Source organism: Mixophyes fleayi, chromosome 5, assembly GCF_038048845.1.
Source record: "Mixophyes fleayi isolate aMixFle1 chromosome 5, aMixFle1.hap1, whole genome shotgun sequence".
Classification (NCBI taxonomy): domain Eukaryota; kingdom Metazoa; phylum Chordata; class Amphibia; order Anura; family Limnodynastidae; genus Mixophyes; species Mixophyes fleayi.
The window spans coordinates 157,226,507-157,803,222 of NC_134406.1; positions in this window are offsets into that span (position 1 = coordinate 157,226,507).

Below are 576,716 nucleotides of genomic sequence, written 5' to 3' on the forward strand. Positions count from 1 at the left end.
TTCAGCGACAGGGCCTACCAAACAACTTTGGCTGAAATGATTGGTTTGTTTGGGCCCCCACACCAAAAAAGCTATTCATCTCTCCCTGTACAGACTAAACAGGCTCTACTGAGGCAAGATGTCGTCCTCATCCTCAACCTCTGATTCCTCTCCCCCTACAGTGTGTACTTCCTCCTCATCACACATTATCAATTCGTCCCCGCTAGACTCCACAACCACAGGTCCCTCTGTAGTATCTGGAGGGCAGTGCTGTACTTCATTGAGGAATTGATTATTCATTTTTATAAACATCATTTTTTCAACGTTGTGAGGAAGCAACCTCCTTCGCCGCTCACTGACCAGGTTCCCCGCTGCACTAAAAACTCTTTCCGAGTACACACTGGAGGGGGGACAACTCAGGTAAAATAGAGCCAGTTTGTACAGGGGCTTCCAAACTGCCTTTTGGAGTTCTACCACGTCACTACCTCTAGTTAATTTAGATTGCAAGGCTTGTAAATATAAATACTTTGAAGATAAAAAAAAGCAGGCTGCACAGACTGTGGAGCTAGAAAGTGAAATTAAATGGACCACGTTACTTTGGTGGCTATCTATGCCCCCCCCGCCCTACACTTGTAGTTGAATATAAATAAAGCAGCCTGCATAGACTGTAGAACTAGCAATTCAAATATACAAAGAAATGGACAAAGGCAGTTTGGTATCTGTCTGCATCAGATCCCCTCTCCACTAGGAGTAAAACAGAAAACTTTTCAGCCGTTATATAATCTAGAATATAAATAGAAATTGAGAAATGCAATTTGGTATCTGTCTGCATCATAATCATCAACATGCTCCTCAGCGCCAGCTACATCAATATCCTCCTCCCAGTGTACAACATTCACACCTTCATTAGCCAAATCTGTAACTGGACTGTGGGTGATCCTTCCAGCATATGCAGAGGGCGTGCTGCAAATGCTGGATGGAGTCACCTCTTCCCGTACAGTGATGGGAAGGTCAGGGTTCACAACCAACAACACCCTTGGACTCGCCTTGGGGATTTGTGATGTCATCTGTTTAGAAGGCAGAGTTCTTTGCTGTTTTGTTGTTGTTGCTGACAGCATAACTCTCTTAAATTTTTTTGTAGGGGGGGGAGGAGGGCTTAGATCCTTGGGTGAAGCTGGACCACTAGTCATGAACACGGGACAGGGCCTAAGCCATTCCTTGCCACTACTTGTCGTAATTGGCATATTGCCAACTTTACGTTTCTCCTCAGATGATTTTAAGTTTCTTTTTTTGCTGTTTTTTGAGAACTTGGGCTTTTTGGATTTTACATGCCCTGTACTAGGAGATTGGGCATCGTGCTTGCCAGACGACGTTGATGGCATTTCATCGTCTATGTCATGACTAGTGGCAGCAGCTTCAGCATTAGGAGGAAGTGGGTCTTGATCTTTCCCTACTTTATCCTCCAAATTTTTGGTCTCCATTATATGTAGCACAAGATACTGCAAAATGTGTGAACTTTGTAATATTGCAGTACCAATGGACTTATACTGCTGGATTGGTTTTGCAAATTTGGTTATAATTATTATATATATATTTTTTTTTTTAAATTTTTTATTTTTTTTTACTTTTTTTTATTTTTTAAAAACTTGGGAATAATGGGGAAATAACTATGCCCTTAGAAGCACAGAGCACAGGACACAGCACCACTGGACTGAACAGGACACGGCACAGGACCCAGCAGCACTACGGACCTCAGCAGGACAGAGCACAGCACACAGCACCACTGGACTGATACTGCAGAATGTGTGAACTTTGTAATATTGCAGTACCAATGCACTTATACTGCTGGATTGGTTTTGCAAATTTGGTTATAATTATTATATTTTATTTTATTTTTTTTAATTTTTTATTTTTTTTTACTTTTTTTTTATTTTTTAAAAACTTGGGAATAATGGGGAAATAACTATGCCCTTAGAAGCACAGAGCACAGGACACAGCACCACTGGACTGAACAGGACACGGCACAGGACCCAGCAGCACTACGGAACTCAGCAGGACAGAGCACAGGACACAGCACCACTGGACTGATACTGCAGAATGTGTAAACTTTGTAATATTGCAGTACCACTGGACTTTTACTGCTGAATGTGTGAACTTGGTAATATTGCAGTACCAATGGGCTTATACTGCAGGATTGGTTGTGCAAATTTTGTGGTAAATAAAAAAAATTAAAGTAGTTTTTCGTATTTTTTTAAAAAACTTTTTTTTATTTTTTTAAACACAGGGGAATATTGGGGAAATAACTATGCCCTTAGAAGCACAGAGCACAGGACACAGCACCACTGGACTGAACAGGACACAGCACAGGACCCAGCAGCACCACTGACCTCAGAAGGACAGAGCACAGCACACAGCACCACTGGACTGATACTGCAGAAAACAGCACAGCACAGCACAGAACTAAACAGCACAGCACAGAACTAAACAGCACAGCACGAGATTTACCAGGACAGAGGACCACCTAACACACCCTCCCTCTACCCTGATCAATGCCCGAGTGAAGATGGCGGCGACTAGCGGGGAATTTATAGGATCCGAGTATCGCGAGATCCGACAACGGGATTATGAGTCAGAGCCTCAGTTTCACATTTGAATTTGGCGCCAATACCCGGATCTGTCTCGGATCCGACTCGGATCCGCAACGTTCGGGTGGGCTCGGATTTCATAAATCCGAGTGCGCTCATCCCTAATCACAACCTGATATTTGAAAAAGCAAGACCAACAATACAGCATGCGTGCTACACAGGAAACTGACACCTAATAGTACTCTTCATTATTCACACAAATTACATACAAAGTAGGATTTGCACATGTAGCTCAGTGGTTAGCACTTTGGGCTCAAAACACAGCAGGCATGAGTTCAAATACCAAGCATACCCATAACATTTGTGTGCACATTGTGGACTGTAATCAATCTGCTAAGAAGAAACTCAGGAACTTTACAATGTGTTGTTTTATGTGTTTTTTATTTGTTCTACATGCTCAACCACAATGTAAAATATGCCCTCCTATTTAATCTGTATTGTAAATTACCTGATGACGTCAACTTCCTTTTGTCATGGCAGACATATAGTTTTATGGAAACCTTTAAAAAGCCTCATGGCCCACAGTTCATATGCACATTATTATGTGCATGCTGACATTTATCACTAGGAATGGACTAAGGGGGGAAGGGGATCAGGCTTTTTGGATTGAAATGCAACATTTCCTGCAAACCTAGTTTCATCTGGATCGACGGCTTACACGGTATGTGATGTATTCAGCTTTATCCAAACAGAATGCTCACCACAGTTGAGTACCATAGTGCTTTGCATCACTTGCACTTCTGCTTACACCACTGAGGCCATGAGTACAAATCACAAACATGGACTCTTCTGTGTACAGTTTCAATGTTCTCTTCAATGTGTGACTGGCTTTGCTCTGACACTTGAACTTAACCTTGGACTATCACTACAATGACACATGATTTGAGGAAGTAGTTAATGAACTAGGACATTTGACCTTTTGGAATGTATCTTGCACACAGGGCCTACAGATGCCATACCTCTTAAAGGGGTAGCTTGTTGTTGGAGGGCACACATGTTCCTTTTAGATGACATGCAAAGAGCTAATGAAAATGTTTTCTGTTATAGAATTGATGATGGAGTTCTAAACCAACCATCTTCCTTAAAATGTTACTCTTTTGCGGATTATTATATACATTCTCTTTTATCCTTACACCCACATGTTGGGTAAATAGATGAATAAAGACACAAACACCAATGAATTTTTTTTTAGAACTTAGATAATTTTTAAAGGCTTCAAATCGCCAAACATATTTACAAAAATAAATGAACTTATTCACAATAAAAAAAAAAAAATTGTATTCGGACAAGGATGCCCAATAGGCCAATGTAAATTTTAAATTGGCCAGCAATTGGGCCTGTTGGTTGTGGAGATCTTCAAACTGTGCTATAAATTGGCCCATGTGAACCAGCATTTGCCCCACAGTGGGTGGTGGGCCAATACTGAGATTCTTCCATGGGTGCTGAAAGAAACCAAAAAAATACAATAAATATACATCCAAAGCTAATTTGTCAAACAGACAGGACTTACTAGAGATGTGTACTGTTACATTACTTTCCAATGTTAGGCCTCTAGATACAAATGCATTTGGCCGCACATTTGACGTTGATAAGGCTTTGGTGTAGCATTTTTATAGATTTACTACATACTGGTGTGCCCCTTTTAGAGGGGCGTGGACAGGGTTGTCTTAACAGCATTATAGGCCCCAGGGCAAAGCACTACAGTGGGGTACTACCTACACAACCACTCACAAGAATTTTAAATAAATTGCTTTAGATTTGAATGCCAAAAAAATAGAATAATATACTGACAAGTTCACAAGGCTATCGGGCCCATCTGTTTGTGTCGCCCCAGCCCTGCATGCCCATGTGTTAAGATGGCTCTGGCTGTGGTTTTCTTGTTTAAAGAAATTCTATTTTGTAGGGTCATTATGATTTAATCCTGTGACATTTATGTCACCATTTAATCAACATGTGTGATAGCAGGGATTATTTACAAGTATAATGGACATCTCAATGTTATCCAATTATGTTCAGCAGTTATTGCAAATACTTACTATCTCCCAAGGCCTCTGCCTCTTGACTGGCTACCGCTACCTCCTCCTGCCTCTCCTCCTCCTAGTCAGCCGCCTCCTCCTCCACCTCAGGCACCTCATCCTCCTGTTCATTCTGCCTGGCCTCAGGCTCCTCCTCCTCCTCCTGTTCATCGTGTCTGGCATCAGGCACCTCCTCCTCCTGTTCATCGTACCTGGCCTCAGGCACCTCCTCCTCCTGTTCATCCTCCTCTTCGACCACCGCCTGCCGGCGTTGCCGCCGTTCACAACGTGCCCGGACTGTTGGAAACAAGCGTAAAAAAAACTGGATATTCATCTAAGATTCGCCAGCTTAATATACGATAGTATTACGATAATCATGGGATCAGACATTTTTACAAAACTTCTCATTGTCAGCAGAGACAATTATTAACTACTAAAAAAGAAAGGCACTAAGCACTCCACATGACCTGTCACAAATGTTTGTTTTGGGGTCGGGATGTGGAATATCTCAGTGGCCTAGTAGTTAGCACACAGCTAGACCCAGTCGCTAAAGGATTTCCAAGTTGTTTAAAAGCAATTGCAGCTGCAGCACTCACGGTGGAGAAATCAGCAGACATTGCATTGGGGTGGACCATAAAGGTTCATGTCCCTCATGCAGTAGACGCACTATTAAATTGTGAGAAAACCAGACATGTCACTACTGCTCAAATTACAAAGTGGAAGCTGGCCTTAATCGTACCTCAAAACATAGAACCGATACAATGCAATGTGTTGAATTCTGCTTCTTTTTTTTAATAAAAAACTCTTTAATTTTGACAACAGTACAAATATAGTAACATAATTGGGAAACAGGATCTTTAAACAAGGTAGAAGCACAAGCGAAGAATCCCAAGCAATTGATGTGAAGCTAAGAAATGTATACATCACGCCCAATGTGGGATGTCCGACCAATTTGTTTACACATAACACAACACAATGCCTGTGGATTATTTTCACGGGATAGCTCTTCCCTAATTAATCATTGGCAAATAATATTGATGTGGTACACTGTGAACGATGTTTTTTGTTTGCTATTAATTAGCGTAATACACATTTTTACCTCAAAGACACAGTGCTGAAGGGCTTTGTGTGTTTTGGAGTTCAAGTGGCCGTATAGTACGCAAAATGCATGTACATGGCTACATTAAAAGCACATGAATAAAAAATCTATGAAAATGTAGGTTGTACTATAAATCCATCTGGGTTGTTAGGAAAATGCATACCATTCTCTTTCATTAAGGACACACACAAGAGTGTATACAACCTCCACTGAGATAAAGGGTTTGTGTCTGGATTAGAACTCATGACTGCCTTTTTGGAAAGTGGAATAGCTAACCACTATCACAACCTGATATTTGAAAAAACAAGACCAACAATACAGCATGCGTGCTACACAAGAAACTGACACCTAATAGTACTCTTCATTATTCACACAAATTACATACAAAATCGGAATTGCACATGTAGCTCAGTGGTTAGCACTTTGGGCTCAAAACACAGCAGGCATGAGTTCAAATACCAAGCATACCCATAACATTTGTGTGCACATTGTGGACTGTAATCAATCTGCTAAGAAGAAACTCAGGAACTTTACAATGTGTTGTTTTATGTGTTTTTTATTTGTTCTACATGCTCAACCACAATGTAAAATATGCCCTCCTATTTAATCTGTATTGTAAATTACCTGATGACGTCAACTTCCTTTTGTCATGGCAGACATATAGTTTTATGGAAACCTTTAAAAAGCCTCATGGCCCACAGTTCATATGCACATTATTATGTGCATGCTGACATTTATTACTAGGAATGGACTAAGGGGGGGGGGGGATTTGGAGGGGATCAGGCTTCTTGGATTGAAATGCAACATTTCCTGCAAACCTAGTTTCACCTGGATCGACGGCTTACACGGTATGTGATGTACTCAGCTTTATCCAAACAGAATTCTCACCACAGTGGAGTACCATAGTGCTTTGCATCACTTGCACTTCAACTTACACCACTAAGGCCATGAGTTCAAATCACAAACATGGACTCTTCTGTGTACAGTTTCGATGTTCTCTTCAATGTGTGACTGGCTTTGCTCTGACACTTGAACTTAACCTTGGACTATCACTACAATGACACATGATTTGAGGAAATAGTTAATGAGCTAGGGCATTTGACCTTTTGGAATTTACCTTGCACACAGGGCCTACAGATGCCATACCTTTTAAATGGGTAGCTTGTTGTTGGAGGGCACACATGTTCCTTTTAGATGACATGCAAAGAGCTAATGAAAATGTTTTCTGTTATAGAATTGATGATGGAGTTCTAAACCAACCATCTTCCTTAAAATGTTACTCTTTTGCGGATTATTATATACATTCTCTTTTATCCTTACACCCACATGTTGGGTAAATAGATGAATAAAGACACAAACACCAATGAATTTTTTTTTAGAACTTAGATAATTTTTAAAGGCTTCAAATCGCCAAACATATTTAGAAAAATAAATGAACTTATTCACAATAAAAAAAAAAAAAAATTGTATTCGGACAAGGATGCCCAATAGGCCAATGTAAATTTTAAATTGGCCAGCAATTGAGCCTGTTGGTAGTGGAGATCTTCAAACTGTGCTATAAATTGGCCCATGTGAACCATCATTTGCCCCACAGTGGGTGGTGGGCCAATACAGAGCTTTTTCCATGGGTGCTGAAAGAAACCAAAAAAATACAATAAATATACATCCAAAGCTAATTTGTCAAACAGACAGGACTTACTAGAGATGTGTACTGTAACATTACTTTCCAATGTTAGGCCTCTAGATACAAATGCATTTGGCCGCACATTTGACGTTGATAAGGCTTTGGTGTAGCATTTTTATAGATTTACTACATACTGGTGTGCCCCGGTTAGAGGGGCGTGGACAGGGTTGTCTTAACAGCATTATAGGCCCCAGGGCAAAGCACTACAGTGGGGTACTACCTACACAACCAATCACAGGAATTTTAAATAAATTGCTTTAGATTTGAATTCCAAAAAAATAGAATAATATACTGACAAGTTCACAAGGCTATCGGGCCCATCTGTTTGTGTCGCCCCAGCCCTGCATGCCCATGTGTTAAGATGGCTCTGGCTGTAGTTTTCTTGTTTAAAGAAATTCTATTTTGTAGGGTCATTATGATTTAATCCTGTGACATTTATGTCACCATTTAATCAACATGTGTGACAGCAGGGATTATTTACAAGTATAATGGACATCTCAATGTTATCCAATTATGTTCAGCAGTTATTGCAAATACTTACTATCTCCCAAGGCCTCTGCCTCTTGACTGGCTACCGCTACCTCCTCCTGCCTCTCCTCCTCCTAGTCAGCCGCCTCCTCCTCCACCTCAGGCACCTCATCCTCCTGTTCATTCTGCCTGGCCTCAGGCTCCTCCTCCTCCTCCTGTTCATCGTGTCTGGCATCAGGCACCTCCTCCTCCTGTTCATCGTACCTGGCCTCAGGCACCTCCTCCTCCTGTTCATCCTCCTCTTCGACCACCGCCTGCCAGCGTTGCCGCCGTTCACAACGTGCCCGGACTGTTGGAAACAAGCGTAAAAAAAACTGAATATTCATCTAAGATTCGCCAGCTTAATATACGATAGTATTACGATAATCATGGGATCAGACATTTTTACAAAACTTCTCATTGTCAGCAGAGACAATTATTAACTACTAAAAAAGAAAGGCACTAAGCACTCCACATGACCTGTCACAAATGTTTGTTTTGGGGTCGGGATGTGGAATATCTCAGTGGCCTAGTAGTTAGCACACAGCTAGACCCAGTCGCTAAAGGATTTCCAAGTTGTTTAAAAGCAATTGCAGCTGCAGCACTCACGGTGGAGAAATCAGCAGACATTGCATTGGGGTGGACCATAAAGGTTCATGTCCCTCATGCAGTAGACGCACTATTAAATTGTGAGAAAACCAGACATGTCACTACTGCTCAAATTACAAAGTGGAAGCTGGCCTTAATCGTACCTCAAAACATAGAACCGATACAATGCAATGTGTTGAATTCTGCTTCTTTTTTTTAATAAAAAACTCTTTATTTTTGACAACAGTACAAATATAGTAACATAATTGGGAAACAGGATCTTTAAACAAGGTAGAAGCACAAGCGAAGAATCCCAAGCAATTCATGTGAAGCTAAGAAATGTATACATCACGCCCAATGTGGGATGTCTGACCAATTTGTTTACACATAACACAACACAATGCCTGTGGATTATTTTCACGGGATAGCTCTTCCCTAATTAATCATTGGCAAATAATATTGATGTGGTACACTGTGAACGATGTTTTTTGTTTGCTATTAATTAGCGTAATACACATTTTTACCTCAAAGACACAGTGCTGAAGGGCTTTGTGTGTTTTGGAGTTCAAGTGGCCGTATAGTAGGCAAAATGCATGTACATGGCTACATTAAAAGCACATGAAGAAAAAATCTATGAAAATGTAGGTTGTACTATAAATCCATCTGGGTTGTTAGGAAAATGCATACCATTCTCTTCCATTAAGGATACACACAAGAGTGTATACAACCTCCAGAGAGATAAAGGGTTTGTGTCTGGATTAGAACTCATGACTGCCTTTTTTGAAAGTGGCATAGCTAACCACTATCACAACCTGATATTTGAAAAAACAAGACCAACAATACAGCATGCGTGCTACACAGGATACTGACACCTAATAGTACTCTTCATTATTCACACAAATTACATACAAAGTAGGATTTGCACATGTAGCTCAGTGGTTAGCACTTTGGGCTCAAAACACAGCCGGTATGAGTTCAAATACCAAGCATACCCATAACATTTGTGTGCACATTGTGGACTGTAATCAATCTGCTAAGAAGAAACTCAGGAACTTTACAATGTGTTGTTTTATGTGTTTTTTATTTGTTCTACATGCTCAACCACAATGTAAAATATGCCCTCCTATTTAATCTGTATTGTAAATTACCTGATGACGTCAACTTCCTTTTGTCATGGCAGACATATAGTTTTATGGAAACCTTTAAAAAGCCTCATGGTCCACAGTTCATATGCACATTATTATGTGCATGCTGACATTTATCACTAGGAATGGACTAAGGGGGGGAGGGGATCAGGCTTTTTGGATTGAAATGCAACATTTCCTGCAAACCTAGTTTCATCTGGATCGACGGCTTACACGGTATGTGATGTATTCAGCTTTATCCAAACAGAATGCTCACCACAGTTGAGTACCATAGTGCTTTGCATCACTTTCACTTCTGCTTACACCACTGAGGCCATGAGTACAAATCACAAACATGGACTCTTCTGTGTACAGTTTCAATGTTCTCTTCAATGTGTGACTGGCTTTGCTCTGACACTTGAACTTAACCTTGGACTATCACTACAATGACACATGATTTGAGGAAGTAGTTAATGAACTAGGACATTTGACCTTTTGGAATGTATCTTGCACACAGGGCCTACAGATGCCATACCTCTTAAAGGGGTAGCTTGTTGTTGGAGGGCACACATGTTCCTTTTAGATGACATGCAAAGAGCTAATGAAAATGTTTTCTGTTATAGAATTGATGATGGAGTTCTAAACCAACCATCTTCCTTAAAATGTTACTCTTTTGCGGATTATTATATACATTCTCTTTTATCCTTACACCCACATGTTGGGTAAATAGATGAATAAAGACACAAACACCAATGAATTTTTTTTTAGAACTTAGATAATTTTTAAAGGCTTCAAATCGCCAAACATATTTACAAAAATAAATGAACTTATTCACAATAAAAAAAAAAAAATTGTATTCGGACAAGGATGCCCAATAGGCCAATGTAAATTTTAAATTGGCCAGCAATTGGGCCTGTTGGTTGTGGAGATCTTCAAACTGTGCTATAAATTGGCCCATGTGAACCATCATTTGCCCCACAGTGGGTGGTGGGCCAATACTGAGCTTCTTCCATGGGTGCTGAAAGAAACCAAAAAAATACAATAAATATACATCCAAAGCTAATTTGTCAAACAGACAGGACTTACTAGAGATGTGTACTGTTACATTACTTTCCAATGTTAGGCCTCTAGATACAAATGCATTTGGCCGCACATTTGACGTTGATAAGGCTTTGGTGTAGCATTTTTATAGATTTACTACATACTGGTGTGCCCCTTTTAGAGGGGCGTGGACAGGGTTGTCTTAACAGCATTATAGGCCCCAGGGCAAAGCACTACAGTGGGGTACTACCTACACAACCACTCACAAGAATTTTAAATAAATTGCTTTAGATTTGAATGCCAAAAAAATAGAATAATATACTGACAAGTTCACAAGGCTATCGGGCCCATCTGTTTGTGTCGCCCCAGCCCTGCATGCCCATGTGTTAAGATGGCTCTGGCTGTGGTTTTCTTGTTTAAAGAAATTCTATTTTGTAGGGTCATTATGATTTAATCCTGTGACATTTATGTCACCATTTAATCAACATGTGTGATAGCAGGGATTATTTACAAGTATAATGGACATCTCAATGTTATCCAATTATGTTCAGCAGTTATTGCAAATACTTACTATCTCCCAAGGCCTCTGCCTCTTGACTGGCTACCGCTACCTCCTCCTGCCTCTCCTCCTCCTAGTCAGCCGCCTCCTCCTCCACCTCAGGCACCTCATCCTCCTGTTCATTCTGCCTGGCCTCAGGCTCCTCCTCCTCCTCCTGTTCATCGTGTCTGGCATCAGGCACCTCCTCCTCCTGTTCATCGTACCTGGCCTCAGGCACCTCCTCCTCCTGTTCATCCTCCTCTTCGACCACCGCCTGCCGGCGTTGCCGCCGTTCACAACGTGCCCGGACTGTTGGAAACAAGTGTAAAAAAAACTGGATATTCATCTAAGATTCGCCAGCTTAATATACGATAGTATTACGATAATCATGGGATCAGACATTTTTACAAAACTTCTCATTGTCAGCAGAGACAATTATTAACTACTAAAAAAGAAAGGCACTAAGCACTCCACATGACCTGTCACAAATGTTTGTTTTGGGGTCGGGATGTGGAATATCTCAGTGGCCTAGTAGTTAGCACACAGCTAGACCCAGTCGCTAAAGGATTTCCAAGTTGTTTAAAAGCAATTGCAGCTGCAGCACTCACGGTGGAGAAATCAGCAGACATTGCATTGGGGTGGACCATAAAGGTTCATGTCCCTCATGCAGTAGACGCACTATTAAATTGTGAGAAAACCAGACATGTCACTACTGCTCAAATTACAAAGTGGAAGCTGGCCTTAATCGTACCTCAAAACATAGAACCGATACAATGCAATGTGTTGAATTCTGCTTCTTTTTTTTAATAAAAAACTCTTTAATTTTGACAACAGTACAAATATAGTAACATAATTGGGAAACAGGATCTTTAAACAAGGTAGAAGCACAAGCGAAGAATCCCAAGCAATTGATGTGAAGCTAAGAAATGTATACATCACGCCCAATGTGGGATGTCCGACCAATTTGTTTACACATAACACAACACAATGCCTGTGGATTATTTTCACGGGATAGCTCTTCCCTAATTAATCATTGGCAAATAATATTGATGTGGTACACTGTGAACGATGTTTTTTGTTTGCTATTAATTAGCGTAATACACATTTTTACCTCAAAGACACAGTGCTGAAGGGCTTTGTGTGTTTTGGAGTTCAAGTGGCCGTATAGTACGCAAAATGCATGTACATGGCTACATTAAAAGCACATGAATAAAAAATCTATGAAAATGTAGGTTGTACTATAAATCCATCTGGGTTGTTAGGAAAATGCATACCATTCTCTTCCATTAAGGACACACACAAGAGTGTATACAACCTCCACAGAGATAAAGGGTTTGTGTCTGGATTAGAACTCATGACTGCCTTTTTGGAAAGTGGAATAGCTAACCACTATCACAACCTGATATTTGAAAAAACAAGACCAACAATACAGCATGCGTGCTACACAGGAAACTGACACCTAATAGTACTCTTCATTATTCACACAAATTACATACAAAATAGGAATTGCACATGTAGCTCAGTGGTTAGCACTTTGGGCTCAAAACACAGCAGGCATGAGTTCAAATACCAAGCATACCCATAACATTTGTGTGCACATTGTGGACTGTAATCAATCTGCTAAGAAGAAACTCAGGAACTTTACAATGTGTTGTTTTATGTGTTTTTTATTTGTTCTACATGCTCAACCACAATGTAAAATATGCCCTCCTATTTAATCTGTATTGTAAATTACCTGATGACGTCAACTTCCTTTTGTCATGGCAGACATATAGTTTTATGGAAACCTTTAAAAAGCCTCATGGCCCACAGTTCATATGCACATTATTATGTGCATGCTGACATTTATTACTAGGAATGGACTAAGGGGGGGGGGGATTTGGAGGGGATCAGGCTTCTTGGATTGAAATGCAACATTTCCTGCAAACCTAGTTTCACCTGGATCGACGGCTTACACGGTATGTGATGTACTCAGCTTTATCCAAACAGAATTCTCACCACAGTGGAGTACCATAGTGCTTTGCATCACTTGCACTTCAACTTACACCACTAAGGCCATGAGTTCAAATCACAAACATGGACTCTTCTGTGTACAGTTTTGATGTTCTCTTCAATGTGTGACTGGCTTTGCTCTGACACTTGAACTTAACCTTGGACTATCACTACAATGACACATGATTTGAGGAAATAGTTAATGAGCTAGGGCATTTGACCTTTTGGAATTTACCTTGCACACAGGGCCTACAGATGCCATACCTTTTAAAGGGGTAGATTGTTGTTGGAGGGCACACATGTTCCTTTTAGATGACATGCAAAGAGCTAATGAAAATGTTTTCTGTTATAGAATTGATGATGGAGTTCTAAACCAACCATCTTCCTTAAAATGTTACTCTTTTGCGGATTATTATATACATTCTCTTTTATCCTTACACCCACATGTTGGGTAAATAGATGAATAAAGACACAAACACCAATGAATTTTTTTTTAGAACTTAGATCATTTTTAAAGGCTTTAAATCGCCAAACATATTTACAAAAATAAATGAACTTATTCACAATAAAAAAAAAATAATTGTATTCGGACAAGGATGCCCAATAGGCCAATGTAAATTTTAAATTGGCCAGCAATTGGGCCTGTTGGTTGTGGAGATCTTCAAACTGTGCTACAAATTGGCCCATGTGAACCATCATTTGCCCCACAGTGGGTGGTGGGCCAATACTGAGCTTCTTCCATGGGTGCTGAAAGAAACCAAAAAAATACAATAAATATACATCCAAAGCTAATTTGTCAAACAGACAGGACTTACTAGAGATGTGTACTGTTACATTACTTTCCAATGTTAGGCCTCTAGATACAAATGCATTTGGCCGCACATTTGACGTTGATAAGGCTTTGGTGTAGCATTTTTATAGATTTACTACATACTGGTGTGCCCCTTTTAGAGGGGCGTGGACAGGGTTGTCTTAACAGCATTATAGGCCCCAGGGCAAAGCACTACAGTGGGGTACTACCTACACAACCAATCACAGGAATTTTAAATAAATTGCTTTAGATTTGAATTCCAAAAAAATAGAATAATATACTGACAAGTTCACAAGGCTATCGGGCCCATCTGTTTGTGTCGCCCCAGCCCTGCATGCCCATGTGTTAAGATGGCTCTGGCTGTGGTTTTCTTGTTTAAAGAAATTCTATTTTGTAGGGTCATTATGATTTAATCCTGTGACATTTATGTCACCATTTAATCAACATGTGTGACAGCAGGGATTATTTACAAGTATAATGGACATCTCAATGTTATCCAATTATGTTCAGCAGTTATTGCAAATACTTACTATCTCCCAAGGCCTCTGCCTCTTGACTGGCTACCGCTACCTCCTCCTGCCTCTCCTCCTCCTAGTCAGCCGCCTCCTCCTCCACCTCAGGCACCTCATCCTCCTGTTCATTCTGCCTGGCCTCAGGCTCCTCCTCCTCCTCCTGTTCATCGTGTCTGGCATCAGGCACCTCCTCCTCCTGTTCATCGTACCTGGCCTCAGGCACCTCCTCCTCCTGTTCATCCTCCTCTTCGACCACCGCCTGCCGGCGTTGCCGCCGTTCACAACGTGCCCGGACTGTTGGAAACAAGCGTAAAAAAAACTGAATATTCATCTAAGATTCGCCAGCTTAATATACGATAGTATTACGATAATCATGGGATCAGACATTTTTACAAAACTTCTCATTGTCAGCAGAGACAATTATTAACTACTAAAAAAGAAAGGCACTAAGCACTCCACATGACCTGTCACAAATGTTTGTTTTGGGGTCGGGATGTGGAATATCTCAGTGGCCTAGTAGTTAGCACACAGCTAGACCCAGTCGCTAAAGGATTTCCAAGTTGTTTAAAAGCAATTGCAGCTGCAGCACTCACGGTGGAGAAATCAGCAGACATTGCATTGGGGTGGACCATAAAGGTTCATGTCCCTCATGCAGTAGACGCACTATTAAATTGTGAGAAAACCAGACATGTCACTACTGCTCAAATTACAAAGTGGAAGCTGGCCTTAATCGTACCTCAAAACATAGAACCGATACAATGCAATGTGTTGAATTCTGCTTCTTTTTTTAAAAAAAACTCTTTATTTTTGACAACAGTACAAATATAGTAACATAATTAGGAAACAGGAAAGGGAGGAGGAGAAAAAATTCCAAGAGTATACAACACGGTACAAAATCTGAGAGTACAGGGAAGTTTATCCTTTGCTGCGATGGTAATTTTACATTTTCTTTTCCTTATTTTCCTAGAGTCACTTTTGTTGTTGTTTTTTTTTTTTTCAATTTTGGTTAAAATAGAGGGGGGGGGAGAGAAGAGGAGAAAGAGAGAGAAAAGGAATGAAAAAAAGGAGGGGGGGGGGAAAGAGAAAAAAGAATGGTTCAATGGGTTCCCTTAGGAGGGAGCGACCCGCGCAACCCACCTGCAGGGAGCAACGTGTCTCAAAAGAGAAGCTAGTGAGTAGGTTGAGGAGAAAATTGGTGTCCACCTTTGTGATGGATTAGAGGTACGTTAATAACAGAGAAAGACCATTACTAAAGGGAGTGATGATACTGGGGATTAAAAGACCATGATGTGGAGGTGGGACAAGTTACTGAGTGGCAGGCATAGGGGACTGGTGAAAGGAGTACCAGGGATCCCAAATCTTATGAAAATTGCTGACTTTATCATGTAGGAGACTTTATTTGATATATTTTTGAGGCTATGTACCATATTCGGGAGGTTATGCTTTGGAGGTTCGATAGGCAGGATGACTTCCAATTCTTAGCTATTTGAAGGCGTGTTGCGGCACATATATTTTGTGCCAGCTTGTTGCTGAACTTATTGAGTGATTTGTCTCGAGAGCATAGTAGCATGACCAATGGGTCCGGGGAAACCCTGACCTTCAGAATTTTAGAGATAAAGTCGGAAACCTGGGCCCATAGGTTGGATATGAGGGGGCATGTCCACCAAATGTGATAAAAAGATCCCAACCCACCACAGGACCTCCAGCAGAGGTCTTATGTACCTGGGTAAATTTTGTGAAGTCTTGTGGGTACTAGGTACCATCTTGTGTAGACCTTAAATGTGTTTTCTTTGATCGACGTGTTAATGGATATCTTGGAGATCCTGGTTCTGAGCCGAGACCATCCCTCCTGATCCAGAGTTTTGCCAATGTCGCGTTCCCAAGCGGTCTCGAACAACTTGATGGGACTGCTTTCTGGCTTTCGGTATACATGATATACCAGGGATATCAGTCCATGGGCTCCAACTCGGTTGGTACAGCATCTCTCAAAGGGTGTGGGGCTACGTAGTTTGGTCGATCTACAGTTTGATTGTATAAAGCTTCTAATTTGGATGTAAGCAAAAAACAAGGACGACAGGAGTTTAGACTTTTCTCTCAGATCTGAGAAGGATTGGGGGGCATATGTCCCTAAAGTATGGGTAAATTGAGTAATCCCCGCTTTTTGCCAGGGAGCTGCATAAGATTTGGTGTTACCGTGAGGGAGGTCTGGGTTGTGCCAGAGTGGCGTGAGAGGGGAGGGATACGAGGTGAGTTTCCATCTCTTGTGTAGTTTGTCCCATAGATCAAGTGTAAGTGTATGGTGGGGTGAGAGTAAACCGAGGCCGGTCTCTGTCTACGGGGAAGCCAGGGTAGGAAGCTGAGAGTGTGTTCTGGTGTGAGTGCATTTTCGAGGTCGACCCATCTCTTGAACCCAGGGGGTGTCTGCCAAGAGATAATATGGCTTAGGTTGACCGCGTGGTAGTATTGGTCAAAGAGCTGTAATCCACATCCTCCCGATTGTGAGTGTTTGGCTAGACAGGTTCTTTTGAGACTCGATTTTTTCACCTGCCAAATAAATCTACTACAAATTAGTTGGAGATTCGCTAAATATGCCCCTGGGACTGGTATAGGTAGTGTCTGTAACAAATATAAAATTTGGGGTAAGATGTTCATTTTTATTACATTTATTCTACCAAACCAGGAGATGAACAGCGAATCCCATCTTGTGAGGTCACCTTTAATGGAATTTAGAAGGGGGATGTAATTAGCGTTAAACAGTTGACTGTATTCTTTGGTTATCTGGACCCCAAGATAGCGAACCGCTTTAGGTCGCCATTGGAATTTAAATGATGACTCTAAGATACATTTTACCGTGTCAGATGTTTGGAGCGAAAGAGCCTCTGATTTGGAGTTGTTTATTTTATAATCTGACAGGGATCCGTATATCTTTAGTTCCTCAAGTAAATTTGGGAGCGAAATTAGGCGGTTGGAAAGTGTCAGAAGGACATCGTCAGCGAATAGTGAGATTTTGAAGTGTCAGGGGCCGATCCGAATCCCAGAGATGTCTGGGTTTCGCCTTATGGCGGCAGCTAGGGGTTCGATACATAGTGCGTACAGTAGGGGTGACAAAAGGCACCCTTGTCTTGTCCCGTTACCCAGGGAGAAGGTGGGGGACAGTAATACATTTGTCACGACTGACGAGGACAGGCGGTGGTATAGGGCCTGTATGGCCGACATGAATTCCCCCTTCAGACCAAATTGATTGAGGGTGCTGAACATAAAGGGCCAGGAAAGCCTGTCGAATGCCTTTTCGGCATCAAGGGCTAGGACCACTGTGGGAATTTTGTGCTGATTGACATGATAGGTCATAATATCTATGGTGCGCCTAGTGTTGTCCAGGGCCTGTATAAAGGGGATGAAGCCTACTTGGTGCAGGAATACCAGGGTCGACATGTAGTTGTTTAATCTGTTTGCCAGTACTTTAGTGAATAGTTTTACATCTGCGTTAATTAATGAGATGGGGCCATAATTAGAGCAACAGGACGTGTCTTTGTTTGGTTTGGGGATGACCACTATGGTAGAGCGGGTAGACTCTTCGTGAAATTTACTGCCGTGTAATATATTATTAAATAAGTGGGTCAGTTGGGGGACAAGCTCTTTAGAGATTGTTTCATAATAAAACATCATAAAGCCGTCGGGGCCAGGGGCTTTGGAATTTTTTTGTGACTTTAGGGCCAAGGTAACTTCCTCACCAGTAATTTCCTCGTTCAAGGATGTGATCTGGTGAGGGGACAGAGTGGGCAGTGAGCATTTGTCTAGGTATGATTTGATGGTCTGGGGAGGGGCTTCTGGGGTGTGCTGGCCTTTGTGCAGATTATAAAGGTTTTCATAGTATTCATGAAAAGTGCCATTAATGATCCTGGGGTCGTAGGATATATTCCCCTTCTTGTTTCTAATAGAAGTGATTGTTTGGGATGCCCTTTTAGCTCTAATTCTGTTGGCCAAAAGTTTGTCAGCCTTATCCCCTTTCTCGTAGAAGGATTGGTTGAGCCACCGGAGTTGACGCTCAGTCTTCTCCGCCAATATAGCTTGAATTTCCCCTCTAACTTTTTGAATCTGCTGCCCGAGAGAGCGGGAGTTAGATTGTTTGTGTTGTGATTCTAAGATTTTAAGTTGGGAGGATAGCTTATTGTATGTCTCATTGCGCTCTTTCTTCCTGTGGGAAGCAAACTGTACAATGTTTCCTCGGATTACTGCTTTGTGAGCTTCCCAAATTGTAGGGATCGGAACTTCTTGGTTATTGTTGATGTCAAAATACCCTGTTATTGCTTCTGCTATTTGCTCTTTAAAGTGCGGGAGCTTAAGTAAAGTCTTGTTTAGTCTCCATGAAGTTCTGCCCCGGGGGTTCTGAAAGAGGTCGACCGAGAGGGAGAGTATAGAGTGGTCAGACCAGGTGTTAGGGATTATTTTAGCTTTCTTTATATGTTGGAAAAGATTGGTACAGCTCATGAACATGTCTATTCGGGAATAGGATTGATGGGAAATGAATAGAATGTGTAGTCCCTAGAAGAGGGATAAAGTACTCGCCAAATGTCAAAAAGGCCGTCCTCGGTCGTTTGCTTTAGCAAGTTTTTGGTATGCAAAGCTAGGTTAAAGGGGCGTCTAGGTGTTGATCTGTCCATTGAAGGGGACATAACTGTGTTGAAGTCACCCCCTAGGAGGACCAAACCTTTACGTGAGCGGTGTAATTCTGTGAAGAAGTGTGTAAAAAAAGCCGCCTGACCTGTGTTAGGAGCATAGATGTTAGCAAGGGTGATGTCTAGATGCCCAATCATTCCCGTTAGGATCAGAAATTGTCCCTCAGGGTCGTCCTTGATCTCTGACTTAAGGAAGGGAACAGAGTTGCGGAGTAAAATGGCCACTCCGTTTTTCTTTGTAGTATGAGATGAGTAGTAAGCCGTGGAGTGTCTTCTAGAGGACAAGGAAGGGTGGCCGCCTGCCTTGAAGTGGGTCTCCTGTAGGAAAATAATATCACCTTTTAGTTTATGCATAGTGTGGTGCAGCATAGAACGTTTTTGTGGAGTGGTTAGCCCTTTTACATTAAGAGAGAGGGTAGTGAAAGACATAGCTGTTTTGTAGGGGGCTAGGATGTTTTGGGGGAAATATACTCAGCAGGTGGAGGGGAAAGGTGGAACACCAAGGAGAAAAGAGGGCAGAGTATGCGCAAGGAAAGAAGGGCGCAGGAAGGAAAGAAAAGTAGATAGAAAAAGATGATGAAGTTTTAGGGTGGGAGAGGGTAAGGGGAGTGGCCTCACAGGCAGAGAAGGAGCCCACAGGTGAAGTGCCTGAATTCCAAAATAAACTAAAGATAGGTAGAATGAACCTATAAAATGTTACAAATTAAGGCACTAGATGCGGGAGTGCATTAAGGTTTCGTATATATCGAAATGTAAATTTAGAACTAGAAATGTATAATTCCCAATATGTGTGGGTGCGTGGCCAGGGGAGTAAAAGGAGTGTCCCCCGTCTGTCCCGCTAATTATCCAAGTATAATAGATTATTGGTGAGACAGCCAACCAGAACTGAATAAGACTGCAGAGCAGCAAAAGTTATCTTAGCAAGAACAAACCTGAGTGAACGAATGCAAACAATACAAAGGAAGAGAAAACATAATGTGCAAGACAAAACAGAACATAACGTTATATGAATTTAGAGATAAAATTAGGCATTAACATCCTCTCTAGTGAGGAATTCAGAGAGTTAAATCAAGGAGGTTGTTGACTAGATGAGGTTTGCGGGTCCCCGTCAGAGGGTCTGTCAAAGCGAGAGAGATTAAGTCTGTAAATCAGGCCTTTCCCTTCGTTGGGTGTGCGGATCGTTACTTGATGACCTTCCACTTCAACTATCAGTTGGAAAGGGAATCCCCAACGATACTTGTAGCCGTTCTCTCTGAGGGTACGAGTCACATCCCTAAGGTCACGACGTTTAGCAATTGTTGATGGGGCAAGATCCTGGAAGAGTATGTAGGGAGAGTTCCTGACTGCACTGGAAATAATGTCCTTAGTCTTAAAGGAAAGGAGGCGTAGGATCACATCATGAGGGGGGTCAGAGTCCTTCGGACGTGGTCTCAGAGCTCTGTGGACCCGTTCTATCTGTATTGGTTGATTGGAAAGCATAGGGTCTAAAGTGGAAAAGAACTTGCATATGTAATCTTCAAGGTCCTTGGGTTCAATTTTTTCAGGGACGTTACGCAGTCGTAGGTTATTGCGGCGTTCCCTGTTTTCCATATCTTCCAGTTTGTCTCTAAAGAAATTGTTTTCTTTTAATAGGAAGTCCAAGTCCTGTGAAGCGTCGTTCTGGAATTTGAGTGAGGACTCCATCTTGTTTTCTAGAGCTGCTGTTCTTTTAGCAATTATGACCATTTCAGTTTTTAGGTCTCCTATTGCTTTTTGCAGATCTACCGAAAAGGCGTTGGTACGGTCAACAATGAGGTTCCCCAGCTCAGCAAAGTCGGCCTTGGTAGATGGATTTGACGTGCCTGATGAGTCTGCATCGTTGTGGGGCTCTTGAGGGGAAGAGGGAGAAGAAGAGGATTTGCCCGGTTTGTCTTAACAAGAAAAATGCTGCGTAATTTTGCCGGCTGTGCCCCGGCGGCCTCTACCTGCAGGTCTATTCATGTTGAAGATTATATCTCTGGAGGATCGTTCGTCTCAATAATGAGAGTATAACAGACAGGTGGAGGACAAGTCCAATTGGGTTAGGTGGACATTAGCTGCGTTGAGCTGTTAGAATTATAGGAAAGAGAGATCCACCTCAGGATGCCCTCCGGGAACTGTCCTTACAATGGGTGGGAGCCGTATTATAATTCGGTGCGTATGTAATTAGTGTGGAAGAAAAGCGAGCCGTGTGGGACCGGATTGCTGGCCTCTGCTTTTTGAAGGAAATCTTCTCTGATGGCGTGCAGCTTTGAGTGAGCCTGGGGTGAGATTCTGTGGGATTGTTGAGATTCAGGCTCAGGATTCGTTTTCAGGTGTTTCTCCCTGTTCCAGAGACTGGCTAAATGCTGCGCTGTTAGCTCCTTCAGGAGTACACAGTGGCCCCAGGGGATGTGGCGGAAGGTTGCAGTCTAGGATGACAGATGAACAGTCTGCTCAGGGGGATCATGGTAAGGCGCAATCAATCGCCCGCTCTTTAGATCAACATCTCCAGGGAGCTAATGTAGCAGATGCCCGCGAGTGGGTGCAGCCCCGTCTTCATAGGAGCCCACGATGAAGTCAGGCAGCAACGATAGGTGCCATGTGGGGGGTAGTGTAGTGGGGAACGATTGCCGGCTCTCTCTGTCTCTCTTAACTCCTTGCACACTTTTTTTTTTTTTTGCTGCAGACGGTCTTCAGGCCTCACAGAGCGCCAGTCTCTATGGGGCGCCAACGAATTCTGCTTCTTTAATGCCCACAAATGAAACTGGTGAGTTTCAGATAGAGTAGTGGGGAAATGTAAGCACTGATGATCATGATTGTTTGAGACATGTTGATGAGCAGACGCTGCCAAGACTTGATTTAAGTGAGATTCCACTTCAAAACCCTTTTACATGGATGGCAGTTGCCACAAGCAGACTAGGACAGCCGCAGTCCTATTAGGTTATGTTGTAGTGGATGATGTCCAAACTGTATTTTCAGCACCACTAACAAAACCTTACTCTGCATAGCTGGCCGAACTAAAATCACTAACAAAAGCATGACAGTTTGCAGGAAATAAAAGTGTTAACATATACACAAACTCCCGTTATGCATTTGGTGTTTGTCAAAATTTTGGAGAAGTTTGGAAACAAAGAGATTTATTTAACTGCAAGGGGTTCCCCCATTGCTCATGCAGAGGCAGTAAATGAGTTGATAGCAGCCATACAATTACCTTTGCAAATTGCTGTTATAAAGTGTCAAGCACATATGACAGGACATGATGAAGTTACCAAGGGTAACTATAGAGCAGACATTGCGTCCAAAGCTGCTGTTCAAATGCAAATTGAGACAGAACAAACATGTACACTACAGAATGTTGTTTGTTTACCTGATGTACAAACACTAATTGATATGCAAAAAGTTTGTGATTCACAGGAAAAGGCCAAGTGGGAAGATATAGAATGCTCACAAGATGAGCTTGGCATGTGGCGCAGAAAGGAAGGTAAGCCTGTCGCGCTCGGATCACTCTTGCCCACATTGTGACAAATGTCTCATGGATTGACCCAAGCAGGTAAGATGGCCATGATTAGTCTGATATAGATGTATTGGCATGTACCTGGATTTTGTCAAAGTAATAATTAACAAAACCCTATATTACCAGTTATTCCAATAGAATGAACCAGTAAACTTGAATTTTATGTGTTTGTGCTTTTAAGAGAAAAAAAACACATATTGCACAATACAGAAATTACATAACAAGAGACATGTTATTAGTAAATTTCCATTATAGCTCAATATCTGAATTAGGCCAATGAAATATTCGCTCCACATAAGGTCAAGATGACCCTTCCATAGGAACATCTCACTTTAATGATAGAGACTTAGAATGACAGCAGTGATGTAAGCTGTGGGGTCATCCGGGATTCAGGTTAAAGATAAATAATAACTATAAAAGATATGAGTATGTATTTTGGCACTTCCTCCTGCTTAAAATGAGGGTACTTCTGTAATGCACTGCTGGTTGCTGTGATAACATAGATACTGTACTCTTTCACAACCTGTGTATGTTTCTGTTATTTATGTGAAGGTTGGCAGCTGTCTATGCATTAACAAAAACTGCTCTCTACACCGCCTGCAGGCTATTATCGGTTCTACATCTGAGCATAGCAATTCTAAGAAATACGGTAATTTTTATATTGAGAATATAATTGAATTTATATAGAATTAATTAAATATATTCTCCTGGGTGATATCTTCATATATCCTGTAGGAGCCACTGCTACTATTGCCGTCTATGAAATGGGTCAATTGGAATTTTGAGACCCTGGGCGTATGTCTGCTTCGTCCAGTATGGCTGTATCTGTGTATAATATCATTTTAATAAACTATAGTGTCACGGGCACTAGGAGTCTTTACCCAGGGATCACCAGGTGATAAGCTTACCAGAGCAGTATAGGTGGTAATATGGTACTCTGGTAGCGGGGTGATCACGGAACAGGAGACAGCAGATGACAGAGATGCTCGGGAAAGTCTATGACTAGCAGCACTGGTAATATATATGTAGTAATACACGAGGAACTGAATGGACAAAGGACACGTGAGGGTAGTCAGTGGTCTGCGGTAGCAAGTTGTACCACTGCTATAGTGAGGAGGAATGTCCAACAGAAACGAGGAGGTGATGAGAGTCAGCGGTCTGCGTTTAGCAAGTTGTACTGCTGTCTGGGTGAAGGAATGGGATCCAGGTGAAGGTATCCGGGAAGTCAGTGGTCTGCGTTAGCAAGTTGTACCACTGCTATGTGAGAGGACACTGGAACAGGTGACACTGGAAACAGGAATCAGTGGTCTGCCTCTAGCAAGTTGTACCACTGAATATATATGTGAGGAGGAGCACGGGGAGAGACTGCAATACAGAGGATACACGGGCACCTTGAACTTGATCCCCAATGACATGCACAATATAGTAATGACTGAACAGCACTGCAATAATACAAAGTCATAGGAACTATCCGGGCAAAAGATAACACAGTCAATGATGGCAAAAGTCTCAGCGGATAGTAAGCTCCAGAGGAGAACAACTCAGTCCAGCAAGATATGCAATACACCAGCACAGTCAATGAGAAGTATGCATACCGTGGTTCAGGAGCAGGCTGTCAGACAGGAGTGCAGAGATACCTGAACGGCTGGAGGCCGGCAGGATGCGAAGTCCCTGGAGGGTGAAGCGGTAATCAAGTAGGTGCAGCGCACAGGTAGGTAGACCAGCAGGGGAACAAATACTCAGGAAGCAGTAGTATGTAGAACTGGACTCCTGGAGGACCCTGAAGAGTAGCGATGGTCTAGACGAGATGAAAGCAGTGAGGCGCAGATCCGATGCAGACTGGTGAGTAGAGACCAGCAGGAACACTGAGAAGCACGGAGAGCGGATCAGCTGCTGCAGACACAAGTAGAACTGAGGAGTAGCAGCCAGCAGGACTCTGCAGGTACACGGAGGTAGCGGATAGCAACCAGCAGGTGCAGCCACGATGAAACATGGGAGAGTAGAGCTGAGCTGGAACTGTTGAGCACGGAGAACAGCGGATAGGAATCAGTTGTAGCAGTCTCGAGGAAACACAGGAGAGTTGAGATGAGCTGAAGACTGTAGCGCACGGAGGCAGCGGATAGGAATCAGCTAACAGTCACGATGAAACACAGGAGGGTTTAAGTGGTCTGAAGACTGTAATGCACGGAGGCAGCGGATAGGAATCAGCTAACAGTCACGATGAAACACAGGAGAGTTGAAGTGGTCTGAAGACTGTAGTGCACGGAGGCAGCGGATAGGAATCAGCTAACAGTCACGATGAAACACAGGAGAGTTGAAGTGGTCTGAAGACTGTAGTGCACGGAGGCAGCGGATAGGAATCAGCTAACAGTCACGATGAAACACAGGAGAGTTGAAGTGGTCTGGAAACCACAGGAGTAGAAGTGGTCTGGAAACCACAGGAATCAGCAGCGCTGAATACACGAGGAAACACAGGAACACCTTCAGAGGCTCATGGGGAATGAGACTCCAAGATCAGGCCACGAGGTATGGACAGCAGGTGCTTTAAATAGGGAGTGTTGCCTGATCAGCCAATTAAGTTAAAGGAACAGGTACTGAAGGTTTTGAAAGGGCTGCGCATGCGCAGACCCTCAGGATGGTGGACGGCCACGGTTCCTAAACACACGGGAAGAAGCACTCACAGTCTGGTGAGTGACATATAGAAATATTATATTTTGTAAACCTGCTCATCTCATTTATTATTTAAAGGGAAGAAAAGAGAAAATCTTATACAATTTACACCAGTAGTGTCATGAAACCTGATGATGTTTGCAGGATCCACTGGTTCTGCCACACTTTGATACGGCTCACTCAGGAGTGCGGAGTCTAATGGGTAGGTGATATTCACCAGGATCCCCTGCAATGAGGTATGGTCTTAGCAGTCCCTATCCCGCAGGTTGCAGTCCCCTGAGAGAGTGCCGGGCAGAGGTAGGAGGAGTCAGGAGCAGAGGAGACAAATGAATCTGGACACCAGAGGTAAGTAGGACAAGCAGCGATAGAATCGCTAGTGCAGTGGTGGTTCAATATAGATAATGGAGTAGAGGCATGGAACTGAGCTGACACGACAATAGTAACTCAGGATATTAGCACCGTAGTCACTGGAGCAACGGTAGTTCATAGGCAATGGAGAGGAGATGTAGAACTGCAGCTGACACGGTGTTGGTAACTCAGGGCAACGGCAGTAGAGTCACTGGAACAGAGGTAGTTCAATGTAAGCAGCGGAGTAGATATGTAAAACTGTAGCTGACACAAGGATAGTAACTCAAGACAATAGCAATATAGTCACTGGAGTTCAATAGTTCAATACAGGCAATGAAGAAGATGTGTAGAACTATAGCTGACACAGTGATGGTAACTCAGGGCAACGGTAGTAGAGTCAAAAGAACAGCGGTAGTACGCAATGGAGTTGATATGTAGAACAGTAGCTGTCATGATGATAGTAACTCAGGATAATAGCAATAGAGTCACTGGAACAGCGGTAGTTCAATACAGCCAATGGAGTTGATATGTAGAACAGTTGCTGTCACGATGATAGTAACTCAGGATAATAGCAATACAATACAGTCACTGGAGCAGCGATAGTTCAATAGAGGCAGCAGAGTTGATATGTAGAACAGTAGCTGTCACAATGAAAGTAACTCAGGGTAATAGCAATAGAGTCACTGGAGCAGCGGTAGTTCAATAGAGGCCGCAGTGTGGAGATACCGAGTTGACACGATGGTAGTAACCCAGGAGAGGTAATGGAGTCACTGGAACAGTGGTAGTTCAATAGAGGCTGCGGTGTGGAGATACCGAGCTGACATGATGGTAGTAACCCAGAAGAGGTAATGGAGTCACTGGAACAGCAGTAGTTCAATAGAGGCCGCCGTATGGAGATACCGAGCTGACCTGATGGTAGTAACCCAGGAGAGATAATGCAGTCACTGGAAGAGCGGTTTTTCGTAGAGACAGAAGGGAGCCGGATCCTTTCTACTGAGGTAGAGAACACAAATAACAGGAATATGACAGGTGAACACAGGTGGCTTAAATACCCCTCTATGATACTGTGGCAAATGAGAAGTGAGGAGGATATCTAAAGAAGGAGGAACGAGTCTGCACATGTGCAAAGCTGTTGGTAACATGGCGATCGCCATCCAAGATGTGGCAGGAACGCTGGACTCACCGCCTGCAGAAAGGAGATACAAGCGCCGGTGCCCATTTGCGGGCCGTTGTATGACAGGTAGCAGCCAAGTACTGTGCCTCTTGCATTATTTGTTTAAAAAGTAATGCAGGAAGATCAGTAAAAATGATACCTTCACATCTTCCACAAACTGACGGTCCTTTTCAAATTTTGCAGATAGACTTTATTCATCTTCCAAAAGTTAGGATGTTGCAATATTTGTTAATTTGTGTAGATCAATTTAGTGGTTGGGTTGAAGGTTATGTCATAGCAAGGAACACAGCTTCAATTACGGCAAAAAAACTAGTACAGGAATTTGTATGTAGGTATGGTATACCTTATGTCATATCCTCAGACCAAGACCCTCATTTCACAGGAGGAGTGTTCCAGAAAATGTGTGAATTAATGGAAATTGATCAACAACTCACACAACATATCATCCACAGAGTAGTGGAAAAGTAGAAAGATACAATGGGACAATTAAAAACAAAGTTTCAAAAATATGCAAACATATCAGGTTACTGTGGCCCGAGGCATTGCCCATAGTGCTACACTCAATTAGAGTGATGCCAAGAGGACCTTTGAACATTTCCGCAATACGAGATCTTATTTGGAAGGTTGCCTAATGTTGTTATTTCTCCCACACATGAACTAAGTGCTACAAATGACCTAACTGTGAATTATTAGATTTCATTCAGCAACCAGCTTAAGAAATTTCAAACATCTGTGACAAGCACACAGTCGGTACAAACGGACAAGATTTGTCCTGATCTTCGGCCCAGAGAGGAGTTAATGATCAGAAGTTTCCTGATATCTGGCTCGTTGACTGACCGGTGGGAAGGACACTATTGGATCCTGTTGACCACGCCTACTGCAGTAAAGGTGAAGGAGAAATCTGCATGGATTCACGCCTCTCATTACAAGGTAAATTTTCCTAAAAGTATAGTTGCTGCAAAATATGACACGCACATTCTTTACAACGAAGAAGCAACAAGTGATCCTGTCTACAAGTGAGTGATATTGATATATTTTACTACGATCATAATAAAATCGTAGCACTCACCAATAGCAGAGACTCTGATTAATTGGTCAAAATGGCTTAAGGACGAGCTTTGCGAAGAATTGATACAACAATCTAACAAAATGGATGGGCAAGCAAATCCAGAGAAGAAATTGTGTATATTCGTTTGTGTATGGGCAATATTTGCAGCAGTATTATTCATTACCATTGATGTCACTGTAATAATATTGCATCACAGACAGACACATAATTCAAACACAGGGGCAGGGGAAGGAGTTTCAAAGGAGTCATTGATGGGAAGATATTGTGTGCATAAAGAAAAGTGTCATAATTTATCACCTACTGAGATGTTCATTTGTAAACATTGTGTGCCAGTCCCTGAGAAAAGGTGAATCAAATGGTGTGAGGATGCCAAAGGTCATGAGATAAAGAGAAGGGAAATGCATACGGAAATTGTAAAGGTAGAAATGTCAAATTCTGTATTGGAAATGCATAACAAAATAGCTCTAAGGCTAAATGCAAGTGATTGTTGGGTATGTACACATTTACCAAAAAGCTCCACATCAGGCATACCTTTAGTAGCATATTTTCTTACAGAAAAGGAAATAGATTAAATGGATTGGATTTGTGCTGCATTTGCTGCTGAAAAGGTTCAGCAAGAGTATAAGACATGTAGAGAAAAAGCAGACCCATCATTAGTAGAGGTAAAAATACAGTGGAAGAATGTGACTAAGGGATAACTACACAGCTCTCCAGCAATCACAGTGACAGTGTTGGTATTCCTCAATTTTGCATAAAAATAAGGGATACAGGAGTAATAGGCCGTAAACTAAAGAACAAACGTACAGAAGAGTTAGTAGGGGAAGTGCCAGGTCAGGAGATGGGACATACTAAATGTTCACAATCAAAATTTGTGAGTAAGTTCCCTACAAAGTACAATTATGAAGGGGGCGTGGCCTGGGAGCTCATGATGGCGGACGTACTTTAGAGCTGCTCTGACTATCACTCGCTCAATCTACCTGAATCTGTGGGTATTTTACACTCAAAACACTCTGAGAATACCCATTGAGGTTTCTGAGTCACTGGTGCCCCTCTTCTCGGAACTCGGAAGAAGCTTCCGCTCCCTGCGGCGCCACAATTGAGGTGAGGCCTACATCTCCTCCCTCAGCCCCGTGGCCTTGAATAAAACTTGGCTGGCTCCCCTAATCTAGCCGCCGTTCTAGGGTCCTATCTGATTTTTGATCCCTGCTGGCCCCGAGATACCGGCCTGACCGACAAAGAGATATACGGGCGTCCTGTTGCCCCGACTGGCTCCCTTGGGAGGTCCCTGTGTGCTCTCCCTGCTGGCTGTGCTCCGGATCGAGAGACGGGTGGGAGCGCTTGCCTGGGCCCCGTGGTGTGCCCGCGCCATGTCCCCTGGTTTGACAGGGCAGCTGAGGCATCCCTGCCTGCACCCGGCGGACCCATCTACTACCTCCCCCACCGGCGCGTGGCGCGGTGCATCTGACCGGGACTGTAGCTGTGAGTGCCCCACGGAAACCTGCTGGAAGACTGCTGGCCAGAAAATTCAAGTCGCGGAGCGCTGAACCAGAGCCCTCTCTAACGGCTGCCTCTCCACCACTCCCTGGCACAAATTTCATCTCGAGCCTCGGACACGCTGCGCGGCTCCTACCTGCACCCCCTCAGTGATCCTTCATCCAGCTGAGCGGCTAGCAGGCTCTCGGCCTGAGGTCTCGGTGTCCTGCGTCCCAGGTGGCTGGCTGTGTCTATCTACGAGCCTTCCACAGTGAGTACTAAAATCTGGCTCCACGCCAACATACCCGGCCTGCACAACACAAGCATATCTGCACAATCTTACTGCACCTATCTATGTTGTGTTCTATGGTGTGGTCTCACTGTATGCTGTTTGGCTGCCATCTAGTGGCCGTTTGATATTACTACAGGACACCAATATATCAACTCTTTCAACTTGGGCCAACTACTCCCAAGAGTCGAGTTAACCTCACACAAAAAGTAGAAATAAAAGGGTTTGTTTTTTTTCGTTTGTTTGTTGTTTTTTTTTTATATAAAGGAATAAAGAAAAAAAGAAAAAAAGAAAAAAGGGAGAAAAAGGAGAGGGAACAAAAAAAAAAATAGTAAACAGGTTACAAGAACTTTGTTGTTTCTTCTTGTTTTTCCGTTTAGTCAGTATAAACAGCACCTAACATTCGAGTTAATTCATGTTATTTGTAACAGGTGTTCTGCAGTTTATAGTTCATATACCCTTAACTCAGACTCAGAATGTGGTGGCATAACAGTGATACTGGTGCCCCGGCTTGATGTTATCAGTTAGCAATGTTGTTACTGTTGTGACAGACTTGATATTGTAACATGGGTTGTGATGCTTGTTTTTTTTTTTCTTCCTCCTCCCCTCCCTCCCTCCTTTTTGTTTTTGTTTCTGTTTCTCCACTTCCCTCCCACTCACCCCCTATAATTTCCTAACCCCCCCCATTCCTCCATTTTCATTTTATCACCACCCCCCCCCCCTCTGGTCAATTACCCATTCCAACAATGTACTAGCTATGCCAGCCATTGGAGCTGGACAGTCTCTAACGGCCCCTCGTACGGCCAACCAATACCTCACTAAATCCAACACCCCCCATAAGCACCCTTACTAGTTTTGCAATGTATTTTTTGTATTGTGTTATTTCTTTGATAGCCCTATTAGGAGCTCTCCTCTCTGAGGGTTATGGCCTATTTAGGCCTTCTACTCACCTTTCCTCTTCTCTCCTTCTTACCTGTGGCTTCCTTCCCTGCTCCCCCCCTCTCCCGAAATACCAAGTGGATGGATGCCTTTTTCTGCTCTCAAATTATTCATGTAAAATGTTTTTTCTTGCTGATATTATATAGGATTCAAACTATCTACAACACCCATGGCGCTCAAGGTACTCTCGGTTAATGTCAACGGCCTGAATTCACCTACTAAGCATGCGGTGGTCTTGGGAGCCTGCAGGAGAGAGAAAGCCAATAAAGTCTTCCTTCAGGAGACCCATCTTACGGGACAGCACACTCGTCTCCAAAGTAAGCTATATACTCAAACGTTTTTCGCCTCTGCGGATTGCAAAAAAAACGTGGGGTAGCTATTCTAATACACAACAGAGTTCCTTTCCTCCTAACACTCCAAAGACTTCACACATTACTCTGCCCCACACGGTAGTTACTCCCGTATAGACATGATCTTTGTCTCTCATTCCCTCACTCAAACAATATTAGATGCAGGAATCTCCCCGCTTACCTGGACAGACTACGCCAAAGTTTACATCACTCTTGATTTAATAAAGTTAGCCTCGCGTTCACGGCATTGGCGCCTTGACGACTCCCTTTTGTTAGTACAAACAGCCCAACAAGAAATTAAAGATGCAATCAAAGAATATTTTGACCTAAACACTTCAGAGGATATCACCCCGGGCATTTTATGGGAAGCCCATAAGGCTGCCATTCGAGGCAGCCTTATTATCAAATCCTCCACAGCCAGAATATTAGCATCCCAAGAAATTATTTCCCTTGAGACCAAGTTAACCTCCATCCTTGCCCAGGATAAAGCTCATCCCTCCTCAACATTACACACACAAATTTCTGCAGTAAGAGGCCAGCTAAATGCAATTCTCTCTCGTAGAGCAGCTAACACTCTCAAAAAACTAAATCAACAATACTACGAAAAGGCTGACAAAGCCGACTCTATGCTCGCCAACAAACTTCGGCAGAAAAAATCTCGAGGACAGATTACGAAACTTAAAAAGTCTCCTAACTCGCAGCATATGTATGACCCGGTGCAAATTGCTCAAGAATTTCATGATTATTACAAAGCACTATACAATCTACCCGAGACTTCATCCTCTGTTGAATCTCTTGACTCAGAAATTACATCTTTTCTATCATTACTCACTCTACCACATCTTTCACCTTCTTGAATGCGGACATCACCCAAATAGAAACGATCTCAGCAATAAAAGCAATGAAATCGTCATCGGCTCCTGGCCCGGACGGATTCACAGCGCAATATTATAAAAAATTTGCTAGAGACCTTGCCCCACATATGACAGACTTTTTTAGCAACATCTTAAAAGGTTCACCTTTTAACGAGGCGACGACCTTGGCCACTATCGTTGTTATACCAAAACCAGATAAGGATCCAACTTCCTGTTCCAGTTATAGACCTATCTCTTTATTAAACGTGGACCTTAAAATATATGCCAAAATTTTAGCTACCCGCTTGAACACCCTTCTTCCCTCCCTGATCCACCCAGATCAGGTTGGATTTATACCAGGCCGACAAGCTATAGATAACACCAGACAGGCTATTGACCTCATACACTCTATTCATTCTGGTAAATCACCAGCACTAATAATGGCACTTGATGCAGAAAAAGCGTTTGACCGCATGTCTTGGACCTTTATGTCTAGGGTTCTGGGGTCGATGGGTTTTTCTGGTCAGTTTTTAGACGGCCTATTAGCTTTGTATCAGTCCCCTAGAGCAACGGTAGTGGCCAACGGAGTCGCTTCCCCCCCCATTTTCAATTTCTAATGGGACGCGGCAGGGATGCCCACTCTCGCCTTTAATCTTTGCCCTGTTAATTGAACCTTTAGTGGCAAAGATCCGATCTAATGCGGCAATACATGGAGTTAAAACAGGGAAATCCGAACACAAAATATCATTATACGCCGACGACGTGCTTTTGACTCTCTCGGATCCCACTATTTCTCTCCCTCCCCTTCTCGCAGACATCAAAACCTACAGTTACATTTTGGGATACAGAATCAATCCACAAAAAAAAGAAACCCTTGATTTCTATCTCACAGATAGTATGAGATCTTCTCTTACTCAAAAATTCCCCTTTAAATGGCACCGAAAAAAGATAAAATACTTGGGTATTCATATAACTAAACAATATAATCAGCTTTTCCAAGCTAACTACCCAAAACTATTATCCCAAATCAAATCTGACTTAGACACCTGGAGTAAGAATCTCATTTCCTGGATTGGACGTATCAATTCAGTCAAAATGAACATTTTACCCAGGTTACTATATCTTTTTCAAGTCCTTCCCATACGCATCCCCCCATATGTATTCAAATTCTTACAACACTACACTTCACAATTTATTTGGGGTAGGAAACGCCCAAGAGTCCGGCTTCTTGTTCTACAAAGGTCGACACGGGGTGGTGGCTTGGGAGTCCCCAACTTTAGAAACTATTTTCTGGCAGCGCAACTCGCCCAATGTATTTTGTGGAATTCCTCATGCTCTTCCAGAGTCTGGGTCTCGATTGAAGCTGAGAGCCTGGGTATTTCCTGCGCCTCCTCTTTCCTGTGGCTCCCTCGCACTAAACGTCCTCGGTCCGTTACTTACCACCCAATTGTATCGCATTCGCTTTCAATCTGGGACCGAGCAAAGGCAAAGTTTAATCTCGCCCCGGCTCCTAGTCCAATCATCCCTCTCTTTGACAACCCAGATTTTCCACCAGGTCGTATAGCTTCATCCTTTGAATTTTGGAAAAGGAATGATGTTTATTATCTTAATGATATCACTAAAGACGCTTCTTTTCCCTCATTCGCAGACATAAAATCCAAATTTAATATTCCCAACACCTTCTTTTTTCAATACCTACAACTAAGACATTTTCACTCCACCACTAAATTAACTTTAAGAATCAGGCCGTTGACCTCATTCGAGTCACTTTTTCTCCGGCGATCCTCTACAAATGGCCTTATATCGCGATTATACTGGGAACTGAAAGTCCCCAACTTAGACATCCAAGATTCCCATGAGCGAGCCTGGGAGGAGGATTTGGCAGGCCCCTTGGATAGAGACTGGGATGAAATAAAGTCTAACACGGCCTCTAGCTCAATCTGTGTGATGCTGAAAGAAAACGCCTATCAGCTTCTTTATCGATGGTACCTGGTCCCAACCATATTACAAAAAATCTTTCCGGACACATCCAGCTCATGTTGGAGAGGTTGTTCGTCGGAAGGGTCCTTCCTCCATATCTGGTGGCAGTGCCCCATGCTTGCCCCATTCTGGCTAGAGCTAAGGGACTTCGCGTCTCAGATTCTGCAGATTGACATCCCATTCTCACCCAGATTTTTCCTTCTCCCACTTGGAATTCCTTCCGCCACTACACATCAAACAAAAATGTTCTGCCATATAGTTTCTGCAGCACTGTGTCAAATTGCCACTAATTGGAAACAGTCCACCATACCTACTCTGCAGGCAATTATCAATAGAGTATGGCACTCATACAAAATGGAGTTTATGACATGCATACTGCGCAATACTTCTAAATCATTTCACAAAATTTGGGCACCGTAGATGTCATTTTTTCAAGTTCAAACTCCTTTTGACATATGACTCCCCTACAACACTCCACTTGATATCCTTTCTCGACCCTTTACCGCCTTCCCTACCTTGCCTTCCCCTTCTTCCCCCTTTTTTTTCTTTCCTTCTTTTCTCTTCTCCTTTCCCCCGCTTTGCCCCGCTTTTTCTTCTCTTGGCGGTTTAGCCACACCGCCGCCCCCTAGTCTATTTGGTTTTTCTCACTCTGACCAACTTCTCTTCTCTGTGTCTCCTTTCTCTTTTCTCCCTACAATTAAAATTTGGTCAATATCATGTTTTTGTTCTGTTTGATATACACTGAATGTATAGGTCCTTAAATTTGTTTGATTTGATTGTTATGGATACTATCTTGGACTGATGTTTACTATTGACCTCTCAAAAATAAAACTTTAAAAAAAAAAAAAAAGTACAATTATGAGGGACTGCAGTGGAACAATGTAGCCAAGAATAGAAGTTTAGTTTGGAATAAAACATTAAAAGATATTAAAATAAATAGTTGTGATTTCAATCATGAAAACTGTAACACCACGAAGGGAAAGAATATATCTGTTTTTATGGAAGCGTTTGGTACTGTGTATAATGGATACAGAGCACTTCCGTTGCCAAAGGGCCTATATTGGATTTGTGGTAATAAGGCTTACTCTTGGATCCCATGGGGTACCACAGGACAATGTGCTTTTTCATATCTGTTTCCATATGTTAGGGTTACAAAAGAATTGGAACAGTATCCTAGAAATTTTCCTGTACCACATGATATGATTCCTGCATGGATGACCTATTTGAGAGAAAAGAAGGTTGTCAGGAAAAAGGGATGATGTATTCAGATTCAGTGATGGAGAAAGAACCGCTGTCTACATTATATTTGATGGAAATGGCCTTAACTAAGATCATTAATTTAATGGATGACATGGTAGGGGAGATAGTTGTGGCCATAAATCAGACTATGAAAGAAGTGTCCCAAATCAGAGAGGTTGCATTACAGAATATAATGGCTTTGGGTCAGATACTAGCTTCAGAAGGAGGAACCTCTGCACTGGTAGGGCAGGAATGTTGTTCTTGCATAAAGACAATGAGGCGGAGGTACATGAACATTTGTCTAAGGTTCAGAAATTACAGAGTAGTTTGAAAGAATTTGGAAGGGAAGGATGGGATCCTTTTGGGTGGCTTGGCAGAGGATTTTCTATAATGGTGAGTGGAATTTTACAGTACATAGTGGTGGGATTGCTGTTTATCGCAATGGTCTATAATAAGTGTTTTCTTCTGAAACAGTTGAACAAAATGGACGGGAATATGAAGGAATGCATCAGTTAGAGAAAAGAAATGATTATGGTCAGGTTCAGGCTCAGATGAGAGTAGGATATGATCCACTTTATGATGATATCGTTGTTCCTCAGATAAAATAAGAAGAAATAGTAAGGAATTAGATATACATATAATATAGTTCCAAAGTAAATAAAACCTAAGATCCTATGTAATGGCTCCCTAATATCCGATATAACAAGTATTGGTGATTAACCTGTTGCAACTGCATTTACCCTTTGTTGTCTGTCTCCAATAACCTCCTTTAGGATTGAGAAAGGATCATATGATTTGTGTAAATTGTCGTAGTATGTTGCTATACAGCAACAGAGAGAGGAATGATATGGATAAACAAATCACACAAAATGGAAGTTGAATTAAGGCTGGTTATTAAATAGTAGTAGGAGTTAACGAGCTACAGTGCATATATATATTGACAAATTAAGTTGTTTTTCTGTTGCTTAAGGTGTATGGGGAAACATGTCTAAAATATATTTTATAGTGTAACTTATATAAACTGAAATGTTCCCTCCATTGTTCATATCGGGAAACAGGGAAGCTGTGGTACAGTAAGTCTACGCCAGATAAGATGTGGCAAGTTCTACTTGGATTTATGCCTGTATCTGGGGGATGTTGGGTGATGTTGAGTGATCCTTTCATGTGGAGTGATATTATTTGTCTAAAGTCTTATATGATGCTTTATCTACATATTAGGTTGTAGTTTTAGGGCATAAAATGCTTGAAAAAGCTAATATGAAGTTACTATTGTTCTAAATGAATTGAATGGTCTGTCTTGCGTATACAAAATAAATTGAGAATAATCTGAAGAGACTTTGTTTTTGGATTATTTCTGAAAACTGCTATAACAGTGGGAAGCAGCTGCCTTTGCAGTGACATCATATCTATGCATCCAGTTCTCTCTGCACTACCTGAAATCCAGAGGATGTTTTGAAAAAAGGGGAGTAAAGTCATGCTATGCTGACCTATCTATTCTGGCTGCTCAGCTCAACCTCCAGGATTCTTACTGCAGCTGTGACCAATTAACCTTTGATTGGGGCCTTCAAGTGGCAATATTGTCAATCCTCCAGCCTCTGCACAGGCCATGCAACTGATTCCCAGTTGTACCAGGAAGCATCCCAGGAGAAATTCAGACCTGTTGAAGGTGAGCCAGTGCACAGAAAATAACAAACAGAAAGCTACATTACTTGTTACTTAGCTGAGACAGGAAAAAATACACTAGTATGCCACTTAATAATAAGAAATGCTGTTAACAGATCAGACATGCAGCGATGACCATTGCACAACACATCAGTGCATACTCTAGCTGCCGGCTGACAGGTAAACTATGTGGGTTGCAGATCTGACAGGTAGCGGTGATCAACAAATATCTAAACACTTGAAAGCGCTATCTACTGTCACCTGACAGGAGAAGGACTCTGGTAACAAATTCCTAAATACATGAAAACGCTATCCACTGTCATCTGACAAGGGAAGGACACTGGTAGCAGATCTAGTGTATGGTAATGATCGTCATACACTTGGTACATCAAGGTGCAATCCACTGTTGCCTGACATACAAAGGACTCTGGCTAATGTTGCCAGGCAACTTAACAGACGCCTATAACTTTTTGTAATTGTTCTTGAAAAATGCTGCAGTACAATTACATTCATACATAGAGAAAATTGCCAGAATTTTACAGCTGCAGTATATATCAATTGTGGGCTTTCATGTATCACATGTAGGATGACAAAATAAATCCAGTTTAGTTAGCTAAAGAATACTGTAAAATAAAAAAAAACACATCTGAAGATTAAATTATTCCCGACTGCCAAGTATAACATAGTAATAAGGGATATGCTGTACTATTTAATGCCATATTAGTTTCACTAATTATAATGCTCTTTCATTAGCATCACATGTCTGTGTATATTTGGACAAGCATATGCATCTTTGTAATGCACTCAGTGCAATAAAGCACTGTACATGTGCCAGAAGAGAAAAATATGTCTATAAGAGAAGTGTGTCCCTCAGACTAAACGCAGTTAAAATCATGCGGGTGAGTGACTTACCAAAGAACCTAGTAGCTGTGGATTCCTGTAAGTTTCAGCCAATGAGTGCAGAAAGGGGTTGGGACTTATACACAGTTATAAGTCAGTGTGCAGAGGCTTCTGCCCTTCCTGCTTCCGGATTCCGCCCGCCCTCCCTACAATTGGTTTCATAACTTTGAATGTAGTTGTTGAGAGTAGGAGAACAGTGCAGTCTGTAACTGTGCATATGGTGCTTGGGTGATCTTGTCATAGGTCACTACCTCCCTGCGGTTATGGTGTCATACCATGGTTGGTCCGTTTTGTTAGTAGGACCTTTGGGCCAGTTTTGTATGGTTTATACTGGCGGAGTTTATAGGGGGTGTAGTCTTGCCGTTGGACTTGATCTTAGCACCGGCCAATAGATAAGGTATGATCCTGGGTTGGTGGTATTATGGTCTGACCTTTCCACCGTATTGGTTTTGCGTTCCTGACTGCCCTGCTCTCGTCCGCCTTACAGTCCTATTAGTTTAAAAATAAATAAATACCGTCTTTCATTCCAACTTTCATTTTGTGTCCGTGTCTTTATTTGGTTTGGAATAAAGGTTTATCCCAGGTGTGTTATTTGGGAAAAACTTCCCTGCTATGCATTTTATAATAATAGTACATGTAAGAGTTTATATCACTCAATAGGCTGTCATATGGAATGGTGAAACACTTCAGTGTAACAAATTATTCACAATCAACAAGGGACATTCATATAATTTGAATATTCTTCAAAATACCTTTCTCATTATAATACCCCTAAAATAAAACATAGGTTTTAGAATCTTGTTGGTGTTAAAATGTACTGTTTGCAGTACCTTTGGCAAACGGGTTGGGTACTTGATTCCGAAGACCTAAATGACGACAAAAGTTTGAACGATATTTTAAAAGTGACAGATGTAATTGGCGACATGAGTAAAATTAGACATTTTTAAATAGTGATGTATCAGAATTCCGAGAAACAGACATCCAGACAGTTAGACTGACGTCACTTGTAAGGGCTAAGACTATTAAGGGAGCAATGTAAGGACCCGTCGACTGTATAATGTCTTTTAGGAAGGATTCTACATTATTCAGCCACCGGATCCTCGCATTGCCCCCTTAATAGCCTCAGCCCTTACAAGTGACGTCAATCTGACATGGAGATGTCTGTTTCTCTGATTTCTGGTATGTCACTATTTAAAAACGATATATTTACGAAAATTATATCTGTTGCTTTTAAAATATTGTTCAAACTGTTGCCGCCATTTAGGTGTTCGGTGTAATGACTACCACCGTGGCGAACACAGTGGCTTTATATCATTACTAAAGTTTAAATGATGATAGCACAACATAACTTTTATCGTTAGTCAAAGTCATTAGGAAAAATGTCCCTTTAATCTAAAATAGGTTGCTAATGAAACATTTATAGCTGTTCACACATTTACTCTAATAATCAGTAATTTGTGTGCATAAACTTAAAATGCAATTAGTTAAATAAACACAAACTAATGGCAGCTTAGGATGATAAAAATAATATCATTATTTTAATTGTTGACCAGTGTTTTATTAAATAATAACACAACAGTGATTACAATATCAATGTAATTTTTATAAGTTGTCTTTTTACATCTTCAACAAATTAAAAGCAAGAAAAAGAAAAGGTCATGCTTGCCATGAGGACCACTTGGTTTTTCTGACATTGTATTATTTTAGAAACTAGCAACATGCCATTTAATTTTATACATGCCATTTAAATCAATGAGTCAAATTCAAATTGCTTAGAAAAAAATAAAGAAAGTGGTTTAATAATGATCTACTAATGGCCATATAGTAATTAGACTTACATTTTTCAGGACTATAGCAACACCTTTGTAGTAAATGGCTAATTAATTGCTTTCGGTAGTCAGAGTAAATTATGATAAAATGCCAAATAATTCAAAGCAGAATAAATTATTATGACTAATAATAGTGGACTGGGTTCCACTAGAATGCATATAGGAAAAACTTTACTTCATCTAAACTGAACGAAGTAATTCATTTTTATCGATTTTAATTTTGCTTGCCCTCTACTTGCACTTGACAAGAAAAGTGATTAACATTTATTTTTGCAAGTGCCACACAATGCCTGTTAAAAATCATTTCCACTACTTTACAGTGCAGCATTACACTTTTTCATAATACTGATTATTCTTCTTCTTCGCCTTCTTCTTATTGTTTTGTAGCTTTGTAAGAAAGGAGGTAGACAGTTGCATAAGTCACTTACACATGCAGACATATTAAGTGGTAAGGAGTCTGCCTACATGTGCTCTATCTAAAAAGAATTGCTACGAAGACAGAAAGCATTGGAAAACTGCAATAGCAGCAACATGTTTGTTGAACAGAGGTATTTAATTTTGAACAAGACTAAGCAGTTGTTGTATGAGCTTTGGAAGAATGAAGGGAATGGTTTGATTTAAAATTATAATAATCAAAATTGGAGAATATAGAATATTCATTAAAGTTTTTGTAGCCTCTTAGAAGAGATAAGGGCACTTTCTGGCAATCATATTAAAATATATTAGAAAGGATTTTGCAAGTGACATTATATGTGGAGGCTAAAAGAGTGGAATTAAAGATGAAATCATACAGAAACATTCAATGTAAGGAAAACAATTATTTAAGTTTTGGAGAGATTAAGCATGAAATATAATGTTAGAACATTTTGGAAGAGATGCAAATTAGAGATGAGCAGTTCGGATTTGGAGAAATCATCCAACAGATCCGAGAAATAGGGGTCCGAATTAAACCAAGTCATAACTCGGTCACGCATGCCAATTTCAGAATCTCAAACTGAGGCAAAACATAATTTCTAGGAAAATATTGATCCAAAACGAGAGTTTTGGATCAATATCTTCTATATATTGCCCTCCCTCGTTTTTTCATATGCCATTTTAGAACAGACAGACTGTAGGGAGAATGTTAGCTGCCATGCTCCGCTTCGGAAACTAATGTTCCAGGTGAAAGAGGGACATTGAAAACAATGGAATGGTTCTGATTATTGTGAAGCAGTTTTGTAGAGAATAGTTAACTAGGATAGTTTGCAGATCAATTGGTTTTAATTTGAATATGTCAGAGTTTAGAAGGAGTAGTGGCTATTGGCTGTTATTAATGCATATATAATAGTACTAGTATATAGACTGAAATAGATATCTTTCTGAACTAAGTAGTATAATTAGTGGAGTAAAACAGTGTGTTTTGCTGTATGACTATTATTACTTTATTTAAAAAAGGATGTTTGGGTGAAGGGTAGGGTACATTTTTCAACACTGTAAATGTTGTCACTTAACCTACCGACATGAAAATGTTGTCAAGCTAAATGTAAACACTTGCATTGTGTGACAAGTGGACAATGTCCTTAATGTGATTGGCAAAATTCACAATGTTGCTAATCACATTGCTGACTTTAAAAGTTTAATTTAGCCGGATCCGGGGTATAGCGTCGGGACTCGACGGCATTGGACATTTAATGCTGGCAATGTGATTATTGACATTGTGAATGTTGCCAATCACACTGACGACATTGTCCACTTGTCATACAATACAAGTGTTGGCATTTAGCTTGCCAACATTTTCATGTCGGCAGATTAAGTGCCAACATTTATAGTGTCGGAAAAATGTAAGCCACTGTGAGTGTGTCAACACAGCTGCACACACCAATAAACCCCAATATATTTTAAACTTTTCTAAACTTTTCTATTTTTCAGTACTTGTCAATTTGTAAAAGGTTCATTCAGTGATATATATTTTAAAAAGGGTGTTTTCTTGTGAGTGTGAACACAAATGCACACCCCAACAAAGCTATATATTTTAATCTTTTGCATTTTTCAATACTTGTAAGTTTGTAAAGAATCATACAGTGACATCTTTATATTTAAAAAATGGTGTTTGTTTGTCAGTGCCAGCAGCAGATCCCATCAAAACACTCTATTATATATTCTAATCTTTTCTATTTTTCAATTATTGTCAAGTTGTAAAGAGTCATTCAGTAAACATCTCAGTTAAAAAGGGTGTTTGCATGTCAGTGTAGCTGCACACCTGAAAAAAGCTATATATTCTTTTCTATTTTTCAATACTTGTCAATTTGCAAAGGGCCATTCAGTGATATTCCTATATTTAAAAAGTGTATTTTACAATCCCATACCTGCTCACAAAGAGGCTCATGGATTGCATCCACTCCCTTATGCTTAAATACCTCTGGAAAGGCAAACCCTCCTGATTGTTCTTTACCTGAATGGTTCTGCCCAAGAAAACTGGTAGAGTACCAGGAGTTGTGTATTATATCCCAGATTCAGGATTGGGCTCTTCTGGCTCACCACAAGCCCTGAGTTGATCTGGAATATGCCCTTTACCCTTCTTTCCCCATAGCAGATCTGATTTGGCTTCCTGGTGCCCTGAGACCTCAACCCCCCACCCCACATCCTCCATCCAGGGCACACTTAACGCTTGGGATAGAACTGAGGGAACTTCTGCAGATTTTGTACACCCGAACAGAAATCTCTCCCTCTCAGGTGTTTCCAAACTGATCCCTGACCTTGATCTATCCAATTGGCTCTCTGAGAGCTTCCATTTGCTTGCACATATGTTTGATGCTGCAGGACTCTGCTCCTTTGTGCAGTTACAGGACAGCTTTGGTTTTCCTAATAAGGATTTTTACAAGTACCTGCAGATGTGTCTTTGGATCATGGATCTTCTATGTTGTGCCTGCCCGCTGAGCCTAAAACCCCCTTTGCATTTTTCCAAATTGACTAGAAGAAACATACCAAGTGGTAATCGAACCTTGCTGTATCTCTTTCCTCAGCTTAATGGAAGTGCAATTACAATAACTTATCAAAAATGTTTAAATGTATGAACCATTTAGAAATGTTCTTGATGCTCTTATCTAGGACCTAACTCACCCCACCCCATCTACACAAGATATAACACTCTAACTCCGAATTATGATGGCACAAATGGGGGGCTGTTGGAGATGTTCTCCACAAATTCTGGTCCAGTCCAGTAATCCAGACGCTTTGGCTAGAGGATTTCTAGTTAGCAGAGAAGGTCACCAGGATGGCATTAGCACCATCCTCGCTCCTAGCCCTCCCTCACCTATATCCTGACCAATTGCCAAAACACCATAGCAATGTGTGGGGGCACATGCTTATTGCAGCTAGGGCGGTGATTGCTCAACAATGAAAACAACCTTCCCCGCCAACTATTCATAAAATTAAAGCCAAATTTCAGTTCAGCTTTAAGATGGAGACATATGAGGTCCCTTACTCTATGGCACCGTCCTCACCCATAATCAAATGGATGGCCTGGCATGAGTTTACTACAGATGTTGAAGGATCTACGATCTTCCAGCCACCAGATCTATAAACAAAATAAAAGAGAGTAAATCATGGTACTCCGAGCTGAAATCTCATAGAGAATTAATGTGAAACAAATATTTTATTCAATATGCATTAAAACCAAACGTTAGTCTGATTCTCAGAAACCAGCGAGATAAGGTGCTGATTGTGAATAAAAATTGCAAACAATCTGCAGTAAGCTATGTTACCTTTATACAAAATACATATATATATATATATATATATATATATATATACTAATGATAGTGTTATTTACGTTTCCGCTGACTGAATTTTTTTTTTTTTTTAATATGGTCCCACTCAAATGAGGCTGACTGAATATGCACACTCAATCCTAATGTTAATTATCATAATAGATAAAGGAATGGAGAGTAGTGCTAAATAATGCGTTCATCTAATAGTAGGTATTTGATTGGGACAATCTATTAGAGAGTCAATTCAATTGCTGTTATGATAATTTTGATGAGCACCAGGATATCTGTATGTGCCCTGTAATAAGCAAGTTTGGGAAGGGTTGCACCAGTCAAATACACCTCCATATCACCGTAAGCAAGGTTTCCCCCAAGGCGATGGGCTCAGGATATTATAAAGTGTAGCATAGAACTCCCTAAATTCATTGATGATTTCACTAGGGTCATAGGTGTTATTCTGGAATGTTTAGAGTACATTTTAACAATCAGATTTAGGGCATGTTTCGGACATGGCTTTTGAGCCAGTATGGAGTTAGCCTTGTCAGCTTTGTTATTGAAGCGCTGCTGGAGTTTCTGCAAGATGGAAGCAGCTCTTCAGGAGAGTAGGATATTTAACTGGCCCCAGAAGACCTCAGTCTGGGATAGCAAGTCAGCTGTGGGTTACATTTATGACTGTCAAGAAGCATTGTGAGTTGTTGTACAAAAGAGAACAACTCGTTGGCTACATGATTGTTAGCAGCTAAAGCTGAGCTAGTGAGTTGGCCTTAAATGGTGGCTTTGCGAGGTTCCCAAATGTTTCTAGGTGCTACCTCTGATGATAAGTTCTCCACAAAATAATCAGAGATCACTTGTTTGATATTGTGAGGACACCGGGGTTGGAACCCAGGCTCACTTGATACCCAGTACTCTAGGTTTACAGGTCACACAGGTAAGAAGACAGGAAAGAGATAATAATCCCTTCTATTAAAAAACGTGCACACACTTAGTAAAATACAAGAGTGCTCTCCAAGGAGATACTTGTTCCTCCAGCAAATTTAACAAGTGTTAATCACCAGTGCAAGTAAATTCCCCAACAAAGTCCCCAGCAGGTTACCTCCCCAACACAGAGTCCTAGCAGGCACAAAGTCTCAGCAATAACACTCCGTAGAAGATAGTCAAAGTGGGCCAGGGGTTCTGGTCTGTTGGTATGTCAGTGTACCTTAAGGGTCCGACAGCTTTGTGGGACCCTGGGTATTAGTCTCCCTATCGATGCAGGCTCTCTAATTCCACGGAATTCACATGTGTCTCCAGATGGAGTGGTGACAGAATCAGTCCTAGAGGTGCACTCTGCTCAGTCTGAAGAAACTTTTGCTATAACAATACTTTCTGGCCTTGAGAGCATAGGTTATTCTCAATCAGTCCAAGTCTTTCCTCTCTCAAGATTCTCCAACAACCCCTTTCCTTCCCCAGTGATCCCTTTTTGTCCCTTCTCAAGAGACATCCAATCATGGCCCCCCAAAAACACCCTGGTCAATGTCCCCATGTGATTGGTGGTGTAAGGAGTTTGGGTGATAACAGGGTCGAGGTAGAGCACGGCTTCAGTGGTCTCCCACCTGCTGTGACTGTGTTGAAGAGTTGCAACAATAGATAGAAAACAGTCCACCTCCTGATTGTAGATAAAGTCCTGAACCTTCTGTTTTTAATCTCTTTCACTCTTTTTGATGTTACAGGGTCCACAGCTGTTTCACACTACCTGGTGAGCTGCCTACACCCCTCCCTCTCTAGAAACCACAACAATGCTGGAACTGTCCAATGGGCATTTAATAACAGATAGGGCCATTGTTATTCAATTCATCAACTGATTGACTGGGTTGGCACAATATTCTCAATGTAAGGCCCGGTCTTGTCAGAGATATGAGTTAAGGCTGTCGAGTTCAACAGAAGTGACTCTTCTAGATGCCATCTATGTAAGCTGGGAAATGTCAAATTGGTATGAAGAGGATATAGACTTCTGCATGATCCATCCAAGAAAAGGGGGTAACCCTTGCTTGCACAGTTCCAGACATCAATGAGTAGGAGACAAGAATCATGTATATATGAGAGTATACCTAATGCAGGGCAAAGAAATAAGTAAAGTCTGTACAATCAGACAGGTTATGGTGTTTAAGTAATGAAGATAGTGTCAGGGAGTCCCTGGAAGGTGTATAGTTTAAATGATGGGAGAGATGGGAGATTTGTCAAGGGCTAGGTTAAGAGTAGAGACGGGCGGGCTCGGTTACCTGAGAACCGAACCTGCCCAAACTTCCGGAATCCGAGTCCTGAGCCGAGTCAGCTCGGAACTCTCCCGTCTGTTCGGATTCCAAAACTAGGCAAAACGTCATTGTGATGTCGTCGGATCTCGGAACTCGGATCTCGAGATTTTTAGAATGAATAAATAGCCGCCTCCACTGACATTCAGCGCCATTTTAGAGAGGGAGAGAGAAGGGTTAGGTGACGGTCGCAGTAATTTGAACAGTAATTGGAGCAGTAATTGGAGCAGAAGAGAGCAGTAGGAGGTATTTTTCCTAATTTACACTACAAGTGTTTGGGGTGTCAGATATTCCCCTCTTGTAGAAAATCTATTTTGTGGTGCTGAAATTATTATATACCAGCACTAGATCTTTCTGAATTTTCACTACAAGTGTTTGGGGTGTCACATATTCCCCTGTTCTAAAAAAGCTATTTTCTGGTGTTGAAATTATTATATATTAGCACAATATCTTTCTGAATTTGCATTACAAGTGTTTGGGGTCTCATTGAAATGGATTCACAGCAGTCCACTATGAGCAGGATCAGCAAGCAGCTGCTGCCACCAGTCCTGATGGTAGTCTTCCCTGTTCGTCATCTGGTAAAGCCTATGTAAAAGTACATAGTCTTTTTAAGTCAGGGAAAAAAAAAACACAAAAAAAACCCTTTACTGTGTTGAAGAGAAAAAGAGCTGTAATTGAGGAAAAGTTAGCTGCCAAGAAAAAAAAAATGCCATTCTACACACGCAGTGGCAAAGAAAGAATGAGGCTTTCGCCTTTCTCTATTAGTGCGAGATCTAAAAATGTTACTAAGCCTTCTTCTTGTAAAGTCCCTTGTGATCAAGCAAGACCAAATAATTCGGAGTCCAAAAGTGGTGCACTCTACTGTTACATGTGAAAGCCGAGCTGCAAGAGAACAGTAAGGCATTTGAGGAAAATGTATGCTCAGAATCAGAAATGACACCAATCCCTTAGAAGAGTCCATTCACGAGTGGTATGTGCAATTCTGATAGTGTACCCATAAAGAAGGGCCCTTTCAGCATTTATGCTGTTGTGTGCCTGAACAGTCTGAGTGTAGCCGGTTATACACTAATTAAGGGATGCCACTTTGGAATTAGAAGAGGATGAGGAGGAGATTTGTGTAGCCGACGAGGGCGCTAATGAGGATGTTGATGAGGATGAGGTTGTTTGTGTAAGTCCAGCAACAGTGGCAGCAGTTCTGGCTTGTGACAAGAAGAAGCCCATTGTCATGCCTGGGCATAAGACCAAAAAAGCCACTTTTTACATGGGAAATTATTACTACCCAAAACAGTTGTATAGCAATTTGTAATGTATGTCAAGCCACAGTCAGTCGAGGGAGGGACCTTAACCATCTTGGAACCTCATCCATGTTACGCCGTTTGACGTGAAATTTTGGCAAGGTGTTGGGAAAAGCTGAAAGTTATGGTAAAAAATAACAACAAGCAGTCCATCATAAGCTAGGACCCTTCGGTCACCTACATCCCGGCGCCTGCAATCTACACCCACAACACGGTCCTCATCAATATTCTCATAAGCGATTGGAGTTAGCCCTGCATCCACCATGGTAAAGCTCGATGACTCCTGCACTATAATTGATTCCTGTGAAGAATGTTTGAGTGTTAGACCCACTGCTGCTGCTGTTGCTACTGCTGGGGTTGAATCTTCCTCCCATAAGAAGCCTAAGAAGAAGAGCACTAGTACTTTATAACAATTAACTGTGAAACAATCTTTTGCTAGAGGAAGCAAATATGACAGCAGTCACCCAGTCGCCAAGTGGATCACAGACGACATGACTACTATGCAAGTGTTAGAATTGCGTCCAATATCCACAATAAATGCAGCTGGTTTTTCACAGTTATTTGATGTTTTGTGTCCTCGTTACAAAATTCCATCGCAACACCATTTTTCACGAAATGCTATTTCGCAACTGTACCAAAACATTCGTAAAAATTTAGTAATTGGGCTCAAAAATGCCATTCTACCCACTGTACACTTAACCACAGATATTTGGACAAGTTGAAGTGGCCAAACCAAAGACTATATGTCTGTGGCAGCCCACTGGGTTGGTCATTTGCCTTCACAAGCAGGAACAACAGCAGCATGTACCCAACTACTTAACATTTCTCACAGGCAGGCTACTCTTTGTATCACCGCCTTCACTAACGGGCATACAGCTGATTATTTGCCATGGAAACTAAGGGATGTCATTGATACATGGCTTATACCACTTGGACTCTCCCCAGGATATGTTATTTCTGATAACGCCAACAATATTGTGCGAGCTGGGTGAATTCCATCACATTCCCTGTTTTGCTCACACAATAAACTTTTAACAATTGAACTTGCCCTGCCACCAACTTAAGCAAGAGGTGATAACAAGGTGGAATTCAACCCTGTACATGCTTCAGGGGATGGAGGAACAGCGCAAAGCCATACAAGTGTATTGCACAAGCCATGACATTGGTAAAGGAGGGGGAATGTATTTCACTCTTGCACAGTGCAGAATCCTTTCTGTGTTGCGCAAGGTGCTGAAACCATTTGAAGTTGTGACGTGTGAAGTGAGGTCAGACTCTGCTAGCTTGAGCCAAGTCATTCTATTAATTCGACTATTGGAAAAGCAGCTTGACAAAATGAAGGAGGAAATGAAAGAAAGCAATTCCGCAAAGAATGTTGGCCTTGTAGATCAAGTACTTAATTCGCTTCGCAATGATCCAAGAGTTATTAAAATCTTGAAGTCGGATCACTACGTTTTGGCGACTGTGCTTGATCCTAGGTTTAAGACCTACATTGATTCTTTACTTCCAAAGGACCAAGATCAAAAAGGTTGCAGGGAGCTATTGGTCAGCAAGTTGTCCGCTGAACTGGGCCTTGGCTTGACGATGTCTCCTCCTTCAGTTTCTCAGGCAGCTGCTGCTCGGAAAAAAATTGCACTTTCCAAAGAGAAGCAGGGATGACTCAGGTGGCAGACCACAACAGTTTGACATCTGGGCTGGTTTGAAAGATTTTACAAAAAATGAGTGAGCTTGCACATAACTCCATCTAATCCTACTATTAACATGCAAAGGATGGTGGAGGATTATTTTCAAAAATTAATTGAGATTGAAATGTATGACAGTCCCTTTCCATACTGGGAGGAAAAACAAACCATTTGGAAACCCATGTACAAACTTCCTTTGCAATACCTAACCTGCCCACTCTACAGTGTGTACTCAGAAAGAGTATTCAGCACAGCCAGGAACCTTGTCAGTGATCGACGTAGGAGGTTAGTTCCTAAAAATGTGGAAAAGATGATGTTCATCAAAATGAACTACATCTTCCACGAGGAAGGCCTTTACCGGCAAATACATTCACGTACTGACACTTCTCTAATGGTGGATTCCAGAGGGGATGAATTAATAGTCTGTGATGATGATGTACACACTGATGAGGGTGAGGATGATGCTGAAGATGATGACGACAACATCTTTTTAAAACTTTCACTATAAGTGTAAGGTATAATCTACCCCCAAAAAGAAAAGGGGCTTAGGGCATTTCTATTTATGGCACAGTCTTTGCAGGATGTTTTTTTGTCAATTTTACTTTTAATATATGGGAATAATATACACCCAAGCACAAAAGCTACTGTGGCCATTTCTATTTATGGTACAGTCTTTGCAGGCTGCTTCTTTTTCTATTTCACTTTTAATGTATGGGAATAATTTAGACCCAAACAGAAAAGCTGCTTTGGGCATTTCCATTTTATTATACAGTCTTTGCAGGGTGACTTTTTGTCTATTTTACTATAAGTGTAGGGTGTAAATTACAGATAGACACCCAACTGCCTTTTTTGCAATGGATTTCTATAGCTCTTTTTAGTGCGTTGTCTGGCATCCTGGATTGGTGTGTGTCTGATAAAAGCACACTTCCCGGGGGGCTCAGCTAACTTTGACATTTATTAGCTGTAGAATTAAGGAGGGCCTAGCAGGGATTAAACAGTATTTTTCATTATTTGCACTAATAAGGTTTGGGAATAATATACACCCAAACATAAAATCTGCTTTGGGCATTTCTATTTTATTGTACAGTCTGTGCAGGCTGCTTCTTTTTCTATTTCAATTTTAATCTATGGGAATAATCTAGACCCAAACAGAAAAGCTGCTTTGGATATTTCGATTGATCGTCTAGTCTTTGCAGGCTGATTATTTTGTCTATTTAACTATAAGTGTAGGGTGTAAAATATAGATAGACACCCAACTGCCTTATTCGCTATGAATTTCAACAGGTCTTTTTAGTGCGTTGTCTGGCACCCTGGATTGGTGTGTGTCTGATAAAAGCACACATCCCGGGGGGGTCAGCGCTCATTGACATTTATTAGCTGTAGAATTACCTCACTTATCCAAGAAACAGGTGGAGCACTAAATAATGTTATTTTAGCCCAAAAAAATGGAATTTAACAAATTGCAAAAGAAAACCAACCAAAACACACAAGGGCGGTTTTGCGCAAAACCTAAAAATGAAGTTAATGCAGATTCAAAACCAAAACCAAAGCACGGGGGTCAGTGAGCATCTCTAGTTAAGAGTGATGTTAAAATCTTCTCCTACAATAATATGGTGCCGCGCAAGTAGTTCAATGCATCTAAACCTCTTAGCATAAAAGGAGCCTCGAACCTAAATAGTGCCAACCACTATAATAAAGCGGCTCTCCAGATGAGAGTAGGTGGTAGAGTGCAGAAAAGGTATTCTGTTGTGAATTAGCACTGCAATACCCCGTTTTTTGCAGTCTGTTGAGCAAATAAGGACTGAGAAAACTGCTTACCCTGTAGCTGAGTATGAGAATCTATACAATGAGCTTCTTGAAGAAGGACAATGTAGGACTTTGTCCTCCTGCAGGCTCCCAGGACAATTTTTCACTTACGAGGAGAAATGAGACCACCAACATTAACCGACAAGAGTTTCAACCCCATCCTAGCTGGAGCAAGTTAGCTTCTAAAGAAGAGGAGATGAGTTGGCTGCAAATACAGGAGAACTTAGTATTTCTGTGCACATTGGTGAAGAGTGAAAATGGAGTTAGAAATAAGGTAGCAACAAGCAGAGAAGCAAGAGGAAAAAGAGCCCAAACAGACAAAAACCCTTAAATGCAGGAACGCTTAGGGGCTTCAAATTTATGAAATATAGAACATGTGAAACACAATATACAAAAAGTACACGCAGTGTTGGTGGCGGGTCATGAGTGAGTAGGAAAAGGTGGGACCCAGGACCATGGGTCCCACGGATGTGAAACAGTAGTGAAAGACTCATTCATATGAAAATAGGGAAAAAATGTAAAAGTGTTGGACTGTAGAATTGCAAGGAGAGAAAAAAAAAGTCACCTACACAGAGTAAACATGTGTAGCACCTGTATACTATTGAAATGTACAAATCAGCTTAAAAAACAGTACCAAATGGTAGTGAAGAGCCTTTAAGTAGTCTTATTCAGGTGAGTCACGGACCTAACAAATAAACAAGGCAGGGAGCAGAAGTTTTCCACCTCATATTAATTAACATACAATGGGGAATAAACAGATTGAGCTAGGACTAATCAAATAAAGTCAATGAAAACAACAAAACAATATAAAATGTTGGGAACACTTGGGTCATAGACAGCAATGACCTACATCCAAATGAGAATCACCACTGGGGACATAGAAGGTGAAAAGTATCCAGTCAGGGGAGTAGTGACTGTCTCAAGGATGGGTGGCATCACCCGCACGGTATCATTGCACTTTGGACCATTCCGGTGCAGGAAGATGGGGACGTTAGAGTTTGGGAGGAAGGGCGATGGTTAAGGAAGAATCTCTAGTGTTGCTAGAAGTTCTTGTCCCTCTTCCAGGGTTTTAACAGAGTGCAATGTGTTTGCCGCGAAGATCTGAAGCTGGAAAGGGAAGCCCCAGCCATATCTAATGTTGTGTTGTTGTAGAACCTGATTAACAGACTGGAGGTCTCGCTGCTTCTGAGTGGTAGAGGGAGCCAAGTCCTGGAACAATATCTAGTTGCCAAAAGCATCCATTGGTTGGTTCAAAAATAGTGTAGCTGGACAATTATATGCCGGGGAAGAGCAGAGAAGATGAGCGACTTGCTAACAGAGCATGGTGACCTCTATCCATGAGGTAGTCCATTGCTGGAAGGCCCCATCATCATATTATAAGAAAGGTCAATAAGAGAGGATTAGAAGTCTGAAGCAGAAACAGACTCTGACACGTTTCTAATTCTGAAGTTGTTATGACGGAAACAGTTTTTAAGGTCCTCCTGCTTTTCTTTAAGGGCATTTATTTTGTGGTGTAGACGTGTTAGCACCTTATTCAGGACATTGTGGGAGTGGCAGAACTTGTTTGTGTTGAATTGCAAAGCATCCATCCTAGTCTCTTTCAAATTTAAAGTCATTGACAGCTTTGGAACGTTCTTGATTAAATGCCACCTTGATCCTTTCCAAGAGGTTTGTCATAACAGCTTGTATTTGAAGATCAATTTCAATGTCTGCCATAGAGAGAGAACTGTCAATGTCAAGATTATCTGGTTGTGGTTGGCTTGATTTGTTTTTAACGCAAAAGAAATTGGCTGAAGAATCTTGCGTTGTTTTTTTATTCCTCTGTGACATCGTCTGATGGGGAGTGTAGAGTGGTCACTCCGTAAACCTTAGAGAGCCAGACAGCTATAAATGGAGAAGTGAAAAGAAAAAAAATTAGGAGTGGAAGAAGGCGGGAGGAGACTGCAGAGTTTTAGAAAGGCATAAGATGAATCACAAGTTCCCAAGGTGGCAGTGCAAGACTCACAATGTGCTGCTTAAGCAAATTGACTGTTATGAACTTCTGTGGAACGGTGTTAGTGGAGAACCACCAGTTGTTGGCAGAAGTGGTTCACAGTCAAGGGTAATTACATAGACAGGATTTCTCATGCAGGATGGTGGATTGGGGTTTCCTTGAAGAAAGTCCAATTAAAAAAGGAGCAGGTGGGCTCACACTGGGGGTCCAATGAGTAGCGATCAGTCTGGGGAGCCAGTGGTAGGCACAATGATCCAGTGTAGGTCATGCAGGTAGGGAGCAACAGTCAAATTACTCCACTAATGCAGGAGACAGGAGACCTCAGGACATCGAGTAACACCGAGATGTTGAGAGTTCTATCAGGAGTGTAATGGTAGCAGACAGAGGGCCTCTGCAGGACAAGGCAGCACGTCTATTGTCTCTGCGGCAGCTGGGTGAAAACAGTGCGGAGACTCTGGTCAGCAGGAAGCGAGCACAGCAACACACCTATGTAGCCGGAAGATCCTGGATTCGTCACAGGGCACCTGCTTGTAGTGGGGTTCCTTGAGTATATCGGGCTGAGTCTCTCACCTCTGCGGCAGCACGCAGTTGCAGGGAGTGTCGGGTGCTGACTTGGACATCTCTTAGACGGTCTCCCCCTCCTCTGCAGTGTCTACAGGGTGAGTCACCAATGGGACATCTATATTAGAAAACAGGGTGTTTGCATGTCAGGGTCAATGCAACTGCACACCTGTCACGGGCACTAGGAGTCTTTACCCAGGGATCACCAGGTGATAGGCTTACCAGAGCAGTATAGATGGTAATATGGTACTCTGGTAGCAGGGTGAACAGGAAATAGCAGATGATGAGATGCTCAGGAAAGTCTATGACTAGCAGCACTGGCAATATGGAGGTAATAATACACGAGGAACTGTATGGACAAAGGACACGTGAAGGTAGTCAGTGGTCTGCGGTAGCAAGTTGTACCACTGCTATAGTGAGGAGGAATGTCCAACAGAAACGAGGAGGTGATGAGAGTCAGCGGTCTGCGGATAGCAAGTTGTACCGCTGTCTGAGTGAAGGAATGAAATCCAAGTGGAGGTATCCGGGGAGTCAGTGGTCTGCGTTTAGCAAGTTGTACCACTGCTATGTGAGAGGATACTGGAACAGGTGATACTGGAAACAGGGATCAGTGGTCTGCCACTAGCAAGTTGTACCACTGAAATATATATGTGAGGAGGTGCACGGGGAGAGACTGCAACACAAGATATACCCGGGCACCTTAAACTTGATCCACAGTAATATGCACAATATATATATATATATGACTGAACAGCACTGCAATAATAGAAAGTCTCTTGAAGTAATCCGGCACGAGATAACACAGTCAATGATGGCAATAGACTCAGCGGATAGCAAACTCCAGAGGAGAACATACACAGTCCAGCAAGATATGCAATACACCAGCACAGTCAATGAGAAGTATGCATACCATGGTTCAGAAGCAGGCAGTCAGACAGGAGTGCAGAGATACCTGAACGGCCGGGGGCCGGCAGGATACAAAGTCCCTGGATGGGCGAAGCGGTGGTCTAGTAGGTGCAGCGCACAGGTAGGTAGACCAGCAGGGAAACAAATATACAGGAATCAGTAGAGCGTGGAACTGGACTCCTGGAGGACCCTGGAGAATGGCGATGGTCTAGCAGAGGGGTAAGTAGAGAGACACGAATCCAATGCTGACAGGCGGGTAGAGACCAGCGGGAACACAGGAAAGCGTGGAGAGCGGATCAGCAGTAGATGGATGAGTAGAGCTGAGGAGTAGCAGCAGCAGGTCTCTGCGGACACACGGAGGTAGCCAATAGCAACCAGCAGGTGCAGTAACGATGGCACACGGGAGAGCAGAGTTGAACTGGAACTGTTGATCACGGAGAGTAGCGGATAGCAATAGTGGCAGCAGTCTAGAGGAAACACGGGAGAGTTGAGATGAACTGAAGACTGAAGCGCACAGAGGCAGCGGATAGGAATCAGCCAAACAGTCACGATGAAACACAGACGAGTTGCAGGTTGAAGACTGTAGTGCACGGAGGCAGCGGATAGGAATCAGCTAACAGTCACGATGAAACACAGACGAGTTGCAGGTTGAAGACTGTAGTGCACGGAGGCAGCGGATAGGAATCAGCTAACAGTCACGATGATGAACAGGTGAGTGGATGTGGATTGAAGACTGTAGTGCACGGAGGCAGCGGATAGGAATCAGCTAACAGTCCCAATAATACATGGTAGAGTTGAAGTGGTTAGAAGACTGTAGTGCACGGAGGCAGCGGATAGGAATCAGCTCACAGTCACGATGATACACAGAAGGGTAGAAGTGGTATGGGAACCACAGTAGTAGAAGTGGTTTGGAAACCACAGAGGTAGAAGTGGTTTGGAAACCACAGGAATCAGCAGCGCTGAATAAACGAGGAAACACCTTCAGAGACTCATGGGGAATGAGACTCCAAGATCAGGCAACGTGGTGTTGACCACAGGTGCTTAATATAGGGAGTGTTGCCTGATCTGCCAATTGAGTTAAAGGAACATACACTGAAGGATTAGAAAGGGCTGCGCATGCGCAGTCCCTCAGGATGGAGGACGACCACGGTTCCTAAATGTCCGGGAAGAAGCACTCACAGTCCGGTGAGTGACAGTACCCCCCCTTTTAAAGGTGGGCACAGAACGCCTGGAACCGGGCTTGTCCGGATTTTTGGAATAAAACTTCTTCAAAAGGGCAGGAGCATTAAGATCTTCAGCTTTGATCCATGAGCGCTCTTCAGGACCAAAGCCCTTCCAATGAACGAGGAAACGGAGAACTCCTCGCGAAATTTTTGCATCCAATACCTCAGTAATCTCGAAATCCTCCTCCTGATGAACTTGAACTGGCTGCGGTGCTGAGTGAGGAGTCGAGAAACGGTTGATGATGAGAGGTTTGAGCAAGGACACATGGAAGGCATTGGAAATCCGAAGATTCTTAGGAAGAAGAAGTTTAACACATACTGGATTGATAACTTGAATGATCCTATATGGACCAATAAAACGAGGGGCGAATTTCATAGATGGAACCTTCAAACGAATATTTTTGGTAGATAACCAGACACGATCTCCAATTTTTAGTGGTGGAATAGCCCGCCTCTTCTTATCTGCGAAAGACTTATATTTGTTAGATGTCTTCTTTAAACAGGTTTTGACCTGAGACCAGATATTTTTGAAGGTCTGACAAGCAGTCTCCACAGCAGGAACTTGGGTGGGCGGGAGGGCAGGAAATTCCGGAAAAGACGGATGGTGACCGTAGACCACAAAGAATGGAGTTTTGGATGATGACTCATGGTACATGTTGTTATGGGCGAATTCAGCCCAAGGAAGCAATACTACCCAGTTGTCTTGATTGGCTGAAGAGAACATCCTTATAAAAGTCTCCAGATCTTGATTGACTCGTTCCGTTTGTCCGTTAGATTGCGGATGGTAAGAAGATGAGAGTGCTAATCGTATGCCCAAGGCTTTACAAAGGGCCCGCCAGAATCTGGAAACGAATTGTACTCCTCTATCTGACACAATCTCAGATGGACATCCATGGATGCGGAAGATTTCTTTAATGAAATGTTCAGCCAGAGTAGACGAGGAAGGTAAACCAGACAGAGGGACGAAATGAGCCATCTTAGAAAATCTGTCTACCACTACCCAAATAGTATTGTGATTCTTACTTGGTGGCAAATCAGTAACGAAATCCATACTAATATGGGTCCAAGGCTTGGACGGAATGGGTAGTGGTCGCAGCAACCCTGCTGGAGTTCTGCGGGAGGATTTGAACTGAGAACATAAATCACAGGAAGCAATAAACTCTTTGACGTCTCTCCTCATTGAAGGCCACCAGTAACTTCGAGAGAGAATCTCAAAGGTCTTGTGTTCACCGGCGTGTCCAGAAAAAACGAGAGGCATGGAACCACGAAAGGATTTTCCTCCTCAGAGTAGGAGGCACGAGGGTTTTCCCAAATGGTAGCATTTTGGTGGATGAAGCAGCCAGTGAAATACATTTGGGGTCTAGAATAGCATGGTTGGGAACCTCTTCTACATCAGAGGACGTCACAAAAGCTCGAGATAGAGCGTCAGCTTTCTTGTTCTTAGCGGCTGGTTTGAAGGTTATAATTAATTCAAAACGGGAAAAGAAAAGAGACCATCTTGCTTGACGAGGGTTCAAGCATTGGGCAGATTGCAGATATGACAAGTTCTTATGATCCGTAAAGATCGTCACCGGATGGCGAGCTCCTTCCAACAAGTATCTCCATTCCTCTAATGCAGCTTTGATGGCCAGCAACTCCTTGTCCCCGATTGTATAATTTTTCTCTGCGGGCAGAAGACCCCGAGAGTAGAAGGCACAAGGATGTAATTTTTGTTGCTCCGAGCGTTGGGAGAGAATGGCTCCTAAGCCCACATTAGAGGCATCTACTTCTAGGAAGAAGGGGAGTGTCACATCAGGCTGTCGAAGAATGGGAGCAGACGAGAAGGACTCTTTGAGAATTTGAAAGGCTTGGAGAGCCTCAGATGACCATTGCTTAGTATTAGCCCCTTTCCGAGTCAGGGCCACAATAGGAGATGCAATGGATAAAAAGTCTTGAATGAAGCGTCTATAGTAATTGGCAAAACCTAAAAAACGCTGGATGGCACGAAGAGTAGTTGGCTGGGGCCAATGTAATACAGCATTTACTTTGTCTGGATCCATCTTCAGGCCAACTCCGGAAACTATATACCCCAAGAATGGAATCTGGGGCAACTCGAATGAACATTTTTCCAATTTACAGAACAATGAATTTTTCCGTAGTCTGGAGAGGACCTCTGCCACATGTTGGTGATGAGAAGGCAGGTCCTGTGAAAAGATCAATATGTCGTCCAGGTAGACAACGACACATACATATAATAAGTCCCGAAAGATCTCATTGATGAAGCCTTGGAAAACAGCGGGGGCATTACACAGCCCAAAAGGCATTACTAGATATTCGTAATGCCCATCTCTGGTGTTGAACGCTGTCTTCCATTCGTCACCGGAACGGATTCTAATTAAATTGTAGGCACCACGAAGATCCAACTTAGTAAATATCCGAGCTCCCTTGATGCAATCGAATAGCTCAGTGATCAGCGGAATGGGATACCGATTCTTGATAGTAATGGCGTTGAGTCCACGAAAATCTATGCAAGGGCGTAGTGATCCATCCTTCTTTTTGACGAAGAAGAATCCAGCTCCAGCGGGAGAGGTGGAAGGTCGAATAAACCCACGCTGGAGATTCTCCTGTATGTACTCAGACGTGGCTTGAGTTTCAGGTAACGAGAGTGGATAGACCCGACCCCTGGGAGGAGTCTTGCCAGGTAGAAGGTCGATCGGACAATCCCAAGAACGATGAGGAGGAAGACGTTCAGACTGAGCTTTATCAAACACATCGGCAAATGAAGCATACTGAGGAGGGAGTCCCGGGGAGGAAGATGAGATGGAAGATTGCTGTACTTTAAGAGGAATAACTTGGGAAAGGCAACGATGGTGACATTCAGACCCCCAAGATGTAACTTGAGGGGTGCGCCAGTCAATCTGGGGAGAGTGACACTGAAGCCATGGAAGGCCTAAGACAATCGGACTTGTCGTAACTGGAATAATTAAAAACGAAATTTCTTCATGGTGTAGTACACCAATCTGAAGTGTTACTGGAGACGTACTCTGGGTGATGAGACCATTGATGAGACGTGATCCATCTATAGCCGTCACAGTAATGGGTGTTTTTAAAGTAATCACTGGTAGAGACCATTGATTCACTAGTGATTTAGAAATGAAATTTCCTGCTGCTCCGGAATCAATCAATGCCTGTGACTCAAAGGATTTGGTAGCAAAGGAAATCGTAACATCAAAAGCGCAGACTTTAGATTTCATAGACGATGGAGAGGACTCCAAGGACCCTAACTTCACCTCTCCAGAACTAGTTAGGGCCTGGCATTCCCCGATCTCTTAGGACAAGAGCTGAGCATATGCGTGGAATCAGCACAATAGATACAGAGTCTATTCTTTACTCTTTGTTTCCTCTCCTCTGAAGATAATTTGGAACGTCCTATCTCCATGGGAATCACAGAGGGTGAAGCTGGACGAAATTGAGGGGTTGAACGAAGAGGTGCTTTAACAGCAGTTGTTTTCTCAGACTCTCTTTCACGAAATCTCATATCTACACGATGGCAAAGAGAGATCAAATCTTCTAGTGACGAAGGAAGCTCTTGGGTAGTCAGTGCATCTTTAATTTTATCGGAGAGCCCTTGCCATAAGGCGGCAACTAATGCTTCAGTGTTCCACTGAAGTTCAGAGGCTAAGATCCTAAATTGAATGACATACTGGCCTACTGTATGGGAGCCTTGTCGCAAACGAAGAATGCTGGAAGCAGCGGAGGTCACACGACCTGGTTCATCGAACACACTTCGGAACGTGGAAATGAATTTAGCACTATCTTGTAGTATTGGATCGTTTCTTTCCCACAGAGGGGAGGCCCAAGCCAGGGCTTGTCCAGAAAACAATGAGATAAGATAGGCCACTCTGGAACGATGGGTAGAAAAATTTTGAGGTTGGAGCTCAAAATGGACTGAACATTGGTTAAGGAAACCCCTACAAGTTTTGGGGTCCCCGTCGTATTTTGACGGAGTAGGCTGGTGAAGCGTGGGAGCTGCAGACACCTGGGATGGCACTGGGGAAACGGAGGAAAGCACAGGAGCTTCAATATTAGCTGTAACAGTCTGTCCAGATGTTCCTTGGGAGGTTAACGATTGGTAACATTGAAGTAACAGCTGTTGGCGAGCATCCTGTTGCTCCACACGGCTGACCAGATGCTGCAGCATCTCTTTAGCGGTAGGTTCCGTATCTGGGTCTGTCATGGCCTGATCTTACTGTCACGGGCACTAGGAGTCTTTACCCAGGGATCACCAGGTGATAGGCTTACCAGAGCAGTATAGATGGTAATATGGTACTCTGGTAGCAGGGTGATCGCGGAACAGGAAATAGCAGATGATGAGATGCTCAGGAAAGTCTATGACTAGCAGCACTGGCAATATGGAGGTAATAATACACGAGGAACTGTATGGACAAAGGACACGTGAAGGTAGTCAGTGGTCTGCGGTAGCAAGTTGTACCACTGCTATAGTGAGGAGGAATGTCCAACAGAAACGAGGAGGTGATGAGAGTCAGCGGTCTGCGGATAGCAAGTTGTACCGCTGTCTGAGTGAAGGAATGAAATCCAAGTGGAGGTATCCGGGGAGTCAGTGGTCTGCGTTTAGCAAGTTGTACCACTGCTATGTGAGAGGATACTGGAACAGGTGATACTGGAAACAGGGATCAGTGGTCTGCCACTAGCAAGTTGTACCACTGAAATATATATGTGAGGAGGTGCACGGGGAGAGACTGCAACACAAGATATACCCGGGCACCTTAAACTTGATCCACAGTAATATGCACAATATATATATATATATGACTGAACAGCACTGCAATAATAGAAAGTCTCTTGAAGTAATCCGGCACGAGATAACACAGTCAATGATGGCAATAGACTCAGCGGATAGCAAACTCCAGAGGAGAACCAACACAGTCCAGCAAGATATGCAATACACCAGCACAGTCAATGAGAAGTATGCATACCGTGGTTCAGAAGCAGGCAGTCAGACAGGAGTGCAGAGATACCTGAACGGCCGGGGGCCGGCAGGATACAAAGTCCCTGGATGGGCGAAGCGGTGGTCTAGTAGGTGCAGCGCACAGGTAGGTAGACCAGCAGGGAAACAAATATACAGGAATCAGTAGAGCGTGGAACTGGACTCCTGGAGGACCCTGGAGAATGGCGATGGTCTAGCAGAGGGGTAAGTAGAGAGACACGAATCCAATGCTGACAGGCGGGTAGAGACCAGCGGGAACACAGGAAAGCGTGGAGAGCGGATCAGCAGTAGATGGATGAGTAGAGCTGAGGAGTAGCAGCAGCAGGTCTCTGCGGACACACGGAGGTAGCCAATAGCAACCAGCAGGTGCAGTAACGATGGCACACGGGAGAGCAGAGTTGAACTGGAACTGTTGATCACGGAGAGTAGCGGATAGCAATAGTGGCAGCAGTCTAGAGGAAACACGGGAGAGTTGAGATGAACTGAAGACTGAAGCGCACAGAGGCAGCGGATAGGAATCAGCCAAACAGTCACGATGAAACACAGACGAGTTGCAGGTTGAAGACTGTAGTGCACGGAGGCAGCGGATAGGAATCAGCTAACAGTCACGATGAAACACAGACGAGTTGCAGGTTGAAGACTGTAGTGCACGGAGGCAGCGGATAGGAATCAGCTAACAGTCACGATGATGAACAGGTGAGTGGATGTGGATTGAAGACTGTAGTGCACGGAGGCAGCGGATAGGAATCAGCTAACAGTCCCAATAATACATGGTAGAGTTGAAGTGGTTAGAAGACTGTAGTGCACGGAGGCAGCGGATAGGAATCAGCTCAAAGTCACGATGATACACAGAAGGGTAGAAGTGGTATGGGAACCACAGTAGTAGAAGTGGTTTGGAAACCACAGAGGTAGAAGTGGTTTGGAAACCACAGGAATCAGCAGCGCTGAATAAACGAGGAAACACCTTCAGAGACTCATGGGGAATGAGACTCCAAGATCAGGCAACGTGGTGTTGACCACAGGTGCTTAATATAGGGAGTGTTGCCTGATCTGCCAATTGAGTTAAAGGAACATACACTGAAGGATTAGAAAGGGCTGCGCATGCGCAGTCCCTCAGGATGGAGGACGACCACGGTTCCTAAATGTCCGGGAAGAAGCACTCACAGTCCGGTGAGTGACAACACCCCATAAAAGTAAACAGGCTGTTCTTGTCGTTGACTCAGCACAACCCCCAATAAAAACTAAAAGTTTTTTGCTAACAAATAAGAACAAATTTTCTAAATTGGAAGTATATTTTGTAGCAGTTGCATAAGAATTGTAAGATATTATTCCCTTATTTACTTATATAATTGGGTGTTCCCCTGGTTTGGTGGCAGGCAGCTACAAATAGCTCCAACCTGTTCGAAAAGCATTAATCTCTTGGCAACCACGGATCACTGTACAGATCAGGAGTATCCCAGTACCAGTGTTGGCAGTAGTAGTACTGTAACTGTTATGACCTCTACAAGTAAAAAAAAGGTAATGTAGGAAGAAAGTAGAGATGCTCACTGACCCCCGTGAATTGGTTTTGGTTTTGGATCTGGATTAGCTTCATGTTTTGATTTTGGTTTCGGCAAAACCACCCTTGTGTGTTTTGGTTTTGGATCTGTATTTTTTTTAGAAAAATGGCTAAAATATGCTAAAATCACATAATTTGGTTCTTTTTTTAATCCTACATTATTATTATTAACCTCAATAACACAAATTTCAAGTCATTTGAAGTCAATTTTGACCACCTCACAGGTCACAATATTATTTTCATACATTTTCAAACAAAGATTGCAGCAGTTTTTGCCAGTGATAAGAAAAGGCCATTGTTATGCCTGGGCATAAGACCAAAAATCCACCTCTTTTGTGTGCAATTATTTTTACACAAATCCTGACAACAGTTGTCTAGCCATTTGTAGTGTTTGTAAAGCCACACTCAGTAGAGGTAGGGATCTTAACCATCTAGGATCCTCATCCATGTTACGGTATGTGAATCGAGTTCATGGAAGCTGTTGAGAAAATCAGAAACTTATGTTAAAAGAATAACAACAAGCAGTCCAGCATCAGCTACCTTCCTTCTCTAATCAAGATCCCAGCACCTGCAATCTACACCAACAACACCTTCATCATCAATATCCTCACAAGTAATGGGAGTTAGTCTTGTATCCAAGTTGCTAAGGCTAGAGGACTCCTCCACTAACCATGATTCCTCGGAAGAATTATTGAGCGTTAGTCCCACTACTGCTGCTGCTGGTGGTGGATCTTCAACCCAGAAGAAGACTACTAGTAGTTTACAGCAATTGACTGTTCATCAATCCTTTCCTAGAGGAAGAAAGTAAGAAAGCTGTTACCCAGTCACAAAGCGGATCACAGACGCCATGGGGACTATGGGGACTTTGTTAGTATTAGATTTGCATTCCAATATCCACTATTAATGCAGCTGGTGTTAGACAATTACTTGAGATCTTGTGTCCCCATTACCAAATTCCATCACGACACCATTTCACTAGAAAAGCTATGGAGGAAATCTCGTTCCCTGGCCGACTTCCTTCACTTTAAATTCATCCTCTCTTCTTTCTGCTCCGCCCTCTCCCTCGCCAAACAATCCTTCTTTAAGTCCCTCATTTCTTCTCAGTCCTCCAATCCCCGCCGCCTCTTTGCCACCTTCAACTCCCTATTCTCCCCCCCACCCCCTTCTGTCCCATCTTCCCTGTCCACTTCTGACTTTGCCACCTTTTTCTCTTCCAAAATTGAGGCCATCAGACTGAACATCTCCTCCTCCCCTTCTCCCGCCTCCCTCTTCGCTTCACCTCCCACCAACACCCAACTCTGGTGCTCCTTCGGCCCTACAACAGGTGAAGAAGTTCGCTCTCTCATTCTTTCCTCTCCACCCTCTACCTGCCCTCTCGATCCCATCCCCTCTCACCTCCTTCGCCCTCTTTCTCCCACTGCCTGCTCTTACCTCGCACACCTTTTCAACCTATCACTCTCCTCTGGTGTAGTACCCCTCTCATTTGAACATGCTCTCATCTCTCCTATCCTCAAGAAACCCAATCTCGACCCCACATCTCTTGCCAACTATCGCCCTATCTCTCTTCTCACCTATGCCTCTAAATTACTTGAGCGAATTGTCTGCAGCCGCCTAACCAGGCACCTCTCTGACAATTCCCTCCTTGACCCTCTCCAATCCGGCTACCGCCTCCTTCACTCTACCAAAACTGCCCTGGCCAAGGTTACAAATGATCTCCTATCGGCCAAATCCAAGGGTCATTTCTCCCTACTCATCCTCCTTGACCTTTCCGCAGCATTTGACACCGTGGATCACCCCCTCCTGCTGCAAAATCTTCTCTCTCTCGGCCTCTCTGGTTCTGTCCATGCCTGGTTCACCTCATGCCTCACTAACCGCTCCTTCTCTGTATCCATGTCTGGTTCTTCCTCCTCCCCCTACCCTCTCGCTGTAGGAGTCCCACAGGGCTCCGTTCTCTGCCCTCTACTCTTTTCGCTCTATACTTCCTCCCTTGGTGCTCTCATCTCCTCCTTTGGCCTTCACTATCACCTTTATGCTGATGACATTCAACTTTACATCTCTTCACTTGATCTTTCCTCCACCCTCCTCGCTCAGGTATCTGACTGCCTCTCCGCCATCTCCTCCTGGATGTCGGAGCACTTTCTCAAAATCAACATTTCCAAAACTGAACTCATTGTCTTTCCTCCTCCCAGCCTCCCATCCCACCATGACCTCTCCATTGTCGTTAACAACACTACCATCTCCTCTGTCACCCAACTCCGCTGCTTGGGTGTCACCCTTGACTCCTCTCTCTCTTTTGCCCCCCACATTCATTCTCTTGCCAAAGCCTGTCGCTTCCAACTACGCAACATCGCCCGCATCTGTCCCTTTCTCTCTCAGGAGGCCACCAAAACCATCATACATGCACTCATCATCGCCCGCCTGGATTACTGCAACCTCCTCCTCACCGGCCTCCCCCACTCCCGTCTCTCCCCCCTCCGCTCTATACTCAATGCGGCCGCAAGACTCATCTACCTCTCACGCCGCTCCTCCTCTGCCTCCCCTCTCTGCCTTGTCCTACACTGGCTTCCCTTCCCCTACAGAATTCCTTTCAAACTCCTCACCACCACTTACAAGGCTCTCTCCCACTCTACTGTCCCTTATATCTCTAACCTCCTCTCCATTCACACTCCCACCCGCTCCCTGCGCTCGGCCAATGATCGCCGCCTGTCCTCCACTCTGATCACCTCTTCCCCTTCCAGAATCCAGGACTTTTCCCGTGCAGCCCCCCTTCACTGGAATGACCTCCCTCGCTCCATCTGCCTCTCTCCTACTCTGTGGTCCTTCAAACGTGCACTCAAAACTCACCTCTTTCTCAAAGCCTACCAACCATCCACTTAACCCCGATCTCCTCCACTCATTCTCCCTTCTCTCCCATTCCCTCAACTGGCTCTTCTTGTGCCTGGTCTGTTTAACCCTCCCTTAGGATGTAAGCTCGCTTGAGCAGGGCCCTCTTCCCTCCTGTCTCCTTACCCGTTCTTCTGCTCCGTGTCTATTGCATCTGCCTGCCTGGAGTTTCTGAAGTATTGGTACTTTTGTTTATTGTTCTGTACTGTAATACCCTGTATAGTCTACTGTTTGTACTATGTGCGGCGCTGCGGAAACCTTGTGGCGCCTAACAAATAAATGATAATAATAATAATAATAATAATAATTCCTTACCTCTACCAGAAGGTTAGTAAAAATGTAATTATTGGGCTACAAAATGCCATTTTACCCACTGTACACTTAACCACAGATATGTGGACAAGCGGAACTGGGCAAACTAAAGATTATATGACTGTGACAGCCCACTGGGTAGTGATTCGCCTTCACCAGCAGGACCAGCAGCAGCATGTACCCAAGTACGTCACATTATTCTGAGGCAGGCTACTCTGTGTATCATCTGCTTCACTAAGAGGCATATTATTGTTATTATATATATATATATATATATATATATATATATATATATATATATATATATATATATATCTAAAGATTTGAAGGCTCTGGGAAAGTCGGATTGAGCATGGTAGGGAATTCCATAAGTGGGAAGCAGCATGGGATAAGTCTTGAAGGTGGGAATGAGAGGTGAATACCAGACAGGAGACAAGGCGCAGTTCAGAGGTAATACCGCTGATAACCTCTTTTAAAAACTAAGGGATGTCATTGCAACATGGCTTATCTTGCTTCGACTCTCCAGAGGATATGTGATTTCTGATAATGTTATCAATATTGTTAGAGCATTACAGTGGGGAGAATTCCATCACATTCCTGTTTTGCTCACACAATCAACTTGGTGGTGCAGAACTGTTTAAAAAATTACAATGACGTGCAGAGATGCTGTCTGTGTCCCGAAAACTTTAGGGTCATTTTTGGGATTGTGCAACAGCATGTAGAAGAATGCAGAAAAATTAGTGAGCTATGGTACAGTAAAATGTAACGGCAGGTTTAGAGCAAGCCAACCAGCCCTACAATTTCTATTTCAGCACTGACTCTTTGCAATGTAGCACTCCTCTTTGTCTGTTACCTATATAACACAGTAGAATTTGCCTACAAATTCAGAAGTCAAGCCTGCTATCCCTCCTACTTGTATTTCAGCAATTACTCTTAGCAATGGAGCTCTTGTCTTTGGGTGTATATAACACCCTACACTTTTTGGTGTAAATTCAGAAGAAAAGCCTGCAAAGATTAGTATTTGTATTTCAGCAATGACAATTAGCAATGGAGCAATGAAGCTGTTGTCTTTGGGTGTATATAACATTGTACACTTTTTGGTGCAAATTCACAAGAAAAGCCTGCAAGGACTAGCAGCCTTGGACTGGCTTGCCGAGGATCCGGGCTATCCACCGGTAGGCCCTGCTGCATTAAAGCTCCGCCCCCTCCATTGTTAGGGTGGAGCTTCAATGCGGCTGACTTCCGACCCTTCCGACGGCGACACTACCATGCAATTGCAGAGAGCCGCGTCTGCCCTCTCTGCACTTGCGCGGTAGTGTGTTTTTCAGTTTCAGCATGAATGAAGAGACGGCGATGCCCATGGAGCAGTAGTTCCTGTTATTCAGCTGCCCAGAGGAGCAAGAATGAAGGACGCCGGAGCTTTGTACAAGTAAGTGCGCGCCCATGGCAGCAGGCATGAAAGAGGGAGAATGGGGGCCAAGGCAGCAGGCATGAAAGAGGGAGAAAAGGGGCCAAGGCAGCAAGCATGAAAGAGGGAGAAGGGGGCCAAGGCAGCATAACAGAGTGTGAAGGGTGCCAAAGCAGTATGGTAGAGTGTGATAAAGGGGGGCGCAAAGGCAGCATGGAGGGCGCAGTGTGATCATAAGGAGGCACAGCATGGTGATGAAGGGGCACAGTAATGTGTGTTTGATGGTAAAGCAGGCTTGTGGAAATGTAATGTGTGTGAGGTAGGTTGTGGCTATCTAAAGGGTGCTATTTTGTTGGTGGGGTGATATTGGGGCAATTTAATTTTATAGTGGGGACTATTAATTTAAGATGGGGTGGTTTGGGGGCTATTAATTAAATGTGGGCTGAGTTTGAGGAACATGAGGTCTATTTATTAAATGTAAATATGAATTATTTAATGGCAGTGACGGTTGTGGGAAATAGGTATATTTATTATATGTAAATGCTATTAATTTATTGCTGGGCTTGTTTGGAGAAGGGAGATAGTATTCCCATTTAATAAATAAACCTATTATTTTAATGTTGGGGCTGGAGGAAGGCCTAAGATTGTGAACAAGCCAGGTTCATTGGAGCTTTCTTCAGTTTGCGACACATACTCCGTTGGAGAAGTTTGTCTAATCCATGTTTTTTTTTTCTATTTATAGATTTAAAGATACCCATTAGTTTATATAGCTAAAGAAAGACAATTATAAGTATGCATTTATTAAGGTGGAATCATATAATTATTAAATATGTAGGAAAAATGAAAGGTGTAAAATACAGGAAGTTTATGTCAATTAAATAGATTATTTTTGTATGAGTTTAGTTAGGATTGCTGACATGCAGGAAATATCTTATTTATTGAACAATTTCAGTGACATTTTTCTTTCAGTAGCAAATAATAATTCAACATTTTAGATCAGACTTTCAATGCCATACATTTTTGTTTTATTTATTCTTATTTTTGATAGATGTACTTGGCAAGCTTTATTCACATCACTTTGCAATTTAAGCCAAAATCTTGCTTGACAGAAAGATTAATTAATGCTTCCTTTGTATAGCAAGGAATGTCTTTCTTGATGATGATGCATGCTTAGTAATATAGACAATGTGAAGACAGTTTCTATATTTGAATAAAAATAGTATCGCACAGTATGAGATGACAAATGTTTGCATAGCAAGGGAATTGGATTTCTTGGATACAGCTTCTTTTTCTTCTATTCACATATTTGACACAGATATTTGGATTTATTTCTTATATTCCACTTCTATTATTGTATGTGAAATGTAAACTATATTATTCTATAAGAATGCAGTTTATGATTTTGGAGATTAATATTTATATTACTGTAAGGCTCCTCCTAAAGTTTCTGACATCCACTCTAATCTAAAACTTTAACAACATTTATTGTTAAAATTTAAATTTCAGTGCAGAAGGCATGTGTTAGTGTTACATTGACTATTTGACATATTTGAATAAGAAAAGTCTACACAGAGCTTTAAAACTGATTACTAGATGCATTTATTTTTAACATGAAAGGGGCTCTCCACTCAATTATGTATTTTTCATGTACTCTTTTATTTAAATATATATTTTTCAAGAAAGTGAAAGAAAAGCAAAATGCAGCCAACTTCCTGAGTCTGTAGTCTGGACAATCAACACATTGTACTTGTAACATTGATCTTTTTTTTTTTGAATAATGGAGGAGAAAGGTAAGAGGAAAGGAAAAAAGAAGTGTTTGAGTGAGTAGGAAAAGTGTTATTGGCAAAAACAATAAGGCTGTCATGAACACACAGGGACATTAGATCCAATGTTGGTAGTCTAGTTTAATGATGCCCGCAATAGAGGGACAGAATTGAACGTGGCATAGGTTTTCACTGGAAAGTACAGTCGTTGCTGATAGGGCCACACAGGTCACAGCCATCTATCTAAGCAGATAATATAACACACATTTAAGTATAGCTGAGACATAATGGTCAGATAAGGATATCAGGAATATACAGTCAGCAATATCAGTAACCAGAATCTGGAGCCTAAGGTTAGAGTAGCATGGATAACTTGATTGAAGATCTGCCAACAAATAGCTGCACAATCAGGTTTAAATACTCCTGTCGGAATTAAGAGGTGGAGGAAATCAGTGATTGTGTTGATTTGATTCAATCAACAACGGATGGTAAAATATTTATGTGACACTGCCAGGGAGATCCAAGATTCTACTACAGACCCCAATAAGTGCACTGGAAAGTACGACATGTGTTAGAGGCAATACAGTATGTATGTCTGAAAATTTGTGAGTATTTGAGAGGTAAAGCTGTGATATCTAATTATAATAGTACACCATCAGAAAATTAGATTTAAGAGGGGAATTCAATTTCAAAGCTTATAATTTTGACATGAGATTAGGCATGGAGTTTACAGAGAATAGAAAGAAGTCTTTGACCCAGGAAGCCTGCTCTGAGCCTTTCACTGGATAGATTTGGATGAAAGCTTCAGAAACTGGTAACATTGGACACCAGAAGACATACTAAGGGGCTGAGGTCCTGGTCGGACCTCCCTTTGGTATACGCTGGTCAGAGCTTTGACCTGGGGATCCTGTTCTGGGCCTTCCACTGGTTGGATTTGGTTTGTTTGTGAGTCCAGTAATGCATTCAAACACCCCTGCACTGATTGGGATGCCATTGACATGAGGTGGTTCAGTTGGATACTGACCAAGTCTTAGGGGGATTAGAGTCCAGGTCTGACTTTCCGTTTGCATACGGGGATAGGACTTTGACCTGGGGAGCCTGTTCTGAGCCTTCAGATGGATGAATTTGAAAGAAAACTTCACAGACTGGTAACATTGGATCCCGGAAGACATACTATGGGGTTGAAGTACCAGTCGGACCTCCTGTTGGTTTTTGCTGGACAATACTTTGATCCAGGGGAGTTCGTTTTGTGCATTCCCCTGACTGGATTTAGATTGTCTTTCTGGTTATGCATTCAGACACCCTTGCACCAACTGGGATGAAACCAGCACGAAGTGGTCCAGTTGGATCTTGGCCAGGTGTTAGGGTTCCGGTCGGACCTCCCGTTGGTGTACGCTGCGCATAAATTTTAAACAGGGAGATTGTTCTGAGCCTTCCACTGGATGTATTTGGATGAAAATTTCACAGACTGGTAACATAAGATCCCAGGAGACATACTAGGTGGTTGATGTCCTGGTCGGACTTTCCTGTTGGTGTACACTGGCCAGAACTTTGACCTTGGGAGCCGTTCTGGGCCTTCCACTGGATGACATTTAATATAAAAACAGAAATGACACTAGGCATCCACCTCATGGGTGTGATGGAAGAGCTGCTAAGCTGTTAATTATTTTTTAAAATGTAACAGTTACATCCAACTCATTGATTAGTCAATAGCTTGAAGATTTAAACCCATTAAAATTATGGAAAAAAATTAGAGTAAGATCATGCTGGACCCTTTTTTGGTAATGGTTAATTTCCCTCAACCTACTATCGGTCCTCTTTTGCTGGATGCAAAGATAGATGGTAAATTTGACCATTCATTTGGAAACAATATGGACAGGGCAATATTAGCACCCATAGACACAAGTGCTAGAGCACTATTAATTGATCTTACGTTGTCAATTTTTTTTTGGAATATTCAATTTGTCATTTCATTAAGTGCTCAATAGCAGGTGTAGACCTTATTGCACCCAATTTGTCTTTACCCTTCTGGCAGCAGTCATTGAATAGTTTGTCAGGTGGCAGTTCAGCCACAAAATGCTTAGCGCGGCATACGTCACAAATTCTGTTCATAGAAACACAGTTATTAATATCGATTTCATCAAAGTTACCGACATCAAGAATGGCATGACATTTCGTTAGCTGACTGGAGGCGTTGACGTGATATTACCTCTATTCTGCTTGCTCTTTAATTGTTTTCTCTGTGGCGTGCAATTTGCTGAAGATTCATATTTGTATGGTAATGACTATCATATTCGCGTTGTCTATGGTCATCAACATTTTCGTTGTGTTTTTTCCCACTCCACACTTCATGTTTTTGCTACTTCTTGCTGTACAGTTACACCAACAGCAGACATTTGCCTTTTATGTGGCATCGTAGATACACTTTGTTGCTTAAATTAATTTGTATATTCCAATTAATTTAACACTAAGTGCAAATAAAATGAATGTATAAAAAATCAAGTAAATTTGGAATTGCAAAGGTCATTATAGACGGTAATTTCCACACAAACATTTTAAATAAAACAAATATAAAAAGCCTAAGAAATTAGGAAATTCTGCTCAGTAGAAATAGTCAAGTACACAATAGTCATTTGCAAACATTTTTCAAAATTTGTTTGAGTGTATATTTATAAACATGTGGAGCAGCATAAGTCATATAGTATATATGTAATTTTTATATGTTTCATTATAATATATGTACATAAGACTTTACAAACATTTTGGTACTTTCTGGTTTGTCTGTCTAATTTTATTGGGAATGAGCACCCCCTTATTATGTGAGAACAACATATCCCTTATTGTGATGATAGTAATTTTATTAATACGTGAGCACTGATACTTGGTCCAGTTTTGTACATAGGAAAACAACCTGACACCTCAAATGGACAGGTGAAATTTGATTCTGCTTGATTTGAACAAAGATCTCTGGGTTGTAGCAGTACAGCCACAGGCTCATTTAACAATTTAATGCATGCTTTTGAGTTATCCCTTGATCTGTGCAGACTTGCATTAGGGAACAGACTTATTTTCATTCATGATATGCTTTGCTGTGTTATATTTTGAAAAAAAAAAGCTGTTATTTAAGGCTAAAACTTGAAGTTCTTCTACCAGGAAGGGCAACAATGCATATGGGTAAAGGTTTAAGCCAACTAAAATCTGGGTGACATCAAAACAGTACTCATTGTAGCTTCATCAGACAAGCCCTGAAAAGTTTCATGAGTCTTATGCAGTGAGTGTCATGAAGTAGTGTGTTTTCTCTATAGGAAGGTATAATGATTCAGGGATGGTTCAAATATTACAATCTTTATTAACATACTAGCTGAAATACTCGACATTGCCTGGGATTAAATCTTCAAGTTATTAATAAGTTGTATGTAATGGTGAACATTTTAAAAATAAATAAAATAAACAGCTTATCAGCTCTTCCAACATACCCATAAGGTGGCTGCCTAGTGTCATTTTTATTTTTATATTAAATGTCATCCAAATCAATCCAGTGAAAGGCTCAGAAAAGGTTCCCCATGTTAAACTTCTTGCCAGCGTACACCAATGGGAGGATCAACCGGGACCTCGACCTCCTAGTATGTTTTCGGCGATCCATTGTTGCCAGTCTGTGAAATCTCCATCCAAATCCATCCAGTGGAAGGCTCAGAACAGGCTCGGTGGGTCAACGTTCTGCTCAGCATACACCAATGAGCGGTCTGACCAGGCTCTCAATTGCAGCGATGCATATTTTGTGGATACACCTTTTTTTTAAAGCCTAGACTCCTCTGTAGCTAGTGCTTGTGTTTATGTGAATTTTCTACAAAATAAGGCACCAGCAATATTCTAGGAGAATGGTTACCCTTAATGTGTCTCCCTTACTGTGGCAAGGTAGTAGTTTTTTCTTAAAAATAAGTATTGATATTTATTTGCTTGGTTAAACATACACAGATTTGGAATATTTCATGAACATTCAGTATAAGATTATTGAGTTTTAACACCATTGCTGTTAGTTTTTGCTTACAGTTAGTATAGAATCTGTTGTAGCTGTTACCTGTCATATTCTTTGGCATTAGAATTATAACAACAGGTACTATAGCTCTGAAAAATAAATGCTTGTATTTTAAACTAGGAAGTCTAAATTTGGAATTTAGCACTGCAATTTTATGTGCAAAGAGAACACATTTTTGTTTTAAATCACTGATAAAACTAGAACAGTAGCTAAATTGATGAAAGCAACATTATTGTCACAGGAAGACACATACTACAACCAGATGCTGAAATCAGCAAATTAGAAGCATATTTTTTGCTGCACTTCTTATTTCACTATTCTAGACATAAGTTGCTAATTTTTTTTTTTCTTTAACCTCTTTCTCTTAAAACATACAGGGATTGATTCAAGTGTGCATACAACTTGCTCACAACTTGAGGTCAATAAAAGAGCACAGAACTTGAACGTATTTCTCACCATTCAAATCCAAGCGGATCATGAGATGTGCTTCAATTTGAATCTAGGGGTATATTTACTAAATTGCAGGTTTGAAAAAATGGAGGTGTTGCCTACAGCAACCAATCAGATTCCAGTTATCATTTATTTAGAACATTATACAAAATGGCAGCTAGAATCTGATTGATTACTATAGGCAACAGCAACACTTTTTCAAACTTGCACTTTAGTAAATATACCCCAAGGTATAAGTTCGCTTTGCCTAAGCGTTATGTACCATAAGTTAACAGACAGAAAAGAGTGCAGTATACGTACAAGCTTATGTACTTGATAAAGTCACATTAGAACACACAAAAACTTATATTATAAATAAAAGAACATGTTTTTTCCTCAATCACCATCTTAGCCTCACTAGGTTACCCTATTACCACCCTTTACACAATTCACACAAGACAGCAGCCCTCTGATTCCATGCCAACATTGCTGTGTGACTGAATCACATAGCATACAAATCACTTTTTACCTTTGCAATCTGGCTGGACCAATATGCAGTATGTAAATTTAACCTCATGTTTCTGACTCCCATTGACTGATTTACCCTCTGCCAACTCACACACTCTGCTCAATGCCACAAGTTTGGCCACATGGGCTGACTGAGATGGGCCAAAAGGTTCTTCGTCCTCTACAACAGCATAACCAGTACATAGTTCTCCTGTGTCCGCCTGTCTATGACAACTCCCATCCATGTAATATGTAAAATCTACAATTTCTAAAGGGGTGTCAGGTCTTGCGGTAAAAGTCTGATTCAAATAATCCATAAAATCATCTGTATAGCTGCCAAATTCTCCTTCACCTAGAGTCTCTTTTCCTTCCACGCTTTGTGCATCTATCATATATGGTAGGTATGTAGCTGGATTTAGTGTATTACACCTCTTAATTGTGATATTTGTATATACCATTAGTGCCAATTCCCATTTTCTGAATCTGGCTGAGAAGACATGTCTTGTTTGGGCAGAACTTAGGAGAACAGGTACCGCATGTGGTGTAAAAACAGTTGAATTATGTCCCAGTACTATGTCCTCACTCTTACCTACCAGAAGATCAGTTACTGACACGTAGGGACAGATTTTGTCACAGTGACCAATTGTGCTCTGTAGTATGCTTCCGGTCAGCTAGCGCCACCATGATTCTGTGGCAAGATTCCTGCAGGTATTCCCAGGATGGGTGCTTTAGTCAAACTCTCTTAAAGGTTATAGAATGCTTGCTCTGACTCCTCATTATGTGAGACAAACTCAGGTTTAGAGTATGAGACTAATTCCTGCAATGGTAAAGCCAATATTGAAAAACCCAGTATTCAGGATCTGCAGTACCCACACATCCCTAAGAAAGTACGAATCTGCTGCTGGTTCTGTGGCACTGTCCTGTCCTGTATAGCCTGAATACTTTCTGTTGACAAATGTCTTAGCCCCTGGGAAAGACAGTGCCCCAAATATTTGACCTTTGTCTGGCAAGCCTATAATTTATTCTTTGCAAACTTCTGTACTGTTTGCGCGAGATGAAGCAACAATTGTTTAGCATCAGACATTGATGACAGAAAGAATCAGAACACAGCAATAAATCATCTACATACTGAATTAGAACAGACCCATTGCTCGGTTGGAATGATTGCAAACAGTCATGCAAGGTTTGAGAAAAGTTACTGGGGCTGTCAATAAAAAAGCTGGTACCCCATTATTGGAGAAGTCAAAGAGGCACTAACAGTCTGGATGTAGAGGGACAGAGAAGAAAACAGAGCAAAGATCAATTACCGTGAAATTATTTGAAGAAGTAGGAATTCCTATTAGGGTGACAGCCGGATTAGGCACTACGGGGAATTGACTCTCAACTACTTTATTGATCCCCCTTAAATCTTGTACTAATCTGTAGCCCCTCCTCTAATTCTTTTTCATCATGAAAATAAGACTGTTATCTGCGTTGGATGTGTGAATTAAAAACTTTATTTTTGCAGCAGACGTTCAATCACAGGATAAACCCTTAGTTCCACTTCTGGTTTTAATGGGTACTGTGATACCATTACAGGAGTTACATTTACCAACAATTCAGTGTCTTCTTCCTTAGTTAATAAGGAACCGGGTATTTCCAATAACATTTGTAATACCCTGGAAGGCACTTAATCTATAACATGGACATGTACCATTAGTGGCTGGGGAATTGTCAATATATCCTGTACTTCCTGAATATTATTTTCTGGAATACCGAAAAACACTCCATCAGGGGTACAGTATATAATGTATTCCAATTTAAAACAATAGATCCCAGCCAAGGAGGTTAGTAGGAGCTGAGGCTGCAAAGAGAAAAGAATGTATAGTTTAGAGAGGCCCAAGGTAACTTTGCCAGGTACAGTCAGAGGGTAATGGTTCACTTTGCCTGTTGCTCTCAAAGCCAAAATAGTTATTTCTGATAAGAGACAAATTCAAGAGAAAAGTTAATACAGATTTGGCCTCACCTATATCCACTAGGAATGTTTGCTTTCTCCCTGCAATGTTAATTTCTTCTTCGTTCCTTACCAATTTTACTAATTAACTGGACTGGCAGTAGCTTAGAGGTGTGGCCCAATCCTCATTGACTAAATCTCCCTTGATACTGTGTGTGTGTGTGTGTGTGTGTGTGTGTGTGTGTGTGTGTGTGTGGTGGTCACGCACAGCATCGCCCATTGTGTGTGCTAGTACACATTCAATTGCGTCATATGTATGTTCGTTCAGTGCATCGCTGGCACGGGCATGCAACATTAGTTTACCTTCTTTATAACATAGACTATGAGGATCCCCATTATAGCTGGGATGTGTGCCCCTCCGATCACCCAGGCTGTGCTTGTGTGAGTTTTCGTAATTCTCTTTTTCGTGCTAAAGGGTGCAAATATTTTACATAATGCCCCAATTGTCCACATGCATAGCACACACCTATGAATTTATGCAAGCATGCGCTATAGCGTACCTCTTTGAGTCCATCCATCAACATGGACACAGCTACCACTCAATGATGTACATTAACCCCAATATCCCCAATTGCCATGTATTTAGGTATTTTGTTTAATGCCCCCTCATGCTCTTTCTGTTTTAGCGTAAATATTTTGTGTCAATTCCTGATAAACCGGAAAGGTAATAGCCAATTGAGTAACTATGCACTCCATATTAATTTGGTTACTTTTCACGGTCAGGATATTCTCCACTTCCAATTCTGAATCCTTAAGTAACTTAAGAATATTTGTACCTTCCGGAAGACAAGTCCTGAGCAGTATACGCCAATCTTTGTTTGTGGGTTCATGCACATTTCCCAGATCTTTAATAAACTTTTGGCACTTATTTAGGTCTTTCTTGGAGTTCAGACCTACTTCAACAACAGTACATATCCACCTGCCTGACTACTCCCTTTTTGTCTACCTTCCCATCTGTGAGGATACCTGGTTTAATGTAACGCTCTGTGCCACACAGATGGCCTACCCGGTACATATCCAAGGTTCAAAATCACCCAGGCAAATATCCGAAATAAAATAAATAGGTTTATTTCACAAAATAGTAGCACCAAACAGCAATAATAATAATTAAATAATAACCTGCAGCAAATAACACTACAGTCTGGTATAGGAAACATACAGGCTATAAAACACCTCACCAGTATTCTAGTCACTTTCAGGGACTGCTGTCTATCAATCCAGGCTTCTCCCCCTCTCTCCTTTCAGGCTACCAGCAATGCAGTGGTAATGAGTCACTGTCACTCTGTTGTTGGACACACAGCTCCTCAAGACTTGGAAAGGTAGATTAGGGCAACGGCAATACTCCAGGGACCTATTGTAGTGTATGGTAGTGAATGCCCCTCTGCTGTTTTTTGGAGCTTGTTTTTAAAGGCATAAATTATCTTCTCCTGATTTTCAGGACATGCCTGATTGGTCTTTTTTCTGTTTACCTTTTCACAGGTAAACATGCAGACAAAGGGAAATCAGATAAGCCACTCTTGATATAATTAGGGACACATATCGATCTGTGGCTATACAGAAGACGTTGTTTAAACAAGTGAGGTTACAATCCAGATACATTACATTTTAATATATAATGTAGTCTCTATATAATTAAATAAAGACCTATATCTGTGGACCTTTTCCCTATTTTAATACATGAGAAGCCCTGGTGTGATGTACATTCATACAGGAATAGTGGACAATAATTCTTTTGCTTAGGCTGAAACAATGGACTTGTCTGCTTGTATACTTAAGATAGCTAAACCTTGCCTCCACACATATTAACTTCTTACAAATACAATATATAGTTTAAATATGATTGACAAATGTGGGGAACCAGAGGGCTAGAAAAAGTGTATGGTTTTTTTGACAAACGAGGTGCAGACAGGTTGAGGGGATATTAATACCTTGTTTCATCCCACCATCAGACACTGTAATAGTATGCATTGAGTGTAAGTCTGTGACTTGCGTACCTACATGTTATGGAATAGCTGGTCTTAAAGATCTTTGGTATGTTCATCACAGATGTGCCTGCCCCCTCCTGGCCAAATGCAATATCTGGTCTGACCATTGTACCTGTCCCTTCCTCCTGCTCTGGTCAGCTTTTTTGGATGTGGACCACATGGGCAATGACGTCTACGAGGGAGGGATATAATTTAGTGATTTTTGTCTTGGCGATTTAAGGGGGTGGTGGCGCATTTGAAATTGAAGGTGCAATACTAATAGAATTTGCAGGTGCAATTATAGGTTCACATTTCTCAACACTTAGTTTAGCTCTCCATTCTTTACCCTCATACTGCCATAATTCCAAACATTCTATGGGTTTTAACTTTTGTTTTTTAGATTTTAAATCACAGATTACACTGGATCCCATGTTCTGTCTTTCGGATATCTTCTGCAGTAGCTACAGTCACAATGGGTAGGTAGGATATAACAGACTTCCCCGCAATATATCCTTTAATTACTAACCAATACAGATTGTAATCACGCTGGACGTCCATGGGGCCCGCACTTCCTGCTGAAGAAAATACAACCGCACCTCTTCCCTGAAGGGATATTGCCCACACCTCCTAAAGGAGGGGATCTTATACTGCTCACATGTGTTTATGAGTACAGTTGCGATATTCGCAACTTCCCTATGCTATTGCACCCTAGGCGATGCCCGCTTCTGATTACTCGGATAAGCTGGCTTTCTTTATACTTACCTAGTAAGTATACACTATTTAATTCACAAGTCAATTTTCAACTTAATACACATCATTTCAGTTTCTCATAAAATGTGTTAGTAAACCCTTTTTGTTGGTACCGTTGATTTCAATTTTACACTTATCAAGTAAAGCAGTATCTATACATATAATTTGTTACTATGGCAGTTTTAATAAAAATGAAACAACCCCTGAGAGCTTATACAGTTAGCAGCAATGCAAACGTTTCTGCGTATACATAACTATGCTGCATTTACGTGCGCCTCTACACAACAGTAATAACAATGTCATAAAATATCAGATTAAACCATAATTTACCTTCCTCCTGAATTCTCTTTCAGGAACTTCACTACTCACAAAGCATGATATTCGATTTACTAATATCAGGTAGTAACCAAAATGAAATGTAAAGAACTAATGTTCTTACCTCAATATTAATTACCACCTTCATCCAATTATTTAACTTCAATGCTCCCTACTATTCTCCTTTGCTACGATTTGGTACCTTGTTGTTCGGCTGGTTTGATTAATTGGCTTGACCTGACTACTCTCTGGAGCCTCCCTGTGTACCACTCTGCTCGTTTGGCTTTGATCTGGACCGCCTGTCTACTACTGTCGCTACACTGGTGACTGTCTTGGAAAACCGCAACCTGCGTATCCTCTGCAGCTAAGCCAAAACTCCCTTGTGTGGGTCCCTGGTGAATACCGAGGGAATGTTAGACTCTGCGCCTCCCTGCTCAGTTGCTCTAATACCAGTTAGCGGCCATCCCTGTAATACCGTGACAGGATGATTCAAAAATGTGTCTATCATCTCCCGATCTCTTGCCATCTGTGTTGTTGCTTCTTACTGACTGTCTTTCTGACATTTCTTCTTGGAGGTCCTCTCAGCAACTCAAACTCAGTCTTTCAAAAACAGAGTTACTAATATTCCCCCCCACCAACAGAAGTTACCTATCTGACATTGCTATATCAAATCCAGAGTGCTACCAGTGGATTGAAGCTGAGTCCTGTCACAGATTTAGGGTATTTGCTTACTGATTTTTGCACTACTCACCCAAGAGGTGCGGAGTCTAACGTGTTCCTGGTTTTCACCAGGGACCCCCGCAAGGAAGTGTGGTCTTAGCTGCGGGAACACGCAGGTCGCGGTCCTCCAAGGGAGTAATCAGTGAAGCAGTAGATGAAAGCGGTGTCGTACAGGCCCAGTCCAAACCGTGAATTCAGGAGATGTCCAAGGGAAAGTTCAAAGCCGTAGTCAGGGTAGCCGGGTCGAGGTCAGAAGCACAGGAGGAAGAGTCAAATATCAAGCCGAGGTCAAGTTCACAGGGAGCACAGAACAGGGGTAGTAAGTAACAAGCCGGGTAATACACAGGAAGCGCTGGAAACGGTACACAGGAATGCTGGAGCTAGGATGAGACCTAATACTCTGGCACTCTCCATGTGCCAGAGTGAGGCTTTTATACAGGTGCAGTCCAATCACTGGCGGTGGTGACGCTAAACACCACCGCCGGAGTTACTAGGAAGCGTTCCGTTGCCTAGCAACGGAAGGCGCGACCGCTGACCCGGAAGTACGCTCGGTTGCCTGGCAACCGAGCGCTCTGTCACAGAAGCAGACGTCCGTCTCTGTGCGGCAGGCATAGCACGGAGACGGCGTCTGACAGTACCTCCTCCCCTACTTTGTTGGATAGATCTTTGTTTGAGGAACTGTTTCAATAACCGTGGGGCGTGGAGATCTTCTTTTTGCACCCAGGATCTCTCTTCTGGCCCAAAGCCTTTCCAATGTACTAAGAATTGGTGTCGTCCATGAAGGATACGGAAATCCAGGATACGACTAACTTCAAATTCTTCACCTTCCGTAGTACGTACAGGAGCTGGACGATGAGGCGACTGATGAAATTTATTGAGTACAAGTGGTTTGAGAAGAGAGATATGAAAGACATTGTGGATCTTCAGGGAGGGGGGTAACCGGAGTCTGTAGGTTACCACATTGATCACATGTGTTATGGAAAAGGGACCAATATAACGGGGAGCCAATTTTTGAGAAGGTACTCTTAACTTAAGGTTACGTGTGGATAACCATACTTTGTCGTGAACCTGTAAAAGAGGGACCAGTCTCCGATGGCGGTCTGCTGCTTGCTTATAGCGTAGGGATGTCTCTTGGAGTCTAGCTTTCGTGTTAGACCAAATCTGAGAAAAGTTCAGCATGACATCCTCCACTGCGGGAACTGACAAGGAACTTTGGCAGGAAAAATCTGGGAGGGTGGGTTGGGAACAATAAACAATAAAAAATGGAGAGGCACCAGTAGACTCTTGATGATGAATATTGTGAGAAAACTCCGCCCAGGGTAAGAGATTAGCCCATTCTGCTTGATTATCTGAAGAAAAACATCGTAAGAAGACTTTGAGATCTTGGTTAACCCGCTCCGTTTGACCATTGGTTTGTGGATGATAACCTGATGAAAACTTGAGGTCAGACCCAAGTATTTTACAAAAGGCCCTCCAGAATTTGGAAACAAATTGCACTCCACGGTCAGAGATGATCTCACGAGGACATCCATAAAGTCTAAATATTTCTTTAATGAAGATAGAAGCTAACTGAGAAGCAGATGGTAGAGCAGACAAAGGTACAAAGTGGGCCATTTTAGAAAATCTGTCCACAACAACCCAAATAGTGGTGTATCCATTGCTGGGGGGAAGGTCTGTGATGAAATCCATGGATATGCTTTGCCAAGGGAAATCTGGAATGGGAAGTGGTTGAAGGAGTTCAGAAGGGGCCATTCTGGGGTTCTTACAACGGGCACATGTATCACAAGAAGCCACAAAACATCGTACATCTGAATGTAGTGTCGGCCACTAATATCTTTGATGAAGAAATTCAAGAGTTTTCTTAACACCAGCGTGTCCTGCCAATTTAGAGGAATGCGCCCATCGGAGAGCTTTAATTCGTAAATTAGGCTCTAAGAAGGAACAGCCCCTTGGGGGTGTCTTGGCCGTGGTTTTGGTAAGGGCGATAACCCTGGTAGGATTTAGAATGGGTAGGGGTTCCGAGGAAGTACAGAGATCCGTGTTGTCAAAAGATCGAGATAGAGCATCAGCTCGGATGTTCTTGGATCCTGGGTGGTAGGTCAGGATGATATCAAAACGTGCGAAGAACGATGCCCATCGAGCTTGGCGTGGATTGAGGCATTTAGCCTCGCTAACATAAAGCAGGTTTTTATGATCGGTAAGAACCGTTACTGGATGACGTGAACCTTCAAGTAAGTGTCGCCACTCCTCTAGGGCAGCATTGATAGCTAGTAACTCTTTGTCACCAATTCCATAATTCTTCTCGTGGGATAAAAAAAATTTGAAAAAGAACCCGCAAGGTAAATGAGAACCGTTTTTGGATTTTTGGAAGAGTACTGCCCCCACACCTATAGCAGAGGTGTCAACTTCCAGAAAAAAGGGTTCAGATTGATCTGGTTGAGACAGGGTTGGAGCGGATGAAAAGGCCTGTTTCAGGAGATTAAATGCCTTTAGGGCTTCTGGAGACCAATTCCTGGGGTTGGCTGATTTTCGTGTCAGCGCTGTTATAGGTGCAATAATGGAGAAGAACCCTTTAACAAATTGTCTGTAATAATTGGCGAATCCAATAAACCTTTGGATGGCCTTGGTGCCCTGGGGAAGAGTTGGTAATGGCAGACACCTTTAGTGGGTCCATGCTTAATCCTGCTCCGGAAACAATGTACCCAAGGAAAGAGATTTGTTCCACTTCAAAAATACACTTTTCTAATTTGCAGAAGAGTCGATTAGCTCGTAATCGGAGTAAGACTTCCTTCACATGGTGTCGATGGGAGGCAATGTCTTGGGAAAAGATTAGAATGTCGTCCAAATAGACAACGACGAAGTGATATAAACAGTCTTGGAAGATTTCATTAACGAAGGATTGAAATACTGCGGGGGCGTTACTAAGCCCAAATGGCATGACTAGATATTCGAAATGTCCGTCCCGCGTGTTAAACGCTGTCTTCCACTCGTCTCCTTGACAGATCCGTACTAAATTGTATGCCCCTCTGAGATCTAGTTTGGTAAAGATGCGGGCTCCACTAATCTTGTCGAAAAGGTCCATAATAAGGGGTAATGGATAACGGTTCTTGATAGTAATTTTATTTAGTTGCCGATAATCAATACACGGGCGTAAGGATCCGTCTTTCTTTTTAACAAAGAAAAATCCTGCTCCGGCTGGTGAAGATGATTTTCTAATGAACCCTCGGGCTAGGTTTTCAGATATGTATTGTGACATAGCTTGGGTCTCTGGTAAGGAGAGGAGATACGTCCTACCACGAGGAATTTGTTTTCCCGGGATTAATTCAATCGGACAGTCCCACGGGCGATGGGGTGGAAGAATCTCTGATCTTTGTTTGGAGAAGATGTCCTTAAAGGCTAAATAGACCGAAGGTAATGTACAGGTTTTAGAATTCGTCTGAGTGTGACAGACCTGGAAGCGGTGTGAGGGAATACATTGCTTATGACACTGCGGGCCCCAGGAAATAACCTCCGCACGAACCCAGTCAAATTGAGGAGAATGGTTCCTGGGCCAAGGAAGACCCAGTATCAGTGGGTTAATAGACTGTGGTAATACTAGGAATTGGATCCACTCTTGATGTAAGGCTCCTACCAACAATTGAACCGCACTCGTAATGCTGGAGATGACACCGTTGCTGACACGGTTACCATCCACGGCAGTGAGGGTAAGCGGTTGGGGCAGATCTTGAATGGTTAACTGGAGCTCTGAAGCAAGAGAGGCCGAAATAAAATTTCCTGCGGCACCAGAGTCCACGAAGGCAGAGATTTGTTGGGGTCCTTTAGTAGTCAAAAGCTGGACAGGCATGAGAAACTCAAGATTTGAGGTGGAGTAGGGAGTGGAAACGGTGACTCCTAAGGCGGCCTCCCTCTTACCGTCTAGGAGGAGGCGTTTCCCGGTCTCTTGGGACAGAGACTTAGAACGTGACCAGACTCCCCACAATATAGACATAATCTCTACTTGAACCGTCTCTCGCGTTCTTCAGACATTAGTTTAGAGCTGCCAAGCTGCATAGGTTCTTCAGTGGAAGATATTGGGTTTTGAAATTGGGGAGCCAAACGGGGAGTCCGTCTTGTAGAGGACCTTTCTGAAATTCTCTCTCTGAAACGAAGATCGATCCTGATACATAATGAAACGAGCGCGTCCAACTCCGAGGGGAGTTCTCTGGTAGCCAATTCGTCCTTAATTCGATCGGTAAGACCCTGCCAGAAGGAAGCAATGAGGGCTTCATTGTTCCATCGAAGCTCAGAGGAGAGAGTCCGAAATTGTATGGCATACTGCCCGACAGACATAGAACCTTGTCACAGGTTTAAGAGGCTAGATGCAGCAGAAGAGACTCTGCCCGGTTCGTCGAAGACCTTCCGGAACATGTCAATAAAAGCCGCGGAGTCCTCCAGCAAAGGGTCATTGTGCTCCCATAACGGGGATGCCCAGGCCAGGGCTTGCCCACTAAGTAGCGAAATTATGAAGGCTACCTTGGTACGTTCCGAGGAGAATGCTGTAGAGTTACACTCAAAGTGAATGGCACACTGGTTAAGGAACTCTCTACATTTTTTTGGATCCCCGTCAAACTTATCGGGGGAAGGTATTCTTAGTCCAGTAGTTGCGGCTGGAGGGGCAGCAGGAGCCGCAGGGGCCACTGCAGAGCGAGAAGGAGTCGCAGATGGTTCTGTAGGAGGGGTTTGTCCTGCCCGTAGAGAGTCCAGGCGAGATAGGATTCCCTGCACACACTGGAGTAAACGAGCCTGGTCCGCCTCCTGCTGTTCCACTCGGCGACCCAGGTGGATAATGAGGTCCCGAGTTGTAGGTTCACCTTTTCCATCTGACGTCATGGCCAGAGTATACTGTCACAGATTTAGGGTATTTGCTTACTGATTTTTGCACTACTCACCCAAGAGGTGCGGAGTCTAACGTGCTTCTGGTTTTCACCAGGGACCCCCGCAAGGAAGTGTGGTCTTAGCTGCGGGAACACGCAGGTCGCGGTCCTCCAAGGCAGTAATCAGTGAAGCAGTAGATGAAAGCGGTGTCGTACAGGCCCAGTCCAAACCGTGAATTCAGGAGATGTCCAAGGGAAAGTTCAAAGCCGTAGTCAGGGTAGCCGGGTCGAGGTCAGAAGCACAGGAGGAAGAGTCAAATATCAAGCCGAGGTCAAGTTCACAGGGAGCACAGAACAGGGGTAGTAAGTAACAAGCCGGGTAATACACAGGAAGCGCTGGAAACGGTACACAGGAACGCTGGAGCTAGGATGAGACCTAATAATCTGGCACTCTCCATGTGCCAGAGTGAGGCTTTTATACAGGTGCAGTCCAATCACTGGCGGTGGTGACGCTAAACACCACCGCCGGAGTTACTAGGAAGCGTTCCGTTGGCGCGACCGCTGACCCGGAACCGAGCGCCTGGCAACCGAGCGCTCTGTCACAGAAGCAGACGTCCGTCTCTGTGCGGCAGGCATAGCACGGAGACGGCGTCTGACAAGTCCATTACACAAACAGAAGAATCCTTCACCCCTTTCACAGCCGGCTGCAGAGAACAGACACACAACACTCTCTTGGTGTTACAAGTAGCTGTTCTGTTTATTATAATCAAAGTTACATATTCTTATAGTACTTTGAAATCATGCAAAGAGATACAGCACCTGGCATCCTATGTCTAAAATAATTGGGGATATAAATCTGCCATTGTATGGTAGCATAAATTCTAAGAGGCCCATACTCTTATCTAAAAGAAAATAATTGGCATTGGGCACCTCTTATCTTCTACTCCTAAGCACCGTCTACATATTTCTATGATCATATCATATACTCCTTCTTTTTCTTAAGACTTGTACATTATATTTGAAGCAATCTTAAAGGCACAATACACATTTTTAAATGACTTCTATAGTCTAATTTCTCAGCTATTTCTGTTGACAACATAACCATAAATCCCACCCCGCAAGCTTGCTCCCTAGCTATGATCCTTGGCTAGCAACAATCTTTTGTTCCCCACATCAACTCTATATATAAATCATGTTACATACAGCTAAAAAACATTTTCAGAGTATGCACATATCTTACACAAAGACACTGCAAAAACTTTAATTCATGCACTCATCATCTCCCGCATTTACTATTGCAATTCCCTCCTTACTGGTTTTCCCCTAAGCAGACTCAAACCCCTATGATCTATTTTGCATGCAGCACCCAGACTGATTTTCCTTTTTTCTTTCTTCCTCTGCTGAGTCACCCTGTCAGTCTTTACATTGGTTGTCTATTTTTTACAGAAACCAATATAAAATTCCTCTACTAACATACAAGGCCATCAACAAAACTACACCTACATTCATCTCACTTGTCTCAAAATATCTCTAAACTCGACAACTCCATTCTGCAAACTATTTGCAACTCTGATTACATTCTCCCATTGCCGTTTCCAGGACTTTTTTTTAGAGCTGCACCCACTCTATGGAATTCCCTCCATTGCACAATAAGACTTTCTTCTGGTCTACAAACTTTGCATCAGACCTCTGCTAACCCTTTTGACAATGACTCCAGATCTCCCCTTATACTGGGCATACAGGTTCGTTAACCAGACCTCATCTGTCTCCTTCTACTATGGCTCCGGATCTCCCTTTATACTGAGCATTCAGGATCGTATACAAGACCTTAGTACTGGCATAGCAGTACATGTACCATTCTGATTACAGATCTCCTTTTGGTTGCTATCTTATTTCTCAGTCTTTCATGTCAGCAGGCTAACTCAGGGGCCGTGACCTGCAGATTCCTAGCAGTTAGGTCCATTCAATCTTGTGACAGTTCTTGGTGAAGACTGGAGAGTTTGTTAGACTCTGTGCCTTGGCAGGCCAGAATCACCTCTGACTGAAAGAACCTTCCCTTGAGCATAACACATGGATGACAGGGAACTAGCGGGTGAATCAAAAACATAATTAACTCTTCCGTCCATCATCCCCCAACAGCACAAACATAACCATGAAAATGATATTGCAGGGAATGGACATGCATTATTAACCTCATCATTTATCCTGTCTCTGCTGTGGCATCACATAGCATTTGATGGAACTCTATTATTTTAAAAAAATGGTGCTTTGATACATTCAGGCAAAAATACTTCCATTTTATTTAATTTAACTTAACTTAAAGAAGTTTAATTTAATTTACACACCTAATTTACAACAATTTCCAGTGCTCAAATAATTGACAAACCTTAGTTAGTGCAGTCCCTGTGGAGTGTTGGGAACTAAAGTTGGACTGAAGTGTGACTAATATGTTGTGCGAGAAAAGAAAGGTTGTGAGATGAGTGTAGGTAATTGTTTCAAGCAGCTTAGAGGGGGTATGATAGCTGAGAAATGGGACTTTAATTTGAGAGAGTATTTGGAGCAGATTTAGTGTTTTTCACAATAGGAGTCATTACTGCTTTCTTTTTTAATGATGTAAAGGTACCAGTAGAGGGTGGATTACAGATTTGTAATGAAAAGTGTCAGATGTATTTCTAATTAATGTTATATAATGTAGATATCACAACAAAATGAGTCATTAATAAGGAGTCCTGATCAATTGCTTGTTACTTATTTTATAATGTTGTACCAGTAATTGTAAAATGAATGAATAAAATGTTGTTAACAATGTTTGAATAAGTGATAAGTTTACTACTTGCATATTTGAAAAAGTAACATAAATGTAATAGTATTTGATTTATTAGTTAATTTATCTTTTAATTTTTTTTTTTAGATTTCCATATTTCTTGTTACATCTTACTCCTTACACCTACTCCAATTTAATTTTGTGCTATTTCTATGGCTATAATCTCCATAAAGACAATGTCATTATCATTTACTGGCTAATCTAAGATCTGCTGTTTGCAATTTATCTGCTATGTATTTTAATTCTATAAAATGCTTAAAGCACTACATTGTTAAAATAATACACATACATAAAACACCACACAATGGTTATATTTATTCTTTTTTATTCCAAAGGTAGGAGACCAACAGTCGTTTTAAGTGTCTGAAGCAAAGTGCAAAACATACATTATTTACTCACTTTCTCAAATGCCTTTATTTCCCAGATGTAATTCATCACAATCCCATTTAGAAACATGAAAAAATAATCTCCTATATAAAGTACAATTGTATTTGACACATCAGCTCTTTGATAGCAAATGTAAGTAATCCCAGAGCTCTGCTCATATTCAGCAGGGTAGAAATTTGAATATGATTGCTAAGTGTAAATAGAAGCTTTGACCTAACATTCTCTTGACTGTTAAAATCGTATGTTAAGCAACTGTTTTGACAAGGATCGGTCACTTAATTTAAAAAAAACAAACATATTATTTAATATTAATTCAGACCGGTTACAATGTACAAACTTATGCTTAGGCTGAATGAAGCCCATATTCTAGTTTTACATGAAAGTACACTAAAAAGTATAGCAATTGTTTAAAATGTAGCTTTGGTTTAATTTTTAAAAAAATGAAAGCTATGTTTTTATAGGCCAATTTTTTTTTTTAGAGAGAAACAGCTGATTATGAAGTATGCATGTTGTCACTAAGGGGCATATTCAATTGTCAGCGTTAAAACTATTACCATTATTATGGTAATACTAAGCCGGATTTCAGCTTGCAGCTCCCTGACCTGCCAGCTGAAAGCCGGCATTAAAGGTACCATAATAACGGTAATTATGCTCACGATTACCGTAATAATGATAATAGTGCGCACACCGCATTACTTTTCCGAGTAACGTGGACAATTGAGTATGCTCCTAAGCATTTTAATGAGTTTTTGGAAACTATTATTTTACAATGTAGTTACTGTTAAAATAGCTACTGTATAGCACTGTTTGTCAAGAATACTTTATTTCTATGCTTTACATCAATAATGTGGCCCAACCTACAGTTGTTCTAGGGTGGTCTTTCACAAGGTGCCTAGGTGAATTAATGTTATACCAGCTCCTAGGTTGATCATTGTTCTAGTAACTATATAAATAAGAGGTATATTTACTAAACTGCGGGTTCAAAAAAGTAGAGATGTTGCCTATAGCAACTGATCAGCTTCTAGCTGTCATTTTGTAGACTACTAAATAATTGATAACTAGAATCTGGTTGCTATAGGCAACATCTCATCAGATTCTAGTTATCATTTATTAAGTACAGTCTACAAAATGACATCTAGAAGCTGATTGGTTGCTATAGGCAACATCTCCACTTTGTGAAACCCGCAGTTTAGCAAATATACCCATAAAACAGTTTGACCCCTTTTAAATATAGTAATCAACTTAAGCAGCAAAGAGGTTTTTTTCTCAGCCATTTGGTAACAAGAATATTTATAGTAAAGGCTAGAAAGGTGATCCATCACATCATCAAAAAATTACATTGATATTGAGGTTAAAAAAAAACATGATTATGTTTTAAACTGTAATTGAGGTCATCCAAAGGATTAGAAAGAAACCCTGTACAATGGACAGAGGACAATGTGAAAATACCGGGCCTAATGTATCGCTCCATGCCCCATAGTTGACCCTACCCTGTACCTATCAAAGGTTTATAATCACCCAGGCAAATTTCCAACATAACAATATTTAGGTTGATTTCACAAAAAGGTAGTGCCAAATAGCAAAAAAAATATTTAAATAATAAACTGCAACAAATCACATCACATTACTTGTATGCACATACAGATTAGTCCAATGTCTTAGTCTAGACAGAAGGATCATAATCTATTTTCCATTAAATGCCTGCATGAATGTACATTGCACTAGGGGGTCTGATGGCCTTTGTTTAGATGACATATATGTGATGTGTATGTGTTAAGATAAGTAAAAAGGACCCACTGAGAATTACTGTATTAGGTATTTAAATGAACAGTCTCTGGGTTATGATCTCTCGTTTAAAAAAGATCTGTAGAAGCCACTCTGCTGTACATCCACAGAGCAGTGGGAGCTATTGATGATAAGGGCTAGTTTTCCGCAGTACCAAGCCTTTTTTTTTTTTTTTCAAGCACCGATCCTCTGGATTATTTTGTTTTATTTTCAAAGCTGCAGGACATAGGATGGTTTTTTTGTACTTATTTTTTTTATTTTTTTAGGCTTCAAGCTGCAAGATTCCAAGATATAATTTTATTTCATGGGCATGGCTTTTTTTTTAGGTTGCAAGCTGTCAGATCCTAGGATATGAATGTATTTGTTTTATGGACAAGCATGGATAACAGATGAATAACCTGGGTGTTTGTGAGTAATCAAGGGAGATTTTTATTTATTTCAAATAGTTATTTTTCAAACCAAAGGTATTTTATTTACATTTTATCTTGCTGGGTTCCAGGGAATGCTCATATTTGTGGCTTCCCAAGAGCTAGAAATCCCTGGAAGCCATGGGCATGTTTGTGCTTGTAGTACTGCTATCACCAGAATACCCAAACTGTTAATGGCAGCCTGGGCTTGCCTAGACCTCTAGTGCACCAGGACAAAATAGTGATTTTAACATAAAATATTTTTATTACCCCACACCCTTCACCCAGGAGTTGGGAAAAACTGTTTTGCTTTCAGCTCTGGGCTGGGTACCTTTAAGGGGGGGGTAAAGATGACTGTATATATAATCTATTATTTTATATTAAATTTCTAATATATTCACTTCCAATCATGCTTGAATTAGATGGGTGAACAAGGATGATATTAATCCCCCCCCGCTGCGCGAACATGAAGTTTGCAAATCCTGTGTGTACCTGAGTAGCAGCGTAACATTTGCATATCAAATACTGTGAGCTACTTCCTGTAGAAGGTTGACACCACCAGAGGAAAGGTTTGATCTCATGTAACAAGAGGAAGACAAGTTATCTTGCTTTTGTGCTTCCACCTTAATAGACACAGCTCCAAGCCAAACATACCAGAAACTAAGTTGAATGCAATGGAAGTTTGTGTATATGCGAAGTGGCCTGGAAGGCAATTTAGAATAGAGACTGGCTAGTATGAAAAAAAGATTATAATGGCATTTGAATGGATTGAATGAAAGGTAGTTGAATCTGGATATATAGTTTTGTGATTATTTGTTTTTGATTTGCAGTTGTTGTTTGGCTGAGATTAGGGAGTTTGTATTAATACAATACTTTATTTGAATGGAATACATTTATAATGTGTAACTGCTTGTTTGTAAGGTTTTGTAAGACAATGCAATGTAGTTTTGATGGATATTGAAGATTAATATGTGACTGTGAACTGAGATTTCATGGTTAGGAATTGTATTCATTTGAGGAGGCTCTGTGGTTGAACAGTGTGGCTGAATGTAGGGGTAAGATGGCTGACAATGTGTTAGCTCCTGTAGTGCTGATACAGCTAAAAAAGATTATATTGTTTAAGTGGAATATATAAAGTTTGTATCCTTTGTCTTTGGTTTGAGCTGTGAATCCTGGATTTCCTGTGATGTTTGAAATGTATTGTGGAAAGACAAAGTAGTTTGTTATGTGAATTTTGAAATAATGCAGTTTATTGCTGGAGAAATTGAACTAGTTAATATCGCAGCAAAGTGATATACAATGTGTTTAGAGCAGGCTGAGTTTCAGACAATAGAGAAAATGGAGGATGATCTAATCCATCTATGCCAGCAAGATGGCTGTCATTGAAAACTAATGTGATCATCATGATTAGAAAATATGTTTTCTGTGTAAGGAAAATAATGTTTTTACTGTGATGCTAGAAGTTTCCATGTAAATCGAATGTGGATAGTGAGTATTGACTGAATAAATGGTAGAAGTTTATATGTGTGATAAAAAGACGTTTATAGTGTGGGATATTGTGAAATGTAAGGAAGAGTGAATTGCGTTTTGAATGCTTAAAATGGTAACTAACCTAAGGGTCTGTCTCTCGCTTCCCCTACAGCTCCCCCCACACATAACAATACAGTCACATACTTTTAACAATAGGTAAAGCTGACTCACACACACACCCTTACACCACACAATAAACACACACAAAATAATGCCACAATTTGAATTTGGCAGCACAGCAGCATCTTCCATTGTGATACTGCTTGCCTCCTGCAGCTTCTGTCTGCTAAGAACTATGCTTGAACTTTGCCTTTGTGTGTATCTGGCCTGCAGTACCCCTCTACCGCTAGAGGTGCTGCTGTCTCACCATTACACATGCCCCCTCACTAGCAGGAGTACCCTCATTCCCCAATCAGCATTCACACCTGTTCGCTTCCTTTATAAGTCTACCTCTCATAGTAATCTGTGGCAGTTCATTGTTGTCTTGCCTGTTATTGTTGACTCTTCTGAGTATCATGTGTCTGACTTCCTATTATTGACCTCAGCTTGTTCCTCAGCTTTGCTGCTTATCTCCTGACCCAGACCCTGGCTCTGTTCTTGCTATGCTTCAGCTCATTCCCTGGTACCTTTGTGACTCTTCTGGCTTTGGCCCTTTGGTTTGCTTGACCCTCCTCTATTCTGTCACCCACAGATCCAGAGCTGGATTAAGGCTCTGGGGGGCCCGGGGCACTTTAGACAGGGGGGCCCCTAAAGTGTACTATGGCTATAATTTTAGACAAATACACAGACAATACTGTGTGCACTAGTGGTAGGTGCAGGCAACTCAGCTCCCCCTTTATGGAAAAACAAAGAGGGTGGGTTGTGCTATCTATAGATATATGGAGCAGCCAAAAAACGAACCCAAAATGTATGAGAGGGAATCCCTACCCTCTCAGATGGAGACTGGTAATAGGAGTATAACAATTTTTTTTTAACAATCAGAGATATACCGATGTGTATGGACTAACATATCTATCCTGCTGTTCCTGGTTCAAGCTGTTAATTGCATATTTCATATACCATGCGTGACAAGTTTATTTTTCTTTTCTTTTCTTTTCTTTTCTTTTTCTTTTTTTCTCTTTCCGGCCGGAAAGTACTCTGTGCAAATCATGTTTCAATAAATGTCATTATCGTTACTATGCCACATATGTCCTACTCACAAGCGCCTTGAACCTGTTATACTCCTATTACCAGCTTCCCCTTTATGAGTAGAGCAGTGTGAAGTGGGACATACCTCCCAACTGTACCTGTAGTCGGAACAATGTCCTGACTTAGTGGGTCAGTCCCCAAATTCAGGCCTACCCACCAGAATCAGGACAGTTGGCAGAATGTCCTGCTCTCTCCTACCTGTTCTTTCCGCTTTAAATACTTGTTGCTGCTGCTTGGGTCCTAAGCTCAGTTGTGCTTGTCTGGATCCTGGAATGTTGGTTCCCTGTTTGGAAATAGAATAGGTACATGACATATAGAAATATCAGCTATCAGTGAACACAGTAGGCCTCCCTGCCTCTATGCAGTCTGACATTAAATCAAAACAATTCATGTTTTATTATTAGTGCCCCTTTCCTGTAACCAGCCCAACTGTAAAATAATTTTATTCATCTTTAATAAAAAGATCCATAGCTCCCGAACAACCCCAACATTAAATTTAATAGTAATCACATTTATTAAACAAACCAATTTCCTACCATACATTAAATAACTTGCATTCACTTTTAAGAAATAGCAATCCTTTTTCCAAAACTCTGCCACACATTTAATTAATAGCGCCCAAACCACCCCAACATTAAATTAATCATCCCAACCTACATTGATAAATCTGCACCAACCCCACTATTAAATTAAATTTCCTCACCATCACCCCACAAACAAAATAATACCCATTAATTAGCCACTACCTACCTCACACATTACATTGCCACAAGCCCCTTGTGCCCTCACACACACTACATTGCCACACGCCCCTTGTGCCCTAACACACACTACATTGCCAAAAGCCCCCTGTGCCCTCACACACACTACATTGCCACAAGCCCCCTGCTGCCCTCACATGTTATACTGCCACAAGCCCCCTGCTGCCCTCACACACATTATACTGCCACAAGCCCCCTGCTGCCCTCATCATCATCATAATTTATTTATATAGCGCCAACATATTCCGTAGCGCTTTACAATTGGGGACAAACTTAGTAAACTAATAAACAAACTGGGTAAAACAGACAAAGAGGTGAGAAGGCCCTGCTCGCAAGCTAACAATCTATTGGACAATGGGAGTTTGACACATGAGGTTAAGTCTACATTTGCAGTCGGCCCAGCCAGACTGCAAAGGTAAAAGTGACTGTTACTTAAAATTACTTCTCTTACATTTGCAAAGGGCAATTTATATCCCAAGAAGTATTGAATTATACTGGCAATCAAACATAGTGGCAAATTGGCTGTTCAAAACTCAATATACAAGCAGGGCAGCATTGTAATAACATATATATGTTTTATGTTAGAACATAAAATAAATGCTTGCCTAAGGTCACAGAATAAATCAATAATGACCTTTACAACATCATAAAATGCACCCACACTATGGCATTACATTAGGGGTATCCTCCTACATTATGTAGCACCATGCATTAAAACATGCCCTGCCATATTGTGGTCAAATTAAACGTATTTAATTCAGCCCCAAGATCAAGTTACACATTATGACCCCAGCTCTGCAATGCTCTTCCATTTATATTAATATTGAGCTCAGGGCTGGTTTGGGGTCTACATGTTCTGCAATATTAGGTGCATTTCTCTTTATTTCTGTATTTATCGAAGTGTGAGCAGCATGCCTCTCCACTGTTCCAATTTGAGCAGGACAATTTCGATTTGAAGAGCATGTTTGCCACAACTCACGCCATCTATGGTGAGTGGGTGCCATGGGGACATGCCAGCTATTTGTGGACATTGAAAGGGGCAAGTTAGAGGGAAGTGTGAAGGGCTTTATAATTAATGAATGGGCAGATTTGGGTAGTGTGTGAGTGTAAATTGAGGGTGTGCTTTACGTAAATCATATTGGAGTTTGTTTTGGCCTGATTTTCCATTTATAAATGTTGGGAGATATGCATTGGTGAATTGAAATGCCAAGCACAATGGAAGACAGACAGACAGACACACAGACAGACAGATACACACACACACACACAGACACTTACCTTGCTCTCTGCTACATCACTCCAAGCTGCTCAGACAGGAAGTGAAATGAGCACCTCCTGTCTGAGGCAAATCAGCAACAGATAACACACAAATATTAGGTATCGATCTTAGAAATGTAGACCAGCAGCGTCACTAATAGGTTCTGGACCTATAAAAACAGAATATACCAAAAAAGGAAAAAATAGGAGCGCTAGGTATACATTTCAATAATAGTGTTTTATTAACCATTAATAACATAGACAGTGAATATGGCCATAGACATGAATAAATATATACAGTATACAAGACTATCTCATTTAAGTAGTCTAATAAAATTCAAAGAGTAAAAGGATAACACCATAGAGGATTGTCAATATATGTGAGTATGGAAATAATGCTCATTAAGGACCTAGATATATATATAGTCCATACTGATGGATCCAGAGTTATAGAAACCTAGAATCGCCTGAGTGTAAAGAGATTCCAGCCTGTGGAATTTAATCTCAAAGTCCCTTATATAGGAAATGTTCAAATATCCCAAATAACTAATAGGAAAAGGTTCCTCTCTCTCAACTGATTCTTGGGCACAGCTGTGTGTGCATATTCAGGAGATCGTGGTTCTCACTAAGCATGAGTGCGAGTCCCGTATAGTTAGAAGGAGAAATTTACCTGACGTTCTTTTGATCCTATCAGTCCGGCGCATACAGCGCTTATAGAGCTTTCCACCACTTTAGCTGACAAATTGCAGTAAATAACAATCCGTAGTTGTGGTGTGGAGTCCCCGGGTCTCAATGGCCAAAACTCATATAATCAGCAACTTGACGCGTTTCTCAGCTGTTTCCTCAGCTGTTTCATCAGAGGGAAGTAAAGCTTAGTTAATGATAGCCGTATTTAAAAGCATCTCACAGGTGTCCAATTGTTTCATTAATTACTTTCAATCTCCAAAAGGTCACATGACCCGATTCCACTATCGTTTGCAGGAGGAAGAAAGTTTTTATATATTTTTTTGGTGTGTTCATGGACAATCCATGTTTCAATATCTCTAAATCTCTGTCCTTATAAGTTGTTATAGCTGCAAACCCTTTTCCCTCTAAAATTTAATATATTAGTGTATACATATATAGATTTCACAAAAGCAGCTTAATCACTATATAAAGCATAAAAATTTATAAAATAAAATAAAAAGACATCAGGATAAATCCGACATCTATTCGATAAAGACCCATATTGCTCACATCAATATACCATAAACAAAATTAATACATTTAAAAAATTATTATTCTGAAATGGGATCTATCCGTCTCACCACACTGAGAGGTCCCCCACCCAAATGTAAATCCCAGCTAGCTTTGCTTAGCTTCACAAATCATACATGCACTGGGTTGTAGAGCCAATCTCAGTACATATATTGACATGGGTAACAAATAAGCAATAAATAATGGATTATCCAGACACCCCAATTGGCTACCTGTTGCTGCCACTGACCACCAATTTCAATTTGCATTGTCTGTGTATCTATTATTCCTGTTATGCCACAAGCCGTGTCTGCCTGATTCCATCTTCTGTCTGCCCTTGTACATAGTTTCCTGCCTGTGAGAGAAGCTGCTGCATGTTTTTATTAACTTTTGTTTTTACCCCCCCTCGCCCGCTTGCGCCCCCCTCCCCCGAGCAGGGGAGGGGGGGTGAAAACGAAAGTTGATAAAAACATGCAGCAGCTTCTCTCCCAGGCGGCTGGGGGCGATACCTGTGGAGAGAGAGGGGTACAGAGCGGTAGCTGTCAGTTGCTGTCAGACAGCAACTGACAGCAGATGAAGTAATACTGGCAGCCAGGGGCCCTCAGAGAGAGGGGGGCCCGGGTACTTGCCCCCTGTGCCCCCCCTTAATCCGGCTATGCACAGATCAATCCAGCACCTTGTACCTCCTGGCAAGATGTCAAGCCCTGTGTCACGGTTGGCTTATGGGAAATTGATCCTTATGCTCTGCTGGACATGGCTTAGCCCACCCACAGGTGTGGAATCTAACAGGCAGGTGGTTTTCACCAGGAAACCCCGTAAGGAGGTATGGATTTAGCGGCACCAAACCTGCAGGTCGCGGTCCTGTGAGTGGGTGAACAGCAGAACGGTGTGGAGGAGCCAGGTAACACGGGTAGAGACAAACGAGGCACAAGGAGAATAGATGTCCTGTGGTACAACGAGGAAAAACATAGGCTGTCACAATGGTGTATCCAATGGTGATTGATAGAGATACTGGAACAGCGGGAGTACAGCACTGGAGTATGCTGAGCACATACGGGACAGCAGAGGTAGCTGAGGGAGAACAGCCAATGAGTCACCAAGGCAGTTTCAGCTTACAGTGATAGCGGTTAGAGAACTGGAGCTGTCACAATGATGTACATCAGAGATGGTATAGAAGTACTAGAGCAGCAATAGTTCAGTACAGCGGGAGGCTGAGAGTAAACTGACGTGGTGAAGGTAACTCGTAGTAACAGCTAATGAGTCACAATAGTAGCAGCGGCTCTGAGTGGTAGCAATGAGAGAACTGAAGCTGTCGCGATGAAGTACACTGGAGATGGTAGTAGCAGTGCTGGAGCAGCAATAGTTCTACACAGCAGGAGTCTGAGGAGCAAACTGAAGTAACGGAGGTAACCCATGGTAACAGCTGATGAGTCACAGGTGTAGTAGCAGCTCTGAGTGGTAGCGATGAAAGAACTGAAGCTGTCGCAATGAAGTACACTGGAGATGGTAGTAGCAGTGCTGGAACAGCAATAGTTCAACACAGCAGGAGACTGAGAGCAAACTGGAACACAGGCAAACCACGAGGAGAACAGGAACCAGAACCACAGGCTACAGGAAGTGAGCTTGAAGAACAGGCATCAGACAGGTGAATCCAGAATGAAAAAGAGGGAGGAGGTCCTGAAGTGCAATAGGCTTGCACAGATCTGAATATAGCTGAATGAATGAAGTTAGTCTGATGCTGGAACATAACAGTTTCCAGATAAATGAAATGTGGGTAACAGGACAGGTACTACTTGCTGGACCGAAGCGTTACAGTACCCCCCCCCCCTTTAAAATTAGCCACTGGATGCTTAGACGATGTCTTCCGTGGAAACTGAGCATGGAACTTTCGGAGCAGAACTGGAGCATGGATGTCGGAAGCATTGACCCACGAGCGTTCTTCGGGGCCAAAGCCCTTCCAATCTATCAAGTATTTGGTGGTACCTCTGGAAACCTTGGAACCCAGGATCTGTGTGATTTCAAATTCTTGTTGCTGAAAAAATTTGGGAACAGCAGAAGTGGAAACTGGATCGGAGAACCTGTTGATGATGAGTGGTTTGAGAAGAGAAACATGGAATGAGTCAGAGATATGAAGGGAAGCGGGCAGCTGAAGTTTATATGTTACTGGATTGATGACCCAAAGCATTTTAAAGGGTCCAATGAAACGAGGAGCAAACTTCATGGATGGTACTTTGAGACGAATATTTCTTATCGATAGCCAGACCTTGTCTCCCACCTTGAGTGCTGGAACTGCACGGCGCCTCTTGTCTGCAAAGGTTTTATAGCGTGAGGAGGTCCTTTAAAGATTAGCAACTACTTTGGTCCATATGGTGGAAAAGCTGCGAATAGTACCTTCAACAGCCAGGACATGGGTGGATGGGAGAGGAGAAAACCTGGGAAGCAGCGGATGAAGTCCAGTAACAATAAAGAATGGAGTAGCAGCAGTAGACTCATGGAAGAGGTTGTTATGTGCAAATTCGGCTCATGACAGGAGGTCAACCCAATTGTCTTGAGAGGCGGAAGAAAATAATCTGATGAATGTCTCCAGATCCTGATTTACCCTTTCAGTTTGGCCATTGGACTGTGGGTGATAAGCTGAGGAAAAATTGAGTTGTATACCAAGGGTTTTACAGAGGGCGCACCAAAATTTTGAGGTAAATTGAACCCCTCTGTCGGATACAATTTCCATGGGACAACCGTGCAGACGAAAAATTTATTTTATGAAGTGTTGAGCAAGAACTGATGAAGACGGCAGACCAGTGAGAGGAACAAAATGAGCCATCTTCGTGAAGCGGTCCACAATGACCCATATAGTATTACATCCTTTACTGTATGGAAGGTCAGTAACGAAGTCCATACTGATGTGAGTCCAGGGCTTGGTGGGTATGGACAATGATTGTAATGGACCCATAGGACTTGCACGAGATCTTTTGTGTTGGGCACATATGTTACAAGCTGCAACAAAATCTTTGACATCTGGTCAAATAGAGGGCCACCAGTAAGAGCGAGAAACTAATTCGTAGATCTTGAGAAACCCCGCGTGCCCGGAGAATCTGGAGGCGTTACACCAGCAGAGCAGTTTTTTTCCGAAGAGAGACAGGAACAAATGTTTTCCCAGGAGGAGGAGATTTGGTCGTAGTGAGTCCTATTAAACATTTAGGATCCAGGATGGGACGACTGAGAGGAAGGTCAGAGTTCAGTTTAGAACTGAAGGCCCTGGAAAGTGCATCTGCTTTTCTATTAATATGGCCTGGTTTGAAGGTTACGTGGAGGTTGAAACAGGAGAAGAACAGGGACCAACGAGCCTGGCAAGGGTTGAGGCATTGAGTAGACTGTAGATATAACAAATTCTTATGGTCAGTAAAAATTGTGACCACATGCTGAGCCCCCTTCAATAGGTAACGCCATTCTGACAGAGCCAACTTCATGGCCAACAGCTCTCTGTCTCCAATTGTATAATTCCGTTCTGCGGGTAGAAACTTGCGGGAGAAAAAGGCACAAGGGAGAAGTCTGTTAGGAGGATACTTCTGGGCGAGTATAGCTCCTACTCCAATGGCAGAAGCATCGACCTCTAGAAAAAAGGGTTGCGAAAGATTGGGTTGTCTGAGGATGGGTGCAGAAGAGAAGGCTCGTTTCAGGAATGCGAATGCCCCCAAGGCCTCCTCCATCCAGTCCTTGGTATTAGCCCCTTTCTTCGTGAGAGCCGTGAGGGGGGCAAGAATGGTGGAATACCCCTGGATAAATTGTCTGTAATAGTTCGAGAACCCCAAGAAGCTTTGTACTGCTTTAAGGGTGGCTGGGCGTGGCCAATCCAAGATTGCCCGAACCTTCTCAGGGTCCATCTGTAGCCCAGATCCGGAGATGATGTACCCTAAGAATGGCATGGATGAAAATTCAAATGAGCACTTCTCCAACTTACAGTATAGTTGGTTTTTCCGAAGCCTAGACAAAACCTCAATGACATGTTGGTGATGAGAATGAATATCCTGGGAAAATATGAGAATGTCATGCAGGTAAACAACTACATATGAATAGAACAGGTCTCTGAAGATCTCGTTAATGAAGCTTTGGAAGACAGCTGGGGCATTGCAAAGTCTGAAGGGCATCACTAAGTATTCATAATGACCATCACGAGTATTAAAAGCTGTCTTCCATTTGTCTCCGGAGCATATGCAGATCAGGTTTTAGACCCCTCGCAGGGCTAGTTTAGAGAAGATTTTGGCCCTTTTGATACGATCAAACAATTCGGTAATGAGAGTGATAGGATACCGATTATTTTAACGTAACAGCATTGAGACCCCGATAATCAATACAGGGGCGGAGAGATTCACCCTTCTTTTTAACAAAAAAGAAACCCGCTCCGGCAAGAGAGACAGATGGCCTGATGAATCCCCTCTAAAGATTTTCTTTGATGTATACAGACATGGCCGAGGTTTCTGGTTGGGAAAGTGGAAAAACTCTTCCACTGGGAGGAGTTTTCCCGGGAGCAATTCTATTGGACAATCCCAAGGACGATGGGGGGGGGGCAAAAGTTCAGCTTGGACCTTGTCGAACACATCTGCAAAGTCTTGAAATTGAGGAGGAAATCTCAGAAGTAACGTTTTCGTGGAAGAAGAAATACAAGTGGACCGACATTGAGATCTCCAGGCCAAAACTTCAGAGGTTTTCAAATCCAGACTGGGAGAATGTACACAAAGCCAGGGTAGACCTAGGATAAGGGGAATAGTTGAGTGTTGGTAAAACGAAGAATGAGATGATTTCAGAATGCAGAACCCCGACACGGAGAGAGAGAGGCTTGGTTTAATATTGAACCATACTTCCCGGGAGTTGAGAGCCGTCAATGGCTGTGATGGTTACAGGAGTCTCCAAGGGAACAACTGGAATAGAGCATTGGGATAAAAGAGACCAGGAAATAAAATTTCCTGCAGCACCTGAGTCCACCAGTGCTTGAAAAAATTGAGGAATCCCATAGTATGGAGACTGTGAGAAGACAAGCAGAGGATGAGGAGGATTCAAATGTCCCCAGTCTGACCTCCCCAGAGCAGACTAGGGCCTGGCATTTTCCGACCTCCTAATACGGTAATTCAAGAAGTGACCAGACTTGCCACAATAAATACTTAAGTTGTTTAAGCGTCTCCTTTTTCTTTCTATAGGTGTTAACCAAGTTCTCCCAATTTGCATAGGCTCTTTAAGAGCAGGGGAGGTTTAGTGGGGACGAAGAGCAGTTTTGACATATGAGCAGTTAGGATGTTCCTTCTCAGCCGACCTTTCGCGGAAACAAAGATCCACTTTATTACAAAGTGAGATTATAGCATCCAATGTGGTAGGAATTTCTTGAGATGCCAGTACATCCTTGACTTTGTCCGATAGGCCTTGCCAAAATGCGGCTACCAAAGCTTCATTATTCCAGGACAGTTCTGAGGAGAGGGTACGAAATTCTATAACGTACTGAGCAACTGTGTTGGTACCTTGGCGAAGTCTGAGAATGCTGGCAGATGATGAGGACACACGTCCAGGCTCGTCAAAGATCCGCCGGAAGGTGGCCAGGAACACAAGGTAATTATTGAGCAACGGATCCTCTCACTCCCATAGGGGAGAGACCCAAGCCATAGCTTGGCCAGACAGTAGAGAAATAATGTAAGCTATTTTGGACCTGTCGGAAGGAAAATTTTGGGGCAGTAATTCGAACTGTATGGAACATTGGTTAATAAAACCACGACAAAGTTTGGGATCCCCATCAAATTTTGCCGATGTAGGCAGTCTCAATGAAGATGCTACAGTCAGAGGAGCAGAGCGCTGATCCTGAGGAGCACTAGCCACTGTTGGGTAAGTAGCCTGTAGGATATCCAGACGACCGGTCAGATTATGGAAACACTGCAAGAGTTGGTGTTGGATACTATCCTGTTGCTCTATGCGTGAAAGCAGATGTTGTAAAAGGTCTCTAGCTGAAGGCTCCACCTGGGGATCAGACATTTGGCCTGTTCTTACTGTCATGGTTGGCTTATGGGAAATTGATCCCTATGCTCTGCTGGACATGGCTTAGCCTACCCACAGGCACGGAGTCTAACAGGCAGGTGGTTTTCACCATGAACCCCCGAAGGAGGTATGGATTTAGCGGCACCAAACCTGCAGGTCGCGGTCCTGTGAGTGGGTGAACAGCAGAACGGTGTGGAGGAGCCAGGTAACACGGGTAGAGACAAATGAGGCACAAGGAGAATAGATGTCCTGTGGTACAGCGAGGAAAAGCAGAGGCTGTCACAATGGTGTATCCAATGGTGATTGATAGAGATACTGGAACAGCGGGGGTACAGCACTGGAGTATGCTGAGCACACACGGGAAAGCAGAGGTAGCTGAGGGAGAACAGCCAATGAGTCACCAAGGCAGTTGCGGCTCACAGTGATAGCGGTTAGAGAACTGGAGCTGTCACGATGAAGTACATCAGAGATGGTATAGAAGTACTAGAGCAGCAATAGTTCAGTACAGCGGGAGACTGAGAGTAAACTGACGTGGTGAAGGTAACTTGTAGTAACAGCCGATGAGTCACAGTAATTGCGTCTCTGAGTGGTGGCGGTGAGAGAACTGGACCTGTCACGATGAAGTACAGTTGAGATGGTAGTAGCAGTGCTGGAGCAGCAATAGTTCAACACAGCAGGAGACTGAGAGCAAACTGAAGTAACGGAGGTAACCTGTAGTAACAGCTGATGATTCACAGGTATAGTAGCAGCTCTGAGTGGTAGCGATGAGAGAACTGAAGCTGTCGCAATGAAGTACACTGGAGATGGTAGTAGCAGTGCTGGAGCAGCAATAGTTCAACACAGCAGGAGACTGAGAACAGACTGGAACTCAGGCAAACCATGAGGAGAACAGGAACCAGAACCACAGGCTACAGGAAGTGAGCTTGAAGAACAGGCATCAGACAGGTGAATCCAGGTTGTTTAAATAGTGCTCCAGAAGTGCTTAGCCAATGAAAAAGAGGGAGGAGGTCCTGAAGTGCAATAGGCTTGACCTGCACAGATCTGAATATAGCTGAATGAATGAATGAATAAGGTTAGTCTGATGCTGGAACATGGCAGTTTCCAGATAAATGACATGCGGGTAACGGGACAGGTACTACTTGCGGGACCGAAGCATTACACCATGTTTATCATGGTTTATCCTGTACATTGTGCCTCCTGACTAAACCTGGCTTCTCTGCTTCTCCAGCCTCTGAGTTAGGTCTACTACCCAGTTTATATCTACTGCCTCTACAAGCTGTGTTCCCATTTGTGACTCTGAGTTATTCTGCCATATTACCAGTGAGTCCTGCTCTGCTATCCCAATGGCTACCTGTTCCCAGTTCATCGCACCTTCTGATCCAGTGTCTTTCTGCAGCTACCTGGACCGTGGTGTATACCTTCTGCAGAACATTGCACCTTCTGATCCAGTCTCCTGTTGTTGCTACCTGGACTCTCTCTATCTACTGCAGCTTATCTACCCGCCTAATCCAGTCTCTAGCTTGATGCTACACGGACCTTCCTGTACACCTCCAGCAAATCTTCCTTTCCGCACTTTCCACTGGGCCTCACTGAATACCTATCTCGAGTGCTGCGACCTGCGGGGCAAAAGCTGCTAAGCCCAAACTCTCTTGTGGGGGTCACTGGTGAAAACCTTCCTTCCCATTAGACGCTGCACTTCCCTGTATGTGGCGCTGAACTTAGCAGGCTCTATGATCCCATAGATACGAGTTGACCATGACAATAACTTGAATATCTATAAAAAATTTAACGAATTTAATGTATTATATGAACATCTATGCGTTATCGCTCATGTTAATAGAGCATATGAAACCTGGTGAGTTTATATAATTTAGTCTGTATACTGTTTTATAATATGAGTTCTACAATTAAAATTTTAATTAAAAATACAAAACATTTTAAATGAAGCTATATTTTGTGCGAAGTTTTTCTTGTAGATATAAGCATAAGTTATTATATAAATATTGGCCCTGTGGATTTAAAGGAAAATAAGAATTATATTTCTTAGGTTAAATAAGTACAACCATTGGATTTGGCTGATGGTAATAATAATACATTTTGTTATTAAATGGTCATCCATTTGCCAGACTATTAGGACTCCTTCATCAAAATAGGCACACTTTTACATTGGCACCTGAACTATCTCTTCTTGAATTATGATTTTCTAAGGCCTAGAGAATGGATAATTGCAGTGAACACAGTTATGATTATGATTTTTAATTTTCATAATGGCTTGGCAAATGGATGTTTATTAACAGGAGTATATATCTTGCCTGTTGAACTATTCTGCATTTATAGTTATATCATGTAAGGATTATATATGGTCTTGAAGTAATCTGATAGTTGTTTCATGATAACTGACAGAAATTATGATGGCAATGTTTTGTCTTCGCTTATAATGTAGTGTAGTTGAATGGACGTGTGTTGACTTAGTGATTATATTTTAAATCTGATTCTGTGGACTGGTAGGGACAGATAGCAAGTAATATGCACAGGAGTAAAAAATGCTTTTGTTTTCGAAAATACAATTATTATAATACCAACACTTATAATAAGGATTTTTTTTTAAATAGATGCCGCTTCTTTTAAACCCAGTAATTAAAATTTAGCTATAACTTCTCAATTGGCTATTTTTGATTTAGTTAGGACATTTGAATGATCAAATTTGCAAGTTTCTGTGATAATCAGAAATTACTTTAATGATTTTAATCACTTAATCACTATATTATACGTTAATTTCATATCAAAATAATAATTCAATTGGCTTTTTTTATTTTTTCATTTAATTATTATTCTTCCCAAGACATCCTTTTTATTATGTTTATAGCTGTACATCATGTCTACAGAAAAAGTTTAGACAGGTAATTTTTGATACTTGGTGATTTCTGAGAAGGGGTATGTTATCTGGGTATTACAGAACCCAGTCAAACAAAAGAATAGAGGTAACGCTCAAGGATTCTCAGGAACGTATTTGCAATAAAAGTTGGGACACCATGCCCCATGTTGTAGTGGTACAAGGAGACTGTTTTGAAGGTTGTGGAGAAAGATGTCAACAAAGAAGACTGTCATGGATTTGTTAGTAATTTTAACAGTGACAAAATAAAATAGCAAAAAAGCCTAAACTTGTATTATATACGCCTTTAATTACTTTGGGCTGATAATATATTTTATGTTAAATGGATAGTTTAAGTAATGCTTCTCTCTTGTAGATTAGCTATACTATGGAATCCATTATGGCTTTCCCAAGCCTAAGTTCTGTAGAAACACAGCTTTGAGAGTTGTTTAGTGAGTACAGCTGTAGCGACATGGCTACAAGAGACATGAGTTTAGATGGTAAAATATATAACATTATACATTTTGGAACATTGAAAAGGTAGTTGACCTTGTAACATAAATAATAGAGAAAAATAAGTTAAATTTGAATAAGGGTTTTGTTGTTGAATGTATACAAGGAGCCGTCCTTGCTGTTACGTCAACAAATGATAATTACATAGTAACATTGTAACATAGTTTTTGAGGTTGAAAAAAGACACCAGTCCATCAAGTTCAACCTATTTTGGATCTCCTGCGATCCTGCACTTATATTTGAAATTAATCCATAGTAAGCAACAGCCAATCTGTTTCTTTTGTGAAAATCCACCCAGACCCATTATTGCAGTCCTATATTCACCCTATATCCACTACTATCCTTTATTTTAATTAACGGTCGTATCCCTGGATACACTTTTCCGCTAATAATTTGTCTTACCCTTTCTTAAATATATCTATTAAATCTGCCATCATAACCTTCCCTAGCAATGAATTCCATATCTTGACTGCTCCTATTGTAAACATCCCTTCCTTTGCTGGTTGTGAAATTTCCTCTCCTCCAACCTTAAGGGGTGACTGTGTGTCCTGTGTATAGTCCTTAGGGTAAAAAGTTCCCATGAAAGTTCTCTGTATTGACCCTTAATGTATTTCTACATAATAATCATATCTCCTCTTAGACGCCTCTATTCTAAAGTAAACATGCCTAAATTGGCTAACCTTTCATTATAACTTAATGACTCCATACCCTTTATCGATTTTGTTGCCCTTCTCTGAACCCTTTCTAGTTCCAAATTATCTTTTTTATAGAGTTGTGCCCAGAACTGTACTGCATGTTTAAGATGAGGTCTTACCAATGATTTATACATTGGCAAAATTACACTGTCTTCCCTTTTTATGCATGCCAATACTTTTTTTGCCCTTGCAGCTGCTGCTTGACATTGAGCACTATTGCTAAGTCTACTGTCTACGAGCACTCCCAAATCCTTTTCCATTATAGATTCTCCTAAATTAATTTCATTTAATTTATAGATTGCATTCTTATTTTTGATCCCTAAATGCATAACCTTACATTTATCTATGTTAAACCTCAAATTCTATTTGGCTGCCAAATCCTCCAGCTTATTTAAGTCCCTCTGTAGAGAAACTACATCTTGTTCTGATTTTATTACCATACAGAGTTTAGTGTCATCTGCAAAAATAGAAACTTTACTCTCTAAACCATCACCAAGGTCATTAATAAATATATTAAAAAGGAGTGGCCCCAGCACGGAACCTTGAGGTACTCCACTTAAGACTTTTGACCAATTAGAAAATGTTCCATTTATCACAACTCTGTTCCCTATTCTCTAACCAGTTTTTGATCCAAGTATAAATGTTGTTTCCTATACCCAGTTCCCTTATTTTGTAAACCAACCTCTTTTGTGGCACTGTATTAAAGGCCTTTGCAAAATCTAAGTAGACCACATCTACTGTGCTGCCCTGGTCTAAGTTCCCACTAACTTCTTTGTAGAAACGAATTAGATTAGTTTGACTTGACCTATTCCTCACAAATCCATGTTGATTCCCACTAATAATCTTATTGTGCACCAAGTAATCCTGAATACTATCCCTTAATATACCTTCCAGTAGTTTACCAACTATTGATGTCAGGCTTACAGGTCTATAATTCCCTAGTTGTGATCTTGTCCTGTCACAGCCAAAGACCAAGACACTCACCTGCTCCCCATTGAGGCATACTTCAGGTGCTGGCATCCTGGTTTTGGTTCTGCGCATGCGCAGACCCAGAATCTTTCTATCCTCTGCAGGTTTCCTATTGGTTCTCAGTTCTAGCTCCAAACTTAAAAAGGCACTTCCTCTTTCTCTTCAGTGCCTGTTTATCAAGTTACCTGCCTTATTAGACTTTGTCTATCTCCTGTGCGTTTACTTTGGATCGTCAGTGCCTCCTTGCCTTCGTTACCCTGCTGGCTGGATCATCCACGCTGCACCTGTCTCTGCTGTGCTGCTGTACTACAGGCTATACCGCTCAAGCTGCACCTGCCTCTGGTACCTTGCTGGCTGGATCATCCACGCTGCACCTGTCTCTGCTGTGCTGCTGTACTATGGGCTATACCGCTCAAGCTGCACCTGCCTATGTTACCTTGCTGGCTGGCTCATCACGCTGCACCTGTCTCCGCTTTGTTGCTGTACTATGGGCTATACTGCTCAAGCTGCACTTGCCTCTGTTGCCTTGCTGGCTGGATCATCACGCTGCACCTGTCTTCACTGTGTCGCTATACTGCGGGCCCAATGCCTAAACTGCAATTGTCTCTGTTACTCTGCTAGCTGGACTGTTCATGCTGCAACTACCTTCATTGTGTTGTTACACTACAGGCTATATTGCTCAAGCCACACTAGCCTCCATTAACCCGCTAGTTGAATTGTTCACCCTGCATCTGTCTTCACTCCGCTACTTGACTGAAGAGTTTACATTCCATCCACTTCCATCGTGTCTCTGCATAACATCTTATTATCTACTCCCCTAGGATCTTGCCTGACACTTCTGGTAGGGACCGCGACATGCGGACGGTCGCCGCTAAGTCCAAATCACCTTGCGTTGGTCACTGGTGAATACCATCTGTTCATTAGACTCCGCGCCCTGCTGGGAGTAGCGTCAATTTGGGCAGATCCACAAATTCAATGTACCAAACCATGACACGTCCACTTTTTAAACAACGGCACCACATCTGCTATTCGCCACTCCCTTGGTACTGAGCCTGATCGGATTGAATCTCTGAAAATTAAGAATAGAAGTCTAGCTATTTCTGAGTTTAGCTCCATAAGGACCCTTGGGTGTATGCCATCTGGACCTGGAGCTTTATTTATCTTAATATTCTTCAGCCTTTTGACTTCTACCTCTGACAACCAAGTATTAATTAATGGTATGGTTTCAATTCCATTTTGTATGTATTACTCCTACATTTAGCCCTTAAGATTGCAATTTCTGAGGCATATATGCATTTGTTTCAAAACTGTACATAAGGATATATGGGATAATGGAGAGGTGGTATTTAAAAGCCTTCTTTATTAATATCCAGGTATATACAGGTAATTTATAATGGTATATTAGAGAGTAGAACTAATAATATTAGTAAGTTACATACTGCCCAGTGGTCGTAGGTAGGTAGGTAGGTATTGCAGCCGCTTCATCAGATCTACAGTAAACCAGTCTGGAAACGGTCAGGTTAAGATATAGATCTGGTAATTTTATATGTCATTATTTTGGAGGTGTTTGGCAGATTACTAAGAACAGGATTCCTTTACTAATACTACCCAATTGATAAATAGATAATTGGAAATGAGAAAAAGGGGGGATAATGGTAATGCAAAAAGGTTTAATTAACAATCTCCATAGGGAAACTGTGAAGGAAGCTTTATGGTAATCTAAAAAGATAAGGCAGCCTAAAGATCCCTGACGCCACCTTCTGGGCAAGCTTATAATATTCTCCAACCACCCTCTTAACCTCACTAGGTTACCCTATTACCACCCTCTACACAATTCAGATGAGCCAATACACTAACCCCCAGACCAACATCGCTGTGTGACTGGATCATATGGTATACTAATCCCTTTTTTACCTTTTTAATCTTGATTGGCTGTAATGCAAAATGTAGACTTAACCTCATTTGTCCGACTCCCATTGACCCATAGATTGTAAGGTTGCTAATGGGGCCCTCTTAACTCTCTGTCTCTCTGTTATAACCAGTATAGTCTTTTACTATGCTTGTCCTTGGTTGAAAAGCGCTAATGAGTTTGCTGACGCTATATAAATTAATGATAATGTATGAACAGCTATGCTATACCACCCATGTTAATTAGGCATATAAAACCTGTAGAGTTTGTACTACATACGCTGCATACTGTTTTATAATATATATGCTTGCAGAATCCAGAGACAAGCAATAGGGTCACTACAGGAGGTCCAATAGTAAACAGGCAGAGTATCCACAGGAACACTGGGACAAACAGGAACAGGACAGAAACAGGTCAGCAACAGACAGAATCCACGCTATAACCGGCATGTAAGCTAAGCCCTCCCTGCCTCAAATACTAGAGGTAGCCAATCAAAGCTTTTATCCTGTAATCACCCTCAGGCAATGATAATTAATGCCCAGTTTAATTAGCCCACAGGCTTGGCGGTGCGCGCCCCCGGCTACTCTGTGTTGCCAGGACGTGAGAGTTGTCAATTCGACGTTTGGCCATTGCCCTGGCATTGGTCGGGCCAAACACTGGAAGTGACGTTCTGGTCATCATGAAGACGGCCGGGAGGCCAGGAAGAGACTGAAGCGAGTTGCGGTGGTGCCCACAGCCGTCGCAGCTCATGACAGTCTCCTCTTGTATACCACTTGGTATTCCTTCTCAGTTCACCAGAGACTACAAGTCTTCATATATATTTGCTACCTGGCATATGCAATAAATTTTTAATACTCTGAGCTCAAGTCCTAGGGACATTTAATTACCTGTGAGAAAATTGCTCTCTAATTGGAAGAAGAGAAAAGAAAAATAAACTGGCTTTAATTGTGGTGCACAGACAGTCTTCTTACTATGTTAAAATGTAACTTTTATTTATAATGCTGATAAAATTCTCTAAGGTTAAAACACCAGCACAAACCTCACTAACAACCAGAAAATAGAAGGCAGCAGAAAGCTAAAACGCACCAACAAGAAAAATAAGACACAAGAGGACACAACACCAGAAGTTACAACCCAGAAACACCCCATTGGAGAAATGAATACGTGGTGTTTGGCTCCTATGTATGAGATTTCATTATGTTCCTATATTTGTTCCAGGGACTTGCTGCAAGGTTTTGCAATTGAGAATCAATTTGTGTGGGAATTTAGTATATGGTGCTTTCTGCATCTATGTGGGACTTTGAATTGTACCAGAAACTGAAACTAGTCTATTTGGAGATTAAATGTACATATTGATAATATATTCCTTCTGCATTAACGGAATGAAAGATTCATTTGGAATTCTGACTAAAAGTTCTTTGAGCAGTGACTGCTTTAACCTTCCTCTTTCACATAGGTTATTGACATGTTTTTTTTAATATTTTGTAATAGAAGTATATATGTATTTTTTAAAAATTTATATATTGTCAATATTGTATACAGCACTAATCTTGTCTGTCATTTGTGTTTAATTCATCTTCATTTTTTTGAATGACTTATCGAGCACTGTCAATCCTTTGCTCTATTGGTTCACATACTTTCTATTTATATATTTTGAGCAAGTTCATCCTCTAGCCTGATTTCCGCTTTGATGTTCTCTGTCTAAGCAAATAATTAAACAGGTAGGTTCAACTGTCTCTCCTGTTTAACAGTAAGACATTTTGCATTGAAGTTGCACTAGCAGGAAAATAGTAAAGTCTACATTTAATAATCAGCTGTCAGAAGATGCTGACATAGTATAATATCACATATTTACTTTTTCTATTAAAAGAACAGTTTGGTGTGAAAAACTGACAGAATAACTTGAGCAGTTTCAGGCCATGCAGTTATTTTACTTCTCGCATCCAGTGCTCGGTTTTAAGATTATCTATGACATTGTATTTATGAACTTATACAACTTCTTCAGTATAGTCTAATTGTTATCTGTTTAATATCTCAAAGTGCTAATAAACACTATCTTACTGATTTTTAATGAACTATCCCCATAACCAACTTATTGATTGCAGTTGTACATTTGTCCTGATGGACCCCAACGCCACTGCTCTTGTTTTCCCTGCAAAAAAACCCTCTAATTTGTAATTGTTTTTTTACAGTAGCCCTAGCAATACATTGAAGGGGTCAGGAAGTCTAACTAGCATAGAGCTCTGATTTCAGCCTAAATAGAACTCTCCTTTGTGAGGGTTCTAATTCTTCAATGGCCCCTACAGAACAAAGGACAGGGTTCCCACAGTTAACATAAGTAGAAGCAACAATGGTGTGCTATGGTTTGTACAAAGTTTCCTCCAAAACGTAGATATATTCTTCAGCTCTGCCTGAAAACAATAGGACCACATTGAATACGCCCCATCATTATTTGGGAAGAGACAAATTTGTGACAACTGAGCTGTTTTATGCCGATAAGCACGTTTGCATAATATCTGCTAGATATAATCTTACCATCTCATTCCAATGTGTACAGCAATTCATGCTAACAGGGCTTTTTCTGTATTTTAGGGCTGTCTTTGCACTAGTTACAGCTAATTTTTCACTGCCTCTTATATAAATCATCCACGCAGTTCCTGCTACTTCTACTGCTTGCAGGCATTCACAGGGGACAACGCTGCTTTAATTTTGCTTTAGGTATAATTGAATAAAACTATATTAGTATCTAAAACTCACCTAAAAGATATTACATGAAATGCCATAATATAAATACAAGTGAGTGATTAATGGTTGCTAACAATCAACTGCAATGAATAAGTCACCATCACAGAGGAAAACAGAAACACAATAGACACAGAAGGTGAAAAGAAATTATACATTTATAAACAATTTTAAAAACTATAATTTACAAATAAAACAATTTAAAAAAAATATTAGGGAAAGGTTTAGTGGACTTTAACCTTCATGAGACTGAAGCTTGCTAAACGGATACCATGCAATCAAATTTGTATAAAAATTACTATGAACAACACAAAGTATGTATGGCAAAACCATTGCCAAAAAAGCTATTTTTGGACAGAAATGAAATAAATGTGCTTTCATTAGACATTTTGCACAAAGAAAATATGTTGTAAAGTGGGAACAATATGTATTGAATTGCCCTTTGTTTTTTGACCCTAAGAAGGACATTATGTACATCAAAATCTGTTGGATTTCGTGTGACAAGTTTATTCATTTAATGTTTCTGGTGTTTAAATATTTTTGGTCACATACATACTGCTTAAACAGTCAGTAATTTACTTTTCTTATGTATATGAAATAAAGTTCCTGCAGATCATCACTGCTATTCTTATTTATAAACTATTGGCTAAAAGTTTAAGAACAACCCCATTTTTCCAGCTTTTTTTAAATGTATACAATTTAATACAAATAGATCAAAATAAGGATGTTTCAGCGCTGTGGTAGTAGTCACATAGGTAAAGATAACAATCCTCACTCTTAATACAGCAATACAAGTGATGAAAGAATGTAAAAAATACTTAAATTTAGAGATGTGAAGATCTTTTCATTCAGAATTTTCCTCCAATATATGATGGCATGGCATAAAAAATATAAAGACACAACATAGTGTAATACAGTCACAAAAACTGAAGTTATGTAGTAAATATGTGGAAAGACTTCAATCCTTTCTTCTTATGTGAATCCACTCACCAGATAAAAGATATAAGTGCACCTTAATTAATTAAAAGTAGATAACAACAACAAACAACTTGTAATCAGTGTCCCCGGAGTCCACTTCACTGGTTGTTAGTTGGTAAAGATGGGGTCCTCATGTATTCCGGATCCAGTAGCCCTATTTCCAACACGTTTCAACCTCTCAAATTAGGTCTTTCTCGAGGATCCTTGAACCAGTGAAGTGGACCCCGGGGACACTGATTACAAGTTGTTTTTCCACCTACATCTGGTAGGGACCCTCATGATCTTATGGTCCAGTTTTTATGTAATGTTTTTTAATTTTTATATGTATCAATGTAATAAATATCTTTAGTACAAACGGTATCACGCTAGATCCGGTTTCTTTGCCTTTTATATACCCCACGGAACATGCTTATCTAAGAGAGAATCCTGATTACCCATATGGGAGGTCCCTAAAGAAATTTGAACCCAGGCCTGTTATTTCCCTCCATCTTGTAAGTGCACTCACATAAGAGATTGGGTGAAGACACCATATGATATCTACTTTTAATTAATTAAGGCGCACTTATATCTTTTATCTGGTGAGTGGATTCACATAAGAAGAAAGGTTTGAAGTCTTTCCACATATTTACTACATAACTTCAGTTTTTGTGACTGTATTACACTATGTTGTGTCTTTGTATTTTTTATGCCATGCCATCATATATTGGAGGAAAATTCTGAATGAAAAGATCTGCACATCTCTAAATTTAAGTATTTTTTACATTCTTTCATCACTTGTATTGCTGTATTAAGAGTGAGGATTGTTATCTTTACCTATGTGACTACTACCACAGCGCTGAAACATCCCTATTTTGATCTATTTGTGTTATATACTGGGAAGGTTGTGTGATTCCCTTAGGTGTGTTTAGCAGCAGTGGGATATTAGCGCTATCTATCTCTTCTTGAATTAAATATTTGATAGTATACAATTTAATGTCTCAAAATATTTTTAAATTAAAGCATAGCATAAATAAACAATCATAAAAATCATAGAATTGTTTTTCTAACCAAAATGTAATCTAAATATTTGGTTGTTGAAAGCAGCCACTGTTTGATGTATCAGCCAAACTCACTCATGGCTTTCTTTCAACAGTTGACTTCAAATATTGTTTGGGAAGTTCTTTACAACACTATTGCAGAAGATCCCAAAAAGTTTTTGCACGTGTTGCTTTCTTTGCTTTCAGCTTTCTGTTCAGTTCATCTCAAACCCCATCGATGGGGTTTAAGCCTTGAAACTGTGCAATAACCAAACAACTAGAGGGGGTGTGGTAAGCCCACGAAGAACAGCTAGTGTAGTATATAAAAAATGCAGTGTGTAAATAAAGAGTGCACAGCCTTGGCCTGTCCCTTAGATTGGGCAGAACAGTCACCAAAAATCGGGACTGTCCCACTAGAATCAGAACTTTTGACAGACTGTCCTGCTCTCTCCTACTTGTTCTTGTCACTTTCACCATGTGTGGCTGCTGGTTTCTTTATTTGTGGCTTGTCTTGATCCTGCAATGTTGGGGGCTCTATTTGGGTAAAAAAAAAGGGTACATTTAGAAAATTTCAACCAGCTCCGGCGTTAAATCATTAGCATCCACGATTAATAAGTAGGCCTTCCTCCAGCCCCAACATTAAAATAAAGCTACTCCCATTTAATAAATAGATCTATATTCCTCCAAATAACCCCAATATTTAAGTATTAGTGTTCCCAATTAATAGCAATAAATTAATAGTATTTCCATTTAATAAATATACCTATTTCCCACAACCATCAATGCCATTAAATAATTAATATTTACATTTACTAAATAGAACTCATGCTTCCCAAACTCAGCCCACATTTAATTAATAACCCCCAAACCATCCCATCTTAAATTAATAGTCCCCATTATTAAATTAAATTTCCCCACCATCACCTCACAAACAAAATAGCACAAATTAATTAGATAGATTGGGTACCTTTTAACATTTATCATAACCCCAACAACTAATACCCCGCCAGGAATACACCAACCTGAAACACTGCCGAAGGATGAAAAATCCGGCAGGCAGCGATGACATCACTTTGAAGCTCCACACTGTTTCCTGCTGTTAACATGGTATTTTAAAGTGGCACCACCTGTACAAAGTTCTTTACAAACCCTAGTACATTGTACAGGCGTTGCCTCATTAAAATTTCAGGAAACGTAGTGTGGAACTTCAAAGTGACATCATTGCTACCTGCCGGTTTCTTCATTTGTCTGCAGTGTTTCAGGTCTGTGTTTGAAGCTGTCAGTATTAGCAATCTGTTTATTCTTTGGTGTATTCTTGTCGGGGTTCCACTTATCGTTTTAATGACTACCACTAAATTAGCCACCACCTACCACACACTCGTGCGCACAAGCCTTCTGTGCCATCACACACATTACATTGCCACAAGCCCCCTGTGCTAACACACACAGACACACACACTACATTGCCACAAGTCCCCTGTGCCATCACACACTTGCACAATACATTGTCACAAGCCCCCTGTGCCATCACACACACTACATTTGCACAAGTTCCCTATGCCATCACACACACATTACATTGCCACAAGCCCCCCCTGTGCCATCACACACACTCCATTGCCACAAGCCCCCATGTGCCACTTCACACACATTACTGTGCCCCTTCATCATCACCATGCTGTGCCTCCTTATGATCACACTGTGCCCCTACATCACCATGCTGTGCCCCCTTAGGATCACTTTGCGCCCTCCATTCTGCTTTTCCCCCCTTCAACTGGCCCTTTTCATCACACTGTGCCATGCTGCTTTTGCCCCCCCCTTCATCACACTGTGCCATGCTGCTTTTTCCCCTCCCCTTCTCCTAGCCCTACCTCATCACTCTGTGCCATGCTGCTTCCCCCCCTTCAGCACACAAAGTGTGCATTCGTATTGATCAAACGCTAAGTGAAAGGAAAAACGAAAGATTAAGAGCCTTCGGTATGAGCAGTAATTTGCATCAGTTTAATAGACCTACAGTGTTCAAAACTGCATGATCAGACAATCCAAGCGTCTCTCCCGAACCAATGCAAATTGAAGTAATTAGGAAACCTCTTAATTTTAATGAGAAACAGAGACGTCGGGAGAAGAATCTTTGTTTATATTGTGGTGAACAAGGACATTATGCCTTCACTTGCCCAAATAAGATTCGCCAGACCATCGCTATGACTGACTTTAAGCAAATGGACTTCAAAGAGTCTAGTCAATCCAGTTCCATCTCAAAATCACTTAATCCCTTGGCTCATGAAAATGGAGATCCTCTGCTGCAACAATCACATTTTGGGTCTCTTTAAATTTGCAGTCTAGCTATGTTTCGGGTGCTGGTGGCAATTTCATGGATATCACCTTTGCACAGGAAAATTGCATTGAATCAAAGAGTAAGCAAGCTCCTGTAAATCTGGAGACTGTAGATGGATCCTGTTTGTCTTCTGGGCCAGTAACTCACAACACAAACCAGCTACAAATGACTATTGAACCAGTGCATCAGGAGGCTATAAGCTTTCATTTGATTGCTTCACCTAAATATCCCATAATACTGAGAATCCCCTGGCTGTCTACCCATAATCCTTCTGTCAACTGGGATACTCGCACTTTATCCTTTCCTTCTGAACACTGCAAACCAAACTGACTATCTAGAACTGTGGTATCTGTAGACCAACAGGTCACCAAACTTCCTTCTGAAGATTTGAAATAGCCTCCGGAATACAGTGAATTCTCAGATGTCTGTGATAAAAAGAATGCAGATATATTACCTCCTCATCGCTATTATGACTGTCCCATTGAGCTGTTACCAAGATCTCACATACCTTTTGAGCGATTTTATTCTCTATCCAAACCGGATAGAAGAAGGACAATGGAGTGAAGGCTGCGTAGGAGAAAAGGGTAATCAAAAGCAGCAGACATCCAAGAGAATGAGTATGGAGAAATGACCCTTGGGGTATATTTACTAAACTGTGGTTTTAAAAAAGTGGAGATGTTGCCTATAGCAATCAATCAGATTCTAGCTTTCATTTATTTAATGCATTCTAGAAAATGACAGCTAGAAGATGATTGGTTGCTATAATCTTCACTTTTTCACACGCGCAGTTTAGTAAATATACCCCTTAGATGTTGCAGTAAGTAGATTTTCGATCACTTTTGTGAAAGCAGGTTCAATAGAATGTTGGGGACAGAAGCCTGATTGCAGAGAGTCGAGAATGGAGTGAGAGGAGAAAAAGTGAGACAGGCGTTTGTACACTAATCGCTCAAGTAGTTTGGAGGCAAAGGGGAGGAGAGAAATAGAGCACTATTTGGAGAGAGAGAGTGGATGAAGAGATGGTTTCTTTAGAGTTGGTGAAGTGAGCGCATGTTTAAAGGAGGATGGAAATATGCCAGTGAAGAGAGACAGGTTGAAGAGGTGAGTTAGAGATAGGCATGCAGTGGAGGAGAGGGAGTGGAGAATTTGGGAGGGAATAGGATCGAAGGGACAGGTTGTAGGGTAAGATGATGAGATAAGTGCAGAGACATTGTCTTCAGTCACTGTAAATAATGAATTAAGGGTAGATTGGGTAGTGTAGGTAAAGGTGGGAAAAGTGGGTAGAGAGTGTTAAATTTGGTATGATGAAATATCTTGTCAAATGGGGTAGATTTTTTTCTTTGAATTAGGTGGCAAAATCAAGGGCTGTGAAGAAGGAATAGGGAGGAATTGCAGGTGGGTATAGAAGGGAATTGAAAGTAGCAAAGAGGTGATGTGGGTTAGAAGACTGGGTGGATATTAGAGATTTAAAGAATGTTTGTTAGGCATTTGAAAGTGCAGTGTTGTAAGATAAAAGGATGAATTGATAGTGGAGGGATGAGATTTCCACCTGTGTTGCTCTGTAATGCGGGAGCATTTTTGCAGGTAGTGGGTCTGCTTATGTGCCATGTTTGGGGTTTGGATAGTTGGAGACTGTATGTAGTAGCTGGAGCTGCATTGTCTAGGGCTGAAGTGAGTGTTTTGTTGTAGAAAGAGGTGTCCTGGTTAGAGCAGGACAATGCAGATATAGGAGACAATAGTTGTTTTAGTGAAAATGAGAAGTGGATTGGGTTAAGGGTACTTAGGTTTCATTGTCTATGTGGATTTGGGTGCAGGGGGAAGGGCATGGAGTAAGGTGAGGCTGAAAGAAAGGTGGTTGTGTTCAGAGAGTGGGAAAGCTAAGTTGGTAAAACTTGAGATGGAGCAATAATGGGAGAAGACAAGGTCAAGGGTGTGTCCATCACAGTGTGTGAGAGATGAGGACCACTGACAGAGACCAAAGGAGGACATAAATTAAAGAAGTTTAGTGGTAGAAGAGACAGTGGGATTATCAATGAGAATGTTGTAATCTCCTAGTATGCGGGTAGGCAGCTCAAAGGACAGGAAATAAGTGTGCCAGGCTGCAAAGTTGTCAAGAAATTAGGAAACTGGACCTGGAGGGCGATAAATGACAGCAACACGAAGGTGAAGAGGATAAAATAGATGAATAGTGTGGCCTACAAAGGAAGAGAGTGTGAGTTCAGAGGGTATAACTTGGAAGGTGCAACTTGGAGAAAGTAGAATGCCTAATTCACCACTGTGGAGTACGCAGAGTACGTCTGTTTCTTGGTCTGGGGGTATGGCTGAGGCACAGTCCCCCCCATAGGAGAGAGAGCTGAAGGGGATGTAGTGTTAGAGGAGGTGAGCCAAGTTTCTGCAATGGCAAAGAGGTCGAGGGATTTCAAAATGAATATATCATGAATTCTGCAAGTTTGTTATAAACAGATCTGGCATTCCATAGTGCACAGGAGAAGGGAAGAGAGTGTAGTGGTGATATGTGGATAAGGTTGGCGGGATTGCAAGTATGGGGTGGACGGAAAAGTTTTGGATGGAAAGAGAAACGTGAGCAGAGAGTGGGTATTAAACAGGGTCCAGGGTTAGGTGAGATGTCACCAGCAGCCATGAGAAGGAGCAGGGTGAGGAAAAGGACATGAGAGGAGGATTTTTAGGTGTATGGTTTATTTCTATTTAAGTAGGCTGGTGAGTGTGATGGGTGCAGGAGACAAAACAGGTCATGTGTGCTGACTAGTGAGGAGGGAAGTAGGGAAGGGGAAATCATAAAAGGAGAGGAAGAAATAGTATTATGAGAATATGTAGTTGAGAGGAGTTTGAAGAGAAGTGTAGTGATAGTAAATAGGGGAGAGTGTAATCTGAGTAAGTGCATGATGGAGAAATGTGAGAGATGTGAATGAATGTGTATTAGCTCGGGAAGGTAATGAGAGAGTGAAAAGGCGCAAATGATCTAAATGGTGCAGGGCAATGGCAGAGGTGTAGGAAATTTTATTGCTTCCTGGCATGGCTTAATGGAGTATTCAGTTTCTGTAGCTCTGACATGACCAAGTCCAGGATACTGACAGAGGGTCCAGCAGCTAAACAGAGGTGGCAACAGCAATCACTATTGAACTCAGTGACCAGCTGAACAGATGTTGAAACAGCAATGACAGTTGAGCTCTGTAGGTCCCACAGCTGAACAGAGATGACAGTTCAGTTAATCCTAAAACAGCCTAGTTTTCATTATGAAGCTGATCCTCAGTGCTGCTGTGATGTTTGAAAACAGTATTTAGAAATATTCAATGCTTTATATTTGTGAGAAAAAGAAAAAGTGGAAGCTTGGGCAAAGAACTGCGCCAGTGTTCAGCTTAATCCAACTGCCATCCAAATGCCACATCAATTTATATAGCACCACTAATTCTGCACCTGGAGGAAACCCACACAAACATGGGGTGCCTGAGTCATTTAAGGAGAGTAAAGCATAAAAAAGGAGTAACTTCGCACCTGGGCAAAACCATGTTGCATTGGAGGGGGAGGTAAATGTAAAATGTGGGGACAGATTTATAATTGGGATAGGGCATATCTTAGATCAACTTTAAATTCCAGTGTATGAAAATACAGACAGCATTTTACTTATGTGCAAAATAATAAACTAATTTGCACCTCTTGCATTGTAACATGGTTTGTCCCAGAGAACATTTACTCCTTTTTTTGATTATTTTCCTTAATGACTCTGGACCGGGGAGTACAAACAAACTCCACACAGATAAGGTCATCATTGGGAATTTAATTCAGGACCCGAGTGTTGTAAGGCAGACGTGCTAACCAATAAGCCACAATGATGCCTATAGCTCTTTTCACAAATTAGCTCTTAGTGGTTGTTTAGCCAAATATGCCAATTTCTCACTGCTTGAGTTCAAGGCTTGTTTTTTTATTAGAATTTTTTTATATAATTATCAGCCTTAAGGGGCCACCCCCCGCAGTGCAGTGAATAAATTAAATGATGCCACTGTTGGGGCAGGATTTTTTAAAATTTATTCAGTTAAAGCCTCTGGCACCACTCAGACTGATTAAACTTCATAGTGGTACCAGAGCTAATAATCATACAGTGTGCTTCTCCCAGCACCAAAACACCAACTGCCCCCAGAATGCCACAAATATGGCTAATTCTTCTACAGCTTACAGAATAAATTCTGAAAGCAAGAGGTCAGCCATATTCTTACTATCATTTGAAGCTAGTCTAAGTACATCCAGCACATACCTCTATTTGACATGCACTACTCTATGACATTCCCTTAAAATGGGGCATATTTTACCAGATTGGAAAAAACCTAAACATTTCTCAAAAATGTCACCCCTCAAATGCATTCCACTTTCACAATAACAAAACAAATGCCTAGTCTTAAAACATCCTGCACACTCTATGAGATTTTTTTTACTTTACATTATTCCAAATTTGTAATTTTTTATTATTATTTTTTTTAAATTTGGTATGCAGCACCAGAGGGGATTTTTACAACACTAAGCTAATTTTCTGTCGCTATCTCATTGTATGTCTTATGATTTATGCCATATACTGTTAGCTGTTTATTGTGGTTATGTCCTGCTGTTATATATATTTTTATTTAATTTATCATGTCTTGTTTAAGAATCATTTAGTATTCACTGTTATTTATTATTGTTTATTTTAATTAATTTAGAAATTTTGCTTTGCACTGTATTTTACTGAAATATATAAAATCCAATTCATTGTGCATTTTTCATAAAATAATTCTGAGCATGTCCAGAATTTAAGCATACCCTAGAAAATGCAGTAGCATCTAACTCATCTTCAAGCACAAAGGACACTTATGATAGCTAACCATTTCAGGGGTTGAACGTAGTGGGGAAGGGTCAGATGCATGTAGTCAATGTACAGTAAAGGAACACATCTCGTTATACGGCACTATATAAGACCGACAGAGGCAGATTATCATTAGACATTTTGTAAAATTGATTATAATATTATATTGTTTGCTGAGGATTTCAGTGTTGTGATATACAAAAGAAGTAGATGCATTCTCTTTTATTTTATAAACAATGCATACTTGTCTGAACGTTTGAAATTGTCTGCTATTTAAATCATTTTCATACATTTTAACGTACTCATGTGTGAACATTACAAATGTTTGTCTGTTTTAATATGTTAATATTTGCATGTTGTACAGTTACTACATGCTTGCATACATTTGCATTGTGCTTGAGTGCTTTAAAAGCTTTTTAAAGTCTTCCCTAAGTCGTCTACAATATATATATATATGTATTATTAATAGTTTTATTATTATTGATCTTTTTTTATAGGGCAAGATTTCTGCTATCCCCGATGTTTTTCCTGGAGAGAATTGGCTCCTTTGCTGGACTTCTTGACACCAAACCATCCTCCAAAAGTGTTCACCTTACTGTGCGTGCAGATGCATTCACACCAGCCTGCTGCCATTCCTGAGCAAGGTCTGCACTGGTGGTGCCCCGATCCCGCAGATGAATCAACTTTAGGAGACTACTCTCTCACTTTCTGAATGTTCTTTGGCTCCCAGAAGCCTTCTTCACAACTATTGAACCTCTCTCCTTAAAGTTCTTGATGATACGATAAATGGTTGATTTAGGTGTAATCTTCCTAGCAGCAATAGCCTTGCCCTTTTTTTGCAAAGCAATGATGACTGCATGTGCTTCCTTGCAAGTAACCATAGTTAACAGAGGAAGAACAATGATTTTAAGCACCACCCTCATTTTAAATCTTTCAGTCTATTATTCTAACTCAATCAGCATGACAGAGTGATCTCCAGCCTTGTCCTCGTCAACACTCTCACCTGTGTTAATGAGAGAATCATCGATCTGATGTCAGCTGGTCCATTTGTGGCAGGGTTGAAATGTAGTGGAAATATTGGTTTTGGGATAAAGTTCATTGTCATGGCAATGAGGGACTTTGAAATTAATTACAATTAATCTGATCACACTTCATGACATTCTGGAGTATATGCGAATTGCCATAATTAAAACTGAGGGAGCAGACTTTGAGAAAAATAATATTTGTGTCATTCTTAAATATTTTTGCCATGACTGTACTTTACCTGGTTTATTAGTGTTTAGAGGTATGTTTTTCTCTGTGTCTTATGCACTGCATGATTTTTTTATTGCCTAAACTGTATTTAATCATGTTTGTGCCACATTAGCAATGCTTCATTATTTGAATATTTTTTGTGCCTGTTGAATAGTTTTTCACAGGCTTTATTGCGTCGTTTGTAATTTTTAAATACCTTATCTTTGTTAAGATGCTTGTATGAGTATGTTTTAACTTGCCAACATTAAAGGGTTTACTTTTTTCTTCCCCTTCCCCCCCCCCCCCTCACCTTCAAACAGATCAGCATCTTTCATTTTCTTTGGGTCCTGGTGACTTCTTTGCATTGTTTTTTCGTCCCCATCATTGTTTTTTTGCCAGGTATTTTTGCTCTGTTTCCTGTACTATTGTGACTGTTTGTAGTTCCATTTCTGATATTTGTTTTCAAGATGTTTTCAAGTATGTGTCTGTTGTAACTTTCCAAAATTAAATGGTTTTTTTTCTTTTTTACTTTTCTCCCCCCCTTCAAAAAGATCTATAATGAACTTCATGATATCAGAAGTAGGTGTAAGTATGTTTTAACTCTTTAGAACACGCAAACTACAAAGGTATAAGTCATAAGATAATTTATTTGTTTGCAACCTTCATCCATCTTTCTCACATATAGCCATTCTGTGATGTGGAGGTAATACCCTACCAACGGGAGGTTGCCACTCAACAGGAGGTTAACAGACATCCACTCCTCCAAAACCAGAAACTGTTCCAACGTCACCATCCCACGGAGCGTATCTTTAGGCCACTTCTCTGCTTCTTTGGGATGTCAGATGCTGAGGTGGTCTGTCACTATCAGCTCACTCCTCATGTCATCGTGTAGAGTGACACATCCCAACAGCAGTACTGCCATTAACCAAACTGTTGGCGGTACTGCATTTTTGCACCACTGGTTTGTTCAAGATGACAGTGGGAGTCGAGGCAGTTATGTCCCAAGCCACCTTCAGACATTGTGTTGAAGGTTGTGATGAGGTCATTCCCGTCGCAGCTCAGGCAATTTATTCATCTGTCTCTCAATGAGGAGTCCCTTGTGCCCATAAACCGGCAGTTTGCCATCATAGCCTAGCATAGGGGTAGTAGAAGGGACACACGTAGCCCTGGTCCCGTCAGGTGGGAATGCTTCCATTTATCTGAATAGGAAGCATTTACACTTGATCAGTGTTCAGGCTATATGTGACCCGTCTCTTCTAATTCGTAACCTGGTTGCAGTTTGGGGGGCAGTACCCATGACTCCTTCGCTGTCAGGCAATAAGGGACGTGGCGCAGACTTGAAAAGAGACAAGGGGGTGCAAGGCCACATGGAGACGTGTGGCTACTCAATAATTTGAATCTCACTTTGTCAATATGTATTAATAACCTTTTGGTGTCATTTCTACCTTTCTATACACTTTAGTCAGAAATTGAATTGTGGCCTCTGATGCAAAATCTCACCATTCTGCAATATTATGCATGTTACGATGCAAGGGGTGCTTTTTCCTTTGGGGTTGTCTTAAACATGTACAAGAATAATGTCCATTTATCATGATTACTAAATAACAATCCTATATGGTCTGGTACATGATCAAACCAATATATATATATATATATATATATATATATATATATATATATATATATATATATATATATAGATATGTACACACATTTTAAAGGTAGCTAACTCTCCAAGGCCACTTCGTTAAGCAAAGGTGCAATTATCCAAATTTCGGACGCTTTGTTTGCCAAAAATATGCACCGAAGGTTGGATTCATTAAATAAAGTAAGCATATCCAAAAAAAGAAAATTTATCATAGAGAAATCATAAACAAATGCATTGACTGCTAATGTGGTTTTAATTTTAGTCAGATGTGAACGTGTTTCTGTGTAGTAATAATAATATTAGCACATTCCATAAGTATATTTTTGTATGTTTTGGAAGTCTGGACTAATTTTTGGTCACCATGGCTTTCTTGTTACCCTACATAGGAGATAACACATACCCATTCCATCCTTGACTCCTCACTACTATTTTGAGCCCACACACAGAGTGTGAAGTCGCGAATAACTCAACACATACAGCCACCAGATTGGTAATGGAGCATACTTTTTGTGTTCTAAAGACCCAATTTTGGTGCCTTGACCAATCTGGTGGGGCATGATGTATGCGCTGAGGAAAGTATGTGACATCATTGCTTTGTGTGTGCTGTTCCACAACATTGCCATCAGGAGTGGGGTTTTAGGGGTGGAGGCTGAAGTTGCTGGTGAGGAGGAGGTAGAGGCCGACATCAGCCTTCCTGAAACTGTGGAGGTCATTAGGTCATTGGAGAGTGACAGAGATTGTGCTGAAAATGCCAAAGGGTGTGCTAGTGGGTGGGCAGAGGATAAGCAGAGTTGTCTGGGGGCTGAGATGTGGTAGGATGTTAGGCAGGAGGTGTCAGAGAGTAAGCAGGTGGGTAGGCAGAGTGGAATGAGGGCTGAGATGTGGCAGGAGAGTTGGCAAGAGGGTCTGGAGGATAGGGAGGTGGGTAGGCAAAGAGTGGCCTGGTAGCTGAGATGTGGCAAGAGGGGCAAGAGAGTTGGCAGGAGGGGCTGGAGGGCAGGCAGGTGGGTAGCCAGAAGGGGCTGGGGGCTGAGATATGGATGAGTAGCCATAAGGGGCTGGGGGCTAAAATGTGAAATGTGGGTAGGCACGTGGGTAGGCAGAAGGGGATGAGGTCAGATATCTGGCAGGTGGGTAGGCAAAAGGGGCTGGTGGCTAAGATATGGCAGGTGGTAGGCAGAAGGGGCTGAGATGTGGCAGGTGGGTAGGCAGGAGGGGCTGGGTGCTTAGATGTGGCAGGTTGGTAACCAGAAAAGGCTGGTGGCTGAAAGGCGGCAGGTGGTAATGCAGAGTGGGTTGGGAGCTGAGATGTTTTGAGGACATATTGATGGTTTTGGTTTGGTGAGGTTTGCGGGGTAGGAGGGGAAAAGTGGGAATTATAAACCGAAAAAATGAAGCATGATGGGGCAGTGGGTCTGGGGTAGGCAAATTAGGCTGATGGATTGGAGTGTACAACTGGCATAATAGTGAAGGAGCGAAAACTTGGGACATTTGTGTAGGCAGGTTTGAAGTGTGATGTTGGGACTACAGGTAAATGAAGTGTAAAAAGAGGTCGCTGATGTTTGTGAGCGTGGAACTAATGGTTGTGAAGTTTGTGTTCTAGATGAGTGAGGGAAGTGCTGAGTAATGCTTCAAGTGTGTGCGTTGGATTGGTGCAGCTGCTTGTATAAGTGAATAAGTGACTGCTCATAAATGGCTCCTGCTTCCTACCTCTGAGGCTCCATCACATCACGGGCAGCCTCTACCACTACCTTATGGATGTCTTCTTACTCCTCCTCCTTCTCCCCCTCATGAGCTGTAAAAATAGGAAGTAGACCAATGTATAGTTATTCCTCATAAGACCAACATGTACACTATGGAAAGTAATGCCAATTCTTTGCAAACCATGTAGTTGTGTACTAATTTTGTAATTTAACCTCCTATTTTGTGGGCAAAAGTAAACAACACACTGTATCACTGTATCATCCAGCATATATGAGTGCTGGATTATTAAATATGCATTATTTAGATCCTAATACGATTTATAAATTAAATATTCGTTAATATTATACACTGTGGACTGAATGTATAGTAGGATCTTGCAGGAGAAGTGGCAATGATTTGTTATGTATAGTAGAAATTTATCAATAAGGCAGATAATGTTGGTGGGGCTAGATTTTTCTAGGCAAAACCGACAAATAACTGATTCAAAGTGTAAATAGCTACCACGTACCAATTCCTAGTTCTAATAATTGTGGACTGCAACCTTTGTCAATACGGCCTACTCCTTGAACGCTCTCAGCATCAATAGAGGCCTATGCCGTGATCTCCAGGGGAGTCAGCTTTAGGTGTGTTGGTGGTCTGCCACCAGTTCTTTGGGCATGCACCCTGAAGTCCCTCAACTTCTCTTTGAGTCTCTGCTTCAATTTTTGCCAACTGTGCAAACTGAGAAAAGATAATTATGTTTGACCATAGACAAATGGAGAGAATTTGCTACAAATTGTATAAGTTATAAACACACAAACACACACACACACACACACACACACACACACACTTGTTTTTATTGCATCGTGAGGACCCATGTCTGGAACATGGCATATAGGGACACTTCTTTCCTAATGCTCTGTCGACAAAACAATCATAGGGGTATTTGTAGCAGCGTTTTGTCACCAGAGTTACCACATGAGATTTACACTTTGACTTTGCATAAAGTACTGACACGGACTGCAATATGGGGAAAGCGTCATGCATTTTAAGTGTCTGAGGACATCCACATTCCCGAATACATAAATTAATAAATAATAACAATGGTAGGGAAAGTTTTGTGCACTCTGGCCTTCTGAGGATATATGCATGATTGCTTACACCGGCACCTAGCCATGGAAGTTACAGCCCTGTTCAACCACTGCGCATCATTTCAACAAGTTTGATCCCTCTTTAAAGCTGTTATACGGTTCTTTATGTAGAATTTCACCCCCGAACAGTTTCGATCTTTCAGTATGGATGGTTTAGCAATGAGGCATGCAACACAGTCTCACTTTCCGGGCACACTGCATGTCTGTATAAACCTCATCAGGTGTTTCTCCACAGCCTGGACCTCCTCTCTGTACCAGGATTTCCTCCGCACTTCTTTGCAACCTGAAAGTAAGTAGAATGGTCCATTATGGCTCCACAAAATACAGAGAAGGAAAAGTTCTTCCCCTTAGCAGTACTGTGTGCTACATCTACCTGTGGAAGCCATGGCTGGGCACTGGTCCGTGTTGCCAGGTTCATACATCACCTCTTTTCTGACGTGGAAGTGTCAACCAAATGCTTGACCACTTGTGCCTCTGTCACGGGGGATTGCTCATCATCTGACATGTCGCTCTGTAGCTGGACCGGTTCTGAAAAGAAACAGATATTTAAATGACCAAGGTAAGAGTCAAAAGCATACATTAGACACCAGATTTTCCATTTGCCGCCCGGATCAATGTGCATCTAGTCGAAATTCTTGTCTTTGAATTCGGCCAGTCTGCCACTCTTGAGAGCCATAAACATGTTTGCTGATCTTGGCGAGTTGGAGGGTACCTTCTGGTAGGTGGTAATAGTGCTGGTGCACCCTGATGTCGAGCCCAAAGAAGTCTGCCATCTGATCCAGTTCTGTGTCATTTAGATTAAGGACCTTCAGAGAGAGTGGCAACGTGTTTTCAATGCTTCGTGGAAAACAGCGTGTGAGGATGCTTGGCCCAACACTCTCAGGCAAACAGTCATATGTAATCGGAGCCTCTGAAGTGTGACAAGACAGCTGGTCTGGCGAACATGTAGACATTTTGGCTATCCACTCCACATTTGTTACGCTTTTCTGCAAGAATTTCCATTGCAGCTTGCATGGCTATTGTCAGCAAGATGGGGACATTTCTCCCTCATTTTCTTCGGATTTCAATACGAGTGAAGTGCCGGCAGAGCTTCCTCTCAACCTCGGAAAGTGCTACGGACACATCTTCGTGGAGATCCGAAGTATCTCTTGAGGAGAAGGTAGTCAGCAACATTTTTGAAACTTCCCCTTACCTTCTTCGATTGAACAAGATTACCTGTGCCAGGGTGACTTTTGCTAGTAGTGCCCAGTGGTTAAACTTAGGCTTAACCCACCCACTTTGGTAGGCTTGCTGCTTCTCATCAAGGTATAAGTGCATCTTTTTCACATCTTCCATGACAGGTAAGAGATAAGGCATATTCCACTTGAACTACTTAAGAGTTTTCAAGGCAGCCGATGAGATCAACTCTTTCCATCTCACCTCATATATGTTTCTGAAATTTCGTGTGTTTTCAACTGCAGTAGTGCAGCCCTCCATCATGGCTCAGCTCTAGACAATGCTTGCTATCTTTTGCAAGACATGTCTGACTTGAGTGTCAGCGAGGGCGTCTTACATGTTCCTGTCTCCTCGTCATAGCCAGCTACCAGCTTCACAGCGTCTACTACTTGCAAAAAGTTTGATGGGGTGGTAAAGTCTTCAATCCTCTCCAAACGGGTAGCAGTAGCCTGAGCATTTCTCTAAGCTTCTGACAGATGTACTCATGCCTGCCAACATGTGATCCGACCCGGTTGAAGAGATGCTGCCCCATCTGCATGATACATCCGTCATTTTTCACTTCGAGTAAGACTTCTTCCTGGGTCATAACACTCAAGAGCTTCCAATAGCCACCACTGATGTCAAGTAGAACAGGCGAAGCAAAGGCGTACAGTGACTGGACTCTGTTCTTGCCAGGTGTGAGCTTGTTGCCCCTTCAATTTAGCTTACATCTCTTCATGTGTCGCCACAGGTATTTCCATGCAAACAAACCCTGGCATGCTACACAGTGCATGAAGCCTTCGGCATCCATCTTTTTGGTGAGTGCATGGGACCAGAACACCATGGCCTTCCCTAATTGCCTCAGTGTTGTGTGCAAAGATGCCCCTATTGCGAAGATGTTCCATTTGCATACACCTTTCTTTCGAGTGCTTGGGGAATTTTAGGGTCCAGGCAACTTCAGTCTCATTGCGGTGAACATGCTTAATGTGCTGGGCAGTTTTTAAGAAGGTTTCTCACAGTACAGACAGTACTGCTTTTTGTTATCCAACCTGTAGCCATCACTGTTTCTGGATAGCGTTTGGACAGACACCGCGTTGCAGATAACAATATATGATTTAGTGGGTCCAAGAAACAAAAACACTGTTTTCTAATCTCCGACATTGTACGATGACATGGAGCCATGGCATTGACCTGTATTGCGGTGATATACCAGAACCTGGTCTTAGCGTCGGCAAAGAGATGCCGGATGGTGGAATGCAGTCTCTCCACTGCCAGCTGTACTATGATCGCTACCTCCTGCTGGATAAAGTTGGGCTGTCTCCTTTTAAATGTTGAGGAGCCAGAGGCCAGACTTTGGCCTGCCTGATCCTCATCTGGCATTATTTTGGGATCTAAAGAGAAGACAAAAGACGGCCATTAGGAAGCATAATTAAATGGCCTTTAAGGGGCAGACAGAGGCCATTGTACTCACCAAACAATAATTTGGCAAAGAAACAGAAGGAAAAAAAGTGTCCCTCAAGATATATGTTCTCTAGGATGTATCTAAAGAAAAAAAATCACAACAAATGCTCCTGAAGCCACAAAACAGCAGGACTGAATGAATATCTCAGCAGTCTTTATTTAGGCCATGCAGGTGAATTTTAGCGTGAATAAATGGAAGTGTATTTAGTTTTGTTTAACAGTGTACAATTAGCAAAGGTTCGTGACTGCCCTCCAATTGCTAGGATATGATTAACAACCGAGAATGATTGACAGATAAAACATACATTTTACATGTGGTATTGAAGGGATCCATGAGTGATGTAAGCACTCCCATGCACTGAGACAATCACAGAGCCGAACAGTGGAGAGTCATTCACTTGCAAAAATGAGAGCTGCAACATTTGCACGTCAGAAGTTCCACATTCTGACATAAATTATGGATAACTTGTACTGGCCTAGGGCCTTATATATCTGTTTGCAACCGAATCAGGCTGCAGTACAATAGGAGGTGGACGGTTGTGCAGCTGCATCGCTACTGTAGCGATTTGCAGAGACGGTAGCCACAATTGTTGGAAGATCTCAATGCTGAGATCATTGGAAGTGAGTTCTGTAGTAATCAGAATTTTTGAATAGAGCTGACAGTTTAAGTGTTAGATTCATTTTGTGCAATGCTCAAACTGGTAATAGGAGTAATTTGACAAAGTACATGGGCCTTAGACAAATACCATATTTATTATGTTTGCCTCACCTGTTAATTTTTCTGTCATTAACCGTATCCTGTAAAAATTATCTTTCTTAGACACTATGGGATTGACATAAGCCAAGTCCACCCATTAGTCAAGGTCATCTGTATGTGATTATTTTTTTTTATTTTTTTAAGCCACTCAATCGTCTATGTGTGTAAATGCATATTTCATACTGTCACCTAATGTTTTCTGGTTATCTTTAGGTAAGTGTGAAACAGATATACCATTTTTAAATAAGCTTATGTGTCCGATTTATTCCAACAGACCGTCTGACCCTGCTCTGCCGCAGGAAACAGAAACGGAAAGGAGGTGCTTCCAGGGGAGGAGGGCCGGAAGGAGGCAATGGAGGAGGAGCAAGAGCAGTCTAGGATGGAATCCCCAAAGAAGGAGAGGAGGCCATGGAAGAGGAGGAGGAGCTAGAGGAATTAATGGAGGAGGTCCATGAGGAGGAGTGGGAGAATTCCCCAGAGGAGGCCTAGGAGGAGGATTGTGAGGAGGAGACTGTTGAAGACTGTAAGCATTTGTGTTTGTGGTCAATAATATGCCCCCCCCCCAATACACCACAAAAACATATATCTGCATGTGCAAACAAAAAGTCCTCTGGCTACTAAACTATGTGTTTAGCATAACATGACCCTTTACAGAGAGTTTAAAGTTATGCAACACTTCAGAACTCTGCAGAACACTACAAATGTGTGAACAAAGTATACCCATAGAAGTAATATGTTGTCAAAATGCCCTAAGCTTGGAAATTTATTTGCTGTTGCTTTCTTTTTTTTACAGCTCATGAAGACAGCCATATTTTTGGCTCTACAACTCTAGGGCCCAGTTCAACCTGCCTTGCCCTGGATTCCTGCACCCGCACAATCCTGGACAATTTTGCCCCGGACTCCAGGCCCCATCGCTCAATTCCAAACCCCCCATCCCTACCTTTCTTTTTTTTAAAAAAACAAAAAAGTATGAATTCAAAAAAATTAAAATAATGTTCAGTTGATTGAAACCTAGTGGGCTAGTGGTTAGCACTTCTGCCTCACAGCACTGGGGTCATGAGTTCAATTCCTGACCATGGCCTTATCTGTGTGGAGTTTGTATGTTCTTCCTGTGTTTGCGTGGGTTTCCTCCGGGTGCTCCGGTTTCCTCCCACACTCCAAAAACATACTTGTAAGTTAATTGACTGCTAACAAAATTGACCGTAGTCTCTGTCTGTCTGTCTGTCTCCCTCTGTGTCTGTGTGTGAGTGTGTGTCTATATTAGGGAATTTAGACTGTAAGCTCCAATGGGGCAGGAACTGATGTGAATATGTTCTCTGTACAGCCCTGCGGAATAAGTGGCGCTATATAAATAAATGATGATGATGTTGATGATGATGATGATTACAAATAATTTTTGTCTAGATTAAATTACGTAAATCGCATTCAGAATGCGTGCACTAATAAATCAGGCCCATAATGCATACGATTTTTATTTAATAATAGCTAGAAATTTAGGAATTAGGGCTAAAATAAAAAAAAAATAGCAGTTGAATTCCTTCTAATTTCTACAATAATACTAATTGGATTACTACTAATGGAAATGAGGAAACTCTGCATGAAAAAATGGTAGCTAACAATTGCTAGGTTAATAACAGAATGCTATTGTTATATTATTTTGGTGTTTTTTTAAATTTTATTTTATATTCTATTTTATTTTTCTAATTTATATGCACAAAGAAATAATGGTAATTTGGCCAAGTAACCATTCTATTAAATTGTGAGTACCCATCCTACATAGTGGACAGGCAGTACACTAGATATGATATATGATAATTAATTATAATAAATGTCATAAGCCCTTGTTCCCAACAGACTATGGCACATTGAATTTAGAGCTTGACCAGCACCCTCCTGCAACCTACAACCACACAAAGTATCATAGCTATGACCATACCTGACATCTGGGTTATGGCATCCAGCACTAAGCTGGGACTATTTTATAGTATAGCCCCTCTCCACACTGGTTTGTGACTATGCTATTACTCAATTAATAAACCAAATCCTTAAACCACACCAGTTAGAGCCTCAAGCACTAGACTGGTGTTTATTACATTGTCCTATTCACGCACCAGGGACAACTAGTTCAGCTACCTTATTGTTATTCTGCTTCTACTATCAACCGTCACAACTGAGATAAACTCACAGGAACTTTTAAAAGGTTTAAAATGTATGCTGATCTGTATTTATCTCATTAAAATAAATAAAACATGCTTTAGACGCGGTGTTATGAGAAATTAATATATATTCTTTCTATGAGATTTTTTCTTGTCATAAGTTACAATTCCTAATATTATCTGTTATATGAAATTGTACAACCTAGCTTTTTATTGAAAATCAATTATTTATCTTTTTATAATTTTGCTAATGAGTGTGAAAAATACAATATTTCTGTATACTATAGAATTTTTTTTTCATATTCCAGAGTAGAAAAAGTAATGTACCTTTTTTTTGCTTTCTTGTTTTTTTAATATTTTCTTTGACCAGTCAAGGACATTAAATCTAATCAGAGACTTTAAACGATTTTATTCACTTAGCTTCTATAATAAGACAGGAATATATTTAGAAGGGTTTCAAGATATAACTATTTGGTGCAAAAGTAATATGATTAATGATCCAGCATCATGTTATTATGATAAGATGCAGATCATTAAACTTATATTCAATGCAATCATGCCTTCACATTTCTTTTGTATAAAATAGCTTTTTCTGAGATATATTGTTTTAGCAGTATCTATCTGTCTGTGTGTCTGTCTGTCTGTCTATTTTAGAGATGAGTGCTTTGGATTACTTATGAAATTATGAAATGATTATGATTATGAAATCCTCAGTTTGGGATCCGAGTGAAACAGATTTGTGACTCGATTTCTTCAGGCAAACCTGGATCTTAAAATGAGGAGAAACATCATTTCTGTGATTTTTTTTCCTTTGGATCCCTATCTTATGTATATATAGTCCACCCTCATTCTCTCAAGTGCCATTTTAGAACAAACAGCGTGTCAGGAGGAGGTCAAGTGTGGTGCTCTGCTCATTAAATAGTGTGAAGGGTAAACCAGGGACATAAAGCAGGTCTGTAGAGAATAGTCAGCTACAACAGATTGTTGATCAATTGCTATTAATTTCAATCTTAAGTACACTTTACACAGACTAATGGCTACTGATGTTTGTTAATGCATTACATTGCATACATATAATAGTACTAGACAATATATACAGACTGAGTTAGATAGATATCATTCTGAACTAAGTAGTATATTATTTGAGAAAAACAGTGTGCTTTTGCTGTCAGACTATTAGCAGCAGAACCAGATTATTTATTTTAAAATTAAAAGTTCTTTTTGTAAAAGTAATCTTGTGTGGGGCAGTGAGAATGTCAAATAATTTAGAAAAAACTGGGTGTTTACGTGTGATTCAGCAGCAGTTGCACACCACAAAAAGGCTATATATTATTATATTCTAATCTTTTCTATTTTTCAGTACTTTTTGGGAAGGGACATTCAGTTAAATCTAAATTTAAAAAAGGCTGTTTGCAAGGGTCAGCACGCAGCAGCACACCCCCCAACAATGCTTTATATTCAAATATTTTCTATTTTTCAGTACTTGTATATTTTGGAAGGATCATTTAGTGAAATCTATATTTTAAAAAGTCTGCTTGTTGGGGTCAGCATGCAGCTGGACCCCCGCCAAAAAAAATGCTATATAATCAAATCGTTTCTATCTTTCAATACTTTATTTTTAGTCTATTTTGGAAGGGTCATTTCGTGAAATCTATATTTAAAAAAGGCTGTTTGCAAGGGTCAACTGTAGTGCTGTTCGCAGCAGCACCACAAAAAAAATGCTTTATATTCTACTGTGAGGGTCAGCAGCAGATACAGATTCCAAAAAATTAAACAGTGTGTTTTTGTTTTTGACTCTGAGCAGCACACCGATAAAATATAAAAAATTTTTGTTAGAAATATATTGTGGAGCAGTGTCATAATAATTGTAAGATAACATTCTTTCCTTTTCCCTATCTCATTGGGCATTCCCCAATGTGGTGTGGGTGTGGTGGCAGGTATCTACAAATAGCTCCAATTTGTTAAAGTAGCATTACTCCTTTTGGCAACCATGTATCACTGTACATATCAGGAGCAGCCCAGTACCAATACTGGCAGTAGTACTACTGTTACAACTTCTACTAGTGAAAAATGGTAATATGGGAAGATAGTTGATGAAAGTGTCCTCAAAATCCAAACAATATTTGTCAAATTCAATCGCAAAGAAAACGTTGGGGGCGTGGCTTAGCTGCCAAGATGGACGGTTGTCTTTTTTAACTGCTCCGTCTTTGAATCATGTGTCTTTTTAGGATATCCAGCCTACATCTGCTCGTAACTATAATCAAATAACATCAGCTAGAAGAGGGTGTTTTATTCTACATTTAACTGCAATTAGTTTCGAGTTTTCTACTCCTGGAGACTTAAAATCTATATTATATCACTGCCCAGTTTATTTGACACTATGTAAATAACTGACGATGTGTGCTGCCTCGATGGACTGAACCGGAGCTCATCAGGTTGCCCTGACGTTGTGGACCCCATCATAATGAATCTGTATTTAGAGTTCTGGGGGAGCGTGAAGACAGGGTGTTCGGTGTGCTGTCTGGATGCTGTAATTGTAGTGGTCCTCTGAGGTGCCCGTTAACCACCATGTCTACTTACCTGTTAAAAAAAAAAGTTGCAGATGTTCTCTGCAGAGCTCAAGTATAACGCAGCTTTTTACTTGGTACCTGGACGCTCCTGCATCTTTAACAACAACTTAGCTCATTCCACAGGACTAATTCCGGCGCTGATCAGTAGTGGGAGACCCTGGAGAAAGTGGTAGACCCCCTCGTTGTCATCCGGAGGGTGACAGTGTCTGAGGCAAAACTTGTTCAGTGACATCCTATTTGATTGCTGCGTGTACTCAGCTGCACAGCTTTCAGAGGTGAGGGGATCCAGGAGCCGGCATCCCACAGGCTCTGGGACTTTTGTAATTATATTTTCATGGCTACAACCTGCAAGAGGCAGGTATCATCACTCGAGACCACTCAATTCTCAGAATTGCATCGTTTCCAGCTGCAAAGGTCCCAGGCGCCATATTGTCCTATCTACTTCAACTCCTAACTGGGAAGCGTCTCTGGGACCTCACAACCACTCTATTATAACTTTACCCAGGTGAGGACTCCTGACACTAAGGGAAGCTATACTCTCACCACCCTAAGATACAGTAACCTGGCAGTGCAAGTTCTCTGCACTGGAATACACCGCAGATGATCTGACTGAGGACCTAGAAAAAAAACAAACATCAAGTATAGTGCTATTTACTGTCACTTATGTTTCTGTTCAGATAATAGTCACCAAAATATCACTTGTCACTGTATGCTCTCAATCGTCTGCCTAATCAATCTCAATCGTCTGCCTAAAAAGCCTATCATCTGATATCACCTGACAGGTCCTGTCAATATTACACAAGTACTTACCACAGCCATTATCAGATGCTATACAGTGTTGGATTATATGACTATATGCTACATCAGGTCAGTGCTATTGAATCGGAAGCTCATTCGATTACATCTTGGTGCCTGACGCCACTAACCCCCGCCATGTGCTGAAGTAATGTGAGTATGTGGCTGATCTTTCCTCCCTAAATGTTTTATTAAAGACTGACACTGATATCTGAAGTAACATCACATTAACAGACCTACTTCAATCTTCATGGGTAATATAAGAAAGCGGTGGCTAAAAAAAGAAGCCGTTCGTGGCAGAGACACTTCCCCCCATCCAGATCTACGCCAATGTTTCAGGGCATCTTCCTCCACCGCTGCATCTAGTCCCCTCCCTAGGCAACACAACACCGAAACGAGCAACTGAACCCGTACCCATGGCGTTGCACTCACCTCCTAAAGATTCTGCAGATTTACACAAGATTCTCTAACATATTAAGTCCTTATCCACCAAAAAAGATATATTGGACTTGGAACATAAAATGTAAGATACAATATCCACTGCTGTCTCCAGCATCCATACAGACATCTCACATCTAGCAGCAAGACTTACTTCTTTTGAAGAGGCTAGAGATGCCTCTAATGAATATGTTAGTAAGTTACAAGAAGTGATTGCATACCAGGCCTCCGAACTCGGAGATCTCTGGGCAAAAGTAGAATTAGAGGGATACCGAAAGAATTTATTCCCCAGTGGATTGTAGATGTCCTTACAAAGATCTTCAATGAGATGTTGAAACTTGATCCATCAAACTGCATCATCTTTGATAGAGTCCATAGAGCCCTGCGCCCCAAAGCCCCCGCTACAGAAAAACCAAGAGACATAATTTGCAGATTGCAATACCACACCCATAAAGAAGAAATCTTGAAGAATCTCAGAGACCTGGACAAAATTGACTTTAATGGTAATGGAGTTCAAATATTCCAGGATCTCTGCTGGCACAATTTACAAGAGAGGCGCTATCTGAGATCTCTAATGGAAGAGCTCCGCAAACGCAAAGTAAAATATCGATGGGGATTCCCTTTTAGTCTACTCGCCAACTGTGATGGGAAACGGGCCCTACTAAGCAACCCCACAGATTTTAATACTGTTTGCTCAACTTTGAATATTGCTCAGATACACTTACCAGAATGGCAGGTAAGCTCATCTAAGCTCCAACCTCCACCCCTCTCGCAACAGGAGCAATGGCAACAAGTCCGTCACCCAAGCATAAGTCCTAGAAATTTTCCGACCCATGACTTGCCTGTAGCACCTTGAATTGAAAAGTGATTTTAGTAGTCTACTTCTTACATATCATTCATAATGTTCTAAGCAGCTCCGAACTTTTGTAATGTTTGAACTGTATTTGATATGTTTGCATAGTTAAACCATATCCATATTTGCTTTCTGTTTCAGATATATTGTTGTCCCATAGTTAATATTCCATTTTAACATTTAGAAGCCTCTCATGATTGTAGATTTGTAGTTTGCAATAGTGTCTGTTCTCAAGTGCTGTTACATATCAAACCCAGATTTATGCATAAGTTACTTTCCTTTATCTAATTTCATTCAAATAATTATTTTTCAGTTTCAGTATTTATAATAGACTTTGTATTGTAAAATCTTGGGAGGGCGGTAGTCGCCTTGCCATTGTTCTTTACACCGCTTGATTTTTCAGACCTGTCACCATGTATAGGGTTGATCTCCACATGGTCCACAGGTGCGGTACATTGTACTTGTTTTCATGTTTTTTCCCTTGTCAAATGTTTCTTCCCTCTTCTTATATTGCTGTGCATTCCTCATTATGTTCCTCTCCACACTATTCCCTTCTTCTATCTTCTCTGCCACCACCAAACTCCTCCTGTCTTACAAAAACACTATACCCAGATCCCCCCTTAGCAATGACGCCAGTTAATAATGTTTTAGGGAACCATTTTGCTTCAGGGCACTCCCTCAAAATATACTTCATTAACGCCAAAGGCTTAAATATTCCTGAAAAACTGTCACGGGCATTGCATTCATTCTATTCATCCAAGAAACTCACTTCAAATTAGATTTAGCACCCCTTTTGTGGAATAAACATTACCCTCATGTTTTTTTATAATAATAACCCTGCATGACAAAGAGCGATGCAGTTTTAAGTCTCTACAAATTTCGGATTTATCACACCACTCCTTTGACAAGGGCAGACGTTTAGTTGTGAAATGTAAGATCTTTCATCAATAATTTACATTTATCAATGTCAATGTACCAAACATTAACCAGGCATCCTTTCTAGCAGTAACCCTGAACCATCTCAAACCACGATTGGAAGGTGTAGTGGTGTTTGGAGGCGATTTGAATTGGACCCTGGATCCGACTTTGGATACTTCCGTGGGAACTCCAAGACATCCGAGTAGTATATATCGCAAGGTAAGGCTTGCTTTCCATGACTTCCAGCTGGAAGACTCCTGGCGTCTTAAACACCCCCTAGACCGAGACTACACCTTTTATTCACACCCCCACACAACATACTCCAGACTAAACTAGTTAGTCACAGACACCTTCACTTGATTCGACAGACAGACATCGGCCAAATAACCTGGTCAGACCACACCCCAGTGTCCCTTATTATGCATATTCGTATTCCATATTGCATATTTAATACCCCCAAACAATGGACGTGGAGACTTAACAAGTCCTTTATGTATGACACCTACTGCAGACACCAAATAGATGACGCTATTGAAGATTATATCACTCATAACGATTCCGCTGAAATGTCTAAAGTTACCATCTGGGAGGCTCATAAATGTATCTTACGAAGATCATCCAATTAGGATCAATGTCAAAAAAGAAAAAAATATTTTAAAAGATAAACTCCTAATTAAAATGAGAGATTTGGAAATTACTCATAAATCCTCTCTGACCAGGGGAAAGTTACAAGAATTGATGGACCGCTTTTAACAAATTACTAGGTTACAGAACGAAATTGGCACATGATGAAAAAGACCCCTCTCTGTGCTCGTTATCGTCCGATATCCCTATTAAACGTAGATCTAAAAATTTTTGTAAAAATTACAGCAAACCACCTGAAAACCCTCCTACCAGACCTAATACATAGTGACCAAGTAGGTTTTGTCCCAGGCCGTGAGAGATGCGATACAAGGTCTTCTCCCGTTGGTACAGATGCCCTTCTCAACTGAGCAAAATGCACCCAGATGTCTCTGGGTTGTTCTAAGGTGAAAACTGTTACAGAGAAGATTTTAGGCACCTCAACCCCAGATGGACCAGACTTCTGGTTATTTAGTATCTCAAATATACCAATTTCAGTATTATTATAGGGTTAAGGATAGGGCTAGAGATATGGTTAAGGATAGGGACAGGGACAGGGATATGTCTAGAGATAGGGACAGGGTTAGGGATATTGACAGGGTTAGAGTTAGGGATTATACTGTCTACATTTTAATGGTTATCCTAATATTACTGTTGATGTCATTACATTGACAACTTTATAACACTGTCAATTCTGTTTCCCACCATTCATATTAATTGAATCCTGTAGCTGTCGAACCCATGTATGTATCACACCTGAGTGGGTAGCCACAACTACAATGCCATCTTGCATCAATTAACATTGTGCCCTTATTGCGTTATCATCTGTTAAATAATGTCTACTGATGCAGCTGCTGTCCGTCTAATGAGCTCTGATGCTGTCCTCTCTCCAATGTATTTGCTGCTGACTCTCTTCAATGTGTCACACATGCTGCCTAATTGGTACCTACTTGGTGTATCTTCTATGTTCAAAGAAAATGTGACTGATGTAGACATTTTCAATGAGCTAGATGATGAGGGTGTTGATTGGTTACCATTGAGGAAGATGACCACTGTTATCCAAATGCCTATGATTCATTTGTGAAGATCCCTATTTAACATCCAGTTGAAAAACCATCAACCAAAATGTTGGCTGTTGTGGGGGGCCCAAAAACGTTAAGCACTTAAGCCACAAAAGGGCCAGTGCCTATCGCTAGAGTGCTTGGTTTGTTAACCTTTGCGCATGTCCTTTTCAACATAATTTGTTTGACCACAAGGACAATGCCATCATGCATGATTTTGACTCCTCCACTTTTCCCCAAGAATTTTCCAAAGCTTTAGTTGTAGTACATTCTTGCACCAATGAGTTACAAAAAGTCCCCAAAAAAGGTGGACTTTTTGTAACTCATTGCAACGTCTAACTGTTGTCAGCATGTTACTATTGCTGCCAACTGACTGCTGGTTGGGTGACCAATATGTCTCACATTCAAATTCAATTGAAGTGTCTTGTCAAGACAGAGGTTTGGCATCCAAATCTTCATCAATGTTAGTTATACATAATTAACTTGTATGGTAAGGACAACAGTTGCTCAATCTGAACTGTCTGGTTTACATATTTTTATACTTCACTAAGATAACGTATATGTATTATTTATACATTCCATATTTATATACATTCAATATTGATATACATGAAATATATTATACATGACATATTTATGCACTTGCAAATAGACACGAGTGAAGAGTCCCCTTGGTGGATTCACAAGTGGATCATCATCATCATCATTTATTTATATAGCGCCAACATATTCCGTAACGCTTTACAATTGGGGACAAACATAGTAAACTAATAAACAAACTCGATAAAACAGACAAAGAGGTGAGAAGGCCCTGCTCACAAGCTTACAATCTATGGGGCAGCATGATGTTTTAGTGGTTAGCATTTCTGCCTTAAAATCACTAGGGTCATGCGTTTAATTCCTGACCATGGCCCTATCTGTGTGGAGTTTTTATGTTCTCTTTGTTTTTGCGTGGGTTTCCTCTGGGTGCTACGATTTCCTCCTGAACTCCAAAAAATAAAAAAAACATACTAGTAGGCTTATTGACTGCTATTAAATTGACCTTCGTCTCATGCGGTCTTTGTGTGTTTGCTAGGGAATTTAGACTGTTAGCTCCTATGGGGCACGGACTGATGTGAGTGAATTTTCTGTACAGTGCTGTGGAATTAGTGGAGCCTTACAAATAGGTAAGGATAATGATGACGGGCAGCATTACAACACAAATTTGTATTCAGCCAGATCTACCTTACTCAAACCATAAAAAGCATTTATAATAAAATCCGGTGTTTGAAAGCATATAAAAGTCTGTGGAGGATATTTATTTTGGCAGCATTGATATGGACTATCCAAGAGACATAGTCATATGACCACATAGTAAGGTCCAATTTAATTTTGGAGTGAATGTGGGCAAAATTAGCTTGGAAGAGCTTTTTAGCCATATTTACCTTACTCAAACCATAAAAAGCACTTTAGTTAAAATAGGAAAACAAGGGGTTTGAAAGCTCTACTCTTGGCTCCCGGTGAATATTCTACCCAAGGATAAATAGATGAAGGTGCATGGCACCTTTGTCTATTTAGCTTTATCAATGTCTGTAATAACTGTATTAATTAACTGTATTAATTCTACCATTGGCTATCCAATGAACCGTTGATAGACGTGTAATCGGAACTTACAAACCCGACACACACAACACTGACAAAAAAATCACAATAAGTATAACACCGATAACATAATGATATTGACTAACCATGTAACCGACAACAAAGTATTTCCGGAAGCTAAAATCCCTTTCAAATATAAAATGCGACTATGCAAAACCCATACAGTAAAAATTCACGTCACTTTTAATGGACACCATGATAACTGCGGTTTTAAAGCCAGGGACCTTTCATTATAGCCTAAATATATTAATTCAATAATAATTTGACAACACTAATCCAATAAATAATTTATAGACACCTTTTATGATTATGAAGTAGAATATCAAGGTCTGAAAAACAGGGTGCATCTCCATTGGAGGATATTTAAGTCCTTAGTGCAACCTGTTATCAAGAAACTATCCCACAAATATTGCATTAATACACTAAACAATTATATCTATTGATCCTTCCCTGCTTTTAAGGGCGTGAGTTGTTGAAAATCCTCAGCACAAAAGTACATTCTTCAAAATTATATTTTTTACATCCCTACATCTGCCAAGAGGGTTGAGTTGGGAGAGAAGAGAGCGAGTGGAAGTTCTGCTGAATGCCACTTGGTATTCATTTGCATGACATTAAATATATATTGGCAGTTCCTTTGGTGGGGTAGTTCAAAAACCACCAGTGCAACCCTCACATCCCAAAGGGTACATCTGGCAAGGAAACTGCTTCCGCATCCTCTCTCACTGCTCCACATCTGTTGCACCACTTTGCAAATCTCTATACTGGGTCACTGTGTCTTCCAGAATCCAATTCAAATTAGTCACCCTTATATACAAAACTATCAACAAGCACTGACCTTTCATACATCTCAAATCTCATATCAAAATACTTTCCTTTTCACACACATAGATCTATCTCTGAACTGTGCCTTGTCTTGTCTCTGGTAACATCTTCTCACTCCTATACTAACAGTAGGAAAGAAGGAATACGTCCTAAATGAGGGGCAGTCAGTGATTAATTAATAAATTGAAATATAAGATTCAAATTTTATTAGTAATATTAATAGAATAAATCCCAACTTACTCTATTTCTTTTTAAATATTTTGCTAAAAGCTATCAAGTTGGATTAAGTAGATTCAGACAGAAATCCCCCCCCCCCGCCTCCTTAGCTTGATTGACAGGTGACACTCCCACCTGGTTCTTAAAGAACAAAGGGGTATATTTGCTAAACTGTGGGTTTGAAAAAGTGGAGGTGTTGCCTATAGCAACCAATCAGATTCTAGCTGTCATTTTGTAGAATGTACTAAATAAATGACAACTAGAATCTGATTGGTTGCTATCGGCAACATCTCCACTTTTTCAAACCCGCAGTTTAGTAAATCTAGCCCTAAGTCTCTTCTGGTACTCTGATTGATCTGTCTCACTGTAGACGCATTCAGTTAGTTGTGAAAGGAATGCATATCCAAGCCACCTGCAGCATGCAAATGAAATCACACTTTATACTTTTCCTATGTCCTGCATGCCTTACACCTGCATATTTTTAACCTAGGTGCACTGCTATACATGTGTGTAACCCTGTCTGCAGACTGTGTATTGTTTTCCGAGTGAAATGTTTTGATTCTATTTGTAATAATGTCTTTGTTGTAACCCAAACTTGTGACTGAAAAGTCACAATCCTTCAAATTTGGAATAGAAAAAGAAAAAAACAGAAAAAAACACAAATATGCCACAAATATGCTAATGGGTAAGCTGAACAAAATTGTTTAGCTCCCTTCAGTTACATTAAAATTGAAATCTAACATTTCCAGTAATTTTAACAAGAAAGGTGTTTTGTCTGCACTACAAGAAAATAATAGTAAAGAAAGGTTTATCCTTTACACATATTTTGTCAAGGGATTCATTTGTTTGGTTCACCTTTATTTAGCTTGGTATAAAATGCTGAAAAAAAAGATATGAAAACACCAATGGTTATTCAAACCCTAGTGGAAAAGACTATTTTAAATTGGGCTCAAACACATAGGAGAGAACAATATAATAAAAGGACTCCTCTGAATATGTGTATAATATATGGACATTGTGAAAACATTTAAGTCCACATGGACACACTAAGCAGCATACACTTATTGCTGGAGCCTTCCAAATCTCTCACTGCAATTAGATCTCCATAACAGCACGTACTAGTAAGGTGCAGGTAGGCTGTATAGCTTTTCAAAAATGTAAAAATAGCTATAGTCATAAAAAACTAAAGACTGACTAAAATGTTATCCATTACTTGCTGGAGAAAAGAGCTTGAAGGATGCCCTGGTACAACACTAAAAACAATCCACTTGTGCAATGTACAAATTCAAATGATGTTTTAGCAATTTCTTTCAGTCCCATCTCACAAATATGAGTTTCATTAGAGTGTCCTGAGGCTTCACTTCTTCACTGAAAGACACATTTAGAGATACCTCTTTAACACAGTTCACCATTTTCTTTTACTGACAGCTTCTATCTGGCCATACAAAAGCTGTTCTAGTTTTAAAAATCTTCACTATGTGACTGATTCTTGGATACCTTGTCCTTTAGCCTACGTTCTCTCTACTCCTAAGAAGCCTTGACAGGGCCCTCTTAAGTACATCTTGGGCCCCTGGGCACAGCAGTACACCGGGGCCCCTATATATACAAAAAAATAAAATAAATATATTATATATATGGGCCCTGCAGCCCAGGGGGGCCCGTCGGAGGCAGAAAAAAAAAAAACCTGAAAAAAAAGAAGAAAATACTTACCTTGCGGTTAGCTGCCCCCGGGCACTTGCCCATTTTGCCCAATGGGAAAGACGGCCCTGAGCCTTGAACTTCAGTAATCAGGATTCTGTCTTCAGTGGTGCCTCTTATGATTTTTAATGAGTAGTGATAACATTGTCCAACTGCACCTTGGCAGCCTGAACTGTTTCAAAATAAGATATATATCGTTAACTCATGAACATACTTATTTTGTGCCTTAGAAGCTATCCTTGCTTGTTCTTGACAATTCTGTCTCTGGAAAGTAGTTTGAACTGCAGCTTGCACCCTAGTTAGACTTTGCCTGAGCTGCGACACCTGTTGTTCTATGTTTTCAATAGCTTAATGCTTCTCATCCTTAGTCTCCTCACACAGTTGCTTGCTTAGTCTTGCTAGTTCATTCATTAGTTTTCAATACCTGCTTTAGTGAGCAAGGCATGAACTTTGATCTCTTTACCATGAGCCTCTGCTTTCGCTCAGTTACATTAATCTGCACATTTAGCATAAATTACTTTCTTCTCACTTAGTGACATTTCCGATTCTTTCTTCTCCTCTTGTAGAGATTTTTCTTGAAACCCAAAGACACTGAGGACCATGTTTTGCACCATTGAGAGGATCTACTTCCAATTTTTTAGCTAATAACAAATCTCCACATTTTGCATCTCTCTCTGTTGTCTAACCATAGGTGAAAATAGCTCTCTCAGGTGAAAACATGTTGGAGAATCTAGTGTGCCTGGAGATATTTAAGAACATGTTAAACATCATATCTAAAATACGCCTTTACTGTGCAGTAATTGATAATCAATGATATCTTACTGGCAGAGAGGAGATGTAAAGCAGATTAAATCTTTTCTACAACATTCCTGGTACCCTCTTCTCAACACAGTGGGTAACCAAAACCTGAATTTCAGCTATGCTAAAGTTGGGCTGTCTCCTCTTCACATATCCGATTATCCTCATTATCTTGTGAGTTAGAATGTTTTTTTTCTTACATTATTTTGAACTATTTCTATTAGGGGAATTTTCATATCTACATTGGCTCATCTTTTGAAATGTATTTTATATAATTTATGTTTATAAACAAAAATTACACAAATATAATTAGTAGAAAAAATTGTGTCCAAAGATTTAAAATTAAAATAAAATATGCATATTATGAATACTGGAGGGTAAATGTATCAAGCTCTGATTTTTTTTCAGCGATTTAAAATTGCATATTTGTAATCCAAATCCGAAAGATGCTTGGCTAAAAAAAAAAAAAAAGACAGACGACGCTAAACAGCTTGTACACTGTACAAGCTCCGATACGCAATAACTATAACAGAGCCGTAAGCTCTATTTACAGTCTAAGGGATGTCCCCATGACAGTGTGGGAGAATTTTGGGGTTTATTATTTTTAACAAATGTATGTGGTATGAATGAGGGTGTTTAGTGTATTTATTGGGGTTTTATTAGTTTTATTAAAAACATAAAAACATAAAGAAACATAAAAACATTTTTTGTTATGGTACTACAGGTCTCAGCCAGCCATGGGTGTCAGGGCACTTGTGGTTCTCCAAGTGCCAGCATGCCCTGGCTGCCATAGGTATGCTGGTGCTTGTATTTATACAAACATCAGCATGCCCAGACTGCTTAGTGCACCCTGGCATGGCTGGGACTTGTAGTTCCACAAAACAAAATGGTGTCCGTTTGCTTCTTTCACATACATTTTGCCATTATTACCCTACAACCCACAGCCCATAGGGGTAGGAAGAGCCCTAGTGAATTCAGCACTGGGCTGGTTATTTCAAGTGGGGGGCCTCATTTTTTTTGCCGGACCCCACTCCCTAGGGAATCCAGCTCAGCGCTGAACAGCCTGGGGTTGGTTGTCATTGTGGCAGGTGGACCCCTGCCACGTGTCCCTCTGCTATAGTGCCACCCAGGCCCGGCGCTCCCATTAGGCAACGTTACGCAGTTGCCTAGGGCGCCGGGCTCTGGAGGGCGGCACTGAAGCGGGGGACTCAGTAATAATTTATAAATAAATGCTCCCGCTCGCTCGCACGCCCCGCTCGCTCACCCGCCCTGCTCGCTCACCCGCCTCGCTCGCCCGCCCACTCGCCCACCCACTTGCTCACCCACTCTCTATAATGCGGTGCTGCACTGTAGCAGCACCGCATTTTAAAATTTACCCGGCGCCTGGCAGCGTCGTGACATCACGACGCGTGACGCACAACGCTGCCAGTGTAGAGGAGACAGAGAAAGACAGAAGCGAGGAAGAAAAGAAAGGAAGGAAAATAAAGAAGTTAAGGTGAGTACAGGAAAGAGGAAGCTACAGATAACAGGAGGGGACGGGGGACGGATGCTATACATAGGGGGGAGAGCGGAGGCTACAGAAAGAGGGGGAATGGAAGCTACAGTAAGGAGGGAGAATGGAGGCTATACAAAGGGGGGAGAATGGAGGCTACAGAAAGAGGGGGGAATGGAAGCTACAGTAAGGAGGGAGAATGGAGGCTATACAAAGGGGGGAGAATGGAGGCTACAGAAAGAGGGGGGAATGGAAGCTACAGTAAGGAGGGAGAATGAAGGCTATACAAAGGGGGAAGAATGGAGGCTATACAAAGGGGGAAGAATGGAGGCTATACAAAGGGGGAGAGAGAATGGAGGCTATACAAAGGGGGTGAGAATGGAGGCTATACAAATGGGGTGAGAATGGAGGCTATACAAAGGGGGGGAAATGGAGGCTACAGAAAGGTGGGGAGAATGGATGCTACAGAAAATTGGGGGGGAGGAGGAGGCTGGAGAAAATAGGGAGACGGGGGATTACACTTAGAAATGTCCTTAAGTTAAAGACTATGGTGTAATGCAAATAAAATAGAACGGTCTAGATTATCTGTCATTTAGATTACCTTTCTCTATTTATTTGCATGTGTTAGTATATTTAATATATCATCTACAGAATACATTAATAGACAGCAACAGAGGAGAGCCAAGTAGTGGGCAGGGGGGCATGTGAGTAAAGCTGGTGTTATGTGGCTAGCATATGTGACACAAGCTTATGGGCAAGAGGTGACATATGTGAGAACAGCTAGTGGGCAGATGGGCATGTGTGAGTGAAGTTGGTGGGCAGCGTGGTACATGTCAGTGTGTAACAGGTGAGTGATGTCATGTTTTCTTTTCTTTAGTTTGTTTTGTTCTGAAGTCTAGCATTTGGAGCCTCCCCTTTTAGATATCCTGTGTTTGCTCTTGGGCAGCAGTGAAGCCTTGACAGCATTCTGCATCAGACATCAGTGCTGCATCAGACATCTGGACTGCATTGTAGCCAGCCAAGAGGAGGTAAGAGTTATTATTTTTAAGTGTGTTAGTGGCTGGGAAATTAGATTTTTTTTATTGGGCGGGGGGGGGAAGCCGGCAAGCTTAAGCTTTGCCTAGGGTGCCGGGCAACCTTGCACCGGCCCTGGTGCCACCTACCCCAGACTGGTTTGCTTAGTGCTGGTTGAGAGCAAATTGGGGGGACCCCATTGATATTTTTCCCAGATTTTCATGCAAATAGCAGTAGGCTGGTAGCACTAGGGTTAATAGTATCTGGGCAGGGGGACCCCATGCTTTTTTAAAAAAAAAACTTTTATCTATTTTTGAACTTTTGACAGCCGCGGGGAAATGCGGCTGTATAGGCAGACAGTGTAACAGATATGTGTTTACTAGTCACGCTGCAGCATGTTGTATTTGGTGATTTTAAAAGCAAACTCAGAAGAGTTTGCTTAATCGCGGCTTCATACATTTGAGACTTGTATAGCTAGAGTGGCAAACAGTCGAGACTTTGATCTCTATCGATTTTGTAAATAGCGATTTCGATAGAAACACATCTCTGGTCATTTTACATCAAATCTCACTTAAATACATCTGCAAGATGAAACACCCGCGAGAAAATCGCTGGATTTTCAAAATCGGAGCTTGATTCATTTACCCATGGGTGTTGTAAATTGCTTATTGAAGGTGATTTTAAATAAACCCTCTCAAGTGTTTTCATTAAAGATGCTCACTGACCCCTGTGAAGTGGTTTTGGCTTTGGTTTTGGATCTGGATTAGCTTCGTATTTTGGTTTTGGTTTTGACAAAACCGCCCTTGTGTGTTTTGGTTTTGGATCTGTATTTTTTTAGAAAAATTGCTAAAATATGCTAAAATTACATAATTTTCCTCTTTTTTGATCCTACATTATTATTAACCTCAATATATTTATCTATATAAAAAGAGGCTATTTTAGTGTTGCTTAATCCATATATATATTTATGCCCAGGCCCAGAGCTGGATTAAGGCTCTGGAGGGCCTGGGTACTTTAGACAGGGTGATGTAACATGGTTACCATTTTAGACAAATACACAGGCAATACTGTGTGCACTACTGTTAGGTGCACACAGTTCTGCTTTCATGAGCAGCATACGGTGAAGCAGAAATACCTCCCAATTGTCCTAAGTGAAACAGTCAGCCAAATTCGGGACTGTCCCACCAGATTCAGGACAGTTGGCATACTGTCCTGTTCTCTCCTACCTGTTCTTGTCACTTTCACCACTTGTGGCTGCTGGTTACTTTAGCTCATTTGCTGGTTGTCTGGATCCTGGAATATTGGAGGCCCTATTTTGAAAAAAATGGGTAAATAAAATTTAGAAAACTCCAACCAGTCCCAGTGTTAAATCAATAGCACCCACGTTTTATAATTAGGCCTCCCTCCAGCCACAACATTAAAATAATAATATTCACATTTGCTAAATAGATCTCTTTCCCTCCAACCAACCCTGACATTAGATAGCAAACACATTTAATATATAAACCTATTTCCCTCCCTCCAAACAACCCCAGCAATAAATTAAATAGCATTTACGTTTAATAAATATAACAATTTCCCACAACAATCCCAGGCATTAAATAATTCATAATCACTTTTAATAAAATAGACCTAATTTTCCCCAAACAGCCCCACAATCAATTAATAGCTTCCAAACCACCCCAGCATTAAAGTAAAGGTCCAATCGCTCCATCCTAAATTCATAGCCTCCAGTATTAAATTAAATTGCCCCACCATCACCTCACAAATAAAACAGCACAATAATTACCCTCCTACCTGCACCCCACGGTTAAATTAAGACCCTCTCCCTCACACACACACACACACACTACATTCATTTAATGCCCCCCCGCCACACACACACATTTAAACAAAGAGACTGGATTGCATATGAAAGAAATCTTCAATCAAGATGGAGATACTGACGAATAATCAACTGCATGGAAAACTCTTCATCTCTCAGAAAGACTTTTATCTGCCTTTTAACCGCTATGTCAGTTGTGGCACTGGCTGGACTGGCTTAAAATGGAGAGATTTTAAGGAGAGGTTTTGATGAGTCATGGCCCATATAATATAGATGAGGAGTATATTTGTGAACCCGTTAATGTCTCTTCTCTAAGCAGGAAAACCCGAGAACTCAAGAATTGTGAGGCTCTCCCACCAATTCCAAAATGTATTTGTGTGTATTGTAGTACTCCACCAGAGGAGAGATACATTAGATGGTGTTCTGATAATAATCAGCATTACAAGAAAGAGTATCCTATTGATCAATTACATTCTATGTTGGGAACAATACTGGAAACTACTAATTGTTGGGTGTGTACTAAAACTCCTATATTGAGTAAAAACATGCTAATGTCACCAGTATCTTATGATGAAATGACAAGTATCACTCTTAATAAGAAATGTCTAGAAGATAATTGCAATCTTAGTGATTGTGGACAGATTGTTGAGCACATGTACAACACTACTAAACCTCCAACCATAATTCTAGTACCACACATAACTGAACACATTTCTTTCTGTTTTAATAAGACAATGACTGAAGTTAAGGATATTACTCCTCAGATTTGGACAGCCTTAGGAATATATTCAGCTGGTCCTGAGGAACAAATAATTCAATTAGGAAGATTTAGCTTAAGCAAATGTAACAAAGTGATTACTATGCCGGAATCATATGTCCCTGAGTATGAAGATCCTTCTACATTCAATATAGACAGAGATCTTGAAATTACTGATGATGAAAAAGCGCAACTTAAGATAAAGCTACAAAATGATCCTGCTAAAACTGCCAGATATGCCAATAAAGCCCTTAGGAATAAGAATTGAATACAATGCACATTAGACTACTATGATCATCTGTTTAATTACACATTACCCACATTACATGGTAGTGTTTTGCCTGACATGCAATGTAATTTGGGAGTGGTAATTTCTACTATTGTATTGAAATAAAATATTCCTTTTCTTTTGCCAGGAGATATATATTACATATGTGGATGTTACGCATACAAATGGTTACCCTATAATTCTGAATGATTATGTTATTTTGCGAGAGTGGTCCCTCAATTTTATACAATAACACATGATGAATTGAAAAATGTTTTGACTCAAGGTAAACCCAGAAATAAAAGAAAGGAAACACTGGTTAATAACAAATGTGTTTCACTTATCCATAAATCAGTAGGACACAGAGTTGTTATTAGTTTTGGTAATGTGATTACATTTGGTAATTGGGGTTTTATGACTAATCAAAATGAAATTGAACGTTTAGCTGGATTTATTGATAACGTAACTGAAATTTATGATAAAACTTTTCGATTTGTTGGACAGGAATTACAAGCTTTTAAAACTGAACCTTTGCAGCACAGACCTGTTTTGGACTATTTAACAGCTCCATCTGGGGGATATTGCCTGACTCTCGAAACTGAGCTTGGAGTACATTGCTGCATTTATCTAACTAATGATACATCAGATCCTGAGACCATAATCAACAATTACATGAATGAAGCACACAATTTAAAAGAGACATTTCAACAACAAAATTATGATGAGGACTCTGAAAATGATTCATGGTGGTCTTGGTTGAATCCAGCCACTTGGCTTTCTGGACTTGGAAAAGGATTAGCAAACATAATGTATTCATGCTTACAATTTGTTTTTGTGCTGATTGCATTTCTTCTCATTGTTTATGTCTGTTGTAATGTGGTTTATGTTGCTTACACAAATTTACCAAATCAAAACTTGCTAAAACTTAACTTGTCCAAGTAAGTCCAGCACCTGAAACCGCTATGCTATATGAATACTATACACCAGTTTGAATAATTATAAGCACATGAATAGTACCTTTTATGTGTATAAAAAGGACGGAATGTGGAAATAGTAATTCACAATAATCTATGTTATCACAATATGCATTCATTATATGTTTTAACATATTAACAAGCACAGAAAATATTATGATTTAATACTTGCACTTTAAGAAATAATTTACTTATCTTAAGCAAGGTCTACGTGGCCTGGTTTGATAACAAACAAAACAATAAATTATGTGGTTAATGTCATAAAATGAATAGCAGAATGAGGGCCAAAGTACAGCAATAAGGAATATGGACAGGATGGGGGGTAGAAATAGAAAAATGTCAGCATAATAAGTCTGATAAAGCCATATAAAGAAATAGAGTGACACCTGATCAATGTCTAAATAAAATGTGGAATTTTAGCAAAAATGCTGAAATAAACATTATACGTAATAAAGAAGGATCTTTATTGGTTTAAGGAGATCATTATGTCATTTTGGGTATAAAAGATATGTATGCTAAAAATAGACTCTGTACCTTATAAAATCTCAGCTGATTCTGAAACCTTTATGACATTCACGCTGTAACCTGTACCGCATAAACATCTATATTGCATCAAAGACTCTTTCAATCTATATCGTTCAAATACAACACAACATATGCTTGTAATTACCATGTTTTTTAGCATTATTTCTGTCACATATGCGTCCAACTCAGCATCAGCCCGATGTGTGAATAGTGAAGCATAATAATGATTTTCTGAAGTTTTTGGAAAGCATAGAGCAACCCAAAAGAGTATGCAGGGGAGTGTAAGCCAAGAAAAACAATCAAAACAAAAATCAAATGTTAATTTCAATTTTTATAAACATAAATTCAAATAAGGTGAAATATAATTATTAAATAAATAACTCAAAATAATCTATCAAATATAAAAAAATTGTTGCATTTATTAGCGCTAAAAAATAAATAAATATTTACCTTAAAAATATGAGGAAGAAAAGATACAATATATAACCTCTTAAAACCATATATATTTGATAATCTTAAAAAGAAATCAGATTGTTTTGCTAGAAGTAAATTTAATAAATCTATGTATAGTTTTCAACATCTAGTCAATTGGGACATAAGGAACATATCTCAGAAAATACACTTTTATAATCTTTCACTGCCTGAATTTTCTGCTATGAGAATATGAAAAACAAAACAAAATAAATCAATTACTCTAAGGCCAGCAGATAAAGGAGATGTGAGATTCTTAACACTACAGACAATGGTCTGGAAGCAAGTAGATTATTAGGTAATATCAAAATTTGCCTTAGGTTAAAGGCTCTTCTTCAATTTATATCAATGAATTCAACCCTTAAATAAGGAAAGGTAAGGTATGGGAAAGACAAACTACACAATCAAGAATTTAGTTTTGCCTTGAACCAATGACTTGAGTATTATATATTTTACTATTTACCTAAGATCACCTAGAATCACCTTCAGGTCAGCCTATAATCTTAGGTATTGGTTTCCTGTGTAATATCTAGCCCAGTGTTTTCCAAACTCACTCCTCAGGGACCGTTAACAGTACATGTTTTCCATATCTCTGCTGGAACACAGGTGTATATATTACTGACTGACACATTTTGAAAGATCAACAAGTGATACTAATTATTTCAATTGTGATCTGGGAAGCATGCACTAGAGGACTGGGTTTGGGAAACACTGCTCTTTCCTTTTAAAATATTTGGACTGGCAACTGCAGGATTATATAAAGAAGCTACTATCTTATATTAAATACATTGCTGACATATTTACCCAACTTAAGGACATCCGGTGGCATAATATTTCTTGGGTGTGAACAGGTGCGGGCTGACGTCCGTCAGCCCGGGGGGCACACGCCACACAGGCGGCCGCATCACATGACACGTGATGCGGCTGTGTCATCAATGACGCGGCCGCATCACATTGATATTACTTCCGGGGAGCGGGCGGCCCTAACAGCCGTGATTCTGAGCGGCCCGGGGGGCCGATGCCCCCCTGCCCCCCGGCCCAGCCTGCCCTTGGGTGTGAAGCAGTCAAATAGTGTTGCAATGTAGAAAGGTTTACCCAGTGTGCAAATACTGTTAAATGTATTCTAGACTATTACATATAACTTTGATCACGTGAGTTTACTATGGTAACAAGACTCTCATGACTCTTTGTAGAACTCATGGGTCAACCACCTCACTGTGGCTCAGTCTCAACCTCCTCAGGATAACATAGTCAAAATAGTCAAACAAGAATCTCTGCACATGCAGGTTTGAAAATACTTAAGTAGATGTAATGTAGATGTAGTAGGTGAAGTCATTCACAGGAACAACTGTTACATTGGTGCCAGGCATTTTTGTTTGATAAATAAAGGATAAAGATTTATTTAGAGTCTCTTACATAATTCACAAAATACTGGAACATAAAGGATTTCTATACACTGTATCAGAACAATATAAATAATTTCATTAACATTCCCCCAGGCTCATACTTTACAGCTGATTAAAAAGTATGTCTCAAAAACTGACATCAGGTCATTTTGCTACTGTCACTCATGTTTTACTTCAATTCTTCTTCAGCCAAAGGTCAGGGGAAATCAGAATTCAGGCGAGGTCCAGAAACAAGTGAGGGGTCATAACAGGAATCAATCAGATTTCAGGCAGAGTGTCCACAGGAAACAGGAGCAGGTCTGCTAATGTGTGGCACAAACATTATTACCATTGGGGAGGTTAAGCCCTCTCTGCTTAAAACACTGAAAGGGGCCAATCAGAGAGCAGAGCCTGCTTGCATCTGCCCAAGAGGCTGTTAATTAATCAAACTTCACCATGGGATGCTGAAGCCAGAAATTATGTCCTGGCTGCCAGGGCAATATCTAGAACACGGCCACAGACAGATGAATGCAAACCATCGCAGCCGGTGTGGTGGCTCATGACAAAGAATATGTAGCTCATTAATACATTATTCAGGCAAGGTATAAACAGTAAAGCAAATAGCAGCTATTTGTATTCACATAGAATCTTTGTCATCTTTTGGTAGAATCCAATGTGGATTGAAACAGTCACTGTTGGATTTGCTGTTTACAACCTGTCTGAATAATGGATATTATAGCTGATATTATAGCCTCTTGTGAACGAATGAGATATATTCAGAAATGCTAAACATGTAAGGCTAATTTGGCTCCATCAATCTCCAGACATTAGAGTAACTGTAAACTTAACTAACTAGCTTACTCAAGCCAGGAGAGGATTCATCAGGTGTTAATCATGAATGCCAATTAGAATGCAAAGAAAATTGCATACCATACTTTCCACTTTTACTCAACTAATTTTTGATATTAAAGTTTGCATCACATGTCATAGTAAAGATGTAATTTATTACATACAATGCAAGTAACACATTGGCACAGCTAAGCCACCTTTTTAAGAAATGATTATTGAAATCGGTGGTAGTCAGCATTTCGATGCTGACTACCCTGACAACACTTACTCCGACACCTTGACACTGAAGGGCTCCTTTCTGACGAGGATCGATAAGGACTGTTATGGCAAGCGATTGTAGACAATCCCGATGAAGTAAGAATCCAGCGCGACTTGAGGACGTCACTTACATCGCCAAAGCTATTATCGCTGCCTTTAAGGGGGTAATGTAAGTATATGCCCATGTCCAATGTAGTTTACAAACCGTTGTACATTGAACATGGGCACATACTTACATTACCCCCTAACAGCAGCGATAATAGCGTCAGCAATGTAAGTGACGTCATCAAGTCTCGCCAGATTCTTGCTTCATCGGAATTGCCTACAGTCGCTTGCCACAGCAGTCGTCATCGATTCTCATCGTGAAGGAGTCCTTCGCTGTCAAAGTGTCAGAGTAAGTGTTGTCGTATTTCACAGCGTCATTATACCGTACCCCATCCATTGAATTATGTTTCTAATATTCTGTTACCTAGGATATCCTAAGTATTCATTGCTATGACATTTCTATAAAGTATATAATTGTAGTTTAGATAGTGTAATATTTATTGGTATAGAGATCATGAAATATATTTGGAGAGGGGTTAGCTATGTTGAAAGAATATCTAGAGCATAAATGCTCTGGGATGCTTCACATGAAATAATGAAGATCAATGTTTTGCTTTTATGATAATTGCTGACCCTTTGACTTTGTTTTTTTCTTTATGTTAATATTTACTTCATATACTGTATTTTATATTTAATTTTTTTCTAGGTTTATTAACTGAAATATCTAGTAGACTAGTACATAAAAGTTGAAATTCCAACCACGCTTGTATTAAACTTAATAATTGATAATTAAGGCCGGATAGTGATGCTTAAAACCTAAGTTTCCTCCCTCTCATACCCCATCCCCTTCTGACCTCTCCATCACTGTCGACAACACCTCTATCTCCCCTATCCCCCAACTTCGCTGCCTTGGTGTCATCCTCGACTCCTCTCTCTCCTTTGGCCCCCACATCCTCTCTATTGCTAAATCCTGCCGCTTCCAGCTGCGCAACATCACTCGCATCCGGCCCTTCCTCTCCCAAGATGCCACCAAATGCCTTATCCACTCTCTGATCATCTCCCGCCTGGACTACTGCAACCTCCTCCTCACTGGCCTCCCCCACTCTCATCTCGATCCCCTTCGTTCCGTCCTTAACGCTGCAGCTAGGCTTATTTTCCTCTCTCGCCGCTCCTCTTTTGTCTCCCCCCTCTACCTAGCCCTTCACTGGCTCCCATTCCCCTTCAGAATCCTCTTTAAGCTCCTCACACTCACCTACAAGGCCCTTGCCAACTCCACTGCGCCCTACATCTCCACCCTCCTCTCTATTCATGCTCCATCCCGCCCTCTCCGTTCTGCCTCTGACCGTCGCCTCTCTTCCCCCCTTATAACATTCTCCCACGCGCGTATCCAAGACTTCGCCCGCGCTGCCCCCCTCCACTGGAACAAGCTCCCTCCCTCCATCAGAACTTCCCCTAATCTGTCCAGTTTCAAACGGGCCCTAAAAACCCACCTTTTTCTTAAAGCCTTTCAGTCTCCCACTTAACTTCCTACCTTATCTTCTGCCTCCGTCCCCCTACTCTCCCTCTCTCCCCTGCGTCTCTCTGTCTGTCCACCCCTCCTCTTAGATTGTATGCTCCTCTGAGCAGGGCCATCTCTCCTCCTGTTTCCACCACTTCTAACTCTGCTCTCCAGCTACTTAGCCCTCCTCCTCGAGGGTCCTCCACCCCACGTCCACTCTCGCTCCCTCCTCCCCCCTTGGGGTCTCCCTGTCTTCCGCACCCTCCTTCTTGGGCCCCGTCGTTTGCGGATCCTCCCTCCCCCTTCCCCGCCCTCTCTAGCTGTGCATTGAGCTTACTGAGTTGCTGTGTTTACTGTACTCTGCTGTCTCCCATTGTATTGTAATTTTGTTTGTCTCTGTACGGCGCTGCGGATGCCTTGTGGCGCCTTATAAATAAATATTAATAATAATAATAATAATAAGTGTCGCATCTATTGACCTAGCTATATCGTAGAAAAACACACTGGTGAATTGGGGAACCTCTTAGAGATAGCAATATTAAAAACAGATGGATTGTAGTTAGTGTATTTATATCGGGTATCAATCAACAATATAAATTAGTCCAGAATTAATGTCCCAAATATGCCCCTAAATTAGCGACTGTCCAAAATGTATTCAAAAAAATCCAACTGAGTGTCCAAATGATGATCTGTTGCGGGAAACGCTAATGGCTGTACCTTGAAGTTGGTTGTGTTAGAGGCGTCCCAGTGGGGGCTTCTCCCTATTTTTATGTCTGAGATGCTTGAGGATTTCTTTACGTTAGCCTCTAGATGAATAGGTGCTAATTGTACAATCATGTAATGTTCATAAGGTACTGGGAGGTTGATGTCTGGTTGACTCAAATAGAACAGATAATAAGGTCAGATAACCCAACTAATGTGTTAATAAGGATATTGCTGTTGCTCAAATAACAAAATTAGGTTGAGGATTAATAAATTAAACCGCTAGTGTGCAAGGTCGGATTAAGACACTGTAGGACCCTGGGCTAGGGCTACTGTGAGGCCCACATTTGTCAGGTTCCAGCGGCACCTCTTTCTTCTTGCTGTCAGTGCGGGCATGGCAAACCCTGCCATGCTTAGTGTGGTCAGGTCACGTGAGATCACAGTCTCACATGACCTCCTCACTAAGCAGTGCAGGGCACGTCGTGCCTGCACTGACAGCGATTACCGTCAGTAAGAAAAAATGATATATATATATTTATAATGCTGCCGGCAGATCTTTCTTAGGGCCCCTCAGCGGCCAGATGCCCCTGGGCTATAGCCTATAAAGCTCTGCGCTTAATCCGGCTAATGTGATACAGTAGCTTAATATAATAAATAAAATGTGACATCCATGTATCAGCTAAACATTTTATTTAATGAAAATGTGACATCCATGTATCAGCTAAACATTTTATTTAATGAAAAGGGATAAAAAGTATCAACATAAAATGAACATCTGAACAACAATCAGATAATCACTATAACAGTTAAAAAAACTAAAACAACTAAGATGGATATTTTTGCATAATCCATGTGTTCAACAAATACATACACTTCTAGAACCACAATAGGGGTAAAAATGGTCCATAAAATCAATATGTAGATAGTATGAACATATGCTCATAATCTAATGCAAGCGTGACACACCGAAGCTACAAGGAGATAAGTTGAATGGAGAGTCCTATAGTCATTTAAGAGGTTAACCAAGATGCACAACGTTGCTCGCCATATGTGCCCATACTAAAAGGGTGTCATAGTCATCTGTATTTCTCAATTCAATTCAGGACTTGGGTCTAGCTGAAGCAGGACTGAAACAGAACCTGGAATTCTTGATAAACTCTCTGCTCATCTGGAGTACTCAGAGTAGCACAAGCAGTATAGGAGTCTAGGATCAGAGTCTGTGCCTGAGTACTGAAGTGGAATCTGTTGTAATTAAAGACTGGAACTGTACATAAGAACTCAATCCGGCACCTGTGGCCAGGCACACGAGACTGGAGCCCACTAATAAGAACTTAGATATAAAACACATAGAAAATCAGAACAGGATGAACTGGAACTGGAAATAGGGTCTTTGAACTCAGAACCATGACACAGAATGGCGAGCTCAGGACTGCACACAGCCACAGACCTGGAACCCACAGACAGATACATGGAACTGGAATTAAGCTCTAGAGACTGAGAATCAGCCATAGCAACAAAACTGATGCTACTGGTAAAGCCTCTGATACTGCAGAATAGATACTGGATAGTGCAAAGTTCTTACTGAGATAAGCACTGTTGCTGAATGCAGAATATTACAGGGAGATGAGCAGCTTGGAAGTGCAGAGTACTTGCAGAAAGGTTTATTCTGGATAATACAGAATACTTGAAGGAAGATATGTACTTGGAATTGCAGGTAATTAAAAATAGATGTTCACTTTAAAATACAGGATACTTGCAAAGTGATGTTTAGTTGGTAATGCAGGATGTTCACATAAGACAATTATTCTGTAAATGCAGGGTAATCAGGAGCAGTGCAGGAGCAAATGGAACCTGGAGCCAAGAACTATGCTCCGGAGAGAAGTGTGTTGTTTTGGCAATGAACAGTACTCAACAGCAGGTTTAAATACAGTGTTCCAAACAACTATTGGCTGCACAGTTCATGTGATCACAGCTGTTGAATCTGATTTGTCTGGAATGATCACCTGACTGCATCCAGGATGGCTGTGCCCATGCAACAGAACTAACAGTGTGTGTTTGTTTACAAACAGAGATGTGATGGACAGGAATGCTGCAGGCGACCAGGAGGGACCCGGGTAACCGTGATATGACAGCAGTGGATGTGGTAAGTGTGGCTTAGACCCCGATGTGTGACAAAGGGTCTCCTTGTCAGCAGTGTTGGGTGTAACGCCCATCGTGCTCTGAGGTGGCAAGTTGGTCGTGAGCGTTCCACTGTAGAATGCACAATGCTTCCTGTCTATGGAAGGTAAAAAGTGTCAATAAGGTGCCGACCAAACGCATTTCATCTCAAAGAGGAGACTTTCTCAAGGGTGAATGGGGCTTGTGTTTAACATGTTATTTACCTGTCTCTCTCATCCCCCATTGGATATTTCATACAGGGTGGTGTGGTTTTATGTCTGAAATGTGGATGTACTACCCTTATATCTCACACTAAGAATGAAATTGCAAGTATTCATATCTTGGCATGCATAATTACATATGAGGTGCATATTATCTATATTTATAACGGTATATAGATAGAAATAGGTTCTGGGTGCTGTTTAATGTAGAAAAGAGGGAAATTTTAATAAGATGGTACACAATAAATATAGTATAATATAAAACAACCTCATGCATAGTAGGAATGACTAGAAACAAGCAAAAACAAAAGTGCACAAGCACAGATCTCTATATAAATGTCACGCTCTAGGGCAGGCTTGGCTAACCTGTGGCACTCCAGGTTATGTGAAACTACATATCCCAGCATACCCTTCCAGCAATAAGCTGCTATATATTGACAAAGCATGCTGGGGCTTGTAGTTTCAAAACATGTGGAGTGCCACAGGTTAGCCAAGCCTGCTCTAGTGTCTGGAAGAACCTGTATGGTCTGCTTGAGTTTATGCTACCTTCCAAGAGGCAAGGAGTCTAACAGAGAGGGAGGTATTCACCAGGGACCCTCGCAAGGTAGTTTGGACTTATTGACTCGCTAACTGCAGGTTCACAGTTCTCAAGGATGGTCACAAGCGAGACCGAGAGGAGAACCAAGTCACAGGAGTAAGATAGTTGCTGATAGGAGTAATAATGTGGAGTATATTCTGCAGGTAGGTGAGGCACAGTGGAAGTGCGATGGTAGATAGAGAACAGAAGAACTGGTGTGCAGGAGATTGGTGGTAACTTTCTGCAGCAGGATAGTGCTGACACACAGGAGAGCTGGGAGCATGTGTCGGTGGTAACACTCTGCAGCCGGATGACTCTGTAATACTGGAGAGCTGGAAGCAGATAAATGTGGTAATACTCAGCAGCAGCAGGAGAACAGGAGCCAGACTGGAACACATCTTCTCAGGAGAGGAGACCTGAAGATCTGGCACTCAAGTAAGGAAACAGGTGCTTTAAATAGACAGGGCTGACAGGCAATCAATCAATCAATCAGGTTAATGGAAAGAGTTTTGAAAAGGGCTGGTTTTGCAGATGTGCATTTCAGACAGGCAAGAGGGCACCTGCCAACGCAAATCACGGTAGTCAGTGGGTCCGGTGCCTGATAATAAACTATTAGGCATGTTAAGCAATGTCTAATAATCTAAATTGAACACTGTATACTGGCAATCTTGATCTCATAAACCATTTCAACATAAAATTGTTGAAGGTGTACTTTCAAAACAGAGCAAAACCAATTTAGGAATAAATCCTTAGTGGTAAACCAGAAAGTGGTCTGAAATCTTCAGTAGTTCCTATAGGTGTTGTAAAATAACAGTAAAGAAAAATCCTTATTATAAAGAAAGTTGATTCTTATCACCAGGACTTGTTGCCTTCATAATTAATGCAGTGATACTGGGCCTGATTCATTAAGGATCTTAACTTGAGAGACTTCTTATTTCAGTCTCCTGGACAAAACCATGTTACACTGCAAGGGGTGCAAATTAGTATTCTGTTTTGCACATAAGTTAAATTCTCATAGTTTTTTCATGCGCCCTCTGGAGGGCGCAGTGTGATCATAAGTTGGCACAGCGTTGTTGTGATGAAGGGGCATAGTGTGATCATACAGAGGCACAGCGTGGTGATGATAAAGGGACACAGTAATTTGTATTGATTTAATGCTGGGGCTGTTTGGAATTTTCTAAATGTACCCTTTTTTTCCAAATAGGGCCTCCAGCATTTCAGGACTCAGACAAGCCGCAAATAAAGAAACCTGCAGCCACAGGTGGTGAAAGTGACAAGAGCAGGTAAGAGAGAGCAGTACAGTCTGTGAAATGTTCTGATTATAGTATGACACTCCCAATTTTTGGTGACTGGTCTGACAATGTAAGGGGCAGGCCAAGTCTGTGAACTAACAAACTAATGGTTTAGAATCCGCGCTTCCCGAAATGTTTGAAAGATAGTGCTACTGCCTTTAGGAAAAAAGAAAGGGGGTAGGTTCCTAGCCCCTAGTAGTGAAGGAAAAATGAAATGATCACAGGCGCAATAGATACATGAAAATGATGTATGAATAGAGATGCACAGAATAAACTAGGATCTGACCAATTAATGGTACAACAATATGTATTGAATAAACCAAATAGATTCCAAAAGCACTCGATAAAATTACATGTACAAAGAGTAATACTAGGTTGACATTATAAATATCAAGTAACCGTAATGTAACATAATGCTCACACATAACTGCAGTGAGTACATATGCAATTAAACATATTGGCTGAACATGTCAGCTGTTAAAGTCTGGTAAAAAACCTCTATCCAAATAGGGAGGTATGGTAATAACAATACAAGTGTAGATACAATCATCCTCTCCGGAGTTTGCAAACTATCCGAGCAATGATTATGTTTGTAAATGGCAGAAACAACCGCAGTTGCCAATCCCGCTTAATAGCTGCGATATCAGCAATGGACTTCTTGAATAGTTCCAACTGGATTAAATGCTATGCAATCAGACAGAAATGACATACTGCAGTCTTAAACTCTAGATGTAATTCTGGCATATGCAGTAAGTCAGGATTTGCAGTAAGTCAGGTTATTACCTTCGCTTTTCCGAAATGGCAGAGAGATGTATGCAAGAGGTGTCGGGACGGGGGTTGAAGTCCTCAACCCCCGTGTTGCATGTTAAAAACTCATAGATTTTATATATTTTCCCTGTATGGGTAGAGGTGTACTTGGTAATGGGTTTTGTGTGTTTGCATTTTAGTATCTTGCAATTGTGGCAGCTACCACAATAGTAGAAACCTAGTTTCTGACCAGCAGATATTTGTTAATGTATCTCTGTCCATAATTTCAACCTTTTTAAAATTCCTTTCCAGAACTGTATGAATTTGTTGAATACATGTTTTTTTCAAGAATATCATCGTATTTGTTTTAGTTGTTTTAACTGTTATAGTGATTATCTGATTGTTGTTCAGATGTACCTTTTATGTTGACACCTTTTATCCTTTTTCATTAAATTAAATTAAATTTTATGAAGATACTTGGATGTCACATTTTATTTATTATATTAAGCTACAGTCTCACACTAGTGGTTTAAGTTTTTTCACCCTCATTTTGTTATTTGAGTGACAACAACATCCTTATCAACACATTAGTTGGGTTCTCTGACCCTATTATCTGCTCTATTTAACATCTGAAATTCATAATAATGAAATCAATTTCTTGTGCCAAATGGAAGGACATTACTAGAATATTTCAAAATCATTGGAATATTTTATTAATGGATGAGGACTTGAGGGATGTATTAGATGACATAATCTCCATAACCTGGAGAAGGACAAAAAACTTAAAGAATCATCTAGTTAACAACTTCCTATCCCCAGAGAAAAATAACACAGATAGAAGACCATCTGGATTTTACAAATGTGGCCGTTATAAGGCGTGCCAATATATGATACAAGTCAAAGAATACACTGACAAATAATCCAAAACTTGGAGTATTAAAGGATTTCTGAATTGTAATTCTCTCAGGGTTATTTATTGTCTGACTTGCCCTTATAAACTGAACTATGTGGGTATGATGAGCAGACCCTTTAAAAGATGTGTTTTAGAACATGTGGGTAACAGAAAAAATGCAGAAGGAGATAAAAACAACTTTAAGCAACTAACTACGGTGACCCCAAATTTTTAAAAGCCTATACAATGAAGCGGGTTAATCTGGGCATCAGAGGGGGTGGCATCCAACAAGATCTCATGAGAAGAGAAACAAAAAAAACTTTCTTGCTGGGGAGTTTGACACCCTATTTTCTAAATGACCATAATAGTTTTTGGCGATTTTTATGATGGAACTAATAAGATTCACTATTCCAATTGTTGTTATAATACTTAATCACTTGATGCTCTTGCTGCACTCAATCAATTATGAGCGAATGAATGCGCAATCCAGTATATGTGTGTTTTTAAGTTATAAAATCCAGACGTGAACCACTGCTTCTCAATTAGCCTGTGAACAGCTTATTAAGCTCTTTAGGAGTACATTATAAGTGCAGAGAGCTAATGTGTATCAGGACATGGTTACTCTAAAGCTTAATTAATTTAGTTAACAGTTATAGTCTGCTCCAAAAAGATGATCACTAATATTATATGACAAGAGTGTGTGGCCCTTAGTACACAGCAATATTGACAATAGGAAGTTATTGAAACTTTCCTATTGACGGCTTGAATGGTTGGATTTAACTCCTATAAGATATACTAACTTGAATTCAATAACAATTAAAACACATACATAGCCTATAGCATGTTTATTGGAAATGAATGCACAACCCAGAGTAAGTATATTTCTAAGTTATAAAATCCAGTAGTGAATCATCACCATCCAGTTAATATTTGAACAGCTAATTAAGTTTCCAAGCAGTATATTACAAGGATAGAGAGCTAATGCGTATTAGCACATAGCTACTCTAGAATCTGATCAAGGAACAATTATAGTTTGCTCCTAACAGGCGATTTCCAATACTACTTGATAACAACTTGCTAACTGTTATTGCAATCCAATATTGCTATTTCTTAGAGGTTCCACTCATTCACCAGTGTGTTTTTCTACAAGATAGATAGGTCAATAGATGTTACACTTAGGTTTTAAGCATCACTATCCGAGCCTTAATTATCAATTATTTAGTTTATTACAAGAGCAGTTGGGATATCAACATTTATGTTCTGTTAATTCAAAGAAGGATACCCTGCTTCCACTGCTGCTGTGGTAAACCGTATAACCTGACTCTTGAGTGCAGTGTATTATTCTGTTTATGTAATCTAGTAGGACAGTAACTAGCTATTGCATATAGATCAACATATATATATATATATATAGTTTATATTATGTTTTATAATGTGTTTTCAGTGTCTTCAGTCAATACTGTAAATATGGAATTTGTGGAGTTACCAATTTGTAGCTAAACAAAAAAAGTATCATGAAAAAGAATAAGAAAATTGGTGTCTGTGGATACAACATTATTTATTCCTTTTTTAATATGTATTTTTATTAAAAATGTTTCCAGAGAATCACAAAACAAATCTAAACATCCAATTACACAAAATACTTGGGAAGTTAGAACCTATGTACAATTTTGTACTAAACCTATGTTTAGCACAAAATTGTACATGACAATTGGGAATGACAAGTTTTAAAGGAAAAGATAAAACAGGAAGGCGCTCTACAAAACTGATACCGTAAGATTATATATATATATATTAGTAATAAATATTCTGAATATACTTGCAGCTACCAAGTAGACATCCTACTGGAATGTCTCAAAAGAATATATTGTAAAAAACAGGAGCGCTAGAATAACAGATTTATTTACTGTACAGTAAACATATGTAATAAGTTACAGCATATACCACATGAGAGCCTAATAGTTTGCATATAACAAAAAACAAGGATATAAGTCCTTACATGGCGATATAATATATAAACATTCTCGCAGATCTTATAGAAAGAAGATGTATCATTATATGCCAATCCTAAATGGCAGTATAGGACAAAAATACAAACATAACAGTCTCTATTAAAAAACAAGCAAGAAAAAATGAACAAAAACAGCCGGAGTAGTTCTTTCTGCTAATATATAGCAAAAAAAGGATAAAAAGAAAACAAAAAACTTTGTATTGGATATTATAAAGTTCCAAGACTGGAGTGAGTTCTTTCAAAAATGTATATGTCCTTGGATAGTCAGGTTATATAGCTGCTGCATATATCTTCCTGCATATACTGAATGTGCCTAGAAAATAATTGCCACTTGGTCTTGTGAAATTAGTAATTAGTACAGTCAGTCTGCACTTTAAACCAATTAAGAAGATCATCCTCTGAGCGTGTATTAATATATAACATTTCCCAAATTTTTACATTTTTACACAAATTCCATCTCTTATGTTATGTTAAATGTTTTGATCTCAGCTACTCCATTTCTAAATATACCTTTAAGGAAGGCCTTAAAGAAATCCCATAACTCTCTTTTCTGAACCCATTCCATCCCAGAACTGATTAAGTTTTCAACAGTTCAGGGTCAAGGTCAACCTGTACTACTGTGGAGAGGTAGTAAACCTCAGAGGCCAGTGGGGTCAGTGTTCCAAATTAATACCAGACAGGGAGTTGTAAGTTTACAACTCCCTGCTGCTTTTTAAGTAGCACCAAGTTTACAACTCCCTGCTGCTTTTTAAGGTGCACTATAGTTGTTGAAGTGAGGGGAATCCTCTTGTAAGTGTTTTTGGAGGAAGTCTGGGATGTCTGTTCCGGGTCACATGTAGTATTTATGGAACTCAAGGTAGATATATGGGTATATTTTTCAAGTTTACTTGCCGTAGCAGTGGCATGTCCTGATTTGCCCATTCTTACAGGATATAAATAATAACACAGGCTGCGCTAGCACCCTTTACTGTAGCCCAACTGATACATTTCAGGTACCACACTAAATTCCCCAGAAAAAGCCCCAAATAAGCATTTCACTGAAAGTTTGTATCCTGGTTATTGGTGGTATGTGGCTGCTGGCTTAGCCTCTGTGTGCCTGAAAGCACTTTTCACTCATGTAGGGTGACATACAACAGAAGCACTAAACGTAAAAGGAGAAGGATGATACAGGTAGCAGAGTCTCTATCTGATTATATCCTTAATCAGCCAGTCACAAGAGGTTCAGTCACCTTTTTCTTCCACCTAAGACTACTAGAGGCTTGATACAGTGTTCAGAGACACAAGACTGCTGCTTCAATATGGTGACTATATGTGCCTGGTTGCATCCTCCTTTTAGAAAGCTGACAGACTATAGCAGCAACAGGGTAAGGCAAAAGGAGGAATGAGGGCACCACAGTTATAGTCTCTGGGCCACCAGTAGCCAGGATATCAACAGCTGGCTCCACAGTAGTTTGTAAAGAGTGCTACAGCAGTAATGTTGAATATGCTTTGTTTTCCAACCGCTCACTACAAAGTGCCGCCACAGATTACAAAAAAAACTTTCTGCTATCTATACCGGAGATCTGCTCACCAAATGAAGGGCTGGCACTAAAGGAAGAGAGCTTCGGATTAGAGTTTTTTGCATGTAGTTTGCCAATGTTCATCTTCAATAAGCAAGCAGCTCCCATATCACCCACTCTCAAAGACACCAGCAAAATGAGAAATCACAGATATCGCACCTCGGGTACTGTTCATAAAGGCAGAAATGTCAGACTAAAAAAGTCAGCTGCATGCTTGTAAAAGAAAGTTGATGATTCTAAGCAGAAGATTAAAGAACTAATGTCTTAATCCATGACAAACCAGCACAACATTATTGTTTTTACCAATAAGTTTTCTAAAACGATCCAATGAAACCAACTGATTCAGTATATATAAGATTATTTCCTTTCATCCTACTGTCCCAATTAAGAGGCACAAAGGTCTTATGCCCCTTTCACCCAATCTATGTTAGGACTATTGTAACTTCACTTTGGATACAGTACCATGCAAGTAGGAGTAGGAACATGCACACATATGTGTAGCATGCACACTGGATATGTGGCCTAGTTAGACTATGCCACATTTAGAGCCATATCTCTTAATGACAGCATCAGCACATATTTTTACTGTTTTAATATTATAAAACAAAAAAATATTATGTAAATTATTTTCCATCCAGAGTTTTAGCTATTATGGCAGGATACTAGCACTTGTCTAAAAAGAGCTGGGAGGCCAAAACATTTACATTTGAATAGACTTAGCTTCCAATCATGTACATCAGCAACTCCCACTAAGGCTTTGAAATTCAATTTTCTTAAGATGAAGGTATTTTTGGAGAAAGCTGCTGAGAGAGAGATGTACACTTTCTTCACTAGCTGGACACAGTCTTTCCCCCCTCTCAAAATACAGGAAAAGAAAATAATTTTATGGGCCATTCAGGGGATGTGGTAATATTTGAACATGAGGAAATTAAAACTGATTAAATAAGAGTAATATGTTCAGTGCTTATTGCCAGTTTTGGCTTATGTGTTTAGCAATATGAGTTTAACAATGTTGGTTAAAGTGTATAGCAATAGGAGTTGTAGAATGTCTGTTAAAATTATGTAAGAAAGTGAAATTAATTTCATGGTTTGCAGATTACATGGAGATTGCGAGAAAATTGGTTTGTAATGAAAGTTAGTAGAATGTGTGGTGTTGGTTCAGTGTTTGGTTACATGGTACATGTAAAGCCTGAAGTGAAGATTGTGGCAATTGTTACTTTGATGGTGTGAAATAAATAATAGTGTCTTTAATTTGGCAATGTGACTTGTATATAAATATTTGGTAATTTAAAGCAGCAATATAGGGACCCCACAGGTTAAGTGTTTAATGAAACACTTAACCTTACTATTACAGTTTGCCCTCAGAACATTGCCGCTTTAAATTCACATTTATCTATGTTAATCTGTTGAGTTACGTCAAAGTAAAGTGCCGGACAGCTGTGTACTCGGAATTAGTTCTTGTCACCATGCTGCTCTCATTGGAAATGTGCAACTTCAGTTTTTAGTTAAGTCTGTATTATATTGCAGTCACTTTGTAGTAATCATTTTTTTGTTGTAGGGATCCTGGTTGTTGGGGTTTTGTAATTTAGGAAAACAATTACCACCAAATGATATACAGCGAGGTAGCCCTGAAGCGTATTAGGAAATTATTTCAGAGGAGTGGTTTGGACCCCAGGTGTTGCGGCTACGGTTACTATCATAAGCTTGTAGAAAAAGCTAGAAGAGGTCTTCACCTATAGCAGCCTTTTTCCGTGGACCTGGTACTCAGATGCCCCCAGGTCTTATACTCAGTGTAGTACATGCTTATGATTATACCCGGGGCAGGCTTGGGTGGAGGCACAGGGGGGCATCAGCCCCCCATGCCAGTCCCATAGTGGGCTATCTTGGGCTAGGTCACTGGGCCACCTGCATTTTTTATCCCTTTAAAATGTTCCTAATCAGCTGTTGAGTTGAGTCTTGCCCCAAGGGCTAAAATTTGCCAGCCCTCCCCCGATTATACCGCAGCACAGGGTAGTGGAAGATGGTAGACAAAGCGTGGTCAGAGGCAGGTCAAGGTCTAGGGTCCGAGGCAGGTAGTGAGGTCGGGTACAGGAAACTGGTCGAGGCTGGCAGCAAACAAAGGGAGTCCAGGTAACCAAGCAGAGGTCAGGGCAATAAGCACAAAATCAAAGTCCAAGAAACAGGCAGAGGGCCATACATGGAGAATCAATCCAGAGTGAGCTGAAACAGGCAAACAGCCAGAAACTGAACCCTTCCTGCCGTAAATACACAGACTGGCCAATGGAAGCAGGGGAGCCCAGGAGACAATAATCAGCTTCAGGTGCTGTTGAATTAATTCTGATACTTATGCATGTGCCCGGGTGCTCCTAATGTCGGGATGCAGCGATGAGACAAGACAGCGTGCCGGGGTGAAAACAGGAAATTATGTCCCGGTCTTCATGGAGACGGCCGGGGCACGTCTCACGGCACAGTGAGACGTGGCAGCTTAAGGCACCGCCCCGGCTCGTAACACCAGGGGGACATTTGGTCCCGGGTCAATTATTAGAATTAAGGAAGACACATAACCAGTATATACATGAAAAAAATAGAATGTTGTATGGAGATGGCTGAGCTATTGGAATATGAAAAAGAATGTGATGTTATGTTTGAAATGATAACTTATTTGCAGTTTGGTGATAACCCACTAAGGCAGAGAAAGAAGAAAAACAAATACTAAGGGAACAAATTGGGAGTGTCCTATTTGTGGATCCTGTCACCCCCCCAAATGTTGGAAAATGTGAACAATGTCATATGTTTATGTATGCACGTTTCTATAAATATTGGTACAAAAGTATCCAAAGACAAATTGCAGTTAATCCAACGATTCAAGTGCAAATCCTAAAACATTGTATAATTGCTAGGACAAAGCATATTATACAAGAAAAAATTGTGATTTGTGTGTTTGAATCCTCGCATGCAGATATTGCATTGAATATTAACCTGTATTGATTTGATAACAAGGGGCCTGATTCATTAAGGATCTTAAATAAAGAGGATTCTTATTTCAGTCTCCTGGGCAAAACCATGTTACATTGCAAGGGGTGCAAATGAGTGTTCTGTTTTGCACATAAGTTAAATACTGCCTGTTTTTTCATGTAGCACACACATATCAACTTTAAAATTCAGTGTACAAATAAGCTATCAAGTATTTGTGTGCTACATGAAAAAACAGGCAGTATTTAACTTATGTGCACAACAGAACACTTATTTGCAGCCCTTGCAATGTAACATGGTTTTGCCCAGGAGACTGAAATAAGAATCCTCTTCATTTAAGATCCTTGATGAATCAGGCCCAAGGTGAGGGTTTCTTTGCTGTTGTAGTTATGTCATTGTATAAACTTCTGAGGTTAATTTGTTCGTTACACAGTGACTGGGTCTTAGTAAGTCAGGGGTGATTTGTTTTGTGGTGCTGTGATTCACAGGACCCAAGCAGAGGGCTTAAATATTGGGACTAGCATTATGTTGTTTTGTGAATCTGTCATAAAAATGAGTTAAAAACAAGCTTGCTAGTCACATGTATTACACACATGCCAACCTTTTGAAGCTGAGTTCCTGGAGCTGGGGGAGAAGAGGTGGGCGCGTGGGGCAGGGCTTGGAAATTGCGTCATTTTGGCCCTGCCTCACTATGAAATGCCGAAATTAATGCCATTGCATAGCGGGGGCTGGGTTTAATGACACAATTAAGCCACACCCCCAATATTCAATGCCATTCAATTCGGCATTTTTTTAGGATTCGGGAGTTGTGCTTGCTCTTCAGGGAGTCAGGGAGGACTCCCCAAAATTTGGGAGCCACCCAGAAATTCTGGGAGAGTAGGCAAGTATGATGTATAGGTAGACTGGTTTAATTAATGTTAAGTGTTTGCATGGGCAGATTTCTGATAAACTAATCCTCCATGTAACAGGTACCTTTGATGTTGAATGAAAGTAGAAAGTAAGCAAGTAAATGAATGTTCTACAGATTTATATATTTAAGTATATGAGAGAAAAATTATACAGTGTTTGTCTTGCTTCAGTCATGTGAAAAAATAACTGAGTGAAAATGTTGCCTCTATGGATAAATGTATGCCTGTTGAAAGTCGATTTAGTTGGGAAAATGTTAGGTGAACCCTTGTGTGTGATTTAATGTAGACATAGGATGTGGTGTCTAACGAGGGTATTCTGGTGTATGAGAAAAGCAGTGTTGCTTTCAAGACGATTGAATGCTTGAGAAGTGTGTAGGAAGTTGTTCGTGAATAAATGATTTGGACATAGGAAATAAAATTGGGAGTCTTATAAAGGGGCTGTACTAGGTGATGATGTAATAAGAGTGTACCCTTCAAGTGAATATAAGGAATTTTGACTAGGTGTGCGCATGCTCAGTTCAGAGCAGCCAGAATGAGAGGTTAGCTGGTGTGATGTGTGACAAATACCCATTCCAAAGATTACAGGTAGATTTTATTTATCTGCCAAAGTTCTTGGGCTATGAGAATGTCCTGGTCTGTATAGACCTTTTCTCAGGTTGGCTGGAGGCATGGCTTTGTAGGGAAGAAAACACAAAATCTGTAGCCAAGAAAATCCTGGTTGCAGTGGTCTGCAAATATGAGGTTCCAGAAGTCATTGCAAGTGACAGAGATACACATTTCATAGAGGAAATGACAGGCATCACACAAGCCCAACACACATCATACCATCCACAAAGTAGCGGGAAAGTTGAAAGGCTAAAAGGGACTATTAAATTTACAGAAAACGATGGCTGAAACTAACAAAACTTAGCTGGAATGTCTAGCATTAGCTTTGTTCTCTGTAAGGAATACCCCAAGTACTAAAACCAAACTAACCTTTTATGTGATACTGTTTGGTGCCCCCATTAAGTTAGGATGTTATTTTACTCAGCAGTTACAGCACAAACATGGTGACTTGCCTGACTCAATTATAAGTTTGCAGAAAGAACTAACCAAAATCCACCATAATGATTTTGCTTCGATTCCAGACCCTAATCAGAACAGTGGAAATCACAGTCTCAAGCCAGGGCACTGGATATGCATAAAGAAACATGTCAAACATGTCAAACATGTTGACCAATGATTTAACTGTACTTTTCTAGTGTTGCTGACCACACCAACCTCAGTGACAGTGGAAGGACTAGATTTGTGGAGCCACGCTTCACACTGCAAGAAATTTAACCGGACACCATTAAAAGATAGGTAATGGGTCCAAAATTGACAAATCAAATGGAGTCCACAGTTGCTAAAGTAGTGATCTGTGCTGGACTAATGACTTTTGGAATTGAAGTTTTAATCTGGTCCATTTTTTCTGGATACTCACACACAAGATCCGGACGAGGGATCAATACACCACAATAGTAGCACAAGAGAGTTATATAAACACTTGCAGGATCCATGGGAAAATAGACTTGTCCAGATGCATTACATGCTTGCAGAAACAGCAACATTTTCTGATTGCTGGATATGCACTCAATCTTCCATTTCATTGCAAACAATGCTGTCACGAATCACCCTACGAGTTGAGTTATCAGAAACTGTTGTTGATAAGAGCTTCACCTATAGCAAGCCCCTTTCCCATAGAACCACATGTGTTTGCCGGAACACGGTAGTCCCCAGGACTTATTCTCGAGTAGTGATAACTCAACTCCAGTAGGTAGGCACCACAGAGGACTTAACAGTGGAATGCTGAGCAGAGATACTCCTGGACCAGATAAAGCAGGAACACTGAGTTAGTAACAGGATACAGTACCAACCTCCACCAGTATAACAGATTGGCAGTGTGGAGTAGAGGATGGTGTAGTACCAGCTGTGGCCTGTATGAGATGGAGCTAGAGAGTAGTACAGTGTCAGTGAAAATGCCAGAGCAAGATTGAGCAGTAAATCTTTACTGTATAACACTGCTGACACAGGTGAGTCTGATGGAGCGGATAGCTGGCACCATGATCCTGCGGCAGGGAGGAGATCTCTCAAACGAAAAGGCAGAGTTGGAATCCAGGCAGAAGTCATGGTCATGAGCAAACAAACAAGGTTAGTATCCAGACAGAGGTCACAACGGGTATCAGTCAGGAAAAACAGGCAGACAATTCACAGAAACAGGAGCACGGAGAAGCAAGCGGGTGAACGCTATAACCGGCAAAGGAAGAGTGAAGCTGAAAGGTATTTAAACCAGTAGTAGCCAATCAGGGCAGGTGTCAGATAAAGCTGCAGGTGAGAGGAGTGACACCCAAGCTGAAATCAACACTGCAGCAGTCAAAAACAAAACAGAAATTACCTGCTATTCCTAACAATGCCCATAGCATAGGCTTTGGCTAAACTATTTGATAATGTCACAGACCAGATACTGAAAATACTAGAAATTCAGAGTGACACTTTGCGCTTTTATGTCAAGGTACTTAAACAGCATCAGCTAGTACTTGATAACTTTACAGCAGCTCAAGGGGGATGTGCCAGATAGTAGGCCCCACCTGCTGTTAATACTTTCCAGATAATTTCAGTGACCCCAATGCAGCCCATATTACTGAGATCCACAGATTGAAAGACAAATTTAGAAAGCAAGATAATGACTCTGAATATGATCTAGACAGAAATGGCTGGCTTTCATGGTTAAACCCGGCTAACTGGTTCAAAGTTCTAGGAGCATGGGTTATGGGAATAATTCAAATGATAATACAAGGAATGTTGCTAATTTTTGTTGTCTTCCTAGCCATCAATATTTTGATATTGACCTTTAAGAAAATTATGTCCATGAAATACTCCAAGAAGGAAACAGTGAATGTGAATGTGGCAACTACTTGAAAAGAGCAATTTGGCAATCTGTATTACATGGACTATGATGCAGACACAGATGAAAGACAATATGTTACCAAGCTGTAAAGTCAAGACAACAGTATGTTACTAGCTCATTTTTGAGTATGTTGTTTTTATTTCATTTATAGAATACTTTTATAAGCATTGTATTATGTTATACTAGGGATAGTAATTTTCAAGGATAAGTATGAATGCTTATTGCAGCATTAGGTTAGATAACGTGAGGTAGGGCTTATGTGGGTGAGAATTGTAAGGTAGGGGCAGACAAGGCTTAATTAAATAATCAAAAGGAGGAAAATGTTGAACAAAATAATGATGTCTTTAATTAAGCAATCTATTTTGGATCTCCTGCGATCCCTCACTTATATTTTAAATTGATCCAGAGTAAGCAACCGCCAATCTGTTTCAATTGTGAAAATCCCCCCAAACCCAATATTGCAGTCCTATTTTGACCCTATATCCACAACTATCCTTCATTTTAATTAACGATAGTATTCCTAGATACAATTTTCCGCAAAAAATGTGTCTAACCTTTTCTTAAACATATCTATTGAATCTGCCATCACAACCTTCCCTGGCAGTGAATTCCATATCTTGACTGCCCTTACTGTAAAGAACCCCTTCCTTTGCTGGTTGTGAAATTTCCTTTCCTCTAACCTTAGGGGGTGATCGCTTGTCCTGTGTACAGTCCTTGGGGAAAGAAGTTCCCATGAAAGTTCTCTGTATTGACCCTTAATGTATTTGTACATAGTAATCATATCTCCTCTTAGTCGCCTTTTTTCTAAAGTAAACATGCCTAAACTGGCTAACCTTTCCTTATAACTTAATGACTCCATACCCTTTATCAATTTTGTTGCCCTTCTCTGAACTCTTTCTAGTTTCAAATTATCTTTTTTAGAGTGGTGCCCAGAACTGTACTGCATATTCAAGATGAGGTCTTACCAACGATTTATACAGTGGCAAAATTACAGTCTTTCCTTGCATCTATACCCCTTTTTATGCATGTCAATACTTTATTTGCCCTTGCAGCTGCTGCTTGACATTGAGCAGTATTGCTAAGTCTACTGTCTACGAGCACTCCCAAATCCTTTTCCATTATAGATTCTCCTAAATGAATTCCATTTAATTTATAGACTGGGTTCTTGTTTTTGATTCCTAAATGCATAACCTTACATTTATCTATGTTAAACCTCATATTTCATTTGGCCGCCCAATCCTTCTCTGTAGAGAAGCTACATCTTGCACTGATTTTATTACCTTACAGAGTTTAGTGTCATCTGCAAAAATAGAAACTTTACTCTCTAAACCTTCACCAAGGTCATTAATGAACATATCAAAAATGAGTGGCCCCAGCACGGAACCTTGAGATACTCCACTTAAAACTTTTGACCAATTAGAAAATGTTCCATTTATCACAGCTCTCTGTTCCCTTTTCTCTAACCAGTTTTCAATCGAAGTACAAATGTTGTTTCCTATACCCAGTTCCCTTATTTTGTAAACCAACCTCTTGTGTGGCACTGAATCAAAGGCCTTACAAAATCTGAGTAGACCCCATCTACTGTGCTGCCCTGGTCTAAGTTCCCACTAACTTCCTCATAGAAACTAATTAGATTAGTTTGACATGACCTAACCCTCACAATTCCATGCTGATTCCCACTAATAATCTTATTGCGCACCAAGTAATCCTGAATCTTATTGCGCACCAAGTTATCCTGAATACTATCCCTTAATATGGGCATAAGCCCCAATGGGGCTTACTAGTGAGTGACTTCTCTGTACAGCGCTGTAGAATTAGTGGCGCTATATAAATAAATGGTAATAATAATAATAATAATAATATACCTTCAAGTAGTTTCCCCACTATTGATGTCAGGCTTACAGGTCTATTATTCCCTGGTTGTGATCTTGTCTTCTTTTTAAACAACGGCACCACCTATGATATTTGCCAATCCTTTGGTACTGAGCCTAATGAGATTGAATTTATGAAAATTAAGAATAGTGGTCTAGCTATTTCTGAATGTCTCCATTTCTCCATAAGAACCCTTGGGTGTATGACATCTAGACCTGGAGCTTTATTTATCTTAATATTCTTCAGTCACCTTTGGACATCTTCCTCTGTCAACCAAGTATTAATTAATGGTACGGTTAATTTCCATTTTTATGTATTATTCCTATTATTTGTTCCTCTCTAGTAAATACTGAAGAAAATAAAGTTGTTAATACCTCTGAATTTTCCTTAGTATCATTTATCAATTTACCCATCTCACTTCTTAGGTGTCCTATATTATCTGTTTTATTCCTTTTGCCATTTATATGCTTAAAATCCTTTTTGGGGATTGTCTTACTTTCTTTTGCAACTTGTTTTTCGTTTTCTATTTTAGCCAATCTAATTTCCTTTTTGCTTGTTTTATTAAATTCCTTGCACCTACGGAAGAACTCCTCAGACCCTTCAGACAAACAATTTAAATGCACACTTCTTACTTTACATTTCTTCTCTTACCTTTTTATTTAGCCACATTGGTTTAGACTTCTTTTACATTTATTTCCCATAGAAATGAACTTATACGTGTATGTTTCCAACAACATTTAAAAGACAGCCCACTTTTCTTCCGTATTTTTTCCTTCAAAAACTTTGCCCCAGTCTATGCACTTTACAGACTCTTTTAGCATATTAAAATTTGCCTTTCTAAAGTTGAAAGTCCTAGTTGATCTCTTAGTTGTGCTTAGAATGACAAGCTCTTCTCTAAAATGAGAGGAGGACTATAAAACTGAGATAACAGGGTGTCCATACTACAGGCTACAAGACGATATAAGACGGGTGGTCATGAGCAGAAATTTTGCAGAGATGATTAAAAGGCATAGTAAAAAAAAGAAATCTGCTAACTATTACACAACGTAAGCATAAAGATAAGTTGTGCATACAATATTCTTGTATAAATACTAGTGCTAAAACCTTCAATAAACAGAGTTGATTTGACAGACTCCTGTATGGCTGATGAATTCTCCAGCGCTGACCAAGTCAGAAGGCATCTTTATAGGTGATAATGTCTGGTTCTGTTAACAATAGGAAATATACTGACTTGGGAGAAGTATTGCAGTTGTGGGGCTAGATTTACTATCAGGCGTGTTTGTTAACCCGCCGACTTTCGGCGTGTTTGGCGGCGGTTTAGCCATCGCCGGATTTACTAACGCTAAACCCGCCGTCCAAACGGCCAGAAATTATTTTTTCAAAGCCTCCTCTTTAGAAAGCGCCATGACGGTTTCAACAATGTTCAACATACAAACAGCCGGATTTACTATTAGGCGGTTTATAAAGCCGCCGGAAAAGCACCATTCAAAAGACCAAAATGAAAGAGCTGCTTGTGAGCGGCGAGATTGCTCAAACAGCATGCTGTTTGAGATATTTTGCCAATCAGCACATAACAGAAAGGGCTATTTCATGTCCAATGATTGCTCCTTTAGGACTGTATATGGCAAATGGGCAAAGTGTCATGTAATTTCAGGGTACTGTTTAAATATTTTTTATTTTTTTTATCTTTTTTCACCCTGTATGATTGCAGAGTAAATTCTGATTTCAACATTCCTTTTCTAGGTTTTTTTTCCTTTGAACAAATCCACTATAATACTGGTGCCTCAAAGAAATTAGGATGCACAATCTTTCATTACATAGTTAACCCTTAATTTAATGCTAATGCAATCCAAATGGGAAAAATGTTTTTTCTGGCTGAAGAAATCACAGACAATCACAGTCTATTGGCCAGCAGTTAATCATGATGCTTACAAAATGGGTCCCTCATTATTTTTTTCAGGTGTGGGTTTGTTGGAGAATGGCTTTTGCAGGAAATGTGGTGCATTCTTGCCAGTGTATGTTTGCAGCTTTTTATCTGATGGAGGCAGAAAGGCGGCAGGAGGAGGAGGATGAACAGCAGTTGGCATCTGTTCTGCGGACCCTATGCAGACCGCGGACTCCACGTGCATTTACAGTGTGTTTGAATTTGGATTCTTTGGCTGATGTGGAGGTAGTACAAATGTTTCGGCTCAATCGTACTAAACTGATGACACTTTATGAGCAAGTGAAGGATGATTTGGAGTCTACAACCAGCCACTCTAATGCAGTGTCAGGACTACACAAACTACTGTGTGCAGTTTACTTTTTGGCAACAGGTCCCTTTCAATATGTGTCCTCCAGAGTGATTGGCATAATGCAGCCTACATTTTCCAGACATTTGGGACAGGTCTTAGGTGCCCTTAAAAGAGTGTGCCCTTGATATATCAGCTCTCCCAGCCAGGAGTCACAGTGGCATGAGCTCAAGGGAGCTTTCTATTTGGTCGCAGGTATCCCAAATGTAATGGGAGCAATAGATTGCACTCATATTGCTCTGAGACCACCTCACCATGTGCAGGTTGTGTGCGATGCTGACCAGCGTATAATGAGTGTTGTTGCAGGCTATCCTGGGTCATGTCATGACGCCTTTATCCTCAGACAGTCTACCCTTTATGCCAAATATGAAAGTGGTGAAATGCCAGAGGGATGGCTTTTGGGTATGTACTTTCCATGTTTTATATATCCCTTATCATTGGTCAAATTGCCTCACATGTGCTAACTGCTGTACAACATGCTCAAATAAAATGGTAGCTAACATTTTTGTTTTATTGCAGGAGATTCAGGATATGGGTGTCGCTCCTGGCTGATGACTCCTCTGCCGCATCCTCAGACTTCTGCACAGCACAAATACAATGAGGCACACATAGCCACTACAGGTGTCATAGAACGTACCTTTGGACTCTTGAAAACCAGGTTCAGTTGCCTTGATAAATCCGGTGGGGTGCTTATGTATGCACCTGAAAAGGTGTCTGAGATTGTCCTGGCTTTCTGTCTGCTACATACTTTGGCTTTACATCAACTTACCCCACCGCTTATTGCAGTAGACAGTGAACAAGAAGGGGTCCGTGTCCCATCTGGTGATGTGCAGAGCACAGAGGGCGGAAGGCATATTAGAGACCGTCTCATTACAAACTACTTTACATGTAAGTGCTTACTAGAAAAAACATTTATTGCTCTAAAATGTGTTTGATGTGAGTGCAATGTTTTTTTTTATTTAAATTGTTTTGGAAATTGGAACCTTTAAACAGAGGATAGTGTGTACTCCTCATGTGGTAAATGTGAACATCCCTGGAAAGTTACAGGCAGAAGTCAATGTGTAAGTGGAAATAGTGCATTGTTTTTTAAAAGCAGTATACTCTTGTTTAATTTGCAGAAAAGAAAGACTGTTTGCATTGGAATGTAACTGCATTTATTGCATTACAACACAATAGAAATAAATGTACAAAGCATACACATGCATAACAAAAAAAAATATTTTTACACTAGCGACGCCTTTTTGCTGGCATATCAGTAGCTCTGGAGCCACTCTCTCCTCTCCCTCGGCCACCCCTGGTGCAAGTACCTCTCCTTGGAGGAGTACTCAGCACAGATCTACTAGGTGTGCTAGCGGTACTGGTGGTGGCTGATGACATAGGTGCAGGGAAACGGGCCACAATTTCTTGATGTACTTGCCTTGCCAGCCGGTTAACATTGGCATTACATTCCCTAACTGTGGAATGTAAGGCCTTCACAGCCCCAGTCATTTGGGCCATACCAACATTGGACTGCTCTATAGCAGTTGCTATTCTATTTAATGTTGAAGGAATTTGAGAGTTGCTGCGGTGTGCCCGCCTCAAATGGCCCACAATGTGAGACATGTGCCTCGTCTGGGTGTCCATAAAGCTGGTTTGCCGTTGTTGAAATAGCCCAGTTGACTGCGCCATTTCTCTGGTTGGATCCAAAGTTGGAGGTGCAGTTTGCTGCTGTGCTGTTGGGTCTGCAGGCCCAGGTGATTGCTCTTGGAGCTTAGACACAGGGGCATCAACAGTTTGCAGGGTGATCAGTGTTTCATCCTCTGGCTCAGGTGACATGGCCAGGGACTCCCGCTGAGGTGCCTGATATGAAGAAGGCCCTGTGTATAAAAAATCACAGTAAGTATATAGGATCTAATATGTTTGTATATTGCATTCTGACCACTGGATAGAAAAGAATAATCTTTTGCAACTACAGATTGTTTAACAATGTTTGCATTCCTGATTTCTTGTCCTATGATACCTGCTTAAGGATGCACCTTTTATCTTTTGAATACACATTCTCATTTGGACTATGTATGGCTGAGGGGGCTAAAAATGCAAATTTTTTTAGACCTACAAATATGATGATGCAGGCAACCAAATGCTGCTAGACCGTGCTTTTGGGTAAGCTAATACTATTTTAGTACTCCCTCTGTGTAGTACATGCTGGGGTATTTTGACTAAACTGCGTGCTTGAAAATGTGGAGATGTTGCCTATAGCAACCAATCAGATTTTAACTGTCATTTTGTAGAATGCAATAAATAAATTAAAGTTAGAATCTGATTGGTTGCTATAGGCAACATCTCAGTTTAGTAAATCTAGCCCTATGTTCTCATTGCAAACCATATAAAAGTAACGAAATATAACATTGACACCAACATTTGCTCAGAAAATCTACTAACTCCATTATTTCTCTCCAAAACAGAAATCACGCACCTGCTTGCTCTTCAGGGGCAGAATCCCTCACTGAAGGTGGCGGTGTAGACCTCGGACTGGGAGTTAACTGCAGGCCTGGCGAATCTGGATGTATTAGAAAAAACATACAATGTATTTGCAGCAAAAAGCAATTTACATATATATAGTTTTTTTGATAAATGTGTTTGAAAATAAAAAAACAGTTTAAAAAAAAAAAATGTGTCCTTTAAAAACTGTTAGAGTAAAAAAGGAAAATAATTTACCAACTACTTGGGCAAACGAGGGCGAATCCGTGTCTTGCACATTAATCCCCTCAACAATCTCTGGGAGCATTATCTGGCGCGCCTCCTCCTCAAAAGTGGTGTACTTTATACGAAGAAGGGGGCCACCACCAGTGCGTCTTGTTGCTCTCTTTTCCTCCGCCATTTTCTCTTTAAGCCTCCTCTTGATGTCTGAGAAGCGCTTGCGGCAGTGAGCCACTGTCTGCTTTAGTGGCCCCACGTGTTCACTGCATCACAAACTCGCGCCCACAATTGGTGGCGCCGCCTTAGAGGAGTACAGGCTGCCAGGTTCCCTAGGATCACTTCATAGCACAGAACTATGTTGTGCACCAGCACACAATTCTCATCATGGGAGAAATGGACATTCCTCCCTGTCTTGGTATTCCTGCCCTGTCCTGACTCCTCAAAGCCTTCCTTACCCTCCTCTGCCCCCTCAACTTCCATCTCCCTCTCCTCAGCCTCTGCTCCCCTCCTATCTCTGGACATATTCACAATGACAATGAATACACAAAAACACAAAACACTGAAGGACTTACAAACACAAAGGACAAACTAGACTAACTACAGAAACACTAACAACACACTCACACACAAGTAACAGAGACAAAGGACAAGACAAATACAAAAAATACAAGACAGGAAAAAAAGGAGAAAATAAATGCACAAAACTAAAAAATATCACAGGACTACTCACATTTCAAGCAGAAATCGCACCACCAAACCACTATACTCCAACTATCACCAACTCTCTTCACTAACCATAAAACTCCTCTCTCAAAACTCCTCAAAACCCTATCAAAGAAAAAGTGGTAGGCCAGTGATTTATATAGGGCTTGTGATGTCAAATCTCCTGACTTTGAAAGTAGCCAAGAGTAACAGGCCATGAGACAGGTGTAATTTTCCAAAAAATCGCCCTCACACGAAAGTGCCATCATTTAAAGCAAAAGCGCCATGTTCATTTCAAAGCCGCCGGCGGCTTTGAGCATTACATCCCGCCGTGACATCGCCGGCGGCTTCAAATTGAAGATGAAATGCGCCCATTAGTAAATCCGGCTGTTTGCAATGCAAACCCGCCTGAAAACCGCGGCGATGCATGGCGGTTTCAAGCCGCCACGCATCCCACCTAATAGTAAATCTAGCCCGTGGTGTTTGAAGTTAATACATACTTTAAAACTTGCATAGACCTACCTTGTTATTTTGAACTAAAATAGTACTGAATTTGTATGTAAAGAGAAATAGTTGTCTCTGGTTTGCAGATGTTAGAATATGGATTTACATTGTTTGTGAAAAAGTTAAATTGTTTAGTAATAGTGTATTTAAGTTAGCAAATAGGTAATTGTGTGAGATAACATCTGTTATGTAAGAAGTTTGTGTTATAGCCTATATTAGAGTTTGTGTTGTAGACACCCACCCCCCCCCCCAAGGGAGGTTTGTGAGATCTGTGTAAAGAGGACAATGTGTAATGCTGCTAGATAACAATACAGACTGTACTGTATACCATGTTTGTTACATGCTTTTGTGATAATAAGAAGTATACTGTAATTGTTTTATAGCCACATATCTTGACTAGTATAAAACAGGCAATTAGAATGCCTGAGTGCCTCATGCTCTGTTAGCTCTCAACAAAGCATGGTATGAGGTTGGCCATTTTAGGATTTTAGATTAAATGTATTGGAATAGTGAGAAATAGATATAAATGTATATTGTGTGCAATTAGGATTTATGAATATTGCTGCACTATATGTAAGATGGAGATAATGCAGCCAACATGTGAATTGTAATGAATGCTGAGATACATATACACAGGCACATACACAAATGCATAATTTGCAAGAAATTAATTAGATATTGTACCTACACACAGATTGTCATCTATGTTCAAATTATTTATATGTTATTGCATTATAGTACAAATAAAGATTCTATTTCATACATATATCTGCATTGTGATTATGAATTTATAATGTCTTAATACCAGAGATATTAAAAATAAAACTCTGTGAGATACAGTAAATTAGGTTTGAAGGACTGAAGTAGTCATGTCATAAGTGTAGTGTGTGGTTATGTAACGACAGCTTCCAGGAACAGAGTACGAATATAGCAGGGGCAAGTAAGGCCTAAACATGGAATATTTTACAAAAACATTGTTAAAATGTCAGCCTTATCCCTCTGGAATTTGGAATTGATATACCCCCTTGTATTGCTCTGGGTTTTTTTCCTCTATACAGCTCTATGAACTACTTTAGGAACAAAGAAATAAGTTTCTCTTAGGAGTAGAATTAAAAGGTAAATGAGGAGCTTGGGAAGTTTAGATTTTAATTAAAATGATATGGTTAAATATATTAACTTCATAATTTATTTTATGGGGCCCATTTGTGATGAATTTTTGTATGATAATAGCAAAAAACTCTTAATATCTTTTAATATACTTTATATATTTTATGATACAGTAGGCGTATATATATATATATATATATATATATATATATATATATATATATATATATACATACTAGCTGAAGTGCCCGGCATTGCCCGTGTTTAAATCTTCAAGTTATTAACTTAACAATGAGTGGGATGTAACTGTCAACATTTTAAAAATAATTAGCAGCTTATAAGCTCTACGAACACACCCATTAGGTAGCTGCCAAGTGTTGTTTTTGTTTTTATATTAAATGTTATCCAAATCCGTCCAGTGGAAGGCCCAAAACATGCGCCCTGGGTCAAAGTTCTGCCCGGCATACACCAATGGGAGGTCCGACTGGGATCCGAAACCTCCTAAAACCAGGCCAGTATCCAACTGGACCACCTCATTTTGGTTTCATTCCAATCAGTACAGGGGTGTCTGAAAGCATCACCAGACAGACAAACAAACCAAATCCATCCAGTAGAAGCCCCAGAACAGGCTCCCCAGGTCAAAAGCTCTGGCCAGCAAACACCAACAGGAGGTCCGACTGGGACCATAACCCACTACTATGTCTTCTTGCATCTAGTGTTACAGTCTGTGAAGTTTCGGTCCAAATTCATCCAGTAGAAGGCTCAGAACAGGCTACACGGGTCAAAGTTCTGCTCAGCGTACATCAATGGGAGGACCAACAGGGACCCCAAGTCCCCCAAAAACCTGGCCAGGATCCAACTAGACCACCTCACGTTGGTTTCATCCCAATCGGTGAAGGGGTACCTGAATGCAAACAAACCAAGGCCATCTATAAGCCCCAGAACAAACTCTTCGGATCAAAGTTCTGACCAGCGAACACCAACGGGAGGTCCGACTGAGATCCACCCCCTAGTGTGTCTTTTGGGATCCAATTTTAAAAGTCTTTTGAAATTTTCGTCCAAATCCATCTCTGTGGATCAAATTTCTGGCCAGTGTACACCAACTCTTGGTCCAAGTGGATCCCTAAACTCCTAAAATCTGGCAGGTATCTAACTGGACCATCTCGTTTTGGTTTTATCCAAATCGGTGTCGAAGATATTCGCCTACAAAAAATCACTTATATATAAACACTATTTATATATATATATATATATATATATATATATATATATATATATATAGTAGTAAAACACAGTGCGCTCTAACACAATTCTGTTTCAACACCTATCCAGGTGTAGAAAATCGGAAAGTACTTGATATTGTCCGTGGCTAATGTTCTTTCATAAACAACACACCCACAAATGGTGTCGGCACTAGCAGTCACTAGTCTGCATGTCTTCCCCTTCAACAGCCCGGGCTCTCCACGGGTGAATCAATTCCTAAGATATCAAACAGATGAAGGCGCTTCCATAGTGTATTTTCCAAGTAAAAAAGGTTTTATTAAAAACAGAATATACATGTACCAGATAGATAAAATATGCAAGCATTGAACCAGCAATCAATTGACTCCTCTCTCAACGGACGTCATAAATGAACCTGGATCCACAACCACCTCTACGCTTTTCATCTAAACAGACTTCATCAGGTGGGGTGGATCCTCACCCAAGTAAAAATCCCTTTATGGAGTTATACAGATACATTCACAGCTGAACCTCTTTGATCGTTACATCCATCACCCATATAAATTGCAAGAATTGTAAAAAATGAACATTCATGCACAAATACATATAAAACATATGTCAAAGATGTTTACAAAGTAATAATTAAAACATACCTGTAATAATTATACAGAGCACATGCAAGATATAGACCAGCAATCATATATTTAAGCAACAATCAAACAAACCTTCAATATACGAACTATAAAAAGGGTGTGATTTTGCAGCCTTCATTTAACCCCACAGGAGCAAAGGTATTTAAGTTATAAATCCAAAAGGTTTCTCTTTGGGACAATTTTAATAATCGCTTTCCTCCACTACTATTCAATTCAACATAATCTGTTGCTTTGAACCTTAGCATTTCAGGATTAGCATTTTGACATTTAAAAAAGTGTTTAGGAACACTATGATTATCTAATTTATTACGGATATTTCGCAAGTGTCCAAAGATACGTATTTTCACACATCTTTTAGTCTTTCCGATTTATTTATTTCCGCTCCCACATTCTAATAAATACACCACGAATGATGTATTACAATTCATAATGACTGGATATTCCTCACGTTTGTTACAGTTGTGTCTGAAAAGATTTTAGTATCTTTATGTACATACTTTCAAGCCTTGCAATGCCCGCGAGGAAAAAAAACTTTTACCGGAGTCAGCCAATTACTAGGTTTATTCGCTACCTCTCTTAAATGTGAGGGAGCTAACAGCATTCTCAGTGTTGTTGGTCTCTTAAAAATAGTTTGAGGTTTCGTGGGTAATATTCCTGATAGTACAGGGTCAAGTTTTAATACAGACCAGTGTTTTTCCAAAATTCTAACAATCTTATGGCTTGCGGCATTAAAGTAGTCACAAATGAGCACTTAAAAGAATTAGACATCTCTTTTTCTTTTTCCTTATACGTCAATAACTCAGTCCTATCGAATTCTCTCACTTTATCCAAACTATTCAACAGCAATTTCTCGGGATAACCACATTCTTTATCAGTCTTAGACGTAAATTTTAATTCATAGTCATTGGTATTGATTTCTTGCATAAATTGATCAAATTCAAAGATGGTACCCTTCCAAATAATTAATATGTCATCTATATACCTCTTGAAAAGCACAATGTTTTCCATATAACTGCTATTAGAATATATAACTTGATTTTCCCATTGTCCCATATATATATTTGCGTAGCTGGGTGCGAAGAGACTGTCCATCGCAGTACCCCGCACTTGATGGTAATACTGATTAAGGAAAATAAAATAATTAATTTCCCAAATGTACTGAGTGCACTCTACAACAAAGTAAATAGTAATAGTAAGTGATTTTTTTTCAATGTTTGCTCTTACTGCCACTGGCGCGTTTTGTTGCATTCAAGCAACTTCTTCAGAGGAACAGTTTATAGCAGTCTATTATGGCTGATCAATTTATGTGGTCAGCTGGTGGATCATATAAACAACGGTCCGTTTTTCCATGCTTCTCACCGTCAGCCCGATGCTCACTATGCTGAGCCGAAGTAATCTTATTTTATGGGCATTATTGAACGGAGTCTAAATTAACAGCCACGAATTTCTGGACTGCAGTAATAGTAATCGGTACATACTAACACATTCTTTAGATTCTTGCAAGGTGGTAGTTGAATGAAGTCAATTTGTATAACCTTGAAAAGTCCGTCTTTAGGAGGGATATAGGAATGGCCCAGTTGGTATAGTCTTTCCGACAATTTTCCTCATACAAGTAAGGCAAGACATTGCCTTTTTACTAGCTTGTGAAGAAAGGCCTGTTGCACTCCAGTATGCTCTAACCAGCTTACACATATCTTCTTTACCCAGATGACTCAGATCGAGTGCCGCCTCAGCTAGGCCTGAGAATTATGCTCTGGGAGCCACACGCCTATCTTGTCCATCTTGTCAGAGTCCAGGTGACTTTTGACCACATCCCTTCACCTTCCAGAATGCTTTTTCTAGTAGGGAACACAAATCTTACATTTTAATTAATTTTTATGTGTTTGTTGTTTGTAAAACCATCATCTTGTCAATTGACATGTCAACAGATTAACCAGCTGCCCACTTGGCAGCTTTGTCTGCCCTGCTGTTACCCACTGATAACTTGTTTATGTGTGTGGGCTTTATATTTGATAACAGCTACCGTCTTTAGTAATTGTATTGCTGTCAAGAGTCCTTTTTTGTGTTGTGAGTGTGCTACTGGTGTCCCTGCTGCTGTCATAAAGTTTATTAGACGCCAGAGGGCCCAAAGTCATGCACCACCCCAAAAGCGTACCTAGAGTCAGTGTATATGTTAGCTGATTTACCCTTTGCCAACTCACATGTACTTCTCAATGTCATGAGTTCTCAATGCACCACTGGGGTAATCTTGTCCATGTGCATTGTACCCCTTTGTAGGAGAAGGCAAAGAGATACTGACAGTCAAGGTGAAGAGGAACAGAGAAAGCAGCGGAACAAAGATCAATTACTGGAAAATGACTGGCATGTGATGGAATCTGCATAAGGATGACAGTTACATTTGGCGCTACGGGGAATTGGCTCTCAACTACTTTATTTATTCTTTTTAAGTCTTGGACTAACTATTGCCCCTCGCCCATTCTTCTTCACTGGCAAAATTGGACTGTTAGCTGTGCTGGATGTATAAATTAAAGTTCCTTGTTGCAAAAGCCTTTCAATTACAGGATACACCCCTAATTCCACCTCCGGTATTGATGGGTACTGTGGGATTATTGGAGCTTGCCTGCCACTTTTTAGATGAACCATTACATGAGCTACATTTGCCATCAATTCAGTGTCCTGTCCATCTTTGGTCTATAGAGAACCCGATATTTGTGATAACATTTTTGCTTTGATGGGCTTTGTTCTAGAACGGTAGAGTGCAGCATTAGCCTTTGTGGGAAGTCTAACATGTGTTGCACTTAATTTGTGAACTTCCCTGGAATATCCGGAAATACTCCATTAGGGTTGCAATAAATAACACGTGCCATTTTGCACAATAAATCCCTGTCCAGTAGCTTAGTAGAAGCTGCTGCAGCCAAGAGAAATTAATGCTTGGTATGCAGGGGCCTGACAGTAACCTCTGCAGGTTTAGTCAAAGGGTAAAGTCAAAGAGCACTCTCCTCATTACTCCCATAGCTGGAACAATTTTGTTAGTAACCTGTAAACTTAAGGGAGAAGTTATCACTGACCTGGCTGCCCCGGTATCTACAAAAAAGTTTGTGTTACACCAGATACATCAATTGTCTGTTATGGCTAACAACTACTAAACTACTATCATGAGCTTGTAGAACAGAATGTAGAAGTCTTCACCTATACCAGCCGCCTTTCCTGTAGATCTCATTGCCCTTACAGGTGCTCAGATGCTCTCAGGTCCTACACTCAGCGTAGAACAAGCTTATGAAAGTAGCACAGCGCAGGATAGCGGCTGATGACAAGCGAAGCGCGGTCAGGTGCAGGCCGTTGTCTTAGGTCTGATGCAGGTAACGTGGTGAGGTACAGGCAAAAGTCAGAGCTGGCAGCAATCAAAGGGAGTCCAGATAACAAAGCAGAGGTCAGGGCAATAAGCGAACAATCCAAAATCCAGGAAATCAAGCAGAGGGTCATAAACATAGAATAAATCCAAAGATTTCAGCAAAATGGACAGGAGCAGGTAAACTAACAGTAAACTGAATGCTATAACCGGCAGGGAGAATAAGCCCTCCCTGCCGTAAATACATAGATGAGACAAATGCGAGCAAGGAAACCTTGCAGGAAAATCAGCCTCAGGTAGCTGCTAACAAATATTAATTAAATACCCTTGTTTGCGTCCGAGCCCAGAACCCCCTTCAAGCAGGGACGCGGAGGATAGTGGTGTCCCAGTCATCGTAGAGACAGCTGCGACGCAGCCAGAGCAATTCGCGGCAGCTAGGGCACTGCCACGGCTTGTAACACTGTCACTGTTGACAATTTGTTACTGTGCTCTGATTCGCTTATGTTATCTGTGTCTAACACTACCCTGTTTTTAATAGAACACCACAAAGTTTATTTTATGCCCTGTTTCCTCAACAGAACCTTTGTCCTTTACCGGCACTTTTACAATTACACAATTCACATATACCTTTCCCAACTGTTGGCAATAACTTCTCAGAGGTTTTAAGTCATTTCACTATAAAAAAAAAACAGCAATATATATCAATACAACGGTTTAAACATATGGCAATACAGGGAAATATATGCCTACAGTATGCTAACAGACCACAATTAAATTGCAAAATTATATAAAAAAGAAACAATTTTTCTTTCTTGTCCATAAGTCCTCACCAGAATCTCTTAGATTGCAGAAAGCAGATATTCAGATTAGCAACACTGGATGATAAAAGGCAAAGAACTATTTGCCTTCTTACCTCTATATGATGTGTCTAAACCCTTTGTTGGTAAACCAAAATCTGTAGGTTATGCGAATCCTTGCGTAATATGGTGTCGCTCCACGAACCCCCAAATTGTAATGTTCGTATTATCGCTATCAATAAATATTGTCCGGTGCGATTAATGTGGTACCAAAGCAAAAAATAGATTTAATGGCAAAATTAAGCAGAACACAATGGTAATACAAAGTGCAACCGATACATATGCTGCACAGCCCGGGATCCAGAAACAGCTCGTCAACCCTGATTTCTGTTGGCAAAGAGTGAGGCTGTTCCTAATGCTTTTATGTTGTTAAGTTTAAAAAACACTGATGATGACTCCGAATATGCACAGATAACACTAAGAGAGGTCTTCAATGGTCCAGGGTTAAAGATGTTCCAGTAGACAGCTGGTCATAGGTCAGTTAATTTGATCTTCTCCCAAAGGAGGGGGCTGCTCATTCCAACTGTTGCCTACGTGTCTTCCTGCCGAAGAACCGGTTTAAACTAACCCATAAGAATAGTGCTTTTGAGTATTAATCTTAAATTGCTCACAACTTGCAACTGCTAGATGTGATCGCTACTCTGTTGAAACTGGGTTAATGCTGGTGAAATAAGCTTTAATATGAGACCAAACTATTTTAGAGGGCCTGAACCATAAATACCTTTACTATAATATTATCTGTAGAAATAACCTTTAATTCATTCATTAAAGGATTGAGTGTGAAATCGAACTTTTAGAATTCAAACTTTAGGTACTAATTGCAGTTGCATGGTAAACCAATATTAAGTAATTTAGCCGACTTCATCCAATTATTTGACATCACACTTCCTACAAAAGAGGTGGCAGCCTTCCTCCAAGATTCCGGATGGTACTCCGGTCAAAGAATTATCTATAAAACCAAGTAGGAAGAACAAGAGTGCCAAATAGTGCAATGTCCTCTGGGAGATATTCCCAAATCACCAGTATTGTGATATATGCATAGCAGAAATGAAGACTTTAAGGCTCATCATATAATGCTGGATAAATCAATGCCGCACAGCTTCCATTGTCTCCAACCATATGTAAATGTATGACAGAAATAAAAAAAACAAATAATAGAGTAATAGAGTCAAAACACCAGTGACAGTTCTATATATAGTACCGTTTGGCAGCGTACCAGAAGAAATAAAGAAAACAGCTTATCTGTATCATGGCTTCATGGAAACAGCCTCAGCTCATCCTGGTATATCCAATGTAGATATGGAGACAGCTTGTCTGTGTATATTACTTCTTGGTCACGCACAACAGTCCCAGTGTAGCAACAGCTAACATGCTCGGCTTACAAGTGCTGGACACAAGAGGTAACGCCCGTTCTATGAATACGTCTGCTGGACAAGGGCAACAGCAGCGTCTCAGAGACCGAAAGATGACATTGGATATACCAGGATGAGCTGAGGCTGTTTCCATGAAGCCGAGATACAGATAAGCTGTTTTCTTTATTTCTTCTTGTAGGCTGCCACACGGTGCTCTATATAGAACTGTCACTGGTGTTTTGACTCTACTACTCTATTACTTGTTTTTTTCTTTCTGTCGTTACATTTGCATATGGTTGGAGACAATGGAAGCTGTGCAGCATTGATTTAGCCAACCTTATATGATGAGCCATAAAGTCTTCATTTCTGGTATGCATATATCGCAATACTGGTGATTTGGGAAAATCTCCCAGAGGACATTGCACTATTTGATGCCCTAGTTCCTCCTACTTGGTTTTATATATATATATATATATATATATATATATATATATATATATATATATATATATAAATTAGAATCCCACAATAGACATAATAGGCGCTCTACTTAATAATCCGGCTATAAAATCATCAATACATAAAAAACATAAAAAATATGTATAAATCATAAAAACATTCCACATGTGGCTGCCTCACTCCCACAGAACCAGGTGGTAGGTTCAAATAATTCAAATTAAATTAAAAACAAAAGGATGGGCGCCTCATAATGTATTGCTTTCAGGTGAAAATGTAAGTAAGCATACCAGAAATAAAAAAGGACAGGCTTATCTGTGTCTCTTATTGTTGTTCTTCATTAAGGTCCCTCTAAAATGGTTAGTACCTTTTTTCCCACAGCTGCAGGGCCTGTCTTCAGGAAGACTAATTAATTTAATTAGATAAGCCTTTCCTTTTTTTTACTTCTGGTACGCTTACTCACTTTTGGAGCGTGCAGTGTGGTGATGGGACCCACACTGGTTTCATATCATTATGTGATTACACCATGTGTGGATTTCTGTTTTCCCTGTTTTATGATATGATCCATGATTCTAAGAAGTAGATCTGATTGATCCTGCATTACAAATTTGTTGATGTGCGCATATTTCTTCATATATTTGTTACGTATGTAAGATTCTCAACTGACTGCAATATATATATATATATATATATATATATATATATAAATACATATATATATATATATATATATATATATATATATATATATATATATATTATAATTTTATGATGTACTCTCCGTATGCTGTATATGCACTATTAGCTTTCTTTTATGCTCAATTAAACTTTTCTCAATTGGCTTCAATACATTAAAATCATTCTGATTGACTACAATCAAATGTTTATTTCTACACAATGGTTAAAAGCTTTTAGTTTGACAGTAGCTTGCATCACAGTATGTGGTTTTAAAGTAGAAAGAGAAATTAAGGAAACAAAATACAAAATACAGTGAATTTATCAGAGGGAGGTCAAGCATATTATTTTAAGCTGTACAGTAACGCGGTTAAATAATTGCCCTTTGCATAATTTTCTGTTCAAATCTTAAGGTTACATTGGCACTAATAAAAATATTTCTGAATTAGTTTTCTTTGTTATCTTTGCCATAGATTGATGTGCCAAGTGTGCTAGCAACTCCGAATGTGCTGAGATGACAAACAGATTGATAACAACGTGGGTGCTACAGGCTTTCTTTAACCAATATTTAGTAGGTGCTTGGATAAACAAATGTCATAAACTGCAGAAACATACCGAGTACTGGAAGAGCTAAGACACTGCTCCCTGTGAGAAATAGATAGTTTAGTAGTATGACTACTACAGCACAATCTGCCACATTGTTCTGCAACAGAAAGGTGGCATATTGTGCTGTTTGAGTAAATTAATTCAGAGATAAAAATTTTGGATATCCAAATAACTAAACTTGGATAACTATGGTTCTTTCTGCATGTCTATAAATGTTAGATCACTGGAGTAAATAATTACATATTCCCACAGGTAGACAGTAGTCATGATTCTTGAAAAATGGGAAAAAAAGATTTTAGTAATGTTTCTGATCATAGCAGAGAACATTTCTTAAGAGAAGGACACACATAGTCTATCATCAATTTATATTACAATAGTGAATTTAAAACTGATAGAAACAGTGTCAGACTGGGGCATGAAGGGCCCATCATGGGACAGCAACACTAAGGGCCCACCAGAGGGGGTGTGGCCAGCCATGATAGAGGCGAGACCAGACACTAGATGGGGAGTGATCAGCCCACGAAGGACAGCTAGCATCATAATGTAGTATATAAAGAATGCAGTGTGTATATAAAGAGTACACAGTCTTGATCTGCCCCTTAGATTGGGCAGAACAGTCACCAAAAATCGGGATTGTCCCTCTAGAATCATAACATTTTACAGAGTGTCCTACCTGTTCTTGTCACTTTCACCACCTGTGGCTGCTGGTTTCTTTAGTAGCGGCTTGTCTGGATCCCGGAATGTTGGATGCCCTATTTGGAAAAAAAAAAGGATGCATTTAGAAAATTCCAGCCCTGGCATTAAATCCATAGGATCCATGATAAATACTTAGGCCTTCCACCAGCCCCAACATTAAAGTAATAGTATTCCCATTTAATAAATAAACCTATTTCCCTCCCTCAAAACTCTCAAAAGCCCCAGCAATAGATTAGTAGTATTTACGTATAATAAATATACCTATTTCCTGCAACCGTAACTGCCATTAAATAATTCATATTCACATTTAATAAATAGAACTCATGCTCTTCAAACTCAGCCCCACATTCAATTGATAGCATCCAAACCACCCCATCTTAAATTAACAGTCCCCACTATAAAATTAAATTGCACCACCATCACTCCACAAACAAAATATCACCCATTAGTTAGCCACCACCTACCACACACATTACATTGCCACAAGCCAGCTGTGCTATCACACACACAATACTGTGCCCCTTCATCACCATGCTGTGTCCCCTTATGATCACACTGTGCCCTCTGTACTGCTTTTGCTCCCTCCTTCTCATGGTCCCCCTTCATCACCCTGTGCCATGCTGGTTTTGCTCCCCCATTCTCCTGGCCCCCCTTCATCACCCTGTGCCATGCTGGTTTTGCTCCCCCCCTTCTCCTGTCCCCCCTTCATCACTCTGTGCCCTGCTGGTTTTCCTCCCCCTCACACTCTGCCATGCTGCTTTGCCCACCCTTCATACTTTGCCATGCTGCTTTGGCCCCCCTTCACACTCTGCCATGCTGCTTTGGTCACCCTTCACACTCTGTCATGCTGCTTTGGGCTCCTTCACACTCTGCCATGCTGCCTTTGCCCCCTTTCACACTGTGCAATGCTGCCTTTGCTCCTCCTTCACTCTCTGCCATACTGCCTTTGCCCCTTTGCAAATGTAGCATGGCAGAGTGTGAAGACACTCTGCCATGCTACATTTACTCCGCCTTTCACACTCTGCTATGCTGCCTATGCTGTCTTTGCTCCCGCTTGCTTCCGTCCCGTCACTTACCTTTTCTATCGGCTTCTTTTTTTTCTTTACTTCTCTTCTTCTGTCTTCACGCCCGACATTCAGTGTGGATAGAGCAGAGAGGAGGGAGGAGGGGCGCCTGTGTTGCAATCACGTTAATATGGGTTTTTTTCTTGTTTGTTTTTTTATGTTTTTTTTAAAGTGTCTGCTCCCCCCCACCAACAAAGAGGGGAGCGATCATGGTTGGGGCCCTGCTATAGTGCCTCCAACCCTGGCTGGTTTGACTAGTGCTGGTTCCGTGAAAATAGGGAGGACCCCAAGCAAATTTTCCCCCCGATTTTCACGGAACCAGCAGTAGGCTGGCAGCACTAGGTTTAAGAAGAAATAGAGGGCAGACCCCACCCTTTTTTTTTTTACTTTGAACTATTTTTAACACTTTTGACAGCTGCAGGAGCTCCAGCTCTATTGTATCTGGCATGTTTGAAAGCAAACTCTCCTGAGTTTGCTTAATCGCAGCTTCATACGTTTGAGACTTGTATAGCTGCAGTGGCATACAGTCAGGAGTTTGATCTCTATCGATTTTGCAAATAGTGATTTTGACAGAAGCACAACTCTGCCGATTTTACATGAAATCTCAGCTTCATACATCTGCGAGTTTCAACTCTCCCAAGAAAATCGCTGGATTTGCAAAATCGCACCTTGATACATTTACTCCCAGGACTCCAGTATGACAGACAATGGAAGTTCCTAATTTATAACTATTTATTTTGAGAAATCACAATGATATACAGATACGAATCAACAAATTAGTACATTGCAGGAGTAGAAAAAACAAAACAAAACAGGAAGCAAAGCAAAACATGAATAAATAACAATGTAACAGAAAATTAAGTAATGGATATGCAAGACATCAACAGAATGCCATGGAGGAAACAGGTAAGTATACCATTGTTACTCAGGATATTCAAACATCAACAACCTTTTATAATAGTATAGAGGGGGGTAAGGGAGTATGGAGGGGGGGCACTGGTCGTCACCTAAAGAAGATAGATAAATAAGAAAAAAAAAAGAACATTCTTCCCATTATTTTCTTTTATTATATAAAAAAAAAAAACAAGTTCAGGAGAGAGTATTACCCAGGTATTCGGGACAGGGGTAACAGCTTCAGGAGTCGGGCCCCCTACGCACATCACTTAACAGGGAGGAGTTGGTACAGGAGGTAAGGGGTTATAAGTAAAGCCAAGGAGCCCAAATCTGGTGGAATTTATCTTCCTTATCATGAAGGTGGTATGTAATCCGTTACATCTGTGCAATGAACCAAATATAGGATCGTAAGGCCGCCATAGTGGGGTGTTCATCTTGTTTCCATGACTTATCCACTATGCAACGCGAAGCTGCCAGGACATGGGAAGCTAATTTCGCAGACTGTCTATCATCATCAATCAGAGGGTAACAGAGAAGAAAAGACCATGGGTCTTTCCGGACGGGGCACAGAAGGAGGGAGGAGAGGAGGGCCCTATCTCGGTCCCAAAAGGAGGATATTTTAGGGCAGGACCACCAGATATGTAAGAAAGAACCCATCTGGCCACAACCCCGCCAGCATAATGGAGAACTAGAGGGGAACATTTTAGTAAGTTTGTCAGGGGTGTAGTACCATCTATAGTATATTTTATAAGCTTTCTCCTTAACTAAAGTGGAAATAGAGCTGGTGGCCACCTGTTCCCGTACGGTTTCCCAGCAATCCTCCTCCGGGGGGGGGGCAGGTCCCTCTCCCACTCCCTCTCATGCCTACCTCCCGGAAGTAAAAATACATCAAGAATAAGGCTATAGATGTAGGAAATTGTGCCCCTACCCAAAGGTGAGGAGAGACATAAAGTTTCAAAGGGGAAAGCACGAGAGGGGGAAGGAGTCCCCCCGAGGAGAGAGCCCACAAAGTGCCGTACCTGGAAATACTCATAGAATTTAGGATGGAGACTTGGGAATTTAGAGCGCAGATCATCCCAGGAGATAAAAGCACCATGAAATATTAGATCCCCTGCAAATCGAACACCTGCAGAGACCCAGGGACTATAGAAGGCAGAGGAGAGCCCAGGAGGAAAGGCAGGGTTACCCCAAAGAGGTAGGACAGGAAAAGAGGACATCGGGATTTTGAGATGGGGCCGGCAAGTCTCCCAGATCGTAGCTGAAAATAATAAGGTGGGGCATCGGCAAGTAAGGGGAGATCTAGCTTGTTTTGGGAGACCCCAAATACAAGAAAGAACTGGAAATTTAAGATAGGCGGATTCAATGTCGACCCACGAAATTTCGCAGGGGGGCAAAGGAGGCTACAATCTGGCTCAGATGAGCCGCCCAATAGTAAATTTTCAAATCCGGGAAACATCTGGTGGGTCTCTTTAAGAGAGCCAGCTTAATCCTGGGAGACCGACCGTTCCAGACAAATCTAGAGAGACATTTTTGGAGAGATGAAAGATCCGAAAGGGGACTCTAACAGGAAGGGTCTGAAAGAAATAAAGAAGCTTAGGAAGGAGGTTCATCTTGACAGAAATGACACTGCCCAGCCACTAGATGATCAATGAGCGCCAAGAGAAAAGTTCTGATTTGATTTTAGCAAAGAGGCCTGGCAGTTCTCCCGATAGAGAGAGTCATAGGAGTTGGTAACAAAAATACCTAAGTATTTAATTTACTTTCTTTGCCACCGGAAGTTAAAACGGGAGGTGAGAGCTAGTCCCTCCAGGGAGGGGATATTAAGGAGGAGGGCTTCTGATTTTGCAATATTAATTTTGTAACCTGAAAGGTGCCCATAATGGTGTAAATGTTGAAGAGTCCGGGAAGCGACTCTCCTGGCTGCTGGAGAGTCAACAGGACATCATCCGCAAAGAGAGAGAGCTTACTTTCTAAGTCCCCCGTTCGCACACCTCGTATATCTGGACAGGCCCGGATAGAGGCAGCAAGAGGTTCTATAACGAGGGCAAAGATGAGAGGGGACAGAGGACAACCTTGGCGAGTGGATATGGTAATAAGGTCCGAGGGAGAGCCGTTGATCATGACTCTTGCAGTGGGTCAAGAATATAAAGCTTGAATACCAGTGAGGAGGCTACCTGAGATGCCAAACGCCGACAAGGCTCGGGACATAAAGCTCTAAGAGATCCTGTCAAAAGCCTTCTCGGCGTCGAGGGAGAGAATAATAGCTGGAGCCTTCCTGGTATTAATGATATGAATCAGATCAACGACTCTCCTGGTATTGTCTCTGGCCTGACGGCTCGGTATGAAGCCAACTTGATCGTAATATACAAGGGAGGGGAGGACCGAATTTAATCTATTAGCCAAAATGTTAGCGTATAATTTAACATCTGTATTGAGTAGGGAGATAGGGCGATAACTAGTGCAGTCATGAACATCTTTACCCTCTTTATGAATGACAGAGATCCGAGCCTCCAAAGAATCCCTGGACCAAGAGCCCCCAGTCAGGATTGAATTGAATTTAATTCACCCCGCACAGAAGCAATTTCCTGGAGAACTAGGGGATCAGGGTTCAGTTTGTGGCATTGTTCTAGAGCTCTCAACGAGTCCGTCAGTTGGATAGTTTTAGCTAGACGAAGTCGCTTAGTCCGAGATGCCAGAGCAATAAGATGACCCCGTATTGCCGCCTTATGAGCATCCCAAAGAGTCATAGGAGAGATATCCGGGGAGTCGTTTGTCTCAAAATATTCAGAGAGAAGAGATTGGAGGTGAGTAATAGTTTCTTTATTATATATGAGTGATTCATTAATTCTTCAGGTTGCTTTAGGAGGGCGATGGGCGAGGGAGGTAAGCACAGCGGAAACAGGGGCATGGTCCAACCAGGTCACAGGAAAGATCTAGGAGGAGCTAAGCTTAAGAGTGAGGTCGTGGCTGAGCAGGATCATATCAATCCTGGAGTAAGTGTTATGGGGAGAAGAGAAGAAGGTATAGTCCCTGGCCAAGGGGTCCAGTACTCTCCATGAATCATATAAGTAATGGAGTTTCAGAAAACCCTGTAAGGCAGCAGTGGTGTGAGCATCTCTCCTCGGGGGAGAAGAGGAGGAGACTGAGGAGCGATCTATAGTTGGAGCTAAGACAGCATTGAAATCACCAGCAACAATAAGTTCACCCTGACGAACACGCGCTAGCAAGGAACCCAATTTTTTGAAGAATTTATGCTGGCCAGTGTTGGGTGCATAGAGATTCACTAGAGTGCAGGGGAGATTATTTAGAGTGCCGATGAGAATCAGGAATCTACCTTCTTTATCCTTATGGCTGTCGCGAAGTTCGAAAACTAAGTGGCGCGCAAACAGAATTGCTACTCCCCGCTTTTTCTGCCTATGATCACATGCATGATATGTCAGGGGGAATTTTCTGGAACAAAGCTCAGGATGGAGATAGTTGACAAAATGAGTTTCTTGTAAAAATATCAAGTCTCCTTTAAGAGACTTGAGAGACGAATGGAGCTTAGCCCGTTTCTGAGGGGAGTTGAGGCCCTTAACATTATAGGAAATAAGGTTAAGAGTCATAGGTAAGTCAATGGGGAGAGCACTAGAAACCAGAGGGGGAAGAAATATCCGGGAGGAGAAGAAAGAAAGAAGGACGCACAGGGAATGACATGTTAGGCGATGACCAGTAAGGAGAAGGAGGGGAGGACCAAAGGTTAAGGGTATAAAGGGACCGACATAGTGGACCAAAGTCCACTTGTCGCAAGTGCTGGTAAAGGATAGGACGTGATGGACAAGCCATCAGGGGGGCCAGCATAGAGCCCTAGGCTCTAAGGGGGGTGGTAAACTAGGAGCAGCCAGAGATCGGTGGGCCGGGGGACCAAAGAGAAGATCCCGAGTGACCAACTTAGTGTGTATGACCTATGGAGAAGGAAGGGGGAGGAGAAGGTATGAGGAAATTACTGAACCCTAAGGTAAAGAAGGGTAAGGGGAGGCCAAGGGGAAGACACAATCAAGGAAACATTCACCATGAATAAACATATTATATGAAATAGAAAGTAATTCAATAACAAGAGCTATATCACAGTGGCCCCATGCGGAGCCACCGGGTGTGGCCCGATATAAAAGCAATAGAGAGAGATTCAAATAGACAACATAACGGCCATAAATACAGCATAGAAACAATTAAACAAAATAGAACAAAACATCACAGTTACTTATCGGTGGCAAAAGCAGGAGCTGTAGTCTGCGCATCGTCAGAGCTTCATCTCGCCCAGAAGAAAAAGTAAAGAGCTACAGCCCGCCTTCTCTGGAAGCAGACTAAAACAAGGCAGCAGTCAGTAGAAGGCATTACAGTATCCGATGGTAACATTATAGTCTCAGTCCAGTAGAAGATGAAGGTCGAAGGCAGCTGAAGACGTGACTGCCTTGAAATCTATATCCAATTGTAGGACTATGTCAGGCAGCTGCGAGGACCACATCGGATCCTGTAGAGGGAAGTGCGGCCGCACTTAGAAGAAGAAGCAGAAACCAGGGAACGCTGGTCAGGGGTCCGTGGATTGCAGTTTAGAGTGGCGAGGGACAGTTGACCAGTCTCTACGGGGGAGCCTCTGTGCTCTCGGTGTGGAGGGTCCCACAACATTAGCAGGGGCCTGAGAAGCTTCCGGAGGGGCATGTTGACTTAGGCCAATCTTCCGTAGAAGGTCCCGTGCCTCGCCTAAACTTCTAGCTGATAGTTGTTGGTTCTGGTGCCAAAGATAGAGACGAAAGGGAAACCCCCAGCGATATCTGATGTTGTTCTCCCTGAGGATTGAAGTGACGGGCTGGAGTTCTCATCTCCGGGATAGAGTGGTGGGAGAGAGGTCTTGGAAAATTTGAAGGGTATGTCCTTCATAAGATAAAGAAGGAAGTTTTCTAGCAGCTTGTAACACAGCTTCTTTGGTCGTAAAATAGTGAAAGCGGAGGATAACGTCTCTAGGTGTAGATTGTTCGGATGGACGGGGTTTAAGAGCCCTGTGAGCTCTATCCAGCAAGAGTTGGTCTTTCGGGACTTCCGGAGCAAGCTGGGAGAATAGTTTCAATACAGAAAATTCGATCAGAAAAGGCAGAGGTGGGATAACAGCTACATCATAGTAACATCAAAGTCGAGGACCCCGGCCATCCGCAGTGTGCCAGGTGTGAAGCTAAAACATATGTGCAAACTCGTGGTACTGCACAAGGAATGAGTGCTGCAACTGATGGACGATCTCTGAGGAGTAACAGGGGACACAGGACTCACTCACTGTACTAGTGATCCTGTACAGCAGCGATCACAGCAGGCCACGGGGACCACCTACGGAATTACATCCAGTAATAGACTGATGTCTGATGTAGTGTTTAAAGACAGTCAAATCCTTCACAGGTCTGTTGATTAGGCCGCAGCCATGGAACTCTCGGGGCAGAGGAGGCCTTCAGAGAGCTCCTAGAAGGTAAGGGCGTCCCTGGCAATCCTGTATGCCCTGACAGGACTATAGAGGTGGGAGCTGTATTACCACTGTAGACCACTAGGTGGCGTCCAATGAGTAATACTACACAGAATGTTGGAGTATTAATCGGGAGATGTCAGCACTCCAGGATGTGGCACTAGGGGGGGCAAGCAGAAGTTGAGAAGAGACAACAGGCACCACAGGTCAGTTGGCACGGCACCGCTGGGGATGATATATTGCAGCATACACTCACCGTGCGGTCCTTCAGCAGGGATTATCAAACCTGCTCAGTCTGCTTGGCGGAGGAGATGGATCACAATAGCCGGTCCGCGGCCACAGACGACACTCGACAATTAGCGCTGGGACTCTGGCCGCCAGCCACCGGAAGTGCGGAGCCCTGGTGACTTCCGGTTTCGCCGTCGGGGAAGAAGGAGCCTGAGGTGGAAGTTCCCGTTTGGCCAGCCGCACGGTGAGACCAATGACGCCTGGAGACAGGTAAGTACTAAGGGGTGCTGACCCGCGAGATCCGGCGGACCACAGCCTTTATAATGGGAGGCATTTCAAGGCGGCTCACGGGCTGAAGGTGTCTCAATAATCAACTGGTGGCCCCAGGTTTTAAGCTGGCCTCTGATGATCCGTCTGTAGGATCAGGAACTCGAGCGTGGGACCCAGCGCTAGGTCACGGGCGGCTTCTTTTATGTGCCCGAGTAGGCCCTAGTCAGAGCGCCGATTTATGCAGCCTCCCTAGACTCCGTGCCAATCTGCGAAAATGGGGGGGGCAACCCCCAATGGCCTCCGAGCTCACAAGCTGACTGAAGGGCACTGTGCACCCAATTTACCGGGTTTTAAAGGTAGCAGCGACGGAGCTCACATTAAACACGTCTAGCCAGCATGGAGCTCAAGCCACGCCCCCCCGAAAGTTCCTAATTTAACGTGTCAGCATGCTAGCGATTTTCTAATTGGAAATAAATTATTGTTTAGAATGCCATAGTGATATTACTCTAATACTGTAAATGAAACTCATTCTCTTTTGTTTGGTCTGTTTGGTACATTAGATATGGTCTAGGATGCTTATGTTCTGCTTCCCGTTACTATCTCCGATGTATGTGTAAAACAGAGGATTGATTGATTGGCCAATTACTATTCATACTCTCGTGTTAAGTGATGTATACTTAATATAACATAATACAACATTGGACATTGATGCTCTTTTGAATTAACATTTAGAATAAATAGCGCATCAGATATTACTAGATGACTTATGAAGAAAATAATTGTCAGGGTAATATGATCGGACATTTACAACCCTCTTATTTAACAGAGATATGTAGCTGACAGCAACTGATGAACTCCAAAATTGAATCTAGCAGCAGGATGATATAATCATATTGGATGCATCCGATCTCCTTCTCCTCTGCCTGTCATCCGATCCCCTTCTCCTCTGCCTGTCATCCGATCCCCTTCTCCTCTGCCTGTCATCTGATCGCCCTCACCTCTGCCTGTCATCCAATCCCCTTCTCCTCTGCCAGTCATCCGGTCCCCTACTCCTCTGCCTGTCATCTGATCCCCTTCTCCTCTGCCTGTCATCCGATACCCCTCCCAACAGCAGTGTATTTGTGATCCCTTCCCCCCCAGCACTGTGTTTGAGATCCCGATCCCCCCTCCCTTTCCACAGCAGTGTATTTGTGATCCCTTCCCCCCAACACTGTGTTTGCGATCCCGATCCCCCCCCCCTCCATCCCCACAGCAAATTTAGTGCACAGGGGTGACGTGAAAGAAAAGCTGGTGCGCAAGTTATGATATGTGAAAGAAAAGCTGGTGCAGAAGTGGTGATGTGAGATCAAATCGGGTGCATAGGCAGTGAGAAGTGAGTGAAAAGCTAGTGTGACCTCCAGGTCTTGTGTGCAATTGTATCGGATTTTTATTAAGGGCAGGTGCAAACTAAATGAACAGAAGCGTCTAGATCCGTATGTAGAGACAATGTAGCAAACAAAAGAACAAATAATAGAAATAGCAAGCATAGTCAGAAACAAAGCAAAGATCAGAACAGGCAGCTAGTAGGACGGTAGAGGTGACAAATTGGTGCGAACAACAGACAAAAAATAGTCAGAACAAATTGCGCCAAACACAAGCAGACAGCAAACTGATATAGAGCACAAAGTGTAAGTGAGCAAACACTATACATGACTTGAGTCAATGGTACAGCCAGTCTAATTAACTAGCAGATACCAATTACATCAGTGGATCAATCAGCTTTCTGAGCAGTAATGTAATTCTGAGAAATACTGAAGTCAGATGGGTGGCATGACAATCAATATAAACAGTTTCAATATCCTGTCCATGCTTTGGACCACCTGAGTCTGCCACTGTTTCAATTTCCAGCCTCTGTTCCCAATCAGGGCATTGTGTAAGTACACACAACCTGTACAGTAAAACTGAATATGGCTAAATAAATCAGTTATGGCTCCTTTGATTGTTCCATTTGCTAATTGGATAATTGTGGTAATTATACTTAAATTGAGATGAGTGCTGATCCAGAGGGATGCATACATATATCAGGCAAAAATGCATCCTGTGACCCTAGATAACTTATGGCATTTGAATATCTGCCATATCAAATTTTAGTGGTACTTTCTCTACTTACCATGGTGGCCACATAAAGCAGGAAATCTTGGTAAATTACCCATTCCATATTCAGGAATGTGGTGAAGAAAACAACAATACAGGACTTGATGCCATGTATTTGGAAAAAGTATACTTAAAAGCCAAGAGAGAGCTATTGGATGACAACTCTTGTGCCAGTGGCCGCAGTGTTAGTATTGTGGAGTTTGTGCTTTGTATTTTCAAATAAAAGACTACCGACCTCGGCAGTGGGGCCTAATGAGGTTCCAGCTCCACCACCATAAGAAAGCAGATTTAGTCAAGAGAAGCTAGTGGATCTTAATAGAATGTGGGGCTTAACCACCAGCAACAGTAAGCAACTATAGTCTTGGACCATGAATGACGTGGTTAGTACCTAGCAAATTATGTACACTCCAACCATCTCTATCCCTCTCTCCTCTTCCCTTGTATGACATGCACACCGGTATCTGCTTTACAGAGCATTTGAGAATGTAGAGTGGGAAATACCTCTCAAATTTAACTCAAAATTATATAAGCCATTTTTTGCTATGGAGCTTTGATATATGGCTAAACTAGCACTACATTTAATTGTGGTAGAATGGAAAATCACAGCACTCAGATCTTATTTTCACCATAATAGAAATAATACAAAGTGAAGAAACAATGATCCCTTAGGGATTTACACTTATCAACAACATTGGATATATAAAATATGAGCATTAAAGCATGGAACAGTCAGCTCTTTCAATGTATCTCCACGTAGTTACAATTTACTGGAGAAAATGTGTATTAAAAATAGCGAGAAACTACTAATAGTGTAAACTCACTTTATTGAAGCTAAACATAAATCTTATTGGCTCCACCTTTGAAAGAAGTGTTTCCACCCAACCTCCATGATTCCTCCCATCTAAATAAAAATACGCTCTGTCCAGACTGTGCTGATCATTTCAAGAATGACTCAGCAAGACTTAGCAGTGATTGTGCCAAGTGGTAGGAACATTAGTATCACAGGCAAATTATTTGGGAAACACAGAGAGAATGATATGAGGTGGTGCTGGTGGCAAGTGAGTCTCTCAGCTCTGAAGGGGTGTAATAGCCTAATTGTGGATCACTGGAGTAGCTTTGTCTACTGGGATCCCACACTTCCGTTGATGTGCTGTTTTCTTTTCCCAAATCAGGACATGCTTGCATCCTTTAACTATTTTAATGCAAAAAAACTTGCACTGCTCCCCTTGTGGGCATGTTGTTGAATGGAAACCATCAGTTTTTTCTTATTTTGGCCCTCTTGCTAACCCAGAAGGAATAAAACAAATGTGATTTAGAGTGTGACAAAATTAGGGTATCAGAAACTTGACAAAAGGACTAAGCTGATTGCACTCCACACCCCATCCATCACTGTTCTAGATTCTCAAACACCAGGTATCTCTCTGTTCCCCCTAGATGTTAGCCTTATAATATAGTTTGGTCTAATTGAGATTCTAGTTTCTGACTATCATGTAAAATTGATGAACACTATGCTAATTGTTTAATCTTCTGTTTGGAATATCTACATTGCAGTGTGTGTTTAAGGGCATGCTGGAAGCAGTAACGCAGCCACACACTACCTCAATTCACCATGTTGTGAATTGTGTACCTCCGATCGGACAAAGTCGCTCTTGGTTAATGAAGTAATGTAAAACAATGTTTTAAAAATAAATGTGCTGTCTGTGTTGCTGACGGATTTTCTTAAGAGAACAAAATGTGCCATTTTAGTGAACACTCTTGCTAGCTATTAATAAAAATGTGATATTGTCATAAAATCTTTTACCTGAACAAAAATGCAAAAAAACATCCATCTGACTGAACTTGGAGCTTGAGGAACTACAGTTTATGTTTACGGAGATTGTGCATCGTTTTTGTGGCAGTATCAAGTTTATATTGAAAAGTAGGTACAGTAAGGCTGGGTACAAATAAAAGGTTTTTCGGACGACTATTGGGTCAATTGAGCGATAAACTACTGTTTGGGCAAATATCGCAGAAGTGTGTATACTTAAACTCATTCCATCATCCCTCCAATCCTGCAATGTGTACAAACTCATGATCAATTGCTTGACCAACTGCAGGTATTTCCTCAAACAGCGACTCCTTTCTGGGCATGTAAATTTAAATTTATGATATTGTCTCTATCTCTTTCACACGGTGCAATGTAAAACCATCAATGAAATAGGAATAATGTGCTTTTAATGGAGAAGCAATAAATAAACATGTTTTACATGCTCCATATGCCATGTGTTCCTGTGTTTGTACAACATGTATTCTTATCACATATGAAAATACATATTCTCATTAAAGTATCATTTTGTTTCCTGATGTGACATGTGTCCATCTATTTGATTTCAAATTATTATATTTAATTATTTTTTAAAAACAATGGCATAAAAGTCACATATTTATGTGTATTGATTGTACATATTATGGCCATTAAGGACTCCTGGCTACTGTTTTCCAACATTACTTTGTTATATATTTGAAACAGTTCCAGGTAATTTTTCTCCAGTTTGTGGTTTCTTAACTTTACTGATGTTAGCCCTCAATTCTTTAAAATATTCATGTAGCATTTCCATCTTATTGTCCACCTTTTTCTTTACTAGAAAGTATTATAAATATTAGTGCGGTAGGCCTGAAATAAATAAAAAATCAGTTTACATATGCATATTTTGTATGTGTGTGTGTGTGTGTGTGTTTGTATATACACACACACACACACACATTTTCTTTATTTCTAAACAAGAAAGAAGAAAATAGTTCCTTGATCTTTTTTACCTTAATGCATAGGGATTTTTCTAAGTTATAGTGAATGTAGCCTGTGCCTCTCAACCAAGCCTTGAAAAAGTGTTAATGATAGTCACTGCAGATTGAAAATAGAATATATAAATAAGTAAACACTTAAAGTAACAATTTGATTTCAAATGCTGTCATATGATATGTGAAGCAAAATTTGAAATCACAAGTAATACTAAACATTGAATAAATAAAAATTGGACTGCATATAAAGTAAGATGATGCATTCATTTGATTTTTCAATAAGAGCATAATTCACATAGATTGAAAATTTTAACTTTCATAAAGAATCCAGTAAATAAAAATAATGTTTATTCAACATAACCATACACAAGGCATGGATGTTCAACCTTATGAATAAGCAGACAAAGAGATAAGCCGATACATAGGCCTGCACTGCCATACTATCAATCACAATAAAGCACCCAGCTGGAGAATGAATTTGTAATGTTGAAAAATATAAATATAGAAACTGATGTCAGAAAGGAAAAAAATGGATTGATGTAACCAGACTGTCTGTTTACATTAGTTTGTCCAAAATCCACACCATATTTCCAAGGTTACAGGAACCTTGCAATAAATATTTATATAGCTTAATTAAAAGGACAGTGAAGGTTTTGTCCAAATCTAAAAACAGCACTGGAAATTGACATAGAACATTTAAAATATTATTCGTCCAACAAATTTCCTTATGACTTCAATAATTATATCACCAGTCGCCTTGAGCAAATCACCCTCATTTGTTTGTTATTTTAATTAAAGGATAGTACACCTACTACTGGTGAACTAATGCACACTCAGAAGAGCATACCATGTGCTAATTCATTAACACTAAAAATGTGTTTTTATCTGACTAGTGTTGCTTAGATAATAAAAGTAAATATTTAATTGGTTGCTATAGTTTAGTGCACATTTTCACCTTTCAGCAATGTTAGTAAATAACCATTAATGTGCTAACAAAATAAAGTCTGCATAACTACTCACATAACAGATGTTGTAATATGAGACAAAGTAGAATGTTTAATGATTAGATAGCCCTTTATTAAGAGCAAAGCAGAAGGATTTATGCCATTCTATATTACATACAGTATTTCTCTATTTAGCTTTCATGACATGTTTATTATATGATACTATGTTTGCACATCAATTACAATTATGCATCATTAGAAGGAAAACAAAATTCATTTAGAAAACACAACGTATATTTAAAGTTCATTAAACAGATAACACACCTGTGTCTCTTAAGAACCGAGGTCATGCTACTACGGGAAATAAGTTGGATTCTACTACGTTGAATACAGAAAATCATTAAGAACGTCTTGCAAGAAGCGAGCACTGAGGAAAGGTATATCGCTTCTTGCAGCGACACACAGAAGCAGACCAGAACCTGGAGAGGAATTCCTTACTAAATGGCCTCTGAAACTACACATTTACTTATTCACGTGGAGGACATTACATTTACCAAGAGGAGTGAGACAAGTAGATTTGGAATCGTGAATACAGATATTGCACTGTTTGCTAAGAAAATGTAAGTGACTAAGAACATACATACTTACCTTTGAAAAGAAGAGTGGAACTTTTGATACCCAAAACACTCTATATATAAAGAATCTTAACGCTAAGGATAATATACATTCTTTAGAAACGCTAGGCTCAAAGAAACCAAGACTGTAAAACTTTAATTATTATCACTGATGAGTGCATAATATGTAAAAAAGACTGTAAAGTGATGCAATCTCCTTATACTACAGTTGTTTGAAAATTGCCCATTATATACTCTGACATGTATTGTAATATTTTACTTCCTTTAAGAATGTGTATATTTGTCATGTGTTAAATACATAAAATATTGCTTATGTCTAAGAGATATGATATTATACAATTAAGGTATAATTGGTGGTGCTAGGGTAATACTCATTTTACACTTTGACACCTTTTTGTATTTGGAGTGTGAGGGGAAACCCACACAAATGCCCTGATCGGGGAATAGAATGCATGACTCCAGTGCTGTGAGGTAGAAATGAGCCACCGTGCTGCCTTGTATAAAAAAACACTATTTGTCTATTCACGCTAGATGAGAGCCAGGCCAAGATGATAAAATAAAATTGACGTTACTATTCAGCATTTTTAGGCTAGGTACTCTTTACAGGGTTTTCAGCCGATTATCTGGCCAATCACCCGATAAACAGACATTAGTGTGTACGTTCCAACGATGAACAAATATTCTTCCAAAGCACATTGTAGCATTTCATTTGTTTTTTAAACTGAACAAAAAAATCTCATTCAACAATAAAACAATATTGTTCCAATTCTGCAGTATGTATGCACTCACGTTCGGCAGTGTCCATAGATTTCTATAGAGTGTGCAGAGTCACTATATTTTCAGCCAATGGTTATAATAGTTAAAGAGCATGGTGGCTCAGTGGTTTGCACTTCTGCCTTTCAGTGTGGAGTTTGTATGTGCTCCCTGTGTTTGCATGAGTTTCCTCCGGGTGCTCTGGTTTCCTCACACAATCCAAAAACATACTAGTAGATTAATTGGCTGCTATCAAATTGACTCTAGTCTCTCTCTCTCTGCCTGTTTGTGTGTGTATATATGTTAGGTAATTTAGACTGTAAGCTGCAATGGGGCAGGGACTGATGTGAGTGAGTTCTCTGTACAGTGCTGAATTAGTGGCGCTATATAAATAAATGATGATGATGATGAGCACAGATCTAAAGCTAAATCTTATAAAATGTGTATAGTGTGTACAAATGAATTGGCATGCTGATCAAGACTTTTTTTCAGTCGTTGATAAAATCGTTAACGACATAGCAGTGGGAGAAATTTTTTGTATTGTGTACCCAGCCTAACACAGGTTATAACAATAGATAACACATTCCTGTTACATTCTTTTAAATAACAGAGTTTGCAGTATAGAAAAAATGCAATATTCCATTACACACATTCTCTTTCTGTGCTACAGATAAATCAACCATTACTGCAAACTAAAGGGGCTCTGGGACTTTGTTTGCTAGGATATTGTTATTATTTTTATTTATAAAATGCCACAAAGTGTCTGAAGTGCCCTGCAGGATACACGGCCATAGGGCATTAAATTATTGTCCCAAATGGAGTCAAATATATAACCATCAGAGTGCCAGTGTATACCAATGAGCCACCCTTATCATAACATCCAAACCCATTGCTAGATTGTGTAGGTCTAGTCAATTGCAACAGATAGAACGCAAAAACCATTAACTTCAACCCCTTAAAAAGGCAACCGACTCCAGCAGTGAAGTGCAGGGATAAGTCTCGACAACTAAGAGTTGCCAGAAATATTAACAGTTAGGAGCATATCAGTGCCTAATTCACAGTTAGAAAAAGCCAATGTCATCGCTTGCTTAATACAGGCATTGTGACTGTTGACATTACTACCATTGACAATCACAATGTCTACATTTTAACCATGTAGACAATATGGATGTGTCCACATTTACCCTGTCGTCAGGATAAGTGTTGATCTATCTACTGCTGGAAATTCGTACCCAACAGGCAGACACAACTGTGTCATTAATGGGGTGGGACAGGGCAGAGCACTAGCCGTGCAGAAGTGTGACCTTTTCAGTCAATCTTCTGTCCCACTGCTGCCTCTTCCCATGCGTATAGTGGATTGGTCACTCTGTAAAAAGTTCTGTCAACCTACATTAAGTCTTTATTATATAGCCTGTCTTAAAGGCAATAGACCTTTTGCCACCTGTAAGATCCCTTTAAATTCAGGTATACAATGTGCACTAGAGAACTGATCTAAGACACACAAACAGTTGTGCGGAAAAATCAGTTCTGTCTTACTGAAACTGGTATACTAATATTTATACAGAAAAACATAAGATATCCTCTTGTGGTTACATAGTATATTAATTGACACAATCCTTTACATTGTAGTTATGATCTTCAATCAATTGTACACAGAGATCTATAACTCTTTCTCTCCATAATTGTCTTGTGTTCTTATCTCTATAAATGGGTTATTTATAGGGGTTTTAAAGCAAACCCTCTTACTCTTGACACATAGGTCGTTAATCTAATTGGAACTCCTTTAGCCATGAAGGTCTCTACCTTTATCATTTTTGACTTATTGGCTCCTACATTAACTATTTCTATACAAGTTATACATTGCTTAATTAAAAGATCATATCTTCTTTAACACCTGTCATATCAAGTCTGAATTAGATAGTCTGTCATGTCACATTTGTTTAAATCTGTGTTAGAACCTGCCAGCTATAGTATAGAATGAATATATTTGGGAGTGTTTATCAGTAGCAAAATAGAGCAGCAAGATATGACTTGCTTTCTTGTTTAAATGCTGCACTATGGGATTCACTCAGAAGACTGGCATGAAAAAGTTCTGGAATTAAATAATCCATGTTAATTTGTTTCTGTAGATGGAAGGATAAGTTTTTAGCTGTAGTGGCGGAGGGTCTGTTGTATGGTAGTGATAGAAGACTGCTGTTTTTTATTACTGGGGCAGGCTGGGATGGGGGGCATCTGCCCCCCGGCTGGTCCCATAGTGGGCTACCTTGGGCTGGGTCACTGGGTAACCTGCATTTTTCTTTTCATTAAAATATGCTGCTGATTTGGGTCATGCCCCCTGGGCTAAAATTTGCCAGCCCTCCCCTGGTTAGCATGGTAATCATGATCAATGTTCTTTTCTATACATATGCACAAGAATGAAAATATATATCAATTTTGATTCAAAAGAGCATTTACTCTGTGGTCTCAAATTATTGCAGCTTCTAGTTCATTAATGTTTAGGCTGCTGGCCCTGATCACCAACCCACAGAACTGATGACCAAGGTTTCACCTTTAGCAGCCACCTTTCCCTTAGAGCTAGGTGTGCTTACCGGTACTCGGATGCCCCCAGGACTTCGCTCCAGGTGTAGTGTGGGTTGGTAATACAGGGCCACAGCGGCGGGCCAGGAGACTGGTAGAAAGCAGCAGGTAGTCAAAATGATAGCCAGGTCAAGGGTCACGAGCAAACAGGATAGTCGGTAAACACGCCAGGGGTCGGGGTCACGGGCTAGGTAGCAGGGTCACAAGAAACAACAGGCAGGGTCCAAATCCAGGCAAGGGGTCATACACAGGCAATCCAGCAGAGTACCCACAGTACAGGAACAAGGAGCAGAGCAGGTCAGCAGAACTGGTAACAGTAAGCTATAACCTTAAATACACAGATGGCACAATCAGGACTTGAATGAACCCCTGCAGGCTAATTGCCTGTACAGAGCCAGACCAATCAGGGCTTGACCCTAAAACACACAGTTGCAGACTAATGTCTGTTAATTCAGCCCCAGGCTGGATCTAATTAAATGATTTAAACAATGCGCGTGCGCACCTAGCTTTCTATGCTGCCGGGACGCCGCGCTGAAGAAGCGTCCGCCTTGGCAACGGTCGGCCGTTGGGCGGAAGTGACGACCCGGTCGTCAAGGTGACGGCCGGGGCGCCAGGGGGCACAAGAAGTGAGCTGCGGCGGCTGTGAGTACCGCCACGGCTCGTGACAATTAATGACACTTCCTGTGTTCATTTAACACCAGTGTTTTAAACAAATTAGGATCACTTTATGAGAGAGAAGTTGCATGTGGTTTTTACTACACCAAACACTACAAATCAGTTAGGTGTTAACTTCAATAATTCTTTTTTTTTATTATTTTTCTTCTTGAAGTATTCTCTTCCACATTTTCCCCTCTCACAGATATTTTTGTGGAAATGTGAGGCATGCTTAGTGATTTCTCATATTTGTCATCCACTTTATTCCCCTCTTCCACTTCATCTTCTCTATACTCCACCCTTAAACAAGCATAGGTCACACTATTTTCTATATATTATATCCAGGTTTTGGCGGTGAGTTTTTTTTTATTATTTATTCCTTCCTTTTAGCTACCTGCATAATCATCTCATATTGCACATATCTGCTTTCCAGTTGGTTGTTAACCTTGAGCTGTAGTTATCTGCTAAGCCAACCACGTCCTTATCCTGCGAACATATGTGGTGAGTCCCTCATCTGCACCATTTTACCAAGCTATGGATGGATTGGGTGAGATGTAATTTGAGAGGCTGAGGTGGCAAAGGATGAGATTTATTTTCTGACAGTGAGCCCAAAATATTTTGTGGATGGTCAGATGGGATTAAATATTTCATGTGGGAATGGAGTTATATATGCTTATATAGAGAGGGATGCATTTGAGATTACGTTGGACAAGATGCAATCATTACAAAATTAATGTTCAGTTGGACACATCTTTAGCTGTATGATAGTAGCAGGTATATGTCAGGCCATCCACTGTGTATGTTTGTGACACATGATATTGACACAAGAGCTATTGTAAAAGTTTGGCTTGACAGTGTTAGCAGCATGTAATAAAATTCTAATATGTTATTTTTAAACATTTTACTAACGTTATTATTTGTTATTGTTTATATTATTATTATTTGTTGATACACTAGAGAGATTAGAGTTGAAACATTTCTAAATATATAGTACATTTTTTTGTTACATAGTAAATTTAATTTGATATACCGTATTTGCCGGCGTATAAGACGACTGGGCGTATAAGACGACCCCCAACATTTCCACTCAAAATATAGAGTTTGTTATATACTCGCCGTATAAGACTACCCCCTCTTCCGCACACCTTCCACACACCAAATAAAACATAAAAGAACATCAGATTTGATTTCAACATGTTAATTTATATTCGAATGCCTATGACATGCAGGAAAACTGTCACAAGGCTGTATGTTATCAAACATGTACAGTAAACATAAAACAGTGCAAGTTTATTAAACGTAATTCACTAGTCAATGATAGAAGGAAGATAACAAATAGAGGGAGAGAGCAAGTGAACACTTACCCCTTGGCATAATCTTTAATGCTTTTTCATTTGATTTCCAGTCCCGAACCATCTTTTCTGTTACTCCATATTGTCTTGCAGCAGCACAATTATTATGTTCCATGGCAAAGTTTACAACTTTAAGTTTAAAACTTGCATCATATTTCTTTCTTTTTGCTGGTGCCATGATAGGGTTGATAGGGGTTTGACTGCTGGACATTTTCTATGCTGTATTGTACTGTACAATGGTGCAGTACTGTGGTTGGCTGTTGGCTGTATACAAAGCCTGATTGGATTGGTCCCTGCTCCCTGTCTGCCCTCCCTGTCAGCAGAACGGGCCGGTCACGCCAAAAAGACTGGCACCCCTGTATCGCTGCTGATGCTCGCCGCAGCCACGCTGATGACCCGCCGCGGCCGCACTGGATACCGCGCGATACTGGACCCAGTGTATAAGACGACCCCCCACTTGGAGGCATGTTTTTCAGGGCAAAAAAGTAGTCTTATACGCCAGCAAATAGGGTAACTTGAACTGCACATCAAAAAAATATACATTTTTTTTTCAAATGGCAATTATGCTTCCTGTAGTACTTCATTTGTCAATTATTGTGGATTGTTTTTTGCGTTATATGTCAAACTGTACCCAAGCTCCATAATGTTAATGTAAAAAATATTTATTTAATTAATGTACACAGTGAGAGAAGTAGCCTTTAATATATTTTCTCAAGTTTCCTCCCCTCAAATATATCCCATTATTCAGACACCCATAAAAGTATTGGGTTGGGTACAAACTTCCGATGGAAGAAATACCTACACTTACCCTGCCATCATGAAAATCCTGACAGGTTAACTATCGGTATGTAATTTCCTCAGCACAGATAAAATACAGACATTGGGCCTGATGTAGAGTCGGACGCAAGTCCAACTGAACAGTGCAATAAGCACTTCTAGCCAAGGATCCATCTCAGTTGGCATTCAGACTGAAACGGATCTCCCTCTTGATTTCTTTGCAATTAGAGTGGTGGTACAGGGAAGTTAGTGGGTGAGCCTAGCAATGTAAAGGTGTGTTTATGCAATTTACATGCTATACGGAGTTGAAATCAGCACAGATATTTCTCTAGGAGACATGTGGGTGCTGTTTGCTGGTGCAACAGACCTTTGTCAAATCCAACATATGCTATCTGTGGATTGATGCCAAGCTTATACACAATCAAAGGAAATCGTTCTGCATGCATGCATTACAATCGATCAGAGAATAGAATATACACAACACCATCTCTTCTGTATAAAATCTGCTCTGTTTAATGCATATCAGGTTCACATTTTTATAGTACTTCTGAAGAACTTGTTGATGTGCAAAAGCAGTTGATGAATCACAAGATCAGTTTCTTGACAAGCCTGCGGTTGTACTTGTTCAAGCGTTTTGGTCCAATTTTCCAAGAAGCCTTAAGGTAGTACGTTATTTGCAATCAGCTACGTCTGCAGATGCCATCTTTACTTCTGCTTCTAACATCCTCTGCAAAATTTCTTACAAATTCTAGAATATATCCCTGAGCATATATTAAAATGTGAAGCATTCTTAAAGGTACACTACATTTCATATAAAATACATTATTAGCGAAACACGGGAGTGTTTGACATCGCAGCAAATCGCCAGAGATGACCAGCGATTTTGAATATCAGGGTAAAAATCACAGCTTGATACATTTGAGAAATTTTGGACTAAGATCGCAGGTTATCACCCGCGATTTGCTGTGATTTTAACATGCTAAAAAAAATCAGACCTTGATACATTTACCCCTTGGTGTATGCCATTGCGTGGCTCACTAACATGTCACACACTTGCTGTCCTCATACTGCACTACCTATCACTCACTGCCCTGGAAATTGCACTGTTTTACAAATAATATAATATCGTAATATTATCTTTCATTTCAGACCTCTTTTAACTGTATGCCAATAGATGCACAGGGGTAGAAATGTTTACATATATTTACTATATCCTATCTCACATTTATTAAATTCACAAAACGTCTTTCTGTGTCTGCGAGGTATGAAAGGATCAGTGGTAGTATATTTATTTTATCTTCGTCGGTGGTCAAAAGGAATCGAAGCTGGTGTGCTTGATTTTGCCTTTGTTTTTGCAAAGATATAATGCTTTTGTTTGAGTGATATGGTTCTATGTGCTGGGGTTTCTTGTGTTCCCGAGCTCAGTTTATCTCTGCTAGGAGATGGGAAAGTTTGGCTGCTATAGATGGATATACACTTCAAGTTGTCACACTGGCTGCACTCTGGAGCGATGTGTTAGATAGTGTGCAGTACACTACAGTGTGCAGAATAAATCTCTATCTAGTCTACTGCACTGAGGATAAACTTCTTCTAAAGTACTGTCAATCTCAGTGCATTGCACTATGAAACTGCAGAACGCATGTATATCTAGCCAAGTGCCCATCTCATTCACTGCAGTATCTGGAAGTAATTGTTCTCAGTGGAATGCAGAGAATATAGAGAGATGCACTCTGCCAGAGACATTCAGAAGTAAGTTGCAGCACGCATATGAGGGAGAGACAGCAAGCAGACTGGGATCATCTGTTAGTGGAGACAACATGGCAGTGTGTGAACACAGAGAACACTCATGGGAGATCTCCATTGGAAACCACAAGATAAACTTCTGTCCATGAGGAAAACCACCAATAGCTGGACTTAGGCTAAGACAGCACAATTTACCTTTACAATTTAAGGGACTAATAGAAGTCAGCTTGTATGATAAAGATTCATTTATTCTCTTATTGTTTCGATGGAGAGTCTCTGAGATGATTCTATTCAAATTGTTCATATTGACAAGGAACTTTTCTACCTTTGGGATACTAATTTGTGTCCATAGGTAAGTGGCATTTGTTTGTACTGGTATTGCTATACCCTCTAGGGAACATAGTGACATTATTCACTTATATTTGTGTACACTTATTATTATTTATATTTCATACACACATGGGGGTAAATGTATCAAGGTCTGATTTTGACAGCATGTTAAAATCGCTGCAAGTCGCGGGTGATACGCCGCGATTTTAGTGAAAAAAAACAGAAATGTATCAAGCTGCGATTTTGACCCAGATCTTCAAAATCACTGGTCATCTCTGGCGATCTGCTGCGATGTAAACACTCCCGTGTTTAGCTAACTCTACTGTGTTGTAGCAGCGTGTTGTCAAACACATCACTGTTACACTGCCTGTCATACAGCTGCCGGAGCTCCGTCAAAACAGTAAAGAACAGCTAAAAGTTTTAAAAAAAAAAGTGTGGGGTCCCCCCTCTATTCCAGCTTAACCCTAGTGCTGCCTGACTACTGCTGGTTCCGTTGGCGGCACCTTTGCAGTGGGACACACAGCAGGGGTCCCTCTGCCATAATGACTAACCAACCCTAGACTGTTCAGCCCATGGCTGGATTCCCTAGGGAGTGGGGTCCGCCGAAAAAAATGAGTGGGCCCCCCCCCTGTGACCCCCAGTCGAGTGCTGACAGCACTAGGGCTCTTCCTACTACCCCTGGGCTGTGGGTAGTAGGGTAATACTGGCGATAAAGTTTAAAAATAACAAACGGACGCCATTTTATTTTGTGGAACCACAAGTCCCAGCCAGCCAGGTTGCCCAAAATAGTGTGGCCATGCTGCTGCTTGTATAACTACAAGCACCAGAATACCCACGGCAGCCAGGGCATGTTGGCACTTGGAGAACCTCAAGTGCCAACATGCCCTGACATCCCTGGCTGGCTGGGACCTGTAGTTTCACAAAACAAAATGTAAAATAAACCACAACACCCTAGTAAACACCACACATATTTTATAAAAATAAAAAACCCACAATAAACACAGTAACCACCCTCATTTACACCACATATATTTATTAAAAATATTAAAACCCCAAATACTCACCAAAGAAGTCTTCTTTCTGTACCAAATGTCCGCCTTGCCCCAGTCCCAAAGTATTTGTACCTTCCAAAAGTCCTGGCTTGTAAATGTCCAAAATAAATTATGGATCCAATTGTCCGGGTTGCCCCAGTCCCACATTATTTGTACCATCCAAAAGTTCTGGCTTGAAAAATCTCTTCTTGCCTTCGCCCAGGAGGGGCCCCTTGTTGCTAGAAGTCTTCTTTTCTTCAGTCAGAAGGGCCCCATATTTGTACATCCCTGAATCTTTAGACTTGCTTGAAGAAAAACAAAAAAAGCTGGAGCCACGCGCAAACACATCCTACCTAGTAGGAGGTCCGTTACGCAATGAACGTACGGTCATTGCGCAAGGTCTATGTACTGTATTATGTGATTTTCCCAAGCTATTGGGGGAATCACCTAATACACCTAATACTGTAAATAGAGCTTACGCAAGCAGCGTAGCACATTTGCAATGAACTACGCTACTTGCGTAGATTAGTTAATACCTTAGTTAAGCTAAGAAAGTGCAGTTTGAGTAAATTAGGATGCTCCACTTAACCACTGCTAAAACATTAACAGGTACTGTAAAATTTATTTGATCAAGAACAGCAAATTATTAAGGTGCGATTTTGCAAATCCAGCAATTTTCTTGGGAGAGTTGAAACTCACAGATGTATGAACCTGAGATTTCATGTAAAATCGCCAGAGATGTGTTTCTGTCAAAAACGCACCTGCAGGGGATATTGCAGAAGAGCACCTAAAGGTAAGTGAGGGGGCTGCACATACAAAGATATAGGGAGTGGGGGCTGCCCATACAAAACTATAAAGAGGGGCGTTTCATATATAAATCTATAAGGAGGGGGAGGCTGCACATGCAAAACTATAGAGAGGGGAGGCCGCACATACAAAATTATATGGAGGGGGAGGCTGCACATACAAAAATATAGGGAAGGGAAGGCTGCACATACAAAATTATATGGAGGGGGTGATCAAACTCCTGACTGTTTGCAACTCTAGCTATACAAGTCTCAAATGTATTAAGCTGCGATTAAGCAAATTCTCCTGAGTTTGCTTTAAAAATCAACACATACAACACGCTGCATTAGTAAACACATCACTGTTACACTGTCAGACTATACAGGTGGCAATAGAAGTGCTGCAGACATTTATGAAGTAGCTCCTGGGACTTGTTATGACTCTGGCTCTCCTTGTCCCCTGATTGGTTACTTGGTGTATATAAGGCAGGGAGGACTTAGCCTCCCTGGCAGTTATAGCATTCTATGTATCTGCACACTTGCTCCCCTATTCCTGTGTATCTACTGGTACCTTGAACTTGATTACCTGTTTAGACTCTTTGGGTTGAATTTGGACCCTGCTTTAACTCCTGTGCCCCTTTTTTGGATTACCCACATATGCATCCTGCTTTAAAAGCCTGACAAACCATATGCTACACTTCTGTAAGGGTTAAAAGTAAAAAATGATAAATTGCATTTGTTAATTTGCAAGATGTAACAAGCTTAGGAAGCCATTAGCTTCATGAGCATGCGTGTACTTGTGGAACTACAAGTGTCAATATACCCATGGCAGCTAGTTCATGCTTTGTGACAAATATCACACATACAAATTCTTCACCTCGTTGTACAATTCGTCTTTTTCCCTTACCAAGACAATAAATTCATATTAACAATGTAAACTATATGTGTCCAAGATAAGCCATCAATTACTATGTTTTTCAAAAATTTTCACACAAAGTACTAGTAACCAATGGTGGACATTAGTAAACTGATGCACCCTTTTGATTATGTGACCAAGTAGGATAATGCCCCCTCAAACCTATTACATACACTTACATCTTCATGCTACACTGAAAAGAGAAATTATGATGATTATGAGGAAGATGCTAGTCAGATTATTATTGCATATGGGAGTTAAGATTTGATAGTTGTTGGGGATTAAATAGCAAGAAAATAATACTTTTGGTGGTTCTAGAAGTTGCATAAAGTCTTCAGTCATTCATGCGATGAAAAAAGAAAATGTATTAGAGAACAAAATGTGTGTTTACAAAAACATCATATCCATCAATTGTAAACCCCAAAATAAATATTGATGGGAATGATGCAGAACATTTTTGAGAAACACAACGAGGAGCCAGCAAATTCTTATTGACAGGAAATGGTGGAATCATACCTAAATAACCATATAGTATTTTTATTGGATTGTGGTCCATTGGGATACTGGAAGAAAACAACTTGTCTAGTGGCCAGAAAATGACATAGAAACTGTTTTATGCCCATTTTCTGGTGCTTTATCCGAGTATACTAGTGGAAAAGTCACAGAAAAGAGCAGGAAAGTATAACACAAAAATATAGAAATGTTTGTATTTATAAAAATTAATGTATAACCCCTTAGTCAAAGCTGTCTTTATGTAAGATTCATAAGAAACTTAAGTACAGTTATATTTATATTTTTACTATGTAGCTATATTTTGTGTGGTGATTTAGGATGTTTCCCCTTTACTCATAACATTGCCTTACATTCCACACCCATTATCTACTTTCTGGAAAAAAATACTTCACTTTATTGAAAGATATTTGTGCTTCAAGGCTATATCTATTAATACACACACAGAGCCTAATTCATTAAGGAAAGTAAGGCAAAATATTGAGCAAGTTTTCTCCTGGACAAAACCATGTTACAATACAAGGGGTGCAAATTAGTTTATTATTTCACACATAAGTTAAATATTGGTTGCTTTTTTCATGTAGCACACAAATACTTGATAGCTTTATTTGTAAATTAAAATTAAAAGTTGATCTAGGACATGCCACTATAAATCTGTCCCCACATTTAAATTTATCTCCCCTTCCAATGCAACATGGTTTTGCCCTGGTGAAAAGTTGTTAATTTTTTTGCTTTTCTTTCCTAAATGAATCAGGCCGATACATACATACACATAATGAAAGTTGCTCAATCAATTTATGAGTTATTGTAGGGGCTAAAAGGTAAGGGGATATACCAGCAAAAAGGCTGACATTCAATTTTTAAATAAATTAAGACTTCAGATTCTATTTACAAATTGAATAACTTTTTTTAGTGTGACAACAGAATGATGTATATACGTTGGCCTGCTTGTATTGTGTTGATCGCCCCACCAAAAGCAATAGACCAGTTTTTTACAATCTTCCTGACTGAAAGCTCCTGCACCTAACTCCTCTTTTCTGATTAACACAAGTGTGCTACCTAAGCACCCCTCAAAGGCAAGCACTTCTGATTAATGTTGCTTGTAATCTGACACTTTCTCTTATAACCATGAGGCAAGCCCCCCCCAGTTTACTTCAAAACTAGAAATAGAAATAATATCCTATTGAAGCAGAACATAATTTGCAATATACTGGCATATTACACTTGTATATCCATAATTCTTTTTACCTTTCTATTTTAACAATTTAAACACTTTCGATTCCCCCTTATCATTTTAAATGCATTCTTATTAAACCACATTGGCTTCCTTTGACTTCTAGAAATGTAGCTGCCAAATAGTGTGTACTTCTAACAGTATTTATCTAAAATGTTTTTACAACTCTTACATTCTGTGCTTTTTTAAAGAGTATAATTTAATAGCCTTAATGTTTATCTGAATTGATTAAACATCACCTTATAAAACTCACAGTTTTTGTAGCTCTCATATAAAGTGTTTTACTGAAACTGAATTAAAAAAATATTACTATGTTGTGAATACTATTCCCTAAATGCCCTCCTTACTTTTACATTAGTTATTATATATGTTTTATTAGAAAGCACCAAGTCTAGCAGTAGTTTTCCCATTTAATAAATAAACATATTTCACTCCCCCCAAACAGCCACAGCATTAAATTAATAGCATTTATGTTTAATATAACTATTTCCTAAAACCATCCCCAGCATTAATAATTAATATTCACATTTCATAAATAACTCTCCTCCTGAAACTCAGCCTGACATTCAATTAATATCACCAAACCACTCCAGCATTAAATTAAAGGTCCGATCACCCCACCTTAATTTAATAGGCCCCAGAATTAAATTAAATAGCCCCACCAATAAATTAAATTGCAACATCATCATCCCAAAAATAAAATAGAACCCATTAAATAATTAGCCCCAACTAAACTCCACGATTAAATTAATAGTCTATCTCCCACCCTTTCCTCATATCACACAATATATTAAGAACCCCCCATTCCCTCACACATTATAGCAACTTACACTCCCCTGTCCTTCACACATTATAGCAGCCCCCCCCCGTGTCCTTCAACATTGTAGCAGCCTCCCCCTCCCTATAATTTTGTATGTGCTGTCTTCCCTTCCCTATAATTTTGTATGTGCAGCCTTCCCCTCCTTATAATTTTGTATGTGCAGCCTCCCCCTCCTCATAGATTTGTATATGAAGCTCCCCTCTCTATAGTTTTGTATGTGCAGCCCCCCCTCCCTATAGCTTTGTATGTGCAGCCCCCTCACTTACCTTTAGGTGCTCTTCTGCAACATCGCCCCTAGCTGCTCAGACAGGAAGTAAGCATTTCCTGTCTGAGGCTATTCAGAGACAGACAGGCTTGCGATTGGCTGCATGTTGTTGTCCACTAACCACTAATGCCTTTGATCGTTGCTTCCCCCCCCAGCCCCTGTGAGTTCCTACCGTGACTTCACCCTCACCACCCACTCCCTGCAGCGGGTGGAAAAAAATTATAATACTTTGAAAAAAATGAATTAAAAATAAAACACAACTAATGATATAAAATAAAGTGACACACAACAAAAGGCCAAAACTTCCAGGTAAGGCATATGCCTGATAGACCCCATAAGGTCAAAAGTCAAAGGTCATTTGAATATGGAAGTTGTTGTAACAGGGAGCAAGACTAAACTTTAGAGACATTGTGATCAGCAAGATTAAACATGCATAGCCCACTTCTGGGGAAAGAGAAGAGGAAAAGGATATAAGTGGTAGCCAAGGATTTTGAACTGGCAATAAAGGAAAGCCTACAATTTTCTCAACAATCATGCAAAGGTTGCGTGAGTGGTGCAAGCCAAAAGTACATGGAAACTGGGGTAGTAAAGACAAGTTCAATTATCAGTTTTATATGGAGCACAGTACAATTCCTATGTTAAACATTTTAAATACTAATAAATAACAGTAATAAACAGAAACAAAATCTCCTCCAAACTCTAAGTAATAATTAAAATATATCAGGGTATATATCCCTATAATAAGAGTTAAACTTGATAGCAGCAGGATGCCTATTTTCTCCAAAAAGGCATTAATAGACAAAAGTAAAGAAGACCCTCATCTCAAGAATGCAGAATATTGAGAGGTAATCTGCCAATTAAGTAAAAGTGTATTAATATAATATCAATAACATTTAGATTTGAGAAGGGGAAAAGTAGGGGAAAGTAAAGAAATGAAATCCAGGAGAAATGTAAATCTCGAGGAGCATTGCAATTTCACCTTTCACAAAAAGAAAACATCACATTAAGTTAACTCAGGAGTATCTATCATTCAAGATCTCTCAGAAACAAAAGTATTTCAAGAGATGGAAGCATTATGGGTCTTTAACAAAGTTGAAACCACTGACCACACTTTCTTAGGGCTTGCTGAAGTAGGATCCTATCCAAGACTGTATATGAATTATGTGTGGTAGGTGGTATTGGTGGCGAAAGATTCAGTTTGGACAACAGAAAAAGTGTCTCATCTGGAGTTTTTACTATATGTTATCTGCTCGCTTGAAAAGCTATCAGGCTTAAAAGGATATACCACCTATATTTGACCATATAGGGCCTGATTAATTAAGAAACTTAGGCAAGACATTGGGCTAGATTTACTTAGCTGCGGGTTTGAAAAAATGGGGATATTGCCTATAGCAACCAATCAGATTCTAGCTTTCATTTATTTAGTGCTTTCTACAAAATGACAGCTAGAATCTGATTGGTTGCTATAGGCAACATCCCCACTTTTTCAAACCCGCAGCTTAGTAAATCTAGCCCATTGAGTAAGTTATCTTTTTTAAACTTTCTTGGCAAAACCATGTTACAATACAAGGAGTGCAAATTAGTTTATTATTTTGCACATAAGTTAAATACTGGCTTTTTTCATGTAACACACAAATACTTGATAACTTATTTGCACACTGAAATTAAAAGTTGATATATGTGTCCTACATGTAAAAACAGCCAGTATTAACTTATGTGCAAATATTAACCTAATTTACAACCCTTGTATTGTAACATGGTTTTGTCCAGAAAACTTAAGTAAGAAAATGTACTCAAATTATTGCTTAAGTTCCTGTAACAGGTCTATCAAAACGGCCACTGAGCTCCAGTTTGTTGTATTCATACTTTTCTGTGTGTATTGTAAAATGCTTATCTGATCAAAGGCTGGGCTGAGACATCTCCACATATTATGCCAGGGTGGTGTTTCAGATATTTCTGCACATGTGCAAAGAATGTATCTTTTTATCAGTAATGTACCAATAGAGAGTATGAAAATATGTTCATACCCTTATATGTAAGTTGATTGCAAGACTTTTGTTCTCTGAGTATAAAACTGGAATGCAGCCAGAGAGACCCTTGCCTCATGACTGGACCTTGATGAAGAAAGATGCCTATTGTTTTCCGGCTTTCATGTGAAAGAGGGGTACTGGAAATTGACTGTTACTTGAACATATTGGAAGCTCAGTATTTGATTTACTTTTTCTTTATGTTATGCTTATTGTAAAAATAAAGGTAAACTTTACAATAAATCTTGCATTCATGAGTCATTAACTCTTTGAAACCAAAATAAACTCATTCAACCTGGAACAGTTCCTTAATGAATCAGGCCTATAATCTCTTAACAACTTTTGCCACTTAATTCATATATTTCTTAAAGGTAGTGAGGTAGAAGATATTCAAAGTCACATGTCCCTGGATTCCATGAGGATCCTCTTATTGACCTTGAAATAACGAAGCATGAGAACATCCTTGTTACAATTTCAGCCACCTCAATTTGAATTCATGTAACATCCTTCTGTTTCTCAGATTAAAAAGTCTGTTGAGTGACTTTATTTCTCATCAGAAGACAAGCAATATCAAATTGTAAGTGAGACTGGTGGTATGGTCATGCAAAAAAATTTCTATAACCAGCTAATTGTGGTTTTCCCCTTTAGCAACCCTTTTTATTTTGATCACAGGTGCTCAGTTGTCCCCAGCATTTGAGCATGCAATAGTAGAATAGTATTCTGAGTTGAACCTGCTGGCACAAGATTTATATTGGAGAAACAGAAGGGAAAAAAAGTATGCTTACAGGTAGACTCACACAATGAGATTCAAGTGCAATGATACTCAGTCAGAGGATCCAGGCTAAGATCAGAGTCCCAGGCTGAAAGATCCCGGAGTGCCGACAGATAGTGTTGAGTATTCGAGGCAGAGATCAGTAACAATATCCAACAGTTAAAAATGAACAGGAGACAGGAATTCAGAGTAACAGCACCTATGTAGGCAGCCAATCAAAAAAGAGCTGCTGAGCCTCCTCCACAGCATGCATGCACAATCATTTCCCTGGCAACCGAGCAGCAGTGGGAGCAGGAAATGGATTGCAGTGGAACATGTTTGCTCCCACTGCTCCTAACAGCTAGTCTTGAAGTTTCTTCCTTAGATTTAGAGTTTGGTCTACTACATAGAAAATTAGTTAGACAAAGCTCCACCATTAGCTTCTCTTTAAAATATTGTACGAGTCCTTGAGAAAATTATATTTCTTCCTTTTAGGCATTTTAGAAATTGCAATTAACAGTCACATTAAATAGAAAAGGACTTGAGATATTTAGTGTGCACTTTAATGGGATAAAATAGGACTACACTATGCAGAGCGAGCGATGCCACAGATGGATCAAAGGTCCATCAACCACAGCTCTTGAATCAGTTATTTTTCACATGGGTACTTTAAATTGAGAACTCTATAAGATCAAAAGGTCTTCCTAAGTGCAGAATTTGGATATAAGCCCAAAGTATAGGCCTCAATTTGCAATTTCCTGCACAGGCTATAAACGCCTGAATCTACACATGGGTAAGTTTATATTTGAATATGACTTTTGTTATAATATAAAATAAGAAGCCCCTGAAACGGGAGTTCCAAGAGCATGCTTGATTCTGTGGATTAGAGAAAAAGAAGCACCCTATGTTGGAAGAACTTTAACAAACTGGGTACTCATTGGAATTTAGATCAGTTTCAGGCTTTTTAGAGGTGAGTCTTTGACAATGATTTCACTGGGCTTGCTGCTGGTGACAGCCTGGTTGCTACCATGTTGGAATATATTTCATCGTTTTCAGATACAATGTTTCACAAGGTGTTTTGGAAAGTTGTGTTGTGTCACTTTAGACCTGAAAAGTTCACCAAACTTGATATACTGGGGTCCACTGGGGGAGGGTGGACATACATGAAAGCAAAATGGATTTAGATATTGTTGCTTACTGCTGGAAATTCATGGAAAGCTTCTCCACACGTTTCTTGCTAGCTCTATAGCCACAAACTATTCTCATTCTCCTTCCATCCATTCATGATGATGAGCCTATGAGACCCTTGGTATTAAATTAATTTAGCTCATTATGGCTCACAGTGATGGGTGGATGTTTATTTGACTTGAGCAATTTTTTCCAGGTTTTTATGTTTTTGTTTCCCAAAAAAATCATTTGCATTGGTTTTCGAACAAGATGATGTTTCATGGAAAGAAAGTCACTTACAGTCTAGGAGGGTCTTATAGTGCCCCTGTGATAGAGTATATTGTGAGGCTGGTTTTATTTAGACTATGGAAACACCAAGATTTTTTTATCTATATTACTAGACACAGCCATCCTTGACCTAATCATCCTAAAAGCTTGAGAAATCTGTATTACTTGTCTTCCTGTTATAATGATAAGCAGCCTCAGCTGTATAGTGGTGAAACTGTTTGTATATTTTTTATGGGATGACCCAGTGACTCCTTTTGTTATTTATTTATTTATCAATCGTTTAGCAATGCTTCTGACGAGCAAGGGATCTTATTAACAATGTTGTCATCTTCTAGGAGACAGTACCACTATCTCTGCAGGAAATGCTACTAAAACGGAATATGCAGATTCCAGATGAATGTGTAAAGAGTAGCAAAAGATTTGTTCTTTTTTTACATCACAGAGAGGTGTGTTTCTAAAAGGTCACTTTGTCTAAATGCATTAAAAAAATAAAACATAAATAAAAATAGGTAGTATACACAAGGGAATGCAGCGCTAATGACTTAACTGTCACACATCTATAGTAAATTAAATAAAACTGGGTCATGAATCATCAGATAAACAAATTTATTACATACAATAAAGCCATATAAACCATCAAAATTCATAGTTCAGGATGAGTAATAGTGTGAGCCAGAGTAATTTGTGCTACCTACTTGAAGTGAGCTGCCTTTGCTAAAACAGTAGAAGGAGACAGAGATGTGTCACATGTTATCAAGTAAGAGAACTGTCTTGACCCTGACAAATATTTAACAGTTCACAAACTACTAACTACTATGACATTTGGACAACCCCTTACTTAGTTTGAATGTTTTTCTCCTTAAATGTGGATTATTTAATAACCTTTTAAATATTAAACAATTCATGAAAAATGGAAACTGTGTCTACCTTCATTTCACGTGTCACCATTTGACATACTTAGATTTATTTATAATAGTTTATGTGCACCTATGCTCTTTCTCTAGAAATGCCCCCAGACAAAGCAAAAGATGTCCATTTTAAAGGTATCATTATGGCTTGCAGCTATAGATATACGCTTGCAAGACAGGAGACAGAGGTCTTCACCTATAGCAGTCACCTTTCCAGGTCTAAAGCTCTTGCGCAATGGAAGTTTAAATGCAATACCGCCGCTTGTGAATGGGAGGTGGTAGCCAATATAGGAGCAGTTTAGCGTAGGAATAACAAGGATAGTCACAGAGCAGGTCAGAAACACATGCAGTGCACAGGACGCTATAAACAACAGGGAGGTTAAGCCCTCCCAGCCTTAAATACACAAGGTAACCAATCAGGGGACAGTAGGGACCAGCATCATAATAAACCCAGGGGGCTGCATAAATATTTGGTGCAGCACTCCTTAATAACCCTAGGAGGCTGTGTACAGAGTAAGTCAAGTGTGTATGTGCCAGGCTATCAGATTTGCCAGGCGCAGCAGGGAGCTAAAGGGCAGATCAACAGTTGGGATGTGCTGAAACGGAGGAAAATGAGCCAACAAGTAGCAGCAAAGTTTTGATTAATGACATTTCCAAAGTGGTGTAAAAATCAGGTTGTTTTTCTGCAGGTACAAAAGATCTACAGACTCATAAATCAAGATCATATCCACATATGTGCAATCTCGAACCTCTTCATCTAATTATAATACTGCATGTTCCATAAAAAAACCTTTTTAAACTGACATTCCTCGGTATGTGAAGAAAATAGTCCTCCTCCTATTAAGAAAACTTACCATTAAATGACTCCAAGAGGAGCTGACCCACACTAATTTGTATGCAGCTCAAAATAAATTACTGTAATCACACTTACTGCTGCCTCCTACTCTGGGCGATATATGCAGACATCTGGCACTGGAAATTACCAGCGCAATATTTGGGCCCAATATGTACCACCTACTGATGCACATTGACTACACCGATTGAGGACTCCCATGTTGGGTCACCACAGTCGAGGCTGTGATAAACTTGGAAAGTCCTCACCAATGGAGAGAGGCTTTTCCGTGTCCCTGCTGCCCATCAGCTTATTGTCTCCCCACTCTGGAGAGAGCGAAAATCTCTGCTACATGCCCTCCAGATGTGGCATACAGGTCAGTGATTGGGTTTATCCACAAACATCCCCCTAAGTTGTTAGGGTGGACAGTTGAATAGACACTTATAAATACTCTAATGCTCAATACCTATAAGGGATAAATTTTGCATGTGGTACAGAGATTCAAGAATTATCAATTAACCCCATGTTACAGAGGATGCCATATGTAACTTACGGCTGACTTGCCTTTTTTGCTTTGACACCATTTTTTGGTTACTACGCAAAATGTTCCACATTTTAGTTTCTACTAGGGACACAACACCACTTGGGGTAAATGTATCAGGCTCCGATTTTGCAAATCCAGCGATTTTCTCAGGAGAGTTGAAACTCACTGATGTATGAACCTGAGATTTCATGTAAAATCGCCAGATATGTGTTTCTGTCAAAATCGCTATTTCCAAAATTGATAGAGATCAAAGTCCCGACTGTTTGCCACTCTAGCTAGACAAGTCTCAAATGTATGAAGCTGCGATTAAGCAAACTCTCTTGAGTTTGTTTTAAAAATCACCAGATACAACATGCTGCATCCTAGCAGTGTGATTAGTAAACACATCACTGTTACACTGTCCTGTCTATAGAGGTCCAGCGGCTGTCAAAAGTTTCAAAATTTATAAAAGAAAAAAAAAAGTAGCGTGGAGTCCCCCATCTGACCACTATTAACCCAAGTGCTGCCAGTCTACTGCTGGTTGCGTGAAAATCGAGGAAAAATTTGCACTATGACAGAGGGGCACGCGGCAGGGGTCCCCCTGCCATAATGACAACCAACCCCAGGCTGTTCAGCATTGGGCTGGATTCCCTAGGGAGTGGGGCCTGCCGCCAAAAGTGAGCAGGCCCGCAGACAAAAATAAGCGGGCCCCCCCTCTCGGGACACCCAGCCCAGTGCTGAAAGCACTAGGGCTCTACCTACACCCCTGGGTGGTGGGTGTAGAGTAATAACGGCGAAAAATTAATAAAAAAAAACTGCCGCCATTTTGTTTTGTGGAACTACAACTACCAGCCATCCCTGGCTGCCATAAACAGTGTGGGCATGCTGATGCTTGTATAACTACAAGCACCAGCGTACCCATGTCACCCAGGGCTGGCTGAGACCTGTAGTTCCACAAAACCAAATGTTAAATAAACCACAACTCCCTGTTTTCAACCACAACATTTTAATAAAAATAATAAAAAATTATAAAATCGCAATAAATACAATACACACCCTCATTCATACCACATAAATGTATTAAAAATAAGAAAACACCAATATACTCACCAATCTGAATTCTTCTTCTTTCATCAGCAGCTTTTAATCCAAAAATGCTTGAAAACCATGTCCAAATAAATTTTCAATTCGAAAGTCCCTGCTTGTAAAGTCCATAAATAATTTTGTATTCGAAAAGTAAATGCTTGTAAAAATCTTTAGTTCTTCTGGCCAGGTGGGCCGCCTTGTTGAAATATGGCCGCCTTGTTGAAATATGAGGCCCCAGGAGGGGCCCCATATTTGTATTTCACTCCGGAACATGCTTGGTTTAAAAAATAAAACAAACGACAGACGCCGCAGAAACAGCTTGCACAGTTTACAGGCTCCGATACACGCGGTCTATTTATAGTATAAGGGATTTTCCCATGACAGCGAGGGAAAGTAGCAGTTTCATGTTACCAACAGTAGTCCCCCCGCCCGAGTAGTGGTCGGGCGGGGGGACGCCGCACTTTTTTTTTTTTACTTTTATATTTTTTTACACATTCGGCTGTATAGACAGGGGCAGTGTAACAGTGATGTGTTTACTAATCACGCAGCTAGATGAGGACAACACAGGAGAGTTGGCTAAACACGGGAGTGTTTAACATAACAGCAAATAGCCAGAGATGATCAGCGATTTTTAAGATCAGAGTTAAATTGCAGTTTAATACATCTGGCGACTTGGGGCAAATCGCGGGTTATCACCCATGATTTTCCGCAATTTTAAAACGCTGAAAAAATCGGACCTTGATACATTTACTTTCTAGTGTGCACTTTCAATACTGTATTGTACTGCTATTGGCGATTTCTCTCTCTGTCAAGACAAGACTAGCAGCTGGCCTCCTATTTAGAGCTGCTTCCATCACCTCCCTGACTATTTATCGAACGCTGTGCAGTAACTCTTCACCCCCTACTCGGGGTTCAATGTGCCCTGATTGATTCTTTAAACTCTATTATGCAGCATCCCCTCCCTCCTGCAACCTCATTGTTCCCCTTTTGCCCTCCACATCCTGCCATATCCTTAGCATTAATATCATGTCTCAGAAGAACAAGAAACCCCCTGGCATCTCTTCTTCTTCCAATTTTTATGGAACAAAAAATAAAGCTTTGCAAGCTTCCTCTGATCTCTCAGAAACGTCACCATCTTCTCCATCACCTGATCTGGATCCCTAGATCCAAGCTGCTATAATAAACCTATTGGAAGAGGTTAAATAGGCCTATATTCATTAAAGAGGTTAAAGAGCACAATATTCATTACCGCTGGGGATTTCCCTTTCAACTTCAAATCTTTGCAGCAAACACCACTCATTACGTCAAAACCCTAGACCAAGGCCAAGAAATCCTAGCCAAGCTTGACATTCTCCCTGATTTCATCTCGCTCCTCAATTCTTCCCCAAGGCAAGGTCGTTCGCCACCTCCAGCTTATGAGAGGTCTAAAGTTTCCCGGCGCCGAGCTAGAGACACTTCTCCAACTTAAGTTGCTTAAATGTCTTCACATACCTTCCTTCCTAATTTCACTCGTCCTGAAGTTCCTATGACAGACGGACTCTGCAGAGATGACTTTTATCTCCACTGTCTCGTAGCTTCAGTTGTCTTTTGTATTCCTTTTGCATCTCATGATAGACATCGGTTTCAGAACATCCTTTTGCCTTTAATTACAACCAACTAGATGTTCCTTTTCCAAACGTCCTGAAACGATCAGAACAGAACCTCTAGTTCCTGGTTATAAATTCTGGTTGACTGTTATTATGTTGTTTATATTTTTAACAAAAGTTTTCTTGTTCTATATTACTGCATTGATGTTTTGCATACCCCTACATATATCACCCCACCGCCCATCCCCCCTCTTATTCCCTTCCCCTACCTTCCCGCTTCCCCTCCTGCCTTTCCCCTCCACCTTCCCCTCTACTTTCCTTCCATCCCCATCCGCAGAACAACTTTCTACACATCTGGATGACTTCCTGTTGTAAATTGCTTACTAATTGTTACATCCAGTCTACTTGATGGGGCCATCGGCTCGAGTAGCATGCATGTATAGATGTTGCTTTTCCACCCCCCCACGCTCCCTATTAGACTGTTGTTTTGCCTTACAATGTTTACATGTGTTAAGTCTGGATACCTCCTGGATCCCTCCGTTAAAGGGTTTTTGCCCAATTGGGCTACTCTATCTTTCTTCTTTATCTTTCTCTTCTTTTTCAATTTTTGTGGCTTTCTTTTCCCTCTTCCATCCTCCTACTTTCCCCTTCTCCCTCTCCTCCATCTAAATACTTCTGGACTAATCCTCTTTATCATTACAGTACTCAGATGTCCACTTTAGTAGCGTCCATCCCACGTCAACCTTCATGGCCTTGAAACTCCTCTCCATCAAAGTTAATGGCCTCAACTCGCAAGCGCGCAATAGTCCTGGGAGTCCACAGAGGGGGAAAGGCGGACATAGTCTTCCTCCAGGAGACCCATCTTACAGGTACCCACACACAACTTAAGGACAAGCAGTTTTCCAAGAAATGTTTTGCCTCAGCAAACTGTAAACAGGGTGTAACAATATTTATTCATAATAAGGTCCCCTTTCAACACTCCTCCAGATACTCATAACCAGAGGGTAGCTTTCTTTTAACCGGTCACACTGGTCTCAATTTATGCCCCAAATCAGGGTCAGGGTCAGTTTTTCTTCACGCTGTTCTGACACAGTGTGATACTCACCCAAGGTCATATTATATTAGGTGGCGAATTTAATGTCATCATAGAAACACACTTTGATAAGTCCTCCCTCTCCCCCGTGAACTCTCTATGCCTCTTTCTAAGGACTCCTCTGCCTTGTCTGCCTTGTTGCAAAATACACTCCTTGCATGACACCTGGCGTCTCAAAAATTCCACCGCTGGAGACTACATCCATTACTCAACTCCTCATCAGATATACTCCTGCATTGACATGCTCCATTTTTCCCAGTCCCTGATACCTTTAACCACTCGATCTCCTACAGCCTTTAGGTGGCGCCTGGATAACTCCCTACTATTAAACACTTCCATCTTTACTGACATCAAAACAGCTATCTCTGAATATTTCCAGGACAACACCTCACAAGCGATAGCTCCTGGTGTTATCTGGACAGCTTATAAAGCCACCATCCGTGGTCGACTCATTAGTGCTGCCTCACAGGCAAAGCAGAAGGCCGCTCTAGAGATTTCCTCTTTAGACCAACATATTTTCACTCTTCTGACACAACACAAGCAGGTCCCTGATACCTCCTTGCTATCACAAATTAACTCTCTAAAGGGTTAGCTTAATACCCTCTTGTCCCGAAGAGTGGTCTCCCTTTTGCAAAAACTCCAACAACACTTCTATGACAAGGCAGATAAGGCGGACTCTCTACTTGCTCAGAAACTTCGTCAGAAGCGTGCCCGTGAAATTATTGACAAACTCCACAAGAAATCCACCAATTCCGAAACATACGATCTACTAGACATTGTAAAGGAATTTAGAGACTTTTATGCCTCCTTATATAATCTTCCTGGCTCTCAACTCCGAGAGGGCCTCCTGTTGGATACTCTGGAGTCGTACCTAGCTGATATCCCTCTCCAACACCTCTCCCAGTCCCAGCTCTTTTGCTTAAATGCGGATATCAGTGCAGATAAGGTTAAAATAGCAATAAAATCTTTCAAGTCCTCCTCAGTCCCTGGCCAGGATGGCTTTTCAGCACAATATTATAAAAAGTTTGCTGCAGACGTTGTTCTACACCTAACAACCTTTTCATAACTAAATTCTGGAGGGGGCATCCTTTGACTCCGCCACTACACTTACCAACATTGCAGTCATCCCATATTCTGGAAAGGACCTCCTACATTGCAAAGTCTATAGGCTTATCTCCCTTCTCAATGTAGACCTTAAACTCTACGCTAAAATTCTGGCCATTAGTGTCAGGTGCCGTCCCCGTGCTGCGACCCCAGCACAGGGACAGGCGCCTGCTGCCAGCCGCAAGCGTCTGTTTGCTAGGAAATCAGAAGCATTTCCTGCCTCCTGTCGGTGGCAGAACCTGGACCGCCTGATTCCTCTTCCATCTACGCTTCACTGGTTGCTCTCTCTGAGGACCGCGACCTGCGTGTCTCCCGCAGTAAAGCCCACACTCCATTGCGGGGGTCCCTGGCGAGCACCTGGGACATGTTAGACTCCGCACCTCATTGCTGAGTGGCGCAGAAACCAGTAAGCAACTCCATCCATCCTTAGTTACGTGACAATTAGACTCAACCCTCTAGTTCCAGTCCTGATCCATCAGGACCAGGCTGGCTTTATTCCGGGGAGACAGACCCCTAACAATACCATCTGTCAGGCGCCCTCCCCGCTATTCCTCCTCTGCGCAGGGATGGGCACCTGATAGAGGAAGCCAGGAGTGTCCTGCTGCTAAGCAACAGGCTCGCAGCTTCTCCGGCCGTCCAGCACTGTCGGGCACATGCGCCCTGACTCATCCCGTTGCTAGGCAATGGGACGCTTCCATTCGGTGGTCAGCGTGTCTGATCGCTCCTGATTCTCCTCCTATCCCTGGCTTCCTGCTTCTATTTAAACTCTGCTCTGGCACCATTAGTGTGCCAGAGTAACTGGTTCCTGTCTCCAGCATTTGTTACCATTCCTTCACTGCTATTTGGTTCTGACCCGGCTTTCCTGACTTATCTTATGTTTGGTGCTTCTCCGTTGTGACCCAGCTTGTCTACTACTCTCCTGGATTCGGTCCCATTCTGTTCCTGTGACCTCGGCCTGTCTGACTTCTCTCTTGGATTTCCCCTTGGTACCGTACATTCCCGACTGGCTTCTGACCAAGACCGTCTGACCTCTCTTATCACTACACCAGTAAATGGCTAGTAGGACCACGATCTGCGTGCCCTGTGGAGCTAAGTCAAAACCTCCTTGCAGGTGACCCAGGGGCACGTTAGACTCCACACTTGCTAGTTCAGTAGCGCTAATATCGGTTAGTGGGCCCTCAGCATCCGTGTTACAGCCGACGCCTGACACCATTGATCTGAGCCACTCTATTCATAGCGGTAGGTTGCCCTCTCTAATAATGGCCTTGGATACAGAGTAGGCATTTGACCGCATTTTTGGCCATTTATGCGTGGCTTGCTTGGTTCGATTGTCTTCTCTGGCAGGTTTTTGTCGGGCATTTCAGCTCTCTACCGGACTCCCTCAGCTACTGTTTTGGCTAATGGCCTAACCTCCAAGCCCTTCACAATTTCCAATGGCACTCGTCAAAGATGACCCCTCTCCCCATTAATTTTCGAACTCTTAATTTTTGCACTAGCTGCCAGAATTCACTCTTTCCGATCCATCAAGTATTATGGTCGGGTCTGCAGAAAACATGGTTGTGTTATATGCAGATGATGTCGTCATCAGTATATCCCACCACGTCACCACTCTCCCCCTCTTCTCTCTGAAGTAGACACATATAGACACTTCTCGGGTTATAGGATCAACCCAACCAATACCGAGACTTTTATATTTCTCAAGCAGACAAACTAATTCTAGATCATACATTCTGTCACGGGCACTAGGAGTCTTTACCCAGTATCACCCGCTGATGGTCTTATCAGAGCAGTAGAGTTGGTATATGATACTCTGGTGGCAGGGTGATAATGGAACTGGAAACAGCAGATGGTTAGAGAATGCTCAGAAAGTCTATGACTAGCAGCACTGGTAAACAATAGGTAACTGAACACGAGGATCCGGATGGACAAGGACACGTGAGGGTAGTCAGTGGTCTGCGCACGGCAAGTTGTACCACTGCTATAGTGAGAAAGAAGGTCCAGGAGTAATAAGGAGGTGGAAGTCAGCGGTCTGCGTATAGCAAGTTGTACCGCTGTCTGTAGTGAAGGAATGGAATCCAGGTGAAGGTAACGGGGAAGTCAGTGGTCTGCGTGTAGCAAGTTGTACCACTGCTTATGTGAGAGGATATATGCAACTGGTGACACAGGGAAACAGGAATCAGTGGTCTGCCACTAGCAAGTTGTACCACTGAATATATATGTGAGGAAGGACACGAGGAGATAAATGCAATGTAGAGTCTACACGGGTACACTGAACTTGATCCCACGTTGAACTGCACACAGTAATAATAATGAATGAACAGCACTGCACAGATAAACAAAGTCACTAGAATAGTCCAGCAAAAGGAAACACAGTCAATAATAGCAATAGTCTGAGAGGATGGAAACTCCGGAGGAGAACAACTCAGTCCAGATGGATATGCAATACACCAGAACAGTCAATGAGAAGTATGCATACCGTGGTTCAGATGAGCAGGCTGTTAGAGATAGCTGCAGGGATACCTGAGCGGCAGGGAACTGACGAGATGAGAAGTCCTTGCAGAATGGAAGCGGCAAGTAGGTGCAGCGCACTGTAGGTAGGCCAGCAAGGACGACAAAATACTCAGGAAGCAGTAGTATATTGAATTGAACAGCAGGAGACCACGGGAGAGCTGAAGCGATGTAGCAGAGCTGGAAGCCGAGGAGCGTAGACTCGATGCTAACAGGCAAGTTGACACAAATGGACACACTGTAGAAGCAGTAGGCAGCGGGTCAGCTGACGGCAGGTAGAATGCAGACTGGAGCGCTGAGACGAGCAGGACTCTGTAGACAGGCTGAAGTAGCTAACAGGAATCAGCTGGAACAGTAGCGATGTAACACAGGAGAGTTGGAGAGATCTGTAACTTGTTAGACACACGGAGGCAGCGGATAGGAATCAACTGCTGGAGTCACGATGAAACACAGGAGAGTTTGAAGTAATCTGTAACTGTAGATACACGGAGGCAGCGGATAGGAATCAGCTGCTGAAGTCACTAGGAACACGCGGAGTAGAAGTGGTCTGGAAACCACAAACGGCAAACAGGAATCAGCATAAGCTGAACACACGAGGAGGCACTGGAACACCTTCAGAGACTCATGAGGAATGAGACTCCAAGATCAGGCAACGTGGTATTGACCACAGGTGCTTAATATAGGGAGTGTTGCCTGATCAGCCAATTAAGTTAAAGGAACAGAACTGAAGGTTAGAAGGGACTGCACATGCGCAGTACCTCATTATAATGGACGGACACGGTTCCTAGCTACCTTAGAAGTAGCACTCACAGTCCGGTGAGTGACAGTACCCCCCCTTTTAAAGGTGGGCACAGAACACCTGGAACCGGGTTTGTCTGGAAATTTGGTATAGAACTTTTTCAAGAGGGCTGGAGCGTTGAGATCTTCAGCTTTGATCCATGAACGCTCCTCAGGACCAAAGCCTTTCCAATGCACGAGGAAACGAAGAACTCCTCGCGAAATTTTAGCATCCAAAACCTGAGTAATCTCAAAGTCTTCCTCCTGATGAACTTGAAGTGGCCAAGGTGCTGAAGGAGGGACCGAGAAACGGTTGATGATGAGAGGTTTGAGCAAGGAAACATGGAAGGCGTTGGAAATACGAAGACTCTTGGGAAGTAAAAGTTTGAAGCAAACTGGATTTATAACTTGAATGATCCTATATGGACCAATAAAACGGGGAGCAAATTTCATGGATGGAACCTTCAAACGAATATTCTTAGTAGATAGCCACACCCGGTCTCCGACTTTCAATGGTGGAATAGCCCGTCTCTTTTTGTCCGCAAAAGACTTATATCTGGCAGATGTCTTCTTTAAACAGGTTTTTACCTGAGCCCAAATATTTTTGAAAGTTTGACACAAAGTCTCAACAGCAGGAACTTGGGTGTGAGGGAGGGCAGGAAATTCTGGGAAAGACGGATGGTGACCGTAAACCACAAAGAATGGAGTTTTAGACGATGACTCATGGTACATGTTGTTATGAGTGAATTCAGCCCAAGGAAGTAATTCTACCCAGTTGACTTGATTGGCTGACGAGAACATTCTTAAGAAAGTCTCAAGATCTTGGTTGACTCTTTCAGTTTGTCCGTTCGATTGAGGATGGTAGGAAGATGAGAGTGCTAATCGTATGCCCAAGGTCTTGCAAAGGGCCCGCCAGAATCTGGAAACGAATTGTACTCCTCTATCTGACATGATCTCGGACGAACATCCATGAATACGGAAAATTTCTCTAATGAAATGTTCAGCCAGGGTAGAAGAAGAAGGTAAACCAGACAAGGGAACGAAATGTGCCATCTTCGAAAATCTATCCACCACTACCCAAATGGTGTTGTAATTCTTACTAGGAGGAAGCTCAGTAACAAAGTCCATACTAATATGGGTCTAAGGCTTAAATGGAATGGGTAGTGGCTGAAGCAACCCCGCTGGAGTTCTGCGGGGGGTCTTGAACTGGGAGCATAAATCGCATGCCGCGATAAACTCTTTGACATCTCTCCTCATAGAAGGCCACCAATAACTTCGAGAGAGGATTTCAAAGGTCTTGCGTTCACCAGCGTGTCCAGAGAAACGAGAAGAGTGAAACCATGAAAGGATTTTTTTCCTAAGAGCAGGAGGCACGAGGGTCTTCCCAAATGGTAGCACTTTAGTGGAAGAAGTAGCCAGAGAAACACATTTGGGGTCTAATGTAAAGTGGTTAGGAATCTCTTCAACGTCTGAGGACGCCACAAAGGCTCGAGATAGAGCGTCTGCTTTTTTATTCTTTGCAGCTGGTTTGAAGGTTATGATTAGATCAAAACGGGAAAAGAAAAGAGACCATCTTGCCTGACGAGGATTTAAACGTTGAGCAGACTGTAGGTATGACAAATTTTTATGATCCGTAAAAATTGTCACCGGATGACGAGCTCTCTCTAACAAATATCTCCACTCCTCCAATGCTACTTTAATAGCCAGCAACTCCTTGTCCCCGATGGTGTAATTCTTCTCTGCAGGCAGAAGACCCCGAGAGTAAAAGGCACAAGGATGGAATTTTTGTTGCTCCGATTTCTGGGAGAGAATGGCTCCTAAACCAACGTTAGAGGCGTCTACTTCTAGGAAGAAGGGAAGCGTCACATCAGGCTGTCGAAGGATGGGAGCAGAGGAGAAGGACTCTTTAAGAAATTGAAAGGCTTGGAGAGCCTCAGATGACCATTGCTTAGTATTTGCCCCTTTGCGAGTTAGAGCCACAATGGGAGATGCAATTGAAGAGAAGTCTTGAATGAAGCGTCTATAGTAGTTGGCAAAGCCTAAAAAACGCTGAATGGCACGAAGAGTAGTTGGCTGAGGCCAAAGTAACACAGCATTCACCTTTTCTGGATCCATTTGTAGACCAACTCCGGAAACAATATAACCCAAAAATGGATTCTGGGGCAACTCAAATGAACATTTTTCTAATTTACAGAATAATGAATTTTTCCGGAGTCTGGAAAGAACTTCGGCCACTTGTTGGTGATGTGAAGGCAGGTCTTGGGAAAAGATGAGTATGTCGTCCAGATATACTACGACACATACATATAACAAGTCCCGAAAGATCTCGTTAATGAAGCCCTGGAAAACAGCAGGGGCATTACATAACCCGAAGGGCATTACTAAGTATTCATAATGCCCATCTCTGGTGTTAAAAGCTGTTTTCCATTCGTCACCGGACCTGATTCTAATCAAGTTGCAGGCACCACGAAGATCCAACTTAGTAAAAATCCGGGCTCCCTTGATCCGATCAAACAACTCAGTAATCAGAGGAATGGGATACCGATTTTTGATAGTGATAGCATGAAGTCCACGAAAATCTATGCAAGGGCGTTATGATCCATCTTTCTTCTTCACGAAGAAGAACCCAGCTCCAGCGGGAGAAGTAGAAGGTCGAATAAATCCTCGCTGGAGATTCTCTCGGATGTATTCAGCAGTAGCCTGAGTTTCAGGTAATGAAAGTGGATACACACGACCCCTACGTGGAGTCTTGCCAGGTAACAGGTCAATCGGACAATCCCATGAACGATGAGGGGGAAGACGTTCAGACTCAGCTTTATCAAAGACGTTGGCAAATGAAGCATACTGAGGAGGAAGTCCCGGTGATAAAGGTGAAATGGAGGTTTGCTGTATTTTACGAGGAACAACACGAGAAAGACAATGTTGGTGACATTCAGGTCCCCAAGACGTAACTTGAGGAGTGCGCCAGTCAATCTGGGGAGAATGACATTGAAGCCATGGAAGGCCTAAAACAATCGGACTTGTAGTAACAGGAAGGATTAAAAACGAAATTTCTTCTCGGTGTAGAACACCAATCTGAAGGGTCACTGAAGACGTACTTTGGGTGATGAGACCGTTGATAATACGTGATCCATCGATAGCAGTCACCGTAATAGGAGTCTTCAGGGTAATCACTGGTAGGGACCATTGATTTACAAGAGATTCAGAAATGAAATTTCCCGCAGCTCCTGAATCAATCAGAGCTTGGGACTCAAAAGACTTAGTAGCAAATGAAATGGTAACGTCAAATGCACAGATTTTTGATTTCGTAGAAGATGGAGAGGACTCCAGGGACCCTAACTTCACCTCTCCAGAACTAGTTAGGGCCTGGCATTTCCCGATTTTTTGGGGCATGACTGAAGCATATGTGTGGCATCAGCATAATAGATACAAAGTCTATTCTTAATTCTTCGATTCCTCTCTGCAGAGGTTAGTTTGGAACGTCCAATCTCCATCGGTATTACCGGAGGTGAAGCAGGACGAATTTGAGAAGTGGGACGAAGAGATGTTTTAGCTGAAGTAGTTCTCTCAGAGTCCCTCTCACGAAATCTGAGATCCACACGATGACAAAGAGAAATCAAATCTTCTAAAGACGTAGGGAGTTCTTGAGTAGTCAGTGCATCTTTAATTTTATCCGAGAGCCCCTGCCAGAAGGCGGCAATTAACGCTTCAGTGTTCCACTGAAGCTCAGAGGCTAAGATCCTAAATTGAATGACGTACTGTCCTACTGTACGAGAACCCTGTCGTAAACGAAGAATGCTGGAGGCAGCGGAAATAACACGACCTGGTTCATCGAATACATTACGAAACATGGAAATAAATTTGGCACTGTCCTGTAACAACGGATCATTTCTTTCCCATAGAGGGGAAGCCCATGCGAGAGCTTGTCCGGAAAATAATGAGATGAGATAGGCCACTCTGGAACGATGAGTAGAAAAGTTTTGAGGTTGGAGCTCAAAATGTACTGAGCATTGGTTGAGGAAACCTCTACATGTTTTGGGATCTCCATCATACTTTGACGGAGTTGGCAGGTGAAGCGTGGAAGCCGTAGACACCTGGGATGGCACTGGGGAAACGGAGGAAAGCACAGGAGCATCAACAGAAGCTGTAATATTCTGCCCAGACGTTCTTTGGGAGACTAACATCTGGTAACATTGTAGTAATAGTTGTTGACGAACATCCTGTTGTTCCACACGGGTGACCAGATGCTACAGCATCTCTTTAGCTGTGGGTTCCGAATCTGGGTCTGTCATGGCCTGATCTTACTGTCACGGGCACTAGGAGTCTTTACCCAGTATCACCCGCTGATGGTCTTATCAGAGCAGTAGAGTTGGTATATGATACTCTGGTGGCAGGGTGATAATGGAACTAGAAACAGCAGATGGTTAGAGAATGCTCAGAAAGTCTATGACTAGCAGCACTGGTAAACAATAGGTAACTGAACACGAGGATCCGGATGGACAAGGACACGTGAGGGTAGTCAGTGGTCTGCGCACGGCAAGTTGTACCACTGCTATAGTGAGAAAGAATGTCCAGGAGTAATAAGGAGGTGGAAGTCAGCGGTCTGCGTATAGCAAGTTGTACCGCTGTCTGTAGTGAAGGAATGGAATCCAGGTGAAGGTAACGGGGAAGACAGTGGTCTGCGTGTAGCAAGTTGTACCACTGCTTATGTGAGAGGATATATGCAACTGGTGACACAGGGAAACAGGAATCAGTGGTCTGCCACTAGCAAGTTGTACCACTGAATATATATGTGAGGAAGGACACGAGGAGATAAATGCAATGCAGAGTCTACACGGGTACACTGAACTTGATCCCACGTTGAACTGCACACAATAATAATAATGAATGAACAGCACTGCACAGATAAACAAAGTCACTAGAATAGTCCAGCAAAAGGAAACACAGTCAATAATAGCAATAGTCTCAGAGGATGGAAACTCCGGAGGAGAACAACTCAGTCCAGATGGATATGCAATACACCAGAACAGTCAATGAGAAGTATGCATACCGTGGTTCAGATGAGCAGGCTGTTAGAGATAGCTGCAGGGATACCTAAGCGGCAGGGAACTGACGAGATGAGAAGTCCTTGCAGAATGGAAGCGGCAAGTAGGTGCAGCGCACTGTAGGTAGGCCAGCAAGGACGACAAAATACTCAGGAAGCAGTAGTATATCGAATTGAACAGCAGGAGACCACGGGAGAGCTGAAGCGATGTAGCAGAGCTGGAAGCCGAGGAGCGTAGACTCGATGCTAACAGGCAAGTTGACACAAATGGACACACTGTAGAAGCAGTAGGCAGCGGGTCAGCTGACGGCAGGTAGAATGCAGACTGGAGCGCTGAGACGAGCAGGACTCTGTAGACAGGCTGAAGTAGCTAACAGGAATCAGCTGGAACAGTAGCGATGTAACACAGGAGAGTTGGAGAGATCTGTAACTTGTTAGACACACGGAGGCAGCGGATAGGAATCAGCTGCTGGAGTCACGATGAAACACAGGAGAGTTTGAAGTAATCTGTAACTGTAGATACACGGAGGCAGCGGATAGGAATCAGCTGCTGAAGTCACTAGGAACACGAGGAGTAGAAGTGGTCTGGAAACCACAAACGGCAAACAGGAATCAGCATAAGCTGAACACACGAGGAGGCACTGGAACACCTTCAGAGACTCATGAGGAATGAGACTCCAAGATCAGGCAACGTGGTATTGACCACAGGTGCTTAATATAGGGAGTGTTGCCTGATCAGCCAATTAAGTTAAAGGAACAGAACTGAAGGTTAGAAGGGACTGCACATGCGCAGTACCTCATTATAATGGACGGACACGGTTCCTAGCTACCTTAGAAGTAGCACTCACAGTCCGGTGAGTGACAGTACCCCCCCTTTTAAAGGTGGGCACAGAACACCTGGAACCGGGTTTGTCCGGAAATTTGGTATAGAACTTTTTCAAGAGGGCTGGAGCGTTGAGATCTTCAGCTTTGATCCATGAACGCTCCTCAGGACCAAAGCCTTTCCAATACCTTAGAAGTAGCACTCACAGTCCGGTGAGTGACACATTCCCATTCATCTGGCATCACCACAAAATAAAATACCTGGGTGTCTTCCTAAGCAAAAATCTTTCCCACCTCTTCCAAGCCAACTTATCCCACACTCTATCCTGGATAAAAAGGATTTTAACACTTGGTCTCAACAACTTATCTCCTGGATAGGCCGTATTTATGCTGTTAAAATTAATATTCGTCCTAGACAATTACATCTTTTCCAAACTCTTGCCATTTGCATTCCTCCTATTGTATTTTAATTCCTTCAATATGAATCATTCAAATTGATTTGGGCTAGTAGACGTCCATGTATGCGACTCAGGGTTCTGCAGAGGTCTTCGTGGGTTGGAAGTCTTGGTATACTAAATTTCAAAAGATATTACCTTTTGGCCCAACTCTCTCAATGTGTCTTATGGAATGGTCCTACATATACTAGGGTTTGGGTAACTCTCGAGGCTGAGAGTCTAGGACTGCTTACACCTACTTCCCATTTATGGCACCCAAGGGTGCGTTGTCCCAAAAAAACTCTGACTCATCCCACAATCTCGCTCTCTCTGACTATATGGGACCCATCCGCCAGACTGTATGGTCTCTCCCCACATCCCTTCCCATTAGTCCCCCTTTTCAACTATCCCGATTTCCCTCCAGTTCTGCACCACTCCTCGTTCTCTCTATGGCATACCCGAGGGATACGTTTTTAAATTATATCACCTGTATTATTTCCCCCAATTTGCAGACATTCAAACAAAATTTTTCCTGACTACACAGAACTTTTATCAATACTTATAAATTTACAACCTACACTCTACCATCAAATCTCGTCTTACCTCTAGTCCACTCACTACCATTGAGGCTTTGTGTCTGCGCTGAGCATCAACATCAGGTCTCATCTCCACTATCTATTCTGAATTTAGCTCTCCTTCTGTGACCCTCACGAGGCAACCCACTGGGCTACCCACTTGATGATGAGGAATGGTCGGAAATATGGGACATTGCCGCCTCTAGTTCAATTTGTGTCCGAATAAAAGAAAACATATATAAACTCCTCAATCAATAGTATTACGTCCCTACACGCCTCCATAAGATATTACCTGATTCCTCCGACAGATGTAGGCATTTATGCTCTGGCATAGGCTCATTTATACACATATGGTGGGACTGCCCAAAATTGATCCCTCTTTAGCATGAGATTAAATCCCTTATAGAAACTGGGATTCAACGTTCCCTACCCTTCGATCCTAATTTTTTTCTTCTACTCCTTGGGTTTGCTCCAGCCGCTAGGCACCAAAATAAACTAGCTTGCCACATTATTTCTGCTGCCACATGTGAAATCGCCATTGAATGGAAGCAGGTCGCTTTCCCCCTCGCTCATCGCTGTGACTAACAGGATCTGGCAAACTCACTGCATGAAGTACATGACCAGCAATAGATGTAACTTCTTCAAAACCTTTAACAAAGTCTGGGATCCCTGAATGTCCTACATCCAGTAGCACTACCCCTTTATTAGGTCACACCCTACTCCCATTCCCCCCCTTCTTTCTACTTTCTACCCCTCTAACCCTTGGGTGGTTCCTGCCACACCACACTTCTGCCTATCTTTTATTAATTCCTACCTCTCTATTTCTCTCTTTCTCTCTTCTTTTTTATTCTTGCTCTGTTACTTTCTTAATCTAAATAAAGAACTACTGGTCGTCCTTTTTCCGTATCGCTTCAACTAACGTACTCTAAATGATGTAAAATGTACTTGATTCTCACTGTGTATGTTATCTGACTGTCAATAAACAATGGTTAAAAAAAAATTCAGAGGGCATTTCCAGGTACTTTTCTTAATTTGCAGTCGGCATTATACATATTTTCTCTCTCTGTGCAATGTGCAGTATTTTCTGTGTAAACTCATAGCTATCTGGGGCTTAACAACAATGATTATGAAATAATATCTCCTAGCATAGTTACACCCTCTCCCTCACTAAGCAATCCTTCTTTAAGACCCTCATCTCTACTCAGTCCTCCAATCGACCCCACCTCTTTGCCTTGTTCAACTTACTTTTCCTCACTCCCTCTCTGCCACCGACTTTGTCTCCTTTTTCTCTTTTAAAATTGGGGCCATCCACCTCAATATCTCTTCTTCCCATAATTCTTCTGCCACCCCTACCACTCCACCATCCTCTCTCTCCAGGCCCCAACTATTGTGCTTCTTGCGCCCTACCTTGGGTGATGAAGTTCATTCTCTCATACTATCCTCTCAACCATCCACCTGCAAACTAGATCCCATCCCCTCTCATCTGTTTCACTCAGTCAAATCCAGGGGCCTCTTCTCCTTGATCATGCTCCTAGATCTCTCTGCGGCCTTCAACACCATGGATCACCCGCTCCTGTTGCAAACCCTTCATTTATTCATTCATTTGGCCTCTGGTTATGCTCTTGCATTGTTCACCCCCTATCTCTCCAACTGCTTTTTCTCTGTTTTCACTTCTAGTTCCCCTTCCTTCCATCTTTCCATCCTCCACGTAGTTGTCCAGAGTGCTCTGTTCTTGGCCTTATGTTCTTTTCTCTGTACACCACATCCCTAGTCGAACTCATCACCTCCAGTACCACCTATATGCCGATGATGTTCAACTTTACATCTCTTTTCCTAGTCTTTCCCCTTCCCTCCTCTCTCAAGTATCTAGTGGCCTTTCCACCATCTCCTCCTGAATGTCCTCATTATTTCTGAAAAATAATATTGCCAAAACTGAACTCATTGTCTTCCCTGCTCTAGATTTTCATACTACCTGACCTCTCTATCACTGTTAACAATATCACTATCTCATCTATTCCCCAACTCCGCTGCCTGGGTGTCACCATCAACTCCTCCCTCTCGTTTGCATGCACATTTAATCTCTTACCCAATCTTGTCGCTTCTTGCTATGCAACATTGTTTGCGTCCTGCCCTTTCTCTCCCAGGATGTCACCAAAACTATTATCCACTTACTGATCATTTCCCACCTTGACCACAGTAACCTTCACACTGGCCTCCCATGCTCCCTTTTCACTCCCCTTCATTCTACACTATATGTGGCTCATAGACTTATCTTCCTCTCATGACACTCTTCATCTGCCTCCCCTCTCTGCCGAGCTTTACATTGCACAGGCCCCTAGAGAATCCTTTTGTCACAATGGTCGGGGTATAGTAGGATCCTCAGGATCTACTTGGTTTAGTGGTACGTACTGGGAGGTGCAGAGTCTAATGAAACAGAAGGTTTTCACTAGTGAGCCCCACAAGGCAGTATGGGCATTTCTGTTTCTGCCCTGCAAGTTGTAGATTTCCAAGTAGGTAACAGGTGAGAACCACTAGAGGGTGATGGATGAAAGAGTAGGAGTAGTAGGTGTAACAGTCTGCAGCAGGGATACACAGAGTTCCAGGAATGCTAGGTAGCAAGGAGACTGGATCAGCAAAGATGTAATGGTCTGCAGCATGGATACATGGAGGTCCAGGAAATGCTTGGCATCAAGAAGACTGGATCAGCAGAGGTGCAATGGTATGCAGCAGGGGTACATGGAGTTTTTAACATGAACCAGGTAAAGCCGCAACCACACTAGAGGAAAGATTCAATGAACTGTCCGGGAATGAATGAACCAAGTCTGTGCATGGCGACTGCCCGAGGAAGCCGCAGTTTTACCATGCTGAAGAGGAGCGGTGGAGGTAGCTGCACATGAGAGAACCAGGACCTGACCCATCGATAGGTTGGCCCTTTATGTGATACCTTTTCAAACTCCTCATCCTCACTTACAAGACCCTCTCTCACTCCACTGCTCCATACATCTCCAACTTTCTCTCCATATACACCCCCATCCCTTGGATTCAGCCAATGACTGTCACTTCTCCTCTTTTCTAATCAACACATCCCACTTCCAAATCCAAACTTTTTCCTGTGCTACCCACCTCCATGGAAACGATCTACCTCATTCTATCAAACTCTTCCCTAGTCTGAGCAGCTTTAAATGGGCATTGAAAACTCACCTATTCTTAAAAGCCTACACATCTGCTTAACCAACTCTCTATGCTTGGTTACCTCACTCTCTCTCTACCTCCATCTATCATACGTGCTCCTCCTGCTTCAGATCCCCTCCACCGACTCCCCTTTGTGTCTGCTTTCTGTTTCCCCTCCCTTTAGGTTGTAAGCTCTTACAAGCAGGGTCCTCCTTCCTGCTCAAGCTACACTGCCCACCCCCTCCATGGGCTTTCTGCCCTTATCCTCACTTCTGCATATCTTTGCACCTCTTCCGGTAGCTCCTAACCTGTTAGGTGTGTCCACACTTTTGTGCACAGGTTCTCAGCTTCTGAAGATTGTATCCTGCTCCCCCCAACCCCTCACCATTCAGCCTTCCTGTAATTGAATTAGCGGTCACTGCAGCTCCTTGTATATTGCTCTGTGCTGTTTTTACCTTGTACAGTCGTATTGTTTGCAATCTGTAGGACACAGCGGTCACCTTGAGATGCCATATAAATAAACATTAATAATAATAATAATAATAATAATAATAATAATAATAATAACTGATATAAATTAATGTTTTGGAAAAATTAAACTTGAGTGATATGTTCATCTCTATTACCCGCTTTTAATTATGCAGGTCTGATGCAAAGGAACTGATAAGACAAAGACAGCATATGTTTTCACTCCTGTTTTCAGGATACACTCTTGAAATATACTGTTGATGAGCTCAGTATAAACAATGAAAAATAATGCAATAAAATTAACACTTTTAAACAAATTCCCATACATGCATAGCATACACAAATATGCTTTTTTCAGTTTAAGAACATAATTTCATAACTAAAATAAAAATGTCTAACGCATGAGAAAAATTAAGTATACATGCTTTTCATTTTATTTAGTCTCAATAGTTTAAGATAGATACTTCTATTGTATGTGTAATGAGATTCACTTGAAAGGTGAAATATTTTCATGTTGTTATGCATTGAAAATTAACTAGTGAGAGAGCAACTGCCATCTTCTTCTAATTATAATCCACTTCTCAAGTCTAAACACACATGAAATGATACCCCACTTCAGTCTAAATCAAAGAGTACAGTATGTGTTGTATCTTGCTGTTTTAGATGTGTACAAAACAACATCTGTGCTTAATGGGTATATTGAAATTGCCTTTATACTGCACAAAAAATATTAATACATTTTAAAATACAAAGAATAATCTCTGGCTCTAAATCTTTAGAAGAGAAATCTGAAGTAATCTGAGCTAAAACATGTTGTATATATAAAATATATCTAAATACATTAACATATATTATGCATTTTAGACTACTCTATTTTCGTTAAATGTATAATATAATAGCAGAGGTGACCCAGTCATTTCCTGTCACTGATTGTAGAAGGGTTATTATGTAGTGTTTATGGCAGTACAAATTTTTATGTGTAGGTTCATAGAGATTTTGGTATGTAATGTGTATTCAGTATGACCCTCAGTCTGTAAAGGATGAGAATCACAATGTAATATGAGGATTTTGCAGCTTGTGAATAGGTATTAGAACTGAGGGATGGAAAATAAGAGTGAACAAGTTTAAAAGCTGAAGTTTAAGTATATAGCTAGTTTGGATCTCAAAAGGGTTAGCAAAACAAGGGAAGGTTTGGGTACACCCAATGTTGGTGTAATTAAGGGAAGACTTAAGAGAAAGGCTATAAAGTTCCAAGGAGGAGTGAACTTGGTCTCTTGGATCTAGGAAAAGCTGGGAAGATAAGTAGTGCTTTTTCCCTTCCAGCTTCAGTCTTTTTAAAATGTTTAACGGTTGATATTCTATTACCTTACATAAACTCTCCTTACTCTCTTAACGTAATATCTAAAATAAATGACACAAGATTGTAATTGTGGCAAAAAGAATAAAGGGGTTTATTTTGGCATCTATATGGTGGAGGAGAAAACAGCAGGCAGCACGGCCAGGCCCAAAACCGAATATTCCAACAGAAGTCAACTTCCTCTGTGAATATCAGCAATGTGGGTTATAACTTCACCCAGGCACACCTATCTTCCTTACGGGGATAATATATCACGGACACTGCAGAACACTCAACCCCCCTGACCTGAAAGATGTGCAACCACAAGCCGATCTACAGGGGTGGTTCTTGCACAAAGACTATAGCCGACTCGTTAGTGAAATTAGTTCAGCTTGCCCACTACTGTAATGTTCGTCCCCCAATTGTAACAATTTCAGAGGTAGAACTCCTTGTGTTAACCTAGATTGGCACTGGCCGACCAAGGATGTGGAGTCTAACGGATTCCCTGGTTTTTACCAAGAACCGTCGCAAGGCGGGATGGACTTAGCTCCCGAGAACCCATAGGTCGCTGTCCCCAGACCTGCCAATAGGTGTAGCACACGATACTGAACACAGTAGGAGAGGAAAGAAGCACTTGACAGCAAGCGGAGAAACTGACTCTGAATAGGTACACGAATGGTTAATAATAGGTTTTGGTTGCAGGCGGAGTGTCAAAACAAGCCGGAGACTGGTACACAGGCAGACAATGAGGTACAGTCAGGAGGCAGAAGGATAGTCAGAACGGACTCGGAGTCTGGTACACAGGAGGGCAATGCAGTAGCAGAATCAGGAATCAGATGGAGTGTCAGGGCTGAGCCAGAGTCTGGTACACAAATGGTCAATGAACAGGATAGAAACTTGGAGAGCGAGAGCAAAGGAACCGAACAAGGGCCAGGAGTCAGACAAGCTGAGACACTTGTTGCTCTGACACTGCTATAGTCTCAGAGTGAGGTTTATATACTCTGCAGAAAGACTATGCCGCCTCCCAGCCACGATCACGTGACCGCCCAAACCAGGAAGCACTGAGTTCTACACAGAGAGAGAGGAAATCAGCAACACAGGAGTGTTGAACAGGTAAGTTGTGACACTAATCATTGAACCCCTAGAGGCGAGCACAATGAAATGTAGTTCAAAGATTCTCAGTGGATGCCCAAACCTGGACACCAAAAGTAACTGACCACTACAGCTCACTAACCACCTCTAGCAGGAAAGTATCTCCATTTCCCACAGAGAACTAATTAGGACCAGCAAAAGACCAAGTTAGGCCATATGGAAGGTATCCATGCCAGGTAGGATCTAAATGAGAAGGCATTAAGGTATGTCAGAACAGAGGAGCCCAACACAGCACCAAACAAGAGAGGCACAGATCAGAGATCGGTATGAGACAGGGCCCAAAAGGGACAGCACAGAAAAACAGGCAGCGATAGTAGACAGGGGAGGGAAAAGAAAACAAGAGAAGAAGAAACAAGGGAAATTGTACAGTAGACACAAGCAAAGGTAAAACCAAAAAACCTTGTGGAACCAACAGCCAATCAGGCCCACTTGTGGAGGAATGATTAGGAAAAATCCCTTTGCACCCTTGCTTCCAAAAACAACAAGCACACAAAGTCCTGTGTTACCTAAAGGCAGAAAGAGTAGAAAGGAAGAAAAGAAAGTTCAAATAGCAGGAAAGCCACACAAACATAGGCCGCACCATGTACAACAGTTGATGTGGCCTCACCAATCCAATATAATGCCCACCAAACAGCATGTAAACCATACCCCTTAAGCCCAGTGTTTGCTTAAAGCAACATTAAACAGGCATGAGGGAGGAAATAAAAGGGGATGGGGCTCAACACCATGCACCAAAAAAGCTATACACCCTTGTGAGCAAAGTGACCAATTGTCCATGGCCTAGCAGATAAGGCGTGAGCACGCGCATCTAGCAAACTATGGGGGAAGCTGAATTTACAATAATAAAATACACAGCAAACATGCCAGACGATGGAGCCAAACTTACATTAAAAAAGGCCATCGCTCTGCTCGCCCAGAAGGCGCCAAAAAAAACCCAGCAACTCTGTTAATGTGTGTCCCATCATATAAAGACAGCGTTGCCAGGAACCAATTAAAGGCAATAGCAGTGCCCTGTCTACCTATAGCACAAGAGATGGGGAATATTCTCATTCCCTATGGATCTGTAAAGACAATACAATCTAGTATTGAGGATTAGCTACTCTGGTGGACCTGATTGTGTTTATCAGGGTGATTGTCCCACAGAATCCCTTAGATCCAAGATTGCAAACACATCCCACTGCCGAGCAATATACCAGTGTGCACCCCCCTTTGTTTCTGTCTCAAGATGCTGACTTAGAGATGACATACTCTGCAGTGCTGCATGCAGAGGATCCAATCTTTAGGCTGACAAGAGGGGAGGTCTAATAGAGAAGCCTTTTATTGAGCTTCACAGAGAGGCCAAATACAGCAGCTGGCACAGGAAACAGGGCAAAGCTTAAATGCTTAAATGCAAAAATTTTGTGCCTTCATTTAATAAGTGTTGCACCAGCTGGACACAAAAACTGTCCTGCTACAGACAGTTCACTTGTCATCTTCCTAAAAGCGGGAGATGTAGTGAAAAGGGAGGAATCACATTTATAAGGATTAATCATAATATAACTGTAGTGAATAATGCAGAATCACAAGGAACTTTATTGCAAATAATGTATATCAAATAAAACTGTAGTGAAGAAAGCATAATCATATGGGACTGCATTGTAAACACTGTATATAAAGTGAAACCATGTAGTAAGCTAGGGTGTAATGCATCTCACAGGGCTAATGACCTCACCCAAGATGTAAAATATGAGGCCAGAAATATTGGACTGTGTTTATACTGTGGCTCTGCAGACCCAGAACTATAAGAAACAATTGTCACCTTTAGGAGGAACTGAGCAGATTCAAAGGCCCTATGGGGTGAGCTATGTACTGGCACTGTAGTGGTTTTTGGCACTAAGGAAGTGGTCACACGATGGCTTGCCATATTTTATATAGGCAAATAAAATGTCAGTTCCAAAATGCCATTTACACTCAATATAATTAGTAGTCCAGCACATATTCATAAATAGGATGAGGAAGGGCATGCCATACATCGAATAATGCTGTCTGTCCTGCAGGGAATGGGAGGAAATTAGTATCAGCTCAGCTAACACACTTGACCTATCTCTGTTTGGTATCTCTAGATAGGTAAATTTCTATTGGATACATTAATGATAAACTTAGGTCTGTGTGACATTCCTCAGAAAATATACGTTCCATTTTAGAATTGGAGATTAAACAGGGAAGATGTACATTTTTGTTGTAAAATTGTGTCACAGGCCTCCCCTGAAGACCAACCCCTGTAGGAGGGGAAAGGTGACAAAGTGTCTTTAACAGAGCAGACCACTTACAAGAGATCGTTAGCTCTTGGGGTCTCAATTTAAGTGAAGGACTGTTCATCTATTTTGCTTGCCCCAGGCATAGAGATTATCATTCATAAGTTAATACTCTGTAATGTCATCCCATTTGTATTTATAATAATTATGCATTCATTATTTGTATGTCAATTGTTATCTGTTTGTTCTCATATCCAAATGCCCTGTATCTTTGTATATTAAATTTAAAATTTAACAAGTTTTGTCCTTGATACTCTATTGAATCTATTATCCTTTTATGAAGAGCATTGATTGAACATGTTAAACCTTTGCATGCTGGTGTTGGAATAGTTGATGCATTTGAATAGCAAGCCTAGTGTGGGCCAGCATGTACATTTCTGAAACAGATCCCTGGGGCTAAATGTATGAAGCTCCGATATTGAAAATCCAGCGATTTTCTCTCAGGTGTTTCATCTCGCAGATGTATTAAACTGAGATTTGATTTAAAATCGCCAGAGATGTGTTTCTGTCAAAATCGCTATTTACAAAATCGATAGTGATCAAAATCCTGACTGTTTACCACTCTAGCTATATAAGTCTCAAATGTATGAAGCTAAGATTAAGCAAACTCTCCTGAGTTTGCTTTAAAAATCAAAATACAACATGTTGCTGCCTAGCTGCATGATTAGTAAAAACATCACTGTTACACTGTCTGTCTAAAGAGCTGGAGGTCCGTAAGCTGTCAAAGGTGTAAAAATAGATAAATGTTCAAAAACAAAAAAGCGCCCGACCACTAATAACCCTAGTGCTGCCAGCCTTCTTCTGGTTGCGTGAAAAACGGGGAAAAAATTGCGTGGGGTTCCCCCCTGATTTTCATGCAGTCAACACTAGGTAAACCAGACTGTGGTAAGAAAACCTCAATATACTTTCCAATCATATTTTTTCATCTGTTGTCAGCAGCTTTTAATCCAAATATGCTTGTAAACCATGTACCAAAATAAATTTGTAATTCCAAATGTTCCTGCTTGAAATGTCCAAATAAATTTGCAATTCCTTAGACCAGTTGTTCTCAAACTTTTTCAGTTTTCGGCACCCTTAGAGTTTCCATAATTTTTTCAATACACCCTTCCAAAATAATTACAGAGCAGTCCCGTTATATAACTAGTTGGGTCAAAATAAAGTATTTAGGTCAGGACAGAAATACTTAGTAAGTTGTTTGCAAAAATAATGCACATAAATACAAGGGAAAAGAATATTTTTATATATTTTTTTCAATTATATTTCCGTCAAAGAATAATTTACAGCTAATATTCAGAGGAATAAGATCAAACAAAATAAAGCAATAACATGTACAAAAATGATCACTCTGTGTCCTCCTTCATCCACACACTCTGTACCCTCCTTTATCCACACTCTGAGCTCTCCTTCATCCACACACTCTGTGCCTTCCTTCATCCCCGCACTCTGTGCCCTCCTTCATCCACACTCTGCCCCTCTTCATCCTCACTCTGCCCCTCTTCATCCTTCACATTGTGCCCTTCTTCATCCTTCTCACTCTGCCCCTCCTTCATTCTTTTGCCCCTCCATTGCTGTTTCCTATCGCAATTTCCCTTCCGTTTCTTTACTTACCATACTTGGCCTTCTTCCTTCTATTTCTTCTGTCTTCTCTTCTGTCTTCTTACCAATCCAGCTGTGCCTGGGACCCAGCATCATCCTCAGGAGGATGGTAAGTCCCGGGCGCCGCTGGATTTTTAAGCTTTTTTGTTTTGTTTTTTTCCTGGCCACGGCACCCTTGTGACAGTGAGCAGCACCCCTGGGAACCTCGGCGCACACTTTGGGAACCGCTGCCTTAGATTATAAATAGAGCTTGCGGCTCTGCTATAGTCATTGCTTATTGAAGCTTGTACAGTGTACAAGCTGTTTAGCGTTGTCTCTCATCTTTTTTTTTTTTTCAATCAAGCATCTTCCGGTTTGGATTACAAATATGGGGGCCCGCCTGGCCTGATGAACAGAAGAGTACAAGCACCAAGGGGGCTCTTCTGGCCAAGAAGAACAGAAGATATTTACAAGCAGGGACATTTGGACTAAAAAATGGTTTACAAGCATTTTTGGATTAAAAGCTGCTGACAACAAATGAATTAATCTGACTGGTGAGTAAATTGGGGTTTTCTTATTTTTAATAAATATATGTGGTATGAATGAGGGTGTTTAGTGTATTTATTGGTTTTTTTTTATTTCTATTAAAAATTTGTGGTTTGAAACAGAAAGTTGTGGTTTATTTAACATTTGGTTTTGTGGAACTACAGGTCTCAGCCAGCCCTGGGTGTCAGGACATGTTGGCACTTGTGGTTCTCCAAGTGCCAGCATGGCCTGGCTGCCATGGGCATGCTGGTGCTTGTAGCTATACAAGCATCAGCATGCCAAGACTGTTTAGGGCACCCTGGCATGGCTGCGACCTGTAGTTCCACCAAACAAAATGGTGTTTGTTTTTTTACATAATTTTTGCCACTATTACCCTACTACCCATAGCCCACGGGGCAGGTAGAGCCCTAGTGCTTTCAGCACTGGGCTGGCTATTCCTAGATGGGAGGCCCACTAGTTTTTTTTGGTGGACCACACTCCCTAGAGAATCCAGCCCAGCGCTCAACAGACTGGGGTTGGTTTTTCATTATGGCAAGGGGACCCTTGCAGCATGTCCCTCTGCTGTAGTGCCACCCACCCCAGGCTGGTTTGCTTAGTTATAGTTGCATGAAAATCGAGGTGACCCCACGCATATTTTCACCTGATTTTCACGCAACCAGCAGTAGGCTGGCAGCACTAGGGTTAATAGTGGTCGAGCGGGGGGCACCCACGCTTTTTTTGAACATTTATCTATTTTTACACTTTTGACAGCAGGCTTGTAAAGTCAAGTGCCTGTAGAAGCCATCGCTGCTTTAAAATTCCCTTGCAAAGTCAACGATTTCCGGCGACTTGCAGAAATCTGAACTTAATACATTTAACCCCTGGAATACAATATCTATTATAGCTATCACAGAAACACTTATCTCTGTGATTTGCTGCAGCCAAATGTCCTGGATCTCTAGAGAATGATTTTTACTCTGCCTCACACTTTTATGGACTACTGATTAACCCTCCCCTAGTGACATCATATGGACATACCCCATCCTCTGCTAACTTTACCCCTTAGAGAGGTGACTTTAGTTAATTGAACGCAACTTCAGATTTTAATTCCCTTTGTGCGCAATTAAGCCCATAATTCTTATTTCCATTGCTTTTTGTATGTCATATTCTGTGATTTCTTACTTTCCCTCAATCTGTCTATTTATTTTGTTTTATGTTCTAATCTTTACATGTGTGCACTGTCTCACCAGCCAACCCAGTCATTTGCCCCGCTCATTTCACCTCCCCCACCATCTCCTCCTACTGACTGCTTTTTGCCCCTGTGCCACTGGTCCTCCAGCCTATCCCTGGAGGTGTCCTCGTGTCTCCATCCCTAACCCGCTCTCATCCGGTGAACTTACAGGACAAAAAAGAAATAAGAGGCACGAAAGGAAGTTTAACTCAGGCACAGGATTTCCCATTGGGTGAAAGTCACTCTGCCTTTCAGGAGAGGGTGCGGTTGCGTTCATTGGCCAGCAGCGGTGGCTTCACAATGCTTCAGGTGTGGCACAGGTATAAGGGGAGTTCATGCAGGATGGGCCCTGTATCTGACTGCTACACTTTGCTTGTATGGGGGCCCATTTCATTGATGCCAGCCTCTTTGGGCTGGGGGGCATAGAGTAACCCCACCTCTCCGCTCCTCCAGCCACTCATATATTAATGAATATTCTGGACAGTTCTTGCTAAGTGTGAACTCTTCAGTTTGTTTGAGGTATCATCATCATCATCATCATCATCATCATCATCATTTATTTATATAGCGCCAACATATTCCGTAGCGCTTTACAATTGGGGACAAACGTAATAAACTAATAAACAAACTGGGTAAAACAGACAAAGAGGTGAGAAGGCCCTGCTCGCAAGCTTACAATCTATGGGACAATGGGAGATTGACACATGAGGTTAAGTATACATTTTGCATCTTGGCCCAGCCAGACTGCAAAGGTAAGGTGACTCATAAGCTAAATGATCCTGTCACACAACAATGTTGGTCCGGGGGTAGTTGTCTTGTGTGAAATTGTGTAACAGGCTAAAGGTAGTGAGGTTAAGATGGTGGTTGAGGAATATTATAAGCTTGTCTGAATAGGTAGGTTTTCAGAGAACGCTTGAAAGTTTGTAGAACAGAGGAGAGTCTTATTGTGTGAGGGAGAGAGTTCCATAGAGTGGGTGCAGCCCGAAAAAAGTCCTATAACCGGAAATGGGAGGATGTAATGAGGGTGGATGAGAGACGCAGATCTTTTGCAGAACGGAGTTGCCGAGTTGGGAGATATTTTGAGACAAGAGAGGAGATGTATGTTGGTGCAGCTTTGTTGATGGCCTTGTAGGTTAGTAAAAGTATTTTATATTGGATTCGGTAGAAGACAGGCAGCCAGTGTAGAGACATACAGAGTGATTCAACAGAGGAATAGCTATTTGCAAGGAAAATCAGTCTTGCCGAAGCATGCAAAATAGATTTTAGGGGTTTGAGTCTGTTTTTGGGAAGACCAGTAAGGAGGGAATTGCAATAGTCAATGCGGGAGATGATTAGTGCATGAATTAAGGTTTTAGCAGTGTCTTGTGTGAGATATGTGCGGATTCTGGAAATGTTCTTTAGATGTATGTAACATGATTTAGATATAGAGTCAATGTGGGGAACAAAGGATAGGCGTGAATCAAGGATTACACCTAGGCAGCGAGCTTGTGGGGTGGGATTTATGGTCATGTTATCAACAGAGATAGAAATGTCAGGTATGCTCTTGTTGGCGGGTGGGAATATTATTAACTCTGTTTTAGAAAGATTAAGTTTGAGTTGACGAGAGGACATCCAAGATGAAATGGCAGAAAGACAGTCAGTTACACGGGACAACACAGATGTCGAGATATCAGGAGAGGATAGATAGATTTGGGTATCATCCGCATAGAGATGATACTGAAAGCCAAAGGAACTTATTAGATTTCCAAGAGAAGCGGTATAGATAGAGAACAGCAGAGGACCTAGCACCGAGCCTTGTGGTACTCCAACTGATAGGGGAAGCGGAGCAGAGGTGGCTCCAGAGAAATTAACAGTGAAAGAGCGATTAGAGAGGTAAGATGAGAACCAGGATAGAACTGTGTCTTGAAGACCTAGGGATTGCAGCGTTTGTATGAGAAGAGAGTGGTCAACGGTGTCAAATGCAGCCGAGAGATCAAGGAGAATTAGGAGAGAGTAATGGCGTTCAGTCTTAGCAGTGATCAGATCATTAACAACCTTGGTCAGCGCAGTCTCTGTGGAGTGTTGAGAACGAAAGCCAGACTGAAGAGGATCCAACAGGTTGTTTGCGGAAAGAAAGCGTGTGAGGCGAGTGTAGGCAAGTCTCTCTAGAAGCTTGGAGGGGCAAGGGAGCTGAGAGATGGGACGGTAATTTGAGAGAGGTATGGTATTTAGTTCAGTTATGGCAAAGAAGGGGTAAATGTTCTCCTGGACAAAACCATGTTACAATGCAAGGGGTGCAAATTAGTTTATTATTTTGCATGTAAGAAAAATACTGACTGTTTTTTCATGTAACACACAAATACTTGATAGCTTTATTTTTTCACTGAAATCTAAAGTTGATCTAGGACATGCACTATCCCAACTAAAAATCTGTCCCCACATTTTAAATTTACCTCCACCTCCAATGCAACATGGTTTTGCCCAGGTGCAAAGTTACTCCTTTATCATGCTTTACTCTCCTTAATGACTCAGGCCCATAGTGTGGTAATATGAATGGTTGTGGTTTACAATAAAATATACAGTACATACTACAATTTCTCTCTAGTAGGCATGTTTTTATGGTATTTACTCTAAAATTAAACATTTTGAAAACTAAATAACATCTGTGTGATATTTGCTCTACATTATTTTCCAAATTATGTTGCAATATTTGCAGTTTACATTTTGCTTTTTCCACATTCAGATGCGAGTCATATATTATGCCTCACTGCCCTGAATACTTGTGTCGATTTTTGGTACATCTCCTACCTTGTTAGAATGCCTCAAAATCTGAGGGTCTTACTGTCCAGAATGGTATTCCAACAAGACTGCCCTCCATTACACGTACGCATAGACCGGAAACAATTTTATATTTCACAAATATATACATGTAAATTTATGTGCCATGATTTTGGTTGGATTTTTTATGCCCTTAGGTCTCCATATGTTCTGGCATTCAAGCTCATGCATTGGCTTGACCATCTATCAGTTGCCTTGCACTCCAGATACATGATATTGACATTCTGTACTTGTTTTGTAATGCATGACATCATGCTCTGCTTTATCCATTATCATGCCTTCCAATATGCTATTTTCAACTTTGGGATGATGTTGTGTTGCTATGTTTGTTGATTTATCCTGAAGGCTAGGTTACATAATTAAGTCCCCATGGACACTCTCAGAAAGCCTTTCTCAATGGCTTGACTGAGCCTAAATGGCATGACATCCTAATTTGTCAGAGCTCATATGAATAGAAACAATTACCTGCATATGGTATAGAGGTATAACAGTCAATACTGACGGAATACTATTAATATAGGTTTTAATTTGACGAAGTCACAGCGCTTACTGCATAAAATGGTAACTAGAAGCAAATACCTCCTGTTTCATTTTTTCTGGGTGTGCGCAGATATATAGTGTTTCAGAATAGGCGTTGACGACAACTATTTTTTTGTTTGAGATGCATATCAGGCATTTATATTTGCCAGGCAGCTGGTTCCATGCATGATAGGGAACCCACCGAGCCCAAGCTTATTTCTTTTCTGGTATTGTTTCCATATATTGCCTCTTAGTACTAACAATGGCTTCAATACTTTCAGCGCTATGTACACCTTATTTTGTCTTGCTCAGAACCCACTTCCTTGTGATTTTGTCACAAGGTGACATCACGGCAAGAGCTATGCTGGCAATGGTGTCTCCATGGCTCACAATCTGGCCATTCTCTGTTCAGGCTCAAAGGTTGGTTCTGTCCGTTTGGAGCTCACTTCCCTCTGACATCATGGCAAGAGGTATACTGGCAATGACGACTCCACAGTGCACCCTGGCCTCTCTCTGTTCCAGTTCCGAAGATGGTTCTGTCTGGTGAGGGGAGCATAAAGTGCTTTCTGTCCATGATATTTCGCCTGCGTCTATGTTTGCTGCGATTGTAGAGTTCCTCGGTTAGCTGATCAGGAGTTAGCGCCAACGATTTTTCACGGCAGATAACTCGTACATTGAATGGGGGAAATTTTGTCAGTCACATGCTAACAGTGGGGTCTTCTGGTGTGTGATCAGCTCTCCAGGGTTATTATCGTGGATTTGTTTGCCATTACAGGGAGATTGTGGTTAGCACTTCTGCCTTACAAAACTGGGGTCATGAGTTCAATTCCTGACCATGGCCTTATCTGTGAGGAGTTTGTATGTTCTCCCCATGTTTGCTTGGGTTTCCTCTGGGTGCTCCGGTTTCCTCCCACTCTCCAAAAACATACTGGTAGGTTAATTGGCTGCTAGCAAATTGACCCTAGTCCTTGTGTGTGTGTGTTAGGGAATTTAGACTGTAAGCCCCAATGGGGCAGGGACTGATGTGAGTGAGTTCTCTGTACAGCGTTGCGGCACTATATAAATAAATGGTGATGATGATGATTATCCAGATACAGGGCCAGTTATAACTAGTGGAGCGGCTTGTTAATTCGCAACGGGGCCTCATGAGTACATTATGTTGAATGCATACATTCACATGATCCCAAGCATGTGCATGTCTGATAGGCCTGGAACGTGAATTTATTATGTAAATGAAAAAAAGAAATTATGTATATATATATATATATATATATATATATAATATATTATTGTAATTATAGGTATCCTTAATGGTCAGAGTGTATGTCTTTCCCTGGCTGCAACATGATTTCTTTTATTTTATACACCTCTCATTATTTGAAAGGTATGAACATGGGTTGTAGCCCCCAATATATGCACATGGTGTTATGGATATGAGTAATATAATGTTTTTCCTGAGCACGACTAATACTGACATGGGAATCTCCATACTTTAACTGTCAGGCATATTGTAGGTGTCAGAGTGTGAATATCCCTGCTACGCTCTGCCTATTGATTATTTTTATTTTTAGACCCACCTAAACCAGCAGGGGTTGGTTTGTCATTATGGCAGAGGGACCCCTGCTGCGTGTTGCCCTGCTATAGTGCCACCCACCCCGGCTGGGTGGCCTAGTGTTGGTTTTCATGAAATCGGGGGGACCCCACGCTTTTTTTCCCCCTGATTTAACAGAAACCTGCAGTAGACTGGTGACACTAGGGTTAATAGTGTTTATAAGGGGGGACGCTACACTTTTTTGTTTGTAATTGTTTTATTTTTAACAGTATACAGTCAGCTTGTTGGACTCACTCGCATTGCCTTCAGGCAGTGTGACTGTCGGCATTTTCATTGTTATCAATCAGACTGTCAGTATTTTATATGTGACAGGATTTCTTACATGTAGGTGTTTAGGCTGTTGGGATTTCTTACATGTCAGTGATTACATTGCTAGGTATTTCCTACTTCTCAGTATTTTCAGCTGTTGGAATTTCTTCCCTGTCAGTGTTTACAATGTTAGGTATTTCCTACTTTTCAGTATTTTTAGCTGTTGGGATTACTGGCCTGTCAGTGTTTACAACGTTAGGTATTGTATTTTCAGTGTATTTTTATGCCGGTAATTTTTGTGTCAGTATTTTGTGCATAGGAAATTAATACCCAACCCCCCATTATTATTGCTATTTAGGTTAACAATGGGCTTCAGGAGTAGTGGATGACGCACTGCTTGGGATTTCTTTGGTTTGGTGGCCATATCCGTAGTAATAGATGGCACAGCTACTGCTTGCATCCCAGAGTTTGGCAATGAGGAAGATAATTGCTTTTATGTGTGTGTAGCTTCTCTGTTACAATGGAGGCAGCAGGTCTCTTTGTTCCCTAGGACAAATGGCTCGATTTGCCGGTTTTAAGTTGTTCCTGAGTTTACCTTTATGCATTCCAATACAGCAGAAGCACGGTTGGTGCATTGTGATGGGTCTCCCTCACAGCATACCGTTAATGGCTGCTTTTAAGCAAACACCAGGCATAAGGAAAGTGGATAACATGTTGTTGGGGGAAACAATTCCTTTAATTGGTGCGGCCATGACCACAGCTGTAGATGGTGCAGCAATGCAATACATTCACCAATTAGGCAGATTAAAGTCAATTGCTTTTATGAATATGCGGCTTCTCTGCTATCCTGCTTTTCTGTTCGTCCTTTCTACACTTTCTACATTTGGGTGACACAAGGCTTTGATCGCTTGTTTCTTTTGGAAGCAAGGGTGCAAAGGGATTTTGCCTAATATTTCCTCTACAAGTGGGCCTGATTGGCTTTTGGCACCATAAAGTTTTATGGTCTCTCCTTCACTTGTGTCTCCTTTCCAATGTCTCATGTTTCTTCTTCTCTGGTTTCTTTCTCCTCCTCCTTTTCTTTCCCTGTCTGATTTACTTTGCTATTCTTTTGGACTCTGTCTTCTGCTGCTTTCTGCTCTGTGTCACACTGGTCTGGCGCTATTCCATTCTGACATACCCTAAGGACTCCCTGTTTTGATCTGACTTGGTGTAGATGAATTCCTTCTGGCCTGACATGATCTTCTGTCAATGTAGTTTTCTGAGGAATATGGAGGTCTTTCCCCATTGGGAGTGGTTGATGGGGAGTAGTGAAGAGTTATTTCAGGTGGCTGGGTTTGGGCGCACACCCACCTTTTTAGAGGTTCATGGATCGAGCATTTTGACCTCAGTCGCATTTGCTCATCTGGGATTCATTTGCCCAATGAGAATTCGGATCTGTATATTAGGCAGATTCAGAGGAGTTTGGTTACAGAAGACTCAGATATGGTGGCGGGCCTTGGTCCATAAGGGAACCTGGTTTACCATAAGAACACTATAGCATCAGTGGATGAGGTTGTTGAGGCGCACATTACATGAATAGGAAGCATTTGGAACCTGTTTCCCTTTGAAGAATTGGCTTAGGATTGGAACAACTACAGCCACTGAGTGAGAGCTTTTGCTTGCATTACGATTAGGCTAGAAGGGTTTGGGTTCTGTAATGCCTGGGATTATTGTCCCCATCTCAATACAAATAAAAAGGATGCACTCAGGTAAAACTGGTATAAGTTACTGATATCCAGAGGCTAAGTGATCTGCAATTGGACATATGTATTGACATTCGGCCTTTGCCAATTTGTGTACAGTTCCCCCCCACCATGCAGTGTTATTGGGTTAAATTAACAGCTCTTTATTTGCCAACAAGTTCGGTGTGGTGTTGGTTTATTTATATTATTAAGTATAAGAGTAAGGTGGTTATAGGTATGACATCAACTGTTAAGTATTTTGTTACCAGAGACAGTGTTAAATATAACATAATGTGGGCAATTTAGTAGTGTGTGTTGTAACTTGTTACAATAAAGAATCAGGGACATATTTTAATTGGTGGTGGTCTATTGAAGTCTGTGAAATACAGATCCAAATTCCGGCAACACTGCACTAATTCTATTACCAGCCTCCATTTTGTACTGAAACTAGTGTCAGCCATAAATATACAGAACCTAGTCATGTGTCTTAATGGTCTTATTGCAGCACGTATTGCTTGTTGCAGCACTAGAAATATTCTTCCACAGCTATTTAAGAAAGCTTAAGACAAGGACATCCAAGGTAGCATTCTCAGAAACACTACCTGTGCCACGTACTAGTTCAGAGAGGCAGTGGAAGATTAGGGAGGTAAATGCATGGCTAAGAGATTGGTGTTAGAAGGAGGGTTTTGATTCTTAAAGTACTGGGCTGATTTCTTGGTCAGATGCAATCTTTGTTGTCGAGACGGATTGCGCTGAATGAGGAGGCGCTGCTGTGCTAGGGGAGAGGATCGTTAGAAGAATGGAGGAGATTTTAAACTAGGATTTTGGGGGAGGGACAAGCAAGTATTGACTTATTAGACATTGAGAGTAGTAAAGGGTAATTTAAAAAGAGTCAAGGGACTGGAAAGGGGAAAAAGTTAAAGGTAGCCGATAAGGAGAGGCCCTTGTTAAAGCCAATAAGAAAACCAGTCATAACAAAGCAAAACAGATTACTGAAAGGGAGCAATAGACTTAAGGGTATGCTTGCAAATGCAAGAAGCCTGACAGGTAAAATGGGGGAGTTAGAACTAGTAGCAATAAACAAACTATATGATATTATAGCTATTACTGAGAGATGGTGGGATGATACACATGACTGGGCAGTTGACTTCAAAGGAAATATTCTCTTCAGGAAAAATAAGGTAAATAAGATGGGAGGAGGAGTGTGTCTTTATATTAAGCCAGTGTTAAAACCAAGTATACAGGAAGATTTTTGTATTGGTGATAATATTGAGCATTGTGGGTGGAAATGTCCAGTGGAGGAAAAGGTCCAGAGATGTTGCTGATAGGGATATACTATAAACCACCAGATAGTGGTATGATTGAGGAAGCCCAACTTCTAAAGCAAATTTAAAAGGCTACCCAACTAGTTCAAGTTTTAATTATGGGGGATTTTAATTATCCGAACATTGATTGGAGAATTGAGACTTGTGGTACAGCTAGGGGCAAGAGGTTTTTGAGCATGCTAAAAGACCATTACATGTCTCAAATAGTAGAGAAACCAACTAGAAACCAGACTATATTGGACCTAGCAATCATGTGGACGTAATATCAAATATACAAGTAAGGGAGCACTTGGAAAACAGTGATCATAATATGGTCTCACTTGAAATTAGCCTCCAGAAGCCACAGTATAAGGAAACAATTAGAAAGGCAAATTGTAATATGCTAAATGAGTCTATAAAGGGCACAGACTGGGATACAGTTTTTGAAAGAAAAAATACAGAAGAAAAATGGGCTGTCTTTAAAATGTTGTTGGAAACATACACATATAAATTCATTCCTATGGGAAACTAATGTAAAAGAATCATGTCCAATGTGGCTAAATAAAAAGAAAACGGAAGAGATGAAAAGGAAGAAGCGTGGATTTAAATTGTATAAATCTGACAAACTGAGGAGTCCTTCCATATTTACAGGCAATCTAGCAAAACATGCAAAAAGGCAATTAGCTTGGCTAAATTAGAAAATGAAAAACAAGTTCAAAAGAAAGTAAGACAAACAATAATATGTGTTTTAAGTATATAAATGGCAAAACGATAAAAAAAGAAATTATAGGACCCCTAAGAATTGAGATGGGTGAATTGATTAATGATAGTAAGGAAAAACCAGAGGTATTAAACACATTCTTTTCTTTAGTATTTACTAGAAAGGAACAAATGTTAGTAATAATGCATACAAATGGAAATTAAACTGTACTGTTAATACTTGACAGACAAAGGCAACTGAATAAAAATAATATAAATAAAGCTCCAGGTCCAAATGGCATACACCCAATCATTCTTAGGGAGATAACTCGGAAAAAGATAGAACGCTTTTCTTAATTTTCATAGATTCAATTTCATCAGGCTCATTACCAAAAGATTGATAATTAGCAGATGTGGTGCTGTTGTTTAAAAAGGGAATGAGATCACAACCAGGGAATTATAGAACTGTAAGCCTGACATCAAAAGTGGGGAAACTACTAGAAGGTATGTTAAGGTATAGTATTCAGGATTACTTGGTGAGCAAAAGGACTATTAGTGGGAATCAGCATGCATTTGTGAAGGATAGTTCATGTCAAACTAATCTAATTAGTTTCTACAATGAAGTTAATGGGAACTAAGACCATGGTAGTACAGTACATGTGGTCTATTAAGATTTGCAAAGATCTTTGATACAGTGCAACACAAGAGGCTGGTTTACAAAAGAAGGGAACTGGGTCTAGGAAACAACATTTGTACTTGGGTTGAAAACTGGTTGGAGAATAGGGAACAGAGAGTTGTAATTAATGGAACATTTTCTAATTGGTCAAAAGTTTTAAGTGGTGTACCTCAAAGTTCCGTGCTGTGGCCACTCCTTTTTAATATACTTATTAATGACATTGGTTTCCATTTTTGCAGATGAGACTAAACTTTGAAAGGCAATAAAATCTGAGCAAGATGTACTTTTTCTATAGAGGGACTTGAATAAACTTGAGGATTGAACGGCCAATTGTAAAAGGAAGTTTAACATAGATAAATGTAAGGTTGTGCATTTAAGGATCAAAAGCAAGCATGCAATCTATAAATAAAATGCGATAAATTTAGTGGAATCTAATAATAGAAAAGTATTTGGGAGTGCTCGTAGACAGTAGAATTAGCAATAGTGCTAAATGTAAAGCAGCAGCTGCAAGGACTAATAAAGTATTTGCATGTATATAAAGGGGCATAGTTGCAAGGGAAGATGGTGTGATTTTGCTACAATTTAAATTATTGGTAAGACCTTATTTTGATTATGGAGTACAGTTCTCGGCACCCTTTTATAAAAAAGACATTTTGGAACTAGAAAGGGTTCAGAGAAGGGCAAAAAAAATGATAAAGGGTATGGAGTCCCTAAGTTATGAAAAAAGGTTAGCCAGTTTGGACATGTTTACTTTAGAAAAGAGGCATCCAAGAGGGGATATGATTACTATGTGCAAATGAATTAAGGGTCAAGAACTTTCATGGAATTTTTTACCGCAAGGACTGTACACAGGACATGCAGTCAACTCCTAAGGTTAGATGAGAGGAAGTTTTCACAACCATAAAAGGAAGGGGTTCTTTAAAAGTAGGGGCAGCCAAGATATGAAATTCATTGCCAGGTAAGGTTGTGATGGCAGATTTTATTGATATGTTCAGGAAAGGGTTAGACAAATTTTTAGCAGAAAAGGGTACCCAGAGATACGACCGCTAATTAAAATTAAGGATAGTAGTATATCCAGGGAAAAATAAGACTGCAACATTGGGTAAGGAAAAAAATTTCAAGATTGAAATAGAGTGGAATTTGCTTCATCTGGATCAATTTCAAATATAATATAGGAATTGCAGGAGATCCAAAAATGGTTGAACTTTATGGACTGGTGTTCATTAACTATGATTAACTATGTTAACATGCCGGCAGAGTGTCGGTGAAAATTGTCTATCCCATCATGACAACAGCCGAGACATCACTTCCGGTTCCTGTGTCCGGGCCGTTGTCAGAGAAATGGCCGGGATGCTGTTTTAGTCAGCGCCACGTCCCGGCAATGCTGGCTAAATTTATGAATTAATTACACATCTCCTGGGGCTCATTTACTCTCCCTATCCTCTCCCTATCTCCCTTCCCTTCTTCCTGATTGGTCCCTTTGAGTATTTAAGGCAGGAAGGGCTTAGCCTCCCTTCCAGTTATAGCCAGTCCTGACCTATAGGCAGGTCTTTGACATCTGGATTCCCTCCTCCAGCCTTGTCGCTGCAGTTTTGTTAATAAATTTGCACTACAATAGAATTAAGACCCGGGGGGATCCAAGTACCTGTGAGCACATCAAGCTCTACGGGAAAAGCGGATGCTATAGGCAAAGACCTCTACCGCTAAGTTCTGTAAGTTTATTACGAGACCAGTCAGCCTAACAGGTATATCACTTAATTGAACCAAACCAAGAATTACTTGAACATATCTCTGTTTACCTCCCTCATATCTTTTCTTCTGATATCACCACCATCATGGCTAATTTTAAAATCTTTATTGATAATTCAAATTCTGCTTTTGTGTCCAAACTACTTTTTTAACTTCTCTTTGTCTCTAAATTGCTTCCTTGGCCTCACCCAGTGGACTGATTCCTTTACTCAATGGAATGGCTGTTGCCTTGATCTCATTTCCTCTAGACTATGCTCAGTTTCTGATTTTCTTAACACTTCTTTCCCCCTTTCATATCATCCCCTTATCAGCTACATTAACCTCTCTGATGTCAATCTCATACCCTTATAAATCTTAATCTATTAAATTTCAATATACAAATATAGAAATCTCAGCTGCACACATTAGCAAATGTATGGAAACCCACCCACCCTGTCAAGGTACTTCTGATAATAGGGGAGTCCTAACTCTAAACAGTGAAAGGCCTTATTTGGGCCATACATATATGTGTTAAATTGAGAGCTAACTTATCAAGAGGTACTACAAATCCCTTTTTGATAACCCTACCATTTCAAACACCTGTTATGAACCTATAAATTGATTGACCAACTTCCACTTCTGTATTGTTTGTTTGAGAGTGAAGATTGCATCAGTAGCTGATGGGGAAGGCTGGTGCAGTACTGCCAATTGGAGGCTTTTGGTAGGCTCTCGGGAGTATGCAAGGTCAAAATACATGCAAATAATAATAAAAGTGGGTTGTGCTCAAAATACATGCCTTGATGAATCAGACCCAAAGTGTTTCTTGATTTTAAAATCCAAGTGTTTGAATCAGAAGTATATTGTGTAAGGGAAGTATCTCATCTGTACTGGCAAGTGGCTAAAAGACTGAATTTGCCTGAGAAGTGGACCTCACACCCCATAAAAGTTTTTATTGATTTAAACTTCAAGTGTTTGAATGTTAATGATGCTATTGTGTGAGGGCATAATTTTTTGGGTTTAGGGTTGACAGCACAACTCTAAACCCCCCAAAAAACTAAACTGTTTTTTTCTTTAAAACAGACGAACTGCATTCCTTTGAATAATATTGTGGAGGAGTATCTGAATTGCAAGAGAACAGTCCCTCCTTTCCCTGTCTTATTGGATGTTCATCTGGTTTGGTGGCAGCTACAAATAGCTCCAATTTCAAGTAATCCTGTTGTCAATCACGGATCAGTCTAGATCAGTTTAGATATATCAGGAGCATCCCAGTACTAAGACTTGCAGTAGTACTGCTTTTTCAACCTCCACTAGTAAAAAAGTTTATGTGGGAATAAAGTGAAAGAAATGGTGCTCGAAATCCAAAAATGTTTGTCAATTTCAAAGAAAGCATTGGCTCTTGATGTAAGTATTAAGGGAAAAGTTACTGATGAATGTCATGATTTATCAATAAAAAAAGGATATAGCTAACAATCCATATACCACTTGAAGTGACAAGAAAAGACTCAAACCATGGCACTTTTTGCTAGTAGTGGTCCTGCTAATGCTCATACACATAATAAAATGCCAATAGCAAAAGTCAATGCCCAATATGGTCATGCAACTTCCTATGCAGCAAAACAGACACATCAGTGGATAAAATGAACACTGAGTCTGAAGAACAAATTGGGCATTCACAGAATCCTGAGGAGAGTATAAATATGCCCATGAGAGCTATGTCTGAGTCTGGAACTGCAGATTTTGACACTATGAGGGTGTCAACAGCATTTTTGCTACCCAACATGTTAAAGTTGTTTTATGAGAAGTTTTTGGTGCTGATTTCAAATATGTAATCAGATTTCCCAAATTGACTACAGTTTTTGAGATATGATGGGTCACGCAAATTCGTCGAAAACCGATGAAAACCGCTGATTTAGCGTGATCACATGCGTATGATCACAAATAATACATAGGTAAATGCACAAAAGGAACACGCTTTGTTTTTTCTGAGGTACACACAAAATTCCTTACAATAATTACAACTAATAAGTTAGAAAATCCTATAAAAATCATTTGTAAAGCAAATATTCAATCGTCAATTTTCTTATACCTTTTATTAATGCTGCCTGTAGGATTTTCTTTTGTACTGTAACTTAGAACAGTCATGCTGGAGGTTCCAACAGTAGTCTGCCATCATATGTATGTCTGAACTGCCTTGGTATCTCTCCTCCATCACCTTGATGTCCTGGTGAAACCGCTCCCCTTGTTCTTCACTAAAATTACCAAGGTTGTTTCGGAATTTGTATAGGTGGCTATGCAGGAAGTGCACCTTCTCTCTTGTACGGCAATGTGTAATTTTCATATTGTCTTTAGGCAGTTCTTCCCCTTCAGTCTAGAAGCTAAAAGTTCAGATGCTTGCTTTGAAAGATTTAAATCTCATTCCAGGTCATTCAGTTCCTCCTGAGAGAAAGGCTGAGGTATTGAGGTACATCGTTCAAATTCATTTCCACTCTCTTACAGCAGTACCAAAACTATTCATTTCTTCATCATAGGAACATGATGGCAGGGTACATACAGTCAGGTCCATAAATATTGGGACATCGACACAATTCTCATATTTTGGGCTCTATACACCACCACAATGGATTTGAAATTAAACAAACAGGATGTGCTTTAACTGCAGACTTTCAGCTTTAATTTGAGGCAATTTACATCCAAATCAGGTAAACGGTGTAAGAATTACAATGGTTTCTATATGTGCCTCCCACTTTTTAAGGGACCAAAAGTAATAGGACAAACTAAACAATCCTACATCAAACTTTCACTTTTTAATACTTTGTTACAAATCCTTTGCAGTCAATTACAGCCTGAAGTCTGGAATGCATAGACATCACCAGATGCTGGGTTTCATCCCTGGTGATGCTCTACCAGGCCTCTACTACAAATGTCTTCAGTTCCTGCTTGTTCTTGGGGCATTTTCCCTTCAGTTTTGTTTTCATCAAGTGAAATGCAGCTCAATCGGATTCAGGTCAGGTAATTGATTTGGCCATTGCATAACATTCCACTTGTTAGCCTTAAAAAACTATTTGGTTGCTTTTGCAGTATGCTTCGGGTCTTTGTCCATGTGCACTGTGAAGCGCCGTCCAATAAGTTCTGAAGCATTTGACTGAATGTGAGCAGATAATAATGACCGAAACACTTCAGAATTCATCCTACTGCTTTTGTCAGCAGTCACATCATCAATAAATACAAGGGAACCAGTTCCATTGGCAGTCATACATGCCCACGCAATGACACTACCACCACCATGCTTCACTGATGAGGTGGTATGTTTTGGATCATGAGCAGTTCCTTTCCTTCTCCATACTCTTCTCTTCCCATCACTCTGATACAAGTTGATCTTTGTCTCATCTGTCCATAGGATGTTGTTCCAGAACTGTAATGGCTTTTTTAGATGTTGTTTGCCAAACTCTAATCTGGTCTTCCTGTTTTTGTAGCTCACAAATGGTTTACATCTTGTGGTGAGTCCTCTATATTCACTCTTGTGAAGTCTTCTCTTGATTGTTGACTTTGACACATATACACACCTACATCCTGGAGAGTGTTCTTGGTTTGACCAACTGTTGTGAAGGGGGTTTTTTTCACCAGGGAAAAAGTTCTTCTGTCATCAACCACAGTTGTTTTTCCGTCATCTTCTGGGTGTTTTGGTGTTGCTGAGCTCTCCGGTGCGTTCTTTCTTTTTAAGAATGTTCCAAACAGTTGATTTAGCCACACCTAATGTTTTTGCTATCTCTCTGATGGGTTTGTTTTGATTTTTCAGCCTAATGATGGCTTACTTCACTGATAGTGACAGCTCTTTGGATCTCTTATTCTGAGTCGACAACAACAGATTCCAAATGCAAATGTCACACCTAGAATCAACTCCAGACCTTTTACCTGCTTAATTGATGATGAAATAACGAGGGAATAGCCGACACATGTCCATGAAATAGGTTTTGAGTTGATTGTCCCATTACTATATGTCCCTTCAAAAGTGGTAGGCACATATAGGAACCGTTGTAATTCCTACACCGTTCAACAGATTTGGATGTACCGTATTTCCCCATGTATATGACGCTCCACTGTATAAGACGCACCTATGTAGATCATGTGAAAAAATTGAGGATAAACATTATCCTCAATTTTTTCACAGAGTAATTGTGCAGCATATACAGAGGAGAGACAACGCTATAGTCAATTCTGACTTACCCTGTCAGATGCTTCCTCTGTCTGGTAAAGTCTTCTTTCATCTGTCCATCTGATCCTGATGCTGGAAACCCGCTTAAGGTCCACCTTGCGATGTCTGGATGTCCTTTCAGGACCTTGAAACAGGACCTTTGAGGTCCTGAAGGTCCTGATAGGCATCCTTTTAGGACATCCGGACATCGCGAAGAGGACCTTAAGCGGGTTTCCAGCATCAGGATCAGACGGACAGAAGAAAGAAGACTTTACCGGACAAAGGAATCACCTGACAGGGTAAGTGCTACTACCTCTGTATAAGACGCACCCAGTTATTAGACCCAAAATTTTGAGGAAAAAGGTGCGTCTTATACATGGGTAAATACGGTAAATACCCTCAAATTAAAGCTGAAAGTCTGCAGTTAAAGCATATCTTGTTAGTTTCATTTCAAATCCATTGTGGTGGTGTATAGAGCTCAAAATATGAGAATTGTGTCGATGTCCCAATATTTATGGATCTGACTGTATTACCCATACGGTATAGGTCTTCTGGCTGATTCCAAGTCAGGGTAATCATACTTTAGCTTCTTGTATCGATTAAAACCTCGAACATTGAAAGCATAGAAATAAAAGTCAACATAGGGATTTTTTGGCACATTATTTATATGGTTGACCAAAGTGTAATAAGCTGCACAACATGTTATGTTAAAGAAAACATTAATTTAAAAAGACAACCCAAAAAAATATCCACCTATGGATATCAACAGCAGCGCAAATGTTGCGGAAAAAGCACTTAGCTGCTAGAATATTACCTCACATATCTCGAGAACCATAATGAATTGCGAAAAACGGATTACATATCTGAAATCAGCACCACTGGTATACCCCAAATCCATTTATAGGTCCTGGGCAGCAGAAAAAAAGTTACATTTTGTTGAGCAGTGTTTTGAGTGTGTTGAACAAGATAAGTTAGCAGCACGGTGGCTAAGTGGTTAGCACTTCTGCCTCACAGTGCTGGGGTCATGAGTTCAATTCCCGACCATGGCCTTATCTGTGAGGAGTTTGTATGTTCTACCCGTGTTTACATGGGTTTCCTCCAGGTGCTCTGGATTCCTCCCACACTCCAAAAACATACTAGTAGGTTAATTGGCTGCTATCAAAATTAACCCTAGTCTCTGTCTGTGTATGTTAGGGAATTTAGACTGTAAGCTCCAATGGGGCAGGGACTTATGTGAGTGAGTTCTCTGTACAGCACTGAGGAATCAGTGGTGCTATATAAATAAATGGTGATGATGTTGATGATGATAATGTGTATGACATTTATTATATTTATCTAAGGCAGCCATCAGTGGTACCAATTCATGTCCATGATAACCACATTGTCATTCCTAGACAAATTATTTTACAAAATCCACCACTTTAATGCCACAACAAGTAAAGGTAGGAAAATTGACCATCAAGGCACAACCTCCCTTTTATGTCATCTGCAGCTTATTTATTCAAGTGGTTTATCGAAAGCAGGAAAATCATGTAGACTGGCATCACCTACCAACAGACTGGATATATATCTCATGCAATCTTCACTGTCAGCACCTTAATCATGAACCTCCTCATTATTAGTACTTAGTCCAGCATCCAATTTGCAAATGCCAACTCAATCCCCTAATGCATTTTATGATTCCGAAGAAAAATCCTTGCATGTTAGGGCTGCAGCTGCTGGGGGTGAAACATCTATTCAGAAGGGGACCAGGAAGACTAAGAAAAGTTTTAAACAGCAATTGTCTATGAAATAATCGTTTGCAAGTTGACAGCCAGCCAGCACAGCAGATCACTAGAGCAATGTATTAAGGGCAGAGTGGCCTAACATCCTCAACTGCTAGAATCGCTTCACAAAATGTTCACCTTAACAGCCCCCTTTCCCAGGAATTCTTACATTCCACAATACTCAGTTGCTCCCAGAACTTAGCAGTTGTTGAGCTAGCACCTGCCCAGTGGAATGGGCAGAATACAGTAAAAAGTAATAAGCTACCAGGATATATTAGCATAACTGAGCCAGAAAGGCAAGGGTTAATGTGGAGTAGTCTGAAACTTGTCTGATGATGTGGACAGCTCACGTTAACAGGTAGTGAGCAATCAGAATGTATTTGGCAGAACTTAGAATCAGACAGGCAGGGATCGGGAGTAGAGTAGAAACCAGCATCCTTTAAACAAGCCAGGAGAAAAGGCAGGTAGAAATATGACAGAAAATCAATTTAACAAAGCCAAGAGTCAGGAGTGGAGAAGACAACAATTCCTACAATCAATCTGGGTCAAACACTAATAGCAGAACAGGTGAGGAAACAAGGCACACTAGGTCAAGCAGGAACTATTACCAGCATTGGTATGCTGCCAGGAAAAGGTTTATAATGCTTGTGGCACCAATCAGAACTGCAGGATGATTAGCTGCATGAGTGTGGTGGGCAATTGCACACCTGAGGCTGCTAGAGCTGAAATAAGATTGTAACTATTTGCTTAGCAACCAACTGAATCAGTGAACTGCAGAAATGCTACTACACATACTAGTAGCAGTAATTGTACAGATAATAGAACAAACAAACAGGAGAGATTATATTTCTTTACACAATGGCAGCTATGTTAACATTGGATATGCATCCAATTTCCACCATCATGGGATCACGTTTAGCAGATTGGTTGAGGTCCTGTGTCCACACTACCAGCAATTCCTCAGTTGTCCCAGGAGGTTAAACACGGAATCATTCAGTCACTACAAAATGCCATTATACCAACTATCCACTTCATGACAGATATGGGGACAAGCAGTATTGGTTAAGCAAAAGACTATATGACAGTGATAGAAAACTGGGTATGTGTATCGACTTTAGCAGCTGCAGCACATGTAGCATGATTGTCATCCTCCTCATACGTTCAGCTCAATAGTAATAGCACACAAAGCCAGGTCATTCACAGGTTAGCTACTCTCTGTATGACTGTCTTCAGTAAGAAACATACCAGTGTCAATATCTGTTGGAAAACCTCTGGAATGTCATAGCAAAATGGCTTACTTCCATAATACTCTCCTCAGGATTGTTACAGTCACTGAGGGAAACTATAAATCAGGTTTGGCACAGGCCTTCCTGAGGCACGTAGTATAACAAACCCCCCAGTCTTCACCAAGAACCGCTGAAAGGCAGGATGGATTTTTCTGCTGGGAGTCTGCAGGTTGTGACCCTCAGGGTAGCCCCCTGATGTGCTAGAGGATAGATGGACAGATTCAGCTGGATACACAGGAGAGGTACAGAGGTCATTGTCAATATACCATGCCGGGTCGGATACCATCTGAGGTATGATGTGCCAAAAATAATCCAGAAAGTGAGGTCAGTGAACAAGTCAGGTCGGAAACACACTGAAGTAAGCAGCACAAGAGTTAATCCAGGAGACATAGTCAAACATGCCAGGAGAAATTCAATAGGAGCCGAGAACCAGAAAGCACAGTTGGAACCAGAATCAGGGGTTAGAAACCTGTTGCTCTAACAAAGACAGTGTGTAAGAGTGGATCTTATATAGTGCAGGGAATTCCTGCCTCCCAGAGTCACATGCTTGCAGCAGCAAGCAGGAAGTAAACGATCAGGAGCTTATTGCCAATAACGGAGCGATCATTGTGGGTCTGATTCATTAAGGAAAGGAAAGGAAAAAAAATCAGTAACTTTGCACCGTGGAAAATTTTTTACAATTTTGCACATTGGAGGGGCAGCTAAATTTTAAATGTGGGGACAGATTTATAATTGGTGAAGGGCATGTTCTAGATCAACCTTAAATTTCAGTGTAAAAATAATGCTATCAAGTATTTGTGTGCTACATGTAAAAGCAGCCAGTATTTAACTTATGTGCAAAATAGTAAACTAATATGCACCACTTGCATTAAAACAGGGTTTTGTCCAGGAGAAAACTTACTCATTTTTGTTGCATTACTTTCCTTGTGTATGCATTAAGACTACATGAATTTCAATACGTATCATGCTTTGCACGCACAAAAAGCTTGGTGGTACAGAAGCTGAGAGGTAAATGCAGGAGATGTTATCTTTGACCTGTAAAATTTCTGGGCATTTTGGGTATTCAAAACTGCATGTAGAACATTTCAGCAGCTGCTAAATATTTATTATCTGCCATGCCGCCAACTGAAACAGTAGGTAGTAATGAGGTGGAAATCCAAACTTTATATACTTCAGTGACTGGAGGAACAGCAACAAGACACAAAGAATTGCATTTCAAGCCATGAGATAGGAGAAGGGTGGACATGTTAGCTCACTCCAGGACACTGGAAAATCCTTACTGATTTATGCAAACTACTCAAACACTTTGAAATTGTAACAAATTAAGTGAGTGTTATGACTCCTAGTATGAATGCAAGGTGAGGCAGAAGTGTTTGAATAAAACAGTCTGTTTATTAAGGCAAAAAAACATGGAAATCCAATAGAACTGATATGTTATAAACATCAGAAATATCAAGGATTTAGCCAATAGCAGCAACAGTTCCAGGATATGAAGGGTTAACTGAAGCACAAGGTTGCAGGTCTATCAGGTTTGAGCCATGGATGCAGGGAATGATAAATAGTTCAGTCTATAGCAACAACAGATTCAAGGTTGGGTGTAACGCCAGTTGTGGCCTCTGCAGAGATGGACCTGGAGAGTTTGAGGATACCAGGTTTATCTTCCCAAATTCTATTCATTTCATGCTAGCTGGCCACCCAGGGGTGTTTTACTATGCCAGGAAAGCCGACCTAGTACCTAGGGTTCTTATAGTCACTCAGGCAAATTCATTTTGAAAGTACAGCAAAACATTTATTGTAATAAAAACAATCATTAGAATAAAGTATACACACAGTAAATAAATGCTGACATCTGTCCCCTCCCCACTAGCTTAAGGAGTTACAGTCACCTGGCTGTCCTGACTGGCAGAATTCTGAAAACCCATGGATTTCTCTCAGCTGCAGAAGTAGTCTACTGGTAGAGAATGAAACAACTCAACACTAGTCACCCAGCACCTTCTAGGAATCAATCCTCAGAATGAACAGCCTTCCTCCCCTCGAATGGTTCCATATATCCAGATTCAAATTTCCAAAGTGTTTTCCCATGCCTAGGCAAACCCCTGGCTCTGTCCCTCTTAAACATTGGTGGGTGCTGGATCAGGGGGTTGGAGGGTGTTGGAGGGCAAATGAAGCTAAACCGCCCTTCCATAGTGGTTCCCCTGCTGTGCACCTGACAGAATGTCTGGCCCAGTATTTATATAGGATGGAAGTCAGCCCCTCTTGAAATTAAACCCTTACAAGCTTTTCAGCCAGACCTAGCTTTCAGCTGTTTATGACTTTCTGTAGAGAAAAGAGGGGGAGAAATAACAGCCCCCTCATCTGTATCCTGGAATCTGATCCTTACCCATATGTGATGAAACAAGTTTGATAACACCCTAACCAGCTTGTGAATTATAGCATATACTTTTTATAGCCCTTGCTTTTGTCCACCAGCTTAATAGAGTACAACTGCAGTGTCTGCTCATTATAAATATGTATATTGTTTATTGTATATTGTTGAAGGGGCAGTGAGGTTGTCATTCATTGTCCTTAAAGAGAAACCAGATGTGTTTTGAGTAGGGATCAGGTTGCAAGATACTGGTGAGGGGGAAGGCTAATTAGCATCCATTGTTCTCACAAGACTACTCTAGATGTTTGGTCTACAATCTGGCAGTGGAGTCAAAGTACAGCTCATCCCAACTCCCCTCTCCAACCCCCTAGTCCAGGACTCATTAATGTTTGACAGGGAGAGACCGGGCAGTTTGCTCAAAGAAGGGAAAGCACTGTGGAAATTTGAACCTAGATATAAGGAGCCACACCAGGGGAGGAAGGGGGGGGGGGTGATGTTCATTCTGGGAATTGATGGCTGGAACTGCAGGATGGCAGTATGGCAGGATGGCTGGTGGCTCTACCAGTGAAATGCATTTGCAGATCTATGGGCCATCAAGTCTGGACAGCCAGGTGACTGTAACTCCTTAAGCTAGTGGGGTACGGGACAGATTATGTGGTAAACCTGCCTGGCATTTATTTACTGTGTGTACATAATATTCTAGTGATTGTTTTATTACAATAAATGTACTGTTGGAATTTTCTAACTGCATTTGCCTGAGTGACTAATAAGAACTTTAGAAGGTACTGATAGGCTTCACTGGCCTAGGAAGGCACCCATGTGTGGCCAGCCAGAGTGAAGTGGGTAGAATTTGGCCAGAAAACCTGGTATCTTCACACCATAAGCCACTTGGCTTCTTTTTAAGAGCAATGACACAAAATGATGCAGAGTGAGTTCAAACACTGCCAGCCTGAGTCATGTCATATACCTAATCAAACTACTAGAAAAGCAGCTAAAGAAACTGAAGTAGAAGATGAAATTAAGCAATTTTGCTAAGCATGTTGGCCTTGTCACGACCCAATAGTTTGCAGCATCTTAAAATTGTATCACAACATTTTGTGAAGCTTGATCCTAGATTTTAGTCATAAGTAATGATTCCAACTGACACAAATCTTCACAAATGCAAATAGCTTCTTGGGAGCAAGCTGTCGGCTGAAGTCTCAAACGTATCCCTGCTTCAGATTCTCCAAAAATGCAACTGACAAAAAAACATTACCTTTTCTAATAGTCAAACTTATGATGAGTCAACACAGTGCACTAATGAGAAAGATTATTATGACATATATTCAGGCATAAAAGAATGCCCAAATACAGACACCTTTACTGCCTCTCATCATCATCATCATCATCATCATCATCATTTATTTATATAGCGCTACTAATTCCGCAGCGCTCTACAGAGAGCTCATTCACATCAGTCCCTGCCCCATTGGAGCTTACAGTCTAAATTCCCTAATATAGACACACTCACACACAGACAGAGAGAGAGGGAGAAACTAGGGTCAAATTTAATAGCAGCCAATTAACCTACCAGTATGTTTTTGGAGTGTGCGAGGAAGCCGGAGTACCCGGAGGAAACCCACGCAAACACAGGGAGAACATACAAACTCCACACAGATAAGGCCATGATCGGGAATTGAACCATTGTGATACACCTTGAATTAGTAGAATGGTGAAGGATAACTTTAATTATATTGTATAAATTAGAATCTCAGACAGTTCCTTTGAATGCAGGGAAGAAAAAATACAATTTGGAGCCCTTGTAAAAGCTAGCAATGGTGTATTTAAAATGCTCCAGTGTATATCCAGAGAGAGTGTTTAGCACAGCCAGGATCATTTTGAGTGATCATTTTAAGAGGAAACTTCCAAAGAAAAGTTGAAAAACTGGTGTTTTTAAAAAGTAACTATAAATTGAGGAATGCTGTTGTTGCAAACAAATACAAACATAATATGTTCTGCTGGATTTCAGTGGATATGAACTAATACAGTGTGATGATAATATTGATGATGAGGATGATTATGAGGATGATGACATTGTCAACATCGAGATAGATGATCACTGTTAGCCTAAAGCCCATTAGTAAATTGTTAAAATACTATTTTATAGTTCAATAAGCAACAATCAAAATTATTTCTTTTGTGGAAGCCAAAACAAATCAAACACTTCAACCACAAAAGGTGCTTTCCCTGTATCTTGGGTTGCTTAGTTTGCTAACATAAGAGTGGGTTGGAGGGCCCAAGGTAAATGTCATTTTACACTATTTTACATTATGGACCTTGCCACCTTGATGAGCAAAGTTTCTGAAATCACCTTTTATTTCTGCTACTGCTATCCCCCTACATATCACACATGCTGTTTAAAATTGAGAATAATATAGGACCATCTCACACCTGGTTGAAGCCCACTTTGGTTTACCTTCTTTTCTAAAATGACCCTTTTATTACTGCCACTGTTCTACCTCCACAATGTGTGAAGCATGCTATATGATGTTCAGAATTAAATAGAACAATTTTCTTTCTAAAACCATTTCACATCTGGGTGAGGCCCATTTTTGGGTATCTACTTTACTAAAATGACATTTTAATACTGCAACTGCTCTACCTCTACAATGTGTGAAGCATGCTGTAAAACATTGAGAATAAAATATAACAATTTTCTTTCTCAAACCCTTTCACTTGTGAGGTAGAGCCACCTTGACGTATGTCCTTTTCTAAAATCGGATTTTATTACTGCTGTTGCTATCCCTGTCCATGTCACAAATTCTGCATAAGCATTGAAAATAAAATAGGACAACTTCCTCAAACCATTTCACTTGTGGGGTGGACCCATCTTGGGATATCTTCTTTTCTAAAATGACTTTCCACTGCCTTTATGTTTTAAAGTGTTGCTTTGCCTTGTTAAACTGCCAATGCTGAGCCTCTGTTTTATAGATATCCCATACTTTTTAAACTATTATGTGTTTTGCCACTGCTCTGCCACTATTTTTAGCCAGCCAGCTTGCTGCTGCTTTTGGTCAGAATTAGTGAAAATATATTGTAAATGATTGAATCAGGTGACTTCACGCTGTTTGTCCTCCCGATTTTCCTGTGACCATTAACTATTTATTGCTCCACAGCCACCTCCCAGAAGTGTGGGAAGAGTCTTAGTGCTTTCAGCATGGGGCTATATCCCCCTAGGGGGGGTCCACATTTTTTTTGTGGACTCCAGCTCCCTAGAGAATCCACTTCCCATGATGACCAGTCTGGGGCTGGTTGGCATTATGGCAGGGGAACTCTTTGCTGCGCAGTCACCTGCTATAGTGCGACCAGCCCCGGCTGGTAAAGCCTAGGGCTGGTTGGAGGAAAATCAGGGGAACCCCACACTATTTGTCCCCCTGATTTTCTTCTGACCATATAACCATTTATTACCCCACACCCACAGCTGAGGAGTGTGGGAAGAGTCGGGGTGGGTATCCGTATCCCTAGGGGGGGCCACGCTTTGCAGAACCCAACTCTCTACGGAATATAGCCTAGTGCTGACCAGCCTGGTTTGTAATTATGGAAGGGGAACGGGATCCTACGCTGAGGTGATCCCTGCTATAATATCAACAGCTGATAACATCTAGTGCTGGTTGGAGTAAAATTAGGATGGACCCCATGCATTTTTTCCCCCAATTATGCCCTTGACAGCACTAGGCCTGCAGCACAAAGGTTAATATCATTGGGAGGGGGGCATGTTTTTGTAATTATTATTATTTATTTTTACACTGTATTGAGCCAGCGGGTCCCGCGGCTGTAATGCCACTGGCCCCACAGGCTGCTGAAGGACCTGACATGTAAGTACGCATCCTGTAGCATCCTGTGTAGTAGAGCAGAGAGGGTAAATACACCCATAGTCAACAAAGAACATATCTTAAGATCTGTTCCTTGTTGACTATGTGTGTAAGCACAGCCTATTTGCGTATAGTTTTACTACTCGCTGCAGATACTTTTCTTAATGACTTAGGCCTTGTATCTTTACAAAGTCCCTGTTTCCCAGCAACTATTCAGCTGACACCAAGGGCTTGTTTACCTGCAAGTACTTCAAGTAATTGGTGCCTCTGCATCTCTCAAAAGACTCCTGAAGACATTACTATCTTCTTCAAGGATCTCCATTCCATAGTGCCAAACACCTCTGGGTTTCCTACAGCACTTTCATTCCACAGTAGCCTGCTGTTCTGCTTTTATCATCAGTAAGCTAACTCTAAGTCTCAGAGGGCTCATTTCCAGTTCTGTGGGTTCTAGGCCTGTAGCCAGCTTGGAGACCTGAGTTCTTTACTCCTGGTCACAGTTCTGAGTTATTGCTTCAGTTTTACCTTTATTCTTTTCTGAGTTTCCATATGGTGCATCCTTCTGAGATCACATTAGTGTGTTCCAGCTCTGTGTGCCTGAATACAAGTGGCAGGGTTGAGCTCTCCACGAATGGTTTCTGTAATTCTCCACGAACGGTTTCAGATTCTTACAACTGAAGATTCCAGTTTTGTTTTCAAGCATAGACCCCATCCAAAGACTCCTTTCCTTTTGCTAGCACTTATTCTTCATTCTGGCAGACTATAGAATACACCTCAGCATTCCCTAGATAAGCAGAAGTTTAATCAAGGCACCAGTATCACCTATACCCTTGCGTCAGCTAGAACCAAAGGTCCCGGTATAGTTCAGCAAAAACAGACAACAGTGACAGTATGTTTGCATCTGATTATTAATGTGCTGTGTATTTTTGTATTATTGCATTGTTTGTATTTATCTATGACTGTGCTGTGTGACTATCTATCTGTATATTAAGGCATTGTGTGAATATGTGTACTATTGTGCTGTACTGTAAATTTATCTGTGATTTAGTGCAGTGTATGTGTGTCTGAAATTTTGTTCTCTGTGATATTTGTATTTCAAATCACTGAAACTCAAAATTACTACTTGTTGTAATGTGACATTGTTTTATGTTACAGACACCTCCAATTTGCAATTTGAGCCAGTTCACCTGCCAGAAGCACCTCTTTTGTTTGGCGGGTTTGTCAGCAGGTTTCCCAGCAATTTGCAAAGACCTGAGTTTAATGTATCTATTGCTTAGTATTCAGAAAATATAGGGTACAGGATGGCAATTTGCAGTGAGTTTCATGTCAAACTTTCAAGCAATTTTTCATCGGTTTAGCCTTCAATTAATCTGATCGTTTGTAACTTGAGCAAAAATAGCTAAAAACCAGTAAGTTGCTCAAATCGCTCTTCATAAATTTCCCACAAGACTTGCGGGAGAAAGCACAGAGGGGCCAAAAATCAATTTGAAGGAGCTAGAGAATTCAGTAGCTGCTCTGGAGTTATGGTACATCAATCATCTTTATCAAGAGCTCTGTATAACCCTAGCTAATGTAGCATTGTCATAAAAAGTCACTACTCAAAATTAGCCATTTAAAAGCATGGGGTAAATGTATCAAGCTGAGAGTTTTCCGGCGGGTTTGAAAAACCAATCAGATTCTAGCTATAATTTATTTAGTACATTCTACAAATTGATAGCTCGAATCTGATTGGTTGCTATAGGCAACATCTCCACTTTTCAAACCCGCCGGAAAACTCTCAGCTTGATACATTTACCCCCATGTCTGGAATTTTCCAAAAAGTATCATTCAACTCACCTGAGCAATCTGGTGCAAATCTGCCTTGAAGAATGGCCTAAGATTTATCCAGCATACAGTGCAAAGCTGGAACATACTTACCCCAAAAGGTGGAAAGCTGTTATTGCTGCAAAATGTGGCTCTACAAAATATTGATATGTGGGAGTGAAATGCTTACGCAAATAACGTATTTCATTTGGTGGTAGTCATATTTCCGAAAGAAGAAATTCAGACACTTACCGTGCTGACATGAAAATGGCGACAAGTTAAATGCCAGCATGTAAATTTCCACAACATAGATAAACTGTCAACATTGTGATTGCCAACAGTGAAAATGCCGACAGTCACAATGCCGGCATTAAAATGGCAATATCAGTGAGTCCAGTATCTATACAGCCGGTACTAAACAGTACTAAAAAAAAATAATTAAATGTAAAGAAATGTGTGCACCCTCCTCCCCATCATATTAACCCAAGTGTTGCCAGTCTAGTGCTGGTCAGAGTAAAATTGGGAGAAAAAACAGTGTAGGGTGCCCCCATTTCTCCTTCAACCAGCCATTGGCTTTGCCAGACAGGGCTGGTGATAACATAGCAAAGGCCCCCCTGCCATTATGTCAAACATCCCCAAGCTGGTCACCATGGGGCTGGATTCTCTGGAAAGTTGGGGTCTGCAAAAAAATGCTGGCCCCCTCCCTAGGGGTACCCAGCCCCATGCTGACAACACCAAGGCTCTTCCCATACCCCTGTGCAGTGGGTGTGGGGTAATAAATGTAAAAAAAATGAATGAAACACTATTTTTTATTGGTGAACTACAGGTCCCAGCAATCCCAGGCTGCTATGAACATTCTAAGCATGCTGGTGCTTGTAGGAATACAGATCGGCATGATTAACACTAAAGCATATTTAGAACTTTTACCTGTTACTTTGGGAACTTGGAGGGATCCATTAGCTGTTGTCCTCACCAACAATGATGCAACTGCCAAAATCTTTATAGTGATTAATTTATTGAGATATTTAAGGCTGGGTGTCTACTGCATGCTATTTTGCATAAATAATGATAACAATTAAAACGTTTTTGTAAGTGATGTACAGATTGACTTGCTAATCAAATCTATTGAAGGCAAATTAAACCTATGACTCGCCTGTTTTTAAAGCCTCCCAAAAAACCATCACAAATCGCAAAATTACTGCAATTACTTTTTTCTCAGTGTTAAGCATAGAGCAGGGGTAAAGAGTGAATCAAAAAGTTGTTGTGTGTCACGGCTAAAGGCTATTCTCATAAGTTTGTAGAACAGGTGGTAGAGGTTTTCACCTATAGCAGCCGCCTTTACCGTAGAGCTTGTGGCGCTCACAGTGACTCAGATGTCCCCAGGTCTTATAGTACAAGATTATGGATATATCCATAGCGCAGGCAAGGGGATGACGGCAGGAGATAAGAGAAGTCTGGGACAGGCTGATGTCACAGGGTACAAGAAGGGAGCGGGGTGAGGTCCAGGCAAAGGGTCAGGTCTGGCAGAAAGGCAGGGTATCTGAGTTATAGGCAGAAGTCCAGGTCACCAGCAATAAATTATGGTCCAAAAAGCAAGCCAAGGGTCATAAACAGAAGGATCTATCCAGAAGTACAGGAGCAAGTCAGAAGCCAGGAAACTGAACAATATAACCAGCAGGGCAGCTAAGCCCTCCCTGCCCTAAATACTGATAGTGGCCAATCAGGTGCAAGCTCCACAAACAAGATAATGGGTCCCAGCTGCGTCAAGGAGCCAACTGCGCATGCGCCCGACTACCAGCTTGCCCCTTAGTGCAAGCACAAGTGAGCTGCGGCGACTTATAGTAAAGCCGTGGCTCGTAACACTGTGGACATCATTTCACTATTTTCAGACACTTGACTCCAAAATAAGTTAAATGAGTTAAAAGAAAAACTTGTTAAACATGTTACTGTCAATTGTATTTTCAGCATGTGCGCTACATTTAGAAGCCCCATTGAAATTAAAAAATGTTCCTTTACTAAAGGGCCACAGCCCCCTTTATCTACTTTTGGACAATAATCTGACCTGGTCCCTATTTAGTTCAATCAATGTATTGCTGTAGATGTGCCAAATCACTAGGAAATCTAGTAAAGTTGCCAAACATCTGGACATATTACTGAAACACATTGAGCCTTGTGTCAGGAAAGTGTATAAAATGTTTATATTTATTGTAGACACATTTTGAAAAAATCTAAAATGACCTGTTTCAGCAGGCAATCTTTTTTAATTTACATATACATGAGTAGTGAAAAACAATGCTTGTTGAAACATAAGTAATTTGACTTTGCTTAAGGGGACATTTCAGAAATGATTATTAACCTATCTCAAAGCTCAATTACAGACTAGCATAATATTACATTTACTCCCATAAAGTATTTTATTTACAATATATGGAATATCAAACAGAGGATGGCAATTTCTGAACTGATGTGACACTTGTCAGCAAGTGTGTGTGTACTTATCCATTCACTTATATTTTTTCGGAGCCATGGGACTAAATCGCACATATTAGGCCTTGTTGATTTGTATTAAACACTGATGATTTTTAACACCTGTTGCACCAGTGGTGGGGAACCTGTGGCCTTCAGTGTCTCTGAGTACAGCCTGCATGCTGGAGGCTAACTTGTGCACAGAAAACTAAATCTCAGTGGATTATATTGTGCACAGAAAGCTGCCTCATTGGAGCACTGTGTTAGTGTTCTGAGGAGGCAGTGCTCCATGTCAGGGATTGGCAGGATGGAGCTATAAGAAATAGCTCTCTGCTGTTGGCCCTTTAACAAAATTGATGCTGAGAGAGCTCACCTACTCAGAGAGATGGATCTCCACTCTGAGCAGCCAAAGAGCCAATATAGTAAGCAGAGGATGATGGAAACATTCCTGGAAGGCAAGCTGCTCTAAGGTGAGGATGGCTGATCCACAATCATAATTTTTATAAAATTTTTAAATGGTGAATGTTTTCAAAATGACAACATTAGCAGGTAAAAACCTACATTTTGCACAGGACAAACCTGGTAACCCTGAAAATGTGAGCCAACTGTAGTGATTCAGAATTTAAATCCACACTAGTGTCGATCAGGGAAAAACATGGATATATACATAATTAATACAGTAAGTCATTTATGTTACTAATATAAATATATGTTTTGCTTGAATTACCATCTATTCCTATACTTTTTTATTAAAAATACCCTATGCAACATCAGCAATGCTGACAGAAAAAAGAGTGAGGATTATTAAAGAGAAAAAACTGTATGTTCAAAGAATAATGGGATGTAAGGTCTTATGATAAAATGGTTTGTTTGAGTTGTGATTCTGTTATTGCCACTGTGAAGAAATACAATTCAAATAATCATTAGAAGACTCAGGCATCACAAATATGTACCTTTAGAATTAGATGTTACCCAATGCTGGTAGGAACAGCAGGTAATTGCTGTATTCATTTTGCTGCTGCACTGTTGAGGCCACCCTGGGTGTGATCACATGAACTCCACTCACCTGCAGCTCAATATGACACCTGTCTTGATTGGCTATCACTGCTTAAATACTTCTCAGTTTCATTGAACCTTTTCCGGTTATGTCGTTCAGACTCTGGCTTCTCCATGATCCTCTTCCTTAGAATAGTCTGCTCCTCTCCGATACTCGGTTTTGACCTGTGCCTGTGACCTGACTACTCCTGATTGCAGCCTGGATTGATGTTATTGCTTGTGAGCCCGACTACACTTATAGCTACTGGACTGACCTGTTGCCTGGAATTTGACTCTTCTTGCTGTCAGTGATATCTCTTCTCAACCACAGAATTGTGGGGTCCGTTATTTGCTCCATTGGAACTTCTTGTGTCAGCTGTATTATACCATTTACAGCTCGAACTTGCCTCTGCACATTTCCTTGCCCTATGAGTTGCTCTCCAACACCATCCCCACAAAGACCACAACTTTCATTACATCCATCATCTACTGAACTCTGTCAAGTTGTTATACTGGTGGAGGTTAGTACTGCACCATTCTGTAACCCAGGATATCTGCTTATTCTGGACCAGGTGCATCCTGTATCCCCATTGCAATAATGATCTCATCTCAGCATCCCACTACCAAGTTCTTTGTGGCACCTACCTACCTCGAGATTAAGTCCTGGGGATAACCAAGTACCATTAAACATATCTGGTCCCATGGGAATAGGGTTTGCCTAATATGAAGCTCTTCTCTACAATAGGTTCTGATTATTTAACTGGTAGGGTGATTTGTGTCAGATCCAGACTAAAATCGAATATAATGCAACAGTAATGTATATTTAATTATAAAAGTTTCTGGGGGGAAAAATCAAGCCTTATAAAATAGAACACATACTGGGAATAAAGGGAAGTCTTATAATGATATTGAGATTGTAGAAGCTGTTTCATCTCTGGATCTAGATAAAGTCAACAGATATCAACATTTTTCACAAAGAACCATTACTGACCGACAGCATGAACTGGCTGTAAATTTAACTGAACAGCTTGAGGATATCTGCCAGAGTGATGGTCTTGCTTATTGCATTGCATTATATGAGTCAATGAACAATACAGATTCTGTACAAGTTTTAATATGTATTCATTCTATAACAGCTAATTTTCACTGTTACGAGGAGTTGTAACCTTTAGTAGCATTTTAAGGACAAACACATGGGTCCTGAGTCATTAAGGAGAGCAAAGCAAATAAAAATGAGTAATTTTTCTCCTGGACAATCCATGGTGCAATGCAAGAGGTGCTAATTAGTTTATTATTTTGCACATAAGTTAAATACTGGCTGTTTAAAGTTGATCTACGACATCTCAATTTACATCCTCCTTCAGTGCAACATGATTTTGCGAAGGTGCAAAGTTACTCTTTTTTTAAGCGTTGCTCCTTAATGACTCAGGCCCATGGTATTTATATGCTGGCTCTACTCAATGAAAAATGTCAAGTTGGAAATCTTAGAATGTGTGATCTTGTTAGTGTGTGCACTGATGGTACATTTTCTGGATTTTTCTGATCCTGACACATTATTTTCCTTTCACATCAGCAAAATCTTTGCGCCAGGACAACAGTTTTAATTTATATACTTATAAGTTATTGGTACTGTAAATTACTTTAGAGCAAACGCTTTACTCCATTGTAATTTTCTAGACATTCTTCTGGCTGATGAAGAAACATTACCAGTTGTTCCTCAGCAGCATTCCAAGATATGGTTGTTTTCAGAATCTAATAGGTATTTGTGTCAAAGACAAGTATTTAAAAAAAATATTTGATGTAAAAAAACAGATCACATACTTTCACAAAACAAAATTAACTGAATTTTTCCATAAGAGGCAAAAAAAAATCCTTACATGAAACTTGGGAAAATATTAAATCAATCCACAAAAACATATATTTTCCTAAATCTGCCTTGGTTAAGTTAAATGTTTCTCCTGAACATTTTCTTGAGTTGGCAAAAGTTTTAACGGAACAGAATATACATAATATGCAAAATATCTAAATAAATAAATATGTAGGTGTTTTTGATTCACTCTTTGAAGAGATTTAATGATTTTGAAATGCTTGATTTCAAGCTAATATTAGGTTTTCTGCCACAAATGGTGGACGTCTCCCATGAACTTGAGAACTTACAGATGGATCTAAATGAACTTTCGGAGGATAACATTAAAAAGACACTTTTTAGTAACAAAGTAGATCCTGTGGAAATATGGAAGAATGCTCTACAGTATCCTCAATTATCCCCATATGCTTAGTGTCTACTCTCTTGTTTTTTGCACACACTAGGAAGTGCCTGATCACTAAGGCTGAAGACGTCACAGCTAGAGCTTAACAATAAATTCCCAGCACAAGGCAATTAGGAACAAAAAAGTAATTTAAGTTTTTAAGTCTGTATTATTTAAAGTAATTTTATTTGTACATATTTTTTTTGCATCTTGATAAGAGAGTACATATAGCAACATATTCTTTCTGTCTCAAATTTTAATTTTGAGTTATAAAAAGTATGTTGTCTATTCTATTTTTTTTTTAAAAAGCCACATATCTAAATATATATACTGTATATGTTTATTTTTTGTGAATAAATCCAGAATGTACACAATTATGCAATCTGCAATACAACATGAGATTCTTTGGAAATGAGATGTAGCCTTCCAATTAAAAAAGGTTCCCTACCTCACAATACCTTTGAAAAGGCTCTGTATTTTTATGTGAGCTGCACAATTGGCTGGCATTATAAAACAAGTTAAAGCCTTTCATTAACTCTGACTCCTTAATAGACTTTTAAAACACATACCATATTGTTCCTATGCGCATCCTGATGGATATCTTCTGTTGAGCCTTAAAATGTAGAGCGGGCAAAGCAAGATTTGCGTTAAATCAGGTCAGGTGACATAGGATTTGGAACTGTTCTCTATTCGTTTTTCACGTATACTTCATAATCGCTTCTCTCCACTGATATTTTTAGTGGATAAGTGCATAATGGTGATACAGTATGATAAATTTTTTACTTATTTATTTATTTTATCTTACTATTTGTATGTGTTCATTATATGTATACATTTTATTTTATTCTTTTTTATACATTTTTATTTGACTTTTTAACTTTTGTTCCTCAGAAAAAGAGAGCACTTGTAATAGTGATCTTATAGACATTATTATCTTTTTTTTACAGTGCTGACAACTCACTCACTTTCCTGGTATTGGTCCACTGAATGGTTTTCGACCATAAGGCTGGTAAGGTTCTCATGGAATTATAATTTGAACATCAGGGGGTATATTTATTAAACTGCAGGTTTGAAAAGGTGGAGATGTTGCCTATAGCAACCAATCACATTCTATTTGTCATTTTGTAGACTGCACTAAATAAATGATAGCTAAATTCTGATTGGTTGCTACATGCAGGATCTCTAATTTTTCAAACCCGCAGTTTAGTAAATCTAGCCCTTATTGAACACTTATTGAACCCAGTAAAATGTTCATTATTGCTGGACTTCTTGGAAAACGAAAATGTTGCTGATGAATAGGTAGTGCAAGGGCTGAAGTTAAGTTTGTGTCCTGGTGCTCCAGTGATTGTTAATATGCAGAGCAACATATGCATCACCAATAGAAGAAATGAATGATTGAGGTCTAACATCATAAGGTACCATCTCATATTTTCCACCATGAGCTAACAATACCGTCCACACTGATATCAATAAAATCTGTCGACATCATATCCAGTCAATATTAAAAAAAAACCTATACATGTATAGCTTATTTGCAAAAATATTAATTGTGCATGAATATAAATATATGTTTGAACTGATACTAAAAAGAACCCCTATATTATAAAAATCCTGATTAAAAGTATAACGTGTTTGATACATGTTTCCATTAGATAACATCAATTCCAGGAACATCCAGACCATGTGATCTCATCACTTTCAGTGCAGTGCCTAGCATTCATGTAATTTCAGTGTCTCCTCTTTGGAAATGCATAACAAACTGTCATTGCTCAGTCATTCATAATTTTTCCTCTTTTAGTTTTTTTGGCTACAGATTTGCCTTATTACACCACCATTCCATGTGTTTGATTTTAACATGAGAGGTTGCAATTTGAGTCACATGTACTTTGAGTTGTGTGATCTAATTGTCGATATGATGAATTCTTGCATTCTCATATATTTTAGTATATTTTCTGATGTTTTTTTAAGTTATCTATAAATGACTGAAAATTGTTGAATCTTAGAATTTGTTGAAGGACTTTATTAATTGCAATGCATACAGATTATTTTGATTTTATTCATAAGAGTCAAAGATATTTCCACTGTGAGACAGGAAATTGAGAAAATATTAGGGATATGTTAAAGAACTGAAAAGTAGGAAATAACTAGTTGCTGAGATTAAACTAGGGATGAGCGCACTCGGATTTATGAAATCCGAGCCCACCCGAACGTTGCCGATCCGAGTCGGATCCGAGACAGATCCGGGTATTGGCGCCAAATTCAAATCTGAAACTGAGGCTCTGACTCATAATCCCGTTGTCGGATCTCGCGATACTCGGATCCTATAAATTCCCCGCTAGTCGCCGCCATCTTCACTCGGGCATTGATCAGGGTAGAGGGAGGGTGTGTTAGGTGGTCCTCTGTCCTGGTAGATCTCGTGCTGTGCTGTTTAGTTCTGTGCTGTGCTGTGCTGTTTAGTTCTGTGCTGTGCTGTGCTGTGCTGTGTTCTGCAGTATCAGTCCAGTGGTGCTGTGTGCTGTGCTCTGTCCTTCTGAGGTCAGTGGTGCTGCTGGGTCCTGTGCTGTGTCCTGTTCAGTCCAGTGGTGCTGTGTCCTGTGCTCTGTGCTTCTAAGGGCATAGTTATTTCCCCAATATTCCCCTGTGTTTAAAAAAAAAAAAAAAGTTATTTAAAAAAATACCAAAAACTAATTTAATTTTTTTTAATTACCACAAAATTTGCACAACCAATCCTGCAGTATAAGCCCATTGGTACTGCAATATTACCAAGTTCACACATTCAGCAGTAAAAGTCCAGTGGTACTGCAATATTACAAAGTTTACACATTCTGCAGTATCAGTCCAGTGGTGCTGTGTCCTGTGCTCTGTCCTGCTGAGTTCCGTAGTGCTGCTGGGTCCTGTGCCGTGTCCTGTTCAGTCCAGTGGTGCTGTGTCCTGTGCTCTGTGCTTCTAAGGGCATAGTTATTTCCCCATTATTCCCAAGTTTTTAAAAAATAAAAAAAAAGTAAAAAAAAAATTACAATTAAAAATTAAAAAAAAAATATATATAATTATAACCAAATTTGCTAAACCAATCCAGCAGTATAAGTCCATTGGTACTGCAATATTACAAAGTTCACACATTCTGCAGTATCAGTCCAGTGGTGCTGTGTCCTGTGCTCTGTCCTGCTGAGTTCCGTAGTGCTGCTGGGTCCTGTGCCGTGTCCTGTTCAGTCCAGTGGTGCTGTGTCCTGTGCTCTGTGCTTCTAAGGGCATAGTTATTTCCCCATTATTCCCAAGTTTTTAAAAAATAAAAAAAAAGTAAAAAAAAAAAAAAAATTAAAAAAAAAAAAAAATATATAATAATTATAACCAAATTTGCAAAACCAATCCAGCAGTATAAGTCCATTGGTACTGCAATATTACAAAGTTCACACATTCTGCAGTATCAGTCCAGTGGTGCTGTGTCCTGTGCTCTGTCCTGCTGAGTTCCGTAGTGCTGCTGGGTCCTGTGCCGTGTCCTGTTCAGTCCAGTGGTGCTGTGTCCTGTGCTCTGTGCTTCTAAGGGCATAGTTATTTCCCCATTATTCCCAAGTTTTTAAAAAATAAAAAAAAAGTAAAAAAAAATAAAAAATTAAAAAAAATATATAATAATTATAACCAAATTTGCAAAACCAATACAGCAGTATAAGTCCATTGGTACTGCAATATTACCAAGTTCACACATTCTGCAGTATCTTGTGCTACATATAATGGAGACCAAAAATTTGGAGGATAAAGTAGGGAAAGATCAAGACCCACTTCCTCCTAATGCTGAAGCTGCTGCCACTAGTCATGACATAGACGATGAAATGCCATCAACGTCGTCTTCCAAGCCCGATGCCCAATCTCGTAGTACCGGGCATGTAAAATCCAAAAAGCCCAAGTTAAGAAAAAGTAGCAAAAAGAGAAACTTAAAATCATCTGAGGAGAAACGTAAAGTTGCCAATATGCCATTTACGACACGGAGTGGCAAGGAACGGCTTAGGCCCTGGCCCGTGTTCATGACTAGTGGTTCAGCTTCACCCACGGATCTTAGCCCTCCTCCTCCTCCCCGCCCCTACAAAAAATTGAAGAGAGTTATGCTGTCAGCAACAAAACAGCAAACAACTCTGCCTTCTAAAGAGAAATTATCACAAATCCACAAGGCGAGTCCAAGGATGTTGGTGGTTGTCAAGCCTGACCTTCCCATCACTGTACCGGAAGAGGTGGCTCGGGAGGAGGCTATTGATGATGTAGCTGGCGCTGTGGAGGAACTTGATGATGAGGATGGTGATGTGGTTATTGTAAATGAGGCACCAGGGGGGGAAACAGCTGATGTCCATGGGATGAAAAAGCCCATCGTCATGCCTGGTCAGAAGACCAAAAAATGCACCTCTTCGGTCTGGAGTTATTTTTATCCAAATCCAGACAACCAATGTATGGCCATATGTAGCTTATGTAAAGCTCAAATAAGCAGGGGTAAGGATCTTGCCCACCTAGGAACATCCTCCCTTATACGTCACCTGAATAACCTTCATAGTTCAGTGGTTAGTTCAGGAACTGGGGCTAGGACCCTCATCGGTACAGGGACACCTAAATCCCGTGGTCCAGTTGGATACACACCAGCAACACCCTCCTCGTCAACTTCCTCCACAATCTCCATCAGATTCAGTCCTGCAGCCCAAGTCAGCAGCAAGACTGAGTCCTCCTCAATACGGGATTCATCCGAGGAATCCTGCAGCGGTACGCCTACTACTGCCACTGCTGCTGTTGCTGCTGTTAGTCGGTCATCTTCCCAGAGGGGAAGTCGTAAGACCGCTAAGTCTTTCACAAAACAATTGACCGTCCAACAGTCGTTTGCCATGACCACAAAATACGATAGTAGTCACCCTATTGCAAAGCGTATAACTGCGGCTGTAACTGCAATGTTGGTGTTAGACATGCGCCCGGTGTCCGCCATCAGTGGAGTGGGATTTAGAGGATTGATGGAGGTATTGTGTCCCCGGTACCAAATCCCGTCGAGATTCCACTTCACTAGGCAGGCGATACCAAAAATGTACAGAGAAGTACGATCAAGTGTCCTCAGTGCTCTAAAAAATGCGGTTGTACCCACTGTCCACTTAACCACGGACATGTGGACAAGTGGTTCTGGGCAAACGAAGGACTATATGACTGTGACAGCCCACTGGGTAGATGCATCCCCTTCCGCAGCAACAGCAACAGCTGCATCAGTAGCAGCAACTACAAAATGGCGGCTCGTGCAAAGGCAGGCAACATTGTGTATTACAGGCTTTAATAAGAGGCACAACGCTGACAACATATTAGAGAAAATGAGGGAAATTATCTCCCAGTGGCTTACCCCACTTAGACTCTCATGGGGATTTGTGGTGTCAGACAATGCCAGTAACATTGTGCGGGCATTAAATATGGGCAATTTCCAGCACGTCCCATGTTTTGCCCACACCATTAATTTGGTGGTGCAGCATTACCTCAAGAGTGACAGGGGTGTGCAGGAGATGCTTGCGGTGGCGTGCAAAATTGCTGGACACTTTCGGCATTCAGCCAGTGCCTACCGCAGACTAGAGGCACATCAAAAAAGCATGAACCTGCCCTGCCATCACCTCAAACAAGAGGTTGTGACGCGCTGGAACTCCACCCTCTATATGCTGCAGAGGATGGAGGAGCAGCAAAAGGCCATTCAGGCCTACACAGCCACCTACGACATAGGCAAAGGAGTGGGGATGCGCCTCAGTCAAGCGCAGTGGAGACTGATTTCCGTGTTGTGCAAGGTTCTGCAGCCATTTGAACTTGCCACACGAGAAGTCAGTTCTGACACTGCCAGCTTGAGTCAGGTCATTCCCCTGATCAGGCTGTTGCAGAAGCAGCTGGAGAAAGTGAGGGAGGAGCTGGTAAGCCATTGCGATTACACCAAGCATGTAGCTCTTGTGGATGTAGCCCTTCGTACGCTTTGCCAGGATCCGAGGGTGGTCACTCTTTTAAAGTCAGAGGAATACATTCTGGCCACCGTGCTCGATCCTCGGTTTAAAGCGTATGTTGTGTCTCTGTTTCCGGCGGACACAAGTCTACAGCGGTGCAAAGACCTGCTGGTCAGGAGATTGTCCTCTGAAGAGGACCGTGACATGCCAACAGCTCCACCCTCATTTTCTTCCACATCTATGGCTGCGAGGAAAAAGCTCAGTTTTCCCAAAAGAGGCACTGGCGGGGATGCTGATAACATCTGGTCCGGACTGAAGGACCTGCCAACCATTGCAGACATGTCTACTCTCGCTGCATTGGATGCTGTCACAATAGAAAAAATTGTGGATGATTACTTTGCTGACACCATCCAAGTAGACATGTCAGACAGTCCATATTGTTACTGGCAGGAAAAAAAGGCAGTTTGGAAGCCCCTGTACAAACTGGCTCTATTTTACCTGAGTTGTCCCCCCTCCAGTGTGTACTCGGAAAGAGTTTTTAGTGCAGCGGGGAACCTGGTCAGTGAGCGGCGAAGGAGGTTGCTTCCTCATAACGTTGAAAAAATGATGTTTATAAAAATGAATAATCAATTCCTCAATGAAGTACAGCACTGCCCTCCAGATACTACAGAGGGACCTGTGGTTGTGGAGTCCAGCGGGGACGAATTGATAATGTGTGATGAGGAGGAAGTACACACTGTAGGGGGAGAGGAATCAGAGGTTGAGGATGAGGACGACATCTTGCCTCAGTAGAGCCTGTTTAGTCTGTACAGGGAGAGATGAATAGCTTTTTTGGTGTGGGGGCCCAAACAAACCAATCATTTCAGCCAAAGTTGTTTGGTAGGCCCTGTTGCTGAAATGATTGGTTTGTTAAAGTGTGCATGTCCTATTTCAACAACATAAGGGTGGGTGTGAGGGCCCAAGGACAATTCCATCTTGGAACTTTTTTTTTTGCATTATATGACCAATCAACAGTCGTTTGCCATGTTCAAAAAGTAAAACCAAATTTAAACAAATTCAAGAAATTAAACCAAAAGTAAAATGCCCTGTCATAATTTAAAACAAGAGGTATTGACGTGCTCTAAAACTACTGTATTGTTGTTTATATTTTATAAACACTACACTTGAAAGCTTGAGTCTTTCAATAAAAAAGTAACTGTCCATTGCACGAATATTTGCAACAGGGACAATTTTAGGGTTAAGAAAGTCAACTAATAATACTTCGACGCTGTCTGTCTTTATAAACACTACACTTGGAAGTTGGAGGAGGTATTGTGGCCCCGGCACCAAATTTACTACCGGGGCCACTCCACTGTGCAGTCCATATTTAGGTGTATCAGATATTAAACAACGGTGACAGTTGATGCCCAATTTTTTAATTATATTGTGGCCTCGGTACCAAATTGTGTACCGGGGCCACCACACTACACAGTCCATACCCTTTTTTGGTGGAATTCTGACCCGTGGAGGGTTTTTTAATTATATTGTGGCCTCGGTACCAAATTGTGTACCAGGGCCACCACACTACGCAGTCAAGATAGATAGATGCATATCCAGGTACATTTATTGGTGCGAATCATACAAGTTGATGGTTTTCTTATTATATATATTGTGGTGACCCACTCCTCTACGCAGTCCAGGTACATTTATTGGTGCGAATCATAAAAGTTCAGGGTTTTTAATATATATTGTGGTGACCCACTCCTCTACGCAGTCCAGGTACATTTATTGGTGCGAATCATACAAGTTCAGGGTTTTTAATATATATTGTGGTGACCCACTCCTCTACGCAGTCCAGGTACATTTATTGGTGCGATTCATAAAAGTTCAGGGTTTTTAATATATATTGTGGTGACCCACTCCTCTACGCAGTCCAGGTACATTTATTGGTGCGAATCATACAAGTTGATGGTTTTCTTATTATATATATTGTGGTGACCCACTCCTCTACGCAGTCCAGGTACATTTATTGGTGCGATTCATAAAAGTTCAGGGTTTTTAATATATATTGTGGTGACCCACTCCTCTACGCAGTCCAGGTACATTTATTGGTGCGAATCATAAAAGTTCAGGGTTTTTAATATATATTGTGGTGACCCACTCCTCTACGCAGTCCAGAAAGATACCTTGTTGCAACGTTTTGGACTAATAACTATATTGTGAGGTGTTCAGAATACACTGTAAATTAGTGGAAATGCTTGTTATTGAATGTTATTGAGGTTAATAATAGCCTAGGAGTGAAAATAAGCCCAAAAACTTGATTTTTAAACTTTTTATGTTTTTTTCAAAAAAAATCCGAATCCAAAACCTTAAATCCGAACCGAGACCTTTCGTCAAGTGTTTTGCGAGACAAATCCGAACCCCAAAAATAACGAAAATCCGGATCCAAAACACAAAACACGAGACCTCAAAAGTCGCCGGTGCACATCCCTAGATTAAACAGCATATTAGTCAGAGCTTTCAGATACCCCTTCAGGTATCAGAAAGGGTATAGAGCTACTAAATTTCCCAAATTGACACTGACCCAGGACAGGGCAGACAGTATGACAAGGTCAATAATTAAATTGCATTATGACACAGGCTGTGAAAGGCTCTTGGTGACTAAATAAAGAAAATGGTATTGTCAAAACAGAGTAACGTGTGCTGTATTTCATATGTAACTTAAGGCAAGAGATGCATCTGCCATACTGTTTACATTGATAAAAAAATCCCTGAAAAAAAAATCCACAACAAAAGAATTTAAAGTTATCTTAAGTTTATTTTATACAAATACTCCATACACCTTTAGTAAATTAATTCTGTTAGATTTCTTCTTCTTCTAGTCTCCTGGTTTTCCTGTTGATCCTTTTATTTTTGCTATACTAGTTATAAAATATAATTGAAAGAAATTTTGATGTCTGCCATCCCATTTCATTTGCATCAAATGCCATATTCTTTTACTATTATTAAGAAATACCTGTATTGTTAATTAAAGTAAAAACCAACTATCTATCTGGGGCTGCTTTTTCCTTATGTTTAATGCTGCCTTTCCCATAGAGAGTGCTGTTATCAGATGTGCTCAGATGCCCCCAGGACTCAGAGTAGTAAGAGTTTCTCTTAGTACCTAGAAGCAATAAGGTATAGAGTCTGGGAGTAGTAGTACACCAGGTGGTATGCAGAGGACAAACCTCAAGAGATGCAATGGTTGAGGGCAGACAGTAAACAGGAATAACCTTAGACAAGACAAAGGTCAGGGCGATCAACAGACAGAATATCCTGGGACAGGCAAAAGGTCAGGCAATGGGTAATCAGCAAGTAATATTCAGCAAAGCAGCAGGCTTCACGAAAGGCAGGGCACAAATGCTATAGCAAGCAGCAAGGCTAAGCTCTCCCTACTAATTAAAGGAATGAGGGCCAACACAATGCTCCCTAGGAGCAAGCCCGACCCAGAATCTAATAGGTATTTATGATCATCACCTATTTGATGAACAATGTTCTGGCTGTCCGGCAACCAGACCAGCTGGGACGGAAACAGAGATTGTGCCATTCCGAGTAGCGAAGTGGCTCATAACAAATACTAGAATGTGAAATTTCAGTTTGAATTTTAGATGTTAGGATTTTGGAGGATACACAGATTCCATATTCAAGTCGTCTCCCTCGATGCCCACTATGAGAATGAACCCTAATCCACAGTCCAAAATCAATATTCTTTCATTATGTGAGTCCTAAACCAACCAAGCACTTTTGCCACAAAAGTGTCTTTGAAGTATCTGATTTGTTAAACTCTGTAGATGTCTTGTTTAACCATAAACATAAGATTGATCCAAAGGATATGCCATCTACTTCTACAAGTTTGAAAAGATGGGCTTTGCTAACCTTTGGGCCATCTGACAAACTATCTGTACACAAGAAGTTCTGGTCTTTACCCAGATGTATGTTTAATTAAACAGCATTCCTAGTATACTGCCAGGACTGCTCTTCCTATTTTATTTACATGTGTTTTAGCACAGGGTGTCCAACCTTTTAGCTTCCCTGGGCCACATTGGCAGACGACGAGTTGGTTTGGGCCGCACATAAGATACACTAACATTAACGGTAGCTGATCATCCAAAAAACCATAGAAAGCATAATTAACATATATATATATATATATATATATATATATATATATATATATATATATGAGAAAAAAAGTGAGATTTATATATATATATATATATATATATATATATATATATATATCTCTTTTTTTCAAATTCCCCTATACTTACCTTTCAATCGCCCTGTTCAAAAAATCCTCTCTAGTTATTATACTATAATCACTTTTTGTAATGTTTCGATGCAGTATCATTTAAGACAGGCATTGTATATCAGGGTGCCCTGACCAGGCCTGCGGTACCTGACATATACACCACTGTGACCCCAAATTGTGACCTGTTTTGATAATTACACCACTATGTTAGTTAAGGGATAACAACTTATAATGGGCCAAAGAGAATAATATATAATGCCCCATTAGTAATACAAGTAGAAGTATGTAGCAGGGAGATAAGGTCCATGATGCTCCAGGACCAGGTGACTTTTATTCACTTGTCAGCGTCCCTTGAAATAATAAAAAAAATCCCCCTTAACTTACCTTTTAATCGGCTTGTTCTCCTGTGATCTTCTCTTCTTTTCTCCAATTCTATGCTGCTGATTGTTCTTCTTGCGCGGGTGTCTCCTCTGTGCTGCACTCCACAATGGATGTTGGGCGTGATGACATCATGCCTGACATTCACTGCGAGCGCCGCACGGAGGAGGAGACAAGGGAGGGAGCCGGAGTACCAGCTGACGTGACTGCGTGACCGCAAGGTAAGTAGTTTCTTTTCTTTTTTTTTGAAGGATTTTTTTTTCCATTAAGAGCGTTGCCCCCTTGCCACAACCAAAACTCCTTCTGGGCCACATTTAAAGGCATGCTGGGCTGCATGCGCCCCGCGGGGCCGCGGGTTGGACAACCCTGTTTTAGCACCTATGAATACTACATTCAAATTTTAAGTGTTGTATAAAATGTCTGGAGGAATTATTAAAAGTATATATAATTCTTATATTGTATTATGCCATCGTATGTATATATTTCGATATCTGAATACATTTAAATGTGTGAAAAAATATATATTACAGGACATCTGTCTAGATATGGATGCCTTATACTTATATATTTAGGTATTGGCTAATTGGTACATTAGACCGCTCGTGCCTTTTAGATATAGGGGATAAAATGAATAAAATAACTATAAGAAACTACTACTGAACACATTTGTAATAATAATAATACAAAAAAACCCTTTATTGAGAAATCAGGAACAACAGATATGTCAAATCAGAGAGATTTTAAGGATTTTTAATGCAGGAATTAAAGATAGACAGAGTAAAGACTTATGGTATTTTGTCATGATCAAACCCTTAATACAACATATATGGGTTAAAAATTATATATTATCACACAAAGTAGATTATTAATTCCTTTCTCCAATAATATCTCGGCTTCTATGGAAGGGGTTACTTGTTTTTTATATACACACAATTATTCTTTCTTTATTCACTTTTTTTCACTATATTTTTAATATGTTGCCAACATAAATCTCTGGAATTAAGGCTTTTGTAAAACAATGATGTAACAAATGTTGAATTTTAATCAGACTGTAAAATGAACTAGTGAACTGGAATGCCTTTTTCTTTTGTGTTTCCAACTCTGGTCTTGGTGTAAAAATCTTTACTAAGCTGCCATACTGTTATATAGCTGTGGCTGATCTTTCTGTCTTTCTTATTTATGTCCAATGCCATTGTTATTTTGTTGTTAAGAGGTGAGCTTTGCCATTCCCATTTTATTACAATGTCATCCTACTATCTAGCTGAAGCTGCTTTTTCCACTTGTATCATTTACATCCAACGTCATCTTCTCTTATTCAGAAATTCTGCGCTTTGCACACCTGTATATTTTTTTAACCTGACATCCTAATGATGCTGCTCTGCCACTTGGTTTTATCCATTTGTATCCAGTGCCATCTTCATTTACTAGTAAAAAATGTACCTTTTGTTAACTATTTGACTAATAATCTGGGTCTGTCATGTCAGTTTCCTTCCATTGTGTCCAATGTTAACTACTAATAGTAGAAAGATCAGACATTGCTTTGAGGCTAGAGATATGGTCTATAGTCGAGAGAAACAAATGCTAGCTAAATGTGTGTAGTTGAGAGAGTAAGCTTGCTTTTAATCGATATGTTACACAAATCAATTTCATATTCTGTGTAGGTAACATCTTCAGACAAAAAATTATGTGATTTTATTATTATTTTACCATGTTTCAGCTAATTTACATTTTGGGCAAAATTCAAAGCAAAACACTGGCATGGTTTTGCCAAGACCAAAGAAAAAACATGATGATAATACTTGGTGACCTAGAAAACAGTAGTTCATTGGAATACACACTGGTTAGCAAGCAATGCATTAGGATACATTTGGGACTGATTCATTATGGAAAGAAGGGCAAAAAAAGAAGTAAGTTTTCTCCTGAATAAGACATGCTACAATGCATGGTGTGCTAATTAGTTTATTATTTTGCACATAAGTTAAATACTGACTGTTTTTTCATGTAGCACACAAATACTTGATAACTTTATTTTTCCACTGAAATTTAAAGTTGATCTAGGATATGCCAAAGCCCCAACTATAAATCGTCCATCACATTTTAAATTTACAACCCCCTGCCGATGCAATATGGTTTTGCCAAGGTTCAAAGTTACTCCTTTCTGTTGGTTTACTTTCCTTAATGAATCAGGTTCTTTGTCATACATTGCCTAGTAAGCTGTGCACCTGTAAACATTCTTGCAGAGCAAGCAGTGAACCATGATGCACAGCTGCCTGGTAAGCAGCATAATTATGGAATTTGCATCTGCCTAGCAAGCAGCACCATGGGATACACAGGTTCCCAAAAAGTAATTTAACTTTACACCAACCTAGCAAGCAGTGCATCAGTATCCACACCTTACTGGCAAGCAGGATAAACATTTGTCAAGTAATACATATACCCTTGTCTAATTAGCACTGTATTTGCATTGATCTGATGTACAAAGTAGTGCAACATTCCTATGTAATAAAAATTACATTTCAATTTAAAACAAAGAATAACACTAAATGATTTCCACGTGTTCCATTTTGTCAGGAAACTTAATTATATCTTATGTATTATTATTTTTTTTAAATTGTATGATATAGGCAAATATTTCCTTTTCTTATTCCATAGTTTAAGGCACTATAACAGTAGTAAAACAAATAACAAAACCAACTTCTTTTGCCAACAACAAGAATTCTTCCAATTATGTTGGAAGTGCAGAAGCATAGAATAGGTATTCATCAATACAAAATCTTTAGATCACAGCTGTTCAACTTCATGCTTTCTGTGTAAAGATAGTTTGCTGGTATAATTCTGACCATCCTTTGTGCTTCATCAGAATTGGAGACAAGCAGACTTTGTGCTTCATTTCTATAAAGCATACATTTCTTTTACTCTCAAAAAGCCAAAGAGAAAGGTTTTAGAGCCTAATGGAGTTGCAAAAGCTCACTGCTCCCAGAGATCAAAACTATACGCAACCAAATATGCTGTTTTCAGGATGCATCTGAAATAGCTTTTTATTTCTCTTACATCACAATCATTCCAACTAAAATGCACCTGCCACAAGTGATGTTTTAAAGATATGCTCGTTATACTAGCCATCTATATGTTTTATATAAAAGAACAAAAAGCATGCACCTTTTATCTCTGGCAGGTGCTTATCACAGTTACATAGAACCCAGAAATTCCTGTGAAAATACAGAATGTCCCTACCTTGAGTGAAAATTGAAATTTTTAGATTTTTTTTTCCACCATGAAGGTTTAATATTGTAAGGAGTTTTTATGTTCCAACTATTATGGTAAAAAAAACAACAAAAAAAACAACTTTTACATATTATATAACACAAAACAAGACATTGTAATGTCCCTTTGCTTGTCTGTGTCTCTCTATACAAACCATACTGAATTCTGTATACACAATTATTGTGTTTATTTGCACTGACCTACAGTGATATGTTTGATAGGCAGAGCAGGTGATGCAGGAAGCAAAGCTGTTGTGTAGTACAACAATGCAAAATTAAAAAGTGTGATATGTGCCTGAAATTATAGTGAAATGAAAGTGGAAGAAATGAATAAAATTTAGAGGCATTATTTTTGTTTGCACATCTTTTATGAAACACAAACTCTTGTCCAGGCGTTCTGCTAAGTCGGGAAGCTATTTTTGCACACTAATTCATGCACAGCTACACAGAATGAAAGTGTTAATAAAAACCTTACTGTTAAATACAATTGATTATTGAAACATTGTCTCCACATCTCTTAAATTACAGTATTTATACCTTACAGGACTTCAGCCTGGCTGCTCCTCAACTGTGATACGATGTTTCGAACACTTTCAGATCATCCTCTACTATTCTAAGGCTTAAAGAGCCAACTTAATACTAATTTCTTTATTCAAGTATTTCAGCCCTCTTGCTAAGTCCTTTGCCTCTGCTACCACATCCACTCCTCCAATCAGTGTTACCATATTTGTGTATTCCCCTTTGCTTTATGATTTATTTTCTCATGGACAGGGCCCTCTTTCCTCATGTTCTCCTTCTATTAATGATTCATCCTCTGCACCTCTCAGCCTACATCCCTAGACCTGTTTTCTTGAACTAGGACATACTTTACATTGGACATTACCTTAATCAAGGTCCCATAAATAACGTGATCTGCATTAGCAAGCTACCTGTGTGTGGTTTGTTAATTAGTAGATGTCTGGTTTTTGCATAATTATATTTGGTTTGTTATTGTATTTTTAATATAATGTATTATGGATCGTTGCTGTCTATGAATTCTACAATACTGTAAATTTCATGTACAACTCTGGATATTTCACAGCACAGTATAAACAAAACATAAACTTATTATTTTCTTTTGCTAGATGTGGTAGGCTCCAGGAACAAACTGTAGTTAGGAATCATAAATTATTTGCGCCTTTTACTAAGTGCTTGTGAAACATATAGTTTACAAAAATGTAATAATGCAATATCTGACCAAATACAACATTGAAGAAAAGTAGGAACATGTTGCTCTGTTGTGCATATATGTGATTGTAGAAGCAGGTGAAAGCACTCAAAAATAGATGCTATGTTTTTCGTCAATAGTATCTTTCATGCATTTTAATAGACAAACAAACAAAATGTGGCAAAAGAGTGATCCCCTTGGCGCAGTAACATAGTTGATGAGGTTGAAAAAAGACACCAGTGCATCAAGTTCTAGCTACTTGGATCACCTGCAATCCCTCTTTTACGATCTGCATTGTATCTTTGTGTGCATATTACCCTGCAGTACCTGTGATCCTCCAGAGGTGCTGTTGTTTGGCCTTTCCTACTATCAGGGGTTAACCAGCACTGCTAGTTAATCATCCACACCTGTCTGTGGCCTATTTATGCCTGCCTTTTCCTGAATCCTTTGCTGGTCATTGAAGTTCATAGCCTGCTCATGTGTCTCTGTTCCTGGATTACCTGCATTTGTCCCTGTTCCTGCTTTCAGTAAAGTTATTTGCTACATTTCATTATTATTTACCTGTTTGCCAAGATCTGGAAATCCATTGTTCCATTCAGTCTGAACTGTTTACTGTTTATTTTGCCTACCCTGGACTATTCTTTTCTGCAATAAACAGTTTAAAACATTTACATCACGTGTCTGGCTCCATGGCTGTAATTAAGGAATTGGTTTTGAACAGAACCCTAACAGAATGACCAGCCAAAAAGAAAGCCTTGGAGTCATGTGGAAAAACCCTGCTTCAGATTTCACCTGGAACTCTCATTGCAATTGATTTCATTTGTTTTTTCCCTGCAAACATGTCTGCTCTACAAATGGCTGAACAGCCTCTGCTTCAGTGTCGTGTCTACAAATGGACATAATTCTGTTACGCTCTCAGCTGCCTCAATTTTCTGCTATACTTTTGGACCCACTCAGGAGACTATCAGAATCTGTTTCTCTGAAATCCAATACTGTTGATTTGCTTCAGCCAACTGTGTCTGCTGCTGAATCTGTGCTGCCAGCACCTCTTAATAATACCATGACAAATTTATCTAACAACTACAGTGTAACAAATGCCCGGTTCACAGCTGGTCCAAGCCCCCATCTGTCCGAAGCGGAGCGACGGCGCAGAATAACCAACAAACTGTGTCTCTACTGTGCCAGTAATGCACACTTCTTACAAGTCTGTCCTCTCCGCAGACCACGACAGCCTACCAAACCATCTTCTGTTGTGTCTTCTCCGCATTCTGGATTTGTTTACACTTCACCTGTTCTGCTCCCTTGGATGAGATGCAATCTGCCAACCCCAGTTACCAGCTCTGAGGCGCCAGATCCAGCCACCTGTCCTGAGGCGCTAGCTCCAGCCGCCTGTCCTGAGGCGCCAGCTCCAGCAGCCTGTCCTAAGGCACCAGCTCCAGCCGCCTGTCCTGAGGCGCCAGCTCCAGCCGCCTGTCCTGAGGCGCCAGCTCCAGCCGCCTGTCCAGAGGCACCAGCTTCAGCCGCCTGTCCCGAGGCGCCAGCTTTGTCTCCAGCTCCGAGGTGCCAGCCTCTGTCTCCAGCTCCGAGGTGTCAGCCTCTGTCTCTAGCTCTGAGGTGCCATCATCCGCCACAAGCTCTGAGGTGCCATCATCCGCCTCCAGCTCTGAGGTGCCATCATCTGCCTTCAGCTCCGAGGTGCCATCATCTGCCTCCAGCTCTGAGGTGTCCTCATCTGCCTCCAGCTCCGAGGTGTCCTCATCTGCCTCCAGCTCTGAGGTGTCCTCATCTGCCTCCAGCTCCGAGGTGTCATCATCTGCCTCCAGCTTGGAGCCTTCTGCCACTGTGTCCGGTCCTGAGTCTCCCGAAGCCTCTGCACCCGAGTCTCCTGTTACCGTGCTGCCCAATTCCCAGTCTTCAGCCGCTGCCTCCAGTTCCGAGTCTTCAGCCGCTGCCTCCAGTTCCGAGTCTTCAGCCGCTGCCTCCAGTTCTGTCATCACAACCTTACCTGGCAGTAAATTCAATATATTGAATGCCCTTACTGTAAAGTATAATGTTCCCATGAAAGTTCTCTGTATTGACCCTTAATGTATTTGAGTAATCATGTCCCCACTTAGTTGCCTTTTTTTCTAAAGTAATCATGCATAAACTGACTTACCTTTATTCTTTTCTTAATGACTCCATACCCTTTATAAATTTTGTTGCTCTTCTGTGAACCACTTCTATTTCCAAAATGTCTTTTTTATAGAGGGGTGCCCATAACTGTACTCCATATTCAAGATGCGGTCTTAGCAATGACTTATATAGTGGCAAAATTACACTGTCTTCCCTTGCATCTATGCCCCTTTTTATGCATGCCAATACTTTATTGGGCCTTGCATCTGCTGCTTGACATTGAGCAATATTGCTAAGCTTACTGTCTATGAGCACTCGCAAATCCTTTTCCATATTAGATTCCCCTAAATTTGTACCATTTCATTTATAGATTGTGTGCTTGTTTTTGTTTTCCTAATTGCATAACTCTTAATTTATCTATGTTAAACTTCATCTTCCATTTGGCCGCCCAATCCTCCAGTTTATTTAAATCTCTCTGCAGAGAAACTTCATCTTGCTCTGATTTTAATATCTTACAGAGTTTGGTGTCGTCTGCAAAAATTTAAACTTTACTCTGTAAACCATCACCAAGGTCATTAATAAATAAATGAAAAAGAAGTGGCCTCGGCATATTACTTTGAGGTACACCACTTAAAACTTTTGACCAATTAGAAAATGTTCTATTTATCACATGTCTCTGTTCCCTATTCTCCAACCAGGGGGTAAATGTATTAACATGCGGGTTCTCCAACACCCGCGAGTTCAGCATCTTTGGCGATTAAATTTAAAGTGGCACTGCATTGTAAAGGATTTCCCTTTACAATGCAGCGCCGCTTTAAATTTAATCGCCAAAGACGCTGAACTCGCGGGTGTTGAAGAACCTGCATGTTAATACATTTACCCCCAGTTCTCAATCCAAGTAGAAATGTTCTTTCCCAGACCCAGTTCCCTTATTTTGTTCTCACTAACCTCCTTGTGGAAACTAATTAGATTAGTTTGGCTTGACATATCCCTCACAAATCCATGCTGATTCCCACTAATAATTTTATTGTGCACCAAGTAATCCTGAATACCACCTCTTAATGTACTTTCAGTGGTTTCCCCAGTATTGATGTCAGGCATACAGGTCTATAATTCCCTGGTTATAATCTCATTCCCTTTTTAAACAATGGCAACACATCTGCTATTCGCCAATCCCTTGGTACTGAGCCAGGTGAAATTGAATCTATGAAAATTAAAAATAGCGGTATGGCTATTTCTGGGTTTAGCTCCATAAGAACCCTTGGGTGTATGCCATCTGGATCTGGAGCTTTATTTATCTTACTTTTATTTTGTATTAGTGGAACGGTTGTATTTCCATTTTTGTGTATTATTCCTACTATTTGTTCATCACTAGTAAATACTGAAGAAAAGAAGGTGTTTGATACCACTGATTTTTTTCTTACCATCATTAATCAAACCACCCATCTCACTTCTTAGGTGTCCTATATTGTCTTTTTTTAATCCTTTTGCCGTTTATATACTTAAAAAACTTTTAAGGGTTTGTCTTACTTTCTTATGCAACTTGGTTTTCATTTTCTAATTTAGCCAATGTATTTTTTTGTTTTGAATGTTTTGTTACATTCCTTGTAGATACGGAAGGATTCCTCAGTACCCTCAAACTTAAATAATTTAAATGCGAGCCACTTCCTTACCAATCAAATGTTGCAGCCAGTTGTTACAATATAGGTAATAGTTCACCAATCCAAAAAATATCATATAAGATATCCCCCTTTTCGGTATGATACTATATTCATTGATGCTACCCTATATCACAGCTATTGATTATATTTTTGGGATTGATGAACAATTTCCTGTATTGTAATAACAGGTTGCAACCTTCTTTTATATCAATGGGTTTTATTTATACAAGTAAGAAAACGGCATTATTATATTGTTATTTCAAACATACCTTTACAGCTAAATCATTCCACCTCCCATTACTGCGCCAAGGGGATCACACTTTTTCTACTGTACCTGAAGGGTTGGAACTCCTCTCTATTTACCTTTTGCCTCCTAAGGCAGGAATTTTGTGAAGTTACCGTACACATAGGGAGAGCAGTTCCCCACTTTTTACCTTCTTTAAAACAAATGAAATGTAAACTAAATGTCTCTGTTATGAATTCACAGATAAAAAGCTCTTATATCTGTGCAAAAGGCTTTCTTTTGATCAGGCAAGAGGCGATCACTGGGCCTCATAGCAGAATTTGGTGTAAGCACAATATGTCCATCCAGGGCCACCTTCAGAAAAAATCGGGCCCAGTATGGGCTCCCCGTGCCACCTGGGCCCCCCCCCTCATGAGCGCCCCCCCCCTCATGAGCGCCCCCCCTCATGAGCGCCCCCCCTCATGAGCACCCCCCCCTCATGAGCGCCCCCCCATGAGCAACACATACTTTCATACTTACCTGGGGCCCGCCGCTGGTCTCCGCTATTCTGTCTTCAGCCTGGCTGTCACCGTGACAGCCAGGCACCAGGATCCGATTGCAGGGGTGGAGGAATCATTCCCCCTGCGATCATGTGATCTGTCACAGGCAGAGCACATGATCGCAGGGGGAATGAATCCTCCACCCCTGCGATCGGATCCTGGTGCCTGGCTATCACGGTGACAGCCAGGCTGAAGACAGAATAGCGGAGACCAGCAGCGGGCCCCAGGTAAGTCTGTGCTAAGCTGTTGTACCGGGCCCCCTGGTGAGCCCGGGCCCGGTACAACAGTACCCCCCCCCCCCATACCCCCCTGATGGCGGCCCTGTATCCATCCACTGAGAAAGCTCCTACGCTGCTCACTGATCATACATGGGGCCAGAGTTTGTTCAGTGAAAACATGTTAGGGCTTTTTAGTTTCATTTCCAAGTATTTATTATTTATTATCTCTTGTTATTGGTAATCTACATTTATCTATATATTTCTTCAAACATCTTTCTAGCATAAGTATCCTTTTAAGACATGATTAATTCAATATGCCTTGAGCTCTAATATATAGTATATGCATTGTGTGTTTCCCATACTACTGCTATTTGATTTACTGAGCCTACATTGGTTTCAAAGTCATCTTTTATGGAAGGTTATATTTGGCTCTTTATGGTAGAGCCATTTAATTTAGTTATATTTCCTAATTCTGGCAACTTCTGGCATCAGCTTCTAACTGTACACATTTACAGACCACTTTAAGGTTACTTATAAAGGTTACAATGTAATTATTTATGTGTGGGGCAACAAATTATCCAGCAATCTTATAGAATGTGAGAGAACACAAGGAATCGCTGTGAAATATGACTATGGGAAAGATACACAGAATGTGATGGTAGTTATTGACTGAAAAATACATAAAAGAACCCTCGCACCATAGTTGTACTGTTCCCAGTTTAAAGAAGACTTTAGTGATAAACAATAATATTCTATTATATGGGGCAAAAGCACCTAAGTCCACCAGAAACAAAGGCAATTTTTGCTCTAACTTCCTTAGATATAAAAAAAACTAACACTAGAAGTGAAACAATGGTGGTAAGTTGAATAAATATATTGAACATAAACTATTCACAAGAGGCCTTAGCCTAATCAAAAAACCCACCTTCATTTCAGATAATCCAAAATTCCTTACAAGATGGAAAGACATATTAAACACATGTTCAATACATAGAAGATAAAGAATCCTCTTTACTAAAGTTTGAAGAGGGAATCAAGACAAACCAGGATAGACTGGAACCCGTAGAAGAGGTAGAAGATTTAAAAAATCTGGAAAAATTTACCCAGAGCAAACTAAATACAAACTGAAGACAGTATGATCCAGACAAAGAGGAAAAAAAATCAAGAGAGACCTAAAAGATTCTGAACTATTTCTCTTGGGGCTTCAGATTTTTTGTGGGGGGGGGGGGGTGAGTGTAAGTCTACAGAGGTCACCACACTTATCAGCCTCTTCACACTAGATTCCACTCAGGAGTTTGTCTGCGGCATAATTCTTTTTATAAATGGCTCTTGGGTGGGTTAGCCTATCAGTCTAATCTGTGTGTATGCGTCCCCTGGTAAGAATGAGCTTTTGGAGCTTTTCCAGATTATGCAGGCCCAGCTCGCATTCACCAGCGAGGTAGTGGTGGTGGGGGATTTTATCTTTCCTATAAAGGAAGGTGGGCATAGTTCCAGTAACTTTGCTAAGCTAGATGTTACTTCTAGGTTGCTGCAGGTGATGACAGCCAAAGCATCTTTACGGGATGCAGTGGGATCCATGGTGTCTGGCTCTGTTAATCATACTTGGAGCTGTCCTTATGGCTTACTGCATTCCCGGATTGACTTTGTGTTCACTTGTAATGCAGTAGGGCAGAGTAGGCATGTCACGGCTAACTGCATCTTCTCAAATCACAGTGCCATTCTATTTGAGGTTGTTCTGGGCAACAGTTTGCCTCCTTGCCCATGCCACTGGAAGTTGAAATTGTGATCTGTTGGAAAGGGCAGATGTGTTAGAGGAATTGAGGGATGCCTACATCACATGGAAGAATGACAAATGTTATTTTGATTGCATGTCTAACTGGTGGGAAAATATTAAGGGCAAAATTCACAGTTTCTTCCATGCTAAAGGTAGACAACAGGGGTGTGAGAGTGTAAATTTCTCAGGAAGAGAGTCCCAGGGTGATCGATACACATGTTAGCCTGGTTTAGCTCTGGCCAAACAGAAGCATGATGTTTAATGGGTCCCCTGGTCTTCACCAAAAACCGCTGCAAGGCAGGATGGACTTTTGTGGCAGGGAACACGCAGGTCATAGCTCTCTGATCTGCCACTATGTGTAACACAAGGAAGAGAAAAGTAAATCCAAATGATGATCAGCTAGCTGAGGAGTGGTACACTGCTGTTAGCAAGGAACAAAATCAGTATGCAGGTGGGAAGTCCAATAACAGGCCGGGATCTACTACACAGGCAATAGTGCAGTACAAAATCAGAATCCAAGAGAGAGTGCTCAAAAAATCAAGGACTGGTACACATGGGGTTTACAGGCAGAAGCACTATCCAAGAAGGAATCACAAGCCAAGGTCAGCAGCAATACAGTATAACAGGGAGTCAGTCGGTGTATGAATACCTGTTGCTCTGACACAGCTGCAATGTCAGAGTGAGCTTTATATACTCTGCAGATTTGAATATGCCTCCTCCCAGCCATGATCATGTGACCACCTAAATCAGGAAGCGCTGACCTCTACACAGAGGCGGAGGAATAAGCAGCTCAGGAGTGTGGAGCAGGTAAGTATTTTGACAGAGAGAAAGAGAAACTACAGTAAGCTGCAAAGACAACTGCAGTCCATGCTGGATCTCCTATTTCGCAGCTGGGATGTGAAGGATGATCTGGTGGAGCCTAAGGGGGGGCCTGAAATGTCAGTTCAAGGAAAAATCCAGAAGCATTGGCTTCTGTTTCAAGGTGGAGAATCTGGAGAAGGGTGACAAATTTAGCTCTGTCTTTTTCAGAAAATTCCACACCTGCCACAAGCCCCTGACTGAACTGTGCAAGGAGAATGCATTACCAAAGGGAAAAGATGGCATCATAGGAGTCATAACAGACTTATACAGCAACATCTACTCCCCTAAGACTACTGACATGGAAGCAGGTCATTAATTCCTTTAAGGTATTAATAAAACTATTGATCCTGCAGATAAAGAAGCCATGGATACCTTCCTGGCTTGGGAGGAACTGCTCTCGCCACTACATCTTTTATGCCAGGTTGGATTCCAGGTAGTGATGGCCTCCCAGTGGAGCTCTTTGTAGTCCTGGAGCCTGGAATTTCTAGAGCTGTATGAGGAGATGGTTCTGGATGTGTCACTCACCGGACTGTGAGTGCTTCTTCCCGGACATTTAGGAACCGTGGCCGTCCTCCATCCTGAGGGACTGCGCATGCGCAGCCCTTTCTATACCTCCAGTGTATGTTCCTTTAACTTAATTGGCAGATCAGGCAACCTCCCTATATTAAGCACCTGTGGTCAACACCACGTTGCCTGATCTTGGAGTCTCATTCCCCATGAGTCTCTGAAGGTGTTCCTGTGTTTCCTTGTTTATTCAGCCCTGCTGATTCCTGTGGTTTCCAAACCACTTCTACCTCTGTGGTTTCCAAACCACTTCTGCTACTGTGGTTCCCATACCACTTCTACCATCTACTATATCATCGTGACTGTGAGCTGATTCCTATCCGCTGCCTCCGTGCACTACAGTCTTCTAATCACTTCAACTCTACCATGTATCATTGGGACTGTTAGCTGATGCCTATCCGCTGCCTCCGTGCACTACAGTCTTTCATTCACATCCACTCACCTGTTCATGATTGTGACTGCCAGCTGATTCCTATCCGCTGCCTCCGTGCACTACAGGCTTCAACCTGCAACTCGTCTGTGTTTCATCATCGTGACTGTTTGGCTGATTCCTATCCGCTGCCTCCGTGCACTACAGTCTTCAACCTGCAACTCGTCTGTGTTTCATCGTGACTGTTTGGCTGATTCCTATCCGCTGCCTCTGTGCGCTTCAGTCTTCAGTTCTTGTCTACACTACCGTGTTTCCTTGAGTCTGCTGCCACTATTGCTACCCGCTACTCTCCGTGATCATCTGTTCCAGTTCAACTCTGCTCCGGTGTCCCATCGTTACTGCACCTGCTGGTTGCTATTGGTTACCTCCGTGTTCCCGCAGAGACCCGCTGCTGTTACTTCTCAGCGCTACTCATCCATCTACTGCTGATCCGCTCTCCACGCCTTCCTGTGTTCCCTGCTGGTCTACCTACCTGTGCGCTGCACCTGCTAGACCCCTGCTTCACCCATCCAGGGACTTGTATCCTGCTGGCCTCCTGCCCTTCAGGTATCTCTGCACTCCTGTCTGACTGCCTTCTCCTGAACCACGGTATGCATACTTCCCATTGACTGTGCTGTGTATTGCATACCTTGCTGGACTGTGTTGGTTCTCCTCTGGAGTGTACTATCCGCTGAGTCTATTGCCATCATTGACTGTGTTATCTCATGCCGGATTACTTCAAGAGACTTTCTATATTGGCAGTGTTGTTCAGTCATTTATACATTTATATTGTGCATATTACTGTGGATCAAAGTCAAGGTGCCCGTGTATATATTATGTTGCAGTCTCTCCCCGTGCACCTCCTCACATATATATTCAGTAGTACCACTTGCTAGTGACAGACCACTGACTCCTGTTTACAGTTTCACCTGTTCCAGTATCCTCTCACATAGCAGTGGTACAACTTGCTAACGCAGACCACTGACTCCCCGGATACCTCCACTTGGATTCCATTCCTTCACTCAGACAGCGGTACAACTTGCTATCCGCAGACCGCTGACTCTCATCACCTCCTCGTTTCTGTTGGACATTCCTCCTCACTATAGCAGTGGTACAACTTGCTACCGCAGACCACTGACTACCTTCACGTGTCCTTTGTCCATACAGTTCCTCGTGTATTACTACCTCCATATTGCCAGTGCTGCTAGTCATAGACTTTCCTGAGCATCTCATCATCTGCTATTTCCTGTTCCGTGATCACCCTGCTACCAGAGTACCATATTACCACCTATACTGCTCTGGTAAGCCTATCACCTGGTGATCCCTGGGTAAAGACTCCTAGTGCCCGTGACAGTAAGATCAGGCCATGACAGACCCAGATACGGAACCTACTGCTAAAGAGATGCTGCAGCATCTGGTCAGTCGTGTGGAGCAACAGGATGCTCGCCAACAGCTGTTACTTCAATGTTACCAATCGTTAACCTCCCAAGGAACATCTGGACAGACGGTTACAGCTAGTATTGAAGCTCCTGTGCTTTCCTCCGTTTCCCCAGTGCCATCCCAGGTGTCTACAGCTCCTACGCTTCACCTGCCTACTCCGTCAAAATATGACGGGGACCCCAAAACTTGTAGAGGTTTCCTTAACCAATGTTCAGTCCATTTTGAACTCCAACCTCAAAATTTTTCTACCCATCGTTCCAGAGTGGCCTATCTTATCTCATTGTTTTCTGGACAAGCCCTGGCTTGGGCCTCCCCTCTGTGGGAAAGAAACGATCCAATTCTACAAGATAGTGCCAAATTCATTTCCACGTTCCGAAGTGTGTTCGATGAACCAGGTCGTGTGACCTCCGCTGCTTCCAGCATTCTTCGTTTGCGACAAGGCTCCCATACAGTAGGACAGTATGTCATTCAATTTAGGATCTTAGCCTCTGAACTTCAGTGGAACACTGAAGCATTAGTTGCCGCCTTCTGGCAGGGGCTCTCCGATAAAATTAAAGATGCACTGACTACCCAAGAGCTTCCTTCGTCACTAGAAGATTTGATCTCTCTTTGCCATCGTGTAGACATGAGATTTCGTGAAAGAGAATCTGAGAAAACAACTTCTGCTAAAGCACCTCTTCGTTTAAACCCTCAATTTCGTCCAGTTTCACCTTCTGTGATTCCCATGGAGATAGGACGTTCCAAATTATCTTTAGAAGAGAGGAAACGAAGAGTAAAGAATAGACTCTGTATCTATTGTGCTGATTCCACACATATGCTCAGTTCTTGCCCTAAGAAATCGGGAAATGCCAGGCCCTAACTAGTTCTGGAGAGGTGAAGTTAGGGTCCCTGGAGTCCTCTCCATTGTCTATGAAATCTAAAGTCTGCGCTTTCGATGTTACGATTTCCTTTGCTACCAAATCCTTTGAGTCCCAGGCATTGATTGATTCCGGAGCAGCAGGAAATTTCATTTCTAAATCACTAGTGAATCAATGGTCCCTACCAGTGATCACTTTAAAAACACCCATTACTGTGACGGCTATAGATGGATCACGTCTCATCAACGGTCTCATCACCCAGAGTACGTCTCCAGTAACCCTTCAGATTGGTGCACTACACCATGAAGAAATTTCGTTTTTAATTCTTCCTGTTACGACAAGTCCGATTGTCTTAGGCCTTCCATGGCTTCAATGTCACTCTCCCCAGATTGACTGGCGCACCCCTCAAGTTACGTCTTGGGGGCCTGAATGTCACCATCGTTGTCTCTCTCAAGTTATTCCTCTTAAAGTACAGCAATCTTCCATCTCAGCTTCCTCCCCGGGACTCCCTCCTCAGTATGCTTCATTTGCCGATGTGTTTGATAAAGCTCAGTCTGAACGTCTTCCTCCTCATCGTTCTTGGGATTGTCCGATCGACCTTCTACCTGGCAAGACTCCTCCCAGGGGTCGGGTCTATCCTCTCTCGTTACCTGAAACTCAAGCCACATCTGAGTACATACAGGAGAATCTCCAGCGTGGGTTCATTCGACCTTCCACCTCTCCCGCTGGAGCTGGGTTCTTCTTCGTCAAAAAGAAGGATGGATCATTACGCCCTTGTATAGATTTTCGTGGACTCAACGCCATTACTATCAAGAATCGGTATCCCATTCCGCTGATCACTGAGCTATTTGATCGCATCAAGGGAGCTCGGATATTTACTAAGTTGGATCTTCGTGGTGCCTACAATTTAATTAGAATCCGTTCCGGTGACGAATGGAAGACCGCGTTTAACACCAGAGATGGTCATTACGAATATTTAGTAATGCCCTTCGGGCTGTGTAATGCCCCCGCGGTTTTCCAGGGTTTCATCAATGAGATCTTTCGGGACTTATTATATGTATGTGTCGTTGTCTACCTGGACGACATATTGATCTTCTCACAGGACCTGCCTTCTCATCACCAACATGTGGCAGAGGTCCTCTCCAGACTACGGAAAAACTCGTTGTTCTGTAAATTGGAAAAATGTTCATTCGAGTTACCCCAGATTCCATTCTTGGGGTATATAGTTTCCGGAGTTGGCCTGAAGATGGATCCAGACAAAGTAAATGCTGTACTACATTGGCCTCAGCCAACTACTCTTCGTGCCATCCAGCGTTTTTTAGGTTTTGCCAATTACTATAGACGCTTCATTCAAGACTTCTCATCCATTGCATCTCCCATTGTGGCCTTAACTCGGAAAGGGGCTAATACTAAGCAATGGTCATCTGAGGCTCTCCAAGCCTTTCAAATCCTCAAAGAGTCCTTCTCGTCTGCTCCCATTCTGCGACAACCTGATGTGACACTCCCCTTCTTCCTAGAAGTAGATGCCTCTAATGTGGGCTTAGGAGCTATTCTCTCCCAACGCTCGGAGCAACAAAAATTACATCCTTGTGCCTTCTACTCTCGGGGTCTTCTGCCCGCAGAGAAAAACTATACTATCGGGGACAAGGAGTTGCTGGCCATCAAAGCTGCATTAGAGGAATGGAGATACTTGTTGGAAGGAGCTCGCCATCCGGTGACGATCTTCACGGATCATAAGAACTTGTCATATTTGCAATCTGCTCAATGCTTGAACCCTCGTCAAGCAAGATGGTCTCTTTTCTTTTCCCGTTTTGAATTAATTATAACCTTCAAACCAGCTGCTAAGAACAAGAAAGCTGACGCTCTATCTCGAGCTTTTGTGACGTCCTCTGATGTAGAAGAGGTTCCCAACCATGCTATTCTAGACCCCAAATGTATTTCTCTGGCTGCTTCATCCACCAAAATGCTACCATTTGGGAAGACCCTTGTGCCTCCTACTCTGAGGAGGAAAATCCTTTCGTGGTTCCATGCCTCTCGTTTTTCTGGACACGCCGGTGAACACAAGACCTTTGAGATTCTCTCTCGTAGTTACTGGTGGCCTTCAATGAGGAGAGACGTCAAAGAGTTTATTGCTTCCTGTGATTTATGTTCTCAGTTCAAATCCTCCCGCAGAACTCCAGCAGGGTTGCTGCGACCACTACCCATTCCGTCCAAGCCTTGGACCCATATTAGTATGGATTTCGTTACTGATTTGCCACCAAGTAAGAATCACAATACTATTTGGGTAGTGGTAGACAGATTTTCGAAGATGGCCCATTTCGTCCCTCTGTCCGGTTTACCTTCCTCGTCTACTCTGGCTGAACATTTCATTAAAGAAATCTTCCGCATCCATGGATGTCCGTCTGAGATTGTGTCGGATAGAGGAGTACAATTCGTTTCCAGATTCTGGCGGGCCCTTTGTAAAACCTTGGGCATACGATTAGCACTCTCATCGTCTTACCATCCGCAATCTAACGGACAAACGGAACGAGTCAATCAAGATCTTGAGACTTTTATTAGGATGTTCTCTTCAGCCAACCAAGACAACTGGGTAGAATTGCTCCCTTGGGCTGAATTCGCCCATAACAACATGTACCATGAGTCATCATCCAAAACTCCATTCTTTGTGGTCTACGGTCACCATCCGTCTTTTCCGGAATTTCCTGCCCTCCCGCCCACCCAAGTTCCTGCTGTGGAGACTGCTTGTCAAACCTTCAAAAATATCTGGTCTCAGGTCAAAACCTGTTTAAAGAAGACATCTAATAAATATAAGTCTTTCGCAGATAAGAAGAGGCGGGCTATTCCACCACTAAAAATTGGAGATCGTGTCTGGTTATCTACCAAAAATATTCGTTTGAAGGTTCCATCTATGAAATTCGCCCCTCGTTTTATTGGTCCATATAGGATCATTCAAGTTATCAATCCAGTATGTGTTAAACTTCTTCTTCCTAAGAATCTTCGGATTTCCAATGCCTTCCATGTGTCCTTGCTCAAACCTCTCATCATCAACCGTTTCTCGACTCCTCCCTCAGCACCGCAGCCAGTTCAAGTTCATCAGGAGGAGGATTTCGAGATTACTGAGGTATTGGATGCAAAAATTTCGCGAGGAGTCCTCCGTTTCCTCGTTCATTGGAAGGGCTTTGGTCCTGAAGAGCGTTCATGGATCAAAGCTGAAGATCTTAATGCTCCTGCCCTTCTGAAGAAGTTTTATTCCAAAAATCCGGACAAGCCCGGTTCCAGGCGTTCTGTGCCCACCTTTAAAAGGGGGGGTACTGTCACTCACCGGACTGTGAGTGCTTCTTCCCGGACATTTAGGAACCGTGGCCGTCCTCCATCCTGAGGGACTGCGCATGCGCAGCCCTTTCTATACCTCCAGTGTATGTTCCTTTAACTTAATTGGCAGATCAGGCAACCTCCCTATATTAAGCACCTGTGGTCAACACCACGTTGCCTGATCTTGGAGTCTCATTCCCCATGAGTCTCTGAAGGTGTTCCTGTGTTTCCTTGTTTATTCAGCCCTGCTGATTCCTGTGGTTTCCAAACCACTTCTACCTCTGTGGTTTCCAAACCACTTCTGCTACTGTGGTTCCCATACCACTTCTACCATCTACTATATCATCGTGACTGTGAGCTGATTCCTATCCGCTGCCTCCGTGCACTACAGTCTTCTAATCACTTCAACTCTACCATGTATCATTGGGACTGTTAGCTGATGCCTATCCGCTGCCTCCGTGCACTACAGTCTTTCATTCACATCCACTCACCTGTTCATGATTGTGACTGCCAGCTGATTCCTATCCGCTGCCTCCGTGCACTACAGGCTTCAACCTGCAACTCGTCTGTGTTTCATCATCGTGACTGTTTGGCTGATTCCTATCCGCTGCCTCCGTGCACTACAGTCTTCAACCTGCAACTCGTCTGTGTTTCATCGTGACTGTTTGGCTGATTCCTATCCGCTGCCTCTGTGCGCTTCAGTCTTCAGTTCTTGTCTACACTACCGTGTTTCCTTGAGTCTGCTGCCACTATTGCTACCCGCTACTCTCCGTGATCATCTGTTCCAGTTCAACTCTGCTCCGGTGTCCCATCGTTACTGCACCTGCTGGTTGCTATTGGTTACCTCCGTGTTCCCGCAGAGACCCGCTGCTGTTACTTCTCAGCGCTACTCATCCATCTACTGCTGATCCGCTCTCCACGCCTTCCTGTGTTCCCTGCTGGTCTACCTACCTGTGCGCTGCACCTGCTAGACCCCTGCTTCACCCATCCAGGGACTTGTATCCTGCTGGCCTCCTGCCCTTCAGGTATCTCTGCACTCCTGTCTGACTGCCTTCTCCTGAACCACGGTATGCATACTTCCCATTGACTGTGCTGTGTATTGCATACCTTGCTGGACTGTGTTGGTTCTCCTCTGGAGTGTACTATCCGCTGAGTCTATTGCCATCATTGACTGTGTTATCTCATGCCGGATTACTTCAAGAGACTTTCTATATTGGCAGTGTTGTTCAGTCATTTATACATTTATATTGTGCATATTACTGTGGATCAAAGTCAAGGTGCCCGTGTATATATTATGTTGCAGTCTCTCCCCGTGCACCTCCTCACATATATATTCAGTAGTACCACTTGCTAGTGACAGACCACTGACTCCTGTTTACAGTTTCACCTGTTCCAGTATCCTCTCACATAGCAGTGGTACAACTTGCTAACGCAGACCACTGACTCCCCGGATACCTCCACTTGGATTCCATTCCTTCACTCAGACAGCGGTACAACTTGCTATCCGCAGACCGCTGACTCTCATCACCTCCTCGTTTCTGTTGGACATTCCTCCTCACTATAGCAGTGGTACAACTTGCTACCGCAGACCACTGACTACCTTCACGTGTCCTTTGTCCATACAGTTCCTCGTGTATTACTACCTCCATATTGCCAGTGCTGCTAGTCATAGACTTTCCTGAGCATCTCATCATCTGCTATTTCCTGTTCCGTGATCACCCTGCTACCAGAGTACCATATTACCACCTATACTGCTCTGGTAAGCCTATCACCTGGTGATCCCTGGGTAAAGACTCCTAGTGCCCGTGACAGGATGACAGAATACCTCCTACACTGAGGGAAGGAATGATTATGACCCTGTACAGACGCAAGGGGGAGGGGTCTGACCTTGAAAATTGAAGGCCCATCTCTTTCCTGAATGTGGACTACAAGATCCTCGCCAAGGTACTAGCCAACAGTCTAAAGGGTGTCATTGGGCAGATAGTTTATCCAGACCAGAATTGAGGTATTCCTGCCTGCAGGACTGCAGATAGCTTTTCACTGCTGAAGGACACGGTCTATTACATCAGAGATCACCATGCACATGTGGTCCTTGTCAGTCTTAGTCAAGAGAAGGTCTTTGATCGTGTTTCTCATGAGATTAAGCATAAGGATTTTGCACTGATTTGGTTTGGGAGAAATGTTTTGTTTATATGTTAACCTGATGTACTTTAACATTTACAGCTCCTTCTTGGTTAACAATTGGAAGACTAAACCATTTTCTGTGATGACTGGGTCAGAAAAGGCTGCCCTCTTTCACTTCTTCTCTTTGGTTGTTGTATAGAGCTCTTCGCAATGTGCATCAGACAGAATCCAGAGATAAGATGCATCATCACACTGGGTCCACACTGATTGGAGTTGAAGTGCTCGTTGTCTTCTGCATTGAACAGTGTTTGGTGACAACACTCGTCCAGATCTGTGAGAACTTCGGCCAAGCTTCAGGGGCAACAGTTACTTGCAGAAAGTCATAGGCAATGCTCTTCAGATAGTGGCATCTGTCATCCCCTGCTGAATTCCCCTTCACAATCAAGTCAGACTTCATCGGGATTCTGAGAGCTTAATTTGGTGGAGAAGAAAGAGATGGCCCTGAAGTGCTTGGAAGAAAGACTTGCGACTGTGAGACAAAAGATTGGTTTGAGGAGCCTCAGAGACATCAACATTAATAGAAAAGCACTAGTGCTGCCCAAAGAAATTCTTCCCATTCTGTAGTACAGAGCCCAAGCTTGGCCACCATTTGCTGCGGTCTGCAAGGCCATGAGGAGGACAGGGCTCCAAAATGGACAGAGTAAAGCATTGGTTATCTACAAGGAGCCAACAAAGACAAGGAAAGAAATTCCAGATATCCCAACCATACTGCTGGCCTTCTTTTTGTAACTGTATCTGCAAGACTCTTATTGCAAAGAACATTTGCTCTACTGGGAAGTCCGTCTATCGGTTTTATCTGCAGCCTATTTGGAGGGTTCTTGACTGTGACTACTGGGACATCTTCTTTCTTTAAAACTAAACTACACCTTGGTTTTAAATGTATATTGAACAGTCATGGCCAAAAGTTTTGAGAATGACAAGTATTGTTTTTCACAAAGCTTGCTGCTTCAGTATTTTTAGACCTTTTTGTCAGATATTGCTATGGTATACTGAAGGAAAGTTGCAAGCATTTCATAAGTATAAAAGGCATTTATTGACAACTACATTAAGTTTATGCAAGGAGTCAATATTTGCAATGTTGACCTTTCTTTTTGAAGACCTCTGCAATACGCCCAGGCATGCTGTCAATCAACTTCTGAGCCACATACTGACTGATGGCTGCCCACTCTTGCCTAATCAATGCTTGGAGTTTGTCATAAAATGTGGGTTTTTGTTTGTCCACCTACCTCTTGAGGATTGACCACAAGTTCTCAATGGAATTAAGGTCTGGGGACTTTCCTGGTCATAGACCAAAAATTTTGATGTTTTGATCTCCGAGCCACTTAGTTATCCCTTTTGCCTTATGGCAAGGTGCTCCATCATGTTGGAAAAGGGATTGTTCGTCTCCAAACTGTTCTTGAATGGAAGGGAGAAGTTTCTCTTGGAGGATTTTTTGGTACCATTCTTTATTCATGGCTGTGTTCTTAGGCAAAGTTGTGAACCCACTTTCTTGGCTGAGAAGCTAACCCACACATGAATGGTGCCAGGATGCTTTACTGTTTGCATGACACAGGACTGATGGTAGCACTCACCTTTCCTTTTCCAGACAAGCATTTTTCCAGATGCCCCAAATAATCTGAAAGGGGATTCATAAGAGAAAATGACGTTACCCCAATCCTCAGCAGTCCAATCCCTGTACATTTTGCAGAATATCAGTCTGTCTCTTATGTTTTTTCTGGAGAGAATTGGTTTCTTTGCTGGCCTTCTTGACACCAGGCCAACCTCCAAAAGTCTTTACCTCACTGTGCATGCAGATGCACTCACACCTGCCTGCTGTCATTCCTAAGTAAGCTCTGAACTGGTGGTGTCCCTTCACAACTATTGAACCTCTCTCCTTGAAGTTCTTGATGATCCAATAAATGGTTGATTTAGGTGCAATCCTACTAGCAGCAATATCCTTGCCTGTAAAGCCCTTTTTGTGCAAAGCAATGATGACTGCACATGTTTCCTTGCAGGTAACCATGGTTAACAGAGGAAGAACAATTATTTCAAGCACTGCCCTCCTTTTAAATCTTCCAATCTGTTGTTCTAATTCAATCAGCATGACAGAGTGATCTCCAGTCTTGTCATCATCAACACTTTCACCTATGTTAATGAGAGAATCACTGACCTGATGTCAGCTGGTCCTTTTGTGGCAGGGCTGAAATGCAGTGGAAATGTTGTTTTTGGGTTAAAGTTCATTTTCATGGCAAAGAGGGAATTTGAAATGAATTGCAATTCATCTGATCACTCTTCATGACATTCTGGCGTACATGCAATTTGCCATCATAAAAACTGAGAAAGCAGACTTTGGGAAAAATAATATTTGTGTCATTCTCAAAACTTTTGGCCATGACTGTACAATTTGTGATGACACACCATCTGGAGGGACTTATACCAGACAAAAACAATTTTGTCATTTACTACTGTCAATGAACTGGTTTATACCTGTTTTGCTTCCTTTTACTGCCTCAAACCTTTCATTGGATATATTGAATTATGGTCTAAAAATAAGAACTGGTTACAGCTCACATAGAGTTCCCCCATTCCCCTACCCTACTTTCCCCCTTGTTTTGGTCTTCCTTTTCCATCTGCCCTCACACTCTTTTGCTTTTTCTACAATCCTAAATATTTGATTCATCCCAAGTGTTTGCTCATTGTCTTTATTGTCATATCTGTTTTTAATCTGTGTGTCCCTAATGTGTGTATTTATATAAAAGGTATATTTAAACAGTACAGTGTTTGTTTGTCACAACATCCTTTTCTCCTTTACATACAGACTTAGGGGGGTATTCAATTGACGGCGGGATCGCTGAAAATTCCGCGCTCAAAGAATATTACCGTTAATACGGTGATCCTGCGCGTAAATACCGTTAATATGGTAATTTACTCGCTGGATTTCAGCTTGCAGCTCAGGGAGCTGCGAGCTGAAATCCAGCGAGTAATTACCGTATTAACGGTAATATTCTTTGAGCGCGGGATTTTCGGCGATCCCGCCGTCAATTGAATACCCCCCCTTACTGTTTGTGCTAGGGAATGGTGTATTACATAGAAGCACAAAGGTAATGTGGGTCATCAATGAGGATGTTGAAATAATTTACTTTAATGCCATATCTTTACTTTGGCTGTTCAATGCTTGCCAAACTACTCTTCAGGTAGTAATAGCATGAAAAAAATGTTTTTATTTAATATTATTATTATTATTATTATTATTATTATTATTATTATTATTATATGATTATTTAATACTCTCTGGATCAAAATATATCCTTAAGGAAAAGGTGGAGAAAATGAGGATAGCAAAAACCTATATAAATCAGGATCTACACATCACCCCACTATCAGTTTATGACCACAAACAGACTTGATTGAACAATTACACCATCCCCTTCTCCCTTCACTAACAACTGTTGGCCCAAAGTTTTCTTAAACCTCCACCTTCATTCATTCACTCTGCCCACCAATATTTGCAGTCCCTAGCAAAACATCCTTCAATTACTTGACATTTTTTTAAAAACTGCTGTGGACAACAGACAGGATGAAATCCTCCAGTTGCCTGTAACCCTCTAAACTCCATGCATTCCTGTTCTTCCTCATTTCTAAAGAGGAAACAGTTATAAGTGGTGTCCAAGAGACAGTCTAGGTTCAGAGGAATAGAACGCCCTGTGTGATCCCCATCCTCAGGGTTGGGGTACGTAAGTGCGCTGCTGATTCCAGAGACAACACCTACCCCGACATATTGAGTGCGAAGCTGGGGACCCCGACATGCTGTGAATTTCGATTGTTGAAAAAAATTACTTTGAATCACTGCAGCTGTGTAAGAAGGCGGCCGCGCAGAATCACGTGAGTTTTAACGCTGGCAGTATTATTGTGCCTCTTAAGGGTTCAATGGAAGGACACTGCGCCTGTAGAATGTAGTTAATGTAGCATATCGGGATCCCCAGCTTTGCACTCAATTACCTCAGGCCCTCTGGTATGCCATATTAGGACTGTAATTCCATATCTACTATAAATAAGACACCGTGTATTATGGAGATCTGGTGATGTAGACTCTTTTTTGGAGGCAACAGCTCTAGCCAATTTCTACATAATCCACTGTTTAAGGCAGGATTGCAGTGGCATTCTGCTTTCAAAATACAAAAATACATACAGCGAGAATGTTAAAGGGCCTTTATGGTCTCAGCTGGTCCATCTGACAATAGCACTGTTCTTCCAGCGCTACTCTGCATGCACCTTTTCAGTTCAGTCTAGAGGGAAAACGGCAGTAGTTAAAAAGTGTGGAGTGGAAGGAAAGGGGAGATTATGAACTGAAGTAGAGAAACTTTACCAAACTCCTTTTGTCAAAACATCAATTTTGTTCTGTGCCTGAACATTGGTCTACAGATACTGGGAGTAGGGATACCTATGGAGGGGTCACCTTGGATGTCTGCACTTGTGATGCCTTGACAGTCTGTGGGCTGCTGCTTTTATGGGCGTTTCAGGTGTTCCGGTTCCTGTGGGCACTCTATTTTGTTGGGTTTTTTCGGTGGCGCAATAATTCTTTGTGAGTGGTGGTGTAGGTACGGTGGGTGTTCTTGCACAGTGCTGTATGTAGAAACAGTTAAGAGAGAAATGGGATAGAGGTAATATAAACTTGCCTTTCATTTTGCTTGTTTTTAAATACTCCAGCTCCTTTGTAGTTGGCTTGTACTTGAGCTGTTTGATTGTATACGTTTCCTGCTCCTGTGAGGAAAGAAGATGGGGGGTAATGTACAGGGAGGGAGAAGTTTGCAGAGAGAGAGTTTACTCTTTCAGGTTGCTGGTGGCTGCCAGTGGTTTATAGCCCTTGAGCAGTTTTAACAATTATAGCTCTTTTGCGTGTTTATAGCTTTTTGCATGTCTATAGCTATGACTATTATACACTACTATTTTTGTGTGTGTAATGGTGTGGGTGTGGTGGGAATGTTTATAGCTCCTGGTAGGTGATTATAGCTCTTGTGTTTATAGCCCTAAAATTTTGTGAGTAACAGCTGGGGGGTCAATGAGCTGCAGATGTGTACAGCTGCAGGTGTGTGATGATATGAGCTTTAGTGATTATCACTCATATGGTGTGGAGATGATGGTATGTGGTATAGCTAAGTAAATAGGTAGCTGTGGCTGGGTGCATGTCTTGAGGTGGTTGCTATTTGCTGGGATGTAGTTGTTGCAGTCTACTGGTTTCATGTAGGTCTTGGTGTTTATATTGTTGTTTTAGATGTAGATGATAAGGTCTAGGAATTCTACCTGTACTTTGCTTGCGCTGATGGTGAATTGTAGATTGAGGTTGTTGGTGTTAATGTATTTCATGAAGGAGGCAAGTTCTTCCTGGCTTACTTTCCGTGTGAAGAAAATGTTGTCTATGTATCTGTGCCATGTAACGAGGTTGGTGTGTTGAGGGTTGTACAAAATGTTCTTGTCCTCCCATTTCGCCATGAAGAGATTTGTTTAACTCAGTGTGAATTTTGTCCTCATCACATTTCCTCTTGTCTGTTTGTAGTAATTTCCTTTGTACCAGAAATTGTTGTGGTTTAGGATGAAGGATATAGCTTCTATGATGAACTCTGTTTATTTATTTGGTAGGTTGGGGTTTTGTTGTAGGTAGTGCTTGCTGGGGTTGCATCCTTTTGCGTGGTCAATGATTGTATAGAGGGAAGTCACATCACAGGTTGCAAGTGTGTATTCTTTTTTCTAAGTGTTTTTGCTGAGGATTTTAGGATCTGTGTTGTGTCATTTAGGTGGCTTCTTTGTGTGTTGACCAGAGGTTGTAGGAATTAGTCTATATCTGCAAACCACTTCCTCCCCATACATTACCCCCCCCACTCCTTTCCTCACGGGAGCACAAAATGTATAAAATCAAACAACTCGAATGCAAACGAACTACAAAGGAACTGGAGGATTAACATCAAGCAAAATAAAAGGCAAGTATATTTTACCTCCCTCCCATCTCTCTTAACTGTTTCCACATACAGCACCGTACAAGGACCCACTGTACCTACACCACCACACAAGTATGTGTTGGCGCTGCACCGGTAAGGAAACGGTGCTCAGCGATGAATGGGTTAACTCCCGGGAGTCGGGAGCGTAACTATATGTATTAAATGTAGATATATGTATTGTAAATGTAATAAAATGCAATGTATATGTGTAAAATAAAAAGACAGTACATATCCTGTGCTAGGACTGCAGAGGCAGCCCTGGATCCCCTTCACCTTTTAGCAGCCAGCTTCAGTGTCTGTCAGAGGGATTTAACAACCAGCCTCCTGGAAGAAAGTATGTCCAGGAGGTGCAGCGCCTCCTGGGTGTCCCAGTAAGCCAAGTGTCTAGTTGGATCTAAAATAGCTTAAACTTGTAACAGGGCAGGGACTGCTGCCCTGGGATCTGGCTGCTCTCTCCTGGTACTATTTTCTGCCAGGGAGCAGAGTCAGACTCCGGCACCCAGTCCCTGGAAGTCAGTTTCGGCGGGATATTTAAAAGATAAATCTGTCCCCCAGACAGAGAAGCACCAGGGGAGGTGAGTTTGTTGAGACCCCTTTCCTTGGCAGCTCGTGGACAGGGAGGAAGTATACTCCCCCCTGCCACTAGCAGCAATGTTAAAGGCTTGAAACCTCTCTGGGTTGATTCACATGCATGCTGTATGAATCAACCCAGATTGGTTAAAGGGACAGGAGAACGGATTACCTCCTGCTAAGATAAGTCTCAAAATGTCTTAAAAACAGCACTGTTCTGTATTAAAAGTTGTTCTTCTTGTCTCATCTGACCTGATCACTGGTACCTTTAACCAATGAAGAGCATATAAACATAAACATCACTTGCTTTATAGACCTGTTTGAAAACTTCTCTATGCTGATGCCTGTGACCAACAGATTAGACTCAACTTTAATCCATTCACCCGCTGTTCTGATGTTTGGACCCAGCACCCAGTACCACCGCTCTGCCGCTACCCGGCAGCTCTGGCCGATGTGATAGACCAGGGGGATCCATCCACAGCAACCCTGATCCATAGGAAGAGGCCTGGGGGTACCAGCCCAGGATTCCAGTGGTGGCAGCATCATAAGCCCCTCCTACTGCGGCAGGAGGGCGACTTGGGATAACAAAGGGGAGCGGTGACAAAGTAAGCACAGCCGCAACAGACAGGGTGGCGTATGCGCTTCATCCTGTCAAAACAAGAATTGCTGGACTACAGATATTATAGGGAACACTTCTTCCTGAATATTTTACTCATGAGGGGTGAAGACCCAAACAAAAGGGCAATGATGGGCACTCACCTTATGGACACCATCACCTCTTGATAGTTGTCTGAAACTCCCAACAATGGCTTCTAAACAAAGATAAAATACAACAGCCCTACTGTAAGGAACTCCTCCAGCCGGCACAACACAACTCGGAGTCTACTCTGCCAGTCAGGTGTTCACTGGAGTCCCTGATGGTGGGGACAGGCTGGGCTGCAGACTGACAGAGGGTCGTGAAGTGTGTACTGGCTGGGGAGAACCCAGGCAAGCGGAGTGGAGTCCAAGCAGAGGTCTAGGGCCGGCAGCAGATAGCAGATCCGATAAACAAGCCAAGGTCAGGGGTCACGAGCAGACAGGGTGGTCGGTATTCAAGCCAGAGGTCAAGGTCACGAGAAACACAGGCAGGGTCCAAATCCAGGCAAGGGGTCATACACGGGTAGTCAATAGAATTTCCAAAAGACAGGAACAAGGCACAGAGCAGGTCAGCAGACTGGCAAACAGAAGCTATAACCGGCAATGAGGCAGCAGACCTCATTGTTTAAATACAGCCAATAGCCAATCAGAACCTGCCACCTAGACTGAGCACACTTGCAGCCTAATTGCTAGATATTAAAACCACCAATTAGGGTTTAGCCCTGGAATCACATTTGCAGGCTAAGGCCTGCTAATTCAGCCACAGGCTGAATCTAATTACCTGCCCCCATGCGCGTGCGCGTCCGGCTGCCGGGATGCGGCGCTGAAGAGGCATCCGGCCGTTGCCTTGGCAACGGTCGGGAGTTGAGGGGAAATGACGTCCCGGTCGTCATGGTGACGGACGGGACTCTGGAGCGGACAGGAAGCGAGCCGCGGCGGCTGTGAGTACCGCCGCGGCTCGTGACAGTACCCCCCCTTGAGGAGGGGTTAAGGAACCCCGACCCCCAGGTTTCCTAGGAAATTTTTTAAAAAATTCCTTCAACTGTCTTGAAGCGTATAGTCATCTTTGCGGGACCCAGGACCGCTCTTCTAGTCCACGATTCTTCCACTGTACTAGGAAGTGCACCTGCCCCTGTACTCTTTTAGAGTCGAGAATCTTCTGGATCACAAATTTTTGTGGTATGTTCTTGTTTCTCACAGAAAGACCTGTAGACTGGGATTGATTCGGGTATAATACTGGTTTAAATAACGAACAATGAAACGTGTTAGGGATCTTTAGTGAACCAGGAATCTTCAATCTGAAAGCTACCGGATTAATCTGCTTGGTAATCATGAACGGACCAATAAATTTAGGCCCCAGTTTCTTACAAGGCTGTCTGAGCCTAATATTTTGAGTTGAAATCAACAATAAAGTCCACGGACAAATGTGTCCAAGGTTTTGCAGGAATGGCCAATGGAACCAACTGACCTACAGGATGAATCCTGGGAATTTTGTTCCTGGCACAAACCTCATAAGAGAGGACATGACTCTTGACGTCAGCAGACAAAGATGGCCACCATACAGTGCGGGAAAGGATTTCCAATGTTTTGAACACTCCAGGATGTCCAGCAGTCCGATTATCGTGTGCTTCAGCAAGGACCGCCTTCCTTAGATGAACTGGGACAAACAAGCATCCTACTGGAGTATTATCAGGAGCTAACCTCTGAAACCTTTGTAAGGTACAGCTCAAGTCTTGGGTTAAGCCAGCATGGATCATAGACAAAGGAACAATAGGCTAAGGACTAATAACAGGAGCGTGGTGTGCCAGGAAACTTCTGGTGAGGGCATCTGCCCGGACATTTTTAGAACCTGGACGATAAGTGATTACAAAGTTAAACCAGGTAAAGAACAGTGCCCAACGAGCCTGCCGGGGATTTAGTCGTTTGGCCGACTGTATATACTGCAGATTCTTGTGATCCGTTATAACGGAGATCTGGTGTGCAGTGCCTTCCAACCAATGACGCCATTCCTCAAAGGCCCATTTGATTGCCAACAGCTCTCGGTTCCCCACATCATAGTTGGTCTCCGCTGAAGAGAACTGATGGGAAAAGTAGGCACATGGATGTAAGCGGTGAGTATGGGAATCCTTTTGTGATAAGATGGCACCAGCACCGACATCAGAGGCATCAACTTCCAGAATAAATGGTACCTTAGGATCTGGATGTCTAAGGACCTGAGCAGACACAAAGGCTTTCTTCAGAGATTCAATGGCAGTTATTGCCTGAGGTGACCAATCAGCTGGATCGCTTCCTTTGCAAGTCAAGGAGACAATAGGAGCCACAATATCAGCAAAACCGCAAATAAATCTTCTATAATAATTGGCGAATCCCAGGAATCTCTGGACCGCCTTGAGGTTATTTGGTTGTACCCAGTCCAGGATAGCTTGGACCTTGGTTGGGTCCATGGAGAATCCCTCTGAGGAGATTATATAACCTAGAAAGGATACATTCTGAACCTCAAACTCGCATTTTTCGAGTTTAGCATAGAGATGGTTCTCTCGCAATTTTTGTAGGACTTGTCTGACATGACCCTGGTGTACTGATAATGACTCTGAATATATGAGGATGTCATCCAAGTAGACTACCACGAAAAGTCCCAGGAATTCATGTAACACCTCATTAATCAGGTCCTGGAATACTGCAGGGGCGTTACCAAGACCAAACGGCATGACCAGATACTCGTAGTGGCCAGAAAGCGTATTGAATGCCGTCTTCCACTCATCACCTGCTCTTATACGTATGAGGTTATATGCACCACGATGATCGATTTTGGTGAAGATGGTTGCACCTCTTAGTTGATCAAACAATACGGAGATGAGAGGAAGGGGATAGGTGTTCTTGACCAGAATGAGATTCAGCCCTCGGTAATCGATACAGGGTCTTAGTCCTCCGTCTTTTTTGGACACAAAGAAGCATCCTACTCCTACTGGAGACTTAGATGGACTGATAAAGCCTTTCTCCAGGTTCTCATCAATGTATTCCTGCATGGATTTGGTCTCTGGACCAGAGAGAGAGTACAAGCGTCCCTTAGGTAATTTAGGACCAGGAATAAGCTCGATGGCACAGTCAAATTCACGGTGCGGTGGTAAAGTATCAACAGCCTTTTTGGAGAAGACATCCCAGAACTCATGATATTGTGGGGGAAGCTTCTCCAGAATAGACTGAATCACCCGCAAAGGCAGTGTCAAGCAAGACTGTGTACAATACGAGCTCCACTGGACAATTTCTCCTTTTACCCAATCCATGACAGGGTTATGATGGGATAGGCAAGGGTGGCCCAGAATTAAAGGAACTGACGAACATTCGATGAGGAAGATTTTTATGGACTCTGAATGGAGAGCTCCAATGTTCAATTGTAATAGCGGGGTCTCCCAAGTAATCTTGCCGCCAGGCAATGAACTCCAATCTAAGCCACACACAGTAATGGCAGATTTGAGCTTTACCATCGGAATTCCAGCAGAGCGGGCAAACCCGATGTCGAGGAAGTTACCTGCAGCTCCGCTGTCAATGAAGGCCGACAGGTCCACAGATCCAGCACTAAACGTGAGCTGTGCAGGGATTTATACAGCATTTTTTGGGGAAACAATTTGCAGAACTAGGTGAACTTTCCCCTCATTCCCTAGGCATGCTCTTTTTCCAGCTTGTTAGGGCACGAACGGGAGAAGTGGCCCTTAGTGCGACAATAGAGACATAGGCCTTGTGATCGCCTTCTGTCTCTTTCCTCAGGAGAGAGACGATACGCTCCTAATTGCATAGGCTCCTCACCATCCGTGGTACCAGGAATCAAGGCAGAGGGAAGAGAAGATGCTTCCTTCTCAGACTTTCGTTCCTTAATTCTCCTGTCGATTTTAATGGCGAGGTGCATCAGATCCTCCAATGAGGTAGGAGTCGGGTATTGCACCAAAGAGTTTTTAATCTGCTCCGACAGGCCTAGACGAAACTGACTACGTAAGGCAGGGTCATTCCATCCACTGTCGGGTGACCATCTACGAAATTCAGCGCAGTATTCCTCTGCCGACCGTCGGCCTTGTTTCAAGGCCCGTAGATGAGCTTCAGCGGAGGCCATTCGATCCGGGTCATCATATAGTAGACCTAAAGCCTCGAAGAAAGCGTCTACTGACTGCATGGCTGGGCTGGTCTGCGGCAAGGAAAAGGCCCAGGACTGAGGATCACCTTGTAGAAGGGAAATGATAATTCCGACTCTTTGCTCCTCCAAACCGGAGGAGCGGGGTCTCAACCGAAAATAGAGCTTGCAGCTCTCCCTGAAATTCCAGAACAGGGATCTATTTCCGGAGAACCGATCAGGAAAATTCATTTTAGGTTCACAGGTGGAATCTGGAGTGGACTGTGAGGGTTTTGTAGCTTCTTCTTGAACGGACAAACGCTCAGCCAATCAGTGGATCATTTGGTAGAGGGACTCAACATGGGCCGCTAGGGCTTGCGCTGGAGACGGTGTAGTTCCGCTTCCATCCATTTCAACCGCGTTTTCGGTACGTGTTAAGGCCAGTTATAATGTTAGGAACTCCTCCAGCCGGCACAACACAACCCGGAGTCTACTCTGCCAGTCAGGTGTTCACTGGAGCACCTGATTTTGGGGACAGGCTGGGCTACAGACTGACAGAGGGTCGTGAAGTGTGTACCGGCTGGGAAGAACCAAGGCAAGCGGAGTGGAGTCCAAGCAGAGGTCAAGGGCCGGCAGCAGATAGCAGATCCGATAAACAAGCCGAGGTCAGGGGTCATGAGCAGACAGGGTGGTCGGTATTTAAGCCAGAGGTCAAGGTCACGAGAAAGACAGGCAGGGTCCAAATCCAGGCAAGGGGTCATACACGGGTAGTCAATAGAATTTCCAAAAGACAGGAACAAGGCACAGAGCAGGTCAGCAGACTGGCAAACAGAAGCTATAACCGGCAATGAGGCAGCAGACCTCATTGCCTTAAATACAGCCAACAGCCAATCAGAACCTGCCCCCTAGACTGAGCACACTTGCAGCCTAATTGTTAGATATTAAAACCACCAATCAGGGTTTAGCCCTGGAGTCACATTTGCAGGCTAATGCCTGCTAATTCAGCCACAGGCTGAATCTAATTACCTGCCCCCATGCGCGTGCGCGCCCGGCTGCCGGGACGTGGCGCTGAAGAGGCAACACTCGGGAGTTGAGGGGAAATGATGCCCCGGTCGTCATGGTGACGGCCGGGACTCTGGAGCGGACAGGAAGCGAGGCGCGGCGGCTGTGAGTACCGCCGCGGCTCGTGACACCTACCACACACTCTAGTGCTAGCCTACCAATGCTGTTTGTGACTGATATGCAGCGCAATATTTCTAACACAAGGGGCCTGAGTCATTAAAGCAAAAAAGGAGTAACTTTGCGCCTTGAAAAACCCATGTTGGGAGGTAAATTTAAAATGTAGGGATAGATGTATAGTTGGGGGAGGGGCATGTCCTAGATCAACTTTAAATTTCAGTGTAAAAATAAAGCTATCAAATATTTGTGTGCTACATGAAAAAGCAGCCAGTATTTTCCTTACATGCAAAATAATAAACTAACTTACACCCCTTTAATTGTAACATGATTTGTACGGGAGAGAACTTACTCCTTTTTTGCCTACCTCTCCTTGATGACTAGGTGTTTTGTGCTACTTTATATATAAAAGCCACAAATACCATTCAGCCAAATAATTAGAAGCCAGACAATGAAAACACAGGAAAAATACCAACAACCTAACCTTTATGGAGGCCTAACTGCAGGTTACAGTAATGCAGGACTCAGGAAATATATGGGAACTATATCACAAAATGGTCAAAGGGAATATTTGAAGGAACAAAATGTCGGGCATGATTTCTGGAAGAGGACTCTAAGATGTCCATTAGTTAACCCCTGCCCCTGTCCACAGGTCAAACGCCTGAATTGTCACCACAGACCTATTGCCTGACTAATATATATAGCCTGCCTAATGTATAGCCACCGGCACTGAGTCTGAGCAAAAACTGCCCAAATAGGTTCTAAGCCTAGAAGTAATAGGTGCCAAAACAATAGGTAACCTACTATATAAGTAAAGGGATCAGGGGCCTTGTGCCCTATTAACTCTGCCACAAAATTAGTCCTGAAATTGTGCCCATAAGCCTTGTGCATGAATGTGAGAAAATATGAGTGCAGACAGAGGTGTGTGAGAATAGTTTCCAAAGGCCTTATCTTTTTCTGACAGATTTTGCCGGCATAACAAAATAAAGAATATAGAGGATGCACTAATGCTCTGTTGCTGTAATATTATGAAGAGAATTCTCTTCATAATATTACAACAACAGAGCATTAGTGCATCCTCTATATTCTTTCTTTTGTTATACCTATATCTATTAATATGGTTGCACTCTCTAACAAACATGGTATCAATAGGTAGCTATGAACCATGATGTGGTCAAATAAGAGAATATGCTCAGTATCATTGGTGCGATAGGCCTAGATTATCTTGTCCCTCTTTCTTCCCTCCCTATAGGTACACACAAACAGATTTTGTCAGTAGCAGGGGAAACGGTAACAGCTCTTTTGCCTTTTCCCTGCTTCTTCTTATGTGAATTGCCTTCAGCAGTCTTTTCCACTTGATCCCAATGTCTTCAGTCATCTTCTGTCATCTGAGCCCTCTTCGAATCCTTCTGGTAGTTTGCATGTTTTTTTTTTCTTGATCACAGAGATCCTCTCACTTGAACTCTGCCAGCAGACTGGACAGCTGGAAGATATTTCTAAAATAAATTGCGGACATTGTTTCTAGTCTAGTCCTGGAGCAACCATGGGTTAATAATAAACTGTCACACATTTGTCAAGACCATATCTGCACAATGAATGTATTAGGAATGCTTTGGGCATTATTTCCTGTGCTATACATAAAGTTTGTTACACATTATTCTTGTTTTCCAGATTGGGGTAGAAATCTGTGGCATAATGATGCAATCTAGGAAAAATTGGCACCTGGTCAGCAATATTTATTTTATTTATTTATTTATTTATTTATTGTCAATTGATGCTAAAGACTACTGCTGCTATTTCAAGGGGTTATTGCCAAACCCCCAATAATCAATATATAAACTCAAAATAGTCATTCAACTTCTTTAAATATATTATATACTGTATATAGGTTTTTTTAAAATAAATTGATCAAAAAATCTAATTCAGTACGCATTTATTCATTCTAAAATTCTTACATATTTTCAAAAGTATGAAATTGATTAAAAAAAAACATAAACAATCTACTAAATAGCAAACAAGATTACTAGCACCACGTTAATGGAAAGCACAGAATGTACTTGGTTACAAACTTGTGCATGAATACACTATCATAAGCAAATATTCTAGACCTTAACTGTATATATATATTTAATAAGGAAAGCAGCCTCTATAATAAGAGCCTATGTCCCATTTCAGAGTAGTTATTAGTACTTGGTAAATCACAGTCAACAGACAGGATTATAGTGTGCACACAGATTCCGTTAAGGACTATCCTGGTTCACTTTGTTAGGGGACCAGGGATAGATAATATATCTCCTAATGATCCAATGTTACTGAGTTATGAGTTCCAATCTAATATCCAGATAAATGTGACTGATAATAAACTTTTTACCCATGCACAGAAGGCCTTTTTAATATACAAGATTTTTTATTTCTTCTCCAAATTACCATTATCCTTATAGTTATAAAGATTAATGGAAGGAGTCTCATTCCAAATCCCGGCGTCATATCACAGTTTTGGGAACTTGTTAAAATTAGAATATAAAATGCATTGAAATAACAAAAAGTTATCTAAAACACACTTTAAAAATTATGTCATTAGTTTATGATAAAATTCAGTTCTTAATGAATGTGCAACTCCAGATCCTGTGGTTGCAGTTTTAAAGATACGCTATGCAGTGATGTTGGAGTCACTCCCTTTGTAATGAAATCCTTATATTATTAAGTCATGCACAATTTAAATTGTGAAGTGATCACTCCTTATACAAAGACACCATATGATTATGCCACAAAATGGCAAAAAAAGTCACAGTACCTCTCACTGAAATGTTAATAGGTAAATAACCCATTTTGTTTCACAGTCAATTATCTCCCTGATTTAAATTTGCTCTTATTTGCAAAGGAGATAACTGAATTTTTCCCTTTTGGATATTTATTCCATGTGGTTTTTCACACATAGCAACTGTAGCAATGGAAGACCTCACGTTTTAATTCATCTAGCCAAGTATTCTTCTTTGTTTTATTTTATTTAATAGAGCTACTAATTTCTGTCTCAGTTGTGGTGCTTTTTTGTAGATAATCCTTGATTTATTCAGTAAAACTTCCTGTAGTTTCTCACCCTTCAAAAATATATGCAGGTGTTTTTTTAAACAAAAATTATCTTTCACTGCTGCGCTACTGCATTGTGTTATGAAAGATATCTCAAACTTGTAGTTTGGTTGTCCCTGATTCTATAAGAAAGATGTTGTTATTTTCTATCCAAGGTTTTAAATTACTTAAAGCTTTTTATTATCCTTATATTTCTTTATCAAATTTGTTCAACATATGTAGATATTTATGAACAATTTTTCTGGACTTTATTGAATTATCCTTTTGGTATGGTATCTAACCACTTATTACAATGATTACTAGCTGAATAAGACCATTACAATCAACAGGTTTAGTGTATGTTCTAGTGCTGATGTGGCCATTTTTTACGATTAGTTCACTCACTTCAGCTGTGAATTTAATTCATTAGAATTTATAAATGTAATAAAAGCTTCCAAACTTTAACATTCTCCTTTCGAAAAAATCAAACAAAACAAAACATGTACCTCAGCCAGTGTACTAGATGTTCAACAAAAAGTTTAGTATGCCAAATATGGTTGCTTACCCATTTCGCCATTTATAATTTTATGGAATACCTTTGAAGAGATTTAGGGGCACAATTCAGGGGGACGCAGATGTGCACACTGCTGGTCAAAAGTTTTGAGAATGACACAAATATCGTTTTCACAAAGTTTTTTGCTTCAGTATTTTTAGACCTTTTTTCGAAATGTTGCTATGGCATACCAAATTAAAATTCTTAAGAGTCAAAGGCTTTTATTGACAGTTACATTAAGTTGGTTCAAAGAATCAATATTTGCAGTGTTGACCCTTCTTTTTTAAGACCTCTGCAAATCGCCCTGGCATGCTGTCAATCAACTTATGGGCCACATACTGACTGATGACTGCCCATTCTTGCCTAATCAATGCTTGGATTTTGTCAGAATTTGTTGGTTTTTGTTTGTCCACCCGCCTCTTGAGGATTGACCACAAATTCAAATTCACAAATAATATTTGTGTCATTCTCAAGACTTTTGGCCATGACTGTACACAGTGAATTTGGACTAGAAGAATAGGTATACAGGAGGGAAAAGGGCTCTGCTTGTGAGAGCTTACATTCTAATGGTAAGGAAACAGACAGTAGGCACAATGGGGAGCCAGAGGGAATCAGTCACAAGAGAAGCAAGAGGCAGGACAGGGGTAGAGAGAGGTGAGGAAATAAAGCATAGAGAGCAGGTTATTTGGAGCGATGGTAGGCTTTGAGGAACAGATGAGTTTTAAGTGCCCATTTGAAGGTGCATAAATTAGGAGTTAATCAGATGGAGCGTGGGAGGTTGTTCCAGTAGAGGGGGGGCAGTCCAGGAGAAATCCTCGATTCTGGAGTGAGATGAGGTTATCAGAGTGGAGGAGACGTTACGGTCATTTGACGATCGCAGGGAATGGGATGGGGTGTGTGTTGAGAGGAGATTGAAAATTAAGGGGCAGTGGAGTGGAAGAGGGCCTAGAAAGTGAGAGTGAGGAGTTTGAAAAGGATTCTGTAGGGGAAGGGAAACTAGTGTAAGACAAGGCAGAGAGGAGAGGCAGAAGAGGAGCAGCAGGAGAAGATGATGAGTCTCACAGCAGTATTAACTATAGACCTAAAGGGGGAAAGGTGGGAGAAGGGGAGGCTGGTGAGGAGAAGGTTACAGTAATCAAGACGGGAAAGTATGAGTGCATGGATGATGGCTTTAGTGGCATCCTGAGATAGAAAGGGGCGGATGTGGGTGGAGTTAGGGAACAAATGAGACGCTGGTATTGTTAACAGTGGTAGAGAGATCAAGATGGGTAGAAGATCTAGGAAGAGGGAAGACAATGATCTCAGTTTCAGCAATAATAATTTAAAGAAAACGTGAAGACAAGCAAGATGAGACGGCGGACAGGCAATCATATACACATGAGAGTTGAATGTCATCTGCATAGAAGTGATATTGGAGACTGAAAGAGGTGATGAGATTACCCAGGGAGGTAGTGTACAGTGAAAAGAGTAGAGGTCCAAGAACTAAGCCCTGAGGAACTCCTACAGGGAGGGCAGATGGGGGTGAACCCGAAATGGAGATAGAGAAGGAGCGGTTGACGAGGTAAGAGATGAACCATTTGAGGACAGAGCCAGAGAGGCCGAGAGTAAAAAGGGTCTGCAACAGGAGGGGGTGGTCGACGGTGTTGAAGGCCACAGAGAGGTCAAGGAGAATGAGCAGGGAGAAGTGACCATTAGATTTAGTCTAGATAAAGTCATTAGTAACTTTGCCCAAGGTGGTTTCAGTAGAGTGAAGGAGGCAGAAGCCAGATTGGAGAGTATCATGGAGGATGTTGTCTGAGAGGTGCCTAGTGAGGCGGTTCCAGACTATCCTCTTGAGTAATTTAGAGGGAAAAAGGAGAAGAGATATAAGGCGGTACTTGGTGAGTGAGGAGGAGTCAAGATTGGGATTTTTGAGTATGGGAGAGATAAGGGCATATTTAAAGGAAGAGTGGAGGATGCCAGTGGAGAGTGAGGGATTGAAGAGGTGTGTAACTTAGGAGCAGGCAGTAGGGGAGAGGAAGTAAAGAAGGAGAGGGGGAATGGGGTCCAGGTAGCAAGTAGAGGGGGGAGAGGAAAGAATGAGGGATTGGATTTCTTCACCCGAGGTAGGGCAGAAGGAGCACCATAGTTGGATGTTAGAGGAAGGCAGAGCAATTAGTGTGGTGAGAGAATTAATCAAGGAGGAGGTATCGAGTCTGATTTCTGGAGGACAAAAAGGAGGTAAAGTCAGTGGCAGAGAGGGAGAACAGGATAGGAGGGGGTAGGGGAGAGGAGCGAGTTGAATGTAGCAAAGAGGAGGTGGGGATTAGCGGACTGGGAAGAATTTAGGGACTTGAAGAAGGATTGTTTAGCGAGAGAGAGGGCAGAGGTATAGAAGGAGAGGATAAATTTAGAGGCGCTCAGCAGCACGAGTGCACTTCTGAAGGAAACAGGTGAATTTGGAGTGCCAAGGTTGGGGAATCAAGTGATGATGAAGGACCGCAACTGTGTCCAGGGCAGTGGTGAGAGAGTGGTTGTAGATGGAGGTCACCTGGTCAGCGCACTCCAGTGTGGGAAGAAGGGAGAGGAAAGTTCTGAGAGAAAAGGAGAATAAAGAAGGGTCAAGAGCGTCAATATTGCACCTAGTAAGGATAGTTTAAGGCCAGAGGAACACAGAAACAGGACAGCGTGAAGGAAAGTAGATGGTGGCCAGAGTATGAGAAGGAAGACTTAGAGAAATCAGAGAGATCACATAGATGAGAGAAAATGAGGTCAAGGGAGTGACCAAGACAGTGGTTGGGGGAATAGCTCCAAAGGAAGAAGGCTGAGAAGTTTGATGGAGGTAGGGTCAATTGGGTTATCAATAGGGGTATTAAAATTGCCTAGTATGATGGAAGGGAGGTCAGAGGAAAGGTAGTGGGGAAGCCAGGCTGCGAATATGAATGGGATAGAATGAGTCCACAAGTAGGGGGAGGGAGGGACTGATGATAAGATCCAAGGCCACTACAAGGCAGATGGCTGGTCCTGGAAAGGGACCACCAACTACCACACTGCCCCCCTAGTCTTGGTGCCCCCCTGAAATATGGGGGGCCTAGGTAATGTGCTCTTGGTGCCCTTCACACCACACAATACGGCTCTGTGTTGGGCTGGCCTGGATGAAGAGGATCTCAATTCCACTGGCGCCTGGTGAGTAAAATTTTTTTTTATAAAAAATGAAAACATCAGGAGCCCAATGGATGGTCTCATTAACACAACAGATGGCCTCATTAGGACACCAGCCTAACTGGAAAATTCCTGGTAAGACCTATGACCAATCTGTCAACAACAAAAGGAGAGTTGCGCAAGAATCGCCTGGTAAAACATTTATTAAATTAGATCACGTGAGAGTAACCTATATAAAACTTTCATAGATCAATAGGTATTGATCTCATAACAGTATTAACAGATAAAATTGGTAGAAGTATAGATATAAACAATGCTTATGAGGAGTAAGGCATAAAACATTAATATCACATGGCTTCCAATGAAAAAAACATTTGATCAATTAGCACTTAACCCTTGATAGATAGTATCTAGTTTAAAAAAGGGCATCCAATAGCTGAATCAGTTAAAGTTACAAATACGAGTAACTCTTTGGAAATCCTTAACAGCCGTAGAGAAAACCAATAAAATGTCACTTCCAGTAAATAACCTGTGGGAACAGAAGTTGCCTCTTTTTGTGAAGAGGAATACAGTAGCTTCAATGTCACAAAATGTGATTATAAAATCATATGTCCGCAAACAAGTTATATCTGTATAACTGGGGTTTAAGAATGATAAGGGTATGTAGTAGATGAAAGCTTCTTACCGCCTGGACAGCTAAACATCGGCAGACATCACGTACTTCCACAAAAAAGCATGTGTTCTTACCACCAGCGGATAATATCCTCACATCAAGGAGCAGTGCTATATTAGGCTACTGTTTGATGAATCAATCCGGAGACAGACTGAAGGTCCTCTTCGGTGCGCACCAATCCGGATAAACTTTACAAGTCACGTGACCAAGGGTTCCGTTTGTAATATAAACTAACTTATCCCTTTATTGGGCTCACGATAACTCGGGTAATATAAACAGAGCAAAATAGCAGCTCAAATGGATAAAAGTTCCATCACGGGTAAAGCACAGTTCATTCCCATCGGTACACGGACAATGTCTAATTGATAGTTCAGGCAGCAAACACAAGGCAACGTGTTTCGTCTGGTGAACAGACTTTCTCAAGCAGTCATGACCAATCTGTACCTGTGTAATGCTTTCTCTTGGTGACAGTTGAGGGGGGGTGCTTATTAACTTCATTACAATGACATTATTAGGTCATGCCTCCTCCTGCAGTGCCTACAGAAAAATAAAGAAGAGCCAAGGACTGAGGAGTTGGCACTAAAAGAATTCTATCTCACCCATCCTGTCATCCTGAAGCTCAGGTGCACCCTTATTTGAAAAAGGGGAGTTCCCTCTTTCAAATTAGGTAACCTTTAATAGTTATTATCTGGTGGTCACCAAACAATAATAGCCTATGCTACAGAAAGTGTTAAGAAGTCCAGAGAGGAGAGGGGTTATAATGCCCACATTTCCCCCACCCTGGGTTTAATAAACTTAAGGTACACTCATTTGATTTGGTAGGTCATATAGTATTCAAAATTGTATGCCTTTTTAGGTTACCTATATTGTTCCTACACATGTTATGCATTTCATTCAAGACTGTGCAAACTAGCAAAAAATAGAAATAATAGATATGCATTATCATTTTCAAGAGCAGATTTTATTATGAAAAACCAGGATTCTACCTTATTCTTTTTCTTGGAAATTTGAATTGGTGCCAAAACAAAAACTGCAAAGTATTTCTTGGTGGTGTTTAGAAAAAATATACATACATTTGCCTTTCAGTCACTTGAAGCAGTTAAAATCTTTACTTTTATTATGGTTTTATCCTGCAAATGTAATGTGCTTTGAGTCCTATAAGGAGAAAAGTGCAATATAAATTGAACAATTATTTATTATAATTATTATTAATATTATTATTATTATTATTATTATATACACTGGGAAGTTCAGGAGAACCAGAAATGTAACTTTTGCATTCCCCTTACTGTTTGAAATACTGATAAAGTATTGAGGTCTGATACCAGAGCAACTCTAGCCACGGTCATCTTCTGGTGTGTCATATACACCCTGTAATGTAAATAATTGTGTTATACGTGTCCATTATTAATAACTCCCACTAAGGAAGGTACATTTTGTGGGCAACCTTTGTAACTTGCCCATATATGTGACATCCCAGGGCAGAGAATACTGTTTTGTCACTGGGCTGGACTACTGCTGATTAAAATTTTACCATGGGGCTTGGATTCTTAATGGCTATTATTTTGCTACTGGGCTTGGATTATTTGTGTTTGCTGTTCTGCCACTAAGCTAAGATTAATTCTGCATATAATGTTGCCACTTGGCATGAATATGTTATTTCATCATGTACTGTCCAAGGGCAACATTGTTTCCTCTTAGATTTGTTTGCCTGTATATGGCAGCAAAAATCTAAATGATTTACTAAAATGTCATATCAGAATGAGAAGTGCTCATCCCCATTTTATTACAGTCAGGTTTTGCAATCTAAATTCAACCTAACAACCCCTATTTTCATAACTAAAAGGATAAGCATTGCTTAATGATACTATATTTAAGAACTTTTTATTATTTCCTATAGGAGAGCTGGGACTATTATAATAGCTGCCCTAACTCTATCATACAGGCCCGATCCGGACACTTGCAAAATATACCTTGGCCCATCTAATGAGGTTTGGGCTTAATAATAAGTAAATAAATATTAAACTGATCAAAAATAAATAAAAAAGGTCACCCTCTTGTGTTATAAAAGGTGGCATAACAGCTGCTAGCTTTCTATTGGGACCCTACCAATCCTCACTGTAGCTGTTAAGTATGGGTATACATGAAGGCACCCAGCCTAGTGCTAGGCAGTCTACTCATCTCCCTTTTTAGGAAGCTCAGTATGGGTCAACCTAACTCTCTCAACTTGATAATGAAACAAAAAAACAACTTGCAAAAAATGAAAACACATGTGAATAAAAATGAATGAAATTGCATATGAATTAATAAAAAACAAATACTTGTGATATAAAAAGGGTGTTATGCCTTAAATTCAGAAACTGCCCAATTAGGGGAGGAGAGCCAGCTAATAAGCCCCTCATGTGGTGCTTAAATGATTAGGTGCTGTTATGGCAACAGCCGCAGGTAAGAGCAGCATCAAAAAGTAAGAATAGAATTTCCTAATAGTGAAATACCAGAAATTTGGAGTGCACTTGCCATTAATTACGTATCTTTAGAGGATCAATGTTGACAAAAGCTACATAATAAAATTTCACTGGCAGAAAATCTATATCCATACAAAGATAAACCGCATCATATGGCAGTAATATTAATGCAAAAAAAATCACAAAACAGAAAAGGAATACTTTTAACTACAAATGGCTCACACATATAATAAACTTGCAAAAACAACTAAAATAGAACCTTGGAGGAGTTTTGGATTCTGTTACATAGTGTAAAGAAAGGTGGATTAATCACATTAGAGCAGGCTTGAATAGAATTACTGCAGAGGTAAGTATTACAAACAAGACTTCCAAGCAGCTGTTGTCTAAAAATAGAACCAGCCTTCACTGCTTCAGTGGTATGGAAAATCACTATATGCTTCCTCACTGCAAATGTCTCCAGCTGGGCAGATTGTGTGGGCGTGTACACAAGGGGTAATGCCAATCTGGCTGACATGTTTCGTCTCATAAAGAAATTATCTAGGGCCCTAACTGTTTATTAAAGTTCTTTAAGTGTTTCTTTATAAATTATAAGAACAGGAGTTGGAGGAAAATACTATATAAAAAACAAGAGTCAGTGAGTTTTATACAAGATGAAACTCCAATAATAAAGTAAAAGAGCAACTTACAAGTCATATAAATGTATATAAAGACTAGTATATTTAAATAGGGATGTGCACTGGCCACTTTTGGTGTCTAGTGTTTTGTGTTTTGGATTTGGATTTGCTTGAGGTTTTGGGTTCGGATTTGTTTCGCAAAACACCTGATGAAAGGTTTTGGTTCGGATTTAAGGTTTTGGATTTATTTTGAAAAATAAAGCACAGCACAGCACAGCACAGCACGAGATATAGCAGGACAGAGGACCACCTAACACAACCTCCCGCTACCCTGATCAATGCCCGAGTGAAAATGGCGGTGGCTAGCGGGGAATTTATAGAATCCGAGTATCGCAAGATCCGACAGCGGGATTATGACTCAGAGCCTCGGTTTCAGTTTTGCAATTGGCGGGAATACCCAGATCTGTCTCGGATCCGGCTCGGATCGGCAACGTTCGGGTGGGCTCGGATTTCAGATATCCGAGCCCGCTCATCTCTATATTTAAATTGCATAGTGTGCATCCTATGTGAAAATACAGTAGAACACTATACCTGTTAAAAATTCATTGCTCACTAGATATGCATATAAGGGAAGTGTGGCCATCAGCCTAAACGCATTTAAAATCACGTGGGTGAGTGATTAGGTGTTTAGCCTATGGGCTGCTTCTAATTGTTAACCAATAAGGCAGAGGAGGGGGGTGGCTTAGTTTTATATAGGTGAAAGTTCTCCACTATTTCCCCCTCTCTGCTTCCGGATTCCTACCGCCCTCCCGGCAGTTATTAGGTTTGGGTTTATATGGTTTCTTCTAGGTGGGAGAGCAGTGCAGTCGGTAAGTTTGCATATGGTGCTTGGGTTATCTCGTCATAGGTCACTACTCCCCCTTTTGGATTGTGTTGTCATCACGTGTGTTGGGTCCAGTGAATGGGACTCTGGGCCAGTATGTTGAAGATTTTACTGGCGGTTATAAGGGGGTTGTAGTCTTGCCGTTTGACAGATATTTCGCACCGGCCAATAGATAAGGTATGATCCTGGATTGCTGGTACAATGGTCTGACCTTTCCACCGTTATTGGTTTTGTGTTTGCTGACTGCCCTGCTCTCGTCCGCCTTTTCAGCCCCTTTAATTTAACATTAGCATTTAATAAATAATATTTTATTCCAACGTTAATCCGGTGTTTGTGTCTTTATTGGTTTTGTTATGGTATTATGGTAAACACTAAGAACTTCCACACTGTGCATTTTATAAAATCATGTTAGCATTTTTTTATTCAATAGAACTTTACAAAGGACACCAGAATATGCAGTTGTTCGTGCAGACATTACAAGATAAGATAGTGGCAATAAAACAAGAAATCAATTAGTTTGCATGAGCCTATAAATAAACTTGGAATTTGCACATGCTGCATTAGTGATGGCAGTGGACAAAGAGGAGCTTTATTGCTGCAAAATTTCACATGAATCAAGCTTCATGGCAGAACAGGCAGAGTTTCAGCTCAGCAATACCATCTCCTTCAACTAATTCTAATTTTTGTTATGTAAAAATTGCATTTATATCACACTAATGTGCCTATCTTTTCTTCTACAAGGGAAGACCCATTCTGCACGAGTTCTCCTATCACTCTAAAAACAGGTTTGCCCTTTGCACAATAGATTCCATTACATGAATGCATGAACAGTCTGTAAAAGTATGACAATGTAAAAAAAAAAGTGCAGAAATTTTCCAGTATGTAGTTGCAACTTTTTTTTTGCAAACAATACATAGTTGACCTCAATTGTGACACTGTGGGCCTACTGCAAGAAAATGCAATGAGTGCTGAACTAAAAAAATGTAAATACTGTTGCATATAGTTGAGTATCTTTTTTAACCTTGCATTAGTTTTTTTATTTTTTTAGCTTTTAATTTGAATAAACTAAGGTACAAAAACAATGGAAAAGTATGTTTCATTGGGATTGGAAGATGGTCTTATGCAGTACACATTTAAGGAGTTAAAAAGTCAAAAAACTCAGAGCAACATATGAGACATTTGTTTTCATTGTCTAACTTGCACTAGATTAACCAAAGCTAATTGCTGAATGATATTACACATTTGCACAGTGTTAGTAACTATCTCAAAGGGTAAAATTTATCAAGATGCGGCTTTGAAAAATTGGAGATGTTGCCTATAGTAACCAATCAGATTATAGTTATCATTCATTTAGTACATTCTACAAAATGACAGCTAGAATCTGATTGGTTGCTGTAGGCAACATCTTAAATTTTTCAAACTCGCAGCTTAATAAATTTACCCCTAAATGTCCGGTTTCAATATTGATAAATTGTAATGTTATACTTAGCATTGAGCAGATCAGATTCTGAGACATCTGACAGAAATTATTCAAAGCTCAGTTTCTCACACCAAATTTGCATTCAAATTCACATCTGAAGATGAGTAAAAAACTCATTTCATGGAAAATGTCAGATTAATATCTTCTGTATATAGCTCTCCCTCCTGTTCTCAGCTTCAATTTTAAAACTGACAACATGTGAGATGGTTATTTGTTGTAATTGTGTACACATAAAGTGGGTTATAGAGAGTTGGACAGGGTGAAGAAGGCTATGTATATTGAAATACCTGTGATTTTACTTCACTAATCTTAACAGTTTATTTACAGATCAGTTTGCTGTAATTATGTGCTGATAAAATGGGTGTGAGACAGTTAAGTGCAGTGACTACTGGCAATAAAAGTATATTAGTAAATAAATTAGGAGTGGGCAAGTAAACATTTTTTTCTTGCTTTTAACATCCGAATAACGCCCAAATGTTTCAAACTGAAGGCAATTGTGTGAGGGGAAGTGTCAGTAGCATCTGAACTATTTAGTGGAGAAAAACAGTGTGCTATTTGACTGTAAGCCGCATACCCCAAATAAAAAAATATATGTACGGTATATTATTTTAATTTAAGATCCCAAGAGTTTAAATTTTTAAATTTGAACATATGTTGCTGTTTCGGCTGTCAGCAACACACCAAAAACAACAATTCTTTCTTTCAAAACCCAATTTTTTAAGTTTTTTAATCTGAAGGCAACTGTGTGGGGGGTAGTATCTGTTACATATAAACTACTTAGTGGACAAAATACAGGCTGCTGTTTGATTCTGAGCAACAAAGCAATCCCCCCCCCCCGTAAAAAAAAGCACAATTTTTTGAAATTCAATTGTATAAATTTTAATGATTTTGTGGAGCAATGTCTGAAGAATTGTAAGGTAACATGCCTCCCTATCTCTATCTTCTTGGGCCATCACCTGGTGGGTGGCAGCTACAAATAGCTACTAGATCAGGAGCATCCCAGTAATAGTACTGTCATTAGTAGTACTTTTCAACTTCTACTAGTAAAAAACGTCATGTGGAAAGAAAATATAAGGAAAATCGCTCCAAACCCAAACACTGTTTGCCAATTTCAAAGAAAGGATTAAGGAAAATTTACTGATGAATGTGGTGATTTGTCTAAAAAAAATAAGATAGCTAACATTCCATACATCACCTGCGGTGGCAAGAGAAGACTCACACCATGTCCAATTTTTGGTAATAGTGTTAAAGCTACTGCTGTTACATGTACTGTAACAAAGGGAGGCATTTTTCTGACAAGAGGCAGATAAAGTATACAAACAGAATAAAACATTGGCACAGTTATGCACCTAGGTGGAGATTAAACCAGGTAAAAACATATGTGTAGTTTGGAGTGTGTTAACTTACATGATTTAAAGGCTGCTTCCTCTCAGCAAACAGACAGGGTGTGTCTTAGTCTAAACAGAGCCAGGGATGGGCGTTTCCTTTTAAAGTGAAGGTGGGTGTGTCACCTGCCCATCAAGCTAGGCCTGTGGGAGGAGTGTCAGGTATAAAACCCTGCTTGTTTCATTGTTCAGGGAGATCAATGCTGGGCTAGCTGGCTGATCTGGACAGAGAGCTGGACTATGTATAGTAAGCGTATAGGGTCTCCATAATTGCTGTGCAAGTATACAGTATCAAAATATTATTACCATCCTGACAATAAAGAACCATAAAAAGGAAGAAGTTGTCCGCGTGTGCTTCACCAGTAGCGGGCTCTTGCCACAGTACTTAGTGCCCAAAACAGTCATGCATCTTGTTTAACTTCCCATGCACCATCTACTCGCTGTGAGTGTAGGTCTCTCACCTCCAAAACAGCCACATCACTGCATGAAAAGAACACTGTGGTTGATTACATTTGAAGCTTACAGATACCTGAGGAGAATCTAAGGGTGTCCCTGAGTGCTGTGAGTCTGACATTTCAGATCATGATACTGCAATTTCCTTCCAAATCTCTCAACTATTTGCAAATGTGAGGATGAGTGGTAATGGCGATGATTTACACTTGAGAATGCTACTTTGGAACCTGCTAATGTGCAATAAAATGAGGGGGATTATTGTGGATCTGAAAATGATTAATTTGTTGTACTTTGACAAGAAAATAGGAGTGTGATGATGATTGTGTCCAAGTAAGGCAGCCTCCAGAGGTACCACCTCATAACCATGATCAGAGCTTTGTAATGACTGGGCAGAAAACCAAACATTTCACCTCTTGTGTGTGGAACTTATTTTATCAGGACCCATATAAGGCATCTGTAGATTTTGTGACACCACAATAAGTAGAGGTAGGGGCACTAACCATCTAGGCACCTCTTCCAGGTTACATCATTTGCAGCAAGTTCACTCAAGTAATTTATCAAAAGCTGGAAAATCATGTATAGTAACTAGATGTCCAGCATCAGCTAGCAGCAGAATAGAAAGACACCTTATGCAATCGTCACCTTCAGCACCATCTTCCTCAGCATCCTCATTATTAATACAACATCCACTTTTGAAATGCAAACTGACTCTCCTAATGCAATTCATAATTTTTTTAAAGGTATGTATGGTTCAGGTCCTCAGAAATGTATGGAGATTGGTCTCATATTAAGCAAGAATCTGGTATCAATAGAAGAGCGATCGCATATAGTATAGTATGATTAATATAGATTAATACTCCAAAAGCACTCTGTTTATGGGTCAGTTTAAACTGTTTTTTTGGCGTGAAGACACGTATGCAACAGTTGGAGTGAGTTACCCCCACCTTTGGAAAGAGGATCGATTGAACGGACCTGAGAACAGCAGTCTGCTAGAACATCATAAACCCTGGACCAATGAAGAACTTTCTTAGTGTTATCTATGTATAATTGTGACATCCTCATTGTTTTTTTCTAAACCAAGCGGTATATAAACTGGCCTCTGGTACAGGAACAGCCTGTTTTCAAACAGACTTCAGCTCTGATGACTCTTCCTGGATCCAGGGTGCACTGCGTATGTATCGGTTATATTTTCTAATATTCTTATTGTATTTTGCTGCTTATTGCTGTTAAATATCTTTTGTGCTTTGGAACCACACTGACCGCTTTGGACAATCATTATTGGTGACAATAGACACGGACATAACAATTCCATGCCACCAGCTGAAGCATGAGGTAGTAGCGAGGTGGAATTCCAAACTTTATATGCTTCAGTGACCGGAGGAACAGCAATAAGCCACCAAGAACTACACATTATGCCATGACACAGGGAGATAATTAACATGTAACCTTATTCCAGCACACTGGAGAATCCTTTCAGTTTTACAAAAGCTACTCAAACCATTTGCAATTGCAACAAATGAAGTGCGTTTAGACACTACCAGTTTGAGTAAAGTCAAATCCCTAATCAAAATATTAGAAAACCAGCTAGAGAAATTGAAGCAGGAGATGAAAGAAAGTGGTTCTGCTAAGTATGTTGGTATTGTAGATCAAGTTCTTTATTTGCTTCACCAGGACCCAAGGGTTTCCAGCATCTTGAAATTGAATCACTACATTTGGCAACCATGTTTGATTTTAGGCTTAAGTCATAGGTAATGTCTTTGTTTTTTACTGACTCAAATCTTCACAGAAACAAACAGCTCTTTGTGAGCAAGCTGTCAGCACTTGATGCTCATAAAGTCCCTTGCTTTCGCTACTCCTAAAAATGTTACTGCCAGAAAAAAGCTAAACTTTTCTAAAGTCACAATGATGAGGAATCAACACAGCACACCAATGTGAAAGATTATTATGACATCTGGTCAAGATTAAAATAATTAAGATTATGAAGATTATAAGATTATGTACAAATTAGCATCTCAGACAGTCCCTTTGAATTCTAGGAGGAACAAAAGGCAATTTGGAACCCCTTGTACAAACTAGCAATGGTGTACTTCAGCTGCCAATCGTCCAGTGTGCACTCGGAAAGAGTGTTTAGCTCAGCTGGGAACTTTGAAAATGATCATGTAGGAGGCTACTTTCCAAAATGTTGAAAAACTGGTGTTTATCAAAATGAACCACAAATTGTATGAGGAATACCATTGTTGCCTCCAATTAAAAACAGAATCTGTAATCCTGGATTCCCATGGAAATGAACTAATATTATGTGATGATGATATTGACATCAGTGATAAGGATGATGATGAAGATGATGACATTGTCAACATTGAGAAAGATGACCACTGTTAGCCTAATGCCCATTAGTGAATTGTTAAAATCTTCAGTTCAACATGCAACAACAAATGTTGTCATTTGTGGTGGGCCAAACAAATAAAGCACTTCAACCACAAAAGTGGCATTCTCTGTCACTAAAGTGCTTGGTTTGTTAACCTATGCATGTCCTTTTTAACATATGGATGTGCGGGAGTGCCAAGGACAATTCCATCTTTCACTAGTTTACATTATGCCATTTGCCCACCTGGGTCTCTTGTTTTGCCTAAAATGTCTATTGATGTCACCGCTATTCATCTAGACACCAAACAATTCAAGCACTTCAGCCACAAATGAATGCATTGGAGCGCCTAAGGACAATTGCATCTTGAACAATTTTACTTATTGCCTTTGCCCTCCTTAGTCTATTGTTTTGTGTAACATGTCTGTTGATGCAGCTGCAATACCACTAATAAGCTTGCATTACTGCCTCTCTACAGTGCGTCACACATGCTGTCACTGTTGAAAATATTGTGTCTGCCACCATTTCACATCTGGTGAAACCCATCTTCATTTATATATTTGTATAAAATGTTTCTGTATGTTGCTATCTGTCTAATGAGCTTTTATTACTGCCTCTGATTTACACAATGTGTGATACATGCTCTCTAGCATTGAGAATTGCAAATAAGTCTGTGATTTTTCTCCCACCATTTCACATCTGTATGAGGATCATCTTGGTCTACCTTCTCTTCTAAAATGTCCAACCTATCAGCAAGCAGAGAGAAGTGTGTCCTTGTGCATACAAGTACAAGCTTTTATACATTTTAACAGCATCTCTTACACAATATAATGATCTATTCTGTTATTCACAGTTTCCTAATACGGTAAAGAAGTTTCTAGTAAACATTGGCTACCTTGAGATAAAGAACCCAAATACTCCAACATTGTTATAACTGTTGTCCCCGTAAATCTCGCTTCACTTTATTTAGCTTGACCTTTCTCATTGTCCTTTAAACCTAAATGTAAATAAGTTTGTCCTTCTGCACTAAGAATGTATCTGTTCAGACCATGTCAACCTTTGACCTCATCCAGCTGTATTCTGAAGAGAACAGAATTGGACACATAAAATATAACATTATTGTGTGCGTACTAGATACAATATTAAACATAAACATTCAATATTGTGTCAATCAGGTTGACCTCAACAACAGAACAGACACAAAACCAAAACACAGGGGTGTGTGCACTTGTTTGTATAATTACTGAATAATGAATTGATTTACTCATTGTAATGCTGCATGAGAGCACTGTCCCTCTAATATTGTATTTGCCAGACTCTTCGCTGGTTATATTATTGTGATCAAAGACAAATCCTTTAGCAATCACCCGTCCTCTCCAAATTTTATTAAATGGCCAAATGGTCAACTGAACTATGACTTGAGGCCAAATTAAACAATATATAGATGTAGTGTAGCTGAAATGCTGTGATCTTTATATGCAGATCAAAGCAAAATGATTCACAAGTTAAGCATATTTTCTATTCAATTAAGCACATATTCCATTAGGTCAGTTTGAATGAGTTCCTGGAGACTTTTATTGCTGATGAGATTACAGATAAGTATATCTGCCTTTATACATTGTACATTTTCTGAAATTCATATATTTTCATATTAACAAAGATCATTCATAGTGATTGTATAAATTCCCTAAACAGATTTAAATATTAGAAAAATATATAAACTGTAAGTTTTTAAACAGTTGGTACACCTTTTTTAAATAATTACAGTGAATATGTTCAGTATTTGTCAAAAATTGCTAAAATTATTTTATCAACAGTACTGACTTTGGAACTGAGCCAATCTGTAGCTTTATCAAAGAAACATTAAGAAGTAAAATATAAAATAAAATCTAGCATGCAGCTTATATAATATTTATTTATTTATATACAATCTTAGTAACCACTTGTAGCATAGGAGTGAATGTAATGTCAGTGGAGAAGCATGGGAGTTGAGGGTGAGAGAGGAATGCAAGAGGTTCCTGAGTGGAATTTAATGTCAGGAGCCATCCCCAAAACTCCTCCATTGTGCTGGGATGGCCGCCTGTCACTGACGGCCAAGAGCATTCTGTTTCTCCTGGCCGGTCTAGCACTGTTGCTATGCAACGGGATGCTTCTCTGTTCACCTGTCAGCAGTCAGTGTCATCACTGACCGCCCAGGCTCCCTTAGCCTATCATGTGCCCTTGGCCTCTATTTAAACCTGGCTCTGGCACCATTTGGGTGCCAGAGTATCATGTAATTTCCTGTCTCCAGCATTCCTGTGCAGTGCCTTAGTGCTCCTGCTCCCTTACCCTGCATCTGTGTTTCCTTTGGTTCTTGACCTGGCATGTCTCCTGACTCCTCTTCCGGATTGTGATTTGGTTTCATTGTCTTCTCTTATTCAGCTCCTGGCTATCCCCTACCATTCTCTTAATCTGCATTTTGTACTTCCTACCTCAGCTTGCTCTAGCTCGGACTGTCTGACTATCCTTCGCTTTCTACTTCTTCTTTGATGAATGTCATAGAAAACTGTAACATGCGTATCTCTTGCAGTCAAGCCCATATCTCCATACGGTCCCTGGTGAATACCAGGGTTGCATTAGACTCTGTTCTTCCCTGCTCAGTTGCACCAATATCAGCAAGTAGCCCCATCCAGTATTCAGCTGAAGACAGTCAAGATATGAGATAGAGTCAAGAGCGAGAGAGCAAAGGGGGAAGTTGATTGTTATGACAGAACAAATACCAATTTTAAGTAAAAGAAAGTTTGGAGTACAGTTTAACCAGACTGAAAAGTGAAATATAAAGAGAGTTGGTGGATGCTATGAGAGCCCTATGGCAGATCTACGAGGGATATTTCAGCTGTTACAGTTAAAAGGATTGCCATGTCCTGTTATACGTGATAGGGCCGCAGCCACTTGGTAAATCAGAAGAGGGGTCACTGGGAGAAGACACCCAACCTGCCAACATGAAGTGTGGGATGGTAGTGATTATGTAAAGAGTTGAATGCATTCCAGTAACTTATGCTTATCCTGCAACTGTACATAATTTCCATGTAAATAAAACTTTATAATTTATAAAACTTTCAACAGACCACCAGTGCTGTAAGGCAGAAGTTAGCACTTTATGGCGTTTATGTATATATATTACTGTTGTAATGTTGTCATGAAGGGTTGTACAGTACTTGGTCTACAACAATGTTTAGGTAGGGGTTACGTGTCAAAGTAACATCCACATAAATGACAGGACCAAAGGTTTCCCAGCAAAACATTGCCCAGGGCATTTCACTGCTGTCACTGTCTTCCCTTCATCCCATAATGCATCGTGGTGCCATATCTTCCCCAGGTAAACAATGAACACGCACATTGCTAGCGATGTGTTGTAAAAGAAACATTATTCAGCAGACCTGACCATTTTCATCCATCGCTCCATGGTCCAGTACTAGCGCTCACATGTCCATTGTAGGAAATTTTAGCTGTGGACAGGGGACTGCATGGACACACTAAATGGTCTGCGGCTACACTGCCCCATACGCTCAAGCTGCGTTGCACTGTGTATTCTGACACCTTTCTATCATAGCCAGCATTTATGTTATCAGAAATTTGTGCTACAATAGGTCTTCTGTGGGATTGGACCAGATGGGTTAGCCTTCGCTTCTCACACACATTAATGAGCACGAAAGAGCTTGTCTCCAGTTCACCAGTTGTCCTTACTTGGACCACTTTTGGGAAGTACTAACCGTTGCATGCTAGTAACACCCCACAAGTCCTGCCGTTTTGGAGATGCTCTGACCCAATCGTCTAGCCCTCATAATTTGGCCCTTGTCAAAGTTGCTAATTTCTCTTGCTTCCAACACATCAACTTCAAGAACTAACTGTTTACTTGCTGCCTAATATGTCCCACCCCTTGACAGGTGTCATTGTAATGAACTAAATCAATGTTATTCACTTCACTTGTCGGTGGTTTTAATGCTGTGGGTGATCAGTGTATAGTGTATATTATAACTAAGAGTTGTAAGACTTAATGGGAACACTTTTATTTTTCAACATGCAGCATGTCTGTGAGATTAAAGCTGAGTTCAAAATGATGCAATTATTGCTCAGATCACACAATACATGACCGTTTGGTCAGATACTGCAGGAGTGTGTTCTCTCCCACGATCATGTGTTTTCGTACCAAAGCACATCATATCATTTGATTTGGTTTTAAAAAACTTCCTAAATATCATGATCAACGATAGAACAATGACATGAAAATTTGTAAGTGTGTACGCACTCATGACCATCTGTCCAACAATTGTGTCAATAGTTCCCACAACAGCGACACCTCTATCAGTAATTTATTTACAATAAGCATGTCTAAAAATTTGGAAATATATATTAAAGCCTGGTCTGCACATGTACCGAGATTTGGCCGAACAGAACCCCATATTAAGGATTTAGTATTTACTAGTGCATAACTCAAGATTGAGCATCAGAACTCTCCTTTGTTAACTGAGGATTTAATAACTTGGTTAATTACTTTTACAATAAGACCTTATTCTATGGATGACCTTTCATTTTTACCAGTACTCGACCAATTTTTGTTCCTTAATTTTGCTTTGAGAATTACTAATCTATCTGTCTATCTGTATTCAGATATGAGTATACACTCATTATGAAAGTTTAACATACTTTGTATTACTGTTGACAATCCATTTGAATCAAGTTTTTACTTTATTAATATAAAACTGATATGCTTTATTATTATATAAAATAAGATTTTACTTTATATATTACTTTTGGGAACATGTTCAATTTTATGTATATATCCTTTGCTGCTTAGTTATAGCACTCTCTCTGCTTTCGGTTTATACTACTGTGCAGTTCACTAATAAAATATTTCCCACTAAAGTCTTGTTGGCTCAGAATAGGCCTTGTTAGAGAATGTAATGGCAAACATTGCTCACTCAAAACCAAACTAAGCAGAGGCTTCTACACTAATTAAATGTTTTCTAAATATATTGTTATTTTGTAGTTTTACATTTTTATGACACTGCACTACTGTCTTTTTCTAATACACTGAGGCCCTAAAATACGATAAAAGTAAAGTAAGAAATTGTAATAGTACTGCATGTGTGTATTCCAGTTAACACACAAATCTGTGAATTAGCAGCTGCACCATTTTGTGAGTGACAGCAATCTCATTTCTTGATAGTGCTGAATCTGCAGCTAACCCCAGGATGTGACAGCATACCATGCCTGTATTGCACAAGGAACATAACCATTAAGGCTTAAGCATAATCATTGCAATGTTATTGCTTTTTCAAATTTGTGTGTGAGTTTCAATAGTTTTTTACATTTTAGATGGTGTGTAAGAGTAAGGAACCTTAATCTGACATGTTAAACGATAAGGTTTTTTTGTCTACGGAATTTAATAGCTTTTTATAAATCTTTCTGAAATCAAATTCAGAAACATGAACATGAAAATTTGACGGCAGATAAGAACCACTTGGCCCATCTAGTTTCCACTAATATTTGTATTCCATAGTAAAAAAAAATGTGTTTAACTTGCTCTATTATATTAACCTCTATCACCTCTGTTGGATGCTTATCCCACCTATGCACTACCGTTTTGGTAAAGTAGTTTCCCGTCAGATGTCATCTAAAACTAGTACCTTCCATTTCCAGTGCATAACTTTTCTTTACACATATCCCTCTCCCTACCATCTTTGTAATTGCATGCACACATGCCAACACCATGTGCACCAGCTTTTTTTCATGTCACTCTTTTGAGTAATACTCTCTCTCAGATGACACCCCATTCTCACCATCTTTTCTTTCACATGTAACCCCTCTGCGCACCAGCTTTATATTCAATTGTCACCCGCTTTACACCAACATTTCTTTCAAATATCCCAATTTTCACACCAGCTTTTCTTTACATAAGTATATATAGTGTCTGAAATCCCACCAATGCTCTATGCCCAAATGCAGCTTATCTGCGCTAAAAACAACCATACACTAGTTGTATATAAAAACATTGTGAAAATAATAAAAGTGATACAAGCGTTTCTGGTGACTCCCACCCTAATCCAAACGTGATATATTCAAAAACAAAAAAAATAATTATTTCTTGATTTATCAAATTGCTTCTTTTTCCCACATATTTTATGAAGAAATCAAACAAAGACCTGTAAGAAAAATAAAACATCCCAATAGTGTGATACTATCAAAACCTATTGATACATCTATAAAACAAATATGGATGAAACGTTGAATCATTTCATCAATAATGATATTCCAATCGGTATTCCAACAAGTGAAAAATGTGACTTCCCCCTAGTGGTATCAAACTCACCAGAGTTAGAACTTATTTGAGCCTTAATCATAATCTTGAGTCCTTTTAATGTAAAAACCTCTCATAGGGGGCACAACACTTTCTCCATATTCGTAAGAAGAAAAGTAAACGAAAAGAGATCTAGTGCAATTTTGTCACATATAAAAATATAGTTAATACAAATAAGTATTACACTTATATAAATATGATAAAAAAGCATCATAAAACATTACAATCCAATATCAGGTGTGGGAGAACTCATACCAGAGGCATACAGGCGATCAAGCAGCAAATAAAGATATTGTCTTTTCCCTGGAATAATGGTGCTGGATGATTTAACCGAATCCATTATGTTAGTAGGTTAGGATAGTTCCACTCCTCTCATATCCAATGCGTTTTGACTGAGAGTTTTTTTTAAGGTGAGTATTTTTTTGGTATTTGAATATATCATGTTTGGATTAGGTTAGGAGTCACCAGAAGCTCTTATGTCACTTTTATTAGCTTTTCTTTACATGTCACCTCTTCACACTAGCTTTTGTCACACGTCACCCCCTATGCCCTCCAACATTTCTCACACATGCAATCAAATATGGCCACAAGCGTTTCTGTCATGTGCTACACCGTATGCCCACAAGCTTTTCTCTCAAATGCTACGCTGTATGTCAACAACCTTATCTAATATATCACACTGTGTGGTGCAGTATGTGTGTCCTGGTAGTAGTGAGGTGCAGTTTGCATGTCCTGCAGTAGTGTGGTATAGTGTGCATGTCCTGCCAGTGGTTTGTGCAATGTGCATGTCCTGGCAGTGATGAGATGCAGTGTTCATGTCCTGGTAGTAGTGAGGTGTGGTATGTATGTATGTTCTGACAGTAGTGAGGTAAGGTATGTATGGTCTGACAGTAGAGAGAGGCGGAATGCATGTTTTTGCAATGTGTATGTCCTGGCAGTGATGAAGTGCAACGTGTATATCCTGTCAGTAATGAGGTGCTGTATGTATGTCCTGGCAGTAGTGAGGTGCGGTATGTATGTATGTTCTGATAGTAGTGAGGTATGGTATGTGTGGCCTGACAGTAGAGAGAGGCCATATGGATGTTTTGCTGTGGTGATTACAATTTGTATGCCCTGGCAGAAGTGAGGTGCAGTATGTATATTTTTGCAAGGCAGTGGCGGGGTCTAGCATGTATGTTCTGGCAGGCAGTATTGGGATACGGTATGGAGCAGAGGATGTGTTAGCCAAGCCCCACAAAAATCTCACCCCCCAAGAAAGAAACTCACCAATGTATATGTAGAAGTACAAGAGGTGGAAAGTGCAAGAGATTATTAAAGAAATGTGTGGATTTTGACAATAAGGAAAGTAAAGATCCAATACTTAATCTCAGTGAATACACTCTTACTGAACACCAGATATCACTCTTACAGAAAGGTTTAAAATTTGCACCGCAATCGAAGCCTAACAAATTTGAGATGTATCTTGACCTTCACAAATTTGTGAGAAAACTATGGCTCAAGAAATATTTTATGAATCAATCCCCTAAGTGTCCACACGTTAAAGAAGTCTCCAATTATCAACACACAGACTTCAACCCTAATAGTAAATTCCACCCAACTTTTGTGAAAGGCCCTTATATAGGTACATTCCAGAAATTAATAGAGAAAGATGTGGAGGCATTACCAGATAGAATCAAGTTTAGACGTAACTTATCCCAAGGTGAAAGGGTAGCCATGCAACAACTTAAAGCAAATAACAATATAATTATAAAACCGGCTGACAAGGGAGGAGGCATAGTTATAATGGATGTCCATAACTATTCTATGCTTCTGATGAGATGGCATCTATAGCCGAGAAACGTGTCAAGCATCTGCCAGAATATTACATTATACTAACACCTATTTTAGCCTCAGAGAGACCCCGGGGACTCCAACAGTGTACAGCACGGAAAAATTATCCCATAAGATCAAGTGCTTCTGAGCAGGATGGCCCTTTCTCTGCGAGTTCCACTAGCTGGACAGACTAATCAGGTGATTATTGTACAAGATCAGTTTCTGTGGATACTGTGTCAAGAACAAATAATATTTTTATTACACATTTAGCTGTGTTAGATTCTATCCACATTGGGAGAGACTGATCAGCTTTGGCATTGTCGGCTGCAACGAAGATTTAACCACAAAGGGATTCTGAGATTCATCTCCCCTGCTCCACGAGCTGGAGCATATACAGACTGTGGTGATATACTTTTCTGTTTGTTCCGTATTTGCCATATCTTTATGCCACTTCATCTGACAACTGCGAGCCAGACCTATATACAAGACCCGCTTTTATGTATATTTATTCTCTTTGCTGAATTTTTTTTTCTAACAACTGCATTTAATTTTTTCTCATTAGAGATTACATGCTATCCTCATACTAGATACGTGCTGTCTACATCCTTCGGTGTCTGTGGCCCTATTCACGTCATTTTATTTATTTTTATTTGTATAATAAATAGTTACAAGTGATATACTGAGCGCTCACATCTAGTATTCTATGGAATGCCTGAGACACCTATCACATGAGTGTACTTACAAGAAACTTAATGAAGATCCTACTCGTCAATATCAAAAAGAATTGAAAGAACTACTGGATGAAGGATTGCATCTGGGAATTTTGACTAATAAGGAGTATTCTTATATTTATACTGAACATCCGAGAATACCAGTTTTTTATTGTCTCCCTAATGTGCATAAAGATAAGATCAATCCCCCAGGTCGCCCGATTGTTTCCAGTGTAAACAACATTACCGCTAATCTCTCAGTTTATATAGACCATTATCTGCAGGATTTGGTCATAGACCAACGTAGCTACTTAAAAAATACCACATCAATTTTGTGTATTTTGGATAACATCGAATGGAGCAGTTCCTATCATCTTGTTACATGCGATGTTAAATCGCTTTACACATGTATTAGACATGCGGAAGGTTGCGAGCATACGTACCACTATTTCTGTTCGAAATCAGTATTATACACAGCTCAAGTTAATTTCATTATGTGAGGCATATAATTTATATTGGAACACAAATATTTTTGGTACAATGGATCCTTTTACGATCAAGTAACAAGTACTGCTATGAGCACATGTTTTGCGCCTAGCTACGCAAATTTATTTGTAGCTAAATGGGAGGATGACTGCATTTGTGCAAACAATCCATATCAAAACCATCTTATAGTCTGGAAAAGGTATATTGATGACCTCTTCTTCATTTGGGAGGGAGATGTACCCACTTTGGAGAAGTTTATTCAATATATCAATAGGAATCAACTCAATATGGAATTTACGGTGGAAAGAAGTCAACAACAAGTATCCTTTTTGTATCTGACTATCTATATAGAGAACCATGGGATTAAGACAAAGACTTTCACAAAGAGGTGGATTATGACCAATTCATGCCCCCCTTGAGTAACCATTTAGGGAGGTGTATCTACAACATTCCAGGTAGTCAATTCAGACGTATTAAACAAAACTGTTCAGATATGAAGGTTTTCAACACACAGAGTGAAGCGCTTAATTCCAAAAACAAAATTATGTCGCAAAAAAAGTAACAAGGACCTTGGACGAAGTAAGAACAATTGAAAGGAATACCTTATTGAAGTATAAAGAGAAAATTCCCTCTAATATTGAGGATGTCAAATGAATTACACAATGTAACAGCAATATAGGGATCTTCAAATCCATTATTCAAAAACACTGGTATGTGTTGAAGATGGATGAAGATTTCGATAAAATAATTTCAAATTAACCCTGCATTGTCTATAAAAAAGTGAGAAATTGGGGCGTGGTCTGGCAGCCATTCGAGATAGCTGCACATATCCTGAGCTCCATCCAAAAGGGCTAATTTATACCAACTATTGGCAACCCAGGATCAATTCTTCCATGCAGAAAAGCACTATCCTCTCCTTGGGAGAGATTGCTCACTTGCCCAGTGTTCCGCTGACTGTAACAGGCATCAGCGATAAATATTGTGGGCTACTTGCAGGAGACTACTCGTGGTTACTGGGGACCCCTGCGGTTTTTCAGGCAAACAAGTAGCGGGCTATCTATCTCCTACCCTCCCTTCACTGCAGACCTTCCCAATTGCCTGGAGAAACTGAGAAGCGCCACGCTTAAGTCGCGCTGACTCCCACGTTCAGAGGTTCCTGTAGTGAGCGCCTCACTTACCTCCTAGATCACCCAGGGACTGATCTGCCTATTTGAGACCCTACGCTTCCTTCTGTGACTTGAGGGGGCTTGGAGAAGCGAAACCGGAAGTCCTCAGGCGCCATTGTCTCCTTCTTTTCCGGTGAGCTGAGCCCAGCAGTGTCTGCTGGGAATCCTTCAGAGAGACAGAAGAGGGAGGAGTCCCGCCTCTGGTAAGAAGAAACATTCTTCTATTCACTCACTCTTATCTGGTCCCAACGCCTCTGTCACAGACTTTCCACACTGTACGGCTGCAATCTTCTGTACCCGAGATCCAGGGAGATTAACCAATTCATTCCTTTCTGCCTCTGCTCATAAATCTCCATATACCAGAAATCTGGTCAGTGTCTTTTAGTGTCCACTACATTCTATTAAAGTGACTTACTGGATCAAGCAACAATTAGCAAAGTCTGCCATCTAGTGACGGTTTTTTGTATTGCTCTGAAACAACTCATATTAAACCTTCACTAATTTCATTCTGAGCTCGTCGACCTTAGGGCTAAATTTAACACCTACACAGAACACCTTGAGGATCTGGAAAATCACAATAGACGGAACAACATCCGCATTAAAAATGTTCCTGAATCTGTTACTACAGACGCCCTCCCTGACTACTTCAATGGGCTTTTCTTACAACTGATTCCCGAACTGTCTTCAGATATGTTTCACCTGGATAGAGCCCACAGGGCCCTCCGGGCTAAACCTACTTCAGATCAACCTCCCCAGGATGTAATTATCAGGTTTCATTACTTCAAAACCAACGAAAAGATAATGTCGTCCGTAAGAAATGTTCGATCGATCTCTTATGTGGGGTCTAATCTTCAACTGTACCAAGATCTAGCTCCCTCTACTCTCAAGAAAAGAAGCGACTTGATCAGCGTTGCGAAAGCACTACGCAACCATTCCATTAGATATAAATGGGGCTTCCCCTTCCAACTGATAGTCTCAAAGGATGGTCGCACCCATCCAGGCATCAACCTGCTCAAGCGCTTCGGTATTCTAAAAGATGCTGAATCAATGGCAACACCTTCACCGACCACACAGAGATCGCCTGCCCCGACACCAGTCTGGCAACGGGCGTAGAAGTCTCAGGGTAATGGTCTCCAGATCTCATCTACAACACTCCCACCAGGTTCAGGTTCCACTTATGTACTTTGTCTCACTATGACTTTATACATTGTTCCGCTAATCACACGATAGCCTCTCACAGGTTCTAAATACCTATTTCATTGTTGGTCCCTCCCCTGGATTGCTAAATCCATTGTTCAATCGCTCATCCTTTCATCACATGTTTATAAATATTGATCACTGGATCCCTTCTAAAGACCATTACCTTTAACCTTGTCAGTTCTGTTTTACTGCTTACATCAATTCAAATACCATTGTTATATTTCATGTTACCTGTTTTTAATTAGACATATTTGCTTACTATATCTTACAACATTATTGATTTAATTATTGTTACTTAATGTTATAATTCACCTGCTTGATGAGGGGACGGGGAGGAGCATTTTCCCAAGTTATGTGATTCCTAATCTCGCTGAACTCCTCTGAGAGTTTAAATTTTAGACCTTATTCTGATACCGAGATAGGTCATGGAGTTTTCATGAAACCCGACGCTCCTTCTCGCCCTCCTTCCCCCTGACAATAATTTTCTGTTGTATACTCAACTATTTACAAAATTAATGTTCCCTCTGCAGTTTATTGCCTTTTTTACGACATTTTCCTTTATCTCTAAAAGTTGCAACACTATAACAGTATGTCTACTACAATAGACACACACTCACTGCTTGACACACCTTAGTCCTCTTCCCTGATACCACTACCCTCTTATACAATTGCTCTTCTATGATCGAAAATAATAGAATTGTAATGTTTATGTATTTTCATCTTCTCAAAATTTGCCTCATACATCCCCCAAACACAGAAACAGAGTTTTTCTCTTTTCCACCTCTTTCCACCCTGGTTCCTAAAACTCGAATTGAGTTTAGATCCTTAATCCCTTTTTCTTTCACCCCTCTATGTATGCCCCTTAACCCATTTGTCCTTCAGTATCTGGTTCCACAAGTCAGTCATCTCCAATTATTTTCTCAGCGATCTACACTTTTTAAACCACCGTGAAGTTTAGACTTCTCACGTTGAATGTCAACGGGCTTAATTCCCCCACAAAAAGGACAATAGCACACCAATTTATTAAGAGACAGAACCCAGATATAGTCCTTCTTCAAGAGACCCATTTTAAAGACCCGCACCCTTCTCTTGCATCTAAACTCTACCCACACGCTTTCTATTTCTCTTCCAGTGCGAAGCGTCATGGCACTGCCATTTTAATACATCATAGAGTACCCCTAACCATAGAATCCACAATCTCAGATCCACATGGTAGATTTCTCATCTTGAAAGGCTTGCTCAATCTTACTACTGTAACAATAACCTCAGTTTATGCCCCGAACGTGCGGCTAGAAACCTTTTATTCCAGTTTCTTTCAGCAACTATCCTCATCTATGAGTACGATTACCATTGTTGGGGGAGACTTTAATACCGTCCATAACAATTCACTAGACTGTTCTCGGCCCAAGCAAATTCATTCCACACAATCCAGAGATTCTACAAAATTGAAAACACTACTTGATTTGCATAATCTGTATGATGCTTGGCATCTGACATATCCCTCTTCTAGATCATATACACACTATTCACCTCCTCATGACTTGTACACGAGAATTGACTACTTTTTTGTTGACCACCTGACTACACAGAAAATAGATGAGGTTCAAGTACTCCCTGTTTCCTGGTCTGACCACGACATGGTAGAATTGACACTTCGTTTACCTCAACAAAATGACACTCGCCCAAAATGGAGACTCAATGAAACCCTTCTGCTTAAACAAGACCATATCTTAGAACAAACACAAGAAATTACAGAAATGTTTCCCTTAATTCTTCTCCAGATATATCCCAAGCTATTTTATGGGAAGCACATTAGGCCACAATAGGTGGTGCTATTATTAGTATGTCATAAAAAAAAAAAGAGGAAATCGATAAAATCCTTAGAATTAGACATTCACAGTACCACACTTCTCCATCAACAACACCCTAAAAGACGTATTTATCTAAAATTGTTATCACTTAAAGGCCAATTAAATCAAATTCTTTCAAAAAAAAGCCGCCAAAACTATGCTATGGCTAAAACAAAAATATTATGAGAATGGTGATAAGGCAGATTCTATTTTAGCGCGCAAATTAAAAGCAAAGCGAACAAAGAATAGAATCTCTTCTATAAAATCTTCTACAGGCCCATTACTATATAAAGCAAAACACATAGCACATAGATTTAGAGAATATTACGAATCTCTATATAATATCGTCCCAGACATCACAGACTACCTCTTTCTAAAATCCAACATAAAAAAATACCTCCAATCGTGCCATCTCCCTAAAATAACCCCTGCGCAGCTCGCCTCCCTCAACGTTGAGATCACTACGGAAGAAATCATTGATGTTATTAAATCTCTGAAATGTCAATCGGCTCCTGGACCAGATGGATTTACATCACTCTGTTATAAGAAATTCATCAAGCCCCTGGCACCCATGCTATCTGGTTTGTTTAACTTCATATTATCGGGGGGCAAATTCGACGGGGCGACCACTGGAGCAGGGATTGTAGTCATTCCCAAACCTGGGAGGTATCCCACAGAAGCAGAAAGCTACCGCCCCATCTCACTCTTAAATGTTGATTTAAAAATCTTTGCTAAGGTTCTCGCCAATAGACTGAGCCCGGTTCTACCCTCAATAGTTCACCCAGACCAGGTGGGTTTCGTCCCGGGTAGACAACCTTTGGACAACAATAGAAGGCTGATTGATTTGATTCATATAGCCAATACAAACGCTCTCCCGGCTCTGGTGGTCGCCATAGACGCCGAAAAGGCCTTTGATAGGGTCGCTTGGCCTTTCATGCAACAAACATTAGTTTCTATGGAAATTCAAGGAGACTTCTGTCGTGGTATCTCAGCGTTATACCATAACCCAACAGCCTCAGTATTAGCCAATGGCTTCACCTCTACTCCTTTTGCTATACATAATGGCACCAGACAGGGATGCCCTCTTTCCCCCCCTTATATTTGCCCTCATTATGGAACCCCTTGCAACGCGCATACAAAACAACCCTGATATTATGGGTATACCAACCTCCACTAGGGACCATAAAATTGCTTTGTACGCTGATGATGTCATTTTATCACCGACTAATCCTCATATTACGCTCCCGAATCTTATTAAAGAAATTGACACATACAGCTCCCTTTCCAACTATAAGATTAACGCTGACAAATCCGAGATTTTGAGTTTAAATATTGCGCCCGCGGAAACTCAGACACTCAAAACTAACTTCAAATTTAGGTGGCAATCTAAACAACTCAAATATCTAGGTGTATACCTAACCAAATCTTACTCCCAACTTTATGCTGCTAATTTCCCAAAGCTCATTAACACAATAAAAGCTGACCTCACACAGTGGTCTAAATTTACGGTCCCCTGGTTTGGCTGTATAGCCACTATAAAAATGAATATATTACCCCGCCTCCTCTATTTATAGCAGACCCTCCCCATACATGTCCCAATGCATGTACTCAAAAACTTACAGCAATCCCTGTAAAAAATAATATGGGCCGGTCATAAACCAAGAATCCAACTTCGGCTTTCATTCAAATACCAAAGTATAGGAGGCCTGAGTTTACCAAATTTAATAAAATACTATCAAGCCACTCATTTAGTCCAATGCGTACTTTGGCACTCTCCCACATATAAAAGCTGATTTACTTAACCTATACTCACCCTCCTCGTTACTTTGGACCAAGCCCCAACACAGAACCAAACTCTTAAACCATATCCCCACAGCTAAATTCTCATTAGCTATTTGGGATCGAGTGACACGTATCTATGAACTTCGTTCACAATACCCGCTGCTTGTCCAATTATGGAACTCTTCTGATTTCCCCCCAGGGATAAATCATAAAGCCTTCAATTACTGGACTCGCCACCATCTTCTATTTCCATGGGACATTGCTCCAATGAACATCTTCCCTACATTTGTGGAGCTAAATTTTTTTTTCCCAATTCAATATTTTATCAGTACCTACAAATTAGACACTCATACAACTCCCTACCTAAACCAGACCTCACAGATCAGTGCTCTCCCCTAGAATCATTCTGCAAGCACCCAATCTCAACGAGATGCCTCATATCCACATTATACCAATTATTAAATAATTTTGGCCTTCCATCTAAAGAACCACATGAACTCGCGTGGGAAAAAGACACAGGAGAGATTATAGATCCTAAAGAGTGGATTAAGATTAGAACCAATCTTGCTAAAACCTCTATCTCTGTTCGAATCAAAGAAAATTCATTCAAAATATATAGTAGATGGTACTTGGTCCCATCGCGTCTTCATACTATATTCCCAGCCTCTTCGGACAGATGTTGGAGAGAGTGTGGTTGCAAAGGCTCCCTGCTACACATTTGGTGGTCATGCCCCAAGATAATCTCATACTGGCAACAAGTCCATAACTTGATATCCTCCATTACTCATATTCAAATTCCTGACACACCGCTCTTTTCATTACTCCCTAGACCTCTCCCTAATATATCCCGCCCAACCCAAAAACTAATTAGGCATATTCTTAATGCAGCTAACTGCCTGATTGCTTCGCACTGGAAGAGCTCGATCCCACCCTCACTTACTGCGACCATAAATTTTATTTGGTCAACATATCGCTTGGAAAGTATAACCGCCACCCTCAACGATACTCCAATTCAATTCAAAGCTGTGTGGAACCCCTGGACTTCATTTTATGAAGCAGAACCGCCCCTTTCTACTGTATGACATTCTCTTATTTTAACTTATTATCTATATACTTCTTTTTGATTGGAGATGACTGACTAAATATGCCAATTTCTTGCTCTAGTTACCTTAGACAAACTCACTCATCTTTATTTATCTCTCTCCCTCATCAGATACCTCCCTTATCTTCCTCCTCAACCCCCTGTACGTCTCCCCTCACCTACAAGCTTTTTCTCTTTGAATTATATACACCAAATCTACATTTGGATTTTACATCACTTTATTTATTATACGTCTGCAAATGTTGTTAACATTTTATCCTCATGTATTTATGTTCTTCTCCATATATACAACTCATTGCTGATATTTTATACGAGTATACATGTTTAAATAAACAATAAAACATTTTGTTTTAAAAAAAAAAAGCGAGAAATTTGAAGTCTATTCTGACTGACAGCTGCATTCCACCTACTAGAGCTAGTCAAGATACCCGCCATACAAAAGGGTTTTTCTTTTGTTTGAATTGCAACGTTTGTAGAATTTTAGGCATCAAAGTTACAAAATCTATAAATGAGATTAAATCAAAAAGTAATTCAAATAGTTTTCCAATTAAATCATATATCTCGTGCAATACTGAGGGGGTTATCTATGTAGAATGCCCTTGCAGCCTTCAGTATGTTGGGATGACTAAAAGGAAATTAAAACAAAGGTTAACTGAACATATCTACAATATAGAAAGAGGACTGAAAACTCACAACAAGTCAGACCATTTTTGTAAATTACACAACCAAGACCCAAAGGGTTTAAAATTTGTGGGAGTAGAGCATATTCCACCTGATTGGAGAGGATGGGATCATGTACAAAAGATTGCCAGGACCGAATCTAGATGGATATTTAATATGAATACGTGTGCCTCTTATGGATTGAACCTGGATTTTGATCTTAGTCATTTCCTCTGAAATCTAGATTTTAATTAATTATTATTTTTTTAATAATTTTTTAATAATGTTTTAAACATTATTTGATTTTTTTATATGCAACATTTTTTATAGCATTACAGCAATTTGCATCTTTCTTGTTAATATTTTTAATTTTGATACTTGTTCATATTAATAGTTATATTTTTTATGTGCATCCATACTAAGCTGTAACAGCGCATTTAGTGCTTTTTAATCCTTTTATTCAATTATATTATTTTCAATAAAGCAATTAGGGAAGAATGACTAAAAAGCTCCCCTTCACTACAGCAGTATTCTTGACAAAGTCCCAGAGCGGATGAAACGCGTTGAAGCTGACTGTATTATTTTGACCCAACGAGGACACCATAGTAACAGGAAATCACCACTGAGAGAAACCGCAAACACACAGGAGAAACGGGTGTATCAGCAGACTCCGGACCAAAGACTTGGACGAGCGCTACTCCGATCCACGGTGACATCGAAGGATAGGGTAAGCACAGCTAGTTAGGCTGAGGGAGAGATTTACCTGTTTATTATATAGTGGACTCCGTATATTGGAAAAAGACTATAAACATTACACATCAATCTAAATGTATTGGTTCCTATTTCTTCTATTGCTCTTTAGTGTATACATTCACTTAATTGCTTATCAGTGTATACAGTGCTTTTTTTCCCATTGAACGCTGGGAACGGCGTTCCGGGACCTTTTTTTTTGGCTTTGCGGCGGCTTCTCCGCCGGCCTTTAACACACACAATGAAAAAAAAAAGTAAACAATACCATCTGTCCAGCGCGGCCGCGCCCTCCTCCCTTCTCTATTTCCAATGGCTGTTGGGCGTGACGTCATCACGCACGTCGTGCCCGGCAGTCATTCACGGAGCTGTGAGGAGCAATAAACAAGAAGAGGAGCGCCGCAACAGAAAACTGAAAAGAAGTGACGAGGAAAAAGGAGGCAACAGAAAGCAAGGTAAGTTAGAGGAAAAATGGGGCGCCGTTTAAAAGAAAGTGGTCAGAAAAATAAATGGTGACAAAAAAAAAGAAAAAGGCCAGCATGAGAGGGGCGGGCCCGGGGCACAGCATAAAAACTCAAGGGGGACCAAAAAATGATTAGGGGCACTGGCACAGCATAAAAACTCAAGGGGCACAAAAAATGATTAGGGGCACTGGCACAGGATTAAAACTGAAGGGGGACATAAAAATTATTAGGGGCACTGGCACTGGCACAGGATGAAAACTGAAGGGGGACATACAATACATATAATACATTAAAGGTATGTTAAGACATGAATATAAAAAAAAAATCATAAAATATTAACTAGATGTGAGTTCCACCACCTTTTTTTTTACAAAAAAAGCACTGAGTGTATATATTTTTGCGCTCCTCTTCTTCTTTATGTATATTTGTATGTATGTTCTGGCAGTAATGAGATGCAGTATGTATGTCCTGGAAGTAATGAGGTGCAGTATGTATGTGCTTGCAGAATTAAGGTACAGTATCTATAACCTGGCAGTACTGAGGTACAGAATATATCTCATGGTACTAGTGAGGTGTAGTATGTATATCCTGGCACTGGTGAGGTGAAGTATGTATTTCCTGGCAGTAGTGAGTTTCAGAATATATGTTCTGGCAGTAATGAGGTGCAATATGTATGATCTAACAGTGGTGAGGTGCAGTATGTATGTTCTGATAGGCCGTGGTGGGGTGCAGTATATATGCATGTTCTGGCAGACAGTGATGCGGTGAAGTATGTATGTATGCATGTTCTGACAAGCAATGGTGGGGTGCAGTATGTATTAGCCAGTACCAGTGAGGCACTGTATATATGTAGGTAACTCCTATGTGAGACAGTGCTGTTCTTTGGAGTTTAGGCATTTTCCAGAGTGACAGTGACACTGGCACAGAGTTGCTGTATGTCCAGCCTGGAGGAAAAAGACCAAGAGCTCCACAGCCCATCATCACTATTCACTCGCAGAATGGCTGGGGAATGAAAGAAACAAATACCTCGCGCAATAACCAGCTCAATGAATAGTGTTACCTATCCCAAACAGGAAGTAGAACAAAAAGAGCAAGATTTTCTTTAGATTATTCCTAATTGACCATTGTATTCATTTTTTCCTGAAATTTAGCATGTAGCACCCATAGATGGTTTCTAATAGCTATTATACATTTTAAAAAGTAGCCCCCTTCTCACAAAATTAATATGGCAGAATGCCATTTATTATGGTTAACCTTAACATAAGGGCACAACTGCCCTAATATATACATACGCACACACATATTATCTTTTTTTATAGACAAGCTGTTGCCAGGTTTCTCACGCATTCAATAATTCAGGTACTCAAAGTGGAAAAAGAAGACTGCCAGTGATACCTGACCTGACCTACCCTAATGTAACAGCTAAAGTGAAGAGGAGAAATCAATGGCAGAGAGATTGCCACCAGAGAACTCATAGCCAGCAGAGAATCAACATGTTTGCAGGAATAATAACTGAATAACTCACCGGAGAGAATCTGTCAGTGGGATCTGTGTGCAGTCCATCTCAGTGATTTCTACTCCCCATACTCAACATGTTGACAGGTGGAAAGCATGCAACAATGTCCATAAAGGGTGCAGTATGATCACGGCCGGTGCTAGGGTCCGTGGCGCCCTAGGCACATTTACAAAATCGGCGCCCCGCACATTTTCAAAATCGGTGCCCCCACCCTGCACACTTACAAAATAGTGTGTAAGTGTGCAGGATGGGGGCGCCGATTTTGAAAATGTGCGTCTTTTCTTACCTGCTTCTAACTTGCCTCCTCTCTGCTCCGTCTGCTCCCCTCCACTCACTGACACTGTCGGGCCGTGATGATGATGTCACGCCCGCCAGTCAGTCAGTGAGTGGAGGGGAGGAGACGGAGCAGAGAGGAAGCGGTGGTAGTGAGCAATAGTCCCTCCCCCCTCCCTGTGGATGTATGTGAAGCTGTGCGGCGGCCGTGAAAGGTATGGTCAGCGGTCGCCGCACAGTTTTAAAGAAATTTTTAATCTGTGGCGCCCTCCAGAGTCCGGCGCCCTAGGCAAGTGCCTAACCTTGCCTAATGGGAGCGCCGGGCCTGAGTATGATGACTTAGTATGTCCCCTCGTACTGCCTGGCAGTGACTCACTGCAGACCCCCTTACCTGCATACTCTGTGCAACGTACTTGGATCACTGCTCTGAGCTGGAAGGCATTTGACTGAAGGCAGTAGCTGGTACAGCAGATTCATCACCTGGGCTTTGAGCTGCATTGTTAAAGCTGAAGGGCAGAAATCAGATGCTGTCTGGATGCATCTAACTCCCAGATATGAACCTGACAGCAGATGGATTTCCTAAAGCTATGTGCTGTAATAGATTATATCCTTTATGTGGGATTTAATTCATATACTTTCTTCCCTCTATTACAGGGGCAGTTGGGGAATTTAAAGCAGCCCTTTAATTTCTGAAAATAGCCTCATATGATGTGTGGCAAAATTGTCAGGGGACGGAGTCAAATAAACAGGAGGTGGAACACCATAGTAAAGCCAGATATCAGCGTAAATAGCTCACAAGGGGTTTAGCTATCAGTTTATCCTCCAATCCCTTTGAAACACAAAGGCAGCACTGTAAGCGCCACTTCTAGTTGCAAGTGACTCCCCTCCTAAAGCGCATCGGCATGAAGATGGACATACCTCCCTGCATTTAGGACAAAGTCTATGTGCGAGACAGTCGGCAGACAGTCCCTTTACTTTTTGTTCTTGCAGCTTTCACTAATTGCTGGTGTCTTAAGCTCAGTTGCTGCTTGGCCAAATACTGAATGTTGGGACCCTGTTCGGAAAAGGGAATATTCACCTAAAGTGCTATTCACCTCTTGGAAAACTGAGGAAATAATAAACACTGTACGCCCCCCCCCACCTGTAGCCAAGTTAGTATTGCTTACTGGTTTCATCCTGACAAGTAGTTTTGCTGTTTATTGTTATACAAACAATAAAAGTATGTTTGATTTCAAGCAAAAAGCTGTCTGTGACTGATTTCTGCAGGGTGTCTGTGTGGCAAGGTGTCAGAAGTTCAACAAGTGGTACCATTGTGTGATTGCAAAGGACAGCCAAAGCACAGCTGACCACCCAACATCCAGATGAAAGTGATGGCGAGTGAGATGTGATGAATGCCACCTATCACACACCAAACTGTTTATAATGCTGTTAGTTGCAAGAAAGCAAATTTTCTGGCTGTGAAGAGACATAAAGGAGCAATAATACCGTGAATTGCTCAACACCTGTTTTTTTCCAAAGAAAGCAAATATTTTGAAAATTGCTGGCCATTGTATTGCCACACCAGTTAATTCACTGAGCTGTGAGTTGGGTGTGGTTCAGAAAATTTTGTTGTTTGCATGTGTGGAAAGCTAATGGCAATGTGAGTTTTTCAAAGAAAGCAAAAGTTTTAAAAGTTGATGGTCATTGTAATGCCACATCTTGGTTATTCACTGAGCTGTGAGTTTGGTGTGGTCCACAGAAGTCTGCTGTTTTGCTTGTGTGGGAGGCTAAAGCATATGTTTTCTTTACTAATTGCCTGAAGAAAGCGCTAGACATGTGTAAAGACCAACATTAAAGTTTAAAGCTGCAATAGAATAAAGAGAAATTGAAAAGAATATAATATGTCAAAAAGAAAGTTTACAAACAGGTGTGTCTGAATTTCAGTCCTAGCATAAAAATTTGGAAAATCTGCAGGGGAGTTTGTAGAGTGGAGATGAATTTGCAGAATCTCATGCTTTCTGCACAGGCCTGGTGTCACCTGGGTCAGAGTATGAGGCCAGGGAAGAGTATGATTGCTTGGATAAAACTGTTATAGAGGAAAACATGTCTTGGAGTTTGCAGAGTGGAGAGTATGTTGGAGAATATCATGCTCTCTGCATAAACCTGGTGTTACCTGGGTCAGATTATGTGGCCAGGGAAGGGTATAATTGCTTAGAGAAAACCGCAGAGAGTTTAGAGAAAACCGCAGAGAGTTTGCAGTAGAGAGAGCAGGAAATTGTTGGTGTTGAATCTTTAAAAGATGAGGTTTTTTTTCCCTCTACAATCACACCCTCACCTCCGCTCTGGACGCGGTCGCCCCTGCCCACTCCGTCCACGCCCGCTGCTCCAAACCCCAACCCTGGCACTCCAAATTTACCCGCTTCCTCCAAAAATGCTCCCGTACCGCCGAACGTCACTGGAGAAAACTCCGCTCCCTGGCTGACTTCCTCCACTTTAAATTCATCCTTTCATCCTACAGCACTGCCCTCTCACTCGCTGAACAATCTTTCTTGAAATCCCTCATCTCTCCCCAGTCCTCTAACCCCCGCCGCCTCTTCGCCACCTTCAGCACTCTCCGGGTCCCCTCACCTCCCCCCCTTCCTCCTCCCTGACTGCCTCCAATTTCGCCTCCTAATTCTCCTCTAAAATCATGGCCATCCGACTTGAAATCTCCTCCTCCACTCTCTCTTCCACCCCTCCCACTCTTCCATCCTCCCCCCCAACCACCTTCCCCTTCACTCCTTCTGCCCCACCACCGGCGAGGAAGTCTATTCTTTCATTTCATCCTCCCCCCACTACCTGTCCCCTGGATCCCATCCCCTCCCACCTTCTTCGCTCCCTTTCCCCCACCACCTGCTCCCACCTCGCTCACCTCTTTAATCTCTCCCTCTCCACTGGCATCTTCCCCTCCTCCTTCAAATATGCTCTTGTATCCCCCATTCTTAAGAAACCTAATCTCGACCCCACTTCTCTTTCAAACTATCGCCCCATATCTCTTCTCCCCTTTGCCTCCAAAATTCTCGAGAGGCTCGTCTGCAGCCGTCTCACCTCCTACCTTTCTGAACACTCCCTCCTTGATCCTCCCCAGTCTGGTTTCCGCCCCCTCCACTCCACTGAAACTGCCCTGGCTAAAGTCACCAATGACCTCCTCTCTGCTAAAGCCAGGGGCCACTTCTCCCTTCTCATCCTCTTTGACCTCTCTCTTTGACCTGGTGTCACCTGGGTCAGAGTATGAGGCCAGGGAAGAGTATGATTGCTTGGATAAAACTGTTATAGAGGAAAACATGTCTTGGAGTTTGCAGAGTGGAGAGTATGTTGGAGAATATCATGCTCTCTGCATAAACCTGGTGTTACCTGGGTCAGATTATGTGGCCAGGGAAGGGTATAATTGCTTAGAGAAAACCGCAGAGAGTTTAGAGAAAACCGCAGAGAGTTTGCAGTAGAGAGAGCAGGAAATTGTTGGTGTTGAATCTTTAAAAGATGAGGTTTTTTTTCCCTCTACAATCACACCCTCACCTCCGCTCTGGACGCGGTCGCCCCTGCCCACTCTGTCCACGCCCGCTGCTCCAAACCCCAACCCTGGCACTCCAAATTTACCCGCTTCCTCCAAAAATGCTCCCGTACCGCCGAACGTCACTGGAGAAAACTCCGCTCCCTGGCTGACTTCCTCCACTTTAAATTTATCCTTTCATCCTACAGCACTGCCCTCTCACTCGCTAAACAATCTTTCTTGAAATCCCTCATCTCTCCCCAGTCCTCTTACCCCCGCCGCCTCTTCGCCACCTTCAGCACTCTCCGGGTCCCCTCCCCTCCCCCCCTTCCTCCTCCCTGACTGCCTCCAATTTCGCCTCCTAATTCTCCTCTAAAATCATGGCCATCCGACTTGAAATCTCCTCCTCCACTCTCTCTTCCACCCCTCCCACTCTTCCATCCTCCCCCCCAACCACCTTCCCCTTCACTCCTTCTGCCCCACCACCGGCGAGGAAGTCTACTCTTTCATTTCATCCTCCCCCCACTACCTGTCCCCTGGATCCCATCCCCTCCCACCTTCTTCGCTCCCTTTCCCCCACCACCTGCTCCCACCTCGCTCACCTCTTTAATCTCTCCCTCTCCACTGGCATCTTCCCCTCCTCCTTCAAATATGCTCTTGTATCCCCCATTCTTAAGAAACCTAATCTCGACCCCACTTCTCTTTCAAACTATCGCCCCATATCTCTTCTCCCCTTTGCCTCCAAAATTCTCGAGAGGCTCGTCTGCAGCCGTCTCACCTCCTACCTTTCTGAACACTCCCTCCTTGATCCTCCCCAGTCTGGTTTCCGCCCCCTCCACTCCACTGAAACTGCCCTGGCTAAAGTCACCAATGACCTCCTCTCTGCTAAAGCCAGGGGCCACTTCTCCCTTCTCATCCTCTTTGACCTCTCTCTTTGACCTGGTGTCACCTGGGTCAGAGTATGAGGCCAGGGAAGAGTATGATTGCTTGGATAAAACTGTTATAGAGGAAAACATGTCTTGGAGTTTGCAGAGTGGAGAGTATGTTGGAGAATATCATGCTCTCTGCATAAACCTGGTGTTACCTGGGTCAGATTATGTGGCCAGGGAAGGGTATAATTGCTTAGAGAAAACCGCAGAGAGTTTAGAGAAAACCGCAGAGAGTTTGCAGTAGAGAGAGCAGGAAATTGTTGGTGTTGAATCTTTAAAAGATGAGGTTTTTTTTCCCTCTACAATCACACCCTCACCTCCGCTCTGGACGCGGTCGCCCCTGCCCACTCTGTCCACGCCCGCTGCTCCAAACCCCAACCCTGGCACTCCAAATTTACCCGCTTCCTCCAAAAATGCTCCCGTACCGCCGAACGTCACTGGAGAAAACTCCGCTCCCTGGCTGACTTCCTCCACTTTAAATTTATCCTTTCATCCTACAGCACTGCCCTCTCACTCGCTAAACAATCTTTCTTGAAATCCCTCATCTCTCCCCAGTCCTCTAACCCCCGCCGCCTCTTCGCCACCTTCAGCACTCTCCGGGTCCCCTCCCCTCCCCCCCTTCCTCCTCCCTGACTGCCTCCAATTTCGCCTCCTAATTCTCCTCTAAAATCATGGCCATCCGACTTGAAATCTCCTCCTCCACTCTCTCTTCCACCCCTCCCACTCTTCCATCCTCCCCCCCAACCACCTTCCCCTTCACTCCTTCTGCCCCACCACCGGCGAGGAAGTCTACTCTTTCATTTCATCCTCCCCCCACTACCTGTCCCCTGGATCCCATCCCCTCCCACCTTCTTCGCTCCCTTTCCCCCACCACCTGCTCCCACCTCGCTCACCTCTTTAATCTCTCCCTCTCCACTGGCATCTTCCCCTCCTCCTTCAAATATGCTCTTGTATCCCCCATTCTTAAGAAACCTAATCTCGACCCCACTTCTCTTTCAAACTATCGCCCCATATCTCTTCTCCCCTTTGCCTCCAAAATTCTCGAGAGGCTCGTCTGCAGCCGTCTCACCTCCTACCTTTCTGAACACTCCCTCCTTGATCCTCCCCAGTCTGGTTTCCGCCCCCTCCACTCCACTGAAACTGCCCTGGCTAAAGTCACCAATGACCTCCTCTCTGCTAAAGCCAGGGGCCACTTCTCCCTTCTCATCCTCTTTGACCTCTCTCTTTGACCTGGTGTCACCTGGGTCAGAGTATGAGGCCAGGGAAGAGTATGATTGCTTGGATAAAACTGTTATAGAGGAAAACATGTCTTGGAGTTTGCAGAGTGGAGAGTATGTTGGAGAATATCATGCTCTCTGCATAAACCTGGTGTTACCTGGGTCAGATTATGTGGCCAGGGAAGGGTATAATTGCTTAGAGAAAACCGCAGAGAGTTTAGAGAAAACCGCAGAGAGTTTGCAGTAGAGAGAGCAGGAAATTGTTGGTGTTGAATCTTTAAAAGATGAGGTTTTTTTTCCCTCTACAATCACACCCTCACCTCCGCTCTGGACGCGGTCGCCCCTGCCCACTCTGTCCACGCCCGCTGCTCCAAACCCCAACCCTGGCACTCCAAATTTACCCGCTTCCTCCAAAAATGCTCCCGTACCGCCGAACGTCACTGGAGAAAACTCCGCTCCCTGGCTGACTTCCTCCACTTTAAATTTATCCTTTCATCCTACAGCACTGCCCTCTCACTCGCTAAACAATCTTTCTTGAAATCCCTCATCTCTCCCCAGTCCTCTAACCCCCGCCGCCTCTTCGCCACCTTCAGCACTCTCCGGGTCCCCTCCCCTCCCCCCCTTCCTCCTCCCTGACTGCCTCCAATTTCGCCTCCTAATTCTCCTCTAAAATCATGGCCATCCGACTTGAAATCTCCTCCTCCACTCTCTCTTCCACCCCTCCCACTCTTCCATCCTCCCCCCAACCACCTTCCCCTTCACTCCTTCTGCCCCACCACCGGCGAGGAAGTCTACTCTTTCATTTCATCCTCCCCCCACTACCTGTCCCCTGGATCCCATCCCCTCCCACCTTCTTCGCTCCCTTTCCCCCACCACCTGCTCCCACCTCGCTCACCTCTTTAATCTCTCCCTCTCCACTGGCATCTTCCCCTCCTCCTTCAAATATGCTCTTGTATCCCCCATTCTTAAGAAACCCAATCTCGACCCCACTTCTCTTTCAAACTATCGCCCCATATCTCTTCTCCCCTTTGCCTCCAAAATTCTCGAGAGGCTCGTCTGCAGCCGTCTCACCTCCTACCTTTCTGAACACTCCCTCCTTGATCCTCCCCAGTCTGGTTTCCGCCCCCTCCACTCCACTGAAACTGCCCTGGCTAAAGTCACCAATGACCTCCTCTCTGCTAAAGCCAGGGGCCACTTCTCCCTTCTCATCCTCTTTGACCTCTCTGCAGCCTTCGACACCGTTGACCACCCCCTCCTCCTTCACACCCTCCAGTCTTTTGGCCTCTCCGGCCCAGTCCTGTCCTGGTTCACTTCTTACCTTACTCACCGATCCTTCTCTGTCACCACCTCTGGGTCTCTCTCCCCCCCGTCCACCTTTCCAGTCGGGGTCCCTCAGGGCTCTGTTCTGGGACCCTTACTCTTCTCTCTATACACCTCCTCCCTGGGAGAACTCATCAGCTCCTTCGGCTTCAGCTACCATCTTTACGCTGATGACACACAACTATAGCTCTCCTCTCCTGATCTCTCTCCCTTCCTCCTCTCTAGGGTGTCCGCCTGCCTCTCTGCCATCTCCTCCTGGATGTCCTCTCGATTCCTCAAACTTAGCCTTGCCAAAACTGAGCTCATAGTTTTTCCTCCCTCTCATACCTCATCCCCTTCTGACCTCTCCATCACTGTCGACAACACCTCTATCTCCCCTGTCCCCCAACTTTGCTGCCTTGGTGTCGTCCTCTACTCCTCTCTCTCCTTTGGCCCCCACATCCTCTCTCTTGCTAAATCCTGCCGCTTCCTGCTGCGTAACATCGCTCGCATCCGTCCCTTCCTCTCCCAAGATGCCACCAAATGCCTTATCCACTCTCTGATCATCTCCCGCCTGGACTACTGCAACCTCCTCCTCACTGGCCTCCCTCACTCTCATCTCGCTCCCCTTCGATCTGTTCTTAACGCTGCCGCTAGGTTTATTTTCCTTTCTCGCCGCTCCTCTTCTTTCTCCCCCCTCTACCTAGCTCTTTACTGGCTCCCATTCCTCTTCAGAATTCTCTTTAAGCTCCTCACACTCACCTACAAGGCCCTCACCATATGAAGAAAGAGAAAAAGACGTGGAAGCTCTTAAAGAGATAGTAGCAGAGAAAGACCAAGAGATTGCTGTGCTGAAACAAGAATTTGCCATGATTCAGCAAGAGTTGTCCCCTGCACTATTCTGCCTGGGGTGTCCCCCAGCACTGTTCAACATGAGGTGTCCCCAGGACATTTCAGCATGAGGTGTTCCCCAGCACTGTTCGTCCTGTGATGTTCCCTAGCACTTTTCAGCCCGAGGTGTTCCAAGGGGTTGTTCAGTCAGTGGTGTCTCATAGCGCTGTTCAGTCAGCAGTGCCTCATAGCTCTGTTCTTACAGAGATGCTTTGTGGCGCTGCTGTTTGTCAAGCTCATGCTGTAAGGGTGTCAAACCAGAGAGCGTGGACACTTTAAAGACAATTGAACTAGACCCCAAACACCCAAGTACAGTTTACTTGCCCAAACTGGTCCTGGCTCTATAAATAGCTATTCTCTGAATTTTGCAACCTGTGGACCTAATAGAAGTAAAGTGATCCTCTGTGACTGGGTACGACCAGATATGCTGGCAAGCGAGCAAATTTTTTAAAGCTCCTTGTTGCCTTTGAGAGATTAGAACTGTCTCCCTCTATCATTGTGAGGTGTACATTGCATATATGTTTCTTACTTGGTAATTCTAATATATTAAATAACTTCAAAGTGGCAAATCAAATTGTGGGTATGTCTATGCTAATACAAGTGTTTATGCAGTCTTGCCTATTCATACAACATGGAAACCTTTAAAAATGAGGCTTTACTGTGCCCACTATTTCCAGTTCAAGTTAAGATATCTATCTATCTATCTATCTATCTATCTATCTATCTATCTATAAAACTGAAATATAGTTTCCATTTAAATTAGAAAATGATAGCACATTTTGGTATGTAATTAATTCTCATGCTAATTTAACTATTGTATTTCAACTTTAAAATGCAGTATAAAAATAGTGCTGTCTAATTTGGGTGTGCAGCATGCATTATTTTCCCTGCATGTTAAATAATGTTTGCATTTGTACCATTTGCACTGCAACATGTCTTTCTCAGAAACACATTCTGCACCTAACCATTAATCAGTTCATATATTTTTTAAAATGTATTCTAGCAAAGTAATATGTCCATCTTATCTGCTCCTTACCTCAATTTCTCCATCTTGTTCTATAGCCTTCTATGCCTAAAAGTTATTTTTTTATCTAAGGCTTTAGGAGGCCACTGTAATAAGTACTTGTTTTAACAAAAGCAGAAGCAAATGACTACCAGTCACTAATGTATGCTAGTATTGCAAATGTCACCAGTGGGATGGAGAAGAAAATTATATCTTAGACAGAATATCTTAAATCCATCCCATAGTCTAATATATATATTTTCTTTTCAAATGTATTACTCATCTCTCATATTATTTCAGTTATCTTAAAGTAACTGTTCATATAGACTCAATATTCACCATCACCCCCCTCATTGTAACTATTTGAACCATAAAGGAGACATTTCCAGGACACACATATTTCAGGACTGATGCTGACAGAGTAGCTGGAAACAATCCAGAACTGCTACTTTATTCTGTAAGAATTCTTAATAGCGAGACTTGGAAATATAGGTCAGAACTGAAAGAACAACAGTTATTCCAAGATATTCCAAAAATAAACCAGCTTAGAGACGAAATACTATTTATCCAAAACTGATTTTTCATCCTATCCTAAACAGTTCTCTCTGAGAACTAAGTGCTAAATTTAGTCCAAGTGTAATTTAAATTGGAATATGTCAGGACAAGCGCACATTATTTTGGATGTTTTTCATAACTTATGATTCATCTGTTATGAATGGATAAATTGTTACCAATATTGTCTATGTGCCTAACCCTTTTAACAAAGCATGTATATTATTTTTAAGAAAATGTACACACACAGGTGTAAATTATAAATCACCATAGAGATCTGTGGCTATGTAAAAGTCCACAAGTCGCTAACTACAGATCTCTCAATATTAGATGGAACACAATGCACAGCCTTTTTCAGGTAAAGTTAAGGCAAGGTAAAGGTAAGACATTATTTAACATTGAATCAGAGTAATTGTTGTTTATAGTAAATACAGGTACAATGCAATTTAGTTTCCTTGTAACATTCTGACATAACATGCAATATTGGTTACTCTTGGCAGATTTTGTTATTATTTTCTTCAGTTCTCCCTGATGTGACTTAGCTTATTGTTGGAGTGGAGCACTGAGAACAAGTCATCTACTGCTTCCAGTGAGCCCTCCACTAACACCACAACAAAGCATCAACAACAACCATAAGCTAAGAATCACCTTTTTACTAGTTTTACCAGGTGGAGGACCTCCATGCTTGCAGCACAAACACACCTGCACACAAGCAAGGTGCAAAGGTTAACCCCACTATTGGTTTGTGTTTGTATCATCATTATTATAAATTAGCAAAACATTTGAGCACATTTCAAATTTCTACAAATTTCAGTAACTCGCAAACATTAAATCATTTTATGACTGCCAAGGTGAAAAATTAAGTTTATGAAAACTAAAAAGAGATGTAAAAAAGGAGAATGGGCTCAGATTTCACTCTCTCTTCCTTCCGTATATACCATTTGCCCTGTTACATACATCATAAAAAACATTGTTGTGCTGCTTGTATTACTGCAACTAACACAGACAGAGTGAACACCCCGCCATCACCACCACCACAAAAATAATAACAATAATAATAATTGATGAGAAATCTAATGTGTGATAGCAAAATAAAATATTAGGGAAGTGGAGACATAATAAAGGAATGGTGGGGGTTGAAGTGAATATTAAAGCAGTTTTCACCTACTTATCATAAAATGATATGGATAGAGAGTTATATCTGAAGCTGTGTACAGACTAGTATGAATTAGAGGAAGAGTCATTTAGTTATTTAACATCAAACGGGTCCGATACATTGGACCCAGTAATTGCCCTTTTATAATATCTGGGTTGAATCACTTCCAGCTTTTTTTTCCCTGTTTCTCAAGAGTGACTCCTTTGGACTGACCCAGGAGATGCATTATTTATTAGTCGTTTCAGAGAATCTCATTTATTCAATAAAGCACAGTCAAGCAGATTGAGAGCAAGAGGCACATTAAGGAAAAAAAACTAACTTCACTTTGGGGCATCAAGACTAACACTGACACCCAAGCATAATGACTGTTTTACACTCATCACACTAACCTCAAATTTTGAATGATTTTTTTTTAAGTGTCCAAAGCAAAGCTTTAATTTTCGAAACAGCTCAAAGAACACACAGGAAATTTCCTGTGTGTGCTCTGGTGAATTTGCTGTCATTGTCCCATAGACAATGGGAGCTGGATGGTCTTCACTTGTGAATGCAAATTTGGTTTGTCAGAAACAACTATTTTATTTTATTCTTGGTCTCCCAAAATAACTTCTTGTTAAGAGTGATTTTTCTCGAGTTCCTTCACTAGCTACTTTCAAAAAAATAAAGTTAACCCATCAAATACACTCATTTATGCTGTGACTTATAAAACATTTGCAGGGCTCAAAAATATGTGTGCTTTTATGACAACGAAAAATGCTGCATGTTTTAGGGCTATATATATATATATATATATATATATATATATATATATATATATATATATATATATATTATTTTGGATATGATCCATGATGTTGTTGCCAGAAGTGGACTGTCACACAGAAGCCCACTAGCAACTGTTGGATAAGTACCAGCAGTTGGTGCTGCTGAGCAAAGAGTTGTGGAGTCCAATATGTTCCCAGTGTTCACAAGGACCACTGCAAGGAGGTTTGGTCTTCGCTGCATGGAATGTGCAGGTTGCTGCCCTCTATACTAGTCACTAGTGAGACAGCTGGAGTATGAGTAAAGAGTGGTCTCGGTAAACGAGGTCAGAATCGGGAGATCCAAACAGAACCAGACTATCAAGAGTGAATATAATACTTTTCTTTTTCCTCTGACTCCCCCATCATTCTCTCTACTAACTTTCCCCTGTATCCCTCCCTCTGAACTTCCCTCTTTTTATCTCACCCTTCTCCACTCTTGTGCAACAAAATCTCCCTACCCTGCATAATTGATGTTGATCCCTATGTAATTCTTTGACTCGATCAAGCTGCGCTCTTGTATAACTGAATATTGTTCATTAATGCTTGGATATTGCAACCTATCATCCTTTCCATTTTCTCTTTCTTTTGTTCTATTCCCTCTTCCCTATTCCCATGTCAAAATTTTACTTAAAAGAAAATAAAGAAACATTTTCAGGTTCATCCTCTCCATCTGGTCGCTTGTCTGAAGTTGGTATCTGGAAGAAAAATTAAGATTATTTCTTATTCCGTGCAAAAGGCCCTCCAAAATTTGAAGATGAACTGAATACTCAGTCAGAAAAGATCTCCTGGGAACAGTTGTGAAGGCAAAATATCTTTTTATTAAAAGTTAATTAAAAATTAAAGTGTCTAGAGTTGGTGTGGAAGGGAGTCCTTTGAGTGGAAAAAAATGTGCCATTTGGAGAATTGGTCAACCGTTAACCAGTGTTAAAACCTTTACTATTGGATCATGGTTTGTCGGAAGTGGGTAATGTTTGAAATTGACTCACAGGAGCTTGTCTGGGAACTATATGCTGAGCACAGATGCTACAAACTTTACCATAATGCTGAACATCTTCCCGAATGGTGGGCCACCAATAATATCTCAAAATTAGAGATAAGGACTTTTTGACTCCATCATGGCCTGCTAGTTTATAATATATATATATATATATATATATATATATATATATATATATATATATATATATTGAATGCAATAATTGCTTTGCTCAAATTTATCTGAAATTCAACATCACTAAATGTATTATATTACTTTATACAAAGAGATACGATCTGAATACATTTTTACACAGCACAGAAGCAACCGCTGTCAAAACCTTACAGTGGAAGTAATTATACTATTTGTAATCATTATGTATGCTTCTCTAATTAAAATTTGATTTCACACACTTGTCTCATTGGTGATGCATAGCATGAATACTTGACAGCTCATTCAGCAACTGCAGCCACATTAAAAATGTAATATCTAATTTTACAATTACACATGCCACATAGAGAGATGAAATTGTATTGCATATCAGAATGACTTGGATAAAAAAAATAATCTTTTTAAGCTTATTATTAATGTACTTTATAGGTATGAAAACAAATTTACAAAACTGTTTAAAAATATATGTGCAGTTATAAGTTTAATATACTTAGACATTGATAAACTGCCAATGGATGTGCACTTTACAGTAACTCAAAATGCAGCTAACATGCTTTATTTTGCTACATCTCCTTTACCTCTTTAAATCTTATTTTGTGTAATGTGTTTATTTTAGTTCCAGCTTTACAGTGCTCATTTTCTCAGCACAGCTAATACAGTCACTATATTTGCTTATTTTTGCAGTTTCTGTTCTTCATTAACTGAAGCTTTTAGCTGCACAATTAATGGTAAAGATAATTAGACAAGTTGGCCTTGTGTTTACTATGCAGCTCTATGCCAGAAAGCAATTTCCAGCAGCTTACCCCTATTAAATAGTCATTATAGTACAAAGATGAGTAATTCATTTATTAACTTTATATAATGCATTCTAGCAATGATTTGTCTTTGTCATTACAACTACAATGATTGTTGTGTTTAGTTGATGGCTGAAATATTGTGACAAAAAACAATTAGCATATGCCATGAAGAATATATAAAATAGTAGCAAAATTATGCAGACACATTACTTAGACTTCAAAATATGTTCTATTTATAATATAATTTATAATATATCATGTATAGGTAATATAAATTTATATATATATATATATATATATATATATATATATATATATATATATATATATATATAACATCCAGGTGCTTGGCACTCATAAATAGCATTTGTACATTACCCTGTTGCCTTCCTCGATACTTCACTTGTATAGATAGTACAATAAATAGATTCCAGGTGAGATGGCACTTAAGGATTTAAGATAAATTGCAGTTGTATCAAAAGGGTGTATTTAATCCATTCCAATGTTTCAGTATATTACTTGATGTCCCTAAGGAAAATAATATGCAGTCTGTTGGTGAAGTGCTGCAGACCGGGTTATATGTAGGTATAAAAGTACACCTAGGCTCAGAAATATACAGATGTAAGATATGTGTGACAAAAGTAAAGTATAAAATGTACGTACATGCGTTTACAGTGTCTTTTCCATTGTTAAAAGCAGAGGTGACAGGATGTGTGTGTAGTGAAGTGGAATTGCAGAGCACCTGAGGAGACTTCCTTTTAAAGGCAAGGTGGGAGTATTGCCTGTCTGTCAAACTTAGTCTGTGGGAGGAGTCTTAGCTATAAAAAGCTGTTTTGTTCTGCTATGCCATGCGACTGACGTCAGCTAGTGGCCGGTGATCAGAGAGGGAAATTGTGACTAGCCTGAGTTAGGTTTCCTGGTGTCATCCTGAAGAAGTGTATGCTGTCTTATTGTGAAGGAACAATTAAAGCAGTTTTGAGCAAGAAGTTGTTTGTATGTGTGTGAATCAGGGTGCCCATGTCACAATTTTTATATATTTATATTTCTATAGCGTCTTTCTTAAATCAGATTGAAATACAAATTAATGCATTGGAGAAAAGTTTCACACCAGACAAAAATATGGAGGACTATAAAAATCTAATTAATTTTATTAGAAATAAGTTAGAAGAAATGGAAAGTGAAATCATTAAAAGTAAATAAAGGCAATTCAACAGTGATCTAGAGGAAAGAAATAATAAAAATAAGGATGATATTACAAAGACAAGACAAAAACCTTCAATTGTAAGAGCAAAACCTCATCTACCAATCACACATGGGTAGGATTCTTACAACCCCTATAAAAAAAACCCCTCTAATCAAGAATATCCCTAGACAACCAATTAGAGATAGGATATATTAGCCTTATGATGAGAAACATTTTTGCTAGTTACCAAGAAAAGTGTATAAAACTACTGGAAATAAGAATTCCTATATACAATGTAAAAATGATGCGAAGAATCAAATTGAAGGCACAACTAAACAATTTGCAGAATAAAAACAAAAAGAGAATTCTATCACAAGGTTCACAAGATTTTATAGAAATTCCATGACTACTCCAAGGATACAGAATAAAAGAGATGTAACATCACCAAAAAAGGCACTAGAGGAGGAAGGAAAAGAAAACAGAAAAAGTCATGTATGAGAGAGAGACCACCTGAAGGAATTTCCAACTTAAGCAATTCACCATTTATATTATCATTACACCTGCCTACTAAGATGGGGGAATTGTGATAAATCAAAATATATCGGATAAACAGAGAGCTTGCTAGCTGATACTTCAACTCACAAGAAACTTGAGAAGGACCCTAAGGAGAGATATCAAAATGAATTACATGAGCCACTGGAAGAATGGTTTAATATTGAAGAATTTGACCACTTATATATCCAGAACCCCAGAGTTCCAGTCCAAAACTGCATAAAGATATAACCAACCCTCCAGTCAATCCGATTATTTTGGGAATTAACTCTATCACATCAAATCTTTCTGGCTACCTCGATTCACTTCTTGAGGAACTAGTCACTAAACACAAAAAGCCATCTAAAAGACACAACAGCAGTACTACAGACTTTAGAAGGCATCACATGGCAAGAGAGCTTTATCTTATGCATGTGTCATTGTATACCTGTATCGAGCACGCTAATGGCTGTGACACACTTATCACTAGTTATACAATTAAATCAATTTACCAAATGAACAGATTAACATAATAAGTGGCATTGAGTCTATACTCCAGCAGAACTATTTCTGACATGAAGGGATTTTCTATAATCAAATGACTGGGACCACTATGGGCACGCATTTTGCGCCCAATTATGCTAACCTTTTAATTGCAAAGAGGGAGGAGCACTGTATCTGGTATGCCAATCCATACCTTTTGTATCTGATCTGCTGGCAAAACTACATAGATGATGTGCTCCTAATTTGGGGTGACGAAGACAAAGATCTTCTGGAGTTTTTGGAGTATATCAATCCAAACAACCTGAACACTGAATTTATCCAGAGGTGAGTTCATCAAAAATCATCTTTTTGGACCTTATGATTTATATAGAAGATGGTATGATAAAAACTAAAAACCACACCAAAGAAGTGGACTGCAACAACTTCCTCCTGGCCTCAGTAACCACCATAAAAAATGGATAAAGAACATTCCAGGAGATCAATTTAGTAGGATTAAAATAAACTGTGCAAACTCTGATACGTTTTGAATACAAGGAACCAGCTGAGACAAAAATTTGTTGAAAGAGGATACAAGTAAGTCCATGTGCAACAGGCACTAGAAGAAGTGGAGAAAATGGACAGAAACCACTTTACAATAAAAAACAAAAATCATGGAAAAAGTCTCAGAAATTGCATTTGTCACTCAGTAATATGAAACCTATAGAAGTAAATCTGCAGAAACACGGGTGTATTTTAGTATTACATGAAGAAGTGAGGAAGATCATTCCAAAGAAGCCAAGAATAAACTATAAGAAGGCAAAAAAACTCCATAATATGCTCTTTAAAAGTTACATACCAGTAAATATCTACAAAGAGGATAAAAAAACAAAGGGCTTTCATTTCTGCTTGGACTGCAAGGCATGTAAAAATAACCAACAACTCTCTACCAAACCTGTTTTAGAATTGCAATCCAATGCAAATGGTAAAAAACTCTGCATCAAACAAGCAATTAATTTTAACAATGAAGGTGCAATCTGGAGTGTCTGTGTTGCCTCCCTTATATAGGTAAGACAAAAAGTACATTGAAGATCAGAACTGCAGAACATATATACAATATAAATAGAGAACTAAAAACTGATAGCCTATTAAACCACTTTGCTCTCTACCACAATTGCACCCCTAAGGGGGTTACATTTTTTTAGGAATAGAACATGTGAAACCACTTTAGAGGGACGGTAACTGCATACGGAAGCCAAATGGATATATGAAATGAAGACCCTATCTCCGGACGGACTGAACATAGATTTTAATCTTGGGTAATTCCTTATGGTCAAAAAAAACTTCCCTATTCAATTGAAGAAGATAAGGAAGTGCATATGCCTTTTAAGCCTTTTTCTATTTTATTTCATTAACATGATTTGTATTTTTTATTTTTATCTCTACTTTAAGCTTTATTTTCATTCTTTTTATTTATATATAAAAAAAATATTATTTTTATTTCTATTTTATTTCCACTTTTATATCCATTTCAATTTCGTTTCCTTTTTCTACTATTTATTTTTAATTTTTATTCCCCTTTTTCTATTTTTAACTTTCTTATTTTCATTAATTTTTTCATCTTTACATTACTATCTATATATCATTTTCATATACATTGCATTGTTACACATGAGAGTCTTTTAAATATCTCTTTATTAATTTTATCCTATTTAATGAAATATAGACAGAATTGTCCAATAAGAATGAGAGCCATGCTATATATACCTGCCCCACCCTTGAAAAAGTCTGTATGGATGAAACGCGTTGGTAAATTAGGATGTCAAGCAATTCTTTTTGACCTACTCCGTCTGCTGTAGCTATGAAACTAAGGTACAGTTCCGCTTTCCAGGCGGCTATAACAACTACAAACAGAAATATCAGATGACACGAAAAAGCCTAAATGGGTGAATTTAAAGATTCTATAGACACGGACAAGAGCATAGGGAGATAATAGGGTAGGATTTCTCCTGATTTCCAGTAAACTGCAGCTACCAGACCCACTTGTTATACCGTACTCTCTGTACGCTCCCTCCTTCATACGAAAGAGCTCATCACTATAAGCAGCAGAGCTGCATTTGGAAAAACTACTGTGTTTGACTCATTTTTATTATCACTGACTGTCATCATTACACACACCATATCTATACATATTACCTTCGATTTACTTTTAGTTTTATTTTCTTCCACTTCTATTGATTCAATGAATCAATTTATTTATTCCTTTGTAACCTATTAATTGAATTTTTTAAAATTTTCCTTAGAACACGTATGTTGTAGGTATTACATGCATTCCTTTTTTTTGCACTTTTTTCTATCATATTTTAAGGTAGAACAGACAGCATTTCATTGTCTAAATCATGGGGTAAATGATTATGGTAGGTTAATTAGTTGTTGACTAAAATTGACCCCAATGTGTTTGTATTTATGTGTATGGGAATTTAGACTGTAAGCTCCAATGGAGCAGAAATTTAAGTGAATGACATATAGTCTCTGTAAAGCGCTATGTAAAAATGGTGATGATAAATAAGTGAACAATAATATATACACTTTAATGATGTAGATACTTTTTTCTAACTGTCTAGTAACCCTATTCAAGCACATTATTGAGCTTCAGATTAAGAAATTACAGAATCAGCGTGCATTTTCTCTTTTATTTAGCAACTTGCAACCCCCATGTATAAACACATTTTTTCAATTTTGTCATTCCAAGTCTTATGCATAACAGCACAGTATTTTTTTTACATTTCTGCATGCCAAACATTAAAGGTCTGTTGCTAAGTTGGATGCATATGCATAAAATAGCTCTGAAAAGCTACATCAAAAACAATATCTTTGTGCCAATTTTCTCAGTTGGCAGTAGGTATCTGAATATGAATCTAGATCTGCACCAGTAGCATATGTGCCAGGTTTACATCCAGCATACTTACAACCAGATACACTTACACCCAACAAGAAAATATAAGACACACATTGGTTTTGATAGCAAAAAAGGCATTTGCTTTTAGGCTTCACATCAATAAAAATTTGATTGTAAAGAGTTGCAGGAGTCACATCTGCATACGAGCATATGCATACACTTTTTTTGTGGGCACTGTACAAATTTGCATATTTTACACTAGGCAAACAGGCATACGCCCAATATAAGCTCCTAAGTGTGCTTGTATCTGGCTCTATATTTTCCTCTCCATGTGCATTAACTTTGTTATTGGCATCCAATGAACTAGCAGTTAGCAACCTTGTATCTGCTCAGACAAACTAAGCTTCCCCAAACAATATTAATGCTATCTGCAATAATTTTCACCTTGCCTTCTACAACCCACAGACACTAAAAAAGAGAGTCAACTTGTTAACCACACTGCCTCTGCATAAGCAGGAATAAGCAAGAATATAAATGAGTGTGTTTAAAATATGCATCAATAAAATCTATCCACACTGCAACCATTGTAATAAGGAAGGGAAGATTACCTGATTATTATATGTTGTTATATACTAAGGCATTTCTGGACTAAATACATTAAGTGTATTCCTGGACTCTCAGAAAGCCTCCTGTGATTTTCCATAACACATGTCTCCTTTCATCAGGAGAAATAAGAAAATCATGCTCAAACTAACAATAGTAAGGTAAAAGCCCTTACTCAAATTAGTTGCTACAGCTTTTGGCAGAGGTGGCCCATACTAAAAATGTAAAGAAATGGAACAGTCCATCTTTCTCCAAGGGCCTCACACTGCTCACTCTGCCCTGCTCTGCTCGTATTTGCTCTTCTAATCATGGAAATTGACCAAAGAGCAGAGTGGGGGACTCAAAGTGGTGAAAAGGCATTGCTGGGCCCACATATCTTCTGGCCATGTAGCAGCAGCAGAGGTGGTAGTTCCACAGCTGGCTGTTTGCAAGAGGAGATTTCTGTTTTCTCCTTGTTTTTCTGGGTATAATCTCGTCACTATATCATTGGGGGCTTTTGTGATAAGGAGAACATGTAGAGAAGGAGATGCTGAAGACAATGAGGCTTCAGAAATGCTAGAAAATTTTATAACACCAAATTAGTAGAGAATAACATTACACATACAGGGCCAAATTCATTGTCAGCAGCTAGGCAATGGGACGTGCAAGCACGGAAGAGGCAGACAGCCTTCCCCAGCACTTGCCTCTTCTGTACGGGCACTTCCCTTTGCCTAGAAGCTGTGTCTGACCGCCAAATATTCTCTGCCCAATCAGGGCTAGGCTATATGTATAAAAAGGAGTCAATTTAATTTAAATTGGATAAATAGGAACAGTAAATTTGAAACTTATTGAGAAAATTGTGATCTGATTTGTCCCCAAGTGTTTCCTTTGTTTTTTATGAGAAAAAAGAGAGTGAATATATGAGAAATATGGTCTGAACAAAAATAAAATTAATCCGTGGATTTCCCTGTTATATTGTGACCAGCGCAGTCTGATATAGCATGGGGTAGGTTTCAGTTTTTTGCTGGGGGAGCCCCTCCCATTAATGTGGTAACCAGCCCTGAGTGCTGTTTCCTGAAAACACTTATTTTGGGAATGCTGTTTTTTATTTACTTATGTAATATACATTAAAACACCAGTTGATAATTATTGTATCTAGCATGTGGCTTTATTATTCATTGTTATTATTATATTATTATTATTATTATTATTATTATTGTTAGACACAGAGTGGGGTAGCAGAGGTGAGGAATGCAAAGGGGGAGAATTAGGGGCTGGTACGCTTTAATAAGTTTTAAGGGCACATTTCAAGGATTAGAGACTAACTATGTGTGGGAGTGCTTTCCAGGGATTGGGAGCAGTGTGGGAAAAATCCTGAAGATGGGAATGGGAAGAGCTAATCAGTGAAGATGTAAGGTGGTGGTGATTGCCAGGGTAGAATGGGCAAAAATAAGTTTATATGTAAATGAGCTTGCATATGTTGAAAGGAGAGGAGTGGTTGAGGTCTTTATAGTCATTGGTAAAGAGTTTGGATTGGATTCTGAAGCAGAGAGAGAAAAAGTGTAGCATGTGTGACAGATGGCTAATAGACAATTGCAGTCACAAGAGAAGAGGGACAGGGAGAGATTGGGGAAGGAGAGGTAGAATTGGTATCATTGGAGTAAAATGCCTAAATTGTATCTTAATGTGCTTTAAACATTTCTGTATGTGGACGCATTCTGCACAGTATTTTGAGCTGCACATATTTAGGATACTTGTATCCCCATGTAACCACATAGGTTCATTAGGCCCGCATGTGTGTCCAACTGTAAATGTGTCCCAGTATATGTAGATTAATTTTGCTTAAGAAGAGCTTAATTTATTTGGGGTACATGTGGCGTTGTCTATGTGAGTGAAGATAATAATAACTTATTAGTAGTGCAGAATATTACATATTAAATCTGCCCAATTGCTGTTTTGTGATATACCCATTTGTACATGAATTATCATGTCAATTTATCGGGCAGCAATATGGCTAAGTGGTTAGCACTTCTGCCTCACAGTGCTGGGGTCATGAGTTCAATTCCCGACCATGGCCCTCTCTATCTGTGTGGAGTTTGTATGTTCCCCTTAGGTTTGTGTAGGTTTTCCTCCGGGTGCTCCGGTTTCTTCCCACACTCCAAAAACATACTTGTAGGTTAATTGGCTGCTATCAAAAATTGACCCTAGTGTCTCTCTCTCTGTGTCTGTGTGTGTATGTTAGGGAATTTAGACTGTAAGCTCCAATGGGGCAGGGACTGATGTGAATGAGTTCTCTGTACAGCGTTTCGGAATCAGTGGCTCTATATAAATAAATGGTGATGATGATGATGATGTCAAGGTATTAATGTTTGGAGGTGATAATTTTACTTTGCCAGCATATAGATTATTATCTTGAACCACATCTCTTTAGACACAAATTTGCCATTACTTCGTCATTTGTGCAAATTAATCTTTTTGCATGCTAAGTGCATTTGAAGAGGCACACCCCTTTGCTGTACTTAGAACTACCCCGTGAAAAATTAATCTGCACCTTGTTTTCTGGGTATGTGCATCTACATGAAAATGTTTACGTGTGAAGAGTTAAAATGTTACTTCATACCACAACTAATTTGTTTTGGATTATAAACACATTAAGTCCCGAAAATCATGTAGAAAAATAAGTGTTTCAAATGGCCCGAGTCATTAAGGAGAGCAAAGCATAAAAAAGAAGTAGCTTTGCACCTGTGTAAAACCATGTTGATTGGAGGGGGACAGATTTATAGCTGGAATAGTTAATGTCCTAGATCAACTTTAAATGTCAGTGTAAAAATAAAGCTATCAAGTATTTGTGTGCCACATGAAAAAACAGCCAGTATTTAACTTATGTGCAAAAAATTAAACTAATTTGCACCCCATGCATTGTAACATGGTTTGTCCCAGAGAACATTTACTCCTTTTTTTGCCTTACTTTCCTTAATAACTGAGGCCCATAATGTGTAACTGGGTGACATACATTCTTGGACCAACCCTTGCCCTGACATTGTTGGTGTTTAGTGAGAGACAGCACATAGAGCAAAGTTGTTTTTATCTCCAGTCCTCACGCACCTCCAACAATTCATGTTTTGAGGATTTCTGTCTGTGGAAACAGGTGGGATAATTTCTGACCCAGCCAAGTAGACTAAGTCACTGTGCATGATTAATGAAATCCTCAAAACATGAGTTATTGGGGGCAGGGTCGGTGCTAGGGTCATCGGCGCCTTAGGCACAATTTCAAAATCCGCCCCCCCGGGGCACAATTTTAAAATCCACCCCCCCCCACGTCTTTCCTTACCTTAACTTGGCTCCATAAAGCTGCTCCTCTCTGCCTGGTCCCGTCCCTCACTAACACTGTCGGCCCGTGATGATGATGTCACGCCCGACAGTCAGTGAGTGGAGGGGAGGAGATGGAGCGCCCCATCAGCTGTGGGAGGGGAGTTCGGCGGTGGTGATCCATAGCCCCTCCCCTCTCCCCATGGATCTATCTGAAGCTGTGCGGCAGCCATGGAAGGTATGCTCAGCGGTCGCCGCACAGTTTTAAAGTACAATAATAAATGCATTTTAATTCTGTGGCGCCCATCAGAGCCTAATGGGAGCGCCGGGCCTGATTGGGGGATACGTGAGGACTGGAGTTAAGAAACACTGACATAGAGTTTCAATGTGATTATGTCAACACATGTTTGTAATTGCAATGCTTACTATTACATATTGTCATTAAATATACTTTGATCTATGTGTTACTTTGATTCCAAATTGTTTTGCAGAAAAGCCCCCTTTGCTACTAGCAATTGGTGCAGAGTCTTATAGAAACCCCAGCTTTCTTCAGGGATTGCTGCAATGGAGTGATACAATTTACCAGGATAAGCACAGTTAGCAACCTCCAGAATAAGCTTCACTAGGCAGCAGCTGACTATACAGGAAAATACTAAAATGATAATTAATACATAGGGCAAGGTCAGGGCTGGCAAAAAAAAGTTGAGGGGCGGTAAAACAGGCCAGGATCAGTTTTTTAATTAAAAAAGCAAGATGAAGAACAAGCAGAATAAGTAGTAGAAGGTGAAAATGACTAATGCATAAGCAAATACTATACATGTTTTTGCGTTGGAACTAGAGAATTGCTTTAAGGGATTTAAATAGCGAAGTATGTGACGTTACATGTTGTGTGTACTCTTACAAAACAAGAAATATATCCTTAATTTGCAATCACCAATTTTTTTTTAATTAAATAGTCGCATCCCACAAAATAAATGTTTTTGCATATGCATTCAGAAGTAAGTGTAAGATACAAACCTTTTCTGTATAATCTTAGCACTGCTCACTGATTCTGTTTTTCCTGCTTTATTCTCCAAGTATTGCGCATGGATGCTTCAGATATACTGTTTCTGGCATTTGCTTTAGACATCACCATTATACTAGGCACTACTTTTGACATTGGTTTTCACTTGCTGATTTTTTCTGTCCTGTGTATTTAATCTGGTCTATCTCACCCTTTTGTTTGTTGTTAGTTAGCCATAATGGTCAGTGACCAAAGTTGCTCAAAATCTGGGGGCATCTGAACATATTAGGCCTGATTCATTAAGGAAAGGAAAGCACAGAAATGAGTAACTTTGCACCTTGGCAAAACCATGTTGCATTAGATGGGAAGGTAAATTTAAAATGTGAGGACACATTTATAGTTGGGGTAGGGCATGTCCTTGATCAACTTTAAATGTCAGTGTAAAAATAAAGCTATACAGTATTTGCATGCTACATGAAAAAACAGCTAATATTTTCCTTATGTGCAAAATAATAAACAAATTTGCACCCCTTTCATTGTAACATGGTTTTGCCAAGGTTCAAACTTACTCATTTTTTTGCTTTATTTTTCTTAAAGAATCAGGTCCATTAAGTCCTATGCGAAAAGGAGGCAGATATTCGTAATCCATACATGGCAAGGAACCTCCTTGATATGCCTGTCTCCTCTCCTTTATAGTTGCCAACTGTCCCAAAGAAGGCCCTATTTTATTTATGGGCTAGCTGCACTTAGAACACAAACATTAGTAGCAATTCTTGGACAAGGAAATTATCTGCCATTGATTTTAAAACATAATGCTTAACATCAGCAGTTGTTGATTGGAAGCTGTCATTAATTAAAATTTAAATGTAATCTCAAAATGGTTGGTGATGTGATATCAATGGGGGCATCATAAAACATTCTATAGTAATGAACATAATTTTATTGATTACGTATGGTTACCTCTTACTAAGTTGGATTATAGTGGTTTTCTTCTGCACTGTAGAAAAATTCTATTTTACACTGTATTATATGGTCATGCAGTTAAAAACTCAATTTACTAATTGTCAATAACTACAGCTCAAACTTGTTGTTAGAAATTTAATTGATCTAACTTTAATTAGATCCATTGTTGCAGAAATGTTCCTTGCTCTTTTTTTATAATTTTATGTCCATTCACTTCCCCACAGAATTCTGATGCATCTCAAGTGTGATTATGTAACTTTATTTTAACGTTCTCAACACATTTCTAGCCAAAATTTGGAATTTAGACTCCAAACAGTCTTCTATAATAATAAAAAAAGCTAATTTGTTACTAAAAGTTAAGCAAAAACACATCCTAAATACTTAGTAATCAATTTTAAAACTTGTAAGAAAATGTACAATAAGTGCATGCTAAGTTCTTTAAAATTAACACTTCTATAAGGCTTTGAAAGCAAAAAACTTGAGTTTAACATCATACATATGCAACTTTACATTAGTAACTAGCTCACAGGTTGGTAAGCTCAGGCTGAATGCCTTTAGTAGAGGGTGCAAACAAATGCATTGCTCCTCATTAGAGACAATCAGTTTCTAGACCTTTGTTTCCTGTAAGGATTTAAGTTCCCAGTACTATAGATGGAACGACAGAAGTATTGAATCCTTAGGGGCATATTCAGTTGACGGCGGGATCGCCGAAAATCCCACGCTCCAAAAATATTACCGTTAATACGGTAATCCTGCATGTAAAAACCGTTAATACGGTAATTTACTCGCTGGATTTCAGCTCGCAGCTCAGGGAGCTGCGAGCTGAAATCCAGCAAGATATTACCGTAATAACGGTAATATTTTTGGAGAGCGGGATTTTCGCGATCCCGCCGTCAATTGAATATGCCCCTTAGTGTATAAGACAGTGAATCTGGAGCAGTAAAGAGTGAATAAACAAACACGATTATCCATTTTCTAATTGAAAAAAAAAAAATGAAAAAAAATTGCGTGAGAGAGAGAAATAGAGAGAGAGAGAGAGAAAGAGAGATCAATAATAAGTAGTTGACATATTGACAGTGCTAAGATTCAATGATTATAGAATTGTCTTGAAAATAAAACATAATATCATGAAAGAAGTTTCATTTTTACTAATCAAACTTTATAAAGGGTGTATCAGTAAGTGAATTGACAGTTCCTTATAGACATTAGTAAAGTAAAATCAAGCACAGTGACAGAAATACACCAAAGCGTGTGAAAATGAATAGTATCCTAATATGTTAAATTAGGAACTAAAAGTTCCACATATATAAAACTGACTACATCAATTGGTATTATATTGCATTCAGTTCCAAATGTCAGGAGGCTTAAGTACTTAGCAATAGTCATCTACGGTTCTATGGTACACCCTGCTGGTCCAAACAAGATAGATAGAAAGCTGTCAATCCTTTGTATGCCGTAGTATAGACTTTCTTTTTATTTCACAGATGTCTTATACAGTCAGTAAAATCAAGGAACCCATTTTGTCCTCCTCAGTTGAATTCTTTACATTTATGATGTGCTTTGTCTTAGATTTAAAACTTTTTCAAAGATATCCAAGCAAAATGTCAGTGCTGGAAGACATATCCCTCTTCCAGATTTATCCTCCATCCATAATTCAATTAGTTGAAAGGTGCATATGTTTTGGTTACTGCTTCATACTTTTATTTTTAAAATAATAAATACTAGAAATCAGAGAACATTGCACTCTTGAATATTAATGTGTATTCCTACAAATGATACCTCAGGTTTATAAAGCTCCATATGTAGGAAAAAGCGGTCACACATACTTAGTGAATGCATTATGACTGAGGGCCGAACAAATAAAGGATATAAGATCTATGTAATATATACAATGTATAATAAATTTAGAATATATGGAACATATCTAGAAAAATGCACATGCAGGGTCTTAATTATTAAGGCATGCATATTGAAGGCAAGGTACGTTTTTTTGTTTTGTTTAAATGCACGTGAATCGGGTATATGCTCGCCCGAAATCTACAAGGTTGTGGGGGGCACATACTAACATTTTTAACCCTGGCACTGCACTCATTAAAACTTTTAATGGGTCCGTGCAGTGCCAGAAGGGGAGGATACAGACATCATTTTAAACTTCCTGCTTCTCAGTGATGTCAATTAATTTATTCACTGCCCTAAGGTAGGAGCAGGAAATTTAAATGTGCTTTGCGGTTAACAGCTCAAGGCTGTCAGTGTATTACTCTGTGGTTCCCTCATCAATCCTACGGATATGCATTCATTGATGTCTCACTGGACCCACTGACAGTATTAGAGATGAGCTGCATCCAGGGTGACTTGTGAGCTTGCAGTGTACTGGGCCATGGATCTAAAGGAATTGACCACATGGCAAGTGTCAGTGTGTTATATTTGCATCAGATTAACAATGCCGGTGTTCAGAGTATTATTTTCTGGACCTGGTTTCAGTCGAGGCAGCGGGACTGCCATATCAGGATTTCCGATTAAGGGACCAGGTTCTAAGAGTCCTAGAAAGTCCTGGGCATTAACTAGCAGGCTATAGTCAGGATAGTTAAATGTGTTTACCAGGTAAGTCTGGTTTATGCCACAGCTTGCAGTGTGCCAGGAAGTGTGCCACAGCACATCGGAACCAGGAGGGCCGCAGCTCTGTATCTGGAAAAGTCTGTCCTTAGAGGACCTGTATCTTGCCAGAGCTGCAAGGTGAGTGGTGAATGAATCATTGATAAAAGATGTACCTGCAGCCAGGGAGTTATGTCCATGCAAGTAATAACTTGTGCTGCCTGGAGGATACCCTGTACCTGCTGCTGGATGTCTGGCTAAATGTTAATAGGGTGCAATTTAGTGATAATGTTAGGATCGGCTATGCAGAGCTCCACTTGGTATTGGGAGGGACTGCTGTTGGCGGATGGGGACAAATAGATACCTCCTGTGATCAGCTGCCACAATATTGCAAGTGTAGGGCATCGAGCCTGATTTTTTTGTGTGTTTGACATCAGGCAGTTTTCAGATGCCTGCAACTGTTTGCTCCCTTTCTCTCTGTCTGTCTGTGTCTGTGTGTGAGTGTGTGTCTATATTAGGGAATTTAGACTGTAAGCTCAAATGGGGCAGGGACTGATGTGAATGAGTTCAATGTACAGCGCTGCGGAATTAGTTGTGCTATATAAATAAATGATGATGATGACGATAAGTGGTGGGCTTTCCTGTGATGAGAGGTAGTGCCACAATATTTTACAGAACACATCCCTTGCCTCATGATTACCACACAGAGGCCACATGATATTGCATTTAGTTATTTTTATTTAACATCATCATTTTTTTTTGCTTATTCACCTGACTAAAGTGGGTGGGGTTAGGTAACTTTTTGAGAGTCAGGCAGCCAGACAAGAAATCAGACTGCTGCCAGACTGGCTGTCACTGCAGAGTGGAGCTGCAAGATGAGGCTTACTTTAAGTAAGTACAAAGGGATGGAGGTACTATATGCCTGTTGTGTGTATATATATATATATTGTAGTGGGATTTGTGTGTATATGTGTGTGTGCATTTGTGTGCGTATGGCCTGAGTGTGTGTGTACATGGCCTGTGTGTGTATATAGTCATGTGTTTGTGTGTGTGTGTGTGTGTGGCCTTTTGTGTGTGTATGGTCTTGTGTGTGTGTGTATGGCTTTGTGTGTTTTTAAGTAAGTACTAGGGGTGGGGGTGTTATATGCCTGTTGTGTATGTAAATTGCATTGGGGTGTGTGTGTTTGTGTGTGTATGTGTGTGTGTGTGTGTGCATATGGCCTTGTGTGTTTGTGGAAGTGTGTATGTATGGCTGTGTGTGTGTATGGCCATATGTGTGCGTGTGTGTGTATAGCCTTGAGCGTGGGTGTGTGTGCATGTGTATTTGTGTGTATGGCCATGTGTGTGTATGGGTGTGTGTGTTTATGGCCATGTGTGTGTGTGTCTATGGCATTGTGTGTGTGTGTGTGTGTGTGTGTGTGTGTGTGTATGGCATTTTGTGTGTGCCAGTCAGAACATACATGCTGCAATCCACCACTGTCTGCCATAACATACTTGCATACATACTGCATCTCACCAATGCCTGCCAGAACATGCATACCTGCTGCTCTCCACCACTGTCTGCCAGAACTTGCAAACCTGCTGCACCCCACCTCGGTCTGCAGCACTCAGTTTGGTACCTTAGATATGGTTGTGGGCATACAGGGTTGCATTTGAGAGAAAAGCTGTTGGGCATACAGGGTGGCATGTTTGAGAAAATCTGTTGGACATACAGGATGGCATGTGTGAGAAATGCTGCTATGCATATTTGGAGGCATGTGTGAGAAACTTTGGTGCACAAGGGTGATGACAGTGAAAAGTTGGTACACTTTGCTGTGGCATGTATGCATGCGATCACAAACTGGTGTGCAGTGGGGTATGCGTGAGAAAAAGATATGCACTGAAAATGGAGGGTACTAGTTTTAGAGGAAATCTTTCGAGGAAAAATTACTTTACCAAAGCAGCAGTGGATAATTGGGATAGGCATCCAAAAGAGGTAGTAGAGGTTAATTTAAAAAACAATTTAAACACGCTTTTTTTTATTATGGATTAAAAATAGTGGAAACTAGATGGGCCAAGTGATTCTAATGATTCTAATCTGATTTCAAATTTTTGTGTTCATGTTTCTGAATTTGATATAATTAATATTTTAATTTTCCAAAATGCTATGAAATTCCATAGACAAAAAAACCTTACGGTTTACCATGTCAGATTAAGGTTCCTTACACTTACACACCATCTACAATGTAAGAAAATTATTAAAATCCTAGAACTCAAATTCCAAAAAGCAATGAAATTATGACGATTAAGTCAGAAGCCTTTATGGACGTGTTTCTTGCGCAATGCAGACATGGTATGATATCACATCCTGTGATTAGCTGCTGATCCAGAACTGGAGGTGATAGTTCACAGATTTGTGTGTTAACTGTAATTAACATATGCAGTATATGCAACTGAAGGTCTGAGCAGTTATGTAGCACAAAATATTGCCCCCACATCCATCCCACTCAATCTCCGCAAACATCTAGATATTGGTGTCATTTACTGTAGCAATAATTTATGACAACCATATATTTAATCAATTCATGCAATAAAAAGTAGTTCAAGTTGACATACAAAATGACACCCTTCCTCCTATAGACCTTCAGATTAAAATCAGACAGTTTCTTGAGACATGCCACCTCCCCTCTTTAAAGCTCAATTAGCTTTCTTAATTCTGGAAATAACTTCCGAGGAACTGAAATTCACTGTCAAATCCCTTAAAAATGTATCTGCTCTAGGCCCAGATGGCTTTACAGCAATATATTACAGCTCTATCGCCAATGTTATTAGATAAATTTAACTCTATACTTTTGGGTAGGAAATTTGATGGGGCCACCAGCAGAGCCAACATAGTTGTTATACCCAAAGAGGGGAAGGACCCCAATCAATGTGCAAGCTACCGCCCCAAATCTCTACTAAATGTGGATCTGAAATTATTTGCCAAAATATTGGCTAAAAGATTACTGAAAGTCATGACAACTAAAAAACAAATAAACCCCTAATTGGCGCCGATACAATAAAAAAATGCCAATACACATGTACAGAAGGTCAAGCTACTGCAAATAAACAGGTGGCTGCACCCACCTGAGAAAACACAAGACATGTACAAAACAAGGAATGCAGCGCTACAGACCTAACTGTCTCAATAGAAAAATGTGGCCTGGGTCGCGAATAATGAAATAAAATTTTATTCTGTTAAAACATCAATGTAAGTAAAACCTATAATACTAAATGACATACTATATATACATCTCATATCCCACAATGAATATATCACAGTGCACTGCGATATATATTATACCAAAGAGCTAATGAGCAGTGAATGAGTAGCGCTACTAAATAAAAATAGAATAGGACAGCTGTCTCGTGATAGCTGTATTAACTATATACATGTGAGCATACAAGATGGTTATGTAAAAAGGGGATGTATATAGTGGCACAATTGTCCGTGATGAATATGATATTTTCCGCTATTATGAAATTGCTATAATAGACAGTCAGTTGCATAAGATTTTTATTGAATTTATAGAGACACATTATGTAATATGTAATACACAAAACAATTGTAATCAGAGATTTCCCTAAGGAGGAATTTGCTTCTCAGTATGTCTTGATTCATGTGGTCACGAATAATCAAGGATGTGTGATATTACCACTGATTAGTTGATTGAAGGTGAAACACATATAAGGCTTCCAAAAGCCTCCAAAGAATCTGAATTTTCCCTCTGATGAATTTACAATCTGTAATGAAACGCGTTAGAGATACCATCACCTTGTTAAGCGGTTTGAATATTCATTTATTTGCCATATTGACTATTGGGACATTTCCTACAACATCCACTTTGGACACGTGAAATGATTTATGAGCCGTCCCTACTGATTCAGCTCTCCGTTTGAGCTGCGAGGATTCCAGACAATACACGCTGTGTTTTTCCGTATTTTCCTCCAACTGTACAACACCAACTAGAACTGGAACTTCACAAAGAGCTGCACACCAGGTCGGCTTCACACACAGTTGTGAGCCATGGAACACGTCGGCTCCACAGATTCAAGCCATCCGCTCATGCACAGATAAGTCTGTGTTTTTCGAATATATGTAACCACTCGGATCTTCTTGTAGCTGTACACATCAGCCATTGAGCTTCTGATTGCCATATGGGCTATTAACGAGATAGGAGTATATCTCCTTATGTATCCGTAACAGACTGCAGTTGCATGTAATTGGTCCGTTTTGCATCTATTTCCACACTGTGAATGACAGCGAATATACGTTACATTGTGCTGGTGTGAGAGCTGTGAATTATAGATCTTCATAGTGTATCATACCGATATACACGTTGCTGGCTCATACATCTATGTACCGATGAACTTGTTTCTACATTGAATATACACCTTCTGTCTGCGGATTGGAGAACCGTTACAGTTTATTCAGATATCTGAATTTCATTAACCATCTGATTGCAGCTCATCATTCATCACCGACAATTGTGCCACTATATACATCCTCTTTTTACATAACCATCTTGTATGCACACATGTATTTAGTTAATACAGCTATCACGAGACAGCTGTCCTATTCTATTTTTATTTAGTAGCGCTACTCATTCACTGCTCATGAGCTCTTTGGTATAATATATATCGCAGTGCACTGTGATATATTCATTGTGGGATATGAGATGTATATATAGTATGTCATTTAGTATTATAGGTTTTACTTACATTGATGTTTTAACAGAATAAAATTTTTATTTCATTATTCGTGACCCAGACCACATTTTTCTATTGAGACGGTTAGGTCTGTAGCGCTGCATTACTGAAAGTCATACCCTCATTGGTCCATCCAGACCAAGTTGGTCTCATCCCAAACTGTCAAGCGGGAGATAATACCAGAAAGGCTATGGACCTAGTTTATGCTGCAAACAAATCTGGAACATCTGCTTTGGTTGTGGCCCTTGATGCTGAAAAAGCATTTGACCATGTTTCCTGGCCTTTTATGCATGAAATGCTCATAACACAGGTATCTCTGGCCCCTTTATAAATGGTATTGCTTCATTATATTTTAATCTCACTGCCTCGTCTTGGACAATGGCTGCATCGCTGACCCTTTTTCAATTTGTAACAGCACAAGACAGGGTTGTCCTCTCTCGCACTTTCTATTTCCCTTATTGATGGAGCCCCTGGCAGCTAGAATTCAGATCAATCAAAACATCTCTGTAGTCTCTTCCGGTTCTATAACATCCAAAATTATACATTATGTGGATGATGTCTTACTTACCCTTTCTAACCCCCATATCTCGATTTCATCCTTAGTGTCTGAAATCAAAGACCATGGTAATCTATGAAACATAAGATTAACTCAGATAAAACCGAAGCCCTAGATCTTAATTTTCCTCCTCATACCCAACGATACTTATAAGACACCTTCAAGTTTGATTGAAAGCCCTATCAAATTAAATATCTAGGTATTAATCTTGACAAACACTATGATAAATTGTTTGCAGCTAACTTCCTCTCCTTAATCGCGTCTTTGAAATAGGATCTATACTCCTGGAACACCCAATTCATCTCCTGGGTCGGCAGGGTAGCAGCTATAAAAATGAATATTCTCCCCAGACTACTCTATTTTTTTCAAACCCTGCCAGTTCGAGGCCCATCTATTGTTCTCAAAGACATTCAGTCCAATATCTCCCGATTTATTTGGTCGGGTAGATGACCGAGGGTCTGACAGAAGGTCCTATATCGCCACTCTAAGGACGGCGGTTTGGGCCTTCCTTGTTTGCATAAATATTGCTTATTTACTCAACTCACACAAGCCATTCTAGACTATGGGTAGACGTAGAATCTGATCTTCTTTAGATGTTTTCGAATTGCACATTATTTTGGCTAGACACTAAAGACCAGCCTCATATACATAGCCTCTCCCCTACCATACGCTTCTCACTGTCAGTGTGTAAATACTTCACTCAATCTTTCAAACTTGTCCACAATCTAAAGAGAATGTTTCCCCTCTGGAACAATCTCTCATTTCCAGTGTGCAAAGGTTTCCCCCTAAACATAATTTTAAATTCCTCCCTGACATTGTTCAAATAGGTTTTTTCTCTGACTTCCATTGTCTCATGATCATCTCAAACTATCTAAGTTTTCTATCAATTCGTTCAAATTTGCCACCTATATAACACTCATATTGATCAACGCGCTCCCTGCTACCCTTCCAAAATAGAAACTTTCTGCTTGCGTATGTCTTCCTCCATGGGCCTCATGTCCACCTTCTATTCCCTTTTACTGCACCATATCTTACCTGATAAAGAGTCACACGAGCTGCGATGGAGGGAAGACATTACTGAAACTCTTGATCTTGATGAATGGCAATCTATTCGAGAATCAGTAGCTAAAGTTTCAATATGCACCTGAATAAAAGATAATTCATTTAAATTACTATTGCCTTGGTACTAGTCCCCTCCAAAATGAAGGCTATTTATCCAAACTCATCTTTGCTGGCGAGATTGCGGCCAGAGGGGCACATTGTCCCAAGTTTGCTGGAGCTACCCCAAGATTTTCCCCTTTTGACATGCAGTGGCTGACCTAATTTGTAAAATCACACAAGTTCAAATCCTACTTCATTTATACTATTTACTTCTCCCACATCTGTCTCTTGGAGTCCACAGATTGATATGGAAACTCCACAGCAACATCATTACAGCTTCCAGATGTTTGATTGCTCAGAATTGGAAACAAATAGAACGCCCTACCATCTCAATTTTGATCAACAATATTTGTCAGATTCACAAATTAGGACATATTACCAGTATCATTAATGAATGCCCCAATCAATTTTTATCAACTTGGCAGTCCTGGTGTAATTATTTTGATGCTTGATTCCTCTACTCTTCAACCTGATTGGTTTTTGTATGCCTTCAGAGTTCATACTCCTCTACTATTCTATTTTTTTTTCTTTTTCCCCTTCTTCTCTTATCTTCCCCATACTAACATACCCTGCCCTACCCGTCTTTTCTCATTATGCTTTCCCCTCTTGTCTTTTCCGTCAACCATTTTGTATCACAGACTCAGACTACAAATTAATATAAATGCTGGCCACATCTTACTGTTATTTATTGATTTTACCTCATATTACAAGTTTAAAAATGTATTTGTATACTCCACTATTAATCTTATTATACAACTATATTATATCTACTAGTCATCTCTGTACCCCTCCACCTTTAACTGTTCTGAAATAAAATCTTGACAAAACTTTATTTAAAAAAAAGGAGTTCTAGTTCAGAATTAATTATCTAATCAATAAAGAATTTAATCTTATGCACAAGTACATCCTCTTTCTGCTCACATGTTGTGCAATTACATTTTGTTACTTTAGTCTTATTCTTAGTTTAGGGCCTTAGGGGCCTAGAAAGAGACAACAGATTCTTTAGAAGACTACAAAACAAGCTTGTAAGATTGGTTTTCAATGAGCAATGTTTGCCACTACATTCTCTTACAAGGCCTAAGGTGACTTTGAACATCAATTCAAGGGTACCTAAAGCCGACATAACAGGACAACTGGGGAAGCCATTTATTAGTAATCTGAGCAAAATTGTACAACAAATGCACAGAGTACTAGAACAATACAGCAAGTGATAAATACATAAATTCAAATATGTTCCCCCATTAAATGTAAAAGTAAAATTAAACTATTCTACATTAATAATAAGAAGCATGTCATCATCATCATCATCATCATTATCACCATTTATTTATATCAGAAAATTTATTAATACAGGAGAAATGACAAGTAAACTGATTGACAAGTAATACAAACTATTTTAAATAGTGCAATAAGTGCACAAATCAGCATATACAGATAGACGCAGATGCTATAAATAAAAATAAGTGAAAATGAAGGAACCAAAATTAGTCCAACTCTGGTAAAAATTAAAGGTTCACCACAGGGTAAGGTTTTATTGCAAAATTAACTAATCTGTTTATTAAATCCTAATTAAACAAAGTAGAGTAGTGATGCTGAACCTTCAGTTAAACACTAGTAAATAATAAATCCTCAATATGAAATTCTTTTCTGTCAAATCCTGGTACAGTCACAAGTCAGGCTCCAGTATGTAGCTCCCAATTTGCATATACACCTAAATAAATTACCATCCATAAATCAGGACTGAGTGGGATGGATGTGAGTACTATATTTTCTGCTACATAGCTGCTCAGATCTTCAGTTGCATAGACTACATGTGTGTATTTCAGTGAACACACAAATCTGTGAATTAGCAGCTCCACCATTTTGTGAGTGACAGCAATCTCACTCCATGATAGTGCTGAATCTGCAGCTAACCACAGGATGTGATGACATACTATGTCTGTATTGTGCAAGTAACACGTCCATTAAGGATTCTGCCTTTGTCGTTGTAATTTTCACACTTTGCAGTTTGAGTTCAAGAGTTTCAACAGTGTTCTTACATTTTAGATGGTGTAAAGTGTAATGAACCTTAATCGGACATGTTAAGCCGTTAAGTCTTTTGTCTATGGAAAGTAGATAGATATACTGTATATTAATACATTTATGGTAAATAGAATAAATAGCAGTTTCCACAACAAGTACTGGTGCAGGTTTGCTCACCTCTAAAAGACAAGACACTGCAGAATGCGTCCAGTACATATGAGGAATATAAACTCACAAAATAATAATAAGAAAATGTAAAAAAATATATAATTAAAATTCCATGTACATAAAATTATTGACAAAAGATAAAAAAAAGCAAGTGTTTTTTTCACCATGACAAACATTTATTATGCATTTAATAACTACTGTACTTAAAACTCATTTTTACAGTTGCTCTGGATTGCAAACATATGTCCTAGCATACATACACAGCCATCAATACTAGTAATCGTCAGTTAGACTAGACCAGTAGTTGTTGCAAGAGATACGGCTAAAATACAATAACTTTTGCGATGACCAAAGCTTGAATTAGACACCGCTGTGTACGCTCAAGGTTGTCATGCTCTTACTGTACATTAACTACAGAAAACTGCCCGTTCCTTTCCTGAATCGCAGGCTGTTGTAAGTGTCCTTCAAGCTCAAAGATGAATTAGACGTTGCTGCGTTTTGTGGCGTATGGTCCAGTTCTGGGCATGCGCAGAGTAGTTGTGCGGATTATATGCACAAAATCACTGTTTATGTCCCTTAATGAATCAGGCCCACAGAGCACAAATATTGTTAATCAATGTTCTATTAACAAAAGCCGTATATATATATTAAATGAATGTCATTCATACAATACAACTACAAATGAGTAGATTTTTAGACTGTTGTTAGAATTGGAGACTGTTCTAACCATTTCTGAATCAAATTAGTGTAACACATATGCAAATAGGGGAAATTACATTATAGTCGATTGGAAACTATATCCAATGTGCATTACACTACAATAATGAATAACTCTGCAGGTATTCTCTCAAAACATGAATCAGAGTCTACAGCTGCCAGCAACATACACGCAGGGACATTTAAGCAGCACCAAAATCAAGATCTTACTTTCAGCTCATAATTCTCTCACAATAAAGCACACCTTTGTGAACAGCATTAAAAGAACTAGGCAGATTTTAATGGTTGCATAATGGTATTATATCCTGCTAAACCACATATGCATATGTTGCAAACATTCCATGCATATAAAATCTTGTTTTCCTAAATAATAGATTGGGGCTAAATATATTGTGTCATGATCTAAAAATCATTTTCTAAACAAGCAGCATACTAAGAATGCCAGTAACACCAATGAATCAATGGCATACATCTCTAATTCAGTCTCATATTGCTACACCCAATGAAAACACCAATTCAATACAAAATAACAGAGGTATTGCTCTCTTATCAACCTCACTGTTGCTCCTTAAGAGTTGTTGTTTTTTTAAATTGAGGATGAAAAATACTAAAGCAAACTTGAAATCCAATTGATTATATCCCTATTCACCCAATAAATCACAAAATGATTTAATAAATACCAGTAAAAGACATAATAATGACTCATAAAGTTCTAGAGAATGAAATCAATGTTACTGCAACACACTAAACATTATTGTCTTATTGAGGCCTTCCGGATGCAAGGTACATAACATAAACATTAGAAGAGCGGTTTGGACTCTGTCTAATACGACAGATCCGAGATTTGGTGTCCTGTGTGAAACAGATTCATGACTCAGTTTCATGCACCAATTTTGGATCTCAAAATGAGGCAAAAGATAATTTCTGGGAAAATATTGCATGAGTTTTAGATTTGAGCTGTAATGCTGCCCTTGAGAATCAAACTAAGGTTTCTGATATATATGGAAGTTATCATGTATATCTACAGCCAATTACCATGGATCTACATACTACAGTTTGAGATTAAAATGACAATCTTGATTCATCCTTTTTTCCAATCTCATCATCATCATCATCATCATCATTTATTTATATAGCGCCACTAATTCCGCAGCGCTGTACAGAGAACTCATTCACATCAGTCCCTGCCCCATTGGAGCTCACAGTCTAAATTCCCTAATATAGACACACAGTCACACACATACAGACAGGCAGAGAGGGAGACACTAGAGTCAATTTTGATAGCAGCCAATTAACCTACTAGTATGTTTTTGGAGTGTGGGAGGAAACCGGAGCACCCGGAGGAAACCCACGCAAACACAGGGAGAACATAATCATATATATATGTATATATATATATATATATATTTTCATATATATATATATATATATAGTAAAGGGGTGAAAGCAGGGCGCCTAATAGTGTAGTATTTAAAGATCAATTTCCAAACAAGTAGTCATATTATATGTGCGCACCAAATAATTTCTTTTTAAATAGTATATCAAAGTTGTGGTCCCCACACCTTCATTTTGTTATCTTCAGGGACACCAAACCAATCACAGGAATATTAAAAGAATATGGAAACAAACAATAGTGTGATATCATTTACGGCCAATGATTCTCCATCTAACAAAAACACACAGTGATTGTGCTAAGGCGAACCAGATAAAAAAATAGTATAGGCTTATCTGTATTATTTCCTTGATTTCACACAGATAAGGTCGTGGTCGGGAATCGAACTCATGACCCCAGTGCTGTGAGGCAGAAGTGCTAACCACTAGGCCACTGTGCTGCCCAATCTCAAGTGTATCTGACCTAGTACGAATAAATATATATATATATATATATATATATATATATATATATATAATGTGTCAAAGTCGTATAATTGGATGAACGAAAGTATATTGGTTTAATATTGGTTTGCCGTGCGTATTGCGAAGCGTACGCCACGTGTTATGTGGCGTGACGCGATCGCACGGTAAAATGCGCACGCACACACTCGCATTACAACAGTTAGTTATTTATATAATTTCATATTGGTTCTGTTACACTGTAATTCAGGAGCAGATAGTATTCGGTTTATTATTAGTCTATATATATATATATATATATATATATATATATATATATATATATATATATAGGGATTATATGTACATTGTAGTGTTATTAAAGGTTTAGGTAATAGGAAAGGTGTCATGCCTGATATCATTTTGAAGCCCTAATTATCAGCAGCTGCCCGGTACAGTCGGCGAAGAGATCGCACATTGCATACTTTAGTTATTGATATTAGAGAGTAAACCTTTGTATGATACTGGCTATGAAAAGGAGCAGACCCCCTGGAGAGAAGACCCCCACCTTTGGATTCCTTAGATTGAATCAACCTATTACCTGTCTGGCCTGCACTCACCCAACGTCTGGACCTATAGAAACAATCTACGTCATCTCTATTGTTCACAATGAAACACTGACTGTATATATATTAGCTGCATCTCACTGGGGCCTCAGTCAGCTCTGACACAATATTCTATACAGAATATTGTCCATCGGGTCCCGTGGTTGCGCAGCGTGCGCAAGAGATTGCATTGGTATGTAATATCTTTTGGTATTGGCTGTGCTGTACTGTACTTTATCATAATATAATAATGTATTGAAATTGTTGACTATTTACATCTGCTAAAATAAATCACTTTGTGCTTTGGACACACATTCAATTGATTGGGCAATGCTTATTTTAAAACGATAGAATTACTTTAATAATTTGGGGGCTCGTGAGTTAGGAGTTATGTTACCGGCAGGTATGCAACGCTTACGATATTCGGTTCCTCAACAAAGGGTGGATTGACGGACGCGTCGCATAAAGCAGGAAAGAATGTAATGTGTTCAAGACCTGTGGTTCACTGTGTGTTGCGAAACCGAATGTCCGTTTTTGCATAGACTGAAGGAACGCTAATTAGAATCTAGGGACAAGAAAGAAAAATGTTTATTTTTATTGTCGTTTTACGTTTTAAAGTGTATTGCATTGCTGAGCGTATGTGTATTTCCTGCTGTGCGTACGCGAACTTCCGGTAGCTTTGCCACGTGGTTGAACAATCGTTTTGATAGTTATTATATGCATAGTATAATTACTTGTGAAAGCCTCTGAGACATTATTACTATTGTTGGGAAATTTTGATTTTCTGCGCAGAAAAGGTGTATAGTGTGCGATTTTGTAACGTAGATACACTGTTTATTGTTGAGGTGCTCAGTTGCTGTCTGACGAGGCGGATTGCCCAACTAAAGGACGGTATACAGGCCAGGTATACCGAATGCGAAAACGTGTTTTTCGCAAAGCGCTACCAATAGATCGCAAGGTTTGCTAATAATTAGTATTGGTAGGCAGTGCGATCCGATCGCACCGTTAGTGCGAATTGGTGAAGCAGCTAGGAGGAATTATACTGGAAAGACAGGTTGATTGTATCGACTTTGCGCTCCCAGCAATAATAAACTCAGCAGATTTTTGTGGTTAAGCCAGGGTATCGAGGAGCTGATAGCCCTTGGGGCCCACAGTGATATTTCTGTATTAGGGATCCTCGCCTGGTGCGAGAAAAGCGAGTGAACGCGGCTAAAGGAAATACGTTCACCGAGCATTATAGATCTCTAGCGGTGAGTATAGCAACAGAGTTGAAATTATTAGGTGGAAAGAACAGAGCATTGCGGTGTGTCTGTATTTCACATTTGGCCGGAAGGAACAGAGCATTGCGGTGTGTCTGTGTTCCGGGTAGAAGGTATATTGTTCAACATGGGTGCTAAGCATACGCTAGAGATGGTCAGTGTACTGCCTAAGGAAGGCCCTATTGGTTCAGCGAGGTTTCTCATGTGTAAGAAATATGGTGCATACGCAACTGTGTATTGTGACACGTGGGTCGGGATGACCAAAGCTTGTGATAGGCCTTTCCCAACAATAGGAAGTTTTAATGCAGAGGTGCTAAATACCGTAAAAGATAAAGTACGGTTGATTAAGTCAACGAAAGTGATAAATGCACATAATCATTGTTTAAAATCATGGCAAATGGAAGGTAACACGTGGCAGAGCAGCGAACGTACAGCGGAAGTGAGTGTAAGGAAAAACACGTGTTCAGCGGAAGTAAGCGTACCGGAAACAAGCATTCCGGAAGTGTGCGTTGCAAAGCGTGGCAAACTGAGCGCAAACACGCCCCCGATAAATTCGGTCGGGGCGGGAAGTACAGCCAATACCAAAAATGTAAAAACTGTAACTAGTAAGTTGTATGTTGTTTTAAGTAACGTTAAAAGTAATGTTTCAGGACAAAGAAGAGGAACGGTCCCACCAGCAGGGGCAGCTGCTGAAAGTGGTGAGAATAATGAAAAGTGTAACACAGGGGAGACATCCATTGTACTGCAGCAGCAATTTCAGCAACTAGTTTTAGTGATTTGGTAGACTTACATCCTGTCTGCACAACAGCAGTTCCCAATGGGAAAGCAGACAGGAATAGTGATGTTCCCTTAAAACATGTAGCCAAGCATGATCCATGCACTAGGTCTGAAACATTTTCAATTTTGTCTGATTTCCCTGATCCTAGGAAAGATTTGACCAAATGTCAGCAGTTTATTAGATATTATGGTAATGTGTATGAGCCAACTAATAACGATTGGCGAGTATTATTGAAGGCCTGTCTTCCTCTCAATACTGATATACAAAAGTTCATTAAGGATTGTATGTTGGAGGAGGATGAATCCTTAACCGAGGATGATAATCAGGACAATATTAAACAAATAATCACACGGTTGGCCACATATTTCCCAGTGATAGTGGACTGGAGTAAAATTTTTAGTATCCAGCAGAAAGATAGTGAAAATGCAACAGACTACTTTTGCAGGGCTCTGATGGAGATGGTCAAATATACTGGGGTACCAGACATAAAAGATAATGAAGATTACAGAGAGGTTGCTGTTCACGTTCTAATGGATGGACTCAGGGAAAACTTGAAAAAAAGGGTGCAAACTTCATTACCATACTGGAGAGGAAGTACTGTAAGTGTTCTCAGGGAGTCAGCTATAGAACATGATAGAAGTATGAATAAACAGAAAGAGACACTAAGTGATAGGGTAATGATAGTAAGTATCCCAGCACTAGAGGGACTGCACACACGACCACCAGCATACAACCCACATAATAAGAAACATAGAAAAATCAGGTGTTTTAAGTGTAATGAAGAAGGCCATTTCGCAAGAGATTGTAAAAAAGAAGAGAAACAACATGAGTTGAGAAAGTGTTTTAGATGCACTAAAATGGGACACCAAGCACAGGACTGTACAATGACGAGCGGAAGCAAAGAGACTTGGCCCATCTAAGGGGGAATCACATAGACACCCACAGAGATGGCGCACACAAGTCTCGGAGACTTCTCAACAGTTTCCTGTGCACCTCATAGCAGCCAATGCCTGGGGGGAGAAATATAGCCGACTCTAGGGTTTAAACTGTGGTAAGTAGTAGTGTGCAGGAAACTGATTTTTAAAAGGTAATCTTTGTTGATTTTGTTTGTTCATTTATGTTGTGAAATGTTTGTTTTCCTAAATTGCTAGCCGACGGCAAAGAATAGAAATGTTTGTTGTGTTTGCTGTTTTAAGATAACTATCTTGTTTTTCTTCTCACAGGTAAAGGGGACACAAAAGGAGTATAGACTTAGTGATCAAAAGGGGAGATAGAGAAATAGAAGAATCACTCTTGAAAGACAAATTAACAATAGACAATTGGAACACTCTTTTGTTTTAGGCTGCAGTGACTCATGATAATTTGTTTGGCTGAGAATCATTATCCAACAATGAAATATGTACATACTTTGCTCCAAAATATAGTTTTATGTATTTCAGAGAAAATATGAGTCACTAAGAGTAAATTTTGACATTTCTCTATCATAAGTTAGAAAAGTCCGTTGAAAAGGTATGTAGTCAATGAGATACCGAGTTCTTAATGAACAAATGACGGACGACACTGGATTGCACTGTTAAGACCCCCTAGTCAAGTATGGGGAGGGGTCATAGTTAGCAAATAGCTAAGGGGAACAGTGGAATGAATACAGCAATTTCCCCATAGAGTCAGAGTCCAATCCAGCTGTCATTTTGTTGTAAAAATCTCCCTTTCTACATGTATGTTTGTATTCAAACCTTTGTATTCCCATCATTCATTGCTTTCCTATTTCCCATTCTTTACATAGATGCTAGTCTCTCTCTCCTCTCTCTCTCTCTCTGTCTCTCTCTCTACCCTCTCTCTCTACCCTCTCTCTCTCTCTCTCTCTCTCTCTCTATCTCTCTACCCTCTCTCTCTCTCTCTCTCTCTCTCTCTCTCTCTCTGCTCTGGTAGAGATAAAATCAGACACAGTCTCAACAATGGGGCTAAAACATATTTTATGTTTTCACATAAGACAAATTCAGAGATACACACACTAGATTGACATGAGTTACAGAAACAGTCAGGGGTTTTGTTTTCATGTGTATAGAAACTGCTGATTTTAAGCAGAAAGGTTCTGTTGTAGAAATACGATTCATGTGTTATAGATTGCATATCTGTTTTGTTTTTTTGTTTTGGCTCGTGCCTCCTGTACAAAAATGTGCCTTTTTATGGATGCACAAAGGGTGGAGACAGGAGATTGCTAGAGGATAGGCATACAGATATGCATCTCTGTGTAGAACATTGGAGTAGGATTTTTACCACAAGATACGACATAATGTGAAACCCTAGAAAATGTAGAATTTTCATGTTTTATATTTTTCACTGTTAGACAGGCATGTACTGGATACTGTTATATTTGAAGAAAGTGTTATAGAAAGAGACCCCTTTGCCTTTCCCACTTAGTCAAGTAGCTGAATATGAGGTACTGAGAATGACATGTGAGTTGGCAGAGGGAAAATCGATTGATATACATTGGTCTTTAGCATTTTTCTAGTCTAGAGGGCGATGTTGAGGTGACTGAGAAATCGTTTTAAAGCAATACCAGCACATGATTAGGACACTACATAGAGGACTTTAGACAGTGACACAGTTACCAACTGAAGTAGCTGCTAGTAAGGTCCACACTTACACGCACAACCATACAGGGCTGTCACACAAGGGAGAACATAGCTGTCAAATAGACAACAGGGTTTTATGTGACAGCTAACAAATCTATGTTTTGTTTGTTTTTCGTTGTATTGTTTTAGTTTTAAAAAGGTGAACACACACACACATGCACGCATACACATATTGGTTAATATAGGAAGATTTGTGTTACCCGAGGGTTAAACTGTCTGGAAGGTGAAGAGATGTGGTGAGGAGTCTGGTGGACTCTGGAGAGATGGACAAGGTAGACCAATAGAGCCATCCCATATCCCTCCTGCTGATGGGTTTTCCTCCAGGTAAAACAAATACACGTCATCCAATTACCACCATGCAGGATCCTCAAGTATACACAGGTGTACCAATGAAATATGTCTGGGTAGAGGTGTATTGAAATGTGTCTAATGTATTACTGTATCATACTCAAAGCTTTTGTTATTTAATGTGATAGTCCTAGAGTTATAATAGATGATAGGGGTATTCATGTTATTGATAATAGATGTATAATGTATGAGTAGTGGTAACAAATCACATACTTTCAATTAGCCATAAACCAGTGTGAACATAAAGTAGTGGTACTCGGTAGAATGAATTGAATAGAATAAGAGTTGGAACTTGATTGAAGTGCCACTAGTCCTTTCCCGCTACCAAGAGATCACCCCTGGGCAGACTCCTAACCTGTCAGTTTTTGAAATGTTCTTGACCCCTCGTGAGATGAGATTGTAACTGGGAGGCTAGGTTAGACCTTGAGAGAAGGTAAATAGTGAGACAGTAACCAAGAACATCCAAAACACTGTTTCCTGAAAGGTCACACTAACTGTCAGGATGTTGGATCAGGAGAGTAAGTTGTGGAGCAGTAATTTCTTAAACTTAGGTTATTTGCCAGACAGGTACCAGGTGTAATCTACCAGCCTCACGGCTTCAAGGGTAGCAGAGACACACTGGTGCCCATACCACCCACTGCAGAGGGGCCAACACTCAGAGAAGGGTCCAAGGGCACTCATGAGTTTGTACTGGAAGGCCTCGAATGCAGTTAGTAGCACCTGAGCCAAAGGCTAAGACTGGTGTCCAGCATGAAGTTGTTGTTTTTCCTGTTTTGTGTTCTCTCATTTCATTCTCTTCTCAGGACGGTTAATTCTTTTGATTATTAGCTGGTGACAGAGACTGGTTCAGGTAATGATAAGGAGGTATTGGGGAGGAAGAAGTTAGTAGCATAATCAGTCCAGCCAATTACTCTATTCAATTCAGGGGTAAAGGAAAATTTGGAAACCTTGGAGCTTGGAGAAAGTGCGAGGGGCTATTGTCTGAGTAGCATTACGTCGGTAAGTACGGCGACCCCATAGTTAAAAAGAGATACACCCAGCGATGCCAGTCCAGTAATATCCGGACTCGAGCAGGCATCTTTGAGAATGATTATCATTCTTGGGAGGGTAAGGTTTTAGACCAAACAAAGGGCTGGGCGTGCTCACACGTGCCTCAGTAATTATATCAAGTAGGATTAGTTCTCTTTCCACTTAATATTCTTGAGGTACCCGAACTATGGGTGGGAGGTCACTAGGGAAAAAAGTAGGACACCTAGGTCCCTTAGTCTGAAGTCTCCCAATGCTTTGCAAGCCGATCACTGTTAAATCTGAGTATTGAGAGACTGGGAAGAACGAACAGACAATAGCCCGCCCACAAGTGTTGATGAAAAGAACTGGTGACATTATTAGATGTGTGTATATTAATGCAGGCTGAAGGAGATTGCATATGACCTTATTGATAGACATCGGATAATGCTATTGATGAACATGAAGTGTTTAAATGTATTCTGAGCTTAAAGACATGCGTTGGACAGAAGAACCTGTTAAACTTGAAGAACTGTAGTAGAGAATTCTGTATAGCTGATACACGTTCTACTGTACCTTGTACCTTTCCAAATAATGTATTAAGTGTTTTATTGCACCCTTGAAGGGCATACAAAAGGTTATCTCCAAGCTCCAGAAGTGTACGGTTTATAGTAAAAGAAGAAGTCGTTTAGAGGATTAAGACTCTCTCTTATGATAACTTGTTTAGATCTACAAACAGCGCGGACATACACCAAGGGGGATTTGTATTACATAACAATAAAACGTGGTACTGAGAAGAGTACGCCACGTGTTACGTGGCTTGACGCGATCGCACGGTAAAATGCGCATACACACACTCGCATTACAACAGTTAGTTATTTATATAATTTCATATTGGTTCTGTTACACTGTAATTCAGGAGCAGATAGTATTCGGTTTATTATTAGTCTATATATATATATATATATATATATATATATATATATATATAGTGATTATATGTACATTGTAGTGTTATTAAAGGTTTAGGTAATAGGAAAGGTGTCATGCCTGATATCATATTGAAGCCCTAATCATCAGCAGCTGTCCGGTACAGTCGGCGAAGAGATCGCACATTGCATACTTTAGTTATTGATATTAGAGAGTAAACCTTTGTATGATACTGGCTATGAAAAGGAGCAGACCCCCTGAAGAGAAGACCCCCACCTTTGGATTCCTTAGATTGAATCAACCTATTACCTGTCTGGCCTGGACCCACCCAACGTCTGGACCTATAGAAACAATCTACGTCATCTCTATTGTTCACAATGAAACACTGACTGTATATATATTAGCTGCATCTCACTGTGGCCTCAGTCAGCTCTGACACAATATTCTATACAGAATATTGTCCATCGGGTCCCGTGGTTGCGCAGCGTGCGCAAGCGATTGCATTGGTATGTATTATATTTTGGTATTGGCTGTGCTGTACTGTACTTTATCATAATATAATAATGTATTGAAATTGTTGACTATTTACATCTGCTAAAATAAATCACTTTGTGCTTTGGACACACATTCAATTGATTGGGCAATGCTTATTTTAAAACGATAGAATTACTTTAATAAATGTATAAATAACACAGCCCATCAAAATATTATTTTTTTTGTGGCTAATGATTTTTGACCGAATTTTTGGTATTTTGTGATGTAAAAATGAAAGTATGGTTTTCAAATTGGCTCTCTTTCTTGAGATAATGGACACTCTCTATTAATAGGGAACTTATTACATGTGCATATGGGAATCTACCAGACCATTCTAGAAGGTGAGACATGTGTATATTGTAGAAGTTCAATAGACGAACATTCTAGAATATCCCTCCTCTACCCAACCAGCAGTCAAACTACAGTTGGCAGTTGAGCCGTCCGCGTTGTCTATTGTGTTTTACTTGTTTCTCGTACATGTACTATATATTTGTATACATGTAATTAGTGTATGGAGTGGTTGTAGTGACAATTTGTAAGAATAATGTTAAATGGTGAAGAGTGAAAAAAAGTCCCACCATTCCATATCAAGAAACAATTTTTTAAGGCCTTAGACAAAGATTGCGATTACTTCAGATAAATTTGTAGATCGCTCCCTGGACTAAGTATGGGAAAACTAAAAGTTGGAACCTTTGGTGGTCCTCAAATTCATAAACTTATCAAATGTTCTAGTTATAAATTAGTTGTAACTTCTTGGATAACCACAAAGCAGAAAACTTAAAAATGTGGGTACTAATATGAGCATGAAAGTACACTTTTTCCATAGTCATTTACACAAATTTCCAGGTAATCTTGGAGATTTTAGTGAGAAACAAGGGGAGAAGCAGAGAATGAATATTACTCGAGTCTCCAACATAATTGTCCTGATAAACCACATAATAGAAAATCATATAAACAGCATTATATTATGTATTAATTGTAATTATCCAAATCAGCTTACTATGCTTATCTGTTATTACACCAAACAAAATGCCATTATGCATTTCATGTGCTTAGTTTTTTATCATTTGTGACATTTCAATGCGGTTTGTAAGTAGGCTCTCTCTGACATTACATTTAAACTTTTTTTAATTTTTATTGTTTTTTCATTAATGTTTTATTTTTTTTATGTGCATAACTTTGTGTAGTAAAGCAGAGCAGACCTACACCCGTATTCATCATTGCAAGATTCTTCAGATCTGCTCTTTAATGAATACGGACAGGTGCAGACCCGAGTTATGTGCGTTCTGAAACAGCATGCATGCCTTGATGAATCAGGTCCAAAGTATTAAAATATCTTACGTAAATTCCACTTTTACTTTCATTATGCTTATGTAGGGGATTTAAATAAGACATTACTATTTAAACAACTTCAGGTTTTATTCATCAAGGAACACAAATTGTTTTTTTTTAATCAGATGTTAATTGCATGCATGTACGCCCATATTTAAGTACATGAGGATCTCTAGAAACATTTCCAGTTGAATATCAGTGTAAGTACATTCTGCCCTATACGACACAGACACAACTCACTGCAGGATACAGACAATGCATGTGCAATATCAAGTCCCATCAAAACGCACAGGAAAAAAAATACATTAACATCTGCTAATAATATATTCATGAATAAAAATGCATCGAAAAAACTTAAAAAAAACAACACAAACATTTTTTGGCATGAAATACATCTATCAGAACTTTATTATTGCCTACTATACAAAAATGCATTTTTACAGTTGCTCTTGATTGCAAACACATGTTTTGGCATGCATATGTTATCCTCATCTCTATCAATTGGCACTTACACCTGCTTTGTAGCTGGTGCAAGTTATACGGCTAAAACGATGCCCCTCAGAGATGCCCAGAGCTTGAATGTGCGTGTTCTTTACTTTACACACCCTTACTCTACATTGCCTACTTGCATACGCAAGTAGACAATGTTCCTCCACTGTTCCGCACTTCAATTTAAAAGTTTCCTTTGCATTTGAAGATGAATTGCATGCACTTGCACTCACTGGTCTATAGTCCATTTCTGAGCATGTGAAGTGCAATTTTACGCAAAATACTGCACATAATAAGACTTATGTTCCTTGACGAATTTGACACTTGGTTTCTACTTACGCTCATAGTACTAAATTCTTAGGAAGTTCTCTATCAATAAAGTTATTGATCTTATTCTGGTATTCTGTACTTGAAAATCAATTGTTGTTTGCAATGTGCAGTTTCTCTTGAATCTGTTGAGTTGACCATATTGAACACCCACTGTCTATCTTAGCCCCCATAAAAGTGGACAATTTTTAGTGTCAATATCCTTGCTGTAGTTGGCAGAGACAATATACAAAGCCTGCAACAAGAAAGTAATACACATGTGACTAAAACTGTGAGTGAATTTAAAATGTGCAGCAAAATTGAATGCTGACAAAATGTCCCATCCCAAATCGTAAATAAGTCATCAATTCAGCAGCCATAAGTAAACAGATTTGTCCTGAATGGGTCATTCCAGACATATTCATGTTTGAACTTGCCCATGAGTAGGATGGTTTATCTCTGAGGAAACCAAGTCCTTATGGCTGACCCATGTGTCAGTATATAGTAGAAAGTAATTATAAAATAAATATATCATTGGGGGTTAAGGTAAACATTCTGGATTGCAGAAAGCTCACATTGCTTGTATAAGATTCAATTGCCAGTAAATAAAAAAAAAATATTTAACTGCAGATTATCCAGCTTCATGGAATATGTGTATTTATAATCCCTCTACATCAAATGTTAAAAAATAAACACTATATGGACCGGGATTCATTCAAAATTTGCTCCAATTCACGCTGTAATGTAACTATTAGGTCACTTGAAAATTGTCTATTGAAATGAGTGTCACCTAAATACCTTAATGCTTTTTTGTTCTCCTGATTCTACAGAACTAATCTGTACCACCAACCTTAATTCAAATATTTTTTAATGATAGACAAATCTCCTTTTAAAGCTCTTAAGGCCTGTTTGTTCTGATCTGGTAAGGTTGCAGTTCTTATATATATTGAGGTAAGTTGTGGAACAGCGCTGCATGTTGATGTAAAGCAAGATTTAACATGAGAACAATAAATAAAATATGTGAAAAAGTTTGGCATTTGTAAGAATGATAAATATTGAATTAAATTAAATACATATACATAATTAGTTACCAAGATTATTAAATATTAAGTAAGAACCAGATGATCTTTCTAGCACACATATCAAGAATCCAAAACGTAAAGATAAATAAAGGTAGAATTACAACATGTAAAAAAATGGCCTTAGGAAAATGAGAAGGGGGATATGGAGAAAGGGGAAGGGGAATCTTGGAGTCATCAGGGCTTGATATGACAGTATTCATATATGGTGAAAAATGACCTAAAAAGTATTACAATAAGTATGGGTTTGGGTGATATCAAATCAGTTAAAAGGTTATCAAGAAGTTTGTAGTGGCTTTGAAATGTTCTAACTATGTGTTCAAAGTAAGAGTAAATGATTTCTCTGTGTCTCACCAGAGTCACATAATAAATGAAATGGAATGAACAAACGATTTTCTGTTAAAAAAGGAAGCTAATGAGGGTCAGGTGACTTCTATTTGGAGATAATCAGCTGAAGAGTAAATGTGTCTTATCAATTTATTGGCATATTTCAAGATATCCTGAACACCAAGGGAACTATATAGAAATAGGCTAGCTTCACCAAATGTGTAAAAGAATCAGATAGGCCACAGTTTCTCCAACATACTCTAAATGAAGAAAAATGGATGGCATGTTGCTTAGGGTAGACAAGGTACCGCCAGTAATACATGTTATAGACATATTCTTAAATTTTTTAATGTGAATGGATTTTGATGATTTAGGTAAGTTGCTTCTTATCTTGGCTAGTTTTTTGAGATTAAGATCTATCCCATCTCAAGTTATTGTATTATCTCCTGTGGTTCTTTCAGTATATCCAAAGGAAAAACTAGAGCATTATAGAGAGTAGTCATGAGTTTATTGAAATTAAGATCGATAATGCAAAAAATATTCTAATATGATTTTGGGGCAGGGAGCAGACCCAGTTACACGTGGGTGTCTAAAATGCTGCATTGGAAAAGTTGTCAATTGGAAAACCTAAAACAAGTATAGACCTCTACAAAATTTGAGAAGGGGGACAATATCTGAGATTAACTAAATTTCCTTTTGATCTAGGCATTAAAGCACTGAAGGCTTATATCTGAAAGCTGGGTTATTCCAGAGAGGGATGACTTGTGGACTCAAAGAAGAACATTTTATTTGCCTTATCAAAATGTTGCATGAGAAAACAAGCATTGCTAATTCTTTATAGATTGGGGTATGTGAACAGCAAGGAATCAAATGTAGTGTTGGGAGAGAGAAGAAGTTCATTAAAGCCGCTTCAATGTCAACCCAAAGTTTAAGGTCTGATCGAACGTGCATACTAATGCTCTGAACTAAATGGGTTTTCTATTAATATTAGGTGCATTTTGTTATGCATAGATTTTTAAAGTGCTTCATAGTTGTATTTTGCAGATGTGCCTAATGGTCTTTTGAACACATTTTATCATGACTCTGAAAAGACAGTAAACTATTCTATAAAAATAGAGCTAAATTATTAGAAATATTAGAATCTGTCTCAATGTATCTTTCTTTCCATAATTTTTTTAATTTCCAAAGTTACATATCATTGGTTTTATCTAAAAGTATTTCTTTTAATTTCACTATACGTAAAACAGTGTTTTCTACACAACATTCTGGTATATTTAGCCATCTCAAGAAAGAGATCTAAAGGTGGGGTCTGCACTATGAGAAAAATGTAATCTTTTACTCAATAGGCTGAGTTGAGTGTCACTTAATTTTTAATGAAGACTTAGATTTCTTTGGATATTGCCTAAACCCTTTTTTCTCTCTAATTCTCAAGTCCATTTGGGAATTCTTTGGTAAAAAAAAATGATAAGGATGTGGTTGGACAAATATTTCCACTGTTTGACTCTGTTTGATCCTTGGTTGGCCAACATTTCGATCAGGCTCCCAAACTCCTAGTGTCACCTCAGGAGGTGTCAATATTCTGAGTTTTCTGATGACTATCTTATGATAGCAAGACATTGGGTCTGTGGTCAGGATTAACTGCAAAGTGTCATGCCTGAGGATCTGTCTGTACACATATTGGGTTGTTTCTCTGAAGCTGGACTGGTGACTATGTGGACAAAGTTGAGTGGCCTGATAATGTTACTCTGCATATAGTGAAAGGACTGGTGCCGATGGTGATTAGCAGAGGATAGCAAACAGGAACTGGATTGCTGAACCAGACTGGAATTGGAATGCTTGACCGGAATATTGAAACCGGAATGCTGAAACCAGAATGCTGAAACCGGAATGCTGAAACCAAATTGCTAAGAGTGGATCGCTGTAACCAGACTGAAACCGGAATATTGTACCCAAAATACTTTAACCATATTGTTGGAAGTGGATCGCTGTAACTGGACTGGAACAGGAAGCTGTAACCAAAATACAGTAACCAGATTGCTGGAAGTGAATTGCTGTAACCGGACTGTAACCAGAATGCAGTAACTGGATTGTAACTAGAGTGCTGGAATCGGACAGGAGCCAGAATGCATATTGCACTGTCAGTGCTGTATTAATAGCAAGACTGCAGACTGCTGAGAACCAGGTTGGAGTCTGAAATACAATGTTGCTCGGGCAACAGGTAAGGGATCCAGGAAGTTCTTTTATAGTTATTGTTGATTCCTGATTGGAGACTGCAGTCAGCTGGGCAGCAGCAGCACTCTGAGTTGCTGAGATAGATCAGATGACTATAACCAAGATGGCGGCTCCCATGAACTGGTTTTGGAGGGAATCTGGAGCGCAGGCTGTTATCACCTGATTGGCTGAGAGGAATCACTTGACTGAATCCAAGATGCCTGCACCCATACTCTGATTCTGGAGGGATGTCTAAAGTGGAGACACACTGGACAGCATTTTACAGAGAGGTCTAAAACCAGCAGAACCTAAGGACCGCAGGGACAACTTGGAAAGACAGCGAAGAGGTAAGTGACAGAAACTGAGAGCCTGATGTGTGACACAAAGGGACCATTTTCTTGATAATAGTTGAAGTTTCTTCTACATTAATGTGTTTGTATAGAGAGATTACGGTCATCCCCTGGGGGATAATATTATCTTGTCAGATATGATTCAGTCATCGACTTCCTTTTCTTATTTGCTCAAATTGCCCTTGTTGGTAACCAAAAGTTGTTTTTTTTTTTATATTTTTCTACTTTATAATTAATTATCTTATCTCTCTCATTAAATATTGGTATATATTTGTACTGTGAGAGGAACTTAATCTGTTCAATTTCTTCTACTATCTTCTTATTTTTTCTGCTCAGTACTTGATTAACAAACTCATAAGGGAGAGACAACACCGATCCAGTAAATTATTCCAAATTTCTGGAAGTTTATTGATTGATAAAGATTTAAATATTCTTATGCCTCTAGGTATCTGTTTAATTTCTATGTACTTTTGGACTGAGACACTTTCTCACCTGTGTCTCATTTTGGCTTTCAATAATTCTCAAATATATTAAATACTTTAATTAGAGCAAAGTCATCTCCCTTAGGGGCTTATGTAATATAGAAATATAAGTCTCCCTTCTAGCTTACTTGTTATTGTAGCAAGTAAATTTTCACTTAATGTGAGTAATAAAATGTAAGATTTTTTTTAGCATTTGTGAGCAGCTGTCATATGAGGAATGTCACAATTTTCCTTTTGCATCTAACTACCAACAAAAATCTATTTTTGTTTATACTAATGAATATTTAGAGAGAGCATAAGAGAATGGAGATAGTTCCTTATAAGCTCCCTGATTTTCATGGTACACACTATTGTAAAATATAACGTTTCAACCACCAGTGCAAATCAAAAGCAAGTCACTGTCACAAAGCACGAGAGTAAAGTCTAAAAGATGTGAATGGAAGTATTACGAGTAAAGTAAAATATGGTAGAGCAGGGGTGGCCAACCTGAGTCTCTTGAGCCACATACGGCTTTTTGTCTTTAAAATTGAGGCTCCTGGCTGGCTCTGTGAAACTCTATTGCTGTCAGCAGTGCTCTGGGTGCTGACAGCCACAGGTCTGATAGCTCGGCTGACTGACAGCAGCTGCATCATGTGACCTCATCTGCATAACTGCTATGCAATCAGGGAAGGAGGAGGAGAGTGTGTACTCTGCTCTCCTTCCTTTCTCTGTCCAGCGTCTCTGTGACAGGTAAGTAAGGGGCATGTGAGAGGCTGAATGGCATGTATGGGGCATGTGAGATGGTTGATTGGTGTGTATGGGGCATGTGGGGAGGCTGATTGGCATGTAATGGGCATGTGAGGAGGCTGATTGGCATATGAAGGGAATGTGGATAGATCTCATGGCATGTAAAGAGGCTGATGTGTATGAAAGGGGCATGTGGTAAGGTCTGCTGGGAATGTGAAGAGGTCTGAAGGGCATGTTGGCTATTTATATCTTTTTTTACGTTTTTTTATCCCCACTTCAACAGTTCCCCACAGCGATTGAGAATACAGAAGCAGTGTGAGCTAGTGTGGAGAGACCGTAAGTACCCTTTGAACCTTCCTCCGCTGAACACAACAGCAAGGTAAGAGCTGAGTTGATTATTATTATTATTATTATTATTATTATTATTATTATTATTATTTTTATTATTATTATCATACTCTTTATTTTAGCAAAACAACAAGAAAGTGAAAGGCTTAAGGATTTAGGATTTTTATCAAATAGTCATTCATAGGAAAACTTTAATATAACAAATATAATGTGGTAATACAGTAAATAGCATTAAATTGAATCCTTTGATAGTTCAGCCCCCTTATAGCGTGTCCCGTGTAGCTTCAGCTATTACAAAGCTTCAGTTATTATTCTATTGCTGCCTTTGAATGGAAATTTAAGTAGTCATTTTTGAGAGTATAGAGAGTGGTTTACTTTCATGTTCTGTTGTAGCAGGCTGTATGCTGTACCCTTTTTGCCCCTGATAACCAGTGTCTGGTAAATAATAGATATGAATATGATTTCAAGTACTTAATTTATAAGTACTTGAAATCATAACTGTGTTCGATTAATATTAAGTGAGAGGTGGAGAGGTAGAGTTCTACAGTGTATTCTAATTATAATTTATGTATTTACTACTTGTCCAAATAATGGCATATTTGACCTAAAAAGACACATGTAGACATTTGCTGTTTTTATTCTTATGATTTATCATGATTTGTGAATACAATATGCATTTTTAAAGGCATATTTTTTGTCCTTTGCTGTACTATAAATTTATTTAATTTTACTTTAATATCCCTGTAAAATGAATATAATTATATATGACCGTTGTGTTTTGTCATGGGTTGGAACAAAAAAAAAAATCACACACTGATTTATTTCTTGGGAGGTTAAAAAAAACTGTTATAAAAATGTAATTTTCTTTCTGTTTCTTTTAATCATGTGTATGTGAATATAAAGTAGTATGCATAAATAACTTGCACAAAGTTAATTATATTTTTGAAATAATAATGTTGCATTGCTAGTCTATTAAAGCTTGATATATAAATGTATGTGGATATGTTTATGAAATAATAGGAAGAAAAATTGTGTTTACTTGGTCATAAGTAGTTATCCTAGCCAGACCAACTTTTAAAATGTCACTGGCAATAAAGAGCTTTTCATGTATTTAATTATTCATTACTTTAGGGATTTTGAAATCATTTATTTGTTTTATAATTGGTTAGTATGAGACACTAATTTAACACTAAACATTTTAATAGGACTGAAATGAGATACAATTTGAAAGAAATGTATGCAATGTTTATATATCTTTTGTAAAGAAAGTTACATTTATTTTTAAAAAAGTTCTATTACCAGTCTGTTTCTACTGTAGGGTTTATGTTTTAATTACAAGAAAGGATGTAAGAATGGAGAATTGGGAAATATATTCTCAGTTAATGCTTTCATACATCTTCCCTGGAATAAATCTGGGAGAGAATCTGATGATTTGGCCATTAACCTTTCCACTTGGATCCCTGTAATCTGATTACTGAATGTAGACATTTTCATCAATACAGGCCAGGGGAGGGCTGGCCAATTTTATCCCGGGGGGGACAAGACTCTACTCAGCAGACTATTTTAAAGGGAAAAAAATGCAGGTGACCCAGCCTAGATTAACCCACTATGGGACCAGCCCGGGAGCAGATAACCCCCTGCCCTTGGCCCAGCTAGCCCCTGATACAGGAGCATATACAATCTTGCCTCTAAATTATATGATATAGAAGTGAAAGAGTTAAAGGTTTAACTTACAGGGGACACCAATCTTAAGTCCTACATTTAGCATCTGATGGATTTTTTCTTAATAAATTACATTTTTAATGCTATAGTTTCCAGAAAACTCCTCTTAGAAGGATCAGTGATCTACATACGCATACATATGAAAAATGCAATGATGCCAAAATATTAATAATGCAGGGGAGTCCCAAAAACGTGGTTGAACTAAAGTCAGCAATAATCAATTTGTTATATCTTTTGTCAGCTGCTATTACATCCAGTTATGTTGTTTCTATTAGCATTTTGGTTTAAGAATGCTACTTAAAGTTCTCTATTACCCCGGTGCCAAAAATATATTAATATTTAAAATTGTAAATTAAAATGCATATCTTAATTTTAAGAGCTTCTAATAGTTTGAACATTGAATTATATGCACTTATTAAATATTCTTTAACAGATAATAAAAAGTTGGAGTAAATCCTTGAGTTTTCATGTTATCAAAAATAATCACCTGCCTGTTTATAATAAAATATGGAATCTCAAAGCTCTTAAGCTGATGGTGTTAATTCTTTCTAGATCTGGAAGAATTATTAAATGATTATTTCAATGTATGACAGATCTAAAGTGGCACGGGGGATACAAAGCTCTCTTGCTAAAATTTGTGGATATTATGCAAGTATTGGAATATCTATAGCACCAGGTAATTAAAATAGTTTTTTCTATGTATCAGTAGCATAGTATTCAGTATTGAGAATTAAAATGTCATACATATTATTATGGAGGGGAGGGAATGAATGAGAGGACCAATAGTAAGGTTCAAAGTCTTGAAACACACACAGCTCCCTGGTCTTCTGCTTGGGCTGAATGAGTGATGGAGATGCTCTAGGAAAAATGGCTGCATGTAGCAGCTTCTTGGGCTCTGGCTGACGGGAAAGGTATGTTTGTAAAATATTTTATGTAAGCAGTAGCGCAGCAGAAATTAGCAATTCCCATAACATTAATAAACTCTTTCTCGTTATGAGGCTAATTTGTCTGCCCACCTTAGTTCTTTTAACAGCCCAGCACATTTATTAGTAAATGAGACAAAGAATTTTAACTTATTACTACATTTTCATAAGATAGGTAGAATACATAAACTTAATGGTATTTCACATGTCAGAATGCTACAATACGAGAGATCATCAATACATTGCTAGGAGTTTTGCTTACTGGCCTCAATTTTTTCTCAATCTACCACAGATAAGATCAAGTGACAAAGTCCAGTATTCATGTGGAGAGATGTAACATAAATATATCAAGAATATTAAAAATCATTTACTGATATCAAATAGATTTCAAAGTACTTCTTGTATTTATCTCCAAACACATTTAGAGTGGGGCACATGCCAATTTGCTTTTGCGTAAGATACGCTCCATACTGCATATGTGCACAAAAAGTATGTACGCGCTCAGACATCCGTTTGCAGATTGTAGTGTTGACTTGTGCCCCATTGCGCCTAGAGAGGCGGAATTGGGAAGTGCCTGCATTGGAAGAGTACAGTAAAGGTGTGTTCACATACTTTGTTATGTATGCATCTGCAGATATGACTTTTGGGAGGCAAAATCTCTGCTCTTTGTGTTCAGGAGTCATATAGATGTATTTGCTGCAAGTTATATTTGACAAATACAGAAGCAGGGAAAGCCCAGGTTCAGTGGTATGGAGTACATATACATGCCATGCTTAAGGCTCTTTGGGATGCATAACATACAGGTGATACATTAGTTCAGGCTATGTCCTCAGTTTGGAAACTATGTCGTGATAGGCAGGACTGATATTATCATTTAGCAAATCTAGATTATCTTTAAGAGATGCTTAAAATACTGTGTTTTAATGTGTCACTGACAGCCTTACACTGATTGCTAACTGCTGACATGGAGGAGCAGAGATGCTACACACATAACCCTCACACCACCTGTGCCACACAAAATGTTTCACAATCATAAACATTTTTACTCAATCACTATGCAGACTATATATAATGTTTCTGTCCTATTCCATAGCTTAATTGCCACATTTCCTGTGAATACCCATGATTCAATTATAATGAGGAAATCAAGGTTGTGACAAGAGTTATCTGAGAGTTATGATAGAATGTATGATAATTTGTAATGTACCATGCATAATTTGTATCCATAAATTATGCTTTGTATGTATTAATGCACATAAAGCCCCATTAGTTCAACATGGTAATTGTTTATTATCATTGCTGCAAACATTCCTTACCCTCTGCGCCAATGGCATTTTGCTTGTCTGCAAAATGCAATGTTAGGAAAACAATTGGCATGTAATTTTGAACATGCCTTGACTAGTAAAATCACAGAACATACATTTAGCTTGTTCAAAGGTAGATTTCATTGGCGAGACCACATTTTGGAAGACTCCTTATGTTTGTGCCAAAAGTTGTGTGACATATATTTGCATTATCTTCCATTTTTTTATTCCCAGACCATCCGATACACACTAATGACAAAGAGTAGAAAACATTTGGTTGTGTGTATTTGGGGAAAAGTGGAGGATTTGTGCATTTTACCTACTAATTTGTTGGAATCATTATATAATGCCTCTTTAATCAGTGAGTCTGTTGTTAGAGTTCTCAATCCTAGTTGACCCTAGGTTCCTCATAATATGTTGAGTTCTTGGCTTCCTCCTGAGGCTCCTCAGTTACAATGCCTATGGAGAAAAAGAACAATGACAAATTTAGCACTTTTAAACTTACTGCTTAGTGGATAATGTGTGTTTAAAGAATATTATATTACAAGTTACCCCGTGCATGATACTCATGCATTCTAGTCAAATCAAGCTACTTAAGGTGTTAAAAAGGTTCTTGTCATGCATTTGGGCCATAGCCCAGGCCTCCTCAGGGGAAGAGCGTTACTTCCCGACGTAAGCGCCCTTTTTTAACATGGTTTTGTCCACATGTCACCACCTCATCATTCTTCTCCATCACCTCATCCTTCATTTTCATCGCCACATCTATCCAGATGTCTATCCAGACACAGGGATCTCTCTCAGCGGTCCTGAGTATCACACTCCTCTCACTCTGTCACCCCCGGCAACCACCAACCACTCCCCACTGTCACCCCCGGGCAACCACCAACCACTCCCAACTGTCACTTCTCCTTCAAGAAATATATATATATATATTTTTTAAATCTTTATAAACACTTTTAACAATTAACAAATTAAATTAACAAATTAAAAACATATTAGTATACCACATTTCAGCCCTTTCTGAATTTTTTTTTCCACAAACACTAAGAATTTAGTAGGTCAGTGTATTACTCTGCCCAGCAGGTGGCGCTGCAGCTTGGTTTTATTTTTTACACACACACACACACACACACACACAGACTAACACACGCCACTAAGCATTTATATTATATATTATCGGCCTAGTTAATTTATGTGATGGAACAAAATTCTCCATTGCAGTACAATAGGAAAATAGAGCATAATACATATAACATCAAGGAGCACCAAGCAAAATTAGAATATAATAAGCAAGGCACAGAACGAACACAGGACAGAGCATGTAAAAGGCATAAATCAAAAACACACTTTTGGAGTTGAGAGTGAATAGGAAGTCAGAAGGAGAGCGATTCCTATTAGAAAATCAATGCAATTAAAATATGAATTACTTGCACATCATTGTGGTGGCACTATCCAGCTCTCCTCAAACTGAGCCAAATCTGTGCAGTTCATGACAAGCATTTCTATAGATGGGAGGTCAATCTACTGCTTTTGGCCCCGAACACAATCTATGGTTCGCGATGCTTGAAGTTCTGCCACTATTTCTTAATTTCACCAACACTGGGGGTTTTGGGACCCACAGCATTCATTTAGTTAGTTATCTGAAGTCACGTGGCCACCATATACAGTGTGGTGATCCTTTGTTCCATTTCCACAATGTTAGTGACCAGGTCTTCAGATTCTTTTTGTGAAGTTAAGCTGCCACTTTATTTCAGCAGCCAAAACCTGGCCAAGAAATCAGAGAGCTGGTGTCTAGGTGAAAACTGCTGTCTGCCTGATGCTTGGTAGCAAGGGATACCACAAAATGAAAGGGCCTCAAGACACCTCGCTTGGATTTTTTTTAAAGAAATATACCTAATTTTTGCTTACACCCCATAGAGGTGCGAGCAAAAATTAGCTGATTTTTTTTTTACCATATAAATGGTAAAAATGTATAGCCGCAATGTTCTGAGGAATTTCTCCCAAAGTCTGAGAAAAGAGGTCAAAAGTTAATACCGCAGGAGTTAGACAAGCCAAACTTTTTACTGGGAAATGATACATAAAGATTGCTAGATTATGGAGATCTGGAGAACAATAATCTGTCATAGATGCCAACTGCTCAGCATCCTATAAAGTGGATGCCTTTTTCAGGGGAATTTTACACAAGAAATTTTCCTAAAAATGGTTTTGTGGTGTTTTTATCCATCAATTTGGTATATGCATTGCTCACATGATTTCTTATATGGTACGCAACAGCACAGTTACAAACTCCATGTTTGATGAAGGACTTTATGGTTATGTTCCAGCTCTGTGTAATAACATTATCACACTCGCCCTTTTATAAATTCTGTATTTAAACCCTTTCCTTTTTTACAGGAAAATGCTATTTATTATCATCAAGTTGATTAAAATGAATGGTGGCTCGAGTATGCCACCGCATCATGATATAATTGAACTGTATGCTCTCTAAATGTATCTTTATACAAACACATTTACATATTTTACGTCTAAGCATAGGTGTCTGATACAAAACACATAATACTGCAGGAACAATAACAGCTGTTTAGTGACAATTGTGGCATATGAATAACTCTGAATGCGTAGGATTGTCCTTTTGAAGGTGTAGTTTTATGCATACATTCAGGGCAAAATTGTAATCTACTCTAAATGAGACCCGATATGTGTAGTTAACATAATGAAAGCAAACACAAATAAGTAAAAAAGTACATTTCATTTATTTGTCAACTTTCTTTGTTTTTCAGTTATCTATCAACATTTATTGCCAGACTTTTGAAAACATTAATAAAGCGTACCACTAAATAACATTTTTTTAATTAGTGAATTGGTTCTTAAATAGAAAGGGTATATTTAAATTACACTCATTTTCAAGAATGCCCCTGAGGTGCTTGGAAAAGAAATACAGATTTGTTGAAGGTCAGGAAGAATTAGATTTCTAATGTTTCCCAGACTATGTTACTATTGTAGCACTTATCGTATGTTCTTATTCCTTCCTATCACATTCAAAAAAGCAACATTACTCTGGTATTATGGTCAATAATTGCACCCTACCAATATAAGAACATATATATATATCCCTAACTAAAATGTGCCCCCTTTTAAGAAAATTATTCAAATTAATGAACTTTATTGTAAATGTGCAGATCATTCAATTTTCTAATCTAAAGAAACTCCATTAAGCTTATTTTCACGCTTGGGCAAACTAGTTGGAAATTTAATTACAAAAGAATTAGTCAGGCACCATTCATATATTTTGGCGTATTGACAACTTTATTCTCCAAATGAGTTGCAATGAAGGTTAAGATATGCCAACACAAATAAGGAGTTAATTACTGCAAACATAGATATTGAATTTGAAGCAGAAAAAAATCTAATCCTTATTTATGTGATTAATTTTATATGGAAAGGTACAATTATGTCTGGTGCTTTTTAGTGAAAAAGTAAATACTCTTTTAAACTTCACTTTACTGCTACAATTGTCAATTAAATGATTTTACAATTGCATATTTATATATGTCAAAAGATGGTGGAGGGGTGATAAACCTACATTTATAGCATATTTGTCCTACCATATCTTGTTACTTTTTTCAGCATGGGAATATATCTCACATAGTTATAAGCAAGCAATGGAAAACTGAGTCCTCAGTGAGGCTATAATAAATGAATCCAGTAGCTGAATACAGATTCTGTTCCCAGTACAAAATGTTGACACTGATCTCAATAGAAAAAAAATAATTATTGAGAAGTGCTGGATTCTGGATAATGTTTAGTTTCTGTCTGCCTTTTAAAAGCTCTGACATTTTTAGTTTGTCTCTATTTGAGTAACCAAGACAAATAAAACATATATAATTTCTGAATTACAAAACTAGATTTTCAGCTCATTATAATTCTTTCTAATATTCCGAGAAACGTATAAAAAAGAACTTAATTTACCTGTTTAGGTGTAATAGTAAGTATTTCACCACTATTTTGTAAATATCACATTATACTCCCATGTGCTGCATAAGGGTTGTTTCTGTCTTGTGAAAAAATATGTTGCTAAATATTAACCCACAATATTTAAACAGTATAGTATAAATGCCACAATTTTGCAAAAAAAGAAAAGCATTCTGTGCTATTGTGAAATGCAATATAAACTAATTGCTATCACTATATATAGGAGAGGTGCAAGTGATTAAAGTTTTATTGCAAAAGGTGCAATGTTTCAATCACCTGATAAAAATCCTGATTGTATACAATGTGCATATAATGTGTATACAATGTGTACACAATGTGCAGTACATCATTCTACATATTATGTGAGCAGGACAGGATAAAGTACGTTGTTCACTTATACAATATAATTAAAGATGTTCACTGAGCCCCATGTTGTGGTTTTGGCTTTGTTTTTGGATCTGGATTAACTTTGTGGTTTTGGTTTTGGTGTTGGATCTGAACTTTTTAGAAAAATTGCTAAAATATGATTAAATCATTTTAATATCAATAATTGTGTTCTCTTTTTGTTCCTACATTAATATTAACCTGAATTACACTAATTTCAAGTCATTTGCAGTCAATTTTGACCACCTCACAGGTCACAATATTATTTTCATACACTTTCGGATGGATGCTAAGCGACAGAGCAATGACTCAAATAAACGTCAGCTCCTAGCACATCTAGAAAACATTGGCACACAGCAGTCACAGAATAGAAAAGTGGTGCAAGATGTAACTGTCCTTGGATCATGAAACCAGTTATGGTTCATTTGATCGCTCCACCCATTTGTTGGATAACTGAGGCAATTCTACTGCTAATACATGGCAAGGAGCGTTGACCCCCTGGGATGCGTGCTTTTACAAAACCCACACCAATCCAGGGGGCCAGACAATGCACTAAAAAGTGCAATTGTAACTCACAGCAAAAAGCAAGTTCATCACTGAGCTTCGAATCAGCCCCAATTCTCACAAAATTCAATTATAGTTAGGTACCTTTGATGTAAAGTGCAAATTACAAACACAAACACTTGATGAAACAGCAGCAAAGTGGAAGGCAATACATATACACATCTATTTAGACATCCATGCTTACATTACTTCTGCAAGCAACATTGTTCTTTGTTAATTAAATTGTTCTCTTTATAACGTTTACATTTTTTTATAATTCTCCACCATTCTTTGGATGTTTATAATTGATAGTAGGATCAGGTGGAATTACAACAGAGGTGTCACTAATTCTGGTCAATTCTTTTACAGTAGACAAGAACAGATGTCAAAATGTTGTGCTAAGTCATCTGCATCATCAATTTGTTTCTAAGACTTTTGCTAAGTACAGAACAGTATATAGCACATGTATGTAACAATGGCACATTGTGGTAGCTGAAATTTAAAGTGGTGCAAGATGGAATTGAACTTGGGCCCTCCCACCCACCCTTATGTTGGATCTTAAAAAGGACATGCACCCTTTAACAAACCAAGCACTTCAGACACAAAAGTGCCACTCCATGTGGCTGAAGTGCTTCGTTTGTTTAGGCCCCCACAAAACAAGGTAACAATAGGCTTAAGGCACCTAAGGTAACAGTGCTGTTAATGAACTCTACTGTGGAAAGTTGTTGTTGTCATTATCCTCAGCCACATCCTCACCCTCATTAGTTTGTACATCATCCTCACACATTATTAATTCATCCCCGCTGGAATACACCATTACAGAAGTTTTAGTATTTTGATGTAATTGGCGGGAAAGGCTTTCCTCGTGGAACATGAAGTTCATTTTATGAACATCATCTTTTCCACATTTTGAGGAAGTAGCTTCCTACGTCAATCGCTGACAAGGTTCCGGCTGTGTTGAAAACTCTTTCCGAGTACACACTGGAGGGTGGGCAGCTTAGGCAGTGCAAATGGAGTTGGTACATGGGTCTCCAAATTTTCTTTTTTTCCTCCCATGATGTAAAGGGACAGTCTGATTTTTCTATTTCTATACTGTCGTGAAAATATTCTCCACCATCCTTTGTATGTTGATAGTAGGATCAGGTGGAGTTACGGCAAAAGTGTCATGTTTTTGGTCAATTGTTTTAGACCAGACCAGGGGGTAAATGTATCAAGCTGAGAGTTTTCCGGCGGGTTTGAAAAACCAATCAAATTATAGCTATCATTTATGTAGTACATTCTACAAAATGATAGCTAGAATCTGATTGGTTGCTATAGGCAATATCTCCACTTTTCAAACCAGCTGGAAAACTCTCAGCTTGATACATTTACCCCCAGATGTCAAAATTTGGTGCTGAGTCATCTGCATCATCCATGGGTCTCTTTTTTCCTAGCAACAGTTGAGTGATAAACTGAAGGAGGAGACACTTGAGCTGTCATCTTGCTCACCTGGAGCTCCTTGCATCTCTTCAGATCTCAGTCATTTGGAAACAAAGAGAAGACATAGTTCTTAAACTGAGGATCAAGCACAGTCACCAAAATGTAGTGATCCGATTTCAAGATTTTGATAACTCTTGGGTTCTGGCATAGCGAATAAAGTACTTGATCTACAAGTCTGACATACTTAGTGTAATTGCTTTGTTTCATCTCCTAGTTTAGTTTCTCAAGCTGCTTTTCCAAAAGTCTAATTAAGGGAATCACTTGCCTCAAGCTAGCAGTGTCTGAACACACTTCACAGGTGACTACTTCAAATGGTTTCAGCACCTTGCACAACACAGAAAGTATCATTTCTGAATCTGAACATACATTTTCCTCTAATGCCTTACTGTTTTCTTCCAGCTCTGCTTTCACACGAAAAAGTATTTGGACACCACTTTTGGAGTCCGAATGACAAGGTCTTGCTTGGTCACGATTGACCTTACAAGAAGATGCCTCAGTAACAGTTGCAGAACTAGCACTCATAGGGAAAGGCGAAGGCTTCATATTTTCTTTGCCACTGCATGTGTAGAATGGCATGTTGGCAATTAAAATTTTTTCTGCAGATAACTTTGCCTGCAATACAAGTCTTTTTTTCTTGATCAAGGTGAAAGTTGTTTTTTTACATTTTGGTTTCCCTGACTTACAAACATTATGCATTTTATCATGGGCTTTACCAGATGACGTAGAGGGTTTATTATCATCATGACTAGTGCCAGCAGCTGCTTGGTGCAACTGCTTTTCTGTGTACTGCTGTAAATCCATTTTGAGAACACCGTACACTTTGACTGCAAATTCAAAAGACCAAGCCTGCCAGTCTTAGTATTTCTATTTCAGCAATGACAATTAGCAATGGAGCAATGGAGCTCTCCTCTTTGTGTGTAACCTATATAACACCGTACAATTTGACTGCAATTTCAGAAAACAAGCCTGCCAGCCCAAGTATTTCTAATTCAGCAATGACAATTAGCAATGGAGCAATGGAGCTCTCCTCTTTTTGTGTAACATATATAACACTGTACAATTTGATTACAGATTTACACCAAGCCTGCCAACACTAGTATTTGTATTTCAGCATAGAAAATTAGCAATGGAGCAATGGAGCTGTCATCTTTGTGTGTTACCTATATAACACTGTACATTATGGGACTGCAGATTTAAAAGACCAAGCCTGCCCTATTAATTCTATTTCACAAATGACAATTATCAATGGAGCAATGGAGCTCTACTGAATGTCACTGTAGACTTTGAAGAACACTGCTACCCCTTCCTCTTTGTATTCTACCTATGTTGCTGCCCAACTGCTCTACAGACTGTGCTACCCCTTCTGTGTCCCTCTGTGAAATGGCGCTAGATCGCCATCGAGGGCAGTACTTATAGAATCCAAAACTCGTGAGATCTGAGATCCGACAACATAACAATGACATTTTGCCTCGTTTTGAATTTCGAAAAAGCGCGAAGGTACCGAACCAGCTCGGCTCAGTCCTCGGATCTGCTAAGTTCGGGTATGTTCGGTTCTCGGGGAACTGAGCCTGAGCATCTCTAAATATAATATTGAAACATTGACATACCTTTATTGAAATGTAATAAGTACAATGTATTGCTATCTAAAGAATGTTGCATAGTAATTATTGCTGTTGCAAACGTTGAATTAGCAACAATATTTAATCGTGAATAATCATGGTAACAATGTTTAGTAAAATGTTAAAAACAGAAGCACAGCAGGCCTTTTTATATATCTTATACTGTTGGTTTCAACAAAGAGGATATCTCCACTATGCATTTTTTAAGGTTGAATGACTTGTAAGCCAATAGTTAGGCATATTTTCCATTTCATTGTGCTTGTCATCCTTAGTTTGGAGTTTAGAGCATCTTTAAATTTATGTTTGCACACAGTGCTTGTGGGAAATGTTTGGTGCAGATTACTGCAACGATATTTCCATGACACGGACTTTTTATTACCTCAGGAGCCATCCCAGTTCACCTTGATATTTCACTGTTAGGCAGGGGCAGGCTGGTAGACTTTAGCCTGAGGGACAGGCATATATCACTGGCCTATAAGCAGCGGCCCATTATCAATATAGAAAGAGGCTATTTTAGTGTTGCTTAACCCAGCAATACTTTATTATTATAAATGATAAATCTTAAATAATGAAATAAAAAAACGCAACAAAAAACCTCACTTTACATTGCATTTTATTTTATATGTTACTTCTCCTTACAGCACTTTTGTTTTTTTTGTTTTTTTACATACCTGATTATAATGGGGTATAAATCATATTATAGCAATAGATTACATAATGTTCTATTACAGTACTGAACACAGGGGCTGATTTATCAAAATGCTAAAAGCCCTTTTGCTTTAAAAACCTGGGGCCTGATTCATTAAGGATCTTAACTTAAGAAACTTTTTTCAGTCTCCTGGACAAAGCCATGTTACAATGCAAGGGGTGCAAATTAGTATTCTGTTTTGCACATATGTTAAATACTGACTGTATTATTAAAATAATATTATTCACATTTGGTAAATAGCCTCACATTTTTTAACTAGTCCCCAACCTGCACTCCACCATTAAATTAATAGCCTACCTCCCACATTATATTAAGATCCCCCTTCCCTCACAAATTATATTAATACTGGCCCCTCTCGTGTACAATAGATATTGGCCACACACACACACACACACACACACACACACACACACACACACACACACACACACACACACACACACACACACACACACACACAATAGATACTGGCCCCTCTCACACATGCAATAGATACTGACCACACACAATAGATACTGGCCAACACACACACACAATAAATACTGGCCACACACAATAGATATTGGCCACACACACACACACATACACACACACACACACACACACACACACAATAGATACTGGCCCCTCTCACACATGCAACATATACTGTCCGCACACAATAGATACTGGCCACACACACACACACAATAAGTACTGGCCACACACAATAGATACTGGCCGCACACACACAATAGATACTGGCCACACACACACACACACAATAGATACTGGTCACACACACAATATACTGACATATACACACACACACACATACACATACACACACACACTATACTATACTGACATACACACACACACACACACAATACACTGACATACCACCTTGCAGCCCCCACCGGCACTTACCTTGTTCCAGATGCGATGCGCTCCTCATGATCATCTTCACACATGGGACGGCACCTGTCACGTGTTGTGAATTCCATGTGACACCAAGACCGCATGTATTGGAAGGGAGGGAGGGGGTTTCGGATCCTAGGAATCCGCGGCCCATAGGAGAAGATGGCTGGTTCCGAAAGAGGGGCCAGCCACCAAGCAATAAAGACTAGGGACCGGCCCAAAATAGATTTTTTTGGTCCTGCCCAGGGGCATACACCCCTCTGCCCCCCGGCCAAGCCTGCCCCTGCTCTTAGAGCTAGATTTACTAAACTGCGGGTTTGAAAAAGTGGAGATGTTGCCTAAAGCAACCAATCAGATTGTGGATGTCTATTTAGTACATTCTACAAAATGACAGCTAGAATATGATTGATTGCTATAGGCAACATCTCCACTTTCTCAAACCCGCAGTTTAGTAAAAATACCCCTTAGTATGCTTCGTAAGAAAATATGCAATTTAAGGAAATTACATCTTGGAGGAAATATCTATCAACCAATCAAAAACTTGTTTTGAATGTCTAACTTGCACAAGCCAGATAAAAGCTATTTACTAAGCGGTTGCTTTGGCACTGCACCTAAATGTGGTTTTGCACCTAAATGTTTATATATGAGCCCTGTAGTGTTGAAACTGCTCATTGACAAATCAACATGCTTCTTTTTTTAAATAACATTTTACTAAAGGCAAGAATCAAGAACAAGCAAAATGAGATAAACAAATGTGAATCCTGTGAAGAGGATATGTGCACAAATAATGTTCTACTGGTAGAAATTTTAATAAAGGGCAGAGGGGTTTTCAATTTCATATAAACATAGACTAAAATCTAGGCAGAGGGACATTGTTAAATTGATCCATAAGCTTCGGGTTTTATAAAACGAAACTGATTTTCTCAAGACACTGGTTTTCAGCTCCATCTCATGACTGTACTAGATTTTATTGTACAAGACACTCACAGTGGGAGGGCTTTGGTTTATTCAGCAACTGGCAATTAGGCTGCACTTAGAATATTCCTGATAAGCTTGTAGCAATGTTTTGGGAAGTCTAGGAAGGAAGGGGCAGCAAAAAGTATTTAGATTGAAAGGGGTCATCTGAAGGTGTTATGGAGGCAATACGTTTATTGACCTCAAAGGAGAATCCCTGCCAGACAGGGCAAGAGCAACATATATCAAGGAATGAGCTTGATTCTTGACAACCTCTCTACAAATGGGGAGAGGAGTAAAGGTAAATTGTATGGAGCCTATTAGGGACTAGATATAGTTTTTAATCATTTTCTCTAATTTGGACACTGATGGAGAGTTTGGCTACCCCCTTCCAATATCAGACCACACTTCTACATTCAGATACTCTCTGAAGTCTATTTCCCAGTTTACTTCATGTGGAGATTTCTGAAACTCTGTAGAGGTCAACACAGAATGATACAAAGGGGAGATGAGACCGCTGGGTGACAAATTAGGCAGTGGTGCTCAAAAGTGGTCAATGGTCTAGCAGAGACTCTAGTGAAAAAGGTCTGGTAATAGTGCCTAATTTGCAAATACTGCTGAAAATTAAAATTAGTTACATTGTTCGTGTCCTGCTTTTGAGTTGTTAAAATGTGGGTTATAACCTCAGTCTTGGGAGGTCATTCAGAAAACCGATACCAGCTTTCAAACATTGCAGCACATACTAGGGGTAACACTAGGAGGGAATTCTGGCCGAACCAAGAAATTAATAATTTACTCCAGATAACCAGGTCAATCTTAATGAAGGAAATCTGTTGTGACTATACAGAAGTAGACTCTCAGACAATCAGCCTGAAATGCATTACCGGTTTCAAAGTCGTGAGGTGACAGTTTTCACCAGCAATACACTGGAGGTGACATATATTAGGAATTTACTTGAGATGACTGACTACAGGACTGCACTTGGAGATTATAATATGCAATAGGAGCCAAAACAGACAGAGTCACCTTAAATAGCATAGGGGGAATAGGAGGAGGCTCCTTGGAATGAATGACTGAAGATATGTGCTTGCATCCTCAGGGTACAAGTTTAAGTGTGACCAAAGTAAAGAAAACTCTATTCTCAATTAAGTTTTCTACACCTTTACACTTAATGTTTGAGGAAATGTTCTAGTCTTAAGCTTGTAATGGGGAAGAGGAGGTATAATGTGGGTCTCCTGTCAGTAGTAATGAATGCTTTGTGGGAGAGTGCAGTCCATTGACATTAACTGAGAGGAGTTGCAATGGCATTTAAAACAGGTAAACTTTAAAAAGATTACCAGACACAATGACATGCAAATGTCATCAGTTTTGTATTCAAAAATGTATGTTCCATTACCAATTTCAGTAAGTTCTGGATGAAATTCCTAAATAGCTTAGCATATCTTGGCTTGAAAGTTAGCCTTGATATCTTTAACTAGTGTGATTATTAAATTTCACACCCCTCTGTAGATTTCATCACCCTCATCTATATCTATTCTTGTAGACATCCTAAAAATTAAAGTAATCTGGGAGATTTGTGCAAGTGATTTGTCCAATTTTATAGAGAAGCTAACCTGGTAAAGCATACTTTGCTTCTTGCTCTTGGTTGCCAAAATAGATTTTATAATTAGAAGCACTTAGGAATATGCACTACAGCGGAAATACAAAAATGGTTGAACACTGGTTAAGGGGAAAAAACCATTGTAGGAAAATGTAGGTGTGAGAGAGAAGTTTCAGGGCAGGGGAAAGTCAATGCTGGTCTGGAACATGAAGGGCCCACCAAGGGAATGCAGTGAAAAGGGCCCATGAAATAGTGTGTGCGTTTAGTGATGATGCACTGCTGAAGGGGTGTGGCCAGGAATCAGAGCGTGGCAGCTGGAGTGTTTGGAAGCAGGAAAGGGGAGTGTGGCTGATAAGGTGTTGGTAGGGGAGTGTGGAAAATTGGGTGTTTTGAAGCAGGCAGGTGGACTGTGATATATATATATATATATATATATATATATATATATATATTTACATGGCTGTCAAACTTGAGGAGGCCTGGCAGGAATCAATGCTGCAGATAAATATATTTATCAACCATATTAGTGAGAAGTAAATTATGTCAATATAGATAGGAGGCTGGACAATACATTCTCAAGGAGAAATAACATGGATTTATTGCAAGCAAGACAAACACCCCCCCTTTCCTATTGAGCAATGCTTTATTATTATTAAGGTCTGCAGATCTGCAAATTTACATCTGGTTCTGGCCTTAGTCTATAAGGTTGCTGTGGGCATTGATGTTCTTTGAGGGCATTGCTTAGTGCTGATATGTCAATGTTTCCTTTCGGGAGTATGCATGTGCTGCTTGTATTACTGTTCACTGTATGAGGCTGATCCTTTTGAAGCGGACTGCTCTGGAACGTAATTTAACATTGCATATACAGCTTTTAGAGACCCATCGCCTTGAAAGTGCCATTTAATATTATTGCTTAATACATCTTAAATAAAATCTAATGATCAAATACAGCGATTCAATTCAATTGCAGACAGAAAATCTCCTTTGGCAACTATACAAAGGGTGACAACAAATAAAATAATAAGGTAATTAAAAGACACTTCTTGCGCTATTAGTATCCCATCATACAGAGAGAAAAGGAAATTATTTGGTAATCGGAATTTCTTCAACCATATATGGTGAAAAAAGTATTCCCTGATGTCCACAGTACAATAGTAAAATCTTAGCGATTCACAACTTCAAGGCATTCAATCCTCGCACTAGGAGATAGACTTACAATGTAGACTTTGCAACGTTCACGTAGTGGGTACTTGTAAAGAACGTCCGAATGTTTACACTCCCCTTTCCATAAGTGTTACCGATCAGTATGAAGCGTGTAGTACATCTGAGTTCCACCAGATATATACAGCTGATGCTCATCAAATTGAGGTCGAACCCCTCACGGATCAGAACAATTGTTCATATAAAGGAAAAATAAAAATATCTAGTGCACTATGTATGAATATGTAAAATTTAATAAAACATACACACATACATCTAGATGTCATGAAAGAAACAGGTTATGCGGTTGCCCATACTGGATAGCAGACAAAAATTCACATGGATAAATGTTCCGAAACCACGATCCACTGAAGTAGTCTGCCAAAGATGTAGGCTTCTGATCCTCCTGCTATCCAAATCACCAATGCGTTTCGATTTAGAGAGTCTTTATCAAGGTAATATATGGATATACAATGAGGTTCTATATATATATATATATATATATATATATATATCTATCTCAGTCCAGCTCACGTGTCTTCATTAAAACTTCCATAAGTCGGACACAATACATTATATTTATGTACAACATGTAACAAATAGCAAGTAACATACAATACAGAATATGATATCCATAATAATAATGATATTCAGAATTGAAAAAGGTCAATCCATTGAGAAAAGCTTGCGTTCCCTAATTACGGAGACGCAACCAAACCTCGTTTTCAAAATTGAGGACTGCGCATGCTCCATATCCATCAAAAGGATGCTTGCATTCACAGATAGACAAAAATCAAGTCTCACTTTTATATTTAAGAATGCGCATGCTCTCTATCTAAATTTGGAGAGGAGCGATGTTGTCAATTGAAATAGAGCTTGCTCAATAACAAAAACTATAAAAGAACAGGTATGGTAAGTATGAATACAGTCATTAATGTATCAATAACCCATATATTTAATAGATGGTGTGCCTTTTCAACAGATGGATATCATCAAATCACATACATTAGAATAAGTAATGAAAATAGTACATAAATCGCTAATTAAAAATGTGAACAATAAAATCCAATGATCCCTATTTCATTCAGTTCTGTACATATCTATATGACATTCTATAAAGCCATATTGTATCCTCAAAGGTACATATAAGTTATAATCAATATTATATAAATGCCTTCATATTTAATCCATACATGAAAAAATCCATATGTGCAAATAAAATATCAACCAATCCATACATGTTAGTAGAAAATAAATCCAAAATTCTAGTATTGGGAATGACAACAATAATACACCTACTCAGGTATATAGTGTATTGCAATACAATATGTACATACAAACAATATAATTAATAATGATGTCGTCAGTTGTTCTTTTTCCATTGATTTCAAAGGTGTTCTCTGACCTGAATATTTACTGAATGAGATAAGACAAAAAAAGAAAAAGGGAAAAAAAACATATCAGTGAAACAGTCTATAAAAAACATTTTAACTCAAAATATTTATTAAGACCATTAGGTGTTAAACAATTTAATTTAAAAATCCATGACATCATCTCTTTCTTAGATAGATTTTTCCAAGACCCCTAATTTTCCAATTCTTCTTTACGATATCAATACTTAAAAAATATTTAATTCCAGTAACTGAAGAATTAGGATACAATTTGAAGTGTTGAGAGACTGAATGTAATTCATAACCTGTTCTTATATTCTGAAGATGCTCGTAAAGACGTTTTTAAGTAGGGCGAGAGGTTTTCCCTACATAGAACAAATCACACTGACATTCAAGTAGATATATGACATTATCTGTATTACAAGGGATGAAATGATCATTTTAAAGGTCTGTCCATGTACAACAAATTCACTAATTTTGTTCTTATTGTTAGATAAAGTTTTATAGGCTATACAACACCCACATCTTTAGAAAACCCTTGGATAAAATTCTACCTTCATGAGTAGAATCGGTGATAGGACCTTTAACTAATTGATCCTTCAGATTCATTGCTCGTTTATATATAAAATGTGGTTTCATAGGGAGAAAACTAGACAGATGTGGATCTTTTTCTAGTATATACCAATATTTTTTAATTATTTTCTCCAAATTTTTCGATGATTGACTGATACGTGTAATAAAAGCCAAGGGGAGGTCTCTTTTTTCTTTCATTTCTATTTTATTATGTAACATATTCTGTCTATTAATCTTTCTATTTCTTACTTCAGCTAAATCCAAAATAGCGCTCTCATACCCCTTTGCCTTAAATTCCTCATACATGTCTGCCGTTTGAATCTCAAGATTAGAGTTCTCTGAGCAATTCTTTTTAAGTTGAAGGAATTGACTATAAGGACCACTTTTCAGCCAGTTGTTATGGTGTGGATTTTCTCGCCAAATATATGAATTGGTATCAGTCGGTTTACGATAACTTTACGTCTGAATAGTTATATTGCCAATATATATTTCCAAATCTAAAAAGTGTACTGAGGTTTGGCTGACATCAAAAATTAACTTAATAGTCCACATATTTATATTCAAACTAGCACAGAAGATGTCAAGAGAAAATTTATCTCCTCGCCATACAAAAAGAACATCGTCTATATAGCGCTTCCAAGACACCAGATTATTCCCCAGCCTATCTAGAATAAATTGAGATTCCCAATAAGCCATAAATAAATTGGCAAATTATTACATCTTTGTAATATTTTCTTTTCTCACATGACTGTATTGTAGCTCGGAGTGGAGTGTCTTCTGAGCAAGCAGACTTATTAGGTACACAGACTTTATTTCTGGGTCTAAAATTTAGCGCTTTACTATTTTTACATATAAACATATGGTGTTGATTGGGGTTAATGCCACCTCGGACTCCTCCTTTGTTCGCTTATTAAGTATATGTGGAATTCTCTTGCATGTGTGTATGTATTCTTTTGGACTGTGCTAATGTATTTGGGAAGGGACAGGGTTGCACAGAGTATAGTTTCTCCACATTATGACGAATAGACTACAAGACAGCGGGGTAATGGGGAAATGGTAATGAAGATATAAATAGGGTGGTCCAACTCTAGCCCACCTGCGAGGTGGGAGCTTTCCGTTCACATTATATATTAGTATAGTATGATGTATAGTTTTATGGGCGCAGCATAGGCCTATATCACATTTGTATGTATATTATGTAACATTACACTTCTAAATATATGTATGCTACATGGTCTTCAGCTATGTGTTAGGCTGCCATTCTAGTGCTTGTCCTTGGGATGGTTTCATTTCTGCATTACCCCATACACTTGTAACATCTCCTCTGCAATCCTGAATTAGCCTCTGACCATTGAATGGTTTTCAATGACATAATCTCAGGGTGCTGCAATGAGGCTCCAGCCAAGTTCTGTTATCTGTATTGGTAGCATTTTATAGAGACAGCTTACATATATTGGAAACTCAATAACATGTTTGGGCACACTCTAATGGATTCAGGCAAGGTATATGCCAGCAGTAGCGTTTCTGCGGCTCCAGATCTGTCACAGCTGTTCTGGTTCCAGTTAGGGATGGCGCTAGCATTTGGTTACTACAGCGGAGTTGGTTGGACGGCTTCTGCAGGGACATCTGTCAGTATGTGATCGGCTCTACGGTGTTTGTTACGTGGGCTTTTTCAACTTTCCTGGGGGGGCTAGGTGCTTGTATTCTGTATGCACGGCCGGTCAAAACTGGTTGAGTGGAGTATTTGCTCTGCTGCCTTTTAGTTAAAATTGGGCCTTATAAGTCCATTCCTTCCCTTAGTCATTGAGGTTTTCATACTGACCTCTGTAGCCTGTCTCAGAAGGTATATAACTTTTATTTTGGGGACGCCAATACTTGATCTTTTAATTCGCTACACCTCTCATTAATTTGGAAGGCATAAACAGGATTGCATGAATGGGGCATGTTTTTGATGATAGTTCCCTGAATATAAGAATGGAGTAATGGCAATAAATTATATATATATATATATATATATATATATATATATATATATATATATATATATATTTCCTGTCTTTCCCATTTTTTCCTGGTCTCCCCCTCACAATGTTAAAGGGAAATAAATCCTCAGGAGGTGAGCTACTTCCCTACTTCCCTACATTTCAAGACAGAAAACCCTGGGTACATAGTATCCCCTCCCACTCTCAGCGCCATGGGTCCTGGCTTATTTCACCTTTGACCAAACCACCCTCCATTCACCCCTTGTCGCTAGACCAACCCCCTCCTGCTTCACTACTGACCACAACACTCTTCTGTACCTACTCTTTCCATTCGCCCCCCTGCGAGCTCTGAGTACCGTTTGCACCTAGTCCCCCAACTACACAGCATACCCTTCTACTTCTTCCATGATCATCTCGCTCATAACTCCTCCTCAGTTTACCACACATGGGTCTTCGAGTTTTATCTTTTAACAGAAATGCAGGAAACTCCTAGATACTATCAAGCTCCATGAGAGATACTTGATCTTTATGCAGGAGACACATTTTTTATATAAATCTCACCCCTAACTGCACTCCAAAATGTATCCCAAAGCCTATCATGCCTACAACCACGCTGTAAAAAAGCACTCTAGCATACCTCAACAAAAAGATCATGATTGAAGAAATTGAGCAAAACATCAAGGAATAGAAAATCTGTAAATCCCCTGGCACTGATGGGTTTACTGAGGCTTATTTTAAGTCATTTTTAGGTTTGCTTGCTCCTCACCTGCACTCTCTTTCCCGGGCTGGCTGGAACCTGTAGTTCCACAAAACAAAATGGGGCCTGTTTGTTATTTTACATTATTTTCGTTATTAGCCTTCTACCCACAGCCCACAGGGTTAGGAAGAGCACTAGTGCTTTCACCACTGGACTGTTTATTCCTAGAGTGGGGGCACTCATTTTTTTCCGCGGACCCCCCTTCCTAGGGAATCTAGCCCAGCGCTAAGCAGCCTGGGGTTGGTGTGTCATTATGACAGGGGGACCCCTACCACATGTCCCCCTGTTATAGGGCCAACCACCCCAGCTGGTTTGCCTAGTGCTGGTTAAGTGAAAATTGGGTGGATCCCACACAAATTTTTCCCTGATCTTCACGTAACCAGCAGTAGGCTGACAGCACTAGGGTCAATAGTGGTCGTGCGGGTGGATCCCACGCATTTTATTTTTTTAACTTTTATCTGTTTTTATACTTTTAACTAGAGATGGGCGGGCTCTATTTCCTTAAAACCAAACCCACCCGAACTTTGGGGTTCCGAGTACTGAGCCGAGTCGGCTCGGTACTCTCGCACCTATTCGGATTTCAAAATGAGGCAAAACATCATTGTGGCGTCATCGGATCCCGGATCTCGCGAGTTTTGGAATCAATAAATACCCTCCTCCATGGCAATCTAGCGCCATTTGTGAGAGGGACAGAGAAGGGTTAGGTCACAGTGTGGAGCAGGCAAAGTGATAGAATAGAAATAGGAAGGTGGTAATCCTAATATAGCAGTCATTGCACTGTTTTTTTCTGAATTTGCACTACAAAGTGTAGGGTCTGATATACACCCAAAGAGAAGAGGTGCTTTGGTCATTTTTATTAATCTACAAGTCCTTGCAGGCTTTTTTTCTGAATTTGCACTACAAAGGGAAGGGTCTAATATACACACAAAGCTGTGTGCTCAATTGCTAAAAGCCATTTTTGAAGAGGAAGACAAGCAGGCTTGTCTGTAGAATTTGCAGGCAAATTCTACTGCATTATATAGACAACACCAAAAGAGAAGAGCTCCATTGCTAATTGCCATTGCTAATTGTAATTGCTGAAATAGAAATTATAGGCCTGTCTGGCTTGGTCTATATCTGCAGTTATATTTTATTTTACCATAGCTCATACAGAAACAGGAGGGGTGGCATTGTTCTTGTCACTCTCCAGTCTCAGTCATGATGATACAAATCTTTCTACCACATGTACTAAAGTCTATGTTCAAGTGCATACTGTTTTTAAGTCCAGGAAACAAAAATGTAAATAAAAATCTTGTACTTTTTTTTTTTTAAAGATTTTATTCATGCAAGGGTCAACCAAAAGTAACATTCTGTACAGCACTATGTCATAAACATCTGAAGAATACATATGTATTAGAACATACAGCGTCTTGTTAGAAAAGCATATTAGTAAGGATGTTGACCAAATTTTTTCCATAAAAGCATAAATTTTAGAAAAAGAAGTAAGACTGAGAAGAGTAAGGAGGGGGGAGGGGGGGCGGCGTGGCTGACCGCCTAAGAGTAAAAGAGAGGAAAGAGTATAGTAGAATATGGGTGAAAATAAAGAAAGAGAAGAGATGGGAGGGATGAAATAGGGAAGGGAAGAAAGGATCCAGATGGAGTGATGTTGTAGAATCACATGAAAAAAGGGGTTTGGATTTGGAAGTATGAGGTCCACGGCGCCCAAACCTTAGTGAATGACTTAGAGGTATTACGAATTATGCATGTCATGTATTCCATTTGATAAACGTACCAAATCCTGCCAATAATTGTCTGTAGGGTTGGAGCATTGGGCTGTTTCCAGTCCGTAGCAATTTGGCATAGGGCAGCAGGGATTACATGGCAAAACATTTTCATTTGATGTTTGGTGGTCGTTGGAATCCCGAGAGGGAGAAGGAAAAACCTGGGAGAAAATTGGATGTCAAGCTGCAGTAGCTGTGAGGCAAAGTCCCGAAGTTCCAACCAAAATGGGGCAAGTCTGGGACACTGCCACCAGATGTGGAGAAAGGACTCTTCTGCGCCACAACCTCTCCAACATTTGCTAGATGAATCTGGGAAGATTTTTTGTAGTTTGGTTGGAACCAAATACCAACGATAAAGAAGTTTATAAGCATTTTCTTTTAATTTAACACAAATTGACCTGGAGGCTGTGTTGGTTCTAATTTCCTCCCAGTCTTCATTGTCTAGTGTTTCCCCCAAGTCTCTCTCCCAAGCCATCTCATGAGAATCTCAGTCGTTCGAATCAGGGACCTTAAATTCGCAGTATAGTAAGGAGATGAGACCTTTGGTAGAAGATCGTCGGAGCGAAAGCGCTTCGAAAAAGGTAAACGGCCTGCAACTTAGAGTTAATTTGTTGGTAGAATTAAAATTTCTTAATTGCAGGAATTGGAAGAAATATGTGTTTGGAATATTAAGCTTTGCTTTTAAGTCATCAAATGAGGGAAATGAGGTGTCTTTGGTGATATCGTTGAGGTAGCATATGTCTTTTCGTTTCCAATGTTCAAAGGATGAAGTTATACACCCTGGTGGAAACTTGGGGTTATCAAAGAGTGGAATGACCGGACTGGGAGTAGGAGCAAGGTTAAATTTCATATTTGCTTGATCCCAGATAGATACCGAGTGGGCTACAATTGGGTGATGAGAAACGGATCGTGGACGACTGGTGCGAGGGAGCCACAGAGGATGCAGAAGAGATACCCAAGCTTTCTGCTTCAATCAAAACCCAGACCCTGGAGGAACTAGGAGAGTTCCATAACACGCATTTGGCAAGTTGTGCTGCTAAATATTAATGCCTAAAATTGGGTACCCCTAAGCCACCACCCTGCGCCGACCTCTGCAGGACGAGAAGGCGGTCTCTTGGGCGTTTTTTGCCCCATATAAATTGCGATGTGTAGTGCTGTAAAAAATTTAAAATGTATGGGGGAATGCGTATTGGTAAGGCTTCATAAAGATATAGTAATCTAGGCAAGAAGTTCATTTTAACTGAATTGATGCGTCCTATCCATAAAATAAAATGTTGGTTCCAAGCTTCAAGATCAGATTTAAGCTGGGATAGTAATTTTGGGTAATTAGCTTGAAAAAGTTGATTGTATTGCTTAGTAATAAGAATGCCTAAATATTTAATCTTTTTTGATGCCATTTGAAGTGGAATTGCTGAGAGAGGGAAGATCTAGTTGTATCTGTTAGACAGAAATCAAGAATTTCAGTTTTTTGGGGATTTATTTTGTATCCTGAGATGGCGCTGTAAGTGTTGATATCTGCAAGGAGGGGGGGTAGAGAGACTGTTGGATTCGAGAGAGTCAGGAGAACATCGTCAGCATACAATGATATTTTGTGTTCAGATTTCCCTGTTTTAATTCCATGAATAGCCTTATTAGCTTGAATCTTTGCAGCTAAGGGTTCAATTAGAAGGGCAAAGATTAAAGGTGAGAGGGGGCAACCTTGTCTTGTTCCGTTGGAGATTGAGAAGGGTGGTGATGAAACCCCATTGGCCACCACCGTTGCCCTGGGTGATTGGTATAGAGTTAGTAGGCCATCTAAAAATTTACCAGAGAAGCCCATTGACCTCAAGATCCTAGACATAAAAGGCTAAGAAATTCGGTCAAATGCTTTTTCAGCGTCCAGTGCCATAATCAGAGATGGACATTTAGTGGTATTAATAGAGTGTACAAGGTCAATAGCGCGTCTAGTGTTATCTATAGCTTGGCGGCCTGGTATAAACCCGACCTGAACCGGGTGGATCAGGGAAGGAAGAAGGACATTCAACCGATTAGCTAAAATCTTGGCATATATCTTAAGATCTACATTCAGTAGTGATATTGGTCTATAGCTAGAGCACAAGGTGGGGTCTTTCTCTGGTTTTGGTATAACAACGATGGTGGCCAAGGTCGTCGCTTCGTTAAACGGGGAACCTGTTAAAACTTTATTAAAAAAATCTGTCATGTGAGGGGCAAGATCTTTAGCAAATTTTTTGTAATATTGTGGGGTAAGTCCGTCAGGGCCCAGGGTAGAAGATGATTTCATCATCTTAATTGCTAAAACTGTTTCTATCTGGGTGATATCAGCGTTCAAGAAGGCGAGGTCATCTGTGAGATGCGGTAATGAAAGAGATGATATAAAGGATGTAATCTTCTCGTCAAGAGAGTTGGCAGAGGGCGGGACCCCAGGGAGATTGTATAGTGCTTTATAATAATCGTGAAATTCTTGGGCGATTTGCACAGGGTCATACACCAGCTGAGAGTTAGATGTTTTTTTAAGTTTTGTGATCAGTCCTTTAGCTTTCCTCTGTCGAAGTTTGTTAGCGAGTATAGAATCTGCTTTATCAGTCTTATCATAGTATTGCTGATTTAATTTTTTAAGTGTATTTGCAGCTCTGCGGGAGAGGATTGTATTCAGTTGGCCTCTGACTGCAGACATTTTTGTTAGAAGAGACGTAGATGGGTTTAGTTTATGCTGGGTAAGCAATAAGGCTAATTTTTTTTCAAGGGATATTATTTCTTGAGAAGCCAATTTTTTAGCTGCGGAAGTCTTACTTATCATTTTGCCTCGGATGGTAGCCTTATGAGCTTCCCAAATAATTCCTGGGGCGATCTCTTCTGAGGTATTCAGTTCAAAGTATTCTTTAATTGCTTCCTTAATCTCTTGGTGAACAGAGTGGCACAACAACAATGAGCCATCCAGGCACCATCGACGAGGTTGTGAAGCTAATTTTATTAAGTCAAGAGTGATATCTACATACACACAATGTATTGCGCTCAATTACCAAAAAATGCAAGTAAGTACTGATCAAGTTATTAGTGGATATAAGTATAAGTACATATAAACCAATACTAATAATAAATAATGTTTATCAGAATCCAGTGAAGGCTAAAGGTATTGCAATATGTGGTCAAATGTATGACTCATAGATACATGAATATTAACTGAGGGACCACTGGAATATGAGACCAAAACCAGATAGAATAAAATGGGGTGTAATAGAACCAGTCTAAATGATGATGACCAAGGTTTTAATCAGCAGTAGGTCATACAATAAGGTGGATTAAATAAAACAATGAAACAGCAAATACTTGCAGTTGGAATGAAAATCCCCATCGGTACCGGAAATTGTGTTGAGTAGTATTCTTCTAACTGGTTGCAGATCTCTACGTTTCTGGATAGTAGACGGGGCCAAATCTTGGAATATCTGAAGGTGCATTTCTTGAAAGTCAATCGAATCTGTGAGTCTAGTTGCATTAAGTAATTTTTCTTTTGTTTGATAATAATGAAGGCGGACTATAATGTCTAGCGGTCTTTGATCAGCTGCTGGTTTGGCTCTGAGAGCTCGGTATGCCCGATCCATCAGAATTTCACTATCTGTTAGGCCTGGAAGTAGGTGTTTGAAAAGGCTGGAGAGGAAGTCAGGCAGAGAAGAGTTTGTTACAGATTCTGGTATGTGGCGAATCCTCAAATCATTTTGCCGCGATCTGTTTTCTTGGTCTTCTTGTTTCTCTTTCACCGAATCCACTTCAGTACGAAGCAAGGCTAATTCATGTTCAAATGTCGTCTGAGCTCGGCACATGTCATCAGTTTTCGATTCAAGAGTATCAGTTCTAGTGCCGAGGGCTGCTATTTCTGATTTGAACTGCGGGATCTATGTCCGAGTCAGAAGGAGAGCTGGGACTTGAGGTGCGAGACTGATCTGCTGGAGGCAAAGAAGCCGTCGCTTTCTTAGAGGCAGCAGTAAAGATGGGAGCTGTCCCTCCTGTGGTCTGTCTTTTATTTTTAGTAGACATCTTGAGTGCGTCTTTTTCTTTTTTTTAATTATGTTTTTTATTTTATTTAAACTTTTTTTTTTGTTATTTTTTTTGTTTTGTTTTTTTGTTTGTTTATTTGTTGTTTTTTTTTTAAATCATTTCTCCAGAAATTCCTCTACCAGAGCGATGGAATAGATAAGAGGGGAGAGGGTAAGAGGGGGAGGGTATAGAGTGACAACTGGTCGCATAGATAGCGAATACTCTTTTCAGGTCATCCCGGCCTCTCAGACGGCCGAATCCCTTTAGGGTTTACATTTGTTTATTTGCTTTGAAGTTTTGGAAGTGTGGTTCAACACATCAGTGTGCCACCAAGAACAACTATTTAATCAGCAGAAAGGGTATATTAGTATATTAGAAAGAGGTAGATTCAACAAATGACCACAAGGTGGCAGCAAAGTTCCATATAGAAAATGAAGCAATCTGATCTGCGCAATCTGTTAGGTCTGAAAATGGCAACAGCAGCAAAGAGCTCAATAACGAGGGATACTCACGATCAGTTGTTTTCACAGCAAAATCTATTGGTCAGAGGAAGTCCTGGGCAGAGCTCAGGTGTATGCTGCTCTAAAAGGAGGCAATGGGCTCCAGAGGATCCTGCTAGCAGAAAGAGGCTGCGTGTAGACGGAGATACACTATGATGCTAGGGCTGGATTCAGTAGTGTCAGCAGCCTTCAGCTCAGTCACGGCAGAGATCCAGGGCAGAGAGAAAGCTCTAAGAATGTTGCCATTCGGGGTCCCTCACCACGGACGGAATCAGGTAAGTTGATTGTGGAGTGGTGTCTCCGGGAGCGCTATACAGGTGGTCTGGGATATTGCAGGCACTTGGATCTATCAGGATCCCACCAGGTTCCGCGGCCAGTTAGCACATATAGCAGTTTCAGGGTAGAGTTCTGGGGGGGATCCAGCTCACTCAATCCGTGCCACCAAGCTGTCGCAACGGGTAAGATGTTCCCTTTAGTTGTGCCCCCGCTATCAGGATTCTTTTATTTAATGTTGGGAGGTTGTTCAGCCCCCGTAGGAGATAGAGGGGTCGCCACCAAAGGTCACTACCTCAAGCTGTTGGTGGTCACAATCAGGCTGAGGGGGTCTAAATCAGCGATTTAGGGGTAGTTGAGTACGGAGCTCGAGTGAAACACGTCTAGCTACAATGGCGTCCAGGCCACGCCCCCAAATCTTGTACCTTTTTAAAGAAAAAAAAATCCTCTCTAATAAAGGTGAAAGTTTACTGTAGAAAAACATAAAATTGCCAGCATGCCATTCTACCCAAAATATTACCAGGCATACCAGCATCAGGTAGCTCCCTTCTCTTAGCTAGATTTCAGCCCCTGCTGCAATCTACACTGTCCTCATAATCACCCTCATCTTTGTGCACATCTTCCTCAAACAACAGTAATTCATCCGCGCTGGAATCCACAATCATAGAAGTCTGTGTACTTTGATGTAATTGCCGATAATAGCCTTCCTCATGGAATTTGTAGTTCATTTTATGGCAGAGCTGTCACGATTTTTGGGCAATTCTTTTAGAGCAGAGCAAATATCAATATGTTGTGCTGACTCATCTGCATCACCACTGGGTGTCTTGTGAAAGCTAAGTTTTTTCCGAGAAGCAGTTGCCAGAGCAACTGACGGAGTTGACGTCATTACAAGATGTTGATAGCTCTTGGCACCTGGCGAAGTGAATTAAGTACTTAATCTCCAATTACAATATAGTTAGCAGATTTACTTAGTTTTATTTCATCTGTAAAATTTCTCTAGCTGCTTCTCAAAATGTATATTTAAGGCAATCACTTGACTTAAGCTAACCGTGTCTGCACTCTCTTCACAGGTGACTACTTTGCTGGACTAAAGTACATTCCCCTCAACTGTTAGTTTTCTTGCTGCTGCTGCATTCTCCTACATGCTGTTGCAGAATCCCAAAAATGTCCCTAAATTTTTCGGGACACAAACAGCATCTCCTGCATGTCATTGTCATTTTTTAAAAGTTCTGTTACACCAAGTTGATTGTGTGAGCAAAACATTAAATGTGATGGATTTCCCCCCCTGCTGCAATGCTCTAACAATATTGGTTTCGTTATGAGAAATCACATATCCTCTGGAGAGTCCAAGCAGGATTAGCTATGTTGCAATGACAGCCCTTTCTTTTTGTAACAGATTGCCAGCTGTATGCCTTTTAGTTAAGCCGCTGATACACAGAGTAGCCTACTTCAGAAAAATGTGACGTACTTGGGTACATGCTGCTGCAATCTCCTACATGCTGTTGGAGAGTGGCGGTAAAGTTCAGAAATTTCTCCAGCCACAGACAGCATCTCCTGCATGTCCCTCATCCTCCTCAGCAGCAGCTAATAATATAGCTCCAGTAATTGTGCTGCATTGTACAGAGCAGATGAGAACTAAGCAGAAACCATTATAAGTTATGTTAGTTAGATAGATAGTTATAAGATATAGTTATAAGTTATGTTAGCTCACATCAGTCCCTACCCCATTTAACTTTGCCTTGATTACAGGTGTTTTTTAATTTACCAAGGAAAATTGTGTTTTTTACATTTTGATTTCCCTCATTTTAAAAACACTATGCACCTCAGTCTTTAACATAGGCTTTAGCAGATGACATACAGGCATTCCTATCATCAGGACTGGTGCCAGCAGCTGCTTGGTGCTCCTGGTCTGTTCTCGACTGATGTGAATCCATATCGATGGCACAGTACAATGTCAGTACACTTTAAAGAACACTGCCAGGCTTATTAATAATGCTATGGCACAATACAATGTGAGTGGAGACTTTGAAAAATAAATTCAAGGCAGATTACTTCTGTTGAAGCACTGAACACTGGCAACTATTTGGGGGTGAGCTAGGGCCCAGTCTTTTGGGCAAAAGTATATGAAAACCACATTGTGACCTGTGAGGTACTAAAAATTCATTGGAAATGACTGGAAATTAGTGGTATTGAGGTTAATAATAATGTAGGTACAAAATAATAGCTAAATTATGTGATTTTCGCCCAACAAGGGGCATTTTGTCAGAAAAAGCAAAACAAAACCAAAACACGCAAGAGCGGTTTTGGCAAAACCAAAACCAAAACCAGGAGATAATCCAGGTCCAAAACCAAAACCAAAACACGGGGGTCAGTGAGCATCTCTTCTTTTAACAGCTTCCAGAACTCCGGCTCTATAGACAGAACAGTGTAACAGTGTAGAGTAAGCTAAAGACAGAAGTGTTTGACATCGCAGCAAATCGCCAGAGATGACCAGTGATTTTTAAGATCAGAGTAAAAATCGCAGTTTAATACATCTGGTGACTTTGTGACTAAAATCGCGATTTGCCGGGATTTTAAACTGCTGAAAAAAATCGGACCTTGATACATTTACCCATACTTGCGTATGACGCGATTCTCTGTGAAAACTGGGATGCGAATTTCGGGAGTCTCCCGGACTTTCCGGGAGAGTTGACAAGTATGCATTTACCCCCAATTGTGCGCATGCTCAGTTCAGAACAGCAAGTGAATGCAGGGAATGAAAACCAAGGGAAACAGGTATGAATAGTGACCAGAATGAAAGGTTAACTGGTGTGATGTGTGACAGGGAATTTGTGTGTGAGGTTCAGCACGCAGCTGCACACCAAAAAAATGCTATAAATTCTAACTGTCAGGCTTTGGATCCACTGACCACATGGGGCTTGATTCATTAAGGATCTTAACTTGAGGAACTTCTAATTTCAGTCTCCTGGACAAAGCCATGTTACAAGCAAGGGCTGCAAATTAGTATTCTGTTTTGTACATAAGTTAAATACTGACTGTTTTTTCATGTAGCACACAAATACTTGAAAGTTTTATTTTTATTCTGAGATTTAAAGCTGATATTTGTGTGCTACATGAAAAAACACATTATGAAAAAGAAGAAAGAATGATCTTTGGGGCACTCAAATGGACAGATATATTAGTATATTTAATAATCAGATTCTGCTAAATACATCTTTATTACTTGAATCATTAAAACTTTCTAGTTTTATCACTCATGTTTTATGGGTGATATTGATGTGCTAAATGTTAGCATATAATTTTAATTATTATTTATAATTTACCCAGATCTATGAATTAAGATTCCGTAATTATTTCTAAATTGAATATAATCGGATATTTTTGATAATATGAGGACCACGATCACTTCATTCCCCTATGATGAAAGGCAGATATTCTACATACTTACCTGCGTCTGTGTTTTCTTTTAGGAATCAGATTAGTTAACGCTTAATTAATACCTCTAACATTTTTTTACCTGGTATGGAAAGTATAGTGCCAGATTTTCCAAAGCCAAGCGCCAGATTTTTCTATAGACTAGTATGCACAATTTGTGCTAGTCTATAAATACAATTTCCCCATGCTTGTTATAACACTCTCCCATCAATCCGGCGGAAGTTACAGCAACACATGGTTGCTACAAACGTTACTAAGGATGATTGGGCAGCACAGTGGCTAAGTGGTTAGCAGTTCTGCCTCACAGCGCTGGGGTCATGAGTTCAATTCCCGACCATGGCCTTATCTGTGTGGAGTTTGTATGTTCTCCCCGTGTTTGCGTGAGTTTCCTCGGGGTGCTCCAGTTTCCTCCCACACTCCAAAAACATACTAGTAGGTTAATTGGCAGCTATCAAAATTGACCCTAGTGTCTGTCTGTGTGTGTATGTTAGGGAATTTAGACTGTAAGCTTCAATGGGGCAGGGACTGATGTACATGAGTTCTCTGTACAGCGCTGCGGAATCAGTGGCGCTATATAAATAAATGATGAGGATGATGTCACGATAGTGGTAGGGCTTTCCACTTTAAATAGCCAATCAAGCCATATCATCGGCTTGCCTTGTCAAAGCTATTAGCGAAACGCGCCTCGGCAGATGCCGCATCCACTGCTTCAGTTCTATTATTTACATTTCCTCTGTCATTATGAATTTAGATAGCCTTCAAACTCACACTAGACCAGTTAGGCATAGTGTTTTAACTCACTTGTGAGGCCGCTCGTTTAGATCCGTAAGAGGTAGAAATCAGTGCTGTAATAACAACAAATAATATGATTACCCTGCACAGACCTTAGTAGTTTGTATCACGCTCATAATAGGAGAATCTTAATATTGACCAGAAAGGTCCTCCTTGATGATTAGGGGCGATTATATGTATAATTTTATTCTGAATCACGCCTACAAGGAGACTGATTGACAGGTCTCTCCGTTATTTTGAGCTCTATACACCTTTAATTGTGTTATATAGGAGTGGATGGGAGCGGCATTCCACGCTGTTTCTAAGGGAGAATTGGATCTAGCCAATATGGTTTAATACAAATGTAGTGAGACTAGTACACCACTCTCTTTGGAGGTATACAATGCCACTTTAGCGAATCCAGGCGGTATAGTCCCCCCAGGTAGCAGACCAATTTGTATCTTAAGGTCAAGGGATAATTCCTTTATGTATTAGAGGGTTTATCTGATGTGTATTGCATGATACAGGCTCCAGCTATACATTAGTGGGCTAATTAGCAATTATACATCTCCTCCCGATATGAATATAATACATTGATACTGTTTCCTCAGTTTGCAGGGAGAGATGTTTCGCTATGCTAGACTATACATATAAATATAAGTGGGTGAATGGAGGCTAACCTTATCAATCAGAGGGAATTAAAGTGAACTTAAATTTACTATCAAAAGAAAACTTATGAAATGTGTCAAGTGAACTCAATTAATTATTGCAATAAAATTTATGAAGTATGTTCATGACAGCCAGACTATGTTCAGTAGTTAATTGAAGCAGTATCACGGCTAGACAATCAACATTGTCTATTTTATCATTTTATCTTCTAATCATGTTCGATCCACTATGCACTTTTTATATTTCGCTACTAGAAGGTTTTAATGATGTAAGTAATAAAGATGTATTTAGCAGTATCTGATTATTAAATATACTAATATATCTGTCTATTTGAGTGTCCCAAAGATCATTCTTTCTTCTTTTTCATAATGTGTTCTATAGTAATCCAATGATTGGGTGCACCGATCCTGGAAATACCTTATGCTATTAAAGCTATATTGTTACGTACATATGAGAGGAAGTATATGAACTGACCTGGTGTGGTCTTCTTCTCCCCATTTTTTGTACATGAAAAAACAGTCAGTATTTAACTTATGTGAAAAACAAAATGCTAATTTGCACCCCTTGCATTGTAACATGGTTTTGTCCAGGAGACTGAAATAAGAAGTTTCGGGATCTGGCAGACCTACCTGGTTCATGACAGCCATCCCCTCTCCCGAAATCTCACTGTAGCTCGCCCAGTCGAGCACCATTTTACCACCACTTCTCCTCATGCTCAAACCCGGCACTTTTGAAAACAACCTTCAATTATTTGATTGCTTAATTGCCTGTCTACTCTTTCTATTTAAAGCACCTGCAGAAAAGCATAGGTGCCAGATGTTCAGGTCTCTCCACCTGCTAGGACGTGTTCTCCTCTGGCTCCAGTATTATCTCCATTGCAGATTACTTTTCCCTGTGCTACTTTACGTTATTTAGTACACTGTGCTTAATTAGGCTGCAGATCAACTTACCTCTATCTATCCCAGACTACTACTTGCCTGCATACTCAGACAGCGGTATTCAATCCGCCTGCAGACCATTGCATCCACAAGTGATCCTGACCCAGCTCTCCAGGACCTCAGTGCTTTATACTCCTGCAGACCATTGTACCAAAGTCTTTCCAAGTTATAACTTACTTGCTTTCCAAGATTCCAGTGTTGCAGACCATTGCACACCCTAGCGATCCGGACCCAGAGCTACACAGCTCTTCTGGATTCCAGTGCATTATTGCCTGCAGACAATCTCATCGCTGTGTGTTCCAGGCATTTACTCACTAGCATAGCAGTATTACAGTATCCATTCCACCTGCAGATTGTTGCACCCACAAGTGATACTGACGTAGGGCTTCATAGCTCACCGGGACCTCAGTGCAGCATCTACCTGCAGATCCTCTCTCCTCTGTGAGATACTGTTCATTCCTTACCTGGGTACCCGGTCTCTGGAGCACCTGCGGACATTACACCTTCCAGTCATTCCCACCTTGGACACTTGGCGCATTATTCCTGACCATAGCTCATCTTCAGTTCATTTCGCTCTTGTGTACCTCGTACCTAGTTTATTACTTATTTATACCAGTAGCTCTTCAGTCTCCAGCTCTCAGCTCCTGTGTTCGCAGCTGGTGTTACCCTCTTAGAGGTCTGCGACCTGCTGGGTGGAAGCTGCAAAATCCATACCTCATTGTGGAGGTCCCAGACGAAAAATGTTCTCTCCGTTCGATTCCATGTGTCAAACCAAGCAGACCCCAAGGTCCTTACAGACCCTCCTGACCGTGACACTAATATTTTTTATTTTTCAATACGTGTTCATTTTGAAAAGGTCATTCAGTGACATCCATATTAAAAAAAGGAAGTTAGTGTGTGATGGTTAACAACACACAACAAACCCAAAAAAAAGTAAAGAGGGTTTTTGACTCAGAGCAGCACAACCTCCCAAATAAAATACAAAACATAATTGTTAAAAGTATCTTCAATATGTTCACATAGCATTACTCCTATTGGCAACCATGGATCACAGATCAGGAGCAGCCCAGTATCAATAGTGACAGTAGTACCACTGTTACAACCTCTACTAGTAAAATAGCTAACGCAGGAAGAAAGTTGACAAAAGCTTCTTAAAAATCCAGACAATATTTGTCACATTCAATTTCAAAGAAAATGTCAGCTCTTGATACAAGGAGGAGAATTAAGATGGAATTTTCTGATAAATGTGCTGATTTGCCCAAAAAATGAATATAGGTAGAATTCCATACAACACTGGCAGTGGCAAGAGAAGTCTCAGACTATGTCCACTTTTTGCTCATAGGGGCACTGCTACTGCTGGTACTGGTATACGTACTAGAATGATCATTTCAAAACCAAGTGCCCAACATGGAGTGCATCTTCCTCGACTTCCCATGCACCAACTTGTCACTCAGAATGTACATCTCTTACATTCACCGCCTAAACAGCCAAATCAATGGCTGAAGATAACACTGAGGTTGAATAACAACCTGGGCACTCAAAGAATCCTGTAGAGAGTCTAAGGAGGGTATCCATGAGTGCTATATGCGAGTCTGAGGTTTAAGATTCAAGCACTGTAATAATAGAGCAGCCTTCTTTGAAAAGACCTCAAAAATTTGGAAATGTGAGGATGGGTAGCAGTAGTATTAGTGTTGATGATGATTTGCCATAGAAATTGAGGAGGCTGCTATGGAAGTTGTGAATGTGTAGAAGAATGAGTGGGATAATTGTGGATGGATGAGATAATTAGAAGGATGATGACAATTGTTTTGAAGGCAGCCACCAATGTTACCACCAACAGATGCCCATGATAACTGCATTATCATACCAGGGCAGAAGATGAAAAAAGGACCTCTTTTGTTTGGAAATATTTTTATCTAAACCCAGACATTTGTCAAGGCATCTGTAGCTTTTGTCATGTCAAAATAAGTAGACTTAGGAACGTTGATCACCTGGGCACCTTGTCCCCGATACATAATTTGCAGCAAGTTCACTCAAGTCGTGTTTCCAAAAGTGGCAAATTGTATATATTGTCAAGCAGCCTAGCATCAGCTACAAGCTGAATGGATAGACAGTTGCAATCGTCACTAGCATTAACTTCATCATCAAACTGCTAATTATTAGTACATATTAGTCCAGCATTCAAATATCAAATTCCAAATAACTCCCTAATTGTAATCCATGATTTCAAAGACACATCCTTGCATGCTACAGCTGCTTCTGCTGCAGCTAAGGGGACTAAGTGTATACTGAAGAGGGAGCAAGATGAGTAAGCATTTTATACAATTGTCTGTGAAGCTAGCATTTGAAAGAGATTGTAAATGAATAAAAAGAAAGACAGTCAGCATCCTGTTGCACAGCTGATGACTAAAGCCATGACAGCTATGTTAGCATTGGATGTGCATTCAATTTCCGCCATCAATAAATCAGGTTTTAGATTATTAGTTGTTGTCATGTGCCCATGCTATCAAATTCCATCTCGATTCCATTACTCCAGAACATCATTTCCTCAGTTGTGCTGTGAGGTTAAGCAATAAATCGTTCAGTCTTTAAAAAATGCCCTTATATCGACAGTCCACTTATGTACAGATATGTGGACAAGCATCCTAGTCAAAACAAAGCCTATATGATCTTAACAACCCACTAGGTAAATGTATCGCCAGCAACAACGCTGGAAGCTTCACCATCCTCTTCCTCATCCTTTCTGCATAATAGACCTAGCACTGAATGTCAGGTCATTCACAGGCCAGCTACTCTGTGTATGGCCGGTTTCACAAAGAAACATACTGGTGTAATTTTTTAAAAAAAACTTAGGAATGTGATAGCAAATTTGCCCACCCCACTAAGACTCTCCTTAGGATTCCTCATTTCTGATAACGGAGACAATGTTATGTGCATTATGACTTGGTGAATTTTAACAAGCACCGTGATTTGCACACACAATAAACTTGGTGGTGCAGAATTTCTTAAAAATAAGGTCATAACAGTAGATGTGGATCAAGTTCTTTATTCATTTCGTCAGGACCCAAGGGTTTGCAACAACTTAACATTGGATCACTACATTTTGGCAACTATGCTTTATCTTAGGTTAAAATAATATGTTATGTCTTTTTTTCAGAAGGACACAAATCTTCACAAATGTAAAGAGCTCCTTGTGAACAATCTGTCGGTTCAAGTTGCAAACAAAACTTTCCCTGCTTCAGCTTTTCCTCCAAATGCTCCTGCAGAAAAAAAACTTTCCTTTTCTGATAGTCACACTGATTATGAGGAAACAACAAAGCATCACAACAATGTGAAAGGTTATGATATCTGGTCAAGTTTAAAAGTATTGCCCAAATGTACTATTAACTCCTCTAGCGTGTCTCAATCAGATACACCTTGTCTTAGAATAAGTAGATTGGTAGATGATTACTTTAAAGATAAAGTATAAGTTAGCATGTCAGACAGTCCCTTTGAATTCTGGGAAGGAAAAAAAGAAAATTAGAGCTTCTTACATCTAGCTATGGTGTACTTAAGCTGCCCACCCTACAATGTGTGCTCGGATAGAGTGTTTAGCGTAGCCGGGAATGTAGTAAGTGATCATCAAACGTAGAAAAACTAGTGCTCATGAAAATGAACTAAAAATTGTATGAAGAATACCGTTCTTGCTGCCAACTATCAACAGAAAGTGTAGATTTCAATGGACATCATTTAATATAAAAGAGTGATGATGATGATCAAAACATCAGTGATGAGGATGATAATGAGGGTGATGACATGACCATCAATAGAGTAAGATATCCACTTTTAGCCAAATAAGTATAATAATAGTAGCAATTTGTAAAATAATTAAACTGATACCTATTCTGTCCAGTTCATCAACCAACAACCAAAATATTCTCTTCCCTTATTCTCACAAGGACAATTCCACCTTGCACTATTTTACATTTTGAGCTTGGTCTATCAGCTTGTTTAACAGTCAACAATTCATGTGTTAACAGTATTATTAGGTTACCAATTGACATGGTGGACATTGTGATTAGGAAGACAATTCAAATGTTGACATTATTATTATAGGGTTATGGATAGGGCTAGGGATATGGTTAAGGAAAGGGATAGGGGCATCGTTAGTGATAAGGACAGGTATAGAGACAGGTTTAGGGAAAATAATAAGGACAGGGATAGGGACAGGGAAAGGGACAGGAATAGGGACAGGTGTAGGGTCAGGCTTAGGGACAGCGGCAGGGATAGGGATAGAATTAGTGATAATACTGTACATTTGAGTGGTCAATCTAATAAATACTGTCAATGTCATTATATTGTTGACTTTATAATCCCGTCTATTCTGCTGCCAACCAATCATTTTATGTCAATCCTGTAGTTGTCGAACACATGTATGTATCACGCCTATGCCTATGTGGGTGGCCCCATGTACAAAGCTATCTTGCACCATTTAACATTGCACTCTTTTTGTATGTGCTCTGATACTGCCTCTGCTGTCCCCTTTCCAATGTATTTGCAGCAGTGCTGACCTTTTCCAATGTATGGCTATTGAGCCTCTTTGATGTATTTGCTGCTGACCCTTCCTAATGTATTTGCTGCAGTGCTGACCCTTTCCTATGTATTTGCTGCAGTCTAACCTTCTGCATTGTATTTGCTACTGACCCTCTCCAATGCATTTGCTGCAGTGCTGACCCTCTCCAATGCATCGTTGCTGACCCTCTCCAATGTATTTGCTGCAGTGCTGACCCTCTCCAGTGTATAACATATGCTGCCTAATGGGTACCTACCTGTGTATATTCTATATTCAAATAAAAATGCAATTGCTGTAGACATCTTCAATGATCATGAGATGAGGGTGATGATTGGTTATCATTGAAGAAGATGACCACTATTATTCAAATGCCCATGATTCCTTTGTTAGATAAATATATCTTATATGTCTCATATATATGTCTGCAAATATATCATAACATGCATACAGCTTACAATTGTTGACTAATAACTAAAATCGCAAAATTACTTGACTAGTTCAATCATGTTTATACACATTTATTACATACGTGCATGTGATTGGCTCATGTGTATTAAAGGGGACTGCTTATACATCGCTATCGTCCAAAAAATATATCTAAGTGATAATAAATATACTGTAAACAAATATATATCTTGGCTCATTGACTATGCAGAATTTGTTTGTCCAACCTTGCATTCTGACATAAATATATTCATGCAGTTTTAACATAGATATATCCATAGTTTTAATTAAACCAAAAGTAAATTTGACATGAAAAAACTAAGCTCTAATTACTAATAAATTTATTCTAAGGTCATACAAATTACAAGATAAGAAAAAAAACACAATGATAATAAGTCTTCTAATTACTTATACTTCCTTTAACTACTTAAATAACACAAATACAAGACAATTTGACTAAACACTAAACAATTAATACACATATTGTATCTTTGCAAGCATATATGAGTGTAAATATATATCTCCCTTTCCTTTAGATGTCATAGGATCCTTCAATCTGTCTCTTTCACCAACTCCATCTGAATTTGTTTGCTCCAACTCCTTCTGCTTACTAAATTAACTTCATAATGTCCCATATTTATACCCATATCTCCCCTATACTACCCTGGGAATTTCCCATCATGTGATCCATATAATCTTATCTTTCCCATAATACAATCTCCTCTGAGTTATCTTCCAGATTTATCCTTAAAACATAAGGGGTAATAAAGGATGTAGTTGATGTGTAAGTATAAGTACAATATAATATAATGATTGTCCAGATGTCCTTAAAACAAAAACATCTCCAGGTGACAAGCAAGGAGGATGTCATTTCATCACGGATTGACATTGAAAGCATCTGATTCTGTTTATACAGTTGTTGAGTCTTATTTCTAACTAACTATAGCTGTGATTCAGACTTTAACATATCAAATTATTATTTAACTTATTCCTTATTTGACACATTTATGCATTTAACTATACCATACCACATATATATATATATATATATATATATATATATATATATATATATATATATATATATATACACATATATATATAGAGTATATATATATATATATATATATATATATATATATATATATGATACCATTATCTATAATATTTACCTATATGGTAACAATTCTTACACCAAAATTAACTTTCTCGAGGGCTTTTTGCAACTCATTGCAGTGCCTGTCTGTTTTCAGCATGTGACCAATATGCCAAATTCAGTCTCTTAATTTCTCAGAATGTGGACTTTCAAATTCAATTGCATTGTCTTGTCAAGACAGGTGTTTGGCAACCAAATCTGCATCAATGTGAGTTATACATACATACTTGTAAATAGTCAGCCATCATATTTTCATTTATACATGTATTCTTTGCCAGTGACAAATTCTGTCCTCTTAATTTCTCAGAATGTAGACTTTCAATTGCACTGTGTCGTCAAGATAGATGTTTTGGTAACTAAATCTGCATCACTGTCAGTTATACATACTCACTTGAGTGGGAAGGCCAACTATTGCCCAATCTGAACTGTCTGGTTTACATATTTTTTACACTTCAATAATATAACATATATGTATTATTTATACATATATATTACATATTTTGTACATGACATATTTATTTACTTGCAAATATGTATGAGTCCCCTTGTTTGATTTACATGGGCAGCTTTACAGCACATACTAGTTTCTTTTCAGTCACATCTACCTTATTTATACAGCAACAAGCACTTATAATAAAACAAGGTGTTGGAAAGCTCTGCTCTTGGCTCCCGGTGTATACTCTGTCCAATGATAAGTCTATAGTAAATAAATAGATGAAGGTGCAGACCACCTTTGTCTTTTTAGTTTTATCAATGTCTAACACTATTAATTCTATCACTGTCCATCCAATGAACTCTGCCTGTTTCTGTATCATAAGTGTCTATGAAGGATGCTTTGTTACATTTCAAACGTATCATATGTCTACTCTAACAATTAACAATTTCTTGCAAGGCTGCCAGATCATCTATTGTGTTCCCTAGTCTAGGGACTGTATCTTTAATTAAAACTTCCATATATAATATTCAAGGTTATGCACTCATTGACTAATTTTGGTGTCTGCTACCAATATGTTGTATTAATGAATGGCACCTCGATATGCAATATACATATTTACTTAGGAATCTTGCAGATAAGCTAAAGCAACCAAGCATAACTATAAATGCAATAAAAATAGATCCTACATCCTTTCTCAAGGATGTAGGATTATATCCTTGAGAAAGTCCTTTCCGGACGAAACACATTGAAACACGCCCCTTGCATCAAACTCATACAGGAAACGAGAACTGGATCAGTTCATGACTTTCCTGACTTCTGTTCCTGTTTGTTAGCTTATGAGCAGGGTCTTCTTACCTTTCTGTTTGTCTGTATTATCTAGTATTGTTTTATTACTGTGTTCCAAAATGTACAGCATTACGGAATTTGCCGGCACTATATAAATAAAAATTGATGAAGATGATGGTGATTTGTCTTCTTATCCGTGTGTCATTGCCCTCTATTTCATGACTATTTTTTCTTACTCTTATATGCCTCTCTGCTTCCTACATTAGTTATTTCTTAGCCAAGTTACTGCTCTACATTTCTTATATTTTGCAGTTACTGTTATGTACTTATGTCATCCCTACCTTGTTGCCCAATTTGTTGTTTGATTTTTCTTTTGTGTATAGTTACCTTTTGTGTGTCTCCCTGTGTGTCCCTTGACTTGTCAAATGCTTAAATGTCCTTTATTTTCCATGTTCTTGTGTTTCCATTTTCTGCTGAGAGCATGGCTGTGGTGTATGGTAAAGAACGGAATAGAGAGATCCTTGCTCTGAGGGGGAACTTAGGGTGAATTGGGGAGTGTAGGAGAGGGTGGGTGAGGTGTGTGGGACATGTCATGAGGAAAAATCTTGTCGGACAGTGTTGATTTTGTCTTTGGAGTAGGTGGCAAAATCATAGACTGTGAGGTGAAAGTGGGAGCTGATGCATCAGGAGTGGGCTGGCCCGGGGGGCATGGGGGCACTTGTCCCCCGGGCGGGCCCAAAAAAGGTAAATTCGGGCCAGGTGTAGTAATAGTGACTGGCCCCTCCCCCGGGCCAGCCACCTTCTCCAATTGTCCGCGCGTAACTTTGACCTCCTCCACATAGTAGCACATGGAACGTGCACCACGTCATAGGTGCCTTCCCATGTGCGAACAGATGAGAAACTTCACAGCGCACCGATGAACCAGGTGAGTGCTGGGGGGGGGGGGGGTAGTAGTTTATTAATATAGTGTATATTTGTGTCAGTAAAAAAATGTATGTGTGTATGCTAGGGGGGCAGTATATGAATGTATGTATGTGTGTGTGAGAAGGGGCCACTTTATGAATGTATGTATGTATGTATGTATGTATGTATGTATGTATGTATGTATGTGTGAGAAGGAGCCACTATATGGATGTATGTATGTGTGAGAAGGGGCACCTATATGAATGTATGTATGTGTGAGAAGGAGCCACTATATAAATGTATGTATGTGTGAGAAGGAGCCACTATATGTATGTATGTATGTATGTATGTATGTATGTATGTATGTATGTATGTATGTGTGAGAAGGGGCCACTATATGAATATATGTATGTGTGAGAAGGAGCCACTATATGAATGTATTGTGTGTGTAAGAAGGGGCCACTATATTAATGTATGTATGTGTGAGAAGGAGCCACTATATGAATGTATGTGTGAGAAGGAGCCACTATATGAATATATGTATGTGTGAGAAGGAGCCACTATATGAATGTATTGTGTGTGTGAGAAGGGGCCACTATATTAATGTATGTATGTGTGAGAAAGAGCCACTATATGAATGTATGTATGTATGTATGTATGTATGTATGTGTGAGAAGGAGCCACTATATGAATGTATTGTGTGTGTGAGAAGGGGCCACTATATGAATGTATGTATGTGTGAGAAGGGGCCACTATATGAATGTATGTATGTATGTATGTATGTATGTATGTGTGAGAAGGAGCCACTATATGAATGTATGTATGTATGTATGTATGTATGTGTGAGAAGGAGCCACTATATGAATGTATGTATGTATGTGTGACAAGGGGCCACTATATGAATGTATGTATGTGTGAGAAGGGGCCACTATATGAATGTATGTATGTATGTATGTATGTATGTGTGAGAAGGAGCCACTATATGAATGTATGTATGTATGTATGTATGTATGTGTGAGAAGGAGCCACTATATGAATGTATGTATGTGTGAGAAGGGGCCACTATATGAATGTATGTATGTATGTATGTATGTATGTGGGAGAAAGAACCACTATATGAATGAATGTATGTATGTGTGAGAAGGGGCCACTATCTACTATATAAATGCCTAGTGGCGTGTGTGAAAAAAAAAAAAACAAGCTGCAGCGCCACCTGCTGGGCAGAGTTATACACTGACCTATATATTTCTTGAAGGAGAAGTGACAGTTGGGAGTGGTTGGTAGTTGCCGGGGGTGACAGTGGGGAGTTTTTAACACCTTAAGTAGCTTGATGAAGGATGTGGCGATGAAGATGAAGGATGAGGTGATGGAGAAAAATTATGAGCTGGTGACATGTGGACAAAACCACGTTAAAAAAAGGCGCTTGCGTCGGGAAGTAACACTCTTCCCCTGAGGAGGCCTGGGCTAGGCCCAAATGCATGACAAGAACCTTTTTAACACCTTAAGTAGCTTGATTTGACTAGAATGCATGAGTATCATGCACGGGTTAACTTGTATGAATATATGTATGTGTGAGAAGGAGCCATCATATGAATGTATTGTGTGTGAGAGAAGGGGCCACTATATTAATGTATGTATGTGTGAGAAGGAGCCACTATATGAATGTATGTGTGAGACGGGGGCCACTATATGTATGTATGTATGTATGTATGTATGTATGTATGTGTGAGAAGGAGCCACTATATGAATGAATGTATGTATGTATGTATGTATGCATATATGTATGTGTGAGAAGGGGCACCTATATGAATGTATATATGTATGTATGTATGTGTGAGAAGGAGCCACTATATGAATCAATGTATGTATGTGAGAGAAGGGGCCACTATATGAATATATGTATGTGTGAGAAGGAGCCACTATATGAATGTATTGTGTGTGAGAAGGAGCCACTATATGAATGTATGTATGTGTGAGAAAGGGCCATTATATGAATGTATGTATGTGTGAGAAGGGGCCACTATATGAATGTATGTGTGTATGTATGTATGTATGTATGTATGTATGTATGTATGTGTGAGAAGGAGCCACTATATTAATGTATGTATGTGTGAGAAGGGGCACCTATATGAATGTATGTATGTCTGAGAAGGAGCCACTATATGAATGAATGTATGTATGTATGTATGTATGTATGTGTGAGAAGGGGCCATTATATGAAAGTATGTATGTGTGAGAAGGAGCCACTATATGAATGTATGTATGTATGTATGTATGTATGTATGTATGTATGTATGTGTGAGAAGGGGCCACTATATGAATGTATGTATGTATGTATGTATGTATGTATGTATGTATGTATGTGTGAGAAGGAACCACTATATGAATGTATGTATGTTTGTATGTATGTATGAGAAGGGGCCACTATATGAATGTATGTATGTATGTATGTGTGAGAAGGGGCCACTATATGAATGTATGTATGTATGTATATATGTATGTATGTATGTATGTATGCATGTATGTATGTGTGAGAAGGAGCCACTATATGATTGTATTGTGTGTGTGAGAAGGAGCCACTATATGTATGTATGTATGTATGTGTGAGAAGGGGCCACTATATGAATGTATGTATGTGTGAGAAGGGGCCACTATATGAATGAATTGTGTGTGAGAAGGGGCCACTATATGAATGTATGTGTGTGTGAGGGGGCCAATATATGAATGTATGTATGTATGTATGTATGTATGTATGTGTGAGAAGGAGCCACTATATGAATGTATGTATGTGTGAGAAGGAGCCACTATATGAATGTATGTATGTATGTGTGAGAAGGGGCCACTATATGAATGTATGTATGTGTGAGAAGGAGCCACTATTTGAATATATGTATGTGTGAGAAGGGGCCACTATATGAATGTATGTATGTGTGAGAAGGGGCCACTATATGAATGAATTGTGTGTGAGAAGGGGCCACTATATGTATGTATGTATGTATGTATGTATGTATGTATGTGTGAGAAGGAGCCACTATATGAATGTATTGTGTGTGTGTGAGGGGGCCGCTATATAAATGTATTGTGTGTGTTAGGGGGCCACTATATGAATGTATTGTGTGTGTGTGTGAGGGGACCACTATATAAACGTATTGTGTGTGAGAGGGGGCCAGTATATGAACGTATTGTGTGTGAGAGGTAGGCTGTTAATTTAATCGAGAAGTGCAGGTGGGGGCTAAATATTCGGTGCTATTTTATTTGTGGGGTGATGGTGGGGCAATTTAATTTAATAGTGGGTCCTAGGATTTTAAGATGGAGTAATTGGACCTTTAATTTAATGCTGGGGTGTTGAGCTATTGATTGTATGGTTGTTTGGGGAGAATGAGGTCTCTTTATTAAATGTGATTATGAATTATTTAATGCCTGTGATTGTTGTGGGAAATGGTTATATTTGTTAAATGTAAATGCTATTTAAATTATTGCTGGGGCTGTTTGGAGAGAGGGAAATAGGTTTATATATTAAATGTGGTTTCTATCAAATGTCAGGGTTGGTTGGTGGGAAAGATCTATTTAGCAAATGTAAATATTATTATTTTAATGTTATGGCTGAAGGGAGACCTAATTGTAAAACGTGGGTGCTATTGATTTAAACTGGAACTGATTGGAGTTTTCTTAATTTTATGTACCCATTTTTTCTCCAAATAGGGCCTCCAATATTCCATGGTCCAGACAACGAGCAAATGAACTAAAGAAACCAGCAGCCACAAGTGGTGACAAGAACAGGTAGGAGAGAGCAGGATAGTCTGCCAACTGTCCTGAATCTGGTGGGACAGTCCCGAATTTGGGTGACTGTTTCGCTTAGGACAGTTGGGAGTAATGTCCCGCTTCACCGTGTACTGCTCGTGAAGGCAGAACTGTGTGCACCTAACAGTAGTGCACACAGTATTGCCTGTGTATTTGTCTAAAATGATAACCATGCTACACACAGGGGGTTACCCTGTCTAAAGTGCCCAGGCCCCCCAGAGCCTTAATACAGCTCTGGGCCTGAGCATAAATATATATATATGGATTAAGCAACACTAAAATAGCCTCTTTTTAGATATATAAATATATATGGTACCAAAAACACCCTTTAAGGATGGGCCGCTACTTATGGGCCAGTGCAGTGTGCGTGCCCCCCGTGCCAAAGTCTGCCAGCCCTCCCCTGCTGCTAGATAAAAACAAGGTAAAGATGAAAAAGGTGTGGTGGGGAGAGCTGTAAAGTCTAGGAATAAAGTGGGGTCTTTGTTGTAAAATCAGGCAGGACAAGATAGTCATGGCAGAAAGTAGTTGTTTTAGTGAAAATGAGAAGTGTTTCGGGTGGAAAGATTGAGTTGCTAATGTGTGCATGTGTATTTGCAAGGAGAGCATGTGGAGGAATCCAAGGGCCCAAGTTCTCCCTCTACACAAGAATCACTGAGGGATTCTCATGTAGTTGCAGAATTTATTGATCACTCCTCCAGGGTGATGTAATGGAAAGGAGCCCTTCACAACTATACAATGGATATTGTACTTGCTTGATATTGCATACAGAGTAGATATAGTAGTGGTTAAACAGTAGGTGCATGCTAGCTATACAGAAGATGTGGTAAATGCTAAACTTTGAATTATTATCATTGTACAGAGAATGAATAATAACTATACAATGGGTGCATAGTGACTTTTATTGTGTTTGCATATTGGCTTTAAAGTGGATAGTGATTAATTATGCAATGTATGTGCTAGTGTTGGGAGTGCCTCAGAGGACCATGCCTGAAAAATGATAAAGTTTACGGATCAAGAATAGCATATGGTTTAATTGAGTGCAGTGGAATGAGTGAAAGCAAATATTCAGCATATTCTAACTTGTAAAGTCAGAGCCTTTTTATAGAGTTACATGTTGAACAAAAAACAAAGTAAATATGTCTTCTTTGATTGACAGAGTTTAGTAATTTATAAAATACTTCTTCATTAAGGGCACCTTCTTATCAGTTTTACATAATTACATATTCATGCTCATGTAGCAATCTTCACCTGTTTAGACAAAAGAATCATTATTTATCAGGAAAAGAAAAGTAACAGTCTGCAGGACTTTGATGATTAGTTTAAGTTCTTTAACTCAACAGTTGTAGTTGCACAGTGGTTAAATACTGGCTGTAAATGTGCATGCATTGTACCTGCAGTGAATGTGGCAGTTGCAATGAATTAAATTCATTATGTAATGGATGCAGTGTAATTTGAAGTGATATTTCTACAGACAATACATTTTGTGGCACAATCATCAGCATTGCTGCCTCTCAGCACTGGGGTCATAAGTTCAACTCCAGCCAGGTTCATATCTGTGTGGAGTTTGTATGTTCTCCCAATATTCATGTGGGTCTCCTCTGGGTGCTCCAGCTTCCCCCACAGTCCAAAAACATATTGGAGGGTTAATTGGCTCCTGTATATGTGTAAGTGTGTGTGTGTGTAGGGAATTTAAACTGTAATACCCCTCCACCCAAAAAAAATTAAAAAAACTAAACCTGCACCAACACCCAAAATCTGGGTTGGTAGTGGCAATTGTGGGGGAATCAAACATCATGGGGTCTCCCCACAAAAGTGACATGACACTTGTACTGATATATATATAAAAAAAAAAAAAATTCACTTAAATAAAAACATGACATGTTCATTTAAACCATTAAAGTGGGAAAAATGTTTGTTCATGAAGGAGTTAATGAAACAAACATTTGTTGGTTAGATTTAGAACTGCGTCACAATTAAAGGTCAAATAAGGAAGGGATTTAAATTTTATTTACAATGCAGCAAATGTATACCTGCGAACATTAAGAAAAAGGGATCAGATTAGTCAACCAACATCATGCTCCAATACTTTCAATACACATCCATTTCTGGTGAGGCAACATCCTATTTCTAATTTGCCATGCCTCTTTGTGGTGCCAAAATTGCAATTGTTCCATGAAAATGAAATATTTATATTTCTGTAATCAGACATTTTTAAGTTCAACAATGGTATTGTGCATTTTGAGAGATGTGTCATTTGATTCCAAATACACCTGACATTGGGTCATGAAAAAAATATATAGTGAAAACTCCCAAGTGCACTGCAGTCCAAAAAACACAGAGAAGAATTTTAAGTCTGTATCTTAAATAATAAATATATCAAATCATTTTTCTCCATAGATTTTTGTACTTTAGGCATCATTGAGTATAATTTTTTCGTGCATTTCAAACTGGTAAGGAAATGGAGAGGACATTATTAAGCTTTAAGAAGCAATTGTACTCACTCTGTCAACATTTGATACACTTTTCTTCAATCAAGACTTTAAGATACAGCTGTATATAGATTTTATGACAAAATTCAGAATCCATTTTTAATAGGCTGCAGATCTGAGAATAAAAATTGGTAAAACACTGCTTTGCTTTATCTTACAGTTACACTATCAGTATCTAAACTTATCCAACCAGATCAGATGACTGATATATTTCCAAAGGAGATTGATTTTGCTAATTGTTAACAGAGGGCAATAAATACAGAGGGAAAAATTGTCCCCCTCATTTAAGGGAAGCAAAATAACAACTTTAGTTTTTTCCCAAAAGAAAACACTCTGGGCCTGAATCATTAAGGAGAGCAAAGCAAAAAAAAACAGGAGTAACTTTGCTTTTGCACCTGGTCAAAAACATGTTGCATTGAAGGGGGTGTAAATTTAAAATGTCAGGACCGATAGACTGGATAGAGCAGTTCTAGATCAACTTTGAAATTCAGTGTAAATATAAAGTTATCAAGTATTTACATGACAGAAAAGCCAGTATTTTCTTTATGTGTAAAATATTAAATGTGAAAAATAATAAATGAATTTGCATGACGTGCATTGAAACATGAATTGTCAAGGATCAAATTTGCTCCTTTTTTTGCCTTGCTCTCCTTAATGATTCAGACCCCCGATTGGCTGTGAGTATTCTTACTCATACAGTGTGGAGAAATAAGAATTTATTTTGAATTGTACTTGAAATGTATGTCAAATAAGTATAGAGTGATAATATTTAATTACTGGTTAATAAAGAAAACATATTTATCTTTTTCTAGACATTGTCTTGCACTATCTATATTTATGTTTCAATGTTTACAGCTGCACTACTGTACAGTGACTAGTTTTTTAGTGTTTGATTTTTTATATTATTCTGGAAACCTTACCACTCATATTGGTTATTTCACATTCACAGTAGGAAGTGACACTGTAGGAGGGTAGCCGACAGAAGTGAATGACAGGTGCAAATGCGAAGAAAAGTAAACAGACTTTGTTTTCATACCAAGCAGAGATAAACAATACTGTAGCGTACTGTAGCTCTTTCACACAGTGTTGTTTTGGCAATTTCTTTCTCAGGTGTTCTCTTAATAAATTAAAGTGCAGTGGTTTGCTAATAGACCATACACATTAAAAATGAATTCTCCCTACTAAACAGTAATTATGGCTCAATTTCGCAGACTAGTTCTGTGGTTATAGAAAAGGAGATCCAGAACCATTGATTCAATCAGTTAAACATACATATATTTCTAGTGCATGCTTTTGCACTGGAACACACTTACATATTGTCACTGTGTAGTAACAAATATAGACTTCTGAATAATGATTTGTAGAAACTTGCAACCAGTCAAAAGGAATAATGCCATGAATATTTTACTTTCTCAAGAAAATATACAAAGTTCAAATGTTTCATGTGCCACTAATTTAGTATACAAATGCTTTATTTGACAACAGTTTGCCTAATGGAAAGTCATTGATGGTCTAACTATATGCTTCCTTCATAGTTATTATTACATTTTTTTGTATGAAGCTCCAGAAATTTTATTCACTGCCGTTCAGACTAATTGTGGCTAAGCTCTTTTTTTTTTTTTTTTAAATTCTACTTGCAAATCATGATTTGTTTGAAATTAATCTGATTTGCCCACTCTAAGCTTTGTCAGCCATCTAAAGTCTCTGTGTCAGCAGTAGGTAGACCAAAACAGGGGGTGGGAGCTAGGGAGGGTGCTTTTTTTTCTGGTTTTTCCTTCAGGTAATTTGGTTTGAATTTGGTTTAGAGAAGTTCATTTTTTTATTTTTTTCGTGTTTTTGCTAAGTTTGTTAGTTTCTTTTTGCTAGTTTGTTTGTTTCTTTAGTTATAAGATGGAAATTCACTATTTCTTATTGTGTTCTCTTTAAGACGTTTGGAGATTGTCACCAAGTGCCTCTTAACAACAAATTATTAGTTGTAGAGCGAAGGTTTTTTTTTTACAAATGTGCTAAAAAAAGGTGATTGACAAACTGACTAATGATACTGACAAGTACAGACACAATTGAATGGAGGTTTGATGCGCTGTAAAATAAAATAAGCCAGTTGAAATAGCAAGCAATATTTTTCATTGGTATTACAACACCTATATGGGTCCACAATTTAACAATAAAAATACACACATCTTTTGGAATCCAATAGATCTGAGTCACAATAGAGCTAATTAAGAAGGATATAACATTCAAAGGTACCATAAAATTGATCCGACTCTATAGTCAATACATTGACAAAGGCATAACATATCATTTTTATTTCATATAACTGTTCTCTTCATCAAACTTTATATTCATCAAAGAATCCTCCATTTGCAGCATTTACAGTTTTGCAGATGTGTGGCATTCTACCTGTCAGTTTTTAAAGATAGACAGAGGATATTTGTACCCACAACATCTATAGCTCTTCCCATTGGACAACTGGCTTGTAGGGCATTTTTCTCTGACCTTACAGCCAAGCTCATCCCACAAAAGCTCAATATAGTTGAGATCCAGTTATTGTACCAGTCTGTTCATCAAATACAGGACTTTGGCTCCATTTTCTACACCAGATAGTTTTTGTATAGCTTAGAAGTATGCATAGGATTGCTGTCTTGCTACATTAACTTTTACAAACAACATAAATATACCAAAACAAACGCTGACCACAGGGGGTTGCATGATATTGTAAAATAGAGTGGTCAACTTGGTTCATTATTCATTGCACTCTGTGTAAATCTTTCGCCTTACCAACACCGACACAGCCCCATGCCATTCCATTTCCTCCACAATGCTTGACAGAAGGCATTCAGTACTCCTCCAGCATCCTTTCATTTTCTCTACATCTCGCAAATGATCTTTTCTTTGAGCCAAACACCTCAAACGTAGACTCATCCATCCATAATATGCTTTTCCAGTTATCCACTGTCCAATGTCCGTGTTCTTTTGAACATTTTAAGCTTTTTTTCCTTTTTGCCAGTTTAAAATATGGCTTTTTATTTGAGACTCTGCCTATAAGGCCAGCATCCTGAGTTGTGTATTTATTGTTACAGAAAATACTGGTACGTGGAATGTACTATTTAAGGAAGCCGCAAACTGCAGTCTCTGGTGAACTTATCCTCTTGTGCAGCTTTGAATCTGGGGCTTCATCTTCTTTTTATATCCTGGTTATATCCAGTTTGCCCTTATCTCTCAAGATAGTGGTGGACATCCTTATAAGAAATCTTCAGTTTCAAGGATATCTGATGCATGGAAGAGCTTTAGTTTCTCAAAACAACAATAGACTGACATGTTTTTTGAGAAAACTGTTTTGACCATTTTTAACCCATAACTCAGACACTGGAATAATGACTGCTGAAAACAGTCATATGTTATAAATCAATAATTTCAAGCAGTAAAAGTACCTTGCAACATTAGTAATATCTTAACTATATTTTTAAATCAATTTAATGGTGCCTTGATAAAAAAATAATAATCTTAAAAAAACACAATAAATTTACTAGTGATTCCAACCATTTTCATGCTAGTGTATGTGTGTGTGTAGAGTAATAGTTGTGAGCTAGGTTCCTTTAGCTTGTCAGTGAGTCCTGAGACTTTCGAATCCCTCACTATAAGAATGAAAATTGTATGATCACACCTATTTGCAGCTTAGTATAAAGTTCAAAGATGAGCTCTGTGCCCTGAAAGAGGCAGAAAAGCTGAGATAACCAGTTAGAGATGGACAATCCGGCAGACAAGTAGCGTAGGAGATAGTTCAGTGAAGAGCTAAGTAGAGATCCCAGTTGGAGGAAATTTTGCCATGCAAGGGCAAGAGGTCTGAGGAGGATGACTAAGTGAAGAGCTCACAAGAAAGCTGAGTGAAGGATTGCAGAGTGCCCTGCCGGATGGAGAAGTTGCAAGCCCAGATCATTTGGAGACAGGGGCTCTATTCACCAAGAGTGATTTGTGCAAGATTAGTTGCCCACTGATTTGAGAGGCAAAGTGAGATAGAGCCCTGAATGGGGCTTTGGGTTTGTAATTGTCAGATATTTTGGCAGTTGCTGAGCATCAGAATGTTTACTTTAACCCATCTGACTCTTCCAAGTCATGTAACAAGTGTTACATATTATTAAAAAAAATTATGTATATGTACCTAAAAAAATATTCTAGACAAATATTTAAATAAGTATATGCTGTGTAAAATGACAGTCAATAAAGGCTTTATTAATATCTGCCTTCTATATCATGAAAATATGTGTGCATCAGCTTTTCCTGAGCAAACTGTGATCATATAAAACAGAAGCTAATTTTTCCCTTTCCTTTATTGTACACATAAAAAATGTTCAGTGTACTTGGTATCAGTGTACTGGTTAATGCTACATGAAATTTTATAGACCTATTTTCCAGCAATGCATATTAAAAAGCCAAGCATTAAAGTTGTAAATTTCTCAGTTGCATTTCACTGTACTTTGCATTTACTTCAGCCCCCTTTGGTAAGCAAAGCTATAAAAAAAGATAGGGATGATAAATTAAAGTGTGAGTTTGTGCTAAAGAAATGATAAACACCATTACGATAACAGACAAACAAAATATTATGTTTACAATAACCTTCTAAAACATTGATTACAATCTTTGACGTTTTAGTAAAAGAAAAAATCTTACACTCTGTAAAAAACAAATAAAGTGAATATGTTTGTAGAAACATACTCAGTACATTATATGGAAATGTGTTCAAATACATTATTTCTGTGGCATAACATTTTTATACAGTAGCTTTCAAAATGTTTTATGAATTGTCCATGAACATAAAAATATAAGACCAGTGTACTGATTCTATAAATATATAAAATGTAATGAGAGTATCTTCCTGCAGGTAAATAGTTATAGATCACATCATAATCATAAAGTTAAGTATGTAGGTTGCTCTTCCAAATTGATTTAAATTTATGCATTTTTTCACCTTTGTGCAAATATACGGTACTTGTCGAGAGATTTTCAAAGAGCAGGGATATACGTTCAATTCGCCATAAACTGTAAGACTTGTAGCTTGTATAAAGACATAGGGCTAGATTTACTAAGCTGTGGATTTGAAAAAGTGGGGATGTTGCCTATAGCAACCAATCAGATTCTATCTTTCATTTATTTAGTACCTTCTACAAAATAAAAGCTAGAATCTGATTGGTTGCTATAGGCAACATCCCCACTTTTTCAAACCCGCTGCTTAGTAAATCTAGCCCATAAACTTTTGCTTGTTTTTCCTTCTTTTATTTGCAGTTGCAGTCATATCAACCAAATAATAATCTCCCCCTACATATTGATTTTCCAAAGGGAACACTGAGAAAAATAGCTATCAGCTTCAACATCTTGTTAAAGAGGTAAAACATTAGTTGTTAAAAACACAGGTGGCATTGCACCTTTAATACATGTTGAGCATGAAGGCACGCAAAACGAAAGTAATTCTGGCATACACACATCCCTATTGAAGTACATGTGGATCTGAAGAAATGTTTCTTGTTGAATATGGGTTTAGGTTACAGATGGGCGGGCTCGGTTCCCCGAGATCCGAATTTAGCCTATCCGAGTACTGAGTCGAGCAGGCTCGGTACTCTCCCGCCCATTCGGAATCGAAATCGAGGCAAAACGTCATTGTGACGTATTCGTATTTCTGAGCTTGGTTCTCGCAAGATTTGAAAAGCATAAATACCCACCTCCACAGCAATCCATCGCCATTTGACAGAGAGAGAGAGCAGGGTTAGGTCACAGGCTATATCAGCGCAGGGACAGAGCAGTAATTGGACACATTATTGCTTCGATTCAATACAATTCTGATCTTAATACCAATTGTTACAGCAGTAAGAGGAGGGTTTTTTTTCAATTTCTTGCACTCCAAGTGCTTTTGGGGTGTCCCTTATTCCCCATTCTTTTGCATTAATTTTTCTGGCTGTCAAAAGTCATATTTGTCAGCAGTATCTAAAACAATTTGTAGCACTACAAGTGCTTTGGCCTCATTATAATGATTTCAAAGCAGTCCAAATATGAGCAGAATCAGCAACCAGGTTCTGTCACCAGTCCTGATCGTAGTGATCCCAGTACATCATCTGTGAAAGGCGGTGTCAAACTACACAGTCTTTTGAAACAAGCCAAAAAATTTTTACCGTGTTCAAGCGAAAAAGAAGTGTAAGTGAGGAAAAGTTAAGTGCCGTTAAAAAAAAAAATTGCCAACATGCCATTCTACACAAGCAGTGGCAAAGAGAGAATGAGGCCTTCGCCTTTCTCTATTAATGGCAGATCTAAAAATGTTACCGAGCCTACAAGTGGTGCACAACTACTGTTACGCGTCAATGCCGAGCTGCAACATAACAGTAAGGCATTAGAGGATAATGTTTGCTCTGAATCAGAAAGGACACCAATCCCTGTGGAGAGTCCATCCAACAGTGGGATGTCTAATCGTGAGCATTCTGTTAGTGTACCCATAAAGAGGGGCCCTTTCAGCAGTTGTGCTGATGTGTGTCTGAACAGCCGGAGTGTAGCCGGTAACACAAATTGAGGTATGCCACTTTGGAAATAGAAGAGGATGAGGGGGAGATTTGTGTAGGTGACGAGGGTGCTAATGCGGATGTTGATGAGGATGAGGTTGTTTGTGTAAGTCCTGCACCAGTGGCAGCAGTTCTGGCACGTGACAAGAAAAAGGCAATTGTCATGCCTGGGCATAAAACAGAAAAATCCTCTTATGTGTGGAATTATTTTTACCCCAATCCAGACAACAATTGTATAGCCATTTGTAGTGTATGTCAAGCCACAGTCAGTCGAGGGAGGGACCTTAACCATCTTGGAACCTTGTCTATGTTGCGCCTTTTGATGAGAGTTCATGGCATAGTGTTGGGAAAAGCTGAAAGTTCTTCCAAAAAAATTACAAGCACTCCATCATCAGCTAGGACCCTCTGGTCACCGACATCCCGACGGCTACAAAATACACCCACCACACCATCCTCATCATTATCCTCAGTAGCACTCAGAGTTAGCCCTGCATCCCACTTATTAAGGCTGGATGACTCCTGCACTATAATTGATTCCTCTGAAGAAAGCGTTAGTCCCACTGCTGCTGCTGTTGCTGCTGCTGGGAGTGAATCGTCAGGCCAGAGGAAGGCCAAGAAAAAGAGCAGTCATACATTTCAACAATTAACTGGGACACAATCATTTGCTAGGGGAAGTAAATATGACAGCAGTCACCCAGTCGCCAAGCGAATCACAGACGCTTTGGCTGCCATCATAGTGTTAGATCTGCGTCCAATATCCACAATAAACGCAGCTGGTATTTCAAAGTTAGTTGAGGTATTGTGTCCGCGTTACAGAATTCCATCGCAACACCATTTTTCCCGTAAAGCTATTCCACAACTATACCAAAAAGTGTGTACAGATGTAGAGATTGAGCTGAAAAATGCCATTCTGCCCACTGTCCACTTAACCACAGATATATGGACAAGTGGAAGTGGGCAAACCAAAGACAATATGACTGTGACAGCCCACTGGGTTGGTCATTTACCTTCACCAGCAGGAACAGCAGCAGTATGTACACCACTACGTAACATTTGCCACAGGCAGGCCACTCTTTGTATCACCAGCTTCACTAACAGGCATACAGCTGACAATTTGTAACGCAAACTAAGAGATGTGATTGATACATGGCTTATACCACTTGGACTCTCCCGAAGATATGTCATTTCTGATAATGCCAACAATATAGTGTGAGTATTACAGCTGGGTGATTTCCAACACATTCCCTGTTTTTCTCACACCATCAACTTGGTGGTGCAGAGCTTTCTACCAAATAACCATGAGGTGCAGGAGATGCTTTCGGTGGCCCGTAAGATTTCAGGCCATTTCAGGCATTCTGCCACAGCATGTAGGAGATTGCAGCAGCTCCAAGAGTAGTTTAACTTGCCCTGCCACCAACTTAAGCAAGAGGTGGTAACTAGGTGGAATTCCACCGTGTACATGCTTCAGAGGATGGAGGAACAGCGCAAAGCCATCCAAGCGTATTGCACAAGCCATGACATGTATTTCACTCTTCACAGTTGGGAATCCTTTCAGTGCTGTGCAAGGCACTGAAACCAGTCTGCTAGTTTGAGCCAAGTCATTCCTTGGACTATTGGAAAAGCAGCTTGAGAAACTGAAGGAGGAGATGAAAGCAAGCAATTCCGCAAAGTATGTTGGCCTTGTCGATCAAGTAGTTAAATTGGCTTCACAATGATCCTCGAGTTATTAGGATCTTGAACTCATATCAGTATGTTTTGGCAACAGTGCTAGATCCAAGGTTTAAGACCTACATTTTGTCTTTGCTTCAAAATAAACGAGATGTGAACTTTTGCAAGGAGCTATTGCTCAGCAAGTTGTCCACTGAACTGGGCCTTGGCTTGACGACGTGTGCTCCTTCAGTTTCTCAAGCAGCTGCTGCTCGCAAAAAAATTGAATTTTCAAAAAAGAAGCAGGGAAAACGCAAAGGGCAGACCAGAACAGTTTAACATCTGGGCTGGTTTGAAGGATTTTTAAAAAAAATGTGACCTTACCCATAACTCCATCCAATATGAGTAATAACATGCAAAGGATGGTGGAGGATTATTTTCAAGAGGTAATTGATATGGAAATGTCAGACAGTCCCTTTCCTTACTAAGAAGAAAAGCAGGCAATTTGGAAACCCATGTACAAACTTCCTTTGCAATACCTAAGCTGCCCACCCTCCAGTGTGTACTCTGAACGAGTGTTCAGCACAGCAGGGAACTTAGTCAGTGATCGCCGTAGAAGGTTACTTCCCAAATATGTTGAGAAAATGATGTTTATAAAAATGAACTACATCTTCCACGAGGAAGGCCTTCACCATCAAAGACATGCAAGCTCTGACTGTTCTCTAATGGCGGATTCAAGCGGCGATGAATTGATAGTCTGTGATGATGATGTACACACTGATGAGGGTGAGGATAAAGCTGAAGATGATGACGATAACATCTTTTTAAAACTTTCTATTTAAGTGTAGGGTGCAATCTACCCCCAAAGAGGAAAGGGACTTGGGGCATTTCCATATCACGTACCGTCTTGAAAGGCTGCTGTTTGGGCAATTTCTCCTTAAGGGTATGGTGTCATACACACAGTGACCACAAAATGGCTTTGTCCATTTCTATTATTATTGTACAGTCTATAACGGCTGAATTTTTTGTTATTTTATAAAAGTGGAGGGGGGCCTAGAGAGACAGAAACCAAACTGGCTTTCTCTATTTCAATTAATATTGTACAGTCTATAACGGCTATTTTTTTGTATTTTTGACAAGTGGAGGGGGGCCTATATAGACAGAAACCAAACTGGCTTTCTCCATTTCATATAATATTGTACAGTCTATAACGTCTATAATTTTTTGGTATTTTCGACAAGTGGAGGGGGGCCTATAGTGACAGAAACCAAACTGCCTTTGTCCATTTCTTTACATATTTAACTAAGTGTAGGGTGTAATATACATCCAAAGACGATGGCTGTATTGCCAATATGCATAGATATAGAGGAATACAATCTGGTTTGTGTGTCGAATTAATGAAGGCCTACCAGGAATTAAACAGTTTTTTTGATAATTTATTAGCTTTACAACTACATTACTTATCCAAGAAACAGGTGGAGCACTAAATTTGGTTCTTTTATGACCAAAAACATTGATTTTTGAACAAAATAGCAAAACAAAACCAGACAAAACCAAAACCAAAACACGCAATGACGGTTTGGCAAAACCAAAACATGACAGTAATCCAAATCCAAAACCAAAACCTACAATAAAACATGGGGGTCAGTGAGCATCTCTAGTTTAGGTACACTCTGCATATACGGCTCTTGCCGTATAGAGTCAGACACAACCCATTGCAGGATATGGACAATGCATATGTTTAATATAAACTCCAAGCAGAATGTACAGAAAAAAAGTATTCAATTATTGTCAGCTGTTAACAATATAATCATTATGAAAAAAAGATTGAAAGATAAAAAAAACCTTTTTTATATATAGCCACTTATTGGAAACAACAACCTCTTGTCCTTCCTTTTATCAATCAATGTGCGTTTTTGCTACCCACCTCTTTGTATGTTTCTGGCCAAACATCTGTCCAGTATAGTGTTTTACATTCTTCTCACAAAAATGCCAAATGATTTATGTTCTCTATGCACACAAGCACTATCAGTCAGCCTAAGCCAACTGTGTCACGGAATCTCTCCAATGTTATCCCCTCTATACTCTATATGGTTTACCATCAGTCAATTATTTTCCCCTTTCCACTGATTTTAAAATGTTTGTCAGACCATAAACATTATGGTGCTAGGAGGCAGAGATTTTAGTTCCCAGAGTAAGGGTTTTACAAAGGAATTAGGAACAGGTGGTGCCTTTGAATGGCCAGATCCAAGCTACCCAACCTATTTTAGGGCCTATCTCATTTTAACTACCATTTAAAGGTCGCCTGTGCTCTCTTGTTAACTCCAACCACTACATAACCGATTTTTGCTCCTCTTTGCTATGGAACAATTAGACTATGCAGAAATTGAAGCGTGTGTCTCTCAATGTGAAGGACCAGAACACACAAAAAAAGTTAATTGGTTTTGTAAGCCCTATGGTGACTGGGAGCTAGGGTGCTTTTTTTCAGGAGGCACACGTTCAGTCCAACATCACTCTAAATCTCTCCAACAATTAATACAGATTATCTTTTCATAGCACTTCACCAGCTAAAAATTCATAGTTGTTGCTCAAAAATCATCCTATTTGTAACAGACCAATCATTAAGTTTTGAAGGCAAATAATGGTTCATCAAAGGCACTTTATATAACTTTATCTACTGTCTAGTAAACGTGTATTTTCCTAATAAGAGCCAGACCACCATCACTACTTTTATTCAAGGAAGTTTACTGGAAGGATTTTACATACAAGGGGGGTTTTAATTTAGCTAGTCGCTTTAACTTTACATCTCCTTTTACCTCAGTGGCCTTACACAATTTTTTAAAACCCCTTTGAATCATTCCCAAACAAATCTGAGATTAAAATACCTTTAACAAATAGTGGAAACTGGCCATGCTAACCTATTGCAAATATTTTGCAAGTCTCAATTGTAAAAGAAAAATAACATTATTTGCAGGTAAACATCACATCAAATGCATCCCTCCAAAATCATAAAACTTATCACATCAAATATTTAAAAGAAGAATATATGTTTTGCAACTTTCATTTGCTGTCAAGTTGCAAAACAGATAAAAATAAAACACAGCTGTTGCAGCTCTTATATGTTCAAGATGAAAATGCCTGCTCCTCTTCAGCGCTGACAGGTAGTTTTTATATCCCAACGCTATAAATGTGTAGTTTATGGAGAAATGATCAAACAGGAAAACATCTAAAAAATGATAGACAAGTGCAAATTGATTCACCTTTTCCACAGATAATCTCTCTGGAAGTTACAAACAAATTAACATGCACCAAACAACCATTAATGTATTTTCAAACAGCCTGAATAAAGCTTTAGCATGGTTGTTCCAAGTGAATTTCACTTAAGTTTTATCAAGGGCCTTAATGAAAAAAAAACCACAGTTGCATATTTCCATTTGCATGGTAAAGGATGACAAAGGCAAAAATTGCACTGTTCAAGAACTACACCTGTCATATTTTGTAATTAGTATTATTCATAATATAACCTAAATCATGAAGACACATAAATTGTATCATAGATAGACATATGCCAAATAATTCCCCAATTATTAAACAAATATGGCATTCCTCTTTTCTCTCATGAACTATCTACAAACCTAAAAGCCCCACTCATAGACACAACACTTAATTTAGTCATTTAGGCTCAGTTCCTGATGAATTCACCATCAGCACTTCAGTGCCCTTTATGAAAGCATGTCATGTTTTTGGTTCAGTTTTCACCACCAAGCCCATATTGCAGTTATCCCTACTGAAGACAATTGCCCATCACATTGCGTTAAAACTATTCTCAAAGATTTTATCAAATAAACCACAACCATCATCATCATCATCATCATTTATTGAAATAGCGCCAACAAATTCTGCAAACACACGGGACAAACACAGTAATAAACAATACTGGGTAATTACAGAAAAATAGGTAAGAAGGCCCTGCTCGCAAGCCTACAATTTCTGGGATCATAGGAGCTAGATACATGAGGTTAAGTCTACATATTGCATTTTGCAAAGGTAAAAAGTGATTTGTATGATATATGATTTAGTCACACAGCAAAGTTGGTTAGGGGGTCAGAGGATTGTTGTCTTGGGTGAATTGTGTAAAGAGTGGTAATAGGGTAACATAGTGAGGTTACGAGGGTGGTTGATGAATATTATAACTTTCCTGAAGAGGTGGGGTAACAGAGAATGCTTGAAGGTTTGTAGACCAGAGGAAAGTTTTTTTGTGCGAGGGAGCGAATTCCATATAGTGGATGCAGCTCAAAAAAAGTCCTGTAAATGGGAATAGAAGTATGTAATGAGAGTGAGGAGATGTATGTTGGTGACATTTTGTTGATAACCTTTTAGGTTAGTATAAGTATTTTATATAGGATTTGTTAAAAAACAGGCAACCAGTAAAGACTGAGAAAGTGGTCGATGTGGGGAACAAAGGATAGTTCTAAATAAAGGATCACACCTAGAGAGCAAGCTTGTGGGATGGGATTTATGGTCATGTTGTCAACGGAAATAGAAATGTCAGATAGGTAACTTCTGCTGGTGGGTGAGAATATTTTTAACTCTGTTTTTGAAAGATTGAGTTTGGATTGGCGAGAGGAATTTTCAATTAAACTAAATTGTACATGAAATGTTTATGACTTTCATGGATCATGGAATGAAAACTTGATACTGTTTTGTCTTTGTGCCTACTTAGAAAAACATTGATAAGAGAATTATTGTCTCCAAACCTACAAGGCAAGGCCTCATATTATAACACATTGTGGTTAGGGACGCACATTTTTTAAGCTGAGGTACTAGGAATTAATAGTTATCCAATAAGTGTAAATGCCAAACTAAATGCCCCTCTATATAAGGGTACCAAGATTATTGATTAAAACATATGGACAAATGTATTATTGTTACTATTCTGATCTGCTTAGTCAGATGGTCCGTGATCATGCAACTTAATAAACTTGACTCTATTTAAAAATATCAGATCCTCTATTTCATTTTAAAATCAACAACAAATCCAAGAAGAAATGGTAGAAATACAGTCAGGAACGCGGGACAACACAGATGGTGAGAGATCAGGAGAAGATAGATAAATTTAGGTATCATCCACATAGAGATGCAGGAGTAATCACTGCATGCTTGTATAATTATGTGAAGTTACCAGTAGAGAGAAGAGATTACAGATTATAGTTAGAGGTTGAATGAGCACAGGAGACAGAGATCTACTCATTTGTGAGGGTAGGGGATCAAAAGTACAGGAGGTAGAGTAGGAAGATAAGAAAAAAGTAGTTCCTTAATCTTCATTTGTGTGATCAAATGAAGAGAGGGTGTCAGAGGGTGCTGGGAAGCAACTGAGCTGATTGCTTGTTGAGGAAGATGATACCATTTGTAGCCTGATCTTATCAATCTTTTCCTTGAAGTAGGAAGCAAGATCCTGGGCACTGATAGTAGTCGGAGGGTTTGGGGTGGGAGGGTTAAGAAAATATTTAAATGGGGTAAAAAGGCATTTGAGATTAGTCTGAGCAGAGGTGAGCAAATGGAACTATGTTTGCTTTGTAGTGTCCAGATCATTTCGATAGGAGTGATAGATAGTATATGTGAAGAAATTACTAGAGGTACAAGGTTTACGCCAGTGACTTTCTGCTTTACAGGAAAAAAAAATTGTGTTACATTAGTGTACTACGGCTGACATCGAAGGTGACGTGGAGTATAATTTTTTGCTGGAGTCACTCAATCAAGGGCTGTTGCTAGAATTTGGTGATAATGCGGTATGCCAAATCAAGGGAGGAGAATGTAGGGATTGTGCAAAGAAAGTGTTGGAGAGAGGTTGAAAACTGTTGAACATTAATAGAGCTAAGATTCGATTGGGGTATGAGGAGGCTTAGTAGATTGTGACAGAGGAGAATTTAAATTAGTGGGGGTGGGGGTGTAACTGTTATGGTGATGATTAGAGAGGGGAAAAGGCATGTTAAGGAAATCAGAAACTGTGCATAGTCTAGAGAAAACAAAATCAAGGAAATAGTCACCCCGATGAGTAGACAATTCAAGCCAAGAGAGGCCAAGAGAGTAGGTTAGAGAGAGTAGTTTAAAAGCAGCAATGGAATGTGGATTAGCAATGGATGTTGAAATCACCCAGGATGATGGTAGGGATGGTGAAAGATAAGAAGTTAGGGAGCCCTGCAGAGAAATCTTCAATAAATTGTTGGTGCAGTCCGGGGGGGCGATGGATCACAGCTACAAGCATAGTGAAAGGGTTAAAAATCTGAATAGCATATTTTTTAAAAGATGTGAACGTAAATGATGGGACATTTGGTAGAACTGTGAATGTGCACTGTGGGGAGAATAGTCCAACCTTACCTCCTTGTCTGCCTCCAAGTCTGGAAATGTGCATAAAATGGAGGCCACCATGTGCAAAGGCTGTCGGTGAGGCAGTGTCTGATTGTGTAAGTCATGTATCAGTTATTGCCAGAAGGTTGAGGTTGCTTGAGAGGAAGAGGTCATTTATGGAGGTAAGTTTGTTACAGACAGAGCATGCATTCCCAAGTATAAATTTAAAGCACTTTGGAAGGGACTGGAGACCGGTGTTGTGATTTCGGTATTGTTCTGATATATGTGTACGGGTGATGTGGGGGGACCTGGATTAGGCTTTATATCACTAGATAATAGAAGCAGAGAGAGAAAGATAGGAAAGATGTTTGTAAAATGTGTGACCTTTTATTATTTGGGGACAGAATAAGGCTGTTCCAGTGAATATAAATAGGACAAAAGTTTATGAGCACTAACTAGGGGTGAGTGGAATAATGAAGGGGAAAAATGGACAAATGGTTGTGTTGCAGGAAGGGTGAAGGATGATATAGTCCTAAAATTAATGCCATGAAAGGAGAGTAAGAAAAACAATTTGTTAAAAATTATAATTTAAGAGTAAAATGCAACAAATTTGAGGGAACTTACAAAATACCTAGTTGCAATGTCCAGCGAAGTTAGAGAAGTAGTGCAGAGCTATGTTTCAGCAGATGTTCCTTATTCCTGGATATTTTCAAATGTTATCCAATGTTTGCTCAACTGTGTTGTTTAACTATGAATTTCCAAACACTTTGTGAGAGAAACCCACTTAGTGTAGGAAACACGTTTCCCCTTAGACTGATTGCTAAGATATAGTTGGAATGAATACAAATTAATTACATTTGTGCTAATTCCTCTACTCTCTTCTGTACATGCGTTATACACCTTAGAAAGGCCTGAGATAACACCATTAAGACACTAAGGGGCTGATTCAATTATTAGAGATGTTCAGCCAGTCAATACAGTGAAGTTCAGCTGCACCCATTTCTCGGTACTATGGTATCCTAATAGTGCAGATTTTCCAGTGCACCTTTTGGGGTGCAAGGATACACCTGTGATGTTGCTTAGCCATGGAGGCAGATCGAATTGGCCCCAAAACATGATACATTATGCAGGACCTTCATGATAACTGCCAATGCTGAAAAGTAATTTAATAGAATAGCATAAGACTTTCTAGAATTAGCATTAGAGAAGTTGGAGATGGAGACAGATAAAAGCAGGAAAATAATTTAGGTTCCATTACAGGCCAGTAATATGCAACCTGTTGCTCTCCAGTTGATGTGGAATTACAAAACCCAGCATACAAGAAATGCTAGAGATGTAGTCCCACAATAAGTGGATGGCAACATATTGCATAACAAGTTAACACGTGCATGATACTCATGCATTCTAGTCAAATCAAGCTACTTAAGGTGTTAAAAAGGTTCTTGTCATGCATTTGGGGCTAGGCCAGGCCTCCTCAGGGGAAGAGCGTTACTTCCCGACGTAAGCGCACTTTTTTAACGTGGTTTTGTCCACATGTCACCACCTCATCATTCTTCTCCATCACCTCATCCTTCATCTTCATCGCCACATCCTTAATCTCCGTCTTACTGTTCTAAAACCTCTCAATACACAACGTTTCTGCTAAACACCTTATCGCTGTGCTCAATCAGTCTTCCTTGAAGGGCAGTATTCATAACCTGCACTTTCACATCACTGCTTCCCCGTACTCGTGAAAATGCGACATACAATTGTCCATGACCAAAGACAGGCTCTGGTAAATAAATACCCACACGATCAAGTGTTTGACCCTGTGACTTGTTAATGGTCATAGCAAATGCTGACTTCAAAGGGAACTGCCGCCGTCTTAGCTTAAACGGCAGTCCTGTTTCGGATGGACATAAGTCAATCCGAGGTATCATCACCTTCTCTCCTTCAGCAGAGTCAGTCAAAACTTCTGCTTGTATCACGTTCATTTTCAGTGCTGTCACTACTAATCGAGTGTCTTTGCACAGTCCTCTCTTAACATTCAGATTTCTCAATAGCATAATAATGCTTCCAACTTTCAATCTTAATATGTGCCTTGGCATTCCGGAAGGAGTCAAGAGTTCGAGCCCTCAACTCGTAAATTTAGCCTTTACTACCCCTCCCACGGGGAAAAGGGGGGATGATGGAAGTTAACTGACTTCACTATTATAATTTTTTTGTCAAATAATGTCAGTATATCAAATTTCAGGTCAATTGGATGAGCCCTTTCTGAGAAAATAGTTTTTTCTACACACACACACTAAAACACGCCGCTAGGCTTATATATATTAGATAGATACTAGACTACTTACATTTTTCCAAGTAAGGGTTTTTTTTTTAAAAAAAAGTAAGAATATTTTGTACTATTGATCAGAGGTCCTGCTACTGATAGTTGCTGGTGTCCCCTTTGTTTATTGTGAGTGATTTTATCTCAGTCACATAAGGCTAAGAAAGGCAAAGGAATACATGCTGGTCTGTATTAACATACCAGAAGCCTGGACAGTAGAGTATATGCCCGTATTGAAGAATGTAACAGCCGGGCGCCTGCCTAAAATAGAATGGATGCAGTGCTGAGAGTAGAGGACCCACTGGCCCCTACCTTACTGAATTCGGGCCCCACTGGAAAAGTAAAATGATTTTCAGGCTTAAGCTGGGTTCCACAAGCACACCAGACCCTGGGTGACAACATAGTTTACATAATGGGTAGTCCAATCCTGTCTGTGATGGATTCTTTAAAGAGAAACGGATTCATCTCACTCTAGGGTTAGGACGTCCTCATCATTTGAACCTTGAGGTTATTTATAATTATACAGGTAATTCAATATGAGGGGGTGCTCTCAACCAAAATTTACATCAGAACAGAGAATGGTGAAACTAATCACCTAAGAAAGGTTGCTAACTGAGGCACTCCAGACCATTCAAGAGTTTAAATAAAAAACATAAATTTTATTAGAGGTAATCAATAAAAACAAATAAACCAGATATCATCAAAGTCGGCGAATATATAAAATAGAGAAGTGAAGAAAAATAAAGATAAGTGATAAAGAGTGTTAAAAATACCCTTCCGGGAAGCCGGTAGTCACGAAATTGTGACACTATAAATTAAATGGGGAGACTACCCATTAGTGTAGACACTGTATCATTATATACAACAAAACACTTTATTGAAATTTATTCCTATGTTTATAGATACATTGTGTCAGTTTTCACATAAGTTAGCAAAAATGTGTCCACTCTGGATTAAATGACAGCAGTGCTTGTAGAGATGTGCCTATAAGGGTTATAATTCCAATACCACCGAGATGTTAAAGTCTAACATAAATGTTCATGGGAAATTGAGTCTATATACATTTAATGTCAAAAGTCAGGATTAATAGCCTGACTAGTATGGATTAATCGGAACCTGAGGATCTGTGTTTATAGTCCCCAACGATTCTGATTAGTAACTGGACTTATATGTTTGTAGCACCCTCTCATGTAATGTATAAGCCAGAGGGGTTAATAATATCGTGGCCACAGAGGATTCTCCTCTAATGAATGTCCGCTATTATTGGAGCTAGGTCAGCTCTGCCCATAATCATGACTAAGCCGAATACGGCGAAACGTACGTCGGGTCACGTGTGACGCGTGACGTCACACACCCGGAAGTGTGAAGCCGGTTAGCGGAGTTAGCCGCGATCGTGCTACACTCTGTTGAACTTTGCAGTTTATGTAGTCTGATACCAGTGATCTTTATCTAACAGGGGGGAGACTTGAAGGATCATTTTGTGTAGTCACTCGATATCGCTAGTCAAACTGTTGGTACCAGCATGATTATGGGCAGAGCTGACCTAGCTCCAATAATAGCGGACATTCATTAGAGGAGAATCCTCTGTGGCCACGATATTATTAACCCCTCTGGCTTATACATTACATGAGAGGGTGCTACAAACATATAAGTCCAGTTACTAATCAGAATTGTTGGGGACTATAAACACAGATCCTCAGGTTCCGATTAATCCATACTAGTCAGGCTATTAATCCTTACTTTTGACATTAAATGTATATAGACTCAATTTCCCATGAACATTTATGTTAGACTTTAACATCTCAGTGGTATTAGAATTATAACCCTTATAGGCACATCTCTACTAGCACTGCTGTCATTTAATCCAGAGTGGACACATTTTTGCTAACTTAAGTGAAAACTGACACAATGTATCTATGAACATAGGAATAAATTTCAATAAAGTGTTTTGTTGTATATAATGATACAGTGTCTACACTAATGGGTAATCTCCCCATTTAATTTATAGTGTCACAATTTCGTGACTACCGGCTTCCCGGAAGGGTATTTTTAACACTCTTTATCACTTATCTTTATTTTTCTTCACTTCTCTATTTTATATATTCGCCGACTTTGATGATATCTGGTTTATTTGTTTTTATTGATTACCTCTAATAAAATTTATGTTTTTTATTTAAACTCTTGAATGGACTGGAGTGCCTCAGTTAGCAACCTTTCTTAGGTGATTAGTTTCACCATTCTCTGTTGCGATGGATTCTTGCCATCTACTCTAAGCCATCTGTATCTGTCAAATTGAATAGAATAATATGAGACCTGTTTCCTATTCATAATGGAATGCATGAGGAATGTTCCCTGTGAACGATTATCTTTGGCTGGATCCTCAAATAATTTATGATATGTATCCACCCTTCTCTAGATATATAGCTGGGAGATGTGGATGGCCATGGGTATAAGGTTGTAGCATTTGCAGATGACATACTATTTAATGTATCACAGACTTACATTTTACACCCATGTATGGATGCCTTTGTGACCTTAGTCTAGCAAATGGAAAAACACACTAGTAAATAAAATAAAGAAGCTCTGTTTATAGATAATTAAAAAAATAATTAAAACAATTAGAACAAGTCGCTGCACAGAACTTTTATGAAGTTAATAGCCTCATTAATTTATAGATCACAAATCACAATACCCCATAAATTACCTGTCCAAAAACAGCATAAATTCTGCACATATAAACAGTGATCACTAATATTATATCTCATGAACGAAGCAGAAAATTCATAATCCTCTCAAATGGGGGATCAGAAATATGTCAACAGATGAACCATGAATAAACAGTTAAGCAGACTCTACTTGAAAAAGTCAATTAATTAATATAAGCTGTTTAAAGAACCCTCCTTCATATGGGAACAAACCACAGCACAAGTGCAGCAGTATTGCACAGCTTCAGAGAAGTTATAGTACTTATCCTTCTTGATGTTGGCTGTAATAACCAGTGAGCTGTTTAACATATTAGTCACACAGATACCGTATTTCCCCATGTATAAGACGCACCTTTGTCCCAAACATTTTGGGTCTAAAAACTGGGTGCGTCTTATAGAGTGACAGCGCTATTTACCTCTGGTACTTGTCCCCGCAGAACCGATCAGCTCGCTCAGTGAATACGCTCCTTTTTTGTTTCCTAGTTTCTGTATTAATCTAAAAAAACAAAGGTCCTTCAGGCACCTCCCGAACCCTCGCTGTAGTCTCTTCTCTCTCAGAGCTGTCAGCCACGTGACTGACAGTTCCGATGACCGCCGATGATTTCCCATGAGCCAAGTCTATTTGTCTACTGCACAGCATTGATGACAAGAGACAAATCAAGTAGACACGCTTGGGGTGTGTCTACATGACTTGTGCAGTAGTGCTGCCTTTCTGTAACTGAATGGGGGAATTTATTGTAAACTCTGCTCCTCTAGACCTGATGTGAGATCTCTGACTTAGATCACAACCAGACAAGCCTTCTGCTTCAATAACTTTATGTAATATATCTTGTTTTAAATTTTGGGCCCCAAAATTAAGGTGCGTCTTATACATGGGTCCGTCTTATACATGGGGAAATACGGTACTTCCACTCTTTCAAGTAACTTTCTCAAGTCTCATCAATGGAAGCCAAATATTGGGGTCAAGCAAACAAAATCTACAATGACAGGGTGTCAGCATCAACTGACAATTCTCTGACCACTGTTAGATTACTGGCAGTTTCGTCAGATGCAAAATAAGTCACATTAGATTCCAAGCACTGTTTATAAGACAAGCCAGTGATCCCATGATCTTAGACAGCCAATCAGAAGTTGTTCTCCATTATTCGTACCCGATGATCATGTGATTTTAGACAGTCCATCATAAAATGGTCTCCATTGTTAATATTCAATTGCTTATTCTGCAAATAAAGTTTAGAAAAACTATTGCCAAGGCAACTGATGTAAACATACAAGCTAAACACAAGCTAGTTGATTCCATAAATAAATTTTGTTAAAACTGTTGCTGAGGCAACTGCTGTTAACACACAAACTGAGCATCACTTTTATTAATAGAATATAGAGTACATAAGAGTCATAACATATAACTAGTTGTCAATCTCAACTCAACTGCTAAAATGGTGTTTCCTTGAGAATATGCAGTGAAATTTCTATTTTGGTATAACATAAACCAATGATCATCATAAAAGCAAAAGTTGGGGGCAACAGTAGTCAGTGTTCAGATTCAAAAGCTTATATCCATGTGTACCATAAATATGTGCAGTATAGCAGTAATAGCACAAAAATATCTACAGAGTAAAAGAATATTCAATTTCCTGAAACAAATATAATAATGCATCATATACAAGAACATGCATTTCCATATGAATAAGGGTTCTTTATACAGTTTATATTCCTTCATTGATTTACAAAGGAGAGTCTCATTAACTGTCTATTCACGTCTCATTTGGTGACATAATTCCAATCCCCTGTATAAGAGGATTTTGAACTTTCTGTTGCTTTCATGAGATATAATAATCACTGTTTATATGTTCAGAATTTATGCTGTTTTTTGACAGCTGATTTATGGTCTATTGTGACATTTATGAATTGTGAACTCTCAATTAATGAGGCTATTAACTTCATAACAGATCGGTGCAGCGACTTTAATGGTTTTAATTTATTATTTTATTAAAATTATTTTTAATTATATGTAAACAACTCTCTATTTCTTTTATTTACTTGTTCATGTTATAAAGGCTTCAGATCCCTGTTGTTGAGAATTGCAATTTTGATAAGCAGTGTTTATTTTAGTTGTCTTTAGCTCCAGAGATTTGTTTATTGTGTTTTATATATCTATTGTTTTGGGCTACTTACTCATTGTTCTTTGATTTTTATTGGTTGATATATCTTTAGACTATATGTCCTCCCTAAGATTTGTGGCAGATAGAATTTAAAAGAGACAAGGGGCTAGATTTACTAAACGGCGGGTTTGAAGAAGTGGAGATGTTGCCTATAGCAACCAATCAGATTCTAGCTTTCATTTTGTAGAATGCACTAAATTAATGACAGCTAGAATCTGATTGGTTGCTATAGGCAACATCTCCACTTTTTCAAACCCGCCGTTTAGTAAATATATACCACAAGGTTACTTTTCTCAACAGGTACCCTCCTCTAATAGAAAAGATGATAATAACAAATTGAATATGCACAAATTGTTTAATAAATTAGAATCCCTCTGCATGACAGAAACCAGACATTTGTGGGACAAAGTAACTTGCAGAAGTATTTGGATTATAATATCATTCCAAGAGGGTTGCATATATTTAAATTGGCTTCCTTTCAGGATAATGTAAGTTTCATCAATGAATGGGAACACTATTTTAGATGGCTGTTCATTAATTTTGATGAAATTCCTAGTTAAACATAGAACTACTAAAGTGGATTCAATGCGAGTAGAAATTGAAACAATTCAGGGACTTCTAAAGAAGTTTGAGGATTAGAAGGACTTCAAAAAGATGGATCTCAAAGTAAATAAGAAAATTGAGAAATTAAAGAAGTCCTTAATTTTGAGAAAAGACAATAAACTCTCAAGAGACCAAGAGGATTATATAAATGATAAAGTGAGATTTTATTATAGACAACAAAGAGGTTGACTTATTTCTAGAGATGGATCTAGAACCTATCAGGATCAAAATAAACTATCTTTCAAGGAGGCACACTATAGGAATACAACATTATGTTGGCACTAATAGACTCCATCCTTCCATCTCCAGCGTAGGTCACACTAGAGGAGCTAGAAGGGACTCTTTTGGTTTTGGTAATCCAAAGGTAATAGAGATATATCATATGAAACATGATAATGTGGTGATAATAAAAGTGGTGCCAGACCCAAGATAATGAGAAAGGGTAATGGAATGAAACCTGATCTGGATAAAATTTGTGTCATCTCTTCCTTCTCTTCTTTTTTTTGGGGGGGGCACCCTTTGACATATGCACAAATTGTTTGGGCACAAAATTTATATAGACAAAAAGAAACAGAGAATTAGAATTAGAGGATGCAGAGGAGGGGCCATCAAATTCATAAAAAAATGTACCCTGATATTATTTAAGTGAATTTTAATTTGTCATTGAAATCACCGACACAGTCTGAGATAAAACTTTTAAAATTTGCACCAGCAATGAAACCCAGTTTGTTCAACCTCTCTGTGGATTTGAATAAATATATAAGAACACTTAGTAGGAAGAGGTTCTTTGCCCATAAGGCTTTAAAAAAAATCTAAGGAAGAAGGTATGTCTATTGTCCAAGATACAGAAGAGGAATTCGCACTGGGGCATCTTGAATCTCTAAGTGCAGGAGATAAACCCCCTATTGGCTGCTAGTTTGCATGATAGTAATATTTCAACTCTGTCCAAGGGTTTCAAACATAAGTCTAAAATTTACTCCTTACAATTTAAAGGTCCATATATTGAAATTTTCTATAAAAAATACTTTGGAAGACTTTAGAAATCTGTGAAAAAATGATCAAGGAAACTTTAAGGGATTATTTGACATCAGTGGAAACAAAGGCCCTTAGGGTCCTAACTCTGGATAACAGTATTATAATAAAGCAAGCCGAAGACAGGGGGGCGACTAGTTATTTAAGATAAGGCTGTTTATTATACAGAAGCTATGAGACAACTTAGCGACGAGGGATTTTATATCAGACTTGGTAAACATCCTACCCCACAATATTGACATGAGCTAAGACATCAGTTAGATTTAGCCCTTGCCGACAGAATGATTTTTAAGGACATTTTTCGTTTTCATTTCGCACTTACCTAAAATTCATAAGTCAGTGTTTTCAGCCCCGGAAAGACCTATAATTTGTGGTCGGTTCACTCACGAGCTATCTATCTTTTCTTGCTGATTCACATTTGGGTCATTCCATGTCAGATAAAACTCCCATAAAGGAAATGAAACAAACAGAAACGGATGGGAAGAGGATACCATTTAGAGAGACCCGCTTTTCCCATACATGCCAACTTTCAAGAAGTCATGTGACAAGGGGTAGGAGGGGGGCGTGGTGACATTGCTGCATCAACTAAACCCCCACTATAAAATGCCGAAATTCATGGCATTGAATAGCGGGGGCAGGGCTTAATGACATGGTTAAGCCCTGTCCCTCCTTTCAATGCCGTGAATTTCGGCGAATGCCTACTCTTCCGGGAGTCCCTGGAAATTCTGGGACAGTAGGCAAGTATGACCTTTCCAGAGAAAGTGAGAGGGAGACACAGAAAGAGTCCATCATGGCAGCTGCTCATTTGGTAGTCTTTTAAATAAGGACTGCCATATTACTATCTACTCAAAAACCATTGGATTACATAGCTGGGACCATTTTACAGATGAATAAAAAGAACTTTGATTCTGAGAACTGAAGTTTCAAATGAAGTAACCAATGATCCTGAAACCTCAGTCTGCTACCATCATGAAAAGCTTCTGCTGCTAAGATATGAAGAATTTCAGAAAACATGCTGTAATTCTTTCTTGTCTCTCAAATAAGGAGCCAGAAAAAGCTAAACAGTTATGTCACTGAAGTGGACCAAAGAACATGGTGACTGTCAGCTTGGTGTATATTTTAGGCAAGATGATTGTGACACTTCAAACTGTGTGAGCCTGTGCGTTATAAGCGATACCCATGACAATGTAGCTATAACTGTGCATGCCTTCATTACTGTAGTTATGAAACACTTAGCGAAACTATTGTCAAAATTGGAGTATGTTTACTACTTTAGTGATGGCATTGAAGGGACAGTTAAATGTCTAGCCACACGCAACAGTCTGCAAGCAGTGGAAACCCATCACATCTTGACACTTGTGGACCTGGGCAAATGAAATTGTACATGATATAAAGTTTTTTACGTGTCACAAAACAAAATACAAGACTGCAAAACCAAGCTGCATAGCCATCTAGAAACAGCAAACACTGTGGCAGAAACACATTCTCATCACAGATTTCGGCCTATTAGTAATGAGAAGCTACACATATATCAGTTGTCATCAGACGACATAAACACAGAAGGAACCAAAGTTAGTGTCACTATGACCACAGTCACAGAAAATGTGGACAAAAGTGATCTGCAACCTGGAACATACATAGCAGCAGTATATGATAACATCTGGTACATTGGGTAAATCATTCAATGTAATGAGGATGAACAAGATGTGCTGATACACTTAATGAAACACAACAAATCAACAAATGTGCTGTCCTGGCCTTCAAGACATAAGTGTTTTGTTCCTTTTATTCATGTCATCTGTGTAACGGAAGTGCCTACTATCCAAGGAAGTACTGGAAGGCAGTATACACTTACTGCAGACGCTTTAAGGAAAATTATAGACCGTTACAATAAGTTCCAAGCAAGGGAAAAATAATGAAATTGTTGACTCAACTTCAGTTAAGGACTTAAGTTATGTTAAAGGTTTTAAATTTCATGGTTTCTTGTCTTAATAATGTATGCGGTACAAAAGTAATCGAACATCAAATTTATTATTTTTTTTCTCCACTATGAAAGAGAGTACCCTGCTGATTTATTTGTGGTAGTAATGAATACAATTTTTTAAACACCCCCCAAAAAAATGGGATCCCTAATGTCAATTGAACCTAGCATTTTAAATTCTATTCGAAAAACGTGTGTTTTTGCCGTAACGCAAAACATGAGGCAGATAAAGTAATTTGGTTTGGATTTTTGGATTTGGGAGGAAAAGTTACCTCAGGGCTCCAAATTTTGTGGTGATTTCTTAATAAACACCCGTGATACTTCAAATAAACTGGATAAAGAAGCTATGATTAGTAAATTATTTAATAAATTGAAAAATCAATATTTAATCAACTAATTGTCAGACAGTTGAGATATTTGTCATAAATAGTTGTTTTGACACCCTCTCTTAACTAAAAAAAATTCAAAAAAATCTGAGAAGGGTGGTGGACATTTCATGTTTTTTTGGGTGATCTGATGTGGAATGACCCATTTGGAAAAATGTGTTCTTTCTCTGAAGTCACACATTAAAGATACCACCAATTTTCTGAAAGTAATAGAGGGAGTGGTTTGGAAATTATATAATTTCTTGACATGTAATGTCAAGGCCCTTACTTAAATATTCCTCACGATCATAGTATTGAAGCAGTAAGATATTTTCTGACGAAAGATACACACATGGACCCTCTACTGTGTGAATTGATTTTATAATCAATTACATTTATTCTCAAACTATTTTTTTGTTTGATGCACTTTTTTGTTTACAGACACTGGGGACTGCCATGGGGACTACGCTGAGCTTTGCTAACCTCTATATTGTTCGAAGAACGGTTAATTTGGTGTCTCTTGTTCGGGCCAAACCTGGTCCTCTATGGCAGGTTTATAGATTATTTATTTTTTTTATTTTGGTCTACAGTTTACGAGCATATAAAGTACTTCAAATATCAATTACCTGGACATCACACTGAAGGTAAGTGATAATCTGATTGTCCCTGAAACATTCTCCAAGGAGATTGACTCACATCTATTTGCATTTTTAAAGCGACCATTCCAAAGTATGGAAGGATATTGTCCTTAAATATCAATTTCTTCATATAAAAAATAACCGTTTTAATCCACACAAGTTTAGGAAACATACTGATAAACTTTATCAGTCATTCCTTAAACAAGGCGATCCTGAACACATTCTAAAAAAGCATATAGGGAAATTGAGCAAATGGATAGGACCAGTGTTTTTGAGCAAGTCTCCAGAATTAAACTAAATACTGGGAAAGAGGAAGACAGAGTGATGGTTTTATCACTCAATACAATATTCACGCAACAGAGAGCAGACAGATTCACAATAAGAATTTTACTTTAATAAAGTTGGAAGAATTAGCTGGTTCTTCTATCAGCAAGGGCAAGAATATGGCCATCAGAAAAGCAAATTATTTAAAAGAAAACTTGACACAGAGATTTTTTAGGAGTATTAAAACGGAGTTTAATTCAGAACCGGTTTATGTTGGTTGGCTTGGAGACAGATCAAATGGTTTTTATTGATGTGTCAAAAATAAATGTATCACATGTAAATATGCAGATCACAGATGTAGAGAGTTTTTCTCTTTTCTAGCTGGTGAAAAATTTTCTATTGAAACGACTTTGGATTTTCAGTCAAACTTATTGGATTTTTAGATTGATGCCTTCAGTTCTTAATAAGATAATATAATTAAATGACATTTGAATAATACACTAGTGAATTTGTGTTCATATATGAAAGGAATGTCATTCTTGTTTGAGCTATATTACTATCTTAGCTGTAAGAAATAGAATTCCAGTTCTTGTATATGTTATTATATTTGTTTCAGGACAATGAATATTCTTTAATACTTTGTGGATATGTTTGTGCTATTTCTGCTAAGTTGCACATATTTATGGTGCACATGGCTATAGGCTTTTGAATCTGAACATTGACTACTTTTACCCCCCAACTTTTGCAATTATTGCTTTTATCGCTTTTATGTTGATGGTCATTGGTTTATTGTCACGGCAATAGGGTTTCTGGGATCCGTCTCGGGACCCTTTGGACTAGCTGTGACTGGAGTATAGAGGAAACTGGGAGACCGGATGAATGTCTTGCTCATTGAGCTTGATCTAATCCCATATACTGGATGTTAGGAGGAGGAATGCTGGACTGGACTCCATACTGGAATAAATGACTGGAATCTGGACCTGATGGACTGGAACCTGGATGTGGGAACAGGGGGGAACCTGAACCCACGACCAGAGACTCAGTACCTCCAAGAACTCAGAGTCTCAGACAAATATAGTACCACAACTGGGACTGAGAAGACTCAGAACTCAGGCAGAGACTAAACAGGGGATGGCAACCTCTTAAATAGAATAAGCCTGGAGCAACTCAGAACTCAGAAACTAAGGAAGGCCTGGAACTGGAAGTCGGTACACAGAAACACAGAGGTGGCTTCAGAAAGTGGATGACTCAGAACAACCTACTATTCCAGATAGTCATTTGGAGAGACAGGAATAGATTGATGATAGGAGGATCCACACAGAGGATAACAGCTATAAACTGTAAAAGAGCAGATAGGATGAAGGTGAATCCACACAAGGAATAAATAGCCAAAGTATTTATTTCAGCAGTCAGAATGAAGCTGAATTCACACAAAGGGTTAATGGTTTGCAGTTCATATAACAGCAACAGGATGAAGCTGAATTCACACAAATGGTTAATGGTTTGCAGGTCATGTAACAGCAACAGAATGAACCTAAAATCACTCAAAGGGTTAATGGTTTGCAGTTCATATTACAGCCACAGGATGAAGCTGAATTCACACAGAGGGTTAATGGTAAAAGTCCATACAACAGCATACACAATGAAGCTCTACTCACTCAGAGGGTTAATGGTAGAAATCCATAGAACAGCAAACAGGGTAAAGCTGAATTCACACGAAGGATTGATGGTTGAGATCTATATACAGCAGGCAAGATAAAGCAGCAAACAAACTGTGGAAGTCTGGAACCAAAAACTAGGAAAGTGCTGCACCGGCAATTTGCTGAGTGTTGGAGGAGACTCTTATAGTCTGCAGAGGAAGCCAATTGGTGGATGAAATCAGGTGTTCAGACTCAGCAGGATGTTTAGCAAATGTCTCACCCAAGATGGCAGCCTCCAGTACTGCAGACAGAAGACACTCTTGTCCCAGGATGGAATGCTGCATTTGACCAGGAGGGAGGTGTACGGGGATATGGTACTGCCGAGTAGTGTAAGCAAGACTAAGTCCCCGATTTGTGATATTTATATTAAAATAGAAATTTCTCTGCATATTCTCAGGGGAAGACTATTTTGGAAATTAAGTTGAGATTGGTAACTAGTTATATGCTATGACTCTAATATACGCTATATTCTGCACAAATGTCATTAGAGTAAGACGGTAGAAACAATAAAATTGCTCTTAGACTTATGATGGTGCCACTCTACCAAGCCCTTCACTGGCTCCCCTTCCCCTACAGAATCCTTTTCAAGCTCCTCACTCTGACTTACAAGGCCCTCGCCAACTCCACTGCTCCCTACATCTCTAACCTTATCTCTATTCACACTCCCTCCCGCCCACTGCGATCGTTCAATGATCGTCGCCTCTCTTCCCCTCTGATTACCTCCTCTCACGCACGTATCCAAGACTTCTCCCGCGCCGCTCCCCTCCATTGGAACAAGCTCCCCCGCTCCATCAGAACTTCCCCTAATCTGTCCTCTTTCAAACGAACATTAAAAACCCACCTTTTCCTTAAAGCCTTCCAGTCTCATGCCTAAACTCCCACCGGTCGGCTACCTCTCTTTCTCATCCCTTCTTCCCTTCTCCCCCTTCCTCGACTCTGTCTCCGTTTCTCCCGTCTCTCCGTCTCATCCATGTGTCTGTCTGTCTTCCCCTCCCTTTAGATTGTTCGCTCCTTTGAGCAGGGCTCTCCTACCTCCTGTTTCCATCACTTTTAACTGCGCTGTCAAGCTACTCTGTTCACCTCCTCTCGGTCCCTCTGCCCTCTGTCTCCTCTTGCTTCTCTCCGCTCCCCTCAGTGACTCTCAACCTGTCATCTGTGCCCACCCTCTTGGGCCATAGTTACCTGCCTATACTCACTTTTCCCCTCCCTCCCTCTCTTTCATGCTGTGCCTGAGCCCCCAGAGTTATAGTGCTTACTGTTACTTGTACTGTGCTGTTTCACCTTGTACTGTGCCATTGTTTGTCCTTGTACGGCGCTACGGATACTTTGTGGCGCCCTATAAATAAAAATTAATAATAAAAAATTAATAATAATTGGATTAGCAACATTGTGTTATATTTAAAATTAGTCATGATGTTGTGTTAGGAGCTCTAATCATCATCATCATCATTTACTTATTTAGCGCCACTAATTCCGCAGCGCTGTACAGAGAACTCATTCACATCAGTCCCTGCCCCATTGGAGCTTACAGTCTAAATGCCCTAATATAGACACACACTCACACACATAGACATATACATACAGACAGAGAGGTAGTGACTAGGGTCAATTTTTGATAGCAGCCAATTAACCTACCAGTATGTTTTTGGAGTGTGGGAGGAAACCGGAGCACCCAGAGGAAACCCACGCAAACACAGGGAGAACATAATCATATATATATGTATATATATATATATATATTTTCATATATATATATATATATATATATAGTAAAGGGGTGAAAGCAGGGCGCCTAATAGTGTAGTATTTAAAGATCAATTTCCAAACAAGTAGTCATATTATATGTGCGCACCAAATAATTTCTTTTTAAATAGTATATCAAAGTTGTGGTCCCCACACCTTCATTTTGTTATCTTCAGGGACACCAAACCAATCACAGGAATATTAAAAGAATATGGAAACAAACAATAGTGTGATATCATTTACGGCCAATGATTCTCCATCTAACAAAAACACACAGTGATTGTGCTAAGGCGAACCAGATAAAAAAATAGTATAGGCTTATCTGTATTATTTCCTTGATTTCACTGAGCCTCTTTGTATTTCTTGATACCTTCATAAGTACCGCTCTGTTCTCCTCTACTACACAGGATGCTGCAGTATACGTTCCTGTCAGCTGCTGTGGCGCCGACGGTTTCAACGGCAATACAGCCGCCAGATCCGCAGGCTCTATATGGTGTTAAAAAATAGAATTAAAAAAAAAGCGGAGTCTCTCCCTCCTAACGATATTAACCTGTGTGCTGCCAGCCTAGTGTTAGTAGTTGCAAAACTGGGGGGGAAGCTAGGTCTCCCTATTTTATGATAACCAGCACTAGACAAGCCAGCTGGGTCTAGTGGCACTCTAGCGGGGGAATTCACAGATTGGGATACCCTTGCCATAATGACAAATCAGGAGCAGGCTTTTCAGCACATGGCTGGTTCCCCTAGGGAGTAGGGGTCCACCAAAAATGGATGCCCCCACACTAGGAATACACAGACCCATACTGAAAGCACTAGGTCTCTTCCTACACCCCTGGGTGGTGGGTGTGGGTTAATGACAGTATTAAAAAAGGAAAACATTTATTTTAGTTTGTGGAACTACAGGTCCCAGAAAGCCCAGGCTGCCATTAACAGTCTTGACATACTGGTGCTTGTAGAACTACAAATACCAGCATACCCATGGCAGCTAGGGCATGCTGGAACTTAGAGGACCGTAAGTGCCAGCATGCCCTGACACCCATTGCCCACTGAGCAATGCAGTACCACAAACTAAATTTGAAATAAAATATCACCGGCTGGAGTTAAACTAGACAACTACTTAGTGCAAGATGCAGCAGAAAAACAAATTGCTTTGAAGCACACAGAGGTTACTACGGCCACGGCTACGGCAAAACACCCCTTCCCCACCCAGGTCACTCCCTGAACGATGTAGTAAGTGTCGTTTGTGCTATCAGGTACACGGTACAGGTCTACATTCACATCCATATTTGCCAGTTCTGGTCTTGCGCAGAGTAATTTTGTGGATGATACGAACAAAATTGGCAGATATGTGCCTCGATGACTCAGGCCCATATAGTGGTCTACCTCTGTTTGCTTGTACCTGTACATTTGTACCTCCGCATTTATCCAACCTCTACAATTTTAACTTTGCTGCTCTTTTACACATCATAGTATCAGAGCAGAGAAGATGTGACTCACAATCTTTCCCTTTGTTTTGAAGATGTAGCATCCCATAAATGTAAATTGTAGGATCCAATAAATGAATGTCCTCCCTAGGGTCTTATAATTAAGCTACACTTTTTTCTTCCCCATTCTCACACCTCATTCCTGGTTCTATCTTTATCTTCTGCAGAAGATTGCAACTCCATTGACAGCTTTGTAACATAATTAATTATATGAAATCAGTGACACTGTAGGTAGCTCCCTGCTCTCTGACTCCTGGGAAGATGCTCATCTAGTGGGCTGCTACTGAGGAGATGGTGGGGGTCCAATCTCTCATGTCTTCATTCAGCATAGAGGAATCCCCTACCCCACCCCTCACATCTCAAGAGCAGCTGTTGCCTAAAAATGGAGCAAACTATGTCCCTTAATTCACTGTATAACCTTCTTTCTAAAAATATGTTTGGACTCAGGTCTGCTGGGGACTTATTCTATTGTCAGACCCCATACTGCTATACTCCCAATATTCCCTGATGATGGCCCTGCATGTCACAATCGAGACATGTTTTCAAGTAGAAGTATACCAGGACACCAGCTACTTTAATGTCCACTGGAGAGCTTTCTTTACTGCCCAACTCACATATATAGAATTCAGGCACCATAAGAAAACATACTATAGATAACAACATTAATCTACCTAGGAATATAAAGTAGTAGTGGCAGAAGCACTACATCTAAGCATACATCGTAAACATTATAAATAAATAGAATATGATGTTTGCTTTATCTAAGGCAGAAACACATCTAGATCCAAACCAACTCAAATGCCAGATGTGTTATCATATCCCGTCTTAGTATATCTAAGTAAACGACGGGTCAGGCTAATGGACTTTTATATCCCTGATCCTACATCAAAACTGCCATTGGAGTTTGTAATACCATCAGAGTTTGAGTGCAGTAGTTCAATTTTAAAGTACATATAGTTTAAAGCGCATTGACTGTGTGGAAGTCACCATTATTTTAAGATTGTAACTTATGCTGATATCTATTGTAAATATATCACTGTTGACAGAGGAATGTCACAGGTAATATAATTAAGCTTTGAAGGCCAGATCAGCAGACTACTGTGAATAGATAAAGATATAGCAAATAATGGGTAATAAACTATTTTCCACAGCTAACTAAAGGGCAAGCAAGTCTCTGTGCATCCCTTTGGTTCCATCCATGTTAGTCCAGTGTGCTATCATCACTAGACTATTTTGAGTAATTTAGCTGTCATGCATTTTCTGGGGGAGGTGAAGTAGATATAAAAGGCAGAAGTGAATGTTATGAGTTAAGTAAGCTCTAGAGGAAGAGAACTGGAGTGAAGAACATTTGATGCCACAGGGGGACATGTTTGTCAGCACAGTTTGAGGGAATCGTGTGTTAGTGGTACTAACCAGGAATGTAGCACAGAGTTACTTTGGTGACAATGCTTTTTGTGTGCTGGCAACCCAGGTTGGGAGACACAGGGCTTTTATTGGCATTAAATTGAGAAGGTCTGTGCCATTTATTAAGAGATACTACCAAGGGCTTGCCATCACATACTCAGAGACACTGAACTGCCATCCGCAGGATGGTGTTGCTCACCTGACTATTGTGTATTGTACATTTGGAAAGTTGCTGATTTGCTGTACCGTGTTAAAGTACACCCTCAGTACTAATAAAAAAACAGACAGGGTGTGTCTGTGTCAGGGCAAAAGAAAAACTAATGGGAGTTTCCTCTTAAAGGGAATGTTGGTGTGTCACCTGCCCATCAAGATAGGGTTGTGGGAGGAGTGTCATGTATAAAACGTTGCTTGTTTCATTGTTTCATTGTTCAGGGAGACCAATGCTGGGGAAGCTGGCTGGTCTTTAGAGATCTGGTCTTTGTCTTGCTAGCATTTAGGGTCTCAAGAAACGGTGTGAAATCTGTATGATGTCAAATACATTTACCATCCTGACATTAAAACTGCATAAAAAGGAAGAAGTTGTTTGCGTGTGTTTCAGCAGTAACGGGCCACTTGCCACAATTGCTAAAAAAAAATCTTAAAACAAGTTGTATATTAAAATAATAATAAAACAGTTTATCTGCAGAGCTGAAAATATTGTCAGTCTATCAGCAATAATTCATGGCTTTTAAAAAACAAGAATCTTAAGGGAGATATTTGGCAAGAACTTTTCTCTTCAGAAAATAGAAATTAATTATTCTTCCCAAGTGTTTCTTCTAAAGTATTGACTTCATCAGGGTAGTAACGAATATGTACAATTCATAAAGAAAAATTCTCATGGAGACTTTGGACACCTCGGCTAATACAGTTAAGATTTTATTCTATTTAAATTAGCACACAATTATTTAACTTTTCCACAATTATTTGTATATTTAAATACTAAATCATATTCACTCTATTGGTTTATAAATTAAGATATTTACACTATATACATACAATATAAATTGAGACAGCAAAACTCACACTAATAAAATGTAAATCAAAACTATAAAACTGTGTTTTAGATAATAATATCAGTCACACTGAATATTTAAAAATCTATGTATAGAAATAATAAAAAAAGTTTTATTTATGTGAAAAAAATCAATTGTAAAGCGCTACGGAATATGTTGGCGGTATATAAATAAATGATGTTGATGATGATGATGATGATGATGATGAAGGGTCATCCAAAAATATAATTAACTGCTTTAAATGAGTATTTAAATTAATAAATCACTTTACACTGTAATGCTGACACTTAACAATTCTACTGTGATGAACAGCAAAGAAATATCTTACGTACAACTCATACACACTGTCAATAGATTTTCCCAAGTCGGACTATAGCATTTTAATAAAAAGAAGTTACATATCCACAAGCCACAATAGAGGTTTTACAGTGTTAAATCTGAATATGAAAGTCGCATTGTCAACATAACTTGATTAAAACAAGCAGACAATATACATTTGACGGTTAATGAGTCCATTGTGACTCTTTTTATATAAGTTGGTCCAAAAAGAAATTACAAATTAGAAATATGAACATATGACTACAACATTATATAGCCGTGACTAATGAAAGAAGTTATATGAGCTTGAGAGGTGAATCCACAAGCTTCCTCCGATCAGAGTGTCTAGCTAGTGCTTCATCATCATTATTGATATGTTGCACAAGCCCTCCATCACCAGAAAGATATAGGCATCCAAATAAGGCATATCTGGGTATGTTCCAGGTCTGAGATGCAGGTACATGAACACTCCTTTTCTGTATGTGAGCTATGCTTGCCCCATCCCTTCTTGCCACTCTTATGCCAGATTTAAGGAATTGTACACATCACATACACAAAAATCTTGATATGGACATATGCATACATTTTTGGTGCACAGGAGCTATATGAAAATAGATATCTCATGAAATAAACAGATGTACATGCAATTCTAAATGAGCCCCTATAAGTGCATTTTTCTACTCTTAAAAGCATATGTTTAAATTATTTTTGCTAGAGTCATTAAAAAATATTTGTGAATCAATAAGCTAAAAATAGAGCTATTGACACAATAATAGGAATTGGTACATGAACCAATTCAAAGGGAATTCACTTATTTATCTAAGTTCAACCCAAGTATATGTAAAATTATTGCTAAAATATTATATCTAGTTTTGCAAAATATAATAAGTCTATATGACCTATAGATTAAACCTATTGAGAAATTGTATGTATAATCAGAATAATTTTTCAAAGTTATTTATTGTGATGGGACTAATTTGGTTTTTCTTTTATCTTTAGAAATATATAATACATTGTTTACAGAAATGTTTCAAATATTTGTACAAGTGGGAACACATATTTTTAATTATAAGAGCTGTTTAATAACTCTGGCTGGTAGAATTTTCATAACATGAATATGTTGTGATATATGTATTCTCATTTTTGCAGTTTGAATATACTATTAGTAACTTTAATTAAAATTACTAAAACTATTATTAGTGATAATATTTGGATTTTTTGCGCTATGGAGGGGTACTCATTGAATTAGTTCTTATATAATGAAGTTATTTATACTGTAATAATATATCTATCTATCTATGTAAATATATATATATTTATATATATATCTCTCTCGTATATATATATACCATATACCTACATAAGATATCTACACGTCTGTTCCTGACCTCTTGAAGCTGACTGGAGCTCATTTCCAGGAACCTCTGATACAGATAAGCTGTTTATTTATATCTTTTTGGTACGTTGCCACCTATCACTTGCTACTGATTGTCACGGATACATCTGAAACGTTGTTTTCTGCTTTCTTCTGTCTGTGTTTCGGCATATGATCAGGAATTATGAACATTGGTTTATACTGTTTATACAAGCCTGACATGATGAACACTTTGTATTTATATTTCTGTATACAGTAATACTGACTGTCTGTACGTTCTGTACCAGTGAGCACTACTAGATTTGGCGCCATCATCCCTCTTTCTATATCTACAATACTTATTTCTCTATCGGAGTACCATCCGAAAATTAAGAGGGAGGCTGCCTACTCTTATGAAGAATAGTGTACACCAAGATTGGTGATCTATATTATTACTTACTCTCCTACTTCGAGTTTGAGCGCCAGTATTTATTATATCTAATAATACATATATATATATATATCTATATTGTGTATATATATATATATATATATATATATATATATATATATATATATATATATATATAAAAATCATATCTTTCATGGTTATAATAGCGATACTTAATCACACATTTCATGAAGTGTAGTGACTAAAATAATTACTGTTTTCTGACAGAACATTTATAATTCATGTGACTATAAGCTTATAATTCTTCTGACAGATAGATTACAAATTAGTGTGTTTTGCGATATAAAGTTTTTAGGGGCTTGACAATTTATCAATGCAATATAGTGTGACGTGACACTTTTACTCATTAAAGCATCTTTTGAGTTATAGTGGAATTACATGTCATGCCTTCATTCCTTATATGTTATATTTATATAAATAAAAAAAACATCCAGGCAAAAGTGAAAAGGATCATGTAAAATACAGCAATCTTACAAGACGTTTATTACTCATTTGCTTAATTCCCATTTGACATTCCAAACATTGTGCTGTTTATTTTTTTTTTACAAAGCCAGTCTGCAATCTCAAGATATAAAGATATAATAAAATATGTATGGAATATTGATATAAAGTGCTCCTTGCATTTACATATTTTCTTTAAGTGTTTAAATTTGACATTCTGCTGTGCAACACTCTCTAATCATTTATAAACAGACTGTGTGGTTTTTGTCTTGCAAAAGCCATTCTGACTTTATGTGTATTTTTTTTTGCACTGATTGTCATAGATTTGACCAAAAACACAACTGCTTATTTGGAGCAGCAAATCTTGCTCTGTATGATCTGGCAGATTGATTCACTCTTTACCAAAAATAGTGTTTGCAATCAACCTCTGCATTAGGTACCCAAATCACTTTAATATGTTTTATTTTGGTATTAAAATGAGTAACAATAGATATTGTTATATTTTGAAATTGTTCCAGGTCAGAACACTTTAACCATACAAAAACTTGTTTTTTACTATCATTTTGGAGGTGTTATCCCCTAATTAGCCATAAAACTTCAACTATTTTCTTTTACCCTTTAGAAATATTAAAATATTGAAAACAATACACTTAAAAGCATCATTCCGAAGAATGTGGAAACTGAACAGATTTATTATGAAATTGTTCTTTGTGGTGTGAACCTATTTGTCAATGGTGTGCAAAATAGGCATGCTAAATTTCATATGTGATATGTGATATTCAAATATAAGTTCATGTAATTTCATACCAATTCAAATAGTTCCCTAAGTTCAGAAATTAAATGGACTACAGAAATCAATAGAGGAGCTATCTCTGGATTGTGTCAGAAAATATGAACAAGCCAAGCAGTCCCCACAGATCTTATGTAGTTTCAGGGGGTCAAGGCACTTTGTATGTAATTTCTTGTATTTTGTCACTACATGACTAGTACAACTGGACAATCATCCTCCCTAGAGAGTGTAGCATACAATGGAGTTTCACAGTGTTGTATAAAGCAGGATCAACAGGGAGACCAGTGGATCTAGGACGGCCCGAGGATAAAGGCAGCTGTTTTCTGATTGTCCCAATGCGGGCAGCTACCGCGATATATTACAAATGCTGAACTTTATTTGCCTTGAGGTACGCTCCTAGAAGCAGACTTTTATCTGTGGATTTTACTGATTTTATTGATGTATGTACAATAAATGGTATTACACTATGATTTTATTTTTGTACACATGTTTCATTGTTGGAGTATAAAGAGGAGGCAGAATTCGTATTCCCCATCAGGAGTCTGTCTGATGTGATTGATTTAAAGATATCTGCTTGTAAGCATACACCCTACGGGGGTTCCCTCACGTGGTTATCCAATATTTGGCCCTCTTGGACACACTTGGAAGTGGGATCATGTTTGATGACATTTAGAGACCCCTATTCAATTGTTGGGACTTTACTGCTCTATGTATTGTTTGTTTGTGTTACAGTTATCCTTGTATGAAGCTGGCATCCCTATATGTGTGAACCATCTAGCACTGTAAGTTACCAATATCTGTTTCAAAATCTGTTTAGGAGTTGGTGGCTCCTTTTATGGTAATTTTTTGGTATATATCAGCGCCCATTCTTGATTACATTGTTTTATACTTTATTTGTATACAGTGGAGTTTCACTATGTCTGGATAATCAGAAGGATATACCACCTGGAGATGGCCCTCTTGTGGGGGGATTTCAACAGAAGTGATTGAGCGCACGGATTAGGGAGCAGGGTTAAAATCAGATGGTTAGGGTTTAGTACAGAATTTAGTTAATATCTGATCTGAAGATATTTGTAAAGTCCCCTAGTAAAGTACCCTAGAAGAGTAATTGTAAATAAAAAATATAAAATAGGTAAAGAGAGAGTAAATACCACTTAGGTATCAAACACTAGCTTTAATCCTGTCTCCCAATGCCATAACAAGGATAAGCACATACATGAAGTCAATTGAAAGAGCTTGGGGTTGAAGGAGTATATAGTTTTATGTTAGATAACGGCATCTTAAACCTTTACTGCATAAATCACACTTGGAAATTCTCTGCCATAGTTGGGCATAAGGTATTGAGGTATTGAGAGACCAGCAGATATCTCAGGGTAAAGTCCACATGGTGACCTGTTTCACAAATTATCTATAACACAAGTATGGTGATTGTGCAAATGGTAAGGATTTGAGAATGTGGTATGGACCCAAGATACCTGTACAAAGGGCACAGAGACTTTGGGTCTACACCATTCCACATGTAGGAAGTCCAAAAGAACACCTTGAGCAGTCATGAAAAGCTATTAAGAATTAGCAAATGAATGAAACATAAGCATAGACCTTTTGGTGAAACTGTGTTGCTATCTAACTCAAAGCATAATAGCATTTGTATTTAAGGTGAGCTAGAGAAAGTGGAGGGGGGGCGTTAAATCCAAAGACCTGTTTAGGGGTAATTAGTTTATAATAGGTAACTTCTCTATAGGCTGTCAGATAACCATTAACCACTAGCGAACTATGCTGCCACGTAGTAGGAGAATTCCATTTTTGCCTCAGTCTACTCTTCTCCTTGGTGATCTTCCTAGATGGATTGTGTTTATTTATTTTTTTGAGAGAGGTTATTTGATCATGTATCTTGATTAAAGTGGCTTGGAATTGTTGTTTTCAACTTGCAAGCCACTTAAATGGCAATTTCCCTAGCAACTGCTAGAAATGGCTCACACACATACTGGAGTTGTGACTTTGGGATAGGCCTCTGGTGGACGGTGGTCACACTATAACATATACTGGGATTTGATGGTAAAAAGTTCAACTTGGCACATCAGAGTATTCCCAGTAATGGATGTATATATTTGTGAAGAATAGAAGTACTTGTAACCCAAACTTGATATGTTCTCAGTAAGTCCACATATAAAATCAAGATCATGGTCCAATATCTTGCATGGGACTGCATTTAGGAGAGTGGTCCATGGATTACTAGAAGCCATTTTTAGAGTAAAACTGAAGGTCTAGTATACAAAATAGCAAATATATGGTTAGACGCAATGGTTGGGATCAAATCCAAGGATTCAGTGCACAGGAATGAGCAACAGCAAAGGTTAATGCCCAAGATTTAGTAAATGTAGTTGCTGTGAAGTAGTTAGATTCACGGTCAAGGACTAGCCAAAGGACTGGTATGTGAGATGTCTGGAAAAGGATAGTAAACACTAGATACTGATGCTGAGACATAATAATATGGAGTACCGGGGGCCGTTGATGATTCTCATCGCTTAAAGTGACCACAGTGAGATTGCCGTTTTTAAGGCGGCAATGCCATGGCCTGCATAATGTAATCTAGGTGACAGGTCGTGGCATTGCCTCCTTAAAACCGGCAATCTCACAGAGGCTATTTTAAGTGATAAGAATAACACTACCTCTAATTTCTACAGTCACAATTTATATCAGCCGTGTATCAGGCAGGTCTGTAATTGCTCCTTGTCGCCCTTATAGTAATCAGCATTTTTAGGTTGCTATAACTAGTGATGGAATTATTGACACCGGAATAATGATTACCACCGCAAAAAAGAAAAAGTCTGAGCTACCTTTAGCCATAGAATTACAATGAACAGTTGAGGTAGATGATAAGGATATAGAGGCCAAAGACCTAACAATTGGTTTGTGGCCAGGTTAGATTACAAAAAAATAATCAATTATTCTTTTGAATAGAATACATAAAAACCAGGAGATGGCTGTGGAACTTTATATGACCTGAGTCGAATATGTATGGATTTGCAAACATATAGGACTTGGTAGATTACATATTGGGCCTGAGTCATTAAGGAGAGCAAAGATTAAAAAAGGAGTAAATTTGCACATGGTCATAACCATGTTGCATTGGAGGTAAATTTAAAATGTGTGGACAGATTTAGAGTTGCAGTAGAACATGTCCCAGAGCAATGTTAAATTTCAGTGTAAAATTATCAAGTATTTTTGTGCTAGATTAAAAAACAGACAGTATTTAACTTATGTGCAAGATAATAAACAAATGTGCACCACTTGCATTGTAACATGGTTTGTCCTGGAGAACATTTACTCCTTTATTTTGCCTTACTTTCCTTAATTACTCAGGCCCATATTGTCTCCAAGCTTCAACTCATGAAATGTTTTTATGGTTATTTATTTTTATGGTAAAAAATAAATGCTTTTCATTTAAAAGCCAATTGTCAGTACTCTATCTATATATATGTCCATGATTAGTCCCCAGTGGCTGGTAAAACTGATAGCCCAATAGCCAGTCTCTATAAATACAGCAATGCACTCAATGATACATATAGCTAACAAAGGGAACTGCAGACCTGATTTTATGATTAAAGTTGAACATAAAAGGCAACGGACTTCTTATATGCTTTCTGCTATTGATCTTCTAACAGCTGGATTGTTCAGAGAGAGGAAGAAAACTGCACACTAATATTCAAGTATATTTCCCATAGGATTCTGGAAGAAGCTCCAACAAAGGCCCAGCAGGCAGACTAAAGTAGTAATCCAGTTTTCCATCAAACAGCAACTTACATTAAAGTTCTGAACAGCAGGATATGCAGGATTACTAAGTGGCAATATGCAGCAGAATTACATCATCAGAGTTATCAGCAGTGCAAGTGGGAAACAGCCAATTAAATGCAAATGAACCCTGTTTCAGTATTAAGTAGAGTCAAGAATAACAGGCAAATCATCAGACTGACTCATGAAATCCAGAAAAGCATTGACAATCCTGGACACACAGGTTTTCTGATGCTGAATCTTTAGCAAGGTACAGTGCCAAAGTCATAGCAGTGCAGATGGTGAACAGCCAGTATGAAATAAACAAAAATTGTGTCAACATTAAACATGATCAACCTCTCTTTATCCACTCAACAGTGTCAGACAGAATTTCCGCTTATTGTTTCTTGTCCTGTTTTCCTGGAACGTTGTTCTCGACCGGGACGATCGGGAAATGTCTCTGGAAAATGGAAAAAAATTACGTTTTAATATCCCTTTCTTTTTTGTGTAAAAAAAGAAGGAAAAAATTTCCACTATTGGCCAATGGAGTTCCCTGTCATATGCAGATTGTGAGGATAGGGGGAGTGGCCTCATTTCCTGCAAGCCTGTGTGTTTACTCCTGAGCATGAAGTAGTTTTCTACATGGGAATTTACGATAACCCATCATTTACCATCTACTTGATGGTTATATGATGTTGAAAAATGAAAGCATTGTGAGTGCAATGACTTTCCTTTATATAAATCTGCTAATGATTTTACACTATTTTAGCAAGTGTGAAATGGTAGTCCTTTGATAAATGTATTTTAAGAAGATCCACTGAGGAATAGTTAAATATAGGAACATCACTTATTTGAAATTCATTCTAAAGTTTTCTTATGACCTATTAAAGATAAGAAAAATATATGTAATACTTCAAGGTAAATTTGATTACTTGATTACATCCTGCACAATTTATATATTATTATGTTTTATATGGTGAAAATTGAAGTTAATTGAGAAGATTAAAAAAGAAAAAAAACAGCACATTTATCATATCAAACATAAGTAAGAAGCATATCTTTAATTGTTTACCACTTGTTTGAAACATTACACACTATGGGCCTGAGTCATTAAGGAGAGTAAAGCATAAAAAATGAGTAATTTTGTGCCTGGGCAAAACCATGTTGCTTTGGAGGGGGAGGTAAATTTAAAATGTGGTGACAGATTTAAAGTTGGGATAGGGCATGTCCTAGATCAACTTTAAATGTCAGTGTACAGATAAAGCTATCAAGTATTTATGTGCTAGAATGAAATACAGCCAATATTTAACTTATGTGCAAAATAATAAACTAATTTGACCCCTTTCATTCTAACATGGTTTGTCCCGGAGAACATTTACTCCTTTTTTTGCCTTACTTTCCTTAATGACTCAGGCCCTATATGTTCCATTTTCATTTCTAAAGTCTATTCTGCACTGAGGGATATCTTCTTTCTGGTTTAACACATGTAGATGGATATTGGAAAATTTCTTGATGCCAAAGAGCTGCAAATTTGGTCTTTTTTGCTGTGCTTTTGCTGTTCCTAGATGGTTTGAAGCTGGTTATTTGTAGAATTTCTAGACTGACACCCAGACCCTGACCCATATGTGAGTACGACACAAATATGTCATACAGACACAACTGTGAAGCATACACATCTGTGGTCATATTCTCCAAAATTAGGCTGAGGAATAGTAGGTTGAGCACCCAAGGAGAAGGGTCAGAGGAGGGCAGGTGATCACAAAAGACAAACTTACTCACATGCACAGTTCTCATTACATTACTATAATAAATTATACATCCTATTCTTTGCATTACGTACTGTTAATTGGGGGATACATACACATAAACAAATTTTCATTTCAAATTTGTCTGTCCTCCAGCTACCCCAATCACCATTACACAGTATAATGAGTAGGGTGTATTAAAGTCATTGTATCGCTTACCAATAAAACATTGTCCAATGTGATTGTTGTGGTTCCAACGCACAATGTATTTAATTGCAAAATATAGCAGGATTTTACAGCAAGCCATTGTTACACAATTAAAGATGTTAAAATAAACAGGAAAGTATAAAAGCACTGAATACATTACATCTTCCTTATAGGGTTCACCCAGGTTCAATTAATGCAGCCATGCTCTCACGTTGCCAGGATCAAAGAGAGGTAGAACAAAAGCCAGCATGCTTGTATAGAGTGTACAGATAACACTTAGTGAGGTCTTCATTGGTCCAGGGTTAATGATATTCCATAAATTTTGCTAACCTTGAAACTCGTTACCAGAACTCAAAATTATGGCGAAACACTATGGATATTGATATGGAGGGGTTAATTTTGTCAGAGGATAAAAATAATCAAAGCAATGACAAATAGTACTCCTCCTTGAGCAACAAAAAAGCATAAGCCATCTTACTCTAGCTTATTTTCAGAGTGAAAGAATTAAATTTTTTATTATTACATCAATACTTTATCCAGTATGGATGTTTATCTTTTCATTTATTTTATTTGTATTATTATTTTATGATATATGTGGTTTATACCTATGGAGACTTTAGTTTTTGTTCACCTTAATCAGCCTTGTTTTCAGGCATGTTTACCTTTACCAATCAGGATTTCATTAGGGGGACGTCTTTAAGGGTTGCCTCCTATATAAGTACTGCCCCCTTTTTGGAATGGATCTATACACTTATTCTTTCCCTGAGGAAGCCCCTGATGGAGGGGTGAAACGCATTGGACACTTATATCTTAAACATTCCTTGCAAAAAGAGGATTCAATACACTTTTATTAGCTTTTTACGCTTTACAGCGTTGCTACACATCCCCGCTGTCCGAAACCGGAAGTGCGGCACTTGGAACGCAGGCTTGCGTTCCAGGACACAGGAAGAGAGGGTGAGCTCACTGAAGGTAAACACCGTTGGCGGTGCATCGCTTTTCAGAGAGAAAGAGTCCCCATCTCTAGCCCCGGAGGGTTTACAGACCCACAAACTTAGATACCTGCCTTTAGACTTATCCAGAGGTAATTTTTATTTTTATTTTTATTTTCCATTCCATTTATTGGATTTGTGATTTATTCTGGCTTACAACATCACTGGCCCCCTTTCCTTTTTTTATATACTTATTGTGTATTTTTTATTTTTAAACTTTTCTGCTATTGGAATTATTTTTCTGTTTTGGTGTACATTTAATGGACTATTTTTTAGCTATCCTTTTATCCATCATCATTTAGGGATTTATATATTTATTAAACCCTTGTGGGTATAACCATAGTGCCTACTGTTGTTATTTATCATTGTCATCACTTTTGTGCATACTTGTATCTATTTTTATTTTTTATTTTATTTTTATATATTTTTCATTTTTTATTTTTGTTTATTTTATTCTAAAATGTGGATTATACATTCATAGTGCCGTGGGTCAAAATTATGGTTTTGTATTATAGCTTATTGGGAAGTTTAGAATTCGCCCCACGCAGACCCACATTGGCAGCTTCACATTTTCTTAGAGCAGCGCTGTTATCCCTACACTTTTTCTATTTTATGAAAGAATTAAAGGAAATAACACATGGAACGTAATTTGGTTAGCTTTCACATTAAATACACCATTTTATGTATGTACTAGCTGTAGCAAACATAGCGTTTTAAGTAAACATTTTGTCGGGGTTTATTGGGATTTTTGTAAACCTATATGCTTGAAGTTTAGTTAGAACTGGGCTTGTTGGTTAACCCATGCAATGCTGTATCTTGTTAATGTTGGAGTTTTAGTATTATTGTTGCTAATACTGGCTTCGTAGTTTAATATGGACTGTATTATGTAATATGCTTGTTCCTTAGCTGTGTATAAATGGTTAACATTATACTGTACTTGTTTTGTACATTATTACTGCATTTAAAATTCTGTGTACTGAATCCAAATACCTTGAGTGGTCTAAGAGGAATCGTACTGAGATAGACAATAGACAATATGGCTGTCATTGGGCCATATGCTTTGCTAAACCCTGTACTGCTGTATAATCATGGTACTTTGTATATGATCTACGTCTATGGTATTAGGCAATGAGAAGTGGTCTGTTGGCGTTGTACACTGAAAGTGGTCTGAAATGATCTAGAAAACACAGGAATTGTAACTAAATCTGTGATACTCTCACACACACTTACACAAAGGAAATCTGGCATTGACATTGATAAAACAGTCGAAGTAGGTAATGCATTGTATTTAATGTAATATATATATAATGCTTTCTACACCGTGTTATTATATGTGTAAATGCTGTTATTGAAAATACCTACTGTTAATTAGAATACATATTATATTGAATGAGACTATGTGGAAAATCTTTCTTGATATGTTTATCATTATTACCTGTATAATACTGTGTGTATCAGAGTAAATTGAACGGAAATTTAAATAGAACGGGGTTTAAACTGGGAACTACATTTTGTAAGTAGTAATTAATGAAACTAGTTATAAAATGGTCATTAGCATATTTATTTCACCATTGAACCCACAGTGCTAACAGTCGTTTATTAGATGTTTTTTATTAATGATTATTTTATATCTGAATACCAACAAGATGGGTCATAATATGAAAATGTTAATATTGTTTGTTATACTCACTTTCACTTAATATAAATATTCAAGTAAATCCTACTCATACAAATCTTGGTCTCTCCCACAAAATTTGGAATGAAAAACAAAGCAAAACATAATTTCCAGAAAATGTTGAATCTTGTGTTTTTTTGATCAAGATCTTCTATAGATAACTCTCCCTACTGTGCTCAGCTGCCATTTCAGAATTAACAGCATGTGTGGAGGTCATATGCTGCAATTGTGTGCTGATAAAATGGGTTGGAGAAGGAGAAAAGGGCACTCAATGTGTACTGGACTTATTGTGATTTTACTGCAGAAATCTTTGCAATTTATTTACAGATCACAATCTGCTTTAATTGTGTACTGATAAAAGTGAGTGTGAGTGAGCAAAAAGTAGACAATCAGAGACTACTTGTAAAAATAGTAGTTTTAGGTGTGGGCATAAAACAGGGTGCTGTTTGACTCTGAGCAGCACACCCCCGAAATCCTATTTCTTGCTTTTAAAATCAAAGTCTTAGAATGTGAAGGCTATTGTGGGAAGTATCAACTCTATATAGAGATGCGGCCAAAAAAGCAGTTGTGTTTGTCAGCACAATAAAAAAAAAACACATTTTTAACTAACCAATTGTATAAATTAGAATGATATTGTCCATTGTAGAGCAGTCCCTCCTTTCTTTCTGGACAGTCACCTGTAACCCAAGCAACTCCAACTTCAAGTAAGTTTACTCCTGTTGTAAATCATGTATCAGTCTATTGATGGGGAGCATCCCAGTACTAGTACTGGTAGTAGTAGTAGTAGTGTTATGGGAAGAAAGTTTAAGAAAGAGAACTCCATACTTAACAATGGATGAGAAGTGATAATGAAGATTTAGACATGTAAACTGAGGATGTTTCTTTGAAAGTTGCAACAGGATTAATGGGATAATTGTGGATCAGACAACGATGAATGAATTGGACTTGATAATGAGGATGACGTTGATTGTGTCCAAATAAAGCAGCCACCGATAGCATCAACTCATGCACAAGTTAAGCACATTGACATGCCTGGGCATAAGACTCAAAAGCCCTCTTCTTGTGTGCGGAACCATTCCCTTAATCCGGCCCTGCAAGCAACAGTGTTCTTTGTTAATAAAACTGTTGTATTTATACTGTTGAATTTTTTTTAAAAAAATTCTCCATCATTCTTTGGATGTTGATAGTTGATAGTAGAAGCAGGTTGAGTTACAGCAGAGGTGTCACTAATTCTGGTCAATTTCTTTTACAGTAGACAAAAGCAGATGTCAAAATGTTGTGCTGAGTCATCTGCATCATCAATGGTTGTCTAAGATTTTTGCAAAGCACACAACAGTATATAGCAGATGTAGGTAACATTGGCACACAGTAGTAGCTGAAAGGAAAAGTGGTGCAAGATGAAATTGTCCATTGGACCTCCCACCGACCCTTATGTTGGATCGTAAAAAGGAGATGCACCCTTTAACAAACCAAGCACTTCAGCGACAAGGAGTGCCACTTTTGAGGCTGATGTGCTTGGTTTCTTTGGGTCCCCACACAACAAGCTAACAATGGTCTTAAGTTACCTAAGTTAACAGTGCTGTTAACGAACTCTACTGTGGCAAGGTGTTGTTGTCATCCTCCTCAGCCTCATCCTCACCCTCATTAGTTTGTACATCATCCTCACACATTAGTAATTCATCACCACTGGAATCCAGCATTACACAAGTCTCAGTATTTTGATGTAATTGGCAGGAAAAGCCTTCCTCGTGGAACTTGAAGTTCATTTAAATTAGAGATGGGCGGGCTCAGTTCCCCAAGATCAGAATTCTTCCGAATTCAGCCTATTCGAGTACCAATCCGAGAATGCTCGGTACTCTCCCGCCCGTTCGGAATCGAAATCGAGCCAAAATGTCATTGTGACGTATTCGTATTTCTGAGCTTGGTTCTCGCGAGATTTGAAAAGCATAAATACCAGCCTCCACAGCAATCCATCACCATTTGACAGAGGGAGAAAGCAGGGTTAGGTCACACTGGCTATATCAGTGACGGGACAGAGCAGTAATTGGACACATTATTGTTTCTATTCAATACCATTCAAATCTTAATACCAGTTGTTACAGCAGTAAGAGGAGGATAGAGGAGAGTTTTTGTTCAATTTCTGGCACTCCAAGTGCTTTTGGGGTGTTCCCCATTCTTTTGCATTATTTTTTCTGGCTGTCAAAAGTCCTATTTGTCAGCAGCCTAAACAAATAATATTTTGCCCTCCAAGTGCTTTTGGGGTGTTCCCCATTCTTTTGCATTGATTTTTTTGGCTGTCAAAAGTCCTATTTGTCAGCAGTCTAAAAAATTATATTTAGCACTCAAAGTGCTTTTGGGGTGTTCACCATTCTTTTGCATTATTTTTTCTGGCTGTCAAGTCATATTTGTCTGCAGTATAAAAAACAATTTTTAGCACTACCAGTGCTTTTGGGGTGTCCCATATTCCCCAGTGTTTTACTGTAATTTTTCTGGCTGTCAAAAGTCATATTTGTCAGCAGTATAAAAAACTATTTTAGCACTACAAGTGCTTTTGGGGTGTCCCATATTCCCCAGTGTTTTACTGTAATTTTTCTGGCTGTCAAAAGTCATATTTGTCAGCAGTATAAAAAACAATTTTTTGCATTACAAGTGCTTTTGGGGTGTCCCATATTCCGCAGTGTTTTACTGTAATTTTTCTGGCTGTCAAAAGTCATATTTGTCAGCAGTATAAAAAACAATTTGTAGCACTACAAGTGCTTTTGGGATGTCCCATATTCCCCAGTGTTTTACTGTAATTTTTCTGGCTGTCAAAAGTCATATTTCTAAGCATTATCTATCTAATACAATTTTGGCACTACAAGTGCTTTGGCCTCATTAAAATGGATTTAAAGCAGTCCACATATGAGCAGAATAAGCAACCCGGTTCTGTCACCAGTCCTGATGGTAGTGTTCCCAGTATGTCATCTGGGAAAGGCGATGTAAAAGTACATAGTCTTTTTAAATCAGGGAAAAAACACACACCCAAAATTTTTTTACTGTGGTGAAGCGAAAAAGAAGTGTAACTGAGGAAAAGTTATCTCCCGATAATAAAAAAATCGCCAACATGCCATTCTCCACACGCAGTGGCAAAGAAAGAATGAGGCCTTCGCCTTTCTCAATTAGTGGCAGATCAAAAAATGTTACTGAGCCTTCTTCTTGTACGGTCACTTGTGACCAAGCAAGACCAAGTAATTTGGAGTCTAAAAGTGGTGCACAACTACTGTTACGTGTGAAAGTCGAGCTGCAAGAAAACAGTAAGGCATTAGAGGAAAATGTATGCTCAGAATCAGAAATGACACCAATCCCTGTGGAGAGTCCATCCACCAGTTGTATGTGCAATTGTGAGCATTCTGATAGTGTACCCATAAATAAGGGCCCTTTCAGCATTTCTGCTGATGTGTGCCTGAACACCTCGAGTGTAGCCGGTGATACACCAATTGAGGATGCCACTTTGGAATTGGAAGAGGATGAGGGGGAGATTTGTGTAGCCGATGAGGGCGCTAATGAGGATGTTGATGAGGTTGTTTGTGTAAGTCCTGCACCAGTTCTGGCACGTGACAAGAAAAAGTCCATTGTCATGCCTGGGCATAAAATGAAAAAATCCACTTCTTATGTGTGGAATTTTTTCTAACAAAATCCTGACAACAGTTGTATAGCCATTTGTAGAGTGTGTCAAGTCACAGTCAGTCAAGGGAGGGACCTTAACCATCTTGGAACCTCATCCATGTTACGCCATTTGACGAGAGTTCATGGCAAGGTGTTGGGAAAAGGGGAAGTTATGGCAAAAAAAAAACAAGCACTCCATCATCAGCTACCCTTCTGTCACCTACATCCCAACGGCTGCAATCTACACCCACAACACCGTCCTCATCAATATCCTCAGCAGCGATCAGAGTTAGCCCTGCATCCCACTTGGTAAGGCTCGATGACTCCTTCACTATAATTGATTCCTCTGAAGAATGTTTAAGCGATAGTCCCAGTGCTGCTGCTGTTGCTGTTGCTGTTGCTGCTGCTGAGTCTGAATCTTCCTCCCATAAGAAGGCCAAGAAAAAAAGCACTAATACTTTAAAACAATTAACTGTGAAACAATCTTTTGCTAGAGGAAGCAAATATGACAGCAGTCACCCAGTCGCCAAGCGGATCACAGACGCCATAGCTACTATGCTAGTGTTAGATCTGCGTCCAATATCCACAATAAACGCAGCTGTTTTTTCACAGGTAATTGACGTTTTGCGTCCCCGTTGCAAAATTCCATCGTGACACCATTTTTCCTGTAAAGCTATTCCTCAACTATACCAAAAAGTTTGTAAAAATGTGGTAATTGCACTCAAAAATGCCATTCTGCCCACTGTCCACTTAACCACAGATATGTGGACAAGTGGAAGTGGGCAAACCAAAGACTATATGACTGTGACAGCCCACTGGGTTGGTCATTCACCTTCACCAGCAGGAACAGCAGCAGCATGTACACCACTATGTAACATTTGTCACAGGAAGGCTACTCTTTGTAGACATACAGCTGATAATTTGTTAATCATCTTCCTCTTACTCAGGACTGTCAATGGTTTTATAGTCTCTTAGTAGGCTATGGATCAGCCTCCGACAGTCCTAGATGGTCATATTCTCCCTTTTCAAGATGAGGCAATTCCTGACAAGCCAAATAGCATCCTTAAAGCATTTGATTAGGCTTCAGGCCTCCTGGATTGCCACAATGATGTGGGTCCCAGGAAATAATCTATAAAATACTGAATGGGATGAAAGGCAAGTTCTTTGCACACTGTCCTTATGTTAATGTTCCCAGGCATCCAACAGTGCCTATGCAGTGGGGAAGTTCCAAAAAAACACTGTGCTGTTTCCCTTCTGGTAATGCAGAAGGGGCAGTGGACATATTGGCACAGGTTCCGGGAGTGAATGAATGTGCTGAGAGGTAAACATCCCTGGATAGCCATCCATGCAATGTCTTTGTGTGTAGTAGTCAGCTTCTTAGAGGCCACATTCTCCCACACGTGTTTTGATGTGTTTGTAAACGGCAATTTACATAATAGGTACCTAACTAGATTATAAGATTGTGGCGGGTTTGCAAAAACCAAAACCAAAACACGAAGGTAATCCAGATCCAAAACCAAAACAAGGGGGTCCGTGACCATCTCTAGTCACGACTGACCTTACAAGAAGATGCCTCAGTGACAGTTGCAGAACTAGCACTCATAGAGAAAGGCAAAAGCCTCATTCTTTCCTTGCCACTTCGTGTGTAGAATGGCATAGTGGCAATTTTATTTTTTCTGCAGATAACTTTGCCTAGATTCCAGGTCTTTTTTTCTTGACAAAGGTGAAAGGTAGTTTTTTACATTTTTGCTTCCCTGACTTACAAACACATGCACTTTAACATAGGCTTTACCAGATGACGTAAAGGGATTACTATCATCATGACTGGTGCCAGTAGTTTCTTGGTGCTCCTGCTCTTCTGTGTACTGCTGTGAATCCATTTTGATAACACTGTACAATTTGACTGCAAATTCAGAAGACAAAGCCTGCCAGCCCTGGTACTTAAATGTCAGCAATGACAAATAGCAATGGAGCAATGGAGCTCTCCTCTTTGTGTGTAACCTATATAACACCATGCAATTTTACTGCAAATTCAGAATACCAAGCCTGCCAGCCCTAGTATTTCTATTTCAGCAATGAAAATTTGCAATGGAGCTATTCTCTTTGGGTGTTACATATATTACACAGTACAATGTGACTGCAGATTTACACCAAGACTGCAGCCCTTTTATTTGTATTTCAGCAATGACAATTAGCAATGGAGCTCTCCTTTTTGTGTGTTACCTATTTAACACAGTACAGTGTGAATGCAGATTCACACCAAGACTGCCAGCCCTATTTTTTGTATTTCAGCAATGGCAATTAGCAATGGAACTCTCCTCTTTGTGTAACCTATATAACACCGTACAATTTAACTACAAATTCCGAAGAACAAGCCTACCAGCCCTAGTATTTATATCTAAGCAATGTTAATTAGCAATGGAGCAATGGAGCTCTCCTCTATGTCTGTTACCTATCTAACACAGTACAATGTGACTGCAGATTTAGAAGACCAAGCCTGCCAGACCTATTAATTCTATTTCAGCAATGACAATTAGCAATGGAGCAATGGAGCGCTCCTCTTTGTGTGTAACCTATATAACACCATACAATTTGACTGCAAATTCAGAAGACCAAGCCTGTCAGCCCTTGTATTTCTATTTCAGCAATGATAATTAGCAATGGAGCAATGGAGCTCTTCCCTTTGTGTGTAACCTATATAACAACGTACAATTTGACTGCAAAATCAGAAGACCAAGTCTGCCAGCCCTCGTATTTCTATTTCAGCAATGACAATTAGCAATGGAGTAATGGAGCTCTCCTCTTTGTTTGTTACCTATACAACACAGTACAATGTGACTACAGATTCACACCAAGACTGCCAGCCCTATTATTTGTATTTCAGCAATGACAACTAGCAATGGAGCTCTCCTCTTTGTGTGTCACCTATATAACAACGTACAATTTGACTGCAAATTCAGAAGAACAAGCCTACCAGCCATAGCATTTCTATCTAAGCAATGTTAATTAGCAATGGAGCAATGGAGCTTTCCTCTATGTCTGTTACCTATCTAACACAGTACAATGTGACTGCAGATTTAGAAGACCAAGCCTGCCAGACCTATTAATTCTATTTCAGCAATGACAATTAGCAATGGAGCAATGGAGCGCTCCTCTTTGTGTATAACCTATATAACACCATACAATTTGACTGCAAATTCAGAAGACCAAGCCTGTCAGCCCTAGTATTTCTATTTCAGCAATGAAAATTTGCAATGGAGCTATTCTCTTTGGGTGTTACATATATTACACAGTACAATGTTACTGCAGATTTACACCAAGACTGCAGCCCTTTTATTTGTATTTCAGCAATGACTATTAGCAATGGAGCTCTCCTTTTTGTGTGTTACCTATTTAACACAGTACAGTGTGAATGCAGATTCACACCAAGACTGCCAGCCCTATTTTTTGTATTTCAGCAATGGCAATTAGCAATGGAACTCTCCTCTTTGTGTGCAACCTATATAACACCGTACAATTTAACTACAAATTCCGAAGAACAAGCCTACCAGCCCTAGTATTTCTATCTAAGCAATGTTAATTAGCAATGGAGCAATGGAGCTCTCCTCTATGTCTGTTACCTATCTAACACAGTACAATGTGACTGCAGATTTAGAAGACCAAGCCTTCCAGACCTATTAATTCTATTTCAGCAATGACAATTAGCAATGGAGCAATGGAGCGCTCCTCTTTGTGTGTAACCTATATAACACCATACAATTTGACTGCAAATTCAGAAGACCAAGCCTGTCAGCCCTTGTATTTCTATTTCAGCAATGATAATTAGCAATGGAGCAATGGAGCTCTTCCCTTTGTGTGTAACCTATATAACAACGTACAATTTGACTGCAAATTCAGAAGACCAAGTCTGCCAGCCCTAGTATTTCTATTTCAGCAATGACAATTAGCAATGGAGTAATGGAGCTCTCCTCTTTGTTTGTTACCTATACAACACAGTACAATGTGACTACAGATTCACACCAAGACTGCCAGCCCTATTATTTGTATTTCAGCAATGACAACTAGCAATGGAGCTCTCCTCTTTGTGTGTAACCTATATAACACCGTACAATTTGACTGCAAATTCAGAAGAACAAGCCTACCAGCTATAGCATTTCTATCTAAGCAATGTTAATTAGCAATGGAGCAATGGAGCTCTCCTCTATGTCTGTTACCTATCTAACACAGTACAATGTGACTGCAGATTTAGAAGACCAAGCCTGCCAGACCTTTTAATTCTATTTCAGCAATGACAATTAGCAATTGTCACGGGCACTAGGAGTCTTTACCCAGGGATCACCAGGTGATAGGCTTACCAGAGCAGTATAGGTGGTAATATGGTACTCTGGTAGCAGGGTGATCACGGAACAGGAAATAGCAGATGATGAGATGCTCAGGAAAGTCTATGACTAGCAGCACTGGCAATATGGAGGTAGTAATACACGAGGAACTGTATGGACAAAGGACACGTGAAGGTAGTCAGTGGTCTGCGGTAGCAAGTTGTACCACTGCTATAGTGAGGAGGAATGTCCAACAGAAACGAGGGGGTGATGAGAGTCAGCGGTCTGCAGATAGCAAGTTGTACCGCTGTCTGAGTGAAGGAGTGGAATCCAAGTGGAGGTATCCGGGTAGTCAGTGGTCTGCGATAGCAAGTTGTACCACTGCTATGTGAGAGGATACTGGAACAGGTGATACAGGAAACAGGGATCAGTGGTCTGCCTTCAGCAAGTTGTACCACTGAATATATATGTGAGGAGGTGCACGGGGAGAGACTGCAACACAAGATATACACGGGCACCTTGACTTTGAACCACAGTGATATGCACAATATAAATGTATAGATGACTGAACAATACTGCCAATATAGAAAGTCTCTTGAAGTAGTCCAGCATAAGATAACACAGTCAATGATGGCAATAGACTCAGCGGATAGCACACTCCAGAGGAGAACCAACACAGTCCAGCAAGGTATGCAATACACAGCACAGTCAATGAGAAGTATGCATACCGTGGTTCAGGAGGCAGTCAGACAGGAGTGCAGAGATACCTGAACGGCAGGAGGCCGGCAGGATGCGAAGTCCCTGGATGGGTGAAGCGGTGGTCTAGTAGGTGCAGCGCACGGGTAGGTAGACCAGCAGGGAACACAGGAAAGCGTGGAGAGCGGATCAGCAGTAGATGGATGAGTAGTGCTGAGGAGTAGCAGCAGCGGGTCTCTGCGGGAACACGGAGGTAGCCAATAGCAACCAGCAGGTGCAGTAACGATGGGACACGGGAGAGCAGAGTTGAACAGGCACTGTTGATCACGGAGAATAGCGGGTAGCAATAGTGGAGGCAGACTCAAGGAAACACGGGAGCGTTGACAAGGACTGAAGACTGAAGCGCACAGAGGCAGCGGATAGGAATCAGCCAAACAGTCACGATGAAACACAGACGGGTTGCAGGTTGAAGACAGTAGTGCACGGAGGCAGCGGATAGGAATCAGCTAGCAGTCACGATGATGAAACACAGACGAGTTGCAGGTTGAAGACTGTAGTGCACGGAGGCAGCGGATAGGAATCAGCTAGCAGTCACGATGATGAAACACAGACGAGTTGCAGGTTGAAGACTGTAGTGCACGGAGGCAGCGGATAGGCATCAGCTAACAGTCCCAATAATAAATGGTAGAGTAGAAGTGGTTAGAAGACTGTAGTGCACGGAGGCAGCGGATAGGAATCAGCTCACAGTCACGATGATACAGTAGATGGTAGAAGTGGTATGGGAACCACAGTAGGAGAAGTGGTTTGAAGACTGTAGTGCACGGAGGCAGCGGATAGGAATCAGCTCACAGTCACGATGATACAGTAGATGGTAGAAGTGGTATGGGAACCACAGTAGTAGAAGTGGTTTGGAAACCACAGAGGTAGAAGTGGTTTGGAAACCACAGGAATCAGCTGGGCTGAATAAACGAGGAAACACAGGAACACCTTCAGAGACTCATGGGGAATGAGACTCCAAGATCAGGCAACGTGGTGTTGACCACAGGTGCTTAATATAGGGAGGTTGCCTGATCTGCCAATTAAGTTAAAGGAACATACACTGGAGGTATAGAAAGGGCTGCGCATGCGCAGTCCCTCAGGATGGAGGACGGCCACGGTTCCTAAATGTCCGGGAAGAAGCACTCACAGTCCGGTGAGTGACAGTACCCCCCCTTTTAAAGGTGGGCACAGAACGCCTGGAACCGGGCTTGTCCGGATTTTTGGAATAAAACTTCTTCAGAAGGGCAGGAGCATTAAGATCTTCAGCTTTGATCCATGAACGCTCTTCAGGACCAAAGCCCTTCCAATGAACGAGGAAACGGAGGACTCCTCGCGAAATTTTTGCATCCAATACCTCAGTAATCTCGAAATCCTCCTCCTGATGAACTTGAACTGGCTGCGGTGCTGAGGGAGGAGTCGAGAAACGGTTGATGATGAGAGGTTTGAGCAAGGACACATGGAAGGCATTGGAAATCCGAAGATTCTTAGGAAGAAGAAGTTTAACACATACTGGATTGATAACTTGAATGATCCTATATGGACCAATAAAACGAGGGGCGAATTTCATAGATGGAACCTTCAAACGAATATTTTTGGTAGATAACCAGACACGATCTCCAATTTTTAGTGGTGGAATAGCCCGCCTCTTCTTATCTGCGAAAGACTTATATTTATTAGATGTCTTCTTTAAACAGGTTTTGACCTGAGACCAGATATTTTTGAAGGTTTGACAAGCAGTCTCCACAGCAGGAACTTGGGTGGGCGGGAGGGCAGGAAATTCCGGAAAAGACGGATGGTGACCGTAGACCACAAAGAATGGAGTTTTGGATGATGACTCATGGTACATGTTGTTATGGGCGAATTCAGCCCAAGGGAGCAATTCTACCCAGTTGTCTTGGTTGGCTGAAGAGAACATCCTAATAAAAGTCTCAAGATCTTGATTGACTCGTTCCGTTTGTCCGTTAGATTGCGGATGGTAAGACGATGAGAGTGCTAATCGTATGCCCAAGGTTTTACAAAGGGCCCGCCAGAATCTGGAAACGAATTGTACTCCTCTATCCGACACAATCTCAGACGGACATCCATGGATGCGGAAGATTTCTTTAATGAAATGTTCAGCCAGAGTAGACGAGGAAGGTAAACCGGACAGAGGGACGAAATGGGCCATCTTCGAAAATCTGTCTACCACTACCCAAATAGTATTGTGATTCTTACTTGGTGGCAAATCAGTAACGAAATCCATACTAATATGGGTCCAAGGCTTGGACGGAATGGGTAGTGGTCGCAGCAACCCTGCTGGAGTTCTGCGGGAGGATTTGAACTGAGAACATAAATCACAGGAAGCAATAAACTCTTTGACGTCTCTCCTCATTGAAGGCCACCAGTAACTACGAGAGAGAATCTCAAAGGTCTTGTGTTCACCGGCGTGTCCAGAAAAACGAGAGGCATGGAACCACGAAAGGATTTTCCTCCTCAGAGTAGGAGGCACAAGGGTCTTCCCAAATGGTAGCATTTTGGTGGATGAAGCAGCCAGAGAAATACATTTGGGGTCTAGAATAGCATGGTTGGGAACCTCTTCTACATCAGAGGACGTCACAAAAGCTCGAGATAGAGCGTCAGCTTTCTTGTTCTTAGCAGCTGGTTTGAAGGTTATAATTAATTCAAAACGGGAAAAGAAAAGAGACCATCTTGCTTGACGAGGGTTCAAGCATTGAGCAGATTGCAAATATGACAAGTTCTTATGATCCGTGAAGATCGTCACCGGATGGCGAGCTCCTTCCAACAAGTATCTCCATTCCTCTAATGCAGCTTTGATGGCCAGCAACTCCTTGTCCCCGATAGTATAATTTTTCTCTGCGGGCAGAAGACCCCGAGAGTAGAAGGCACAAGGATGTAATTTTTGTTGCTCCGAGCGTTGGGAGAGAATAGCTCCTAAGCCCACATTAGAGGCATCTACTTCTAGGAAGAAGGGGAGTGTCACATCAGGCTGTCGCAGAATGGGAGCAGACGAGAAGGCCTCTTTGAGGATTTGAAAGGCTTGGAGAGCCTCAGATGACCATTGCTTAGTATTAGCCCCTTTCCGAGTTAGGGCCACAATGGGAGATGCAATGGATGAAAAGTCTTGAATGAAGCGTCTATAGTAATTGGCAAAACCTAAGAAACGCTGGATGGCACGAAGAGTAGTTGGCTGAGGCCAATGTAGTACAGCATTTACTTTGTCTGGATCCATCTTCAGGCCAACTCCGGAAACTATATACCCCAAGAATGGAATCTGGGGTAACTCGAATGAACATTTTTCCAATTTACAGAACAACGAGTTTTTCCGTAGTCTGGAGAGGACCTCTGCCACATGTTGGTGATGAGAAGGCAGGTCCTGTGAGAAGATCAATATGTCGTCTAGGTAGACAACGACACATACATATAATAAGTCCCGAAAGATCTCATTGATGAAACCCTGGAAAACAGCGGGGGCATTACACAGCCCGAAGGGCATTACTAAATATTCGTAATGCCCATCTCTGGTGTTAAACGCGGTCTTCCATTCGTCACCGGAACGGATTCTAATTAAATTGTAAGCACCACGAAGATCCAACTTAGTAAATATCCGAGCTCCCTTGATGCGATCAAATAGCTCAGTGATCAGCGGAATGGGATACCGATTCTTGATAGTAATGGCGTTGAGTCCACGAAAATCTATACAAGGGCGTAATGATCCATCCTTCTTTTTGACGAAGAAGAACCCAGCTCCAGCGGGAGAGGTGGAAGGTCGAATGAACCCACGCTGGAGATTCTCCTGTATGTACTCAGATGTGGCTTGAGTTTCAGGTAACGAGAGAGGATAGACCCGACCCCTGGGAGGAGTCTTGCCAGGTAGAAGGTCGATCGGACAATCCCAAGAACGATGAGGAGGAAGACGTTCAGACTGAGCTTTATCAAACACATCGGCAAATGAAGCATACTGAGGAGGGAGTCCCGGGGAGGAAGATGAGATGGAAGATCGCTGTACTTTAAGAGGAATAACTTGAGAGAGACAACGATGGTGACATTCAGACCCCCAAGACGTAACTTGAGGGGTGCGCCAGTCAATCTGGGGAGAGTGACACTGAAGCCATGGAAGGCCTAAGACAATCGGACTTGTCGTAACTGGAAGAATTAAAAACGAAATTTCTTCATGGTGTAGTACACCAATCTGAAGGGTTACTGGAGACGTACTCTGGGTGATGAGACCATTGATGAGGCGTGATCCATCTATAGCCGTCACAGTAATGGGTGTTTTTAAAGTGATCACTGGTAGGGACCATTGATTCACTAGTGATTTAGAAATGAAATTTCCTGCTGCTCCGGAATCAATCAATGCCTGTGACTCAAAGGATTTGGTAGCAAAGGAAATCGTAACATCAAAAGCGCAGACTTTAGATTTCATAGACAATGGAGAGGACTCCAGGGACCCTAACTTCACCTCTCCAGAACTAGTTAGGGCCTGGCATTTCCCGATCTCTTAGGGCAAGAGCTGAGCATATGCGTGGAATCAGCACAATAGATACAGAGTCTATTCTTTACTCTTCGTTTCCTTTCCTCTGAAGATAATTTGGAACGTCCTATCTCCATGGGAATCACAGAGGATGGAGCTGGACGAAATTGAGGGTTTAAACGAAGAGGTGCTTTGACAGCTGTTGTTTTCTCAGACTCCCTTTCACGAAATCTCATATCTACACGATGGCAAAGAGAGATCAAATCTTCTAGTGACGAAGGAAGCTCTTGGGTAGTCAGTGCATCTTTAATTTTATCGGAGAGCCCCTGCCAGAAGGCGGCAACTAATGCTTCAGTGTTCCACTGAAGTTCAGAGGCTAAGATCCTAAATTGAATGACATACTGTCCTACTGTATGGGAGCCTTGTCGCAAACGAAGAATGCTGGAAGCAGCGGAGGTCACACGACCTGGTTCATCGAACACACTTCGGAACGTGGAAATGAATTTGGCACTATCTTGTAGAATTGGATCGTTTCTCTCCCACAGAGGGGAGGCCCAAGCCAGGGCTTGTCCAGAAAACAATGAGATAAGATAGGCCACTCTGGAACGATGGGTAGAAAAATTTTGAGGTTGGAGTTCAAAATGGACTGAACATTGGTTAAGGAAACCTCTACAAGTTTTGGGGTCCCCGTCATATTTTGACGGAGTAGGCAGGTGAAGCGTAGGAGCTGTAGACACCTGGGATGGCACTGGGGAAACAGAGGCAAGCACAGGAGCTTCAATATTAGCTGTAACAGTCTGTCCAGATGTTCCTTGGGAGGTTAACGATTGGTAACATTGAAGTAACAGCTGTTGGCGAGCATCCTGTTGCTCCACACGGCTGACCAGATGCTGCAGCATCTCTTTAGCGGTAGGTTCCGTATCTGGGTCTGTCATGGCCTGATCTTACTGTCACGGGCACTAGGAGTCTTTACCCAGGGATCACCAGGTGATAGGCTTACCAGAGCAGTATAGGTGGTAATATGGTACTCTGGTAGCAGGGTGATCACGGAACAGGAAATAGCAGATGATGAGATGCTCAGGAAAGTCTATGACTAGCAGCACTGGCAATATGGAGGTAGTAATACACGAGGAACTGTATGGACAAAGGACACGTGAAGGTAGTCAGTGGTCTGCGGTAGCAAGTTGTACCACTGCTATAGTGAGGAGGAATGTCCAACAGAAACGAGGGGGTGATGAGAGTCAGCGGTCTGCAGATAGCAAGTTGTACCGCTGTCTGAGTGAAGGAGTGGAATCCAAGTGGAGGTATCCGGGTAGTCAGTGGTCTGCGATAGCAAGTTGTACCACTGCTATGTGAGAGGATACTGGAACAGGTGATACAGGAAACAGGGATCAGTGGTCTGCCTTCAGCAAGTTGTACCACTGAATATATATGTGAGGAGGTGCACGGGGAGAGACTGCAACACAAGATATACACGGGCACCTTGACTTTGAACCACAGTGATATGCACAATATAAATGTATAGATGACTGAACAATACTGCCAATATAGAAAGTCTCTTGAAGTAGTCCAGCATAAGATAACACAGTCAATGATGGCAATAGACTCAGCGGATAGCACACTCCAGAGGAGAACCAACACAGTCCAGCAAGGTATGCAATACACAGCACAGTCAATGAGAAGTATGCATACCGTGGTTCAGGAGGCAGTCAGACAGGAGTGCAGAGATACCTGAACGGCAGGAGGCCGGCAGGATGCGAAGTCCCTGGATGGGTGAAGCGGTGGTCTAGTAGGTGCAGCGCACGGGTAGGTAGACCAGCAGGGAACACAGGAAAGCGTGGAGAGCGGATCAGCAGTAGATGGATGAGTAGTGCTGAGGAGTAGCAGCAGCGGGTCTCTGCGGGAACACGGAGGTAGCCAATAGCAACCAGCAGGTGCAGTAACGATGGGACACGGGAGAGCAGAGTTGAACAGGCACTGTTGATCACGGAGAATAGCGGGTAGCAATAGTGGAGGCAGACTCAAGGAAACACGGGAGCGTTGACAAGGACTGAAGACTGAAGCGCACAGAGGCAGCGGATAGGAATCAGCCAAACAGTCACGATGAAACACAGACGGGTTGCAGGTTGAAGACTGTAGTGCACGGAGGCAGCGGATAGGAATCAGCTAGCAGTCACGATGATGAAACACAGACGAGTTGCAGGTTGAAGACTGTAGTGCACGGAGGCAGCGGATAGGAATCAGCTAGCAGTCACGATGATGAAACACAGACGAGTTGCAGGTTGAAGACTGTAGTGCACGGAGGCAGCGGATAGGCATCAGCTAACAGTCCCAATAATAAATGGTAGAGTAGAAGTGGTTAGAAGACTGTAGTGCACGGAGGCAGCGGATAGGAATCAGCTCACAGTCACGATGATACAGTAGATGGTAGAAGTGGTATGGGAACCACAGTAGGAGAAGTGGTTTGAAGACTGTAGTGCACGGAGGCAGCGGATAGGAATCAGCTCACAGTCACGATGATACAGTAGATGGTAGAAGTGGTATGGGAACCACAGTAGTAGAAGTGGTTTGGAAACCACAGAGGTAGAAGTGGTTTGGAAACCACAGGAATCAGCTGGGCTGAATAAACGAGGAAACACAGGAACACCTTCAGAGACTCATGGGGAATGAGACTCCAAGATCAGGCAACGTGGTGTTGACCACAGGTGCTTAATATAGGGAGGTTGCCTGATCTGCCAATTAAGTTAAAGGAACATACACTGGAGGTATAGAAAGGGCTGCGCATGCGCAGTCCCTCAGGATGGAGGACGGCCACGGTTCCTAAATGTCCGGGAAGAAGCACTCACAGTCCGGTGAGTGACAGCAATGGAGCAATGGAGCGCTCCTCTTTGTGTATAACCTATATAACACCATACAATTTGACTGCAAATTCAGAAGACCAAGCCTGTCAGCCCTTGTATTTCTATTTCAGCAATGACAATTAGCAATGGAGTAATGGAGCTCTCCTCTTTGTGTGTTACCTATACAACACAGTACAATGTGACTACAGATTCACACCAGCCCTATTATTTGTATTTCAGCAATGACAACTAGCAATGGAGCTCTCCTCTTTGTGTGTAACCTATATAACACCGTACAATTTGACTGCAAATTCAGAAGAACAAGCCTACCAGCCATAGCATTTCTATTTAAGCAATTTTAATTAGCAATGGAGCAATGGAGATCTCCTTTTTGTTTGTTACCTATATAACACAGTTCAATGTGACTGTAAATTAACACCAAGGCTGCCAGCCCTATTACTTGTATTTCAGCAATGACAATTAGCAATAGAGCAATCTTCTTTGTGTGTAACCAATATAACACTGTACAATTTGACTGCAAATTCAGAAGACCATAAAGGATATAGAGGGGCTCTTCGGGGTACTCCTCCCAATTTCTGACAGGTTTCGCAAGAGATTCGGTAATGCTTCACATCACATGATACCTTGGGCCAAAAAAAGTTCACAAAACTCAAGCAAGCATTTTCCTCCAGCACGGTTTGAATATTCCTGCCCTCTCCCTGGAGGTAGCACTGTCCCTGCTTTCAACCACTGCTCCAATATTTCAGGAATTTCCTCTGGCCTCAGTATACTCTCCATTCTTGTCACCACTTCCATGGTTTGCTGTACCACATTTTATAATTAGGTCTCCCTCCAGCCACAATCTTAAAATAATAATATTGGGGGTGTGGCATGGCAGCCATATCTGATAGTCGTGTTTCACATCGGCTCCTGCTTTCAGACCACGATTTTAGTGGATAAATTGGGATATACTCCTTCTAAATTGTGACAGTAGCCTGGAAATCCACACTGGTTACCCCAGAGGCAGTAAAACAAGCGTCCCCCGCAATCGGAGATATTATAATCGATCTCCGCCACATTGAGTCCTAGCCGGCACCTTGTTGCAGAGACTCACATGAACAATCCTCCACGCAACCCGCTGGTGCTTGTCTAAGCGGAACCCCACTACCCACCGAGTCCCACAGGAGTAGCCGCAGACCACAACACCTGGCTGGCGGTGGCACACATTTTTGGACCAGCCTATTCACCCATAGTCTAGAGTCGTGGACATCAGAGAGCTGGAGAAGACTTTAGTGCCCGGTTTGACCACATGGCAAGGCAGGCTTGCCTCGCAAGAGCTTTACCTGGAAAAAGATGTGAACAGGGACTGGGGGCCTATTTCCGGTAGAGACCCTGGGCTGAAGTTGAGACCTGCCCGGTGGGCCCCACTACTTCCGGTTTTGCCCTGGGATTTCCGGTCAGACAGACCTGAACGGAGCTAACATCCCTGCATTGGGGCTTACATTAAAAGAGTGCCTCCATCTGGGGCCTGTGTCCTGGGCAGGAGCCGCGACTTGGGGTACCACCCGTAGCCCGCCAGCCACACTTCCAGTTCCGGGTCCCCGACTTCCGGTAGAAAACCGCGGCCTCCTGAGAACACCTATACCACCTACCTGACAGGCAGCAGTGCCATAGAACCCCCTGCAGCATCTGGCGAGAGACGCAGCGCTGATCCGCCAGTCCAGGGTTTCAAAGCTGACACTGTGGCCGAACTTTGGGTCACAGTTGCGAGTAGAGCGGGGGAGAGAACCGGAGAAGCCAGCCATTGCTAATGCCCAAACACATAGGAGGCAGGTCAGTGTGGGAGGGCCACTACACGCGGCAGCTACACTATATCTGTCCATCCTGCTTTCTTCCTCCAAGCGCTGTGAGGAGAACACCCAGCCACCAAACACTTCTGCTGATTCTGAATCAGACGAGGATGACACATCCCCAATAACCAGACGGGACTTTCTAACACTAATCAAAGAAATGAAAGAGCTTAAATCTCCTCAGAGGTGTAAACTGCCCTTTACTCACTACGCACGGAGGTGACTTCAATTGGTGTCCGCACTGACCAAGTTGAACAGAGACTGGAGACGGTGCTGTCCTCTCAGACAGGAATGGAGGAGGATATTGTACGCCTTCGTAGCGACCTGACATCTGTCCAGGAGCATCAGGAAGATATGGATAATCGGGCTAGGCGGAATAATCTAAGCCTAAAGGGCATTTTGGAAATGGTCGAATCTGTCCACCTGGACCAATACTTTAAGAAGCTTTTCTCCCAATTATCCCCCGAGGTCCTGGAAGATCACTTGCTATTGGATAGAGCTCATAGAGCCCTAAAGCCCAGGTCGACCGATCAGAACCTAACTACTGATGTCATTCTACGGCTTCATTTCTATACTGCCAAGGCGATGATCCTGCGTGGGGCCAGAAAATTACATACCCTAACATAGAAGGTCACAGCATACAGATTTTTCAGGACTTGTCACCAACCACCTTGGCTAGACATCGGGAGTTCGCCCCAGTAATGCAAGTTTTATGAGATCATAATGTGCGATATCGGTGTGGATTCCCCTTCCGCCTCTTTCTCTGGCATCAGGAGCGCCAAATTTCCGCCCTCACACTCCCGGAGGCTCAGGCTCTTCTCCAACGATTGGGCCTTGCTCTGCGCTTCTCAACCATCTACTACGGGTATTCAGGACACAAATCCGCAACCTCAAAGGTCTACAGTCCAGAAATCTTTCACTCCTCGCAAGACTTCATAATTTACCTTTCTGACTGTCTTCTAGGGTCAGGAATCTCCTCACTCAAGAAGGGTGTATCTGGGACAGGGCTAATGGTAGCTGTACCAGTTTGCTTACTGGCTACCCCTAGTGGAGGCTACCCAAGGAAATGAGCTTATCCGGAGACTTGTCCTCTGTGATGTACAAATTTTGCCTAGTTTTCAGTATAATGTTTACATGCCGTAGGTCAGCTGTTTCTATTTGCCTTTTTGTTTCTGCTCTCTCCTGTTGCAGGTTGGTCTTCATACATGTTGCCTCCTCAGTTCCACAGCGTAATGCCTGCATGGATCTTCCTCTGAATGCCGTACCTCTCCTTCGACCATTAGTAGGCCTGTTTGTTTATGATTTTCTGGTCTGTTTGGATTTGTTGTTTGATTGGTTTTTTTTGGATTTTATTCTTTTCTTGGATTTCTTTTCAGGTTCACACTGGTACCTACTTGCATATGTAAAAATCTGTCTGCTATCGTTGGACCTTCTAGCTAGACAATGTACTGAGGTCACTGTATATGTTTCCAATGTGTGGTCCTATGTCACAGATATGCCCATATCCGCCACCCCCCCCCCCCCCTCAGCTCACCTTCCCCCCTCCCTGTCAGCCATATACCTGTTGCCCTTTCGATTGGTAACTGGGTTTTCTGCAGCTTACTATATAAAGTTTGCGGCTCTCCTGGCCCCTCGCCTCTCCACTCTTTTTAATTCTTTCCTGAAGGGGAACCCTTGGTCCAAAAAATCTCTAGAGGCTTGGATAACTCTGATCCACAAGAAGGGAAAAGATGCCCATAATTGTGCTAGCTACCGTCCAATATCCCTGCTTAACAATGACCTAAAACTATATGCCAAGATTCTTGCCAGTCGCTTAAACACTGTACTCCCTGGGTTAGTTCAATATGATCAGGTGGGGATTGTCCCCGGTAGGCAGGCCAGGGATAACACGAGGAAGAACCATTGACCTTATTCACATACTCAACACCAGAAAAACTCTCTCCATTATTTTATCCTTAGATGGCGAAAAGGCCTTGGACAGGATTTCCTGGCAGTTCATGACCCATACCCTTAAGCACTTTGGTCTGTCTGGGGATTTCCTGTCAGGGATCCAGGTCTTATATTCCCATTCCTCCACTAAGGTTATGGTTAATGGCTCTTCTTCTGATCCCATCCCAATTAGTAATGGCACCCGTCAGGGATGCCCACTCTCCCCTTTCATTTTCGCCTTGGTCATCTAGCCTTTGGTAGCCACTATCCGAGCCTCCCTAGATATAAGGGAGGTGGAGACGGGGTCTCTGGAGAGTAAACTCTCTCTTTTTGTTGACAATATACTCCTCATGCTCCAGCAGCCAAGAACATCTTTGCCCAACCTGTTCTGCCTCCTCACGAGATACGGCGGCCTGTCCGGGTATAAAATTAACATAACAAAATCTGAAGCCCTATTTCTTAATATGCCTTCATAGGATTGCTGTGATCTCACCTCCCATTTTCACTTTAAATGGCAGAAGAAAAAATTAAAGTATCTGGGGGTCTACATTACCACCTCATATGAATCCCTATATCAGGAGAACTATCCAGCTCTCTTTCTTAAACTCAAATCAGACATTTTCTCCTGATGAACCCTAATCATTTCGTGGCTGGGCAGGATCATTGCGGCAAAAATGACTATTCTCCCTCAACTTCTTTACCTTTTTCAGACATTGCCCGTGAAAATACCTTTAGCCGAAATACATTCTATGCAGCAACACCTTTATAAATTTGTGTGGCGGGGCAAGTCACCCAGGCTCCGATTGGCACTACTCAAAAAACCTATGAGCTGTGGAGGCAGGGGCTTTCCCAACCTCAATGCCTATTACTGGGCAGCCCAGCTTAGCTCAGTAGTTTCCTCATTTGCTCCTCCCGCATCTCATGCATGGGCAGACTTGGAAGCTGCCTATCTCTCCTTGCCTGACCTATCTGGTCTTTGGGGAATTCCTTCTGATACTAGGAAGGCTCTAATCAAACATTTTCCAACTGTGGAATTTGCTGCCCGGATCTGGGAGACCTGCAAGAGCCATTTTTCTGTCTTTCCTAACCCTCTGCACATTGTGGACCAAGGCTGTTTTCCGATTTGCAGGAAGCCTCCTGGAGCGAGGGAGGCCTATACCCTATGATGCTCTCTGCTCTAGAGTTCCTGACTTTCATCTGCCTTTCTACCAATATTTGCAGGTTTGGCATTTCCTCCTGTCTCTCCTGTTGGACAGTTCGCCCCACCTCCCCTCTCAATTTGAATCTCTTTGCCTCTCTTCCCCCTTATGAAGAGGTATGATCTCCTCCTTATATAGCCTCCTACTGGAGAAACTGGTGTCTTCCGGGAATACACATGAGAGGGAGTGGGAGAGGGACCTGGGCCCACCCCTGGAGGAGGACTGCTGGGAGACCATTACACTGAGTGTGGCCCCTAGTTCAATTTCCACATTAATTAAGAAAAACGCATATAAAGTTTACTGTAGGTGGTATCTTACACCTGATACGCTCGCAAAGATGTATCAGTCGGCTTCTCCCGATTGCTGGAGAAATTGTGGTCATCGAGGCACCTTCGTGCATATTTGGTGGTCGTGCCCTGTCATTTCCTCCTTCTGGGACAGGGTTGCGGGACTTCTCTCCTCCCTTCCCCAATGCCCTATTAGGAAGAATCCATGGTCCTTCCTACTCTGTTATCCTATACAGGACCTTGATAGTCACTCTGCGAAACTAGCTTCACATGTTCTGGCGGCCACATAGCTAAATTATGGAAGCAGGCAGAGCCCCCTCACATCTCTTCTCTAAGATCTTATATATGGTTCATCGCCAACATGGAAAAGATCACCTCGCTACTACGAGACAAAGAAGACAAATTCTATCAGATTTGGGCCCCCTGGCTCTATGCCTAGGGTCTCGCACTTTCTCTCCCTTTAAATAATATCCCACCTACACAATTTCATATAACATTGGGCCTATCGCTTTTCTAAAATACTATCATACAGTCTTGATAGCGCTCCCTCCTGAGGGAGAGCATGCTCCTCTAGCTTATCTCACTCGACGACCATATCCATCCCCCCCTCTCCTACCCTAAACCCCTTCAATGTCCATAACCTTACCCTCCCCTCCCTTGCCCATCACTAACTTGTTATACTGTAATACGTATTTCTATTATGAAAGTGACATTGCTGGATACTTGTATTTTGAATGCTGCACTCAAGTTTCTTTTTGCTCTCTGTTTATGTCACTCATGCTTTTTATACAATAATACAATAAAATTTGAGTTAAAAAAAAAAAATATTTACATTTGCTAAATAGATCTCTTTCCCTCCAACCAACCCTGACATTAGATAGCAAACACATTTAATATATAAACTTATTTCCCTCCCTCCAAACAGCCCAGCAATAATTTAAATAGCATTTACATTTAACAAATATTACCATTTCCCAAAACAATCACAGGCATTAAATAATACATAATTACATTAAATAAATAGACCTTATTCTCCACAAACAGCCCACAATCAATAGTTCCCAAACACCCCAGCATTAAATTAAAGGTTCAATTACCCCATTATAAATTCATAGGCCCCACTGTTAAATTAAATAGCCCCACAAATAAAATAGCAACCAATAATTAGCCCCCACCTGCACTCCACAATTAATAGCCTACCTCTCACATTATATTAATATTCCCCCTCTCTCCCACACTACATTCATTTACTGGCCCCCACACACACACTACATTAATTTACTCCCCCCCCCCACACACACACACCAAATGTAGTGGCCCTACACACACACACAATGTAGTGGCCCCACACACACACACACACACACACACACACAATGAAGTGGCCCCACACACACACACACACACACACACACACACAATGTAGTGGTCCCATACACACACACACACACACACACACACAAAATGCGGTGGCCCCACACACACACAATGTAGTGGCCCCCACACACACATGTGGTGGCCCCCTCGCACACAATATGTACTGACCCACAATGTAATGACTCACACACACTATACACTGACACACATTATATGCTGACAGATAGACAGACACACACACACACACACACTATACGCTGACAGATAGACAGACACACACACACTATACGCTGACTGACACTTACATACACTATACGCTGACACACTATACGCTGTCAGATAGACAGACACACAAACACAGTATACGCTGACTCACACACTCCCAGCCCCCGCCGGCACTTACCTTATTCCAGCTGCACTGCACGCTGGATGCCTTCCATACACATAGGAAGGCAGGTGGTCCCACTAGTGGAAGGGGGGAGGTGGGTCGGATCCTCAGGATCCTCCGCCAATAGATGAAGGTGGCTGGTCCCGGAGGAGAGGCCAGCCACCAAGTAATAAATACTTAGGACCAGCCCAAAATAGATTTTTTGGGTCCGGCCCAGCCCGCCCCTGGCTATCTGGCACAAAGTTCTTTCTCAATCAAAGCCTCCATATTTTGTTATGTGTTTGCTATTTCAGTTTATTCACATTATGCATTCTAGGCAAATAAATGCTGCAATACCTTTAAAATCTCTAATTATTCTAGCTGGATCCTTAATTAGTTAGAGGAACATGAAAGGTAAAAAAAGGTAAAAAAAAAAGCATTTATTTCAAATTATTAAATAAAATAAATATATTAAAAATTGTCTTTTAAACTGCATAAACAAATTTAGAATCCAAAATGCCCACAAGAACATTGATGGTGCTATTTCATCTATTGGGAAAATGCATTTTCATATAGTGCAATGACCATTTATTTCTAACCAGTAATGATATTTTTACTCTAGTTTATTTATGGAGTGCCACAAAATTCTGCAGCACTAGTAGATGAAAAAAAATAAACATACAATACAAAAAAAAGGTGTACACAGTTGATTAGGTAGAAATCAGATGAGAAGATGCTGGAACTGAGCATCAATGTGAGCAGTCAATCAAGTGTCAGGAGTGTGCAGAGGTTGGAGGTGATTTCAAAATAGAGAGAGTATGAGGAGGGTGGGAGGTGAATAGGTGAGGTTTTATAATATTATTTAATAACTGAGCATGAACGGTGTTGTCCATAAGTGGGGAGTGGCATGGGAGAAGTCTTGGAGGCAAAGTGATAGAACAAAGAGGGTAGTAAGAAGTATATAAATATATATGACTAGTGATGCAATTTTGTGAGGTGCAGACTTTATAGTGAGGGAGACAAGTTAAAATTGGTCTTGTGAGGAAATGGGGATCCAGAGAAGGGATTGTCAGAATAGAAAGGTGAAAGAGGAAATATCAGTCTTGCAACATGAATGAATAAAGCTGAGATAGTAGGGTGAGAGGATTGCCAGATTTGACAAAGTTGAGGTAATGTCAGTGGAAGATAATGAAACAGCAGACGAGAAGGTTGGTTGCATCAAGGTTAAGTTAGAGGCATAATCTGGCTGTGCTAGTGAGGTGGAGACAGCAGGTCTGGGTGTGACAATAGAACGGAGAGGGGAGTGCAAACTTGAATGAGAGTGAAATGGTGTTAATGGTGAGGGAGATTTAGAGAGGAGGAGACTTTGATAGGAGTGCAAGGAGCTCAGTTTTGAATATCGATGAAGAGATCCAGTTAACCACAATAGATTGTAGGGACAGGGACAGGTTAGGCAAGGGGAGATAACTTTTGAGAAGCAGATTTAGTTGTCATTAATGTATAGGTGGTGGTAGAGGACAAATGAGCTGATTAGTTTGCTAATGGAGGAGTACATCAAGAAGATCAGGGGACAGCGAAAGGAGCCTTTTGTAATTCCGAAATATAAAGGGAGTGGAGAAGAGGATTAGGTAGAGGCAGAAATATAGAAAGGGCAGTTAAAAAGGAGGGCAAAGCCAAAGAGAACAGTGTTACAGAGGCCGAAGTAGTAAGGGGTATGCAGTGGGAGAGGGTGGTCAATGAAGTCAAAAGTGGCAGTGATGTCAAGAAGGATGAAAATGGAGAAATAACCCGTCATCTTTGCTAAGACATAATATCATTGGTCACTTTGGTTATAGCAGATTTGATGAAGTGATGAGGATGAAAACTTGACCGCAAGGGATTGAGGAGGGAGTATGAGGAGAGATAGTGAGAATGGAAGTTGCATACAAACTTCCCTAGTAATTTGGATTTGAATGGGAGAAAAGAAATATAGTGATAGTTGAAGAGAGGACAGATGAAGATATGTTTTTTCCATAATTGGTTAGACTAGTGTTTAAAGAAGGAAAGAAAAATGACAGTGGATAAAGATAAGTTGAAGTACTAGGAAAGATGCACATCAAGAATGGGGTGGAGGACAACAGTAGTGCAGAAACCTCACCCCAGTTACAGCAGAAAATGAACAGAACATGTACAACAGTGGATTTGGGTGTGGAGGAGGAGGTGGGTGCCATGAGTAGTATCTAGAAAGATATATATCATGTCAATATTCTTGATTAAAAGAATGACAAGGTCGAGAGACATGAATGATTGTTGGCAGTAAAGGCTAGTGAAGAATAGAGTTGAAAGTTGCAGTCAAGCATTCGAAGTTGAATGCCTAGGAGAAAATAAGAAACTTAAGATAGGTTTGTTTAGCAAATGAGAATAGAATAAACAATGAATTTGAAGATGAAGAAGTCAACATTAGAGCAAGAGCTAGTCAAGCCATCTCCATCATAACTTGGAAGAGATCCCCAATCACTCCAGCCTGCTCCAATATTGACAAATCCTGAATCTTCCTAGCTATTTATTCTTTAAGTTGATGATTCTGAAACAGCAGTAATGACATTTCTATTTCAGAGGCAAGGAACTAAACATTTGCTCCACCCTTGTGCCTTTTATTCAAGGAGACTAACCACAACTGAACAAAATGATTAGGAGTAGGAAAAAAGGAATTACTTCCTATCTGACTGGCTCTTAAGAAATGGCATAATCTCCTAGAGGGTGCTAAAATCCCAATTACCATCCACACCAATCATAGGAATTCTATCCATGGCAGAATTAATGTATAGTAATGCAACTCATTGCTCTACTCAAGAAAGTCCTTTCTTTGCAAGTTACGGGTATCATCAACAGCCTATTACAGTACAACTGTACTTCACAAAAGTTTGCATAGTTTGTGGAAAAAATATCTTATAACTAGAGATGAGCGCACTCGGATTTCCTGAATCCGAGCCCACCCGAACATTGCCGATCCGAGTCGGATCCGAGACAGATCCGGGTATTGGCGCCAAATGAAAACTTGAAACCGAGGCTCGGAGTCATAATCCCGCAGTCGGATATCGCGATACTCGGAACCTATAAATTCCCCGCTAGTCGCCACCATCTTCACACGGGCATTGATCAGGGTAGAGGGAGGGTGTGTTAGGTGGTCCTCTGTCCTGGTAGATCTCGTGCTGTGCTGTTTAGTTCTGTGCTGTGCTGTGCTGTGCTGTGTTCTGCAGTATCAGTCCAGTGGTGCTGTGTGCTGTGCTCTGTCAATTTTGAGTTCAGTGGTGCAGCTGGGTCCTGTGCTGTGTCCTGTTCAGTACAGTGGTCCTGTGTCCTGTGCTCTGTGCTTCTAAGGGCATAGTTCTTATTTCCCCAATATTCCCAAGTGTTTAAAAAATTTAAAAAAAGTTATAAAACAAAATACAAAAAACTAGTTAAAAAAGTATTTAAGTACAACAAAATTTGCAAAACCAATCCTGCAGTATAAGCCTATTGGTACTGCAATATTACCAAGTTCACACATTCAGCAGTAAAAGTCGAGTGGTACTGCAATATTACAAAGTTCACACATTCAGCAGTATCAGTTCAGTGGTGTTGTGTGCTGTGCTCTGTCAATTTTGAGTTCAGTGGTGCTGCTGGGTCCTGTGCTGTGTCCAGTTCAATCCAGTGGTGCTGTGTCCTGAGCTCTGTGCTTCTAAGGGCATAGTTATTTCCCCATTATTCCAAAGTGTTTAAAAAATTAAAAAAAAGTTATAAAAAAAAAATATAAATTTTTTTTTAAAAAAAAAATTAATTACAACAAAATTTGCAAAACCAATCCTGCAGTATAAGCCCATTGGTACTGCAATATTACCAAGTTCACTGATTCAGCAGTATAAGTCCAGTGGTACTGCTATTACAAAGTTCACTGATTCAGCAGTATAAGTCCAGTGGTACTGATATATTACAAAGTTCACTGATTCAGCAGTATAAGTCCAGTGGTACTGATATATTACAAAGTTCACTGATTCAGCAGTATAAGTCCAGTGGTACTGATATATTACAAAGTTCACTGATTCAGCAGTACAAGTCCAGTGGTACTGCTATTACAAAGTTCACTGATTCAGCAGTATAAGTCCAGTGGTACTGCTATTACAAAGTTCACTGATTCAGCAGTATAAGTCTAGTGGTACTGCTATTATAAAGTTCACAGATTCAGCAGTATAAGTCCAGTGGTATTGATATATTACAAAGTTCACTGATTCAGCAGTATAACTCCAGTGGTACTGATATATTACAAAGTTCACTGATTCAGCAGTATAAGTCCAGTGGTACTGCTATTACAAAGTTCACAGATTCAGCAGTAAAAGTCCAGTGGTACTGCTATTACAAAGTTCACTGATTCAGCAGTGTATAAGTCCAGTGGTACTGCTATTACAAAGTTCACTGATTCAGCAGTGTATAAGTCCAGTGGTACTGCTATTACAAAGTTCACTGATTCAGCAGTGTATAAGTCCAGTCGTACTGCTATTGCAAAGATCACTGATTCAGCAGTATAAGTCCAGTGGTACTGATATATTACAAAGTTCACTGATTCAGCAGTATAAGTCCAGTGGTACTCTCCTGTGCCACATATAATTTTTAAAGGCTTTGCCGAGTGTGTGTTGCTTCGGGGTACGCTCTCTTGTGCTACATATAATGGAAAACCAAAATTTGGAGTATAAAGTAGGGAAAGATCAAGACCCACTTCCTCCTAATTCTGAAGCTGCTGCCACTAGTCATGACATAGACGATGAAATGCCATCAACGTCGTCTGGCAAGCCCGATGCCCAATCTCCTAGTACAGGGCATGTAAAATCCAAAAAGCCCAAGTTCTCAAAAAATAGCAAAAAGAGAAACTTAAAATCGTCTGAGGAGAAACGTAAAGTTGGCAAAATGCCATTTACGACACGTAGTGGCAAGGAACGGCTTAGGCCCTGGCCCGTGTTCATGACTAGTGGTCCAGCTTCACCCAAGGATCTAAGCCCTCCTCCCCCCCCCCTACAAAAAATTTAAGAGAGTTATGCTGTCAGCAACAAGAACAAAACAGCAAAGAACTCTGCCTTCTAAACAGATGACATCACAAATCCCCAAGGCGAGTCCAAGGGTGTTGTTGGTTGTGAACCCTGACCTTCCCATCACTCTACGGGAAGAGGTGACTCCATCCAGCATTTGCAGCACGCCCTCTGCATAAGCTGGAAGGATCACCCACAGTCCAGTTACAGATTTGGCTAATGAAGGTGTGAATGTTGTACACTGGGAGGAGGATATTGATGTAGCTGGCGCTGAAGAGGATGTTGATGATTATGATGCAGACAGATACCAAATTGCCTTTCTCAATATCTATTTATATTCTAGATTATATAACGGCTGAATAGTTTTCTATTTTACTCCTACTGGAGAGGGGATCTGATGCAGACAGATCTCAAACTGCCTTTGTCCATTTCTTTGTATATTTGAATTTCTAGTTCTACAGTCTATGCAGGCTGCTTTATTTATATTCAACTATAAGTGTAGGGCGGGGGGGGCATAGATAGCCACCAAAGTAACGTGGTCCATTTAATTTCACTTTCTAGCTGCACAGTCTGTGCAGCCTGCTTTTTTTATCTTCAAAGTATTTACAAGCCTTGCAATCTAAATTAACTAGAGGTAGTGACGTGGTAGAACTCCAAAAGGCCGTTTGGGAGCCCCTGTACAAACTGGCTCTATTTTACCTGAGTTGTCCCCCCTCCAGTGTGTACTCGGGAAGAGTTTTTAGTGCAGCGGGGAACCTGGTCAGTGAGCGGCGAAGGAGGTTGCTTCCTCACAACGTTGAAAAAATGATGTTTATAAAAATGAATAATCAATTCCTCAATGAAGTACAGCACTGCCCTCCAGATAGTACAGAGGGACCTGTGGTTGTGGAGTCCAGCGGGGACGAATTGATAATGTGTGAGGAGGAGGAAGTACACACTGTAGGGGGAGAGGAATCAGAGGTTGAGGATGAGGACGACATCTTTCCTCAGTAGAGCCTGTTTAGTTTGTACAGGGAGAGATGAATTGTTTTTTTGGTGTGGGGGCCCAAACAAACCAATCATTTCAGCCACAGTTGTTTGGTAGGCCCTGTCGCTGAAATGATTGGTTTGTTAAAGTGTGCATGTCCTATTTCAACAACATAAGGGTGGGTGGGAGGGCCCAAGGACAATTCCATCTTGCAACTATTTTTTGGGCATTATGTGACCATTCAACAGTCGTTTGCCATGTTCAAAAAGTAAAAGAAAATGTCAACAAATTCAAAAAATTTAATCAAAAGTTAAATGCCCTGTCATTATTTAAAACAAGAGGGTTTGACGTGCTAGAATTAGTGTAGTGTTAATATGTTATAAACACTACACTTGGAACTTGGAGGAGGTATTTTGATGCCCCGGTATCAAATTTTGTACCGGGGCCACCACACTACGCAGTCCAGATACTTGTTTGGTGGAATTCTGACCAGTTGAAGGTGTAACTATTTATTATATTGTGGCCCCGGTATCAAATTTAGTACCGGGGCCACCCAACTACACAGTCCAGAATTTTTTTTTGGGAAATTCAGAGCCGTGGAGGTTTTTTATTAATTATATTGTGGTGACCACTCCTCTACGCAGTCCAGGTACATTTTTTGGTGCGATTCATACCAGTTGATGGTTTTCTTATTATATATATTGTGGTGACCGCTCTTCTACGCAGTCCAGGTACATTTATTGGTGCGATTCAGACCGGTTGATGGTTTTCTTATTATATTGTGGTGACCACTCCTCTTCGCAGTCCAGATACATTTATTGGTGCGATTCATACAAGTTCAGGGTTTTTAATTTATATTGTGGTGAGTGACCACTCCTCTACGCAGTCCAGGTACATTTTTTGGTGCGATTCATACCAGGTGATGGTTTTCTTATTATATATATTGTGGTGACCACTCCTCTACGCAGTCCAGGTACATTATTCGGTACGATTCAGACCAGTTGATGGTTTTCTTATTATATTGTGGTGACCCACTCCTCTACATAGTCCAGATACATTTATTGGTGCGAATCATACAAGTTCAGGGTTTTTAATTTATATTGTGGTGACCACTCCTCTACGCAGTCCAGGTACATTATTCGGTGCGATTCATACCAGTGGATGGTTTTCTTATTATATTGTGGTGACCACTCCACTACGCAGTCCAGAAAGATACCTCGTTGCAACGTTTTGGACTAATAACTATATTGTGAGGTGTTCAGAATACACTGTAAATTAGTGGAAATGCTTGTTATTGAATGTTATTGAGGTTAATAATAGCGTAGGAGTGAAAATAAGCCCAAAAACTTGATTTTTTAACTTTTTATGCTTTTTTCAAAAAAAATCCGAATCCAAAACCTTAAATCCGAACCAAAACCTTTCGGCAGGTGTTTTGCGAAACAAATCCGAACCCAAAACATCACGAAAATCCGAATCCAAAACACAAAACACGAGACACCAAAAGTCGCCGGTGCACATCCCTACTTATAACATCATTCAAGTATGTATGTTTGCACACATACTTGAAAATATAAATTTCATGTAGACAAGCAAAGATACTCTGTTGCAGACTTTTCAGTGAGAGACAGGTTATGAGTTTACATCAACAATTTGAATGTAGAGCACCCATCACACAAATTAGCTGATCGTTATATTGGACCTTTTTCACCTCGGCTAAACCTTCCTTTTTGTAGTTAAACTTCAGTTACCTGCAATCATCTGTACAGTTCATCCAGTCTTTCATATCTCATTAGTAAAACTGGCAACATCATCTTTTTCGCAAAAACCTTGCTGCTACCTGTACAAGAATGGTCAAGTGCAATTTCTTAACAAATGAGAATGTTATAGAAGAACATTCATGGGAACCAGCAGTAAACATACATGCTCTCAAATTTGTGCAAACTTTACTTCAACATCCTACCAAACCTGGAGCACCTGAAATCCGCTTATAGACTTGTCACATTCAGTGAGGCAATCTATAGCAATATGTCCATCCTCACCCTGGACATGCCACACCATACCTGTCAGGATAAGTCTCTTCACATGGCTTACCGGCTTTAACGGGTCCCACAGCTTCTCTATCCTGGCCCACTTTCTCCGATGGAGACGTTGCATCTGTGTTGCTTAGCAACATTCCCTGCCGATTCTGCACACGTCCAGATCTCTTATGGATTCTGATGAGATCATCAAGCTACGCCTGCCAAGAACTGTTAAAGTGTTAAAGCAATTATAAGGTTGGAAGATATTTGATAAATGAAGCTAATAACTAATAATATAAAAAGTTTGTTTTTGCATAGCTATTAAATTAGATACAATATATAATAAGGAATTTGTATTAGAAATCAATATCTATGTATACGTATCAGAGTGTGTTAGAATTAAGAATGAATACTGCATTTACTAGAAGCTGACTATTACAGCTTAACCAGCAACTTGTTATCAAGATTGTATGTTCTAAGTGAGTTGTAATCCAATTGCAACCAGAGGGACCGCCTTAAGTACCTGATCTGTAGGACACTTCGATATGGACAAGGGCTGACACAATGAAAATAGCTTTCAATATGCTAAATCTCAAGTGAAGCAAGACAAGTTATTATTTGAATTTAAAAAGGAATCAACCAATGAAGATGAGGCACCAGGGTATCTGGACTATGAGAATAGAAGCTATTAAAGTAATTATATCATTTTAAAATAAGCATTGCTCAATCAATTGTATGTGTGTCCAAAGCACATGGTGGTTTATTTTAGCAGATGTAAATAGTCAACAATTCAATACGTTAACATATTATAATACAGTACAGTACAGCACAGCCAATACCAAAAGTTACATACATACATACCGCTGCAATTGCTGCGCTTCCATGGGTCCCAATGGAACAGTGTATCTGTTAGATAACTGTGGTCAGAGTTGACTGACCCTGATGGGGGATGCAGCTAATATATACAGTCAGTGTTTCATTGTGAACAATAGAGATGACGTAGCTTGCTTCCATAGGTCCAGGCACAGGGTGGCTTCAGGGTAAACAGTTCATAGGCTGATTAAATCTAAGGAATCCAAAGGAGGGGTTCGTCTCTCCAGGGGGTCTGCTCCTTTCATAGCCAGCATCATACAAAGGTTTATTCCCTAATATCAATAACTAAAGTATGCAATGTGCGATCTCTTCGCCGACTGCACCGGACAGCTGCTGATGATTAGGGCTTCAATATGATACCAGGCATGACACCTTTCCTATAACCTAAAACTTTAATAACACTAAAATGTACATATAATCATATTATATAAACTAATAATAAACCAAATGCTATCTGCTCATAAATTACAGTGTAACGGAACCAATATGAATTGTATAAATAACTAAATGTTGTAATGCGATTGTGTGCGTGCATATTTTACCGTGTGATCGCATCACGCCACGTAACACGTGGCGTACGCTTCGCAACACGCACGGCAAACCAATATTAAACCAATATACTTTCATTCATCCAATTATACGACTTCAACAGTCCACCCTTTGATAGTATAATAAACTATCACCTTAAAGATGTTATATGCAGAATCTCAGTACCACATTTCATTGTTATGTAATACAAATCCCCCTTGGTGTATGACCATGCTGTTTGTAGATCTAAACAAGTTATCATAAGAGAGAGTCTTAATCCTCTAAACGATTTCTTCTTTTACTATAAACCTTACACTTCTGGAGCTTGGAGATAACCTTTTGTATGCCCTTCAAGGGTGCAATAAAACACTTAATACATTATTTGGAAAGGTGCAAGGTACAGTAGAACATGTATCAGCTATACAGAATTCTCTACTACAGTTCTTCAAGTTTAACAGGTTCTTCTGTCCAACGCATGTCTTTAAGCTCAGAATACATTTAAACACTTCATGTTCATCAATAGCATCATCCTATGTCTATCAATAATGTCATATACAATCTCCTTCAGCTTGCATTAATATACACACTTCTAATAATGTCATCAGTTCTTTTCATCAACACTTGTGGGCGGGCTATTGTCTGTTCGTTCTTCCCATTCTCTCAATACTCAGATTTAACAGTGATCGGCTTGCAAAGCATTGGGAGACTTCAGACTAAGGGACCTAGGTGTCCTACTTTTTACCTTAGTGACCTCCCGCCTATAGTTCGGGTACCTCAAGAATATTTAGTGGAAAGAGAACTAATCCTACTTGATATAATCACTGAGGCACGTGTGAGCACGCCCAGCACTTTGTTTTGTCTAAAACCTTACCCTCCCAAGAATGATAATCATTCTCAAGGATGCCTGCTCAAGTCCGAATATTACTGGACTGGCATCGCTGGGTGTATCTCTTTTCTAACCATGGGGTCGCCGTACTTACAGACGTAATGCTACTCAGACAATAGCCCCTCGCACTTTCTCCAAGCTCCAAGGTTTCTAAATTTTCCTTTACCCCTGAATTGAATAGAGTAATTGGCTGGACTGATTATGCTACTAACTTCTTCCTCCCCAATACCTCCTTATCATTACCTGAACCAGTCTCTGTCACCTGCTAATAATCAAAAGAATTAACCGCCCTGAGAAGAGAATGAAATGAGAGAACACAAAACAGGAAAAACTACAACTTCATGCTGTACAACAGTCTTAGCCTTTAGCTCAGGTGCTACTAACTGCATTTGAGGCCTTCCAGTACAGACTCATGAGTGCCCTTGGACCCTTCTCTGAGTGTTGGCCCCTCTGCAGTGGGTGGAATGGGCACCAGTGTGTCTCTGCTACCCTTGAAGCCGTGATGCTGGTAGCCTACATCTGGTACCTGTCTGTCAAATAACCTAAGCTTAAGAAATTTCTGCTCCACAACTTACTCTCCCGATCCAACATCCTGACAGTTAGTGTGACCTTTCAGGAAACAGTGTTTTAGACGTTCTTGATTGCTGTCTCACTATTTACCTTCTCTCAAGATCTCACTTAGCCTGCCAGTTACAATCTCATCTCATGAGGGGTCAAGAACATTTCAAAAACTGACAGGTTAGGAGTGTGCCCAGGAGTGATCTTTTGGTAGCGGGAAAGGACTAGTGGCCAAAGCTATCAGTCACTTCAATCAAGTTCCAACTCTTATTCTATTCAATTCGTTCTACCGAGTACCACTACTTTATGTTCACACTGGTTTATGGTTAATTGAAAGTATGTGATTTGTTACCACTACTCATACATTATACCTCTATTATCAATAACATGAATACCCCTATCATCTATTATAACTCTAGGACTATCACATTGAATAAAAAAAGCTTTGAGTATGATACAGTAATACATTAGACACATTTCAATACACCTCTACCCAGACATATTTCATTGGTACACCAGTGTATACTTGAGGATCCTGCATGGTGGTAATTGGATGACGTGTATTTGTTTTACCTGGAGGAAAACCCATCAGCAGGAGGGATATGGGATGGCTCTATTGGTTTACCTTGTCCATCTCTCCAGAGTCCACCAGACTCCTCACCACATCTCTTCACCTTCCAGACAGTTTATCCCTCAGGTAACACAAATCTTCCTATATTAACCAATATGTGTATGCGTGCATGTGTGTGTGTGTGTTCACATTTTAAAACTTAAAACAATACAACGAAAAACAAAACAAAACATAGATTTGTTAACTGTAACATAAAACCCTGCTGTCTATTTGACAGCTATGTTCGTCCTGGTGTGACAGCCATGTATAGTCGTGTGTGTAAGTGTGGACCTTACTAGCAGCTAATTCAGTTGGTAACTGTGTAACTGTATAAAGTCCTCTATGTAGTGTCCTAATCATGTGCTGGTATTGCTATAAAACGATTTCTCAGTCACCTCAACATCGCCCCCTTGACTAGAAAAATGCTGAAGACCAATGTATATCAATCGATTTTCCCTCTGCCAACTCACATGTAATTCTCAGTACCTCACATTCAGCTACTTGACTAAGTGGTAAAGGCAAAGGGGTCTATTTCTATAACACTTTCTTCAAATATAACAGTATCCAGTACATGCCTGTCTAACAGTGAAAAAAATATAAAACATGAAAATTCTACATTTTCTAGGGTTTCACATTATGTCGTATCTTGTGGTATAAATCCTACTCCAATGTTCTATACAGAGATGCATATCTGTATGCCTAACCTCCAGCAATCTCCTATCCACCCTTTGTGCATCCATATAAAAGCACAATTTTGTACAGGAGGCACAAATCATAAAACAAAAAAAACAAAACAGATATGCAATCTATAAAACATGAATCGTATTTCCACAACAGAACCTTTCTGCTTAAAAATCAGCAGTTTCTATACACGTGAAAACAAAACCCCTGACTGTTTCTGTAACTTATGTCAAACTAGTGTGTGTGTCTCTGAATTTGTCTTATGTAAAAAAATAAAAATATGTTTTAGCCCCATTGTTGAGACTGTGTCTGATTTTATCTCTACCAGAGCAGAGAGAGAGAGAGAGCGAGAGAGAGAGGGAGAGAGGGAGAGAGAGAGAGACTAGCGTTTGTGTAAAAAAAATGAGAAATAGGAAAGCAATGAATGATGGGAATATAAAGATTTGATTAGAAACATACATGCAGAAAGGGAGATTTTTTTTTACAACAAAATGACAGCTGGATTGGACTCTGACTCTATGGGGAAATGGCTGTATTCATTCCACTGCTCCCCTTAGCTATTTGCTAACTATGACCCCTCCCCATACTTGACTAGGGGGTCTTAACAGTGCAATCCAGCGTCGTCCGTCATTTGTTCATTAAGAACTCGGTATCTCATTGACTACATACCTTTTCAACGGACTTTCCTAACTTATAATAGAGAAATGTAAAAATTAACTGTTGATGACTCATCTGAGATACATAAACGATATTTTGGAGCAAAGTATGTATATACTTCATTGTTGGATAATGATTCTCAGCCAAACAAATTATCATGAGACACTGCAGCCTAACAAAGAGTGTTCCAATTGTCTATTGTTAATTAGTCTTTCAAGAGTAATTCTTCTATTTCGCTATCTCACCCCCTTTAAACACTAGTCTATACTTCTTTTGTCTGCCTTTATCTGTGAAGAAAAGACAAGATAGTTATCTTTAAACAACAAACAAACCAAACATTCTCATTCTTTTCCATCGGCCAGCGATTTAGGAAAGCTAACATGTGACAACATAAAACAAACAAACAAAATCAACAAAGATTACCATTTAAATAAGTTTCTTTCTACATTTTGCACCTTAATACTTACCACAGATTAACTCTAGAGTCGGCTATATTTCTCCCCCAAAATATTAGTTGTTACAGAGTGTGCAATCAATTGTAGAGGAACCTCTGAGAGAAGTGTACGCCTCCTTTGTGGATGTCTTTGTGATTTCCAACCCAGGTATTCATTCTTCTCTCTACACAGTTCCTACTCATGTGTCCCTTCTTACGGCAGTAGAAGCACGTCCCTGTCATGTCTGCACAATGTTTTGCTAGGTGTCCTATTTTATTGCATTGAAAACACTTCCTCAACTCATGTTGTTCCACTTCCTTTTTACAATCTCTCCTAATGTGTCCTTCTTCTCTGCAATTGTAACACCTCACTATTCTGGGTTTCCTGTTATGTGGGTTGTATGCTGGTGGTTGTGTGTGCAGTCCCTCTAGTGCTGGGATACTTACCATCATTACCCTATCACTTAGTGTCTCTTTCAGTTCATTTATACTTTTATCATGTCCTATACCTGACTCCCTGAGAGCACTTACAGTGATTCCTCTCCAGTTTGGTAATGAAGTTTGTACCCTTCTTTTCAAGTTTTCCCTGAGGCCATCCATTAGAACTTTAACAGCAACCTCTCTGTAGCGTACATTATCTTTTATGTCGGGTACCCCAGTATATTTGCTCATTGCTATCAGAGCTCTGCAAAAATAGTCTGTTGCATTTTCACTATCTTTTTGCTGGATAGTAAAAATTTTACTCCAGTCCACTATCACTGGGAAATATATGGCCAACTGTGTGATTATATGTCTAATATTGTCCTGATTATAATCCTCGGTTAAGGATTCATCCTCCTCCAACATACAATCCTTAATGACCTTTTGTATATCAGTATTGAGAGGAAGACAGGTCTTCAATAATACTCGCCAATCGTTATTAGTTGGCTCGTACACATTACCATAATATCTAATAAACTGCTGACATTTGGTCAAATCTTTCCTAGGAACAGGGAAATCAGACAAAATTGAAAATGTTTCAGACCTAGTGCATGGATCATGCTTTGCTACATGTTTCAAGGGAACATCACTATCTCTGTCCGCTTTCCCATTGGGAACTGCTGTTGTGCAGACAGGATGCAAGTCTACCAAATCCCTAAAACTAGTTGCTGAAATTGCTGCTGCAGTACAATGGATGTCTCACCCTGTGTTAACCTTTTCATTATTCTCACCACTTTCAGCCGCTGCCCCTGCTGGTGGGACCGTTCCTTTTCTTTGTCCTGAAACATTACTTTTAACATTACTTAAAACAACATACAAGTTACTAATTACAGTTTTTACATTTTTGGTATTGGCTGTACTTCCCGCCCCGACCGAATTTGTCGGGGGCGTGTTTGCGCTCAGTTCGCCACGCTTAGCAATGCACACTTCCGGAATGCTTGTTTCCGGTACGCTTACTTCCGCTGAACACGCATTTTTCGCTACACTCACTTCCGCTGTGTGTTCGCTGCTCTGCCACGTGTTACCTTCCATTTGCCACGACTTTAAACAATGATTATGTGCATTTCTCACTTTCGTTGACTTAATCAACCGTACTTTATCTTTTACGGTATTTAGTACCTCTGCATTAAAACTCCCTGTTGTTGGGAAAGGCCTATCACAATCTTTGGTCATTTCGACCCACGTGTCACAATACACAGTTGCGTATGCACCATATTTTTCACACATGAGAAATCTCGCTGACTCAATAGGACCTTCCTTAGGCAGTATAATGGCCATCTCTAGCGTATGCTTAGCACCCATGTTGAACAATATACCTTCTACCCAGAACACAGACACACCGAAATGCTCTGTTCCTTCCGGCCAACAATACCCTTTTATGTGGAATACAGACACACCGCAATGCTCTGTTCTTTCCACCCAACAATTTCAACTCTGTTGCTATAATCACCGCTAGAGATCTATAATGCTCGGTAAACGTATTTCCTTTAGCCGCGTTCACTCGCTTTTTTTGCACCAGGCGAGGATCCCTAAAACAGAAATATCACTGTGGGCCGCCCCAAGGGCTATCAGCTCCTCGATACCCTGGCTCAACCACAAAAATCTGTTGAGTTTATTATAACTGGTAGCACAAAGTCGATACAATCAACCAGCCTTTCCAACATAATTCCTCCTAGCTGCTTCACCAATTCGCACTAATTGATGCGGTTAGATCGCACTGCCTACCAATACTAATATTTAGCAAACCTTGCGATCTATTGGTAGCGCTTCGCGAATACACGGTTTTCGCATTCGGTATACCTGCCCTGTATACCGTCCTTCAGTTGGGCAAATCGCCTTGTCAGACAGCAACTGAGCTAAAATGAATAATAAACAGTGTATCTACGTTACAAAATCACACACTATACACCTTTTCTGCGCAGAAAATCAAAAGTTCCCAAGAACAGTAATAATGTCTCAGAGGCTTTCACAAGTAATTATGCTATGCATATAATAACTATCAAAACGATTGTTCAACCACGTGGCAAATCTACCCGAAGTTCGCGTACGCACAGCAGGAAATACACATATGCTCAGCAATGCAATACACTTTAAAACGTAAAACGACAATAAAAAGAAACATTTTTCTTTCTTGTCCCTAGATTCCAATTAGTGTTCCTTCAGTCTATGCAACAACGGACATTCGGTTTCGCAACACACAGTGAACCACAAGTCTTAAACGCATTACGTTCTTTCCTGCTTATGCGACGCGTCCGTCAATCCACCCTTTGTTGAGGAACCGAATATCGTAAGCGTTGCATACCTGCCGATAACGTAACTCACCTTCGAGCCCCCAAATTATTAAAGTAATTATATCGTTTTAAAATAAGCATTGCTCAATCAATTGTATGTGTGTCCAAAGCACATGGTGGTTTATTTTAGCAGATGTAAATAGTCAACAATTCAATACATTAACATATTATAATACAGTACAGTACAGCACAGCCAATACCAAAAGTTACATACATACATCCCGCTGCAATCGCTGCGCTTCCATGGGTCCCAATGGAACAGTGTATCTGTTAGATAACTGTGGTCAGAGTTGACTGACCCTGATGGGGGATGCAGCTAATATATACAGTCAGTGTTTCATTGTGAACAATAGAGATGACGTAGCTTGCTTCCATAGGTCCAGGCACAGGGTGGCTTCAGGGTAAACAGTTCATAGGCTGATTCAATCTAAGGAATCCAAAGGAGGGGGTCGTCTCTCCAGGGGGTCTGCTCCTTTCATAGCCAGCATCATACAAAGGTTTATTCCCTAATATCAATAACTAAAGTATGCAATGTGCGATCTCTTCGCCGACTGCACCGGAAAGCTGGTGATGATTAGGGCTTCAATATGATATCAGGCATGACACCTTTCCTATAACCTAAACCTTTAATAACACTAAAATGTACATATAATCATATTATATAAACTAATAATAAACCAAATGCTATCTGCTCATAAATTACAGTGTAACGGAACCAATATGAATTGTATAAATAACTAAATGTTGTAATGCGAGTGTGTGTGTGCGTATTTTACCGTGCGATCGCATCACGCCACGTAACACGTGGCGTACGCTTCGCAACACGCACGGCAAACCAATATTAAACCAATATACTTTCGTTCATCCAATTATACGACTTCAACAAAGCATTCTCCTTTAAGAGATGATATCTTGTGTTTTCTTAGAAATAGAAATGTATGTGTAAGAATATGTAAATAGTTGTGTAACCTGTAACCCAAAAATATCAAGTGTGAAGAATGGAGTGGGAAGCTTTTGGATTGAAGCCAGCAGATATGTATACTCTCATTTTGTAAGATGGATGTTTTGCTTGCTGTTATTATTTATCTTTTATTTTGAAGTAAACCTCCATTACTTCAGACTTCTTTTCTGGACATTCAGTTATTTCAACCTTATTAAAGGTAATTTTTTTTTCATCAAGGAGATTTCCAGTTAATTGTGTTTTCAATTCCTAGCTCCTTCAACTTGTATTTCTGACTTTTGGATTCATCTCTGTGTGCTGACCTGGCTTGACATTTAGACTTTGCCTCTGATTGATCCTTTTGGAACACTGATTGCAATACTGGTTTTGTGTGCACTGATCCGGATTGACCTTTTGGACTAAGTGACTCTCTAACCTCTGGAATTTACATTTGTCTTTCTGTGTACCGACCTGGCTTGATTAAGGACAATGCCTCTGGATATTCCTAATCTACATTTGATCCAGCGCTGGAACACAAAAAGACTTTGTTCCACCTCCACTCAGCTTCCACCAGAGACTCAGGTAACTACATTTCATCTCTTATTACCATGACAATAATCTTCCTCCACCACTAAGATCAAAAATTTCAGGTGGACTTTGCTACACATTAATATTATTTTAGATGTGCTAAGCAGATCCATCCACCAGTCAGAATCGATTATTTTTTTAAAATGCAGGCCCACATCACATCAGATAAAGCTGGGCTTGCTCCTAGAAGTAAGCTATTAAAATATATCATGCCCAACACTAGAAGGATTTGACTGTGCATACCACAAATATCAATGTACTGGGTTACGTAGAATTAGAGACCTACACCTAGTTGGTTTTTTAATGTTTGCACAGTGATTGCCATTTCTTATCTCTGCTCATACCTTTAACACTGTTGGTTGTATACCCAGTGCTCATTGAAGCTCAATCCAGGGATGTAAAATGTTTAATAAATTACTTCTGGAATGTGTAAATGACCAGCAGCAAGATGTGAAACCCAACATAAACCATTAGAGGACACCACTGACATATTGAAGCAGAATGTATGAGGTAACAAAGGTATGAGGTACCATAAATCTATGAATAGCATATGCATTCCACTGAACTAGCCCAATTTATCACAAACAGTTTTGTGGTTAGAGTTTCCTTAAAAAAAAGAAATATAGAGAATTACATTTTTAAAAGTTGTAGTTCAGAATCACATGATATTTAACTTCAATATATATTTTTATATAGTTTATGTTATTCAGCACTAGGTTACATTAATGAAAAGTGATGCAGAAGTTGAATAACCTTTAAGCACCAATAGTAATCATCTGTTTTTGAAATAATAAAAGAGCACAAAGTAAATATCAGAAGATATATACTTTTAATGTTAAAAGACTATTGTCTAATTTGTCTAGTAATGAACATCACCATATGAATGATAATGCAGGCAATAAAAATGCACCTCAAAGTGATGGCAGTTAAATGAATTGCATATTGTGGCTTTAATGTGGCTAAATGAACTAAGGCAAGATAGTTAAATCTATTATTCTAACTATTCTATAACAATTAGTATAAAAGTCAGGACACTGTAAAGCTACATTTACCAGAATTCTTCCAACACTGTGTGTCCATTAACATTATTTAAAAGTCATAAACATTCTTTATTGTAACATATGACATAGAAAAGCTTCTATCTGGCTCCATAAAAAAGCAATATCTATTAATGGTTTAATCCAAGTCTTCATAATTATCATTGGCATCAATGATACAATTAAAAATTGAAAACTATTGAATATTTTAACATTTTCTAATGTGTTTTTCTTTGTGATAAATTAATGTGAACATATTATTGAGCTTCTCTAATCTAATATACTATTCTTGGAAATTAATGATTTATTTTTAGACATGAAACTATACCTTACAATACACATATGCAAAAACATATGGAAACTATTAAAAGAACTGGGTGTTGCTAATGGTATAGCCCAAACTCCATACACTTTTTCATGCCTGATAACTGATTGCAAAATAAAAATATTGATATGTCTTTATTGCCCACTGATGACTATTCTTGAATTTAAGTTTTCATTAGAACACAGCAAGTTCTTACCCCAGTTGTACTGATGCCACAAAATCATCATAATCTAAGTATTTAGCAATTTATTATATGCATCCACTGAGTTAAGTTGATTGAATGGGGAAAATCTGGGCCACATTAAAATATGGAAGCAGACTATAGCCCTAGATTTAAAATGTGAGTGTTATGGATCCTGATAGCTGCAGATGATTTTTTTTAAAAAAAATCTTTTACATTCAAAAAGCAAAGTAAGGGACACAAATGTTATACAATTAAATGTCTAATTCCACTTATATTTTTTTCACACTGCCACACTTTGTTACTCACCTTAACTGAATTGTGGAGTTCTCATACCTGGGACCTCTTCCTTTGCATGGTTCGGTTCCCTGATTAAATTTAGTGGAGTGCTTGATTAGGCTAAGAAGTGCCTCTGTTGGTCCTGCTCTTGCCATTTTTTGATCATGCTTCTGATCAGCAATGTTGAAAGTCCTAGCAAGAAAAGTTATTGCACTGGTACTTTGAAAGATAATTGAAGCCACAGCAATATAATTATTAATGTTGCGACTCTGTTTTTAACATCTCGATTCCTTTTCATATGATGCTGAGAACTCATAAGATTGGAACTTGCACTGTAACTTTAACCAGTTATTCTGGTTTTGTCGCTTTAATACTTCTTGTAATTTTTGTTTAGGTTTCCATGGTGAATATTTCTAGTATATATTTGGTTTCAAGCCTCTAGTTAAGGTAACATTTAACTATTTGCTCAAAACATAAAGCTGTAAAAATCCAAAGCACACATATGTTGTATACAAGAGAGCCATGTTAAATCAGCTTCACAATTGTCCTGGAAGAATAGTAAATTTCTTTACATTTTGATGGCCTTGGCAAGTACAAATAATGTATGGGTCAGGAAACCAGTTAGGGCAATGGTAAACTAATTTTTTTTCATGATCTTAAAGGCAAGGTAGTTCAAAGGCTGGACTCCATGTCTGTTACACAGTGTGGTGTATGTAGTCCCTGTTTGCTGTGGTAAAGTTGGTAAAGATGTGCACTGACCCCCGTGTTTCGGTTTCGGAACGGGTGTTAGTTCTAAACCGCAATCATTTTTCGATTTTGCTACCGGTTTTGGCTTTGGACCTAGATTTAATTAAAAATTGTGAAAAATAGGTAAAATAATGTCATTTAGAGCAGTATTTGCTCGATATTACTATTTATAACATTAAAATTCATTTACAGTTTTTTACACTCTTTTTTTAATGAGTCCTTCACAACTGTTCCAATTTTCAGTGATTTTGTCTAAAGAGAGCTGTCTTAATCAAGGATTTTGTAACTTTGCCATCATTGCATTTGCTTCCTTCGATTAAATAAAAAAAATAAAAATAAACTGCATAGTGTTGATTTCTCCCTTTCATTGCACCCAAAGCTCCTTTGCATGTTCAGACTTACTATTACTGTAACTGAATAAATAAATAACCACACAGACACCAAGGTAAATTTGGCAAAGGGGCTATTTATTTTAATAAAATGGTGGTGGAGAAAGCAATGTGAGTCAGCTAAGAGCAAAACCAAACAGTGGATGGTCAAATTGCCATGACATCACTGGTCCCAGGATATAATCCTTTATTATGTTACGGCTTCCTAGTAACTGTCATAAGCTCCTGCAACTGGCAGGAGAGGTCTTCATCTATAGCCGCCTTTCCCGTAGCGTTGTACACACTCACAGGTACTCTGAAACCCCCAGGAGTCAACTCAACATAGTAAAAGATTATGAGTCTGAACCGGTAGCACATAGATTGGAGAAGCCGGGCCCTTAGAATGCCCCCACGTCCACTCAGGAGGCATGGATAATTTAATCACAGCCATGCGCCCGGGCTGCCTGTTACTAGCCAAGATGCAGTGGCAGTGTGAGGCATCTCGCTTGCCCTGATGTCAGAGTGAGTACACACCTTTTTGGGGACCATCTCTGCTATAAGTCTCGGACAGTCCCCTGTACCACTGGGTTAGACAAAGCTTACCCCGGGGAATGATTTCTCAGCCCTCCCTTCCCATAAATATTTCCGAGTTTCCTGGTTTCATTCCAGAGGGCAGCATTACAGCACAGAGCGTACAATTAAAACTAGGTAGGAAAATCCTGCTTTTGGCTACTAATAAATTCTCTGGCAATATGTTGTATTTGAATTTTTTTAGTATGAGTTCAGGCCACCTACGTCTCTCAGCATTGCTAATTTTTTGTATAGTGTCAAGGTTAGGAAAGCCCTGCCCTTGGCTACCAGTGAATGTTCTGGCAATGCATTGTGTGTGTAGTATATGAATTTTTTTAGTATGGGTGCAGGCCAACTTCGTCTCTCAGCATCTTCATTTATTTATATACCGACAGCAAATTAGGTAGCTCTTTACAATGGGATATATACTTAAATGTCTACTGATCCTCTGTCCATCTAATGACATCTGATTGTTAATGCTTATTCACTCTCCATGATGCATGCTGTGCAATGTTTCAAATTTAGTGTGTGCTTAGCGCTGCAATATTTTTATCTCTTGCACCTTACACTAATTTTTTTTTCTGTTTTTTTTTATCTAATGGGCTTACCTTAGTTGGTGGCATGGCAAATGACATATTTTTTGCAGCGCTGCAATGTTCTGCATGCGGTTGCTGAATGTCAAAAATGGCCAGAAAAACACTTTATTAAAACATAGATTTCACTGAATGACCCTTTGAAAATTAACAAGTATTGAAAAATATAAAATATTAGAATACATAACGTTTTTTGGCATGTGCAGCTGCCTGCTGACCCTTGCACACAAACACCCTTTTTTAAATGTAGATTTCACTGAAGACCCTTTCAAAATGGACAAGTATTGATAATTAGAAAAGATTAGAATATTTAGCATTTTTGGGGGGTGCAGCTGAGTGCTGACACTCACACATAAACCCCCTTTTTTAATATGGATGTCACTGAATAAGCATTTCAAAACTGACATGTATTGAAAAATAGAAAAGATTAGATCTGTTTTCACCTGCACTTTCACGTAAAAGCTATTGAAAATAAAATCCTCAGTAGACTGGACATCAGACTGAGATGACAGGGAACCCCTTTGGTCATTCAGGAGTTCTGTTTAACAGGTGGCCATGGCTTTGGACCTCAGGAAACTGGCAGCCCAGTAGTGACACACTTCATCTTTCATACTCCCACAGCAGGTTTCACTATAGCTGACATAGGATTTCAGCAATCTTCAAAGATCTGACTGCAGGCAGCCGGACTTCTTTACATTTCATCGGTGGTTCTTAGTACTTGGAAATTATACTTCCTCAATATACTGGAAGTTGCCATCCTCTTATACACCAAAACTGAGGTACCTGGCCACTTAACATATTGGGCTATAGGGCAGACGTTGTACCAATAATCCACCCAGGAGACTCTACAGTAAATCCACAGTAACACATAACCTGCCAGAGACTTTACTAGACAGAAAAAATAAAAATCAAAGCTCCTAGCTGAGGCATACATAGCATAAGAGGGTGAAACTAGGGGTATGGGATTCTTATCATCTGGAAAATGTGCTAAAACCCATTTAGTAGCATAATTTATGACTGTTATCATAAACAAAATTCTTGCAAGGGTAGTTCCGATTCAACCTAAGAAATATAGTACTTATGTTCCCTTCAATCCACAAGACCAATTTATATATTAATTTATACTTATACCATCAAGAAAAACTGCAAGATGTATCTTCATTTAAAATGTTTTGTATTCTCAATTAACATTCTACTTTCTACTTGTAAAACACACACACAAAAATATATATATATATATATATATATATATATACATACATAGGTATATGTAGATAGATAGATATATACTTATATATATACATATATAGATATATATATATATATATAGATATATATTTATATATATCTATATATATATATATATATATAGATATATATATATATACAAGTTAACCCGTGCATGATACTCATGCATTCTAGTCAAATCAAGCTACTTAAGGTGTTAAAAAGGTTCTTGTCATGCATTTGGGGCTAGGCCAGGCCTCCTCAGGGGAAGAACGTTACTTCCCGACGTAAGCGCCCTTTTTTAACGTGGTTTTGTCCACATGTCACCACCTCATCATTTTTCTCCATCACCTCATCCTTCATCTTTATCGCCACATCTATCCAGATGTCTATCCAGACACAGGGTTCACTCTCAGCGGTCCTGAGTATCACACTCCTCTCGCTCTGTCACCCCCGGCAACCACTAACCACTCCCCACTGTCACCCCTGGCAACCACCAACCACTCCCAACTGTCACTTCTCCTTCAAGAAATATATATATATATTTTTTAAATCTTTATAAACACTTTTAACAATTAACAAATTAAATTAACAAATTAAAAACATCTTAGTATACCAAATTTCAGCCCTTTCTGAGTTTTTTTTCCACACACACTAAAAATTTAGTAGGTCAGTGTATAACTCCACCCAGCAGGTGGTGCTGCAGCCAATTTCAGCCCTTTCTGAGTTTTTTTCCCCACACACACACTAAGAATTTAGTAGGTCAGTGTATAACTTTGCCCAGCAGGTGGCTGATACCAGATACACCGGCAGGAATACACAAAGGTGTATTCCCCGGCACACTGGTACTTCTGACAGCTGGAAACAGTAACCGGAAATCCTGCCGATGAATGAAGAAGCCAGCAGGTAACGATGACGTCACTTTCAAGCTGCACATTAGGTTTGCTGTTCTTAAGCTGCTATTTTAAGGTGGCGCCTCCTTAAAATAGCCGATTAACAATAGCCGAGTAAGAACAGACGATTAAGAATAGATTAAGAATAGCCAATTAAGAACGCCTCACGTCATCGGATGATGATGCCTACTTCACTACAGTCCCGTGATTACCCCACGGGCTTCTTTAATGATAAAACAGCTGTTAAATCTAAAGGTGTTGCAGTTCTTTACTCCAAAAGATTATAGCACACAGGCACAGCAATGATAAATATTGGTCATAGTAGAGGCATTTTAGTAAAAGGTAGAATATTTATCCACACTTTTACCTTTCTTAATGAACCGGGGTCAGTCGGCTTTCCAATCACGTACAATAGGCTTGATTGACAAACACAAGGAGGGAGTTCTTATGGTGAGTGGATACTTTAATGGATCCCGAAATAGACACGATGGGTAAGAAAAACAGATTGCCACTGCGAGGGGCTTGGAAGACTAGGCATATTTTTCATGAACATCAGTTATTTGACTCTTACACTTTAATTATAGAGATTATACATACTACTTTGTCCCACACTCTTGTTACTCCATAATTGATTACTATTTCATTGAATATAGACACCTAGTTATCCTCTTAGACTCTGAGATAGGGCAAATAGTGCCCTCTGACCATTCCAATTACACTTCATCTTGGCTTTGACCAAACCCCCCCCCCCCCCTCCAGGCAGTGGACCAGGCAATTTAATGACCAATTATTAGCAAAACATTATTGTAAATTTTAAATAGAGGAATCCTTTGATGATAATATTACCTTTAATGACAATGTTGAGATTTCCAAAATCACAATTAGGGAAGCACACAAGTGCATCATTAGAGGAAAGTGTATTCAACTGAGATCAATTCTCAAGAAACAAAGGGAAGCTCTTCTGTCTTCTCTCAAATAAAAGCTCTAGATACTAAAAATAAAGGTTGCCTATCCCCTGACACATATGTAGAACTTGTAACTTCCAGACAGCCCTAAACAAACTACTAGTTGATGGAACTAAAGTAACATTCAGAAAATGTAACAATAGATCCTTTAGATGGGGAAATAAACCAGGGAAACTCCTTGCTAGGTCCCTTCATAAACAGCATGCTCAGACTTACATTCACTCAAAAATGAGGAAGGCAGTATGTGTTTAAAACTAAAGATTTTGCGAAAAGCATCTCACAACTTTTATTCAGGTTTATATAACCTTGAATCACATACATCACCCTCATCAATGAGTGAAAATGTCACCGCCATTAAAAATTACTTGAAAGATATAAATTTTCCTAGACTTACCAAAGAAATGAAAGAGATGTTAGAGAAATCATTCTCTACTGAAGAGCTTGATGAGGTCATTAAATCATCGCCATGGGAAAGAGCCCTGGTCCAGATGAATTTTCAGTTGTATGTTATAAAACCTTTCATCCCCTATCCTGCTGCTTGCATTTAACGCGGTTTCAGACAAAACATATATTTCATATCAAACACTAGAGGCACACATTACTGTAATCCATAAAGAGGGATAGGGCCCATCCCAATGTTCAAGCTATCACCCTATCTCCCTCCGAAATATAGATATTTAGTTGTTTGAAAAATTGCAATCTTGGTTTATTCTAAAGCTTTCCTGGTTTGGAAAAGTAAGTGTCATCAAAATGACCATTCTATACAAGACATTATATATTTTCCAGACAGTATCAATTAGAATTTGCTTTTTTGTAACATTACAACATACGATTAGAGACTTTATATGTGGGGACAGTGGCCAAGGTTCAAACATGATATATTATATAGACACAGACAGTAAGGAGGTCTACGACTTCCTTTCTTCTGGTGTTACTAATAAGCATCTATGTTAACCAGAGTTCTGGAGTGGAAGAGACTAGTGAAGAACACACAATGGATTCTAATAGAGGGTCAGGGACTGTCAACAACACTATACCTATTGCCATGGCTCAGAAAATACCCAAATCATTTCATCCCATCATAGGCCCTACACGTTATTACTGGAAAAAATTAGAACAAGTAGTGGTATCTCCACAATCACTTCTCCCCTGACCTCCTTTTTTGGGCAATACCAACCTGGATTCCAATCTAAGCACTTCACTGCTTGGACAGCAAAAGTTATCCAAAGATTGGGCAATTTAGTCAAAGGTGGGAATATCAGGGGTTTCCATGAGCTCCAATCGCAGGTTTTACTTTCCACAGATGAATAGTGGAGATATTTGTAACTTTATTCTGTCCTTAAAAAAAAATACTCTAACTAAGATCAGTAGAACTCTCACACCATTTGAATCACTTTGCACTCTTACTAGCACACCCAAACAAACTATTTGTTATAGCTACAAAATACTTATCGAAGATAAATTTACAAATAAACCTTGTTTTACAGAAAAATGGGAGAATGACCTTATGAGATCTTATGGAGGTGGAGTTGGACTACCTCTCTCTCAACAGTGCTCATTTACATTTCTACCAAATGTCCCATCACTCACGTTCACATCTTTTGAAGTATATGCTATTCAGATTTTTAATCCACTCTGTATGCGTGTTGCTGTGATCTACCGCCCACCTGGTGTACACAAACAATTTCTTGAGGATTTCTCTGCATGGCTCCCTCACTTCTTATTTTCCAACTTCCCCACCATCATCCTGGGTGATTTCAACATCCCCATTGCTAATCCAACTTCCAAAGTTGCTTCCAACTACTTTCTCTAGCCTCCTCCCTCGACCTCCCAAAGTGGGTTGAATCATCTACTCATCAGGATGTCCATTACCTTGATCTTGTTTTCTCTAGTTTCTGATTTTCTTAACACACCTTTTTCCCTCTCGGAACATCATCTTATCAGCTACACTCTCAACCCCACTGCTCTAACCTCTCTGAAGAAATCTTAACTCTATTAATCTTCAACAGTTTTCCATCTCTCTCCATCACCTTCTCTCCCCAATCTCTACATTCTGCTCCCCTGAGATGGCCGTACCTCAATTTCACCAAACCCTAGCATCAGCCCTTAATCAATTGGCTCCAGTGACTCTTCATACTTCATGTTGATTCAATGTCAGCCGTGGCACACTAAAGTAACACAAAATCTTCAAAAATGTTCCCATAAAGCAGAACGTCACTGGCATAAAACTCGTACCTCTAATGATTTCTTCACATGCACTTCTATCTACCACTCCTTCCAAATGTTCAGGAGCTTGCAAGCAAATATTTTAATTCCTTCCCAGCACCCTCTGAAAACCCTCTCTTCATTTGATCTCACAAATGAAGATGAAATATCTACTCTTTTCTTATCTGCCTACTTTACCTCCTATCCACTTGAACCTATACCCTCACAAATTGGTAGATCTCTGTCTGCTGTGCTCATTCCACCTCTAGCTAAAATCTCTCTCTCGCTCTCTACTGTTATCTACGCATCATTATACATGTAAGCAGTGATTACTCCTATTCTGAAAAAACAAAATTCTGGCCAAATTATCTCTCAAATTACCATCCCATCTCTCAACTCCCATGCCCCTCCAAGATTCTAGCGAGACTTGCCTACACTCGCTGATTAGTCACTGCTAAAACTAAAGGCCATTACTCTCTTCTAAATCTCCTGGATCTCTGTGCTGCATTTCACACTTTTGACCTCTCTCTTCCATACAAACACTACAAATGCTAGGTCTTCAAGACACTGTCCTATACTGGTTCTCATCCTACCTTTCTAATCGCTCTTTCAGTGTTAATTTCACTGGATCCACCTCTGCTCCACTTTCTTCTTTAATTGGAGTACCACAAGGCTCACTACTAGACCTTCTGCTGTTCTCTATCTATACCACTGCTCTTGGAAAACTAATAAGCTCCTTTGGATTTCAGTGTCATCTATATGCAGATGATACCCAAATTTGTCTGTCCTTTCCTGATCTCTTGACATCTGTATTATCCCGTGTTACTGACTTTGTTTCTCCATTTCATCTTGAATGTCTTCTCGTCAACGCAAACTTAATCTTTCTAAGACAGAGTTAATAATTTTCCCACCCACCAACAGAAGCATACCTGACATTTCTATTTCTGTTGACAAAATTACCTTAAACACCACCCCTCAAGCTCGCTGCCTTTGTGTGATTCTTGACTTAGAACTAACCTTTGTTCCCCACTTCGACTCTATATCTACAGTAAATCATGTTACATATATCTAAAAACATTTCCAGAAAATGCACATATCTTAAACAAACACTACAAAAACCTTAATTCATGCACTTATCATCCCCCGCATTGATTATTGTAATTCCTTCTATTGTCTTCCCCTAAACAGACTAAAACTTCTACAATCTATCTTGTAGTGGCCAGATTGATTTTCCTTGCAAATCGTTATTTCTTTGCTGAATCACTCTGTCTGTGTCTAGTTGCCTGTTTTTTACCATATCCAATGTAAAATACTTTTACTAACCTACAAGGCCATTAACAAAGCTTCACCAAAATACATCTCAAAATATCTCCCAACTCGACAACTCTGTTCTGCACAAGATTTGCATCTCTTATCCACTCTCATTACATCCTCCCATTCCCATTTACAGGATTTCTTTCATTCTGCACCCACTTTATGGAATTCCCTAGCACAATAAGACTTTCTTCTGGTCTTCAAACTTTCAAGCGTTCAAATTCTCAAACGCTATCTGAAAACTCACCTCTTCAGGCAAGCTTATAATATTCCTCAACCAGGTTCTTTACCTCACTAGATTACCCTATTTTCACCCATTGCACAATTACACAAGACAACATCCATCTGACAAACATGTCTGTGTGACTGGATCATAGCGCATACCAATTTATTTTTTCTGTTATTTTTTTTTTTTTTAATCTTTGCAGCTAGATGAAATGCAACATGTACATTTATCCTTATGTATGCAACTCCCATTGTCTCATAAATTGTAAGCTTGCGAGCAGGGCCTTCTCACCTCTTTGTCTATTTTACCCAGTTTGTTTATTACTGTGTTGTTCCCCAATTGTAAAGCGCTACGGAATTTGGGCCAATCCAATGTCCAATAGTTTTCATGGCCACTCATACATGCTCACAAAATACTGTTGAATCCAAATACAAACTCTTGACTGGATGGTACAGATATCTTGAATTATTGAATACATTTTCAGATAAGATATCCCCTCTTTGTTTACATATAGCATCCCAAATCCATATATGGTGGTCCTGTTCCAAGATCTCCACATATTGGAACAAAATAATACATCAAATAAATCAAATCAAATAAATTACATGTACAGATGTGCCAATAGACACTGGCTTCTGTCCTTGCCCAATATACCCATCTCTTCATATTAAAAATTGCTTCTTAAACACCTGTTCAATGCTGCAAATTCGCTGATACCAGTTTGCTGGAAATCACCTCCACCTCCTGCTATGTCAGCATGGTTTACATGTATTGATTTTTATATGTCCATGGAAGTTTTATCTCTCTTAGCCAATAACCGGACCTCTGAGTTCACAATTACTTGGCTTAAATGATTGAAATTTAAAAAACAGATAACTACCATGCAATACTAACATCTGCCCTCCCACTACAGTAATAGCATTTACATAGAGATGACTTGATATAAATACTTTCAATATATCATCATTATCCCACTCATAATACAATTTATTATCTGTTTGTATGAGATAACCATATACAATTATTCCATAATTAACAGCCTGTAATCCTACTCCCTTTGATTTCTAGTTAAACCCTCTACCATTTTTGTGCACCTTTCTATCTACTTCCCCTTCTTTTAGTCCCTCATTTTTTCCCTCTCTCATTTTCCCATATCTGGATGTTTTCCCCCATTATGTTTTTTATATATTATTCAGTATTCTTACAATGCTTTCTATGTTGAATTGCTATGTTGATTCCTTTATGAATTGGTATTATTGACTATAGTTTTCTACTAAGCACATATAAATAAAGAGAATAGAATATAATAATATATAGCCCTTTTTTCACACGCCGGACCCGCAAGCGGGTACTGCAAGCGGGCACTGGCGGTCTTGCCTGCTCCGGGCGGGCAGAGACTTTGACGCCGTTGCCACATCCTCCTGATGGCAAGCGCCATCTTGCTTTCGAGTCTCTTCTATTTAATTCTTTCCCAATCGCCTTCTAATGGTCTCACTTAATTGGTGGGATATTTAAAGCAACTTAGCTGTCAGGTGTCTGTTCTTTGAGCTCACTTCTCAGAAGAGTTTGGACCTGGCTCTTTGTCTCTCTCTGCTTCTAGATTCCTCACAGACTATTTGTATTGGACTTCCCTGCTGTTCCAGTGACTCTGCTATTTGCTTCTCTGTGTCACCTCCTCGTGTACACCCTACAATTCAGTGCTACCTGTCCGCAGACTATTTGTATTAGATATCCACGCTGTTCCAGTGATTCTGCTATTTGCTACTGTCTGTCACCTCCTCGTGTACACCCTACAGTTCAGTGCTACCTGTCCGCAGACTATTTGTGTTAGACTTCTACGCTGTTTCAGTGATGCTATTACTCGCTTTTTCAGTGACTCTTCCTTGTGTACTACATACACTCCAGTGATGCCCATTTGCAGTCTTTCTGTATTTGACTTCACGCTGTTTCACTCTCTTCTGAGGTTCCTGTTGCCATTGGTTACCATTTCTCTGTTCACTACTCTCCTAAATGGGTCTGTCTGGGACTCACCTAAGGGGCTGCGACCTGCGGGATAAAGGCTGCAAAGACCATACCTCCTTGCAGGGGTTCCTGGCGAAGACCACCTGTTCTGTTAGACTCCGCACCTTTAGGTAGAGTTGTGCCAAACCAAGACCACCCGTGAACTTTGTGACATCTTTTTTGTGGTGTGCAACTGCTGCTAAATCTCACACACAAACACCCAGAATTCTTCAAAATTATTTCTGTTGCCACTGCCCCACACAAGATTACTTTCATTAGGAAGACTTTAAAATTTAAAATAAATAAATCTATATGTTTTTTGGATTCTGATTATAATAGTGAGACAGCAAAAACACATTGATTTTCTCTAATAAATAAATATACTACTTAGTTCAGAATGATATCTAACTTACTTAGTCTATATATGCTGTCTAGTACTATTATATATATATGCAATGCATTAACAACAATCAGTAGCCACTAGTCTGTGTAAACAGTGTCGGACTGGGGCATGAAGGGCCCACCGGGGGACTGCAATGCTAGGGGCCTACCAGAGGGGGTGTGGCCAGCCATCATAGACACTAGAGGGGGAGTGGTCAGCCTACGAAGGACAGCTAGCACCATAGTGTAGTATATAAAGAATGCAGTGTGTATATAAAGAGCACACAGTCTTGACCTGCCCCTTAGATTGGGCAGAACAGTCACCATGTAGTTGTACTTTAGCACCAGGTCATAAAGCAAACCACACATTCTTTGCAACCAGAACATTTCATTGTAGAAATTAATGCTATTATTATTAGGGTATGATCGAAATACATTTTTTTTTTTTTTGTACCACAGAAGAGAAATTACATTATGTATAGCAAATACCATGCATAATATCAATGACAAATCAGCAATGTCCAAAGGACTATCAGGAGAGACATAAAAAAGTACTCATCCAGCATCAGCGTCCAGCATCAGCGTCCAGCATCAGCGTCCAGCAGCAGCTAGGCGGTCCAACCAAATTGCAGCCTCTCGGGGAGTATCAAAAAAGGATGTACGGCCCTCCGAAACCACTCTCAACCGCGCAGGGAAAATCATGGCATATGGGATCTGTAAATCTCTCAATCTTCTCTTCACCGGAATGAATTGAGCCCTGTTCTTTTGTACATCCAGAGCGAAATCAGGATACATTGCTACTCGCTGACCATTGTATTCCACTGAACCTTTCTGCCTAGCCAAGCGTAGAATGGTATCTCGGTCATGATAGTGCAACAATTTGGCTATGAAGGTGCGTGGGGGGGGTCCAGTAGGGGGTGCTTGAGTTGGAATACGGTGGGCCCGCTCCACTGCGAATTGGGCTGTAAATGAATCTATACCAAACAGTTGGATTAACCACTTTTCCAAGAAGGATTCTGGGGAGACACCTTCTGCCTTCTCGGGCAATCCAACCAACCGAATGTTGCTGCGACGCAAACGCCCCTCCATATCCGTAAGCTTTTGTTTAAACAGAGAGGCTTGCGACTCCAGACTCTCCAACCGGCCCGCAACTGGTGCAGAAGTGTCCTCCAATGTAGACACACGTGTCTCCACTTCACCCACTCTCTCCCTGATTTTTTGCACGTCTTGCCGGAGAAGAGAGAGGTCCACCTGCACCTCTCCTATTTTATCCGTAACACGCTTTTCAGATGCCCCAATTGCCTGCAGGACCTGCTGTAATGTAACTTCAGGGTCCGCCAGTGGAGCTGACAAAGGGGGGGTAACGGGATGTGATGCATCTCCTGAACCAGAGGCTGTAGTGGAGGAGCGAGCAAAGTGGTCCAATTTTCCTGCTGCGGTGGACAGGTTATGTTTGCCCATAATTTCACAGGAAAGATGGGATGATATTTATCCTATAAGCTTATATGCAACCCTGTAACCTGTATAACTTTAATTACATATAGGTGTACAGCTCAGATTGTATTGCTAGCAGTGCATTGCAGCCAGTTATCTTCACAGAGAAAGGTATATCTCCTTCAACAACACTGATAATGATAATCAAATAAGTTCAGAGCCCAATTCAGTTACTCCTCACTTGTACAAGGATATAATTGTAACTGTATCAGATGGATATCACAGGCTGTGTTCACCTAGGCCAGTATGTGGTATTATTAGGGTATGATAGTTATGTTTTGATAAACAACTTCAAAAAACAATATTGTATTTTTCACAGTTGCAGGATCCAACGTGTAATAATAACAGGCTTACCGTCATGAGGTGAACATATTGAAACTATAACTGTTTTTTTCCAGGAGCAGTTTCGTAGAGTGTTAAAACCGCAGAGTCTTGTAGCCATCCTCCTAATAGGAAAGACAGCCTTTTGGAAAAGTGGTTGCAGACTGGAAACAGAGGGACATGAGCACCAAGCAGTGAGAGTTAGTTTATTTTATGTTCAAATAAACATTTTCTGCATTATGATATGACCTTTTATTGTACTTACGCATGTGCGTATACCGCAGTCTGTTCTGTGCGTCTACGTACAGCAAGTACTGTTTAGGCAGAGCATACTTATAACCGGATTCAAATCTAAGAGAATCTTGATATACGCTTGTATTCGAATATGGCCGGAACTACAGTAAAGACGCATGCTCTTTTTTAAAAAATGCAACTTAAATTCGGACATGAATCTGGACCTTTATGTATAACAATACTGCCACAACCTTAAAATGCTTTTGTTCAATGAAAGTTATACTGTCACCGCATGGGATAGGGGGTCATGTTTTTAGGTGTGGCAGCCCCTAAAGTTTCAGATGATAGCCCTTAAACTAGAAACATCATTGCCATTATTGCCAGGGTACTTTATAGTGATAGTATACAGGAGGTGTGCAGTGACTTACTGTGGTTAAGTGTGAAGGAGCTTTCTAAACTACTGAGATGTTTTGAAAAATGGATATATAAACACAGTATGTTGATGATGACAAGTTAAATGTCACACATAAAGCATAGTACAGAACATCCAAGATTTATATTATTAGGACACACAGGTGAATGGGGGAGTGGACAAGAGGAGTAGAGAGCCCTACTATTGAGAATTTTTGTAATAAAATAAAATTGAAATTTACCTGCATCTGTGTTGTGATGATGGTGCAGGAGCAAACACAGGATTTTTAAGAGGGGGTTTCCAAACAGTTGAATGAAAACAATAAAAAAATAAAAATAAAAATTATATACATATATTAGTTGTTGTTGTTGAGTTACAGGGTGAGGGCAGATACTGGACATTTCTGGTGAGTCTGCAGTGTTGAGATGCAGAGCTGTGTGATTATATATATATATATATATATATATATATATATATATATATATATATATATCTATATATATCTATATATAAAATCACACAGCTCTGCATCTCAAACACTATACGAGATTGCTTCTTGTGGGCAGTCTCTGAGACCTATGTACCGCTCTGTGTATATATATATATATATATATATATATATACAGGGCCTGATTAAGGGTCACAGGTGCCCTAGGCTACTACACTGGTTACCGCAAACGTGAGATCTCACGTGACCACACTAAGCAATACACTGACTAACAGCAGCAGCTAACAGCTAACAGCATCAGATGCTGTTAGCTGTGTGATTGGGCATAGGAACATGCGAGACCGCCCCCTTGTGGCCAGGGGCGGCCCCATCAGAGGAGAAAGAAACCGATGGCCGGCATTTGAAGAAAAAAACCCAAAAAAAACAAAAAACAGCTTGCTGGTGTGCCGCGCTGCACCCCCCAGGACTCAGCGCCCAAGGCTGCAGCCTGGTCAGCCTAGTGGTTAATCAGGCACTGTATATACCTATTTTGCCATATAAGCGAACCCTTACCGTTCTCCAGACCAGCCAGCGATGTAATGTCTGAAACCCAGCCGGAAGGGTGTTTAGTCCTCCGCAGCCCTGTTTTACACATGGAAGATTTGTAGATTCTGTGCGATCCAGCATCTGGCTCACAGCATGTCACCCCCACGTCAAAGCGGAGAAACAGATACTATTTATTGCTGGTAATAAGGGAACGCATGCAACAGAGCTGTAGTTCATTACCAGGATCGTTACACATAGGGTCACTGTAAATAAACATTAACAAAACAAAACCACAGATATTTTCCGCTGATCTCCATTGCACGATGATCTTGTTCTCTGACTTTCTTTGTAAAACAGCCATGTTCGGTAAGCTCCACCCTAACAACGGAAGAGGCGGAGTTTCAACCCAGCGGGGCCTACCGGTGGTTAGCCTGGCTGCCTGGCAGGCCAGTCCGAGGCTCCGTGTAAAGTCTATTAATGATTGAAATTAAAAGTAATTGATCAGCAAACTATTCTAGCTGACTAATTTCTGAAGAACTGCTTTAATGACACAATTCTATTGCTTTCCTATATTCCTTGTTCATCCTGAACACTATATTCTGAGAAGGGCACCACAGCTGACCTCCTCCCTACACACTGTCTGTTCTAAATTGGCACTTGAGAAAATGAGGGAGGACTATATATACAGAAGATGGCGATCCAAAACTCACGAGAGTTTGGCAAAAATAATTTCTTGGAAAGTACATTTTGCCTCGTTTTGAGATTCAAATTTGGTGAGCCACGGCTCAATTGTACTTGGATTCCACATGTCGGATCTTGTCAGATTTCACAAAATCTGAACCACTTATATCATTCTGTGTAGTGTGTTTCCTGCAGTTCCAAAGTAAAGAAGCGTGCATAAACCACTGTGTCATGGTTACTGAAGAAATTAATTGAAATATAAGTCACAGACTTAACACTAGCAGTGAATATTGAAATCTTCATTAGCATCCACATCTGGTGATCAATGGAGCACCAGTGGTATTGACACAGCACTATTGTGGAGGGCAACACAGCAGCACATGCAAACTGCCAGAATCACACAGGCTAAATAAAGGATTACATGAGTTATATCAATTATTCTCTAAGAAAAGGATAAAAAAAAGGACGCAATGGCTATATTGGCACAATAGCTGCTTTTGATAGTGCCATAGAGGACTGGGTCAGATACATTGAAAGAGTGGAACTGTACTGTGATGCTAAGAATGTGCAAGGAGACAAGAAAGTGTCAGTTTTACTCAGTATAATGGGTGCAAAAATATACAGTTTACTGAGGAGTATATTATCACCTGAAATGACAGCCAGCAAATCATTTAATGATATCTGAAGACATTTCACAAAGTATTTAAGTCCTAAACAGTTAGTGATTGCTGAGAGATTTTGGTTCCACAGAAGAAGCCAAGCTTAAAGGGAAAGTATAGCAGAATACGTTGCTGAACTGTTAAAGGTATCTGAACATTGTCAATTTTGAGCACGGTTATCAGATGCTCTAAGAGACTGTTTAGTATGTGGTATTTCAAGTGAAAGCACACAAAAGAAATTGCTGGCTGAGCCTTAACTTAGCGGGCATTTTCAATAGCTATTTCAATTGAGACTGGAAACCAGGGATGCATCAGAATTGAAAAAAAAGGGGCTCAAATGTACTACACATCACATCCAATGGAATCAGAGATAGCCCTGTTTCTGTTGTAGAAACTCCTCACATAATGCCAGTCAGTGCTAGTTTAAAGACAAGGGGACACATTCAGAAACGTATGCCAAAGGATCGCATTGTGCAATTTTTTTATGCACATAATTAGTGTAATCAACTACAAGTGGATCTGAAATGTCTCTTGTTGAATATGGGTATAGGTAAGCCAGTGGTTCATAAACTTTCTCAGTTCAAGGCACCCTTAGGGTCACCATAATTTTTCCAAGGCACCCCTAAGCAAAAATAATTACCAGGTAGTCCCGTTTTTTAAGTAGTTTGGTCAAAATGACGTAAGATGTATTTAGACCCCTTCACCATCACATGTGCCTCTTTATCACTGTGCCCCTTTGCCATCTTACACCCTGTGTCCCCCTCTTCGCTTTCTCACACCCTGTGTCCCCCTCTTCAGCATATCACTCTGCCCCCCCTCTTTCAGCATCTCTCTCTTTGCCCCTCTCCTTCAGCGTCTCTCTCTCTCTCTCTCTCTCTGCCTCCCTCCTTCAATGTCTCTCTCTCTCTCTGTCCCCCTCCTTCAGTCTCTCTCTCTCTCTCTCTGTCCCCCTCCTTCAGTGTGTGTCTCTCTCTCTCTCTGTCCCCCTCCTTCAGTTTCTCTCTCTCTCTGTCCCCCTCCTTCAGCATCTCTCTCTCTCTTTCTCTCTGTCCCCCTCCTTCAGCGTGTCTCTCTCTCTCTGTCCCCCTCCTTCAGCGTGTCTCTCTCTCTCTGTCCCCTCCTTCAGCGTGTCTCTCTCTCTCTCTCTGTCCCCCTCCTTCAGTGTGTCTCTCTCTCTCTCTGTCCCCCTCCTTCAGCGTGTCTTTCTCTCTCTCTCTCTGCCCCCCTCCTTCAGCGTGTCTCTCTCTCTCTCTGTCTCTCTCCTTCAGCATGTCTCTCTCTCTCTCTGTCCCCCTCCTTCAGCGTGTCTCTCTCTCTCTCTCTGTCCCCCTCCTTCAGCGTGTCTCTCTCTCTGTCCCCCCCTCCTTCAGCATGTCTCTCTCTCTGTTCCCCCCCTCCTTTAGTGTGTGTGTGTCTCTCTCTCTCTGTCTCCCCCCCCTCCTTCAGCGTGTCTCTCTCTCTGCCCCCCCTTCAGCGTGTTTCTTTCTCTCTGTCCCTCCCCTCCTCCTTCAGCGTGTCTCTCTCTCTCTCTGCCCCTCCTCCTTCATCGTGTCTCTCTCTCTGTCCCCCCCTCCTTCAGCGTGTCTCTCTCTCTGTCCCCCCTCCTTCAGCATGTCTCTCTCTCTCTGTCCCCCCTCCTTCAGCGTGTCTCTGTCCCCCTTCACTCTCCGTTCCTTTACTTACCTTCATTCTTCATGTTCCGCTGTCTTCTGTCCTCTCTGCTGCCGCTCCTCACTGATGCTATCGGACGTGAGGACATCACGCCCGGCAGTTAGTGAGGACAAGGATCCGGCGCTAGATGGGTACGTTTTTTGCTTTGTTGGGGGGTTTGTTTATTCTTTTTTTTTTGGGAGGGTGATCGCGGCACCCCTGTGACAGCGCCGCGGCACCCCAAGGAGCCGCGGCGCACACTTTGGGAACCGGCGACGTAAGCTCTGAATATACGGCACTTCTGTCCCTCCTGAAATTAATCTCTTCCAAGCTTTTGACACATATCAGGTCTTATACCTGTCCCTCACTTCCTGCCATTCCTTCTTACTCTCCCATGTGTCCGCAATAAGCCCCCCTATCTACTGGGTGAAATTCAAGAACTTGGTCTTGGGGTGACAGTCCTTGTAACCCTGCGAATGGACAGGCCCGTGGGAAAAGTTATCTTGGCAGTGTGGCCCGGTCCCATCACAGTTTAGTCACAACAAATATCAGGTTTCTCTTATAGAGAATTTGTAGTCCCTTCCCACAGACAGCGCAGTGAGGATGTCTAGCCTGACTGCTTTTTAACACCCTTCCTATCCTTAGGCTGAAGGACTAAAAGACACAAAATGGGCCTAATGGATGGATCCCACCCTTACTCTCCATCCATAAACCCAGGAACCCTTTACCAGTTTTTACCAATGGCCAAAAGTCCTTAGCAAGCCGTTTAAATACAGGTTGGCCAGAAACCTGGGACAAACATACATGCCCAAACATTTTTATGGACTTACTCTCTTAATATATGCCTTTGATGAATTCTGAGGAATGTCTAGCATGGGATACAGTGAATGATTAAAAATAATAGTGACATGTGGAAGCCATGGTCTTTCCTTCCTTGTTCCCTTTTAGACCATGTATTAAGGAAGAGGGGTTATTGCAAAAATATCTCATGAGAGGCATACAGTCCAGACAGATGTTTAGGAGTCTAGAACACTGAATACGTGGGACCATAAAGCAGTATTTAAGGCTTTGTAGGCATCTAGCATAAGGACAATATTTGAAAACAATGATTATAGTTTAGCGATGACAACTTCTGTCATAGCTTTTTTTGATATTCTTTACAGAATGACAACCTCTACAAAACCAAATTAATGGTCAGTGAGAAACCAAATGAAAATAGACTGAAGTCTAGGAGCTCTGATTTTAGAAGATATTTTGTAGCCTATGTGTAAGAGAGTTGTTTGGCAATAGGAGTTTAGGACGGAAAGTTCTAGGTATATTTTTGAAACAATGTAACGTGGCTTGTTTTGTAGGGCTTTGTAATATTCACTAGTAGATTCATTTTGATAGGGTACTTTGCAGGTATATATGCTAATTATGGTGAAATTAATATTTGCCAATGTGATTTTTGCTTCGAAGAACTGTATTTGTGTTGAAGGAAGCTTTTAATATGACTATAATCTATCATTTCGTCTAGGCGAAATGGAGGATTTTTCTCACATTGGGTTTACCACTGTGTTACAATCTCCACCAATTATAAGTTGTGGGCTGACTCTTGGAGCGAAGAGTTGTGCAATATTCAGGAAGAATTCCTGATAGGCCCCAATGGGTCATAGATATTAAGGAGGGTGTACCTTGTGCTAAAAATTAGAATATTTAGGAGAATATTGTGGGCAGCACAGTGACCTAGTGGTTAGCACTTCTGCCTCACAGCGCTAGGGTCATGAGCTCGATTCCCGACCATGGCCTTATCTGTGAGGAGTTTATATGTTCTCCCCGTGTTTGCGTGGGTTTCCTCCGGGTGCCCCGGTTTCCTCCCACACTCCAAAAACATACTGGTAGGTTAACTGGCTGCTATCAAAAATTTACCCTAGTCTCTATCAATCTGTGTGTGTGTGTGTGTGTAGGGAATTTAGACTGTAAGCTCCAATGGGGCAAGGGCTGATGTGAATGTGTTCTCTGTACAGTGCTGCGGAATTAGTGGCGCTATATAAATAAATTATGATGATGATGATGATTGTGGCCCCCTTGGTCAAAGATTCTATTCTAGATGTTGTATTGTAGATTTCTACCCATAATAACTGTCATTTTCAATGATTTAGAATGATATTGAGATAAGATGCATTCATTTATTCAACTATCAAATCTGGTGAAATCATTTTCAGCTTTCAAGTGTTTTTTCTAAAGGAAATATACATTCTGGTGCATTTTTTGAAGTAGAAACTCATTTTCATTCTTATGATTAGGGTTTTAAAGCCCCCTACATTTCAATTTGAAATGTGATATAGTCTATAGTTAGGTGCATGGTAAACCTGCTCATTTGACCATTGTATATATAGTTGGTCTAATGTTGCTCCATCCAGAAAGTGGAGGGTATTTCCTTTAAGGGATTCCAAGCATGTTCCCAACAATCCCACATTTGTACCGAGTAACTGCAAAT